The sequence below is a fragment of the Mauremys mutica genome, chromosome 6, assembly GCF_020497125.1.
Source record: "Mauremys mutica isolate MM-2020 ecotype Southern chromosome 6, ASM2049712v1, whole genome shotgun sequence".
NCBI classification, from domain to species: domain Eukaryota; kingdom Metazoa; phylum Chordata; order Testudines; family Geoemydidae; genus Mauremys; species Mauremys mutica.
Genome location: NC_059077.1, coordinates 126289886 through 126866601, shown reverse-complemented (window position 1 = coordinate 126866601; position 576716 = coordinate 126289886). Strand labels below are relative to the sequence as shown.

The window sequence follows — 576716 nt, the reverse complement described above, 5'->3', positions numbered from 1 at the left end:
CAACGTTACTGCTCTTCCATGTAGACCACAGATTATTGGCCCTTTATATGGGGAAACTCAAGCAATCCCCTGTTGTTGTTTTTTCTGTTGCCAGGTTCAGTGGATTTCATATGCAGAGAGTGACTTGGGTATGTAAGAAATAGCCCTGACACCACAATGTTTCAAATGCTTCTGAATCCCTGACTTCTTCCATAATTCAAATGATCTATGTTCGGATTGTTCCTGTTCTCTCATGAGACAAAATTCCAAGCAACCACTTTTTCTTTTAAAGAAAAATAAAAGGAATGTCCAGCTTTCTCAGATTTCTCATTTCCTGCTATTCAAGTTTGAAACTTACTAGGAGAATTTCCTTGGGGATTTTTCAGGTTGTTCTCAAGGAATCAGATAGTAAAAACATGGGAATGAATTTTCTGAGTCCTCGACAAGCCAGGGCATGGCTGTACACTATCATTCCTCCAAGAACATCACTATGGAGTTGATCAAAATAGCTTGCCCTTCTGATTGACGTTTTTGGGTTGTTTTACGGTAACACCAGTAAGCACTCTCTCTCCCCTTCACATCTCCTTGTCACCATGGAAGGGGAGGTGGAGTTTATTTATTTATGTATTCACCTTTCAGGCGTTTTTATAGTTGACATCTACAAAGCCTGGAGCGCCATATGAATACATGTAGTTACCTCCCCACATTAGGGTTTTCTTCAACATAAGTTCAAAATAGGAAGAAAAGCATTTCTGACTGTTTATGCCTGACTATATGCAAATAGTTATGCAAGTTTTCAATATCATTTTGTGGGGGCACACGTCAGAGTGGAGCTCTTCTAAAACTTCTGTTCTGTGTGTCAAGATCTGGACATGGTGGGCATTAGATGAATGCATTTTAAGGCCAGAAGGGACCATTATGATCTTCTACTCAGACCCCCTGCATAGCAGAGGCTAGAGAACCTCACCCAGTAATTCCTGCATCAAGCCCATGACTTAGGGTGACCAGACAGCAAACGTGAAAAATTGGGATGGGGTGGGGGGTAATAGGCATCTATAGAAGAAAAAGACCCCAAAATTGGGACTGTCCCTATAAAATCAGTACATCTGGTCACCCTACCATGACTTGTGGTAGATCTTGGGCTGGTTTGTCAAAGGAATATCTGGGTGAGTGTTGGAGAGTTTGAGTTGTCTTGGGGATGCTAGTGTAACCCACACCTGGTGCTCTGTCCCATCTAGTGGCACCAAGGCCACTTAAAGAGAGAGATTAATGAGTCTGCTCTACAGCCTGAGCTAAAAGCCATGCAGTAGAGGCTCATGCATTTAGCTCCAGAGGTCCCAGGTTTCCCACCCATCGATGACTGGAGTCTGTCAGTGTTACACTAGTACTAGGTTTGATAACAGCACTCTTACATGTGATCAGATACAAAGGGGCCTGAGCAAAGAACGAGGAGCTGTCCCTTGCCTTATAGAATGCACTACCTGAAGTTAACAAGCCACTGAGGGATCAGGTCACATCATTAGACTCTTTCTTTTATGTTCTTGCTGTGTTACATTTTGTAACCTTTTGTTTTTTATTTTGCTGTACAAGTCCTTCAGTTTTGCCTAAGGCAAAATGCCGCAGGGATTAGAGAGATGAAGCCGATAAGATACATTGGCAGTGACAGCCAGTAAAAGCATATACATTTCTACAAGCAAAAGTTCAGCATTGTGTCTCATGTCTGTGGGAGACATTAACATCATTGTATTCCCTGATCTAGGAATCTCATACAAGACCAACAGCTCAGAAACTGCGAGTTAACAAGCTTGATTAAAGTTTCCACTGACGATGAAGTTTTAGCATCAATGAATGTACCATTTTCTAAGATATTTCTGCAGTGAAAAGGTGGAAAACTTTCCACCCATTGCTAAGAACTAGTCAGTTACACCTCACTTGTGCATTTTCCCAGTGAAAAGATCATGCCTATGAGTAACATTAAAAGCTTAATTATAATAATGTATTTTATCATGTATTGGGTCAATAAACTCTTGCAGCATCAGGCAGAGGTGTACCATAGTGGGGATTCACCCACAGGGACCGTTAGATGGTGTTTTCACCACCCTGGGAACTGCACTGGAAAAGGGCAGCTTTGACTTGTAGCTCTGGCTCCACTGCAGTTTGTCCCAGCTATACACTGACTTAAAAGTTCTTCTGGATATCCTGGCTATGCCCTGTTTCTGGCCAGATCCACCCACTTTTGGGACAGGGCTAGCCAACTGTGGGACAATCTCTGGAACAAAGTTTTCACTTTTCACAACTGCAATTCCCCAATCTAGGCATTATTTTCACTATTGAGAGCACTCTGTCCTGAGTTACACCAGCATAACCCTGGTTTTAGTACAGCTCTGTGTGGCTTAGCACGTCTCTAAATGAAGGATTTGCATTCTCTACTCCTGGGGGAATTCTGCGCCACTGTATGTGCGTAGAATTCATGTCCCACGCAGATTTCTTTGTTTCCCAGTAGAAAAATGGGGAAGCAAAGAAATCTGTGGAGGATGCATGCCCCATCCCCAGCAGACCAGATGTGTCTGTTTGAGCACCCAGACAGCTAGCTGAGATGTAAATCAGCGCCAGGGGTGGGGGACCTAGGTGTGTGTGCAGAAAGCTCAATCACTGCTAGGGGGCGGGGTTGGGCATGCAGGCATGTGTGCAAGCAAGTGAGACTCAGTTGTTCTCGAGGAAAAATCAGGGTCAGAGTCCAGGGTCTATCGTAAGCAGGGTGTAGAGCCGAAGCAGGCAGACAGTTCCTCATGATGGCTTCCTGGTTTAAGCACCAGTAGTGGCCAATGAAGGGGCTGTGAGGGATCACTGTGAGGGATCAGGCCCTACTGAGTGGTACTTCCTGCCAAACCTTACAGGTGCCTCGTGAGGCATTAGGAATTGTTTTTGTTTCATCAGTACCTGTTGTAATCCACCTAGAGACAGAAAGCCTCCTCTCCCCAGGGTTTAGCCGGGAATGGAGGCAGTCTACCCTCCTTCTCTAGTCTAGTGTGTGTTTTATTTAGGGGATGTTCTTATTAGGGGGGGAGGAATATGTTGTGTATTTGGTTGTCATGGTTTTCTTGCTATGGCAACTGAGTTAGATTATTATGGGTTAGCTCAACCGGTTTCAACCGACTGAGGAGCTCTCTGTATTTATGTAAATAAAATGGAGGTTTTGGTTAGCTGCCTGCTCTCTGGCCTCAAGTGATTGTTTCCTACACCGGCTGCCCCAAGGATATAACACCTCCCTTTGGAGTCCAGCTTAAGTCTCCAGTGGCAGTGTGGAGACATCACAAGCCCATAGGTTCTAACCCTGTAGGTTCTCATATACAGATTTAAGAGCCTAATTCTAGTCACCCAAGTTTGAACATTTCAGCCACATTTTAGCACTAGCTAGGAATTCATATGTTAAACTTTGTGGGTAATTTTTTGTTATTTCTCAGTTCTGGATTTGTTTCACTCACATGGATAGAAAATGTTGGACACGTCTCGTGGGCAAAGTGGTACCAAAGGTTTGCAAAATGTGCAGACGAGGGTGTTGAGTGTTGACTGCACATCACAAAAAGTTTGTGTTTAACTACTGTTAAAGTTGTACTGTAATCAACATTTCCTTCAACTTGGCTTCATTACTGAGATTCTAATTAACTCTCTACGGGATTTACTATCCCTATGTCTTTACTGTCTTACTATCATTTACTCATTTTCTCAATGTCTTGCTATTTGGCCAATCTCTGGTAAACAGTGAGTCTGAGTAGTTTGTTTTGCTGCAGTGTATTCTCTGAAGCTCAGTAACAGCTCCAATATACCCCTCTGACTGCCTTTCCACAGGGTATCTTGAAGCCCATCATTTCACTCCATGTATTAGCAGGGAGTTATTAAAAGGGAGGGGAATTAACAATACTGGAATTATGCCACTTCTTCAGAGGTTGTCATTAATCCAAATGACTGCTGGAGGGTGGGATGTGGGCACGTTACAATGTGTGCACTATTCTCACAGTCTGTAAATTCTTGTCTTCCACTAGAAAAGCGAATTGTTTCTCATTCTTACCCATCTTCTGGGGTTTAAACCTGACCTCCCAGGAGATAGGTTTGTCTGTTCTCTGACTTCCTGTAAATGGTCTCTGATCGCGGGTTCTGGGACAAGCCCTGGAACCTCACAATGTAAGCCATGCAGAGAGGCAGGAATGTTAAAAGAAAGGGGCTTACAAAAGGCACTTTCTCATTGTGCAAGAACATTTTGTCTGACCTACAGGACATCTGATTGCATTTAGCTGTCATATATTGGTTGGAATGAAAGATCATAGAATTACCTAATGATTTTTCACTAATTAAAATGATGCTGACACTTTCAAAGTCTGTTATCAGCCTTTATGAGCAGTCTCTGGGGCAAAGAAAGATTCCTGGCATTTTAATTGTGACTTCAATATCCCCATGTTACCCAAAAGGAAAAATGATCAAACCAATTAAAAGTTCACAGGACATTAGTCCTGAGAAAAAAAAGACTCAGGCCCTGGTCACGCGGCTCACGTGCTTTGTAAAGCACTTTGCGATACAGGGATGAAAAGCAATATAGAAGAGCTGAGTGGTAGTAGTAGTAGGTCAAACTTTCATGGATTTTAATGGGAGACTAGTCCCAGGAGGCTCTGAGGATTTAGGCTTCAAAATAGTACTTTCCAGCCCTGAATCCCATCTCTGGTCACATCGCAGGGTCCTACCATATCTGCCTGGTTAAGAGACTGGGTCTCCCCACCTTGAGGATGAAGACCTGCCTTGAATCATACATGCTTTAGTTGGTGCCTGGTGGGAACACAGCAATGCAAGCTGAGTGTGAACCTGCCAGTCCTGCAAATGCAGCTGTGCCCCTCCTCAGCAACACAGATTTGGTGTCCTCACAGAGGGCCCAGCTGGCAAAAAAGTGAAAGGGGCCTTGCATCTTTCTGTCTTCCAGCTGGCAAATATCTGTTTGTGCTTTCCCTTTATTACTGAGGAGATGGGGGCATTCTCAATGGGGTCCTGGTAGCACTACCAGGATTAGGGGTTGAGGACTGTATATTGACTGGAGAACAGACCCTGGCAGCTGGGTGACACTATAAAGTCCTACAACGCTGCTTCGAAGAGAGAAGTTCCTTCACAGTAAGAAGCTGAGGAATCTAACTCAGGCATGCTAGGCCTCTGTGCTAGGCTCTAGTTCTCTGGGTACAGCGTGATATATAATCCATCCTGATGGAAAAAGTTAGGTCATGTTATTTATGAATACAAGATCTGAATTTTATTTGCAGAATAATTTTAATCACAATTGTAAAAATGCCCTTTCAAATGTGATATTTAGCTACTCAGGGTTACACATGTACTATGGAGGTTAAAGATGAGTGTAGTAATGGACTGAGCATTCCCAAGTGGCTACTCCATTCTGGACTTTCATGCTAATTTTTGTGTCATATAAAGTAGTATGTTAAAACCCCATGGTGAGCCCTATTAACATGAATCCATGTTGTGTTCATAGCTGAAGGTTAAAGAGATGTCATTTCCAGTTCTGATAACTTGTGTTTTTCTATTAAGATTGATATTGGGAAATTCAGATTTTTGTCAGGCTGACTGTTGGCTGCAGCGTCCAATTCATCTCTTCACTTAGGACCATTCAAGATTCAAGGATCTTTTCCATTATGAAAATACATTTCCAGCTCTGTGAGAAAATGCCCAGGGCATCCAAGTAGAGCTGCTGTGCCCCAGACTCAGCTGGGTTCTTCCAAGTAAGCAGGAATTGCCTTCCCCTTGCTCACCAATATCATCAGGATCAAGATGGAACTCGTACTGCTGTTGCAGTAAGTCTTAGTGCAGTAGTCAGGGAACTCATGGATCTGTCCATCATAAACTGCTAGGCGTGAAATGCCTTTCCTGTCCTGTGAGAATTTTCAAGATTTTGAAAAATTTTCCTGTCCCAAATTGGGACAAAAAGTAAAAATATCTAAATTTTACAAACTGAGAATATGGGGGGGGGGGGGATTCAGATGAGGTCAATCAAAATGTTTTGTTTATATTTGACTTTTCTCTAAAAACATCTCTTTTAGTATAAATTAACTAATATTTCTAACCGAACAATCATTTCAAACTGAGAAAATGAAACTTTGTTTTGGAAATGTCAAAATGGGATGTTTTGACAGTTTCTAAACTTTTCAATTTTTTGTAACAGATTCATCAAAACAGATCCTTTCCCAGGAACAGTTTCAACTAATCAGCATTTTCACACAATTAAAGTTTCACTGGAAAATTCCTGATCAGCTCTTTTTGTCACTCCCTGTTTGTCTTTTAAACACACCTGAGGATCAGAGTGAAGGTTCTGAGAAAGTTCCAACTGCTTCAAAACCTCTACTAAGGAGCACAGGCCAATGGAAACACAACACTTCACATGGACTTTGGTTCCATCCTTACTGCACTGGCTCCCTTTCCAATACTGGATCCGCTTACAGATTCTGGTCTTAATTTTTGTACCTACTTTTTATTCATGAAACAAAAAAATTCAAAAAAATTAAACAAAACAAGTAAATTGGTCAAATCTTCCAAACTAGAATATCTAGGTTGGAATCAGTTTTGTGTTACTTAATTAAATCATCTAGAACAACAAACAAGTCCACTAGGATATAGGTCTTGGTACACAGCTGTGAGTTCAGGCACTGAAAATAAAAGCCCGATTTTATCCCCATACAAGTGCTGAGCCCAGTGCAGGGACCAAGCGACTCAGGAACCAATTGGTTTATTCTTGCCAGGTGGTTACAGGGAGTCAGTGTCCTAAACAATCTTATTATCTCTGTGACAGTAGTGCTTAGAGGCCTTGACCAAATTGGGGCCCCATTGTGTAAGGGGTTGTACATACACATAATAGATAGCCCTGCCCTGAAGCGTTTAGAGTCTAAATGGACAAGAGAAGGGGTGGGAGAAAGAAGTGTTGTTATTATCACCATTATACACATTGAGAGAGAAATTAAGTAACTTGCCCAAGAAAGTCTGTGGTAGAGCCAACAACTGAATCCTGATCTCATGAGTCTGAGTTCAGTGCCTTAACCACAAAACCATCCTTCCTCTTTTCTAAATTGCTCTCTCCTGGGCAAATGGCATGTGCGGTAGCTCTCTCCAATGTAGAGTTTATAAACTCTGCAGTCTTCTGGCTCCATTATCCCAGATAGAACCACTACTACCTCAGACAAAAATGACTCATCCATCCTTAAGTGACCTTGTAAGATATTTAAAAGCAGTAAAAAGTCCTGTGGCACCTTATAGACTAACAGACGTATTGGAGCATGAGCTTTCGTGCATCCGACGAAGTGGGGATTCACCCATGAAAGCTCATGCTCCAATACATCTATTAGTCTATAAGGTGCCACAGGACTCTTTGCTGCTTTTACAGATCCAAACTAACACGGCTACCCCTCTGATACTTGTAAGATATGGAGCCCTTTAGCCTGAAAGTCAGCCTTAGTGATGGAGTCCTTGATTTAAAAAAAAACTTCCTTAACTGGAGTGTTCTTAACAACCCCATGAAAAATCTGTTAGAAAAAATAGATAGAAAAATTCAAATTCTGCTGTTCTCATAACCCGTCTTACTCTTCAAGGCCCAAACTAAAACATCTCACATGCTAAGTGTCCAGCTCCAGCCATGTCTGAGTTCTCCAAGTGAAACATGTATGATAGGAATGTTCAGGAAACGTGTGTATTTTTCATTCTCAAATGGTTTGACTGATTTCACTGGGACTTGAAATAAAGCATTTTCCTTTGAGCTGAGACCAACTATAAGGAGCAGAGGGTGATGTGATGGTGTTAATACATACTGCCCCCTTCTGGACAAGCTCATCCTGCATATCTGAGGCCCATGGGAATTCATCTGCCAATTAGTAATAAATAATGGCTGCACTACTACTCAGTGGAGATCCTATTGGAACCCTTCAGAACTAAGGTCCCAGTTCAGCAAAGTACTTGAGCATGTGTTCATTGATCTCAATGGACTTAAATCTAAGCGCATGTTTGAATGCTATGCTGAATAGGGATGGTGAGTCAATTAACTGCAAGTAATGAGCAAGACTTCTTTCCAGGGTCAGCCACTTGGTGGGGACATGATCACATGCCCAGAGCCAATGAATTGCATGAGCATGAGAAACAAACTAAAAAGGAATTTGTTTGAGGAAACTGATCAACTAAAAAAGACAGTTTTGGAGCCAAAGTAGCTGCCTCCAAATTATTGGGCGTGCTGCCTGCAACTGCTGTCATTCTCCAAAAATGCCCTTATTAATGTGCACACCAAATTAAAAAGAGAATATTAATCATGTCAGTGCATGTGGGTGTGTATTCAGCAAAAGTTTGGGTCCACATGACAAGTGCTGGAACAGAAGGCTTTAGGTTTTTGCTGAGCCAGTTCAAGGCACACTTGGCAGTATTCAGAGTTTAGCAAATTAAAGCTGTAAATTAGAATTTATATAACTCTTTATTTCGGTAATTTATGCAAGAATTGCCCAATGCCAACCAGAGCTGGCTACAGCTGTGTGAGGTACATGGGAAAGGCAATATGTTAGGAAGAGCTGGGATGCACCAACTGTATTAAGAGGACAGATGATTTGAGCTGTGCATGATTTTGCGGGGGGAGGTGGGAGAAAGAAGACATGGATGTTGCCTTGGTGAATAGAGAAATGATGCAGCTGTGGTGCCTGGTGTTGACAAAAAAGAAAGATACTATTGGGTAGGAAGAGAAAACTCTATTTAAAGTGCATTTAAAGCCTAGTACCACAAAGAGGAAAGATGCAGATTGTTTAATTAACATCTATATTTATATATGTCACAACAACACTATTTAATAAAACCCTAGGTGAAATCAGGGGAGAGTAAAGGATGAACTCTACCTGGTTAGGGTTTAGCTATGCTGTCTGTAGTGAGTACATCTTAACAATATGCTTCTGCCATTCAGTCTGACATTCAAGTTATTTACTAATGCTCTCTTAAAATTTCTCCTGAGACTCCTGGTTGGTCTGGCAAAGCAGAAGTAGCTAATACAGCATCTGTGAGAGAGAGATGACAGTTAAATCAGGGGAGTTTTTTAAATGAAACGTGGATATATATACTCTGGAATAGAGAGGGAATGTTTCTTGTTCCTGCTAGTTATATTATCTGGTGGTGATGTAGTTCAATCCATCAGATGTTTCACTTTTAAATGGAATAAAATTGTGCCACATTTCTACTCTACATTTGTTCATCTTTAGCTTCCAGTGATTGAATGTTGTTATGCCTTAGTCTGCTAGATTGAAGAGCCCTTTATTATCAGAAATCTTCTCCCTGTGCAGGTACCTATAGATCATGATCACACCACCAGTTAATCTTCTCTTTGACCAACTAAATAGATGGAGCTTTGAGTTTCACCCCTATGAACAAGAAGAGGGAACTCAATGAGAGTTAAAGATGATCAAGTGAAAACATACAGTATGAGCCTCTATGCAAATACAAACTTGCCATCCACTTTATTGTGAACCAAAAATAAATCACTCCTACGTAGAAAACTTATAACAAGGGCCGAGCATGCATTCAAAGCAAATGTCCAGTTTGTTCTTCAAATACTGTTTTGCAATATGAGCCCAGTTTTAGTTAGACATTATCCAAGTTGGGCAACACACTTAAATGCAAACTATGCACAACAGGTTCATTGAGTTATCATTCCATCATTAATAACAAAATTCTCACACTCCTCCACTTTTTCATAGGAAGTACACCTCTACCTCGATATAACGCTGTCCTTGGGAGCCAAAAAATCTTACCGCATTATAGGTGAAACCGTGTTATATTGAACTTGCTTTTATCCACCGGAGTGCGCAGCCCCCCGGAGCACTGCTTTACCGCGTTATATCCGAATCTGTGTTATATCAGGTGGCGTTATATCGAGGTAGCGGTGTATAGCTAAAAAGCAACCTTTTTCTTTTCACAGTAAGATTTCTGTAAGATTACAGAGCAGGAATAATGGGGGGAGGGGGTTTAGGTAATAATTGGAGATATGCCAATCTCCTAGAACTGGAAGGGACCTTGAAAGGTCATCAAGTCCAGCCCCCTGCCTTCACTAGCAGGACCAATTTTTGCCCCAGATCCCTAAGTGGCCTCCTCAAGGACTGAACTCACAACCCTGGGTTTAGCAGGCCAATGCTCAAACCACTGAGCTATCCCTCCCCCTAAATCTTTATGAAAAGATCAAATCTTTTTGTATAATTTGTGTGCTCGTATTTGCTGTCACTCCGGTATATATGACAACACTGTATTATTTTGGACTTGATTCTCCACTGCCTTGCACTTAGTGCCGTCATTTACACCTGTGCCAAGTGAGTGTAAACCACTTCCATTCAGATTTAGCAGCATTTTCACCCATTTAGAACTGGTGTAAATGACTGCACACGTGATGCAGGGCCATGGAGGATCAGGCCCTTTGTCTTTACCAATGTACATGCAGTCCAAAGAGCTCTGAGCTATTTGAAGGACCATTTCTGCAGCAGCTCCAGATGTAACTTGTGGGATAACAATAGGGAAAATGAGCCACAATCAGCTGCTGCCTTCTTCTATGCCTGCTGCTAAAGGAGGAGTCTATGGCCATGAGGGATACTGTAGACTCAAAGAAACCTGTTGCCAGGCAGAGAATCACTCCTGTAATGTTATTTTGGTGAAAACAGTAATGACTGAAAGTGTACGTAATACTATCTATGGAAATAACGATCATACATATATATATATTGAACCAAGTTCCTTTTTCAGATGCACCAGTGCATCCCCAATGGTGTAAATGACAGGAGATGATTTGGTCCAGTGTGTATATTAAAAAGTGACATGTAAATATTGCCTTAGGGGATAGCATATTTGCCACGATCATACATCATTCCAGAAGCTGAAGGCATTGTTTTCCAATCTTTTCCAGGAAAGCAACTTTTCTCTCTCCAGGGCAATATTTTATTCGGCTGCCACCACACTTTGTCATTTCACTTTTATTTTTAAAACATTAAACAAAAAGCAGGTTAGGGTTTTACTTGCAGAATTCTGCAAAATGGAAGCTGTTTTGGCCATGTTCTCTTTCGAAAGCAGAGTGCATCTGACCACATGCAGTGATCTTTCACCTGCCCTTGTGAAATATCACCTGGCTTTCCCCAATGCAAACTCTGGGGCGGGGACCATCTTTTTGTTCTGTGTTTGTACAGCACCTAACACAATAAAGTCCTGTCCTGTGACTGTGGCTTTTAGATGCTGCACTAATACAAATAAATAATAATAATTCTGATTCAGCCAGTCAGAATCTAAGGAACAAATAAAGTATCTGAGCCAGTTTCAAACGTGTATGAAAACACAAACACACAATTTTGCATATGCCTAGTTGAAGCTTATACCTAGAGTTGTTTGAAATTTTCTGACCCCAAAATTGTCCTGTTAGGAAATATAGCTTTGTTGAAAACTAACTTTTTCATGGGAAAATGTCAATTTGTTGATTTTTTTTCTTAAATTATGTTCTATTGGGAAAAATCAAAACAAAATTTTCTTTCAAATTGACTTTTCAATTCAAATTGGAATTTTGTTTTCAAAATGTTGATTTGAATGACAAATTTTTATTCAAATTGTAATGCCAACTTAAAATATCATCTTAACGTCATTTCTGACAAAAACTTTTCACTTTGAATTGACATTTAAATGTTGACATTTCAATTTGAAGTGTGAAATTTTGTATTTTGATATTTATGAATTGGATTTTTAAAAAATGATTCATTCTACTAATTGTTTTTGTACTTTTCCTTTTTGTCCTGGTTTAGGATGAAAACAAATGAAATATTTCCTGTGGCATGGAAATTCCATTTTCTGATCAGTTGTAATTATATCATGCTGTGTGCATGCAGGTTGGAATCAAGCATGTTTGTTGGTTTTTTATACAAATATATGGCATGTTCAAATACTCACACAAATGTGAGTGCATGAGCTGGAAAATATGGCCCATTATCTACAATATCTAAGTCGATTCTCCACTCCCCTGTGCCTTATGTAGCCATTTACACACGTGAAAAGAGAGTGTGGTATGCTACCAGGTCAGTATGGTGTCCTTTTAGATGTACTTTGCACGGGTGTAAGTGATTACACAAGGTGCCAGGCAGTGAAAAATTGGGCAGTCTCTCTATAGCCATAACAGAATGTGAGGTTTTAGCCATGTGCTTGGAACTCTGATTAGTGCTGTTGCTTTGTTGCCTTAGAAACCAGGATTGGAATGACTAGATGTGTTTTTACACCCTTACCTAGCTGCTGGGTTTCCGTTGAAGATTGCCCTCCGGCTGAAAGGGCATGCTTCAAATTACTGTGGCTGTTGGGAGGGTTTTGTGTGGGAGGAACTTGCACTGCTCTGTCAGTCTCTGAGAAAGGATGGGCAGAGTCGCATGGTGCACAAATCCACCTATGATCTCATGAAAAGGGAAATTACTGTTAAGATGCAAGCCAGCCAAGCAAGCCTGGCAGACGACTGATTATTTGGTATCCCAACCAAGCGCTAGTCATGGCTACACTTTAGCTGTTCTGTACTTGGCCAGTTACACAGAGCAGCCACACACCTGGTTTAACTGCCCAGGAAAGCCAGAGATACAGTGGCCTGGTCTACACTACGCGTTTATACTGAAGTTAGCAGCTTTAAACTGATTTTACGCTGCATCCGTCCACACAACGAAGCCCTTTATATTGATATAAAGGGCTCTTAATACTGATATCTGTACTCCTCCCCGACGAGGGGAGTAGCGCTCAAATCGGTATTGCCATGTCAGATTAGGGTTAGTGTGGCCGCAAATCGACGGTATTGGCCTCCGGGCGGTATCCCACAGTGCACCATTGTGACCGCTCTGGAAAGCCATCTGAACTCAGATGCACTGGCCAGGTAGACAGGAAAAGCCCCGCGAATTTTGAATTTCATTTCCTGTTTGGCCAGCGTGGAGAGCTCATCAGCACAGGTGACCATGCAGAGCTCATCAGCACAGGTAACAATGCAGTCTCCTGAGAATCGAAAAAGATCTCCAGCATGGACCGCACGGGAGGTACTGGATCTGATCGCTGTATGGGGAGAGGATTCCGTGCTAACAGAACTCCGTTCCAAAAGACGAAATGAAAAAACATTTGAAAAAATCTCCAAGGCCATGATGCAGAGAGGCCACACCAGGGACTCAGTACAGTGCCGTGTGAAAGTTAAAGAGCTCAGACAAGCCTACCAGAAAACCAAAGAAGCAAACGGAAGGTCCGGGGCAGGGCTGAAAACATGCTGCTTCTACACTGAGCTGCATGCAATTCTAGGGGGGTCCGCCACCACTACCCCACCCCTGTCCGTGGATTCCGAGGTGGGGGTGGTAATCGCAGCCATGGCTGAGGATTCTGCGGACAGGGAAGATGAGGAGGAGGAAGAGGAGGACGAGCTTGTAGAGAGCACACAGCACTTCGTTCTCCCCAACAGCCAGGAGCTTTTTCTCACCCTGACGGAATTACCCTCCCAGCCCTCCCAAGCAACTATCCCAGACAATGAAGCCATGGAAGGGACCTCTGGTGAGTGTTCCTTGTAAATATAAGACATAGTTTAAAAGCAAGCATTTTTTAATGGACTTGGGATGCATTCGCGGCCAGTACAGTTACTGGAAAAGTCTGTTAACATGTCTGGGGATGGAGCGGAAATCCTCCAGGGACATCTCCATGAAGCTCTCCTGGAGGTACTCCAAAAGCCTTTGCAGAAGGTTTCTGGGCAGCGCTGCTTTATTCCGTCCTCCATGGTAGGACACTTGACCACGCCATGCATGTAGCGAGTAATCTGGTATCATTGCATTACAAAGCCTAGCTGCGTATGGTCCCGGTGATTGCTGGCATTCAAGCAACATCCGTTCTTTATCTCGCTGTGTTATCCTCAGGAGAGCGATACCGTTCATGGTAACCTGGTTGAAATTTAGGAATTTAAGTAAGGGGACAGAGATGGCCATTCCTACTGGGCTGTTTGCCTGCTGCTTAAAAGAAATCCTTCCCTGCAAGTAGCCAAGCGGGGGGAAGGAGGGGCGCGATTGGCGCTGCTTTTTTCCGCGTTTGGCTAGCAGGGATCTTTCCTGCTACCAGCCACGCGGTTGTGGGGGGTGGTGGAAAGGGGGGTGTTTAGCAGTGATCTTCCATGATACCAGCCACGGGGTGGTTTCTGCTGCTGCATGTTAACAGGAAAGAAGCAGCACTCAATGGGCTTTGCTTGCTATTTGGGAAAGGAGGGTACTGGATAGATGAAGACTGCAGAAGACGAAAGACAATGGCTTACCATGGCCGCATGCAAGCAGAATTCTGATGCCCGGACCTGCATCTGTGATCTGTAACACCAAAGCCGCAGGCACTCAATATTAAGAAGCAAAATGCGACCTTGTAGTGAAAACACATGTGCTATGTAAGGTGAATAGTGTTCTTCACCGTGAAAGAGTATGACCATTGTTCTCTAAAATGTATCTTTTTAAATACTTCTCTCCCTTTTCCGCCCCCGCTCATGCAGCTGCAAATTTTTCAAGCATCCCTACTCCATCCCGAAGGCTATCTCAGATAAGGCGACGGAAAAAAAAGACGCGAGAAGAAATGTTTTCGGAAATCATGGAAGTGACCCGCAATGAAAGAGCGCATCTGAATGAGTGGAAGGACGTGGTAGCAAAGTTCAGGAAAGATGCCAGTGACCGTGAGGACAGGAGGGACCAACGTGAGGATAGGAGGGACGAACGTGAGGACAGGAGAGACACTCAAGATGAGAGGAGAGATGCTCGAGATGAGAGGTGGCGGTAGGAAGATCAGCGGTGGCGGGATGCAACTCTGGGGCTGCTGCGTGATCAAACTGACATGCTCCGGCATATGGTGGAGCTTCAGGAACGGCAGCAGGGTCACAGAGTGCTGCTGAAGCCCCTGTATAACCACCCTCCCCCCTCACCATATTCCTTAGCCTCCTCACCCGCCAGACGAGTAAGAACTCGTGGGGGTAGGCTCCGTACACCCGCCCACTCCACCCCAGTGGACAGCCCAACCAAAAGGCTCTCATTATTATGAAATTATGAAATTTTTATAGTGGCCTTTTACTTCCCCACTATTCTCCTCTGAAACCCCACCCAGGCTACCTTGTCAGTTCTCTCCCTCTTTTTATAATTAAGTAATAAAGAATACATGATTTTTAAACGAGAGTGACTTTATTTCCTTAGAAAGCAAGCTGTGATCGAAGGGGGTGGGGGGTGGCTTACAGTGAATGAGTCAATCAAGGGGGGAAGGGTTTCATCAAGGAGAAAGAAACACAACAGTCAGACTGTACCCTGGCCAGTGATGGAACTGGTTTTCAAAGCTTCTCTGATGCGCACCACTTCCTGGTGTGCTCTTCTAATCTCCCTGGTGTCTGGCTGCGCGTAATCAGCGGCCAGGTGATTTGCCTCAGCCTCCCACCCCGCCATAAAGGTCTCCTCCTTACTCTCACAGAGATTGTGGAGCACACAGCAAGCAGCAATAACAATGAGGACATTGGTTTGGCTGAGGTCTGAGCGAGTCAGTAATGTGCGCCAGCGCGCCTTTAAACGTCCAAATGCACATTCTACCACCATTCTGCACTTGCTCAGCCTGTAGTTGAACAGCTCCTGACTACTGTCCAGGCTGCCTGTGTATGGCTTCATGAGCCATGGCATCAAGGGGTAGGCTGGGTCCCCCAGGATAACGACAGGCATTTCAACATCCCCAACTGTTATTTTCTGGTCTGGGAAGTAATTCTCTTGCTGCAGCCATTTAAACAGAGTAGTGTTCCTGAAGACGCGAGCGTCATGAACCCTTCTTGGCCATCCCACGTGGATGTTGGTGAAACGTCCCTTGTGATCCACCAGTGCTTGCAGCGCCATTGAAAAGTACCCCTTGCGGTTTATGTAGTGGGTGCCCTGGTGCTCCGGTGCCAAGATAGGGATATGGGTTCCATCTATCGCCCCATCACAGTTAGGGAATCCCATTGCAGCAAAGCCATCCACTATGACCTGCACATTTCCCAGAGTCACTACCTTTTGTAGCAGCAGCTTAGTGATTGCTTTGGCTACTTGCATCACAGCAGCCCCCACAGTAGATTTGTCCACTCCAAATTGTTTCCCGACTGACCGGTAGCTGTCTGGCATTGCAAGCTTCCACAGGGCTATCGCCACTCGCTTCTCAACTGTGAGGGCTGCTCTCATCTTGGTATTATGGCGTTTCAGGGCAGGGGCAAGCAAGTCACAAAGTTCCATGAAAGTGCCCTTCTGCATGCGAAAGTTTGCAGCCACTGCGAATCGTCCCACAACTGCAAAACTATGCGGTCCCACCAGTCTGTGCTTGTTTCCCGGGCCCCAAATCGGCGTTCAATGGCTAGAACCTGCCCCATTACCAGCAGGATCTCCAAAGCGCAGGGGCCCGCAGTTTGACAGAATTCTGTGTCCATGTCCTCATCACTCTCCTCGCCGCGCTGCCGTAGCCGCCGCCTCCTCGCCTGGCTTTGCAGGTCCCGGTTCAGCATTGAGTGCACGAGAATGCGCGAGGTTTTTAAAACGTCCATGATTGCTGTCTTGAGCTGAGCAGGGTCCATGATTGCTGTGCTATGGCGTCTGCACAGTTCACCCAGGAAAAAAGGCGCGAAACGGTTGGCTGCTGCTGCTTTCACAGAGGGAGGGGTGAGGCTGTACCCAGAAGCACCAGCGACAATGATTTTTGCCCCATCAGGCACTGGGATCTCAACCCAGAATTCCAATGGGCGGGGGAGACTGCGGGAACTATGGGATAGCTATGGGATAGCTACCCACAGTGCAACGCTCCGGAAATCGATACTAGCCTCGGTACATGGACGCACACCGCCGAATTAATGTGCTTAGTGTGGCCGCGTGCACTCGACTTTATACAATCTGTTTTAAAAAACCGGTTTATGTAAAATCGGAATAATCCTGTAGTGTAGATGTACCCACAAGCTTTGTATCACTTGAGTAGCACACAACCTCTGGAGCATACCAATGAATGTGAATACATGTAGACTCACTGGAGTGTGGCCTGAGATACTGTTTAAGTCTGCTCACACTGTAGTTTAATTGTAGCTAAGGGGCAATAAGTTATATAATTGGTATTTTCATCATTTTCCCTGCTTATCAAACTATTATTTGATTCTGAAATAGCTTCATAGATTGTTATGTCCAGAAGGGACCATTATGATCCTCTAATCTGGTCTCCTGCACACCACCAGCCAGAGAATTTCACCCCGTTATTCCTGAAGCTAGTCCGATCACTTGCTGATGAGTTAGAGAGTATCTTTTAGAAAGACATAAAAGTGCATGGCATTCCTGTTCTTATTCTCATAATGTACATAATGTGCGTTAGCAGGCCGTACAGTTAGAAAACAATAAGAAGTCCTTTCATTCCCTTGCACCTGGTTATTTATATTTATACAAGATTATAATGCCCCATAATCAGCAACCCCTGATAACATGCTACTGTGTCTGCTAATACTCAGGGAAGAGAGAGACAACCCTTTGACCTAAGTCACTTGTGGAAACAAAGTAAGGGTTGGCAGGTAGGGTGGCCACTCATGCATCCCTGAATACTAGATATTCCAGTACTTCCAGGAGCGGTGTGACCCCACGGTGTGTGCAAGGGGATGCCACACAGGGGACGCCATTTTGAAAAGCGCACTGCCCCTCACCAGCGTGACCTCACAGTCATGTGAGGTCATGCTGGCGGGGGAAGGGTGGCATGCTCTTCAAAATGGCATCCCCTCTCCAATACCAGACAAAACCACATCCAGTTTTGTTTCAGTACCAGATGGGTGACAAACCTTAGAACTTAAACCCAGGTTAATGGTCTGCCTAGTTGCAGGAAAGATAAAAAAAATCTATGAATCTGCATCATCTTCCCTCCATTTGTCCATTAAAAAGAGAGGTATTGCATTTGTATGGGCCCAGTGGCAGATCACTAAGACACTGATTGCTCTGTCATCCTGTTCTAAAAGGACAGTGGCATGGAGCATGCCTGTCAATATCTGTGTGAAGCTGTGGTAAAAATGTTATCAGTGGTTCTTGCCAGGAGGTCGACTGGAGAACTGGGGCAACCCTGGAGATTGCAGTGCAATCAACAGGCACTGCAGGTAGAGAAAATGTGTCCACACTTTTTCTGCCACACTGGAGTCAATGGGCCGGATTCTTTATTGTCATTTGTGTGTGCAGTGTGCAGAGGCGGTCAAAAAGGCAAACAGGACGTTAGGAATCATTAAAAAGGTTTAGAGAATAAGACTGAGAATATATTATTGCCCTTATATAAATCAATGGTACGCCCACATCTCGAATACTGTGTACAGATGTGGTCTCCTCACCTCAAAAAAGATATTCTAGCACTAGAAAAGGTTCAGAAAAGGGCAGCTAAAATGATTAGGGGTTTGGAGAGGGTCCCATATTAGGAAAGATTAAAGAGGCTAGGACTCTTCAGCTTGGAAAAGAGGAGACTAAGGAGGGTTTTGATAGAGGTATATAAAATCATGAGTGATGTGGAGAAAGTGGATAAGGAAAAGTTATTTACTTATCCCCATAATACAAGAACTAGGGGTCACCAAATGAAATTAATAGGCAGCAGATTTAAAACAAATAAAAGGAAGTTGTTCTTCACGCAGCGCACAGTCAACTTGTGGAACTCCTTACCTGAGGAGGTTGTGAAAGCTAGGACTATAACAGCATTTAAAAGAGAGCTGGATAAATTCATGGTGTTTAAGTCCATAAATGGCTATTAGCCAGGATGGGTAAGGAATGGTGTCCCTAGCCTCTGTTTGTCAGAGGATGGAGATGGATGGCAGGAGAGAGATCACTTGATCATTGCCTGTTAGGTTCACTCCCCCTGGGGCACCTGGCATTGGCCACTGTCGGTAGACAGATACTGGGCTAGATGGACCTTTGGTCTGGCCCGGTACGGCCGTTCTTATGTTCTTATTTGTACCAGTGCAAAGTGGGTATAAAACATTACCATTCTGATGTCATAGCATGTTGCAATAAATGACTATAACAGGTGCAGGGCAATGGAAAATCTGGCCAATTTTTTTCCATAGTTGCTATATGATTGAGACCCAGAAGCCCTGAACTAATGGGATCTTCATGTTGACATGTGAAAATCTAGAGAAGCAGTGTTGTTTTATAGTAAAGCAATAAGGCCCAGACATTTTAAATTACAGTATTTCAGAGTAACATGCAACATTCATTGGACACATTGCAAGACACATGGGATTGTCAAAGTTATGTTGGGTGTACGGCTATCCGCAGAAGAGCTCCAAGCCTCCTTGCCTTGCTGCTGCCTTAGGAAGGGTTATGGGTATGTTGTTGAAGTAAATAAATGATAATCCCAATGCCAGAAGTTTGGCTACACCAGGATTACTGTTATTAAACAATGCTTCTGCCATTGTTGATCTCACTGCACAGAGAAAGATTAGGTTGATAATTTAAAAATGGCAGAGAAGAGCCATTGGAAAGACAGTGCTGCTCCAGGACCAGTTCCCAAGTGGCTTCCTTAGACATGGTCATATTTTAAAATAAACAGAGGGAATTTATCTGAAAGTCTTTGATGGATTGTGGGTGGGATTTTCAGAAAATTGATAGACCTCGGAGTAGAACCCACATATCCTGATTCCCACACCAGTGCCTGGTGCGCTAAACCATAACATGGAGCTCCTACAGCAGTGCATAGAGTCTCTGTAAGGGGTTGGGGAAGAGGTGGGTATCGCATATTACTTGGGAGAGTTTGAAAGTTTAAATGTCAGGAAATAAGACCCAAATGCATACGTCTGTTACTTCAGATGAAGCTGTGTATGAAAGTATAAATGTCACTCAGCAGAATGGACAACACTGAGAATGGCTATGAATTAATAATTCGCACATCTTCCTTATATCAGGTGAATCTGTGTAAGGTGAGCCGTGACAGTGTTTCTGAATAATTGGCTGTCAGGCCTGTCAGGGAATTTAACTTTTACTCCTTAAGTGGAATGCCTTTCCCGCTGCCCTCCTCAGATCCAGGTCCAAGAAGAATACCTGCAAAATGAGAATCTCTCAGCCTGAGAAATATCAACCTGAAAACAGCGTGGCCCAATGGGGTACTGAAATAAATTCCATCATATGTTACCACCTGTCCAACCATGGCCTTAGAAGCTAAGTTCCATTTTCAAAAATGACTTAAACACTTAGGAGTCTAAGTCTCAAATGGCTCCCAATTACCAAAGTCACTTTTGAAATTGAGATTTAGGGTCTTAAGTCACTTAAACACTTTCTGCCTCCAGTTCAGCAGCCCTTTCCTATTCAGCAAAGCATTTGCACACATTTCTTAGCTGGAAATGGTGGAATTATTACTAAGAACGGAGAAAAGGCAGAAATGTTCAGTAAATATTTCTGTTCTGTATTTGGGGAAAAACAGATAATGTAGTTATATCATCTCATTATGAAAACACTCTTTCCATTCTACTGGTATCATGGGAGAATGTTATACAGCAGCTACTAAAGTTGGATATTTTTAAAATCAGCAGATTCAGATAACTTGCATCCAAGAGTTATAAAAGAGCTGGCTGAAGAGCTCACTGAACCATTACATTTGATTTTGAATAAGCCTTGGAACACTGTGGAAGTTTCAGAAGACTGGAAGAAAGCTAATGTTGTGCCAATATTTTATAAAGGCTAAACAGCATGATCCAGGTAATTATAGGCCCGTCAGTTTGACATCGATCCCAGGCAAGATAATGGTGCAACTGATACAAGACTCAATTAGTAAAGAATTAAAGGAGAGTAATATAACTAATGCCAATTAACAGAGGTTTATGGAAAACAGATTCTGTCAAACTAACTTATATTTTTTTGATTAGATTAAAAGTTTGGTTGACAAAGGTAATAGTGTTGATGTAATATACTTAGACTTCTCTAAGGCATTGGATTTGGTACTGCATGAAATGTTGATTAAAAAACTAGAATGATAATGTTAATAGGGCTCACATTAAATGGATTAAAAACTGGTTAAATGATAGGTCCCAAAATGTAATCGTAAATGGGGAATCATCAAGCATGTGTGATTCTAGTAGGATCCTGTAGCGATCGGTTCTTGGCCCTACACTATTTAATATTTTTATCAGTGACCTGGAAAAAAATATAAAATCATCACTGATAAAGTTTGCAGATGACACAAACATTGGGGGAGTGGGTAAATAGTGAAGGAGACAGGTCACTGATACAAAGATACCTGTAACATGGTCCAATGGCCAAAAGTTGAAGCTAGACAAGTGCAGACTAGAAAAAAGGCGTACATTTTTAACAGTGAGAGTAATTAAGCATTGGAACAATTTACCAAGGGCCATGGTGGATTCTCCATCACTGGCAATTTTTACATTAAGATTGGATGTTTCTCTAAAAGATCTGCTGTAGGAATTATTTTATGGAAGTTCTGTAGCCTGTCAGGATGTCTATACTGCAAAAAAAAAAAAAATAAGACCTAGGGTGGTAAACTTCAGAGCCTTGTTCAATTGACTTCAGCTCAAGCGGCTTGTAGTACAGGGCCACTAATAGCAGTGAACCCTCAGCAGGTTTCAGGGCCTGGGCTTCAGCTCAAGCCCGAACTCCTACACTGCTATTTTTAGCCCATAAGCCCAAGCCCCGCAAGCCTGAGTCAGTTGACCTGAGCTCCAAGATTCGCAGCTGTGGGTCTTTTTTGGCAGTGTAGATGCACCCTGTGTTATACAGCATTCTTGCTTGTGCTCTTGTATCAAGCAGCCTCATCTACAAACAGGCTTTGTTTTTAGTTCACTCTGTTAATTTAAATGCTAATTTTATAGAGCAGTGGTTCTCAAAGTAGGGCCACCACTTGTTCAGGGAAAGCCCCTGGTGGGCCGGGCCGGTTTGTTTACCTGCCGTGTCCGCAGGTTCGGCCAATCATGGCTCCCACTGGCCGCGATTCACTGCTCTAGGCCACTGGGGGCTGCAGGAAGCGGCGCAGGCTGAGGGACTTGCTGGCTGCCCTTCCTGCAGCCCCCATTGGCCTGGAGTGGCAAACCACGGCCAGTGGGAGCCACGATCGGCTGAATAAGCGACGGCCCTAGTTTGAGAACCACTGTTATAGAGAGCTTTTTAACAGCAAAGAAATAACATCATGTATTTAGGCCTAGACTTTTGGAAGATAGCACCCCTTATTTCAGAGGCAAGCTGCACTGGCAAAACTTTGTGCAACTAATGAATTATAGATACAAAAAACACAAACACACACAACACAAGTGCAATTTGTTGCAGCTGGAAATTGCACTGGCAAAAAGGAATATCCAGCTGAGACTTGCCTAAAAGTCAGAGCCTATGCTGCTAGAAATAAACTTTCTTCTCACTCACTCCAAAACACAACTCTCTACTTAAAGAAACATGCCCCTCTACAGAAAAATGAATAGAAGCATAAAAGCCACCATAGAGCCTCATAGGAAGGGCTAAGTTTGCAATACAGTGCAACCTTAGACCTGCCTTCTGCAAAGACTTATGCACATGCGTAATTTCAAACCCGTGAGAAGTTTCATTGACTCCAGTGGCAGTGCTCACGTGTTGAAGTTAAAGACAGGCATAAGTCTTTGCTGCAGTGCGCCCTTAGTTCCAGACTACTATACAAACAAGTACAGAATGACAGTGTATCACACGTATTTCTATGGAGTGCCACCACTTTTGTGAATTTAGAATGGCATTTTCAAAACAGCCCATGCGACTTGGGCCAGTCACTTCACTGCATGTGCCTCTGTTTCCATTCCCACTTTCTGCCGTGTCTAGTTGATTTCAGTGTGAATACTCACACGTGGGGGGATTTCAAAGAGCTGGTCTGGGATGTCAAACACAAAAAGCAAAGAGTGGATTTCACTGGAAAAGCAGAACAGCTGTGGCAGGGTGTAAAAGAGGCCAGCCTCTGTGCTCCTCGGCTGAAGGTTCACCTCACTCTTGGGAGCATTGCTATGCAGCTCATTTATACCTCCATCACTTGGCGCAGGGGTGGCGCCAAGCAGGGAGAGCTGCTGTAACACCCAGGAGCTGAGCTCCATAGAGAGCTACTTTTAAAGGGATAACTACTGGGACTGGGTTTTGTCAAAGAAATCCAAGCACAGTTTGCGTTCCCTTTCACCCATCTCAGCGACCTAGGCTCATGCATTCTGCCAGGTGCGAGGGGCTTTGTATCCTCAGCTGCCAGGAGTGGAGGTAGCTCAGGATCGGGCCCTTTACCAGAAGGATTTTAAAAGATCTTTAAACAGGATCTACTAGAATCACACATCTTTAAACCCCTGTGGATTTGCAAAGGGAGAAGCTCTCTGAGCCCAAGAACACCCAGAATTTGGCTGGGCAGACACCATACGCAGGCAAAGAGTGAAAATGAAATAAAAATAATGAAACAATAAAACAGCAGGGACTGTTCAAAATGCCTGCACGGACTCATTAGTAACAGTGGTTTCAGTTAATTAGGTTGGGGTTGCGGCTTTGCCACATGCCCTGTGGATGGGGTGGCACTAGCCGTGTTGCCCCTGGAGCAGAACAGGGAAGGAACTGTGCCCCTGAGGGTACATCTGCACAGCCCATGGCAGCGGGTTCACTGGGGAGAGGGAGGAGCCAAATCTTGGCTCCATCTGTTCCCTAACTACTCACTACCTGCTTCCAGGTAAACACACTGCACTGGCTTTTGCCTGCACTCAAGGGCCAGGTAGCAGGGATGTAATGGGAGAATTTTATTCCTCCTAACGTGCCTGTGCAGCCACATCGGTTACTACCTAGCCCTCCATGAGGGGTGTTTTCCCATCTAGCCAGACCATTGTGTAAACTACACTATGTGCAAAATGAATAGAGAATGGCATTTTATATTTACTCTGACAAAGTATTTGGAGTATGCTAAAAAGTATGCCTTGTTATTTACAGGCAGGCCTGGCTGGATCTTATCAGGGGCTTCTCATTTAAATGGTGCAAAATTGACACAGTAGGTTACAAAGTATCTGTTGAAAAAGGGATGCTTTTCATTCTTGTTACCATGGCAACATTTGCTCTTGTATTCAGCACCATCCTAGGAGCCCATAGAGCATAATTAGATGCCGGGAGGGGGTGTTCGGGATATAGAATGGCATACATAGAGAATTTAAACGGCATTGCTGGGGAGGATGTGCTTGCAATCTAAGCTGCAAAGCCTCACTTCCTAGGGAAAGGTGACAGTAAAAAGGAAGGCGGCTAGAAGAGAAAAACACTAGCCAGACCTAGGAGAGCAGAGATTTCTAAAAATACCCTTCCCACTGGTCGAGCTGCAGCTGTGTCACTGTTTATCAGCAGTCCAGGCCATCTGCTACAGTGTTTCCCGGGGAATCTCCCTGCATTCCCCATTCCCCGTCCTTTGCTATCAGAGATGGCGAGTGCCCTCCCCTGCACAAACCAGGGAAGTGAAATGAAAATCTCCCAGTGATGTCACTGGCTTTCTCTCCCAGGGAATCCCTGAGTGAAAAACTATCTCAGGCATAAGCCAGTTGCTCATGGTTGTGCCCTTTCTAAAGGACGAAGCTACCAGCCGTAAAGAATTATGGAGAGATATGGAATTGCCGCCGTCCGTGTGCCACACTTCTTAATGGGTTTTTCTGAAAAGCATTTCTGGGAAGGAAACAAACCCACAGCTGTTTGTAAAAGATTGCTAGCCAGCCGTACCAGATTATTTCAAGGAGCTTTCCTTAATCTGATTCAAAGAGGGGTGTAATGAAAAATGGAATGGCTTCTGCTGGCCTTACTTACAATGAGTAGTGTGTTACTCCAGGATTAGCACTATTGAAGTTGGTGGGCTATTCATAAAGTATTATTCAACAAAAGCCAAGGTGTCAGAATCGGGCCCTGTGTGTGAAATTAAGGGTGTGCCGTTAATTTGTCATTGATATTTGTAAAGTACGTTGTTGGTTCTGGTATTACGTGACTTGCAAGGGATTTTTTAGAAATTAACCCTGTGCCCTTTTATAATTCTTCATGATAGATAGAGTGTTTTATACATACACACACTTGTGTATGAACACTTCATTAGTACTGAATAATGTGACTGCAAAGGAGCAAGCCTCCATGGCATGGTCTCTTGAGAGGCGCCTGCACACAGTGACAATTGTTGAATCCTCACGATGTGCTTTTGGCACGCTCTATGTGCATGTGTCTGTCTGTCTGTCTGTAAAATGCAAGGTGGGGAGGGAAGCAGGTCACTACAAGTACAGTGAGTCCTGGTTATTTGCAACTGGCTCAGCCATCAAACCTCGTTGATAGAAATAAAAGAAGCAGGAAAATCCCTGTCGCAGGCAACACTAAGTTGTTGGAGAATCAAAGACATTTCAGTAACAGATACAAATCTAAAAGCTCTCAGGGCCAGACCCTGAGCTAGTGTAATCAGTGCAGTTCCAATGAAGTCAGTACACACCAGCAGAGCAGCTGGCCCTTTGAGGTGCATACTGCTCTCTGGTAGACCTCTGCTAACTTCTAGAAGGTTGAACAGCTGTAACTGGGGGGAGAATTTGGTCTCCAAACAATATGTTGTGGCCCCATTGACCTCCTGCGCCACCTCGCTAAGCAGGACCAGTGCAATGGATGGAGTAAGCAGCTTCTCCCAGAGAGGTGCCGTGGTGAGCCTGGGCATTCTCCTATACTGAAGGTGTCATTTTACCCGCTTGAAGCAGACTGTCTCCCAGTGCTTCCCATGGGCTGGAGCGGCTCTGCACGAACCTCTGTTGCAGGGCTGTGTCTAGAGTCATGATCAAGCCCCGGATTTGTAATTTGCATCCTCAGTGGGTCTGTAAACCAAACGTGAGTGCTAAGAATCCTGTTCTTACTGCAACCTGCTAGCTTCTGGAGCTCGCCCCTTGTCCTGGTACTGACTCCTAACTCTGAGCTTTGAAGAGGGCAGCAGGAAATCCGACCCTGTTGGGAGCAGCCCCAGGATTAGTCCCTGAAGAAATTCACAGACAGTTGTGCACGATGAATAAAACTGTGACGTTCATCCTTTGTGTGCAAGCAATTCATAGACAGAAAGACGGGAGATTCGTCAAATAAAGACCCTACAAGTGACAATGTGTGGGTGGGCATCTGCACCCACACAGAATCCCATTGAGTCAGAGGGGTCCACATGGGACCAGCAGTCTGCCCCCATGCTATCAATTGTAGGATCGGGGCTTTAAGTAAAAATTACTTCCCCAGTTCTACTCCTCATCGGCAGGACTGAGCCCTAAGGCATGTAGCCATGACAACCTAGGAACAAGATTCCTCCCCTGCTCCCCCTTTACTCTGGGAGGGGAAGCAAGTTTCTCCCCCCTCATACACCTGACCTACAACTCTGGATGGTGAGAAGAAGGTGGAGCCAGGGCTCCTCCCACTCCCCACACCTCTTTCCCACCCACCTGCTCACATCAGGGAGTATCAGGGGAGTATAGAATCATAGACTATCGGGATTGGAAGGGACCTCAGGAGGTCATCTAGTCCAACCCCTTGCTCAAAGCAGGACCAACTCCAACTAAATCATCCCAGCCAGGGCTTTGTCAAGCCTGACTTTAAAAACCTCTAAGGAAGGAGATTCCACCACCTCCCTGGGTAACCCATTCCAGTGCTTCACCATCCTCCTAGTTAAATAGTTTTCCGTAATATCCAACCTAACCCCCCGCACTGCAACTTGAGACCATTGCTCCTTGTTCTGTCATCTGCCACCACTGAGAACAAGCCTAGCTCCATCCTAGAAGTTACTAGATCGCAGGCCCTTGTTCTCATGGGAGACTTTAATCACCCTGATATCTGTTCGGAGAGCAATACAGCGGTGCACTGACAATCCAGGAAGTTTTTGGAAAGTGTAGGGGACAATTTCCTGGTACAAGTGCTGGAGGAACCAACTAGGGGCAGAGTTCTTCTAGACCTGCTGCTCACAAACCGGGAAGAATTAGTAGGGGAAGCAAAAGTGGATGGGAACCTGGGAGGCAGTAACCATGAGATGGTCGAGTTCAGGATCCTGACACAAGGAAGAAAGGAGAGCAGCAAAATACAGACCCTGGACTTCAGAAAAGCAGACTTTGACTTCCTCAGGGAACTGATGGGCAGGATCCCCTGGGAGAATAACATGAGGGGGAAAGGAGTCCAGGAGAGCTGCCTGTATTTTAAAGAATCCTTATTGAGGTTGCAGGAAAAAAACATCCCGATGTGTAGAAAGAATAGCAAATATGGCAGGCGACCAGCTTGGCTTAACAGTGAAATCCTTGCTGATCTTAAACGCAAAAAAGAAGCTTACAAGAAGTGGAAGATTGGAAAAATGACCAGGGAGGAGTGTAAAAATATTGCTCAGGCATGCAGGAGTGAAATCAAGAAGGCCAAATCACACTTGGAGTTGCAACTATCAAGAGATGTTAAGAGTAACAAGAAGGGTTTCTTCAGGTATGTTAGCAACAAGAAGAAAGTCAAGGAAAGTGTGGGCCCCTTACTGAATGAGGGAGGCAACCTAGTGACAGAGGATGTGGAAAAAGCTAATGTACTCAATGATTTTTTTGCCTCTGTCTTCACAAACAAGGTCAGCTCCCAGACTGCTGCACTGGGCAGCACAGTATGGGGAGAAGGTGACCAGCCCTCTGTGGAGAAAGAAGTGGTTCGGGACTATTTAGAAAAACTGGACGAGCACAAGTCCATGGGGCTGGACACGCTGCATCCGTGGGTGCTAAAGGAGTTGGCGGATGTGATTGCAGGGCCATTGGCCATTATCTTTGAAAACTCATGGCGATCGGGGGAGGTCATGGAAAAAGGCTAATGTAGTGCCAATCTTTAAAAAAGGGAAGAAGGAGGATCCGGAGAACTACAGGCCAGTCAGCCTCACCTCAGTCCCTGGAAAAATCATGGAGCAGGTCCTCAAGGAATCAATTTTGAAGCACTTAGAGGAGAGGAAAGTGATCAGGAACAGTCAGCATGGATTCATCAAGGGCAAGTCATGCCTGACTAACCTAATTGCCTTCTATGAGGAGACAACTGGGTCTGTGGATGAGGGGAAAGCAGTGGATGTGTTATTCCTTGACTTTAGCAAAGCTTTTGATATGATCTCCCACAGTATTCTTGACAGCAAGTTAAAGAAGTATGAGCTGGATGAATGGACTATAAGGTGGATAGAAAGCTGGCTAGATCATCGGGCTCAACAGGTAGTGATCAACGGCTCCATGTCTAGTTGGCAGCCGGTTTCAAGCGGAGTGCCCCAAGGGTCGGTGCTGGGGCCAGTTTTGTTCCATATCTTCATTAACGATCTGGAGGATGGCGTGGACTGCACTCTCAGCAAGTTTGCAGATGACACTAAACTGGGAGGAGTGGTAGATATGCTGCAGGGTAGGGATAGGATACAGAGGGACCTAGACAAATTAGAGGATTGGGCCAAAAGAAACCTGATGAGATTCAACAAGGACAAGTGCAGAGTCCTGCACTTAGGACGGAAGAATCCCATGCACTTTTACAGACTAGGGACCAAATGGCTAGGAAGCAGTTCTGCAGAAAAGGACCTAGGAGTTACAGTGGACGAGAAGCTGGATATGAGTCAGCAGTGTGCCCTTGTTGCCAAGAAGGCTAACGGCATTTTGGGCTGTATAAGTAGGGGTATTGCCAGCAGATCGAGTGACGTGATCATTCCCCTGTATTCGACATTGGTGAGTCCTCATCTGGAGTAGTGTGTCCAGTTTTGGGCCCCACACTACAAGCAGGATGTGGAAAAATTGGAGAGTCCAACGGAGGGCAACAAAAATGATTAGGGGGCTGGAGCACATGACTTATGAGGAAAGGCTGAGGGAACTGGGCTTGTTTAGTCTGCAGAAGAGAAGAATGAGGGGGGATTTGATAGCTGCTTTCAACTACCTGAAAGGGGGTTCCAAAGAGGATGGATCTAGACTGTTCTCAGTGGTAGAAGATGACAGAACAAAGAGTAATGGTCTCTAGTTGTAGTGGGGGGGATTTAGGTTGGATATTAGGAAAAACTTTTTCACTAGGAGGGTGGTGAAGGACTGGAATGGATTACCTAGGGAGGTGGTGGAATCTCCTTCCTTAGAGGTTTTTAAGGCCTGGCTTGACAAAGCCCTGGCTAGGATGATTTAGTTGGAAATTGGTCCTGCTTTGAGCAGGGGGTTGGACTAGATGACCTCCTGAGGTCCCTTCCAACCCTGATATTCTATGATTCTATGGTTCTTTGGAACCCCCCTTTAGGTAGTTGAAGGCTGCTATCAAATCCCACCCTCACTCTTCTCTTCTGCAGACTAAATAATCGCAGTTCCCTCAGCCTCTCCTTGTAAGCCATGTGCCCCAGCCCCCTAATCATTTTAATAATTTTCGTTGCCCTCTGCTGGACTCTCTCCAATTTGTCCACGTCCTTTCTGTAGTGGTGGTGGTGGTGGGGAGAACTGGACGCAATACTCCAGATCTGGCCTCACCAGTGCCCATAGAGGGGAATTATCACTTTCCTCGATCTGCTGGAAAAGGTTCTACTAATGCAGCCCAATATGCCTTTAGCCTTCTTGGCTACAAGGGCACACGGTTGACTCATATCCAGCTTCTCAATCCAATTTGTCTAGGTCACTCTGGACCCTACCCCTACCCTCCAGCTTGTCTACCTCTCCCCCCAGCTTAGTGTCATCCATGGACTTGCGGAGGGTGCAATCCATCCCATCATCCAGATCATTACTGAAGATGTTGAACAAAACTGGCCCCAGGACTGATCCCTGGGGTACTCCACTTGATACTGGACACTGCTTGATACTGGAGTAGCTGGCTACTAACTTCATTGGCTTTGACTTTGTAGGGAGCAGCTTGTCTACCCTCGGGGCCTGATGGATAAAGGCCATTCAGAGGAGTGCATTATCCTTTAGAGCCTGCATCAATTAGACACTGAGTGTCTCTCCCAGCACAGGTAGACAGACAGCTGCACACTATATAGCAGTGTAGCCGTTGGCAACATGGGCGGACTTGGGATAGATGTAGGGTGACCAGATGTCCTGATTTTATAGGGACAGTCCCGATTTTGGGGTCTTTTTCTTATATAGGCTCCTATTACCCCCCCACTCCGTATCCCGATTTTTCACATTTGCTGTCTGGTCACCCTAGATAGCTGTCCCAATATGTATGCTCCCTTGTGCTGCTTAACACAGCTCCTTTTGCTTCTCAGGCCTCTGGCTTCTCCCTTCTCTGGTGCTCTTCCACCCCTCTGGGCCCCACTTTGAGCCCTATCTCAAGGCTCCCCCACCCCCCACAGAGACTGACCTTCTCCTGTGTGGTTTCTCTGCACAGGAGAATCATGTTCCCTCTACAGTCTGTTTCGTACTGCGGTACCTGTGGTTCCTTGTATGTCTGCACCACGGTTAAACACCCCTGGCTGACTCTTGTCAGCTGACTCAGGCTCATGGCTGGGGGCTGTTTACTTGCTGGAGCCCAGGCCCTGGGACCCTTCCCCCTCGTGGGTGCACTAATTGGCTCTTAACGCCTTGTCTGCCAGGCAATGGGTGCAAACCTATCACAGTGGGGTACTGCACTAGGACTCAGGAGGGATAGCTCAGTGGTTTGAGCATTGGCCTGCTAAACCCAGAGTTGTGAGTTCAATCCTTGAGGGGGTCACCTAGGGATCTGGGGCAAAAATTGGTCCTGCTAGTAAAGGACTCAATGACCTTTCAGGATCCCTTCCAGTTTGAGGAGATTGGTATATCTCCAATTATATTTTTTTATTTATAAACTTTTGCAAGCCAGTGGCAGAGCCTTCTTGATCAGGGCTGCCCAGAGGATTCAGGGGGCCTGGGGTAAAGCAATTTTGGGGGCCCCTTCCATAAAAAAAATTGCAATACTATACAATACTACATTCTTGTGGGGGCCTCTGCGGGGCCCAGCGCAAATTGCCCCACTTGCTCCCCCTGACCGGCGGCCCTGGGAAAAAAAAACCTTCTGCATCTTGGCACAAACCCAGTTTTGAGAAAACTTCTTTAGAAGGTATCACTGGTTCTCAGCATCAGCTAGTGCTAAAAGGCACTAAAGCTCATTAAAAGGGTTGGACAAATGTTTTCCGTCAAAACTTTTTCTGGATCGAAAACTAGGGGTTTTTAAAAAGCAGAAGAAAATCACGGACAATGTCTGCTTTCCTTCAAAATTTGTTGTGGTTTTTTAATTGAAAAGCTGAAATTAGTCTGCCAAAACCTGAATATGGTTTGGGGTTTCAGAAGTGTGTGGCCAAATATCTGCTGCTTGCTGTGTTTGATTGTTTAAAGAAACAATAAAAAAATTCTGCTTAAAAAAAATCCAAAACTTTTGAACCACCTCAGCTTGTGACCAAACACCTGAGCCCATCCAGTCAGAGATTTTTCCAGGTTTCTGTTACTCTGCTGGCTTCCTTGACTCATATCTGTCTCCATAACTTTGGGTTAATTTAGGTTAGAACATAAGAACAGCCATACTGGGTCAAACCAAAGGTCCATCCAGCCCAGTATCCTGTCTACCGACAATGGCCAATGCCAAGTGCCCCAGAGGGAGTGAACCTAACAGGTAATGATCAAATGATCTCTCTCCTGCCATCCATCTCCACCCTCTGACAAACTGAGGCTAGGGACTCCATTCCTTACCCATCCTGGCTAATAGCCATTAATGGACTTAACCTCCATGCATTTATCTGTTTCCTAGAGACTGGCTCCATGGGGTCCCTCACAAACTGGAGACAGTTACTGTGGGTTTGTCTTTAGTATAGCTTATGTACATAGTCCACGAACTGAGCATTTGAGCTTGTTCCAGAATCTGGGATGAGCCTATGTTGTGAAAACTGAAATGCTCAAAATAGCACATGCATGTGAATGGACACAGGGTGCTAAAATTAAATTAACCCAGGGGTTCTCAAACTGGGGGTCGGGACCCCTCGGGGGTCACGAGGTTATTACTGGGGGTCGCGAGCTGTCAGCCTCCACCTCAAACCCCACTTTGCCTCCAGCATTTATAATAGTGTTAAATATATTAAAAAGTCTTTTTAATTTATATGTTGGGGGTGTTGCACTCAGAGGTTTGCTATGTGAAAGGGTCACCAGTATAAAAGTTTGAGAACCACTGAATTAACCCCTCTGAAGCCTCAGGGAATGCAGGGGAGGGGGGGGTCTCCATTGGTAGGGTTGGGAAGGAGGTAGATGGTGTAGGATATTGCTCTTCTCATGTGATCCCTCCTTCCAGTGGCTAATTTTAAATGAAGCTCCCCTCCCCTGACATGAATCTCCCTATGGCAATGAAATTAAATACAGACTATAATTTGGCATTTGAGAAGTGAAAGGGATGGGAGCCCTAATGGAAAAGCTAACAGCTCGGCTCTTCTGCAAGCCTCAAACTGCTGAATGAGCTTTAGGGTAGGGAAGACTGTGCCTCCCAAACAGCCTGGCCCTGCCCCCTATCTGACCCCCACCCACTTCCTGTCCCCCGACTGCCCACCCCCCTCAGAATCCCCGATCTATCCTGCTCCTTGTCCCCTCACCGTCCCCCAGAGACCCCTGCCCACCACCACCCCGGGACCCCACCCCTGTTCCCTGTCCCCTGACTGCCCCGACCCCTGTCCACCCCCCCGCTGAGTCCTGACAGACCCCCGGAATGCCCACAATCCAACCCCACTGTTCCCTGTCCCCTGACCGTGCCCCCTCCCTGTCCCCTGACTGTCGTTGAGACTTCCTGCCCCTTAGCCAACCCCCCTGGCCCTGGCCCCTTACCCCCGGCTCCCTGCTCACCTGGAGCCTCAGCGCATCCAGCAGCGTCCCTGAACAGCACTGCAGCGTGGCTCCGGCGGGGCCCCTGAGCTCTGTCCCGCTCAGAGCCGCATTGTAAGGGGAGGAGCCACTCGGCCCGGAGCTCGCAGCCCCGCCCCCTCACCACGCGGCTCTGAGCGGGGCAGAGCTCAGGGGCCCCGCCGGAGCCGCTGTCGAGGGACGCTGCTGGATGCGCTGAGGCTCCAGGAGAGGGGTGGGGCCGGGGCGGGAGCCTCAGCCATTCCCGTGGGGGCCCCTGTGGAGCCTGGGGCCTGGGGCAAATTGCCCCACTTGCCCCCCCCTCTGGGCAGCCCTGTTCTTGATGGTGGTCCCTAACGCACCTTTTGGCAAAAGCTCAGGAGAAGGTCTGACCTTGCTAGCTGAAGGTCAGTCTGCAAGATTCACCTCTTTCCCAGATCATTCCCTCAGGAACCAGAACAGCAGGAAACCTTGGAATGCACTCCAAGTAGGAGGGGAATTGGACTGGGATGGGAAACCAATACAAGGAAGCTTCTCTCCACTGCCAGCCCTAGCACAGCTGTGCAGGAGACTGGCCGGATTCATATCGAGTGCTTCCCAAATTCTAGACAGAGGACACTGGTAATGTGCCCAGCAGTGTGCCATAACCCAAAGTTGGGATGGTCAGCCAGGGAGATGGTGTGACCAATCTCCTGACTCCCTCCACCTCCCCAGTCTGAAAGCTGGCCTCTGGCAGTGGGCAGAGGGAAGCACATGCAGCACACAGCAGGATAAGGGCCGGTGCTGTGCATAGGCGCCAACTTCTGCTCACAGCTGTTTGGCAGCAGTAAGCGCTAGGAGGTAGGCGGAGAAGTGGGGACGCGGCGCGTTCAGGGGAGGAGGCGGAGGCGTAGGTGAGGTGGGGCGGGGAGGGGAGCTTGGCTGCCGGTGGGTGCAGAGCACCCACTAATTTTTCCACATGGGTGCTCCAGCCCCGGAGCACCCACGGAGTCGTCTCCTATGGTGCTGTGCACACTTTTCATTCCAACCCTTGGACCATTCTGCTCCGCACAATGGCTCAGGAAATTCCTGCTTCATCACTCTAGCTCTGCTCCCCTCCTAACCGTTCACTGGGGGCAAGCCATGAATTGGCCTTAGTTGCCCAAAGAGTGTTTTGTATGTTTCATGGCCTAGCTAAAGGATTTAGGCTCTAAAGTGGAATGAAAAGATGTGTTAGCAGCCTGGTGCTACTGTCCTTGGAAACAGATTTTGTCCCGTCCTTCCTTTCAGTTTTCCTTTAGTCTGTTCTTTGCTAAATCTTCATGTCAACATTAGTTTAGATCAGCAAGGTTTTCCTGAATCATTAACATTTCTCACCTCCAAGAGTGACTCTGTCTAAGTACATTGTCTGTCATTTCCGGCCCTGCGTTGTTGAGGAATGTGCTCCAAACCCACAGCATTCCTAGCGGAAACGTTTTAATTCCATGAATAGTAGGTGTTTTAAGAAATTGCTTTGTAGTGTAATAGCCTCATTGCTTGACTGGAAATCAGTACTGACATGCAAATTCATCACAGTGGCACACCTGCAGACGTATGCTACCAGATGCAAAAGGAGGGTAAAGGTAACAATCAGCAAATGTATCATAACTACGTAGCTCTTCCTTTGGCTTTTTCCGGTGTGAAATGCTCACCCTTCTCATGATAGTTCCTATCTCTCTAGCACATAGAATTGTGATCTAGATTTTCAGAAGTGACTTGTGAATTTGGGTGGTTCGGTTTCTGGAGTTCCTAGCCAAAAGTCACAATTTAAACACTAGGAACTGGAAACTAGTAGACACATACACTATGTCACATAAAAACCCTAATCTTGCTCCCACTGTAGTCAGTTGGAGTTTCACCTTTCACTTTGAGTAAATCAGAAAATCAGTAGTGAATGTGTGTGGTGCAGTCAGGTTTCCAAGTAAACCCACTCAAATAAACCACATCAGTGAGACTAAAATACAGTTTAACATTATGGGCTAGATCTTTAGCTGGTGTAAATTGGCAAAAACTCCACAGGACACTGAAAAAAGGGTCAGGTCAGATCTGGTCCTTTATGTATAATGAGGAGACGGAAAAAACACAGAGACCAAGCAATGAAATTTGCTTGATAGAAACCTAAAAGTTTCAGGTTTTAAAGATGGACAGATTTAATGCCCAGAAGGAACCATTACATGATCTAGTCCAGGGGTGGGCAAAGCATGACCAGGAAGGCCGGATCTGGCCTTAATCCAGCCCTCAAGCTCCCGCTGGGGAACAAGGTCAGGGGCCACTCCACGTGGCTCCCGAAAGCAGCGGTGAGTTCCAGCCAGGGGCAGCCAGGGGGCTCCATTCTCCATGCTGCTTCCACCCCAAGGGCCGCCCCTGCAGCTCCAATTGGCCGGGAACTGCAGCTAATGGGAGCCACAGGGGCAGTGCCTGCAGACAAGGCAGCGTGCAGAGCCGCCTGGCTGCACCTCCGCGCAGGAGCTGGAGAAGAGTCACATGCTTCTGCTTCCGGAAGCTGCTTGAGGTAAGCGCTTCCCAGAACCTGCACCCCTGAGCCTTTCCCCACACCCCCACCCCCAGCCCTGATCCCCCTCCCGCCCCCTCGATCCTAGCTCCTGCATCCCAAACCCCTCATTCCCAGCCCGCAACCCCAGCCAGAGCCTGCACCCCTTCCCACACCCCAACCCCCTGCCCCAGCCTTGATCCCCCTCCCACCCTCCTAACTCCTTGGTTCCAGCTTGGAGCACGCTCTACACCCCAAACTCCTCATCCCTTGCCCCTGCCCAGAGCCTGTACCCCCAGCCAAAGCCCTCACCCCCCCCACATACCCTACTCCCCCGCCCCAGCCCAGAGCCCCCTTCCGCACCCTGAACTCCTCATTTCTGTCCCCACTCTGGAGCCCGCACCTGCAACCAGAGCCCTCACCCCCTCCTGCACCCCAACCCCAATTTTATGAGCATTCATGGCCCACCATACAATTTCCATACCCAGATGTGGCCCTTAGGCCAAAAAGTTAGCCCATCCCTGACCTAGTCTGACCTCCTACACAGCATAGACCATAGAATTTCATGGGGTGGTTGCTCCAGCAAGCCCATAAGTTTTCACTAAGCTAGAGTGTCTCGTTAGTAAGACTTCCAGTTTTGACTTAAAAATTCCAAATGACAGAAAATCCACCACATCCCCAAGTAAGCTGCTCCAATGACAATCTCCTTGACTATTAAAAATTGCACCTTGTTTCGAGTCTGAATTTGTCTAACCTCAGCTTCCAATCACTGGCTCTTGGCCTTTTGTCTGCTATATTAAAGAGCCATCAACGATCAGAAATCGTCTCACCATGTAGTTGGTAGTTGGTCTGCTCACTGCCCAGAAGAAGGGTTTAACCAGGTTGCAACTTTATTAGTCAAATTACATCCAAGTTTCCCATCATGGGACAGCCCAGTGCAGTCACTTGCACCCCACTGACCCTTTGCCAATTCTTGAGGGTGCTCCCATTGCAGGGGGAGCCAATCATTGCACTAGGAGGTTCTCTGGGCACCTCTATCTTCCAGCTAACATCCCTTCCTCTTTTGGGGGTTGAGGCGAGAGACGACCTCGACCCTGCAACAGCACCACCATAAAGTGCGTTGGTGGGGGCAGTCCCCCCAGGTAGTGTCCCAGCCTCTGGTTTGTCCCAAAGGGTTAGACACCATGCCCCCATCTCGTAAGGAGATGCTCTTGGGATGCCCACTGTGTTACCTTCTTTTTTTAGATCTGGAGCTTAAATCAGCAAGTTCCTGCACTGGGCATGTGCCAAAAGTAATGACCATTAAACGACTCTCCCATAGCTCCAGACTTTGCCCTCCAGGAGGGAGAGAATCTCAGTGTTCTGGGTACTCAGAACCAAACTCCTTGCTGTGAGGCAGGCGAAAAACCCAGCCAGACTTGGCCAATCTGGAGGTATGGGGATAAATTCCTGCCAGCCCCAAAGCGGTGACTCGCACAGCCCACAGTGACCTAGATAAGTGAAGGAAGGAGGGGGTCAACTGCTGGTCAAGCTGGCAAACAGGAATGGCCCAGAGCACAGGGCTCCTTTTACTGCTCCAAATTTCATGCCAAATGCCATGAGATCACCAGCCTGGAAGTCTTGTGGGAGCTAGAAATCTTGCGGGGCCTGGCCCATCCTGTCCGTTAAGATCTCTCCTGTCACAGGAGCCACCAAACTCACCATTTGCTAGGCTCAAGTTACCTTTCAACCCTCTCTTTGTTAAGCTAAATAGATGGAGTTTCTTTAGTTTTTCTCTGGAAGGCAGGTTTTCCAGACTTCAAATCATTTTTGTGGATCTCTGCTGAACCGTTTCCCATTTTTTAGCATCCTAAGTGAGGACACCAGAACTGGCCACAATATTCTGGTAATGCCATATATAGAAATTATACCTTCTCACTACTTCTGTCTATATACCCCTGCTTCTACTGTATACCCAAGGGGAGCATTTGCTTTCTTAGCCACCAGAGCACACTGAGAGGTCATGTTCAGGTTTGCTGGATGACTGGTGTTTTGCTGATCAGCAATCCCTTCTGTCAGTTGAAAAGTCAGATGGACTTTACCTCCTTAATGCTGTTTATTCCAAAGTATTTCTGTAGCCCTCTATGATGCCAGTCTCCTTTGCCTCCCTTTCTTTCCCCATTATCTTCCTGAAATCTCTCATTTGAACCTTAGAACCGGACATCCTCCTAAATTGGAGGATTAGTGATTTGTTTCAGTGGTTTTTTTCTCCTTCTATTCATTCTGGGGCTTGGCAGTATGTTAGCTCTTGAACTTTATAACTAGAGCAGTTAGTAACAGCAAAGCATGTCCTAACAGCCAGGTCAGACCCATCTGCAGTTCTCTGCCCTGACTTGACAGAATGAGTGATGCTAGGACCCCATTGTGAGTTTTTCCAGCAGGGTGTGTCACATTGGTCTGCCTGAACTTGCCAAGGTGAGGGTTGCCTTGCTACACATTCCACATAACCTCAGCCTGTTTTGTTCTAAAGGGAGTGCCAGAAAGAGAAACAGGGGAACACACCAGTAAAATATGGAAAAGCAAAAAGCAAAGATCTCCCTGAGGTAGCAGATGGTGTTGGCTTCATGCTGAGCCTTAATTAGTTTAGTTCCATACATAAAGTCTCTGAGATTCCCCTGAATGTGAGGTGTTGTGTAAGCGTGCAGTACAGAAGAAGCTGTTAAAAAGTCAGTGTAATGCTCACCAACCATTACCCTATAGATACACAGATGATAAGAAAAATAATTGTGTTGTTATTTGCATAGTGATAACAGTGTGATAAGTGATTTATGGACAGGTATAAAGACACAGGGGCTAGTTCTGTTCTCACTTACATACGTTTCCCAGTGCTGTAACCCTACTGACAATGGATTTACCCTGGCATTTATGAGAGCGGAGTCCTACCATGCCCTGAGGAGCATACTGTCTCCTATGCTAAGCATAGGGGAAAAGTGCAGAAAAGTGAGATGACATTGAACAGTTGGCAAATAGTAACTTTTTAATGCTCATCAGTGCCAACATCTGTTCTACTGGAGTGATTTTCCATTTTAGAACATTTCTGCAGGCTGTGTTTGAGAAGAGTGTAGCAAAGACTTGGCATTTGTATTCCTGCAAGGCAAGAAATGTACATTACAAAAAACTGTAACTTAAAAATGAATGGCAAATCTTATATCCATCCAAGTTTCTCAGGTTGTGCTCCTGACTTCTCAACCCTTACACACACGCACACACACTGACCTGTTGAACTCATTTTGTCTTGTTTAGTACTGCGCATGGCTAAGTTTATAACATTATGGGAGGGATTTTCAGAAGTATTCAGAGTTGGTCAAACTCTGCCCCCATTGATGCAAATGGTAAAACTCTCACTGTGTTTGTTGGCCCTTTGTTGAGTGTTTTGGAAACTCCCAAGAAAACCCTAGAAAGCCTGTGAAATCCCACTGAAGTTTTACAGGATCAGGGCCTTGGCTTGGAAAATTCTGGTCTGACCTTGTGAGGTGCAGAACATCTCCTGGGGAAAGCTGACCACCCTCAGCTCCAACTGTCTTCCATGGGAGTTGAATGCCCGTAGCACCTTGCAGAGGCTACTCATCATTTATCTGGCTCACACTCCTGGAGGAGAAATGTTCCATATCACATTACTGTCCATGCCATCTGCTTGGGCTTTGGTCTTAATATTTTATTTTAATACATACAGAGCAATCTTACTCATCAACTTTGCAATTCAAGGCCTTGAGCTTGCTGCCATCAATGGGAATGTGGCACAATGCCATCATGTGGACCCTGTAGGTATCCAACCAGAAGTAGGCTAGAGAGAGACATGGAAACAGATGGAGTTTAAGACACTGAATCTGGTTTCATCCATTGTGGTGAATGTAATAGTTAAACACATAAAAGCATTTCACTGAAACCGGAGGCTGCTTCCTCACAGATACTACAGAGGGGTTTGCCGTTGACTCCCGTGGGAGCAGGAGCAGGTCCTGAGTGACTAGTTCTAGGGATGATTGTCATGGTTATCTATATTTACAGAAGATCAGTAGACCAAAGAGCGATACTCCATAGGTATGCACTAGTTTTCTATTCATTAGGACATTTTATCAGGACATACGCTGTAGTTCACCCAAACTTAGACAGATATGAGGAGGGAGCATGTTATAGGGCTTATAATTTTGACAAATCATTTTTATTTTCCAGTGTGACACTGCCAAATTCCCAAACATTTCTGCTCATAAATAATGCAAAGAAAAACTAAAAATAAAAGTGCTGCTGGAGATCTTTCTTTCTTTCTTCCGCTTTGGCCTGGCAGTGAGACTTGCAGCACCATTGTTCTGCCATATGGAATGAGGACTTGATTAGCGACACCAGCTATTTTTCAATATGCCACTACAAAGTAGCCAAATGGAGCATGTTTCGATATGGGGATTCAGAAATAATCTGGAAGGGAAGCCCGAGCATCAGAAATAGCACAGAGCATGACTATGGGCGGGAGTGAAGCATGCAAAATTTTCCCCGGAGGAAGGGGTGGGAGTGGGGGATAAAGGAGGGCGGTAAGAAGCATTTAGAATCATTCTGTGGAAATGAGGGAATAACTAGGAAAGCTACACATTTTAATTCTTTTGAATTAACACAGTATATGTTTCAGTGAAAAAAGTAATCAGTCTAATAAATACAGCTTAAAGAAAATAATGTAAACAACAGTATAATAATGATAAGAGAGGGTAGATCCTGCTGTTAACAGCCTCAGTATTAGGGCATTTAGATGGAATGAGAACAGAGCCATGCATCCCACTGCTGGACCCTTCTGTTCTCCCCCCTTCCCCTGATATCTCTAGAAGTGCTCACCAAAGAATTTGTAGGTCTCTTTAAGTGACATGATGACAGGTGGAAACAAGAATATTCAGCATCACATGACCAGCCAGTTCTCTGGAAGGCACTGGGTGAAATCCGTGATCTGATCCCTCGTCAGTCTGAGATGAGTAACGCACTGATGACCAGCATGTCCTGGCAAAGCAGTGCTGGGGAAAGGGAGGAGATGCACTGCCCCTACAGTGGCAGCTGAATTTTAGGTCTGTATAAGGCCAAGGTTTTCAGAAACGATTAAGGACTTTGGATGCCTTCATCGTTGGGTGTTCAACCTGGGACACTTTGGAGGGGCCTAATTTTCATAGTGTTGAGCATTCATGCTCTGAAAACCAGCAGCAAAACGAATGTGTTAGAAACATTATACAAAAAAAAATGTTTTTTTAAATCGTTCACATATGTTTATGACTTGCCACAGTAAAGAGAAAATGAAAACACAGAGTGAATAATGAATGTTTGAATGGAAAGCTGTCTCCTGTCTTAAGGCTATACACAAAACATACCAAAGGGGACAAACTATTGCCAGAGCCACACACAACTGTGAAATTCAGCCCTTTGGCCACATTCTTCCCCCTCACCACGGGGCCCAAGGGGACATGGAATAGTCAGGAGACAACCCAACAGAAACACGGGTTCCATGTACGGAAAGCCAGAGTTTCTCATGGTTTTTCAGCCAGAAGCATGGAAGATTTTTTTTCTGTGCATGTTGCAACCACTCCTCTGACAGTGCTGCCACCCATTCTGCTATTGGCTCTTGGGGTGCGCTCAGTGGTAGGATCCATGGAGTCTGAAGGAGGATTTTGTGCCTGGGAAGGAAGGGAGAAAAGGGATTGATTTCATTTTTAATTGTTTGCTTTCTGAGAAAAAGTGCAGGCTCATTTGTGACTTTGCAACATGGAAACCTGGGAACAGCAACATTCCCTAAATGTTATGATCCCACTCTGGTGCAAAACGATATGATGGCTCTGTGTACGTAGCATTTTGCAAATAGCAGCTAATAATTCCTCCTAGTCTTCCTGTGAGATAGGTGGATACTACTTACTTTAGTTTTGTATTTTACAGTCGCACCTAGCAGCCTCCGTCAGAATCAGTGCCCCATTGCACTAAGCATTGTACAAATATCAAGTGACCAGCTAGGTCTGCCCCCAAGCGTTTACAAACAAAATAGACAAATAGTGAGGGGGAGACAGGCACAGAAAGGGGAAGTGACTTGCCCCAGAAAGGTCATACTGAAAATCAGTGGCAAACCCAGGATTAGAACACAGGCTCCTAGTGCTGTGCTGCCTCAGATGGCAAACATGAACACACATATTGCCCCATGAGGACAGGCCTCTGGTCAGGCTTGGCTTGGCTGGTCAGCAATCCCAGATGTTTCAGAGGAAGGAGTGAAATGCCCAAGCTCCATCTATTTGTCCAATGCAATATCTGGGAGTCTGTTTTTCCCCCTTTCCCAAGCTGATAATCAGTGAACTTGAAGCATAAGGTTATCTTTTCCTTGATTTTGATAAATGAAAGCAATACGGTCACTTTTGTCAAGTAATATTATCCTACAAATATGGAATTCTGTTAGGGGGTGGGATGGGAACTGAGCAGTAGAGGACAGTAAATTTTCTGAGGTACCACTAATTACTTGTGAGTGGGTGTTGTCTTGCCAATTACCCTTAGCAAAGTCATCTTGTTTCTGTTGGTAGCAGCCCTACCTTAGGAAACCTTCCGTAAAATTCTTAGCATAACTTTAAACAATTGTTTATGTCAACATCTTTGAGCTCATGCCAGCTTCTGTAACAGCTAAATACAAATGGCCAAAGAGTTATCCCCTCTAGAAAAAGACTGCAGTGGATGTAACGCTAAACCTCACTTATTCTATGGGTGTATATTTTGGAAATGAATTTGAGTTACAAAGGATTTACTTATGTTGGTTGTGGTGTTTTCCTTCGGGATTTCTGCATTTCCTAATATAAATGCTACAAATTATAATTCTTCTCCCAAAACAGTGTGAGCTCAGCTACTACTTCTATTAGTATTTATTATTTGCACTAGGGTAGTGCATTGAGGTCCCAACATGCTATACACTGTACAGACATCCAGTAAGAGACAGTCCCTTCTCAAAATCATAGAAGATTAGGATTTGAAGAGACCTCCTGCTCAAAGCAGGACCAACCGCAACTAAATCATCCCAGCCAGGGCTTTGTCAAGCCGGACCTTAAAAACCTCTAAGGAAGGAGATTCCACCACCTCCCTGGGTAACCCATTCCAGTGCTTCACCACTCTCCTAGTGAAATAGTGTTTCCTAATATCCAACCTAAACCTCCCCCACTGCAACTTGAGACCATTACTCCTTGTTCTGTCATCTGCCACCACTGAGAATAGCTGAGCTCCATCCTCTTTGGAACCCCCCCATTCAGGTAGTTGAAGGCTGCTATCAAATCCCCCCTCACTCTTCTCTTCTGCAGACTAAATAACCCCAGTTCCCTCAGCTTCTCCTCAGAAATCATGTGCCCCAGGCCCCTAATCATTTTCGTTGCCCTCTGCTGGACTCTTTCCAATTTGTCCTCATCTTTTCTGTAGTGGGGAGCCCAAAACTGGACAGAAGAATGGCCGTACTGGTCAGACCAAAGGTCCAGCTAGCCCAGTATCCTGTCTACTGACAATGGCCAATGCTAGGTGCCCCAGAGGGAGTGAACCTAACAGATGTAATGATCAAGTGATCTCTCTCCTGCCATCCATCTCCACCCTCTGACGAACATAGGCTAAGGACACCATTCGTTACCCATCCTGGCTAATAGCCATTAATGGACTTAACCTCCATGAATTTATCCAGTTCTCTTTTAAACGCTGTTATAGTCCTAGCCTTCACAACCTCCTCAGGCAAGGAGTTCCACAAGATGACTGTGCACTGTGTGAAGAACTTCCTTTTATTTGTTTTAAACCTGCTGCCCATTAATTTTATTTGGTGGCCCCTAGTTCTTGTATTATCGGAACAAGTAAATAACTTTTCCTTATTTACTTTCTCTACATCACTCATTTTATATACTTCTATCATATCCCCCCTTAGTCTCCTCTTTTCCAAGCTGAAAAGGCCTAGCCTCTTTAATCTCTCCTCCTATGGGACCCATTCCAAACCCCTAATCATTTTAGTTGCCCTTCTCTGAACCTTTTCCAATGCCAGTATATCTTTTTTGAGGTGAGGAGACCAAATCTGTACACAGTATTCAAGATGTGGGCGTACCATGGATTTATACAAGGGCAATAAGATACTCTCCGTCTTATTCTCTATCCCCTTTTTAATGATTCGTAACATCCTGTTTGCTTTTCTGTCTGCCGCTGCACACTGCATGGACGTTTTCAGAGAACTATCCACGATGACTCCAAGATCTTTTTCCTGATTCGTCGAAGCTAAATTACCCCCCGCCCCCATCATATCGTATGTATAGTTGGGGTTATTTCTTCCAATGTGCATTACTTTACATTTATCCACATTAAATTTCATTTGCAATTTTTTGCCCAATCACTTAGTTTTGTGAGATCTTTTTGAAGTTCTTCACAATCTGCTTTGGTCTTAACTATCTTGAGCAGTTTAGTATCATCTGCAAACTGTGCCACCTCACTTTTTACCCCTTTCTCCAGATCATTTATGAATAAATTGAATAGGATTGGTCCTAGGACTGACCCTTGGGGGGCACCACTTGTTACCCCACTCCATTCTGAGAATTTACCATTTATTCCTACCCTTTGTTCCCTGTCTTTTAACCTTTCAGTCCATGAAAGGACCTTCCCTCTTATTCCATGACAACTTTGGTGAGGGACCTTGACAAAGGCTAGAAATCTAAGTACACTATGTCCACTGGATCCCCCTTGTCCACATGTTTGTTGACCCCTTCAAAGAACTCTAATAGATTAGTAAGACACAATTTCCCTTTACAGAAACCAAAGTTGACTTTTGCCCAACAATTTATGTTCTTCTATGTGTCTGACAATTTTATTCTTTACTATTGTTTCAACTAAGTCGCCCGGTACTGACGTTAGACTTACCAGTCTGTAATTGCCGGGATCACCTCTAGGGCCCTTTTTAAATATTGGCTTTACATTAGCTATCTTCCAGTCATTGGGTACAGAAGCCGATTTAAAGGACAGGTTACAAACCATAGTTAATAGTTCGGCAACTTCACATTTGTCTCCTTTCAGAACTCTTGGGTGAATGCCATCTGGTCCCGGTGACTTGTTACTGTTAAGTTTATCAATTAATTCCAAAATCTCCTCTCGTGACACCTCAATCTGTGACAATTCCTCCGATTTGTCACCTACAAAAGACGGCTCGGGTTTGGGAATCTCCCTAACATCCTCAGCTGTGAAGACTGAAGCAAAGAATCCATTTAGTTTCTCCGCAATGACTTCATCGTCTTTAACTGCTCCTTTTGTATCTCAATCATCCAGGGGCCCCACTGGCTGTTTAGCAGTCTTCCTGCTTCTGATGTACTTAAAAAACATTTTGTTATTACTTTTTGAGTTTTTGGCTAGCCGTTCTTCAAACTCCTCGTTGACTTTTCTTATTATATTTTTACACTTAATTTGGCAGTGTTTATGCTCCTTTCTATTTACCTTACTAGGATTTGACTTCCACTTTTTAAAACATGCCTTTTTATCTCTCACTGCTTCTTTTACATGGTTGTTAAGCCACGGTGACTTTTTTTTAGTTCTTTTACTGTGTTTTTTAATTTGGGGTATACATTTAAGTTGGGCCTCTATTATGTTGTCTTTGAAAAGTGTCCATGAAGCTTGCAGGGATTTCACTTTATAGTGACTGTACCTTTTAATTTCTGTTTAACTAACCCCCTCATTTTTGCATAGTTCCCCTTTTTGAAATTAAATGCCACAGTGTTGGGCTGTTGAGGTGTTCTTTCCACCACAGGGATGTTAAATGTTATTATATTATGGTCACTGGACGCAATACTCCAGATGTGGCCACACCAGTACCAAATAGAGAGGAATAATCACTTCCCTCAGTCTGCTGGCAATGCTCCTACTAATGCCGCCCAATATGCCATTAGCCTTCTTGGCAACAAGCGCACACTGCTGACTCAGACCCAGCTTCTGATCCACTGTAATCCCCAGGTCCCTTTCTGCAGAACTTCTCCTGAAATTCTACAGTGACTGGGGGGAACATGTAAATACCAGCCTACACCAGGCATTGGCATGGAGTAGGCTTCCTGAAGCAGATCTCCAGGCTGGTGAATGGATTCTTTCCCCAAGTTGCATTTACCCAGCTGCCTGGTATAGGTGCTGGTTCTGCTGCATGCACGGAAACCATTCAAATATGATTCCTTTGTCTGTTTGCCTATTTCGCATTCAGTAATCAGGGTGAAGTTAACGATATACAGATGGAAACAGGTATCTTAGAGACTATCACATTAATGAATTAATGAATCCTCCTATTCCAGAGAGCTGTCTGCATGTGACTACCATGAATTGCAGGTAACTGTGAAACTGAAACACTTGCAGAAAAGCAGATTATAAAAACCTCCAAACTTGTGTTATGCTATCACATGAGCAGTTGCACATAATAAGGATGTGAAAATACCTACCTTATAAGACTTTAAATTAAAATGACACACATGACAGGCTGTGCTTTGATCTTATTTTGGAACTGGTGCCGGCACACAGACCCTATTAGTTGCCAACAACAGCCCAGTTACAATTATTAGGGTTAGGGTGTATAATATTCATCTGGGTATAGCTCATCAAATCAATTTCCTGCCATTGCAGGGGCATCGGGCATTGGTGCACTTTGGACCACCCTGAAGCAAATAATAGTTTAGTCTCTGGAAGGCTGTAATACTTTAATCTATTCTAGAATATTGGGCTCAATGGGGGTGTGGTAACTGGATGGGGTTTAGGGCCTTTGATATGCAGGAGGTCAGAACAGATGATCTGGCCTTGAACTAGATGGCTTTATAATGTGATCATGAACTAATTCTGATTAAACTAAATGGAAAGGATAAACAAAAATAGATCTGCAACCAGGGGAGGCTCTACGGATTTTGCCGCCCCAAGCACAGCAGGCAGGCTGCCTCCGGTGGCTTGCCTGCGCAGGGTCCGCTGGTCCCACGGCTTTGGCGGACCTCCCGCAGGTGTGCCTGTGGGAGGTCCACCGAAGCCACGGGACCAGCGGACCCTTCACAGGCAAGCCACCGAAGGCAGCCTGCCTGCCGCCCTCGCGACGCCGGCAGAGCGCCCCCCGCCCCAAACACACGCTTGGCGTGCTGGGGCCTGGAGCCGCCCCTGTCTGCAACAAGGGTCTTTAATTTCAATAGGGCAAAGTTTTAAAAATTAATGGAATTAGTTTAGGAAGTGGACTGGACTGAAGAACTCAAGGATCTGTATGTGGAAGAGGCCTGGAATTACTTTAAGTCAAAGTTGCAGAAGCTATCTGAAACCTGCATCCCAATCCAGGGGAAAACATTCCTAGGGAAGGGTTGCAGACCAAGCTGGATGAGGAAACATCTCAAACAGGTGATGAAGAGAAAGCAGAAAGCCTACACGCAATGGAGGATGGGAAGGCTCAGCAAGGAAAGCTACCTCTTGGAGGTCAGAAAGCGAAGGGATAAAATGAGAACTGACAAAAGCCAAATAGAGTTGGACCTTGCAAAGAGAATTAAAACTAATAGTAAAAGGTTCTATAGCCATATAAATAAGAAGAAAACAAGGAAAAAGAAGTGGCACTGCTAAGCACTGAGAATGGGGTGGAGATTAAAGATAGTCTAGGCATGGCCCAACATCTAAATAAATACTTTGCCTCCATTTTTACTGAGGTTAATGAAGATCTTAGAGATAGTGGCGGGGTGGCTAATGGGAATGAGGATATGGAGGTAGAAATGACCACATCCGAGTTGGAAGTCAAACTCAAGCAGCTTAATGGGCTAAATCGGGGGGCCTGGATAATCTCTATCCAGAAATATTAAAGGAACTGGCACATGAAATTGCAAGCCCAATAACAAGGATTTTTAATGAATCTGCTCAGTTGGGGGTCATACCCTATGATTGATGAATTCCTAATATAGTTCCTATTTTTAAAAAAGGGGGGAAATTGATCCAGGAAACTACAGGCTTGTTAGTTTGCCCTCAATTGAATGCAAGGACTCAGAACAAATTTTGAAAGAGAAAGTAGTTAGGGACATAGAGGTTAACGGTAATTGAGATAAAATACAACATGGTTTTACAAAAGGTAGCTTGTGCCAGACCAACCTGATCTCCTTCTTTGAGAATATACCTGATTTTTTTAGACAAAGGAAATGCCATAGATCAAATCAACCTAGATTTCAGTAAAATATTTGATACAGGTCCACATGGGAAATTATTATTTAAATTGGAGAAGATGAGGATTAATATGAGAATTGCAAAGTGGATAAGGAAGTGGTTAAAAGGGAGACTACAATGGGTCATATTGAAAGGTGAACTGTCAGGCTGGAGGGAGGTTACTAGTGGAGTTCCTCCAGGATCAGTCTTGGGACCAGTCTTATTTAAAATTTTTATTACTGACCTTGGCATAAAAAGTGGGCTAATAAAAATTGTAGATGACACAAAATTGGGATGTATTACCAATATGGAGGAGGACCGGAATATCATACAAGAAGATCTGGACAACCTCGTAAATTGTAGTAATAGAAATGGGGTGAAATTTAATAGTGCAAAGTGCAAAGTCATGCCTTTAGGGAATAACAAGAATGTTTGCTATAAAATGGGGACATATCAGTTGGAAATGACAGAGGAAGAGAAAGACCTAGGTGTATTGGTTGATCACAGGATGACTATGAACTGTCAATGTGATGCAGCTGTGAAAAAGGCTAATGCAATCCTAGGATGCATGAGGTGAGGTATTTTCAGTAGAGATAAGGAAGTGATAGTACCATTATACAAGACATTGGTGAGAGTTCATCTGGGAATACTGTGTGTAATTCTCATCTCCCATGTTTAAGAAAGATGAATTCAAACAGGAAGAGGTGCAAAGAAGAGCTACAACGATAATCCAAGGAATGGAAAACCTACTTTATGAGAAGAGACTAAAAGAGCTTGTCTTGTTTAACGTAACCAAAAAAGGCTGAGGGGAGATATGATTGCTGTCTATAAATACATCAAAGGGATAAATACCAGGGAGAGACAGGAGTTAAGGGCCAATGCTGATACAAGAACAAATGGCTATAAACTGGCCACCAAGGAGTTTAGGCTTGAAATTAAATGAAGGTTTCTGATCATCGGAGGAGTGAAATTCGGGAACAGCCTTCCCAGGGGAGCAGTGGGGGCAACAAACCTAACTGGCATCAAGACTGAGCTTGATAAGTTTATGGAGGGGACAGTATGATGAGACTGCCTGCAATGGCATGTAACTGATGTGCGACTCCTTACAGCAAATATTTCCCAATGGCCAATGGTGGGACACTAGATGGGGAAGAATTCTTTCCCAAGTGTCTGGCAGGTGGGTCTTTCCCACATGATCAGGGTCTAACTGATCCGCATATTTGGGTCAGGAAGGAATTTTCCCCTGGGTCAGATTGGCAGAGACTCTGGAGGGGTTTCACCTTCCGCTGCAGCATGGGGCATGGGTCTCTTGCAGGTTTTAACTAGTGTAAATGGTGGAGTCTCTAACTTGAAGTCTTTAAATCATGATGTGAGGACTTCTGTAACTCAGCCAGAGGTTAGGGGTCTATTAGAGGAGTGGGTGGGTGAGTTTTGTGGCCTGCAAGGTGCTGGAGGACAGACTAGATGATCAGGTCTCTTCTGACCTTAAAGTCTATGAGTCTATATGACTCCTGCAGAGCACTTTGAACATCAGCCCCCAATAGTGAAGATTAAAAAGCTAGGTATGTTTCCTTCCGTCCTGTTTCTGTCAAATCCATTTATGATATAATAATACCTGCATCTGTCTCTATTCAGCCTATAGCCTGTCAGTCTCTGTAGCTGAGGGATCTGTTAACTCGCTCTGGGGAGATCCAGCTCCCTGGAATATCACTGTATAAAGCCAAGTCCTTCATTCCACATGACCCAGGAGAGGATGAATGGAAGAGGTGAAGATTGAGATTTGGGAATTACTGAGCATCCTATGGGATAGAATCTTGGAATAGTATGGCCAGTTCTGGTGTCCACACATCAAAAAGGTTGATGAAAAATTGAAAAGGTTTCAGAGAAGAGCTACAAGAATGATTTGAGGTCTGGAAAATGATGGTTTAGTGCAAGAGATTAAAGAAACTCAATCTATTTAGCTTACCCAAGGGAAGATTAAGAGATTACTTGATCTCAGTCTACAAGCACCTATATGGGGTAGAGATTTCTGATCACAGCTAGCTCTTCACTTTAACAGAAAAAGGCGTAATGATTGGAAGCTGAAGCTAGAAAAATTCATCCTAGAAAAAAGGTGCAAAATTTTAACACTGAGGGTAACTAACCATTGCAGCAATTTACTTAGGGACTTGATGGATTCTTCATTGCTTGCAGTCTTTAAATAAAGACTGGATGCCTTCCTAAAAGAGATACTTTAGCTCAGTAATAAGTTATGGGCATGATGTAGGAATCTCTGGATGAAATGCATTGGCCTGTGCTATGCAAGAGGTCAGATTAGCTGATCACCAATGCAATGGTGTACTCTGCCTTTTAAATCTATGAACAACTGGTTCTAATAGATTACATTAAGGGAATGTCTACACTTAAAATTTTAGAGCTGTGCCACTGTAGTGCTCCAATGTCAACACATCATAGGTAATCCACCTCCCAGAGAGGTGGAAGCTGGGTCAACAGGAGAATTCTTACATCAACCTAACACTGTCTACACTGGAGGGTTAGGTTGGGAGAGCTGCATCTCTCAGAGGTGTGGATTTTTCACACTGCTGAGAGAGATATCTCTACTGATGTAAATTCATAGTGTGGACCAGCCATCAGTATGTATTTTCTTCAGTAAGCTGATGATTAATAGTTTCTGCATCCATGCAGAAATAATAATAATAATAAAAATAATAAAAATACCTAGTTTTTATATAGCACTTTTCATTAATAGATCTCAAAGTGCATCACAATCTAATGTATTTATCCTCACAACACCCAGTGCTATAATCTCCATGGAGCACAGAGAGGCTATGTGACTTGGCCAGGGTCACACAGAAATTCGGTTTGTCTATTAAGCGCAAATTTCATACAAATCTGCTGTAGCTGGCCAGCTCCCTTATCCAAGAACGTCTGTCTGCTGGAGTAAACAAATACAATGAAAAAGAAAATTACACAACTGGGAAGACCTGAAAAAGAAAAGCATGTAGTAGAAATTATACTAAGACCCCTGGATCAGGGCTTAAATGCATTTTGGCAGAAAGAACAATCTAATTCTTGATAAAAATCACTTAAGTGCTGTTGTCAGGAAGATATGCCTTTGAGTTAAAAAGCAAAGGTGTTACTTTTTTATGAAGTCTTTTTATTACTGTTGTAGCATTTGACTGTGTTGTATTATACACTAAAGGCACTGTAGCAGGGTGAACCTCTGCTCCTGCCCTGAGGGGTTTAAAAGTGGCCTGGCAGGGCTTGAGAGCTGCTGCTCTAAAAGCTGGGCTGATTGAGGGAGTGGCTGCAGGTGAAGCCACGCCCCAAATTGAGCCGCAGCTGGCCCCTATAAAAGGCCAGGGAAGCCAGATGCCAAGACAGTCTTCCTCTGCCTGAGGAGGAAGAAGGGCCTGGCTGCAGGGGCTATAGGCAAGGTACCTAGGGTGAAGCAGGGCTGGGGAAAGGCTGAGGAGCTGGGGAGCGCCAGCCTAGAAAGCCCCAGGCTGCGGCCTAGCGAAGGGCCAACTGGTACTGAGGGTTGCAGAGGGCAGCCCAGGGGTAGGCCAAAGCAGCAGGTCCAAACCCCTTTGCCTGTGATGAATAGGCTGATACTGCAGTCTGCCCCAGAGTGTCGGGCTAGACAATGACTGGCAGTAGCCAATACTGAGGCAAGGTGGGGATAGAGGGTGGGGGTTCCCTGAGAGGGGAGACCCTGAGAGAAAGGGGTTACTGCCAGGGGGCAGCACCCCATGTAAAAGGGCACTGGGTCCAGCGTGGGACACGGGGGCCAGAGGACAGGCGGATCACCGGCCTGCAGAGGGCGCTCCAGCGCTGGACAGAGCTAATTCCCGGAGTCACCAGCAGGAGGCGCCGCAGGGGTGAGTCTGACCCCTCTACAGGCACATATAAAAGATCCCAACACTAGTAATGGAAGGAAAGGAATTCATTAGATAGTTTAGGTGGCAGAAAGCCAACACATTTCTCCTTTGCATCATGACAGAAAGTTGTACAGTAGTAACCTGTGTGATGTGATTCACTCAGGATGAAGCAGGAGAGAATGGGATGGATATTGTGACAAAGTTCCTCCTCTACCTTGGTGGGTCCTGCGCTTATTGGCAGATTTGCTCACCTCAGTGATCTTCCCCACAGTCTGGATCAACTCCTCCTGTGTCTGATCAGGAGTTGGGAGGTTTGGGGGGAACCCAGGCCCGCCCTCTACTCCAGGTTCCAGCCCAGGGCCCTGTGGATTGCAGCTGTCTATAGTGCCTCCTGTAACAGCTGCATGACAGCTACAACTCCCTGGGCTACTTCCCCATGGCCTCCTCCAAACACCTTCTTTATCCTCACCACAGGACCTTCCTCCTGGTGTCTGATAACGCTTGTACTCCTCAGTCCTCCAGCAGCTACACCCCCTCACTCTCAGCTCCTTGCGCCTCTTGCTCCCAGCTCCTCACACGCACTTCCTCTCCTCTGGCTCCCCCGCCCCCCACCTGACTGGCGTGAGCTCCTTTTTAAACCCAGGTGCCCTGATTAGCCTGCCTTGATTGGCTGCAGGTGATCTAATCAGCCTGGCTGCCTTAATTGGTTCTAGCAGGTTCCTGATTACTCTAGTGCAGCCCCTGCTCTGGTCACTCAGGGAACAGAAAACTACTCACCCAGTGACCAGTATATTTGCCTTCGACCAGACTCCTGTACCCCACTGGTCTGGGTCTGTCACAATATTTCGAAAGCGAACATGCCTGGGAAATGTGCTGTGTAGACAAACTTCATGCACAGAGGCTCAGGTTTTCAAAAGTAACTAGTGATTTTGAGGACACTATTGTAAACCCCAAATGTTCAAAATCATGAGTCAGGCTCACCAAGAATCATGAGATTAGCTTTAAAATCATGAGATTATGTAAAAATAATATATTTGCTGTTTGTTTTTATTTGTCTTCTGCTTTTTGAGCCTTTGGGGTACACTAGGGTATCACATTTTGAAGCTATCTCCACAACCACAGGGGCTAGAAACTTACTTTTTCTTTAAGAATGAAGGCTAAAATAATCACATAGCCACTTGGCTCCAGGAGCTGGGGCTTTAAGGAAAACAATACTTTTAATGAGACTCATGACAAAATCATGAGAGTTGGCAACACTCTGGGTGCCCAACCTCAGACCCCTTGAAAGGGCCTGATTTTGGGTCAGGAGAGGGGGCTGGGCACAGTGCTTTCTGAAAACCATGTAGCTTATAGGTGTCTCAAGTTGGGCACCCAAAAACCTGGGCCTTCAAACTCCCTAGTCATTTGTGGAAATGCATGGCTGGACTGTATACAAAAAATCTCAGCCCAGAATCATATTACTCTTTTACTGATTTTTTTTAAAAGCAGTTTGCCCCTCTTTAAAGTATGTGCAAAATATCTGCTAGTTTCAGATGACTCTTGCAGCTTGTGTTACTCCAAAATGGGCAAAGTAAAATACACTATAATTGCTTTTGGCAGTTTGGAAATTGGTCAAATGCAGACATGTATATGTAGAAGTAAAATCTAACTTTCCCCTATAGTTACATTTTTTTAGTAATAAAAATCCATGAGGGTTTGTACTACTAGGAGTGAATGGGGCTTAATGATTAGGGAACACAGGATCTATACTAGCTACCATCTGTCTGTCTATATCACATCTGTCATTGTGGTAGCTGGGTGCTACAAGACACCATCATGGATCTGAGAGAGGCATTACAGTGTACCCTTAAACCTGGCCAATGGCCAAAGAGTTAGAAATAGGGGGTGAATTCCTTGCTCCGGAGGTCAGTAGAAAAACTGGGAGTGCAAAAAAAATCCCCCATTACAAGTGTCCTGGTGATTAGAGCACTGGCCAGAGAGTCAGAAGACCAGGTTTCTATTTCTCTGCAACCTTGGGTGAATCATGTTACCTTTCTGTGCCTCAGTTTCTCCAACATAAAATGGACATATTGACCTCCTCTGTAAAGTGCTTTGAGATCTACTGATGCCATTTGCTATATATTATTAGTATTACCATTATTTAATTGGATTGCGTTTGGAATCAGATATGTGAAGAGGGCCTGGTGGAGAAGGCCAATGGGACCACTAGCATGAGCTGAAGGATCACCCGTTTGGGGTTAACCCTAACTCTGTGTTAGTAGGTAAGGTGGGGGGTTCTATCTCATTCATCACTTAAGGGGCTGGACAAAAGCCCAATGAAGGCAATAGGAAAGAGTCTCATCGATTTCAGTGGGCTCTGGATGAGACCCTATGTTGGTGAAGTATCTGCTCCCCACTAGATTCACAGACTCCTCATACAAGAGGAGTTATCAGAACCACCTCCCTTCCCACTCTTAGCTTCCCAAGCAATTTCATTCCTCAGAGTTGGAACAGTCCCCTTGCCTTTGCTTGGGCTGGTCCAGTTTACACCAGCTGAGGGTCTGGCCCAAGTTAGCTATAGTTCTGTGATGATGATGGGTTCAGTTTTGCAGTTTGCTGAGAGCCACAATCAGGGGCCAGTGCAGAGCTTCTCTGGCCTTGGGGGAGCACCAGGAGAGGTGTCTCTCCCCGGGCTGCTGGCTACACATACATGTTCTGCACCATCCATTAGAATGGTGCAGGATGCTCCCTCCACTGGAGGCTGTTCTTTGCCTCTTTGGGGGTGATTGCTTTGCCAGGGAGGAAGAGGGCAAGGATGCAGATGGACTGTTATTGCAAGTATGTGTGCAGAAAGGGGAGCTGTGCAGAAGCTCTGCCTGCCTTGTGCTACCCCTGGCTCCTGGTTGCAGATTGCAGTCTAGCCCTATATTAACCATCTGGTCAGGCCAGTCTTGCTCTAGTGAAGAGGCCACTCCATTACTGTTGGCAGTGTGGTACTGTTATGTAAAATCAGGAATGTTGTGCTGAATTTCTGCTGCCTCAGGCATGTTACAGATGGGTGCACCCTGTGTCACTCAGATGAGAGATCAGGCACAGCCACATGGCCTCCAGGACAATGTACAGAAGGGATGGTCAGTTCTTTTGTCAAAACGCTTTTTCAATGAAAATGTTGACATCTGTGGGAGTTAGACACCTCGGCACTTCTGAAAATCCCATTAGGTGCCTATCTGCATCTTTAGGCACCTGAAATGTGCCTTTTGGGGTATTCCATTCACAATGAGGCCCTACATTTTCAAAAGTGGCTAGTGATTTTGGGTGTCCAACTTGAGACATCTTAACAAGACTTGGTTTTCAGAAAATGAAGAGCACCCACTCTCTAAAAACCAGGCCCCTTTAAGGTGCCCCAAGTAGGGCACCCAAAAAGAGGGGAAACCCAAAATCACTAGTCACTCTTTAAAATATTAGCCAATTTTTTTCTCAGCTATTTGTGAAGGACTCTGTTGCCCCAGTATAATATGAATACTGTAATGGTGTAAATCTGCATGCTCATTGGGTAAATTGCATGCATAGGTGTTGCCTCAAGTTAATAACTGTCATGTAGTAAGGCCTTCAAGTTTTTGCTGAGATACTCTTTTCACAGAGATATCCATATGTTGTGTATGTTTGAATGTGCTTCAGGGCAATGACAATGAACAATAGCTCTCGCTATATCTGACACTGAAAGAGATACTCCTGTCAAAATACGTTCCACACTTTGGTGCCCTTAATTTCGGAACAAAGCACTTGAGAAGGTTTCGATGTCAGACTGTTCTCTTGGTATGGTTTTTAGCACTGCCCCATGTTTTCATGAGCTGTTTCAAACAAGTCAGAGCTCATCAGCAGCGTATATGTCCCCAGGCATTGTGTATATAAATATTGACAGGCATTCTCTGTTTACAGTACAGTATTCCTGAGAATTGAACTACTGCTGTTAAGCTTTGGTCTAATCAACTTGCATGATGCCTTTGGTCACAGAGAATAGACCTTGTCTTGCTGCTTGAAAATCCCCTTCATTTACACCCTTCTGCAAAATTATGCCATTCCAAGCAAACTCACTTTCTGACCAAAAGGAAAAAAATGAAAACTCTGCTCTGGTTTTGTCCAGACAAGTAAAAGCAGAGGCGTGTTGACTTTTTTTTTCCCTCCCAAGTTTTGCTTAATGAACTTGTTTGACTTTTTCAAACAATATTGTCACAGGGTAAGTATCCATGCCAGGTAGGTGGGTGGGGGCTGCTGCTGCACATTCAGCATAACTCTGGTATGAATCATCCTTCTTATGAATGAAAGCCCCCTCCCTACCCATCCCTCCCCCCCAAAAAAGGACAAGGAGCTCCTTGCTGCATCCTCTAACGCTGGAAACATTTCATTAATGATTTTAAAGACTATATTGTTGGTTTTTTGCTTTTCATTTTAATGAAAGTCAGAGAAAAGGGGACTTTTTGGGCAGAGGATTTTTCTGCTATTCCATTCACATTCCTCGTTTTCCAAAGGCTGCCTTGGGACACAGAAGGCACAATGCAAGAGCAAGCTACTGCTAAGCACCTAAAAGGCTGAATGGGAGACTCTTTCATGGAAGTTGTTGCTGCTGCTTCATTAATAATCTTCTTTAAAAAAATAATCAGTTAAGGAGATGCCTAGAGAATTGCCGAGGAGGTTCTTTTCCAGATTGAATGTAAAATCTGCTTAAAATTTGCCCCTCTCTGGGAGGTATAAGAACCTATATCGCATAGACTAGACCAGAGGTGGCCAAGGGGAAATATTGGGGAGGTTAGGAGGGAAGTGCAAAGTGTGCTCTGCGCCACATGGAATATCCCAAGCAATCCCAAACAAAATGAAAACTGGTGCCTTGTGCCCATGCTCTGGGTGCACCGTGTGGGGTAGATCCTCAGCTGATGTCACTGGCCATCGTTCCATTGATGTCAGTGGAGTGGTGCCAGGTTAGGCCAGCTGAGGAACTGGCCCCATATTTACAAAGGAAGCACCTTTCTTGGACCAAGGTTATATTACAGAGGAACTTCTAATCTAGCTTTCCCTCTCTGTGGGGCTTCATCACACAGAGATGGACTCTCCTTGACTCCAGCGTGGAAGCCTGCTAAGTGGGTATCGCTTAGGGTGACCAGACAGCAACTGTGAAAAATCAGGACGGGGCCAGATCCTCAGCTCTGATAAGTGGCGTAGCTCCATTGAAGTCACCAGCTATCGGGCTACCCCAGTGACATCAGCAGTAGTTTTGCTTTAGTAAGGACTGAGTAGAAACCTCAGCATCTGGCCCTTTATGTTAAGACTTAATTGGAATGTAACATGAATCCATAGATGCCTCTGCAATACTAACACTACTGCTGCTTTAGCCATGGGCTTCCTCCCCACCATGCCACCAGCCATTGTATTTGTAGAAGTCCCCGGTTAGCAGGGAGCCCTGGTTTTCCATTATCTGCTAAGCAGTCATGGCCCGCAATGTTTCTTTTTTCTCCACACCCATAAAGCTGTGAGGTAGAGAATGCTACCTGGCCACCCTGTAAATCTTATTAAACTCTTCTGTCCGCCTGTTCTTTGGTATTAGTGTGTAACTGGTGGCTTGCCCTTGGACTGGAGAGAAGAGCCCCACCTGAGGGGAATCAGGCAATTTCCTATCATGGACACAAGGTGGCAGCAGTCAGGGGACACTCAGGAGCCTGTAGTGAGACTGCAGAAAGTGAGAGGGGCTCCTGTGAAGCAGACCCTGAGACCAAGGGAGTTGCTCCAGCTGGGAGAGGCAGGGGTTAGCCTGCTAGGCAGGGATTGGACTGGACCCTGTTGTGATTGGACTGGAAAACCCTGTGTGGTATTTATTTGGGGATCCAAGCAGGGAAACTGAGGTGAAGGGCTGTATGCAGGGCTGCCCTCGGGCCATCGGCTGCCCCCAGGCTACCCTGGGTGATGGCCACTCTGCTACAAAGCACTAAAGGCTTCCCGGCAGCTGGATCCTGCTACATCTGTTCTTAATCCATGGCACAGAGGTAATTTGTTTCAAGGAATTACAGACCCCCAGGAAGTAACCTTAGTAATGTGTTCTTCCTTCCTCTCCTTTGGGGCAGCTGCTACTGCTTGTCACTGGGAAAGAGACTCTGGGCCCCTTGCATTGCCTGTAGCAAGTAGTCCCTTGGAATGCTACAGTGCAGACTTCCCAGGGTGGCAGTGCTACGATTCACACCCACACTGACAACCAGAATGGAGAAGTTCAAATTCATTCATTTAGCCAGGAGCTTGCTTGTTTTACCTCTTCCCTTCCCACTGAATAGCGTGTTCACACTGGCTGCCTTTTAGCCATCCAAACAGGTTCCAGGATGAGTCCAAACACCATTGTTAAGGACAGCAGCCACATTAAAGATGTCTGGAAACAGCATTGACCAGTTTCCTGCACGTGCCACTGATGCACCCCCATTGTAGTGTTGCCAACTCTCATGATCTTATTGGGAGGCTTGTGGTATCTGGGGCTTTTCCTTATAGTCCCCAGCTTCTGGAGTCAGGCAATCATGTGAGACTCAAGTTTTGTTTTGTTAAAAAGTAAGTTTCTAGCACTCGGTTGCAGAGGGAAGTTTAGTAACATGAACCCGAATTGCTCAAATACCAAAAGGCAAAGAAAAAGACACCTCTTCCCACAAATGTATTATTGATTTTTTTTTAATCTCTTGATTTTAAAGCCATTTTCATGATTTTGGGGACTTGACTCATGATTTCTGAAGACATGGGCTCTGCAATGCTATCTGTAATTAGCATGGTACCAGTAGCAAACTCTCATGCTGCTCATTCAGTTCCTGCTTGAGACAAATGGTAAGAGACAAATGGTAAAAGTTTGAATGTTAATTTTCCCCCTGTGCTCGGTTCGGGGCCAGCTCCAGGCACCAGCATTCCAAGCTGGTGCTTGGGGCGGCAATCTGCAAGGGGCAGCAGTCCCCCTTGTTTTGCCCCCAAGCAGCGCACCGAATTGCCGTGGCGGGGACAGTCTGTGTGCCCTTAGGGCGGCAGGCGCGTTTCAGCTAAACATAGAAGCTGCCGCCGAATTGCCGCTGCTGCGGAAACGTGCCTGCCGCCCTAAGGGCACACGGACTGCCCCCGCCGCCCGCGGCGGCAATTCGGCATGCTGCTTGGGGCGGCGAAAACTGTAGAGCCGGCCCTGGCTGGATTTCCCCAGAGTAATGAGAAAGAGGGACAATTGTGGGAGTTTTCTCTTGCTGCATTCAGAGCAAGGAGACAGTTAAATTCTTCCTCAAACAGAAAAAGGAGCAAGCGGGGGGGCAAGGACAGTCAGGTGAGGTCAGAGGCTGCTTTGACAGAGGCTGGTTTTCCAAGCTGGCTGCTGGAAGTTGATAGCACAGAACTATTGGGTCTGTAGGTGCAGACTAACCTTTCTTTAATAAGTAGCAAGGGCTAGACCCTGAGGACTGGCTGTTCAACAATCTGCAGAGCTCAAGGTGGGAGAAGTCATGGAGAAGGCCATTAGACTCCCTGATCCTCGGAGCACCAGTCTGGTTCTGCGGAGCTGCTTCAATGAACTCAGGGTGCAGTAGTCCCCACGGGATCTTTCTGGCAGCCTTCCAGATGCCCCCCTTTTCCAGGGTGCGCTCCGGGGTGGGGGTGGAATCATGTCCAGGGCCACCAGCACCACTGATCAACTTCTGCCCCTCCCTCCCAGTGCCTCCTGCATGCCAGGGAGCAGCTGTTCAGCAGTGTGCAGGAGGCGCTGGGAGGGACGGGGAGGAGCAGGAATGGGGCACGCTCAGGGGAGGGGGCAAAAAGAGACAGGGAAGAGGAGGGGTAGGGGTGGAGCAGGAGTGGGAAAAGGTGGGGTGGTGCAGGAGTGGGAAGAGGTGGGGTGGGGGTGGGGCCTGGGGTGGAGCAGGGGAGCTTGGGGGTCCACAAACATTTTTAAATGAAAATGGGGGTTCTTGCTAAAGATTGCTGAAGTTTGAGAACCTCTTAGGAGGTAATCCACTTCCCGAGAGCCAGTAGCTAGGTTGGCAGAAGAATTCTGTCTACACGGGAGGCTAGGTCGGTATAGCTATGACTCCTTAGGTTGTGTAAAATCCTAGTGTGGCCCAGATCCCAGTCTCTCTGCACCCCCATCTGTACAATGGGGATAATAGCACTGCCCTGCCTTACAGAGGGGATAAATACATGAAATATTGGGAGGGGCTCAAGTATTACAACAAAGGGGGCCAGATATGTTACTATATGTAGGAACCATTTTGCATTGCATTTGAAGCCAGGGCTGTCATCCCAAGGCCCTATGGTGCTGAGAACCACACAAATGTGAAAGAGACAAGGGCTTTGTCTACACCACACACCTTTTAATGACAGGGCTGTGCCGCTACAGCCATGCCGCTAAAAGGCAAGCAGTATAGCCGCTGTTTGTTGGCGGGAGAGAGCTCTCCTGCCGACAAAAAAATTCCACCCCCGACAAGCGGCGGTACAAGCTTTGTGGGCAGGAGAACACTCCTGCTGACAATGCTCTGTTCACACTTGCACTTTTCATCAAAAAACTTTTGTCTTTCAGGGGTGTGTGTGTTTTTTTTAATACTTCTGAAGGACAAAAGTTTTGTCATTCAGTTGCCAGTGTAGACAAAGCCAAGCTTTCAAGCTATACAGAGCTCTTCAGCTCTGGGAAAAGTACTCCGAGTGTCCCAGCTACATACAAGGTGGAACAGGTTGCTTAGCATAAGTAAACAACACATGAAATAAAAGCAAAACACATTCTAAGCTGATCTTAACACTTTCAATGCCGTTACAAACTTAGATGCTTCTCACCACAGGCTGGCTGGCTGCCCTTCAGCCAGGCTCTCCCCTTTGATCAGCGCTTCAGTCGCTTGGTGGCGGTGTCTATAGATGGAGGTGGAAGAGAGAGGAAAAGCCTGGCAAACGTCTCTTCCTTTTATTATGTTCTTTCTTCCCTCTTGGCTTTGCCTCCCACTTCAGAGTCAGGGGAGCATTAGCTCATCACAGTCCCAAACTGCCCAAAGGAAGGGGGTGACTCACTGGAGAGTCCAACAGATCCTTTGTTGCTGCCTAGGCCAGCGTCCTTTGTTCCTGTGAGGCTGGGCTGGGTTTGTCCCATACATGCTCTGATGAGGTGTGAACTGCCCCTCTGCTCTTGGAGAGTTTTTGCCTGGGCTTGTTTAAAGCCACAAGGACACATTTTCAGCCTCATAACTATAAACATGAAATTACAACCTCTAACATTACTATAACAATTACTATAACATCACTATAAGAGCCATGCCCAGTGCATCATGAGCCTTCCAAAGACACCCAACATGACAAACTTTTCATTGGATAGCACACAATCATTTTACAAGGATGAACATGGGGGTACTGGGTGTTCCCCCGAGGTACAGAGCATCACAACATGTCAGTGATTTGCTGAGTCAGGCCCTAAGAGAGCAGAGCAGGTGGAGTTTTTTATACTGAGTAAAATAATATGTCATTAGTATTATCTGTGGAGCACTGATAATGTGCAAAGCTCTGTGCAAGACCCACATTATACCAGTGTCAATCCAAAGTGCTTTGCTCACCTGAGAGTAAAATGTTGTTTTGCTAGGTCAGTATGGTGTCCTGCTATCTCATTATGAAGTAATTATATGTTGACCAACATTTTCATAAGCACCTAGGTCATTTAGGAGCCTATGTCTTTCAGTGGGACTCTAACTACTAAATCAGTTGGGTGCTTTTGAAAAATTTACCCAGTATGCACAGTTGAAACTGAACAATCCCAGAGATGCCATTACTGAAACTGTTATGTAACTGTTTCTTTGCTGTAGCCTAACAAAGCTGAAGGTGCGGTGTTTGCTCCAAGCTTCCTCCAAGCTAGTTCAGACCCAGACAAAACAGATCAGTGAGTGCTTTTGTGCAAACATCTGGGTGTGTATGAACAATAATTGGAAAGGCTTTGTGGGAGAAATGTGAGTTAAAGGGGAGGGGAATGTTCAGTGTCGGAGATGGCAGTGGGGAGGTTAGGAGTATAAAGAGCAGATAAGAAGGCATGATGAAGTTAAGTGTGGAAGAAGGATAGAAACAGAGCCCAATATAGTCTCCACTGAAGGCAATAAGCTCTCCAGTCCCACTGACTTTAATGGGTGTTGGATCAAGCTCAGAGTGCTTCCTCTGGAGGTATGGATTGACCAAAGGGAGTGATGGAATAAGATAGCCAGGATCCAGGCGTGTTGCATGTAACATACCCTATAGGCACCTTGTACACCATTTTGACAACATTCTATATACCGGTATTGTCTAATGTATAACACTTCCTCGGAGGCTTGGTGTGTGATAACGAATGCATACCCTGGGAATGTTATAGAAGCAAACCGCCTCACAGCCCTCAGAAGATAAAGACAGACCACACTCCCCTCTGTTTTTCTTACAACTATTTCTGCAGTCTTTCCTCGCTTGCAAGAAGCCTGTTTTCAAGAAGAAAGTCAACGAGGTTAGAGGTGTGTGTGGAAAGAACCTCGAGATTCTTCTTTGTGTGTCTTTGTCAAAACACACCTGTACAGTATGTTGTGCAGGGGTGAAATGAAACCTTTGCTTCATGGGGGTTGACTTTGGATGTTTATCTTGAAAGAATACAGTTGAGAAAATTCCTAAGTTTATTACTCACTCATATAATAACTGGTTGGCAGCTTGAAATCTGTTGGTTTAATTAACAAGGTGCTTTTGTTTTATCACCTACAAATAGTAGGTTATTGTTGTTAGGTTGCTTGTCACACTGGATGGCACTGGGTTTGGACATTGTTTTAATTGAAACATTTGTTATGAAAAGTCAGCTCAGTCATGTGGACTGTGCATGGGCAAGCCACTCAGGAAAAAAGGCAAAGCCACATTTTGGGTTGCCCCTTTAGAAAAGAGAAGCTGAAGATCGAAGAGATTTCCCCTGTAAATCATCTCAGTTGCCTCTTTTTGCAACACGCATCTGGTGAAGGTTAAATCAGCTCAGAAGCTTTTTGTCCTGAAGCAGTAGAGGGTGCTAAGGGGACATACTTGAGCCATTGTTGGGCCCTTTGCTATGGAGCGTCTGTAATTACAAAAGGAGACACCTGCATGCTGCGCATCTTTCCTGGCTTTTACAAAGAGATGAAAGTATCAGAAATATACTTCACTGTGACAATGGCATCGGGGAAAAGATGTGACAGGTGCCTGAAAAGTGATAGAAAAGGTCAGAAATTAGACAGAAGGTAAATCTTTCAAAAGTGCCTGTGTCACTTAAGATGCTACATTGTATTGAAAGTCAATGGGACTCAAACTCTGAAACCATGTAGGTGCTTTTGAAAATGTATTTATAATCCAAGGATTATGGGGAATTCTAGTCATCCCTGTTGGAGATCTGAGGATTTTTGCCTGTTCCATACCAATAAGATATTTATAGCTGGTACGGCATACCAGAAAGACAGAGGAACCTGCCCCCAGCCCCAGCCCCTGCCCTTCCACAGACCTGTGTCTCCTCTGTCTGTACAGCAGCCCCACGGGAGGACAGGGCTGGGGGGCGGGGTTGGGGGCAGTACAGCCAATGGAGGAGCTGGCAGCTTTCTGCTCCTTTCCCCGCTGGGGAGGTCATGTGCCCCCCCTTCTTAAGAACATGCTTACCTTTAAGTGTGTGCTTAAGTTCTACTGAAGTCAAAGTGGTTTAAGCATGCATTTAAAGTAAAACATGTGCTTGAGCACTTTGCTGAATTATGGAATAGACTGCAGCATGTGCTTAAAGTTAAGCATGTACTTAAGCGCTTTGCTGAATTAGGGCCTATTCTCCGGGCCACTGAGCTGTGGAATTGATTCCCTTTGATGCCTGTTAATACCAGATATTAAAATTTAAATCCATTAAAGGGCAGAAGATCTGGAATAGGGAAGATTTTCTGATCACAGTGTTTTCAATTTTTCTCCCTTTTAGAAACCTGCCAGCCGTAGCAACCTCCCAGAAAAGCCAAGTTGTTTCCTCAATGAGTTTTATTCAGTTACTACTGAATATATTGTAAATGAATGAAAACAACGTATTGATAAGTCATTTCACAGTCTGCATAGTCATGTTTAACCCACTCTCCTTTTATCACAGTTTGAGCACAGAGACCATGGGAAACCAGATGTAAATTATACCAGGTAACCTTGACTGATTTTCTGATGAATGTACACATTAAGAACAATTTTTTTAGAAGCTGCCATGGCTTTGTGCATTTGTCCATTTTGGGGGATGAGCCTGCTGTAAGACAAGGCAAAAGTGCAGTAAAGTAAGACCTCATTGCAGACACCTACTTGACTTTTTCCCAGTACTGACAACCCAAGCATTCAAAGACCATGTGTTAGAAACCTGCCCACGTGATCATGATTAGGGGGCTGGAGCACATGGTTTATGAGGAGGGGCTGAGGGACTGAGCTTATTTAGTCTGCCGAAGAGAAGAGTGAGGGGGGATTTGATAGCAGCCTTCAACTACCTGAAGCGGGGTTCCAAAGAGGATGGAGCTCAGCTATTCTCAGTGGTGGCAGATGACAGAACAAGGAGCAATGGTCTCAAGTTGCAGTGGGGGTGTGTGTGTCTAAGTTGGATATTAGGAAACACTATTTCACTAGGAGTGTTATATCCTTGGGGGCAGCCGGTTTAGGAAGAAATCACTTGAGGCCAGACAGCAGACAGCTAACAAAACTACCATTTATTTACAGTCACAGAGCTCACCTAACCGGCCGAAGCTGGCTGGGCTATCCCCTAATAATCTAACTCAGTTGCCATAGGAACAAAAACCATGACAACCAAATACACAACATATTCCTCCCCCCCAATAAGAATATCCCCTAAATAAAACACACACTAGACTACAGAAGGAGGGTAGACTACCTCCATTCCCAGCTAAACCCTGGGGATTATTTTGTCCCATAACCGTGGGTTCGCCCTAGCTAAAGATCCAGACGATGAGGAGGCTTTCTGTCTCTAGGTGGATTACGGCGAACTTCTGGTGCTGTTGCACCCGAAAGTACCATGGGCTCAGGGTCCGCAGCACGAACGGGTGAGGAGGTGGTATCAGCTCGTGCTGGGCAAAGGGGTATCTCAGCCGCCGGCAATAATGGAGGAGAACAGTCAGGAACAGGTGATTCGTGATTCGGTGTCTCACCAGAAGAGGTGAAGTCAGACCACTCAACTGCAGATGTGTCCTGAGGACTGGCATGACCTGGCAACAGCTGATCTACATGTCGCTGCCAGGTAAGATTCTCTGCAGTCCGGACTGTGTAGGAAACAGGTCCTGTTTGAGTGATGATCGTGGCAGGGACCCATTTAGCTCCAGAAGTATAATTCCGAGCCAAAACTGGCTATCCCGATCTAAAGGTTCAGTCTTTTGCTCTGGGTGCCCGTCTGATGACTTGATATTGCTGCTGATGTTGCACAATTTGTCGAGGTTCAGAAGGTTTCAGCAGATTAATGCAAGTGCGCAGCTGTTGTCCCATCATTAGAAAGGCCGGGGATGCCTTGGTCGTAGCATGAGGTGTGTTTCTGTAGGAAAGTAAGAAGGTATCCAGATGCTTTTGAATGGAGTGTTGTCCCCTTGCTGATTTCAAAGCATGTTTAATTGTCTGCACAAATCTTTCAGCTAATCCATTGGTGGATGGATGATATGGTGCTGAAGTGATGTGGTGTATCCCATTTGCCTTCATAAAATTTTGAAACTCCTGAGAGACAAACTGCGGTCCATTGTCGCTCACAAGTTGTTCTGGCAGACCGAAATGACTAAAGAGTCCCCGTAGTTTTTGGATAGTACTCTCCGCAGTAGTGGACTGCATTATAGAGACTTCTGGCCATTTAGAATGGGCATCTACTGCCACCAAGAACATGCTTCCTTCAAGGGGGCCAGCGAAGTCAATGTGAATACGTTGCCACGGGTTTTCAGGCCAGTCCCATGGGTGTAGGGGCGCCCACTGGGGTGCATTCACACCCTGACATGACATACAAGCTTTTGCCTTCTCTTCAATAGCACTGTCCAATCCAGGCCACCAAAAATAGCTTCGTGCAATTTTCTTCATGCGCACTATTCCACAGTGACCAGAATGTAACTGTTCTAACATCTGTGATCTCAGTGGTGGGTGGAATAATGACACGTCTCCCCCACAACAAACAACCAGATTGGACCAATAACTCCGTCCTCCTGGACGTGTAGGTAACAAGGTCAGGTGAGACCGGAGAGATTTGTCGAGATTTTCCATGCATCACCAGGTCCATAACTTGGGACAATACTGGGTCAATGTGAGTTGCCTTCTTTATCTGAGTAGCAGTGATGGGTGTATTCTCTACCTGTTCAAAGTAGAAGATTTCCTTTTGGGCACTATCTTGATCTTTGACCAGCAAAGGCAACCTTGAGAGGCCATCTGCATTGCCGTGCAGAGTGGATTTCCGATATTTGATTTCATATGTGAGTGCTGAAAGTAACAATGCCCAACGTTGCATACGACTAGCAGCTAATGGGGGAATGCTTGTATAGGGTCCAAAAATTGACGTCAGAGGTTGATGGTCTGTGAGAAGAGTAAACTTCCGCCCAAACAGGTACTGATGAAACTTCCGAATTCCAAAAACAATTCCTAATGCCTCACATTCGATTTGGGCGTAGTTAGTTTCTGCTTTGCTTAGAGTGCGTGAAGCAAAAGCAATAGGTCTCTCTTCTCCTGAAGGCATAATGTGTGACACGACTGCTCCCACTCCATAAGAGGAGGCATCGCAGGCCAATTGTAGGGGTAAGGACGGATCACAGTGCGTTAGAACTTCAGAATTTAGCAATGCATCCTTAGCTTTGTTAAATGCAACATCACAGGCTTCAGTCCACTTCCAGGCCTTGTTCTGCCCAAGGAGCTCGTGAAGTGGTTTTAGCAGTGTGGCTAACTGTGAGATGAACTTTCCATAAACAGGATTCTTTGCTGCTTTCCATAATAGTTCAGTAGTCCTAGAAATGAGCACAGCTGGCTTACATTTCGAGGTGGGGGAGCCTCCACAATAGCCTTAACTTTTGCAGGGGCCTTATGAAGACCCGCAGCATCAATGATGTGTCCCAAATATTCAACAGAGGGCTGGAAGAATTCACACTTGTCTTTGCGAACTCGTAGGCCATACTCTTCCAGTCTTTGTAGGGTAGCCTCTAAATTCTTTAAGTGATCCTCTTCATTTCTTCCAGTGACCAGGATATCATCCAGATAGCACTGAACTCCTGACAAGCCACACAAGATCTGGTCCATAGCCCTCTGGAACAGGGCGGGAGCAGACGTTATTCCGAAGGGTAGGCGACAGTATCGATAAAGCCCCTTATGAGTCACAATAGTCAACAGCTCTTGAGACTTTTCATCGACGTGCATCTGTAAATATGCTTGACTCAGATCAATCTTACTGAACTTTTGTCCCCCTGCCAGGCCTGCGAAGAGGCCATTGATGCGGGGAAACGGATATTGCTCTGCACATAACACTGGGTTGACAGTGACTTTAAAATCACCGCAAATCCAGAGGGAGCCTTCTTCACTATTGGAATGATAGGAGTGGCCCATTGGCTATGGGTAACTGGTATTAGGACTCCATTGGTGACCAGGCACTCCAGGTCTGCTTCAACTTTTGGCCTGATGGCATATGGCACAGTTCGGGCTTTCAGATATTTTGGTTGACTGTCAGGTTTAATGTTCAATGTCACAGTGATTCCCTTCATACTTCCCAGATCCTCTCCAAAAACAGCAGCATGTTTCCTTAGTATAGGGGTTAGACTGGTTTCTTCTTTAGTCATCCGGTGCACTTCTGCCCAGTTCAGCTGAATCTTCCCAAGCCAAGACCTACCCATTAAGGCTGGGTAATTACCTCTCACCACAAACAGTGGCAATTTAGCAGCCTGTCCATTGAGCTCCACCTTAACATCAATAAGTTTATTTTAGCATGAGCTTTCGTGAGCTACAGCTCACTTCTTCGGATGCTGAAGAAGTGAGCTGTAGCTCACGAAAGCTCATGCTAAAATAAATTTGTTAGTCTTTAATGTGCCACAAGTACTCCTGTTCTTTTTGCGGATACAGACTAACACGGCTGCTACTCTGAAACTTAACATCAATAGTGCCCAACATGGGCACAGCTTTTCCCGTATACGTCTTCAGAACAGTTTTTGTTGCCTTAAGCGGAAGATGCTGTAGCTTTTCATTATACACAGTCTCGGAGACCAGCGAGACGGCTGCACCGGTGTCCAGTTCCATGCGTATAGGTTTGCCATCCAACAATGGGGTTACCCAGTATTCATGTGAGCCCACTGCCAAAGACAAAACATGCAGTGGCACTTCCTCTTGCGATGAGGTGTCACCTTGATCATCCTGGGTCTGCTCTAGGGTCTGCAGGGTTCCTCTTTTTGTCAGCCAGACCACAGGCCTCTTTTTCTTTTGTTTACAGGCACACTCAATGTGTCCCTTTTTGCCACAGTGTCAACACACCAGGTCCTTACACCAGCATTCTGATGCCTGGTGAGCCGGCTTACCACAGCATTCCTGACTCTGCACAGTTTTGTGGGTAGGTTCTTGTGACACTTTTTGCACCCTAGGGGATGCACCGATGTATTGCGCCTCCCTTGTAGCCAGTTCCATGGAGACAGCAATATCAACAGCCTTCTGTAAGGTAAGCTGAGCCTCTGTCAGTAGGCGCTTCCGTATAGCTTCACTGTAGAGGTCACACACTAACCTGTCACGCAGGGCATCATTTAACATCTCCTTAAATTCACAATGTTCTGCTAGCTTTTTTAAAATTGCTACAAATTGTACAACTGTTTCATCTTCTTTTTGGTCTCTTTTGTGGAACCTATATCTTTCAGCAATTACCAGTGGCTGGGGGGAAAAATGGGACCCCAGGATTTCCACAATGTTACTGTAAGATTTAGTCTCTGGCTTAACAGGGTGTAGTAAGCTGCGTAGCAGGGAGTAGGTTTTAGCCCCTACAACACTTAAGAATATTGGCACCTTCTTCTCTTCTGTAATGTCATTTGCAATAACAAAAAGCTCAAAACGCTCAGTATACACATGCCATTGCACTATATTCTCATCAAAAGGTTCCAGTGGCCCGGTCAGAGTAGCCATGATTTTTAGTTTCACTTTCACAGTCAGTGCAAACAAGCAGTTTTTTTGTTTGTTTGTTCTTTACCTTGACTTCTACTTCCTTCTGTTACTGGAGCAGCACCGGAATCCCATCTATCGTCGCCACTTGTTATATCCATGGGGGCAGCCGGTTTAGGAAGAAATCACTTGAGGCCAGACAGCAGACACCTAACCGAACTAAGCTGGCTGGGCTATCCCCTAATAATCTAACTCAGTTGCCATAGGAACAAAAACCATGACAACCAAATACACATCAAGGAGGGTGGTGAAGCACTGGAATGGGTTACCTAGGGAGCTGGTGGAATCTCCTTTCTTAGAGGTTTTTAAGGCCCAGCTTGACAAAACCCTGGCTGGGATGATTTAGTCGGGGATTGGTCCTGCTTTGAGCAGGGGATTGGACTAGATGACCTCATGAGGTCTCTTCCAACCCTGATATTCTATGATTCTATACTCCCCTGATACTCCCCGCTGTGAGCAGGTGGGTGGGAAAGAGGTATGGGGAGCGGGAGAAGCCCTGGCTCCTCCTTCTCCTCACATCCAGAGTTGTAGGTCAGGTGTATGGGGAGGAGAAACTTGCTTCCCCTCCCAGGGTAAAGGGGGAGCAGGGGAGGAATCTTGCTCCTAGGTTGTCATGGCTACATGCCTAAGAGTTTTTAAGGCCCGGCTTGACAAAGCCCTGGCTGGGATGATTTAGTTGGGGTTGGTTCCGCTTTGAGCAGGGGGTTGGACTAGATGACCTCCTGAGGTCCCTTCCAACTCTAATCTTCTATGAGTCTATAAGTTACATTTAAACGTTAATTAGGCTGTAAAACTAATTCATCAGGGGTTCTTTTTATTTGCCTTGGTTTTGAGCCTTTAGGGTTCATTCGCTCTTGTTTTTCACTGCAACCATGAAGGCTAGATTACAAATTTACTTTAAAATAAAATGAAAGCTGAGATTCTCCCATAATTATTGGATTCCAGCAGCTGGGGCTATAAGGAAAAAACCATCAAATATCATAAGACTCATGACAGATTCACCAGAGTTGGCAACATAAAACCTGGATCACCCCAGTACTGGCTGAATCCCAAAGTTCAGGGGTCTTCAGATCCAGACTTTGGCTTCAGGTCACCTCTAGTTTCTACTAATTCTCAGTGCTGATGTCTCAGGTAAAAGACGTGATTAAACTCAGCTCTTGCTTTTGCTCAGCTTAATGGTTTTAGCTTTAGAGGCTGTTAAATGACTGGTTTTGTAGGATACTCCTTCAGTCTGTGTTTATCCAGGAGTACTCCAGACACCTTTACAATTATTAGTGTTTGCTTGTGTCCAAGATTGGGGACCAGAGGAGACAAATTAGGTTTTAACTCTCAGTGAACACATATTTAATAATCCATTGGTAAGACATCAATGTGCAATAAGTGTTGTTATCCGTGAAGAGAGATCTAGGTGTAATACAGTATGGTTAAGTAGTAGGCAGACGTGAAAAAATCACACTGAATAAAAAATACAAGATATGTCTCATTCAGTGGAGATCAACAAAGTATTTTAGCATATTAATTTAAATTGCTTCACCAAAAAGAGAAAAGAAATCGATAAGCTTTTTCTTATCTACAAGCACCATTTATTTGCTGTTTTATTCCTGTAACGCATGTTAACTGTAGAACAATTTATTCAAAATATCCAGAGATACATTGTAGAAATTAGAGACGGAAGAAGGTTCTTTAGCCCATTGTGCTATAAGGGTGGGGATTTTCCAACCCCCCCACTGTGGCCTCACTCTTCTCCCACTGAAGTCATAGAGTCATACAGTTGAAGCCTATAGGGAACATCGGATCACCTTGTCTGACATCCTGAATATCACAGGCCACCAACACCACCCAGCACTCGCAAACTAAACCCAACAACCAAAATGAGACCAAATTATTACAGCCCAAAGGAGACTAGACTATTATGTGCCACAGGCAGGGAATAAGAGGAACTGACGGGCATGGAAATGATTAAGTGAAAGATACCCCGATAAACCTGGCAAGAGACCTGCACCCACATGCTGCAGAGGAAGGCGAATAACCGCTGAGGTCACTGCCAATCTGAGCTGGGGGGAAATTCCTTCCCAAACCCACATATGACCATGAACATGTGAGCAAGAACCAGCCAGCCAAGCACCTGAGAGAGAGAATGGGAGACATAGGATGGCTGGGGGAGAGAAACGTTCTCCCTCCCCGTGCCCAGGAGAGGAAGCCCGGAGGAACTGGGAAACTGAGTATCTTGCTATATTGATTAGGGATACATTGCCACAAATCTCCAGTACGGAGTAGCACATAGGTGTGCTGCCCCAGGGGCAGATCAGTGAAGTTTGGTACTCAGTAAGTTACAGATTGGTCCTTGGCTCCTAAAGAGGAAGTAACCTGTACCTGTCCTACATACGTGGCACAGATTGCTTCCCCTGTGAAACTGGGAACTGTACCTTTAAGTAGCTTAAATTCTCAGAGAGGAAGTCTGGGGAAAGGGCACTGACCACACCCCCTCTGCCCAGGATCAGCTGTGCTGGCCAGTGCATTGGGGCAGGGTGGAGTCAAGGCTCCACCCACTCCACACCCACCTGCACTAGTGGGAGAATAGTGGCACAGAGGCTGCTATCCCTCCTGTGCTGCAACCGGTGATATGGGACATCCAGGCAAGAGAACAAAGGCGCACCTTAGCCAGGGCCACAGCTGTGCTCTTCATTTAGAAACCAAGGACTGCTTGTCAGTTTGCTTGCCTTTGCTTGCTGTTTTACTCTTTTTTCTGCACAGGGCTAAAGAAAACCATGGGTCCTGTCTCTCTACATTGGGCCAGCATGGCAAATTTTATATTTAACTATATTAATTATACTCCTCAGCAACTGATTTATGCAGTTTCCTTCTGTCGTGAGTAATCTAGTGTATGTTGGTTTTAGGGTGTATTGGAAATTGATCCCTTTAATACGAAATAATATTTCACAATCTCCTTGGGTGAAATCACCCTGGGCAGAGGCCTGAGTGTCACTTAAGTCACACTTAAGCCCTTGTTTTGAAGGTTTAAACAGAACTTAAGTGGGGCATAAGCTGTGTGCCAGCACCTTGCACTGTAGCTATTTGACACTTGCATATAATTTTGCAAATTTTAGATGTCAGTGGTGTTGATCAGGTGGGATGAGAGTTAAGGATGGAGGTTTATGTCAGTGAGGAACTGGCTGGGTCCTTTAACATTTCCAGACATTCTCACTTTTTTTTTAAAGACGTGTTGAACTTTTGTAAAGAAAGGGTCATATTAGTTTGCTATCTGAACTCTGCAGAAAGACCTCTCAACCTCCACTCTTTTTAACCAAGTTTTGCTTGTGAATTTTCCAGTTGTTTGAATGAGCATAAATAGTTTATTCACCAAGGAGATTAAACAATCCAGGTTCTGTTCAAAAATATATTCTGCTACTCTACCAAGATATCACGTTTAGAGAAAATGAATAGAACCCTGACATAGGATTAGAGATTATAGCTGGAATTATAGTCCGTTCAAAGTCAAAACCAACAGCAAACATCCAACAGTATATTTCCATTACAGAACAAGGTTCCCTCATGTTCGTACAGTGTCTAGCACAACGGGGTTCTGGTCTATGACTGAGGCTCCTACACATTATGATAATACCAATAATAAATAATAATAATAACGAATGAGCAAAATTCAGATTGACTGATCTGTCTAAAAACAGATGGGTTAACAGTAAGTGATAAAGGATTATAGGGCTGGATAACTGGCTGGATCATAGAATCATAGAATCTCAGATTTGGAAGGGACCTCAGGAGGTCATCTAGTCCAACCCCCTGCTCAAAGCTGGATCAAATCCAACTAAATCATCCCAGCCAGGGATCTGTCAAGCCTGACCTTAAAAACCTCTAAGGAAGGAGATTCCACCACCTCCCTAGGTAACCCATTCCAGTGCTTCACCACCCTACTAGTGAAAAAGTTTTTCCTAATGTCCAACCTAAACCTCCCCCTCTGCAACTTGAGACCATTACTCCTTGTTCTGTCATCTTCTACCACTGAGAACAATTAGAGGATTGGGCCAAAAGAAATATGATGAGGTTCAACAAGGACAAGTGCAGAGTCCTGCACTTAGGACGGAAGAATCCCATGCACTGCTACAGACTAGGGACCAAATGGCTGGGCAGCAGTTCTGCAGAAAAGGACCTAGGGGTTACGGTGGACGAAAAGCTGAATATGAGTCAACAGTGTGCCCTTGTTGCCAAGAAGGCTAATGGCATTTTGGGTTGTATAAGTAGGGGCATTTCCAGCAGATCAAGGGATGTGATCATTCCCCTCTACTTTTCTGCAGAACTGCTGCCCAGCCATTCGGTCCCTAGTCTGTAGCAGTGCATGGGATTCTTCCATCCTAAGTGCAGGACTCTGCACTTGTCCTTGTTGAACCTCATCATATTTCTTTTGGCCCAATCCTCTAATTTGTCTAGGTCCCTCTGTATCCTATCCCTACCCTCCAGCGTATCAACCACTCCTCCCAGTTTAGTGTCATCTGCAAACTTGCTAAGGGTGCAGTCCACACCATCCTCCAGATCGTTAATGAAGATATTGAATAAAACCGGCCCCAGCACCGACCCTTGGGGCACTCCACTTGATACCGGCTGCCAACTAGACATGGAACCATTGATCACTACCCGTTGAGCCTGACCATCTAGCCAGTTTTCTATCCACCTTACCGTCCATTCATCCAGCCCAGACTTCTTTAACTTGCTGGCAAGAATACTGTGGGAGACTGTATCAAAAGCTTTGCTAAAGTCCAGAAATAGCACATCCACTGCTTTCCCCTCATCCACAGAGCCGGTTATCTCATCATAGAAGGCAATTAGGTTAGTCAGGCATGACTTGCCCTTGGTGAATCCATGCTGACTGTTCCTGATCACTTTCCCCTCCTTTAAGTGGTTCAGAATTGATTCCTTGAGGACCTGTTCTATGATTTTTCCAGGGACTGAGGTGAGACTGACTGGCCTGTAGTTCCCTGGATCTTCCATCTTCCCTTTTTTAAAGATGGGCACTACATTAGCTTTTTTCCAGTCATCCGGGACCTCCCCCGATCGCCATGATTTTTCAAAGATAATGGCCAATGGCTCTGCAATCTCATCGGCCAACTCCTTTAGCACCCTCGGATGCAGCGCATCCGGCCCCATGGACTTGTGCTCATCCAGCTTTCCTAAATAGCCCCAAACTACTTCTTTCCCCACAGAGAGCTGGTCACCTCCTCCCCATACCGTGCTGCAGAGTGCAGCTGTCTGGGAGCTGACCTTGTCTGTGAAGACAGAGGCAAAAAAAGCATTGAGTACACTAGCTTTCTCCACATCCTCTGTCACTAGGTTCCCTCCCTCATTCAGCAAGGGGCCCACACTTTCCTTGACTTTCTTCTTGTTGCTAACATACCTGAAGAAACCCTTCTTGTTACTCCTAACATCTCCGGCTAGCTGCAACTCCAAGCGTGATTTGGCCTTCCTAATTTCACTCCTGCATGCCTGAGCAATACTTTTATACTCCTTCCTGGTTATTTGTCCAATCTTCCACTTCTTGTAAGCTGTTTTTTTGTGTTTAAGACGAGCAAGGATTTCACTGTTAAGCCAAGCTGGTCGCCTGCCATATTTACTTTTCTTCCTACACATCGGGATGGTTTGTTCCTGCAACCTCAATAAGGATTCTTTAAAATACAGCCAGCTTTCCTCGATTCCTTTCCCCATCATGTTATTCTCCCAGGGGACCTTGCCCATCAGTTCTCTGAGGGAGTCGAAGTCTGCTTTTCTGAAGTCCAGGGTCTCTGTTCTACTGCTCTCCTTTCTTCCTTGTATCAGGATCCTGAACTCGACCATCTCATGGTCACTGCCTCCCAGGTTCCCATCCACTATTGCTTCCTCTACTATTTCTTCCCTGTTTGTGAGCAGCAGGTCAAGAAGAGCTTTTCCCCTAGTTGGTTCCTCCAGCACTTGCACCAGGAAATTGTCCCCTATACTTTCCAGAAACTTTCTGGATTGTCTGTGCAACTTCCTGGATTGTCTGTGCTTTCACTGTTTATTTCTAGACATTCTGCCTAGAGCTGGTCAGGAAACGAGATTATTTCCCCTGTGAAAAATGTCAGTGAATACAAAAGGTGTTCATTTTGATCTCATTTTTGTGTCAGTAATATTCAGATTTTTGTTGGAAAACTAAAAATGTTTGTTTTCAGTTTAGACACAAATTAAACATTTTCTACTAAAAGTGCATTGAGTTGAGAACATAATTTTTGATTAAAAAAAACATTTCTGGTGGAAATTTTTCTGCCAGTTCTATCTTCAACATTTGGACTGCTTCAAAAGACAGGATATTTGTAACTGTTGCTATTTGGCATCCACTGGTTTCCATTCAAACACACTTTCAACCCTGACTCTTTTTCATGCCAATTTGTGTTGGTGAATAGAGCTATCTAACATTATGTATTTGAAAAGACCCTCACAGCAATGAGGGGAGATCATGAAGATTGGAGATAAGGCTTTAGCTGCTGGGTTATGATTTATGTTGATGATTCAACAAAGAGATGTTTCTATTCGTATTACTGGTGCCCCAACTGAGATCAGGGCCCGGAGGAGTTTATAATCTAAACAGACAAGGAGGGGCAGGGAAAACAAGAACACAGAAGTAAAGTGACTGCCCAAAGTCACACAGCAGGGCAGTGCCAAAGGGGGGGGCAGAACCCATATCACCTGGCACCTCTGACAGCACCCTATCCACAAGACTATGTGGCCTCTCTTTTTCTTTGGGAGGCTTAGTTGTGCTTGATCCTTTATTGAGTTTACCAGTTATGAAGCAGTAGTTTGGCACCATTATGAACAAGAATCTCTCTTAATGAACCTCACATTTTAAACCCTTTTCCAGGACCCATGAGGGCTAGAAACTTGCTTTTTAGGTAAGTGAAAGCTGAGATTCTCTGATAATAACCTAATTCTAGAAGCTGGATCTTTAAGAAAAACACAAAATATCACAAGACTCATGATAAAAGTGGGAGTGTTGGCAACACTGGTCTTGTGGCGAGCTTAGAGCAAAAGATAGGCACTCCTTTAATGAAATGTGTGTATAAATTGAGTGTAAAACAATTTCCGTTCCAACCAGAAAGAAGCAAGTGGCCCGAAGAGTAAGGTTAATAAGATTAGACACAGATATGAATATCAGAAGTGAGGCCCGGTTCATAAACATAAGTCAATCCATTTTCTAGTAAGGAACAAACAGTGGAATGGTGACTAGATCAGGACAAATTCAAAAGCCGGCAAATTCTTCTTAATGTTTCCATGGCCAGCCTGGAGTGAATGCCAACATCCAGAAACATGTTCATCCTAAAGGCATGGCTACACTTGCGAGTTGGAGCACATTAAAGCAGCCCTGGGCGCCCTAGCTCACTACCCGTCCACACTGGCAAGGCATGTACAGCACTCTGACTCCAGGGCTAGAGTGCTCCTGGTACTCCACCTTGGCGAGAAGATTAACACTTGGTGTGCATTGGCTGAAATGCCAGGCATCAGTGTGAATGAGGTGTTGCATTACTGCGCTCTGATCAGCCTCTGGAAATGTCCCATAATCCCCTTAAGTCAAGTGGCCACTCTTGTCACTGTTTTGGAATCACTGCAGGCATGCCGATATGTCCTTTGAAAGCGCCGTTTCTGACAGCTGGCTGCTTATCTGCTCCGAGACAAAGCAGCCATTGCGGGGAGGGATAGCTCAGTAGTTTGAGCATTGGCCTGCTAAACCCAGGGTTGTGCGTTCAACCCTTGAGGGGGCCATTTAGGGAACTGAGGTAAAAAAAACCAAACCAAACAAACAATTGTCTGGGGATTTGTCTTGCTTTGAGCAGGGGTCTGGACTAGATGATCTCCTGAGGTCCCTTCCAACCTTGATATTCTATTATATTAATGTGGAATGCTGTGTGTGAGAGGGAGAGGGGGTCTGCTGCTGTCTGAACTAACAGGACAGCATGCTGACATGCTCTCAGCCCCCAAAAAACCCCTCTCTCTCTCCCCACATACACATAACACACTCCATCCCACCCCCTCATTTGAAAAGCACGTTGCAGCCACTTGCATGCTGGGATAGCTACCACAATGCACTGCTCTCTGTGGCCATTGCAAGAGCTAATGTGGCCACGCCAGTGCGCTTGCAGCTGTCAGTGTGGACAGACTGCAGCGCTTTCCCCACTGTGCTCTGCAAAGGATGGTTTAACTCAAAGCGCTCTACACCTGCAAGTGTAGCCATGCCCTAAGGCACTTCAGGGACTCTACTACAGCTTTTTTATGGCACTAAGAAGGGATTATAAAATGTCAGATTCCTAAGCAGTGCTAGAAAATTGAGATGCCAGGCTTCAGAGGACTGGCTCAGCACTGGCTATCACAGTTACTGGATATCACCTTGCACCTCTGACTCCTCCGGGTCCCTTCAGGTGTGCCCTCTGTCACGTCTCAGGCCTGGATCTGTCACCTGGTTCAGAGTGCAATCATGCAATTCTCCCACTCACAGATTGAGCACTGGTCTGCAGTCGTTTGGTACTAACATGATTAAAGTAGGTCTGCTGAGATAGGCTTAAACCCTGCAGTTCTGTTCCCTCTTGGGCATCGACATTGGTAACTAGTGACCAAACAACCTTCTCAAGTATCATTTACTTAGAACAAAAGCATTTCAGAGAAAACAGTTCTTTAAAATGATAAAACAGACGATATGCATGCCTGCCTTACCAGGTATCTAACCATATTCCACATGGGAATCGTGGGAGGTCTAACGTCCTACCTGTAGGCTCTTCTGCAGAGCCTCACTGTCTGTCAGCTTGTCTTCCTGTTAGAGCTCACTCCTTAACTCGCAGCCCACTGTGTTTGTCACCCTCCTTCACAGCAATTGAGTCACTTTTCAACTGTTTATAGCATTTTGTCCTGGTATCTCCTCGCTTTTGCAAAACAAAGGTTGTCATTTGTTGGAGACAGGATCCTTGAAGCTAACAGCTTGCCCCATTGCCTTTCAAATGCTTGGTTGCATATTCTTATCTGGGAAGCCACTAATGAACACACCCCACGAACGCATGCATTTTCGGCAGATAATAAACATTCCACTTCCTGACATATAAATTAGATCGATACAGAACAATCTAATTACCCAGTATATCACAACTTTGCCTCACTGACCTGATCATAAAACTGTTGCATCTCAGTGTTCATAATATTACATATCAGCTCCTCGTGTCATAAAGGGCACCCAGGATGGCTGTGATATATGGGTGTTCCAAAGATCAGCACGAACATCCTCTATCTGATAGATGGAGACTGTGGATTTTGTCCATATACCAATGGTGAAGATGTGACTGTGGGAAGAGGATGAAAAACAGTCAAAAGCAAATACAAAATAGTCCAGGATATTACAAACACTTGGGAATGCAACTAGACTGAGTCATGCCATGGATTATTTTCCTTTCTTCTAAATATTTGATGAGCATGTAACTTAAAGCACATGAGAACTCCCATGGAAGTCATTCATGCTTACAGTTACATATGTTCCTTTGCTGGATCAGGGCCTTAATCTCCTCAGAAGAAACTGTTCTGTTTTTTCCTCCTTTTTGCATTCGCAGTTTAAGCAGAGTGCTATTTACAGTGCAAACAAGACAGACAAAGGAAGAAAAAGAAATAAAAAAGCACCTGGGTTAAAGGAAGAGCTACTCTGAGGAGGGATAACCTGTCTTCAGTCTGCCAGTGCATGTGGCAGGGCATTGCTCTTCTGCTGTCACAGGGACAAAGAACACACCTGTTTCTAGGAGCAAATCTCTGTGTGTGTTTTTGAGTATGCACATACAACACGTGCATATGTTTCAAAATTAAGCAAGAAAATTAAATGTAGAAGAATCCACCTCACAAGCTGAGATCAACAGGGCAAAGGGCAAACAGGGGCTGCTAAGGCGAACAGGGGCTGCTAACAGGGAGTTTCGCAAGGGAGTTCTCCAGGTGAAGGAGGAGCAAATACAGCATCTGTGGGGTAAGTGACTGTCTGTAGTGTGTGTTTGTTTGTGTTTGGGGGTTACTTGCTGTGTGCTGAGCTTGTGTTTGTCAGTTTGTTTGGTTGGTTGTTTGAAGGACTGTGTGCTCTGGCTGGCAGTTGAAGGCCGTGAGCTTCAAAGGAAGGTTTGAAAGCTCGAAGCCTCTGGTAATTGGCTGAGCCTTAATCAGTGGGCGGGGCATTCACTCAGGCCAGGGCTTTATAAAGCCGTGCACAAGCGACCAGGGACTGCTAACAGGGAGTTTCGCAAGGGAGTGGGAAGGGAGTGGGAGTCCCTTGCCGGCCCTAACCCCTTCCCTGTAGTCCCCTTAAACCTATAAACCGAACCACATTCCAAAACCTCTTTCTGTAAACCACCCTTCCATTAACTAGGAGACAATGCAGGCAGAAGCCCAGCAACAGAGTGGGGGCTATCCAGTTTATTGCACTGAGTGTTGCATGTATGATTACCTGCCCTGTGGTCAGGTGGCATATGTGTGCAGTCGGTGCAAGGAGCTCCTGGCCCTCAGAGACCATGTACAGACTTTGGAGGCCAGGGTGGCGGAACTGGAGGAGCTAAGAGAGGCAGAGAGGTATGTTGATGAGGCTTTCCGGGACACTGTAGAATTGTCCCACCTCCGCTCTGACAGCCCCTGTGCTGTTGAGGAGGAAGAATGGCCCAGGGAAGCAGAGCAGTCAGTGGGAGCAGAGGGAAACCTTCCCGTAGTTGGGACCCTCCTTCCAGATGGTGCTGGGGTTACCTCTCGCACTGAGGTTGCCTCTCCGGGGGAGGGAACTCCAGTTTCTTGGAAAAGGCAGGTGTTAGTAATGGGAGATTTGATTATTAGAAACGTAGATAGCTGGGTTTGTGATGACCGGGAGAACCATATGGTGACTTGCCTGCCTGGTGCGAAGGTTGTGGATCTCTCGAGGCATCTAGAGAGACTTATGTGTAGTGCTGGGGAGGAGCCGGTGATCGTGGTACATGTAGGTACCAATGACATAGGGAAGGGTAGGAGAGATGTCCTGGAAGCCAAATTTAGGCTGCTAGGGAAGAGACTGAAATCCAGGACCTCTATGGTGGCATTCTCAGAAATGCTCCCAGTTCCACGCACAGGGCCAGGTAGGCAGGCAGAGCTTCAGAGTTTCAACGCGTGGATGGTGTAGAGAGGAGGGGTTCACGTTCATTAGGAACTGGGGAAACTTCTGGGATCGGGGGAGCCTATACAGGAGAGATGGGCTCCACCTAAACCAAAGTGGAACCAGACTGCTGGCACTAAACATTAAAAAGGTTGTAGAGCAGTTTTTAAACTAGGAGATGGGGGAAAGCCGACTGCTGCAGAGGAGCGTGTGGATCGGACACAGACTTCTCTTAGGGGAGAGTCTGATGATAGAGAATCTCCAGGTTATAGTCAGGAGCAGAGGACTGAAGAGTATAATGTAAGGGCCGGATCAGATGATAAACAGTCACATAAAAAAGAATCTGGCACATCAGAAAAAGGCAGGCTAATAAACAGGGACAAGTTTTTAAAGTGCTTGTACACAAATGCCAGAAGTCTAAATAATAAGATGGGTGAACTAGAGTGCCTTGTGATAAAGGAGGATATTGATATACTAGGCATCACAGAAACCTGGTGGACTGAGAGCAATCAATGGGACACAATCATTCCGGGGTACAAAATGTATCGGAAGGACAGAACAGGTCGTGCAGGGGGAGGAGTAGCACTATATGTGAAAGAAAGTGTAGATTCAAATGAAGTAAAAATCTTAAGCGAATCCACATGTTCCATAGAATCTCTATGGATAGAAATTTCATGCTCTAGTAAAAATATAACATTAGGGATCTATTATCGACCACCTGACCAGGACAGTAATAGTGATGATGAAATGCTAAGGGAAATTAGAGAGGCTATCAAAATTAAGAACCCAATAATAGTGGGGGATTTCAATTATCCCCATATTGACTGGGAACATTTCACTACAGGACGAAATGCAGAGATAAAATTTCTCGATACTTTAAATGACTGCTTCATGGAGCAGCTGGTACGGGAACCCACAAGGGGAGAGGCAACTCTAGATTTAATCCTGAGTGGAGCGCAGGAGCTGGTCCAAGAGGTAACTATAGCAGGACCGCTTGGAAATAATGACCATAATACAATAGCATTCAACATCCCTGTGGTGGGAAGAACACCTCAACTGCCCAACACTGTGGCATTTAATTTCAAAAGGGGGAACTATACAAAAATGAGGGGGTTAGTTAGACAAAAGTTAAAAGGTACACTGATTAAAGTGAAATCCCTGCAAGTTGTGTGGGCCCTTTTTAAAGACACCATAATAGAGGCCCAACTTCAATGTATACCCCAAATTAAGAAAAACAGTAAAAGAACTAAAAAAGAGCCACCGTGGCTTACCAACCATGTAAAAGAAGCAGTGAGAGATAAAAAGACTTCCTTTAAAAAGTGGAAGTCAAATCCTAGTGAGGCAAATAGAAAGGAGCACAAACACTGCCAACTTAAGTTCAAAGTGCAAATGCAAAGAGGAGTTTGAAGAACGGCTAGCCAAAAACTCCAAAGGTAATAACAAAATGTTTTTTAAGTACATCAGAAGCAGGAAGCCTGCTAAACAACCAGTGGGGCCCCTTGACGATCGAAATACAAAAGGAGTGCTTAAAGACGATAAAGTCATTGCGGAGAAACTAAATGGATTCTTTGCTTCAGTCTTCACGGCTGAGGATGTTAGGGAGATTCCTAAACCTGAGCTGGCTTTTGTAGGTGACAAATCTGAGGAATTGTCACAGATTGAAGTGTCACTAGAGGAGGTTTTGGAATTAATTGATAAACTCAACATTAACAAGTCACCGGGACCAGATGGCATTCACCCAAGAGTTCTGAAAGAACTCAAATGTGAAGTTGCGGAACTATTAACTAAGGTTTGTAACCTGTCCTTTAAATAAGCATCAGTACCCAATGAGTGGAAGTTAGCTAATGTAACACCAATATTTAAAAAAGGGCTCTAGAGGTGATCCCGGCAATTACAGACCAGTAAGTCTAATGTCGGTACCGGGCAAATTAGTCGAAACATTAGTTAAGAATAAAATTGTCAGACACATAGAAAAACATAAACTGTTGAGCAATAGTCAACATGGTTTCTGTAAAGGGAAATCGTGTCTTACTATTCTATTAGAGTTCTTTGAAGGGGTCAACAAACATGTGGACAAGGGGGATCCGGTGGACATAGTGTACTTAGATTTCCAGAAAGCCTTTGACAAGGTCCCTCACCAAAGGCTCTTATGTAAATTAAGCTGTCATGGGATAAGAGGGAAGGTCCTTTCATGGATTGAGAACTGGTTAAAGGACAGGGAACAAAGGGTAGGAATTAATGGTAAATTCTCAGAATGGAGAGGGGTAACTAGTGGTGTTCCCCAAGGGTCAGTCCTAGGACCAATCCTATTCAATTTATTCATAAATGATCTGGAGAAAGGGGTAAACAGTGAGGTGGCAAAGTTTGCAGATGATACTAAACTGCTCAAGATAGTTAAGACCAAAGCAGATTGTGAAGAACTTCAAAAAGATCTCACAAAACTAAGTGATTGGGCAACAAAATGGCAAATGAAATTTAATGTGGATAAATGTAAAGTAATGCACATTGGAAAAAATAACCCCAACTATACATACAACATGATGGGGGCTAATTTAGCTACAATGAGTCAGGAAAAAGATCTTGAAGTCATCGTGGATAGTTCTCTGAAGATGTCCATGCAGTGTGCAGAGGCGGTCAAAAACGCAAACGGGATGTTAGGAATCATTAAAAAGGGGATAGAGAATAAGACTGTGAATATATTATTGCCCTTATGTAAATCCATGGTACGCCCACATCTCGAATACTGTGTACAGATGTGGTCTCCTCACCTCAAAAAAGATATTCTAGCACTAGAAAAGGTTCAGAAAAGGGCAACTAAAATGATTAGGGGGTTAGAGAGGGTCCCATACGAGGAAAGATTAAAGAGGCTAGGACTCTTCAGTTTGGAAAAGAGAAGACTAAGGGGGGATATGATAGAGGTATATAAAATCATGAGTGATGTTGAGAAAGTGGATAAGGAAAAGTTATTTACTTATTCCCATAATACAAGAACTAGGGGTCACCAAATGAAATTAATAGGCAGCAGGTTTAAAACAAATAAAAGGAAGTTTTTCTTCACGCAGCGCACAGTCAACTTGTGGAACTCCTTACCTAAGGAGGTTGTGAAGGCTAGGACTATAACAATGTTTAAAAGGGGACTGGATAAATTCATGGTGGCTAAGTCCATAAATGGCTATTAGCTAGGATGGGTAAGAATGGTGTCCCTAGCCTCTGTTCGTCAGAGGATGGAGATGGATGGCAGGAGAGAGATCACTTGATCATTGCCTGTTAGGTTCACTCCCTCTGGGGCACCTGGCATTGGCCACTGTCGGTAGACAGATACTGGGCTAGATGGACCTTTGGTCTGACCCGGTACGGCCGTTCTTATGTTCTTATGTTCTTAAGAGCTTCATATCACTGTCCAAAAGAAGGAAAAGGAACAGAAGGCCTGATTCTGATCTCACTTATCCTGTCTTTCTACCAGAGTCATTATTGCTGATTTACACTGCTGCACATAAGATAATAGGCAAGTCCCATGAGCTTAACCTGCAGTCATTATTGCCAAGAATATAATGCCAGGCGACTTCATAAGATTTTTTATTCTGTCACATCTGCAAAATCACACCCTCTCTGACCTCAAAACATTTGGTTTCCTGGAAAAGTGCATGTCAATAGAGCTGGCTGGAAAATGGAGATCCCTTCCTGAGAACAATATCACTGTTTCGGAACAAAAATTTGCTCCCAATTCAGGGGACACATTTTTTTTCCAGGAAGGATTTTCAGAAAAATTCCATTTTGGGAGAACCAAAATGGAATTTTTTGGCTTCTTGGCTCCCCTTCTGGAAGACTCTTGTCAATTTCACTTTCGCCCAGCCAGCGTAGGAGAGGAGCTGTGGGGGAGGCCGGGAGGCTGAGTGCCAGAATTCTCTGCCTCTCCTGCAGCCAGAGCTGGGGAAGGCAGAGAGACAGCCCAGGGGCTCAGCCTGAGGTAGGCAGAAAGTGGCATTGACAAGAGCTTTCTAGGCAGGGAGCCATCCATTTAGTTTTCCCAATAGAAAATTGAATTTTTTTCAGCAAACTTGACATTTTCCAATGGAAAATTCTGATTTTGTAACATGGACATTGTCTGTTGGAAAATCCTTCTGACAGAAAATTCCTGACCAGCTTTGGATGTCAGGCCTGGTCTACACTACGCGTTTAAACCGGTTTTAGGAGCGTTAAACCGATTTAACGCCACACCCGTCCACACTAAGAGGCCCCTTATATCGATTTTAATGGCTCTTTAAATCGGTTTCTGTACTCCTCCCCGACGAGAGGAGTAGCGCTAATATCGGGATTAACATATCGGAATAGGGTTAGCGTGGCCGCAAATCGACGGTATTGGCCTCCGGGAGGTATCCCACAGTGCACCACTGACCGCTCTGGACAGCATTCTGAACTCTGATGCACTGGCCAGGTAGACAGGAAAAGCCCCGCGAACTTTTGAAATTCATTTCCTGCTTCCCCAGCGTGGAGAGCTCATCAGCACAGGTGACCACGCACAGCTCATCTGCACAGGTAACAATGCAGTCTCCTGAGAATCGAAAAAGAACCCCAGCATGGACTGCACGGGAGGTACTGGATCTGATCGCTATATGGGGAGAGGATTCAGTGCTAACAGAACTGCGTTCCAAAAGACGAAATGAAAAAGTATTTGAAAGAATTTCTAAGGCTATGACGGATAAAGGCCACAGCAGGGACTCACTGCAGTGCAGAGTGAAAGTTAAGGAGCTCAGACAAGCCTACCAGAAAATCAAAGAAGCAAACAGAAGGTCCGGGGCAGGGCCAAAAACATGGCGCTTCTACGCTGAGCTGCTTGCAATTTTAGGGGGCTGCGCCACAAGTACCCCACCCCTGTCCGTGGATTCTGAGGTGGGGATTGTAATCTCTGCCATGGCTGAGGATTATGTGAACGGGGAAGATGACGATGAAGAAGAGGAGGACGAGCTAGCAGACAGCACACAGAACTCCGTGAGCCCCAACAGCCAGGAGCTTTTTCTCACCCTGACGGAATTACCCTCCCAAGCCACTACCCCAGACAATGACGCCATGGAAGGGAGCTCTGGTGAGTGTACCTTTGCAAATATCAAACATTGTTTTTTAAGCAAGCATTTTTTAATGATTGATTTGCCCTGAGGACTTGGGATGCATTCGCAGACAGTATAGTTACTTAGAAAAGTTTGTTAACATGTCTGGGGATTGAGCGGAAATCCTCCAGGGACATCTTGATGAAGCGCTCCTGGAGGTACTCCAGAAGCCTTTGCAGAAGGTTTCTGGGCAAGGCAGCCTTGTTCCGCCCACCATGGTAGGACACTTTACCACGCCATGCATGTAGCAAGTAATCAGGTATCATTGCATGGCAAAGCATAGCTGCATATGGTCCCGGTGATTGCTGGCATTCAAGAAGCATCCATTCTTTATCTCGCTGTGTTATCCTCAGCAAAGTGATATATCGTTCAGGGTAACCTCTTTGAAAATCAGGAATTTAAGTAAGGGGGATGGCCATTTTCCTACTGGGTTCGTGGACTGCAGCAGCTTAAAAAAAATCCTTTCCTGCACGTAGCCAAGCGGGGGGAGGGGAGGAGTGAAATGCCGATGATCTTTTTCGTGTTTGGTCAGCGGGGATCTTCCCCAAGCTACCAGCCATGCAGTGGGGGAGGGGAAGGGTGTTGATTAGCAGGGAGCTAGCATGGTATTAGCCATGCGTTGGGGGGAGGGGTAAATCACTGCAGAAGCTGAAAGACAGTGGCTTACCATGGCCGCATGCAAGCTGAATTCTGATGCCCGGACCTGTGTCTGTGAGATCTGTAACCCCAGAGCTGCAGGCACTCAGTATTAAGATGAAAAATGCGACCTTGTAGGGAAATCACATGTGCTATGTAAGGTGAATAGTGCTGTTCACTGTGAAAGAGTATAACCATTGTTCTGTAAAATGTATCTTTTAAAATACTTCTCTCCCTCATGCAGCTGCACATTTTTCAAGCCTCCCTGCTCCTTCCCAAAGGCTAGCACAGGTAATGCGGAGGAAAAAGAAGACGCGAGATGAAATGTTCTCTGATATTATGGAAGTTACACGCAAGGAAAGAGCTCATCTGAATGAGTGGAAGGACGTGGTATCAAATTACAGGAAAGATGCCAGTGAACGTGAGGACAGGAGGGACACCCGAGATGAGAGGTGGCGGCAGGAAGACCGGCAGGAAAATCAGCGGTGGCGGGATGCAACTCTGGGGCTGCTGCGTGATCAAACTGACATGCTCCGGCGTCTGGTGGAGCTTCAGGAATGGCAGCAGGATCACAGAGTGCCGCTGCAGCCCCTGTATAACCACCCTCAACCCTCACCATGTTCCACATCCTCCTCACCCAGACGTGTAAGAACGCGTGGGGGGAGGCTCCGTGCACCCGCCCACTCCACCCCCGTGGACAGCCCAACCAGAAGGCTGTCATTACTGTGAAAATTTTTAAGTGGCCTTCTCCATCCCTCCTATCCTCCTCCCAAACCACACCCTTACTTCTCTCCCTCTTTTTATAATGAATTAATAAAGAATACATGATTTTTAAACGAGAGTGACTTTATTTGCATAAGTAAGCTGTACTCGAAGGGGGAGGGTGGGTTGCTTACAGGGAATGAGTCAATCAAGGGGGGTGGGGGTTCATCAAGGGGAAACAAACACAGCAGTCACACCCTACCCTGGCCAGTGATGAAGCTCGTTTTCAAAGCTTCTCTGATGCGCAGCGCTTCCTGGTGTGCTCTTCTAATCTCCCTGGTGTCTGGCTGCGCGTAATCAGCGGCCAGATGATTTGCCTCAGCCTCCCACCCCGCCATAAAGGTCTCCTCCTTACTCTCACAGAGATTGTGGAGAATACAGCAAGCAGCAATAACATAGGGGACATTGGTTTGGCTGAGGTCTGAGCGAGTCAGTAATGTCCGCCAGCGCGCCTTTAAACGGCCAAATGCACATTCTACCACCATTCTGCACTTGCTCAGCCTGTAGTTGAACAGATCCTGACCACTGTCCAGGCTGCCTGTCTATGGCTTCATAAGCCATGGCATCAAGGGGTAGGCTGGGTCCCCCTGGATAACGACAGGCATTTCAACATCCCCAACTGTTATTTTCTGGTCTGGGAAGTAATTCCCTTGCTGCAGCCGTTTAAACAGAGTAGTGCTTCTGAAGACGCGAGCGTCATGAACCCTCCCTGGCCATCCCACGTGGATGTTGGTGAAACATCCCTTGTGATCCACCAGTGCTTGCAGCACCATTGAAAAGTACCCCTTCCGGTTTACGTACTGGGTGCTCTGGCGCTCCGGTGCCAAGATAGGGATATGGGTTCCATCTGTCGCCCCCCCACAGTTAGGGAATCCCAGTGCAGCAAAGCCATCCACTATGGCCTGCACATTTCCCAGAGTCACAACCTTTCGTAGCAGCAGCTTAGTGATTGCTTTGGCTACTTGCATCACAGCAGCCCCCACAGTAGATTTTCCAACTCCAAATTGATTCCCGACTGACCGGTAGCTGTCTGGCGTTGCAAGCTTCCACAGGGCTATCGCCACTCGCTTCTCTACTGTGAGGGCTGCTCTCATCTTGGTATTATGGCGCTTCAGGGCAGGGGCAAGCAAGTCACAAAGTTCCATGAAAGTGCCCTTACGCATGCGAAAGTTTGGCAGCCACTGGGAATCGTCCCAAACCTGCAACACAATGTGGTCCCACCAGTCAGTGATTGTTTCCCGGGCCCAAAATCGGTGTTCAGTGGATAGAATCTGCCCCATTACCATCAGGATCTCCAAAGCGCAGGGGCCCGCGGTTTGAGAGAATTCTGTGTCCACGTCCTTATCACTGTCATCGCCGCGCTGCCGTATCTGCCTCCTCCTCGCCTCGGTTTGAAGGTCCTGGTTCACCATATACTGCACGAGAGTGCGCGAGGTGTTTAAAACATCCACGATTGCAGTACTGAGCTGAGCAGGGTCCATGCTTGCTATGTTATGGCGTCTGCACAGTTCACCCAGGAAAAAAGGCGCGAAACGGTTGTCTGCTGCTTTCAGGGAGGGAGGGGTGAGGCTGTACCCAGAACCACCCGCGGCAATGTTTTTTTCCCCATCAACCACTGGGAACTCAACCCAGAATTCCAAGGGGCGGGGGAGGCTGCGGGAACTATGGGATAGCTACGGAATAGCTACCCACAGTGCAACGCTCCAGAAATCGACGCTAGCCTTGGACCGTGGACGCACACCACCAATTTAATGTGCTTAGTGTGGCTGCGTGCACTCGATTTTATACAATCTGTTTTACTAAACCGGTTTATGTAAATTCGGAATAATCCCGTAGTGTAGACGTACCCTCAGAGACAACATTTATTTTAAAAGAGCTGAAATAAAGGTTAGAATGAGTCCCAGATACCCCACAATCTACACTTGAACCAGCCAAATTTGAGTTTCACTAACAACTGTGCTCAAGGGACAGATACGTCAGCTACAGCATAAGCATGTGTGATGGAACAGCTGAGAGGCACAGCCAAGCATCACGATTTTCTAGTTTAGTAAACAACTGCATCCTGAGGCTTAAGGGCAAAGATCCAGCATCAGGGTATAAGTCTGAAGTTCTGTAATAGAACATCCCAATGCTGAGTTGACAAATTGATCCCAGCCACTAAGGTGAACCTTATGCTAGTGCAGAAGTTAGTGCGAGCAGTAGCTGTGATTGAAAAAAACAAAGTGGTCAGGTAGTTTTGGATAAACAAAAAAGTCATCTTTTATAAAAAGACGGAAGTGAGAAGGACCAACAAAAGATAGTTATTACAAAAAATATTACCCAAGGCAGTTCCATTCTGTTTGTTTACATGCTGTAAGAGCTATTTAGCATGGTTGTTTTTTAAACATCATGCTTAATTGGTCAAAATTGTATTTAGAGTCATTAACACTGTGACCCAAGAACCTCTTAATGCCAACTGGCAAGGGGGTGCAGAGTAGGTACAGGCACCACACAGGCCTGGTGTGTACATTCTAATTTACCAAAGAATGCCATGTGAGATGTTAAATGAAAGCCAGTGTCACTCTGTAATCACAATCATTGCAAAATGTATGTACAATACTGTGTAAGGAATTGTGTGTGTAGCTACATATGTATATTCTTAAGGTGTGTGGGTACTACAATATTGCCAAGTTCAAGAGACCAAAAATCATGAATCGGCTCCCCAAAAAGTCATGGCATTGGCCCCAAAATCATGGTATTTTAAAAGAAGATTACATTGTGGTTTTAGCTCAGTCTCTCGGGTTTTGAACTGCCCCTGCCCATCCCCAGGGTGTGTGCATGTGACCGCAGACAGAGCATGAGAGGCAGCATGACTGTGGGTGGTCTGGCTCCTTTAGGGAGGAGGGCAGTTGGGGCCAACCCACCCTGTTCCATGACTTGGCCCCTTAAAGAAACAGGTGTTTAAGGGAGCAGCAGACAAGCTGGTGAATGGGGACCAGGTGGTAATCAGGGAGCTCCCTCCTGAGCAGCTGTGAGGTGACTCTGAGGAGGGTAGCTAGCTCGGAAAGGAGAATGTTTGTGTAAGAAGAAGGGCTAGGGGCCCCTGAACCAAAGGGCAGATGGGAAGAGAGGGTCTGTGAAGCAGGGCTGGAACCTGGCTATTGGTAGGCTGGGGAAGCTGGCCTTAACCATTGCACAGCCTCAGAAGGGTGAACTGTGGAATTTCTTAACCAGTTCAAAGGATTTGGGCCTGAAGGATCAAAGGAAGCTGTATATTTATCAATACTTAATAAATTGGACCCTAGTTAGAGGGAACGTTGTGTTAAGTACTTTGAGCTGTGACTAGGTTATTATGGAAAAGCCAAGAGGAACTGAAGGCAGTACTACCAGTGCCAGGCTGTGTCATGAGTGGGTGTGATCGAGTGACAACACCGCACCATACAGTATAACCCTTCTGCCAGGTGGATCCAGCAGCAACAAGAGCCGGGTTCACTATCTAGGGGGTCCTTTTCAACAATACAACACAAAACTTACACACCACCCCCAGGTGCATCTGAGAGGCAATACTTCCCCACCCAAACACAGAGTCTGAGTGTAGCAAAAACTTTTAATAAAAGGAGGGAAGTAATTCAGCATTAATTTGGGAAAACACAACTAGGGTTCATAAACACAAACCATGAGCAAAAGACCCACCCCTAAGTAAGTTTGGCAATGTCCTTTTCCCTTCAGGGTCTTAAGTCCAGCAACCCAAAAGTCCCTTTAACATGCCCATCCCTAATCTGTACCCCACTCACAGTTGCTGTTGTTGGCCAGCCCAGAGTTCAGAGGCTCATCCACAGAGTTCACCTCCCACCCTGTGTGGAGGGCGGGGGGTTGGGGGGGTAAGGAGGCACCTTACATATTGCACTGCTCGGGCACTCGCTTGCCATGCCTCTTCGCCAGCTGCCCTGCTGGCCACACCTCTCCACCAGTTGGCCACTCTCTAAGATGTCTTCAGGGCCCCCACACTTAACACAGCTCTCAGTAATTTCAGCTGTTAGTGGGGGAGCCTCACTGCTGTTGCATACTCAGGAGTTCCTTACAGAGACACTTTCCCAAAGTAGGTGTAATGCTTACCTATGTATCAGAGATTTCAGCTCTGCAGCATGTAACAAGACTCTTAACTGAGTCTAAATTAGCTCTCTTATTATACCATAGAGAGAAAAAGGGTCAAACCGTGTATAGAACCTTAAACAAAGCCCAAACCACCAGGTACACGCATTTATCCCCACCCTTTCTCAACTCACTGGGGTTTGGAACCCATGTCCCCTGCCTAGTGAATGCCATTCGAGAGTGAGTCCCTCCATTGGGGTATGCCAGGTACAGTTCTGCTGCCCTTGGTTCACACAACAAGGATAACAACCCTTTATTACTCCTGTTCCAATAACAAAGAGACTGGGGATCCAACACCGGTCACATGTGATCATTTGGGCAAGCAATCCCATCATGCTGAGCACCTAGGCAGGGCGGGTGTGTCCATGCAAATGAGATCAGCTTCTGAAGTCTTTTTCCACAGCTCACCACTAGATGTCAGGGGAGAGCTCATTCAGACTCTGCTTACACAGTATCAGTGTAAGATGAAGCTGGGAAGACTGCAACAGCAATGGCTGGATGGGTTAGTAGGTTTGGACTGAAATGTTTCCTCTACTAATGCTCCACAAATGTGGATGTAGTTATAGCGGGGAGACAGGGAATGTTTTGCCCCTGCCAGCTTTCAGCTCGCAGGTGCCTTACCCTCCCCCAACTTCTAGCTGGCTTGGAAGGGAGGAAGAAGATGGTGTGGAGAAGAGAGTCTGGGGCTTCTTGGAGCTGAAGTGCCCAGCACACTTCCAGCCCTGATGAACTGTTTGAATAATAACTTCAGAGGGCAGGAGTCAGAGACTAGTGCAATCTCCTGTCAGCTGGTGCATTTGTGACTTGCTGGTGGGCAGGTCGAGAACTGTGGTTAGCTCACATCCACCTTGCATAGTCCCTCTCACACCAGCTCATTGGCCTCTTTTCCTCCCTCCCCCTCCACCACACACTGGACATGGGCACAAGGTTAGCTAAGAAGAGGAATTGGCAGGATTTCACTGAGAGGGAAGCAAGATTGCTCTCTTTACACCTGCACGTGCTGCAGCTTCCCCCCTCATTGTGCTCTGTGCTTCCTGCTCCAATTCCCCAGATCCACCCTGACTACGTTCCCGACAGAGTTCTCTATTCTCCTCCTCAGTCCCCAACAGCAAACATGTTAGAGACACCCAACTGTGCCTGGTGAAACCATTCAGATGGTTTCCATTCTCTACTATTGCAGAACCCGCCCTGCCCCTGGTCCTGAGGCTGCCGGCAGGAGCCTCGCGGAATTCAGGGCTGACAGTGATTTTTAATTAAAATTAAGCCTCCTTTATCTTGACAGAACTCTCAAATGTCAGGATTTTTTTTAGCCCCTGCTGAAAAAAAGTCTTGGTATTTCAGAGTTCTATCATGGCATGAATGAGGTTTCATTTTAGTTTAAAATCACATTTCTCAATTTGCGAGAGTTGGTGTGTCTTGTACTAGTCACCAGCAGAAGTGAAAAACAGGTTCTCTGTCTGACAAGAGATGTCTATTCATCTGTCTGTTTACATGTGTACTGAGTATTGTTTCATTTACAATGGATCACCAATGACCAGTCTGAAGTAAATGCAAATGAAGGATTGCGAGGACTTCAGAGACAAAATCTAACAGGAAGAGAAAAAGTAGTGTCAGAGCGGGGAGGGAAGGTGGGTGCACTCCAGAGTTTGGCTCCACTGTGCTTGGGAGATGAAGACACCCTGGCAACCTTCACTGAGGAGCTCAAAGAACAATGAAAGGATCTTAGCCAAGCTCGGTTGCAAACACTGAAGAGAACTTTGAGTGAGCTAAGATTCTTTAGGCAAGAGGTAACTTGTTAGTTAAATTTAGTCTCTAGAAAGTATGTTATGATTTTGTTTAATATGTAACCATTTGTTTCCAATATTCTTACTCACTATCACTAGAGTCTCTATTCTTTGATCATTAATTTATTTTTAATTTCATTATAAATATATCTTAGTGCTGTGGTGTTAAGCAAAGTGCTGGCCCCAAGCAAAATCTTACAGTCTGATGCGTATTGTTCCTTTGGGAACAGCAGGCCTGGTAATTCTATGAGTAAGGGGCTAGACTCTACAGGAAATGCTTGGAGAGGGCTCAGATTTCTGGCTTGAAAGGTAGTGCTTGTGTTGCCAGAAGTCAGGGAGCTCAGTCACAGCAGGCACAAACAAGATCTCCTCACACTAAGGGCAGATGGTGGTGAGGTACCACACAACCCTGGTACCCCTGGGGAGCATCACAATCACATAACACCAAAGAGATCTGATTTTGTGTGTTTATCAAATTCCCTGTAAACAGCCAAGATTCAGCTTTCCTTACCCTTTCCCGCAAATAAATATGACTCTGCCCCTCACCACATTCCATATGTACCTAAAGATTTTCAAATGGCACCTACTAGGTTATTTTAGCTGTGCATTGTATTATGGGCAGGGCTGGCAGTGCTCCCTATTATCAAGGTTGCCCAGCACTTCCCATTTAAAGACCCTCTTTTCAGTTGCTTATAACTTTGTCAAACTTGAACCATTTGGGCTGCAATTTTCCATGCCAGATGTCTGCCTGGGACTGAATTTTTCTGGAAAAATTCAGGCAAAATGGTTCAGCCATTTCTGAGAATGAGGCTAGGGGAAACACATTGTTTTGCAATATTAAAAAAAATATTGTGACTTTTTTCTTTGAGAAGGTTTGGTATCCCCTTGCTTTGGAGCAAGGGCTAGAAATTTGGCCGGGGGATCTCCATTGGCAGGGATGTGCTTTTTGCTGTTCCTGTGAAAATCAATCCAAATTAGGCCAATTTATAAGCTTCTGAAAAATCATAGTTTGCTTATGCTCCATAGAGATTTGTTAGAATTTGGCAGCTAAAATCTCTGAAGATTCGTTACACTGAGCATGCTCCATGACCTCATAGCTTCTGATGCCACCCGGACTGCACATGTCCCATCCTCATGGAACTGCATTCTCTGTATCCTTAGTGCGAGAGGATACCATGGCATCATCTGGAAGGAAAATCCCAACTATGGGATTGTTTCCCTCTGCTCCAGCTTGGTGTTCTCCTTCCTCAAGATCTTCATCCTCCTCAATAGCACAGAGGTTGTCAGACTGGGGATGAGACCACTCTACTGTGTCCCTATCTGTGTCCCTTAGCTCCTCCAGTTCAACCACTCTGGTCTCAAGAGTCCATAATTGGTTTCTGAGGGCAATCAGCTGCTTGCACCGCATGCACACATATGTCACCTGCCCACAAGGCAGGTAATCATAGAATCATAGAATCTCAGGGTTGGAAGGGACCTCAGGAGGTCATCTAGTCCAACCCCCTGCTCAAAGCAGGACCAAACCCAACTAAATCATCCCAGCCAGGGCTTTGTCAAGCCTGACCTTAAAAACCTCTAAGGAAGGAGATTCCACTACCTCCCTAGGTAACCCATTCCAGTTCTTCACCACCCTACTAGTGAAAAAGTTTTTCCTAATGTCCAACCGAAACCTCCCCCTCTGCAACTTGAGACCATTACTCCTTGTTCTGTCATCTTCTACCACTGAGAACAGTCTAGATCCATCCTCTTTGGAACCCCCTTTCAGGTAGTTGAAAGCAGCTATCAAATTCCCCCTCATTCTTCTCTTCTGCAGACTAAACAATCCCAGTTCCCTCAGCCTCTCCTCATAAGTCATGTGCTGCAGCCCCCTAATCATTTTTGTTGCCCTCCGCTGGACTCTCTCCAATTTATCCACATCCTTCTTGTAGTGTGGGGCCCAAAACTGGACACAGTACTCCAAATGAGGCCTCACCAGTGCTGAGTAGAGGGGAATGATCACATCCCTCAATCTGCTGGAAATGCCCCTACTTATACAACCCAAAATGCCATTAGCCTTCTTGGCAACAAGGGCACACTGTTGACTCATATTCAGCTTTTCATCCACCGTAACCCCTAGGTCCTTTTCTGCAGAACTGCTGCCCAGCCATTCGGTCCCTAGTCTGTAGCAGTGCATGGGATTCTTCCGTCCTAAGTGCAGGACTCTGCACTTGTCCTTGTTGAACCTCATCATATTTCTTTTGGCCCAATCCTCTAATTTGTCTAGGTCCCTCTGTATCCTATCCCTACCCTCCAGCGTATCAACCACTCCTCCCAGTTTAGTGTCATCTGCAAACTTGCTAAGGGTGCAGTCCACACCATCTTCCAGATCGTTAATGAAGATATTGAATAAAACCGGCCCCAGCACTGACCCTTGGGACACTCCACTTGATACCGGCTGCCAACTAGACATGGAACCATTGGTCACTACCCGTTGAGCCCGACCATCTAGCCAGTTTTCTATCCACCTTACCGTCCATTCATCCAGCCCATACTTCTTTAACTTGCTGGCAAGAATACTGTGGGAGACTGTATCAAAAGCTTTGCTAAAGTCCAGAAATAGCACATCCACTGCTTTCCCCTCATCCACAGAGCCGGTTATCTCATCATAGAAGGCAATTAGGTTAGTCAGGCATGACTTGCCCTTGGTGAATCCATGCTGACTATTCCTGATCACTTTCCCCTCCTTTAAGTGGTTCAGAATTGATTCCTTGAGGACCTGTTCCATGATTTTTCCAGGGACTGAGGTGAGACTGACTGGCCTGTAGTTCCCTGGATCTTCCTTCTTCCCTTTTTTAAAGATGGGCACTACATTAGCTTTTTTCCAGTCATCCGGGACCTCCCCCGATCGCCATGATTTTTCAAAGATAATGGCCAATGGCTCTGCAATCTCATCGGCCAACTCCTTTAGCACCCTCGGATGCAGCGCATCCGGCCCCATGGACTTGTGCTCGTCCTGCTTTCCTAAATAGTCCTGAACTACTTCTTTCTCCACAGAGAGCTGGTCACCTCCTCCCCATACCGTACTGTAAAGTGCAGCTGTCTGGGAGCTGACCTTGTCTGTGAAGACAGAGGCAAAAAAAGCATTGAGTACACTAGCTTTCTCCACATCCTCCGTCACTAGGTTCCCTCCCTCATTCAGCAAGGGGCCCACACTTTCCTTGACTTTCTTCCTGTTGCTAACATACCTAAAGAAACCCTTCTTGTTACTCCTAACATCTCCGGCTAGCTGCAACTCCAAGTGTGATTTGGCCTTCCTAATTTCACACCTGCATGCCTGAGCAATACTTTTATACTCCTTCCTGGTTATTTGTCCAATCTTCCACTTCTTGTAAGCTGTTTTTTTGTGTTTAAGACGAGCAAGGATTTCACTGTTAAGCCAAGCTGGTCGCCTGCCATATTTACTTTTCTTCCTACACATCGGGATGGTTTGTTCCTGCAACCTCAATAAGGATTCTTTAAAATACAGCCAGCTTTCCTCGACTCCTTTCCCCGTCATGTTATTCTCCCAGGGGACCTTGCCCATCAGTTCCCCGAGGGAGTCAAAGTCTGCTTTTCTGAAGTCCAGGGTCTCTGTTCTACTGCTTTCCTTTTTTCCTTGTGTCAGGATCCTGAACTCGACCATCTCATGGTCACTGCCTCCCAGGTTCCCATCCACTATTGCTTCCTCTACTATTTCTTCCCTGTTCGTGAGCAGCAGGTCAAGAAGAGCTTTTCCCCTAGTTGGTTCCTCCAGCACTTGCACCAGGAAATCGTCCCCTATACTTTCCAGAAACTTCCTGGATTGTCTGTGCACCGCTGTATTGCTCTCCCAGCAGATATCAGGGTGATTAAAGTCACCCATGAGAACCAGGGCCTGTGATCTAGCAACTTCTGTTAGTTGCTGGAAGAAAGCCTCGTCCACCTCATCCCCCTGGTCTGGTGGTCTGTAGCAGACTCCCACTACGACATTACCCTTGTTGTTCATACTTCTAAATTTAATCCAGAGACTCTCAGGTTTTTCTGCAGTTCCATACCGGAGCTCTGAGCAGTCATACTGCTCTCTTACGTACAATGCAACTCCCCCACCTTTTCTGCCCTGCCTGTCCTTCCTGAACAGTTTATATCCATCCATGACAGTACTCCAATCATGTGAGTTATCCCACCAAGTCTCTGTTATTCCAATTACATCATAATTCCCTGACTGTGCCAGGACTTCTAGTTCTCCCTGCTTGTTCCCCAGGCTTCTTGCATTTGTGTATAGGCACTTAAGATAACTCGCTGATTGTCCCGCTTTCTCAGTCTGAGACAGGAGTCCTCCCCTCTTGCAGTCTCCTGCTTGTGCTTCCTCCCGGTATCCCACTTCCCCACTTACCTCGGGGCTTTGGTCTCCTTCCCCCGGTGAACCTAGTTTAAAGCCCTCCTCACTAGGTTAGCCAGCCTGCTTGCAAAGATGCTCTTCCCTCTCTTCGTGAGGTGGAGCCCGTCTCTGCCTAGCAATCCTTCTTCTTGGAAGACCATCCCATGGTCAAAGAATCCAAACCCTTCTCTCCGACACCATCTGTGTAGCCATTCGTTGATTTCCACAATTCGACGGTCTCTACCCTGGCCTTTTCCTGCCACAGGGAGGATAGACGAGAACACCACTTGCGCCTCAAACTCCTTTATCCTTCTTCCCAGAGCCACGTAGTCTGCAGTGATACGCTCAAGGTCATTCTTGGCAGTATCATTGGTGCCCACGTGGAGAAGCAGGAAGGGGTAGCGATCCGAGGGCTTGATGAGTCTCGGCAGTCTCTCCGTCTCTCCGTCATGAATCCTAGCCCCTGGCAAGCAGCACACCTCTCGGTTCTCCCGGTCAGGGCGGCAGATAGATGACTCAGTCCCCCTGAGGAGAGAGTCCCCGACCACCACCACCCTCCTCCTCCTCCTGGGAGTGGTGGTCGTGGAACCCCCATCGCTAGGATGGCACATCTCATGCCTTCCAATCAGTGGAGTCTCCTTCTGCTCTGTTCCCTCAGGTGTATCATCCACTCCACTCTCTGCACTAGTACCTGCGGAGAAAACACGAAAACGGTTGCTCACCTGTATCTGTGTTTCTGGTACTCTTGCCTCTTCTGGATGTCACATGCAGCCAGTTATCCTCACTGGCCTTCTGTCCCCGCTGTGTAGCCTGCTCTGAATCTTCAGAACATTGTGCCCACTGAAGCTGATCCTGACGTCTATCCAGGAAATCCTCATTTTCTTTTATGGAACGCAGAGTTGTTATTCGTTTCTCCAGACCTTGAATCTTCTCTTCCAAGATGGAGATCAGCTTGCACTTTGTACAGACAAAGTCGCTTCTATCCTTTGGAAGGAAGACAAACATGGCGCATCCTGTGCAGGTCACAACGGCGGATTGCTCAGCATCCACGGTCTCTTCCTTCTAAGAGCTCTCTCCAGGCAAACTCCTTCTGTTTGCCTCTCTGCTGTTCGCTGCTCAGCTGGTTCGCAGCTGACTGCCTTTTTATAACAGTCAGGCCCAGCTGGAACAAAGCACTCCCAAATCAAACTGGTCAAACAAGCAATCAAACAATCAAGCACACAGTCAAACTGCCAAACTGCCCCCCCAACAGACACTCAGATACTCACCAGCGCAGTCCCCCTACTGCAGCACTTAGCGTACCATGCTGCATTCAGTGCAGTAAACAGGATAGCCCCCACTCTGTTACTGGACTTCTGCCTGCATTATTTTCATTCTTGCAGGGTTTTTTGTTTGTCTGTTTGTTTTTTGAGGCAACTGGCCTATGTTTAGGGAATGTTTGTTAGATGTAACTGCCTCTCCCACTCCTTCTCTAAACCCCCTCAAGAAACTCCCTTGTTGGTTAGCTCTTCTGGTTGCTTAGGAGCTGGCTTTATAAACCCCTGTCCTCCTGGAGTTAGCCCTTACCCCTTGTCAAGGGGTCCTAACGGGTGTAGGGATTAAAGGATGGCAAGCTAGAGTCTCCTTAGTAAGCTTTCAGCCTACTTTAGCAGGCTGTGTGGCTCAGCAAACAGCCCCCACAACAGACCCTATTATACTCTTTAGTCAAGCAAGCATATAAGACAAACTAACAGACAACAAACTCACCCCAAGGGTCACATAGTCTCTCCTTCTTCACCTGGAGAATGCCCTAGCAAAACTCTCCGATTTGCTGCTCCTGTTCTCTAGTCAGAACTGTATTGAAGGAACATATGTAATTTTGTTTGAGTTCCTGAACGTTACTGACTAGATCACAGTGTCTCAGGTAGACATTAGTATAGCTTGAAAACTTTAATTTTTTTTAAAAAATGAGTGCCACTGACTTCTTTAGGAGCCACTGGGTGCTCAACACATTTGAAAATCAGGCCACTTATTTAGCTGCTTAGTATGGACTTAAGAGCCTAACTTCTTAAGCACCCATTTTTTAATTGCTGGCAAAAAAGGAATGGAAATTTGCAATCGTCTGCCCAGTTTTTCAAAGAGCCATGAATAAGCATCAGTACCTTTGGGTGCTTATCTGTACTGAAACTTGGACCTGTCTGTGGATCCCCATTGCTGTTACAAACCAGTACATGGAGAAGTTTGCAACTCAAAGAAGTTCACCCTTGGATCTTCCTGTTTAAATGCTTTCAAATGCTGCCCCCATCGGAATGTATCTAGTCTGAAAGAGACTCCATTTGCTGGATGACGGTGAGGTTTTTCCCATAGGACCCATGTACGGTAAGGAAGAAGTGACTGCCTCTAGGGAGTTTACAGTCTAATTTGATGAGTCATTAACTAGTGTCTAACATTGATTAATCATCAGTGACTGACAAGTAAACAGTAGTGCCCCACTCTGGGACAGTATCCTTCTAAGGATTACAAAGGGTCATGTTATCCTAAAATTTTGTTGTAATAGTTTAGTTTGCTCATGATGAGTAATAATATGACTCACAGAGTGTTGTGACTTGGAGATCCTGACATATACCATGACCACTAGCCTTATCTTTTGATCTCCCTCATACCATAAGTTGGTCCACTACCCCCCCAGTACATCATGTTTGTTGAATTGGGGGCTAGAAAGCATCCTGAACCATCCTTTTCCTATGTGGGCAACAGAAAAGATAGCAAGAGACTTGACTGTCTGCTGCAGCTGCCTTCTGCATATGGGGTTAATAGCAGACACTGTTACATGTACAGCAGACAAACAGAAAAGTTAAATAAAAACATAAATCCCTGCTCTGTAGGATTGCAACACAACACTACTTTATTTTGTAGAAGTCAGCCCAATAACACATAAGTACCCAAAACAGAGAGAGACAAAGCAGGCTGCTCCCTGATACAAAGAGGTACAACCTGCCCCACCTGATTGTAGGCTGTCTATCTGCAGACTAACTCTTGTTGCACACTTCCCTACAGAGCCTCCTATCCCACAGGTAGGAACAGGAATCACCCACAAACACACATTTTTAAAGTTATAGCTTGCAATTCCAACACAGTCTTCAATATACCACACACTAGAGTTATCCTTGCCACATGGCAGTGGTATTTAACCTTTGTAACCCTGACCCAAAGGGCCCAGAAATAAAGTTCAATCTCTTTTCAGCTCTCTTGTTTCTGACACCCTCTCCCCAATAGCACCCAATAAGGCGTATTGTTAAGGAATCCAAGTGCATTAGCAGGTCTGACATTCTGTCCAGCACAGACACTCTCGCTCCAACATTGCACTACACAGCTCTGGAGGCTGCTCGTGTTTCACAGTAGGGAAATGCACATTCACTGGGAGGCACAAACCTGAGCATCTTCTTCCAAAGGATGGAGCAGCCACTACTTCCCCCAGCTGGCTCCACATCCAGGGGGAAAGTTCTTTGCAAGCCAGTTTACATTCATTCAAGTAGGGGAAAATTATAAAGTTCTTCAGGCCTTAGTCCAGCAGGATCTGAGAATGGAAATGTCAGCCATGGAGAGGAGAGGCATTTTTAGCGAACAACCACCTGTCATATGCTGAGGTGCAATCCATACCAGTGAGGGGTTGTGTCACTGCCTTCCCTGTAATCCTAAGGCCCTCAAAAGACTCTTCTGGAGTCCTTTCTCTGGATGCTCTCAGCCAGCATACAAGCCTGCTGTAACTTTTTACAGCAGCTGTAACTCTGCAATTCTCATTCCAACAGCCTTCTTGTAACATCCCAGCCACATTCTGATTACACCTGGCAAGATGACCCCACAACATCCCCCCAGTACCGTATTTTCCCCAAACTGAGTTCTCTGCAATGTCCAGCCCTCTCCTGGACAATTCAGAGCGATATTAAGGTTTGTTTGTTCCTTTAAATTTATAATCCCCAGCAGCTTGCCACATTAACTGGAGGTAGCATGCACTTGAAATCAAACACGGCACTCAACGGGTTTAGATTAAAAGTAAAACAAGTTTATTAACAAACAGGTAGGATTTTGAGTGAGTTCAAGGTCAAAGGATAGAGTTAGAAATGGTTACAAGCAAACAAAAGTGAAAAACGCTTTCTAAAGGCTAAGACGTAACAAAGAATGCTACAGCCTTTGTTCAAGGCAGTTTCCTTGCCAATCTACCTTCCAGCAAGATGGCTGACCAACCCCTCTGATCAAAGCCTCTGATCTCCCGCAAAGTCCAGAGTGCTCAGTTCCTTTGATGTCTTAGGTGAAAGATCACTTGGTGTTCCCTGCTCCTCTCTTTGTACTCCAGTGAACATCGGTAATGGATACTTCTGAAGGTTACTCCCACACACACCCCAAGTAAAATCCATTCAAACTGTGAGGTGGCGAAGGAAGTTTCATGCTGGTATATTCCCCTGCGGATGTTTGCTAAAATGCAAATAGATCTGTTTCCCGCAATCTCCTCCCCTTGCTGTGATGTATAGTGGTTATCTCCTCCCCTTGTTGGCTTGATGGTCCTGTTTGCCTTCTGTGTAAATTCCTTTACCATTATTTCTTTTCAAGGTGGACAAATCACATTCCTTTGTCTACCATGGGGTAACTTTACCCCTGCCTGGGAGACTCGTTTTCATAACATAATTTCCAATATGTTTGTAATTTTGAATTTTTCCTCTGTGCATACACCACACCATAATATGAATGATCCATGTATTAGCTTTCTATTCCTATCTTAGATGACACCTTCTAGATACAGGTTATGCCATTAGTGAGCTGGGGTACGAACAACTGCTCAGGCCAGCTGAAACGTACTGCCCACTTGTATTGGGATGCTGTTAGGGTGACACCACCCCTCTCTCGCCACAACAGTGGGACTACTATCCCACTGAGCTTTGTTTGTAAGGTTTCCTGCCTTATGCAGTCAGGAGTTGTCAATTTCCCCAAGCAAAGAGCCTCAGGGGGTAGTTTCCCCATAATGCACTAAGTCCACACAGACAACAAAGAGTCCGGTGGCACCTTAAAGACTAACAGATTTATTTGGGCATAAGCTTTCATGGGTAAAAAACCTCAGTTCTTCTTCATGTGTCATTATACAATGCCTGCATCTGTAACTTTCACTCCATGCATCTGAAGAAGTGGGGTTTTTACCCACGAAAGCTTATGCCCAAATAAATCTGTTAGTCTTTAAGGTGCCGTTGGACTCCTTGTTGGTTTTGTGGATACAGACTAACACGGCTACCCCCGATACTTAACTCCACACAGGAGGCTCAGCCCCAGTGACAAGGGGACACTGAAGGACCAAGGAGAGGGAACAGTAAAGTAGGAGAGGGTTTCTGAGGGCCCAGCTGATACTCATTCACCCTGTAAGAGACTGCTGACTGTATGCAGGCTGGGTTTGCACTGGTGTGCAGGCTGCGTGACTGTATGCAGGCTGGGTTTGCACTGGTATGCAGGCTGCGTGACTGTATGCAGGCTGGGTTTGCACTGGTATGCAGGCTGCGTGACTGTATGCAGGCTGGGTTTGCACTGGTATGCAGGCTGCGTGACTGTATGCAGGCTGGGTTTGCACTGGTATGCAGGCTGCGTGACTGTATGCAGGCTGGGTTTGCACTGGTATGCAGGCTGCGTGACTGTATGCAGGCTGGGTTTGCACTGGTATGCAGGCTGCGTGACTGTATGCAGGCTGGGTTTGCACTGGTATGCAGGCTGCGTGACTGTATGCAGGCTGGGTTTGCACTGGTATGCAGGCTGCGTGACTGTATGCAGGCTGGGTTTGCACTGGTATGCAGGCTGCGTGACTGTATGCAGGCTGGGTTTGCACTGGTATGCAGGCTGCGTGACTGTATGCAGGCTGGGTTTGCACTGCTGAGAAAAGGCATATATTATTACAGGTTTTCATACTGAAGAGATTGACTCTCTGGCTGAAATGTTTGGTGAGGAGCAAATCCCAGGCTCCATGGAAAGCAGGTGCCTGTTTCTGAGTTTAGCTTTACCATCACGGGGTTGGACTAGATGACCTCCTGAGGTCCCTTCCAACCCTGAGATTCTATGATCAGGTGGATCGTTCTTGTGAATAGGTTAACCTACCCTAGAACCAAAGTGCCAGATCCTCAGCTAGTGTAAGCTGCTCCATCTCCACTGATGTCAGTGGTGCTTGGCCAAATTACACAAGCTAAGTATCTATCCCAATATCCATGGCTTTCTATCACACATGCAGCTCAAAAGCCTTGTCTACATTGTGCTGGGATCAGGGCCCCAAACATCTGCAGTATATTTCCGATAGAAAATAAATCCTTTCCACCTACTACAGCCATCCTGGATCAATGAGCTTGTTCAGCCACTCTGGCAATTAGCTTATTTCCTTTTCACAATGATGACAGTGTCTGCATGATAGTACAAAATCAAAGGGATGGCTAGATCCCATACTTGACTTCTGAAGTGTCTCCACCAGAAACTTCTCAAGCGTGCTTAATTCCTGTTAGTGAAAGCATCACTCTCCATCTGCTTTCTGATAGTTCAGGATAAGCTGAGATAAGAGTACACATAGTGAGAAGCTGCTTTTGGCCACTTGTGCTAAGACAGCAGCTGTCAGCATCAGTGGGTTTCTTTCAATGTTATAGCAGCAAAGAGTCCTGTGGCACCTTTCGTGGGTGAATACCCACTTCATTGGATGCATGTCAGCCACTAGCTCTTTGAATTGTTGGGATTAGGTAGCCACCTGCCTACTCCTTGTCCCTAGTCCCACATTTGAAGAAACAGGCTGTCCGATGAGTACTTGAACGTTATGCTGTAGCCATAGCCAGATATGCAACCTGAATGGCTTCAAGACTAAGCTTGATAAGTTTATGGAGGGGATGGTGTGATGGGATAGCCTAATTTTGGCAATTAATTCGTCTTTGACTACTAGTGGTAAATATGCCCAGTGGCCTGTGATGGGATGTTAGATGGGGTGGGATCTGAGTCACTACAGAGAATTCTTTCCTGGGTGCTGGCTGGTGAGTCTTGCTCACATGCTCAGGGTTTAGCTGATCACCATATTTGGGGTCAGGAAGGAATTTTCCTCCAGGGCAGATTGGCAGAGGCCCTGGGGGGGGTTTCACCTTCCTCTGCAGCGTGGGGCACGGGTCACTTGCTGGAAGATTCTCTGCACCTTGAAGTCTTTAAACCATGATTTGAGGACTTCAGTGGCTCAGACACAGGTTTGATACAGGCGTGGGTGGGTGAGATTCTGTGGCCTGCGTTGTGCAGGAGGTCAGACTAGATTATCATAATGGTCCCTTCTGACCTTAAAGTCTATGATTCTATGATTCTATGTCAAACAAAAGCTTCCCATCAGAATTTGCATTAGCCGAAGCCTGACCTTGGTTTCCCCATACTATTAGCTCATGCATGTTGAGATATCAGATACTAGAGTTTTCTTTTCTTGCATTAGTGATGCAACAACCTTTAAAAACAACCCAGCTGTGCCCATTAGGATGCTAAAAATAAGAGGATTTCCAAAGACGTGTACAGACCGTGAAGAGAAGGATTCAGTTCCTTATTTAAACAGGCTGATATTGAGTGATATCCATCTGTTTCACACATTATTTTATCTGTGCACATATAGCTGACCTTGCTTAGGCTGCTAGTGGGGTTTGAACACTTGATGTTCTGAACTAAAAGCCTATGCCACTAGTGAGTGAGCTAAAGCACTAACATTGAAGTGGTAGGGTCTCATGCTTGTAGTTTGCTTTCGGTGTTCCTGAAGGCAAGGGACCAGTTTCAGGGACTTCAGTTTAATCAAGTCAGACCAGTTAAAGGGACTTCAGTTTAAAACAGTTTAAGGCAGGCAGGATTAGTACAGATTCCCCTCACTCCTCAGCTCTACCAAGGCACGTCAGCCCTTAACTATACAGTTCATCTAGGAGTAATGACCAAATAAAATCCATCAAATTGTTGCTTTGTGGGGAGTGTGCAAATCAGTCCCACTACATTCAACTGTATTTGATATTCAAAAAATATTGGAAGGATATCACAAACTAACAAAGGACACCCTAGATATTATTCAAAAAGAACCCAGGGCTGCTATTCAGCTTCTCATAAACAAAGTAGGGAAATGCAACCTAGATGGAGCTACTATAAGGTGGGTGCATAACTGGCTGGAAAAACATTCCCAGAGAGTAGTTATCAATGGTTCACAGTCATGATGGAAGGGCATAACGAGTCAGGTCCCATAGGGATCAGTTCTGGATCCAGTTCTGTTCAATATCTTCATCAATGATTTAGATAATGGTATAGGGAGTACACTTATAAAGTTTGTGAATGATACCAAGCTGGGAGGTGTACAAGTACTTTGGAGGATAGGTTATAATTCAAAATGATCTGGACAAATAGGAAAAATGGTCTGAAGTAAATAGGATGAAATTTAATAAGGACAAATGCAAAGTACTCCACTTAGGAAGGAATAATCAGTTGCACACACAAAATGGGAAATGGCTGCCTAGGAAGGAGCACTGCAGAAACGGAGGTCATAGTGGACCACAAGCTAAATATGAGTCAACAGTGTAACACTAGCAAAAAGTCCTGTGGCACCTTATAGATTAACAGGCGTATTGGAGCATGAGCTTTTGTGGGTGAATACCCACTTCGTCGGATGCATGCATCCGATGAAGTGGGCATTCACCCACAAAAGCTCCCACGAAAGCTCGTGCTCCAATACGTCTGTTAGTCTGTAAGGTGCCACAGGCCTCTTTGCTGCTTTTACAGATCCAGACTAACACGACTACTCCTCTGATTCAGTGTAACACTGTTGAAAAAAACCCGAACATCATTCTGGGATGTATTAGTAGGAGTGTTGTAAGCAAGACTCAAGAAGTAATTCTTCTGCTCTACTCCACATTGATTAGACTGCAACTGGGGTATTGTGTCCAATTTCGGGTGCCACATTTCAGGAAAGATGTAGACAAATTGGAGAAAGTCCAAAGAAGAGCAACAAAAATGATTCAAGGTCTAGAAATCATGACCTATGAGGGAAGATTGAAAAATTTAGGTTTGTTTAGTCTGGAAAAGAGAAGACCGAGTGGAGACATGATAACAGTTTTCAAGTACATAAAAGGTTGTTATAAGGAGGAGGGAGAAAAATTGTTCTTAACCACTGAGGATAGGACAAGAAGCAATGGGCTTAAATTGCAGCAAGGGAGGTTTAGGTTGGACATTAGGAAAAACTTCCTGTCAGTGTGGTTAAGCACTGGAATAAATTGCCTAGGGAGGTTGTGGAATCTCCATCATTGGAGATTTTAAAGAGCAGGTTAGACAAATACCTGTCAGGGATGGTCTAGATCATACTTAGTCCTGCCATGACTGCTGGGGACTGGACTAGATGACCTCTGTGACAGGTTTGGTCACAGAGACCACCTTGGGACTTCACCTGACGTGCTGAAATTATCTCTGAGCCCGTTTTCCCTGCCAGCTTGAGACTCCAGAATCCTGCCTTGTTGATTCAGATACACTAGCTTGCTGCAACACAGACCCAGGGTCTGGTCCATGCCCCCAAAGCTGCAGACTTTAAGTAAAAACAGCTCATCAGGTTACCTGTCTCCAGCAGCCAGACACCCAGCTCCCAATGGGATCCAAACCCCAAATAAATCCGTTTTACTCTGTATAAAGGAGAGGTGGGCAAACTACGACCTGCGGGCCACATCTGGCCCGTGGGACCCTCCTGCCCGGCCCCTGAGCTCCTGGCCCGGGAGGCTAACCTCTGGTCCCTCCCCTGCAGCCTCAGCTCACTGCACCACCGGCACAATGCTCTGTGCTGCCCAGTGGCGTGGCTGTAGAACTGCCAGCCACCGGTGCTCCAGGCAGTGCAGTAAGGGGGAAAGGGGCGGGGTGGGGGGGTTGGATAGAGGGCAGGGGAGTTTGGGCTGGTGGTCAGGGGCGGGGGTGTAGATAGGGGGCGGGGTGGTCAGAGGGCAGGGAACAGGGGGGTTGGATGGGGCAGGGGTCCCGGGGGGCAGTCATGAATGAGAGGAGGGATTGAATGGGGCAGCGGGGGGCAGTCAGGGATGAAGGTTCCAGGGGCTGTCAGGGGATGGGGAGGTTGGGTGGGGTAGGAGTCCATGTGAGGGCCATCAGGGGATGAGAAGCAGGGCGGTAGGATAGGGGGAGGGGAGTGGGCCACGCCTGGATGTTTGGAGAGGCACAGCCCTCCATACAATTTCCAAAACCTGATGAGGCCCTCAGGCCAAAAAGTTTGCCCGCCCCTGGTATAAAGCTTATACAGGGTAAATTCATAAATTGTTCTATCTCTATATCACTGATAGAGAGATATGCAGAGCTGTTTGCTCCCCCCGGTATTAATCACTTAGTCTGGGTTTATTAATAAACCAAAGTGATTTTTATTAAGTATAAAAAGTAGGATTTAAGTGGTTTCAAGTAATAACAGCCAGAACAAAGTAAGTCACAAAGCAAAATAAAACAAAACATGCAAGTCTAAGCCTAATACATTAAAAAACTGGTTAAAGAGAGATCTCACCCTCAAAGATGTTCCAATAAGCTTCTTTCACAGACTAGCTTCCTTCCTAGTCTGGGCCCAATCCTTTCCCCTGGTACAGTCTTTGTTAGATCCAGCAGACATCTACGCTGGTAAGCAGGGGTTTTCTCATGACTGGAAGCCCCTTTTGTCGTGCTCCACCCCCTTTTATAGCTTTGGCGCAAGGCGAGAATCTTTTGTCTGTGCTTGTCCCCACCCCGCTTTAGCAATGGAAAAGTACAAGGATTAAGATGGATTCCAGTATCATGTGACATGGTCACATGTCACTGTAAGACCCCTAGTCTCCATTCTTCCTGGGTTGACCCACACATACACAGGAAGGCTTGCAGGTAAATAAACCATTTACAACCAATTGTCCTAGTCAATGGGAGCCATAAGATTCTAAACCACCATTAATGGCCCACACTTTGCATAATTACAATAGGACCTCAGAGTTATATTTCATGTTTCTAGCTTCAGATACAAGAATGATACATGCATACAAATAGGAGGAATATATTCAGTAGTTTATAACCTTTGTTATGATACTTTACAAGAGACCTTTTGCATAAAGCATATTCCAGTTACATCATATTCACACTCATAAGCATATTTCCATAAAACATATGGAGTGCAACGTCACAACTTCTCGAGGTCCCTTCCAGTCCTGTGATTCTATGATTTAAACTACACAACTGGTCACTCATTATTCTGTCTGGATGTGTAATAAAGGGGTGACACCCAGAAGTGCTGATAAGAAACTACATTGTATTTGCTGTCCCCAGTCACATGGCATAGATCAAGGTTACAAAAAACTCTACGTCTATTTCCTGGCATGAGAGAGTATTGACTATTGACTCCAGTGGCTATCATTACAATAGGATTTTGGGGGGGGAAGGGGAACGACTTTTTTTAATTATCTCAGTGCAAAAAAACTTTGGGTGAAATCCTGGCTCCATTGAAGTCAATGAGAGATTTGCCATTGATTTCATAGGAGGCTGGGATTTCATGCTTGTTGTGTTTCCTAACACCTGAAAGATTTTTCTTCTTCTGATTAATTCAGAAACACTCTAGTGGATGTGAAGGAGACTTTCCAAAAAGTGCTTTGAGATCAAACATGAAACACATCTCTCAAAAAAGTAATGTTTAGCTAAAGATATAGGCTGCTGAAAATAGGTACGTAGAATGCAAGTGACATCTCACTCTGATAACATCACTAGTAAAAGGCTTTGATATGGAAGAATGTAATCTCATTATACTATGGATGTGAGATCCCGCTCACGCAGATTTCAGCTCCATATATAGACCTGTGCGAATAACTGATTTTTTGGCTCGCTGGCTGAACCAAAAAATTGAAAAAACACAATTTTGGGTCAAATGAAATATTTCATTTTGTTTTTGAGATTTTTTTAACCTTTTTAAATAAAATTGAAGTAAAATTCAAACTGAAAAGTTCTGAATCAAAATGGAAACATTTTGTTTCAAAAACATTGAAATGAAACATTTTTCTAAATTTATTTTCGGTTGTTTTTTGCTGAAACAATTTGTCAAATTCAGCATGAATTCAGGAACATTTTCAGTAATTGCCAAATTAATCAGTCAATTAATTCAGTAATTCCAAATGGGCAATTTTTGTTGAAAAAATTTCAGCTGAAAAAATTCACCCAGTTGGATCCACATATGCATGAGCTCTATGTTTTATGTTTCAATAGCTGAGTTAGGTGGAAGATGAATAAAAATATCTCAAATGTCCTGTGCCCTTGGTAATGGGTCCTTACATCTGCTCTGCATCAATCTAATGAATTATAAAATAGCACATCTGATATGTGTGACCAGTTCCCTGCTGATTCTGCTGCTGAGGAGGTTCATGGGTGTTGTTTATTCCACCATGCGGTTGGACTAATTTACACTGAATGATTTCCTTTCTTAGGCTATTGCTACCTGAATAAAGGTAGGACCACATCCCATGTTTGGCACAAGTATGGGAATGTGCTTAGCTATGCTGCTGCACAATATCTAAGTTCTCAGGATAGTGCGGAGCTAGAGTTTAGCATGCAGGCCAAGGAGCCCCTCTCAGACACACAGATTACTCTGCTTTGTGATATTGCACATTCTCTTCACATCCCTGAGCGTAGGGCGGGTCCCTGAAGCACAAATCCCACCCCTTCTGCAGCCACAGAGGCTCCCTGGTAACTGAACTGGGGAGTGGTTCTGATGAACAAGGGGGTAGAGGAATAGGATAGCTAGGGAATCTCAGAGTGGGTGGACATCCTGTGTCTTGCAGTAAACTCTGCTCCACAGGGAAGTCCTACATGGCATCATGCAGGAGGTGGGTGGACTGGAGAAGGGTGGCTCAGTGGGGTCACTAAGGCAAATATAATATGAGGATTTTGCGGGGAGGGATAGCTCAGAGGTTTGCACATTGGCCTGCTAAACCCAGCATTGTGAGCTCAGTCATTGAGGGAGGGTACTTAGGGATCTAGAGCAAAATCAGTACTTGGCCCCGCCCAGCAAAGGCAGGGGGCTGGACTTGATGACCTTTCAGGGTCCCTTCTAGTTCTGTGAGATAGGTGTGTCTCTCTCTATATAAAAAGAGGCATGCTTTATACAGCAGCCAGAGCACTCCCTAATCAGGAAGTTCCTACCTTTATTAAGTTTCTCACGGCAACACATCCTTGTCCTCTCTGGTAACTGTGGAGGACCAGGACCTCTATAAGCACTCCTCATCTCCCTTTCTTTATAATAAAAGATTAAATCTTATATTATAAACCATAAACAGAGGATGGATCACTTAATGATCACCTGTTCTGTTCAGTCCCTCTGAAGCTGGTACTGGCCACTGTCAGAAGACAGGATAATAGGCTAGATGGACCTTTGGTCTGACCCAGTATGACTCCTCTTATGTTCTTAAGTAAATACACACAACAATCCAGAAGACACTTGAAATTCCTTGAAACTATTTAGCCTATGATGTTCCCTTATCAATTGCATTTAAATAGTCCTGAGCTGTATTCTAAAGACCAAGTTTTTGAGGGGGTCTGATTAGTCTTCCAGACCATGTTCTCACTTCTGTTGAGATTGTGTGTAGGGTTCCCTGTGTTGGAGGCTCTCTACCTGACACACTACCTGTGGGTCTCAAAACCTCTCTTTGTTGTGTTGGGAAGTAGTGGAGATGAACCTGATTCCTCCGGAGAAGTCCTTTTGGAGTCTCCACTAAGTAGGATAGACTGAAACAGTCAACATACAGCAGACCTGTAGCTTGGAGGTGAGGCATTCTTCCTCCTCCAGACCCCCTTCACCCTCCAGCTAGTGCCCAAACTGAGCATCAGCGTAAAGATTTGGGCCTTAAGCTCTGATCCACTAAAGCTCACTGAAGTCAATGGAAAGACTCTCGTTGACTTCAGTGGGATTTGGATCAAGCCTTTATTGAGCACTTATTTTCAGAGACAATAAGCAAACAATAAGCAAGGGAGCTTTGCAGGCCCCATCATCCCGTATTGTTAGCATTTTTCCCCTTTCCTGTCCCCTGCCTTATACTGTAGTATAAGGCTACATTAAAATATAAACAACAAGAATTGAATCTCCCTTTTTGCAAACCCTGGAAATTAAGGCCACTATTTTCAAAAAATGGGGCCTAAAATTAGGAACCTAACCCCATATTTAGACATCTAAATAAGTGGCCTGATTTTCAAAGGTGCTGAGAACCCATTAGCTCCTATAAAGATCATTAGGGGTGCTGGGGGCTCAACACCTTTGAAAATCAGGCCACTTATTTAGCTGCCCAAATATGAATTTAGGCTCCTAACTTTAGGCCTCCATTTTTGAAAAATCTGTGCTTAGATGTAATCCCCAGCACTCCTAAACACTATTATCTGTTATTATATGATGAATATTTGCGGGATAATTGCTGTTTACTTGACATTTTATTGCTGCCCTGAATTTCAATGAACATGCTCTTGGACTGTTCAGACTATTAATAGTAAGGCTAATATTGGCCACTTTGCAAAGTTAAGTAATTCAGCTCTTCAGATTTTCGTTTTAATTGCTATGAGCAGCTGTCCATGCAAAGGACTAAGTGACTGAAAAATTAGACTATTATTTTGGCAGAGGAGGTCAGAAAATGATATTTGGAGCTTCCAGACATAGCATCTCTGAAAGCAAATTAATGGATCTAGGCAAGTTTAAAAAAATTACATGCAGGCCCATGTGTCAACTTTCATCCTGATGTGTACTAAACTTTAGAAAGCCATTTTATAATGGAAGCAGCAATTGGCCCGTCACTCCCATATGTCCCTATAATGAAATATAATGTTAACACCGGGATAAAACAGTTCGTTAAAAAAAAAAAACAGCAATTTACAAGGGATCTGAAAGCTGGCTGCAGGTGTTAATGAAGACAGCAGACTCTGCCATGATTTGGGGTGCTGAAAACAAGACAGTAATATATAACCAAATGAAGACGTTATGAGTCGTAAATCTGTCCTGTGATAGCGGCTTGAAACTAAAATTACATTCTCCCCCTAAGTAGTTTGAATTTAGTGGAGCTTTTTACTGAAATTTTTACAAGCAATTGTGAGCTTGTAAAAGCTTTCCTTTCTGTCACAACAATAACTCCAACCTAGAGTTCATCTATAAGAAATCAAGGAAAACATCTCAAGGCAATAATTTCTCACCATTCTGTTCAATCTGACTAATCTGATATGTATACCTCAAGGGTTCTTTGCCTGGTTAAATAAATACAGATTTTTTTCTAACTTTTTTGTATTTGTTGTAGTGCCAATGAGAATGACACCCTAATTTAGTTACAGAAATAATCATATTTTAATAGCCTTAACATCCCAAATTATATCTTTGTCTCAGTACAAGCATCCATTTCTTTTTTTAAACTTCCACAAATTATTAGCATTAAGGTGTCTAGAAAATAATATGCCTCTAAAAGAACCAGATAGTTCACATAGCACCTAAATAGCTATGTCTGATGGTATTGTAAGCTATAGAAAGCCCAATTCAGCAAAGCACTAATTCTGATATTTACTGCAGTAGGAGTTGCTTAAGGTCTACATGCTCTCATTGTTTCATAGAAAAGTCTGCAAATGATTTTGTTTCTTGTGGTGAGCAGTCTTGGAAGACTATTATCTCTGGGTTAGTATATATTATGATGTCTCTGTTTTTTGTAATCTGTTTGCAACATTTGTCATGAGTCGCTGTAGTGACGAAGCTAGCTGAAGTATCGTCTAGTTGTCTGTGTACTAGCCTGGGACTCCAGAGACCTGAATTCAGTGCCCTGCTTCACCACAGATTTCCTGTGTGACCTTGGACACATCACTTATTCTGCCTGTGCTTCTGTTAGGGTGACCAGACAGCAAGTGTGAAAAATCGGGACGGGGTTGGGGGGTAATAGGCGCCTATATAAGACTAAGCCCCGAATATCAGGACTGTCCCTATAAAATTGGGACATCTGTTCACCTTAGCTTCTGTTCCCCATCTGCAAAAGGGGGATAATAGCACTGCCCTGCCTCACAGTGGTGTGTGTGAGGATAAATATGTGAAAGATTTGGCGGATGCTCAGATACTGTGGTAATGGGGGCCAGATAAGGACCATAGAGAGACTATGAGTGGTGCTGAAGTACTCTGTGTAGCTCGAAAGCTTGTCTCTCTCGCCAGCAGAAGTTGGTCCAATACAAGATAGTCCCTCACTCACCTCATCTCTCTGACAGTGTTGGTATCAGTGCTGTATGGGTGTGGTGAGTGTAGTGCCTGTGATCAGCCAGGATGGTTTCCATTGTGGTTTCAAGATGATTTACATCTGGGAGCTATTTTTTTTTTGACACAATATGATACTATTTATAAATAGATGTATACTGAAAAACTGCAGGCATGAATATCTAAGATACAGAAGAGCCAGAGAAAAGGGTGTCTCTCAAAGTGTTATTTGAAATCATTTGTCCAAAGTATATTCCTATTTCTTAGTTATCTTCTTTCTCAGCACAGCGGAAACACACCCCATGTCACTAAGGAAAGACTGTTGCCAAGCAGAATAATTAATTATCATTGGTACAGTATAGCACACAAGCAATCTAACAATTGAACTTCACTAGTGACATTCATACCACGTGGCTTGATTCCTTTAGTTCAGGAATCAAATCAAATCAAGATTAAGCTGGATACGTTTATGGAGGGGATGGTATGATAGGATAACGGGTTTAGTCAATAGGTCAATAACGTGCCACACTGGTAATTAGTACAAAGGGTCAATGTTGGGATATTGTTAGCCTTTTCCAGAGGGTCTGGCTGGAGAGTCTTGCCCACATGCTCGGGGTTCAGCTGACCGCCATATTTGGGGTCGGGAAGGAATTTTCCTCCAGGGTAGATTGGCAGTGGCCCTGGAGGTTTTTCACCTTCCTCCGAAGCATGGGGCAGGGGTCGCTTGCTGGTGGATTATCTGCTACTTGAAGTCTTTAAATCATGATTTGGAGCATTCAACAGCAGAGTCAAGGGAGAGAATTAGTTCAGGAATGGGTGGATCAGCTTATGTGGCCTACATCTTGCAGGAGGTCAGACTAGATGACCATAATGGTCCCTTCTGATCTTGAATTCTATGATTCTATGATTCTATGAAATCCATGCTCTTATCTCTTTTGAAAGGAAAAAAAGTGTCTCTAAGTGTAGGCCAAAAGCCTAGTGGGAAGAAATTGTCTGCATTCTCTACAGCAGTGGTTCTCAACCAGAGGTACGCAGAGGTTTTCCAGGGGGTACATCAACTCATCTAGATATTTGCCAAGTATTAAAACAGGCTACATAAAAAGCACTAGCGATGTTTGTACAAACTAAAATTTCATAGAGAGAACGTCTCGTTTATACTGCTCTGTATACACTGAAATGTAAGTACAATATTTATAGTCCAATTGATTTATTTTAGAATTATATGGCAAAAATTTGAAAGTCAGCAATTTTTCAGTCATAGAATGATGTGACACTTTTGTATTTTTATGTCTGATTTTGTAAGCAAGTGGGCTTAGGTGACGTGAAACTTGGGGGTACACAAGACAAATCAGACTCCTGAAAGGGGTACAGTACTCTGGAAAGGTTGAGAGCCACTGATCTATAGCATGTGGTGATTGTGCTAGTGGTTAGATGTGTGTCTGGGTGGAGACAAGAGGGTATGTACTGTTGGTTACCTTAACTTTTAATTTCCTTGGTTTTTAGGTTTTGTGTCAGCTATGTTTTGTGTAGTCCAACCTTAACTGACACTCAACACAGTGGTTTTATGTATTAATATACCAATGAAAACTCTTGACACATATGTACACTAGAATTGCAGCTTGCAAATTAACTGTGGAGGAATGATTATGATTGGTTGAGTTGCTTCTTATGTCACAGACCCACTACTGAAAAATGACCTGATCTATTGACCTAGGTCTGCCCATAATACTCACAGCTATTAGAGAGAACAAATATTAATGACTTGTCTTGACTGCAATAGAATTTCTTCAAAAGTAGCCTACGCATGAGCTTTCAATGAGTTTTAACTATAGTAACAAGCTATTCGTTAGCTAGAGAGAGGCCAAGAAACAAACCAAAGTGCAATACTCAGAAAGAGCTCCTGCTTAATTCATTTTAACTCAGAAACTAACAGATTGACTTGCAAATTCTCAGACAATTTGTTGCGTAATCTAAGAGCATGGACTGGAGAAGATGCATTATATTAGTCATACAAAACAAATAGGTAAAAAAGTAACATTTTCAAAAGCATCTGTGTGACTTGGGCATTTAGGAACCTAAATTGTATTGACTTTCAGTGACACCCCATTGACTCATAGACTTTAAGGCCAAAAGGGACCGTCATGATCAGCTAGTCTGACCCTGTACACAGTGCAAGCCACAAAATCTCACCCACCCACTTCTGTAATAGATTTCTAACCTCTGGATGAGTTACTGAAGTCCTCAAATCTTGATTTAAAGAGTTCAAGTTACAGAGAATCCACCATTTACACTAATTTAAACCAGCAAGTGATCCGTGCCCCATGCTGCAGAGGAAGGTGAAAATCCCCACAGTCTCTGCCAATCTGACCCAGGGAAAATACCTTCCCAACCCCAAATATGGTGCTCAGTTAGATCCTGAGCATGTGGGAAAGACCCACCAGCCAGATACCAGGGAAAGAATTCTCTGTAGTAACTCAGAGCCCTCCCCATCTAGTGCTTAAGTCACTTTTGAAAATGGGATTTAGGCTCCTAGGTCACTTAGCAGCTTTGAAATTTTGTCCTTAATCCCTGCTGCCAGTGAAAAACTCATTCTTAACTATAGAGTCACAACCAACGCTCCCATGATAGTGTCAGTTGTGGACCATCACATGGATACGGTGATTGTTGCTTGCTATTCTGCAGTACAACTACCTGGCCAAGATTTGGCCCTTTTCTTCATTCATTCCTGGCTCTGCCATTGGCTTATTGTGTGACTTTGGGCAATTGACTTCACATCTCTGACCCTCAGCTTCCCTAGCTGTAAAATGGGGATAATGATTCTGACCTCCTTTGTAAAGTGCTTTGAGATCGAGGGCTGGAAAGTATTACATAAGAGCTAGGTATTATTATTACCATCCCTAGATAACATCCCAATGAAGCCCAATATCTATGGACTGTAACCCCTGTATAATTATTTCTTGGCTTATGGATAGTCAGTAAACTGGGGAAGAACCCATTCCTCTAGTAAGACATGCTTACTTAGTCCTTTGTGTCATTCCCATGAGCATGGTCACCACTACCTAGAGTCACAAAAGGAAGACAATACACCTGTTGCACTACTACATTGCTACTGTCCTTTCTGAACAGGCAAATGGCCTTGATGTCTTCATAGCCTAGGCAGACTGTGGAGCATCTGGGGTCCAGCAAATGCAGAAGCTCACTTTCTGCTTGTTAGACTCTAAGAATTTCTCTTGCTTACACCATTTTTGCTCTTTGTAACTCCACCCTGTTCCAACTCAGTAGAGATGCTAGTGTTCAGTCTGGATTAATAGACCAAGAAAAGTGTCCCTGGAATTGGGTCGTTTTTGGAGAGGAAAAAATGTGAAATATAATCTTCACTTTGAGTATCAAGAAAGCTAATAAATAATGCAGAGGAGCTTGTATTAAGGTAAACTAAAATGAGCCCATAGAAACAACTTTGTGGGCGAGAGCTTTTCCTCATAATAATTTCATCAGTAATATTCACAATAATAATTAAGTGAGAGAATATGAGAAGCAGGGGCAGCTCTAGGCACCAGCAAAGCAAGCAGCTGCTTGGGGCAGCCCATTTGCAGGGGCGGCAGCTGGCAGGGATCCAGCCTGGGAGCTGAGAACCAACAGGGGGCCCTGGGAGCTGTAGTTCCTTGGTTAGCTCCCTGCCTATAGAGCCAGCCCTGGAGCAGGGAACCAATCCTGTCTGTGTTCTGTGCACATCCAAAATTCCTGCTGAATGACCTGCCCTGGGAGCAAGTTACCAGTGACCTGGGGCTGGGGCAGAAGGAGGGTGCAGGTGGTGGGGGGGAGAGCCCAGGGCTGGGGCGGCAGGGTGTGGGTGGGTGGGGGGGCACTGATGAGGGGGAAGGGGAGAGCCCAGAGCTGGGGCAGCACTGGGTGTAGGGGTGGGGAGCCCAGGACTGGGATGGCAGGGGGTGCGGGTGGAGGGGGCAGAGCCCAGGGCTGGGGCGGCAGGGTGTGGGTGGGTGGGGGGGGCACTGATGAGGGGGAAGGGGGGAGCCCAGAGCTGGGGCAGCACTGGGTGTAGGGGTGGGGAGCCCAGGACTGGGATGGCAGGGGGTGTGGGTGGGAGGGAGAGCCCAGGGCTGGGATGGCAGGGGGTTGCGGGTCGGGGGGGAGCTCAGGGCTGGGGCGGCAGGAGGGTGCAGGTGGGGGGAGGTGCAGGTGGGGGGGAGAGCCCAGAGCTGGGACGGCACAGTGTGTGTGGGGGGGAGAGCCCAGGGCTGGGGTGCGGGTTGGGGGGGAGAGCCCAGGGCTGGGATGGCAGGGGGTGCGGGTGGAGGGGGCAGAGCCCAGGGCTGGGGCGGCAGGGTGTGTGGGGGTGGGGGGGCACTGATGAGGGGGAAGGGAGGAGCCCAGAGCTGGGGCAGCACTGGGTGTAGGGGTGGGGAGCCCAGGGCTGGGGTGGCAGGGGGTGCGGGTGGGAGGGAGAGCCCAGGGCTGGGGCAGCAGAGGAATGCGAGGGGGAGCCCTGGGCTAGGGTGGGGGCAGCCAAATTTTTTTTTGCTTGGGGCGGCAAAAAACCTAGAGCTGGCCCTGATGAGAAGTTTGATATCCATGCTGTTTCATATTTTACTTATCCCATCTACATCAAAGGCAAACCTCCAGAACTCAGTCAACCATGCAAAAATTGTAAGTGTTTTCTGCAAGAGGTCTAGGGATATAATTGTCTTAGCAAGTGGACTCTGAATTCTTTGAAAGGTCTTTGCAGGCCAAAGCTGATATGTATTTTATAAAGCACAGTGGGAAAGTTCTCACTTCCTTTGCTGCAGTTCTAAATGGTGCGCCCAGCCCTTCAGAGTGAAGTGTCACATATATCACTGGGTGTTTTTTATTTTATAAAGAAAAAGGATAAAGGTGAAATATACAAGTGCAGTCATCTCATCCTGACTTACAACCTCCAATTCACCGTCACTTGAATTGTCAGCTTCCTTCCTTGTTAATGAATCATGTTGCCTGACAACTGACAGAACCTCACATCCCAGGTTTGTTTTATGTGAGGCACAGTGGTAGCTCCAAACATGAAAACAAGTCAGAGAGATAATTCAGCACATTTCAGAATCAAGAAAAGTTATTTTTAGTGTAAAGTATTAGCAAATTATCTATCACAGTTTCATCTTTCTTTCTTTCTTTCTTTCTTTCTTTCTTTTATTTGCAAGACTGGGACGGTATATTGTGACATGCCAGGGCACAATCCAGGCTAATGAGTGGCTGTGTCACCCCTGCTATGTAACCTGGGGTGCCCTTTACAATGCCTTGCTGCTGCAGCCTCCAGCCTGGACTGCTCACAAACAGCCTTCAGCATGTAAGTCACTCCCAGCAATGTCGGTGTGTGTGCTGCAGCTAGCCAGCCAGCCACACCTTGGCTCTTACCAGCCTGGGTTATGCTGCAGGGTGACCCCAACACTCCTCTAGTCCTGGATCTTCCCCCAGAAATGCATGTCCTGTATTGCCAAGCCCTCTCCTGCACAGTACAGATATATTGAGTCTGTTATTCCTTTAAGGAAATAATATACACACAACTTGTTACCCAAAATGGAGTTACGCAGACGTTTAAACTTGAACCCACTGGATTAGAGAAAACAATTACTTTACTAACTAAACAGAGAGATTGTGAGTACAAGTAATGAGGCATAACAATCAGAAATGGTTACAAGAAAAATAAAGATAAAATGCTTACTGATGCCTAACTTAACAAAATATGTTAGATTCAACACAAAGTTTTCTCACCACATGCTTTCAGCGGTTTTACTGACTGAACTCTTAAGGTCAGGGCCCCTCCCCCAGTGTCCAATGGCTGCTTCCTTTGTCTCTTCAAGTGCAGTGAATGTGATGAGCAAGGAGAGAGGAGACGGGTGTCTTGGAGAGTTTGTCCCTCCTCTTTTATACTGTAGTTTCCATCTCCTGCATGAAAACCATTTCCAGATGACACCCAGGAGGCACAGAAGGATATTCCCATCTGGTTTTTTCACCTGTTTGAACTTCCTTTGTGGAACTCCCTTCCTTGATGACTCTGTTTACTGCTTAAATACAAATTAAGGCAAGCACACATTCCTTTCTTTAGGACAGGCCTGTTTGCCAACTTCTGTCTGGACAGGGTTGTGGGGTTTGGAACCTGTGTTAATTAAACCAAATGGAGGAGGTTTATAACTTTATAGAATCGTAGAATATCAGGGTTGGAAGAGACTTCAGAAGCTCATCTAGTCCAACCTCTTGCTCAAAGCAGGACCAACACCAACTAAATCATCCCAGCCAGGGCTTTGTCAAGCCTGACCTTAAAAAACACTAAGGAAGGAGATTCCACAACCTCCCTAAGTAACCCATTCCAGTGCTTCACCACCCTCCTAGTGAAATGTTTTTTCCGAATGTCCAACCTAAACCTCCCCCACTGCAACTTGAGACTAGTACTCCTTGTTCTGTCATCTGCTACCACTGAGAACAGTCTAGATCCATCCTCTTTGGAATCCCCTTTTAGGCAGTTGAAAGCAGCTACCAAATCCCCCTTCATTCTTCTCTTCTGCAAATTAAACAATCCCAGTTCCCTCAGCCTCTCCTCATAAGTCATGTGCTCCCGCCCCCTAATCATTTTGTTGCCCTCCACTGGACTCTTTCCAATTTTTCCACATCCTTCTTGTAGTGTGGGGCCCAAAGCTGGACACAGTACTCCAGATGAGGCCTCACCAATATCGAATAGAGGGGAATGATCACGTCCCTCGATCCGCTGGCAATGCCCCTACTTATACAGCCCAAAATGCCATTAGCCTTCTTGGCAACAAGGGCACACTGTTGACTCATATCCAGCTTTTCGTCCACTGTAACCCCTAGGTCCTTTTCTGCAGAACTGTTGCCTAGACATTCAGTCCCTAGTCTGTAGCAGTGCATGGGATTCTTCCATCCTAAGTGCAGGACTCTGCACTTCTCCTTGTTGAACCTCATTAGATTTCTTTTGGCCCAATCCTCTAATTTGTCTGGGTCCCTCTGTATCCTATCCCTACCACTGCTGAGAGTGCAGTCCACGCCATCCTACAGATCGTTAATGAAGATATTGAACAAAACCAGCCCCAGGTCCGACCCTTGAGGCCCTCTGCTTGATACCGGCTGCCAACTAGACATGGAGCCATTGATCACAACCTGTGACCAATCCAAGAGGGGATGAGAAAAATGATGCTTTCATAGAGAAGCTGACTGCCACCGTGGCCCTGTGTGATAGGGTGGTGTACGCAAGGTCTGGCACTAGGCATTATTATACGGATAACTCACACCATTAAGTGATGTGGGCAGTATTGGCAACTGATACTTTTCAGTTTTAAATGTTGCAGGCTTTAATAACAAATTTTCAGGGCCTGTAAAAGGCTCAGCATCTATTGCTGGGCCTTCAAAGCTAAGACAAATGGAATAGTCAAGTCAGGTGAATATGCCTTAGGAATTTAAAGCACAAAATCAGTTTAAAGAACATGGCCAGCCCCCCTGTGATGCTGAAGTAGACGGACCTCAGGTCTGATCTGGTTTGATTATTCCTATGATCCTAAATTAGAAGGAAGGTGCTTTTAAAAATATTCAATAATATGCCAAGTGGATCCAAACAAAACCCTTTGAATTGTGGAAGAGTTCTGAGCTGGAACTGGACTTTGAGGCCCTAGCTGAGAGCCTTTCATAGTTTCATGGAGTTACCTAGTTTTATCTAAATCATCAAATGACTGAAACAGAAGTTTTTGGGTAAACTTAAAACATCTGTGATTATCATTGTGGTATCTTTCTGAAAAAGAAGGCACAACTCCGTGATGTGTTCTAATGATTTTACCAAGAAAAGCTCTTTCTCTGATGTTCCCCAAGGTCTGGAGTTGCCTGATATTCTGCACACACACTGCCAAGTCCATCAGTTTGAGCATGTACCAGCAGACAGATGAGATAGTCATGGGTGGGATTTCTCTCTTAGGTTATGTCTGCACTGTCATCAATAGGTGTGATTGCAGCATGGCTAAACAGACCTCAGCTAGCTTGAGTAGCAATAGTGATGGAGTAGCAGTGACATGGGCTCGCTCTGGGTATGTACTCAAGTGGCTGGCCTCTGCTGCTACGGTGTCACTGCTATTGTTCTTGAGCGAGTTTTGATCTCGTTAGCTCAGTGATACTCAGACTGCAGCACATGATATGAAAACACCGTGTGACTTAATTATTAAGCAATCTAAGCTATTAACCAATTAGGAGGCTTTTACTATGTTATTAACCAGTTGTAGTTGATAAAATAATAATACTTGATCAGTCATTTTGCTGTGAGAATTATATATATGAAACAATGAATTTACGCTACTCTGGCTCTTTTGGGGAATGTTGATCACTAATTTGGCTCCTGAGGTCTGAGTATCACTACATTACATCAAAGTTAGCTCAGGTGTGTCTACACATATTGCAATCATATCTCCATGGAAGGAAAGTATCATGGGTGAGAGGTGTTTTGGTCACATAACTGGTTACTACATGATGTGTGTTTGGATGGGAGGAAGAAGTTCTGTGCCTTGCTCAATTCTTATTTTCTATCTCCTATGTTCTTGTGCAATAAACGTATGTGGAGGATTCCCCACAGCTTGGCTGGGGGTGGGGTTTCTTTGGTGTGGAGTTTGTCTAAAACTGAAATCTAAATAAATATTGAAAGTATAAAGGCCTGATCCTCCACTTTGTTATACCAGTTCTACACCTCGTAATTCTGCATGGCATGAAACCAATGTCCCGGAGTGGGGAATCCCAGCCTAAGGCTGAGAATTTCCAAAAGACAGTAAGAGAGTCCCACTGAAAACCACCTAACTCCTTTGTAATCCCACCCTCAGTCCCTATATACAGTATACTGCCCAAATAGTCTGGGGGGGGAAACAAATTTTATTCAGATAATGGGGAATTTGGATAGTCAAGAGGACAGAAGCTAGTCAGTAGTAGAGTGGCCTCCTCTCTGGCCGGGGGCTCATCTTTCTCCTCGCAGTGGCCAGCGGTCTGTGCTCTGCCCTGCTTCCTTGCTCCCAGGACAGGGGGGCTGCAGAGGACTCCATGCCTGCCATAGGATCCATTTAGCAGCAGGATGGTCTCCTCTTTAGTCACGGACTCATCTTCTTCCTCCTCCTCCGAGTCCTGGCTGGGGATCTCTGCTTTATTATCCAAACCTCTGTATTATCCAAATCCCTTCCTTGTCCCCCAGCATGAGATACTTGCGAGACAAGGAAGGCATTTGGATAATGCGGAGGTTCGGATGATAGAGTTTTGGATAAATGGGGATAATACTATAGCCTGTTTGAAAAACTGCCACACAAAACAGACCCATAATCTCCATAAATGCAATCGGTTATTTCTTCAGTGACATTCACTCTCCAGTCTTTGACTAACAGCACAATGAAATAGTGAAACTGCTCCATCAATTTTTTAATTACATCTGTTGGAAAACAATCCATTATTCTTAATTCTGTGAAACTGCTCGTAAAAGAAAATTACACTAGTGCCACATAGGTGAGTAATGCCGCCAATTAGAACAAATCGGCAGAGCCAGCTCTACAGTGCAGCCTGCATTTAAGTTAGGTTAACTCGGCTAAAGGAGACGTGGCTACATCAGCTTGAGCTTTTCTGTTTTCATTTGAGCCATGGCTGGATCTGCCTTCTAATGGTTTATCATTGAAATCAACTGCCAGGTGTTTGGGGGTTTTCTTCCATTGACTTTTATTTTGTTTTAAGTGATGAAGAAAGCGAGGCTAAAAGTAAAGAAGAATAAACAAATGAATTAAGAAAATGTTTTTCTTAGATAAACACAAGCATGAAATATGTTGCACAGATTCTTGTTTCATCTTGTCCTCAACCACAAAGGATAAGAGTGTATTTAATTTTCCGTGGTCATTTAGATCTCAACTTGTTTGTCTTAAAATCATAAAAGAACAAACAACGGCCCATCTTGCCAAAGGCTTACGCCTGGCTTCATTTTACACACTGACTTGCGGGGGTTGCTTTTATGCCCCCTGAAGTCAATAGCAAAGCTCCCATTGGCTTCCGTAGTGTGAAATTGGGTCCACTGTGTGTAAAGTTAGGTATGTGTAAATCTTTGCAGGATCGGGGTCTAAATCTGCAAGGATACTATTAAGAAGCTTAGGCACAACAATTTGAACTACCTAAAAATTGTCTTGAGCTAGTCTCTTACTCAGCAAAGCACATAGGCACATGCTTAACTTCAAGCATACAGAAAAGTGCTTAGCTGGATAGGGATGGATTTAGGCACATCCTTAAATACTTTCACTGAATTGGGGCCATGGCAAGGAATATTCTCCAGATTCTAAATGTATCATTTTTTAGGATTTTTTTAATCTACTCTTTTCTTGTTGTTTAATGGAAATAGAACCCACAGAAGCAACTTGAACACAATAGCAAACTGTTTTGCAGGAACGTTATGAGCCACCCATATTAAGTCTGACTATACTTATATAGAAATGAAAGATGGCTGTACACTGCAGAAATGAGCTTCAGGTCAAGATTTTGACTACCCCAAAGTCTGGGGATATTTGGATCCATGGTTTTGGTTCTGGCTTACCTCCATCTTTCAGATGAACAATGTTATTTTTTCTCCAAGTGCGGAAGATCAGTGTTTGCAAACAAAAAAGATTGAAATAAACAAAGAAATGAGGACGAGAACTCCCCTTCCAAGTTTATAAGAGTTATGAACATTGAACAGTAAATTAAATAAAAATGGTAATAGTGTGTCTTTGTAAGTGACAATGAAGTTGTTGCACAAATGACTAGGAAATTCCAGCCTAAAAGCAGAAAGTCTATCCTTAATGCAGCCCATTGTGCGTCTTCATTGCCACACGTAGGGTACAGGTAACATTACAGAGAGATCCCAGACAGCTGGCGTAACAAGGCACAGCAGCAGCATTGCCAATTCTCATGATATTTGGTGTGTTTCTTAAAGCTGTGTTTCCTGAGGCTTGGGCTGACGTGAGAAATCTCAGCTTCCATTTGTCATTAAAAAGTTTCTAGCTTTCATGGTAGTGGAGAAAAGTTTGAAAATGTGGCCTGAAGGCATCCTATAGGCTCAAAAACCAGAAGACAAATAAAACAGAACCCTCAGTGTATTTTTTATTATTATTATTATTATTATTATTATTCTTTCAGGATTTTTAATTCAGTCTCCTGATTTTGGACCATCTGATTCATGTTCTGGTTTTTTGAACTTTAGGGATTGGCAATACTGCAGAAGGACTCTGAGACAGATTTTCCAAAGAGCTCAGCACCCATTTATGCACAGCCCCTCCCAAAAAGGAGAGGGGAGGATGTCAGATTTTCCAGTGGGCCCAGCATTTCCACTGTTATCAATAGATGAAGGAAGTGGGGAATTTTCCACTGGTCTCAGTTGGAACTGCTGGGTGCTGGGCAGTTTTCTGAATCTGAGCCCTTTATGTAGGTGTCTGAGTGGGGACTGAGCTCTTTTTGAAAGTTCATATTATCTTGTCTCATTTTTTATTTCCATTGCCTTGTGGTGCATAAAATGGTACAAAAACTATAATTCCTGACTGTGAGCAGTAGATTTCTCTTTGGGAGTCTTCTCCTGTTCATTCTCTTCCAGCAGTTTGCTCCCACTTTGTTGTATATGTTACCAGCACTGTTGTAATCTTACACAAGTTTCATCAGGTAAACTGGTGTTTTTCTCTGCTCCACCATCAGGGCTTGTTTATCTCTGATCAGTTTCTGTTTCAGTTTTCTGGGAATCCACTAAAGTTCAGGAATCAGGAAACAATGGTGTACTTTCCATTCTGTAATTCATTGAGTTCTCCTTTTCTTCTCATTCACTTTTGTGGACAATTTTAAGTAACAAGCACTACATGCTTTCATGGAAGTCCAGTCCCTAGAACTCATCCTCCTTGTATAGAAAGCCTCCACCCAGCTCCACCAGGAATTCCTTGGCAGCCCACACTTCTAACTGATATTACTTGACTGGTGATAATGTTGAGGAAAGCTCCCAGTTTAGCTTTTTCCACAGACATTGTGGCAGACTGCCAGGGAAGCCATGTTAGAGATGGGCAGAGGAAGGGACAATGGGCAATGTCCTGGAATGTAATGTTCAGAGCCAAGTGCATTGCCTTGGAGTTTGCCATTAAAGTCTGCTCATGACTACTTCCCTTAATAGCAGTTTGCCGGTAGCTTAGAGGTGAGCCGTGGTCCACTGTGGAGCTAAGGACCCCGATGATATTGTTCTAACAGAGTTCAAGGCGCTACTTTCAAAGCACTCTCCCAGCCTAGCTTCCTCAGCAGACAAGTTTAAAGCTAGTTATATTCGATCAGTTGGATCAAATGGGACAATTCTTTGGCAAAGGAACTTTCTGCGCCCTGTACACCATGAGATATCTATACAATGATGCTCAGAGCCTTGTATAGATAAGGGACCAAGCCTGTACCTTTGTAATATGAATCCCAAGGAAATGTTACAACCAAGCCTAATGCCATCTCCAGGCAGCTCTATGGAATAGCACAGCACCCCCTGCTCGATGGGAACAGTGCCAGCTGATGAGTGACTGCTATTGTCAGTGTTTCACCTGCCTTGCGACTGCCCCTTGGTCTGCAGCTGGGCACCATTCCCCAAATTTCTGCAGTGAATGTGTGACCCAATGCCCAGTTTCAGTAAAGCATTCAAATGTGTGCTTAAAATTAAGCATCTGCTTAATTGCTTTGCTGAATTGGGACCTAAGATGCAGACTGTCAATAAATACTAATTATTACCAAGTTTAAATCCCCAATTTAGCTTTTGTGAACAACATCCTGAGAGCAGATGCACCATCCAGGGGTAGTTGCTGAGAAAATAGGGCTTGGACAGGGCCATGGAAAATGGGGGAGGAACAGTGGTGCAGAAGTAAATGGAGGAAGAGGCAAAAAAGTGAAATCCAATAATATTTGAAAAAAGTAAATAGAAACATGTTCTTCCTGTTCTTCTCTCCTTTCATTGCAAATGCAGGAACACAGGGGATGTTAAGAGGGCAAGTCATGCCTGACTAACCTAATTGCCTTCTATGAGGAGATAACCGGCTCTGTGGATGAGGTGAAAGCAGTGGATGTGCTATTTCTGGACTTTAGCAAAGCTTTTGATACAGTCTCCCACAGTATTCTTGCCAGCAAGTTAAAGAAGTATGGGCTGGATGAATGGACAATAAGGTGGATAGAAAACTGGCTAGATGGTCGGGCTCAACGGGTAGTGATCAATGGTTCCATGTCTAGTTGGCAGCCGGTATCAAGTGGAGTGCCCCAAAGGTCGGTCCTGGGGCCGGTTTTGTTCAATATCTTCATTAACAATCTGGAGGATGGTGTGGACTGCACCCTTAGCAAGTTTGCAGATGACACTAAACTGGGAGGAGTGGTTGATACGCTGGAGGGTAGGGATCGGATACAGAGGGACCTAGACAAATTAGAGGATTGGGCCAAAAGAAATATGAGGAGGTTCAACAAGGACAAGTGCAGAGTCCTGCACTTAGGATGGAAGAATCCCATGCACTGTTACAGACTAGGGACCGAATGGCTGGGCAGCAGTTCTGCAGAAAAGGACCTAGGGGTTACGGTGGACGAAAAGCTGAATATGAGTCAACAGTGTGCCCTTGTTGCCAAGAAGGCTAATGGCATTTTGGGTTGTATAAGTAGGGGCATTTCCAGCAGATCGAGGGATGTGATCATTCCCCTCTATTCAGCACTGGTGAGGCCTCATTTGGAGTACTGTGTCCAGTTTTGGGCCCCACACTACAAGAAGGATGTGGATAAATTGGAGAAAGTCCAGCGGAGGACAACAAAAATGATTAGGGGGCTGGAGCACATGACTTATGAGGAGAGGCTGAGGGAACTGGGATTGTTTAGTCTGCAGAAGAGAAGAATGAGGGGGGATTTGATAGCTACTTTCAACTACCTGAAAGGGGGTTCCAAAGAGGATGGATCTAGACTGTTCTCAGTGGTAGAAGATGACAGAACAAGGAGTAATGGTCTCAAGTTGCAGAGGGGGAGGTTTAGGTTGGACATTAGGAAAAACTTTTTCACTAGTAGGGTGGTGAAGAACTGGAATGGGTTACCTAGGGAGGTAGTGGAATCTCCTTCCTTAGAGGTTCTTAAGGTCAGGCTTGACAAAGCCCTGGCTGGGATGATTTAGTTGGGTTTGGTCCTGCTTTGAGCAGGGGGTTGGATTAGATGACCTCCTGAGGTCCCTTCCAACCCTGAGATTCTATGATTCTATGAAGAGCTGGGATCTACATGAGCAGTAGCCATATGGATAACAGCTTCCTGAAGCATTTTGTAGCCATATACATTGAAACATCTCCCAAAGCATCAGTGTTGCATACCAAAAAATGGTGGCTGCTGCCTGGCACCAGCTGTTGAGTATGGTCCTCCCTCCCCTGGCACCGGCGGTTGGGTACGTTGGCCTCTACAGGCACCACCCGTTGGGTACCCAGACCCCTTACAGGTGCTGGTTGTTGGGTACCCAGACCCCTTACAGGTCCCAGTCATTGGGTACCTGGGCCCCTTCCAGGCACTGGCCATTGGGTACCTGGGCCCCTTCCAGGTGCCAGCCATTTGGTAAATGGGCCCCTTCCAGGTGCCAACCATTGGGTACATGGGCCTCTTCTGGGTGTTGGCCATTGGGTACCTGGGCCCCTTCCAGGTGCCAGCCATTTGGTACATGGGCCTCTTCCAGGTGCCAGCCATTGGGTACATGGGCCTCTTCTGGGTGTTGGCCATTGGGTACCTGGGCCCCTTCCAGGCACTGGCCATTGGGTATGTGGGCCCACTCCAGATGCCAACTGCTGGGGATGCTGTGGTCCAATGCACAGCTCCTTTCCCCTGGTCAGGATCCTTCCCAACACCGGCATGTCCCCACACCCTCAGTGCTTGCCCTGCCTACTGGCCTTGTCCCCTCACTCCAGACTGGCTTTCACTGTATTGTCTTCATACCCACTCTGTGTCAGGCACCACTAGCCACTCTTGGGAACCTCTCAGTTCCAAAGAGAGATGCATTGCCCCATCCCTGCTGGCTTACAGCACTCACCTAGGGGAGGGGGGACCCACAAAGGCTTTTATCAAAGGCTTGCTGTTTGTTTGGAATTTGTCCCCTTGGATTCAGCATTGACCATGTGCACCAAACAGCAGAATGTCTTGTGTCATGTTTGTTTGTGGCAGAGGAGGGAGGTACAGAGGTCTTTGGGCCAATAGCTGTGTGGTTCTATGTGTCAGCACAAAGGTGACTCTGACTGGGGCCTCTGGGCATGACCTTTCTATAAATATGAATTAATCCTAATAACTGGAGGGGAAAGGGAATTAGTAGCATACATTAAACCCTGACTAATTGTCTTTCAATAGAAATAATTTCTCTTGAATTTCCCCCGGCAGAGTGGGAGGACATACCGTAGTTAAAGCACGGGACTAATTGGTGGGAAATCTGGGGTCAGTTCCTGACTCTGCCCCAGACTTTCCTGTGTGACCTTAAGCAAGTCAGTTAATTGCTGTGGGCCTGAGATCCCCATCTGTAAAATGGGAATAAATATATCACTTTTCTGCCACTTGTTGTCTCGCCTCTGTTTAGATTGGAAGCTCACTGAGCCAGGGACTGTCTTTCACTGTGTGTTTGTGCAGCTCCTACCACAGTGGGGCCCCGATCTTGGCTAGGGCCTAGGTGCTATTGTAATGCAAATACATGAATTACTAAGAACAAATTCAAATTCTTCCATGCCCAGGTAAAACATTCCCTGGATACAGAAACTTTCAACATTCATTAGCTGTATTTGTATAAAAACGAATGTGCAACTGCTGACATGTTGTCCTACCAGGTTATATTTATAGGACTCTCTTGCTTTGCAGCTTTATTTTTACTGTGAACTTTATTCATGTTGTGACTTCGCTTTGTGAAAATTAAAAGGAGAACTATGGGCATGGATGCCTGTGGCCCAGGTTTGTGCTATCCCCAGGCTACAGGAAGCCATGTGTCTTTCTCCTCCACTCCATATCATGTTTTCAGCATGTGCTTTGAAAAGATAATGACATTGTCATGCCCTTAAAGTCAGCATAAGAATCTGCCCCACAGCTCAATAGTAGAAGCAAAGTGAAAGATGCTACTGTCTGATAAAGATCATCTGCTGTTTCCTGTGCTAAGGACGAAAAGTTGAGCAAATATAAAGGTCATCTGTGTTTATATTAGCAATACAACAGTTACACTCTGTTTCGTAACAAAGTTGGGTCATTATTTATCCACTTGTCCTTTATATCATTGCTTTGAACTGTCTGGATTTGCTTATCATGATATTTCTAAAATCTGTAAACAGCCAAAGAGAAGAATTTGTTTCTCTAAATAGAGTGTTAGGTCATTTTATTATCAGAGCCTTAGAAAGCTGCCCATCTGTTGTTCTTTCACATCTGGAATAGCATATGCAACCTCCTCCTAACTGTTAATTATTTCAAGGAAATTACTACAGTAACCGTGCCACGTATACACTGTATCATTGCTTCTCTTCATCTTGCCTTTCTCACCGTTAGCAATGAATCACAGACAACTTTCCTAAAACAAACCAAGAAACCAACCATCTTCGACACACCTCACTACAGTAATTTTTCTTTTATATTATTAAAGCAAATGTAATGTTTTCATTTTCACTTGCTAGCTCCTCTGTTTAAAACTACTTATGCATGTTCCTTGGCCCCTATGTTGATAATTAAGTTACCTGTGAGTAGCACTGAACATTATTACCTTGATAGATTATACAGTCAGCTTTCAATTTAGTTTCATACAATAGAGCCATTTAACTTTAGGTGTGGAAATGAGTAATTAAATAGATCTAGAGTACATTGAGCTCTTCACATCTCATTGAAAGCATATTTGAGGGAAGACCCTGGGAAGCTCTGAAGTAAAATAGTTCAGTCCCCAGGAAAACAGGAAGCCGTTCTGATTATAAGCTCTTTGGGGTAGACTTTTGTGTGTGTACAGCACCTAGAGCAATGAGGTGTACAATCCCTGACTGGGATTGCCAGCCACTACTGCAGTACAAATAAAAATATCCTAGAAGCTAAAGATATTTGAAGACTGAATGATCCCCGTTCAAGTATATAGAGTGGCATGATTTGCCTTCAAACACGTGTATCATTTCAACACACAGCATACTGCTTGCATGAGCACGTTTCTTCGCTGCCACGGATCTTTCGTTCAGACATGGCCTTTGTATGCGGGAATCATCCTCATCAGTTCTAGAATGATGGTGTGGAGAAATACACCGCGGGCGGACTTGCGTGTGAATTTCCAGCAGTTGGGGGAATCGCTTCCTTTTAACCACTTTAGGGGTGTGTGCCGAGGATTCGCACAATGCTGTGTGAAATGAGGTACCGCAGGAAAACACACACCTAGAGTATAGCAGGCGCTGTCACTAGACCTAAGATGTATCACCTAGCAATCCAGCACGCAAGCACCCATGCGTGCCATGGCATCCTGATACTCGATGAGCATCACACTTCTGATGAAAACACATCACTGAAGAAAAAGGCTTTGCAGCAGCAGTAGGGTTTCCACATGCCCCTGCCTTCTCCCCAGGATGGCCCAGGGGTGGTATGCACAGCTGCTGTCATGGGCTAGTGTGACGACCTTGGGGAGGCGGTAGGGGGCGCTGTGAAAGCCCTGCAGCCTCTCACACTTGGTAAGTTTGGTTTTTTTTGTTTTTTCTTTTTTCCGGTTTTTGGTGGTTGGGGCTGGTGGTGTGCACCTGTTGTCGTTAAATGCAATCTCTAAGGGAGTAGCTCAGTATCACATATAGCACACTGCACATTGCTCTGCACACTGCAGCAGGACAGAAGTTCTCAGATTTTTTCATAGCATGGACCACATGCTCAGGACGCCTCCCCTTCCCATTCACAAGTGCACAGATCTGCTGCCCGCCCCATCCATGACCACACAGCCATCTCATCTACTCTCTGTGATCACGTAATGTCCCTGTGGCATCTATGGCAATTGTTTTGGGGGAAGAGTAAGACCAAGGAAATACCAAGTGTGTTTTAGCTATCTATCTATTTAGCAGCTGGAAATAAGGAGAATGGCCAGCCAGGCCACCTCCATCAAGTGCTCCATGGGCCAGCAGCAATCCACAGAGTAGGGCTGGATGGCTGTTAGAAGGATAGTCGAAAAGGCAACAGAATAACTCTACCCAGTAGGGTTAGGACATGTAGGATAACACTGCTTTCATGACCAGGGAGGTGGGAGTGTAAGAAAGTGAATATTCTCAGCTCAGTGTGAAAGCTTTGCCATAGGTATATGTTATGATATGTGTCAACAGTGCCTTGGGTATGTTCATCCCGTCAGCACTCCTCTCTTCCTTGTTTCACAGACCAATGGGATCCAAACAGGAATATGAACAAGAAGCAGCAGCAAGAGACAGCACTCACCAATCCAACGGACCAAGCCAGAACCTCAAGCCTCTCAGAAGGACAAGGGGAAAAAGCCTGAAATACGAAGGTAGGTGCCTGCGGATTCACTCCGCAGCATATGGAGTCTTCCTGGAAATGGAGGTGCCAGCTGCCCCTTCCCACAAAGGCACAAGGGTGTCCATAGCTGGAGGGAAGGGAGCAAAGGCAAAGGATATGAGCTACACTAAGAATGTCGGCCAGATCCTCCCTTGCTATAAACTGGTGTTGTTCCATTTAAATTAATCTTCTATTGAAACCAACAGAGCTGTGCCACTGATCGCCAGCTGAGGAGCTGAGATTGTGGTTTTGCTTTTGGGAAACCATTGATTAGATACTGTAGATTCTTTATTATTATTTAATATTCCTATTGTGGTAACAACCAGAGTCTCCAATCATGGCCAGGGTCCCACTGCGGTGGGTGCTGCTAAAACCTAGTGCCTACCCCAAAGGGCCGACGGTGACAATCTAAGGGCTGACAATCTAAGGGCCAACGGTGAGGAGAAAACAACCAGTCTCCATATGTTTTTGGCTTAGCTGAGGATTCCTATACAGCTGTTCATGCACAATGTCATGAGTTAATGTGTCATGTGGTTTTTAGTGGGCAGCAGGATTGTTATATACATTTCCTAGTGAACAGATATATCATATCCACAGCCTTGTTTAACCTCCAGTAGTTTGGAATCTAATGCTCGTCAATGGCCACACCGGTCAGTAAAAAGACAATGCAACTGTATTGCAATTATATTTAAATATATATTTTATTATTTGTTTGCACATTTGTCTAGTGTTTTTTTTTCCGTCTGAATGGTTGGTGCCTGCGGCTGTATGTGTGTGGATGTACATGGATGCCTGTGTATGTACCAGGATGAGTTGTGTGTGTAGGATGAGTTTAAGTGTTGTTCTGCATTAGTAAATATGCATAGGCCCTCATTAGTGACGGATGTGTATCTGACACACAGTAGGGATGGTTCAACTTATTCGTCTTTCTTTCTTTCTTTCTTTCTTTCTTTCTTTCTTTCTTTCTTTCTTTCCTCCCTCTCACATTATGGTTTGTGCACATCTCATCCAAAGGATTTGTTACATGTTGAGAGAGCCCCGTTTGCTATTTATGTTACTTGTCTGAAAGCTGTATGTGCTGTGATCGTTCCATGTAGGTGAGCCAAAGAGTGCATTAAGTAATTTAATAATTAAATTCTGTGCTACAAACCACACCACAGATCTCAGGGGAGACTCTGGTCTCTAGTAATTGTGGGGCTGACAGCTGCTTCTGTACCAATCAGTAGATGCGCTGTCTCTCTTTCCAGAAAACCAACAGGTTTATGCTGTAAACTTCCCTCCCAGGAGGCATGGTTGAGGGCAAGAGTAGCTACTGTTGAAACACTGACCCTGTATTCCACCAGAACACATCTGTCTAAACCCTTCCCTCAGCCAATACAGATTTCCAAGTCAGCATCGGTGTAACTTGCAAGAACAATGACACTAGGAAGCATTTACCCCTGTGGATCTTTCAAAGAGTAGATGTTAGCCCTAAGTATAAAATAACAATAACAATAATAACGTAAATTATGGCTAGGCTGGGTATATAAATAAGGCCTCAAGACAAGCAAAGAGATTGTAAAATGACCTGAAGAGCTCTGTCTAAGCTCTGTGTAAACTCAAAAGCTTGTCTCTTTCACCAACAAAAGTTGGTCCAATAAAAGATATTGCCTCACTCACCTTGTCTCTCTAGTATCCTGGGACCAACGCAGCTACAACACTGTAGAAATGAAGGAAGAGAATGAAAGTCACCTGTTTTCTATCAAAATTCCAATTTAGAACTCTCCAAACATGACCTCAAGGGACAGGAAGATGTGTCTGACACACAAGGAAATTAACACTCCACTACATGCCACAGGAGGCAGACATTTTGGAAAGAGGTGATAAAGGCCAGAAAGGGCGGCAGAAAGATTGTGGAACTCCTTCTGTATGTGGGGCTGGGAAAAAAAAGATACATTCAAAAACAAAAACCCATGGAAAATACTAGTAGCTGGGCTAATTGCAGACAGTTCAGTAACACAGGGAAATGGAAAGACACTTCCCTTCTTTAATGTGCACTTCTGTGATCTGGCTTCTGTTCAGGACCTGAGGAAAAATGTGTCCCGATTCCTGCTTCTTTGTTACATGCACTCTTCACATCTGCAAACCTGACTAAGAATAATTAGCAATTAAATAAACCCAAAGAATCAAGCACTATAGTTATTACACTGTTAAGTGTCAGAGGGGTTGCCGTGATAGTCTGTATCCACAAACACAATGAGTCGTCCAGGGTTTTTTACCCACGAAAGCTTATGCCCAAATAAATCTGTTAGTCTTTAAGGTGCTACCGGACTCCTCATTGTTTTTGTACACTGTTAAGACAGCCTCAGAAATGCTGTGTTTTCATAAGCATTCCTTTTGTAGCTAGTGGATTCACTGATGCACTTAGTTTTGGTTCCATATAGTGACACCCTGAGAAATGGCACCATTTATGCTCCCCTTCTGTTTGTACCAATGGAAATTCAAAATTCAAATGATAAGAATTTAGGGGGAGACTTTCAAATGCAGAATGAATAGTTGAGGTACCTAACTCCCATTGATTTCCAGTGGGAGTTTGGGACCTAATTGCCATTTGTGCCTTTAAAAATTTCCCCTTTACTGCTTATAACATTTGGGCAAATTATCTAAGGCCTGATCCAAACCCCATTGAAGTCAAAGGGAGTCTTGCTGTTGACTTCAATTGACATAGGTTCAGGCCCATAATGAACAGCTTTTTCATCTGTACTAGGATCTATCAGGTATTTGCAGATGTCTTAGCTGAGCTTCTACTGTTTGTGTGGTAGCAGCCTGGCCCTGACTTGCCCATGTTTGTCACACCAATCTACGTGCCTCCTGAAACCTGACCCTCGTTCTCCAATTACAGCCACAATTTCCTGAAATATTATCATGTGTGGTAGCTTTTAGAAGGAGTAGTTCTTTAATACAGTCAAGAACCAGTAGCTGATCTATGGTTCTGGTTTGGTTCAAGATGATTTTAGAGCTGAAACTGCTTGTGTCTATGAAGACTGTGGCCCTTCAGAGGAGGCTGTGTTGTTGCTGTTGTCCGCCCATTGGAGTGGAATGTAGGGCCATAATGTTTGGCTCTTAATAAACCATCTTCATGAAGTGAGATGTAGAGCTGGCCTCCTGGCTAGTAAGAATTAGGCCTTACTAGACCTATGGGAGGAAGCTTCTGGACGTCCGGTGGCAATGAGATTTGTTGAGGTGCTTGGGTTGGATACCTTCCCGCTTGGTATAATAATGAGGCTGCTGGCAGAGCGTTCTCCATAAGGGCCCCTGTGGTCTCTTCCCTTTGGATGGCACTCCCATCCTGGTCTGAAATATCCAGAATCTGCTGGTCACAAGGGCCAGCTGCAAGGCCTATCTTCTTAGCAGGGCTGCTGAAGAAGCAGAGATTGTTTGAAGGGGGGAGGCAAGGAGAGAGAATGTTTAGGGGGGGGAATTGACACTATGATTTCCTTTTGCACTGCCTGGTTACTTAGTAAGTACTTAGGGGAGGGATAGCTCAGTGGTTTGAGCATTGGCCTGCTAAATCCAGAGTTATGAGTTCAATCCTTGAGGGGACCATTTAGGGATCTTGGGCAAAAATCTGTCTGGGGATTGGTCCCCCTTCAAGCAGGGGGTTGGATTAGATGACCTCCTGAGGTTCCTTCCAACCCTGATATTCTATCCTCTGTGCTTCTGCATGGTTTGGGATTTATTGTACTCTTACATGGGTATCAAATGTCACTGGGGTGCTCAGGCATGTGCCCCTTCTCATTGTTATTTCATAAATCTCAAGAATAAATAAATAATTGCACCCCACCCGGATGTAGTAATATTCTAGCCTGTTTCTTCCCAGACATCCAACTATATCTGTTGCTAAATGATGGAAAATTACAGTTATGGCATGGAAGAGGTTTTTTTGCCTGTCTTCACAGACAAGGTCAGCTCTGACACTACTGCATTGGGCAGCACAGCATGGGGAGGAGGTGACCAGCCCTCTGTGGAGAAAGAAGTGGTTTGGGACTATTTAGAAAAGCTGGACAAGCACAAGTCTATGGGGCCGGATGCACTGCATCCGAGGGTGCTAAAGGAGTTGGTGGATGTGATTGCAGAGGCATTGGCCATTATCTTTGAAAACTCATGGCGATCGGGGGAGGTCCCGGATGAATGGAAAAAGGCTAATGTAGTGCCCATCTATAAAAAAGGGAAGAAGGAGGATCCAGGGAACTACAGGCCAGTCAGCCTCACCTCAGTCCTTGGAAAAATCATGGAGCAGGTCCTCAAGGAATCAATTCTGAAGCACTTAGAGGAGAGGAAAGTGATCAGGAACAGTCAGCATGGATTCACCAAGGACAAGTCATGCTTGACTAACCTAGTTGCCTTCTGTGAGGAGATAACTGGGTCTGTGGATGAGGGGAAAACTGGATGTGTTATTCCTTGATTTTAGCAAAGCTTTTGTTACGGTCTCCCACAGTATTCTTACCAGCAAGTTAAAGAAGTATGGGCTGGATGAATGGACTATAAGGTGGATAGAAAGCTGGCTAGATCATCGGGCTCAATGGGTAATGATCAATAGCTCCATATCTAATTGTCAGCTGGTATCAAGTGGAGTTCCCCAAGGGTCGGTCCTGGGGCCGGTTTTGTTCAATATCTTCATTAACGATCTGGAGGATGGCGTGGACTTCACCCTCAGCAAGTTTGCAGATGACACTAAAATGAGAGGAGTGGTAGATACGCTGGAAGGTAGGGATAGGATACAGAGGGACCTAGACAAATTAGAGGATTGGGCCAAAAGAAATCTAATGAGGTTCAACAAGGACAAGTGCAGAGTCCTGCACTTAGGAGGTAAGAATCCCATGTACTGTTACAGACTAGGGACCAAGTGACTAGGCAGCAGTTCTGCAGAAAAGGATCTAAGGGTTACAATGTACGAGAAGCTGGATATGAGTCAACAGTGTGCCCTTGTTGCCAAGAAGGCTAACGGCATTTGGGGCTGTTGTAGAAGGTTCGGCTGGAGCTTGTCCCTCTCTGGGCCGGCGGGGAACCACACCGCCTCGCTACGTCCATCTGGTTACGTCAGGGAACTAGTCTGGCTGCGGGATCTCAGGCCACGGCAGCGGTAGAGGCAAAACAAATGGGTACTCCCGCCCAGTTGGTGGGCAGTAGCGAGTCCTCGGACAGGAGCTGAGCAAACCGTTAAACAATAAGCCCAGGCCCTTGGTCAGGGTGGGGCAGTACAACGTCTGTGGCTCAGGCTCTCAGGCAGGGGCTGAGCAAACAGCTAAGCAACAATCCCAGGCCCTGGGTCAGGGGGCATAGGCTCCACTGGCTCCACCCACTTTGTCAGACGGAGGGGCTCGTCCCTCCCCAGGGTGGTGGGGAACCACACTGCCTCGCTACAGCTGTATAAGTAGGGGCATTTCCAGCAGATCGAGGGATGTGATCATTCCCCTCTATTCAGCACTGGTGAGGCCTCATCTGGAGTACTGGGTCCAGTTTTGGGCCCCACACTACAAGAAGGATGTGGATAAATTGGAGAGAGTCCAGTGGAGGGCAACAAAAATGATTAGGGGGCTGGAGCATATGACTTATGAGGAGAGGCTGAGGGAACTGGGATTATTTAGTCTGCAGAAGAGAAGAACGAGGCGGGATTTGATAGGTGCTTTCAACTAACAGAAAGGGGGTTCCAAAGAGGATGGATCTAGACCAGAGATGGGCAAACTATGGCCCGCAGGCCACATCTGGCCTGCAGGACCCTCCTGTCCAGCGCCTGAGCTCCTGCCCCGTGAGGCTGCCCCCGGCCCCTCCCCTGCTCTTCCCCCTCCTGCGCAGCCTCAGCTTGCCCTGCTGCCGGCGCAATGCTCTGGTTGGCGGAGCTGCGAGCTCCTGGGGCTGCTGGTGCTCCAGGCAGCGCAGTAAGGGGACAGGGAGTGCGGGGGTTGGATAGAGGGCAGGGGAGTTCGTGGGGTGGGCAGGGGGCTGGAGTGTGAATATGGGTCAGGGTGGCCAGAGGGTGGGGAATAGGGGAGTTGAATGGGGGCAGGGATCCTGGGGGCAGTCAGGAATGAGAGGAGGGGTTGGATGGGGCAGCAGGGGGCAGTCAGGGGCAGGGGTTCCTGGGGCAGTCAGGGGACAGGGAGAAGGGGTGGTTGGATGGGGCAGGGGTCACGGGGGGGCTGTCAGGAAGGAGAGGGGGATTGGATGGGGCAGCAGAGGGCAGGGGCGGGGGTTCCAGGGGCGATCTGGGGACAGGGACCGGGGGTGGGGGTGGATGGGGCCCTCCATACAATTTCCAAAACCCGATACGACCCTCAGGCCAAAAAGTTTGCCCACCCGTGATCTAGACTGTTCTCAGTGGTAGCAGATGACAGAACAAGGAGTAATGGTCTCAAGTTGCAGAGGGGGAGGTTTAGGTTGGATATTAGGGAAAACTTTTTCACTAGGAGGGTCGTGAAGGTTACCTAGGGAGGTGGTGAAATCTCCTTCCTTAGAGGTTTTTAAGGTCAGGCTTGACAAAGCCCTGGCTGGGATGATTTAGTTGGGTTTGGTCCTGCTTTGAGCAGGGGGTTGGACTAGATGACCTCCTGAGGTCCCTTCCGACCCTGAGATTCTATGATTCTATGTTTCTGTGAGGCAGCATAGACAGCAGGGCTCCTGCCCAGGCTAATATTCATTGGTAAAGAAGAGATCGGAAGTGAGTTCTGGCAAATCTCTTTTCCTGCCTAAATGCCCAGTCCATGGGATTATGTAGCCTATACTTATCAGCTCCTGGTTTGCTGTTACCACAGATGATTTGCTCTCCTCAGGCACCTCCTGGTGCAATATGTCATTACGCATAATAGAGCTTCACTTGTGGGTCCTGGGAGCACTCTATGACCTCCCCATCACATTGATTGCTAGGAGCACCAGTTGTGTTCATCACCGAGTAGAAGATGCCTCCCAGCACGCCAGCTAGAGGTTGCTCCTCTGGTTGTATCCTGGAGGATCTAGTCCTCACATACTGTTTTCTTCTTCCACTGATGATGTCCTTTCTGAGGTCAGCTATCAGTCAGGGAGTGGAGAGAAGCTATGCAGAGACTAAACTCTTCAGGACAGATCTGCAACATTATGGCCTCCATCTGTTTTTTAAACCAACATACAAAATGCTGGAGTTTAGTACACAGGAGCTCCTGCAAGGTTGTATTGGTGTAGAAAACCAGATCCATTATGTCTCTTCCTCTGTGTAAACCAAGAATGAATCATGGCAGAAGAGGTAAATGTGTGGGGGTTTCCTGTGTAAACTGCTCTGCTGGACTGGTAAACATGTCTAGTATTGTCACAAATAGTCAACACAAGTGTAATGAATGCAAGTTTTGTTTTAGCCCTGTGTGTTTACCATTACGACTTTAAACTGTTTATAGGAAGGGGAGCACTATAAAGGTCCCTGAGGAGGTGGGCAAAACCACAAGGATAGTCGGGGCTTACTGCAATGAAGTGTTTGGCTTAATATCCAAAGAACACATGGTCACTTTGCAGCAGCTATTGGTCATGTAAAACATTGTTGTTGATACTTGACAGTGACACCAACCTAAAACATTCATAACAACTCCAGAAATTAGGTGTATTAAAAACTGGTAGGATCCAGCTGGATTCTTTCTTATCTGTGTGTTGTCAAACAGGGCTAACAGAAGCTTGATTTGTCCATCTGAACTAATGACCAATACGAAAGATGTATCTTAATGTTTCTAATCAACATAATCAGCTGTAGTTTTTTACATCCTTTTTCTTAAAGCCCCAGCTTCTGGAGGCATGTCATTAGGTGAGAATCTCAGCTTTCATTTATAAAACAAGGAATCATGTAGTCTCCGTGGTTGCACAGGAACGCCTGAACTCATGAACGAGAGGAAGAATGGGCCAGTTGTCACGGCGCTAGCTAGGCTTGGGAGACTCGGGGGGTCAAGTCCTTGCTCCTATGCAATCTTGGGCAGATCACACAGTCTTTCTGGACCACAGTTCCCCACTGGTAAACTGAGGCTGGCAGCACTTCCCTGCCTCCCAGGGGTGTTGTGAGGGTGCAGACGTTAAAGATTGCAAGGTGCTTAGATACTACAGTGATGAAGGCCGGATAAGTACCAGAACCTGAATGGTTACAGCATGAGAAGAGAGGTAAAAAGGCCCCAAGAGATACTGTTTTTAAAAATCTCCTGATTTGGGGGGTGAGGGGAGATGAGGTGGGCTGACTCATGACTTTGAATGCTAGGGGCTAGCAATACAGTAGCAACATTTATTAGTAAGAAACAAAGCCAGAAATAGCTAACACAGATGGGAAAGCAAGTAAAAGAGAGAAGAAGGGCTGGGCTTTTCAAAAGTGCTCAGCATTAGCCTGACTGCTCCCATTGAAGCCAACAGTAAAACTATCAACTTCAATGAGGGCTTTAGAAAAACCCAACCTCTGCTTCATAAAGGGATACTCTTAGTCCCGATACTAAAAATTGTCTCACTCCCACATTTTGGTCAGTAACTGTGTCCGTCATCTGGGTAGGGGACTGGGGACCACCGTTGGGAAAAGGCATTATCCAAGCTAGTCAAATGCAGTTGCTTGCTGGAGACATCACACTATTTAACACACTGGGAGTAGCTTTGCAGAGACACGGAGTGTGGTACTGTAGTTCCTATCTGCCCTCGGTGCGGTGCTTTTCCTGCAGTCTTGGAGCTAGTATAGATTGTGAGATGTGTACAATGGACTAATCAGGCAAAGCCTCATGTTTCTCCATTATTGGAGGCCCACTCTAAGGAGATGTTGAACCAGATTCAGGCTGATGTAAATCCATGACCCCGGTGGAGCTATGCCAGCTGAGGATCTGTCCTCACTGAGCCTTCTCACGACGGGGAAGTGGAGAGGAAGCCCTCCTAGGGGACAGAGAGATGTTGGGTAAATGTGTAGGAAGGCAGTAGGTCCAGGTACACAGTGAGTAGTCATCAGGGGCGGCTCTAGCCATTTCGCTGCCCCAAGTAGGGCGGCACGCCGCGGGGGGCACTCTGCCGGTCGCCGGTCCCGCGGCTCCGGTGGACCTCCCGCAGGCATGCCTGCGGATGCTCCACCGAAGCCGCGGGACCAGCAGACCCTCCGCAGGCACGCCTGCGGGAGGTCCACCGGAGCCGCCTGCCGCCCTCCCGGCGACCGGCAGATCGCCCCCCGCGGCATGCCGCCCCGAGCACGCGCTTGGCGTGCTGGGGCCTGGAGCCGGCCCTGGTAGGGAAGAGTTGGGTCTGGAAGGCTGAGAGGTAAGGAGTGGGATGGAGAGAAGACAATTAGAAGTCTGATCCAAAGCCCATTGCAGCCAAGGAGAATCTTTCCATTGACTTCAGTAGGCTTTGGAGCAGGCCCAGGGTATAGAAGGAGCAGAGAGGATGAAGGGAGATGACAAGGCTGGAAAACAAGATACAGGGAGATACCAGAAACAAGGGTTACAGTAGGAGCAGGGGACCTGCGGGGACAGAGGGGTCCCAGACTTCTTCCCAGGAAGAATTGTTTGTTGTGACTGAAACATCTATGATGCTGCTTGCCATGTGCCTTTTTAATTAGGCAGACATCTGGTGCCATTGCACTGCACTGTGGCTTTGTCATGTTGATCATTGACAGATGCTATTCCTCATGATGTCTGCTGTCAACCTATTAGCAATTATCTGGCATTTGATGTTTCAACTTTAATACAAGGACATAAAATCATAGAAAGGTATGGCTGGAAAGGACTTCATGAGGTCATCTAGTTCATCACCCCGCATTAAGGAAGGTCCAGCCTTGTATACATAGGTGACACTATACCTAGACCGTCCTGGAGATGTGTTTGTCTAACCTATTCTTAAAAATCTCCAGTGATGGAGATATGGATTGGATAAGGGTAGAACTTTGATCATTCACATCAACCAATATTTTATAGTGGACAACTATTTATTTTTACGGCATTTAGGCCCCCTATTTAGCAAGCCACTTAAGCATGTTACATTTAAGCATGTATTTAAATCTCATTGACTTCAGTGGGATGTAAGTACATGCTGAAAGTTAAACATGTGCTTACGTACTTTGCTGAATGAGGACCTTAAATGGCAGTCAAAATAATGTATAGCTAAGTGATAAAATATAAATCTATATTTATACCTTGGGGTTCTGATGAGGTGATGAAACTGCATTATAAGATCCCCACTGCAATGATAACTTTGCCATGCTAGTGTAAAAGGAGTTCAGGGAAGACCCTGGAGTGGATACAGATATGGTATTGCCAGACTACAGATTTTGCTATCATTGTAGACAATACGCCCCCTGGTGTTTATTGGGAGAACCACCTTACCAACCACTTCTTGCAATGAAAATGAGGGGGATTTACTTGATCATCCTACCGGAAGAACATGCCATCTGTGAAACTGGCTGTTTCTTCCCCCTAGTGCTGGCTGCATCATGCACAGTACAACAAGGCCAATCTTAGAGAGGTTTCACAGCAGTTCATCAGAGCACCAGTGCAGCCATTTTAAAATGTTACATTACCTTAAGAGATATCTTTGACCCTGAAACCATCAGGGCAGAGAGACAATGTATAACTTAACACTTCAAAACTTAGAAAAATATGAATCGTTCAAAGCAAATTTTAAGCTGATGTGTTTACTCATTAGCTGCGGTACGTGCAGGGATCAGGCAGGTGTGTTGCCACCACGTTAGCTCTCTCGGCCGCTGTCTTCCTCACTATTGATTTATTTTGCCATAGCAGCACTTCGAGGCAGGACCCCACTGTGCTAGGCATTGTATGGACAGTAAGAATTGGTCCCTCCTGAAGAGCTGACAGATTGAATAGACAAGTCAAAGGATGGAATGGAGGCACCATTATCCTTTCTGTTCAACTTCACCTCTCTAAGAAACATCAACCCAATACTAGCATGCGGTATTGCTAACCTGGACTGGACTGTCTTTTTGCTGTCACTCTCTATGGATGCCACAAAGATGAGGGTATATAATTCTCTCCAGTCTCCCTCTCCATTCAAATACTGCCAATCGGCCTCTGCTAAATGGGAATATTGAGCTTTGCCTGTTTTTACGAGCTCTAACCCCAGTGCTGTATCACCCACGTTATAGCAGAGCAGAAGCTTTGCTGTAGTTACAGTTAAGATCTGTCGATTGTACTTATCTAGCGCCCATGGCTATAGGATCTGAGCGCCTCTCCATCTTTAATGTCTGTACCCTCCTAAGCCCCCTGTGGGGGAGAACAGAGCTGTTATCCCCATTGTACAGATGGGGAACTGAGGCGCAGGGAGACTTGCCTAAGATGCACAGGCAGCCTGTGGCAGAGCAAGGAGCTGAACATAGGGCTCTCATGTCCCCACCTTTCACTCCAACCACTGGACCATTCTTCCTCTCTACATGGGCCCAGTATGATAGTATTGAAACACTATATATTAACCCATAGGCTACTCTCATCTCACAGAATTTGCCTTTGCAGCATGTTGTACATAGTGTTTGATTGTGTTACTCTGTTGCCTTTTTAATAAAATTAAAATGGAACCTCCAGCTTTGCAAACTTCCTTCTCCTATCACCTTAAAACGGTGCCCCATCTGAAAACTCTTGCTCAGCAGCAATAAGACTACTTCCATATGGACTATTCCGAAAGGAAAAGTTTTGCAGGCCTTTACTTTTTGTTCAAAGTCTTGGGTCACCCTTCAGCAAGTTGTTTTAGGCTATCATAATATTGATTAAGGCCCAGATCCAGCTAATGCCAACCCTAAGCATTCAAGAATCATGAGGGTCATGGCCCAAAATATCATGGAATTGACTTAAAAATCATGACATTTTCAAAATAATAAGTGTGGAGATTTTCTATTTGCCTCCTGGCTTTTTTGAACCTTTAGGGCTCATGTTTTCAAGCTTTTCTCCACAGCCATAAGGGCTAGAAATGGGCTTTTGATTTGAAAAGGAAAGCTGAGATTCTGGTGTATTCACCTGACTCCAGGGCCTGGGGCTTTAAGAACAATACCAAATATCATGAGACTTGGGATAAAATCTGAGTGCTGGCAACACTGCACCCTTCAGTAACTTTATACATATGTGTCGTCCAAGTCAGTTCAATGGGATTAGATAAATGCCTAAAGTTACACACAAACATAAGTTTGTGCAGAATCTGGGCCTGTATTTACACTCTCTGTTATCTGCAGAACAAAAAGAGTGTTAACAAAGAAAGTTAACATGGTGTGAAGAGCATGTGAAAGCCATGGCAATCTGTACTTGCCCTTTAACAACCAGAATTTTTGTTAACAGGTATGTGTATAGCTTCTCTCCTGACTCTCCATTATGTACATCACTTTCACCATGTTCTCAAAGGTTGGGCGCATTGGGCTTTTGTCTTTGTTTTGGTTTAAGGATAAGGAAGACTTTGCTATAAACCATATTTAAAATATGCAGCCAACACCAGCCAATTATACTGACATCTCAGTGTGCATTGCCTTTGCCATTCAAATAATAAAAAAAAACTAGGCTGGAGCTGGTTAGCAGTTGGGTGGCAAGGCAAAGGCAGTTAATCACAAACTGACACGCTCAATCAGCAGAATTAGAATGTGCCTCTTTGAACACATATAAAAGCCAAGTTAATGATCTGTGGTGGATAGGGTACCTGCTCATGTCTAATCGGCCTTTGGGCTTTCTTCCTTGGGGAGGTAGTTTATTATTTGCTAACTCCAGATCTGAAAGTGCCAAGAAACTGGGTTGTTGGGGTTTTTTTTAGACTCCTTTCTTTATGGAAACATCCTGGCATATTTAATCAGACCATTGTTTCTCACACCTTCTCCCAAAGGTCAGGTAGAGAAAACCTGCCTTTGATCAAAACATTTCTGTACTTGGTTCTTTGTTGATCGGAGGAGAGTAATATTTTATTGTTGTCTGGAAAGAAAGCATTCATAGATGTCACACCCACTCGCTCCCTTACTCAAAGGACTCCGCTCCAACTGTATCCAAAGGAATTAGTTGCTGTTAGTACAATGGTTCTCGTCAATTGACATTTCAGTTGGCAAACCTGATATCTTTGGCACCCTTCCGTGGAGGTTTAAAAGGAAGGGGGAACGTCACTTTAGTTGCTTTGTGTGGTGTATAGAAAACTCTGTTAAAATTGTAGGCTATCACTTTAAATTTCAAGGGTTTTTCACGGTCCTGCCAGCAGGTGAATGTGTTCTGTTGGGAAGAGTCCGATCTGGGCCTAGTAGAAATCAGTCTGCAGCCAGCCAGCCTAGAGTAAGGAGAGTTGAGTTGTGCCTCTCTGTTTTAGGGAGCCAGCCCGCTTTGTCTCTCTGGTTTGGGGGTTCTTATGTGTTATCGTTCTGAGTTCTAAAAAATAAAGTCATGTTACATTGTGACCTTCCGGACAGAATACTTGTTTTTATCTAATGTCTCTGTATGGGCACATCTACACTGCTGCTGGGAGTGAGCGTCTCAGTTTGGGTGAACAGATGCCCCCTAGCTAGCACACTAAGAACGGAGAGTGGCCATTGCAGCACGGGTAGTGGCACAGGGCCAGCCAGCTGAGGGCACAAGCCACCTGGCCCACTGGGTCCATATACGCCTGTGCTGCAATGTCCACACTGCTATTTCTAGCATACTAGCTCAAAGCTCCTGCGTAGACATGCCCTGTATATGCGTTGAACACAACATTTGGTTGATGGCCAGTTGCAGCGGTCTTGTGCTGCAAAGACATCACCTGTATGCCCTTTGCCCCCTCATCCACCCACTCTCCCAGCTCTCCAAAGAAAGGGCACAAGTAACAGTGGCAGCAGTGCAGAAATTGAAGAGGCAGGAGGCAGGTCCATGAAGAGGAAGGAGGGGAGGAAAGGTAGCACCAAGTTCATGTTGTTGCTCACAGTAGGGAAGCAGAAAAACCCTTAGGACATTTTTTTTTAAAATGTCACAAAATAATAAAAAGATAAATAGTAAATCTAAGGCGAGTTCATGAGACTGATCACCAGGGCCAGCTCCAGGCACCAGCGAAGGAAGCAGGTGCTTGGGGCGGCCAATGGTCCAGGTCCTTGGCGGCAATTCAGCAGCGGGTCCCTCCCTTGGGGAAGCAAAAAAGCTGGAGCTGGCCCTGATGATCACTTTAGACTTCTAGTGAGTGCTTGTAATATAATGACTGTGCAAACCATGCTTAGGAATGAGGGGGTGATTTGGCACGGTGTTCTCCCCAGATATGTGCTGCGCAGGAGAGAAACGAAAGCTTTGTAATATTCACCAGACGTTGAGCCCAAAATTTTCAAACTTGGGTACCTACATTGGATTGCACCCTCAGCAAGTTTGCGGATGACACTAAGCTGGGGGGAGAGGTAGACATGCTGGAGTGTAGGAATAGGGTCCAGAGGGACCTAGACAAATGGGAGCATTGGGCCAAGAGAAATCTGATGAGGTTCAACAAGGACAAGTGCAGAGTCCTGCACTTAGGATGGAAGAATCCCCATGCACTGCTACAGACTCAGGACCGACTGGCTAAGCAGCAGTTCTGCAGAAAAGGACCTGGGGATTACAGTGGATGAGAAGCTGGATATGAGTCAGCAGTGTGCCCTTGTTGCCAAAAAGGCTAACGGCATATGGAGCTGTATTAGTAGGAGCATTGCCAGCAGATCGAGGGAAGTGATTATTCCCCTCTATTGGGCACTGGTGAGGCCACATCTGGAGTATTGCGTCCAGTTTTGGGCCCCCCACTACAGAAAGGATGTGGACAAATTGGAGAGAGTCCAGCAGAGGGCAACAAAAATGATTAGGGGCTGGGGCACATGACTTACGAGGAGAAGCTGAGGGAACTGGGCTTATTTAGGCTGCAGAAGAGAAGAGTGAGGGGGGATTTGATAGCAGCCTTCAACTACCTGAAGGGGGGTTCCAAAGAGGATGGAGCTCGGCTGTTCTCAGTGGTGGCAGATGACAGAACAGGGAGCAATGGTCTCAAGTTGCAGTGGGGGAGATTTAGGTTTGATATTAGGAAAAACTATTTCACTAGGAGGGTGGTGAAGCACTGGAATGGGTTACCTAGGGAGGTGGTGGAATCTCCATCCTTAGAGGTTTTTAAAGTCAGGCTTGACAAAGCCCTGGCTGGGATGATTTAGTTGGGGTTGGTCCTGCTTTGAGCAGGGGGTTGGACTAGATGACCTCCTGAGGTCTCTTCCAACCCTAATCTTCTATGATTCTGTGATTTAGGTACCCAAGTTTATATTTAGGCACTTGAGCCCCGATTCAACAAAACTTTAAGCACTTGCTTAACTCTCAGTGACTTCAATGGAATTTAAGCATGTGTTCATAGTTAAGCACATGCTTACGTGCTTTGTTGAACCTGGGCTGTAAATACATGACCTGATTTTCAGAGATGCTGGCCAGCCCAGGTGCCATTGAAGTAAATCACCTAAGCCACTCACCTGGAATTTTAACCATTCATGGGTCAACCATGGATTAATGAATAATCAGATACATTGGAATAACAAGTAAATTGGATTCTGCTTGAAGATATTCTGTTACATTCATGGAATAAATTACTCATTCTAAATTATTCACTCAGCTCTAATAGAGAATAATTTTCACCAGAAATGTTGATTGGTTTATTCAGCAGAATTATAAGCTGATTGGATGGATGGTAGGCAGTAGATGTGAAATACTTAGATGTTATTAAAGCACTTGATACTGCATTGAAAAATGTATTCAGGTTGTATTAGGTGTTAAGAACCATTAACAAAGTCCTGAATTGAGTTAGGAGAGATGTACTCCTAACTGGGCTCTAGACATGTACTCTTACTACCAGATTTAATTAATCTCCTCATTAATGTCCTGGAAGAAAGTGCAAACAACACACAAATTCACAGACTATTAGGTTGAGAGAAGTTGAGACCACTGATGAGGACAAAGAGACATAAGAGTTAAGAAATGTCTCTGGAGAGGGAATAGAATGAAAATGATTAATTAAATTAAATCTTTCAAAGCACAAAGGTGCCCAGTCAGTGTCCAAATGCCAATTTCGCAAACGGACCTGCCTCTGCAATATTAGGAATTGGGTAGTAGCCGAACCTGTGGGTAAAATATTTCCTAGGGTGGGTATCCTTGGGGAAATATAGTTCTTAATTGCATTTGACTTTTTAAAATGTGCTTATCCATGCGCATGTACCATAAGGCGCTGTGGACTGGAGAGCCTGGGCTAAGCCAGCCCTGATTACAAGATGAGCCCTGCCAGAGGGGAAGAATTCCCAATATAAAAGGCACCAGGAATCTGCAGGGCAGAGGGCTCTGGCTGAGAGAAGTAGCTGGGACTGCCAGAGGCAGGAGGAACCCCAGGAAACTGGAGCTAGAACTGATGAAAGACTTTCTTTGGGACTTTGGGACTTTGGAGTTCTGTTTCTCACAAACTCTGTTGGCAGCTGCCTGGTGACGACTGAATTAAAAGGCTTGGGGCTGAGAATACAACTTGAAACAGGGCGAGTTTTAAAGGGGCCTGAAGTCAAAGGGAAATAGAGTTGGGTGGTGGCCATGGTGCCACAGGCCCTGATTCAACAAAGCATGTGTTTAGCTTTAAGCCCAAGTTTATTCTGCAAAACGCTTAGACTCTGATCCAGCAGAGGACTTAAACATGCCCCTAACTTAAAGCATGTAAGTAGCCCCATAGAATTCAGTGGGATCAATCACATACCTTAAATTAAGCGTGTGCTCAAGTGCTCTCCTGGATCAGGGCCTTTGGTCCCAGTTCTGAAAAGCACTTAAGCACATGCTTAAGGCCTGTTGATTTCAGTGGGAACCAAAAGGTGGATTTCATTAGAACATAATGACTTAGGACATGTAAAGCAGATCACAATTCCACTGCAGCATGTGTTGATTCTGAACATATTTCTTTCTCTTTAAACATCAGGAAATGTAAGCTGAGATTTTTCAAGTTTGCATTTTTACAATTCATAATCTCATTAGTCATCATTTTTAATGCACAAACTGTACAAAGAAATAGGTTGTAGGTGTATATGACTTTAGCAGAACTAACCACATAGCAAAGTACTTAGTGTGACTCAGGTGGCAGAATTTACTCCTTACTCACTGTAGAAAATGTGCACAAAGGGATTGAGTTGGAGAAGAAAAATGTGTTGCTCTTCCCAACTCCACCTACAAAACAAGCTCTGCCCACTAGAGACGCACATTTTGCTGCTTTGTTTGAAACCTCTGGATTTTAGATTGGTTTTCAGTGGCATGGTGGCTGAACCTTAGCTCATTACTAGCCAATCAGACTGCAGACAAGTTAAGTCCAAATGTACTAATGTTCTCACTTGGGAGAATTGTTTCTTGTTTGCACTGCGGAGTTTTCAGAGTTTAGCGCAGGGGATTTTCAAAACTGCCTGGGAGATGCAGACGTACAACTCCCACGGAAATGAATGGCACCTAATTGCCAAAGTTCCCTGAAAATCAGGGATTTGGAGCAATCAAATTTTTGAATTGCTCCTCTCCGGCTCCGCTCCAGCTCCGGGCATAAAACCTACTGGTCCGCACTCCAGCTCCAGGCTCCGCTCCAAAGCCCTGCTGAAAATCTCAGCTTGAAAGTGTATTATCAAGTAGTTTCAAGGCATATAGTGTGTAAATATAGCCAAGAACACCGACTGCTACAAGGAGAATCTACTTCTACAATACACTAGGCAGGAACTTAAAAGAAGTATTTATTTTTTTATGTATCTACAGATGAAGAGTGCCTATCCCAGAGTGTTCGATATGTGCATTGCTGTAAACATAATGAATGTAGTAGGTCCCTGATCCTGCACAAGGATCATCTTCTCTGAGCCTTCAGATGAGTAATGGAGGATGGTTCCTCCGACTGTCACCGGATGGAGTCAAACAGGAGGAATATCTTCTGAGAACCAAGCTTCTAAAAGGTACCAGAGCTCCCACACAGCTGGCCTTCTGTTGGCCATTCCAGCTCTCTTTCATCACAACATGTGACTCATTTATGGCTCTAAGGAAAGCGGTAAATCTAATATATCCGTATTGAGTCTGAGATCACACAACTTCGACTCAGACTCAAAGTTAGACAGCATTATTTATTAGCCATCTGCACTGGCTTCTGTAAGGTGGTTGGCCATGCAAATTCCTTGTTCTGTGTGCTTTTTATTTAACAGATAAACTCTAACCTTCATGGGCAGTCTGATTTCTTGGAAGTCTTCTATTGATTCCCGCCGCTAGTATTCACTGTTATGACTATGCTGTAATGTAAAATGATGGGTTAATGCAAGTGCTTGGTCATGATAGAATAGAATAAGCAGTTGTATAGCAACGTTCAGCCTTTTAAATAGTAATGAATTCATCCTCACAGCACCTCTGTTCAGCATTTTTTGTGATTTTTTTTTTATTTTACAGTCTGTTGTTTAATCAAATTTTGGTCACTGAGATACAGTGGTAAGGTGTGGCATTAACACTTAGACCAGGTGACACATTTGGCCTGATTCTCATTTACACTAAAACCACCTTATATGGCACTGGCAGTGTAAAGAAGCCTTAAAGTGGGTATTAATTACATTTACATTAATACTAGAATGGTGTAAATTGGCCTTAGTGTGAACAAGAAACAGGTTTGATAAGACTAGTGCTTGGTTTTTACAGATCCAAGTGGCAAACTATCACTGCAGCAAGTCAAATGACATGTTTCTTTCTAATGGATCTGGCATGAGGCTGTTTGATAAGGAAACTGAGAAACACATTGAGCAAATGAGCATGATGTCGTGTGGTAGATTTTAAGGTAGTTTGGTTTTTCTAAGTTTGTTGAACCTCCAAAATATTTCCCACGTTTGACCATTAGAATGAGACTTGCTTTGCTTTCAAGATGCTTTCTACATGGTTGCATTGGTCTCCCCAAGTCCCTTAAATCTGTTGTAAATACCTGCAGCCCTGATGTCAGAAAGAATAGCATATAGTCCTCTTTCTAAAACTCATGGTCTGTTCAAGTGGATAATTGATTGGAGAGCTGAGTAAGCACTCTGACCTCTCCAGTATCCAGCAAGATTGATGGTTCTTTCCTTCTTTCCTAGTGAACTGGAGCATGCAAGCCTACCTTTTGTTGTTATGGAAACACTGAGTGCTTAGGTGGCCCTTTATTTAGGTGGCATTGGTGAAATAACCTGTGAGGCAGAGAAACACAGGGCAGTGGGAAGACAATGGATGAGGATCAAAGCAAACAGGAGGCAAAGTGTTCATAAAGTGGGAAGTGGATAAAGAGGAGGCTAGATGACCACAGAAGCAGAAAGCCAGTCAAGTTGAGTTTTCATTATTTTCCAGCATTGAGTCAATAACAATGGCTGAACCAAAAAATTCATGCTGGTATAGGAAGGAGGCATACTGCGTGGATGGCAGGGCCCAGCAGGATTTTGTGGTGAGCAAACTAAAGATCCTCCTTCTTTAAACTTATCAAACGGTGTATCCACCCCATCTTGACATGCTCCTTCTAGCATGTGCTATCCATACCGCCATCCTGTCCACTGGACAATGGAACGCCAATGCTATGTCAGGAAGAAGTCTCTGTATGCTTTTCACACAATCAAGGCAATTATCATCTAGTCACTTGTTTGCTTGTGAGCAGCACACCTCACATTTTATCGAGCAAAACAGTTGCAATTGAGACAGGCATCAAGGGATTTTGCACTTTTTTTTTTTTAAGGAGAAAGTAGGAGGAAGGAACTGAAAGTGAAGCCTGGGAACAGCTGGCCTCGCATGTGGGTCACCCAGATATCCAAACTGTTTGCAAACCCAGATTTGTAAAGCTAACAACGTGGGAGTCCATAATCCACCGTATACTTCAGATTTCATCTGACGCCCACATGCTGAAATTGCCTCTTCGGGCTGTGCGTACGCTGCTTCAGGAAGCAACGCTGAACTTGAGCATCACCTCCCGAGCTGCTCATCTGAACTTGCTGTTACTTGTCTGCACAAAAGGGTCTCAATGAACTCCACTGAGCAGCTTTAGCACAATGACATCAGTTTACTGTGAGAGGAAGTCCCCGCCTGCTCAAGCATGACTGCAGTCAACAGAAAATCCAGCAACGGGGAGCATCTATAAAGGATTTGTATTTTTATGGATAGGCGTTAGTAGGAATAGATGTGCGGTGGGAGGACCAGCATATGTCCTGCTACATATTTCCATACACAAAGTACTACCACTTTCAGGCAGATTGACCTCTGGTTTAGATTAATAAGGCTGTAAAATCCAGAAAGACGACAAGGAAATTCTGCACAAGCAAGTACAAACTGTGTGTGTCTCTCTCTCTGTAGCAGGCTGCAGCTGAGCACGAAGTGACAGCTGCCTCTGCAGTAGGACAGCTGCCTCTCTCCATTTCAATGTGCACTACAGAGAAAATAAGCTGTGCCAGATGCAAGCTGCCAGCACCACGTGTACTACAATGGCACATTATTTTGTGTGTCATGCTGCTTTCCATTTTCATAGCTATTTTTGCTTTAATTTCCTAGTTATTATTGAAAATGTATATTACAGTAGTGGGCAGAGGGCAACCAGTCCAGGGCCACATTGTGCTAAATTCTGTACAAGCATATATGGGGGAAAGTTTCAGAAGCACCTAAGGGAATTAGAGCCGTAAGTTCTACTGATGTTCCACTGGGCACCTATCTCTGTTCAGTACCTTTGAAAATCTCCTTCATTGTAAACAGTGTTCCCTGCCCCAAAGAGCCTACAGTGTAAAAGATACAACATAACGGATGGCCAGCCATACAAATGGGCAGGGAAGGAGTGGTAATAAAAAAAAATAATGGGAAGCTTTAGCACAGACTGGCTGTGTGCACAGTTTATTTCATTTTATGTTTCTTTTCTTTTTAAAGAAGAGAACCATAAACCGTAAGAAGAAACTGCTTCCAATACATTTTCAGTAGTCAAGAGCTTCTCACGTCTGTTTTCAGGGTCACACCTGTTGCTAACATATCATCTTGCGCTCAATAAATAACTCTTCTTTAAATTATTGCGGGGGGGGAGGGAGCCCTCTGGTGTTGTGTAGTTTTCATTTCCAATCCTGGGAAAATCAGCAGGAGCTTCAGTGTTAAAAGAGCTCTCCATCTCTCGCCGTGCTGGATTTTTCTTATAGAACTAGTAACTTGACGCAAAAGTATCTTCTCAGAAAAACCCATCACATGTTAATAAGGTCACTTTACGTATGAAGATGAAGGTGATGGGAGAAACTTGTGTTTTCAGTTTCACCTTTCCTAAGCCAACAAAGACTTGTTTATACTTCCATTGTGTTTTACACAGTAGATTAGCATCAGACCTTCCTTAATATGAAGGTGCAACTCACCAAAAAACTTTTTATTTTTACTATAACAAAATGCTAGGCCTAACACACAAACACACTGCAGTGGCTTTTTAATTCTGCATATGCAACCTTACTTGAGGCTAAAAGTTGACCTTATCTCAAAAATGTTTTTTTTAATTGCTAATTGAAAAATGTTCTTTGTATGTAACTAATATAAGGGGAGGTTTTTTTAAAAGGTGCCTAGTAGATTTGGGAGCACAAGTCTCATTGAATTGCAGTGAGATTTGTGCTCTTAAACCCCTTAGGCACTTTAGAAAATTTCCCCTTAATTCATAAATAAAATTTAACCATGTGAGGAGTTTCACACAGAAGGAGTTTTGTGGTAGCACACATTTGCGTCCTTGTAACTCAAAAAACACTGCTGTAACAATAGTGGATTATTGAGCGGCAGATACAAAAATTCCCTTTCCCATGACCCCTATCATGGAAGGCAAAAGTAAGAAAGGACAGACTATCTGGAGCATTTGGCCCATTTGGCATTGGTGAAACAGATGATAGAGGAGAAAGATTCATAGAATTTTGCAAGAAACGTGACTTCATTGCCAGCAGTGCTCATTCTGAACACAAAGCGCAAGAGGTACATGAGAGTCACTAAGAGGGATGTATAAAAACCAGCTTGATTTTATTATGATTAATGGTAGATACAGAAATAGTGTTAGGAAGGTTAAGGTAACGCCAAGTGCAGACTGTGGATCAGATCATAGACTGGTTTTAATGAGACCGAATATCAAACTGAAAAAGTTACAGAAAGCCAAACACTATCGAGGATGGAACCTTGGAGGTCTGAATCATGAGTTACAAAGTCACTACCAAGAAGAGGTGATGCGGATAATTAATGACAGCAAAGACCAAGTCACTTGGGAATGTCTGAAAGATGCTATCAAAGAAGCTGCAGATAAATATGTAGAGAAGAAGTTAATAGCTAAGGAAGTCCCTTGGATAAAAGATGTAATCACTGCTGGGATGGACAAAAGAAGGAAAGTAAAAGCACAAAGATCAAAAACAGAAAAAAAGGAATACTGAAGACTAAAAATGATGAAGAATAAATGCAGATTAGTAAAGTCTGAATGAATGGTTGGATCAGAAACGCAAAGCAATTGGATAAAGCAAACAAACAAAGTGAGATGTATCAAAAGGTAAGTACCATAAATTACAGAAGAAAGGTAACCCTTAAGGACAAAATTGGACAATATTTGACAGACCCTAAAGACAAGAATAAGAGATGACAAGAACATACCAAGTAGTATTAGGGCTGAAATACCTCAACTAGAGATTAATCAAGTAAGTCCACCAATATTGGATGAAGAATCGTGGCAGCAATAAAAAGACTTTTGAGTGGAGAAGCACTGGGTTGTGATGAAATACCAGCTGAATTGTTCCAAAAAAGAAAAAAAATAGGGGCCAAAGGCTTGAAATCCCTGTGAGGGGTAATGAAGAATCCGTTTGAGCCAGGAGAATTACCAGAAGACTTTACAAAGTTCATTGTGTTTCCAGATCTCCAAAAACAACAACACTATGTATTGTCAAGAATACAAACAAACAGCCTACTATCCCATGCCTCTAAGATACTTTTGCAAGTTGTTCAAGACCAAATACAAGAAAGGATTGACAAGGAAATAAGCAAACAACAATACAGCTTCAAATGTGGAAAGGGCATGAAAATCACCATTGTGAACTTGAAGCTTATATTACAAAGATCAGTTGAAATAGAGAAAACAGTATACTTGTGTTTTATTGACTTCCAAAAAGCATTTGACAAGCACTACCACCTGAAATTGCTCAACATATTATAAACTGTAGGGATTGATGGATATGAACTCCAAGTAATAAAACAATTATGCTGAAATCAGAAGGAGACTATAGTGGGAGATGAAAATCCAGAACTAACAGAGATCAAGAGAGGAGGAGTGAGACAAGTTTGAGTAATGTCAGCAGAGGATCATACAAAATGGGCTGCCATGCTTGCAAACCTCCAGTAATGGGGCTGCCACATAAAATGATGATCATGATTTATTTGCGTAAGCGGTTTCCTTTTATTATCAAACAAAAAATAAAATTGCTTTCCAGTTTCGTCAAACCAAGAGAGAATAATATTTCATGCAGGTAGCTTTCGAAATTTCATTTAGTCCCAAATCGGGATGAAGTCAATGTTGGAATTTTTCATGAAACAAAATATCCTGAAATTATTAATTTTTTACTTTTATATTATAATATGACATAACATAAAAGTCAAAATGATAAAATCCAAACAAAACATTTTGGCCATATCAAAATGAAAAGTTTTGGTCATTTCCTGTTGAAAACTTTGACAAAATTGCTACATTTTTATTTTGTTGAATCAGGATTTCCCAATGGAAGACTGTTCCTTCAGAAAATTCAGTTCTGAAGCATGACTGCTTATAGCCTTCCACCACTTTTAAAGTATTTCATATAACAACTCTGGAAATTCTTGTTCTCCATTTAAATTTCTTTGGACATTTAAATCCTCCTAAATCCTCAATATCCTGTGGCAATGAGTTCCACCAGCTAATTGTGTGTTGTATGGTGAAATATTTCCATTTGTCCATTTTGACGTATCCTACACCTGAAGAAGTAACACTGAAGACCTAAGAGAGGGGCCTTTCCTAAAGATTATCTGAGCTGGCCAAAGGAAATAATGGGAATCTTATGGCAGAACCTATGATTCTGCAATATCTAGATCAGTGGTTCTCCAACTGTTGCACTGATGACCCCTTTCACATAGCAAGCCTCTGTGTGTGACCCCCCTTTAAAATTAAAAACACTTCTTTACATATTTGACGCCATTATAAATGCTGGAGGCAAAGTGGGGTTTGAGGTGGAGGCTGACATCTCACGACCCCCCATGTAATAACCTCGTGACCCCCTGAGGGGTCCCACCCCCAGTTTGAGAACCCCTGATCTAGACCAAAGAGTTCTGCATAGGCTTTCCTGAAGCACCCAGACAGAGTCTCTGAATCCTTTTGAAAATATTCCTCCACCACCAATAAACTATGAAGAAACTTCTATAGTAGAAGTTCAATTATTATAACCAGTAGTACCTACAGTAATATCTCTCTCCAGCAAAGCACTGAAGCACATGTGTAACGTTAAAGCACAAGTGGTCCCATCCCTTCAGTGGGATGAGACTAGTCACATGCTTAAAGTTAAGCACACACGTCACTGTTAGTGTATATTTGTACAACAGAAAATATCTAGGGTACAAAATAGTTAAGTGCAGTTGTTGGAAGCTTGCATGTGAAGGGCATTGTAGAATTAAGAGATACGATGCAATCCTTTTTCAGGTATACTATGTTGGGGAAGATATTGTTCACTAAGAGCTGCAGTTTGACATTACACTGTTTTGTTGTGATTCATCTGGCCAGTTAATCCTTAAAATGTGCAAAATGCTTGTTAGTGGCGGCTGGGAATGTGCATACTTTGCTTGCCATCCAGTGACCAAGTAAGAGGTATGGACCTTGCAGAAAATAGCTCCTGTAGGACATTCCATAAGTGTCATTGTCCGGTTCTTTATGTGCGCAGCAGTGTATTTCCTAGGAGTCTGGGCTGTATACCCCCCACACACACACACACACACAAACTGGAGCTGGTTTGGTCTGTTTCTCGAGTTCTTCTGAGCTGGGCAGGAGGTGTGTCCTGGTCCCTTGCAGTAAAAGCAGAGGTTCAGCCGTCGTTGTCATGTTCTCTCCTCCGGGTTCAGATGTTGGTGACCCAGGTTGACCTGCATGGGTTCAGGACTCGGTTGAACAGGTCTCAATGTGGAGGGTGGGCATGGGGGTGTTGAGCCAACTCTCCTTTCCTCCTTCCGTTCATGAAGACAAGAGTCAGTGCACAGGGCAAGGTCAGTAAGTATGGCTAGATGTGTGGGGGTTTTGACATGAGCTAGTTCGTGTTTTAGCTCAACATTGAGCCCACACCGGAAAGGGTAAAGTTGGGCTGCTTCATTACATTCAACATCAACCAGGAGCCATTTGAAATGTGCGGCATAGGAGGTGGCTGGCTCTTGCCCCTGCCAAAGCTTCCAGAAGGCAGCCTCTGCCGGGTGGATGCAGTGTGGGTCATTGAAGATTGTCATGAAGGCATTCCAGTTGGAGAGCACAGGGCTGCTCTGCTCCAACAGTGGGGGAGACCCAACTGAACACTTCGCTGGAGAGCAGGCTGAGTACTAGCCCCACCTCAGTCTGGTCTGTGGGGTACACTAGGGGGTGGAGCAGGAAGATCAGCCAGCATTGGTCCAGGAAACCTGGGCCTCAGCAGTGAGCTGTGCCATCTGAGCCTGCAACTGGTCTATTTGTTCGTGCAGGGCCTGTGCTTCAAGCCCACATTGTGTAGCATGGTTCCCCGCCTGCAGACAGGTGACCTCAGGGAGCTGCTGGTTGGAGGGCAGCCAACCCCTTCTATCATCTGTGGAGGGGTTGGATGGATTGAGGGGGATGCAGATAGTCTGAGCAAACTGTCATGACAGGGACAAGGGCAGTCAGACCTAGTGGTCATAGCAGGAGTCGGGCTGAGTCAGGTACTGGGGTCAGAGTCTAAAAAGTGCCTTAGGGCGAACTGAGAGTCAGGCGTCAGGAAGCAGGCAGAGTCAGGTTACCAGGAGATTGGGGACAGGCACCACATTACAGACAGCAATTGAATAGCAAAACTGAGGACAAACCAGGGTCAGAAGCCAGAGTCTAGAGTCTATCACAAGCAGAGACAGACAGGCAGTCTGTGTTCTTGATCAGACAGCTCCCCTTCATGGCTTCCTGGTTTATATACTGTTATCAGCCAATCAGGCGGCTGTGAGGGGCTGCCACTCTGATCCTGCTGGGAAGGACTTCCCTGCCAAGCCCAGCTTCACAAGGGCCTCCCATGGGAGCCCAGCCTAAGCCTCCCGTCATGATGCGGAAGTGTCAGCGGCCCAAAACCCCCCCTGAACCTAGCTTTCAGCCCTGCAAGTTCTAACACTGGCTGTTTCTAAACCTTGGTTTTCATTCTTGGCAGTCATCACACTAGCTAGAGAACACCATTAATCTGCTTCCACTTTGTGTAAACCACTCTGTGTAACAAGAAGAAAAATTGAAGGGTATTCTGGGAATTCAGTGCTCTTTCTCATAGCCTTCTTCCCTGTCACAAAATTACCTGCCCTCTGGCACCAGCAATCAGCACGCGTGGCATGAGTCTTTCGGCAAACAGTGTGGAGGTCAACCTGCTGCTAAATCGCTGCAGTTGTGAATCAGCACCAAACATCAAATCAGACTTTGACTCCCTCAGGGAACTGATGAGCAGGATCCCCTGGGAGAATAACATGAGGGGGAAAGGAGTCCAGGAGAGCTGCCTGTATTTTAAAGAATCCTTATTCAGGTTGTAGGAACAAACCATCCCGATGTGTAGAAAGAATAGTAAATATGGCAGGCGACCAGCTTGGCTTAACAGTGAAATCCTTGCTGATCTTAAACACAAAAAAGAAGCTTACAAGAAGTGGAAGATTGGACAAATGACCAGGAAGGAGTATAAAGATATTGCTCAGGCATGCAGGAGTGAAATCAAGAAGGCCAAATCACACTTGGAGTTGCAGCTAGCAAGAGATGTTAAGAGTAACAAGAAGGGTTTCTTCAGGTATGTTAGCAACAAGAAGAAAGTCAAGGAAAGTGTGGGCCCCTTACTGAATGAGGGAGGCAACCTAGTGACAGAGGATGTGGAAAAAGCTAATGTACTCAATGATTTTTTTGCCTCTGTCTTCACAAACAAGGTCAGCTCCCAGACTACTGCACAGGGCAGCACAGCATGGGGAGGAGGTGACCAGCTCTCTGTGGAGAAAGAAGTAGTTCGGGACTATTTAGAAAAGCTGGACGAGCACAAGTCCATGAGGCCGGATGCGCTGCATCTGAGGGTGCTAAAGGAGTTGGCAGATGTGATTGCAGAGCCATTGGCCATTATCTCTGAAAAATCATGGTGATCGGGGGAGGTCCTGGATGACTTTAAAAAAAGGAAGAAGGAGGATCCGGGGAACTACAGGCCAGTCAGTCTCACCTCAGTCCCTGGAAAAATCATTGAGCAGGTCCTCAAGGAATCAAGTCCGATGCACTTAGAGGAGAGGAAAGTGATCAGGAACAGTCAGCATGGATTCACCAAGGGTAAGTCATGCCTGACTAACCTAATTGCCTTCTATGAGGAGATAACTGGGTCTGTAGATGAGGGGAAAGCAGTGGATATGTTATTCCTTGACTTTAGCAAAGCTTTTGATACAGTCTCCTACAGTATTCTTGCCAGCAAGATAAAGAAGTATGGGCTAGATGAATGGACTGTAAGGTGGATAGAAAGCTGACTAGATCATAGGGCTCAATGGGTAATGATCAATAGCTCCATGTCTAATTGTCAGCTGGTATCAAGTGGAGTTCCCCAAGGGTCGGTCCTGGGGCCGGTTTTGTTCAATATCTTCATTAACGATCTGGAGGACGGCATGAACTGCACCCTCAGCAAGTTTGCAGATGACACTAAACTGGGAGGAGTGGTTGATACACTGGAGGGTAGGGACAGGATACAGAGGGACCTAGACAAATTAGAGGATTGGGCCAAAAGAAATCTGATGAGGTTCAACAAGGACAAGTGCAGAGTCCTGCACTTAGGACGGAAGAATCCCATGCACTGCTACAGACTAGGGCCCGAATGTCTGCAGAAGGCAGCAGTTCTGCAGAAAAGGACCTAGGGGTTACAGTGGATGAGAAGCTGGATATGAGTCAACAGTGTGCCCTTGTTGCCAAGAAGGCTAACAGCATATTGGGCTGCATTAGTAGGGGCATTGCCAGCAGATCATGGGATGTGATCATTCCCCTCTATTTGGCATGGATGAGGCCTCATCTGGAGTACTGTGTCCAGTTTTGGGCCCCACACTACAAGAAGGATGTGGATAAATTGGAGAGAGTCCAGCGGAGGGCAACAAAAATGATTAGGGGGCTGGAGCACATGTCTTATGAGGAGAGGCTGAGGGAACTGAGATTGTTTAGCCTGCAGAAGAGAAGAATGAGGGGGGATTTGATAGCTGCTTTCAACTACGTGAAAGGGGGTTCCAAAGAGGATGGATCTAGACTGTTCTCAGTGGTAGCAGATGACAGAACAAGGAGTAATGGTCTCAAGTTGCAGTGGGGGAGGTTTAGGTTGGATATCAGGAAAAACTTTTTCACTGGGAGGGTGGTGAAGCACTGGAATGGGTTACCTAGGGATGTGGTGGAATCTCCTTCCTTACAGGTTTTTAAGGTCAGGCTTGATGAAGCCCTGGCTGGGATGATTTAGTTGGGGATCGGCCCTGCTTTGAGCAGGGGATTGGGCTAAATGAGCTCCTGAGGTCCCTTCCAACCCTGAGATTCTATGATTCTCTTTGCTCATTTGCAATGAAATGTCTCCACCGGTTGCACTTCCTTTAAATACAATCCAAAACTCCAGCCTAAGACCAAATAGGAAAGCCTTTTTCTGTCAGATGAGGATATGATGGAGGAAGAGACAGGGGTTGGTGAATATTCTAAAAGGGGCTCCACAAACCTTTAAGTTACAGTTATTTCTTTCTATTACAGTAGTGCCTAGAGTCGCCAAAAGAGATCAGGGCGTCCATGTGCTAGGTGCTGTACATACGGGTAATGAGAGGCAGTCCCTGCCCCAGAATGCTTACACTCTAAAGAGACAAGACAGGTAAAGGGTGGGAGAAAGGATTATTACCGGGGACTGAAATGCAGCGGGAGTAAATGATTTGCTTGAGGTCACACAAGGCATCTGCGGCAGCGCTGGGAACTGATCACAGATTTTCTCTCTAGAGGTGCCTTACACAGGTCAGATCCAGGGCTGATTGAAGGCAGTGGAAATCTTTCCATTGACTTCAGCAAGCTTTGGATCAGGCCCCATCTGAGGAACTCAAAGCAATTTCCAAAGAAGGTGAAATAAGCAAATATTATCCCCAGGGTCTTGGAGGTTAAAGTGCAAATTTAAAGGGGCACCCAAAATATGACACTTAAAATTGGGGTCCACTTTTTAATATTTGTGCTTAAGTGACTGGTGCAAGGTCACACAGGAAGTTTTTGTCAAGACCAGGAAAATAAACCAGGGATCTAGGCTGCCAGTCCTCTACCTTATTATATATATATATATATATATATATGTCCTTCCTCTCCTGGTTAGAACCAACCAGAGACACAAAGCAAAAAGGATCCAATGGATTAGCTACTGCTGAGAACTTTGAAATGACATGTCTGATCAGTTCTTTTGGCATGAAGAATAATCTCTATAACCTTGGCTGGAAGTTGAAGTTAGAATGTTCAAATTGGAAATAAAATGTAACTTTCCAACCCTCAAGATCACTAATCATTAGAACAGATAGTCAAGGAACATGGTAAATTTATTCTTTGGAGCACTTTTTAGGGCCTGATTTCCTGAAAGTGCTGAGTACCGCCACTAACCCTCTGAGAATCAAGCTCCTTTATGTGGCCTCTAGTTGGGCACCCAAAGTCAGTTTAGAACATGAGATGAGACGTCTTTCTAAAAGATATGCTCTAATTCAGCCACAATTATTACCTGGCCCAGTAGCACTCACTCATGGAGGAGAGAAGACTAATTCCTTCCACTGCTGGAATTGCTGGGTGCAATAGCCCACATTATACAGGACATCAGACTAGATGATGATAACTGTCTCTTCTGGTCTCAAAAATCTATGAGCAGAGCTTCTAAGGTGGCTCATGAGTCTGTTTATCGAATAACATAAAGGGTGTCTTAGGCTCTCACAGATGAGTGTCCTGCCATCCATGACAGGTGCTGCTAATTACCTGGATCTTGCCTTCCTTCCCATTCTGGCAGCAGGCCCATTAGGCATGGTCCTCATGGGAGATGAGATAGTTTTATAGTAAGACCTAAGCAGAGTCTTGTGCTGGTGCACAGAGGGGAATTCTAGCTCTTAGCATGCTGGATGATAAAATTGTGCCTGTCATTTTAATTCTGCACTTGAGGCTCTCTCAGTAGCCATATGCTGAAATGGTAAATACAGGCATTCCTGTCAACAACCAACTGTTTGAAAGACACAGTATGACAGAATCTTCAGACTGACCATTGATAAAATATAGACCTTAATAAATCAGCGTGTGGAGCCTGGTGCTGAAATAACTCCACTGACAAATATAAGTACATGTTGCATAAAAAATACTTTCCAGGCTCTGGGAGGAGTGTTTCTTGATTGGCTGCTTACTAATCCAACCTGTGTTATTCATATAATACCATTAGCATGATTTGGAGATGATTAATTTGATTTTTGAATTACTGACTTGCCTGTGATACATTTTACAATGTAATAATTAAACAAATAGTATCCAAGAAGGATCCCAGGATTTGGAGTAACTGTGATGTAACGGAGACCATGGTGAAGTCCATGTGCCTGTCTATCAAGTGATTAATGTATAGCCTTTTCTAGCCTGGGGGGAGGATAGCTCAGTGGTTTGAGCATTGGCCTGTTAAACCCAGAGTTATAAGCTCAATCCTTGAGAGGGCCATTTAGAAAAATGGGGTTTAAAAAAAAAACTGTTTGGGGATTTGTCCTGCTTTGAGCAGGGGGGTTGAACTAGATGATCTGAGGTCCCTTCCAATCCTCATATTCTATAGTATCTAAGCTCCATTTTTGACCAATGAGCTAGTTTTGATTACATTTTAGCAACCTATATTAATAACACACAGACACAAACCCAAATGTTAAAGGAACATGAAGGTTGCAAAGTCAAGCACTCAGAAGTTAGGAAATGGCAGTATTAAGGTTTCCTATGCTAGTGGCTCTCAACCTTTCCAGACAACTGTGCCCCTTGCAGGAGTCTGATTTGTCTGGCATACCCCCAAGTTTCATTTCACTTAAAAACTACTTGCTTACAAAATGAGACATAGAAGTACAAAAGTGTCCCAGCACACTGTTACTGACAAATAGCTTCTTTCTCATTTTTACCATGTAATTATAAAATAAATCAACTGGAATATAAATATTGTACTTACATTTCAGTGTATAGTATATAGAGCAGTATAAACACATCATTTTCTGTATGAAATTTTAGTTTGGACTGATGTCGCTAGTGCTTTTTTATGTAGCCTGTTGTAGAACTAGGCAAATATCTAGATGAGTTGATGTACCCCCTGTAAGACCTCTGCGTACCCCCGGGGTATCTGTACCCCTTTGAGGACTACAGCCCTATGCAACCCTAATTCAGCTGCCTTGTGCGTTTGCATTAGACATTAATTACACGATCACATACTAGTTTTTTTTGCAGGACCTTGCCTCATTCAGTGTTGCTCCAAAAATCAGGCAGACTCTTTAGGTACATGAATATGGCTTCAGGTGTCTAATTTTATGAACTCACGTTTGAAAACTGTGATGATGTTTTCCCAGCTGGGAATATTAAGGGTTTGTCTTAGTCCAGGCAGCCTGGGTTTGCCAGTGGTGTCTGGTTCACATTGATTAGAGAGGGGAAGATAAGCCCTGTGAAACAGGGGATTCAGGCAGCTTGACTTTGGGCATAAAAATGGACTTCACTCAGCTGATATCATTTAAAGGGCTTAGAAAAGTTTCTGTCCTCAGGTAAACAGAACTGCCTGCTCATCAAATCAAAGGTTAGCGCTAATGAGCCACGGATGGTGTTAATGCAAGATATAGCAGAAGATATACAAGGAAAATACACGGTGGAATCCTGTGATCTAGCCAAGGCTCACAGAGAGGGACATAGCACATATTCCACAATACTTCTTCCCCCTAAATGTTAAAGAAAATTAACATGAATGTTTTTATTATTTGACATGTTTTAGAGGAAGTTGTAGTATTTTTGCTTAAGTGTAAAAAGTTCTGCATGCCTTCAGCTAATCAAAACTCAGGAAGACCATGACACACTGTAGAATGTTGGAAATGGAAGCGATTTGTTAAACCAATTAAAATTCAGGATTTAAAAAAATACTCTTATCACTTAGCTGCAGGAAAGAGAATGCAAAATTACACATAATACCTGATCCGGGGTGTACTGCAGTCAAGGGAAAGACTCCCATTGACTTCCTAGGCTTTCGATTGGGCCCACAGTCAGGTGCACAAAACAGTCAGTGATATAAATTCTACATGGGTCTGCTACAGAAGCAGATAGAATGGGTTTAATCAGAGATTGTTTATTTTGAAACTAAAAATGAGAAAAGGAAGAGCTGATGTTGCTTGGATTGTATTGTAGAGATCCTCCGTCCAGATACTGAGCTCCTCTCAACACTGGACAGCAAGTTACACTTCCCTGATTCTCATGGTGCATTTGTGTCAGCCTGATCCCATTATTGTAAGTTAGCTCCCTTGGCTTGTCTAACCCATGTCAGCCAGCAAAGACCCCTATGGAACCACGCAGGAGCTTAGAATTGGTGACATTTTGATGCACTTTGCTCTACTCCTTCCCACTTATAACACCTCTCCCCCACAATGTACCGCTTCCTACTCCAGTGGTGTTGGGGTCAATTGACATAGGAGGCAGCCATGCCACTTTATGCCACATCCCAGAGCTTCCCTGCACGGGGGAATTCTCAGCTAGACAATGAGAGCTGAGTTCCACTGCTGGAGCAGCACAAAGTTCCTGGAAGGGGGGGAGAGACTCTGGCCTTCTTCTCTATTCTCAGGACAAAGTTAGCAAGGCTCCCAAAGCCCATCAAATCATTTCACCCCTCTTCTGTTGACCTACCACCTTGAATTACAGAGTAAACATTCTCAGCAGAAATGCCATATCCTGGCGTGGGAGAGATAGAGTTAGCTGCCAGAGTGTTCATTTAGACCTTCTCTCAAAGTTAAACAGAGCAAAACAAGGATTTCCCCCTAAACAAGTATCAGTTTGCAAAGGGAACAAAACACGCTCCCAGCAGCTAAAAGGCAAAGGTTTAAAGGGCACATGTAACAAGCCAATCACAAAGTTAAACTGGTGACACCCAGCTCTTTGATCTACTTACCAAGCCCAGACAAAACTGTTGGCCTGATACCCACTTTGTAGCCAATGTAGGAACCTAGATAAAAATGCCAGTAGCAGAATTAGGTTCCATCGGCATCAGACAGAAGTGATGTCAGTTGGCAAGGAGAAATATTTTGCTGAAGCAGCAGGGCTTGTTACCTTGCCCTCAGCTGTGTTAAGATGCAGCATTTTCTCAGTCTTACTGTCCTCAGCCCGGTTCCTAGAGAGCAGGAGAGACCAGAAAGGTGTTTTTCACGCACAGCTGGCCAGGGTATTGCATTCTTTCCTCCTAGCTGCGGATCTAGCAATGGTTGTCTATGCCTTCACACCTTCACCTTAGAGCAATGTGATATGCTCAACTGGATTGATTTAGGGCTCCCCAGAAGCTGCAGCTAAAGTAGAATGCTGCAGGGCACTTTCTAAGGAGGGCTGGCTAACAACAGCACGCGATTCTGAGGCTGTTGCCAAGCTCATTTCTAGGGGCAATTCAAAGGTCTTCTGTAAAGTCACAGCATTTGAAATTAATGAAGACACTTCGGCTTTTAGTGCAGGTTGAACTCTGGACATCTGGAATCAGAGTGCTCTTCAGCAGAGGGCACTTGGCTGCAAACATACATAAGAACAGCCATACTGGGTCAGACCAAAGATCCATCCAGTCCAGTATCCTGTCTGCCGACAGTGGCCAATGCCAGGTGCTTCAGAGGGAATGAACAGAACAGAGCAATGATTGAGTGATCCATCCCCTGTGGAATTAACTACTGACAGATCTGTCAGTACCTTTTTGTAACATTTGTCTAGGTTGTCAGGCCTGCAAAGTCTCATTGAGTTGAAATAAATCAGATTTAGTCTGTCCTTTCCGAAAGCAGTTTAGATGAAGTGATGAAAAGCTCTCTTCCCTAGCTGGGGGAAATGTTCTTCCTCAGTTACGTGTAGTATGAAGGGTGCCCAGGTACTGTAGCAATGGGCATCTTAGAAATATGTTTAATAAATAAAAAATTACCTAATCCAGCAACACTGAAGTAGTGTCCTCTGGAATGGAGGGCAGTCATGAAGTGGCACACAGGATACTGCACAGCTGTGTTTCTCTGTGTGCGCGGCTTGTAGGAGTTTTGTGGGAAAACACCTACTCTCCCAAGAAAGGCCACAGAATATTTACTGTTCCTAGAGCGAACACCAGACCTTGATTTGCAATGTCTCATCTGAATGATCCACACTTAGTAACCTGCATGGGAAACCATTTGTCTCCTTTGGAATGATGAAATGCTGGATCCGCCCTGCTGAAACTTGAAACATGTGGATATGAACTTCATATTTCTATAATGGTTGTATAGAGACAGCAAGGCTTATTACTCCATTTGGGTATCAGAAAGGTACTTGGCAAGAGCGTTAAACAGAAATAACAGAATGGCATACCAGTAAAGTTAGAGGGGTGGAATTTTAAATAGACTGCTATCCGGTAAACATCCAGTAACACTGCATAAATAAAGCCACGTCATTGATCGTTCTGCAGCTTTTACTCTAGTGCAATGAAGGGTGAAATGCTGGTTCCATTGAAAGCAATGGGCATTTTGTCATTAACTTTAGTGACTTTACCCAAAGCCTCTATTTTGCTTGATGCAAAGGAACAATTGTCAGTTCCTGAATGAGGCAGCAATATTACATGCGTGGTAGATTGGCCCCTGCTATAGGCTGTTTCATTGGCTCCACTTTCTGTACTAAGGAATTCAGTAACTGATTCTTTTTGCCCTTCTGAAAGTCATACATTATGTATAAAGCTTTGATTCTTCCTTCTGCCAGCAATGGGCTAGCTGAGAAAATTAAATATTGCACATTTGGGACTCAGATGTTCAATTTTTCTTAATGTCTCCTTGGTTCAAATGCAGTGCTTGCTTTGTCTCCCCTTTACCTCTCCCCTCCCCCCCCAGCCCCCACCTTTTGGAAATTGGTGGCAAAGGCCATGGGCCCGGGCACGTTTTATTCCCCAAACTCCCATGGAAGGCAGTGGGAGTTGGGGTGGCTCATGCCTGGATTACAGCATCAGGCTCTAAATTCGGTTATGCACAAATTTAGGAATGCTCAGTTATCAGGGGCCTGATGGTGGAATGCTTTTTCGTGATGAGCAGTTCCAGGGATGGCAGTGGGAACACGTAAGTAATATGCAGTGTAGGTGAGGGATTGTAGAATTTAGGCCATAATGTATGTGCATACACTGAAGTGTTTCTCCCACATGCCTGTGCAGAGTGATCACTATTAAAATCAGCGTGTGCCCACAGACCTCACAGAGCGGGAGCTGAGCTTCTGCAGTGAGTCTCCACTGTGAGAACAGTGTCTCGGATACCACTCTGTGGCAGCTGTGGGTAAATGTTGGCATTTTAAATGGGGATTTTTGAAAGGGCCTAAAGAGATTCCCTTTGAAATTGAGTGGGAGTCAGTCACCTGGCTCCCTTACTCCACTTTGAAAATTTCAGCCATAATAGAGAACCTCGTGCCAGCTGAAGAAACCAAGAGTCAGTGAAAAACCACTCAAACGCCATTATCCTGTTATGGACATGACCCCATTGTGCCAGGTGTTGTACAAACACTGTTGCATGTATCCATTGTGTAGAACCCCCACACCCAATGGGGTTGTTGCGGAGAATCAGGGTGTCAGCTGTGTGACAGCTGAGAGCTCAGTAACGCTGGGGCAATTCTTAGCTGGCCAAATCCATGTGTTTTCCAGCCCCTGTGTGTCAGCAGCATGTCATTGAAAACTGGAGTATAAAAGTATTGCTCAGGCATGCAGGTGTGAAATCAGGAAGGCCAAATCACACTTGGAGTTGCAGCTAGCCGGAGATGTTAGGAGTAACAAGAAGGGTTTCTTTAGGTATGTTAGCAACAAGAAGAAAGTCAAGGAAAGTGTGGGCCCCTTGCTGAATGAGGGAGGGAACCTAGTGACAGAGGATGTGGAGAAAGCTAGTGTACTCAATGCTTTTTTTGCCTCTGTCTTCACAGACAAGGTCAGCTCCCAGACAGCTGCACTCTGCAGCACGGTATGGGGAGGAGGTGACCAGCTCTCTGTGGAGAAAGAAGTAGTTCGGGACTATTTAGGAAAGCTGGACGAGCACAAGTCCATGGGGCCGGATGCGCTGCATCCGAGGGTGCTAAAGGAGTTGGCCGATGAGATTGCAGAGCCATTGGCCATTATCTTTGAAAAATCATGGCAATCGGGGGAGGTCCCGGACGACTGGAAAAAAGCTAATGTAGTGCCCATCTTTAAAAAAGGGAAGAAGGAAGATCCAGGGAACTACAGGCCAGTCAGTCTCACCTCAGTCCCTGGAAAAATCATGGAACAGGTCCTCAAGGAATCAATCCTGAACCACTTAAAGGAGGGGAAAGTGATCAGGAACAGTCAGCATAGATTCACCAATGGCAAGTCATGCCTGACTAACCTAATTGCCTTCTATGATGAGATAACTGGCTCTGTGGATGAGGGGAAAGCAGTGGATGTGCTATTTCTGGACTTTAGCAAAGCTTTTGATACAGTCTCCCACAGTATTCTTGCCAGCAAGTTAAAGAAGTATGGGCTGGATGAATGGACGGTAAAGTGGATAGAAAACTGGCTAGATAGTCGGGCTCAACGGGTAGTGATCAATGGTTCCATGTCTAGTTGGCAGCCGGTATCAAGTGGAGTGCCCCAAGGGTCGGTGCTGGGGCCGGTTTTATTCAATATCTTCATTAACGATCTGGAGGATGGTGTGGACTGCACCCTTAGCAAGTTTGCAGATGACACTAAACTGGGAGGAGTGGTTGATACGCTGGAGGGTAGGGATAGGATACAGAGGGACCTAGGCAAATTAGAGGATTGGGCCAAAAGAAATATGATGAGGTTCAACAAGGACAAGTGCAGAGTCCTGCACTTAGGACGGAAGAATCCCATGCACTGTTACAGACTAGGGACCGAATGGCTGGGCAGCAGTTCTGCAGAAAAGGACCTAGGGGTTACGGTGGACAAAAAGCTGAATATGAGTCAACAGTGTGCCCTTGTTGCCAAGAAGGCTAATGGCATTTTGGGTTGTATAAGTAGGGGCATTTCCAGCAGATCGAGGGATGTGATCATTCCCCTCTACTCAGCACTGGTGAGGCCTCATTTGGAGTACTGTGTCCAGTTTTGGGCCCCACACTACAAGAAGGATGTGGATAAATTGGAGAGAGTCCAGCGGAGGGCAACAAAAATGATTAGGGGGCTGGAGCACATGACTTATGAGGAGAGGCTGAGGGAACTGGGATTGTTTAGTGTGCAGAAGAGAAGAATGAGGGGGGATTTGATAGCTGCTTTCAACTACCTGAAAGGGGGTTCCAAAGAGGATGGATCTAGACTGTTCTCAGTGGTAGAAGATGACAGAACAAGGAGTAATGGTCTCAAGTTGCAGAGGGGGAGGTTTAGGTTGGACATTAGGAAAAACTTTTTCACTAGTAGGGTGGTGAAGAACTGGAATGGGTTACCTAGGGAGGTAGTGGAATCTCCTTCCTTAGAGGTTTTTAAGCTCAGGCTTGACAAAGCCCTGGTTGGGATGATTTAGTTGGGTTTGGTCCTGCTTTGAGCAGGGGGTTGGACTAGATGACCTCCTGAGGTCCCTTCCAACCCTGAGATTCTATGATTCTATGATTCTATGGACACATATAACCAAAAGATCCCTTGTCATGAAAGAAGTAACTTGCTATTAATCTCCCATACCAGCTCATACTGAGGTCAGAAAGACAGAAATGCTCTACAGTCTGCTCTGGATGACGTGTACTCGGTGAGTGCAGATTTTTTGGGGCGAGCAGAAAGAGAGGAAGTAGCGAACATAATGTTTGTTTTCCAAAGGCCTTTTTTTTTTAACATGAATCATAAGTGGAGTTTATAAACTGATTCACACTGACTGCGTCTGGATGTAGGGCAGAGAGTCCATCCTACAGTAATGGGCACTAGCACACAGCAATCTTGTTAAGATAAAAATGGCTAGTATCCTAAAGCTATAGTTGAGTCACAGCTGTTACGGTATAATAGATGAATGAGGCAGAATATTCCCATTTCACACATGGGGAAACCTCAGGCAGTGTGTTGAAAGGGCTCCTCCAAGGTCATAGCACAAGTCAGCGTCAGAGGCAGGATCAGAACCTAAGAGTATTAGGACTCTGAAGCATGTGTGCACTCCTGTAGACTGCACTGCCTCTCCTGAAAAAAAATGCTATAGAAAAATGAACCTCTATAGCTGAGGAGCTGCCACTGTTGTCAGTGGGAGGGGGCGGGGGGAGACTTTGGATTGGGATTTCCTGGCTCCTGCCACACTTCAGCTGGTAAGCCTGTGCCTGCACATTCCCAGCGTTCCAACTGTCATTTGGAAAGGAAAGAAAAGCTTTTACAGCTTTGCTAGAGGAAAAGGAAAACCTCCCAAATGTCATCCCAGCTGAGTGTGTGCAAGTGTGTGCATGAGAGCGATTGTATGACCTGTGGGTTCCCCCACTCCTCCATAGTGAGGCTGCTGCAAGAATAGACTGGACGCACAAATTCACCTTTGTCTGAATGCACGGTGACTTCCGTGCCAATCATCTGTCACACTGGCTCCGCTGAGGTGTTGCACCCCTGCGACTTTTTTGACAACAGTCTGTGATACAGGAAAAAACCCAGGCAGAAAATGTATATGGTACTTAGCTGGTGGCAATCTTTACAGCTCTGATGCTGATGTATGCCAGCTGAAAAACTAGCCCAGTTTGATTCCTGCTTGAATTTTTCTTTCATTCTTTACATGGAGCATATGAGCTATTGATTAGTATTATTTTTGTTTATAATTTTATTATTATTCAATAGAAGCTTGAGAATTTATTGTTCATGTTCTAAATGCTCTGTATGTAAATGAAGAGACACATATAAATCCACTGATATGTAAAGAAGTGCTTCTTGCTTGCATATATATACCTGCCCCTGGAAATTTCCACTACATGCATCTGACGAAGTGGGTATTCACCCACGAAAGCTCATGCTCCAAAACGTCTGTTAGTCTATAAGGTGCCACAGGACTCTTTGCTGCTTTTAAAGAAGTGCAGGTATTTGATAATGTAAGTCTAGTATTTTGCAGAGTTACTGTTATTTCTATAATAGTATTGACTAGAGGCCTAACTGACGTAAGGGCAAAGTTGTGCAAGGCTCTGTACATCTACATGTCCCTGCCTCCGAGTGCTTACATACTCAACAGAGAAGTCAGACAAAGGGCATGAGGGAAACAGAAGCACTGAGAGTTGAACTAACTTGCCCATTTCTCCATTCATATGGATTGCTTTTATCCTCACATTTTCAAGCAGCCAAGTTTAAGCTGTTTAAGCAGCCAAGCAACTTTTTCCCCTTCAAGATCATAAAAGTGGAAGAGCCAACAAAGGGCTGTAAGAAAGCAGGACAAAAGGGAAACGTAGCCTATCTGAGCAAGCAAAGAAGAGAGGGCAGGAAACATACACACACTTCCAACTATGCTGCAGCCTGGAGTTACCATGGTGAGGGGGGTACCTTGTCACCTGCCACGGTAGCACTTCAGAGTTGTAACATAGAAATAACAGAGGCCATAAGCCCATCCTTCAGTGCAGTTACTCTGGACATACCAATGCTGCTGAGAGTTTATCACTGACTGGGTAGCTCGTGTGGGACTGCAAATCAAACTGCAACAATAATCAGCTCGGGGGGTGGAGGGGATCCTCACAGTTTTACCTGTCACGATGAGTACAGAATATTGACATCTCTGAAGGACAATCTGGTACCATATAAAACCTCACTCCAGCACATTTCCCAGCTTGGTCCTGCATTGGCATTGTGGGCCTGGGCTGATGACGATGCTAGTCAATTGAAAGGTTCCCACTGATCCTACGGTGATTGGATCAGGCCTTAAGTAAGGGTTTAAGGATTGTACTGTTAAGTGGCTGCACTTTCCAGTTTGAAAAATGTTACCAGTTTGAGAGATGTTACCTATCAGGCAGCAGTGTGGTCCAGCAGATAGGACATAGAATTGGCACATAAAAGACCTGAGCTCTATTTCTGCTTCTGCCACCAGCGTGCTGGGTGACCTTGAGGAAGTCACGTCATTGCCCCATGCCTCAGTTTCCCCATCTGTAAAATGGGGATAATGAAACTGACCTCCTTTGTAAAGCACTTTGAGAGCTGTGGATGCAAAGTGCTGTATAAGACCTAGGAATGATTATAATTAAACCCGGGGAATGCTGCCGGAATCAGTAGTCTCTCTCAGAATGGAAGAAACTTTTTAAGAAAGGACCACACTAGTTCGAACAGTGGTTATTGGGATGCATCCAAGGATGTTTGATGTTATAAAAATTAATCAGCCATATAAGCCAAAGGCTGATTCAGGCTGTAGCTCTTTGCTAGGACTTGTCGGCAAATTCTTAACATTTTCTGTTTGCTAAGAACAAAGAAAAATGGTTTTAAATGCAACCACTATTGTAACATCTGAAGACTGGGCCCAATTTTCTGCTGGTGTAACTGGGTACAGCTCAGTGACTTCGGCAGAGAATTTGTCCCAATATTTTCAAAGCTGCAATATGTGAAAGAGAAAAGAGTCTTACTGTGCAATGAAGAAGAGAAGAAAGGGTGCCCTTTACAGAAGGAATGGGCTGATGGATTGGAAGAGATGAGATAGGAATGATGGAGGGTGACAGGCAAGTCTATTGGGAACTAAAAGACCAGCAGGGAGTTTTACCATTGATTTCAGAGGGGAACAGATTTAGGGCTTGTCTACACGGCCTCCCAGTCTAGTCTATAGGGGTTTGAATTGTAAAGTTCTCTAACATGTGTGACTATCTGCATTTGCATACTGTAGTTCAAGCCAAGCACATATGAGACTTCCTCATCCATTATTTCAGTCTCTGCTCAGTGGTATCTGTCCTTATGCAGAGGTGCCAGTAAGGCTTTGCCAAAGGGCTCATCTTGTGCTTCGTATATGAAACAAGGGCACTTTTTAACATTAACATTTGGCGGTCACTTATCTTTTTCTAAGTACTTGCTGTAATTCATTATGTTGCACTCAGCTCCAGTGTCTATCTGGAATTCACGTTTTGTTCATTTATTTCCAGTGTCGCAAATCAATCTGTTGTGGAACATTGTTTTGTAAATGTATTCGAAGATCCGACAAAGAACTCCCTTTTCCGCAGCATCATCAGAGCCTTGTCCTCCAGCTGTATGTTCACGCATGGGTTTTCCTTTGGTAATTCTTTCCAGTTTGTGCTGAGACTAACACATTTTTGCCAAATGGTTGCTTTTATTGCATGCATGACTCTGCATCCATGGAGCCTGGACATGTGCCGTGTTGTGATTGCCTCTCTCTTCATTGCAAACAGATCTTGATTCTACCATTTGGTTAGCCCTGTATTCTGTCTCTGTGCCTTGGTGTACATTTTTTAATTAGATGCACTTTGGTTCATGAGTTGCTAACACTGGACTTGATCAACTATCAATTGAAGTGAGGGGAAAGCCTTTCACTGACTGCAGTGGGCTTTGGGTCGGAACCTACTTCATTTGGCAAACACAGTGTTTACTGGTCCTGTAGATATCCATGCATTTTTGCAAAGTCGAGTCCATTTTCTCACAATAACTTCACTTTGACCTACTTATCAGTTATACCTCAAACTTTGTTCTCTGATTAACCTGTTAACTGTGCATATTCCCAGGCCTTCACTTTATTACCTGGGACTGTAATGGTCTCATCTGCCAGCTGGTTTCTCGAAGGAAGATTTGTTGTTGACAATTGACGTTCTTGCATAGATCAAAGTGTTCTTCAAATTTCGGAATGGTTTCATTCTCCTACATGTTCCCAGTAGAATGTATTGTAGTTCTCCAGTGCCTCTGTGCATGCAACAGGTAGCAGTATGGAGAATTTCACCCTCTTCAGTTTCACTGCTTCCAGGAACTTTTGATAGTTCTGCCTTCATCTCCTCCAGTTCTCTGGCAGGTTCCCTTCAAAATTAAGGGATTTAGGTGGCTTCATTTTCTCCCTTTTTGCCAAAGATTTAATTTTCTTCTGACACCATGTAATAAACGTGAGATGTACGAGTGCTGGTAAGACGCTAGCCTTTATTATCTTACCACAAATACATAACAGGGATCAGGTCACAAAAGGTTAATACTCCTAGTCACATGATAGGGGTCAGTATGCACTGACTCTGGCAGCTACTCTTGCAGTCCCATTGTTTTATTCAGGCCCTGCTCCTAGTTATAAAAGTTCAGTCACCCAATCCGGGCACACGAACAATCACACAGCTGGAATAGTGAATCATGAATCCAGAATAGCTGCAATGAACAGTTTGCTAGTAATTCGTAGGCTGAAATTTGTTTGAGTAAAAGATTCAGCAAACAATTATGTGTAGCAATCACATTAATAAACATTACAGTCCGTCCAGGGATAGTTCATGAGCATAAAGAAGGGCTAAAAGTGTTGAATAATGTATTCATTGGAAATTGTATGCTCAGTACTAATTTTAACTCACAAGCCAATGTGGAGACTCTATCTGTCATTAAAATGGATTCTTCTTCCCTCTCAGTCAAATAAGCCAACAGCTTCCAGTATTTTACTAGAAAATTGCATAGAACTAGTACATTTAGGGTAATTGGAGTCTTGGCATTGGCTCATTTCTGAATGTTTTATGATCCAATTAAAACTACTTGATAGAAGTTAGTGATGCTGGGCTAGGATTAATGGGGGTTTACGGCCAACCTTGCCCTAAAAGGAAATATCCAGAACCCAGCTATCTTTATTTTAAACAATCAAAATTTGGCAAACATGGCAGAACTGTAAGAAGTTTTTAGTGATCCAAAGGAAGTGGCAAACAGATGTGTGCATGTTTCTAATGTTACATAGATTGGGCTCTGCATGCCAGAGTATGCTCTAAATCATAGTTATTGAAGGCTGTTTTAAGTGTGTGTGTGTGTGTGCATGCGCGCATGCACACGTGTCTGAGGATCTAGTGTTCTGGTAAAGAGTTTCTGGTGCAGGGCTTGTCCACACGGGACGTTATACTAGGATAAAGTGACAAAGAATCCTGTGGCACTTTATAGACTAACAGATGTATTGGAGCATAAGCTTTTGTGGGTGAATACCCACTTTGTCGGACGCCTGTCATGATGTCACTAACAGTGACACCCACGAAAGCTCATGCTCCAATATGTCTGTTAGTCTATAAGGTGCCACAGGACTCTCTGTCACTTTTTACAGAGCCAGACTAACACGGCTACCCCTCTGATACTATACTAGGATAGTTAACCCACTGTAGTAACTCCCCATGTGGACACTTTAAGCCTTGTCTATATGGGGAAATTGACTGACATAACTATTCCAGAATAATTTAGCTTTTCCAGAATGAATCCCCCATGTGGACACTCTATTCCAGATTAAAAGTGATTTTATTACAGAATTACTCTGCTTTCTGATTGGGTTTATTATTCCAGAATGCAGTCACTTTTATTCCACACATGGGGAGTTATTGAGGAATAGCTCATTTCACAGCAACTATGGCGGTCAATTTCCCGGTCTACACGAGCTTTTAACTGGAATAAAAGTATCCACATAGGGAGTTATATCAGTATAACTAGAGCACTTTATATTCACTCCCGACCTTACACCCATATTACTTCCCTATGTGGACAAGCCCTAACATCAATTCTAAGACCCTGGCCCCACAGACACCTGCACACACGATTAACTTGAGGTATGTGAGTAGTCCTATTGACTGCATTGGATTACTTAAGTGTTTAAAGTTAAGAATGTGCATACGTGTTTGCAGAATCAGGGCCCAAATGATTCTGCTGTTTTGTCTGAAGTTATCATCAGATGTGATTTATTTGTGTAGTGGTGATTCACATTATTTTTTAATTCATGGCTGAAATACTAAAGGCCAGGTGGATAAAAATCAATTTGGAAAAATCAGATTTTTATATTTAAATCAGATTTTTTAATTTAAATTAATATATATTTATTTTTTAAAATAAACCTATTTGAAATTATGGCAGCTTATATTCTTACAATTAGCTACTAAAATCATTTAATTAAATAAAAAAATTGAAGTAGTACATGGTGTTTGCTACCGAAGCACTGAGCTGGTGGAAGTAACTAGCTAAACCCCTGGAAGCAGAGTTTGTTGACATACTAAACCAATTTTTTGACAGCAGTAGCCTCTTCTGCAGGTGCAGACAGAATATTTTCTTAATTTCAATTTATTCAACTAGTTCAGTTCAATGATTAGTTCATTCAAAGATGAGAGGCTGATTGGGAGGTGAAAACCCAGGAAAGCTTGTTTTCCTCTTCCAGTCTATGAATAAAAACAAGGTGTGAAAAGGTGAGATCTACTAGCTCTAAAATCTTGAAGGATGTGGTGACTGGAAACAGTCAATTCAATTAATTAACTACAGATTACATTTCTTTTGTTTAATAAATCAGTTAGTTAAAAAACAAAATAAAAACATGTTTTGATAAACTTTGTTTCTTATCTATCCACACATTTAAAGTAGTAGTACTTAACTATGGAAAAAAAAATGAAATGCTGGTTTTGTGCATTTTAATTGAATTCCAATTCCCATCTAAATGTGACATGACACTAGGATGACCACATGTCCCGATTTTATGGGGACAGTCCCCATATTTGGGATTTTTTTTATATATGAGCTCCTATTACCCCCCACCCCCCCCTGTACTGATTTTTCACACTTGCTATCTGGTCACCCTACATGACACAAATCACAAGTAAAAAAATATTCATCATCTGGAAAATAAGAGATGAATCAAATACCATTTCTAACATAAAAAAGTAAACATTAAGAATCTGAACAAATGTAAATTAAGCTATATAATTGCTTAAATATGTATAGATACAGCGCATTCTCCTGGTTAGCAAAAAGAAATGTCAAATCTAGTGTAAAGGCTATATTTAGTTGCAAATCAACATGATTTAATGGTTATCAATCAATGAGAATCAACCTTTCTTAGGAATATAAAAAGTACAAATAGAAATAAGATTACAACTGATGCTTTAAGGGAGGGTTTCCCACTTGCTTATTTGAATTATGATTAAAATCAGTGATTTGAATCACTTTGTTTGAATCAGTCCACCCTGCAAAAGGCATGTAAGCCTCCAGTTCTGCAAACTGGAGTAACTTTACAGATGAGTACAGTACTCCTATTGTGGTAGACAGGCCTTCTTACATGATTAAAGTTTAGCTTGTGCATAAGTTTTGCAGTATCAGGGTTTGAATATCCAGTGCATTAATTATCTTTAATTAAACATGTCTTTTATATACCGGTGCCTAAATGGAACATCTAAATTAGTACTGGATTGGAAATATTCATGGTGCATTAAGGCCAGATTCTCAACTGGGGTAAATCAGTGTTGTTCTATTCACTTCAGTGGAGCTATGTTGACTTACACCAGTTGAAGATCTCGCCCCTAAACTTTTGTGCAACCTTTCTACTAATTTTGTTACCGTCTCAGGAGTTTTTTGGCCAAACAGAGGCAGAGTTAGCATATACCCCAATGTTGTATCGGCAACATTTTGAAGTGAATTTCAAATTTCAGAGTATAAGATCGTTTTCCAAACTTTACCAAGCAGTCTATAGTACATCTACTCACAATCTCACAGGGATATGTGAGTAGATGTACTAGGAAAATGTAGGTCTGACTTTAGCCTGTGGCTTGAATTTTAGCAGGCACAGCTTGTCTTTTGTTGTTCAAAATATTTCTGATTGTAGGGCTGGGGTGGTTCTGATTATACTTTTTGGGATAGGATGACTGGGCCCCTGCATTCTAGATGCCATTGGCCCATTTATCCTCAAATGCAGCTCTGTACAGAAAAAATGGAAAGTAATTAGCTTAGGAGGAAGGAAGGAATCTTCTGAACTATCACCAGGCACAGGCTTTGGAGATGCTATTAAAGCTGTCAGCCCCAACACACAGCGTTAATAGGAAAGGCAAAGCTGTTGTATTAGCAAAGGAATTAAAGAAAAGAATAAAAGGTATGGTGCTGTTACTGTATAAGGCCCTGATTCCATAAAGCACTTAAGCTTGTGTGTAAGTCCCATTTGAATCAAGGCTTAAAGCTAGCCATAACATATAGAAATATTGGGCTGGAAGAGATCTCAAGAGGTCATCAGGTCCAGCCCCCTGCCCTGAGGCAGGACCAAGTAAACCTAGACCATCCCTGACAGGAGTTTGTCCAACCTGTTCTTAAAAACCTCCAAAGAGAGGGATTCCACAACCTCCCTCGGAAGCCTGTTCCAGAGCTTAAACTACCCTAATAGTTAGAAAGTTTTTCCTAATATTTAACCTAAATCTCCCTTACTGCAGATTGAGCCCATTACTATTTGTCCTGCCTCCAGTGGACACAGAGGAGAGCCGATCACCATCCTTTTTATAACAGCATGCTCTTAAGTACCTTGCTGAATCAAGGCCTTAGGTGCTTGTTAAGGTACCCTGATTTTGCATAACTGCAGAATGTTCACGTGAATTTTTGGGGCAGACTCCTTTAATTAGTGGAGGTACAAAGCAAGAAAATGTTGATTATGCTCTTGACCTCTGCAAGGGCCATCCTGAATACAGTATTTAGGTCCATTTCAAAACGTTATTATCTGAGGCATACGTAAATGGATTTCCGAGTCCTTCCTTTACCACTTGACTAGTTTCCTGTGTAACCTTTCACTTCAATCCTTATTTCACAGCGTAATACGATAACCCCACCCGCACACCAGATTTCCCATTCTGAGGCAAAGTTACAACAATGATCTTATGCCTGGGTGCCTTGGATACACTTAGTGAAAACAGGATATTATTGAAACAAACTCCTCAGCCAAGTTTGCAGCTGAGACCCTTTGACAGGAGAAGTGACATTTTAGACAGACTTTACCAAAATTCCTCGTAGTAAAGAAAGGCAAAGGGGCTAATGCTTAGCATCCTCCTTCTAAAAGATGAGCATTCTTTCTCAGGCCTCCATTCAGCAAAGTACTTAAGCATCTCCTTAACTTTAAGACAAGTAGTCTCGCATAAATGAATAGAATTACTCCTGTGCTTATGTGATGGCCAGCATCTTGGCTGACACACTGTGGACTGAAGCAGGGACTTCAGTTAATCCCCACTAGGTTGGACTATAACAGAGTCATATCCTCTGTGGATCAGGTGCAGAGTGGGACCTGTAACATACACCAGTGGGTTACACTCAAGCTAGGCACTTGCTTATGGGCCTTGCTGGCTCAAGGCCCTAAATACTTAACTGGGAAGACTTCACCTTCTCTTATTCTCTCTGTCATTTAATTGCGTGTTCTGAAGATTGCATTGACAAGGCTAATACACAAGACGCAACACAGTCAAGGAGGCTCCTCTCAACAACATATGTGATCTATGTTAGCTCGCTGCTGTGCATCTAATTTCATTTGTGGAAAGTAACAGATGATGCAGCAGAGACATTCTACTATTGTTACAAGCAGAAAATTGTATCAGTTTTCCATCCAGCTAACCTATGGGAGAGAAGAATCTCATCCTTTTTTCTTGTTGGAAAGTTTATCCAGCAATAACAGAGAAGAATCTAAATGAAATCATCTGATTTACATTTCTTTCCCTCCCCCATACGCACTGTAGTTTTTTGTTCGTTTGTTTTACTTGTAAATGATCACTGTGCTTCAGAAGTGACAAATTCCTTACTAATTACACAGGATATTAAGTATCACTAGGAAAAACGTACTTGCTTTTCATGACTTTGGTAAAGAGTTGCTCAATGCAATGCATTGTTGTGATTCAAATAATCGTTTACTGCCAACTAGAATTTGGAACAGAGTTGGAGCGGCCATAATGCTCTTCGCTTGGGGAAAATTTCAGGTACAAGTTTCACTCTCCCTGGTCCACCAAGATCTGTAGAGGACATGGCATCAGTACAATCCACACGATACTGGGGAAGAAAGGAAGGATGGCCTGGTGGTTAGGATGGTAGCCTAGGACTTGAGACCTATGTTCCAGTCTCTGCTCTGGAATAAACTTCCTGTGTGACCTTAGGCTAAGTAACTTGCCCTTCTGTAAAAAAGGGGAATGTAACACTTCTCTTCTCCGTGGGATGGAGAAATACAGAAAAGACTGGAAGACTCGCAGATACTGTGGGAAGTGGGGGCTGTAGAAGTACTTTAGATAACTCCAGTTTGATTGAATTGTGGTGACTGATTCCAAACAGAAGCAATTCTCTTCAGAGAGTTGGTGATTCAAGGCAGGGTAGGAGTAGCAAAGTGAGCCCTGAGGGACCCACCAGAGTTTGAAAAAACTAGCCCAGTGGTTTAGTTGGAGATTTGGGGATAATCATTCATTCTTGGATAAAAGCATAACATTTATGAGGTAATACATCCAGCCCTGGTAGTTGGTTTTGCTTTAGACCTGTCTTAAAAATTCATTTTGCTGCCCATGGCCTTGTTTTCAAAACCGCTGGTGTCTGGAGCTGTGTGCAAAAATCTTTGCAAAGTTCTCATGACTGCACACACAAACCAGGTATTTTGGATATAAAATTGGTGCTGGGAATCTAAAGGCCAATTTATGGAAATTATGCAAATCTGAGACTTCCCAGTAGTTGTGCATTTTCGCATGCAGCTGCAAATGTCTGATAGATGGGGAAAATGATCCCTTTTTGAACTATCGCATATGTGCACACACACATAAATGATTTCACATGCTAGTGTTAAAAAAAATATTGAGAACAATTCAACATTTCTCCATGCTGCCACTTTGTAATAATTTTCTGTTTGGTGGTGTGGCCTGGTGAAGTTTATATGAGACCTTAACAGAGTGGTACAATATCAATAAAAACTATGTGCTGTCACGTGGCAAAACACCGGATTGTGGGTTTGGACATATGACACTAAATTCAGCCAGTAATAAGCACATGCAACTTCATTTGAAATCCCTGGGCCAAATTCAGCAGCTCTATACTTCAGTGTGAGCTACCCATCAGAAGTAAGTGGACTGTAATGTTGGTGTGAATGTAAGAGGCAAAGTAGTGTAACCCACCTTGATTTGTTATTCAGTAGGGACTAGATTCTCTTTTCATTTACTCTGATGTAAATCAAGAGGAACCATGGATTTACTCCTGACTTGCATCAGTGTAAGTGAGAGGAGACCCTGAGCCTGACTGAATATACTTCTTAGCATATGCGCAGTCTGGCTCAAGTGGCATGTGACCAGGATTCATCACCAAATGTGAGCTGCTGGCTGAATCATTAGCTTCCCTGGCTTGGGCCAGGTACTAACGGGGAGTGCGGCGTGAACGGAATCAATGTGGATTATGCTACTTTGCCATTTCAGTCATGGGAGTTACACGAATATACATGAGAGACCACTCAGCGCCAGGTCTCAGTGCACTGCCTGCGTTGCAAAGTTTTACTGTTTTGTGGATCTGGATGTAGTGGACATTGAGATAAAGTAATTAAACCGGAGGGTGCCAAAATCATTCCTTATAATAGAACTTTACTTTCTGTGCCCTTTCCCCCTCATTTGTCATTTAGAAAAGGCAAAATTCTGCTGTCAGCTATATGGGTGAAGTTCTCATCAACTGCAATAGGAGTGGCACTTGTATGAATGAGAGGAGAATTCAGCCCAATATATTTGAAGGAGACTAAAATTTGTTCTCAATAAATCCATGTAATTGTCACAAACTCATACCAGACCACTCACTGTGTCAGTTTCCTGCCTGTTAATCTGACTAGCAGTGCTGATTTCAAGCCCCTGAAAGCTCAGAAATAATAAACATTAAAGCTCCGAGTCCCACATTGTGACATTTTCTGAACTTTCACAGATCAGGTCCATAAAATTGATGATAAATCAGATGCTGTCAGATCCTTTTTTGTGGCAGTGTATATACAAACACATACACAAATAACTAAAAAATTTGCCATTTCCAGAAAAAAGACGCTAAAGAAACGTCATCACCTGCCTCAAGCATTACTGTTGCCAAAGGCATTGGTCTATAACATTGATCCTTAAACCACTGCTTGGAGACTTTATGTAATCAGGATCTGCATCTTCATAAAGGTCACTAAAATAAAAGCGACTGTTGTACTGATTCAGCTGAGTAGGTGTCAATGATTTTTATTAAGCTTACAAATGTTTAACTGCTGACAAAATGTCAAATATAGTCAGAGATGAGGTTGTTTATTCCCAGTTAGATGTTATGGGCCTGATTCTTGTTTACACTACATTTATATTTAATACATTACATATGTGGTCACCTTAAGCCCCCTTTCTTTATACTGTCAGAGCAGCATAAAGGGGCCTTACTGTATATGAAAATTCAGGCTTATGAGTCTAAATTCCTCTCACTTACAGAGGTTTTAAAGTAGTGTAAATCGAGATCAGTCATTGATTGAGTCTGTCTGCACTTTTTGTGATTCCCAGCTCAAGGAGACATACCTGTGCTAGCTCTGATCAAGCCAGTGCGCTAAACACAGAAGGTCGCCGCAGTGGCGCAAGCAGCGGGAGGGTTTAGCAGCCCTAGGACATACTTAGCGTCTCAGAGGAGATTGTACTCAGGGCAGCTCGCCCCTCCCACCACTCACTCTACTACTCCATTCTAGTCTTAGCGTGCTAGCTTGGTGAGAGTGTAGGCACACCCGCAGATGGATTTGAGGATTGCGCTTAACTACATCAGCTTGAAACCAACTTAGTTAAATGGGTGCAGCGGAGACCAGGCCTAATGCCCCTTTATATCACTCTGCCAATGTAAAGAAGCCTTAAAATGGATGTGAATTATGGGTCTGTCCAGACTGCAACCGTTGGGAGTAATTGCAGCTTCAGCTGACATATCTGAGCTAGCCACAGCGAGGCTAGCCCTGTGAATCCCGGAAGAGTAACATCCTAGCTTTGCTAGCCCTGTGAGTAATTACCTGGAGTTCCAAGAGGGCTTGTACAGCCCATGTTGCCATGGTTTCACTGGTCTGGGACCTGATCTGGTGAAAGTAAAGTTAGTTCAAGTGCATCTACTCAAGTGGCAATCGCACCCAATGACTGCCATCTAGACAGACCCTATGTGTAAATGAGAATTGGTCCGTAGCATTTTAGCGGCAGAACTGTTTAGATCATTGGAGCACTCTATTTATTTTTAGTTTAGTAGGAGGCTCTGTTGCCCTGCATGTTTCAGTTATTTCCACAAGTGCAAAGTGGATGTTTTAGTAGCATTTTGCACTCACTTTGCACCGGTGTAAATAACTGCACAAGGTGCAGGGCAATGGAGAATCAAGCCCTATGTATCCAATCTACCATATGTGGGATAGTCTTGTGGTTAAAAGATAGGGCTGGAAGCCCAGAGATCTGGGTTGTCAGTCTGGCTGTTCCTCAGGTTTTTGTGTAACACATAACAAGTCTGTGCCTCAGTTTCCCCATCTGTAAATAAGGACAATACTTGTCTTCCTCACAGAGTTATTTCACTCATATCGATAAAGTGCTTTGTCTTCAGATGGAATGTGCTACAGGATTACAAAGTATTAAGGTATGTGCTTAGCAATGTAAGGCTTGGTCTACAAACAATTTTTGTACCACTATGTCAATTATGGGCCTGATTTTTACCAATGTAGTTGCACCAGTACAAAACCTAGTGTGGATGCAGTCATATCAGTATAAAGGTGCCTTCTACCAGTATAGCTTACTCTGCTTCCTGTATGGAACTAAGGGCTTGGCTACACTTGCAAGTTAGAGCACATTGAGTCAACCCTGGGCACCCTAACTCCTGAGGTGTCCACACTGGCAAGGCACGTAGAGTGCCCAGACTCTGCGGCTGGGGTGCCCCTGGTACTCCACCTCTGTGAGAGGCATAGCGCTTGCTGTGCCCCGACTGGAGCGCTGCGGTGCCAGTGTGGATGCCCTGGTCTATTAATGCGCTCTGATCGGCCTCCAGAAGTGTCCCACAATGCCTGTTCTAGCCACTCAAGTCATCACTTTGAACTCTACTGCCCTGCCTTCAGGTGACCAACCGTCAGATCCACCCTTTAAATTCTCTGGGCATTTTGAAATTCCCCTTCCTGTTTGGTCAGCAAGGTGTGGAGTGCTCTCAGCGCATCTTTCCAGGTGACCATGCCTCCACCCGCCAGGCGATCCCCAGTATGGAGCAATGGCGAGGTGCTGGACCTCATCAGTGTTTGGGGGGAGGACGCTGTCCAGTCCCAGCTGCGTGCCAGCCGTAGGAATTATGATACCTTTGGGCAGATATAAAGGGACATGATGGAAAAGGGCCATGACCAGGACGCACGACAGTGCAGGGTTAAAGTGAAGGAGCTGCGGAACGCCCACCACAAAGCATGGGGGGCAAACGGCCGCTCCGGTGCTGCTCCCACGACCTGCCGTTTCTACAGAGAGCTGGATGCGATACTTGGGGGTGACCCCACCTCCACTCTGAGGACCACCATGGACACTTCAGAGGCCGTGGCAGCCCAGAGTGCAACAAGGCAGGAGGAGGAAAGTGGGAGCGAGGGTGCTGAGGAGGAGGGGGGCCCAGAGCCAGAGGATGGCCTGGCATCCCTAGACGCATGCAGCCAGGAGCTGTTCTCAAGCCAGGAGGAAGGTAGCCAGTTGCAGCGGCCGGTGCTTGGGGAAGAACAAACAGCAGAGGGGGTGCCCGGTAAATGGCTTTTATTTTGGGAAGGAAGTTGTTCGGTGCGGGCTGTTCGGGCGAGGAGGGTTGCAGGGTTAGAGCTGGATGCAGAATAGGGCATTGATGTGCTCTCTCACATCGTGGTAATCGGCCTCAGTGATCTCATCGAAGGTCTCATGCAGAAGATGGGCAATCCGCTTGCGCAGGTTCCTTGGCAGAGCTGCTGTGCTCCTTGTCCCAGTCAGGCTAACATGTCCGCACCACTGTGCCGTGATGGGTGGGGGGACCATTGCTGCATATGGGCCAGAGCAGAAGCCGCATTGTAGTAGAAGACCATCCCTTGCTTCCCAGGTCACCCTCAGCAGTGAGATATCTTCCAGGATGAACTCATCCTGTGGAAAATGTGGGGACAGTGTTCGGGGGGGGGGAGGGCCTGCAGCTGTTGGCTCTCCCCAAGGCACAGAACCGCAGAGGACAGTACGGCCCTGAAACAATCAGTCCCCCTTGCCCCTGTGCTTACTCACCATTTTGGGGCTCCTGTGGGTTATGTGCGCTCGCTTTGGGATGGGCACTTTCTGCTGTTGTGTACACTATAGCTGTCTTTAAGTTTGGCCAAATCATTGCTCTGTCTGGTATGAACAATGCTGCCTCTGTTAAGTGTTGCAGTTTGGCTTTACAGATACAATCTTGAGATCCCAGCCGTCCTTGTTATCAACGGCCGAAAGGCTGCAAAGATCAGGAAGCGTCCACGAAGAAGCAAAGAGGACCTGCTGCATGAAGTCATGCAGCAGTCCCTTAATGAAAATCAAAAAGTGCAGGAGTGGCAGGAGACTGAAAGGAGGCTCTGCCAGCAGAATGTGGATTGCTGGCACCAAAGCACGGAGTGGCTGCTAAGCATCATGGAGCGCCAAGCAGACTTGATACAGGCACTCGTAGCAATGCAGGCGAAGCACATCCGTGCCAGCCAGTCCCCCCCTTCTCCGCCCGCAGCCCTTGTCCCAAAACTCTTTCCCTTGTGCACCCATGTCATCGCCAACCCACTTTCCCCAACATCCAGGTTCTTATCACCATCAGCTGCCTCCAACACTTGTAGCTTCACCATCCAGCACTGCAAACTATAACCCTTACCCACTGCACACTGCACTCAACCCCCAGCACCATGCATTTTAGCCAGCCTGAAGTGCAGCACTCATTGCACGGCACTCCAGACAGGAAGGCTGAATATGCTAAGGACATACGCAAATCTGTGATTGTCCCGTTCCCCACCCTGCCCCCTTCCCTCCACCCAGACAGCACAGATGTGTCATACCATGTGTGTTTCCCCTGCAGTTCTGTTCTTTTCAATAAATGATTTATTTGGCTTTGAAAACATTCTTTATTGCATTAAGTAAAAGATACCGTAGCCCAGGAAAGCAACAGGCACTGCAAGTCAGTGCATCACACATAGCAAACACAGATGCCTACTAGCACTGGAACCACTGCACTTCACTCCCGTTCAGGGCACCAAACATTATTGGTCGCTTTCGGCATCAGATTGCTCCCTCAAGGCATCCCTAATCCTTGAAGCCTCGTGCTGGGCCCCTCTAATAGCCCTGCTCTCTGGCTGTTCAAATTCAGCCTCCAGGTGTTGAACCTCCGAGGTCCATGCCTGAGTGAAGCTTTCATCCTTCCCTTCACAAATGTTATGGAGGGTACAGCACATGGCTATAACTGTGGGGATGTTGTCATCGGCCAGGTCCAGCTTCCCATACAGACAGCGCCAGTGGCCCTTTAAACGGACAAAAGCACACTCAACAGTCATTCTGCACCGACTCAGCCTGTTGTTGAACCGCTCCTTGTTGCTGTCAAAGCTCCCTGTGTAGGGTTTCATGAGCCACGGCTTTAAAGAGTAAGCGGGGTCTCCAAGGATCACAATGGGCATTTTGACTTCCCCTATGGGATCTTCTGGTCTGCTTGCAGCTTCCTCGACAGGCCAGTGTTCTGAAAGAGGCATGCGTCGTGCACCTTTCCAGACCAGCCTGTGTTAATGTCCATGAAACGCCCACGGTGATTCACAAGTGCCTGGAGAACCATAGAGATATACTATCCCTTCTGATTTATGTATTCAGAGGCTAGGTGGTCTGGTGCTAGAATTGGAATATGCGTCCCATCTATCGCCCCTCTGCAGCTAGGGAAACCCATTTGTGCAAAGCCATCCACAATGTCACGCATGTTGCCCAGAGCCACGGTTCTTCTGAGCAGGGTGCCATTAATGGCCCTGCAAACTTGCATCAACACGATTCCAACGGTCGACTTTCCCACTCCAAACTGGTTAGCAACCGATCGGTAGCTGTCTGGAGTTGCCAGCTTCCAGATTGCAATAGCCACCCGCTTCTCCACCGTCAGGGCAGCTCTCAATCTCATGTGCTTGTGCCACAGGGTGGGGGGTGAGCTCAGCACACAGTCCCATGAAAGTGGCTTTCCTCATCCAAAAGTTCTGCAGCCACTGCTCATCATCCCAGACTTGCATGACGATGTGATCCCACCACTCAGTGCTTGTTTCCCGAGCCCAAAAGTGGCATCCCACTGTGGTGAGCATGTCCATGAATGCCACAAGCAATCTCATGTCATATGCGTTATGCGAGTTGACATCATCGTTGGACTCTTCACTGTCACTTCATGGCTTAAAGGAGTAACTCGCCTGCAATTCGTGATGTGCTGGTGAGACCCATCAGCATATTCCTCACAAGTTCAGGATCCATTCCCACAGACCGAAAGGGAAGACAGAGTGCGCAGTACAAAAAACGTTGAAAGATGGCGCCAAATATGGACGGAAGCACAGGGATTGCTGGGATGTGAAGCGATGCATCACGGGCCATTGGGATAGGACCCAGAATGTCCCGCACTCCCCACCCCCCTCCCACAAGCCACAGCACCAGAATTGGAAGAGGTGCTCTGTGGGATAACTGCCCATAATGCACCACTCACAATGCTACTACAAGTGCCGCAAATGTGGCCACCACACTGCGCTTGCAGCTGACAGTGTGAACAGCTTTCTGTGCTGCGGTCTCCGAGGGCTAGTTTAACTCACAGCGCTCTACACCTGCAAGTGTAGCCATGCCCTAAGCTATATGGGTATAAGCTCTACCTTTAGGCTGGGATAAACTCCCTGTATCCTGAGGCCATGTCTACACTCCAGGGTCTATAGCTATGGCACCTTAGCTAGGCTGCCATGATCCCAGTGGAGACACAGCCTACAGGATTTTTTCTACTGCTGTAAGAACACCACCTCTCTGACATTTTTCCATCAACCGAGCTGAGACAACACCAGGCGTGAGGTTGGCATAGCTGCAACACCCAGGGGGGTGGATTTTTCACACCCCTGAGTGCTATCGCTATGTTGACATAAGTTTTGACCAGGCCTGAGGCAGTTGTAGCACTTTAACAATACATGTAAAGTTAGTGATGCAACTTGTGTGTGTAGACATAGCTATTGCCAACAAAGCTCTACCATTCCCATGTAGTATCCAGGACACTAACATTTTACTATCACTACTAAAAGGAATTTAACAAGTACAGACAGTGCATTGAAAACATCAGACCCAATCCTACACTTCTCACTCAGGCAAAAGTCCCATTGAAGGCAGTAGGAGCTTTGCCTGTGTAAGGACTGCAGGGGTCAGCCTTATGATTTGCAGTGATGACTGATTAAAAAAAATCTTGTCTATTTAAAAATTGAAACTGTTGAAGAGCTGTGGAAAATGTTAACAAAAACTGATTTTGGGGGGCATTTTCATCATAATTGTCCATGGGTTGTGTGTATGTGTATGTGGGGTAGGGGGAAGCAACATTTTCGAGCCAGTTGTACTGGAAACCTATAGTCTACCAACATGCTGCAATTGGTCAGTTCCAGTGCTTCCTGCAAATGGTGATATAGCAGGTATTACCAGTTGTGCCACGGTGCTTGGAAGCTGGCACCAACAAGGTGCTGAGGGAGAAGGGTAAAGTACCAGGAGCTACCCTTTCCACCTTCTCACTTTTTATCTAGAAGTAATCTCTTCTGCAAACCACTGTAGACTGACAACGTCTCAAAGGAATGAATTCCCTCTGTGAGAGCAGATTCGGAGATCCATACTCATGCCAAGTAGTCCCTTACCGTGCAAGTAGCCCTGTTTGTTTCAACAAGACTGTCCAAGAAGTAAGAGCATCAGAATTCGGCCCTCTATTTTTCGCCCATGATCCTGCAGCCACACAGATCTTCAATGATCAACTTGCAGTATTGGAACCTAACAAGGAAAGCCCCTGGGTTGGGGTCTGTGTCTAAGCATACTGTTTGCTGTCTGCACTTGAAAAATAATAATACAATTAATTCACAATAATTATTATATAATAATATCCCTTAATAAATAGTGGGGGTAAAACTTTATCTTGAGCATTTAAACTCAAGTATATAGAAGATTACCTCAGAAGTGTTTGAAAGTACAGTATGTTTCTCCACATTGATTTTTCTTCTCTCCACATTTTGCCAGATAATGCTTCCTCCTTGCTAAGTTGTGACCCCTTAAGGAAAAACAGAGCTACTGCAGCCAATAATATTTTTTCAATGGCAAATTGTATATCCTCAGACCTGCTTTCCTTCTCCCGGCTTTATATTAATCCCTATCTGGCCTGTTCACATGTCAGAACACTGAAGAATATCAAGAATTCAAGTGCAATTCGAATGCATTGAAGACTGGAAAAATAGACACCAATATTGACTTTCTCTATTAAAAATTTGCCCACCTTATTCTTTCATACACTGATGATGCATATTTCAGATAGGGCTTAGTCTTGCAACTCACTGGATTTTCATTAACATCAATGAGTGTAGAATCAGACCCAGTTTTGATGTTTACTGCAGTGTTGTCAACTCTTACGGTTTTATCAGAAGTGTCGCAAAATTGGGTATGTTTCTTAAAACCCCAGATGCTGGAATCATGGTCCCTGACAATCACAGTTTTTATTGAAAGAAAAGTAAGTTTCTAGCCCTTGTGATTGTGGAGAAAAGCTTGAAAATATGAACCCTAAAGGCTACAACCCTAGACAACAAATAAAAGGAACCTAAAATGTATAATTTTAAATTCACATGATTTTCTTGAGGCTTGATTCATAATTTTTGAACAATTGTAGTTGACAATATTAGAAAATATTATTATCACACCATTTGTGTACATGGTGATTATTTTAAATACCGTACTTTGAATCCTAGGGACATTAAAAATAACATACCATTCTCTCTTATCCACTAAATGCTGATAAATATTAAAGGAAAATTCAGCAATCCCAATTTTAGGCACCGATGCTGCCTGTTATTCCACACAGGTGCCACTCTGCAGAGTCCCATTAAAAGTCAGTCAGGTTTCAAACAAGAAAAATGTTTTATTAAACAACTTACTAAAGCATCCAGGTTTTTGGGTGACTGTCACTTGGGTGCAAATGTTTACAGGCTCAGGTCCTTAATGAGATAAGAAGAATTCAGCTGGAGGCCTACAGACTGCACAGTCCACTTTAATATAGTATTTGTTCCTACAAGGATCTGAGCATCACATGCACTTTACATGGACTTGACGCCAGTGATAGGGCTTCACACAAGGGCAAGGATCCACTTCCAAAGAACAGCTTGTGGGATTGAGGTTTGAAAGCCCAAACTCACACACACCTTACCCCTGTTTAGGGTCAGAATTGAGAGACTACAGTTTCCACTGTACAATAAGGTCCCATATTCAGCAAAATATTTAAGAAGATGCTTAAATCCATCCCTATTCAGCAAAGGACTTCTGAATTGGGGCTGCTAAGAGGCTTATTAGCCATGTCAGGCACATGTATTGTTAAACATTTATGCACTTCACTTTCCAGTCTTTCATGAAGGAATCAGTGGGGCCTGGATCTCAGCATGCAGGAACAGGGCCTCAAACTCTGGAAGAGTCCCTGCAGTATGAAAATGTGGCAGACAAATATGAGGGGCTGTTTTGCTTTGACGGTGCAAAGGGAGATCATTAAAATGAAAGGAAACAATGTTTTGTTTTTTTGTTTTTAAACAAGGGAAGACTTTAACTTCCACCCTGCAAATAGCCAGAACAACCTTTACACTTCTCTGGGGCCTTCTTTCAGTCGAGGCTCTCCAAGAGTTTGGGACTGAACCCAGCCTTGCCCTGGGGGAGGAGGGAAGTGGCCTAGGGTCAGACCTCCGAATGCCACATGGCTCTGAACTTGGGCTCCCCAGTGTCCTCCCTCCTTTGGGGGACTTTCTCCGCCCTGTGCTAGAGCTCTGGCAGGGGGAAGGGGTCCCACGCGCGCACGGCTCCCCGCGGGACAAGGAGGCAGCAAGCAGCGGCAGCAACTCGGGCCAAGGTGCCTGTCCGTGCTCCCCGGGCGTGCGCACGCCGCCCCGCTTCGCCCAGCGCTTTCCCAGCCGCTCGAGCGACCTCTGTCGGGTTCTGGCTGCTGCAGCCGCTCCTGCTCCTGCTCCTCCCCATCCACCCACAAACACAGCCCTGTGCCCCGGACCCGTACAGGCTCCTCCCGGAGCAGCGTGCGGTGCCCGGGGCGGGCATTAGTGAAGCGGGGGCAAAGACACATAGCAGAGAGGAGTTTCCCCAAACTTCCAGGAAGTCCTGGCGCCTTGTCCCAGGTGGCAGCAGCAGCAGCAGCCAGAGAGCAGAGGGGGACCCCGGAGCCGGGACACAGGGGAAGGGGCAGCAGAGAGAGAGGCGAACTTCCCCCACCCGGCGGCTCGCTCGCTGCTCCAGCCTGCGCGGAGCGAGGGGCAGGGGGCAGCCGGCGCGCCAGGGGCAGGCAGCGGGGCCCGGAGCTCAGCGGGGGAGAGGGGCGCAGCGTCCCCGGGCGCTAGGGCAGCACCGGCCGGGATGGCCGAGAAGAAGCGAGAAGGCAAAGGGAGGAAAGGCAAGAAGGGCGGCAGAGGGGCTGGCAGGAAAGCGGATCCCCAGGAGGGGGGCGCTGCGGCCGAACCTGTGGCAGGTAAGTGCCTCCCCCGCGCGCCGCTCTCCTGCTTCTCGGCCGGGTCGGGGCTTCGCTGCGCGTCCCGTCCCCTTTGCGCCCCCCGGGCGAGCCCTGCGCCCTCTCCCCAGCTGCCCCGCAGCAGGTGCCCTGGGGCGCAGGAGGAGCCCTGCCGTCTGACCCGGCGCCGATGCTGCGGGAGCGGGGCTGGCCGGGGCCGGGCGCCGAGACAGCCGGGGAAGGGGACGCGCGGAGCCGCTGCTTCCCCATCTCGGCGCCCCCGCGGGTTCCCCCGCTGCGCCCGGGCTGCGCGCTCACGGTGCCCAGCGCTAGGGGTGCGCTGCTCCCGCCTGCCCAACAGCGCCGCTGGGATCCACCGAGGGAGTCCTCGGGGCCAGCCTGCGAGATCTCCCTGGCTTCCTCTCGGCTTGCCCCATCCACACGACACTGCTCTGGCGGCGGTGTGTTTAGCGACCCTGTGGAGATAACACTTGTGAGTTGCGAATAGGCTGTAATAATGGGCTGACTTTAGACGGTGCCTTAAGCTGGCACTAGTGTATGTGTGTGAGAGAGAAAGGGAGAGCCCAATCTCAGCAACATGGCATTCAAGTTTTTAAGGTAAGCCCTTGGCAAGTAGATTTTGTGTCCGGGCTAGTAAGTTTTCATGACTATTTAACCAGACTGATTTTTTTTTACTACCGTGTGGTCCTGATATCTCTGTGATAAACGGCACAGCCACCTGATGAGCTGCATTTCTGTTGTCCTTTGGCCACCTCGCCTGCACTTTGCCCACTAATTCATCTCTACTCGGGACTGTATCTGAGAGTCCAAACTTTTGAGCAGCTTTCAGCCAGTTTCCTCTTTTAACAAAAAGAACAAAAAGAACACACCGTTAAAAATGCCCTATGTCCATCCCCATTGTCCCCAAATCAGTCTGGTCTGATAAACCAGACCTGTGGTACTTTAAGGTCAGGTGCTTTGTGAGCTATCTGGACTAGAAACAGCTGTAGGTTCCTGCCTATGTGGATCAGCTTGCTGGATCAGAGCCTAAGATATTGGCCCTTATTACGAATTCATGTTACGTATTATTTTTATTGTAGTATTTCTCAAACAGTGCAATCAGGATCAGCGTCCCACTGCGCTAGGCATTCGACAAACATAGGAAGACAGGTCCTTGCCCTAAAGACCTTCTATTATGTCACCCTGATTTATCAACAAACTATTTTATATACATTTCAAATGTAAGCTGTCTGGGGCAGGGACTGTTTCTTACTATGTGTTTGTGCAGTGCTTAGCACAATGGGGCACTGACCTTGGGTGGGGTGTCTACAAGGGACTGTCATACAAATAAAACTAATATAGAATTTGATTTCCCCATGGCCATGTATAATGGTTTACACCAGTGCAAAATGAGTTTAAAATGTTGAAATTCAGAGTTGGTAGCAATTTAGAGCCATCTTCACTTTGTGTGGTGCAGGGTAACAGAGACTCAGCCCTGTATAGCCTAGAGATCTTTTTTGTTTTAAATTTCTTGCCTTTCATTGGTACAGCTGGAATATTGTTAGTTAAGGTGTCTTGCTTTAGAAGGAGCAGCAGCAGAAAATGAGAAAATGCTTTAAAATGCCTAAACTAATGTTGCTTTTAATGTGCTGTGACCCACAGGACGCTGTTATGCAATATGAAGGTTTAATAATCAGCCATTGGAGATGACTTGTATAATTCACTAGTGGCAGCTATCCCAGTCTCATGCCAATAAACCAAATACCACCACCATGTATGTCCTCTCTCAGTCCGTCTTGCTCAGTGAGACAGATTGCATGGCTTGCGCTTATTAATGAGTGTGAATAAGAGTTTTAGATACGTCAGGGGAGACTTCCCTTGCTATGCAAAACCAGGTACAAATACTCCTTTGACCTTTTTATTATCTCTCTCTCGATCCAGCTAGATTTTATAAAGTTGCTCGTTATCACTGTGGTATCTGGGAGGCTTCCAAAAAAAGGAAGCACCAAAATCTCTCTCTCTCCCAGCCCTGCCGACAGGAACAAGCTTGCAACTACCTGTGGGGGAGGACATGGGTGATAGTAAGTATCTAGTGTGGGGCTGGAGATGTGTTGGAGAGGGTGGTTACAGGTAAGCTATGTCAAAGAAACGGCATTGCAGTTAGCTCTGAATGCGGTGATGGGTCATTCTAACTGTGTCTGGTTGTGAGTTCCATTGTCTCAGTCCAGTTTTCATGGAGGTTCTGTCTCCTGAGGAGATTACTCTTCTCTGGGTTGTTGGCAACTTAATTTTTCCAGCAGAGCAAAGTTCTTATATGAGGTCATCATTGTGTTAGGAGAGAGATGGTCTCTTGTGTAGGTAGGGCCAATTCTAAGCAGGGCTATGAAAATCAATACAGAGACCTTGAACTAGATGCTTGTGTCCAATGGGGAGCCCATGTAGGGAGCACTGAATGGAGGGATTTGTGTCCCCAGTAACCTGTGTGTGTCAGATGAGTTGCTGCACTTTGAATCAGGTGTAGCTTCCTATAGGTGCAGGTCTTCATTCTCCGGTGTAGGGAAATGCAGTAGTTGGAAATTCCAAACACATGGGTCCAGATCAGGATGCAATAGACTGGGGCATTGTCCTCTGACCAGCTGCAGAGGGAAGTGGTAATTCTTTGTCAGCAGGGATATTTGGGTGGATAACTGCATTTAATGACTCAATGCCAACCCCAGTGATGCTGTCTGATCTTAGAATCCAAGGGCAGGGGTTGCAGTGGAGCAGGTGAGTTGTTGGAAGTATGCCTTTCTTCCTAGCAGCATCACATCAATCTTATCAGGCTCCAGCTCCAGCCAGCTGCTCATCATCCAGGTGCGAGGAGGCCTTGCCTACATTTGAAAGGGATTGCTGGGATTGCTATCCTGGCAAACCCTCCAAATGTAGGTGCATCTTTTACTGGCAAAAGAGTGCTTTTGCAAGTATTAGCTTATACCAGTTCCCCAAACACAATAAGCTATACCAGCAAAAGTACTTTTTTGCCAATGTAACTGTATCTATGCTAGGTATTGAAATATTGTGGGGAAAAAATCACATCCCTAAGTGACATTGCTATAGCTGCAATGTCTAAGTCTAAGTATCATTTCATTTTATGTAATTAAATTCCAGGTCCTTCAAACACATGTGCATATGACGAGACAACTCCTGTAGAGTCATTCCCATGTGTAAGTGTTTGTAGGCTTGAGACCTACATATACAATTTAAACTTTCATATGAAACACAAGGCACCTTTATGCATTAATTCTGTCACTGAACACTTCCAAACAGCTGATCTTAGGTTTGTGAGCTATGTCTTTTACCTGTTAAGAACCTTCTTTTTTTTTTGATAGTAAGTAACATTAAAGATCAAACAACATAGCATTTCAAGATATTGATGAAAACTGCTATTCCAAAAGTGGAAAGAACAAAAAATTAAACATATGGGGCAGAGAAGCAGATACTAGTTTTATGCTTTAGGCTTTCATTCTTTATCCCCTTTAAGGTCTCTTTTGCCAGTAGTTACATCTGTCTGTTGGTTTTCTGGAATATGAAATGTGTCAGTCAAGCTCAGGAATTATTCTTAAAATTCTCTGTACCACTAGAGATAAATTTAGTAAATAAATTCTAGCTTTTCTTAATCCTTTTTTCAATTTTTTTGCTGTCAAAGCAATTCACATCCTTCCAGTCTTGGGGCTGGAAGCATTGTTTTAATTTGTAACTTGTCATTAGCTTCAGAATCAGCGTTATTATTTAAATAAATCTCACAGGGAGGTTTTCTTTTTAACTTAATTGTCTTCTAAAGTTACTCTAGGTAACTGCAGAACATCCATCAAAGAAGACAGAGATGCAAATTTAAAAAGGCTTTCAGATAAAACAGAAAAAAAGAAAAACAAAACCCCAAACTTCTTAACACTTTTCATCGCAGAGTGGAATGGGGCTAAGTGCCAATATTAAAGAGGATCATTTGAGGGATTGTTTGTTGCCATAGTTTCTTCATCCCTAAAATTGTGCAAAGGAACAATATTTTTCTTGCTTTCAAATGGTCTTGAACAAATCAATTTTATCTGGCTTGTCCTAACTCCAGAACTATTGTGTCTTCACTCAGTGGGGCACGTCAGGCGCTTGTGAGTACAGGTGGTGGAAAAACTGAGAAACTTAGTATTACAAATGGATAGAAGCTGACAGCTTCTCTCCAAATGACATCATTGACCTGCTATGCTAACTAAGTTTGCAAATAGGCTGAACAGGACTGTTGGCGGGCATTCTGGGACACCAATGGAATACCCCAGGGCATCCAGCAGAGAAGCACTCACTGCCTGGCACAAGGGGAAACTGACATCAGAAAGCTGTGCCTTTTTGTCAGTTTCAGATGCTTCCTCCAAAAGCGACAGCAAGTGGACACTGCAGCTTACAATATTGTTGTTCTTACTCATATTGCAGTATCTTCTAGGTGCCCAGTCAGGACCCCACTGGTACGCACCTGTCATATAAAGACCATCCCTGCCCCAAAGAGCTTACGATGTTAGCACATGACAAGAGTACAGAAGGAGAGAACAAACAGGAGGGGAGAGGGTTGGACAAAATCACAGTGAAATGACTTTGTTTGGTAAAATAAGCACATCAACTGCCTGGTCACTGTTGATGCATCACCGCTCAGGTGAGTTTTTTATGGTGAGTTTGGGAGGAGGATAAGGTAATGGTTTTGGGGATATGAGCAGGGAACTCCTGCTAGATGGTAAGGGTGGGAAAGGAGAAAGCATGAAGGTGCTTGCAAGAAAATTGGATTAATAGGCAACAAACTGTGGCATCATTGACAGAGCAGAGGCCATTGAGGGATGGGGTCAGACTGAGGGGCAGGGACCAGGGACTGTTACCACCCCTGCCCCGCAACAGCTGAACCAGGAGTTGGAGGTCAGGTACACTAGCCACTAAGCCACCCAGCCCTCTAAGCACCCTACTGCAGTGGGGCTAAACTGTGAAAGATCTTAAAGGTAGAGACAAGTTTGTTATGGTGGAGAAGGGGGGAAGCAAAGATGGAGGGAATGATTTCAGAACAAAGAACCAGAATCTTAGCAGCACCATACTGTCTCGCATGACCTTCTCATAAGCAAACTAGGGAAATACAGCCTAGGCGGTGTTACTATAAGGTTGGAAAACCCGTCCCAGAGAGTAGTTATCAGTGGTTCACAGTCATGCTGGAAGGACCTATCAAGTGGAATGACCGGTTCTGTTCAATATCTTCATCAATGATCTAGATCAGCGGTCCCCAACCTTTTCGTCTGGCGGGCGCCAGACGAAGGACCATGGCGGCGGTGGAGCACCCGCCGAAATGCCGCCGAATTTCTGCAGAGTTTCGGCGGCAACGCCTCTGGATGATGTCACTTGCCACCGACAAGTGATGTCATCGAGAGGCGTCGCCGCCGAATTTCTGCGGCGTTTTGGCGGCGACGCCTCTCGATGTCACTTGCCGCTGATAAGTGACGTCATCAAGGGATGTCGCCCCCGAAACACCGCAGAAATACGGCGGCATTTCAGCGGGTGCTCCATCGCCGGCCAGGATGCGGGCGCATTTAGATGCCCCCGCGGGCGCCATGGCACCTGCGGGCACCGTGTTGGGGACCCCTGATCTAGATAATGGCATAGAGAGAACACTTACAAAGTTTGCGGACAATACCAAGCTGGGATGGATTGCAAGTGCTTTGGAGGATAGGATTAAAATTCAAAATGATCTGGACAAACTGGAGAAATGGTCTGAAGTACACAGGATGAAATTCAATAAGGACAAATGCAAAGTACTCCACTTAGGAAGGAACAATCAGTTGCACACATGCAAAATGGGAAACGACGGCCTAGGAAGGAGCACTGCGGAAAGGGATCTGGGGGTCAGAGTGGATCACAAGCTAAATATGAGTCAACAGTGTAACACTATTGCAAAAAAGGAAACAGCACTCTGGGATGTATTAGCAGGAGTGTTGTAAGCAAGACACAAGAAGTAATTCTTCTGCTCTACTCCATGCTGATAAGGCCTCAATTGGAGTATTGTGTCCAGTTCTGGATGCAGCATTTCAGGAAAGATGTGGACAAATTGGAGAAAATCCAGAGGAGAAGAACAAAAATGATTAAGGGTCTAGAACAGTGTTTTTCAAATGCAGCCGCCAGGGACTTTTCTTGTGGCCACAGCCTCCTGGGCTGTGACGATGGGGAGGGCAAAGAAGCGCCCCTCCCTGTTGCTCCTGGATGCGCTGCCTTGGTGTTTGGTTGCTGGGGCTGCCAGCAGGGATTGGGCCCTGCCCGCTTCTGGAGTTACCTGGGGTATAACGCTGTAGAAGCAGGCTGCCAGTGAGTTCCCCACCTTCCCAGGGATGGTGGGGCTCAGGCTTTGGGCTGCGCGGTGGCAGGCTCCAGGCTCTGGTCACACGGTTTAAAGCTGTGTCCCTGGGCCCTGTCTGCTTTGGGCTCTGGCCACTGGGCTTCAGGCTCTGGCCACAGGGGTTCAGACTCCACCCCCTACCCCCCGCCTCCCCCAGCCCCATCTCCCCATGGTCCCACTGCCTCCCCCGGCCCTCCATCCAGGACTTAATTTGCCCCCAGGCTTGCCAAGGCTGAGTAAGTCTGATGTGAAAAGTGATACTTGTATGTTTGTTAATATCACTTTTCACAACAGACTTACTAGCTAGCAATAAATAAATTACAATGATTTGGAGGTGTATATGTGCATATTTATTTGGTTTTCCTAAAATTAATTAAGTATTTAGGAAAAAGTGTGAGAGTGGCCACCGGCAAAAGTTGGTGGCTGCACTCTGAGGCCACCAAAAATTTGTCCTGAGAACCCCTGGAAACATGATCTATGAAGGAAGATTGAAAGAATTGGGTTTGTTATTAGTCTAGAGAAGACAAGACTGAGGATGGACATGATAACAGTTTTCAAGTACATAAAAGGCTGTTACAAGGAGAAGGATGAAAAATTGTCCTCGTTAACCTCTGAGGATAGGACAGGAGAAAATGGGTTTAAATTGCAGCAAGGGCAGTTTAGGTTGGACATTAGGAAAAATTTCCTAAGTGTCCAGGTGGTTAAGCACTGGAATAAATTACCTAGGGAGGTTGTGGAATCTCCATCATTGGAGGTTTTAAAGAATAGGTCAGACAAACACCTGTGAGGGGTGGTTTAGTTATTACTTAGTCTGGCCATGAGTGTAGGGGACTGGACTAGATGACATATTGAGGTCCCTTCCAGTCCTATATGTCTATGATTTTATGATTTTTGAATGTATCAGAGGGGTAGCCGTGTTAGTCTGGATCTGTAAAAACATGCATCTGATGAAGTGGGCATTCACCCACGAAAGCTCATGCTCCAATATGTCTCTTAGTCTATAAGGTGCCACAGGACTCTTTGTTGATTTTTGAATGGACTTGAGGGGAGGAAAATTGCATTCACTGAGGCCAGAGGGCTTGAATGATGGGAGAAGGTGCGCTGACCACAGTAACAGAGAAAGGCAGAGCCAGGGGCTTGGTGGGGAAGATTAAGAGCTCAGTTTTGGGCATGTTAAGTTTAAATTGATAAAGCTCACATTGCTGAGGCGAGATCAGAAGGCTGGGCCAAGATTTGGATGGAAGAAGGCAGGTTTGGAGAAGAGAGGAAGATCTGTGAATCCTTTGAGGTGCTAGCCAAAGCTGTTTTCAACTGAGGTTTGACCAGTTCTAAAAGAAAATCATCTTGCAGAATAAGTGACAAATTTCTGTTATCGTTTCCAACCCCAAATATTTATATACTCCTGGTATGACTGGGAAGGGAAAGCCCTTTACCTCTATGTAATGTGTGAATGATTCCAAACATACCAGACCATTTTCAGAACAATTTGATAATGAATCTCGTTTAAAGCATGTAAGTATCTTCATGGTTTGTGTACTGTGTGAGATCAGTCACTCTTCAATTGCCTTTGCCGTATCACAGCAAGAGCTACTCCAGGATAGCCACTGGAATGCAAATAAAATTGTAAGTACATACCAGTATAGCTACAGTACAATTATCCAATAACTATTGGCTGTGTATAGAAAGGTATTCCCCTGAAATAAGTACAGAAACTCTCCTAAACTTTGTGCAAATATTGGTAGTTGGGGAAGGCTGAATGTATTTATCTCTGGTATAATATTGTTCAGATTTGTTTAGTGATGTAAGGATTTTAAAACATTAACTCCTGGCACTTGTCTTCCCTCCTGAGACTACTGCAAACGTACTAGTTGAGACAGAAAGAAAACATAAATTGGTGTGAAACAGTATGAAACCTCTGAACAACTATGAATGCTAGCTGGGATGATAAGGGGTTGAACTCAACACTCTCAGTCTGGGATTAGCTGAGGTCCCCATGTAGGCCCCAAAGTATGTGGCCAGATTTCAAAAGGTGCTGAGGTCTTCTGAAAATCTGGTCACAAGTGTCACAGTCGGAGCTGCTGAATGCTGAGCATGTTGGAAAATCCAAGTGTTATTTAGGTGCCTAAATGGGAACTGCACTGTCTTGAAAATCAGGAGCCACTAGTTGAGGTTGCTGAGTCCTGGAAAATCTAGTCTTGAGCTCTTTTTAAAATCTAGCCCTAAATGTCCTATAGTATTTTGGGGCAGGTGCTTATAACCGAGAGCCAAACAATGAAGAACAATAATGTCGCAAAGTGTCAGAAGTTCTGGAAATGCTATGAATTCTTACGAAATCAGTGTTTTGTTAACATTCCAAAAGTAACAAGAGTGAATGCAACTTTAACAGCACTGATAGTTTATCATGTTCCGTTATGATACAAGAAAACAAACCAAGTGTCAATATTTTGTGTGAGTCATTCAAGCTGTACAAAGAACCCCATGAATGCACTTCAAGTGCTTCAGTTAACCCTAAATTACTCCCTTCTCCAGTTCAGAATTCTCTGTGGGCAACTCGGAATTAGTTTGTTCCAGCCTGAGAAAATCTAAGCTAAATATGGCTTTAATGTGAGGATTGCAATTGAAAAATAATAGGGATGTAGTTTAAGCACAATGGGGCTCTTTGGGGCAGGGATCCTCTTTTCGTTCTGTGTTTGTATAGAGCCCAGGACAGCGGGGTCCTGGCCTGTGAGTGAGTAGGACTGTTAGATGCTGTGACAGTACAAATTAATAATAATTTAACAGTTCATTGACATTAGTTGCTACCATAACACTAACAGAGCTTGGCTATGGAAAAATAAGAAATGTAAAAAAGAGAAAAAATGGTCAATCTTCATTAACTGGTCATGTTAACAGAAAAAAGAGTTGTATCAATAAACTGCAAAAGTGTAGAGTATGTCTGCAATGTTTAAACCTTATCTGAATGAAAAGTATTCGCCAGAAGTTTCCTTTTACCTGATTGTAAGCAAAAGACATTGGGAAATAATGTTTTCAGAAAGAACATACCTAAAAGGACTTCCAACAAAGATGTGTGTAAATTATAAATTGTTTTTCTGTCAAGGGAGAATATTTGTTCATTCTTTTGGGGGGTACAATTATTCAAAGCCATGCCCGCTCTGTAATTTCTGTTTTAAAACATGAGCTGTCCCCTCACTTACCCACTCCTCTTAGTCAGTATTTGCCATGGGACTATAATCTGATATACTGATATGGTGATGATTTTAGATGAAAGTTGGTTCAAGTGAGGTCCTGTTTTTTTTTTCCCAGTACATCCTTGGATGCCATTAATCCTGAACTCTTCTACTCCTCTAATTTAGCTACTCCCATGGTGTTCCTCTCTGGCCACTAGAGGGTGCTCTGAGAGCACCACTCACAAATCCCAATGTCTCACTTCTGTGTTACTCTCAGGGTCCTGAAGGCCAGCCCTAGACTTGAGGCTTCCACTGTATTTGAGGGTGTGTGTGTGGGGAGGCAGAATAGTGGTTTGGAATAAATCACCAGTCTTTGGCTTCAGAAAAGTAAATCTAGTTTTGCGCGGGGGGTGGCGGGGAAAGAGTTTCATAATCTTGGCCCGTTCTCCAGGAGTCTCTCTTCCTGTTGTGTTAGGCTTTGATGGGGACATAACGTATATCTAATTTTGCTCAGATCCGCAGCACAACGTGAGTAGAAGATGCTGAAGACTAGACTTCAGTAATGGTCATTTCCAAGTCATGGCTCAGCAGGGTGGGGTTTTATTTTAGGAAAATTCACCTTCCTTTCTATCCAAAATTCTCCTGCCTTGCAGTTTAATCAGTTGTCAGCTTGTGTCCTGTGGCGTGAGAGAGATCCGTCCTGTCGTCTCATGTCTTCCCTCCCGAGTGCCAGTGAAGTGCAGAGAGCGGTGACAATCGCTGATTCTGTGTGTCAGAAATCTTTCTGTAAGATAGGAAGGCCTGGCAGTCGGTGGCAGAAGTCACACAGGGCCTCTACTTAGATGGAACTCCCCTTGGAGCCAGTGGGAGCATGGCTTGAGAAGGACTGCAGGATTTGGCCCTGAATATGTTTGTCAAAAATATCCCAAACCTTTCGTTTCACAGCTTCAACAGGCAGGCAGCTGCCTACTCCAGACAGCTGTTGAGCTTTCGGTGTAGCTGTGTGGGAGACAGGGCATGTTTTATTAAGATCTTTTAGTACTTTGACTTTATTTGTATTTTATGAGCATCTTAACATGGCAGGAAGCAGTGCAAAAGTGGCAGCTTTGATTGAGCAACCCTCTAAGAGTTAGGAAGTGCAGCAGTGTCAAAGTTGTGTGCGCAGGTGAATTGGGAGAGGCAAGCCCAGGTCCTGGCATGTACTCTGCTCTGCTCCCATGTGACATGAATATGAAAAGTTCAGTGTTAGGTCATAGAGATGTTCATGAACATACTGTACTGTCCTTTTCTCATTCCCATCTTTCATTTCCCCTCTGGTATTTGGAGCTGCTTTGTCTGCTAAGGGGGAAAAAATCCAATTAGGGAATGCTGAGAATATAGTGACAAGTTTCTTAGAACTAACTGGGAACTTTTTGGTAAACCCACTATCTTGAACATCCGTGTTTCTCCGGTACGTCAACTCGTGGATCCTGTGGGATAATTACTCCTGCTTCACTTGTGTCATTCAGCACACGAAATCCTGTTGGCACCCGTTTGCTCATTGATACTGGCATAACTCTGATGGGAGTGTGGGAGTTCCCCGGGTGGATTTCTGGGAAAATAGACACTCTAGGTACGTCTACACAGCCTGCAGGAGGGACCCTGCCAGCCAGGGTTAACAGAGCGGGGCTAGTAGGTCTCACACTAGCGCTCTAATAATAGGTCTCGGAGCCTGAGCTCTTTCTGCGACACGGCTATTTGCAGGACACACGCCTGAGTCTGTGGACCCAAGCTGGGAGACTCGCTTCTGCTGGCTGTGTGAACATACCCCATTATGTGGATTGGTCAGTAGGGGCCAAATTGAACAATCCTCATTCTGGCAAGGCTGAGAAAGAGTTACAGAATTTGGCCCTATATATGGGCCAACTAGATACTGAGCCAGGTCCCCAAAGGACTCAACAAAGTAAGCACAGTTCAATGTTGAGATTGTTTGTTTGGGGTCATTTCTGCCTCTGTCAGCCCCGCTGGGCTGATTGTCCCTTTCATCTCCATAAGAGGCAATCCAGATCAGGCTGATCTAGGTCTGGTGTTTGGGACTTTTATTCATGTTCAGCCCCACTTAACAGCTTGTTCATGTGGCAGTAGCCTTCATCTTGTCTCCTAATTACCTGCACAGCAGTTTATATTATTGTACAGCTAATGGGCGAGACCCCCCCCCCCCATGAAGAATAATGTTACCACTTCAGGTGTAGATTTTGCGAGGAATAAACTGAAAGTCCTGGTAAAATACAGTTGCAGGGATGCTTGAAGGAGGATTTCATGGGTGTGGTTAATGACAGAAAAGCTAGATTTTAAATCAAGTACTGCAGGAAGCAATCTCATAAATTGGTATTTTAGGAGAAATCTAACCATTCTGTTGGCCACTACAAGTTAGTGGTAGGCTACTTAGTGTTTCTTAATGGTAGTGTCCACTGTGTATTGAAATATCATTGAATGCAGCTTTCAGTCCTAGTCTTTGTATTATATTTGGGAAATGTATATTAGTTATTAATGCCACAGTATAAAATATGACCTCTTATTGTGCAAATGCAGTTTTGCCTGTAGGTTGGAACTGCATTGAGTATATTGCAGTTATGTGCATTACAGTAGCACCTAGAATCTCAGCTGAGTGTAATGTTCCATACTGCTAGACAGCTTCTGTCCCAAACACCTTACAATCTAAACAGATAAAGGCATGGGAAAATGAGAGGGAAAACGATTTGCACAGGACCTTATGGCAGGTCAGTGGTAGAGCCTGGATAGAATCCAGGTTTCCTGACTCCTGAGCTAATGCTGTATCCACTAGACCACGCTGCCTTCCCAGTATATGAAGATAGCTTTAGAGACCTGGAAGTAACATAGGTCCAGACAGGGGTGGCTCTAGACATTTCACCGCCCCAAGCAGGGCGGCACGCCACGGGGGGCGCTCTGCCGGTCGCCGGTCCCGTGACTCCGGCGTGCCTGCAGACGTGCCTGCAGACGGTCCGCTGGTCCCGTGGCTCCAGTGGACCTCCTGCAGGCACGCCTGCGGATGCTCCACCGAAGCCGCGCGGGACCAGCGGACCCTCCGCAGGCACACCTGCGGGAGGTCCATCGGAGCCGCCTGCCGCCCTCCCGGCGACCGGCAGAGCGCCCCCCCGCGGCATACCGCCCCAAGCACGCGCTTGGCGTGCTGGGGTCTGGAGCCGCCCCTGGGTCCAGATCAAGACCTAAACATTGGCACATGGAAGGATCCTCTAAACGTGGATCTCCCCCTCCTTGCACAGAAAGGGGTGTTGCAGGGCTATCTCGGTTCTGGGGATTCATGGGGAGGGGTGAGAAAAGAGGTAGGTTTGTCAGGGAGAAGGCACCTTGTTCTCTCACCCAATTCTGTGATGGGAACTCCGCTCTGGGGCAGCAGCAGTCAGAGGAGATCCTGGCAGTGAAGCTGCATTGGACCTGCACTGCCAGGGAGTGTCAGTGTGGTGCCAGAGACCTGCAAAGGCATAGATGTTTCTGGCTTCCTGCCATTTCCCCCAGTGGTCTAGGTCCCTGGCGCACTCCAAACAACAACAGCTCCCACCCATCCAGACCGAGAGGAGCTCCATAAGGCGGAGCCTCACAGAGTTTTCCTCCCCTGGCAGTTTTACCACGGGGGAGTTAGCACGGCTGACGGAGACTGAAAGCAGAACATTGTCATATTCAGTATTCTAGCCTTGCCAGCATCGGCTTTTCACCACTGTTCTCGGCTGCACTGCTGCACATGAACAGTCACAACCAGACATCTGCAGCTTGATCAGCTGCTGAAGTGTCAATCTGTTCTACAGAGATGAACCAGGCTATTGAAAAATCAGACACCAGACTCTGAAAGCTGCTAGTCATACCTGTTCTTGGAAAGGGCAGACTGCCAATGAACTATGGGCAAAACACTCCATTCAGGCGGGACTTTCAGAGGATGCAGGAAATGACTGGTAACTAGATCAGACTAGAAAAAAGGTGCAGCATTTTTATCAGTGATGGTAATTAACCATTGGAACCACTTACAAGGGATGTGGTGGATTCTCTACCACTTGAAGTCTTTAGATAAAGTGGATGGATTTTTGGAAAATACGCTATCGTGCAAAGACAAGTTACAGGCATGATGCCATAATTAGCGGCCTGTGGTATATAGGTCGACCTAGATGATCATAATGGCCCCTTCTGGCCTTAAACCCTGTGAATCATTGCCAGATTGAATTCTGTGCCTCCATCAGCTCTGGCTTCTCCAGTTGTTTTTGTTCCTAGATACATTTTGATCTAGGAATTATTTTTGTCTACACTAATTGCCTCGAAGCATATGAGGTAGTAAATACGAACACTGGTGTGTTGTGCTAAAGTAAGAGAACCCGAGTCACACTGGCTAACACAGTTTCCTTGCTCAGACTATGAGACATGCCAGGAGCATATAGCAACTGGATAGTTCCTTTGGGTTTAAGAATGTTGCTAGTTAAAAGAAATTTTAAAAATATATTCTTTTAACTCAACCCTGCGTCTTTTCTGTTCCTGTTGAACATTGGTCCTGGATAACCACAGTCAGGGGACTTAGTGGACGAGGTGTGGAAAATCCATGTGGCCCATCCCCTAGCCAAGAGGATTCCCAGAGATTCATGCTGATCCCAAGTGTTCTGAGAGAGGTCCGGGACATCCATGCAGAGACAATGTGCCTTCTGACCAGGATTGGCCCCTCGCAGCTCCATTGCTATGGCTCAATCTCCTCCCCTTTCCCTGAAGCTCCTGTAGAGTTCCCTCTGTGGGTGGCAGGGAAGGGGAATAGCATTAGAGAGGCAACTGAGTGCCCTCTTCATTGCATGGATGGTGGGAACCACATGTGGAATGTCTCCTTTGTTAGTGGATCTAAGGGGACTATCTGGTCACTCTTGCTTGAAATTAGGTATTACTCCAAATGAATTACTTCTCAGTCACTACACATGCCTCCTGCCTTTGGGCCCAGTCAGCCAGTCCTGATTCAGGGAAAACACTCCCCAGTTTAGGCATTTTATCCTATGGATGTTGGAGTAAATACATCAGTGCTGTGGTTCATTTCTTTCCCTCTCTTCTTTCCTCTGAGCACCAACTAAATTAAAAAAAAAAGTTAGGGAGAGATTTTCAAAGGGCAGATTCCCTTGACTTTCAGTGGGTATTGTCGGCTGGATCCTGCACCCCTGCTGTTAATGGCAGCTCTGCCACAGAATCAGGCAATGTATGCGCAGCTTCCATTGATTCCTTTGGAAGTCTCCTGAATGAAGCTTATGGAAGTGAGCAGCTTGACAGAGCTGGAGACTTAGGTTCTCTCTCTCCTCAGCATCTTCACTTTGCCCCCAGAAGAGGTACAGGACCCTCCCACTGCATAGCAAATCCATCTCAGCCCTATCCTAGGCGGACAACCTTTAGGGGAGATTGGGCAGGGAGAGTGCAATATCCTTTCAGTCATTGGACTCTCTGCCAACTGGGTTGCCTCCTATAGTGTTTTGGGTGACTTTTCTTCTAAAGTGGACTAGATTTGACATAGATCTCCTAAAAGCTGTCGACTGAAATGCCTTTGGGCCTGATTTAGCAAACATGTGAGCACTGAGTAACTGTACCCATGTGAATTGTTCCATTAAGATCCATGAGAATACTCACATAAGTAAGTTACTCACATGCTTATATATTTGCAGGATTAGCCCATTTTTAACTCCTACCTTTGGGTCTAAGGCCTTGTCTCCATGGGAAAGTTGCACTGGTTTACCTTAAATCAGGTCTTAAACCAATTTAGCTAAACCAGCACAAATCCCTGTGTGGACACTCTTATTCTGATTTATCTTAAATTTATTCCCAATTGACTTAAACTAAATCAAAATAAGATACTCTTAAATTGAAATAGAAGTGTCTACTCTTGGATTTGCACTGGTGTAAGTAACCTGGTTTAAATTCAGACCTGAGGTGAAACTGGTGCAATTTTCCCATGTAGACAAGCCTCAATGATCAGGAGGTTCCTACTTCCATTCACTACCAACCATCTGTGTGCCCCTACCAATCCAGTGTGTGATCCATCTAGTCCTCATCCTGAAAATGATATTTGAATGGCCTCTTTGGATTTGGTATTGAATGTAACAGCTGTGACAAAGTTCCTCCTCTACCTTGGTGGGTCCTGCGCTTATTGGCGGATTTGCTTGCCTCACAGATTTACCTGTGGGTCAGGAAACAGCCCAGAGACCTTCCCCTCTGGTAGAAGCCACAGTCCAGGTCAATTCCTCCTGTGTTGGATAAGGAGTTGGGAGGTTTGGGGGGAACCCGGGCCCTCTCTCTGGGTTCCAGCCCAGGGCCCTGTGGACTGCAGCTGTCTAGAGTGCCTCCTGGAACAGCTGAATGACAGCTACAACTCCCTGGGCTACTTCCCCATGGCCTCCTCCCAACACCTTCTTTATCCTCACCACAGGACCTTCCTCCTGGTGTCTGATAACACTTGTACTTCTCAGTCCTCCAGCAGGATGCCTACTCACTCTCAGCTTCTTGCACACCTCTTGCTCCCAGTTCCTCACTCACACTTCCTCTCCTCTGGATCCCCCTTGGCCTGACTGGAGTGAGCCCTTTTATAGCATCAGAGGGATCTTAATTAGAGTCAGGTGCTTAAGAGCCTCACCTGACTCTTAGCAGGTTAATTGGAGTCAGGTGTTCTCATTAGCCTGGAGCAGCCCCTGCTCTGGTCACTCAGGGAACAGAAAACTGCTTATCCAGTGGCCAGTACATCTCCCTTCTACTACTCTGCTCTTCCCAACTGGCCTGGGTCTATCACATAGCAAACAAACCTGCATCTTTCCCAAATCTCCCCCCCCCAACTTCTTTCTACTTCCTTTTATCCTTTGGAAGGCACTCATTAACCATCACTAGCGCACATTAAGAATATCTTCAAAATGCTGAAAAGACGCAGCAAGCAAACAGAAAGGCAGCTAAATTCTGATGCAGTTTTGTATGACCAGCTCTGATTTCTGTATCTGCTCCTTCAGTGCACTTCATTGGCAATAGCGGCAACATTGAAGTCAATTCCCAGCTCTGGATAAAGGAGGAAAGTGTTGATGTTTGCAGTTAAATCCGAGATTGGATTATTTTAATTTACCCAAAGCTAGTCTCTATTAATCCTTGTTGTGTGTGTTAGGGTTTCCTGTTGAGTTGTCATGCGGGTTAAATCTGACACCCTGAGTTGTAGCATTGGTTAAGGAAAGGCAGCACATTACTTAGATGAAAAACCATGAGTACCTTCATGCTTCTTGAGTGTTTTTATTGGTCAGTACTGCAATGCTGGCAATAGCCAAAAAGCTTCTTGACACCTCATCTTCTCATGCTGCCCTGTTTATGGTACCTAGTTCTGAACTCATATTCCTAAGGTGCCCAGGTCTTTGGATGCCAAAAGTTAAAATGATTAGTCCAGACTCTCTCCTGTATCAAGACCTGCTCAGCACGTAAGGGGAGGTCGGTGAGCACCAGTAACAGCTCCTTCTTTCTCAAGCTGCCCAAGTCTCCACATGAGTTAGAGCAGCCTCGGTTGCTGTAACATAATGCCAGCTTGCCCTGGCCCCATCAGTGGAGAGCTGCTGGAGCTCGGCTATGCTGACACGCCACCTCCTGCCCACTGTGCCAGGATGAGGCAGTTGGCGTAGGACCCAGCTCTGCTGCTTTACACCAGGGGAGATCGCTGCTGACCTGTGATGCTAATGACCAGGTTCTGAGTAGCATGAAGAGGCCAGATGAGGAGGGTAAAACAGAGCCTGTTCTCATTGTTCCCATCTCTTCCTGGGCAAAAGGCCGGCCACAGGGAAAAGCTCTGTACTGCTTCCAGAAGTGGCAAAGAATGGATTGTGATGCTAATTAGCTCCAGTGCTATTCACTCGGTCCACAGTTGTGTGTGCTTCCCAGGGGCCTTCATGCCCCCCTGTAGGAAAGGAATCTGCTGTTGCTGATTATGGGAGGTGGGAAGCCCCCATCAAAGATTTTCTCAGTGAGCTGCGAGATGGAATGCTCAGCCCCGGCTGGGCACGCTCTCGGCGCAGCTGGACTAGTGCCACCAGTACAGAGCATAGGGAGAGCACTGGGCCCAGCTCTCTCCTCCCCTCTGCAGAGAATTTTGATCCACTGCAATTGCACAGTCCCATGTTTCCTTCCTCATCCCCCTGCTGGAGAAGTGCAGAGGTCTCAAGGCTGGATCCCGCGAAGAGCCAAGCACTTAGGCACACGTTTAACTGTAAGGAACATGAATAATCCCATTAGCTTCAATGGGACTACTCACATGCTTAAAGTTAAGCACGTGCTTAACTGCTCTGCTAGACGGACCACAGTGTTCAGCATTTTGCAGGATTGAGGCCTTAGTTCACAGAGGCTGGAGATGGAGTGGAGTCCTGTTGAAAGAGGTCTACACTCCTTCTATCCTCTGTAAGTGAGAGTCTACGGGTGACCTCAGCACCTAGCTCTAAATGAGCCGGGGAACAAGAAAAAAGATAATTAGCCATTTAAACTAAAACAGTGAATAAACTTCAGTGTTTCAAGCATAACATTTGAAAGAAATTAGGTTGGACTTCATGCTTTTGGTTTGAGGCTCTGTGTGTGGTCTCCTCTGGGGCAACAGCGGATAAGGAGGAGAAAGAGAAACAGTAATGTTGATACTTATTTCATTATGTTAATAGTTAACCTGACTTACAGGTGGAATTTGTGTATACTTAGTGGTTTTAGATATTCAGGTGTTTTCAGCACCTTTGTCATCTTATTCTCAGGCTCTGCAAAGTAAGAAGCTGCAGTTTCTCATTCTATCTTGACTTTTTTAGGAGTTACAAAGAAATGGCAAAATGTTTCACCTTTCCAGAGTTGTTAGTGCAGTTTTAAGGCATGCGCAAACAGATGCAAAAACTTGTCCATCACAATTACAGCAAGTAGATGAGTTTAGTTGTAAGTGCGCCTTGCCTTTAAGCCCTCCTAGAATGTTATTACATCATAGAATTCCTCCACCAGGGATGTGTCAGGAAAAAGTGCATCTTTTTATTTAAGCCGTATTTAATTTGTGGTTACATAAAAATGCTGGAGCTTTTATGGACAAGCCCCCTTAGGGAGTGGTTCTGTGAAATTTGCTAACAGCTGGATGGCACAGATTTGGAAAGCGCTGTTGTCCATAAGTAAGAAAAATAAAGGTTGCTGCGAGAGACCAGTGTATTTTTCCCAAATAACTCTTTTATTTCCATATTAACTCTTAGCAAGGAACAAATCTTTGACTAATGTATGTTCTTTTGATAGTCTTAGGAAGTCAATTCTCTCTAGAAAAGCAGAAATCAGCCCCCAGCAGGGGAACGTTCGAATGTTATGAATAGCTAGTTTCCTTTTTTTTAAACTTCAGTTGGTTCAGAACTCCCTTGACAAATTAACAGAACGCCAGGCGTCACTGGATTGCCTTGTTTCATGGCGAATGTGTAACTAAAGGCTTCTTCTCTAACCAGGGCCTGTCAGTTTCCTGGAAAAAATCAGAGTCCATTTCTGATCAGTCCCAAAGAGGCACAGAATAAACAAGACCAGTAAAATGCTTTGAAGTTGTTGTAAAATAAGTAACAACTTGAGGCACCAAGTGCTTGGAATATCGTTATCAGGCCAGTTACATTCATAAAACTGCTTTGCACCCATTTATGTTGATTCCATAAACTTTGAGCAGATAAGATAAAACCAATAACCCAGGTAAAGGAATATACTTACAGAATATGAATGCAGGGCTTTTTTCCCGTTAGTTAGCCGGGGATTCATGTTTGTTCAGTAGCATTAGCACTAATCTCCCCTTTTCCTCCTCCGCAATTCTCTCACACAAGATAGAAAAGACACTTTCCCTCCATGAGTCTAGATCCCCTTTCTGCAAGCCAGGGAGGATTCCCTTCCTCCCCTGACCCAGCTAGGGGAGATGAGGTCGGGCTGACCCACTCACTACAAGCAGCAAATATTCCCAAGCCCCCACCCAGCCCACCATTCTCAGAGGGGACCTGCTTCTCCACCATCCTATAGCTAGAGGCTACAAAGTGACCCAACAGCTGCCTCTGTGAGACGCTGCTGATAGGGGAGCTGCCTAGAGAAGCTCATAATGGGGTGGGGGAGCATGGATAGGTGGGCGGCTCTGAGGTGTGGGGAGTTTTGGATGGATCTGGGGTGTGATTTGATTGATTTTTTTGAGGTGAGAAAGGAAAGGAAAGCACTGAAGGATTTTTTGAGTTGGGAGAGAAGGGAATGAGCTACAGAGGGAATGGCCCATGTATCACTCATTGAGGGAGCCCCTTGTTAAAATGCTGCCAATTTAGGGCTGGGTTAGTGTCTGGGTGCTTACTGTGTCTTTTTCACAAGCACTAGTATCTAAATTTCCCATAAAGCCTCTTCCTTGAGCATGCTGCATGTAAAAGTTCCAGCCAGGAGTAATGGGGGAAGGGAAAACGCATGACCTCATAAAGTTTTTGTGGAGATCCAAAACCAGAATTGCCAGATGCTTCTTCAGAGAGGGATCGAGGTTATATTTAAATACATCATCTAGCTATCCCCTTAATACCAACAGAGAATCAAGTCCATTTATTCTCTAAATGCACATTTCTTTCACCATGGCATAACTCCAAGAAGACATTTCAATTGATCGGCGGGCTGAATTTAACACACACAGACAAAAAGTGAAAGTAAGTATCATTACTTCTAACAGAGGTTTTACCAAGCTATTGAGACATGGAACTTTTAAAAAGCAAGACACTTCAGGCTTATTTTTAGAAATTCACTTCTCCAAATTATCCTGCAGGACAAATTGGACAGAATACTGTAATTGGCATAAGGTTCAAGTGGTCCACCACCAAAATGAAGAGAGCACTTAATCGATGCACTTTAATCTAGGAGGGAAAGCTGAAGGACAGTGATGATCCTTGGAAATGGATGTAATATTGCTCGAACAGTTAGCCCAAATACCTGTTTGGGGGTGGGGGTGGGAACACTCAGAATGGAGGGGGACTTCCTCAGTGCCTGTAAAGTAAGCAGGGTAAATAGCTGGAATGTGAACATTCCAACTTTGCCCCCACCCCAACTTTCCTTTGGTTGGGGCAAGCTGCTGAGGGGGGTTTCTGTAGCTGCTTTACCCGGCACTGTTCACCTGAGCTCTCCTGCCAGCTGGGCTCATCTGGAGAAGGCAGCTACGTTGCCACCTCTTGACACTAGGAGCTGCTCTCACTCCTGCTGGGCATGAGTGATGCTTAGGGGCGAAGGGAGTCCTCTGCCCAGAGAGGAAGGAATGACTGGGGATTTGGAAGGAAGAGTCACCGGAGGTGTGTAGATTCATGTTTGTTCAGTAGCACTAGCACTAAGAGCATAAGAGAGCAGGAGGGGATTTACACCTCTGGGCTCTTGGATCAGGAGGCACTATGGGGGTCTGTGTGTCTTTTGCCCGCCCCCAGCATTGCTGGCAAAATGACTCCACTGATCATCCTTGTGATCGTATCTTTTAGCCCATGCAGTGACCATGGCAACCAAAGTTCTGGATTGGTTGCTATAGGATAGTAGCTCTAATGTCTGTTGATGGGAGTGGGGGAAGGAGAGCAGCTGTGGAGCATGGGGAAGTTGCTTGACTGCGGTAATCGTGTTTGGCAGGTCAAGGGTGAGCATTGGCCTGCAGGGATTAGTACAATGCCCTGGACTAGCAAAGTGGTGTTATAATAAACCCCAGATGTTTCTGCTATTTTCAATGTATATGTTATGCTTAAACCTTAAAATGTATCCTAGGATATGGTGGGTAGGGAAAGGTTATTAGCTGCTTGGAAATTCCTTATTTGTAATATATCTATTCCCTCTTGATATTAGTTGCTGCCCATTTAAAACATAAATCTTTGATTCTGTATTGTAACAGCAACATTTCCTCCAAATCAACGGTTCCATTTGACTTCATGAGAACACAAATGCAGTTCTCTTGTGAGAATTCAGACCTCGCACTTCAGAAACTGGGAACTGTGGTAACAGGTTTTGTGTAATGGTGTGGGATGGACAAACAGCACACAAGAGATGTAAGGAAGTCACAGGGGCATGGAAAACAGTTTCATTCCCCCCAGGCTAATGGTTTTAGAATGTGGAGCCATGACCCTTGGAGTATGTCATTGGCCCCAGCAGAGCCTTAGCACCATTGTGTGAGCTTTTAAGTCTAATAAACGTTTAGATTAAATCAAAGTCTAGGAGTCTCCTGTACTTGGCGTCTCTGAACAGAGGGAAGAGGAGTAAAGCAGAAATAACATAAGTCACCATGTTTGTTGTGGGCATTTAAACTTTGTTCCATACGGCTGGGATGACTCAAGAGTTTTGTAATGAAGGGAGGTTGTCTTCCACCTCTAAGTTACTAATTCTAAATTAGGCTAGGCTGGAAGTGATTGGAAGATGTTACCATGTGATGGCTAATTGGTGGTCTCAGTCTCAGGTGTGCACATCACAAAAACTGCCTTTGCAAAGAGAAATCCTCCAGTTTTAACCCTCCAGGGCAGGGGTGGGATGAGAAAACTGGTATGATTGTGATGATACACAGAGGAAGGTGTGAGTGGAAGAGGAATCTGTGTATCAGTGCTGTCGTACCGAGCACCCCCTGTGAGAACTTTCAAAATCTTTGCAGTGTTCTCGCTCCTCAAGGATTGGTGGGAGAAGGAGGAGAAGCCAGTCACAAAGCTCTGTCTGCAGCCCTTGGCACAGAATTGTAGAGTCCAAATCCAGTGCCAATCTGTGTACCCATTCCAGCCTTGGCAACTCCTCCAAGGCTGCCAACTGAGATGCTGGATAGTGTTAAGTTGAGTGATGATTGTAGATGGTTTTTATGGTGTGTATAACTGTCCATTTAGATCAAGACCTCCCCTCTCACAACTCACTTCCCAATCATCTCATGGGAACAGCCACTGGCCATTTGTACCCATCTCTGGGCAAGTTTATTAAGGAATTTACATTCTTCTTGTTCCCTGATGAATAGCAAATTTGCTCTTTCAGAGATTCCAGCAAAAGCCTACTTTGATATTAGTTTTATTTAATCATTGACGTACTTATGTACTATAGATATATTGGATATTCATAAAGCTGATGAGATAAAACACTTTGCAAAGAGAACTATGTGAATGGAACTAATAACTTCCTGCTAGAAGAAATAAAACACAAATAAAAGGCAGAAATAGAGTGGAGAATCAATTTAATCATTTTGATTTTTTTCATTATTCTCTCCAGTCAGGTTGTTTTATTATATCTCCCTACAGATGGGCAAAGATTCAGAGTAAGGCAAAGTTGAGTGAAGGAGTTTGTCCATATTCTACAGGACATTTTTTGTGTCTGTTTTTTGCATTTCCCTGAGCAATGATGGTGACCTCTTTGGTCAGTTACTACCTGAGAATTCCCCATACAACCAGCAGGGGTACTCAGGATATTAGATTTTCTCACAGATCATTAAAAAATGGCCTATGATCTTTCTGGTGAATGTCCCCTCTCTTTGTTTTTTTACTGCTTTACTTCTTCTTCCAGCTGTTTGCAGCGTTCACTACCATGGGTCTAATCTGCCTGTTGCAGTGGTTCTCAAACTCTTCCAAATCAGGACCTCCTTCCTTAGCAATATGGGAAGGGCAGGGTACTCATGACTCCTGGACATCTGGAAGAGGGGTTGTGCCACCCTAGTTGAGAACTGCTGATCCATGGTGTTTATAAGAAGCCTGCCACCTTACCAACTTCTGGTTAGCCCGTTTTATTCTGCTTTCCTTTCATAAACGTAGTTGCTGCCGTTGCTGCATGATCGTGAGAGCAGGGTGCCAGCTTTAAGAGACAAGTCAATATTTTCTTGCCCAAACACATTATACCTTCTTAATAGTGGGCTTATTTTTTTATCACAGTTGGGAAATAACTCTCTTTAATCCTGCCTGAAACTGGATTTGTCATATGGCAGTGCTCTGTGCTGCCTTTATGCTGTATCTGGTGATACATATAGTATACATGATGCGTGTGCTAGGCTATGCCTGCTGTAATTATGGTTACAAAGCAGTTTACGTCCCAACCCCCTGTTTTCACACAACATTTTAAGGTTAATTTTTTGACGCTCAGTTTCTGTTTGAAGTCAAATTCCTCCCTCCCGCACCCGGCCCCCCAAAGTTCAAGCAAAATGCCTTCAGCCATTTTGAGCCCAGCAAGGGTGGAGAACAAAATGAGACTTTCCTCCCATTACATTCCAGTGGAACTGTTTCCGAAAAGCCAGAAAACACCTTCCTGACGGATGTAAGTTTCACTGACAAAAGCAGCAGGGTGGACAGCGCTATGTTGGTGGGAGAGCATCTCCCATCGGTATAGCTACCACTGCTCATTGGGAGGGGTTTAATTATGCCGGCAGGAAAGCTCTTTCGCGCCAGCATAGAGCAGGTACACGGGAGACCTTACAGCAGACGGCTGCAGCAGGATCGCTGTGCTGCTGTAAGGTCCATAGTGTAGACATAGACTTAGTAAGGCTTTTGATACTGTCTCACATGACCTTCTCATAAACAAACTAGGAGCCTTGGCAAACTTATTACAAGGTGGGTGGAAAACCACACTCAAAAGTAGTTATCGATATTTCAGTCAAGCTGGAAGGGCATATTGAATGGGGCCCTGCAGGGATCTGCTCTGTGTCTGGTTCTATTCAATATCTTCATAAATGATTTGGACAATGGCATAAAGAATACAGTTAAAAAATGTGTGGATGATACCAGGCTGGGAGTGCTTGTAAAGAGCTTTGGATGTTTAGAATTCAAAATGATCTTGACAAAATAGGGAAAAGGTCTGAAATAGATGGGATGAAATTCAATAAGAACAAATGCAAAATACTCCACTTGGGGAGGAATAATCAATGGCACACATACAAAATGTGAAATAACTGCACAAGAGGCAGTACTGTAGAAACGGATCTGAGGATTATAGTGGATCACAAACTAAATATGAGTCAACAATGCAACACTATTGCAAAAAAGAAACATCGTTCTGGGATGTATTATCAGGAGTGTTGTAAGCAAAACACGATAAGGCCTCAACTGGACTACTGTGTCAAGTTCTGGGTGCCACAGTTCAGGAAAGATATAGAGAAATTGGAGAAAGTCCAGAGGAGAGCAACAAAAATGATTAAAGGTCTAGAAAACCTAGGAGGAAAATTGACAAAAAAAAGGTTTTGTTTAGTCTGGAGAAGGAGGAGTGGGAGACATAAAAGGAGTGGGGGACATAAAAGATTGTTATAAGAGGAAGGTGATAAATTATTCTCCTTAATCACTGAGGACAGGACAAGAAGCAATGGGCTTAAGTTGCAGCAAGACAGATTTAGGTTAGGCATTAGGAAAAACTTCCTAACTGTGAGGGTAGTTAACCACTGGGACAAGTTACCTGGGGAGCTTGTGGAATCTCTGCCATTTGAGGTTTTAAAGATCAGATTAGATTAACACCTGTCAGGGATGGTCTGGATAATACTTAGTCCTACCTCAGTGCAGGGGACTGGACTAGATGACCTATCAAGGCCCCTTCCAGACCTACATTTCTGTAGTTCTGGGAAATTGTGTTCATTCTTCCAAAACATGATATTTTTGAGAAATTGCAGAACATATATATGGGTATGTCTGCATTGTAGCTGGAAGCAAGCCAGTGGGCAGCTGACTCAGGTGACTAGCTGCTAACTTCCTCCAGAACCGCAAGGTCTACACTGCTATTTTTAGAGCTCTAGCTTGAACAAAGGTAGCATGGGTCTGTCTAGCCAGGCTGGGAGGCACGTTCTCAGCTACAGTGTAAACGTGCTGTATGTGCCCTCAGCTGAATGAAAACATCATCAACTTAGAACAGAATCCTTCCAGCCCAAAACATACCTCTTGCACGGTGACCAAGGCAGATGGTCATGCTTTTACAGTGTCTTTTCTTTCTGTATCCTCCTGGACCCCCAGGGGCATATGGCATCACCAGTTCTCGCCATTTATTTTGGTCTTGTTCTGATCTGTTTGGGCTTCTGAGTGTGATGTTGCCATGTTATATAATTACTCATTATTATTATTTTGTATTTAACTCTAATTATATTATTTTTCACAGATTCTTAGATTTTTAAGGCCAGAAGGGGCCATTAGGATCATCTAGTTCAGCCTGTGCATAGAATCACAGAAATGTAGGGCTGGAAGTGACCTCAAGAAATCATCAAGTCCAGCCCCCTGCACTGAGACAGAACCAAGTAAACCTAGACCATCCCTGACAGATGTTTGTCCAACTGTTCTTAAAAGCCTTCAATGACGGGGATTCCACAACCTCCCTTAGAAGCCTATTCCAGAGAGTAATGGCCCTTTCCCCTAATATATAAAATAAATCTCCCTTGCAACAGATTAAGTCCATTGCTTCTTGTCCTACCTTCAATGGACACTGAAAACAATTGATCTCTGTCCTTTTTATAACATCCCTTAACATACTTGAAGACTTATCAGTTCCTCCCCCACCCCCCAACTCTTCTTTTCTCAAGACTAAATATGCCCAGTTTTTCTAACCTTTCCTCATAGGTCAGGTTTTCTAAACTTCTTATCACTTTTGTTGCTCTCTCTGGACTCTCTCCAATTTGCCCACCTCTTTCCTAAAGCATGACACCCAGAATTGACCACAGTACTCCAGCCGAGGCCTCACCAGTGTTAAATAGAGCAGAACAATTACCTCCTAAGTCTTACATACCACACCTGTTAATACATGCCAGAATTGTATTAGAATTTTTTGCAACTGCATCACATTGCTGACTTTTATTCAATTTGTGATCCATTATAGCCCCCAGATCCTTTTCAGCAGTATTAGCCCCTACCCTGTTGTTCCCCATTTTGTATTTGTGCATTTGATTTTTCCTTCCTTCCTAGTACTTTGTGCTTGTCTTTATTGAATTTCATCTTCTTGATTTCAGACCAGTTCTCCAATTTGTCAAGTTTGTTTGGAATTCTAATCCTGTCCTTCAAAGTGCTTTCAACTCCTCCCAGCTTGGTGTCATTTGAAATTTTATAAACCTACTCTCCACTCCATTATCCAAGTCATTAATGAAAATATTGAATAGTATTGGACCCAAGACTGACCCCTGCATGACCTCACTAGATACACTCTCTCAGTTTGACAGCAAACCATTGATAATTTCTCTTTGGGTACAGTCTTTCAGCCATTTGTGCACCCACCCTTTAGTAATTTCATCTAGACTTCATTTCCCTAGTTTGCTTATGAAAATATCACCTGGGACTGTGCCCAAAACCTTACTAAAATCAAGTTAAATCATGTCTTCTGCTTCCCATCATCGACTAGGTCAGTAACCCTGTCAAAGAAAGAAATTGGTTTGGCATGACTTGTTTTTGACAAATCCATGCTGGCTATTCCTTTATAACACTATTATCCTCTAGGTGGTTACAAATTGATTGTTTAAAAATTTGTTCCAGTATCTTTCCAGGTATCAAAGTTAAGCTGACTGGTCTATAATTCCCTGGTCTTCTTTGTTCCCTCTTTTAAAGATAGGTACGGTGTTTGCCCTTCTCCTGTCCCCTGTGACTTCACCCGTCCTCCAGGATTTCTGAAAGATAATTGCTAATGGTTCCGAGATTGCTTCAGCTAGTTTCTTAAATACCCTAGGATGAGTTCCATCAGGCCCTGCCGACTTGAATACATCTAACTTATCTAAATATTCTTTAACCTGTTCTTTCCCTATTTTGGCTTGCATTCCTTCCCCCTTCTAGTTAAACCCTGTTAGTGAAGATTGAAGTAAAATAAGCATTAAACACCTCAGCCATCTTGATGTTCTCAATTATTAGCTGTCATTCCCACTTAGTAGAGGACCTACACCTTCCTTTGTCTTTCTCTTGCTCCTAATATATTTAAAGAACCAATGCTTGTTGCTTTTTATGTCCTTTTCTAGGTATAACTCATTTTGTGCAGAACACAGGCTATAGTTTTGACCTAGTGACCATCACCTACCCCAATAACTGTGGTTGGTCTAGACTCAGAGCATGTCTTGTAGAAAGACTTTCAATTTTGCCACTCATCATTTTTGGAGCTTTTGCCTAAAAGTGACCATTTCTGTTTTGCATAAGCCACCTCCATGTGCCTCTTCTAGAGAAACAGAGACTATACTGAAGTTCTGTACCTTTTATCTGTACACTTGATCCCAGGTTATAGATTTTGGAGGGAGACCCTTCAAAAAAAATTAAGTCTTGAATAATAATGTAGCATGGGAAGTACAGTACTAGGCATATAAGGTACTGAATACAGACTAGGATCAATCCCAGAAAAGGAATTGGGGAGCATCCTGTGACCCCCATATTCCTCATTTATATATAATTGTGATCTTGCATATAAAGCCTGCCATGTGAGGTATCGGGGAAAAGGTTTTGATCAGCTGAAAGTCACTGTTTTAGCTAAATATGTATATCTTTAATGCATATGAAGTTATGAGATTGTGTTGCATGGTTGTCATTAAAACATGCTGTAAGTTGGGGAATCAGACAGTTCTTCTTCGAGTGATTGCTCCTATGCATTCCATTGTAGGTGTGCGCGCCGCGCGTGCACGGTTCTTCGGAACATTTTTACCCTAGCAACTCCGGTGGGCCGGGTGGCGCCCCCTGGAGTGGCGCCGCCATGGCGGCTGATATATACCCCAGCCGGCCCGTCCGCTCCTCAGTTCCTTCTTTCCGCCCGTGACGGCTAGTAGGAACAGTGGAGTGCTCCCTTACCTCCACAGCCCTAGTGTTTCTCCTTAGTTTAGTGTATATAGTTGTTAGTATTTCGTTAAAGTTTCCTGTTATAGTTGTTCAGTTAGTTGTATAGTGTAATAGTTAGGGAATTAGAGGGGTTAGCCCTCTTCTTCCGCCCCGGTGCGGGCTTATGCCCGGAGCACCGGGATTCAAGCCCTGCGTGGCTTGCCAGCGGCCGATGCCAGTGAGTGACCCGCACGACTCCTGCCTCCGCTGCCTCGGAGAGTCGCACAGGACAGATAAGTGCCCCATTTGTGTGGCTTTTAAGCCTCGTACGAGGAAGGAGCGAGACTCTCGTTTAAAACAGCTCCTTATGGAGTCGGCTCTCCAACCGCCGGCACCAGCTCCTTCGGCACCGAAACCGGCCTCCGTGAGCAGCGCACCGGCAGCACCGAGCCGCTCCGGTACCGACACGTCTCGGCACCCTGCTCCAAAGACCCGGCACCGCTCACTCTCTCCGAAGAGGAAGCAAAAGGTGCCGAAGACGGCCACTGCGAAGCTGCAGCAAAAGCCGTTAGTCCAGCCACCACCGACCAAAACGGTACAGGCTGAGACAGTGCACCAGAAGTGCACCGGGCCATCGACTCCGGCGCCGCAAGGGCCGTCAAGTCCGGCACCTCCCAGCTCCCCGGTACCGACCGAGGAAGAGCTGAGGCTCCCATCCACGCCGGAGGCGTTCGCGACGGTGAGGGAGCTGATCGACCTCACTGCTGATTCGGGCCGTCAGCTTCCGGCACCGCCGGTGCGGACAGTGAGGTCCATCGGAAAGCCAGTGATGATGCGCCCTCCTTCTCCTGGCGGCCGAGGTGATCGGAGCACCATGATCCGCTCTCGCTCCCGTTCCCCATCTAGACGGCAGTCGCCAACACACCGGGGCCGAGCCGCACGACGGTCAACGTCGAGACGCCGCTCCCCATCTCGTCACCGGTCGCAGTCCCGGTACCGCTCGCAATCGCGGTACCGGTCGCACTCCCGGCGGCGCTCTAGGTCCCGGTCACCAAGTCGCCGGCACCGCTCCAGGTCCGGCTCCAGGCACCGCGGGCGATATCGAGACTCTCGCAGCCGCTCACGGCGACGTCGATCTCAATCCAGGTCTGACTCCCGGCACCGCCGGTCGAGCTCCCGGCGACGCCGGTCGAGCTCCCGGCGCCGTAGGTCAAGCTCCCGGCACTGTCGGTCGGGCTCCCGGCACCGCGCTTCGCGCAGATCCCGTTCGCCCGTCGGACCGCATGACGACCGGCACCGTCCGTCGGCACCAGAACGGCAGTTGACTCCGGCACCGGACGTCCGCCCAAGACCCGCAACGGCTCCTCCCTGGCCTTCGAGGGAGCCCTCAGTTGCTTCCCATGAGGGCAGCGCAGTAGACTTTAGAGCAGGGTCTCTGCCGCAGGACCATGGACCCCAGCAGTGGGGATTTTGGGTGCCCTGGGCTCACCATGAACAGGGGGCTCCCCTTCCTCCGAGACAGCCGGGCTCGGCGCGCTCGGTGCCGGTGGCCACGGTCAGCAGGCCACCCCTGTCTCCAACGCCACAGACCGCCACTCAGGGCACGCCGTTGGGGCATGAGACGCTGGCACCTGATTGCCCAGAGGCAGAGCAGGCACCTGAAGAAGTGCTTCCAGGTCAATCCTCGTCCTCCTCTCCCGACGAGGCTGTGGCAGGGGCGTCACCATCGGAACCCCCGCCGATTGACCTGAAGGCACATCAGGACCTTCTGCGGAGGGTGGCAAAAGCCATCAACTTACCCGTTGAAGAGGTCCAGGAGGTGGATGACCCCATCACGGATGTCGTGGGAGCTGACGCCCCCGTGAGAGTGGCGCTACCTTTCATCCGCACGATCCAGCGGAACAATGCCGCTATTTGGCAGTCGCAATCCTCCGTCCCTCCCACGGCACGCGGCGTGGAGAGGAAGTATTCCGTGCCACCTAAGGGGTACGAGTACCTTTACGTGCACCCCATGCCGGACTCCTTAGTGGTACAATCTGTGAACGACCGGGAGCGTAATGGACAGCTGGCAGCTGCGCCCAAGTCTAAGGAGTCCAAACGCATGGACTTGCTGGGACGCAAGATTTACTCGGCGGGCGGCCTACAACTTCGCATCGCGAATCAAATGGCCTTGCTATCCAGGTACACGTTTAACATCCTGGGATGCCTGGGAAAGTTCGCGGAGCTCACCCCACAAGACTCCCGCCGAGAATTCTCGGCCCTCCTAGAAGAGGGCAAGCTGGCCTCCAGGACCTTGATTAAGGCGGCGGTCGACTCAGCGGACTCGGGGGCCAGGACGGTGGCGTCCGGTGTAACTATGCGACGCATCGCATGGCTGCAGTCGTCCACTTTGCCGCCGGAGGTACAATATACCCTCCAGGACCTCCCCTTTGAAATGCAGGGCCTGTTCTCCGAGAAAACGGACACACGTATTCAGACCCTGAAGGACGGGCGAGTGGCAATCCGCAAGTTGGGGATGCATACTCCGGCCACTCAGAGGCGTCCCTTCCGGCAGCAGCCCTATCGGCCCGGGCAGCAGGCCAGGTCTCGGCCATTTAATAACCGCAGGGCCCCATTCCGCCGCAGACCATCAGGCGGGCGCCGTAACCAATCCCAAGGCTCGTCCAAGGCCCCTCAAGGTCCCAAGCCGGCCTTTTGATGGGACGCCCGAGGACGGCGCACCACTCTCACCCCAGGATCCATCCCCTTTGTTTTCAAGTCGTCTTTCCCGCTTCCTTCAGGCGTGGTGTTCTGTAACATCGGACAGCTGGGTGCTCAACACCGTGCAGCACGGCTACCGCCTACAGTTTATTTCGCCCCCTCCCTCCCACCCACCTTCCCCGTCCCTCTTCAGGGACCCCTCTCACGAGCAAGTCCTCTTACAGGAGGTCCAGACTCTGTTGAGCGTGGGTGCCATCGAGGAGGTGCCCCCAGGCAGGCGGGGCAGGGGATTCTACTCCAGGTATTTTCTCATCCCCAAGGCGAAAGGAGGTCTTCGTCCCATCTTAGACCTCAGGGAGCTAAACAAATACCTCTGCAAACTCAAGTTTCGGATGGTAACCTTGGGGACCATTATCCCTTCCTTGGATCCGGGAGACTGGTTTGCCGCCCTCGACATGAAGGACGCTTACTTTCATGTGGCAATTTACCCCCCCCACAGACGCTACCTGCGCTTTCTGGTCAACGAGACCCACTACCAGTTTGCGGTGTTACCCTTCGGCCTCTCCACCGCACCAAGGGTATTCACCAAATGCATGGCGGTCGTGGCCGCAGCCCTCCGTCGTCGCCAAATCCATGTGTACCCGTATCTCGACGACTGGCTGATTCGTGGTCGTACCCAAGACCTTGTAGCGGCTCAGGTGTCCGAGATACTGCATCTGTTTCGGTCCCTCGGCCTGCTCGTCAACGCCGACAAATCCCACTTGGTTCCGACTCAAAGAGTGGAATTCATAGGAGCCGTCCTCGACTCCACTCTGGCCAGAGCCTGCCTCCCTCGGGCTCGGCACGAGACGTTGGCCTCCCTGATACGGTCACTACAGGCCTTTCCAACGACAACAGTGCGGTGCTACCTACGGCTTCTAGGCCACATGGCGGCGTGTACGTTTGTGACCGCGCACGCAAGGCTGCGACTTCGCCAGTTCCAAATGTGGCTGGCATCGGTGTACCGCCCTCAGCGCGACCCGCTAGAGATGGTGGTGGTGGTGCCGAGTTCCGCTCTCCAGTCACTCATCTGGTGGCTGGATCCGGAGACGGTCTGCGCAGGGGTTCCCTTCCGCCCTCCTCGGCCGTCGATCACCCTGACCACGGACGCATCGGCGCTTGGATGGGGGGCTCACATGGCAGACCTGCACACCCAGGGCCTCTGGTCAGCCCAGGAGCTCTCCCTCCATATCAACGTTCGGGAGTTGAGAGCGATCCGTCTGGCGTGTCTCGCCTTTCTGACTCACCTTCAGGACCGCTGTGTAGCGGTGTACACGGACAACACCACGGCCATGTTCTATGTCAACAAACAGGGCGGGGCTCGCTCCTCCCCGCTCTGCAAGGAGGCGATGCTCCTCTGGGACCTTTGCGTGACCCACTCGATTCGCCTCGAAGCGTTTTTTCTGCCAGGAGTACAGAACACGCTGGCCGACCGTCTGAGCAGGTCCTTCGCCTCCCACGAGTGGTCCCTTCGCCCAGATGTGGCTTACGCAATCTTCCAGAGGTGGGGATTTCCCCAGGTAGACCTCTTCGCCTCCCGGGCCAACAGGAAGTGCCACAGGTTCTGCTCCTTCCAAGGGCGAGCTCCAGGCTCCCTCTCGGATGCGTTTCTCCTGCCGTGGACAGAGTCCCTCCTTTACGCGTTCCCTCCGTTCCCGCTCGTCCACCGAGTGCTGCTCAAGCTTCGGAGAGACAGGGCTCGCGTAATACTCGTCGCTCCGGCCTGGCCGAGACAGCACTGGTACACCCTGCTGCTCGAGCTGTCGGTTCGGGATCCCATTCCCCTCCCGCTATGGCCGGACCTCATCACTCAGGACCTCGGCAGGCTTTGTCACCCGAACCTGCAGTCCCTGCATCTTACAGCTTGGTTCCTGAGTGGTTGACCGACGCAGAGAGAGGATGTTCGGTGGCAGTGCAGCAAGTTCTGCTGGAAAGCAGAAAGCCTTCCACACGCTCTACTTATCTCGCGAAGTGGAAACGCTTTGCGCTATGGTGTGACCAGCGAAGTCTTAACCCCTTCTCAGCCCCCATCCAGACCGTCCTCGATTACCTCTGGTACCTGAAAGGTCAAGGTCTCGCGATCTCGTCCCTCAGGGTGCACCTGGCAGCTCTGTCGGCCTTTCGACCCACTGTAGGAGGCCGCTCCGTCTTCTCCAACCCAATGGTAGCCCGCTTTCTCAAAGGGTTAGACCGTCTCTACCCTCAGGTGCGTCCTCCTGCTCTGACTTGGGATCTGAACCTGGTTCTCGCCCAGATGATGGGCCCGCCCTTCGAGCCCTTAGCCACGTGCTCTCTGCTCTATCTCACCTGGAAGACGGCCTTCCTCGTGGCAATCACATCCGCCAGGCGAGTCTCAGAACTCCGCGCCCTGACGGTCGGTCCCCCGTATACCGTCTTTCACAGGGACAAGGTGCAGCTTCGGCCACACCCGGCCTTCCTCCCCAAAGTGGTCTCGGCCTTTCACCTCAACCAGGAGATCTTCCTCCCGGTCTTCTTCCCGAAGCCGCACGCCTCACCTCGTGAGCAGCAGCTCCACACCCTGGACGTCCGCAGGGCCCTCGCTTTCTACATTGACCGAACGAAGCCCTTCCGGCGTTCGACACAGCTGTTCGTAGCGATCGCAGACCGCATGAAAGGCGAACCGGTTTCTTCGCAGCGAATTTCCTCCTGGGTGACGGCCTGCATACGAACATGCTACGAGCTTGCTTGCGTCCCCCCGTGCCGACTCACTGCACACTCGACCAGGACGCACGCCTCGTCGGCCGCCTTCCTGGCCCATGTTCCTATCCAGGACATCTGTAGAGCGGCCACCTGGTCTTCAGTCCACACCTTCGCCTCCCACTACGCGTTGGTGCAGCAGTCTCGAGACGACGCAGCCTTCGGCTCTGCGGTATTACACTCCGCCACGTCTCATTCCGACCCCACCGCCTAGGTAAGGCTTGGGAATCACCTACAATGGAATGCATAGGAGCAATCACTCGAAGAAGAAAAGACGGTTACTCACCTGTAGTAACTGGTGTTCTTCGAGATGTGTTGCTCCTATCCATTCCAGACCCGCCCTCCTTCCCCACTGTCGGAATAGCCGGCAAGAAGGAACTGAGGAGCGGAAGGGCCGGCTGAGGTATATAATGGGCGCCATAGCGGCGCCACTCCAGGGGGCGCCAGCCGGCCCGCCGGAGTTGCTAGGGTAAAAATGTTCCGAAGAACCGTGCACGCGCGGCGCGCACACCTACAATGGAATGGATAGGAGCAACACATCTCGAAGAACACCAGTTACTACAGGTGAGTAACCGTCTTATATTATTAGCTCCCCAGATACAACAGCAAGGGAAGTAGCCAACACCCAGGTGAGGTATCAAACAACCATCAACAGCCATTGTCCAGCAAGGGACCTACAATTCAATGACTCACCTGATGAGGCCACACCAGGGGAATTGCTTAACCTTGCCTGAGGACTCAGCAATGCTCCCAGACATGCCTGGACTTGTGTTCCCCAAGCACGTGGGACTGAGGGTCCCACAGAACAGAGCAGGCCCATGCTTGGCCTTTCTCCTGCCCTCACATACGCTGCAAGCAACAAAGACACTCAAATGACTGAAGACTCCAGCTGAGGGCCTGGCCCAGGTTTCAAGGGTGATATCTGTGTACTATGAACTGCAGTATCCAGTGGAGTGAGAAAAGCTGCTTAATCTAGTTGTTGCCCAGTCTAATGGGGTTGAGAGTTTAGACTGCGTGCTTATATTTTGTTTCTTTTGGTAATTAACTCTGACCTTTTGCCCATCACTTAATCTATCTTTTGGAGTCAATACATTTATTTTACTGTTATCTTTACCAGTGAGTTTGCCTGAAGTGTGTGGTAAATCTGCTCAGGTTTGCAAAGACTGGTGTATGTCCACATTCCACTGATGAAGTGGTGAACCAATTAATAAACTTGCACTGCTTGTCTTCCTGAGGTACAAGGCTGCGAGCTGGGGGGGATTTGCCTGGTGCCTTTCTTTGTGTGATTCATGAGTGGCTCTGGGAGCATTCATGCACTTTAGATGGGTGTGCTGATTGATCACAGCTCCTGGAGGGGTTTGCTGCTGGTCATTAGCAGGGCATTGTGAGAGACAGCCCAGGCTGGAGAGTTTAGGGGGCACAGCGGTCCCACAGTCCCAGGCTGCACCCAGGGATCCTGTCACATGAATATCACACCTGAGAAGCACTAAAAGGGATTTTAAAAGGGAACACATTAGACTCCATTGAACTAGGAGCCCAAATCTATAGTTTAAGAATTGCCTTCTGCATTAGCAAATCAATGACTTAAAAGCTTTAAAGTTCTTCATGTCGCTGTGAATATTTTATACCACCTGTACTCTAACAGCAACTTTATGCTTTTGATGCTTAAAATAATCCTGTTTTCTCCAAATTGGTTTGTACTTTTTAACCTCAGTTCTGCTAATGGAAAAAAAATCAGAAATCTTCCAAAATCAGTTCAGTTTGTCTTTCCTTACACGCCAATACCTTAATAAGTGATTATTTTCGGGAAACATTATATAACCCACTGAGGTAGTCCATTGCTCAGACTGGCCTCATTAAAATATTTAAATTGTGTTTTGATCATGCACAGAGTCTATTGGGCTATCATTCTGACATCATCATTATTAATTATTTTGATTAGTAACATAAGAACTGCCATAACAGAACACACCAGTGGTCCATCTAGTGTGTTATCTTACCTCTCTGATATTAGCCATTACCAGATGCTCCAAAGGAAGATATAACACCTCCACGGTGGGCAGCTCTACAATAACATGCCTTAAGGAGATCATAGAATCATAGAAGATTCGGGTTGCAAGAGACTTCAGGAGGTCATCTAGTCCAACCCCCTGCTCAAAGCAGGACCAACCGCAACTAAATCATCCCAGCCAGGGCTTTGTCAAGCCTGATCTTAAAAACCTCTAAGGAAGGAGATTCCACCACCTCCCTAGGTGGTGGAATCTCCAGTTCTTCACCACCCTACTAGTGAAATAGTGTTTCCTAATATCCAACCTAGACCTCCCCCACTGCAACTTGAGACCATTACTCCTTGTTCTGTCATCTGCCACCACTGAGAACAGCCGAGCTCCATCCTCTTTGGAACCCCCCTTCGGGTTGAAGGCTGCTATCAAATCCCCCCTCATTCTTCTCTTCTGCAGACTAAATAAGCCCAGTTCCCTCAGCCTCTGCTCGTAAGTCATGTGTTCCAGCCCCCTGATCATTTTTGTTGTGTACTCTCCCCAATTTGTCTACATCCCTTCTGTAGTGGGGGGCCCAAAACTGGACGCAATACTCCAGGTGTGGCCTCACCAGTGCCGAACAGAGGGGAATAATCACTTCCCTTAATCTGCTGGCAATACTCCTACTAATGCAGCCCAATGTGCCGTTAGCCTTCTTGGCAACAAAGACATACTCATGACCCATATCCAGCTTCTCGTCCACTGTAATCCCCAGCTCCTTTTCTGCAGAACAGCTATCTCTTCGGGTTTCCAGATACCTAGTGGTTGGCTTATGTCTTGAAGGATAAGGGTTGGTATCTTGGAAACATTTCTGTCCTGTCTTATGGACTGGAAAATATTATTAAGATTGGTACGGGGATCAACTTTTTGTTCTGTGTCCCTCGTGTTTAGCACACTAGTGTCCTGGTCTGTGACTGGGGTTCCTAGGCACTACCACAATACAAATAATAAAAAAATGATTTTAATGACAAAACTGTTCTGAATATCCTACTAAGCTACTTGCTTCAGCAATACAGTATCTTCTGAATCTGAATCTTTGCCAATGTCACTTAGGGCTCAAACAAGGCTATTTTGTGTTGCTATAAGATCACTCTTTTTATAAGGAGAGCTTGTTGGCCAATTGCTCAACCCCCAACCTAGAGGCCCAACGGGCTGCCTTCCATCTGGTCCCTCTCCGTTGATCTGTCCAGCTTGGCTGGCCCTACCAGAAGTTATAGCTCTTGCTGGCATAGCTATTGGAGCACACAAGCTTTCCCACCACATCAAGGTGCATCCACAGGGAAGGTTAAGTAATATCTTGCAGCAGTGAATTCCACAGGTAATATGTTACAAAATAAATATCACCTTTTTAGATACATAGATATGTTTTTTTCAGTTTCATGGTATGTCACTATTTCAAGGTAACTTCTCCTGTATACTCCCTCTGTGGTCCACCAAGGGCACCCACTTTAGGCTCCCAGCTGTCAACTCTCTTGGGTGAAGACCCGCATCTCACTCCCTCCTGATGGGGGTTTTAAGGCGGCATAGCTCTCTGTATTTCACTGGGATATCCCCAACAAGCCAGGCTGCCTAAAAGGCCAGCACCTGCTCTTTGCTTTATTTCTAGAAGCTAGGACCGGTATATTGGCTGCATATAGAAGTTACCGCAGAGCTCCCTCTATGCAAGCACATTTATTATGGTGAAATCACTACAGAGCAAACATATTAAAACAAAAAAGAATCTACACACATGCTAAGAAAGCTTTCCAGGGGTCACCCCCAGCTCCCACCTCAGGCTCTGGTAGGTATCAGTCCTTCAACACCCACACCTGGGCTCACTCCGTGACTACAGGTCATAACTGTCTCAGATTCAGAACTAGAACCCCAGCAGGGGAGTTTAGCCATTTCTTTATACATCTTGGCCTTTCATCTCCAGTCTCCGGGAGAAGGTAATTAGCAGAGTGACCCTCTTCTCAGGAAGTAGCTTCAAAGGGCTGGGTTTTTGCATAACTGGAAGTAGGGAATTTGCATTGACCTCTCCCTAGGTACTCCCTAGGACAGGGGTGGGCAAACCACGGCCCACGGGCCGGATCCGGCCCCTCAGGGCTTTGGATCCGGCCCGTGGGATTGCCCCCCGTGGTGCTGCAGGCCCCACACCGGTCTCAGAAGCGGCCGGCACCACTTCTCTGCAGCCCCCCAGGGGCGGGGGGGCAGAGGGCTCCATGTGTTGCCCTTGCCGCCAGGCACTGCCTCCCGCAGCTCCCATTGGTTGGGAACGGGGAACCATGGCCAATGGGAGCTTTGGGGGAGGTACCTGGAGGCGCGGCAAGGGCAGCGCATGCGGAGCCCTCCACCCCCCCTTCCCCCAGGGGCCACAGCGCTTTCCGGAACGGCGCAGCGTGGGGCCAGGGCAGGCGTGCAGGGAGCCTGCCCTGGCCCTGGTTCGCACCGCTGCCACCCCAGAGCCGCTTTAGGTAAGTGGCACGGGCCGGAGCCCGAACCCCTCCTGCACCCCGCCCCCCAACTCCCTGTCCTACGCCCTCTGCCTGCACCTCCCACCCCTCCTGCACCCCTACCCCCTGCCCTGAGCCCCCTCTCGCACTCGGCACCCCTCCTGCACGCCAACCCCCTTCCGAGCTCCCTCATATGCCCTGCACCCCTCCTCTGCCCCAATCCCTTGCCCTGAGCCCCTTCCTGCACACCACACCCCCTCCCACACCCCATACTCCCTCCTGCACCCCAACCCCCGCCCCGGCCCTGCATACAATTTCCCCACCCAGATGTGGCCCTCGGCCCAAAAAGTTTGCCCACCCCTGCCCTAGGACATCCACTTCACTCTTATTGTCCCAAAAGTCCATTCTTGTTTAGCACACTTTCAGTATAGTCCTTGAACTCCCAGGCCTCCCATAACATCTCCCTCATAGAGAGGTTACATACAATCCTAGCCCACAATAACACATACCCTTTGCATTTAATTCGGTGGACCCCAAAGGTACTTGTTATATCCTTGGGGCAACCGGTGTAGGAAGCAATCACTTGAGGCCAGAGAGCAGGCAGCTAACCAAAACCTCCATTTTATTTACAGATATACAGAGAGCTCACTCAGCCGGTTGAAACCGGCTGAGCTAACCCATAATAATCTAACTCAGTTGCCATAGCAACAAAAACCATGACAACCAAATACACAACATATTCCTCCCCCCCTAATAAGAACATCCCCTAAATAAAACACACACTAAACTAGAGAAGGAGGGTAGACTGCCTCCATTCCCGGCTAAACCCTGGGGATTATTTTGCCCCATAACCGTGGGTTCGCCCTAGCTAAAGATCCAGCCGATGAGGAGGCCTTCTGTCTCTAGGTGGATTACGGCGAACTTCTGGTGTTATTGCACCCGAAAGCACTAGGGGCTCAGGGTCCGCAGCACGAACAGGTGAGGAGGTGGTATCAGCTCGTGCTGGGCAAAGGGGTATCTCAGCCGCCGGCAATAATGGAGGAGAACAGTCAGAAACAGGTGACACGTGATTCGGTCCCTCACCAGAAGAGGTGAAGTCAGACCCCTCAACTGCAGATGGGTCCTGAGGACTGGCATGACCTGGCAACAGCTGATCTACATGTCGCCGCCAGGTAAGATTCTCTGCAGTCCGGACTGTGTAGGAAACAGGTCCTGTTTGAGTGATGACTGTGGCCGGAACCCATTTAGCTCTGGAAGTATAATTCCGAGCCAAAACTGGCTGTCCCGGGCTAAAAGTTCGGTCTTTTGCTCTGGGTGCCCGTCTGATGACTTGATATTGCTGCTGATGTTGCACAATTTGTCGGGGTTCAGAAGGTTTCAGCAGAGCAAAGCAAGTGCGCAGCTGTCGTCCCATCATTAGAAAGGCCGGAGATGCGTGGGTCGTAGCATGAGGTGTGTTTCTGTAGGAAAGTAAAAAGGTATCCAGACGCTTTTGAATGGAGTGTTGTCCCCTTGCTGATTTCAAAGCGTTTTTCATTGTCTGCACAAATCTTTCAGCTAATCCGTTGGTGGACGGATGATATGGTGCTGACGTGATGCGGTGTATCCCATTTGCCTTCATAAAATTTTGAAACTCCTGAGAAACGAACTGCGGTCCGTTGTCGCTCACAAGTTGTTCTGGCAGACCAAAACGACTAAAGAGTCCTCGTAGTTTTTGGATAGTACTCTCTGCAGAAGTGGACTGCATTATAGAGACTTCTGGCCATTTAGAATGGGCATCTATTGCCACCAAGAACATGCTTCCTTCAAGGGGGCCAGCAAAGTCAACGTGAATACGTTGCCACGGGTTTTCAGGCCAGTCCCATGGGTGTAGGGGTGCCCACTGGGGTGCATTCCTCACATCCTGACATGACATACAAGCTTTTGCCTTCTCTTCAATAGCGCTGTCCAGTCCAGGCCACCAAAAATAGCTTCGTGCAATTTCCTTCATGCGCACTATTCCACAGTGACCGGAATGTAGCTGTTCTAACATCTGTGATCTCAGTGGTGGTGGAATAATGACACGTCTCCCCCACAACAAACAACCAGATTGGACCGATAACTCCGTCCGCTTGGACATGTAGGGAACAAGGTCGGATGAGACCGGAGAGGTTTGTCGAGATTTTCCATGCATCACCAGGTCCATAACGTGGGACAATACTGGGTCAACGCGAGTTGCCTTCTTTATCTGAGTAGCAGTGATGGGTGTATTCTCTACCTGTTCAAAGTAGAAGATTTCCTTTTGGGCACTATCTTGGTGTTTGACCGGCAACGGCAACCTTGAGAGGCCATCTGCATTGCCGTGCAGAGTGGATTTCCGATATTTGATTTCATATGTGTGTGCTGAAAGTAACAATGCCCAACGTTGCATACGACTAGCAGCTAATGGGGGAATGCCTGTGTAGGGTCCAAAAATTGATGTCAGAGGTCGATGGTCTGTGAGAAGAGTAAATTTTCGCCCAAACAGGTACTGATGAAACTTCCGAATTCCAAAAACAATTCCTAATGCCTCACGTTCGATTTGGGCGTAGTTAGTTTCTGCTTTGCTTAGAGTGCGTGAAGCAAAAGCAATAGGTCTCTCTTCTCCTGAAGGCATAATATGTGACACGACTGGCTCCCACTCCATAAGGGGAGGCATCGCAGGCCAATTGCAGTGGTAAGGATGGATCAAAGTGCGTTAGAACTTCAGAATTTAGCAATGCATCCTTAGCTTTGTTAAACGCAACATCACAGGCTTCAGTCCACTTCCAGGCCTTGTTCTGCCCAAGGAGCTCATGAAGTGGTTTTAGCAGTGTGGCTAACTGTGAGATGAACTTTCCATAATAGTTCAGGAGTCCTAGAAATGAGCGCAGCTGGCTTACATTTCGAGGTGGGGGAGCCTCCACAATAGCTTTAACTTTTGCAGGGGCCTTATGAAGACCTGCAGAATCAATGATGTGTCCCAAATATTCAACAGAGGGCTTGAAGAATTCACACTTGTCTTTGCGAACTCGTAGGCCATACTCTTCCAGTCTTTGTAGGGTAGCCTCTAAATTCTTTAAGTGATCCTCTTCATTTCTTCCAGTGACCAGGATATCATCCAGATAGCACTGAACTCCTGACAAGCCACACAAGATCTGGTCCATAGCCCTCTGGAACAGGGCGGGAGCAGATGTTATTCCGAAGGGTAGGCGACAGTATCGATAAAGCCCCTTGAGTCACAATAGTCAACAGCTCTTGGGACTTTTCATCGACGTGCATCTGTAAATATGCTTGACTCAGATCAATCTTACTGAACTTTTGTCCCCCAGCCAGGCCTGCGAAGAGGTCATCGATGCGGGGAAGCGGGTATTGCTCTGCACACAACACTGGGTTGACAGTGACTTTAAAATCACCGCAAATCCGGAGAGAGCCATCTTTCTTCACGATTGGAACGATAGGAGTGGCCCATGAGCTATGGGTAACTGGTATTAGGACTCCATTGGTGACCAGGCACTCCAGGTCTGCTTCAACTTTTGGCCTGATGGCATATGGCACAGTTCGGGCTTTCAGATATTTTGGTGGACTGTCAGGTTTAATGTTCAATGTCACAGTGATTCCCTTCATACTTCCCAAATCATCTCCAAAAACAGCAGCATGTTTCCTTAGAATAGGGGTTAGACTGGTTTCTTCTTTAGTCATCCGGTGCACTTCTGCCCAGTTCAGTTGAATCTTCCCAAGCCAAGACCTACCCATTAAGGCTGGGTAGTCACCTCTCACCACAAACAGTGGCAATTTAGCCGCCTGTCCATTGAGCTCCACCTTAACATCAATAGTGCCCAACATGGGCACAGCTTCACCTGTATACGTCTTCAGAACAGTTTTTGTTGCCTTAAGCGGAAGATGCTGTAGCTTTTCCTTATACACAGTCTCAGGAACCAGCGAGACAGCTGCACCGGTGTCTAGTTTCATGCGTATAGGTTTGCCTTCCAATAAAGGGGTTACCCAGTATTCATGTGAGCCCGCTGCCAAAGACAAAACATGCAGTGGCACTTCCTCTTGTGAGGAGGTGTCACCTTGATCATCCTGGGTCTGCTCTAGGGTATGCAAGGTTCCTCTTTTTGTCGGCCAGACCACAGGCCTCTTTTTCTTTTGTTTACAGGCATACTCAATGTGTCCCTTTTTGCCACAGTGTCGACACACCAGGTCCTTACACCAGCATTCTGATGCCTGGTGACCCAGCTTACCACAGCGGTAACATTCTTGACTCTGCACCGTTTTGTGGGTCAGTTCTTGTGACACTTTTTGCACCCTAGGGGATGCACCGATGTATTGTGCCTCCCTTGTAGCCAGTTCCATGGAGACAGCAATATCAACAGCCTTCTGTAATGTAAGCTGAGCCTCTGTCAGTAGGCGCTTCCGTATAGCTTCACTGCAGAGGCCACACACTAACCTGTCACGCAGGGCATCATTTAACATCTCTTTAAATTCACAGTGTTCTGCTAGCTTTTTTAAAATGGCTACAAATTGTACAACTGTTTCATCTTCCTTTTGGTCTCTTTTGTGGAACCTATATCTTTCAGCAATTACCAGTGGTTTTGGGGAGAAATGAGACCCCAGGATTTCCACAATGTCACTGTAAGATTTAGTCTCAGGCTTAACAGGGTGCAGTAAGCTGTGTAGCAGAGAGTAGGTTTTAGCCCCTACAACAGTTAAGAATATTGGCACCTTCTTCGCTTCTGTAATGTCATTTGCAATACCAAAAAGCTCAAAACGCTCAGTATACACATGCCACTGCTCTGTATTCTCATCAAAAGGCTCCAGGGGCCTGGTCAGAGTAGCCATGATTTTTAGTTTCACTTTCACAGTCAGTGCAAACAAGCAGCTTTTTTTGTTTGTTTGTTCTTTACCTTAACTTCTACTTCCTTCTGTTACTGGAGCAGCACCGAATCCCATCCTCGTCGCCAGTGTTATATCCTTGGGGCAACCGGTGTAGGAAGCAATCACTTGAGGCCAGAGAGCAGGCAGCTAACCAAAACCTCCATTTTATTTACAGATATACAGAGAGCTCACTCAGCTGGTTGAAACCGGCTGAGCTAACCCATAATAATCTAACTCAGTTGCCATAGCAACAAAAACCATGACAACCAAATACACAACAGTACCTAAACTTAATTCAGTAAGGTCTCCCAAGCAAGAAATTGCCATATCTGTCACAAGTTGTCTCCTTTTTCATTCATTGTGAGACAAAGCAGGAGTACCAGACTTTCTCTGTACCATTCTGTATTTTATGTATATCTATCACTTAACTTCTTGTTCAACTCCTCCCTAAACCAAATCTTTCCAATCCAGTAAATCTGTCTTTATATAGAAGTATTTCGATGCCTCTAGCCCTTTTCTGGACCATTTCAATTTCTGCTCCACCCTTTTTTTGAGATGGGGTGATGAGTACTGAACAAAGCATTGAAGATGTGGCCACTCCATCAATGTATATAACAACAGATAGTCACTATTATTCTTTATTCTTTTTCTTAATAAAGCCTCAAATCTTTGGGGTTTTTTTCTGATCACTACTGTATGTTGAACCTATATTTTCATTGAGTTGTCTACACTATCTTCGAAGGCAAAGATTTTAAAAAATGTGGGCTCTGAGTCAGGCTCCTAAATCCATAATTAGGCCTCATTTTCAAAACCACTGAGCACCCAGCATCTCCCATCGACCTCTGTGGGAGCTGTTGGACACCCAGTGCTCTGGACAATCAGGCCACATATTTTTGGTGCCTAAATATGGACTTAGGAGCCTAACTTTTGGCTCCTGTTTCTGAAAATCATGTCTCAACTCTTTTTCCTGAGTGGTTACAGTTGATTTAGCACTCTCAAGGGGGTATATAAATAGTTCAGGTTATTTCTTCCAGAGTGTATTACCTTGCATTGAATTTCATCTACCATCCTGCTACCCATTCACCTGGCTTTGTTAGCTCCCTCTGAAGTGCCTCACAACCCTCTGGAGATGTGACAGATCTAAATAATTTTGTGCCATCTGCAGATTTTGTCACTTTACTGTTCCCTGCCCCAACATACTTTTCCAGGTCATTAGTACATACTTAATAGTACCTTGTTACATGAGATATGTCATAGGTCTCACCCCCACTTAGAGCTGTTGGGTTTCAAAAAACTGCTTCAAAACTGCCTTTTGGTAGAAATGCCTTGCCAGGTTCGTCACCGCTGCCAACCATGTCATAGGTCTCACCCCCACTTAGAGCTGTTGGGTTTCAAAGTGGGGACCTGCCTTGGTTTCCCTCTAAACTAAAATCCTAGTTTAGATCTGGTCAAGCTGCCACCACCCAATCAGGTACGTGGATTGGGACACAATCCTTCCCCAAAATCCTAGGGGATCCCAAGAGCCCCAAATCCATGGAGTTCTTACACCCAGGAGAAATAAACCATTCCCCCCTGCTTCCTCCCCCCTCCCTTTTCCTAGGAGAGATACCGGGATTTAACTACAGAGGGATACCTCCCTCCTCCTCTTTCCCTGAGAATCCACCCAAGGAAAGACCAACCAAGTCCTTAATAGAAAAGAATTGATTAAAGAATAAAAAGAAAGTCACTGTCTCTGTAACCAAAACGGAACAATATACAGGGTCTAAACTTATCAATCTCTGGAGAGAATTCCCCCTCCTTTCTTTCTCAGTAAAAGCAATACAGCACAGACTTAAAGAAATTCTATAGCAAAACACAGAATTGCAAATACAGAAATAAAAGTATAAGAATACTAGTTCCTTGCTAATACTCACTAGCTTGAATAGAAGAATTTATTACAGAAACCTGGGAGGACTTGATTAAGATGTCTGGACTCTCTTAATTCCCAAGAGAGACTCTTTAAAAAACAAAGAACAGGAAAGAAAACTTCCCTCCATACGGATTTGAAAATAATCTTGTCCCTCGTTGGTTCTCTGGTCAGGTGTCCACAGGTACTGCTTGTTAACCCTTTACAGGTAGACAAAAACCTAACCCTTAACTAACTGTTTATGACAAGATACAACATCAATACATACAAAAATATGCTAAAGAATGTTCTTGAGGTAGCAAAGTCAAGCATTCAAAAGTTAGGAAATGCCAGAATTATGATTGACCCTGTGACCTTAAATCAGCCCCCTGGTACATATGCATTATGAAACAGTTTTTAATTACATGATCGTGTTCTATTTTGTCCATGGGGTTTGTGCCTCTTTCAGTGCATTAGACAGTAATGGGGAGAGACAGAAAATGATTTGGTTCAGGAGGCACTAAATGGAGCTGAACAGCAGCAGGAGAGCACAGTTTATGGAGAAGAAGGGACAGTGGCGCTGAAACAGTTTTTGAGTGGGGGAGCTGTGCCCCCCCTTGCCCCTGCCTGCACCCCCAGTCGCCCCTTAGAGCTGGGGCTGGGAGCAGGGCTGTGGCTCCGGGAGGTGGGGGACGCAGATGGGGTAAAGGGCTGAGGCTGGGCCACAGCAAGGGGTGGGTGCAGGACCAGCAGCTGGGACCCTGGGTGCAGGGCCGGCAGCGATGACCCTGGGTAAAACCTCAAACCCATAGTTCCTGTGCCTGTGAAATTCTCCAGACATAGGGCAGGAATTGCTGGGAGGGAATGTTACCAGGGAAGAACAGACTCTCCTGTCCCCACAGGTTGTGGCTGTGGTTCTCTGTTTCGATAGAGAGACACTGTGGGGCATACTTGGTGCACATGGGACATGTGAGGCGGGCTTAGTGAGACAGGCAGAATGTTCCCAGTTTGTGGCAGTGAGCTGATAGCAAACTCTCCGGAGCATTATGCTGATCAAATGATGATTTTCAACATGTTGTAACTTGGCCAATGAATGGATTTCCATGAGGACAGCCAAAAGTTGCTCTCTGACCTGACAGCTATTCTCTGTTACATTTCAAATCGCTGCTGCAAACCCAAGGAGGCTTTAGAGTTCTCCAAAAAAAAAAAAAACCAAGGTGGAGGAGCAGTTGGAAAAAGGTTTGTTCTGGAAAGCATCAGCCCTGCTCCCCCTGAAACACATATGTTGTGTAGTCATGTAGAGTGATGCTCACTGCTTTGCACAGGCCCAGGGCAAAGTCTAGGTGAGACTTAAGTGGGATTGAGGTGGTTGTTGTAGTGCATGGGCTGTCCTTCCACAGAGAGGTGGGTTTCACCCAGACTTCCAGTACATCCACAGCACTTTACAGACAGGCAAGAAGATGTAAGAGTTGACAGCCCAAGCACTGGCATTCATTCTACAGTCAGAACATACCTAAGAAGGTATGTAATATAGGTAAACTTGCCACAGATGGCAATATGCCCTCCAGAATTGCTTCTTAGGACAGCAGAAGTATTTTAGTGCCCAATGAAACTTGCTTACATTCTCTGTTTAATGATGAATGATGCCATTTTAATTCAGTGCATTGCTTCTGCGGACCAGAAATGGCAGCCTGCTCCATGCACGTGTTGTGTAGATCTCACTGGAACTAGGCCCAGCTGTGGCAATGACAAGTTTAATTAGGCAGATGTGTTGAACAGGCACCTAAAGAAAACTGCTGGCAATATGGTTTATGGTGTCATTCATTGTTCTAAGGCATGTCGCCTTTGTGCCCTCAAAAGATTGAGGCAGGATAGCACCGCTCTGTCAGCACTGCTCCAGCACAGGGATAATCAAGGGTTGAGTGTTATCAGAGGTGAAAGTAAGCCGATATGGGCCGGTACGGAGAACCGGTAAAAAAAGGTGCAGCAGCGTCCTGGCAAATAAGTGGAGCATTCAGTACTGGCTTACTTTCACCTCTTTTGACTGCATAAAAACCAGTTTAACTCAAAGCTAATAAAAGCTTGGAAAGGGAAAACTCACCGTCACACTGGTTTCTCTCCTCCCTCCTCCTCCAGCCAGGCTGCCGACGCAGCTAAGGTCCACATTCTCCTGACCCCCTGCACTCAGCAGGGGCTGCAGCGGTTCCCCTCTAGCTTGCAGCAGGGAGCAGGGGGGCTGGCTGAGGGAGAAGCCTGCCCAGGACACCTGCTGCCTGCATGGGAACAGTTTGAACTCATCTGTTCACTCCGCGGGATTAGGGGCCATTTATGACATCCTTGTTAATTTCACTCACAGTTGTTTGGGGGAGAGGGGGGTCAGGGGTGAGACCAAGGCAGGGGCAGAATAGATTAGGCATTTGGCTGCACAGCTTAAATCCAGAGCTAATAAAAGCCAGTGGAAGGAGAAAAGTCACTGTCACATCCGTTTCTCTCCTCCCTCCTCCTTCAGCCCCAAACAACTGTGAGTGAAATTAACAAGGATGCCAGAAATGGCCCCTAATCCCGCAGGTTGAACCAGGGAGTGAACAGGTGAGTTTAAGCTGTTCCTATGCAGGTAGCAGGCGTCCTGGGGAGGCTTCTCCCTCAGCCAGTCCCCCTGCTCCCTGCTGCAAGCTAGAGGGGAGCCGCTGCAGTCCCTGCTGAGTGCCAGGTTAGGGGGAGGGGAAACATGGAGCCTAGCCCCGGCAGCCTGGCTGGAGGAGGAGGGGATTGTGATTTTTATTTATTTCGCTATTTAAATATACTTAAATATGGATTTAGGAGGCTCCTTTTAGGCTCCTAGGTTTGCAAAATCAGCCTTAAGCGCTTTTTATTGACTTAAATGTGAATAATAGCCCTGGATTGTTTATTTTGATATAAACTGCATTTATTTTATGCTGTCCCCATGTTTTCTGCCTGCAGTGTCAGATTTTTGTATTGACAATGTGTAACGGCATCGTGAAAGTTGATCAGGGAAGCAGGAGATTTTGGCAACAGGGTAGGAGTCAGTGGAGGCATTTGGTAGCTGATGAGATTGGGGTGAAGGGATAAGCTGTATGTTTCTGCAGAAATAATCAGCAGCGAGTTAATTAAGGGTGTTGACATTTAAATTGTAATCTGTAGGTTATGTACTCTCCCTCTCTCTCTCCCTCATTTTCATTACCTCTGAATTCAGCTTGCTCTCTCTACAGCATTCTCTTGCCCTGCAGTGCAGAAATCTGGTGACTAAGCTTACAAGTTGATGCCCTGTGTAGCTGCATTACCTTGTCGAGGCTACCCAGGCCTTTTCATGAGCCTGATTCTGCTTTCAGCCACACAAGTTTGGCCTGAACATCGTTCCATGACTTTGGTGGGGTTACTCTCCCTTTACACACTGTAACAGAGAGGACGGTGCTTTCCCCATCTATGCAACGTTTTTAGTTTTGCTTTATTATTGTTTTCAGAAAGTGAACATAGATGCTCGGATTAATGTTCTGCTTTCACTTTCTGGTTCCTCATTGTGACACCGTCTTGCACCTGCTGCTGGGAAATGTTAATTGACTCTATCTCCATGCTCTAGATAAGATGATTAATAATACCTCTCTGAAAGTCATTTCAAGGAAAGAGCTACAACTTCAATCACTGCTTTTGGAGGGGATTACTGTACTTAGAAAGGAAAGAATAGGAAGGAGGCACTAATCCAAGTTCAAGGAGCAGCTCCACTTTTCTAAGTAAACATCCATGCCGATTGGGTGACATGCCATATATTCGTGTAGAAAATTTCACCAAAAAATAAACCAAGCTGTTTACCGAGAGCTCTTGATGCTGCTGGGTGGCACCGCTGCTTTGAAAGTTTCAGCTGAAATGCTAGTGATGTCGCATCTACAGCTCAAACTTTTGCAGAAATGTCCTTGTGGCTTCACTAAGACGTATGGCATTCAGAGAGTCTGAGTTGTACTTGTCGCGTGCATCACTTGCTTATCTCCTGTTTATAGTGCCAAGGTTAGGTAGGGCTGACTTCTGTTGGTTTATTGGCTTTGGTACCTAGACTGACAGACAGCTCAGGTCTAATAACTACTTATTGGTTTGCCTGTTTCCTTTTTGTTTGTCTTTGCGAATGAAAGTGCACAGTAATATCAAGTCACAGAATCTGAAACATATAGGGCCAGATTTTCCAAAGAGCTCAGTGCCGATATGGTCATTTCTGTACTCTGGAGGGTTTGGCAACGCAGGGTTATGTCCTATTAGCACTCTCAGTGTTTGGTTGTGTAGCTAATCTGCATGGAGCCTTAATACGTTGAAATAGAGTGGCCAGATGTTAAAAAGTGCTTAGCCCCCAGCACCTCCCTTCAGGCATTGTAGGAGCACTTTAGAAAATCTGGCCTGTAGTTTATAACCCTGAGCTTGGTTGTAATCTTGTAGGCGAGGTGTACGTGGCGCGAAGGGGATTTGGGAAGTAGATGTATTCTGTCTTAAGTGACTGTCTCTCTTTCCTTGAGCATAACTTATTTTTATTATTTATATTATTGAATTGCCTAGTCATGGGCCCCATTTGCTAGGTCCTGTACAAACACAGAACGAAAAAACCATGGTCCATGTCCCAAGTTGCTCATAATATAAGACAAGAGACAACAGATGGATACAGACAGGGGAGTACAAGGAAACAATGAGACAATATTGGTCAGCATGGTAGGCTGTGATCTCTGCACACCAGCAGCCCGAAGAACCAATAGAGGTTCCTGCTGTGGCTTCCATTTACTAACATAACTGTCAATCACAATTTTTTCACACCAAATAATACATATGTGTGATGGCAAGTGTGTCTAATACGTTCCTATGTTCCCGCTCTTAAAAGGTTTTGTAATATTCTAGAAAGACTCCGTGGAATTTCAGCTGCAAGTGTGCTGCTGCGGGATGACATTTTGCAGGTTTGCTGTTTAATTTGTTCAGTGTGTTGAGGCTCCATGCAGATTAACTATACAATCAAACATTGAAGGTGATGAGAACTCAGCACTGCCAAACTCTCCGAAGTCCAGTAATGACAGATTAACACAGGTTTTATGTTATCAACATGGTTTTGCAGAGTAAATGTAGAAAAGTTTGTTCCTTATCCTTAACAATATTGTACACTGGGACTTTCAAAAGTAACGGCACCCCCCCAGAGAGAAAAATTAACAAGAAAAACCCTGATAGTCAGTCTGCGTTAATAAGCAAAGGTTTAACATCTCCTGTACTGCAGCTTGCTAAACTTTCTCAGAGCCCATTAGCACTGCTGGTCTTTTGCTGACACAAGGGCCTTTTGGCTCTATTTGTCAAGACTTCTCACAGTGTTAGATCTCTCTCCTCATGATAGCCTGTGTTGCTTTTTTGTGGGGGAGGGGTGAAGTTCGTCATGTCAGTGGAGGTCTGCAAGTTGTAGAGAGTGATCCTTAGTGGGGAGTGTGGAAGGCTCAGGGTTAAATTTGGATGCCTTTCTGTGTGTCTAATTTAATGTTTAAAACATGAGACCTCCTAGTACAAGGGTAGGCAACCTATGGCACGCGAGCTGATTTTCAATGGCACTCTCACTGCCCGAGTCCTGGCCACTGGTCCGGGGGGCTCTGCATTTTAATTTAATTTTAAATGAAGCTTTTTAAACATTTTAAAAACCTTGTTTACTTTATATACAACAATAGTTTAGTTATATATTATAGACATAGAAAAAGACCTTCTAAAAATGTTAAAATGTATTACTGGCACGCGAAACCTTAAATCAGAGTGAATAAATGAAGACTCGGCACAGCACTTCTGAAAGGTTGCCGACCCCTGTCCTAGTATTTCAATGAGTTTCTCAGCCAAAGAATGCTTGTAAAGTCTATCCCAGTGCACCTTAATAGGGGTGTTGCTTAGTTGGGGGCTTTCCCATTGTTACTTTTAAATGTTTCTCTTTGTCTTTTTTTTTTTTTAATGTCTGGCTTTGTTGTCATTTTTCTACTGGTGTCATGTGTACAGCCACTTTTGTTGCGATACTGAAATTCCTGGAAGAGCTCTGTCCAAAGTTTGAGCCGCCTTAAACATTGGAGGGCTATACTTCTCAGTGTTAAATATATATGTTGTGCAAATCATTCTGCAACCACCAATTGTTTAACAGGCACTATTTTGTATTACTGACAGAAAAGGTTTAAGGTCCTGGGCTGGTTGGCATGCACAGGAACAAATGAAGCAGAGTCAGGGAAGTAATCGGTGCTTACCAAATGGAAATGGGCCAAAACTAACAGGGAAATAAATAATATTTTCAAGCTTTTAAGGGGATATTAAAGCAATGGACAGTAAAAGATAAGCATTAAAGATACTAGTATCTCTAAAAGTCACTTTCCTTCCAAACCAATGCATGTCCCACAGAGACTGCCCCAAAAGTACTGATAGGGCTGGAGTGAAGTACAACTGCAGTTATAATCTGGGTAGCTGCATTCCTACTAAATGTCAAAATGTAAAGCATTCTGTGCTATAGTTTATCAGTAAGTTCATTTTCATATGCCTGACAGGTATGTGGTTAACTCTGCAAAAGCATGGATGCAGGTAAACACAAACAAACATACTGGAAATGAAAAAAGACACTCCTTTTTCTGTCTTATCTGTGTGCAAATCATACCGTTTTCCCTGGAGGGCCTGTAGACAATGAGTTACCATGAATTAATGCAGGGCACTGCCGCTGATTGAATCTACTTTTATGTTTCCTGGTAACTCCGGAGTTATGGCAAGAGTGGAGCATATTAATTTAACACTGTTTTCCATTAACAGCTCTGATGGGGGAAAAAGTTCTGCAAGCCATTTTGTGCAGAAAATATTGAATTAAAATAAGATCCAAGACATTAGCCCAGTGGCTCTCAAACTGGTGACCCCTTTCACATAGCAAGTCTCTGAGTGCGACCCCCCGCTTATGCATTAAAAACATTTTTAATATATTTAACACCATTATAAATGCTGGAGGCAAAGCGGGGTTTGGGGTGGAGGCTGACAGCTCGCGATCCCCCATGTAATAACCTCACGACTCCCTGAGGGGCCCTGACCCCCAGTTTGAGAACCCCTGGGTTAGCCCCTTATTTCTTACTGAGAACATGACAGTTCAACCAATACAAAAACCTGGGACCCTATAATTGATGATGCTCCCCTGCTTAATATAACCCTTATACATGGAATCAATTCTGAACCACTTAAAGGAGGGGAAAGTGATCAGGAACAGTCAGCATGGATTCACCAAGGGCAAGTCATGCCTGACTAACCTAATTGCCTTCTATGAGGAGATAACCGGCTCTGTGGATGAGGGGAAAGCAGTGGATGTGCTATTTCTGGACTTTAGCAAAGCTTTTGATACAGTCTCCCACAGTATTCTTGCCAGCAAGTTAAAGAAGTATGGGCTGGATGAATGGACGGTAAGGTGGATAGAAAACTGGCTAGATGGTCGGGCTCAACGGATAGTGATCAATGGTTCCATGTCTAGTTGGCAGCCGGTATCAAGTGGGGTGCCCCAAGGGTTGGTGCTGGGGCCGGTTTTATTCAATATCTTCATTAACGATCTGGAGGATGGTGTGGACTGCACCCTTAGCAAGTTTGCAGATGACACTAAACTGGGAGCAGTGGTTGATACGCTGGAGGGTAGTGATAGGATACAGAGGGACCTAGACAAATTAGAGGATTGGGCCAAAAGAAATATGATGAGGTTCAACAATGACAAGTGCAGAGTCCTGCACTTAGGACGGAAGAATCCCATGCACTGCTACAGACTAGGGACCGAATGGCTGGGCAGCAGTTCTGCAGAAAAGGACCTAGGGGTTACGGTGGACGAAAAGCTGAATATGAGTCAACAGTGTGCCCTTGTTGCCAAGAAGGCTAATGGCATTTTGGGTTGTATAAGTAGGGGCATTTCCAGCAGATCGAGGGATGTGATCATTCCCCTCTACTCAGCACTGGTGAGGGCCTCATCTGGAGTACTGTGTCCAGTTTTGGGCCCCACACTACAAGAAGGATGTGGATAAATTGGAGAGAGTCCAGCGGAGGGCAACAAAAATGATTAGGGGGCTGGAACACATGACTTATGAGGAGAGGCTGAGGGAACTGGGATTGTTTAGCCTGCAGAAGAGAAGAATGAGGGGGGATTTGATAGCTGCTTTCAACTACCTGAAAGGGGGTTCCAAAGAGGATGGATCTAGACTGTTCTCAGTGGTAGAAGATGACAGAACAAGGAGTAATGGTCTCAAGTTGCAGAGGGGGAGGTTTAGGTTGGATATTAGGAAAAACTTTTTCACTAGTAGGGTGGTGAAGAACTGGAATGGGTTACCTAGGGAGGTGGTGGAATCTCCTTCCTTAGAGGTTTTTAAGGTCAGGCTTGACAAAGCCCTGGCTGGGATGATTTAGTTGGGTTTGGTCCTGCTTTGAGCAGGGGGTTGGACTAGATGACTTCCTGAGGTCCCTTCCAACCCTGAGATTCTATGATTCTATGTTTTATGACTATTCAAATAACTAGTTAAGGAAGGTTATGTAAATATTTTTACCTTTTGCTGCTCACCTGCTCCATTATTGACAATATTGATGTGAAAATTTCACCTTCCCCATTTCACAGACAACCTTATCTCGATCCACAAAACTCAATGGCACATTTGTCAGCACACATGTCACTAATAGAGCTGGTGAAAAATGCTGATTATTTTTGTGAGAAATTTTACAATTATTGTTTTTCAAAAATTTTCACAAAAACAATTCAGTTCTTCCATAACCTGGGCTTTTTTGTTTGTTTTAAATCACTTTTTTTTGGAGGGTAGGTGGAAATTCAGTTTTCAGAAACTAAAAAGCTAAATAATTTTTTTGTTTTTTTAAAAAGTTTTCAGTTTCCATTTTTCACTGAAGATCCTGTGAAAACATCAACTGAAATGAAAATTTTCTGGGAAAATTTTGATCAAGAAGTTATTTTACATTTCCAAGAAGTTAACAGAAAAATGTTGACCAATCCTAGTCATATATTTTACACTATGGAGATATATGGAGTTGGAGATATATTAGTAATGCAAATCTTGAAAGACTTTATAAAAATGTCTTGTGGGTCAGCGTTAAGTTTGTATTAGTGCCTTCAGAATTTTGCCGGGGTAGAATAGCAAGCACAGGCATTTGTTGTCATCCCATCCCAAAACATAAGATACAAATGCCGAAAAGTAGCCAAGCTAATAAAAGCTCTAATCCTGGCCCTGCTTTCCATATTCCAGGGGAGTCAAAAGTGTTCCCATCACAGGATCACACTGGAAACTTGTAATGATCCAGGTGGAAGCACCTAATTTACATACTACAGAGAAGATTGCAGCCGTCTTCATCTGTCGGAATCAGGGGACAGCCATGTTGGTCCCTCATTTCCTTATTGAGCATTATAGTTATACAACAAGCAAAGCAACAGTTCTCACCACTGGGAGGAACTTGAAAACTGATGCTAGTGCAAAAGGATATTGGTTCACTTAATGGATGCAGTTTCTCACCATAAGCACGTGGTGCTTGTGCTCTGAGATCTGCCCTGTTGCAGTTTAAGTGTCTGCTTTGACATGTACAGCCCTGAATGGTTTGAGATATAGCTGTAAAAGAGACCCCGCTCTCCCAGTACCATACTGCTGTGGTCACTGGAGGCACTGGAGCTGGGGCCACCTCAGTTCAGACAGGAAGCTGCTAGCAGCGCATTCTCCATGACGAGACTGATGAGCTTCAGTGTAACCGCTCACTACAGCGATGGGTGGGGTTCTCCCATCACTGTCGCTAATCCAGCTCCCTGAGAGGCAGAAGAATTATTCCATCGACTTAATACTGTCTACACTGGGGATTAGGTTGGTTTAATGGCATTGCTCAGGGGTGTGGATTTTTCACATCCCTGAGCGACATAGCTGGGTCAGCTTAACATTTTAGTGTAGACCTGGCCTGAGACTCTGGAATTCAGTTCCACTCCCTGTCCAATATGGTCCTAGTCTGCTGCTCCCCAAGGTGTGCTTCAAAGCCTGCCTCTTTAATATGGCCTTTGGGAAGAAGGGCTAGTTCAGATTGAGCTCAGTGTAATGTGGGTTGGAATTATTGTCCGGAGTGAGTGTCTTCTCCCCGCGGTGGTTTGGGAAGCTGCTGTGCTTATATTTGTTCTGTAAGCTGTCTGTCATGTCAGAGGTACCTGGAGCCTTTGGACAGGCAATGTCTGATAGCCAAATAAATAACATGCTTTACACTACTTATTCTATTGCCTTCAGTACGGCCCATGGAGATGAGAGGTATGCGATTAAAAAACCCATGGCACTGAGCATCAGAGCCCAGGTCAGCTGACTCTGGCTTGCAGGGCTCTGGCTGCAGGACTATATCAAATTGCAATGTAGACGTCTGGGCTTGGGCTGAAGCCTGGAGTTGGGGACCTTGCAACAGGGCTGGGTCTCAGAGCCCGGGCTTCAGCAGTTTTACAGCCCTGCAGCCCAACGCCCCACGAGCCCAAGTCAGCTGACCAAGGCCAGTCACAGCCATGCCACTGGTCTTTTCTTGCAGTGTAGACATACCCAAACCAGGGCTCTGACTCAGGTTTGGCGTGTGGATGGAAGGGAAGCTTGGGCTTCATCAGTTTGACTTGGGTCAGCAAGCACTCAGGACCAAAGTCCTAGGACCCTGTTACGGGGGTGGGTCAGAGCCTAAATCTTGCTGTGACTCAGATTCAAGACCTGTCATTTTTCAGTGTGGACGCAGCTCAAGCCACGAATCGGAGTCAGAAGGTCTGCATAGAACAGTCTGGACGTGTTAGCATTTCTGTGAGACCCGGGTCTTGTAACTGTTAACCCAGGTTTACAATGCAGTATGGATGCTCAAGCACAGACTTGGAAACACCAAGCCCGGGTCCCACAGATCTGGGCTCAGTGTACAGTGTAGACGTACCCTACAGTTCCCAGCATGAAGTCTTGCTTCAAGAGGCCTGGCCTGCCACATAGATCATTACTCAACTGCAGGTCCCAGTATTCATGGGCGGCATCTCTGTATTGGCTATGGGAGCATCATTGCAGTTCTGCACAGGTTGTGTTGCCTTGTGTCTGGGAAGTCAAGGAAGGGCCAAGTGTGTGTGTTTCCTTCCAGAGTAAACTCACCAATGTGCCCGTTCATATCTTCTCCTTTTCATACATTTTAAGTATAATTCATGCAAATGGGAGGTTTTTTGGTTTTGAAGTCACTTAGTTTGGTTCTATCTCTACATTTTCTGGCTTGCCTAGGACTTCTTCAATCAGCGTGATTCTCTTTCGAAAGCAGCCTAATCACCAGCACTTTCTTTTCTCTCTTTAGCTGGGCCTCCCAAATTGAAGGAGCTGAAAAACCAGGAGTCCGCTGTGGGCCAGAAGCTAGTGCTCAGGTGTGAAGCCAGTTCCGAATACCCTGCTCTCAGATTCAAATGGCTAAAGAATGGAAAAGAAATAACCAAAAAAAACAAACCAGGAAATGTCAAGATCTCCAAAAAACAAAAGTAAGTACCGTGATACATCCTGCAAGCTGGGCTGGGGGGAGGAAGTGGAATTATTCACCCAAGCACTGGGAGTATTAATGATCTCAGCATCCACAAATGAGTGCTGTGAAATAAGGAAAGAGAATTAACGGAAATAGTTTATCTCGTTATTTTCACTGGGACTTATATATTGTTGTCAAGTAATAACAAAAATGGAATATCTCATGACGAATACTCCATTTTTTTTCTGATTGTTGTTTTTTATAGCAAAGTGGAAACATTTTTTAAACTAATAAATCTTGGGTGCAGGCCATTGGTAAAACCTCACGTTCGTTGTTTGAAGTCCCAGATTGTTTGAAACTCTCAAGGGGATCTGGCTCCAGGAATAACGTTGAGTCTTGCATTGGAAGTTGCTAAGTTTCTCCTGCGTGGTTCTGAGAGGCTTCAATTCCCACTGGCTTTACCAGGGTGCTCCAAACTAGAGCTGTGTGGCCAACAGAGTTTTTTGGTTTCTTGTGAATTCTGAAAAATCAAAAGAAAAATGTGTTTTGGATTGATTCGAAAATGAAAATTTTTTTTGTATTTTTGTCGAATTGAAAAGTCAAACAGAATTGTTTTGGGTCGAACAAAATGTTTAGTTCAACCGAAAATGAAACACTTCATTTAGATAGCAATCTTTTTTAATATTCTATAAATTTAAAAAAATAAAATCCAAGGAAATTTCTAAACAGAAAGTCATTTGGAATAAAAAATAAATAAATCAGATCATTTCATTTAAAAAAGGCCAACATGGAATGTTTTGATTTTTTTCATATTTTTTTTTAGTTCAACTGAAACAATTTGCCACAATTGACAGAATTTTGCAAAATGTTTCAGTTGACCCAAATCTGCATTTTTCACTTAAAAAAACATGTTTTGGTCAAAAAAAATTACCCCACTGCAGTGAGAACCTCAAATGATTGGGCCCTTATCTGAGAGCTGTCAGAAATTCATCCTCCTGATTAGATGAAACTGTCCTTACTGGGTTGCTGCTGAAGCATGTGCAGGAAAAATCTGGAGTATTATTTCTGTGTGAAGGCAGAGAGAGAGAGAGAGTGAGAAGTTAAGTAATAGCTTATTCTCTCATCTATGGAGGAGGGTTTGACATTCTATTTCCACAAAATGTTTTGGTTTGCACCTTGTCACTCTTACATAGAAGGGTGTATTAAAGGCACAGTAGAACCTCAGAGTTACGAAGACCTCGGGAATGCAGGTTGTTCATAACTCTGCAATCTTCATAACTCTGAACATAACGTTATGGTTGTTCTTTCAAAAGTTTGCAACTGAACATTGACTTAATACAGCTTTGAAACTTTACTATGCAGAAGAAAAAAAGCAACTTTCCCTTTATTTTTTTAGTAGTTTACATTTAAAACAGTACTATACTCTGTTTGCTTTGGTGGGGGGAGGTTCTGGTTCCAAATGAGTTGTGTGGTTGACTGGTCAGTTTGTAATTCTGGTGTTCATAACTCTGAGGTTCTACTGTGCGCATTTAAGACATTTTGGGCCCAATCCCGCACTCCTTGCTCAGGCTAAAGTGCTATTAACTTTACAGGATCAGATCTGAAGACACACTTTTCTGTAGAACAAACCACAACTGGTTTTGGTGTGTTGCTCTAAGGTGGGCGATTTTGTTGCATTTCCCTCTGATGGGGTGAATACTTATTATTATGTGTCAAATCCTCCACCCAAATAGCAGCACTTAAACTTTTTGTGTTACACCAAGCATATCTGTTCTCGCTATCAAATGGATGAGGCTGAAAAGATCCGTTCTCTCCTCTCTTCCCCGGCATTGTCCTCGCAGTGCTTTGCAGTATAGCCAGTGCCAGGAAGCAGGAAGGGAGACAGCTAGAGTAGCCGCCCCTTGAGTCTGTCTGACTGACTGTGACATAAAGAATTTTTGAAGTTTCTTGGCATGGGGTTGTGCAAGAGGTAAAGAAAGGGCCCTTGTACTTTGCATCTGTGAAGTCCTGGTAAGTGGAACCGTTCCAGGTGGTAAATAGCCTGGTGAATCCTAATCTAGACCTATTTGTGGAGTCAAGTGTTTCTTGCAGTATAGTAATTTCAATCTGTATTGTGGAGAAACCTGACCCTTGGCTGCCCATATGTGACAAATGCCATTTTTTCTTCTGTTCACCCTATGTTACTTGATGTGCTTGAGGAGCTTTGGTGTGTGACCATTGGAGAACATTGGACTAATAACTCTCTTAACTCACCAAGTTTTGCAGGGAGATGTTGAGGCTATTAGTGGAGGAGAGTATCAATGCTGCCTTTTAGAAAGGGTATAGAAGCAAAATCTCATAAAGAAGCAATTGTTAGGCCTTGGCCCAAGAAACTGTATCTGGATTCTGAGGAACTTAATCTCTACCCTGTCTCTGATTTCCCTGGCACAGAGGATTTATTGGGAAGGACTAATGAAGCAACTCTGGGAACACTTGGAACCCTCTGATTTCCCAGACCCCTCCCAATCTGCTTTTAGGCTAGGATATGGTACAGAGACTTACTTAGTTGGTCTGCTTGGCTACTGGCCTTCTGGAAGTGGAAGCAAATCAAGTGCCTGCGCCAATTCTTTCAGATCCATCAGCTGCCTTCAGTACCACTGCCCACAAGATATTTGGTGATATGCCTGTGGAAACTGGCAGGGAGAGTTACAATTGCTCGAGTGGCTCTGTGCTTTTACCGAAAAAGTGATGAAGTTGTGACAAACTGCACAGGGGTTGTCTGTGAGGGTATATCGACACTGCAGGTAAAGGCCCATGCCGCTGACCCGTGCCAGCTGGCTGTGGCCAAGGGCTGTTTCATTGCGGTGTAGATGTTCAGCTCGGGCTGGAGTCCAGGTTCTAGGATCCTGTGCGGTGGGAGGGTCCCAGAGCTCAGGCTGCAGCCTGAGCCAGAACATCTACACTGCAATGAAACAGCCCCTTACCCCAAGCCCTGCCAGCCCAAGTCAGCTAATACAGGCCAGCCCCAGGTGTCTCATTGCAGTGTAGTCATACCCTGAGCGTCCTCACAGGTTAGAACTGACAGCGCCTCTGCCCTGACATCACTCCCATTCTCTGCACCACAGGACTCTGTTTGTCTGCCTTCCTGTTCCATATGTACGGGAGGTGCTGTGGGTCAGAGTGTCTAGCTGGGATTTGGAGATAGTCGCCTGCGGTGTGTCCCCAACTGAAGGAATTTGTCATTCAGGATTGTAACTTGGGGAGAAAGTGGGGTCTTGCTGTTGCTTTGGCTGCTACCACTCCAGGCCTGAGAAGAGAGAGGTATTGTTTTGGAGGAAAATCATGAACATAGCCCTTGGCTCAGTTGAAATTCATGTTTAGATTGTATTGTACACATATTTAGGACAGGCGCATATTATAAAGCTAAGTAAATAAGTGGAAAAATAATACAGTGCAGATGAATGCAGTAAAGATCAGAATTATATTATGTACAAACTGGATTAATGAAGGAACACAAGAAATCTCCCATACCAAGCTAAATTAATTTAAATGCTTAATATTTCTCTATTTTTAGTGTTTTTATGATATAAGATAATCAAGCAGGCAAATATTTCTTATTCTTGGGTTGCTATATTGTTATACGGACAACCAATTTTAATATGGAATTTTTATAATAATGAAGTATGGAAAATATGAACTAAAGTGTGGAGAGTCATCTGAGCTGACTAGAATTAATATCTGTTTTAAAGACAAATGGCTACTTAAAGAGTGAGTTATATTGCTGCTGTAGAAGACACGCACTAGCATCATCAGGATTCAAGGCAGCCTAATGTTATTGGCTTCATCAATCCAGACAGTTCAGAAGAACACTTTCTACATATTAATAAAATCCCATTAGGGCTGAAAGTAGTGTCCAACCATCAAAAGTGACTTTTGTTAATTTCAGATTTTACACACCAACTCTTTGCTCATTATGTGACTGCATAATAGAAAGTGCAAAGTCATTTCAAGAAAGAAACTTTTTTTTTTGAATTCCAACAGATTAGATGTAAAATTTTAAACAAAATGTAAAAATATGTGCTAGGCAGAATAAGGGGCCAACGACTGAAACAGAAATGGAGGCAGTAGCTCTGCAGCTTCCTTTAAAATGACAGGGAAGGTCTGAGCAACAGATACCAGAACCAACAGATTTTGGTGTGGAGGAGATGAAATTGCAGTCTTGTTATTTACTGGTGCAATTTCCTGATGCATATTGTTAGCTAATGACATCTGCAGAAGTGTCACAGGTGCAGTATTTCCTTGGCCTATTAGCTTGCTTGAATGGGTTTGTGATCTGATGCTGTTCACAGGTAAATCCCATATTGACAGTTTGAACCCGTTATTTCATCAAGCCTGCTTGAAAGCCAGTGGGCTGGATGCTACAAAAGACTAAACATTTCCTTTATATCAGTCGACATACCAGGTAATGCCATTCAGAAAATTCTGACACCAGTCCATGGCTTCTCACCTGTTAGTAAAATATTCACTCAGTTGCCCACTTCTAATGGCAACATTTCAGTTCTTTATCTTCTTTCTGTGCATTTCAAATCTGCCTGGCACCTGTGTGTCCAAATAATTTGCACTTGCTGCTTTACCTGGCTGTTGATATTAGAAATGAAACCACCCACGAAATGCTGCATGCAAGTGCACCAGCAGTTTGGGCTGCCATATTAGCTTCATTTGAATATTTGCTTACGGATAGTTATTCTGGATGACAGACAGAGATAGTGTCATAGACTGGGATGTAGGCAGTTAGACCTAGTGGCTAGAACGGTGGTGGTCAGGCTTAGTGGGCAGAGCTGAACAGGGACAGGAAGGCAGGAGTCAGGAACAAGGCGGCAGTCAAAAAAGCAAACAGGATGTTAGGAATAATTTAAAAGGGGGACTGAGAATAAGATGGAGAATATCTTATTGCCCTTATGTAAATCCATGGTACGCTCACATCTTGAATACTGCGTACAGATGTGGTCTTCTCATCTCAAAAAAGATATACTGGCATTATAAAAGGTTCAGAAAAGGGCAACTAAAATGATTAGGGCAGGGGTCGGCAACCTACGCCACACGTGCCAAAGATGGCAAGTAAGCCGATTTTTGATGGCATGCGGGGCGAGCTGAGCCGCTCAGCCTGCCACCGCTCTGGGGTTCCCGCTGCTGGCCCCTTGCCAGATGGGGTCCCGCCACTGGTCCCACTCAGCACCTGCTGCTGCCCTGGGGGAAGGAACCCCAGACTGGCAGTGGGCTGAGATCCCAGCTGGCAGAAGCCGGCAGCTGAAACCCCAGAGTGGTGGCGGGCTGAGCCTCTCAGCTCCTGCCAGCCGGGGTCCCACCGCCAGTCCCACTCAGCACTCGCTGCTGGCTTGGGGTTCCTTCCCCCAGCTGGCAGCGGATTGAGACCCCAGCTGGCAGGAGTCGGCTGCCGAAACCCCAGAGCGGGGGTGGGCTGATCTGCTCAGCCCGCCGCCACTCTGGGGTTCCTGCTGCTGGCCCCTTGCCAGCCGGGGTCCCACTCAGCACCCGCTGCTGGCCTGGGGGAAGGAACCCCAGGCTGGCAGGGGCTGAGAGCCTGGCTGGCAGGAGCCGGCAGCCGAAACCCCAGAGCGGGGCAGGCTGAGCGCCGCTCTGGGGTTCCCACTGCTGGCCCCTTGCCAGCCGGGGTCCTGCCGCCGGTCCCACTCAGCGCCCACTGCCAGCCTGGGCGAAGTAACCCCAGGCTGGCAGTGGGCTGAGACCCCGGCTGGCAGGAGCCAGTGGCTGAAACCTCAGAGCGGGGACGGGCGGAGACGCTCAGCCCACCGCCGAAACCCCAGAGCTGGGTGGGCTGGGGTTCCGGCTGCTGGCCCGTTGCCAGCCGGGGTCCCCGCCGCAGCCCCACTCACCTTGCTTCCGATTGGAGTTCCAGCGCAGGCCCCCTCCGCCTCCAGCCCTGCTCAGCCCTACCACCCACCAGCTCCACTCAAATCAGCTGCCGATCTGGGGTTCCAGCCGGTTAACAACTGATCACTCAGAAGCCTGTGTGCAGCTTAAAGTATCCAAATAGGTGCTACCAGACATCAGAAAACTCAGCAAGGAAAAGCAAGGGCAAGGATCACAGTAAACTAATAAGATCTGCATTTTAATTTAATTTTAAATAAAGCTTCTGAAACATTTTGAAAACCTTGTTTACTTTATATATAACAGTAGTTTGGTTACAGACTTATAGAGAGACCTTCTAAAAAACGTTAAAATGTATGACCGGCACACGAAGCCTTAAATTAGAGTGAATACATGAAGACTCGGCACACCACTGCTGAAAGGTTGCCAACCCCTGGATTAGGGGTTTGGAATGGGTCCCATATGAAGAGAGAGAGATTAAAGAAGCTAGGACTTTTCAGCTTGGAAAAGAGGAGACTAAGGGGGGATATGATAGAGGGATATAAAATCATGAGTGATGTGGAGAAAGTGAATAAGGAAAAGTTATTTACTTGTTCCCATAATATAAGAACTAGGGGCCACCAAATGAAATTAATGGGCAGCAGGTTTAAAACAAATAAAAGGAAGTTCTTCTTCATGCAGCGCACAGTCAATTTGTGGAACTCCTTGCCTGAGGAGGTTGTGAGGACTAGGACTATAACAGCGTTTAAAAGAGAACTAGATAAATTCATGGCGGTTAAGTCCATTAATGGCTATTAGCCAGGATGGGTAAGGAGTGGTGTCCCTAGCCTCTGTTTGTCAGAGGGTGGAGATGGATGCCAGTAGAGAGATCACTTGATCATTGCCTGTTAGGTTCATAGAATCATAGAGTCTCAGGGTTGGAAGGGACCTCAGGAGGTCATCTAGTCCAGCCCCAGGTTCACTCCCTCTGGGGCACCTGGCATAGGCCACTGTCGGTAGACAGGATACTGGGCTGGATGGACCTTTGGTCTGACCCAGTATGGCCGTTCTTATGTTCTGAGGCAGGGCTCAGAAGTCAGATGAGAAGGCAGAGTCAAATATAGCAGCCAGCCAGGGATTCCCCGAGTTGCTCAGACAACTTCCTGTGCCTAGTTGTGGCTTACAACGTGAGCCTGAGCCAATTGGAGAGGCCGGATGTCTCCTCTAATATGGGTGGTGCCTTTGGTGAGCTAGAGTCCACCAGCCCATGCGATAGCTGGGTGGAGGCTGTCTGAGCCCTGCCTTGGGGCCCTCAGTCTATGACACTGAGCACTCCTCTAGTCTGGGCTTTGACTGCACTGTGGGTGGGGTTTTCTTCCTTGCATGCATGCATATGAGCCCAGCATTTTTTGGCTGCTTCTTCATTTAAAGTGATTAATGAGTTTGAGTGTGCACTCAGTTATTTAAATTGTAGCATTAGCTAACAATAATACCTGTAATACCATTGATGCTATGAATATTCAATTTCTTTCTCAGATTTGGAAACCATTGCTATGGAATTTGCACCTAAGAAAAATAACAAAATGCCAGGCTTGTTAGAATTCCGCAACTAATTTGACTTATTTTCATCTCCTAACTTCCTTTTTCTATTCTAAAATTAACAGTTTAGACCTCACTGTTTTTTCGAAGTTAAGATATCACTTAAACGTAATGAAGAATTACAACTGTGCAGAGCGGAGGGTTTGTTCCTCTGCCACAAGTGCCACATAGATGGTTCTCATGGATCTTGATAATTGAGAGAGAGAGAGAGAGGAAAGTAGAAGCTGAAATGTGGGTGGGAGTCTAAAATATGAGCGACTGTTGAAACTGTGCTTTTTATTCCTGTGCACCTGAATGTTGTTCTCGCACAAGACTATAACCCAAAGCTGCAGTACTTTGCATTCTCCAGTTGCTTTTGTAAGAATTTTATCCCCATGTCATGGGATAAGAGGGAAGGTCCTCTCATGGATCAGCAACTGCTTTAAAAGACAGGAAATAAAGAGTAGGAATAAATGGTCAGTTTTCAGAAAGGAGAGAGGTAAATAGTGGTGTCCCCCAGAGATCTGTACTGGGACCAGTCCTATTCAACATATTCATAAATGATCTGGAAAAAGAGGTAAACAGAGAGGTGTCAAAATTTGCAGACAATACAAATTTACTCAAGACAGTTAAGTCCAAAGCCAACTGTGAGGACTTACAAAGGGATCTCACAAAACTGGGTGACTGGGCAACAAAATGGCAGATGAAACTCTACATTGATGAATGCAAAGTCATGCACATTGGAAAACATAAGCCAACCTATACATACAAAATTATGGGGTATGGATTAGCTGTTACCAGAGAAGAAAGAGATCTTGGAGTTATTTTGGATAGTTCTCTGAAAACATCCGCTCAATGTGCAGCAGCAGCCAAAAAAACAAACATTTGGAAAGGGATAGGTAATAAGACAGAAAATGTAATACCACAATGTAAATCCATGGTATGCCCCACCTTGAATACTGCATGCAGTTCTGATTGTCCCCATCTGAAAAAAGATCTATTAGAATTGTAAAAGGTACAGAGAAGAGCAACAAAAATGATTAAGGGTTTGGAACAGCTTCCATAAGAGGAGAGATTAAAAAGACGGGGACTTTTCAGCTTGGAAAAGAGACAGCTAAGGGGGGATATGATAGAAGTCTGTAAAATCATGAATGGTATGGAGAAAGTGAATGAATAAGGAAGTGTTCTTTGCTCCTTCACATGACATAAAACCAGGGGTAACCCAATGAAATTAATATGCAACAGGTTTAAAACAACCAACATAACGCACAGTCAATCAGGGCTGAATTTAGGGGCAGGCGACTCAGGCAACCAGCTGGGCACCAGGCTTGGGGTGCTGTTTTTGTTGTTAGTGACAAAAGGGAAAATAGAATGTTTGAAGTTACATGTTTCAGATATTCCGTATGTGGATTCATTTTTCACTAACCACCTAGAATGTTCTAGATCTTTATAAAATCTCATAAGGTATTCAAACATTTAACAAATGGAGGGGGGAGTGCCAAAGATGCTCCTCACTTGCTGAGCCATTTGGTCTAGGCTGGCCCTGCAGTCAACCCGTGGAACTTGTTGCCAGGGGATGTTGTGAAGGCCAAAACTATAACCGGGTTCAAAAAACTAACTAGATAAGTTCATGGAGGATAGGTTTGTTAGCTGTTAGCCAAGATGGTCAGGGATGCAATCCCATGCTCTGGGTGTCTTTAGCCCCTGACTGCCAGAAGCTGGGAGTGAACAACAGAGGATGGACCACTCAATTCCCTGTACTGTTCATTATCTCTGAAGCACTTGGCATTGGCCACTGTTGGAAAATAGGACACTGGGCTAGATCGAGCATTGGTCTACCCTGTGTGGCCGTTCTTGTGTTCTTTCATATTCTTATCCCCCATGACCCACAAGCAGCCAGCATCATGCCACCTGAACTCCAGCCAGGAAGGTGGGTCAGTGAATACTGTTCCATGAATTGGCTCCACAACTTTAGCTGGCCTCCTCTCAGCCTATCAGTGGGGTGATGCTGCATCCTGAGTTAGCCTGCCTAGGCTCTGCCAGCCCCTACTTTGCTCTACTGGCCTACTCCTTCTTCCAGTGGCGCTGGAACATTTTTAGTAGCGGGGTGCTGAAAGCCATCCCTCTTAACCCCTGTCCGCCCACCCGCAGAGGCTGGGAGCAGGGCTGTGTCTCCAGGAGTGGGGACCTGGACGGGGTAACGGGGCTGAGGCCACAGCTGGGGGCGAGCGTGGGGCCAGGAGTCAGCATTGGGGGCAGCAGCCGGGACCCCACGTGCAGGGTCAAGAGCAGAGCCTCGGCCGTGGGACCAGGCACGGGGCCCTCGGAGTAGAGCCCTGGGAGTGGAGGCCTGGGAGCAGGAGGTGGGGTCGGTGGCCAGGACACGAGCCCCAGGTGAGGTGAGGGGATGGGGAGCAGAGAGTTGGCGGAGGGCCAGGAACAGGGCATAGGCGCGGGAAGCACCCCCAGGTTTAACGCATGAAGCCAGCGGCTGGGGAGTGGGGCACAGGGCCGGCGGCCCCACATAAAACCTGGGGGGTGCTTCCTGCACCTGTGCCCTTTTCCCGGTCCTCCACCCATTCTCTGCTCCCCAACCCCTCACCTCACCTGGGGCTCGGTTCCTGGCCGCTGGCCCCACCCCCCGCACCCCTACTTCCTGCACCTATGCCTTCTTCTCCCTCTGCTAATGGCCTGCTGGTCTACAGTCCCCTGTCTCCCCGATGGCTTGAGTCTGCAATGGCTGCCTGGCACTGTTTCTCTCCCGCCTTCTTCCCCCTGCAAGCATCGGAGCTGTTCATCCCCTCCGCAATTGTGCCTTTGTGTGAAAACAGGAAACCTTAAGCGACTTAGCAACAACTGCTCCATACTGTTGCAAGACCAATAGGCCACAAGGAAGAGCTGAGAAGGGGCACTAGTTGGCTCTGGGGATTGGTACTAGGGTAAATAGAGCCTTTTACCTGTAGGTTACCACCTCCAATTTGAATCCAGCCCAGCTCATCCGTTCCTGACCATCATTTCAGTTCGATGACTGCTTGGCACCCTGTGTGCAGAGTTCAGACTCTCAGGCTGTGGCTACATGCCAAGTATTACAGTGGCCCCGCTGCAGTGCTGCAGCTGTGTTGCTGTAGTATAGGCACTTGCCACAGTGAAAGAAGGGTTTTTCCATCGCTGTAGTAATCAACCCCTTGAGAATTCTTCCATCATCCTACCAGTGTCTACAGCAGGGCTTAGGCTGGCTTGATGACTTCTCTCAAGGGTGTGAATTTTTCACACCCCTGAGCAATGTCACTCGACCTACAGTTGAGGTGTTGAACAGGCCTTAGTTCTGCTGGGAGTTCACAAGTGTCCACAATATAACAACCACCACTTCATGTGGCCCCAAATTCCGACGAGAAAGCAAAAAGTGAATTATCCTCTCATCCTTAGAGATGATCTGCCCTGGGCAGGGCTAAACCAGATTGGCCTGGCAGTGTGAGGAAGCCTATGCCTAAACCTCCTGTGCTGTACCTGTTCTGTGGCCAAACACAGCTCAGGATGACTGGTCCAGGTAATGGAATTACTGAGGTTACTTGTGGTCAGGGCCCTGCTGAGAGACACTAGAATGTGCTCCTACCAAATAAATGACCAGGCAGGAGTTCTGCATTTTAAAATCTAATCTTAAAACCTTGGAGACTAATTAAATTACATCTCCTGCCAGGAACAAAATGTAGCCTCAAGCAGATTGCACTGTTGTCCACAATTTTTTGTTAACACTGGACAGTGATTTCCTAGTGGGGTTTCAAAGATTGCTTAAAGAGCTTCTTGCTATCTCATGATTATTTATTCAGATGCTAGAAACTACAGTACTTGCACAGAACTCTGCTACTGCAGCATGAACCTCAGTGACAGGAGAATCTATCTATATTTTGTACAGCACCCGTGTCCGTGGTGTCGGAGCACCTCCTGGTCCAGTTTCTTGAAGGGAGAAGGCTGGTGTTCATAGATTTCCCTTAATAACAATGAGAACTCTCAAGCAGAAAAGTATAAAGAAATGTATTTCTTTCAGCTCTTTCATGTGCCTATTCTACAGAGTTCTCCAAACCCTGGTAGGGGTAAACTGGTGTAGTCAGAGGATAGAAGATGAATCTCTTCATTGGATAAATGCATTAGCTGCTTGTCATGATTATTACTCGGATAAAAGATGTAACATGTTGCTCCTGATTCCACAGGAAGTATTCGGAACTTCACATTTCTAAAGCATCGCTGGCGGACGCTGGGGAATACACATGCAAAGTGAGCAACAAACTAGGGAATGACAGCACCAAAGCCAGCATTACCATCACGGACACCAATGGTAAGATGTGGCTATTTGTTTAACTGCAGTTTAAAAGTTCTTGCATTAAAAGAGCCATCCGGACAAAAGGGTCTGCAGGTGAATGAGAACCTTGCAAGCATTGCAAGAGGTGCGTCCTCACTAGACCACACTGGAAGCAAAATAGAGATGAAAACACTTAAGTCTATTGTGGTGTAAACAAAATAAATTTAAAAACATTAGGCCTGATATAAGTACAACCGATTTTAGATTAAATTGGCCCTCATTATGCAAACAAGCTGAGTCGTCATTACAGTAGAACCTGGAAGACTCCACAGAGCTTGACACCCCATTGCGCTAGGCGCTGTACAAACACAGTGAGACTCAGCCCCGGCACCAAAGACCTTATGATCTAAACAGACAAGACTGACAAAGGGTGGAAGAAAGAGGGTATTCCTGTTCCCATTATACAAAAGAGTAACTGAGGCACATAGAGATTAAGTCTGTGGCAGTGCAGGTAATTGAACCCATATCTCCTGAGTCCCAGTCCGGTGCCTTTACTAAAAACCAGCCCTCATCTCTAAGTACTATTTATATGGCTACAGAATGTGACCACCTCTCCTTTCACATGTCGATAGTTGTCCGGACAGCTGGCACGTGAGAGAAATGTTCTAATGCAGGCTATGTGATCAACATCTGAAGTCATTCATAGACATAAGCCTGTCTCATATACTGTCATTCAGACTTGTGATTTGAGGAATGGAGGATCTGAGGAAGCAGAGCTCTCAAGCTTATTCAAAGTCATTTGAAGCTACAAAATTATATTTTTCAAAGCTCCTTTCTGTTTCACTGGTAGGAATCGTGACATATGCTTCTAGCAAAATGTAGTTTGTATCATTGTGTATATAAACCTTTTCACAGTACCTTTTCTGGTTATGACCAGTTGGCAGGTATATGCTTAAATTCTGTTTCTTGGACTTGTTGAGTAATTAAAACATATTGACAGTTGAAATTCAAGTAGGAGGCCTTTGAGGGTGAGGGGACCATACACCTGATTAGATCAATACAACAACTAAAAGACAACTTTTGTCTCTTAATGTGATGGAATTTGAAGACAACATTACAATGCAATGCATATTTGTTGCACACTGTGCCCTGAACTAGGAGGTAAGTCCCATGTGAATTGGAAAATGAAACTATAATCTTTATTTGTCATCAGTGTAAGTCTTTGGGCTTTTTTGTTAGTGTATGGATGTGGAATGACTTAGTGTGTGTGTATTGAATAGAATAGAATAGACTTAATATATCAAATACTCCTGAACTTGAGGAAAGTTTGGTCCTGATCTAAACTTTGCAGCCAGCCCTTGTGTCTCTAAAGAGGCTGAACTCTAGATCTAAACTAAATTTGATAAGCCGATATCAGTAAATTATGAGCTTTCAAATGATATCTCACAAGGCATACTTTGTACAGTATTTACCGTAGTCTTGAAAAGGGGGTAAACATAGGGATACAGACTGTCACAAAGATTCTTACAACCACTTTGTTGAGAAGTTCTTGTGCCTCCATGCTTTGGAGCAGGGATTTGAAATGTGGCTGTGGCAGTTGCCCTGCTGCCAGGGATATGCTTTTTGCTGTTCCCTGGAAAAAACACCCAAATCTGTTCAAAGTAGAAGTCTGAAAAATCTCAGTTCACCTATAGTAAATACAGAGTTGTTAGAATTTGGCAGCTAAATTCTCCAAAGATTGCACTGAGCATGCTCCCTCCAGTCATGGCTCCAGGTGCTGCCCAGACTGGGCATGCACTGTTGCCGCTGAGTATGCTCCACCCCAGAGACGCAGAGGCTGATCAGGACTTTACCTGCAATTGCTGCTGGGGACTGCTGTAGTGAAAGGGAGGGAGACTGAGCTCAGATGAGGAGCCTTGTGTCGGGGGAGATTAAGACTGACTGGGCAAGGAGCTTGGGGAGGGAGAGGGGGATGAGGTGATGGGGTGAGGGAAAGACTGGGATCTGGATGGGCAGTCCGAAGGGGGAAACTAGGACTAGGATAAAGTGTCTGGGCAGGGGGTGAAGACTGGGAATGGCTAGGTAAGGAGACTGGCATGAGGAGCCAGGGATGGGGGAGATAAGACATGACAGGGACAGAAGGAGTTGGGCTTGGGGGAGAAAAGAGGGCAGAAAGGTCTGAGCCCACTAGAGTACATTCCCTTTCAGAACCGGGAATGTAACCCAAGATTCCTCTGCTGTCAGTAATTATCTGTGAAACCCACTGGCAAAGTATGTTCCTCCTAGAGCAGTGGTTCCCTGGGGGTTCACGAAATGTTACAGGGGGTTCTCAGGGAAAAATGCCCTAATGGCAGACAGAGCTTCCCTAGGGACCCCGGGCAGCAAGGGACCAGCAGCTAAGCAGATCAAAGCAAGCACATCTATCACACTAGGAGATTTAAACTTCAAGACTCCTTATAAGAAATGGAAAGGGAGGTGGATATTTTTTGCTGTTTTTAAAATTAAATAGGCAGCTAGAGTTGTTTCTAAAATTATTATGAAGAACAAGTTTAAGCTTTGTTGTAATGTACGTTGTGCCTGGACTGCTCAAGCCCTGAATGCTTGTGTAGGAGGAACTCTTTGAGTTGGTTTCTTAAATATCTTCATGCTGTTTCACATCCGATACTCCTTGATGAAACATAGGAGCCTTGTCTTATAACAGGCTTATTCAAAGTGATACAAGCTACGAAAGTGAGAAGAATGTTGCCATTTTCATAATGTAATAAAAATACTGTAATGATAAATAATAATAGTGTGTAATAAGCATGTCATAAAAACAAATTTTATATTTCCAAGATCACTGCTTTTATCATTTATACTCAGGTAAAGGAGAAAATACCTAGAAATATTCATTTTTAGGAGGGGGTTCATGAAACTTGACATTTTATTGAAAGGGGTTCACAGGTTGTTGAAGTTTGGGAACCACTGTCCTAGAGCATTACAACCTGTTACTGTTATCAGTTACTCCATTAGGTCAAGCAGCAGAGGTCTGTGCTGTGAATCTAAAGGTTCCAGCCCTGCTGATGCTCACATGGATGTCAATATGATACAGCTTAATGGAATTCCTGGGGTAAAAATCTAGAACATTCCTAAAAATCTAGAAAATTGCATACAAAAAATGTTAGGATTGCAAAATCAAGACCTTAGAAGTTGGGAAATGCCAGAAATAAAGTTGCCGAAGGACCCTTAATTTGCCCCCTTTGGGTATATGCATTATGGTACAGTCTTTAATTACATGCTCACGTATTATGTGCCACAGGACTCCTTGAATTTAACTGGCACTGTCTGGTCAGAGTCTAATCTAAAAGATAAAGCTCCAAGCAGGAACCCCAGAACTTCCACCCCTTCCCAGCAGCTGGGGATTGCTCTTGGAGAGTAAGTCCTCCCTGCCTTTTGTAGTGACACCTGGTTAGGTGAAGCTTTTTGGTTGTGGAAAGTGTTCTGAGGCCCCTTCTGGGAATACATGTGCTCATTATGCAGGGACTAGCTTTTATCTGGAAAACCTTCCCATATCTATCAGACATGGGTCCCCACATGCATGCTTTTCATTCCATTTATTTCCTTATTTAAATGCTTAAAATATCCCTCTCCAAAGCACCAAGGCACGCATACAAATCCATCTGAAAACACATTCAGAAATCCTCATGGTTGATTCAACTGCCAGGTACTTTTGTCATCTCTAAGATAATCGATTACTGTAATGCACTCCTAACTGAGCTTCCCTTGACATTAATCTGGAGGTTGAAGTGTATGGCTGTTTGCTTCCTTCATGGAACAGGAGTAAAGGAGTCAAAGCCCACCTTCCATGATCTGTTGAAGCATCTCACCATGAGTCCATACCCAGTAGATAAGGTTGGGTGGGTCATGTCTGCTCTCCGTTCACAGGTTCATTCAGCAACAAGATGGTGTATGTCTTCGTCACATGTGGAACTCCATTCCCAAGGAGATCCATCAGGAATCTCTCATAGGCTGCCATTTGAATGTTTCAGAAGCCCTTTTAGTTCTAGTTAGCTACTTTTGATTGATCTTGGGTCTACTCATCGTGTTTTAACAACTACTTTTTGTTTTCCGTATTCTCCTTCCAAGTGCAAAGTAGTTCCCTTGTGTTTGGAATGTGGGCATGAAGACTATCAGGTTTGCCCTTGTGCTGGATCTTTTTTTCTTCCTGCTTTGACTGGACAGATCGTCTTGTAGAATTTGTTTGGAGATTAAAGGAACTTGAATTTCTCATGTAGGGTGCCTTATGCATAGATTTTTTTAAATTTAAAAAATAAAACTAAAATCAAATTATAAGAATATTCTAAAATTACAATTTCTAGTTTCTAGCAGTCTTAATGGTATGCAGCAGTTCTTCTGTCCTCTTTTCATTTATAATGAGTGTAACTTGCCCACGGGGTACAAACTGCCTTCTTATTCGGCCTCCTTCCTTTTCACATGTGCTTCCCTAAGAAGGACTGTAACTGAGGTCAGAAAAGATGCACAAAACTTTTTTGGAGATCTATAAATAGAGAGCACTGGGATTTGAGTGCGTTGTGCTAATTGCTTTTCATATACTAATTTGTCACTTTTCCTTTGCAAAGGGGTTCTTGCAGCACACTTTTTACTTCTATTATTTTTTAAGGATCATTTTAACTGTACTAAAAGAGGACTGATACAGTAATATAAACTAAGGCCAGAGTTTTCAAATGTGTCTTCCAAAAGTTACACACCAAAATCCATATGTAGACACCGAAGGAAATAACTGTATTTTCAAACGTACTGAACACCCTGCATTGATTTCAACTTTACGCATCCCTGTTTGGAAATGGTGATGTGCAGCCACCATTTCATTAATGCATGGACTTCTTCATATAACACCATTCAGCATGTCAAATGGGGACAGTTAAGAATGAAGGATTTCTCATGCCACCATAGGCTGCTCCATTGAATCCACTATCCTGCCTCTGCAGGTAGCCAATGTCTGATGCTTAAGAGGAAGGCAAATAAAATCATAAATGAAATCCAGCCTTACACACATTAAATCCCATAATGCACCTGACCAACTGTGCAATGCATTTCGTGAAAGAAAAATCCCTTCGTGGCCCTATATTGATCAGTCTGAGGTTTGATTAGAGCAAGAGACCAGACTATCCCTCTCTTGTGAGTTTGACGAGACCACGCTAGGAATTGTGGGCCAGATTCTCAGCTGGCGTAAATCAGCATAGCTACATTGCAGCCAGTGGAATCCAGCTGAGGATCTGGACCTAGTTGAATAGTGCAATTTGATAGGAAGAACAGTGTCACCACTTCAGCACCGCTCCAGGATGGATGAGGAGGGTAAGGAGTTATGAACATAGCTGGGCGAGCGGGGGGTGGGAAATGTGTGTGGGCAACTGCCATTTCTTTGGGCATCTTTCAGTGAGTAAAAGATTAAACAACAGCAGCAACCACTCAGCTCAGCTCAGGCCGAAATATCCCTCGGCGTTTGGATTAGGGGCAGAGCTCTCGCAAGCATCAGGAAGCATGACCTCAAAGGGGCCATGAGAAACACAGGGGTATCTGTTCCATTGGGAACTTTCTACAGGAATAAGAGTCACATAAAAATGACCAATTTATTAATTCCAAGGAACTAGAGGGGAAACCTGGAGGGATAACTAGCTCAGCTTTTCAATGAGAAATAAGTAACATGAAGATATGAATGGACAGATCGTCCTTTTGGTATGTCAGCAACAGAACCCTAACTAATCCTTTGAAATAAAATGTTTAATAACAATGTTGCTTTGTACTATGCAGGAGCTACATGAAAGCCAACACTTGGAAAGTGAATGAAACATGCTAAAAGCAATTCCTCCGTGTCCAATTATATTTTCATACATACACTATATAACTAAACATAAATGGGTATCTCACCAAACTCCTCCATACACCGCTTACTTGCCATAAAACACTGCAGAAAGGGAGCGCAGAGATGTGTCAGTGGTTCCTGTGTGCGACGAGGACACTGGGAGTTATCCCTGGAGAAAGGCATTCTCTGTTCTTAACATGATTAGGACCTCTTCCTGCGGCTTTGGATCATCACCATCTCTCTGCTAGGCTCTGGAGGAGGAAACTCCCTCTATTCCAACAGGACCCTTTGCCTGTGAGGGAGAGGGGGTCTGCCTTTTATTCCAGGGATCCTCCTCTTTCTTGGAGTCCCCGATGAGAAGACTGCTTAGGAGTGGATTGCTCTGCTCCTCGCTTTGCCTTCCTGTCTGTCTCCCCATTCATCTGTGAAGCCCCTCCTCCTCCAGGCATGGCTAGCTGGCTGTGCCAGGGGGGCCTGGGTTCATAGGGCAGGACGTTGCGGACCTGGTTTGTGTGGTCATCTGTTTAATGTCAGCTGGATCAGGTATAATCCATTGGTGGTGTCAAAGCTGTGCCTCCAGCTCTTACGGAGGCATGGTCACAATGGGGGTCAGCCCACCTTTGGGAATGATTTGAAAGAGTGACATGTCAGGTCAGACTCCAGCACGGAGACAGACCATTCAGCTGAGTTCACACAGCACTCCTTTTCTGAGCGGTTAGCCCTGCTTTCTCAGCAGTCCCAGCACAGCTTTCATGGATGAGAACAATGGATCAGACTGAAGACACAGCAGGCAGCTTGTGCTGCTGAGCCCTTCATGGTCTTTGTCTTCTCTTCAGTCACCTGCCAGGGAGAGATTGCAGACCGCGTCTGGCTGGAGAACCGGGACAGTGGGAGTGAGGTGCCACAGAGAACTCCTTCCGTGTTACTTAAAAAAACCCAGCGTTTCACTTGCCTCTCCCTCTGCAGTTTTTGCCTAGGGAAGTGGAGGAGCAACAGGCAAATGTTTCCATTTTCGGGGAAGAGTTTGTCTTTTGTTAAGCCCTGACAATACAGCGCCTCTCACAGACCTTAGATGTGCCCCAAGAGGCACGGGATACATGCATAGGTGCTGGAACTAGAGGTGCTTCCCCACCCCCTGGCTCGAATTGGTTTCCATCATATACAGGGTTTACAGTTTGATTCAATGGCACTACGCATCCCCACTACAGAAATTGTTCCAGCGCTCCTGAATACATGTGGGGGAGAGTTACAATGGACAGGGCTATTGACATTGTTGCTGTTGATGGAGACCTAGATGTGAAGCTGAAGAGAGGGCCAGAAGCCACTCTCCAGATCACCAGCTTCTCACAGTGCTGAAGATACCACTACTAAAAACCTCCCACTGCTCTTCCGCCTCTGCGAGCGCTGGAGGCCACCTTCCTCTTTCTCCTCAGCCTGTTTTCTACAGGTGTTGTGCGGAGTGGAATGCATCGTGGCCGTGGTGCAGCATGCAGTCCTTGATAAGCAATAAGAAGTGCCTGTTGTGTTTTACACCTTCAGCTGTTAATGTTACGAACCACACTTGATGCTGTGTGACTGTGCCACCTGTTCTCTGAATGTGGTTCTTCTGGAAGCCCTGTTGGTGCCGAGCTTCTGGTCATATCTCCCGCTACAAATGCAACTCGCCGTCTGTATTGGTGGAAGCATGGACTAAGCCTTGACTGATGCTGCCCAGCCTGTAACGAGAACGATGAGAGAGGCTCAACCAGCTCAGCACAGGCACTGAATGGAACACTGTTTCTTTCAGAAGAAAAGAAAATGTTGCTCCAATACGGCCTGATGCAGAGATGTCTGAGGTGTCAGGCCTGCCGTGTTCCCTCTCGTTTTTGAAAGGTTAATTGCTTGGGCAGCTCAGATTATATATCAGTGCACTGTCTCCATCCCTGACAAGCTGCATAGACCCTTTCTGGTGCCCAGCCATGCACCCCCACATGCCATGGCCTTGTGTGACAAGATTTTGACCCTAGTATTTTATATGCATATGTACACTATTCTTTTGCAGAGCACCCACCACAGAGTAGTGGGGGAGCACTTCATAACAATTTTTCCTGCATCATGAAATAATCGTGGACCACGTGTCCCAGAGAACCAGTACATTTGCCAAAGGAAACTGGGTCGCAAGGGAAAAAAATCCAAACAGAAGAGCTAGTGAAAAAGGGAGGCCAGAAAAGTGAACAGATCCTAATACAAAGGCTTTGATTGCAGCTACATTGAGAGAAATTATATAGACTGGTTCTTGATGCTGGTCATGTCCATGTGCAACCTCAGGATCAAGAACAGAGAACAACCTAGTAGTCTTATTTGCCTTGAAAGAAAATGGTGGACAGATATCCCTCCACTAACTCATGCCTCGATAAGGGATTTGTGTATCTTTGTAGGACTACAGAAAAATGGAAACAATCTGAATGTCCCAGGGAGTTGGAATATTTTGAACAATGTGACAGGGCTGCACAATTGGGTGCAGACCACAGTTGTTCAGGAAGATCTAACACTATACCATGGCCAATGGCTGTCGGAGTTCTTTTCCCAAGTGTCTTCTGCGTTCTTCTTCTGTGTTCCTTTCGTCTGATCTACTGGAAACTCACATGCTTAACATTCTAAGCGGGATGTTCTCAACACTTCTTGAAATGGTGGCATCCATGACCCCTCTTGTTCTCCAGCCAAGCATGAGGATATTGTATTACCAATGGAGTTGTAACTTGTGCAGTGATAAAGAACTTTACCACCTCGGTGTTTGATAACTGTCTAGACAACTTCAGAAAACTTACAGTCCAGGAACATGTCTGAAGAGCTTTCTACTCAGCCAGACATCACAATAGCATATTGTGATATGGACGTCAGTGCTCTGGGTCTCCACAGAAACCTGCTCTAACAGAAAGCCATCCATCTATTTATTAGACGCTCTGCTAACCATCTGGCAAGGAGCTAAGTGCTGGTACTATCATGTACCATTGCCACCAACTTTTATATCAACAAGCAAAGTGGGGAGAAGCCTATGGCATTATGCCAAGAGCAGTCGTTCCCTGGGACTTTTGTATAGCAACAACTTGACTCCACTTTTGTGTAACATGAATGCTGACTTCCAAAGCAGAGTCTTCCGCCTCTACCATGAGTGGGAGTTGGCTGTGCATGTGAGTTAGAAGATTTCCATGAAGTAGAGAAGGACACCACTGGATATATTCACAAACAAATAAAATAGGATGATCAGAAATCTTTCTTTGCAAAATCCAACTGCTTAGAAGCACAAGGACTCAATTGAACTGTTCCATAAATACAGCCATTTGTGTGCTTTTCCTCAGTTGCCGTGGATCCATTATTCCCAGATGAGAATGAGAGACTTGAACAGCAGGGTCAGTCTAGCTATAGATCATCCTGTGTTTTTCCCCAGGAAGCTATTTTGCAAATAGACAGTCAACTGCAGTAGGCATCCTTGCCCCCTGAGGCTGAAGTCTGAGCTTGCTTTTTAGAGCTTCTATTTTTGCCTTGAGCCAGTCCTTTCTTAACAGCTAAACTGGCTTTTACTGCTAAGAATGATGAGTTCAGGATCTTCTGAAACCATATTGTAACCTCCTGTTACCTTTTATGTTTTACAGAACACTCCAGCAAGACACCCGTATCAACAGAAGGAGCAAAAACTTCCTCACGTAAGTCAAATTAAACAGTCTCTTCTCTCTCCAATTAGTTCTTCAGACCTAGGTCTGCTCTCTCTAGCTCATTCTGCATATACCGATTTGACTGGAGCCAGAGCTCCAGCATGTGGGAGTGAGAGTGACTTGAATACTGGCCCTGCATTGGTGACTTTAAAATAGGAGTGAACTATTTAGTACATTCCTGCTTTTTAATCCTTTAACATGGAGGTGCTCTTTAGCAAACAATTAAAGAAGGGGATAAGCATAACTTCCAGTGTCTCTGAGCTGTATACGTTGTCCTACCTTGTTCACTGCAACCGTCAGTGTGCTGCAGCTTGCCTGACCTCTTCTTGGGTTATAGGTTACTAGTAACACTTTACCTGCAGGAACACATCTTTACACTTGGGCCATAACAGAATCTTTCCCACTGGCAAGTAGCTGTATCTGACTCTCTGCCTGTGCATGTGCATTTTGTAGGATGGCAGTGTCAAATATGTTCATGTTTCCTAGCAGGCTACACGATGATTATCTCACATTCATGTAAGAGTGGGTCCTCAAATGCTATGTGGCCCACATAGGTTCCTGGCTAGCTCATAGTGACACTTTCTTGTCCCTTAGTGACTCCATACGACCTGTGTGATCAGGTCACCAGCACCTCCTTTATCTTTCTCCTATGGGTGGCTTAACCTGACAGGATCTGCAGTCTGGTACTGCCCTTGTGCAGGTTTCATGAATGCAGGTGGTATTCTCGGTCTGTGCTTTTACCACCTTTGAGGCTGTTTCAGCTTGGTATGAACTCTTCTGTGTCTAGCTCACCTTCAGATTGGTGTGAGTGTTCCTCTCCGCATTCTGCCCTTGAGCAGCTTTGCTGCTAAGTGCTCCATGCATATGAGGGGCATGTTTCTAGGCTCCAGGGGCATTCAGAGTGCACTGTCTTTCTTTTTTTTAAAAAAGAAATATTAGTTTTACTTTATAAATGGTCCCTGTATGGTAGATGGTAAATATAACACAGTAGTGATACTTTATAAATGGCCATGTCTCTCCTATCATGTCTGACTGAGGAAGTTGTAGACTGGGGTGGATAAGACATACATCCCATGGATTCACAAAATTGCACAGATCCGGGCTGGCAAAGGGACAGTGGTCTTTCACCAGCTCATTTGGAATGCCATATCTGGCAAAGGCTGCTTTTAGTCTGAAATGACAACGTTGGTAGGCTAGATCAAGGAGAAAAGACCACAAGAATTTGCATTAAGCATGCCTGCAGCCTGTCCTTTGATGCATCTGTGTGTGTGGTAGGCTTGGGAAATCTTGGCACTGATGTCTAACAAATGCCCATCAGATGACCCAGGATTCTCTCATATTCTCAGTGTGGCTGTCAGTATTGCTTCACTTGGTACATATTAGACCAAACGATTAATAGCAAGTGTCCTTTAAGCAGTTCAGAGGAGTGTCATGCTGGCCCTGGCCTGTGCTTTACTCTCATTTCCTCACCCCTGGTGACGTAAGAACAAAACCTGCACACGGCTCTTCTTTCTTCACAGAACCGGCGGCTTTGCTACTTGTGTTCTTCCCACTGCCTGCTTCTGTACAGGAATATTCTCCTCTTTGCTGTCACTGTGGCAGAGGCTATGATGTGGACTCTGAGGGGCACAAAAGGACATTGCTGCACTTGCAGATTTAATACCAAATAGTAAATAGCAAAACTACTTTCCACCCATGGGAGTATTAAAGTGCATAAGTCTGATGACTACTTATCAGGGTACTCTTTCCAGTCTCTTCCAGTCTCTTCCAGTGCCTGTCTTTCTGTCTGAATAGAGTGTTGGCCACTTAGCACAGAAGATCATCTTACGTTGGGATGGAGTCGGAATGACTCTGTTCAGCTCTTGTACATCCAAATATACCCATCATGTGCCATTTTTCTTTTCCATTCTCACAAAGCTGTTAATCCTGGATCTATGCTAAATCATTACAGAATCCTCTAGCTGTTTCAGAATAACTGGGATTTTATGCACCCTGCAGAATTATTCAACACCCTGCAATACAGATGAGCACATTAGATCTTCTTTGATTATTGGAAAAGGACTAGTGTGCAGTGCTCCTGTTTAGACTGCCACCATCCAGTTGCCTAGGAGTGTTGCTTTAGTATCTTTGGAGCTGACGGAACTTGCAGAGTCACCTTAACTTCAGGTGTGATTTCCCTCTACATGATTATTCCTTTTGGGCCTTATACTTGAACCCCATTGGGTATAAATTTCCCATTCAGCTGGTGTACCTACTGTGACTCTGGTTTCTAAATTAAGATCTCTACTGGGAATATGTCAGTGTGTTTAGCCTCTGCCCGATGGTCTATCAGAAACCTCACTGATACATTCTAGGGGTTGTTGTTCAACGCTGGGCACTCCTTGGCTCTGTCTTCGTCTCGATGGTTGCATGGTATTCTACTACTACCACAAGTAAAGTCCTCTTTCTGCATGGGTTCTGTATTATTGCTGTCTAGCTGCTATGCTGTCCTGCACACCTTTGCATATCACTTCTGTACTCATGTGTTACACTATATATTGCCCAGACCGTCTACAGGGGCAGCTCTAGGCATTTTGCCGCCCCAAGCACGGCAGGCAGGCTGCCTTCAGCGGTTTGCGTGCGCAGGGTGCACCGAAGCTGCGGGACCAGCGAACCCTCCGCAGGCAAGCCGCCGAAGGCAGCCTGCCTGCTGCCCTCGCGGCACCGGCAGAGCGCCCCCGGCGGGTTGCCGCCCCAAGCATGCGCTTGGCGTGCTGGGGCCTGGAGCCACCCCTGACCCTCTATGAGTAGAACTTTTGCAACTCCCAAATGCATGCCCTGGTTTTGTTGCATGCGTTTGGGCCTTGTACCTTTTGTCTCAATAGGTCTGGGCCTGGTTTGATTGGCCTGGGCCTGGGTTTTATATGTCTCCCAGAACTGGTTGCTTCACATGCCCTACAAATTGTGATTCACTTCTGCCAGCTTAAGTCTGCGTCTCTTCATTCTTTCTTTTTTACCACATTATGCTGCCACTAAGTACAATTTTGTTCTTGAACATATCCTCCTTTCACAGTTTTGTGTCTGTGGTCCGTTCCGGCTGTGTCCAAAACTGGTGGTTTTCATAGACGCTGCTCTCTTTTTAGTCACAGCAGTCCCTAAGCACAACTATTATTTAATGTAGCCTTGAAGATCCATTTGGCGTTGTTCTAGAGAGTTACTTGCTCTCAGCACTTCCTTGCTCAATACGCAGAAGAGAATGGCCACTTTCAGGCCCTCTGCTTTCTGACTGGCCTCTGATTCTGTCACAGGCAGCTGAAAACATTGTTCCTATCACTGCCAATTTTTTCTTATGTTTCACTCCAAGGACAGTGGATCATTTTTGCATTAATTGTTTATTCATGGTGTGCCCCAGACTTGCTGTAGTGACTTTGAAGTTCCTCACTTTCTGGAGTTGTTACTCTTTTTTCTTTCCTTTGGTGGTTTTCTTTATTTTTTTCTGGGGAAGACACATTCAGGATCTTCCAATACAATGTGATAGTTTTTTTGTATCTCCTTATGACCTTGTTGTTACCTTCTGTGTGTTGCAGAGCCCGTGTTTGGGATACAGGCATCAACAGAACGAACTAATGCCTCCTCCTGTAAGTACATACAAACAGTTCAAGTCTTTATGAACTAGCCCTCCAGACACACATTTTCCTCTCTAGCTCCATGAGTGGATAATGAAGTTATCCCACAGATGCAGTAAGTGACAGGGAGCAACCCACCTGCATATTGGGACTATCAATATATTTTTTAAGTGTCATTGTTCATCATAGAATTGCAGGGTTGGTAGGGACCTCAGGAGGTCATCTAGTCCAACCCCCTGCTCAAAGCAGGACCAATCCCCAGACAGATTTTTACCCCAGTTCCCTAAATGGCCCCCTCAAGGATTGAACTCACAACCCTGGGTTTAGCAGGTTAATGCTCAAACCACTGAGCTATCCCTCCCCTCATGAATACTATTGTATCAGTCTTTGCGCTTCAGAGCCTCAGTCAGAGGTGGTCCAACCTTTACAGCCTCAGAGCCAAATATATTATTTCAGAAAGGCCGAGGGGCCATACTCAGGCAGTGCAGAGGGAGAGAAAACCACCAGAGTCCCCTACTGGGAATTTCCCCATTGTGGGGGAGTCCCCAGCAAGCACTCTGGCTCCTCCCTCCCTCTCTCAGCACATGGTACTGGAATGTGCTATGCTCCAGCTATCCGCATCTGGAGCATGGCCCTGAGGGTCCTTCCAAGTCTGTTGCCAGCTGGCTCATGTTAAAGCTTCACCGTTTCTTCTCTCTTTCCCCTGTCCTGGGCTGCCCCGGGTGGCTGTGTGGGGGAGGGGAGACATTTTTGCTGAGTGCTCCCTTAGGTTCAGGAAGAGCCCGCTGAGCTCCTACCCTACTCTTTGAGGGGCTCCGGCAGCCCAGCAGGGAAGTGGACAATGCAGGAACAAGAGCTACTCTTCTCCCTCCTCTGCAGTGCAGAGGCAGCCGGCGGGGGGAGGTGCTGAGCAGATGCATCAGGGAAGGGACAGTAACTGCTGTGACTGCTCCCAGCTAGGGTGACCAGATTTTATAGGGACAGTCCCGATTTTTGGGTCTTTTTCTTGTATAAGCTGTCTGGTCACTCTACTCCCAGCAGAGGTCCTGGGGCTGCAGGAGAAGCAGTATGAAGCAGCTGTGGAGGCGGCACTCCTACATCCTCCATGTCACGATGGGGCTGATTCAGACCCTTCAGTTTGAATGTCGTAGGTTGCAGCTCAGGGAGCCACTTTTAAATTCATGACAATGTGCACATCTTCGTCTTAACACAGTCACCCTGGAGGACCACAGTTTAGAAGCCCCTACACCCACTGGCCACCCCTGGCCCAAACAGCTAGCTTTTGAGAGTTGGGAAGGCATTCAGCTCCAGAGTACATCACTGTGTAACTGATTGGATGATTGGCGGGGAGGGGCTCATCTTCCTCTGAACTAGGACCTGGCCGCTGCTGGGGTAAATGGAGCATTGGTCTGATGATCCCTCATGACAGTTCAAGTGTTCCTATAAAAAGTATTCTGCACGGTCTAGCAAACTATATAGAGATGCCCTTAATTCATGTTTAATAGCTACTGTAGGAGCATAATATAGCATTTTCAAAGCCAAATGCTTGAACATGGAACTCAGAATATTCTCTGTGCTTAAAATGAGAAATAAGATTAATGCCTGCAGATTTTTTTCTAGCTATTGGATTGATTGGTGCTTTTAACTGTGTGTCAAGGGAAAATAAGAAATTAGGGGCTGGCAAAAATCGTTCAGCCTGCAAGGTCAGAGTAATAAATGGGATCTTACATTTTTGAGGCATAACAGCAGGGCAAAAAACAACTCACCTGAAAGGCACCCTCAGGACTGGGTATTTAAAATAGCCTCTTAAGACTTCCATGACCTAATTCTGCTCTCACACTGATGTAAATGAGGAGTCACTCCATTCAAGTCAGTAGAATTAAACAGGAAAACTGTTGAGAGAGCACAAGTAGACCCCCCCCCCAGCCTTGCCCCCTCGGGTAGACAAAACACTCCCAAAGCAGAATGGTCGTGTTCTATATTCGCTTTGTACATGGGTAGACACTGACACATGGGGCATGGCAAGGCAAGATGTTTGAAGATTAGGCCCCCATATATGGTATGAAGTTGTTTAGGGTTTTTTCCTGATTTGACTGGGTCATGGCCATTTCACAGTAGTTGTTTTGAATCTTGTAACAGCCACAGGAGGTAAAATAAACTCTTTCCTTCCACCACACTGAGAAAATTTGATGTTGTTTCAGAAAACATACCAGCAGTGTCGCCATCAGCCAAACACAAGAAGGAATCTCAGAACATTGCCCTGGCCTAAATTTTCTTAAGTGACCAGTGATTTTAGGTGCCTCATTTTTGTGGGGTCCCAACTTGAAACATCTTAAGGGTGCCTGGTTTTCAGCAGGCAGGTGCTCACCACTTTCTAAGATCATGTCCCTTTAAAGTGTGTCAAGTTTGGCACCCAAAAATTGAGGTGCCCTCCTCAAAATCACTAGTCCCTTTTAAAATGTAGGTATTGGTGCTTGTAATTATCCAACAGTTCATCTGGATCAGTAGAAAAAAACATGAACAGATAATGACACTTACAGTCTTACTGAAACCACCAGGCTTGTGATCTGACTGACAACAGAACGGTCTGGGAAATCCAGGAGAGGAGGGAGAAAATTCAGGTCAAAGCCTATTCATATCCTCTTTCATCATCCAAGGATCTATGGATGATACTAACTTACCAACGATAGCGCTGTCAGGTGGTTTGTTTTCCAAATGCAAAGTAAATTATACTTGCAAGATAGTATCCATTAAGTTTATTTTTTATTATTCAATACTGAAAACTAAATTATAGCTTTTATTTTTCTCATCAGTGTAGTTCTGTGTGATAGAATTTCCCCTGCAGGACTGGATGAGCTAAGTGAGCAAATCGCTAGTAATTGGAGCCCTTTGTGCTATCATTAGCAAGGGCTGCCGAGGTCATCTGAGCAGCTAGGGGATGGAAGTCATTTTTCTTCTGTTTTTAGGGCTGCAGTGACCTGAAACAAATCCCTCACAACCTATAACTCTTTTCTGTATGATGCTGGTGAGGGAGAAGTAATTCTGAAACATTACCTGCAAGACAACTCAGTGCCTTGGTATCACGTGCTTTTAGTTAACTATGTGCTTAAGACCAGAAAGCAAAATTCAGTTGGCTTTGCAGTGTTAAGAGAATTGCTGTAAAAATGTTCTGATTCATCACCATGACAGTCAAATATTGTGTTGCATGGCCTTGCTCTTATTTTACAAAGTGTCCCTAAAGACGTATTCTTGCTTGTAAAATTATAACATGATGAGATTCTAAAGTAACCATGTGCGGTGTTGATGCACCAGACAATTAGTGAAGTACCAGTCATAATCAGAACCTTGCACTGCGGCAAAATCTCTGCATGGGGAGAAGTGGGTGGGTGATCGCTGTGTATCGGATGTTCCATAGAGTGTTTTGTTGGGCACTGTCTCTGTGTACGCTGTATAAGCACGAGGAAGAGTTTCTGAGCACTTTTGACCTGCTGGTAACCCGTGGGCTGGGATCAACAAGGGGGAAGCCAGTCACGTTGGGATCTCAGCCGGGATCAGTGTGGGGGAACTGTTTGCAGGACAGAAGAGGCAGATGGGCTTGCGGCTGAGGGGAGAGGAAAATCAGACCTTGGGAGGGCTTAGGTGGTTCTGCTTCATGGGGATGGCAGGGAGTTGTCCAAGGGTTTATGGAAAGGTGAGGGGCCTTGAAGGTCTGTGGAGAGACAGTGTGAGGGTACCAGTGTCAGGAAGCCAGAGTGCTTGGGAGAAGGAGAAGAAACTGAAGAGGAGTTTTCTCTTTTTCATTCATCCACACAGAACACGAATCATCCTTGATGTTCTTGGGGTAAAGCTAGTTCAAACTAATGAGCAATAGCAGTGGGAAACATTGGACTTGAAAAGAGTCAAAACCTGTAAGAGAGTCAAAGGAAGGATCAAAACCTCTGGGCAGAGTATTTGTCTGAAGGGGTACTGCTGAATAATGAGGATTCCTCACTCACAGAGTACTGCTGCAGTGTAATTATTTCCACATGGCCTCAATTCTACAAAAGCCCCACATTTATTTTTCCTAAAATAGATCCTCAACAGTCCTGTTTGGGAAGTCCTGGTTCATAAAACCCATGTGAGCTACTTAACCGGGTGTTTGACCGTCTTTATTCTGGAAAAATAAAAAAAGAGAGAGGAAAACCCCAACCCTTTTTGGAATGAACTCTGGCCTTATCATTCATTAAAGACCAAACCCATGCAATGTGTGAGAAGGCAGAGTATTTGGGCTCTAGGTGGATGCGGGGGTGGGGGGGTTAGAAAGGCGAAATCCACCACCTCCAACCTGGGGAAAGGCTATGGTAACAATGCAGCTCTCTTCAGAAGTGCTGATGCTAAGGGTGCAACCGCACCCCCTGGCTTGAAGTGGTTTCCAACATATACAGGGTTTACTGTTTGGTTTATATTGTTCCAGGACCACTGGCTCCTTCTTCTTTGACTGCCATTGTGTGGATTGAAATAGCAGCTCTGGTCCTTCTCTGCGAATTGTGTCCTCTAATCCACATGCATCACAGCCTGCTGTGCAAGCCTATGACTAGCCAGGCCAGAGAACTCTTCCAGGGTGTGCAGGAACTCCTGCACGGCTGCTCCTCCCATGGTCCTGCTGTATAGTTTCTGTTCAGATCTGAAGTGGAGGGCAGCACCTGGTGTTGACCCTCTGCTGTCTGGATGAATTTCACTTTATTTTCTCCTAAACCTAAATGACAAGAACGGCCATGCTGGGTCAGACCAATGGTCCATCTAGCCCAGTATCCTGTCTTCCGACAGTGGCCAATGCCAGGTGCTTCAGAGAACAGGGCAATTATCGAGTGATCCATTCCCTGCTGTCCACTCCCAGCTTAGAGGCTAAGGACATCCAGAGCATGTGGTTGCATCCCTGACTATCTTGGCTAATAGCCATTGACAGACCTATCCTCCATCAACTTATCTAATTCTTTCTTGAACCCAGTTATAGTTTTGGCCTTCACAACATCCTTAGGCAAGGAGTTCCACAGGTTGACTGTGTGTTGTGTGAAGAAATACTTCCTTTTGTTTGTTTTTAAACCTGCTGCCTATTAATTTCATTTGGTGACCCCTGGGTCTTGTATTTTGTGAAGGGGTAAATAACACTTCCTTATTCACTTTCTCCACACCAGTCAAGATTTTATAGCCCTCTATCATATCCCCCTTTAGTCATCTCTTTCCAAGATGAACAGTCCTAGTCTTTTTTAATCTCTCCTCATATGGAAGCCATTCCCTACCCCTAATCATTTCTGTTGCTGTTCTCTGTACCTTTTCCAATTCTAATATATCTTTTTTGAGATGTAGCAACTGGAAGTGCATGTAGTATTCAAGATGTGGGTGTACCCTTGATTTACATAGTGGCATTATGTTATTTACTGTCTTATTATCTATCCTTTTTCTAAGAAGTCCTAATGTTCTGTTGGCTTTTTTGACTGTTCCCACACACTGAATGGATGTTTTCAGAGAATCAAGAGCATGCACAATTGTGTTAGCCCAAAGCAGTTTAACTATGGTCTACACAAATCAGAAGATGGGCTGTCTGCAGATCCCACCCCCTCCCGCATCTATCATCAGGTGAATTATTAAAACAGAGGCAGAATAAGATGTAACACACAAATATTTATTATGCCACTAGTCAGTGAACTAGACAAGGACCCCTTCAGACAATACAAAACATAAGGAAGACACACTCGGTTGTTAACAGTTACCAGAGCGTGAAGCTCAGAGCCCTTAAACCCCCTTAACCTATGGATGTAAAACAGAGGAAAACCGCAGTGGGTATTACAATACCATATCCTGAAGACAGGGACACAATGACAAAGACTCAGGATACCAACAGGGATAGTGGTGAAAATCGGGAGCACTGGACACCAAACAGGAACTCAGGAACTGGGTATTCTTCTCCCTCTGGACAGGTCCTCTGGGCAGGTCTTCTCCCTCTTGGGCAGATCTTCTCCCTCAGGTAGGTCTTCAGTCTCTGCTTGACCTCGTAGTCCAGTGCAAGTACGCGCTCACTAATGGTATGTAGCAGTTGAGTGCAAGTATGTCAATAGAGACCAAGAATCCGAACTCCCATGAGTCCTGGTCCCTCCGGGGCTCCTGGCAGCTAGCTGAGCTGTGTGGGACTCTGGCTGCCACTCAGATGGACAGCCCTGAGTGACAGGCCTGCCACTTATTAAATAACCTGTGGTTGCTAGGCAGAGTATGGCTGTCACATGACTCTACCTGACCTGACCTTTTCCTGCCTTCGTTTGAAAAAGACTGAATAGGCACTAAATCATCTGAGAAAGAGGGTATCCAAGATGGAGGCTTAGCTGTCCTTTCACAACTCCAAGATGGACATTACATAAACAGATTTTACCCAACAAGTGGGAAAAAAAACCCTCAGCTAGCTCTAATACTCAATTTAGAGATGTGACATGTCAGCTAGCAGTGCTCATCTCTTCTATCCATAGATAATAATTTGTTCAATCCATCCCAGACATAGCTAGATATCTTCACAACATTACAGTTTTTCACAGTGCAATAATGTATTTTCCAACCTGCATATTAAGCGGAGCAGATTCAGACAGACACAGCAAGGATCACGCAAAGGCATTCTGGCAGTCACACTATCTCAGGCTCAAAATTGTGCTTCCATTTAAAATTATACACACTAAACAGCAAAAACTATATTGATTGTATTAGGAGATTGTATTTTTAGAGTGTGTTAATATGAATGTACACTGTCCAGGATAACTGTCTCACTAGTCAGTAGCCTGCATAATAAAACGTTCTAAATGAAATCACTTGCTTTTTGCTAGTGATGGGTGAACTGCTTCAGGCCAAATAAGAATGGGCTCAAACCTTCCCCCATCTCCCAAATTGTACCCAACCCCTCCATAAAGATTAGTAAAAAGTGTGTGCTAATTATTTCTCTCCAGATAGATGCTCAATAAGGACAACCCTCTCCTCAACTATAACCCTTCTTCTGAGCCCCACTGCCTTCTAAATTAGCAGCAACCTCAGGTGGCCCTAGGATCTACAGCATAGAATGCACTGCCCTTTGGATACACTTAATCATACAGCCTTCCTTGTGAGATCTAGGAGCTGGAGATGAAGCCTCCTGCAAATAGCTGGACAGATCCCTGTTATCACAGGTGGGAACTGAGTTTTGGGAGGGGAAGGAGAAGACTTTTCTGAGATAAAGCCCAGAGGTTTTTGTAGAGCTCTCCCAGTCTGGGGGCATCCTTACAACAGGGATCTACCCTTTAAAAATTACATTGTGGGGTTCCATGTACCCTGCCTCTAAGTGACTTTCAGTTCCAGTTTGCACCATTTACAAATAGAGTTGTTTTCTCTCTGCTACTCCTGCAAGCTAGAGTCAAACTGGGTTCTCTCCCGATATCATCACCAGTAATAAAAAATCAGGAAGCCAGCTCATGTTCTCCATTACCCCTGTGCCAGCCTTCTAGCCTTCAGAACAGTTGCCTGGGTATAAGTGAGGATGTAGTTTGGTCTGCAGAACTTTATTATTGGTGAAAAGATGCAAGAAGGGTATTATAATTTATTACAATAGAACCTTGAGGCTTCAAACCAAAATTGGGGCCCCATTGCGCTAAGTGATAGATAAACACATAGCGAGAGACGGTCGCTACCCCAAATAGATGAAAATCTAAATAGACATGTGTGGGAGGGGAAAACAAGGCATGGAGAGGGGAGTGACTTACCTAAGGTGGCAGAACTGGGAATAAAACCCAGGTCTCCTGACTCCCAGATCAGGGCTTGAGCCACTGAACCACACTGCCTCCCTGATACTAGTGAGGAAAGAACCCAGCAGAAATATGAACACACTGAGTATGCGGCACGTGCAGTAAGAAAAAACATTTTTTGTTGGTGAAGGGAGCAAGCTAGAGCTGGTATCTCAGGGAGGAGGAGGGTGCAAACAATAAACCTGGAATCCAACAATACCAATTTTACCACTTTGAGAGCTCTGGATGCTTGCATAGTTTTTGGCTAAGCCTTCTGGCTTCTGGATGATTACCCAAACCTCCAAATGGATCAAGGCTTGCTCACTGTTAGTTTTTCTGTAATTCAGAGAACAGATCATTTTTGGTTTGAAATGAACCATTAAGGCCAATAGGGTTCCCCTGCTGTCTAGTTTTCAGAGATTTTACCTGTTCTGTTTTTTTTAATGCTGCTAGCAAGAAAAGCAAAGGAAATTGCACTACAACAGTTACCCTCCACTGATCATAGAATCATAAAAATATAGGACTGGAAGGGACCTCAGTAGGTCATCTAGTCCAGTCCCCTGCACTGAAGGCAGGTCTGAGGAATAACTAGACCATTGTTGACAGGTGTTTGATGGTAAAGGTCTGACTGAAACCTACACAAACAATAAAATGCAAAGCTGAGAGTGAAACTCAATTCTGAACTCTCTCTCTCTTATGTCTAATTATTGCAGCACATAGGATGTGTAAGATGACCTGCTATCTGGGGACCCTGTAACATACAGGCTTATTGGGGTGTGTTAAGATTTTGAGATGGAGTTTCTGTCTTAAGTCTGAGTTTCCTTAGTTTTATTTGACTCCACTGTATTCTGAGTTTAGCAGATGTTCACTTTTAATACTCTCTCTACATTAGAAATACAAACAAGATGGTGCCGTGGCTCCTGCAGCATTGAATATGTGCTCAGAATAAAGAATTGGAGGACAAATAGAATAATAATAATCTATCATTTATTTACCATCTTTTATCCCAAAGGAGCTCACACTGCTTTACCGTAACAACAAAATATATTTCTATCACTTCACTTACCACTGAAATGTAGACACCTCTGGGTGAAACGACACAACTGTTTTAACAGTGCCTAGCAACACTGCGCAGTCATTTAGTGCAGAGCAGGAAGTGAAGAATACTGTATCCAATTGAAACAGCTGAGGGAATTTAGATAGGCAGAAGGCAGTTACTCATATTGCAATTTTGCTAGCACAGTGGGACTAACAACCCCAGCTCTTGTCAAAAGTACTACAGGATCTCTGACCACAAGTATTCAGGACACAGTTCCACATCTGAAAGACAGCACCTCTCCAGTAACTCAGTGCCCCTAATATCAACACATGGGGCATTGAGTCAGAGAAATACTCTGCTGCTTCATGCATTACAGAATCAGCCCCCAAGAGTTTATTGTCATCTCTGCTGTAGGGATTTTGCAAGTGACACTGGGCAGGTTGAGATAATTAATATGAATCTAATTACATTTCCTATTTAAGGACAAAAGCTGGTTGCAGAAGGGATCACAAAGGAAACAGTTACAATCAAATAGTTAACATTTCTCAGACTTCTAGGAGATGCACAATCTTCAGTCGCCCTCAGGTTCTCAGCCCTGGAGTGGTATTAAGTATCTGCCTCCAACTACTTAATCTCACTGCATTTTCTTTAGCTATAATCTTTGGTTCTTCTTTCATTCCAACAGAGGGAGTTAGGTTGGCGATGCAGGTTTGAGCTGAATTAGCCAGTTCCATGAGAAAGTTTCTACACATCATCCTTTGGAGCACAGACAATTAATACAAAGTCAATTCTCTCCTGTGCTGCTCTTTCCAGTGGAGGTCAAAGAGGTAAAAAGCAGTGATTGGTCTGAGCGCTATTAAAGTTGGAAGAAGCTGACACTGCAGTTGCAGAGGAATAAGTGGAAGAGTTTATAATGCCTAAATACAGCTGGCAGCGTGGAAAGGGTATTAAAGTACATTAGCTTTATCCATCTGCATATTTTTTCTGTGTGAGGAATAAATCCATGAGGCTGGCACTTGACTCAGCAGTTGAATACGATTAGATGATATTCAGGGCCTTAGAACAGTTCCCCCCACACACCCATTTATTTCCCCCTCAGTGTGAAGGCTATGACCACTTATTCCAAACAGAATGCTTTTGGAAGGTCACTGCTGATTCATAGTGCTGAAATGCACCATAGGATGTCTCATAGCCTGTTCCCTTGACAAAACTCTAATGCTGGGGCCCTGTGAAATAAATAAATATCCATGCCAGAAGGAACCACCACTGTGGTCATCCAGTCTGACTTCCTGCATAATAGAGGCCCATAGCACCTCAAGCAATATGGATATAAGTGCCTCGTGATAGGACCCACTTATGACAATTTGAGATCTTTGAGGATTCAGTAGGTGAAACTCTAGAAGCTTGGAAGCTCTGTTTAGATGCCAGACTCCAAACTGAATAAATACCTCACAAGATAATTGGCCGGACGCCTCAACACTCTTTGTGATATCATTGTTCCGTTACCTTGTTTTGTGTGGAAACTGGCTGATTAACCGATTACAGGCCTGTATTAACCTTCTTGAACTGCTGGATTAATTGGGAAATTCTGTAGTCTTCCCCATTTTATATAATACAGTGAACGAGGTGAAGTAGGGTCATGAATTGGGCTGAATGACTCTGTCTTGTTCACGTCATTAGTTGTGTAGTGTGTTGTGACTGATGCTGGCATGTGTAACTGAGTTGGCAAGAGCAAACGGGACAAATGCCCACTTTTGTCAAAAAAGTGGAGTGTGGAGGAACGTATGGGACGCAAGCGGCGATGCCAACCCTGCATGGGGGGGGGAGAGGCAGGGCTCAGGAGAGCGGCTCGGGCCATGTCCCATTTTCCTTTTGGAAAATATGGTCATCCTACCAAAACCCATGGAAGTGGATGGAAAACTCATACTGGCTTCAGGGGGCTTTTGATCAGGCTCTTAACCTCTCAGGATGGGATCATCATAAAGCTCACCATTCCCCCCCCCCCCTGCTCCAAGGGTAAAAATGCCCATGGACTTCAGTGGGAGCAGAGTTAGGCTGAGACTGAGCACATTTGAAAATCTCAGCGGGTGGAAAATGGAAATAATCACACCTCCCTAGCTCCCAAGGGTGGGGATGGTTTGCACCGATGTCACTCCTTTCACTTCACTAGAGTTATGTTTGATGTATACCAGTGTGGGTGAGACCAAAATTGGGCCAGCAGTGTCTGTGCTGATCATGTAATTATAGACACCTTGTCACAGAGGGATATGTTTCTATTGCTACATTACTGATTCCACAGGAGGAAAAAATCTAAAGCTGTCACTATGACAATAACAAATAGTCACGGTCACAGGCTTCCCTCTGGCTATCATCTTTTGGACAGCAGTTCTTAATATACCTAGTAGTATTGGGGCAGCCTTCTCTGATTCATCCCCCTTTTAAATTTTATTTTCAAGGCATAACAATAATATAGATTGAATAAAATTCCATTGGAGCCAATGGTATTAGCCAACCAGAGATCCGTTGAGTTACAGCGGAAGATACGACCTTGACAAGATACAAGCAATTCAGACATTCTGGTGCATCAAGATATGTCATTATGCTGAAATCAAGAATGTCACTGCACTCTAAAAAAGCATAACAGAGCCAAAACGCTCAATTAAAGACTGAAAACGGATCCTCGTGGAACTCAAAACTTAGTGTGGAAATGCTGCGCATGAAGAACAATATTTGTGTTTTAATTAAGTAATTATAAATTGCCCTAAAATTTAGGAGACTGACACAATGGAATTCTAGCTACTATATATCTATCTCTGTCTCCTTCCCTCTCACCCTCTGGGTTTTGTACTGGTGTTCATCACTCTTATGAACCCCTAGCACCTATGATTGGAAAAGCAAGGTTCCCAGGGGACTTCATGAAGTCTTCTTTCTTTCTTTTCAGTTCAGAGGAGGCTCTATTTGTAAATATCATTCTGATTCTGGTAGGAAATCCTTATAAAAGAGGAAGGTCTTGCAATGTTTCCTGAAGGTGGTCTGGCTCTGACTTACTCCACTCTCCCTGAAAGTTTGTTCCACAGCTGGGTTCACTTCGATTCAGAAGCTTGGCTCTCTATCGGTCATGTGGTGCATCCTGGGCTTTCTGATCTTCACTGTCCCAGAGGAATGCAACTGTATTGGCAGTCCATGAAGAAGCAATCTCTAGTGTGGCCGGAAGATGATCCATTAATGACTTTGTGGGATTAGCATCAAGTGGCAGTGGAAGAAGTTTGGGATTGAGGGACTGGAGCACAAGGCTGATATGCTGATGGCAGCCTAACCTCTGTGGGAGGCAGGTACCTGCATTCGGCACAAGCTGGAGCCTTTGCTTAGCTTCAGATAGAGTGAATTAGAGTCATCCAGTCTGGAAGTGACAAATGCATGGATCACTGGCCAGGTCATTGCCTGAGAGGAAGGGGCAAAGTTCATTAGTGAGCAGTAGGTGAAAGAAGGTTATTTTTGGTCATTAACACTACTTCATCACCTAAGCTTTGTAATGTGTCAGATGGGATTCAGAGGTATCAGAGGGGTAGCCGTGTTAATCTGTATCCACAAAAACAACCAGGTGTCCGGTGACACCTTAAAGACTAACACAGGGGTCAGCAATCTTTCAGAAGTGCTGTGCCGAGTCTTCATTTATTGTCTCTAATTTAAGGTTTCGCGTGCAAGTAATACATTTTAATGTTTTTAGAAGGTCTCTTTCTATAAGTCTATAATATATAACTAAACTATTGTTGTATGTAAAGTAAATAAGGTTTTTAAAATGTTTTAAGAAGGTTCAATTAAAATGAAATTAAAATGCAGAGCCCCCCGGACCGGTGGCCAGGACCCGGGCAGTGTGAGTGCCACTGAAAATCAGCTTGCGTGCCGCCTTCGGCACACGTACCATAGGTTGCCTACCCCTGGACTAACAGATTTATTTTATTTGTAGATGCAAATAAATCTGTTAGTATTTAAGATGCCACCAGACTCCTCATTGTTTTTGAGGATTTAGAGGATTTGTACCACGTTGCCTTCGATGAAAATGTCCTAGTTAATTCTTCAATTGTTTCCTCTTCTAACCAGCACCAATTTGGATTTGTTCTTTGAAAGATAAATTAAAAGATTCTGATTAATAGATAAAGATAGCTAGATACACTGCTAGATTTGGAATAATTTGTAAAGTTCATCATTCTAAACAAATGTTTGTTTTAAAAACAATTCATTGATATATTACCTTTTGCTTAAAAATTTTTTAGTTATGTGCTCTGGGTTATATTTTCAGAGCCACGTATATAGAGAACTAGATGCACGGATATTTTTAATTGGCTCAAGGTGCACTGTTTTGGAAATGAACCTATACAATATGCGTACTCTGTCACCACTAGCATGGGAATACCAATCACTGCAATTGAGACATGACCTGGATCTCCACTGGGTCATATATATAGCAGCTCTAATCATGGGAATTAATAGGAATCTTGTTCCCTTTCACTTCTGTTCTTACAATGCTGTGCTAAACTCTCCTCCAATAGATATTACCCTTCACACACTTTGCATCTTTTTCCCTTGTAAATTGTGAAATCGTCTGCCTTTTGGTAACCTCTTCTAATTAGATGCAAATCAGAAAAGTTACATCTCTGGTGACTTTCATTTTCAAAATGTTATTGGAGATTGTTTGCAGTTAATGCATTTTTATAATTCGTGTTATGGTTGTTCGTGAAACTCTGCCTTTTACACAGAGTAGAGCGAAACAAGTGTACTTTATGTAGCTATTAAAGCACAATCACTTAAAAATACTATTGTTTGTCATAATGTATATCCCTCTGAATACATACAGGTAGGTGGCTAGTTATCTGTGGTATGTTAGAAATGCATGGCAAGTTGGCACATACAACCCATTCAGATTGTCAGGAAGTAAGCTACTGCCCTGGAGCAATTGTGCTTCCTGAATCATGGATTTGTGCGTCTGAAGGGGTGTCAATATTTTTCTTCAATAAATATATAAATATATAATGTCTTGCATGTTCCTTCCTATGATTTTTTTTCCTTTTGACTCAAAGGTTAGACATTTCCTCTTTATTAGGGATCTACAGGTAAGCAAATCTAGGGAGCTGATATAGACCTTATTAGTAATTAATTAAATCTAAAAGATTAGTTATCAAAGTTGCCCTTTCACATCACCATTGTAGTATAGGGTCGGATTCTCTCCTGCGCCTAGACCTAGCCCTTCCAGCGCTAGGGGAGGGGAGCTGTTTATGACTCCCTGATTTTCAGACTGCCCTGGCCCTCGTGTGAGTTAGAGCAGCATAGGGGTTTCTCTAATTTCTGACAGCAGGTGTTGTCCCTACATGACCAGATGAGAACTGGCCCCTGTCATGGCCCATCCCTCCCCTAATATGCCACCTACCTTGGGCTGGGGGGTGGTTGGCTTTATACCAAGGGGATTCTAACCTTGGCCGCTCTCACCAGATTCATAGATTCTAGGGCTGGAAGGGACCTTGAGAGGTCATCGAGTCCAGTCCCCTGCCCTCATGGCAGGACCAAATACTGTCTAGACCATCCTGGCTAGACATTTATCTAACCTACTCTTAAATATCTCCAGAGATATTTCCACAACCTCCCTAGGCAGTTTATTCCAGTGTTCAACCACCCTGACAGTTAGGAACTTTTTCCTAATGTTCAACCTAAACCTCCCTTGCTGCAGTTTATGCCCATTGCTTCTTGTTCTATCCTTAGAGGCTAAGGTGAACAAGTTTTCTCTTTCCTCCTTATGACACCCTTTTAGATACCTGAAAACTGCTATCATGTCCCCTCTCAGACTTCTCTTTTCCAAACTAAAAAGAGGGGGCAGAGAATCTGGACTATGGTTTATATTCCTGATCCCAAACCAGCTGGGGTTATGAAGAGTTTTTCCAGACCTGAGAACTTGTCTTCCAAGATTCAGCATGGAAAAGCTTTTTTATCATAAAGTCTTAAAACTCAGAGTAGAGGTTGAATGTGGAAGTGTTTGGCTGGACACGGAACTGGAGCTTTGAAGTATCTACAAGCATCCTGTGTCTGAGGTTATGTTCTCATAATGCATTTCTGTATGTAGTGGTATTAGTGTCAGAAATGAAGCTCAGATAATAAAGTCATGACAAGTTCTGAAGTGCAGAGGATGGAATAGAGAACACACTGACTTTTATTAGTGACATTTACTCTGTTAGTATTCAGAGTTACATGAACTGAAATTTTTAATAATATGTTCAAATTTTTGACAAGGTATTTTGGAGAGTCTGTCTTTGGCATCTAAAGATGTGAGCACGTTTGTTGGTGTGAATTACTATAATGGTTGATTTTTTAATAGAAAAAGATAAAGCAGCATTCTGGGAAAGAGATTTTACTTCCTACAATAAACCAGAGTGCATGTTTTTTAACAGCACAGTTACACTGATTGATATGTCTTGTCTCCACACAGACTTGGAGAACATAGAAATTCCCATACTGGCTCAGCCCCATGGTCCTTATAGTCCATGTCCTGTCTCTGACAATGGCCAACCCCAGGTTGTTCCTTCTGAATGTCTTTAATGCTAAGTAACATAGCCAGGGATGTTCTCATTATCCATGTCTAATATGTCATTGAATTCTACTGAGCACTTACCCGCAAGGATATTTAGTGGAAGAAGTTCCACAAGCTAGTTCTGAGCTGAGTTAAAAAAATCAGATTTAAATGCTTTGTATTTTAGTATAATTGAATGTCATCTCTTCTTCCATTATAAGAAAGCAAATAGGAGTGCCTGGTTTTACCTTTTCTCTACCATTCATTATTTTGTATTCCTTTAACATGTTTTTATTATTTAAACCCTTGTAAATCTGGAGTAACTCCACTGAACTCATGGGAGCGATACAGGAATTGCACATGTGTAGATGAGCTCAGAATCTAACCCATGAGCCCTTTTTTAAAATGTTCAGTAACAGCTCTCTCCCTTCTTTCCTTCTGATTTCTTTCTTTCCCTTAAAATGTGTTATAGAACATGCAAAGCACTTGGATAAATCATTTTGTGCTACTTATTATGTACGTGAAATGGTGAGTATTAATTGCCAAGTGCTGAAATAGCACTCGTTTTAGTATCGCATGGTCTGCTAAAGGTCAGAAGAATCTTTAAAAACTAATTACACAGTTAAATATATAATATGCCCTCGGGCTACAGTCCTCTTTGTTCAAATGCACAACTACATTTTGTGGCACAGAGTTACTGTTCAGGTTCTCCTGCCCAATGGGATCTGAATCCAAACCCCTCTCCGGTGTCTAGACGTACTCAAGAGTTGTATTGTATCTATTTATTATTATTTTCCATTTGTCATTTGGGGAGTTAAGAAGCTTCAGAAGGAGAATGTTGCAAATATGGATTCCACGTGTTTTTGCGGTCTTAGACAAATAAGTAGTTGAACAAATTTAACAGACAGCCCTGATTGCTGTGTGTCAACCCCAGGCTTCATGGGAGGCTAGAGGGGAAATCGGCTGCACCTGTGTACAACCAGAATATTTGGGCTCTATGTAGGTGAAGTGCAGTGGTGACATTAAACCTCACACTGGGACTAGTGGACTGAAGTGCCAGACAGCCTGTGGCCCCTTCTTTTGGCCCACCTCCATTATGCCTTTCTGTGACATGTAGAATGTTAACAGGCCTTTCCCCACAATCCCTCTGTGCAGCACCTCATCAGGGCGTAAGTGGTTACTTGAAACGGGAGTACATCCCAGTACACTATGGAACTGTTAGTGCATGGTAGCAGGGTCTACACAGCCAGTTAGCACATGGCAGGCTAGTGCACTGAAGATTCACACCATGGCTTGCTGTGCATTAAGTCACTGTGTAGACAAGACCTTGCACTGGCCCTCAACAGCATAAGTGAATTTCACCATAGAAGACAGGAGCTGAGCAAGAGCACTGTGGTGACACAGTGAACCAGAGCATGACTCTTATCACTCGGCTACACTGCAAAAAGAAAAAAAGAAAAGAAAACCATGGCCACAAGGCTCAGAGCCTGAGTCAACTGACTCAGGTTTACACTACAGGCCTAAACAGAGCAGTATAGACTTTCCCGCTAGGGCTGGAGCCCAGGCTCTGAGACCCTTCCCCCTCCTGGGTTTCAGCCGGAGTCAGAGTATCTACACTGCTATTTTTAGCCTCATAGTGTGATTCCTGCAAGCCCAAGTCAGTTACCCAGGCTCTGAGACTCGCTGTTGTGGCATTTTTTGCTGTGTAGCTGTACCCTTAGAGCTAATTTCTTCTTTTTTTAATATCTTGAGTTGTGCATGTAAAATATGCCATAAAATTGTGGGTAATTGGATATGAATTGTGCATGCAATGACATAGTCACTGGGTAATACCTATGCATTCATGTCCTATTACTCCCCCCAACAAGAGTGCAGTGATAGTGAGCAGGCTTGGAGGCAAAGACTTCAATTTACATATGCCAGTGAGTTTTCAACATATGGGCCCAAACAGCACTCCGCCATTCATTTGCATATTGAAGGGATTATTAATTATTACCCAGCAGTCTGCTTTCCTTTTCATTCTTTACGAATCTGTTACTTGGGATGATATTTGATCTTGGCTAATTTTATTGTTCTTAAATGTCTTGTTAACATTAAACTGTCATTCACCAAAACCTGCAACCAGCTGTGATAAAAGACAAAAAGCAAAAAAGTAGAAAATGCCTACATTGCAGAACAGCACATTGAGCAAACACAGCTCTCATCGAAACACCTTAGCTAGGCACTAGCACAGTTTTATTCAAATAAAATCAAATTATTTTTAAAACTTGTTTTAGAAAAACAGCAACTCGTCACTAACACTGCTGAGGAGTTAAATAATTCAAACAAACATTTGGTTTCTCCATCATAAAAAACTAGGATTCACCTGCTTCATTTTCTTTTGCATTACAAACTATCGAAGGCAACAATTTGGTTGCACAAAATGGCACATGCAGTTTTTACAAAGCACTAAGAGCCAGATTTACAAAGGTATTTAGGCACTTAGAGAGGCAAGTAAGCTCCTACTGGAATTTACGAAGCACCTGAGCAATTTAGGTGCCTAATGCCCAGTGAAAGTCAAAGGGGTTTAGGTGGCCTAGTTCATAGAGCACATTTGTAAATCCCACTAGGTTCCTACATTCATCTTTAGGTGCCTTTGTAAATCTCACTCCAAGTACCTACATTTTTGAAAAAAGAGGTAAGATTTTGTAAGCAGATTAGATGTGGTTTTGGTGCTAAATAATGCCTGGGACTTTCAAGGAGATAGAGTTTGTACCATAATTTCATGACTTTTGCCTTTTTCATCCTGACAAGCTTCATGACCTTTCATAAACTTTCCAAGATAAAATTGTAGCTTTGCTACGACTGAGTGTGCACAGGAACACAAGTAAGAAAACTCAGCGGTTTATCTAATGATAAAAGCTGAGTAATATACCAAAGAGCAGAAAAGAAGATTGACTGTTCTTTTTGGACAGACGTAATTGCTCTCAGGGTCACATTCAGTGTCCATCTGCTGTGGTAGTCAGGTGTTCTAGGAACGATGTGAGAGAGGCGTAAAGCATCATGCACACAACTGTAACATTGTAAACACATGAAACACAATTAGGATAGCAGTGATAGTAATAAAAGAAAGCAGGAGTATTTCCATCCATGAACAATTACAAACATGGTGATGGGGTGGTGGGGGAAGACATGGAAACAGAAGGAAATGATTCCCCCCAGTGAGGTTGAAATATTAGTGGATTAAAAATTAAACTTCCATCTATTTAGCTTTATACCAGCCAGTCACTGATCACATATACATCAACCTCCCACAAACCAGTCTTGCTATTTAGCCTTTTGTTGATCTGGCCAGAGAAGAAAGTGAAATTGACCAGCTGTACAAATGGTGTATGTGAATTCTGACATCAGCAAAAATAGAGAAGAAGATTAGTCAGAGAAAGACAAAACATAGGAATTGTCAGACTGGATCAGATACTTTGTTCATCTAGTTCGGCGTCTGACAGAGACCAGCACCTGATTCCTCAAAGGCAGGTGCAAGAACCCCATGCAGTAGGAAGATGTGGAATAATCTGCCCACCAGAGGATTCTCCAGCTAGCCCCTAATATTTAGAGATTGGTGTAGTCTCTGAAGCGCAAGGTTTTATATCCTTCTACAACTTTTCTTCTAATTATAACTATGACTATACTGTTTAGCCATTTAAATATCCGGTTTCTCTTAGAATGTTGTTAAATTCTTGATCTCTACAGCAGCCTGTGGCAATGAGTTCCACAGTCTAATTATACACTGTGTGAAGTAGCTCATAATAAGCCCAGTCCTATATGATGTCAGGAATACCTCAATTCCCATTGACTTCAGTAGGAGTTGAAGGCCTCAGTACCGTGTCATGCCTAATATAAACAAAGGGGCTGGGGAGGTGGTCTGCGCTAAGCAGAAAGTAACCAACTGAAGTTTCTGTCTTTCCTTTGGCTCCTAGCTCTCCGAACCCATCATTTACCCTGACTAGAAGGAACCATAGCCATGGCATATGATCATATATTGTGGCTGAAATCATGTGTCATTTCCAAATGTCATGAAACCGTATCGTCCATGACAGATACAGGAGCGAAGGAATTGCCATGCCACATGAGAGCAGTGATCCATTGATTCCAGGATCTGTCTCTGCCTAGATGATTTAGAGGAGGGTGCAAAAAAAACCCCAATAGACAATTTTGTAAAACCTATTCATCTGGAAATGTCTTCCTAATGCCCCCTTGGTTCATGCTTGGCTTATGCTGTGAAGCATGAGTGTCTATATTTCTTCTATAAATAGTTTGTATGCTATCTGATGCTGCTTGTAGACGTTTTCATTTTCCATACCAATATTTAATCCATTTCTCAATCCTACTAAGATTGTGGCCTCAGTGGCTCTAAATGAACAGGTATTTTCAATGACACCCCTCCCCCCAAAAAAGTTTTTTTTCTACCTCCATCTTGCTAGGAAACTTTGACTGTTTCTCCCTGGCCACAATGATCCATGAAGAATTCTAGCAGTAAAGAGGGGCACAATTTTCCTTTACTGACAGCAGCCAACAGAGATCCTTCCTTAGCTCAAGTGGTAGGGGGTTTTGCTTTCCAAGCAAGAGGCATTTGGCTACTAGGGTGTGATGTGAGAATGTAGACAATAGAGGATGGGAATTCTAATCCCACAGACTTTCTGAAGTGCTGAGTGACTGGTGTGCATCACAGTAATTGTAAAGTTCCTAGGTGACCGTAGACTGGTTACACGGTAATCTGTATGATATATGTATGAATTCTGTGTGTCTTTGTACATACAATAAATATGTACAGGCACATAGCAGGAGAAATTTACCTCTGTGCAGAGGGCCAGTGCCACTAAAGCTCTGGCTCATCCATAATCATTTGGAAGATATCAAGTGTGTCTTCAGAATTTGCATGCTTAGTCTGCCTTGGGGAAGGGGATTGTCTTGGTGCAGATAGAGATTAGACAGCAATTTACTCGTCATCAGGGTAAGACAGTGAACTCGACTCTTCATTACAGGGAAGAGTAAATAAGGAAGGATGCATTTCCTGGCAAACTAGGGGATTGTGAGCCTTGCTCCAGTTTCCAGAGGGGATTTCCATAATTGTGTCTATTTCACACGAGGCATACTTTTACTGTGAGGAAATTTACAGGTTTAAGGTGGACTGTTTGTGGGGAGGGAGGGGAATCAGCTATACAAATGTAATTTTTTGTCTCTGACTGTCGTTTGGGCTGTACCAGTCAGGTCTGAAGATCTAAGTTAATTGCCTTGGTTTTATAACTCACATATGAATCATTGACAGCAGTGATTTGTCTCTGAGATGATTGTAACTTTGGAATTGATATTCTCTCCTCCCCACCACAGACCCAAATATCCCCCCCTTTTTTTGTTGTTGTTGCATGGGAGGCTGTGAAGAGAGCTTGCAGCTACTTGCACTTGATAGGTGAATGAACGAAGCGTTTTACAAGGTCCCACAATGAATTTGCATAGCTTCTGTGACCTTCGCGTCTGCTCCCGGTGATCATACCACTCTTGTCTACAGCCCCACCTTAGATTTTCCATAAATGCTCCTTTGCTTAAAAATTCCTAAATCCTTCAATAACGTAAAATCTGACTAAGCGAATGCAGAGGTGGATAAACAACATTTGTACAAGAATGCGTTTAATTGGTGTTCAGCTAAGACAGAGGACTGGATTGTCCAGTGATTAGGCCTGCAGTTTAGGAGACCCAGGTCCAGGTCTCTGCTCTGCCAAAGACTTTGTGTGAACTTGAGCAATGGGAGTTAAGCACCTAAATACCTTTGAGGATTTGGGGCTTCGCCTCTCTTGGCCCCAGTTCCCCATCTGGACAAAGGGGATAAATAGCACCGCCCTATTTCACAGGGGTGTTGCAAGGATATGTTAAAGACTGTGAAGGGCCAGATAAGTATGACAGAGAAACCAAATTGTGGTCTCATTCTAATCAAGGCGCGTTTGGGCTCTGATTTCAGTGGGACCAGGATTTGGCTAAGCTTGTGCCAGAATAGGTACATGGGACCCATCAATGGCATAAGTGGTAGTTTAACCATTGATGTCAGTGGGAGCAGGCTTATGGGGAGGCAGGTATGTCATGCAGCAACAGACAGATGTCAGAAGTAATTTAAATGCTCTTTATTACACAGGTAGGGAGCATTTTTTCTTAAATTATCTGATGATCTTAAAGACCTTGCTCTTTGTGTGATGCATGAAAAAGATGCTCTAAACCCACATTCCCTATTACGGGATTAAAGGTTTGGCTCATGGCTTTATAGAAAGCATGTTGTTTGTTGCTCAATAAATCAGGTTACTATAATTCTAAAACTTCTACCTGAATTTCTGATCAGCATTTAAAATAGTTAATTCCTGCAATTGACAGCATAGAAACCAGTATAACATTATCACAGCATTAAATTAACAGCAACTTTGTCAACCACAAATGTGATCCTATATGAATATTTTGCAATACAAAAATCCCTGTGAAATAATACATTTGCCTCTTTTGCTTGGATGGTATACACCTTTAATAACGTAACAGCTTCTTCAGATTGTTTGCACTTGTATAATGAGGAGTGCAGAATTGTAGCTTCAAAATTTGCCGCCATTTAATAATGCTTTTTCCTCTTTAACTTTTCTTTAAATATTAAACAGCCTTTGATCTAGTTAACATACAACGTTTCACACACACAATAAATGTCATGTTGTTTGAGATTTTGTTTTGTTTTTATTTTAAATGGAGGGGTCTTCTTCTAGGAAACGTATTTGTTACATTAGCAAATGAAAGCCTTTCTTCTCCGAATAGGATTAGACCAAATAATTACAAAAGGGTCTCTATGCCATCCCAGCGCTGTTCCCCACAGTGGTGCTGAAGGGCCTCTCTAGGACACACAGAGGTTCAATGTCAGAGGATGGCTGAAAAGGTTACATTTAATTCATGGCCACTTGGGAGAGATGGAGTCACCTTCAGATGGAAGGCTGCAGTTCTTCCTGCCATGAGCCCCAGTACAGAGAGCCAGTAGGAACAGGAGACAATTACTTAAGCTCAGAAATTCCACCAGCCACTACTGGTATAACTAAGGCACTGTTGCTAAGGGACTGTAATTAGCAGGGAGCAGGAAGAAATTGGGAGTTTAACCTGGTGCAACACCATCATCTCACAATGTCGTACGGTTCACTTTGCGAGACCTACAGTGTTTGTGTAAGTTCCATGGAAGCTTTCTGCAAGTTACTGCAATGTTTGTGACATATTTCAGCAGATGGCACTACCAGAGAAGGCTCCAGAAGTGTTCAGCCCACTCCCCTGTCCACCTCTTCCTACGTTTGCCCACAGAGAATCCCTAAGCCCAAAGATTGCATTATGACACTGGGTATACTATAATAGGAAGCTCCTGCAAGCACCATCTATCCCAGGCACTGAGCGCCTCACACTCATTAGTGTATTTATATTCCCATCACCCCACGTGGGGTAGGAAAGTCTGTTATCCACATTGTACAGATGGGGAACTGAGGCACACAGAGACTAAGGCCCAGCTTCTCAAAGGTATTTAGATGGCAAATGGGAGTGAGGCTGAATACCTAAATACCTTTTGAGGATCTGGACCCAAGTGACTTGCCCAGGATCAAGTCTGTGGCAGAGCAGGAAATTGTACCAAGATCCCCCAGGACCCAGGCTAGCACCCTAATCACTGGACCGCTGGGTCCTACCATGAACCTAATGGATCTATTGTATGCTCTCTCAGCAAGGGCCCATTTTGTGCACATGTGGTGTCCCCCTGAAATCAGTAAGGCTCTTCAAGGTCCATGTGCAGAGTATTGGGGAGCCTTCAGCATTAGGCCAGCATCACACATTCATCTGCTGCTATTTATAGATTTCACAGCTAAGCACTTGTGTCAAGAGTCACAAGTTCCCTGCAGAGATCACCCGCTTGAAAAAAGAAGGCGGAGTTCGTTTTGGGAAGAACAGATGCAGCCTATCAGGAGAGGATTGATTTCATTTGATTATTGTAATTAGTTTGTACAGTCTGCAACCTTATTACCTGTTCAAGTCACATCATCCCCTCCCCTCCTTTGTTACTTAGCCTTCATTTCAGGGAGTCAGCCTCTGCATCCATATTTGTATGTGGCATGATCTGTTGCCCAGGCTCAGGTTGGAAATGAAATCTGAAAGGCATTATTTCAGAATGTGTGCGCAGATGACAACTTGACAGATACATGTCTGCAATGGTAGATCATTGCTTAATATGCCAGGAAATGAGCATTTCCGGCTTGCCTGACTACCAGTTTGATATTCCTTGAAATCATGGACAAATGCAATGATTTTTCTGAATAAAAAGTGCATTGTTTTAATGGAAGAGGGAAGTGCCTCACTAAAGGCCGTCGTTTACTTTTCATCTTGGCCACTAACTGAGGTAGTGCCTTCTGTAGTTGTTTTCCCCACACATCCTCTGGAGATTCCTAGCTTGAGTAAATACATTTGAATATAATCATATTAATAGATCAAAGGAAATGTACAATCTTATTGTAACAGGTTAATTGTTACTGGATCATTCTTACTGTTGATGGTCTACTGTACTCTGTCTCAGCAGTGAATTCAGACCTGCCTTCTATTCCTAGCACTGTTTCTGGTTGTTGTTTTAATATTTGTTATTACTTCGCTATTTCATTTGGCAAGGTTGAAATCTGTCCACAGCACCTAATGCACAAGCAAGCTTTCTGTTGCCAGTAGCTGTAACTTACCACAACAGTGGTAAGCAGCATGCCTGGACTTTCTAGCCTCTGCATCCACATAAATAATGCATTCAACTTCCTGTAACTACAAGAATCCACAGAGTTTTTATTGGAGGAGGAGGAGAGGGGAGGAGATAGGGGATGGAAGGTGGTGGAAACAGCTGCAAGTAATTATTATTACTGATTAGACCCCAGATGCATGGGTTTTTTTAATTAGCCAGTGTCTAACCCTAATGGATACATTGTGATATTTGTTAATGCTTGTTAAGTGTGGAAGGTTAAGGAATGAATTTTATTCTCTTCTGGCACACACATATGCACAAAATCCCCTGCGTTCTTTTAGCAGAGCTAGTTATTGAAATTCTGGCAAGGAACACTCATCCAGCTGCACAGCTCCAAACTTTGTATCTGATTGTTTCTTAATTATCTTAGTTAAATGCAGGTCATCTTAGATGCTTGAAAAGCAACTTCAGTGACTGTTTTATGTACTGAAAAAGCTTAGCAGCATTGCTTTCACCCACTAACCAACATGGTAAGTGGATAGAAATGTAAATGCAGTGGGCACGTTATCCAGGTGCTGGTAACTGTCCCTGTTCCTCTCTCTAGCTCAGTATCAGCCAACCCTGTAGTAATGTGAATGTCATGCTATGGGAGAAGAATAACTGCCTTTTTGCTATTGATGCTGTAAACCGTGAAATGCTAGTCCCTGTGCCAGACTGTGGAATGATATGTGCAATGCATACAGTACCAAAGATATAGCAGAGGGGAGATGCATCAGAAAACACCATTTAGCGGAAGGTAATAACTGGAGATATACCAATCTCCTAGAACTGGAAGGGACCTTGAATAGTCATTGAGTCCAGCCCCCTGCCTTCACTAGCAGGACCAAGTACTGATTTTTGCCCTACATCCCTAAGTGGCCCCCTCAAGGATTGAACTCACAACCCTGGGTTTAGCAGCCCAATGCTGGGGGGAGGGATAGCTCAGTGGTTTGAGCATTGGACTGTTAAATCCAGAGTGGAGAGTTCAATCCTTGAGGGGGCCACTGAGGGATCTGGGGCAAAAATCAGTACTTGGTCCTGCTAGTGAAGGCAGGGGGCTGGACTCAATGACTATTCAAGGTCCTTCCAGTTCTAGGAGATTGGTATATCTCCAATGAATTGAAAGGTTTCAGATTAGAAACATAACTATGATGATTTAGTTGGGGATTGGTCCTGCTTTGAGCAGGGGGTTGGACTAGATGATCTCCTGAGGTCCCTTCCAACCCTGAGATTCTATGATTCTATGCAACAAGCCAAAATTGGTTAAAATACAGAGTGCTGACTAAGCATAAAATTCCCTTTGTCATTCTTACTTGACTGAATTTTAATTACTTGGAAATCCTCAAAGTTTTCCCTCCAATGCCAAAAGAGTGATTCATTCATTTCTTGGCTTTGTGGGTAAAGTAAGAGACAAGTATTATATATTAAATCTCCTTGATGATGCTGAGATTATGAGACATACTGATGTCTGTTTTTATTGGAATATTTGCAGTATACAGGTGCTATGCTGTTGAAATTATTTTAAGCAGAGGAAATTTGGATTCAGCTACTTAAACACCATGAAGATGCATTTGGATAGACATGTCCAGAACTGTGCTAGACAATATAATTGAATGGATATCATGAGTCAGGATGTTGTGGATTAAATTCAAATTTTGGAGGTATTTGTAGAAAGCTGTATATTGAACTAGCTCTTGCACTGAAGTAATGATATTCTTTGCAAGTGAACTTTTGAAGCTTAGCAAATCTTGAATGTATGATTTTATTGCAAAGTTTACTCCACAAATATAAGCCTGCAACATCTTTATGTTTATAACTTTGGGAGGTGGGGTTAAGTTAGAAACATAGATAGCTGGGTTTGCGATGACCGGGAGAACTGCATGGTGACTTGCCTGCCTGGTGCCAAGGTTGCAGATCTCTCGAGACATCTAGATAGGCTTATGTGTAGTGCTGGGGAAGATCCGATGGTTGTTGTACATGTAGGTACCAATGACATAGGGAAGGATAGGAGAGAGGTCCTGGAGGCCAAATTTAGGCTGCTAGATAAGAGAGTGAAGTCCAGGACCTCCATAGTAGCATTCTCTGAAATGCTTCCAGTTCCACACGTAGGGCCAGTTAGACAGGCAGAAATGCTGGGACTCAGTGCATGGATGAGATGATGGTGTGGGGAGGAGGGGTTTAGATTTATTAGGAGCTGGGGAAACTTTTGGGAAAAGGGGAGCCTATACGGGAAGGATGGGCTCCACCTAAAGCAAAATGGAACCAGGTTGTGGCACTTAAAATTAAAAAGGTCGCAGAGCAGTTTTTAAACTAAGGGCTGGGGGAAAGCCGACAGGTGCTGAGGAGCACGTGGTTCGGACAGAGACGTTCCTTAGGGGAGGGTCTATTAATGGAGATTCTCTATGTCCTAGTAAGGAGGAGAGAATGGAAGATAAAACACAGGTAGTATCTGATGAGAAACAGTCAAATGAAAACAAGTCTCACTCAATTACATCATGTAATGGAATACAGCTAAAAAGTGACAAGTTTTGAAAGTGCTTATATACCAATGCTAGAAGACTAAATAATAAGATGGGTGAACTAGAGTGCCTCATATTAAATGAGGATGTTGATATAACAGGCATCACACAAACTTGGTGGAATGAGGATAATCAGTGGGACACAGTGGGACTCTTTGCCAGAGGATGTTGTAAAGGCCAAGACTATAACAGGGTTCAAAAAAGAACTAGATAAATTTATGGAGGATAGGGCCATCAGTGGCTATTAGCCAGGATGGGCAGGGATAGTGTCCCTAGCCTCTGTTTGCCAGAACCTGGGAATAGGCAACAGGGGATGGATCACTGGATGATTACCTGTTCTGTTCATTCCCTCTGGGGCACATGGCATTGGCCACTGATGGGAGACAGGACACTGAGCTAGATGGACCTTTGGTCGACCCAGTATGGCCGTTCTTATGTTCTTAAGTTGTAAAAATGCTTCCATCTAGCACTGGTTGCAAGGCCTTGATTTTCTTTTTTAAGCTTCCCCGTGAAATAATTATGTAGTATGTATATCATAAATCCCCATACAGAGTTGAGTCCCTTTACTCTATTTACATCAGTTTTCAAGGAATCTCTAAATTGAGCTGGGGGTGGTGGTAAATCAGCCCCTAAAGATGGTGGGGGAGGAGCAGAAAAACACTTTTGCCCTCATCCTTGGGTTCTTTGTTAAGAACTCTGTTTGGTGCAGAGCCTGCTGAGTGAACTAGAGGTGCTGTTTATGTCATCTTTTTCTGAGGTTTAGTAGTGGGGAAGGAAGGTCCAGTGGTTAGAGCGGTAGACTGGCACTCTGGAGACCTAGGTTCAAATTCCTGCTCTGCCACAGGCTTCCTGTATGATCTTGGGTGAGCCACTTAGTGTCTTTCTGTGCCTGAGCTGTAGAATGGGGGTCACAGAGCTGCGTTGTGAGGATAAAAACGTTAAAGACTGTGAACCACTCTGATGCTACAGCACTGGGGAGATGAGAAGAATATTGTTCTCAAGTAAAATACATGTGGTGTGCTCATCTCTCTCCCACTGCTTACGGTCCTAGGCAGAAAAAATGAGTTGGGTGCTTTGTATTTCTTGTATTAAACTGCCTGCTCATTTCCTGAATGCTACTTTACTATATAATTCCCCTGATTAATTTTTCCATTGGACAATTCCAGTATTCAGCACAGTCTGAGCCTGTGTATACATCAGCTGGGCAATTTATTGCCATTGATTAAAGCTCCTGAAATTCATATTTAATGTCATATTCGTGAGTCACAGGGAGTGCCACAAACTGAGCTTCTGATTAGGATGAAAGAGACGCAGTGTCTCACATTTCACTGGAGGATGAAGAGAGTCAGAAGACCCTTTTGTTCCCATGAAATAACAGCCCATCTTATTGCATCTTTCTGTTACAATTACCTGCAGCAAACACTGAAATGATTAACATTTCTTGAGAGAACCCGTAGTTTTTAGTAAAGCACGTTTCTGTAAACCACAGTGATTGCCCTTAAAGAGTCTGCATTCTGCCAATGGATAATATATGGGTATACGTTGTATGTAAACTTGATTCCACAGTAAAGTCATATGCATGCTGGGATGAACATTAACCTTTCAAGTGCACTGATATTCATCATGACCAGTCTGCAGGTTTCTGATAAATATATGTTGCTGTGATTGCCCCCAGCTGACACACTTCCGGGTACATGTTCGAGAAGGCTCGTTGAACGTTGCTTCCTATCTTTTATTATGCACATCACAAGGGAATACAGTCTTCACAAAGGGATCCCACTGAAGTTGAGCACATGCTTAAGTGTTATCTCAGATTAGGGCTTATATGTGTTTAGCACTAAAGCTTTCCTGCCTTTTCCTTAAAGAAGACGCACATACCAAAAACTATAGGTGAGAAAAAAAGTACAGATTTCCAGCACAGTTGTCCTCCCAGTAACATGGGGCGATGGCAGAGGGAAGGGGAGGGGTCAGTTATGTGTGCATGGGAGAAAGCAGGATTCATGGGACATCTGCTTCGTCTCTCTCTCACACACTCTCTCTCTCCAGTGGTCAGGAAGTAGACAGTACCTTCACTCCACCCCCGAGCATGCACTGTCCAGAAGTCATCTGCACCTGCAAAAGGGCTGTCATGAATTCCTTCCTATGGCCCCTTCTTAGAGCAAGGTGGGAGCAGGGAAGGAATTGTGACTCTCTGTAGATAGACGAAGCCCAGCTCCCTGGACCGGAGCCCAATCCAGCCAATTAAAGGAGGGCTGGGCCACACCTGGGCTTATAAAGGGCTGCTGGTAGGCAGCTGGAGAGGGAGGGATGAGACAGGCAGAGCCCCAGAGGGGAGGTCACACTGGAGTGGAGGTAGTGCCTGCGGTGGGTCCCAGGAGCAAAGGGCTAGGGGCTCAGGGGAGCAGCCCTGTGACTGCTGCTCCAGGAGGGGAGCAGAGCTGGCCAAGCTAGGAAGCTTGCAGGAGCTGGAGGGCCAGAGACCCCTTGGAGGGGTGGCCCTGAAGCCTGTCACTGAGGATTGAGTTAAGACTGGGTTCTGCTTCTCTGATAACCTCTGTTGTGCAAATAAACCTCCTTGAAGAACCGAGCGTGGCAGCACATGGTTTGGAGCCGGGGAGAAGCGACCGCCCTGGTGACACCCGCATTCAGAAAAATGATGTCTTCTGTATGTGACAGCTAGGCTCAGGTTGGTCTCGCTTTTAGCTTTTGCAGTTCCAGTGAAGGTCTTACAGAGAAATAGGATTTCTCCTTAAGCATTTTTGTGTGGGAGTGTTTAATGGAGCTCTTTGAAATTCTCAGAGATTCAGATGATTGGAATTAGTCCCTGGGGAGATGGATTAGTGGGCAGAGGACAGGTGAGCCATCAAAGGTGCATGACAAATGGATCTACCATGTGGTTCCCCAATTTATCACATGGATATCCCCTTATGTATACATATTGATACACACACAAGTTGATACATTTTGGGGAGAGGGGGTAACTGCTGTCAGTGTTGATATGCATTTGGCACTCTTGGTGGTTTTTGATGACCTCCATCTTCTAAATGCTGCATTTATTTAATTGGAAGAAAGTGGCCCATAATCAATAAGAGGGATCCTTTTAATCTTAATCATCAATCCCTTATTAATGAATGTGCAGCTTTTTAATCCTCCTAGTTATACTGTTTTCAATTTCTCAGTGTATGGAAAAAATGGAATGAAATACAAATTGATAGAGTGGTTCCCTGTATTAATACCACAGGAGCATATTGTTGCTCATGTCTGTTTGAAAATTCCAAGAGTGCAATGCATGGAATGAATCACTTTATCAACACCAGTGTTTTGCTACTAACCATCATCCATTCTCAACCTGTGACTCAACATGTCCAACTGTAACATACAGTACATCTGCCCATGAGCACATACTTTGTCTCTTCAGGGCCTGATGCTTCCCAGAATGTAGTGTACTCTTAGGGAATCCAGGTAGGGAATATGGTGAATTAAAGTGAGAGTGTAGCAGCTGGATATTTCAAATCAGATTACCCTCATGCTATGAGTAATAAGGCTTATCAGGCCTAATTTATAAAACCATAAGCAGGTTTGGGCCTCGTTAGTACATGGATGAGTGACCACCTGAGAATAATGTTACTTGTTGCTTTACTTTGCTGACAGTGGATATTCTTCATGGTGATGATCTATTTATTTATACTTTATTTTGATAAATGTTTTATGTACATTTGTGGCTTGCTGGAGGATGGTTCTTTATAGTGTGACATTCTGTGGCCTGTGCTATGCAGGAGGTCAGACTAGAAGGGTGACTTCTAGCCTTAAAATGTATGAAAGCCACGTTAGACACCTATTCAGTCAGAAGGACAGATACAGCCTCTAGCAACTCCTCTGCTCACTTCCCCCATCTCAGTCTTGAGAATAATGATGTTTTCTCTCTTCTTCTTGAGAACTTACAGCAGTGAAGGGATTTATATTAAATTTACCAGCAAAATGCACCACCCAATACAAAAATATTTTGCAAACTTCTAAGTTCAACTCCACCATTTATTATACGGCAGGAGTCCGGTCACAGCCACACAGCAGCTTCATTGACATGGAATCTGTACAACCTTTTCCTCTTGGCCAAAGAGACCCAAGTCATGTACCTATGCAGAAATACAGCTGTGCACAGGGAGTTAACCTAGGGAGACCCGTGCCTAGCCTACTCTTATGATTTGTTACCAGTGGGTTAGTTTGGTTAACTTCTGCACCTGCAAGCTATAGACAAGTCACCCAGACTCACTTCCCTTCTCCTTTCAGAGTCTCCATTCCCATTTACCCATTGCTGGTTTGACTCCCAGCTGCTCATCTCCTCTAGCCTGCAACAGAACCATGTTAAAACAATATACATCTTTCCTCATATGGTAATGCAGGAATGAAAAGCCAAACCTTGCAGCTGCCGGGGGGAATTTTCAAGCTATTTTTGAGAAAAAGGCACTAACAATGGGGAGAGCGCGTTCAGTGGCGAATCTGTACCCGGACTTATGCATGTACAGAAAGACTGTAACCCAGAGACCATTCCCTTGCAGTAGCTACCAAAAACAGCCTATAGGAGGAAAACACCAAATGGCAAGACATTTCCCCCCACTCCCCAGGTGAAGCGAGATAAGGAGTACTAGCGTGCCTCCTGTTCCAATACCTTCCTTTTTCAAAGCCTTACCTTAGACCTTAGCACATTGGGCTACCCACATTTGCCATCCTTGCCTATCAACTGCCCTTCTCTCCAAATTTTCCCATTTCTCCAAATCTTCCCATCTTACCCATTAGCCAGGATGGGTAAGGAATGGTGTCCCTAGCCTCTGTTTGTCAGAGGGTGGTGATGGATGGATGGCAGGAGAGGGGTCACTTGATCATTACCTGTTAGGTTCACTCCCTCTGATGCACCTGGCATTGGCCACTGTTGATAGATAGGATACTGGGCTGGATGGACCTTTGGTCTGACCCAGTACAGTATGTTCTTATGTTCATGTTGAGGTGCTTGATGCAGTTCAGAACTGATTGTTTCCATGTTATTTGCAGTCTTCCTCTCTTTCTTCTTGCGTTTTCTGGCTTCCATTCAAGGGGCATATTTGGTAAGCGTTTTTTTTCCATTCTCAGCACGTCCTAGCCACTGATGTCATCTTTGGTAGATTATTTGTGAGAGGGTGCCTTGACCAGTAATTTTTCTGGCCCAGACTAATCGCTTCTCAAAGCTAGAATTACAGCACTTGTGCAGATTGTCCCCCTGGCCCAGGTTCCATGCGTGGAGCAGGGCCAGAAATGCAGAGTGGGAGAGGATGCAGACTTTGCTCCCTGGGCTCCAATTCCCACCCAGAAGCTTGTTGGCACAGAAGACGTTAATGGAGCCCTGACAGTCCACAAGAAGGGTGTGGCCCCACCCACCCCGTGGTGAGGGAGGGCAGTGGGGGTTGTTAAACCTCGGGGGTGTGGGAGGGCTAGGGGGATTGAGTGGGTGATGAGAGGACAATGCAGGTGGCTAGGTGGGAAGGGGATCATGTGAGGGAGAATAGGAACTGAGAGCTACTGCTAATGCTGAGGAGGCAGACAGTGATCCAGTTCTGGTGGTGCTCTGGTGTAAGGGACCTGCAGGAAAGAGCAGTGAGAAGCTGAACCAACGGCGGGGGTTACTGCAGCTTGGAGGGGAGCCAGGCCTGTTGTGATGCTGCTGAGGCAGGCAGCAGGAGGGGTTTGTGTCTAGACGAGCGAAGTGCTGAGATAGTGCAGACAGGCAGGACCTTGGCATGTGGAGGAGGAGCTGAAACAAATGAGGAGCTACAGTAAGTTACTCTGGTTTTTGCCAGTCATGTTCAGCAGCTGCAGTGATGCAATGCAGGCTGAGCTTTAAGCACAGCTCCCTCCCTCCTGCCCCACCCCCCCTTCGCACAACCCTGCTCCCAGTGCCCCGGAGCAGACAATCCCCCAGCAGGAGCAGGCCGCCTAGCGAGCAGGAGAGAGCTGTGTGCTCTGCGTAGCGCCTGTCTGCACCGTGGTGTTCCACTCTTCAGCAGAGGGTCACGGCTGAGGTGGGCAGTGGGGACTCACCCAGCGTTCATAAGAGAGCTTGTTCTAATGGATATGTGTGAGAGGCTCACAAAGCACGGCCTGAGCAACAATTTTGAATGAGTGTGGACATGTCACGTGGATTGAAAACCTGGTGGAAGGGCTGAAAATAAATGGCCAGGCCAAGCACACTGAATTAGAGCTCGACGTACAGTGGGGCCCTAGTGGTCTTCAGCTTGTGGTGTAGTGGTAAAGGAAAAACAACGGGCTCTTGGGCTACAGAGGGGTCGCAGCATGAGCAAAGGAGGTGATCGTCCCTTTCTACACCCTCCATAGAACTAGACATTATTTATCAATTAACGACATGGCACTTGTGAGCCTGCCCCTACCACATTCACATCTGGTCATCTCCACACCAGAGAGATGTCAACAAAGAGGAGAAAACTGAGAGAAGAGCAACGGAAATGATGACTAGGGTAGAGGGAAAGATTCAGAGAACAAACATATGTAGTTTTCCTAGAAGGCAGCTCCACATGGGGGAATACGGTAACGGGTTACATGGATTTGGAGGGATCCAGATGTGCGAAAGGGTCATAGTTATGGGTAATAAGAGAGCAAGATTTGGAAAAAAGTTAGGCTAAGTAAAAAAAAAATCCAGTGGTGAGATGCATTAGAAGACGTGTATAAGACACTCAAACATCATGGTCCCCATCTGTAGAATGAGTATAATACTCCCTGTCTTACAGCAGTGGCAATGTAAAGTGTGTGATTCATTGCCATTTGGGAAGTATTTTGCTATATTTGCCGAAAGATGCAGTATTGATGCAACGTATTATCAGCTAGCTAATGCAAAGGTAAAAAGCTAAGCAACTCTATGTGATCAAAGGCAATCATTCTGACAAAGGTTTCTGATCACATCATAAACCTTAAGACCAGATCCCACAATGGAATTACAGCCTTAGATTGTTGATTATATTTTTATAAAGAATGTTGCTATCAGCTGTGGGTTTTTTTTAATGTAACCATGGGTCTCTCCCCAGACTCTCATGTGTTGTTCTGCCATGTACTATTGTATAGTTCAGTGGTTCTCAACCTGTGGGTCACTTGCAGCCCAATCAGCACAGAGCTGCAGCCCATGTGTCATCCTCAGGGCACACAGGGAGTATATATATTGTGTGGATGCCACCCACATAACACAGAGAGAGCTGCATATGCAGCCTGCAATGGCAAATAGGTTAAGAGCCACTGCTATAGTTAGTCAAACAAAGATACTCTGCATGGATGTGTTTCTGGAAGGTGCTGAGTACCTTGGATTCCCATTGTCTACTGCTGTAACATTTTGGGATTGTCTAGCTTATGAGAGCTTGATTTCCGAGCCTTAATGCTCAATTTGTTTTCATTTAAGAGGAAGTATTTGATAAACATAGCTGAGCGCAGACCCCTATTGGTTTAATTTAATATAATGGGACAAAGTCATTCCTGGTATAATTCCTTTGACACCAGCTGATTTTCACGAAGTATAAATGTGTCCCAGTGGCACCAAAGAAACTGCTGGTGGTGTTCAATCTTGATAAACAGCAGATCACCCATGGAACTACCTCAGTGTCAATAAACCTAGCTTATACAAAGATTAGTTACCCTTACACTGAGGTCTTGGTGGGAGTTAGTTATTTTTAACTGCCATGAATAAATAAAAAGGAAACTAGTCACTAAGTAACATTCGAAACAAGAAACAAAACCAGGACAATTCAGAGGGACTGATTCTTTGTTTCCTTGCACCTTGTGCCATCATTTGTACCAGTATAAAATGGGTATAAAACGCTGCCAAGTCACTGGTGGAAATGATGGCACAGGGTGGAGAAGGGGGGCTGAGAATCAGAGCCCCTTTTCTCATTGTATATGTTAATATTATGCCACATAAAGGGCCTGATTCTGATCTCCATTACACCATTATAACGCAATTGACTTAAATGAAGCTGCTCCTTGATTTATGCTAATTTAAGGGAGGCACGAATAAGCACCATAGGACGTAATAAATCTTTGCAATACAGACAAACAATGGCCCAAGTTAAGAACAGAGCAGAAGCTTTCTTAATGCTAGATTTCCTTGATCTTTGTCAATTTCAGGCAGGACCTAAACATTGTATTTTCTGTATCAGTTACAAACTAGCTCTTGAGAGATTGATTTTCTTTTAAGAATGTTAAATTTATTTCCAAAACAGAATTTAAAAAGCTGATGCAATCCCCGTCTCCATAATAACTTACAGGCAAATTTGTCAAAGATTAAAATGATTTTTTAAAAATATTAATTTCCCTAAGCTGCATCACCCTATTGTTAGAGAGTTAAAGTTATTAGATTGATTGGGAAGGAATGCTATCTCTATGCATCAGGCAGGAAGAAACTGCAGTAGAAAAGCCTACTTCCCTTGAGAGAGATCGGATATCAGACTCGCTGAGCATCGGGTCCAACCCTTAAGCCTACCATCTACACCCTCATCTCAGCTTTGTCAGATTGCTGTAATCGATTACCATCTTCTTCTGACCAAACAGTGGAAGGAAGAGAGCGAGAGAGAGCGCGCATAACTGCTGCCTGCTGCCTCCCTTTGATTTGATGGCCTTTATTCCTTCTAATTGGATAAAATAGGAAGTCACTAGCAGTCCTGTGTTGCTGGGTGTACTGATTTCACTCAAAGCAGTCCTGCAGAGGGGCGGGGGTGGGAAGAGAAAGGAGAGAGGGAAACAGACTGTGAGGGAGGAGAGGGGAAAAAAAGAGGAGGAAAGTGAGCGAGTGCTCAAGAAGGACAAAGAGGAGGGGATAGGGGGAAGAAGGGAGTTACCACCCTCCTGGCATTGCTCTTCCTTTCAAACCTCTGTGTAATGATATTGTTTGCAGTGATGCTCAGAGAGCAGGCACCTGCTGCTCTGTAATGATTCAGCCTCTTTCAGCCGTCGCTTTAACACAACAGGATGCTGTTGCTACTGTCACTGTTACCTCTGCCGCTGCTGCCGCCGTTGCTGCTGTTTCTGATTTTGCTTTTGCTTCTGCTGCATGACAATTGTTTTCTTCATCTAAGCAGACACCAGCCTCAGATGCTCAAGGTGAGGAGCCAGCCTTTCGCTTTGGGCTATTGGTTCACTTAATCCAACTATTTGTGCTTTGTTTGGTGCAGTTTCCGCCCCCCCCCACCCCTCTGCACCACCCCCCCTGCACCACCCCCCTCGGAAGAGCTGGGATGGCTTGAGAGGCATTGAAGGAATTATAAAAGTGGCCAGGAAATGGGAGCTAAATAATTACTAAGCAACTCTATTTCTTGTTTAATAGGAGAGGGTTTTTTTTTTTATTTTTATCCTCTCCCAGTTCAGATGATGTTCTTGAACCTGGACTCTCTACTGACTTCCACTGTATGATTTTTTCCAGAGTTGGGTGATTTGATTTTTCCCTGTCTCATAGTAATGGACTGTGATAGAGTTAAGGCCTTTTGGAGGTGAGCTGGTTGAGATTTTTATGCTTAAATATGTCTGAAGTATCTGCAGAGACTTTTCCCCACTCCTCGACTCAGCTGAACCCTGCTGCATCTCTCGAAGGGCTCCCAGCTGAGGACAACATGTCAGGGATGCAAACAGAGGATGGCAGGGTCCAGGCAATAGCAGGCCTTGCTGCTACTTGCTGCGTGTGCCTGGAGGCAGAGCGATTGAGGGGCTGCCTCAACTCTGAAAAGATCTGCATCGTCCCTATCCTGGCTTGCCTGCTCAGCCTGTGCCTCTGCATTGCTGGCCTCAAGTGGGTGTTTGTAGACAAAATTTTTGAGTATGACTCTCCTACCCACCTAGACCCTGGGAGGATAGGACAAGACCCAGTGATTTCAGTGGAACCTACTGCTCTGTCTGCTTGGGTGCCTTCGGTGGTGCATACCTCACCTTTCCCAGTACCGAGCCCTGAAACCAAGGTTGAAGTTACAGTGCAAGCTGATAGTTCGCTAGTGCCCTCCAAGCCTTTTCTCTTGCCTTCTCCGCATAACCGTGTCTTAGATTTTTCATTGTTGTCCTCCGCCGCACCTTCCTTCCCTCCGCCCACGCTGGAGCCTGAGGTGACAGAGACTACCACCCTTTCTCAGGCACAAACAACAGAAACTAATCCCCAAACCATTCCAAATCTTTGTAAGTAGCAGCTAATTTTTTTCTTCCACAAAGGACTTCGATTGTTCTGTATCTTTTCCTTGAATCTGACATTGCATGTTAAGTTTGAATAAACTAAGCGAGGTACAGGGGTGGATCACAAGCTCTCTGAAACTGTTGCTAAATAGACATAGTAGTTGTACCAGAAAGGATATTTTTAAAGACATATATCCTGGCCAGTTACCAAGAGGCAAGTCTTCACAAGTTATTTCATTGCATACATTATACAAAAAGATGAATCAGTTTATTTACATTTTGATTGGTATCTTTTTCATGTAATTTAGCCTGCCATTTCAGTGATCAATTTGATTTGCATATTGCTTTGAGTCCCCTATATTTGTTAATATTGTCCTGTCTCTAAAGCACTTCTGTTTCCTCTTTCCTGTCTTGCATTGCTGATAAATGCCCCTGCCATCTTCCTGAAGCAGGCAGTGAGTGCAGTGGAAAGGGCTACAGTACATTTGTAGCAGCTCTAGGCATTCCAGAGTTGTTAATGTAGCAATTACAATTATGGCTATTTTTTCATTCAGGGCTCATTACAGGGTTGTTGTTTTTTTTTCCTCCTCAAGGGTTTGATGCTTCAAAACCTTACTCATGAGTGTTGTCTCATTGATTTAGTTAGGATGACTTGGTTAAGGAGCTCATACATGTAGAATGAATTAGCCTTTTACAAATCAAGCTTCTGGAGAAATTTCTCCGTGCTCATTGTAAAACATCTAAGTAATTTCTTGCTGGAATATGATGTATTGGATGTTTCATTGTAACCTGTCAGATGGGAGCAGGTTAGGCTGGACGGCCTGTGATCTCTGTAACTCTTGTAAATGAAAAGACAGCATGCTGCTGTGCTAGAGCCCAGGCCGGATATCCACAATCGAGGTCTCCAGTGGTTAAAACTGGCAACAAATTTTGTTGTAAGCTTGCTTAGGAGAACCTCTAGTCTCCTTCCGTTGTGCCCTTCCTAACCATTGCAGGCTGATGACTTGGTGATTCATATGTACTTGGCCTCATCCTGTTTCCATTGAAACCAATGAGAGTTTTGCCACTGAATCCAGCTTTGAAGAATGCTCAGGCTCAATGGCGGCATCAAGGAGCACCATTTACTCTCCAGTAATCATCTTGGGTTAGTTATGTTTTATATTAGAATATATCATGAGCCAGATCTTCAGCTGGTGTACGTAGGATACTTCCATTGACTTGACCCATGGCCCAGTTAGTATAACGTCAAATGAAGTTCCAACGATATTGAAAGGAAAATTTAAAGACAAAAATGTATAACCCTGTGTAGCCTTTTGCCTGCTGTTAGATGGAGAGTAAATTTTCAGAGGATGAGTGTCTGATAAGAAAATATGGGTGTTCAGTCAAACAAAAGCTTTTTTTGCCTAGTTTAAGATCAGTTGGGTGACTATGGATTAAGTTATTGGGGCCAGCTTTTGCAATGATGACAAAAGGGTTTTTTTCCTCCCAGAAGTCATTAGCACAGCAACTCCTTTTTGTAGCAGTATCATCTACAAATCTCAAAAGTGTCATTAAAGGTGTGACAGATATCACTGCAGTCACCACCTCTTTGCACCTCGCAGAGTGACCTGAGAACGCCGTCCCGCTGCAATGGCTTGCGGGTGGGGATGGGGGTGGGAGGAATCAAAAGCAGCTTCTGAAAAACAACAACATACCACCCTGCAAAATTCAACATGGAAGAGCTGGTTTGTCCTCACTTGATCACTCAGAGTCTGAAGTAAATGAAAAAAGACTAGCCGGTGAGCAGCCACAGGCAACAAGCCATTCTCTGCATTCAGATCCACTCACAGCTGGGAAATAAATGGCTGTCCGGGAATTAATTTTTTTAGATAAATATCTACTAAGTATGTTAAGGGATCTGACTTCCACATAGATCTTGATAGAAAGGCAAGAGGGGGTTGGCAATTGATTTTGTTTGGTTTGCACTGAGTGGGAAAGAGTTACTGCTGCCTAAAAGCGTAAGTGTAGCAAGTTCTGAAGCTTCAAGCAGCTGCAGTTCCTTGCATCCCTGTGGAAATAAGGGTGGGAAGGCAGGTTGCACAATATCTGCCACAGAGTTCAAAGAGGCATTTGGTCCTGAGGTTTTTTAAACTGCATTTTGAACATATTTTATGTTATGCCCAGCAAAAGTTAGAGGGACAAACAAGAAACTGCACTGAAACTTTATTCTTTATGAACAGTTGTGTCAAGTATAAAATTCTGGGAATGTTGTCTCAGGAAGTAATGTCTGTAAATTGGATTGGCCTTATGGCATCTCACCCTCTCTCCTTTTCCCGGCATGACTAAGTAATTTATTCAGAAAAAGCATGTGAGCTTTCCCTTTGCATTGATAATTTTTCATCCAGGGCTAAGTAAGAGCTGTCATGGCTCCTATTCTGTGACTGACGTATCATTTCCGAACCAGACTCTTTAGTGCACTTTAGAATCCTTTTCTCCTCTTCCCTTTTCTATCTAACTCAGCATATTCTGTTTAGAGCTATACTATTCAAGGTCATAGTCTGTTGAGGGCTAATTGATTCTTCTTTATCCTGGAATCTGGGAGAGAGCAGGAGAAAGACAATCCTAGTAATTGTGTCAGCTGTGTTAGTCCCAAAACCAGTCTACCTTGTATTATTATACGTTGTGATCTCCCAGTACAGAAATAGTGCCTTTCCTCCCTTGGTGGCTCCCCATTTTAAATTGTCGTTTTTCCTTTGCTGAAACAGAGAACAGAAGCAAACATTTTTAAGTGTCCACCTGTATGAGGCATGTCAGTTTCAGCTAAATTATGTGTATGAATGTTTCATTTAGATGGGGTCTATATAATATTATGTCTCAGACATGTAGATCTTATGAATAGGAATACAGTGCAGGAACTAAATTATATTTTTTCTCTTTAAGTGCAATCCTGCAGCAATGCATCACGTACTCTAATGATTATGTTTCCATAGTCCTCTAATGGGTATGTTTTCATAATAATTGTTTTGTTTATAGCTGCATAATACCTAAACTATTCCTCCCTCCTGATAGATCTTTAAGCTGCTTTCACTTTCCATTTCCATTAAGTTCTTAAACCTATTCATGTGAGCAAAATTGATAATTTGCAAGTGAAGGTAGAGGATAAATTGTAGCTAGAAAGCTGTGGTGCTAGTCTTAAGATCTCAGTAACATTCGAGTTAGAGCCATGGGTTTTATAGCTCCTCTGGACAGCCACAGAGTCTGATTCATCACTTCCTTACACCTTGGCCTGAGTCTTTGTAGCCCTGCACTTTGCATAGTCAATTGCATCAATGCAAAGTAACCGTAAAACACTCAGATTCTGACTTTGCACTAGTGAAAAGGACAATATTAGGTGCATGCCACACTGAAATGGGCCCCATCACTCTGATTTGGTGGTATTTAACACTCCCCTTGCACGGCTGTAATTGACTGCACAAGGTGGGTCAAATTCTGCTCTCAGGTTGCATCACTTTAAATCAGAAGTAAATCCATTTTACTGGAGCAGCTTAGATTAATATATCAGCATAGCTGAGTGCATCATTTGGTGCCAGATCTGGAACCTGCCAGCAGGCTTCTTGCATGCCACTGCAGAGCTGCTTGAGCTCATCCCAGGCAGGCTCAGCCTACACGGCTCCTTTGTCTTTTTATCTTTTCGTTTTTGTTTTCCTCCGTCAGTTCAGGTGATTTAGTCTCTTCTGACATTTCTGCCACTTGAGACGCCTGGTTTGACAGTTCTGGATGAACAAGCTTGGCTTGTTTAGCCTAACCAAAAGAAGGCTGAGGGGGGATATGATTGCTCTTTATAAATATATCAGAGGGATTAATATTACGGAGGGAGAGGAATTATTTAAGATTAGTACCAATGTGGACACAAGAACAAATGGATATAAACTGGACACTAGGAAGTTTAGACTTGAAATTAGACGTAGGTTTCTAACCATCAGAGGAGTGAAGTTCTGGAACAGCCTTCCAAGGGGAGTAGTGGGGGCAAAAGACATATCTGGCTTTAAGACTAAGCTTGATAAGTTTATGGAGGGGATGGTATGATGGGATAGCCTAATGTTGGCAATTAATTTGGCAATTGATCTTTGATTATCAGCAGGTAAATATGCCCAGTGGTATGTGATGGGATGTTAGATGGGTTGGGATCTGAGTTACTACAGAGAATTCTTTCCTGGGTGCTGGCTGGTGAGTCTTGCCCACATGCTCAGGGTTTAGCTGATCGCCATATTTGGGGTCGGGAAGGAATTTTCCTCCAGGGCAGATTGGCAGAGGCGCTGGAGGTTTTTCACCTTCCTCTGCAGCATGGGGCACGGGTCACTTTCTGGAGGATTCTCTGCAGCTTGAGGTCTTCAAACTGCAATTTGGGGACTTCGATAACTCAGACATAGGCTAGGGGTTTGTTATAGAAGTGGATGGGTGGGATTCTGTGGCCTGCATTGTGCAGGAGGTCAGACTAGATGATCATAATGGTCCCTTCTGACCTTAAAGTCTATGAGTCTATGAGTAAGTGCTGCCTCACTGTGACTAAAAACCTGGGCTCCTCCTGGCAGAATGGCTCTTCCTTGTGTCTCCACTCATACACACTGAGCTGGCATAGCCAAGTGGTCAGCCTATGGAACTAAGTCTCCTGAATTCTAATGTTAGCTCTGCCAGTGACTATCCCTATGAGCAAACGACCCCTCGCTTCCTCAGTTTCTCCATTTGTAAAATGAGGATGATGATATGTCCCTATCTCCCAGGGGTTAGCTGGTGCTTGCACTGTGCATTAAAGATGGAAAGCTGTACGTATTGCTGTTACTGGTCTGCCCTTGGCTTTGACAGCTCTTCTGATTTTCATTTCTCTGATTTCTGCCTCATGTTTTACTTGTCTCCCCTTTTTCTTCCTTTGCTCAGGAGAAGTGTCAGCAAAATGATTATTTTCAGTGTTCAGGCCATTAAAAAGCCATCTTGGACTTGAGAACAGGACCATTTAGCTCAAAAATAATCCTCTTTCCACTCAAAATAATTGATGCACCATGGCATAATTTCTGATCTAAATGGGCCTATTTTAGGGTTTGGAAAAAAATGAAGGGAAAACTTGACGTTTAAGTGGCTTTACATCACATTGTCAGTATTTTCCACATTTCTGCTCCTTACCCTGGGTTCTGTGCCCTTAATTCTTCTTTTTTTGCTGCCTCCTTCACCTCTTCTCATTTTCCTTATTGGCTCTTATACCTCTGCATTTGAGTTTTCTTCTTCACCTGCTCTCTCCTCTCTGTCTCAAACCCACCTCCCGCCCCACACACACCACCACCTTTTGCTTTCCTTATGCAGTGGTTTCCACCGTGCAGGGATTATGTCATGTCACAGGCCTGGGTGTGCTATTCCTTTCTCTTTCTCTGCTCGTGCAAGTTGGGGAATGCTTTTTGGGGTCTGTCTACACTGCAGCTGGACACCTGCAGCTGAATCGGGATCGCAGAGTTTGGATGAGGGGCTGTTTAATTGCAATGTAATTTCATTTAAAATGAAGCTTCTTATACATTTTAAAAACCTTATTTACTTTACGTACAACAATAGTTTAGTTATATATTATAGACTTATAGAAAGAGACCTTCTAAAAACGTTAAAATGTAAGACTGGCACGTGAAACCTTAAATTACAGTGAATAAATGAAGACTCAGCACACCACTTCTGAAAGGTTGCCGATCCTTGGGTTACATCCTACACCTCTGGAAAAATGACCAAGGGTCCCAGCGAAAAAGTGTTCAAAAGGGTCCCCAAACCCACAATGCAATAGCGAGACATTGGCTGGCTGCCTAGCTTTGTAAATCCTGAGAGATGTAGCTGGGCCTCTGTTAAGCAGGTTTGGTTAAGGATATTCCCGGATACTGAGCCCTCCAATCTTTGTGTATTCCTAAAGCGCTGTCACTGGAGTATCCAAGTGCTGAGAGGAGCTTTACCCGTGTGTAATCAAGGTAATAATACCCAGAATACAACAGGGCTGTAATGTACAAGCACACATGCGTGTGTGTGAAACAGGGGTGGGGTGCCATAAATGTGGATCGTTCATATTAGCTACAAGTAGCAGGGCCATGAATGAAGTATTCAGGTCTTCCAAAACATGCAATAATAAAATCTTTATAGCACCATATAGGATCACACATTTTATTCATTTTGTGTAGTTTTGGTTCTTTTTTTTAGTTTCTTGCTCCCATTTTTCCCCTTTTAATGAAATAAATTAATTGAAAAACAATTATTCAGTTTGTATGTGCAGAAGGCTAAATTGACCCCCCCCCCCCCCCCCCCCCCCCCCCCCCCCCCCCCCCCCCCCCCCCCCCCCCCCCCCCCCCCCCAAAGTCACTGGACTGTAGCTGTAGTAACTCAGGGCAGTGCTTGACTCAATATTTGGTTACGTAAAGCTCATAACATTCAAATGTAGCCATTTCTAAAGCCTTTGCTTCTAAAAATGCTCTGGCTTTTTCAGAGTGAAGTGATTGCAATTACCCATTTTTTAGTTTGTTGGGGCTGCTTTTGTTTATAATTTCTTGATCTGAACATTTCTTTGTAAGCCTCCTTTGTCATTGAAAATTAGGTATCTGCTCTTACCGTGGAGAACTTCAATAATCTTTGTCTCTTTATATATGTATATAGCCATGTATATTTGTTATATGAATGCATATATAAATGTACAATCTGTAAGTATATATGTAAGTATGTATTCATCATGGTTTCCTGGCTGGGGCCGAAGCACGTCATTAGTTTCTGATCAATGGGGAGAACTGCTTAAAAACTGGGGGCATGATAAGGCCCTAAGTTTGGATTGTCACTGCAGGGGACTTGGATTATTATCTTTCTGCACCTATTGTACTTTTAAGTTCACTATTATATTTGCAGGTTGCATTGCAGACGATATTCTTTGGCTCTAAAAAGGGATATGCTACTTTCCCAGCAGTAGACAAGACGGCATAATTTGGCTCAGATCACATTAACATGTATTTGTGCATTTACTCTGCGACATGGAGCTGGAATGATATAAATGAAGCCTTCTACGTTTGATCATTTGCAGTCCTGCTAATGGAAATGCAATAGATTTGCTGCAGAAACCCAAGTCTGAATCAATATCGATTCAATGAGGCAGCTGGTTCAGGGAAAGATCATATGATAGCAATCTACAGCAGACAGCACCTGAGCAGAGGCCACTCTGGCTGTATGGCGGAAAAGGGCAGACAGGCCTGACAAAGCAGCATGGCAGGTGATGAAGGGCTTCCTGTAGGAAAAGCATATTTTATCAAGGTCATAGAGGTGTTAGGAGAAAAGGCTTCATAGATTTATTGGTTGTGATTGTAGGTACTGTACTGTTTCTGGGTGCAGGTGAAATATTTCTTTGGGGAGTCCTGGTCAGTTTATGGAAGCTGTATCTATTCTGAGAAGAAACTATGCAAAGTGAAGAAGGAAGCATTTAGGCTCAGTCCTCAGCAGGCAGAAAGCTCCCCAAAGGTGCAAATGACACAGGAGATTCCTTGGGTAGCACAAAACTGATGTAACTGACCTGTGCTAACTGCGCTCCCTGCTCCATGCAGGCAGGGGCGGCTCCAGGCCCCAGCACGCCAAGCACGTGCTTGGGGCGGCATACCACGGGGGGCGCTCTGCCGGTCGCCGGGAGGGCAGCAGGCAGGCGGCCTTTGGCGGCTTGCCTGCGGAGGGTCCACTGGTCCCGCGGCTCCAGTGGACCTCCCGCAGGTGTGCCTGCGGAGGGTCCGCTGGTCCCGTGGCTTCTGTGGAGCCGCGGGACTAGTGGACCCTCCACAGACGCCCCTGTGGGAGGTCCACCGGAGCCGCGGGACCGGCGAGCAGCAGAGCGCCCCCCGCAGCATGCCGCCGTGCTTGGGGCGGCAAAATGTCTAGAGCCGCCCCTGCATGCAGGGGCTGTGTCAGAGACACAAGGGGATTATCAGGAGCAGATTGGGACAGGACTGAATGTGTGGCATAGTGGCTGACTGCCTCTGGCATAATTTAGAGCAGCTCAGAGGGTTACAGTGACACTAGATGTAATTTCAGTCCCCCGACCAGCCCAGAATAAGGGAAGAGAAAAGGTGGCAAAAAGCTACCACCTCCCCTTTGAGTTCTATTTTACATTATTACAGTCAACTAGTTCATAGTATTTCCTGTTTAAATGAAATAAAACTTTTCCATGTATGATTCTTTTTCTTACTATACTCTGTCCTGGAACAGGCTGGCAAAGGATTCTGAAGACTCAGATGGGTATTGTATTTTTGGCAGTGCATGTTTTTCTTCCGTTTTTAAGATGAAAAGAAATCAGTCATGGCTTGGTAGTTGCGTGATGCCAGGTAATGCATATGAAGCTATGATTTTCAGTATGATTAGTGACATGGTTAAGTTTTGCTCTGGAGTTCCTGAAAAAGATGAATTTTATACTTTTACCAGTCAATTAATTCTTCAGATTAGACACATCAAAGGGGTAAAAGACATCAGGCACATTCAAAAGCCTCTCTGAATGCAAAAGAAACCACCAACCATATAAAAAGAAATGACTTGACTCTTCTAAGGTGTTGATTAAAGTCAACATGAAGGTGCCAGAATTAGATTCAGTAAGAGAGCACCTCACAACTTTAAGTGCCTTTGTTATTTTGGCTATGGTAATTCAGTGTCTGCAGCCCAGGGTGACCAGACAGCAAATGTGAAAAATCAGGACAGGGGTGGGGGGTAATAGGAGCCTATATAAGAAAAAGACCCCAAAATCAGGACTGTCCCTATAAAATTGGGACATCTGGTTACCCTTAGGGGGGAGGAATAGCTCAGTGGTTTGAGCATTGGTCTGCTAAACTCAGGGTTGTGAGTTCAATCCTCAAGGGGGCCATTGAGGGGTCTAGGGCAAAAATCTGTCTGGGGATTGGTCCTGCTTTAAGCAGAGGGTTGGACTAGATCTCCTGAGGTCCCTTCCAACTCTGGTATTCTATGATTCTACTGCAGCCTTAGTAGACACACTGGCCTGAATTCAGTAATACTAAAAGCCTTTTCTGCCATTCTGGCAAAAATAATGTAACACCCTCTCTAAGGCCTGTGAACATCACCAGAGCACTATCAAGGGGCCTTTGTATAGCTGAGAATTGGGCCCCCATACTCATAGCCCTCTGTGTGCTCTGCCTATTCTAGGAAGTGGTACCACTTTGCTCACAGATGTAGCTTGTTTGTCAGTGGAAGTTTTTGAAGACATCCACCATAGGAAATGCAGGATTGTCCTCTACAATATAATGTGTAGGGATCTGACCGATCTAACTTTAAGTGTCCTGAACAAGGGGTCTTCCATCAGCTTCCTTGGGCAGTTATTCCCCACATCTCACATTCTAGGCTTTCTTGCTGTACTTTTATTTGCTGCAGTTCATATACACACGCTTCCAGGAGTGTTAGACATGCTTCCAGTACCATTAAACAATGTAAGTTGTGGGTGGCTTGTGTAGTTGTGGTATGGGAGGGATGGAAGGCATTGTAGTTTCTGGGTGATGAATGGGTTTCCTAGGTGAGTATTTTGTTAGGGAGAGGATAGGAATGAAAGAGGAGGGCATGAGAAGGACTGAAAGAGGCTTGGGGTCACTTAGGCACAGAGGACAGCAGGAGAGAAGTCCCCTTCTGCCTCCTGTGGATGGACAAGTGAGAGATGGACAGGAAAAGCTTTGGCATTTTAAGATGTTGGCAAATAGAGAAGAGACAATGAGCCTGGGAGAAGTGAGGGAAGACAGGTTTGTCCCCTCTCCCTTGTAAAAGAAAGCAGGCAGGATCTGACCCTCGGTCCCGCAGATAGACATCACTATCAAGGCATGATACCCTGAGATCAGCAGGGCCGCCCAGAGGATTCCGGGGGCCTGGGGTCTTCGGCAGCGGGGGGCCCTTCCGTTCCGGGGACCGCCAGCGAAGTGCCCCCAAAACCCGCGGCGGGGCCCCCCCGCCGCCGAATTACCGCCGAAGCGGGACCCGCCGCTGAAGTGCAGCCCGGTCTTCGGTGGTAATTCGGCAGTGGGGGGCCCTGCCGCGGGTCTTCGGGGCACTTCGCTGGCGGGGCCCGGAACGGAAGGGCCCCCCGCCGCCGAATTGCCGCCGAAGACCGAGCTGAACTTCGGCGGCGGGTCCCGCTTCGGCAGTAATTCGCAGGCGGGGGGTCCGTCCGCCCCGGAGCGGAAGGACCCCCCGCCGGTGAAGACCGGGAGCGGAAGAAGCTCCTGCGCCCGGCCCCGCAAGAGTTTTCCGGGGCCCCCGGAGCGAGTGAAGGACCCCGCTCCAGGGGCCCCGAAAAACTCTCGTGGGGGCCCCTGTGGGGCCCGGGGCCTGGGGCAAATTACCCCTCTTGCCCCCCCCTCTGGGCGGCCCTGGAGATCAGTGCAGGGCTCTTTGCCCCTGCAGCAGCCTTGGCCCCGCTCCTTAGGATTCCCATGGCCACAGCTGGCTCCAGGACATTCTGCAAAGGGGCCCAGATGTAAAAGCAATATGTTCTCTGGCTGTACTGTGAGTCTGAGAGATTCTCTGCTGGGCACCCTCGAAATGAAGGGAAGAGGCCCAGCCTCCCCGGCCTCTGCTACCGCATGCCCCCTTCATCCCAGGCCTGCCCACTGCAGCCATTAGGTGGATCCTGGGACCCATGAACAGCATCTCCACTGCAGAAGAAAGTGACCCCACAGTGGCCCCTTCTGCCTGCAGATCAGAGCACCAGGTAGCTCGTTATTATTAACCCCTTCCTGTCCTTTCATTTGAAAGTTGTTATGCTTTCTGGATGCCACCTCACCAAGTTTCACAAATTCAACCATTCTTTTGTGTCCAGACCTGCTTCGATTCACTTACAGTGCTAATAGACGTTTGCAAGTTACCAATAACAGTAGCCTTCAGCCATGTAATTTTAGTGATATATGACTGTCTACATATATTCTGTTAGTGCAAAGAAAGGCCTTATTTCAAATTCAAAGAGACAATCAATATGGTAGTGCACAGAGTCTATTCTTCAAAGCTAGTTAACTGAATGATACCATATAATTCCCCCTTTGCTTTATAAAACAGTCTGTGGCCAATAAAGCCAATATATGGGCTGTTGAACAAACAGGTCCAAGTATATGGCTGGCAACTTCTCCGGCCATTCTTTCTTGCTGGCTTCAAACTTTTAAATTGACCCTGCCATGGAGATTAATGAAGGTTTCTTTGGATCGGTAGGTTGCTCAGTAACTTTATCATTTTACTAATTGCCGGTAATCAGCAGTTTTCCATTTGCCGCATTCCCCTTATGCCACTGTGAAATCTGAAAGCAGAGTTTTCTTTTTTGCTGTGAGTGGAGGCAGACTAGTGGTAACAAGCTCAGGAAGTAGAACGCTGTAGTAGTAGCCGTGGTTTCAGATGAAATATAAAAGCACGTATGTTCCTAAGTGGGGAGGTTAGTTGGTCAAAGAAGGACTTGGTAACATGGGGGCAGAGGAGAAAGAAAAGGAACATTTATTTTTCTTATGTGCTGTACTAAGACTTGACAAATGTGGAGTCTCAATAAGTCACAGTTCAAAAAGCCATGTATAATGTAAATAGAGTTGTTGCCGTTAGAAAGTTAACATGTGCCAACGATCCAGTTATGCCCTCTCCTTAGAATGGAAAATCATAGTGGTGACTGTTAGTGAATTCTGACCCATTATGCTGGTAAATATCTGCTGTTGATTTAATTTCCTATATTTTATTTTTTTCCTATAATATTCTCCACTTTAATTGGATAGTAATATACATCCTATTGGCCATTATCCCGCCAATCGTCTTGTGTGCTATTTTAATTGGGTGAACTTTTTGTATTGAATACCCAACTGGGGGCCCAGCGTTGCTTTTGTGTGACAGCTGCATGGTACTGAACTCAAGTTCATTACAGGAAGGTACAATGAATATTTGCGGAGTGATTTTTTTCTACAAGGATCACCTGAGGACAGTGTATGAGTTCTAGCCGAAAAATTAGAAGAGAGCTACAAGGATAATTCAAGGCCTGGAAAACCTACTTGGGAAAGACTTGACAAGTTCAATCTAGTTTATCCAAGACAAGGTTAAGAGGTGACTTGATTACAATCCAAAAGTACCTAAGTGAAGAGAAGATTTCAAATAGCATAACAAGAACCAGTGGCTGGAAGCTTAAGCTAGAAATGCATGCTAGAAATAAGCCATAAACTTTTAACAGTGAGGGTAATTAAGTCATGGAACAGTTTACCAAGGGATGTGGTAGATTCTCTAGCACTTGGAATATTTAAAACAAGACCGGATGTCTTTCTAAAAGGGATGATGTACTTCAACCATAAAATACGAACTTGATGTGGGAATCACTGCGTGAAATTCTCTGCCTTGTGTTGTGCAGGAGGTCAGACTAGATGATTATCATAGTCCCATCTGGCCTTGAAAATTATGACTCTACAGTGATCTTCTGGAAGTTGACTTCTCTCCTTTGCTCTGATATTTCAGACCATGTAGATATGATGGTGGCAGTGTCTGGGGACACTTTTCATTTGTTAGTAACAGTAAACATAAACCAAACCATGACAGCAATATTTTCGAAATGTACGTGGACGATAGTAGCTGCGTTGTTTGGGACTGAATGTGATCCACTGACCGGTGTTAAGTTATTAAGATAGAATAAAGGCAGAATTCAAAAGGAAGCATGTGGAGAATGGGTGGAGCAGAGAAACAATTTCCCTCTTAGTGCTAGTAATGTTAGTATTAGTAACCCACTAGCACCTTGAGGTGGCACCAGATGCAGTCGGGGCTCTAGCATGTTAGGCTCGGTATACATAATAGTAGCCTGCTCTCCTATAGCTTATGTAATGAGAGAGACTTGCTGCCCCAAAGAGCTTATAATCTAAATAGACAAACCACACAAACAGGTGGGAGGGGAAGCAGGTGACATGATTTGCCCAAGGTCACCCAGTACATCATTGTCAGAGATGGGACTAGAACCCAGGTCTCCTGACTCCCAAGCCAGTGCCCTATCCCTTGGACCACACTTTCCTTCTCTGGCTTTTTATTATTAGTGAAATTTTGCATGAGAACAGGCTCTTTTTGTCTTCAGCATCATTGGCGTCTCATTCCTGGCCCGAAATACCCATTCTGTTCCTGTGACGTGGCAGTGTGTGCTGCGGCCGTGATTGCGAGGTAACCGTTGGAGGACTACGGCTGCGTATGGAGTGAGAGCCGCGTCACCCACATACAGCCTGAGTGCTGGCGCGCTATGTGAGTGACGTGAAGGGCTGAGGAGAAAGTGAAATTCACCACTCCCAGGTTTGGCACGGAGCACGGGATGGTCGCACAGCTCGTCTGTGGTCACTGCTCCACCCTCTAGCTCTATGTCAGTGTAGATCTTTGTGGAGGGAGCGTGCAGACCCTTTCTGGAGCAGTACGTGGTTCCTTGTGTGCAGTGTTTAGATCAGTGTTTCTCAAATGCGGCCACCAAAGGCTTTTCTTGCAGCCACAGCCTCCTGGGCAGTGATGGGGGTCAGCAGCAGTGGCCCTCCCCCTGGGGCTGCCAGCAGGGATTGGGCCCTGCCCTCTTCTTCAGCCACAAATGCCAGAGGAGCAGGCAGCTGGTGTGAGTTCCCCACCTTCCCAAGGGTACTGGGGCTCGGGCTTCCGGCTTCAGCCTTGGGATGGCAGGCGCCAGGCTCCAGCCACAGGGCTTCAGGCTCCATCCCTCAGCCAGGAGGCTTCGGGCTCCAGCCCTGGGCTCACCCCTCACCCCCATTGCCCCTGGCCTCCCTACCCACCTCTCCATCCAGGGCTTAATTTGTCCCCCGGCTTTCCAGAGCTGCGTAAGTCTGCTGTGAAAAGCGATGTTTGTTCATATCACTTTTCACTGCCTCCCAGGTAGCTCCTAAGTCTGCTGTGAAAAGTGCTACATATAATATACATGTATCAGTTTTCACAGCAGCAGCCTTACTAGCTAGCAAATCTAAAAAAGAGCAGCCTAAAAGGCAAAAGAAACAATAAAATAGACAGGAATGTGCAAAGCACCTTATTTTGTTTGTATTCTGTTTAGGTCCAGTAAAAAACAGACAACTGTACATTATTTTTATTACTGAGTCCGCAAAAAAACCCTACATAAATAAATGACAATGATTTGGACATGTATCTGTGCATATTTATTTGTTTTTTCCTAAGGTTAATTAGGTACTTGGTCCTGCTAGTGAAGGCAGCTTGAGAATAGAGTATTCTATAATATTGCAACTTTTGTATGGAAAGGGACCCCAAAATTGCATTGCCCCAGGCTCCCTGAATCCTCTGGGCAGCGCTGGGTGTCTATCCATGTATAGTATTTTAGGCAAAATTGTTACAGTGAGATGTATCTATCTCATTCCCTGGAGATAGCTATGTGCAAAATTCACCTGGGGCATTGAACTCCTGCTGGTGGCCACACTCTAGGCCACCAAAAACTTTCTTGGGATAACCCCAATTTAGATGATGTGGAGGGTGTTGTACAGCCTTCAATGCCCCAGGTGAATTTTGCACATAGCTATCTCCAGGGAATGAGATAGATACATCATTGCCTCGACAATGAACATGGGTCAGTGTTTTCCATGAGGCCTCAGCGGAGCAGTATGGGAACTTTGTGAAATGGAAAGACCTGTACAGCTGGATCAAACCCATGCACTTGTAATCGTCTCTTGGACAATGCTCTTTTCTTGCTGGAGAGGGAAAGATGGAGGATCAGTAGGGCCCTACCAAATTCACAGCCATGAAAAATGCATCACAGACCATGAAATCTGGTCTCCCCCCATGAAATCTGGTCTTTTGTGTGCTTTTACCCTACAGTATACAGATTTAACGGGGGAGACCAGCCTTTCTCAAACTGGGGGGCCCGGCCCAAAAGGGAGTTGTGGGGTCACAAGGTAATTTTGGTGGGCGGCGCAGTATTGCCACCCTTACTTCTATGCTGCCTTCAGAGCTGGGCAGCTGGAGAGCAGCGGCTGTGGCTGCACACCCAGCTCTGACGGCGGTGCCGCCACCAGCAGCAGCGCCAAAATAAGCAGGGGCGGCTCTAGGAATTCGGCCGCCCCAAGCACGCAGGGGGCGCGCTGCCGGTCCCGCGGCTCCAGGAGACCTCTTCCAGACGCGCCTGCGGAGGGTGTGCTGGCAGGGCGGCAGGCGGCTCCGGTGGACCTTCCGCAGTCATGCCTACGGGAGGTCCACCCGAGCCGCGGGACCAGCGCACCCTCCGCAGGCATGCCTGCGGGAGGTCCGCTGGTCCCGCGGCTCCGGTGGACCTCCTGCAGGCATGACTACGGAAGGTCCGCCGGAGCCGCCTGCCACCCTGCCAGCAAAATGCCGCCCCAAGCGCGCGCTTGGGGCGCTGGGGTCTGGAGCCGGCCCTGGAAATAAGGGTAGCAGTACCGCAACCACCCCCTACAATAACCTTGCGACCCACCCACAAATCTTTTTGAGCCAAGACCCCTACAATTACAACACATGAAATGTATGATTTTTAAAATCCTATGACTGTAAAATTGACCGAAATGCACTATGAATTTTTAGGGCCCTAATAATCAGTGAAGATGGTAACGAATAGCCCAATGGTGCTTTAATTATCATGGATAAAATGGCCCACAGTTCCTACCCATGTAAAGTTTATTTCCTTGTAATGGGAGGATTAATGCACTAATATAACTTAGAAGAAGCCATTGAAAAGTCAGAATTTGTTAACTGTCACCACACGGGTACCACACATTTTCTATTCCAAGTAAAGCTGAGGTAAAATCCAACTGTACTGTCTGGTAACTGTAGGCAAATGCAGACTTTTTAATTCTGAATAATGTAAACTACTCTTTATTTCAGTGCTGACTCCAGTTTGCATTGTAAAATAATGCACTTCAGCTGCAAACCTGCTTTTTCATAATAGAGCGCAGCATTCACAGTGTCCTCTACCTTTCCAGTTATAGCTGGGCCTCGGATGTTAAGGAACAAGCAGAACCCCCCATAACACCATCCAGAGGCTAATATCTCTTTTGCTAATGTCAAGTACAGCAAGTTCCTTTCCGATCAGTGGTTTGCATGGTGAATATAGATGACATATCAGAGGGGTGCTCAGAAGAGGGGCTGATCTAAGAAATGGTATTTTGTGATGAGTGCAGTGGGAGACTGCGGCTTAGATTTTTGCATTTTAGAATCTCCATCTGTTCTTCTTCCTGTCCCCTATTAGCTTAACAAATGCAAAGTAGATGAAAAACTGGTTGCCTTTTAAAATTCAGTAACTGTTCTGGGACCAGCCTGTGGAAAGAGCTGGTGAAGGCAATGGTCAATGTGAAAGGTTGGCTTTTGATACATTTCTTGTTCAATGAAGGAAAAAAAACCTTTAGTCAAAAGGGAGCTAAGAAATGGCCCAATACCTATGTTAATTTGCAAGCAAAGCTTTAGAGCCCTCTATCCCTTTGCGAGCTTCCATTCTGATAACACAAATTATCTCAGCCCAGAGGGCTCAGGGCAGCCGGTGCTTCATTTTCTTGCACTGAACTTGTCCATGCTCTTAGCTTCAGACACATGCCACTTGATATTTTCAGTGTACACAGACCTGGTGATCTGCTCTTCCATACAGTTGAATACAGTACAGGATTTTTGAATTATGCATAAGCCCATAATATAGACGACAGCACTCCATAGCTACTATTTGGGGTGATGATGGGCGGAAGAGAAAAGCAAAGTAATATACTGCCACTTTTCATTTTTTATGTGTTAGCTGGGTTAAAAGCAATCCTCGAATTGTACCATTTTTTTCCCCTGCCTGACTATTTAATCACCTGAGAGAGCACCAGCTAGAGTTTTGTGGTAAGATTTATTAGGCTCCGAACTGTCAGCAAAGTGCTTCCTTCAGTCGACCATTGGGAAGGAGCCCAGATTAGACCGTTAATGGGCTTCAGTCTGGAAAAATTAGTGACTGATTGAAATGTCACAGTAGCGCTGGCCCTTTGGGCTTGTGCGCTAAATGGTACTGAGTTCCTGGAGAGATTGTTCATGCTAGGGATGTTCTTGAGCTGCTTGCTATCTGCCCCAAATGCAGGATGATAAAAATGCTTTTTCTTTTTCCTTGCAAACAGAAGCCTTGTCGCGTTTGCTCTGCGCAGGTGGAGGATCTTGCTGCAGCTGTTGTGAAGTTTTATCCTGCATCTCAGCTATGACAGTTCTTGTGGTGGTGCTATAGTGTGTGTGGCATTATTTTATTATTTATTATTTGTACTGTGGTAGCAACTAGGAGCCTACTCATGGACCAGGACCTGATGGTGCCAGGTGCTGTACAAACCAAACAAAAAGACAGTCCTCATCCCACAGAGCTTGCCTTATGCTGCTGACTAATGTTCAAATTTGAAAACAAATAACTACTATTTTTTAATTAAAATGACAAATTACCAGTGAATTCTATTACAGTGTTAACAAGAACCTACTGGTGAATCTTTGTTTAAAGGAACCACTTGTCTCATTCCAGGCTCTGCTGCTTTTCTTGTCAGTTTCATACCAAGAAAGAGGATGGGACTGGTGTGGGGGGGGGTGCAGGATGAAAAGTCGTTTTTAAGCAATGCACAAAATTTGACATTAAATAATAATACTTTGCACTTCCATCCAAGAAGTTTAAATATTTATACTATTATTAGTGAGGTGACCCTCATAACAACCTGATGAGGTAGGTAAGCGTTGTTATCATCCTCCCTGTCTTACAGATCGGGAAGATGAAGGACAGAGAGATTGTGCCAAACATATGCAAAAGTTTCCCCTCGCGTTGGGTGTCCAGACTGAGATACATAGGGCCTGATTTTCAGAGTTGCTGAGCAGAAACAAGTCTAATTGCCCAAATTTACTAAAAGCGTCAATCAAGTGACTTGGCCATAGGTACCTGGAAGTCTGTGGCAGAGCTGGGAACAAACCCTAGATCTCTTGGCTCACAGTTCTATACCTCAACCATAAGACCAGCCTTCCTCCCTTTACAACATGCCATTGATGAGTTGAAAACATAAACTAAATGGCCAAAAAATTGCCAGTCATAAATATTCATTACAGTTGCCAAAAGCACTCTGAAATTAGGAAAAATCATGAATCCAGAAATTTTCTCTGGTAGAAAATTGTTAATGTTTAGTAACTAGCTAGGAAGCAGGGCTTCGCTATATTGTTAGGGAATGTTCTGACAGCCCAAATGACTCCAAAATGGGCTAAATGAGTGAGAGCAAAATCAGACCCTGACATTTTGAGGTAAGCTGTTTTCTGTTGCTGCCTCATTGGCCTTTTAAGGCAATAGATTGTTTGCTAACAGCTTCCTTCAGAGAAAAATGGTGCAGTCCATTGACATTTTGTAAAGATTCATTCAAGGCCCACGTAAGGGACAGTTTTGTCCTCCAGAGCCCAGCTCAGCTGGTCGGGGATGTGCTAGGGGAAAGTCTTAGCCCAGGCTGGTGAGGAGTCGCATGCAGGAGAAGAGAGTCAGGGAGATTTTGAAAGCCATAAATGCTCTCTGGGGATCAAGGAGACAGGGAAGGGGAACTGACTGGTTGAGCTTTGTAATCCTCATAGCTGCTCCTCAGCCCTGACCTAGAGAATCCTTTAGCTTTGCCCTTGACTGTTGTCATTCTGCTTATCAATTGCAAGTCATTGCTAGGCTCCAACCATGCTGCCCTCTGGCATGTAGGTGGGGAAAGCCAGAAACAATCCTTTCTTCTCCTGCGTCCATCTGCATCCTCCCACTTCAGTGCTGCTGCTGCTGCTGTTGTTGGCAGAAAGTGACACAAACACTGCCTCAGCTGGACACTCAGCATTGGTTGGGTTAGGCTGCTCCTCCTTCTTGGTGTCCTGCACCAAATCAACTCTTGGCCGGTTAGTTAGATTGCTTCAGAGCCACCAACAAAACTTCAGTGCCAGCGCAAGGCCCTCCGGGGTCCGTATGGAATGAGATGGCTCAGCACTGAACATAGACAAGTGCCGAGTGAGAGCATCTCTCGGGCAAGCCCGTTAGGATGACAGAAGAGGTATAACTGTGGGCATTTAAGAAGAAACCCAATGTCCGAACTATGCATGTGACCAATTGCTGGGATGCCCTCGAGTCCTGTTTAGATTGTGTGTAAGGGCTTAGCGATGATTCTTAGGAGCATTATTGTGAAGTGTGACCCAGATTACTCTGCAGTGGCACAGGAAGGGCAGAGCACAATGACACCACCATCCCCATTTCAAACCTGTGCAGCTTTCTTATGGGATTCCTGGGATGCAAGACAACCCTTAGGCAGTGGGGAGGGACGGGGGCAGAGCAGTATGGGCATTCCGTGAGGAGTACGTGATGCCCACTGAACAAGTGGAGCAGCACTGCCCCCCGCCCCGCATGTGCTGGGTAGCTTTGGGAGGTGGGGTCCCCGCCTCTCTGGTTCCATGGTCCCATGCTGCCTCAAGGCAATGCAGTTCCGAACCACCCCAATAGAGGGCGATGTCTAAACGGCACGGCTGAGCCCCGAATTATTGCTTTACTGTACAGTACATAAACATGCCAAGTTCATGGCTCAGTTTTGACTCTGAAAAGCCTGCTCACATTAATGAACTCTGTAATTATAATCAGTTATTCGCCCAAACAATAGAGATGTTACCTACATCCTGTACAGCCTGCCTATTCTGTGGCCTGAAGGGTGCCGAGGGCACCAATGGTGCAGCGAGTGGGAGCCATGCAGAGTGGATGGATGGCTGCCCACCATGCCCTCATATACACTGCGAGATGGCAAACCCATCTTGGGACAGAGGGTGGAGGTGGATTCACTGCTCCTGTTGTGCTCTGCTGCTACGTGAGCAGCAACCCATCTATAAGCTAATGTGTCCCTTCCAGGTAGTGTCGGAGAGGGTGGGAGTGCAGGTTGCTGTTTGGGAGCTGGGGAACAAGTGAGATGGCCATGCTGCCATGTCTGGAAACTGTCAAGACAAACTGGTGAGCACCTGTGGGCCACGAAACACGAAGGGCTAGTCTACACCAGTGGTTCTCAAACTAGGGCTGCCGCTTGTTCAGGGAAAGCCCCTGGCGGGCAGGGCCGGTTTGTTTACCTGCTGCGTCCACAGGTTTGGCCGGTCGCGGCTTCCACTGGCCGCGGTTCACCACTCCAGGCCAATGGGGGCTGCAGGAAGGGCGGCCAGCACATCCCTCGGCCCGTGCTGCTTCCTGCAGCCCCCATTGGCCTGGAGCGGTGAACCGCGGACGCGGCAGGTAAACAAACCGGCCTGGCCCACCAGGGGGCTTATCCTGAACAAGTGGCAGCCCTAGTTTGAGAACCACTGGTCTACACTGCCACTTAAGTGAATGTAAATTATGTCGCTCAGGGGTGTGAAAACAACAACCTCCCCCCCGTTCCCCCCCAGCAATGTAAGTTACAGCAACTTAAAGCAGTGTCCACATAGAATCATAGAATCATAGAATCTCAGGGTTGGAAGGGACCTCAGGAGGTCATCTAGTCCAACCCCCTGCTCAAAGCAGGACCAAACCCAACTAAATCATCCCAGCCAGGGCTTTGTCAAGCCTGACCTTAAAAACCTCTAAGGAAGGAGATTCCACTACCTCCCTAGGTAACCCATTCCAGTTCTTCACCACCCTACTAGTGAAAAAGTTTTTCCTAATATCCAGCCTAAACCTCCCCCTCTGCAACTTGAGACCATTACTCCTTGTTCTGTCATCTTCTACCACTGAGAACAGTCTAGATCCATCCTCTTTGGAACCCCCTTTCAGGTAGTTGAAAGCAGCTATCAAATCCCCCCTCATTCTCCTCTTCTGCAGACATCACGCTTTATGGGCAGGAGACGCTCTCCTGTCGGCATAGCACGTCTTCCCTAGGCGCCCTACAGCAGCACAGCTGCACCAATGCACCCGGTAGTGTAGAATTGCCCTGGCTGATGCGCCATTACCAGGTCACACCCCATATCCATGCTGTGCCCCTGGGAGTGCTGGAAGAATAAACCAGGTTTCTAGGGAAAAGAAACGGGAATTTTTTGCCAAAACATCTCCCCTTGTGCAGGAAGGGAGCAATAGAATTCAGTGCTGTATGTTTTGTAGAGTGTTGTCATATCTAAAATACGAAGAAAAACATCATATACATTTAAAAAGCAAAACAACAAAGAACAGCTTCGCTTGCTCCCCTTAGAAGCAAACCACTGCTCTGTAATCCCACACATCTGGTTTGGATTCAGATCACACTGAAACAAAACTCTATCTGGACCTTTAACTTTTCAGATGAATTAGTGATGTGTTTTGGTGGGGAGATAATGCATAATAGGACAATAAAAAAATTAGGCTTTAGAGACTGCTTGTTTGGGTTTATTAGGAGCAAGGTCCCCATAGGATAATGCCTCTCTAATGTAGCCACAGTTGTAGACCAGAATGCAAAACTATTAGCATATACTCTGGACATCCAAGCACCAGCTACTGTTTGGTCATCACTAGTGTGATCTTCCAGACTGGTGTGGTGTTTTACAGATATTAAATCTTAATATCAGAAAGAAAGTAAGAAATCTGTAGACTGAATGTTGAGTGCTGTAGCTCCGTTTTCTCTCTGCTTCCCACATTCCCAGCCTCTGCCTGGAGATCTGGCAACCATAACCTAAAACATCTGTAGTAGACAACAGTTTATCGTCCTGCTGCTGTTGCTTATATTTGTGATTGATTGACTGTCTCTCTTAGTATATTGACGGCTTTTTTAAAGAGGTTCCCCGCATCGTGAAATGTAGTGGAGGTATATTGTTTCATAATCTGGATGCCTTATATCATGTCCTGGTTATCTGACACTTCCACAGAAGACACTGAAGCTAGAGACTCGTTATCTATTGCCAGGGGACATGGAGAAGGCCTCCTTTCATTTACAGATTTAAGGTCTTCTGTGCAAAAAAAGCTGTCAGTGCTTTTTACAAGGCTAAAATTACTGTATCACTATGAAGATTAAATAGAATAATCTTGACTACACTTAATGTATTGCCCTTGCCTGATTTCCACTAAGAGTGAACAGAATAGTATTTCCAAGGGAACATCTATTATTCATCTGTTTCTTCCGCTAAATGAAAGCCCATAGATACCAAATGTGACTAGTTTTATTTTTGCTTCAAAAAAATCTGTGCTGTTTCATGTTTTACAGTGTAATTCAGTTTAAGTTTGTAGAGAACTAGAAGACAATCTTTCTCCATTGTGCTGGGTTTGGAAAAGTCAGGCCATCGCTTATTCTAACCACAAATGGCCAATCCAAAAGTATAAGCCATTAGCAGAGAGCACGCCATAAGGTTTAATAAATCTCCAGGGATCGCTGGAGAGCTCTCTGGTAAATGAGAATTCTACCTCACCCGCTTTATTTTTTCCAGTTGATTGCCAGTTTTAGGAAAAATTAAACAAACTGGCAGATGCAGAAAAACTGCCATTTATTTCAAAACTTCAGTTTTAACAGGCCTTCATTATTAATGTTTTACTCTACTCATATCCTACAGATCTGTATGGCTTTATAATTGCACAGACTAAAACGCAGTTATGGGTATAACTCCTGCTTTGGCATTCCTGCAATGCTGGGTCTCGTTAGGTCTAATTGCAGAGCTGCCACAAGCCCTTAGCAAGGCCCAGTGTGTAGTTGCATTGTCCCAGGAGCTCAAAAGAAACACAATTTAATTTCCTGGCTCTTCCTCTCCTCTCCTCCCTCCCCCCCTGCCAGCAGGGCTGAACTGGGTGACAGGTTGGGAAAGGAGTGGAGTTAAAGTTCCACCCACCCACCCATGTGTGCAGGAAGTGGAGTAGTGCAGTAATCCAAGACCCAGGGGGGAATTACCGGTGTACTACCTCTCACAATTTGGCCCTTAGCGATGATCCTTATGGAGTTATGGCTAGGCGTTCACACCATCCAAAAATACCGAAGGGGCTCTCTCTAGTGACCAAGAGCCCATCCAACTGCCACTAAAGTCAATGCAAATCTTTCCAATGGCAGTAGAAACCTGGCCCTACATCCTTGTCCCATGCAAGCCTGTGGAAATGTCAACTTCACTGGGACCAGGATTTGGAACAGTAGACATGAATGCCGTGGTTTTTAGCTTCTGTGACAAAACAGTTTAATATTTTCAGGCCCTGTTAATAATCCACTAGCAAGTGTTTATTATTATTTATTATTAGCATTACAATCATGCCCAGAATCTTCAACCAGTCGTACAAACACACAGAGACAAGACACAGGCCCTGCCCTAAAGCACTTGTACTCTAAAGAGATGAGCGACAAAAGGTGGAAGCAATTTCTTAAAGGTCCCACAGCAGGTCAAGGGCAGAACCGGGACTACAACAAGGTTTTGAGAGTCCTAGACCATGGGACTATGCTGCTGCTTGTTCCTCCAAGTCCTTAAAGTATTGATTTGCCAAGGCAGTTGCCTCCATAGCAAATACCATTAGAACAAGCCCCTTTGAAGAGGCTGTTCTCTGGGTTTCCTTAGAGATGTACACTGATTCTGGACCATCGAGTTTTAAAGGGACTCTGCTCCTGAGTACATTGAAGCCTGCAGCTTGACCTTAATTGTAAAGGGGGGCGGGGAGGGGAGGAATGATAGTGATTCACTTGTGAGCTTTTCAAACATTTCTTTAGAAAAACCAATATTAATAGGTGTTTTCTGATGTTAAAAGCTGAGAGAGAAACTTACTGAAACAAGTATCTTAAGAGAGCATGTCAAAGACACCACCGGGTACTAATTCTCTAAGGGCCAGGCTGTGACGTGGACTCCAAGCCGTGAAGGAGAGGACAGAAGGGTAGTAGCTCCTGACAGACCACTTGGCGCTTGAGTGTGCAGCAGTCAGCCGGCACTAGCTAGCTTGCACATGCAGGGGTTGCTGTATTCAGAACGTGCTATCACTGTTGTAGGCAATGAAGTGATTAAACCTGAGGTATAAGGGCTAGATTGTGTGGCCCCTATGCAAATGCGTGCAAGGAATAGAGAGGGCTCGGGGCCGTGAGAAGAATGTTATACACCTACAGCATCAGGGGAGCTGCCCCGGGGATAGAATGGCTCAGAGTGACCTCCAGCCCAGGGTTCCGCTGATAATGTGCCACTGTGCCATAAACGTGGCTAATCCCATACAGACCAGAGGCATAGCTGCAAATTCATTCTGTGTGACAACTGTTAGTTAAGGCTACGTAACATGCAAAATTCTCAGCCTTACCACCCTTCCTCTACCTAGCTGCCCAAACTCAGAGCCTGCATTACAGGACTTGCGGGGAACATAGGGTCAGATTCAGCGTGGGTTTAAATGAGTGTTTTTTTGGGTGGAGCTGCCTTAGTGGAGGCCGAATTCTGCTCTGAGCTATGCCGATGTAGATGTCAGGGTTATTCCATTTCTTTATGTGGCTGTCTCAGAGCGTGTCCTGCTAGATGACCTTTGTGGTCCCTTCTAATCCTATGATTCTATGACATGTGACAAATCTGAGCCTGGGCCTGAAGATCAGAACAACAAATGACTCTCTGCTCAGGTTTGAAATCTTCTTCAAATAGTCATCAAATAGGAAAGGGTTTTCCCCCCAGAATTTTAAATGCCTGGGTCCAAATCCTTCTCCCTCCTTTGCTGGCAGGGGGTGCTGAGAACCAGTAGAACTGGCTTCAGGGGCATGGTGTTCAGGTGAGCAGTGGCTTCTCAGGCAAGCTGCTGAGTTTTGTCTCCAGGGGCATGGCAGTGGAGGGAACTGGTGCATCAGCCAGTGTGACCAGCGGATTTCAGAGTGGAAATTCATTTGTGACTAATGCTGCTTCAAGCAGCACGAATGCTCACTCTCTGCACCTTCTACCCCTTCAGAGCAGTGCTGGGGGGCAAGGGCAGAGTATTAAAAGTATATTTTTAAACACCAAAGGGAGTTAGGTGTCTAGGCAATTTTTAAAATCGCACTGGGTACCTGTCTGCATCCTTAGACACCTCAAACCTTTAAAAATGTTGGCCCTTTGTAAATGGTGGAAAGGGCCAGTTGTTGCATTGCTCCTGTAGTATCCATGCTGCAAGGGAGAGGGGCTGTGCCCCCCTGCCCACAAGAGCCCTCTCCATTTTGGGAAGAAGTAGGTAAGTCAAGGGAACCTCTCATTGTTTCCCAGCAAAGTTTTCCCTTTCCTGCATGTTCCTTTCTCCCTGCAGCAGGAGGGTGATTGGGGTCATAGTTCTTCCCTCAGAAGCAAGTCACTGCATTTGTCCTATATCATCTCGTCAGCATTTTGGGTCGAGTCGGGCAGAGTACTCTCAGCTTTCCTGGACTGCAGTGGGAATTGAAAGCAGTTTAGCCCTTTGTACAGTCCGGCCCATGATTTGTTCAGCTGTTCTCAAAAACTACTAATGACTATTGACTAACTGTCTTTCTCAGACATTTAATTAAGATAGCTTCCAAGAAAAGCTATCTGTTTTGTGTATGTTTAAAAAAAAACTGTTAAAAAATAAGTGGTCTGATGAATGATCATGAAAATCTTTTCTAGCCAAATCAGGTTTTTGTTTCTAGCAGCCCTTTAACAATAAGCAATGAAAAGTGGATCCTAAATTCTGTCCAGATTTAGCCCCAAAACTTGCAATCTGTACAACTCTCACAATTTTACCATGACTTTCAGAATATCTATTGTTTTTTTCTAAAGCCCCAGCACCAAGAGTCCTGATGTTATGTGAAAATCTGAACTTTCATTTAAAAATAAAAGTTAGTGTCTAGTTCTCATGATTGCAGACAAAAGCTTGAAAATGTGAGGCTCAAAAAAACCCAATAACAAATAAAAAGATCTTAAATTTTTTTAATCTCATGATGTTTATGCTAATATCATGATTTTTAAATGTTAATTTCAGTAAGAGATTTTTATTGATTTCATTGTATAGGAAGTTCCTGTAGCCTGATTATTTTTTTCTTTAAATATCCCTCCTAGATATTTCTAGGAAGCCTCTACTTTGCTTGTAGGAAAATATAAACATCCATAGATATTACACACAAACATCCCTGGTACTAATGGAAGATCTGGGCGATGTTACAAATGTCTAAAAAAACCTCTAGAACATTTCCAAAACACTTAAGATAATTCAAAAATTATCCCAACCTTCTGGAGCTTTTCCAAAATGAGATTTTTCCCATGGGAAATTACTATTACATCCCTGGCAATAAACAGCCCCTAAAATAACCCAAAGTTGCTGACTTGTGGATTTTGTTTTCCCATCTCTCTCTCTCTCTCTCTCTCTCTCTCTCACACACACACACATACTCACACAAATATGATGTGCCAGATCACAGAGAGATTTCTCTCTCCTCCTAAATCCCTCTGTTTCAAGAGGTGTCTGGCCTATTCTATGCTGTCAGGCTAGATTGTCAGAATGGTTGCTTCTGGCCTTCACGATCCAAACAAAGAGCTTTATCAGCTCCACCTGTTAAACATTGTGTGGTCATTTTTGATGAAAATTAAGCCAAGTTCTCATGATAAACACTCTTAAAAATAAGCTCATTTTGATCAATTGCTTCACCTTCAGCTCTTCTAGCATGAGAGTTAAAAGCTTTCCTAGGGCTGTTGGGTCTTGACTCAGTTAAGTAATCTCTCTCCTCCAGAATGGATATGAAGCAGATCACCCACATTAATAAAACTTTCAAACTAAAAAGGAGTGGTGTGAATTACATCCAATTGGCTTCTCCCGTCCCTTCTGAGCCAGATTCAAATGTGAATTACATTTGTGTAAATCCAGAGGAACCCCATTGATGTCAGTGGAGTGATTCCATATGTACACTCGAGTGGCCCTTAATGACCATTACAATAATGAAAGATGCAGTGTGATGTCCATAAAGCAAGAGTGGGGAGCTAAATTTTAACCACAAGTTATTATGTTGTTGTGTGTAAGTGCTTCTAGTGGTCAAACTACAATGCCACATGAATGAGAAAACAGGGATTCTCAACCTTTCATAGTATAGACTGTGTCTTCCTATTCACAGTCACACAGCCCATAACCTGTGTTCACAACATTCAGGCCTGCCAGTGTGTGACAAAGAACAGAAGTTATGTGTCTTGTTGCACATCGTGCCATCATTGACAGGTCATATTAAACTTGTTTTAAGGATGTTTTCACACTGTGTGAATCAGATAAACCTGTTTTGTGAGGGCTGGGGAGAGGGTCCTCATCTGGGCCTCTCAAACCGTACCTAGGCAGAGCAGGAAGTTGAGAGCTAGGACCTGATTTTTCAGATATAGTGAGCATCCATCGCTCCCATTGACTTCAGTTGTGGGTTACACAGAACACTCACAACTACACTAACATATTCTTTGACCCCATCTAGTGGCTAGCGCATGTAAAGATGGTCACAAGACTGTCCATTCTCTTCCTGCAGGTCCCTGCCTCATTCACTGCATACCTTATAACATCTTAACTAGTGAGTTGCTCAGCTTTCTGCCTCACAGCAGAGGAATACTGGATGTCAAAATTCCTGGGTTCTGATCTGGCTCTAGGAGCAAAGTGTTGCCTAATGCTTAGCTCAGTCATTACAGCCAGGATAGTGACACTCACAGCTACAGCAACTACAGGGGAAAGTGCTTTAATGTATTTTGACCTTTCTTTTAATGTGCATGAATAGCTGGAAATGAGGAGGAGAAGCAGCATTAAGGTAGCTTTCTGTACATCATCACCATGAACCACCCAGGTCTGAAACTCTCCAAATCAGAACATACATACTCAGAAGAGTGTTAATCAGGGCCGCCCAGAGGGGGGGGGCAAAGGGGGCAATTTGCCCCGGGCCCCGGGCTCCGCGGGGGCCCCCAAGAGAAAAGCGGAGGCTCCCGCCTCCGCCCCTCTCCTGGAGCCTCGGCGCATAGAGCGCCGAGTCTCCGTCCGAGCGCCTGAGCCCCGCCCCGATCCGAGCCGCGTGGGGAGGGGGCGGGGCTGGGAGCTCTGGGCTGAGCGCTGCGCTCGGCGTGGAACTCACAGCCCCGCCCCCTCACCACGCGGCTCTGAGCGGGACGAAGCTCAGGCCTCGCCGGAGACGCGCTCGGGTAAGGGGGGGGGGAAGCGGGACCCGCCGGGCCGGGCCGGGGGGTGGGGGAGGGAAGCGAGACCCGCCGGGGCCGGGCCGGGGGGGGGGAGGGGGAGGGAAGGGAAGCGAGACCCGCCGGGCCGGGCCGGGCCGGGGGTGGGGAAGGGAAGCGAGACCCGCCGGGGCCGGGGTGGGAAGCGGGACCGGCCGGGGTGGGGAAAAGAGGGACCCGCCGCCGCCGAAGCGCAGCCCGGTCTTCGGCGGTGGGGGGCCCCTTCTGTTCCGGGACCCGCCGCCTAAGTGCCCCGCCGCCAAGCCACCAAACAGCTGTTGGTGGCGCTTAGCACTTTCCAGGAGGGAGGGGGGAGGAGCGGGGAGCCGCGCGCTTAGGGGAGGAGGTGGAGAAGAGACAGGGCAGGGGCGGGGCCTCATGGAAGGGGTGGATTGGGGGTGGGGCCAGGGGCAGCAAGGGGGCGTGTCAGTGATGCGGCCCTCGGGCCAATGCACTAGTCCTCATGCGGCCCTCGGGGTCATTTGAGTTTGAGACCCCTGTTCTAGAAAATGTGATACCTCTTTTTTAGGCATGAAGACATTCTCACATTATCCTTGTAGTCTGGATACATTGATTTTATTGGAACTTTCCCAGTTAGTCCAAGAGGAAAGTCTGAAGAGCTATCTTTGGTTTTACCAAGAATGATTGCAGTGATTTGTACTGGCAAATTAAACAACACATGCTGACACCGACATCAAATGATTATAAGTTTGCTTTCTGTTTGGTTGCCTGGAAACTTCTCTGTTATGATGCAGTGCCCTGATTCTTGATTCCCCAAACACAGGAGTTACTCTTCTGTTTAAAGTCATGAGCAATGATGCCCAAGGAGAAAATAGATTCCCAAAATAGACACAGCAAAATGTAACCTCTCTACCCACTGCTTTGTCTTGGAATTGTTATTCATCATCATTAAATACGTAGAAGCTGCATAGGAGTCCTGACCTCGATTGCACCAGCAGGAGACTCTGGGTGTGGAAACATGCAGCATGATGGTTCGCAATGCAACTGAAGGGCAAGAAAAGGAGGCAAAGCATATTCATGTCTTTAGGAAACCAAATAAATTTGCACTCAGACATGCATGTAAAGTGTGGAGATCTGCAGCTAATGTGTGCAAAGACTAAAAAAAATCTAATGCGAAAAGACTCCCAGAATAGGGCCATTAACTGCTTTCTGGAGCAGTAGGTCTTATATCTGTGTTTGCAGCACTCAGTATTGAACGGTAGACATGGAGGGCAGGTATACTTGGTCCTGCCTCAGGGCAGGAGGCTGGACTAGAGGACCTCCTGAGGTCCCTGGCATCCCTGCGTTTCTGTGATTTTGAAGTAGCTGCACATTTAGGACTGATTGCTCCAGAAAGCCATTAGTGACCTGATTCTGAGAGCCTATGCATCGTCCTCTCATAGAAATTCTACAATTCAGGCAAAGGTTTGATAACTTTTCAGAGCCTGGTAATTCTAAGGATGTAAGTATTTATTTCACAGGCAAGAGACATGGAATCAGACAGAGATGTTCTCACTAACATTAACAAACAGTTCATTATTCCTGTGGCAAAGCCTTCCTCATTCATCTAGACTTAAAATTCTTGCTGTTGCCTTTATATGTTTTGCATATTAGTTTGCTTGCACTAAAAGGCAAGTACCAAAGAGGCCTGTCAAATTAACTGACTTCTTTCCATGCTCTCCACTGCTTGTTGCCCAGCAGTGAATCACTCCTGCTGTGTGTTAGGTGTTGCATCTTTAAAGAACTCCACTGTTAAGGGAAAGGAGAGTTCTTTCAAAAGAATAAGGATGCCAAGGACAAAGTAGATGTACGAACCCAGCCGTGGGAGAGAGAGAGACCAAAAATGTTTGACACTCAGAACCTCAGACTTTAATGGACATGTGTGAATGCACAAAGGCTGTGTGATTTGGGACCCCAACTTGTCTCTTCCTCAGGAACTGTACTGGCTCTGTCGGAAAGGGATGCATTTAAGGAAATGTCAACATGAATAGAGCTGTTCCTTGATGTGTTTCAGTCTCCAAAGTGAATTCAGTAAGAGTGATAACTAACCCAGCCTCGAGGCGGACAGGGCCATTTGCTCTCAGGACACCCCACATGGTCAGAATCTAGGACATGGCAGCTCAGAGCATTGCAGTAAACAGCCCCTTTTCATAGGGAGAAATGTTGCACTGAGATATCTACCCTTTGCCTCTCCTGTCTGTTCATACAGTAGGCTCTTCAGGGCAATGTTTGTCTCTCGATCTGTGTTTGGGGCCATGATCTCAGGCGAGGCCTCCAGGCTGTACTGTAATCAAAATAATAATAATTGTGGGTATCTAGAAGGAGAAATGATCTGGAGGTAATTGCACTTATATTCAGGGAACCTCTAAGTGTGGTATGAATCATGTAGGATGGGTGTACTCTATATATGCTCTTGTCACTTTGATGGTGAACACAGTCGGTTGCTAGCAACATGAACCATACAGCCTTGAGTTCCTAGCCCCTCTCTGTGAAAAGCTCGTTTGCAACTCCCATAAATAAATTCCATGATCATTATGGAGTTGGTTGGAGGGGCTGAGTTTTTTGCCAATACCATTTACTGTTGCAAATGCAATAGTTCAGTATACAGGCCCTGATTCTCCAAGGTATGTAGGCACCTAGCTCTCAGTGAGGATCTGAGCCAAAGGGTCTGATTCTCATGTACACGGAAGGGCCTTTATGCTGCTCTGCCCGCATAAAGGGGCTTTAGTGTAAATGCAGATTCAGGCCAGATGATGTGGATCTGGGGCTGATGGAACAGCTCACCATTTGGTTAAAACTTATAAAGAATATATTTAGCTTCTTCCCTTTTGTATTTAGTTCTGTGAATCAGGACGTCTAAGGAAAGGACACTGTAGTCTCTGATCTCAATCAACGAGATTAGAGCACTTGGTCCTGAAAATTGCCATCATCTCTCCCTTCAGTGGGCAGCTGCACAGGAAATTGCCTGCCTGCCTGCAGCAGGAGTCGAGCTGAAGAAGAAACATTAAGCAGGACTCCTTACAACTGAGAAATTCACTCACTGCTTAAGAAATTCCTCCTTCCCCTCTTTGCATCCCACTGTGTTCCCTCCATTGCTATTCCACATTGCTCTGAGTCATCGGCCCTGAGCCTAATGAAGTTAAGAAATTAGTGTGCAGTGTCAAACACAATTAAAGCACTTTTTCAATGCGGCTCCACTCAGTTATTTTTGGCTAGATGTACGTAGCAGGGGCTCCTGCTACATCACCAATCAAAGATTCTCTTCAAAGGTAGACTTGTGCTGGGGAATTAGTCCACTGGCTTTACAAAAACACCTTTGTTTTTGCACCAGCTGACTGGCCAGGGTTGGATTCAGGCATAGGCTTTATTGGCCAATGCCTAGGGCCCCTCAGCTACTGGAGTCCTGTGATTACATCAGAGTCCCAGCTTTCATTTAGACAAAAAAAGTAGGTTTCTAGTCCTCATGGTTGTGAAGAAAAACTTGTAAATGTGACCTGAGTGGAACTACTGTAGTGATGTCTGCAGAGAACCTGGAAAAACAGTTCTGAGAGGGTGAAGTGCCTCATGACTCTCAATAGGGTGTTAACTCCAAGACCCGCTACTCTGTGCCAGTTTTACCCCAGCAGAGGATTCTGTGTATGGCAAGTAAAGAGTGCAGGAGGCTCAGCCCAAGTACCCTGGCTGCTGGGTTAACTATGGGAATGCTGTTCCCAAGGAATTACTCCTGGTGGAGGAAGTGGGCCTTATGCTTCTGCCCCAGGCTTTCCAGGAAGGGAGAGAGGTTGCCCTGCCACCACCACCCCAAGCGGGGTAGAGCTATAGCACCAGACTTGGGCCATGGGTTGTGGTGGTGTCTAGGGCTCCGACTTGCATTAATCTACCCCAGAGACTGGCCAGCTGAGCTGATGATGCCGGCTACAGTCTGGGTGAGCACAAATGCACTTCCCCCTCCCCCAGGCTTGTCACCTGTTGCCATCCTGCTCTCCCCAGCCTGAGGCCTGTCCCTCTGTGGAGCCTTTGTGCCAGCATCCTTGCTCACATCGCATCAGGTGGCATGGAGTCAGAAATGAGTGTAGGAGAAATAAGGATGGTGGCGGGAGAGGATAAATGCGTAGAAAACACTGGAACAGCCTTCCCAGGAGTCAGTGTCAAGAAAGGAAGAGAAGACCAAGGAATAAGGTAGCAATAACTGGAGCAGTGGAGATTTAAGTACAATCTTCCACTCTCTTAGTATCCCCTGGCTTTCATTTGGAAGGGAGGAGGTGTGCGCTGGGGAGTTGCACGGCTGTGACGATGGAAAAAGATTTGGCATACTCTCAGTTCCTTCTCTCCCTCCTATGCACAGCTGCATGACCCCACACCACGAGCATGGATTCCAGATTTTCCCTTTGAAAACCTGTTCAAGCAAAGCAAGCCTTGTTGGGCTTCATCTTAAGGCTTAGGCTTTTTGCTGACAGTCAGTGCTGTGTGTCTCCTGGCAGTCAATGTAATGAAGACTCACAAATAAGGGAGGGGCAGGGGTCTGAAGAGGCACTGAGAGTACTTGGGAATTTCACAGTAATGATTCCTGTGTGTTAACCTATTTTGTTATTGTGCTATTTAGAAACAAGCCCGTCTGCCTGCAAAATAAAGTCTTGTAGAAATTGCTTCTGGGCTGTCTTGTTTTGCAGTTCATTTTATTCTGGGACTAAGGCGACCATATGAGGTTGTTGACATCTACATGATATTTAGAGAGAATTGTCTTTATTTCAGTGCTTCAGCACATTCCATAGCTTGAAGCCCCCTCCCCCCCTTCATGGCAGGTTGACGTTTTGGGTAAAGCCAACAGGATAGAGCCTGTTTGTATGCCCGCAGCCCTACCAGGGGTCTACTAGTTGTAGGATGAGTTGTAGTTGCTCAGTTCAGGATGGAAGTTCTGTGCCTTTCTGCAGTGGGCAAAACACAGGCTCCAGTTAAAAGGAAACTGGGAAACTGAACAGCAGCATTAGTAATAAAAATCAAATGCCATAATCTTGTTACTGTATGTTCTTCACTGGTGCTGCTGGTGGCATTGCATTTTGAAACATAGGGACTTAACTCCCAGCGTGAATGAAGAAATATTTCATGAATATTTATGGTAAAGTGTTTGAAAGACCAAGTAAGTCAAAACCAGCTTAGTCATGAGTGAAATAATCTTGTAACCCTCCATTAGCTGGCTAATGCCCTGTTTCTGGTGTGCGACTCTATTCTTTCCTGTTATGTGCTCGGTTTTTGTTTTAAACGGAAGCTGATATACTGCAGAGATACCTACAGCAGAAGGGTGTGTTGTCACTTGGAGTTTTTCAATGACAGTTGTTGTGGGGAGACAGCAAGTGCAGTTTCCCAGATGTGTACCACTTTTGTTGTTAGACCAGCAAAATAAGATGATATAAATTCTGCATTGCTGCGATGCCTACAAAAACTTGACAATAGCTAGGCAGTGGGTGTGCTGAAATCACTGCTTATTATATTGACCAGTATTGTTGCATTGTTTCCTTGGGGTCCCATGTCAGTCTGTCACCATCTGTTGTCTCTAGTCTTATTTGTAGATTGTCAGCACTTTGGGGCAGGAACTGTCTTTTTGTCTGTACAGCGCCTAGCACAATGGAGTCCTGTCCGTGCCTAAAGCTCTTCAATGCTACTCTAATACAAATAAATAAATAATTGAAGAATATTTTTGGAATTTTGCCAGATGTCATTTACGTAATAAGAATTATTTCAGAATAAACACCACCACATTCAGTACTTTGCAAAGTCTTAGCACAACGCAGAGCTGTGTGTGTGTAACCTGTAAATTGGTTCAGAAGAGCACATAGTTTTGGTCAAATATGCACTGAAATTGAGAGGCAATTTGGCACATCCTTGGCTGTTGTAAATTTTCATCACTCCATCAATGGAGCAGTGACAGTTTATACCAGCTGAGGATCTGCTCCATCTGAAACTAAAATGCACCACAATGGGCCATACTCTCCTCTCCCAGCACTGTACATCTGGAGTAACACCATGGAAGTTAGTGGAGTAACACCACTGTAATTTAGGAGTAAGTGAGATTAGAGTCAGAGCCACTGTCTTCACCCACTGTGGTGATGATATAATTCTATGCAAGAGGAAATGTCTTACTCGTTAATTTGGAGGGCTTAGGTTGAAGACAACTCTGATTTGAAGGTTCAATGTTTGTATATTAAAAATAATGCTGTTTATGTGTATTTTAGCATTTCTGGGCAATATCTATATACAGAATCCTATTTTATGTAATTTCTAAATTATTCTGACCACTTAACTACATCTGATGTTGTTCAGAAGAGCACAATATCCATTTTCATACTAGTTCACTGACCTTTTCATTGCTTTCTGCCAATTTGCATAACACTGAAGTATGTGTGTTCATATAAACTGCCATAAAACAAAGTACAGTACAATTGTGTTATACTGTGCCTGTGTTATAATGTTAGCACTTAGGTCAGTGGACATTAGTTCCAGCTAGAGGAGTTAGTTCTCATCCATTCATCCCAAGCTATATCACTTGTGAATATTATATATATGTCTATTGGGTGGTTTTGTTAATAAAGTAGTGTCAGTGTTTTACATATGATTGTTGAGCATCACGTGGCATGTAGCATAGGATGGCATTAGCAGCAACAGTTGTCATTGTATAGTACAACAGTACAAGCCTTTTTCCTGGATTTAAAAAATTATATATTTTTTTAGCACAGCCCCCAGAGCCATGACAAGTGAGGTCTTGCTGTTATATGATTATGGAATTGTCAGTGGGTTTCAATGTTGTGAAACCTCACAATGTAAGAAAAAATATCATTGGGTGAGTCAGTGCCAGGCTTTAGAGACTGAGTCTCATTGCAAACTTCACAGCATTTCTCTCAGTTTCTGTAAGCAGGGGGAGGCAGATGGGGGTGATGAAGGCATTTGTGAAGGGGAAGAAGAAAATCACAATTGGATCGAACTTTGAACACTACACTGAGAGATACAGCGTGACCAAGAATTCCTGGTGATCGAGAATTTGTGTGCACATGTGGATATTCAGTCTGTCTGAAAACTAGGCTGTGTGCAGGTTTTACAGAAACCTGCTTTTCCCCAAGAGAAGAGAAGCCTTCTTGTCTCATCCACCGAGATGTGTTCCCCTCTGTTCCCACCTGTCCTGTCCCGTCCTCCACACACACATGCATTCTTCTGACTTTTGTTTGCCTCTGATTAGACTGTCACAGAAGCAACCTCCATCCAAGCCAATCTAAGAGCCTGGTTCTCATATACATTAAGGCCCGCTCAGGGCACTCTGGCCATGTAAAGAGGCCTATGGGTAAATGAGAATCAGCCTCTCAATCTTTATAGTAAGGTACCTGAGTTGATACAGTGCTGTCATTCCTGCTCGATAGCCAGAGATTTACAGTGTTACACCCCCCCTTCTCCCTCTCCTCCCCCCAATCCTATGAAGGTTAATGGAGCTGTGCTGACTGACCTCGGCTGAGAATCTGGGACGTATTGTCTGCTGCTGACTCACTGCTTGCTGCAGCAGTGAGAGTGGGTGAATGTGTTGTTTGAAAATATACTGACAGCTAATATTTCCTCCAAAAAAGTCTTCAATTAAAATGTGGACCGAATAGCGATGAGGCAGAAGAACCTGGCTGCCTCATCAATCTCTAACTGATGGCTTTCACGCAGGTAACCTGCTGCAAAAGCTGGGTATTCTAGGACACCGGGGAATGGGTTGTTTTTTAAAGTCTTGAGTATAATCGATTCATTGCCCGTTTCTTTTCTTTTAAGCTTTGACAGAACACCCCCTGCTGTTTGTTATACGGAGAGATGATTTTTCTCTACCAAAAAAATCCAGCTTTGTCCAAAGACTCTGCTTTGTTGGGTCACAACTTCTCAGAGCAGCTCTGTACCAACAGCTGTCATGCTGTACTCCCAAACCGCTGCAGACACCTGAGCCTTAGTCATTGTCGCGTGTCTTAATTTCAGCCCCACACACACTTGGTGAAAAGCAGAAAAGATGTATTACTGTGGCTTCCAAACGGCAGTCAGGCTGCTCTGTAATTGAAGCTTTGCTCACCCTTCCCCCTGCGTGGCGTGGTCAGTCGTGTTCACCCCCTATTGGAGTAGCCATTGCATGCTTTGCCAGTGTGCTGCCCCTGGGGGCTGCTGGAAACATCGCAATGGGAGTTCAACACCTTGGAGGATCTGGGCTACAGTGCCTGTCAGAGTGCACCGCCCCTCACTGCAGGTTTGGCAGCAGTAACACAACTTAGTCCTGAGTAAGCAAAGTGAGATTTTTTTATTTCCTGCTATAGTCAACTTGAGTCTAAGATAAGGAAAAGGAAGCCCCCATATTGATTCTCCTCTTGTCAGCTCAGATCCGTTGTGAACATTTTCCCCTGAGGAGAAACCCAATAAATGTTGTGTGTACAATGGGCAGTTGCTTTTGACAGTGATCAGTCAGGCAAAGCTGCTTTTCCTAAAGGGACCCTCAGAATCTCTGCCCAAGAGGATTTTTATAGAAATAAGATATTTTTAAGGGATTGAAAAGAGAGGGTAGACAGAGCTTTAGGATTGCAAGTCTGGGCTGGTTAGTGCTAAGGTCAGGATAGCCTGGAACAGGCTTTGTTTTGGTTTGCTTTGCTTTTTTATTTAAGAACTTATTCTGACACTTTCTTTCTGAGCAGCGGCTCTCGCGTCAGCCTAAGGATGCAAACAAAGCTGCTCCATAGCTGGAGCAATCTGCACGGATCCCAGAGGGCTGGATAAGCATTTCAGGTGGGCAGTGTTTAGGGAAAGCGTCAGGAAATGAAAGGAGGTCAGATTGTGAGGAGTACTGGAGGAAATGGGTTGAGTTACTTAGCAGCTGAAGCATTATGCTGACTAAGAGCAATTAAATGTTAACTCAGATTGGTTCTTGTCTACACTGCAAACCAGCACTAGGTGCATGAAACATGGTGGCAATGCTGCAGCAAGATCCATAAGAAAAAGAAAAGCACCATTTGAAGGAAAGTAAAAGAAGTAGATGGTTTGATCCAAAGCTCATTGAAGTAAAACAGGGTGAAATTCTGGCTCTGTAGAAGTCAATGGAAGTTTTATCATTAACTTCACTGTGGTCAGGATTTTACCTTCAGTGTTTGCACTGGCTTCAAGGGCTTTGGATTAGTCCTATGCTGAGAAGACAGTCTGGATGGACTATAACCACAGAATATCTGGATTTCCAGACAAAGCTCCCATGGCAAAAATGGAACAGGCTGAAGCTAGCAATGGATCTTAATAGTATACAGAGCTAACCTGGGGGACAGAAATAAAAAATGAGTCACATTTATTTTGTTCCTAGACTGGTGAAAGGTCAGAAAGTGAGCAGGACATTGTTGCCCAGAACGAGGCCAAGTACTGTGCTCTTAGACTATAATAGAGGGAAGGGAGATATATTTCATACATAAACCTCAGGAAGAGCCAATAGATGCATGTTCATAAAGCAGCAAGGCTTTTGACACAGTCGCAGGTGACATTTTGATAAGGAAGCTGGAGAAAAGCAGGCTTGGAGGCATACCATTAAGTGGATACATAATTGGTTAAACAACCACAAACAGAGAGTAACCATTAATGGAATGATGTCACTTTGGAAGGAGGTCTCAAGTGGGGTTCCACAGGGATCTGTTCTGAGTCCAGTATTATTTAACATCTTTATTAATGACCTGAATGTAGGAATAGAGCACACTGATCAAATCTGCAGATGACACAAAGGTGGGGGCAGGGTGGAGGAAGGGTTGCCAACCCTTTGGAGGATAGAACTAAGATTCAGAGGGATCTTGATACAATTCAACTAAGACAAATATGAGGTGCTACGCTTAGGAAAGAAAAACCAAATGCACAAATACAGAATGGGGGATAATGGCTTGGCAGCAGCACTGCTGAGAAGAAACTGTGAGCAATGGTGGATCACAGCCTCAACATGAGTCAGCAATGTGATGCTGTTGCAAAAAAAAGCCAATGCAGTTTTAGGTTTCATTAACAGAGGCATAGCATGCAAGTCACAAAAGGTGATAATACCACTGTGTGCGGTGCCAGTTAGGCCTCAGCTGGATTACTGTGTCCAGATTTGATCACCAGTGTATAGAAAGGATGTAGAGAAACTAGGAAGGATCCAGAGGTGAGTGACAAAGATGATTAAAAGGATGGAATGCAAGCCATAGGCACAAAGGCTGAAGGAACAGGGTATGTTTAGTTTGAAAAAGAGGAGATTAAGAGGGGACATGATAGCCATCTTCAAATACGTGAAAGGCTGCCATAAAAAGAATAGAGAAAAGTTGTTTTCTCTTGCCACAAAGGGCAGGACAAGAGGCCATGGGTTCAAACTATCGCACAGCAGATTTAGATTACATTTTAGGAAACACTTCCTAACTGTAAGAACAGTGGGACAATGGAACAGACAGCCTAGGGAGGTTTTCAAAAGGAGGCTGGATAGCCATCTGACTGGGATAGTTGAGATGCAACAAAGCCTGCATCTTGGCCGGGGTTAGACTTGATGACCCTTGCGGTCCCTTCTAACCCTATGATTCTGTGTTACCAAACTGAAATGTTTATCATCTTCATGCAACTCTGGAGCTATCAGCTATGAATCAGAAAGAGAATTGGATGTGGCAGAGAGAAGAATTTAAGTGTAGCAAGACTGACCCTGAGTAAATACCTCCAAATAAGAAGGCTGGCCGAGCTGCCCCAGGACTGAAAATCTGAAGGCCCTGAAGAGGTTCAGATTCCACCAAAGGAGCACCAGAGGCAGTAGAAAGATACACCAGCGCAGAGCATGGGTAGTATAATTCAGTGAACCTACAGCATATGAAAGCTGGAATCACAACTGCCCAGCATATGGGCAAAGGTACATTAAGGCCTTTTTAAATATCGCTGACCATAAATAAAACAGTACATGCAGTTATGGATGATGCAGGAGACCTTGAAGGATACAAGGAAATCCTAAGAGTGATCTAAGAAGCCATGGGACTCAAAAGATTGATGTGCTAAAGGAGAATGATGACAACTATCCACAGCTATATTCACAGCTATCCTATTTAATCAATGACCAATTCAGTGCCAACTTAACAGCAGGATTATCTGCATCATGTTATCTTGCAACCACCATGAGCAGATAGACCTCTCTGAATAAATGCAATTATGTGCTGGTGATGTATAAAAGCACCCTAAGGTTTATTGGAAGGTAAAACTAAAACTAAACAAAACAAAATAACCAGTAAATTATATCACCTGAGCTCCATTGATTTCAGTGAAGTTATACCCACCTACACCAGCAGTGACTGTTGCTTCTGGAGAGTAAGATGAAGATGGACAAAAACACCTATATGTGTCTAGTGAAACTATGAACTATGAGTATCATGATGAAGCATCTGTTTTGTGCATCTAAGTTACTACAGTACTTCCTATTAAGACTCCAGTGGAAGGAAATGGAAATCTATTACTGTCAAAAAATCATTAAAGGAGGAAGCCAGTATTCGGAGCAGAGAAGGATCAAGGGGTCAGCAGAGAAGGCTCAAGTCCCATCAGCATTTCCTTCTCCATTGGATGATGTCAATGAATGCATCAGAGCACGTAAAGAGGGTGTAATGCTGCAAGCAGTGAAGGTACTAAGATTCCAGAGAGATCCAAAGACCAAAGGTATAAATACCCAAAGAGAGAGCTAAGCATCCTCAAACTGTGCCTGAGATGGGATGGGATCTTGTTCCCAGAGGACTGTGCAATATCCCCAGCAGATTTAAAGATTAATATCACGAGGAGGATGTGCATCTGTTCAAAGCCAGAGAGCAGATCTGCTGTCTTGGCACCAGTGCCCAATTGATAGACTCTAAAGAAAAATGTGCCTAGCACATGATTTGTGCTAGATAAATAAATAAAACTAATAATGGTACAACACATGAAGACTAGAATGACCAAGAGAAAGTCACTACAGCTCCACAGAATGTAAAGCCAGTTCAGGGAAAGAGGTAAGAAAGAATCTGTGCACATACAATTATTAAAGCCACAGTCACTGATCAAAGTCAGTTTCGGAATAGCTTGAATACATTCAAGTAGAAACCACCATCAGAAACTGAAGGTACTTTGGGGTTTTTTTTTTTGCCGTTTATGGCAAATGCATTCTGCTCAAACAAAGAGTAAAACTGATCTGAATTCAAACTGCTTAGGACAGGGGTTCTCAAACTTCATTGCACCGCGACCCCCTTCTGACAACAAAAATTACTCCATCACCCCAGGAGGGGGGACCGAAGCCTGAGCCTGCCTGAGCCCCACCGCCCCGGGTTGGGGGCCAAAGCCTGAGCCCTGCCACTCAGGGCTTGAAGCCTCTGGCTTTCGCTTCAGCCTCAGCTCCATTAAAACAGGGTCGTGACCCATTTTGGCTTAGAGGAAAATGGGAGATAGGGCACTTTGTCCTTCTCTGAGCACTCACAGAATAATAGGAACAAGGAATTGGCAGCAAAGACTGTCAAAATATAAATTAGAAAGCTTACAAAAAACAAGGCAGGGTTCCCTGTTTGGTTGTGATAGTAACACATTTGCAAGGGCAGCATCCTAGTAGAAAAGCTGATAATAAAATGAGAGAGAGAGAATGCTGTTCCCAATGGTGAGTGACTGTTTGCAACCACCTAGGGAATAGTGTGGGGAAAAAAGGCGGCAGGTGACCCACTTTCAGCAAAAGTCAAAGGAATTTATACCAATTAAAAATGAAGGACTAGACCTGTTCTCATGGTGAAAAATGGCAATAGTCCAAGATCAGAAAGGAAGCAAGACATGAGGTAATTCTGCACTTTTGGGAGCGGTGGAGATGAAACTGAAAGTACCATGCACCTGTGAAGCAGTGTCAGACAGCTTCAGCGCATGGTTCGAAAAGATTGATGACAGGATGTGGCCGAATGGGAATACACCAGCGATGTGGAAGTGCAGGGAAAAAGGCCTGATGCAATGTCCATTGAAGCCAGTGGAAAGACTCCCGTTGACTTCAATGAGCATTGGATCGGGTCCCAAGGTAGGAGAGAGGACTACAAGAAAATGTGTTGGTAGGAAGAAGGCAGTGAGGATCATGGTAAAGAGGGGATTATTGCCAGATGTGGAAAAGAAAACAAGAACAGAAGCTTGAGCTGGAGACTGGCTATTTAGGGTCCCATACAACAATGGACTAACAATAAAGCCCAGCATCCAGCTCTATGCCATGTGTTAGACAACTCTTTCACCTCCCATAACCCCTCACTGCCACAAGCTCATACAGAGGCTGTAAACGGAAAAACACGAATGTTTATGGCTCACAAAGGGAAATAAATGTTTCAAAGAAACACCAAGAAGTGAAAATAGGTTAGAGGGGAGGTTGAAGGTTAGAGGAAGGGAGAACTTGCAAGATCTGCCTTGGGTTATATGCAGCTGTGTAGCGTTATGCTGGACACGTAACAATATACTGTAGTTACTGACCTGCTTAAATTTAGAATTTATGTATATCCTTGGATTTTGGTATACTAAAAAGAATGATTATCCATATGCTCTGAAGGTTTGGGTTTCTATTGCAACGTGACACAAGGTGCACACAATAATAAGTTGTTTGTTTACCAACTGATTGTCCTTAAAGAAAAGCTCCACTGCTTTTTACTTTGTTCGTAGTTTATTGTCTTTAAACCGCACTCACCATCGCAGGGTTATAACACCCGAATCCGAAACACAACATGTGTGTTGTGTCCCAGATGTCTTCTAAGAAAGCATTCTGCAGCCAAAGAAAGCAGGATAGCATATTGAATACACACAGGGACCTGATATTACTGAAAACATCTGCACAACCAGTCCAACAAAATGTGAACATGCTATTTGTAAAGTGGCTCTTTTTAAACAAACTGTAGTGTTTTTAAATACTTCTCTGTGATAAGATCTTTCACCTCCCTCCGTTTTTTAAAGGGCTCCATTTCTTGTTGGTTTTGTCATTTTGCAGATAATATTTATTTTAGGGGAAGAAAAAGGGACTACGGTGTTCGTGGTCTGTTCTCTTTATTGGTTGCATCAACTTGATGAGATGTAAATTGCATTTGGTTTCTGCCTGGAAACAGCACAAAATCTGAACAGCAACTACGTCTAGGTTTGGTCTTAGTATTAGACAGTTCTTGAGCCACTCCTCTTTCTGTTGATACTGCATGTGTGTTTGGTGCAGTAGGGGAAAACCCATAATGATTTTTGTACTGTCTTTTACTGGCCAAACTATTATTCAGCTATATGCCTAAAATCATACGTTACTGTAGAACTGTAAAACATGTAAGTAGGTATGACTATAACCATGTGTACTTTCTCTCCCAACTCCTGAGTTGCCAAAATGATTATAAGTGTCTATTGTGAACAATGGTTAAGAGTTAAAAAAAAAAACCATTTACTTCTGTAGAGTATTTGCCTTTAACTATTCTATAGGTGTAACATTCTATACGTGCTTCTGTTCATTGCACTTCCCCAGTGCTTCTAAAGACTTCCTTATTGAAATAGGCTTAGTGCTCTCAATTACAGCTTCTCAGTTGGGGTACATACAACCTGACCAGCGTGCCTCTAGGAGCCATAATTACACACACACACCCCCAAAAAATGAAAATATAATGGTAAATTATAATATAGAGGTATTCATTATTTAAATGTATTTACTTTATATATGTCACTCGCTGTATTATTGCAGTGACCCTAGATCATAGGTCATAGCTCCAATTAAAAGCTTGGCAGTCAATAAGAGAGAGTGCTGAGGTTTCTGCCTAAATTTTCAAAAGAGGCACCACAAATCACAAGCCAAACTTGAGATGCCTCTATGGGCCCTGATTTTCAGAGTACGTGTGCTCAGCGCTGTTTGAACATCAGGCCCCTTCAAGCTGCCTCAGGCTGGGTGGTCATTGAGGAAATCATTTTTGCAAATGTAAGCATCTGTCTCTAAATATTCTCTTGTAGAGACAGCAGCCATCTAAAGGATCAAGGTGTGCCCCAATAACTATAGGAACACCTGACAGAGCAGTGGAGTGAGGTGGATGCTTATATTGCTAACCTGGCTAAAGGGAGGCCACACACTTGTCCTGTCCTTCCCCATGTGCTGCCTTCACCTTTCATCTATCCAGACCAGTACAGGGACTAGCTTTAGGGGGAAGTTTACTAACATCCTTCTTAGACACTAAGCAGCATTCAAGTAAAACAAACTTTATTTAAACACTTGATTAGAGATTAGGTGCAAAATTATTTTTTCCTGCCAAGATCTAAGCTCAGAGCTCTCTATTTCCTCTGCAGTGGTGGATGACATCATTAACACTTGCTGACACTATATTAAGTGTTAGAGAAGCCATCCAGTGTTGCAGCAGCAACACAATACACTGAATACAAGTCCTGGGATGTGAATAAAGATGGAAATGATTTTTTTTTACTATTTAATTTTGAAAATGGATTATAGGTAGAGCAGGTAACAATGTTTGTAGTTAAGGCTGTGTAACATTTTCCATTATGAGCCCCTGTTTTCAGCTGCATATAACTTTGATAAACTGTAGCCATTCAGGCTGAAATTTTCCATGCCAGGTATCTACCCCAGGCTAAATTTGTCTAGAAAGTTTCAGACAAAAATGTTTAGCCATTTCCAAGAATGAGGTTAGGGGAAAATAGGTAGTTTTGCTAATGTTAAAAGGAAAGAGAGTATGTGTGTATACACATACATATCTATTTTGGTTCATCTTTAGAATATAGTGTGTTTTAGTTAATGGAAATTGTGCATCTGCAGTATAACCGGAAGTTATATTGTTGGCACATGTAGTGTGCTGGCTAAAGCCTAATCTAGTTGTCCTTGCTAGATAGTGTATGTGGGTGGTTAATATTAATATACATTACATTTTTCATATTCATATTCAAAAACTGGCCCTTTAATTCTAATGTGAATGTTAACTTCTCATCTCTGGTCTTTCTATTGCCTTTTTTAGTTTGTTTTTTAGACTTTAAGTAGACTGAGGCAATATGGCATGTAGCACAGTGTTGGAGCCTTCTGTATGACATCGTTGGCCTCAGACAGTAGGCCTGACGACCTGTTCTGTGTAGCTATTTACTAGCCAGTTTGGATTCCTGCCAGCTGCCTAATGGATCATGAGTGAGTCAGTTTCATTCAGCCTCTTAGCAAAGTCAATTTGTCCAACAGCACACAATTTGCTTTCATGTGGGTGGCACTGCTGTGACAAGCATATTCCAAAAGCCTTTGTGTCCGTAGGTAACAAGGGAGTTTCAAGGCTTGGGGATGGGGGGGGCAGCAGTAACTGATTTTCAAGGGGGTGACAGAAGCAGGAGGAATGCGTTAGTGAATGCCTGCTAGGAAAATTAGACATTACGCTCACTTACGGTACTTCTGTCCTCTCCAAATGGTTCAAAGAATACAGCCAGTAGCAATAGATAAGATGAATCTTTGAGAAAATATTGGAGGCACATTTGGCTTTTGATTCAACGCTAATGGTATTTGATGGGGAAAATACAAGAGGGGTGGGTGTGCACTGGCTCCTGGAGTGAGTCAGAGCTGTACAGTAAGCTGGAAGATGAGTTTCTTATCGTTTGGATGAATAACCAACTCAGATTGTGTCTGGGTACCATGTTGCCCTGAAGCATTGTGTTTTTATGAATGATCTGTTTTACATTTAGATGAAAGATACACGTTGGCTGACTCACTTAGGGGTTTCAGTTACAAAAGGATGGGCAATTAAAAATTAACACTAGCACCAAAAAGCAATCAGGAACAACAGCTGACATGAGCACAGATCCTTCCAGCTTTGTTGAGGAGATGCAATGCAGCCCATGTTACTGTTTTCCCCTTTGCTTTACTCTGGGAGGATGTGGACAATGCTAAATAGTTTATCATAGAATATCAGGGTTGGAAGGGACCTCAGGAGATCATCTAGCCCAACCCCCTGCTCACAGCAGGGCCAATCCCCACTTAAGTCATCTAACCAATTTTTGCCCCATCTCTCTAAGTGGCCCCCTCAAAGGTTGAACTCACAACCTTAGGTTTAGCAGGCTAATACTCAAACCACTGAGCGGTTTCCCTTCCCAAAGATGCCACTGAATTCCTTGGCCAGCTTTAATGACACTCCAGCAGACACAGCTCACTTTGGCTTTGTTGGAGACTTTCGTGCAGCTGCTACTCAGACTTATTTAGGCTGGTCTATGCTGGTCTTCTAAAAGAAGAGTCTCTCACACTGTTGAATCTTGACCCAGATCTGCACCTCCTCTGTCCCCCTCTTTATCGACTCATGCAGGTTTTTTTCTAAAAACAGACACTCCATACCAGGCTCAATAATAGTTTGCGCTACAATTAATATTCCAGGATTTCATCCTGGCCAGTATTTTAATGGGTATACAATGTTTTTGGCATTTGCTTCTATTTCTTGATTTAATCTTTGAGTTGGTTTGGTTTCGTGCTGTTGTTTCTGTAGCTGCAGGATTAGGATATAACTTGCTCTGTTGAGACTAAAGTGCTAGACTTTGCATTTTACCTTACCTGTTCCTTTAGTTAATTGCATCCTGGCTGCTATTTTTTAAAGACTGTAACTTAAAAGACAAAACAACATCACACATAAAGGCATCCTCTCTCAGCATCATCATAAGGAAAAAGATGCTGTCCACTGCTCATCTCTCTTTTGCAACTAAAATCTAGGCAGCCCAAAAGTTCAAGGCCTGCCTTATCCATTTAAGCCCAGTGCCCTGATGGACTGGCAAAATTCCAAGACCTGCATCCCCAGGCTGCTGCACTGGGAACTAAGGCCTGATCTACACTGTGGGGGAGTGACCTAAGATATGCAACTTCAGCTACGAGAATAGCGCAGCTGAAGTCGACGTATCTTACATCGACTTAGAATCACTTACTTCGCGTCCTCGCGGCGCGGGATCAACTGCCGCCGCTCCCGCGTCGACTTTGCTTCCGCCTCTCGCTGAGCTGGAGTTCAGCAGTGGACAGGCGAGAGATTGGGGATCGATTTATCACATCTACACAACACAGAATAAATCGATCCCCGATAGATCGATCGCTACCTGCCGATCCGGCGGGTAGTGTAGACGTACCCTAAGGGTCCAACAAGAGCTTGGTAGCTCCTGTGGACCCATCCTCCATCATCATGGTAGTTGGGTTTATGCCTAATCCATAGGAATGCATGTCTCCCAACCTCTGTGGGGCTGGGAGACCACAGAAATCCTAACCCACCAAGGGGAGGCTTACCCCTGCTGTCTGCACAAGGCGCCTAAAGTTGCCACCTTTTGAAAGCCATAAATCAGTTTAGACCACAGTATCCACATCTGTACGTCATGAATTCTGAGGCTGTGCAACTTGCCTAACGCAGTGGCTTCCAAACCCAGACAACCCCACGCAAACCACACAAACTGAACCAGCCCCACAATTATCTGAGGCCAGATAACCCACAAGCAAAAGAAAAGATTTGAACTTGACATCGTGCCATGTAACCATTAACTTATAAGGAAGAGGAGTGTGGGATCTTTTGCAGACAGAAGTAACAGACACCAATTGATTTGCTAACTATGGAAAACACCATCAGGAGCAGGAATCAGGAGTTTAGCAAGGGGGGCCCCAGGGTTTATTGGCTCCTGCCTGGAGCTGGTCTCACACTCCCAGAACATCCTGGCCCCCTGGTGGGGATGGTACTCTTGCCCCTGACTACCTCCTTGGGTAAGAGCTTAGGCTGGGTGTGGGACAGGGAGACTGTGGGACTTAGTGGCGCGGAGGGCTTGGACCTGGATACAGAGTAATATGTGGGGAATAGTGTGAGCCTAGGTGTGGGGCAACAGGAGGGGAATGTGTGTGGAACTGGGTGCAGGGGGGAACATGTAGCGTGGGAGAGCTCAGGACTGGGTATGAGGGAGTGGCAGGGAAGAGCTCAAGGATGCATCCAGGGTTTGCTAGGGGGAATGTGTGGGGCAGGGTGCAGAGGAGGGAGAGCTCTGGGCCCCCTCCTTAGGAAAATTCTGGCTGCACCCCTGGCAGTAATCACAGGCTCCAGGTGATGGATCCACATCAGTGGCTGAGCAGACACCGCAGAAGGGATTGCTTTGAGAACAAGAAGTGTCTGTGTGATCAGAAAGCCACTGAGAGTCCGAGACAGTAGTTATTGGCAGACATGCCATCCCCTAAAGCCCACCTGAGATGTCTCCAATTGTCTGTGTTTATTAACTGAAGGGGAGATTTTCAAAGGAAGAAATGGGAATTAAGTGCCCAACTCCCATTGAAAGTCAGTAGGAACTAGGCACCTAAATGTCCTTTGTATCTGTAGAAATGACCTCCAGACCATTTATGGTTTTAATGTAGCTGATGTTCTGCTTTAGTTGCATTTAATTTTCTGAAAAAGGGACAGTGTAGCAATGCCACTAGGATCAATGCCAATTAATCTTTTGTACCTCTGTTGCATTTCAGGTGACTAGGGGTAGAAAATATAGTTGGGTCCCTTAGCAGTACTCCCACGTGACAAACCTTGACTATAAATGGGGCTCCATACGTGGTATGGTCCTACGTAATTTGAGTAAAGGAGGCGGAATCAGGCCCATAGGTTGTAAATTTCTGGGGTCAAAGATCATGTTTTTCTTTGTGCCTGGTACAGTGCTAAACACATAGTCAAATTCCTGAATAACAATTAAGTGATAAAAAAATATATTTTCTTTCTGATCAAAATATTATAGCTCCTCAAAAATCCCATTTTCTGCATCTTCCCCTTAACCTGAATCTTCCTGCAGAAGTTCCGTTTTAGTGGCATACATCTCCTGACTGCAGAGACCTTGGGTATGGTGTTATACTGTTTTAATACATGAGAAATGTCTAAGTCCTTAAAGAGGTAGGCATTTCAGTAATGCCAGCAATGCTAAAAGTCAGTTTAAACACTGCACTCTCGCAACTGATTCTTCTTTCCCTCTGAGACAGCTTCAGAATCTGTTTGTGAGATGCATGCAGTATTTCTGACCGCAGACAATGAAATTGAGGCTTTGCTCTTTCATGAGCACACTTAGGAAGAGTCAGGAGTCTTCCATAGTTACGGCTGTAACTAGCTTTCCATTATAAACTTGATTATAATCCTCTACCCCACTAAAACTAAATCAATCCATGATTCATGTCTAGTCCTCTGCTGGAGAATAATTGGTTTAGAAAGTAAGTGGGTAATTGGATAGGGGAACTAGCCAAATATAAAAACCAGAAGTTTTCACTTTTGTATAAGTTCCCCAATTATTATTTGGTTTGCGGTTTGAAGTTGTTTTTTGTTGTTTATTTATTTAGTATCCTACAGTTAACTTCCAACCAACTTGAACTAGAAACTTTGAATGTGGTTTATTCTATTGTCCTATCCAACACTGCAGCATCCTAAGGCACAATGTATAATCCAGCTAAACTCCACAGGCTCCCTGGTCTGGGACTAAAGTAGAGTTGATAAACTGTGCGGGAAAAGAGAGCCCCACTAGCTCTGGATAGCCACAGGGCCATGTAAAGTCTGCGGAATGAGAAAAGCCTAAGAGCCTCTGCGGTCCTACAGCATTTAGAAATGTCTTATAAAACTGTCCAGTCTCAGCTATTCTCATCGGGCTTGTGGGTTTTATATGATCTGCAGGACCAGAAATAACCTCCCAGGCTAACCTTGGACAGGGAGCATGCAGAGTGCACAACCTTTCCCAGGCTAAAGAGGGCCACCATTACAGTCAGATCCTGTAATATCCACTGGAGTGGGGCTGGAGTTGAATCCTCTGCCTGTCATTGTTTCTGAGCTCCACAAGAAACTACAGAATGGAGTAAATGACTCCTCTTTGCCTAGGCAAAACGTTTAGCTGCTCCTTAGCCATTTCTCAGTATTTCTAGCTATACACACACAATTGGGTTTTGCCCAGCTCTTGGGCAAGGGGTAGGGGTAGGTGTGTGTGTGTGTGTGTGTGTGTGTGTGTGTAAGTGTGTAAGTAAAAGAAACCTCTCCTCCTACTTGTACCTTTGTCCCCATGTTCCCTGGGGTAGAAGGACTTTCCTGATGGTTGCCACTAACAGTGCTCACTGCCCCTATGAGTGAGGGGGATGGAGAGGATGTAGGACCACAGATATGGCAGTCGTTTTAAATGGTCAGGAAATTGTAGGCTTAGGTTAAACAGGAAACTTCTGAGAGTCAGAAAACTAGGAGGAGGATCGTTGGTAGGTGAAACAACCTAAACCTCTGACCACAGACCTTCACCTGAATCTTGCACATCCTGAATCTTGCACACAGCATTCCCCAGGTGGCCCACATAGAACACTGCCTTTTTGAGCACCCTCCTATGGTCTGGATAAACCACTCTGCACTGCTCTATCACACTCATCCTCCCAACATTGGTTAGAGACCATACACTGGAGACCTTAGCTTCTTCCACATCCATGCTGACCATACAGGCTGCAGACTCCAGCACCCTATATGTGAGCTGGGCCTGCAATATCCCCTGTGTCTAATCTAGAGCAGAATCACAGAATATCAGGGATGGAAGGGACCTCAGGAGGTCATCTAGTCCAACCCCCTGCTCAAAGCAGGACCAATCCCCAGACAGATTTTTTACCCCAGTTCCCTAAATGGCCCCCTCAAGAATTGAACTCACAATCCTGGGTTTAGCAGGCCAATGCTCAAACCACTGAGCTATCCCTCCCTCCCAAAGGATAGCAGCAGGTGAGCTCAGTGACTATAAGATTATAATTCATAAACACAACAGGCAAAAAGAGTCCTTTTGTTGCAGCTAGTGGGGCTTCCCCACCAGTAAGTGGAAGATACTCACGGCAACATGTCCAAGTTAAGGTGGGCTTGGGAAACCAGTGCTGGACATTTAGGTTTGTTGTAATTACATGAAAATAAACCTACATTGTAGTCTCCTGACTTTGTGGTTTATTTTCATGTAATTACAACTCTTCAATAATGCTGTTTCACATTAATAGAGACCTGTTTACAAACTGAACAGCATCTTACTATTCTTTCTCTGGGCATTGTACATTCTCCAGGATTTTTACTTGTGTGACAGGTAGTAAAAAGGGCCTGCCTCCAACTTCAGCAAAATTTTAACTTGTTACAGGTGTAAGGAGAAGAACAAGGAAGGTGGCTGATCCCCTCTGACCTTTGTAAGCGTGCGGCCACAAGCAGACATAAATCCTTACCCAACCCTTACCTCTTTTAATTGAAGAGCAGGCATTTTCTGGTTTATCCCAGAAGACTTTCCATCCTTCCATGGGCTCCATCTAGTGCCAGTGCCAGGCAGCACAAAGATGGTTACCTTGCATGCCCCTGAAGAAGTGGGTTTCCTCTACATGCCTGCTTAAATAATTGTAAGGAATGTCAATAAACTCTTACTAGGTTAAAGCGAGAACTTAAACTTCTCATCTTTGCCTTCAAGGCATGGCACAACTCTGTCCCAACCTCACCACTGATCTCATTTCTTAGGGTGTCTCCCTTCACACACATAAGAACATAAGAATGGCCGTACCAGGTCAGACCAAAGGTCCATCTAGCCCAGTATCTGTCTACCAACAGTGGCCAATGCCAGGTGCCCCAGAGGGAGTGAACCTAACAGGCAATGATCAAGTGATCTCTCTCCTGCCATCCATCTCCATCCTCTGACAAACAGAGGCTAGGGACACCATTCCTTACCCATCCGGGCTAATAGCCATTTATGGACTTCACCACCATGAATTTATCCAGTTCTCTTTTAAACGCTGTTATAGTCCTAGCCTTCACAACCTCCTCAGGTAAGGAGTTCCACAAGTTGACTGTGCGCTGCGTGAAGAAGAACTTCCTTTTATTTGTTTTAAACCTGCTGCCTATTAATTTCATTTGGTGACCCCTAGTTCTTGTATTATGAGAATAAGTAAATAACTTTTCCTTATCCACTTTCTCCACATTACTCATGATTTTATATACCTCTATCATATCCCCCCTTAGTCTCCTCTTTTCCAGGCTGAAGAGTCCTAGCCTCTTTAATCTTTCCTCATATGGGACCCTCTCCAAACTCCTAATCATTTTAGTTGCCCTTTTCTGAACCTTTTCTAGTGCTAGAATATCTTTTTTGAGGTGAGGAGACCACATCTGTACACAGTATTCGAGATGTGGGCGTACCATGGATTTATATAAGGGCAAAAATATATTCTCAGTCTTATTCTCTATCCCCTTTTTAATGATTCCTAACATCCTGTTTGCTTTTTTGACCGCCTCTGCACACTGCGTGGACATCTTCAGAGAACTATCCACGATGACTCCAAGATCTTTTTCCTGACTCGTTGTAGCTAAATTAGCCCCCATCATATTGTATGTATATATATGTCTTGTTGCCCAGTTTGCTGGTCTCCTTCCCCGAGTCAAGGGTAATATAAGCTCCGGGGGCATGGTGTCTCTTGTTTTGTGAAGCGCATAACACACTTTTGGCCCTGTATAAACAGTCACTGCTTGCTTTGTTTGCAAATGGAGATTTTTGGGAGGGTTGTTCATGTTAACGGTTGTCAGAAATACAGTCGTTAGAACAGCTGATGGGAGCGTGCAGTAATAGTTAAGGCTCAGTGGGAGGCAGATTTTTTTTTTGCAGTAGTGCACCAGGATGTGCCAACCTCTCTCCAGACATTCAATAAAGGGTGGTGGTCCCTGTCGAAAGAGCTCAGACTCTAGAAAGGTCCTGAGGGTGTACTACTGAAGTCAATACCAAAGCGTCCATTGACTGAAGGGGTGCAGGAGCCATGGGAAAACAAAGGGTGCAGAGGGTGTATGCTCGTGACACTCAGACCCACTTTGCTATCCCTTCAGACCTATCCAGATCCTTTGGTGAAGTCAGTGGATGAGGACAAGCTGGCTCAGGGTTAATTCAGACAAGATTAAAGAGGTGTTAGTGGGTCGGGGGGAAGTACTCAAAAGAGTGGACAAGGATGATAGCTGCCCCCTCGTTCAGAGAGTTTGTCTGCCATGTGTGACTCATCAAATAGTAACAATAGCCAAACAGGCATTTCTTCATCTACATCTGGCCAGCTGATCTTCAGCTTCTCTGCAGATATTGCTACTGTCATTCATGCCTTTGTCATCTTGAGACTAGACTGCTGTGTGACATCCTCTACAACTATCATCTCCCATCCCCTCCCCATAGCACCCACAGTAGTTGTTCACATAGGATATGTCTACACAGCAATCACGGGGTGTGGCTGCGACTCATGTAGACATACCTGAGCTGGCTATAATCTAGCCAGCTCGGGTACTGGAGCAGTGAAGCCACAGCAGGGCGAGCTTCAGCACAGGCTAACCATTCAAGTAATTACCGAGAGTCACATGGGCTTTCCAGCCCACGCTGCCATAGCTTCACTTCTCCAGTACCTAGCCATATTCAAACTAGCTTGGGTATGTCTAAAGAACCGTGATTCAGTGTAGGCATGCCCATAGAACAGTCATATTAGGGAAGAGTGTAATGTATTTTGCTGATAATAAGGAGGAAGAGCCAACGTCATGTGACTGGCCACCCACTGTGAGTACCCATGCACCATACTTTGAGAGCCAACACTTTAGAAAATGTAGCCGTGTGCATCCCTCTTCCTCTTAGTACCCATTTTTATGTGGGTGTTTTCCTTGCAGTGAGGAAGGTGCCCTCTATAACTGTCACTCAGTTCATGGAACCCACCCATCTCATCTCCTACTCCCCTGCATGTCAGCCACCAATAGTACAGTGAAGAACCTCTGATTAGAATTCCCTCAGAATGTGTGCCAATGCCATTTCTGAATCCCCCTGGTGGTAATGGTTGAGTGATGCAAGCCACTCCTGCCTTCCCCTCCTACAAGGGCTGAATATGCAGCCTCCAACTCAGCTAATCTTACAGAATTTTTGTTCATGTGATCTGTCTCTCAGGGCTTGTCTCCACTTACTGGGGGATCGACGCGTGGCAATCGATCCACCATGGGTTCACTAGACCCGCTAAATCGATCGCTGATCGCTCTCCCGTTGACTCCGGTACTCCACCGGAACAAGAAGCATAAGGTAAGTCGATGGGAGAGTTTCTCCCATCGACCCAGCATGGTGTAGACACCGCAGTAAGTCGACCTAAGGTACTTCAACTCCAGCTACATTATTCACATAGCTGGAGTTGCATAACTTATGTCGACTTAGCCCTGGAGTGTAGACCTGCCCTCAGAGACAAAAAAATGATTGGATTGGCCAAGAATAATTTACAAGTTGCCTACTTTATATCTTCAGACACTCACTTCTGACCAGTAATCTCCCAGACAATGGAGACTGAAGCCCCACTATTATCAAGTACGGGGATGTCCCTTGCAAAGTAATACAGGCTATTGCTCTGATAAATAGTTTGCAATGTTTTTCCATTATGGAATAGCATCTGCATACTTCCTTTGTTCGATGATTCGCCAAAAGCAATCTCTTTAGTCCTGAAAATGGTTCCTTTGTGTGCAAGACAATCTGTTCAGCATTGGTGCAGTAAAGACAACAGTAATTGTAAACAATGAAGCACATCAGGAAAGCACTTTTTCCCACTCCAAGTGTAACTGCATTTTTTGTATGGAGTTCAAAAAAGAGCTGTAACATGGGAAAGATGATAAGAATTGAGATCACTGAGGACAGTGTTCGTAATTAATTTGGGGCTAAAGTTCAGTGCAGAAAAATTCGTGTGTGTGTGTGTATACACACAATGTTAATATGGCAGGCATCCATCTTGAAAGATGATGATGTAAGCACCAAAACCGTTCTGTTACTGTGTGTCATGCTGTAGCAGCGCGAGTGGCTAAAAAGTCCAGTCATAGAGCAACAGTCATTGCCACAGATGATGCAGGCATGAGGTGTGGGGCCAGACAATGAAGCTGACCCACTGTTAGCGCTTAAGTCTGGCTGTGCTTTCTCCTTCTCCTGCTTCGCTTTCCCATCTCACTCATCCTCCTTTCTTCAGCCTCTTTGGTGCAGCACAGCTCTCCACTGTGAGCTGTTGCTAGCCGCAACTTCCCAGCTTGCGGTGTCAACATTGAAAGTATTCTAGTCCCTCTTGCAAACATCCTTGGACCTGAGCCTTGGTCGATCCATTGGCCTTTAATTCTCCATACAGGAGATCCTTTGTATGTATTTTTGGTTGAGAGATGCAATAAAATGCAAATGTTTTCAATATGGCTGGTCTCAGCAGAGGAATGATTAGTGTTTCTTCTCTTAACTTACAGATTCTGATGCAGCGAGGAGATGTTTGGGAGGTTGGTCGTGATTAAGGGATGCTTTTCTATCTTTTTGTTTCTTGTTCTTTAGGCTTGTAGGGTCTGGGAACATTAGTGAGACATCTCACTCAGCCTGCATTGGGACGGGGGAATGCCTCCAATTTTTCTTCAGTGATCTCAGTGACCAATTTAAGGCCTTGATCCTGTAAGCAACTTTCCACAGGTGCAGTCAATGGGGCTCTGTTCACATATTGGAACCAACTCACCCAGAGTTGTTTGCAGGACTGGGGCTTAGGAGAGGTGACATTCCTTGGCTAAAGAAAGCTAGACTGCAGTGTATGGAGCAAGATGTTCCTTCTGAGAACCAAGGTCTTCCTCTAAACAAATGAAGAGCCAAATATACTACATCAAGTGAACATTAAGACACTACAGTACACTGCAAGGCACAGAGCTTGATAGGCTTTTTAAGGGGGAATGTATGGATTCACTTTGTTCTCTGCTAAAGGGAGAACAGGAATTTCATACAGGAATGCATCTGAAAAAAGAAGAGTCACAAAAAAGTCAATTTGCCTTTCTTGTAGTTTGTCTGTAGTATCCTGGCGGTCATTAAATATGATTAAGGATCTGAACAAGAGCTTTCTTGGTCACACCTTCTCCGCTTACACTTGTTTGCACTGGTTTTATTTTTACTGCTTAGTAACACCCAGTCTCTGAGAAATTCATGCAGATCTTTTGTTCGATCTTGTAGCAAAGTCATAGACCTGTTTATGCTATCGGAGACTGTTGCCATGGAAGTGAGTGGGATGTCAGAAGTTCAGCATTAGAACTTGACTGGGGGTCAGTTCAGCTGAGTGGATGGGAACTGCAATGATACTTAAGGCCTAGCAACAAATGCTAAGGAAAACTGTGATGGCAAACGCAAAGTTCAGTGTGTTCTATTTAAGTGCAATGTGTTTTAAAGTCTGCCCGGGTATTCTAGTCCTTCTCTAGGAACTCAATCCTGAGAGGTGGTGATGGTGGTAACCTCCTGGAGGCAGCGGGAGCCAACATTACTCAGTACCCTAAGGATGCTCTCAGTCATCTCAAGATAAGGTTCATGATCTTGGATGCATATTCCAGCAATCCCTGTTTATTTCAGTGAGCTTCTCTCTTTCAAACATATGAGCTGCCATATAGGATCAGGCCCACAGTCCATCATGCTCAGTATCCTGTCTCCAATCATGTCACATACCAGAGTTTCAGGGGGAATGTACAAAACAAGGCAATTATGGAGTGACCTACCCCCGTCTTCCACTCCCGGCTTCTGATAGTCAAAGCTTTAGGGTCACCCTGACCAGGGGGTTGCATCCCTGACCATCTTGGCTAATAGCCATTGATGGACTGATACTTTTTTTAACCCAATTATACTTTTTTTCCTTCATAACATCTTATGGCAGTGAGTTGCACAGGTTAGCTGTTCATTGTGTGAAAAATTCATCTTGTTTGTATTAAACATCAGGTGACCCTGGGTTTTGTGTTGTGTGAAAGGGTAAATAATACTTTACTATACAGGGATACAAGGTTGGTGAGGTAATATCTCTTTCCTAATCTGAACAGCCCTAATCTTCTTATTCTCTCTCTCCTCATATAGAAGCTGTTCCATACTCTTCATCCTCTCTATTGCCCTTCTCTGAACCTTTTCCAGTTCCACTATATCTTTTCTGAGATGGAACAACCAGAACTGGATGCAATATTCAAGGTGTGGACACACCACAGATTTATACAGTGGCATTATGATATTTTCTGTCTTATTTTCTCTCCTTTTCCTGATAGTTCCTAACATACTCTGAGCCTTTTTGACCACCGCTGCACGTTGTGCAGAAGTTTTCAGTCATCGCTGTCTGCATGCACTCCAAGATCTCCTCCTTAGGTAGCGATAGCTAGTTTAGACCCCATTATTGTACGTGTATCGTTGGGATTATGTTTTCCAATGTGCATTCCTTTGCACTGAACGGTGTTGAATGTCATCTGTCATTTGATGCCCAATCACCCATGTTTGTGAGATCTCTCTGTACCAAGGTACTCCTAGGCCCCTGACTGATGAGACCGCGCATGAATGGAACTGCCAGGCCATTGCTACTCTGCCCTTAATTAAGTAGTCATTAAAAATGAAACTGTTTCACTTCCTCCAGTTCAGTAGGTGACAGTGATTGAAGGGCCCTGTATGCCCATGATGGCAGAGAAATTGAATCATTAAATTAGAGCAGTTGTAAGACCCCAGATTCTGATTAGCTAAACAGCTTGCTTTGGTTAGTGATTAATGTGGTTGCAAGAGTCAAATCTGTTTTCCTAGAAGATAAAGAAGACAACCTCTTATGAAATACAGTCTTTGGCACACATCCAGTTATCGGAACAGGGAGCAAAGTAGTTGTTAGATGTAACACAATATTGCAATTTTAAGTCATATTTTGGAATGCCTGCTACAAAAGGTGTGAAGGGAAACCTCTGATTTCTGTTTAACCAACAGTCAGGAACATGTCCATGTTGTGGTTCACATTTTTGTAAACTCATTCCCGCCGCCTCTCATAATATTCTGGAAGCTGGTTTGGTTTTTTGGAGGGGGGATTGCGCCCTGCCCTGTACCATTTCTTCCAGTTCCCCCAGATTATTTTGTATTACAAGATTTGGGTTTATTTTTTCCTGGTTAGAACTCGGTTGAGGCAGTCCAGAAGCCTGAGATTATGCTGGTGTTGGCCAGCAGTAACCTGTCTGCTTGACTTTCAGTCTGCATGGTGGGAGGTTGCAACAGAAGAGATAATTTCAACTTCCCCTTTTCTCTGTGGGATAAGAGAGCCAGTGCCATGTAAAAAGTAGGCATCTGGAAAAGGCAACGGGGGATTGGTAATTCAGCCTTTCCCTGGTGGGTTCATGTAAAGCTCTGCACTTAATTTAACGATGCTTTGCCCTATCAAAAAATCCCCCCAAATAGGTAGTGCCGGCACCACCATCTGTCTTCTCTTGGAACAAATTCCCCTGGAGCACAAGAGGGAAGACTGGCATCTAAAGGTTTTTTTCACACCTGTCGGTGCCAGCTCTAATGAATCTGGCCCTGAGGATCGCAGGTCCCTTATAGAACAATGAATAAATGATTTAAACAAATGAAACAAATGATTGGGTTAAGGCGTCCGTAACAAGCATGTTTTTAAACAGGCCCAGAATAATAAGCAGCCCAGATTCTCTTCCAAGCTGAGATGAAAGCCCAGAAATCTACTTTTGCACTCAATTTTTCCCTGCATTCAAAAGTTGAAATTTCACAGGTGCTTTAGAAATGATTAGGCAACATTTTATCCCCATGTTAAAAGCATTTGAATTGTTGGCACCCATTATGCTTAAAATATAGGCCTATGCCTTCTGCTACAGTTCTGAGTTGGAGATCTGTCTAGTGCTGAAAACAGGAAAATTGGAGAGGAGCTAAAATAGCAAAAGGATTTATATTAAGACACTCCCCGCCCCCTAAAAACTCCTAATAAATGGAAATATTGTTTCACACAATGCACAATTAGTTTATAGAACTCCCTGCCAAAGGATATTATTGAAGCCAATAGTTTAGGAGAATTCAGTAAAGAATTAGATATTACATGGACAGCAACAATATCCAGAGGAGTTATAATAGTTAAGACTTAACAATAAATGAGAGGTTTTGGAAGAAATATAAACCCTCAAGCTTCAGGGCATAAATCAAACTCTAGCAAGAAAATTTCTCTGGGGGCAGTTTATTCCATCACTGGCATTAACAGAGTTTCCTGCACCTTCCTCTGAAGCATCTGCTGTTGGCCCACTGCAGAAGACAGGATACAGGTCTAGATGGATCTTGGGTCTGATCCAGTCTGTCAGTTCCTGTATTCCTAAGTAAATGTGGCTTCAAGAGTAAAACAATCAAATACCTTGGTGAAAAATCAAGTTTTGGTGTATCTGAAATTATAAGCAACAATATTAGCGTTAGGCCATCTCCTCTCACAGAGAAATTCCCTCAGGGCTCATTTCTGTCCTCAAATGTTCACACAGTTCTGGTGACTTGAGTGGGATCTATCAACATGTATCTGAAGGCTGAACAAGGCAGTGTTAAGACTCTTTATAACTTTCTGTTTGCTGGACCAAACCATTCTTTCCATGTGCAATATGGAGAAGGGCCAAAATAGCCTGCAGTTTTCGATGGAAGGTGTTTCCATGGGATCATCCTTCCGAGGATAAGAGCAGTGGCAATTGTGCATCCTGCCTACTAAGCAGACAGGAGTTTGCCCCCCCCCCCAAAACCTGTGGTCTGTTTCTGAAGACATCCACAAAAGCCTGGGGTGTTTGTGTCGAAGTCATAGGTGCTGGGACTAGGGGTGCTACAGCACCCCCTGGTGTGACGTGGTTTCCGTTATATACAAAGTTTACAGTTTGGTTCAAGGGCTCTCAGCACCCCCACTATACAAATTGGTCCAGCACCCCAGGTCGAGGTATCAGTTTTTTTACTCTACTCCCGCTGTAGGCAGGGGAGGTAGGGTGTTCACAGCATGGATGGACAGTCAGTTAAGATCACAGTAATGGGATGATGGAGTTAAGGTGAGGGATGAAGACCTAGAAGAACACATGAAAATTCAGACATACCAGAAAGCCCAGAAGAGGCCGGACCAATGAGGAGGGTAGATTTGAGTCATCAGTGTATAGAGATCAAACAAGTGGATGAGGGATAGCTCAGTGGTTTGAGCATTGGCCTACTAAACCAGTATTGTAAATTCAATCCTTGAGGGGACCATTTAGGGATCTGGGGCAAAAATTGGGGATTGGTCCTGCTTTGAGTAGGGGGTTGGATTGGATGATCTCCTGAGGTCCCTTCCAACCCTTGTGTTCTATGATATTATGCAAGAGTCATCATTAATGGCATAATCTGAAGAGCCTGACCTATTGCAGAATTAGGCCAAATGTGTAGAGATTAAATTATTGTGAATTACAGAAATGATTAATTAGCAGGATGAATTGAAGAAAATGTAAGGATCAGCTGGTAACTGTGATTGAATGTAGTGGAAGGGAGGGCAGAGTTATCAGTATACCTTTTTATTTTACAAGCTCTAATATTTTTCCTGCCAACCAAATCAGACATGATAGTCACTTACTTTCTAAAGGTTATTCTGTAGTGTAGACATAACCATAGTTATAACCCCCGATATTCAAAGCAATATGCTTTGGCTGCCTGAAATACCACTCAAGTGCCCTGACATTGAAAAAATCTCCAACCTTTCATTCAAGGCTCGGCCCAGCAAGCACGTTTGAAACATGCTCAGCACTTTCAGTCTAAGCCCAAGCCTCCAAAGAGCTCAGTGCCTATTTAGATGCTGAAACAACTGACCTGGTTTTCAAAAGAATTCAGCATGTTGGATGCTGGGCTCTTCTGAAGATCTGGCCCTAAGCGCACTGGGCACTGTGCCAAACACTTTATAAACACAGGTTCTTATTTAGGCACATAAATGGGAGCTGAGCTCTTTTGAAAACCCACACCCAGTTGTAGATGCTGAATACTTAAAAATCTGGCCCAGAGATCTTTAGAAAATCTACCTGTTTGTTTTGTAAAGGCCTTTTATTTAATCTTCCCACCCCCTGAATCTGAACCAACCTTCTCTGCCTGCCATTCCCACATTCTCAGCCTATCGTACTATCTGCAGTTGCTACTGAATGGCAAAACAATTAGCAGACAAACTCAGAGAGAGGATGATGCGGATACCGGAAACTTTTCATCCTGAAATGAGGCATGACGTTGAAAATAAATCAGAAAAATCGATGCGGAAAATGGAGAGTCTCTTCTTCATTTACTGTGACGTGTGAATCAACAACATGGGATGGATTACTGGGAAATTGTCATGCCAGTTAGGAAGTTCACTAAAGCATGTGCAATATGTCTTTGTCCAGTAGCTCTTCTTACACCAGATACCTGTCGATAAGAAAGTGATAGGGAAAGGAGCTGCCAATATTTATCTTTTGGAAGAGCTGGAGAATTAAAGACTCCTGATACTAAATACTCTTGATACTTGAAGGCGGGGCTGAAAGTGGAATTCCTTCTCACCCCCTCCCCCTTAACAAAGATACTCTCAACTATGTTATGTCTTTCAAGGGTGACTAGATGGCTTTCATCTTTGGTTTTCTCCTGTTTTCCTCTTGAAATATTTGGATCAAAAGCGTTTCTTCTTTCCTTGTTGAAAGTTAAACTTTGGTTAAAACTGGGTCAGTCAAAGTATCATTGTCTCTTGAGCGAATATATCTGCATACATTTGTAAGAATACAGATGGTGGAGTGGAATTGCTCTTGTGCTTCATATTAACCAACTGGAGAGTAATAAACATTGCAAAAAAATAACGGGGGCAATAGAGTAGGGGCTTGACAAAGGGAAATGGATCACAAAGTTTTTGGTGGTTTCATTTCTTTTTATTTGGTTTGTCGGGTTTGATACAGGGAACGGTCTAATTACCTCAACGGGTTCTATTTTAGATAGGGCCAACGTCTAGCTCCCCATAAACAGACGCATAAGACAGGGCAATTGCCATTAACCTGCTATGTGACCTTAGGCCTATGTGCAGGGGCAGCTTTAGACATTTCGCCGCCCCAAGCAGGGTGGCATGCCGCGGGGGGCGCTCTGCCGGTCGCTGGTCCCGCGGCTCCTCTGAAGCCGCGCGGGACCAGCAGACCCTCCGCAGGCACGCCTGCAGGAGGTCCACCGGAGCCGCCTGCCGCCCTCCCGGCGAGCGGCAGAGCACCCCCCACGGCATGCCGCCCCAAGCACGCGCTTGGCATGCTGGGGTCTGGAGCCGCCCCTGCCTATGTGACCTACGTGACCCCTCGCACCCTTTGTCTGTCTGTCTGTCTATTTTGATCATAAGCTCTTTGGGGTAGGCACAGTCTCTGACTATGTGTTTGTACAGTGGGTTCCTGATCTGAATTGGGGCCTACTGGTACTACCATAATACAAATAAAGAGGAGTCCAGAGAGCCCTTCCCTTCTCTTCCCCCCCCCCCCATCCCCACCACCAACACACACCAGCAGGCAGGCAGCATCCCAGGGAGCAGGAAGCCATAGGGCTTGCCAGCTGGAAAACCCAAAGAAGACATGGCACATCGACAGGCAGACTAAGGCCAGTGTAGCAGTTGCCATTCTGGTGTGCACTTCCCCTAGTGAACCTGGAGATTTGAATTCTTTCTATGTCTCCTTCACAGGCAGTATGGCTCCAGGAGCTGCCAATGGTATGGTGCTCTTCTGTGCCCCCTACAGGATAGATGTGACTTTTTAAAAAAACATCATTTGTCCTGTTAAACTCAGGAATTGTCACCAGGAAAGCAAAAATAGTTGTTTGTTCTCACTTGAGAGTGTGGTTCTTTAGTCACATTGAGAAAGCTCAAGAAAAGAACCTGCATATCATTGTAGACAACTCAATGAAGACTTCTGCTCAATGTGCAGCTCTGGTCAAAACTGCAAACTAGAGGTTAAGATGCATAAAGAATGGGGATGGTGAATAATATAGAAAATATTACAGTTCATTTATATAAATGACTGGTGAGGTCTCCTCTGGAATGCTGCACTCAGTACTGATCACCTCATCTCAAAAAAGATATTGTAGGACTGGAAGGAATTCAGGGACAAATGACAAAAATGATCAAGGGCTGGAAAAACTCTCATATGAAGAGAGATTGAAAAGATTGGGATTGTTACCTTAGAAAGGATACAAATACAAATGGACATGATAAAAGTATATAAAATAATGAATGTTCTAAATAGGTAGGTCAGGAGCCTCTGCCTCTTAACACAAGAACAAGGGGTCATTCAATGAAATTAAAAGGTGGGAAATTCAAAGCCAATGCAAAGAAATACTTTTTCCAACTACACATAATTAGACTGTGGAACTCCTTGCCACAGGAAGTTATTGAGACCAAGAATTTAACAAGATTCAAAAAGAGATTGGACATTTAAATGGATGACAAGAATATACAGAGTTATCATAACTAATAACAACAGAAATATTGGAAGGGATATTAAACTTCATGCTTCAGGACTTAAGCCGATATCTGACTGTTAGATCAAGATGAGATCTAATGTATGAGGCAGATTATCCCACATGTCCTTACAGTGGGGTTTTTACACCTTCCTCTGTAACAGCTGGTGCTGACCACTGTCAGAAACAGGATGTCGGGCGAGATGGTCCTTTGGTCTGATCCAGGATGGCGATTCCTGTGTTCCTAGAAATGTTCTGCAAGATCAAACTACACTTGTACATGGATCTGAGGAAATAAAATTATTACAGATTTTTCATAAACAGGATGGAAGGGCAGCCATTGGTCTTCATGAGCCAGAGGAATTAGGAGAATAGGGAACCGGCACCGTTAGACAGTATTCAGGTGTAGCACATTAGATTGAAAGAACTTCCCTGCAAAAAGATTGTTACAAGCATGTTGAGTTTGCAAAGTGATGCACTGAAAAGCCTTGAATTTTTTCCACTGGAGTTACTTGGAGAATAAGGGCACCACATATCATGACTAAGGGTGGCAGAATCTGGACAGATAATGTTGTCGTACAATACCTGGCCAAAATAGAGACATAGCTAGAAAGCAGACTGCTCTTGCTCGGTCCAGGGAAAGCAGAGATGATAACAGTGGGCAGAAGAAAATACATATAACTGAGGATCTACTGACTGCATCTTCCCCCTGAGTTATCAAGGTGGTATGCAGCCTGGGAGTCTTAGAGCATCAAGGGGCAAAATTGCCTTTTTCCACCTACAGCTGTCCAGGATTCTGCATCCTTTCATGGCAGATGAAGATGTGCCACAATGATGCAGGCTTCTGCCACCTTCAGGCTAGACTATTACAATGTGTTATTGTACTGGGGAATGGCCATACCAGCCATCTTAAAATTACAGCTGGGGCAACATTTAGCGACCGATCTACAAAGCAGGACAATGGAGAGAAGCATGTTATAGTAGGGTTGGCGATCAGACAAACTATCCCTTCACTTGTAAACTGAACAAAGATGAGATGGAAGTTGCTGAGATCCTAGACGGACTGCCACAAAGCCAATTTTTACAGAATCACATCTCAGAGAAGAACTACATTTCCAAGAGACAAATCCCAAAGTCACTTAACATGTGATTCTGCTCTGCAAAGTGGCAGTCTTACTCAGATGTGTCTTCCTATGTGTTTTCAGCCACATTGGCTCACTCTGATGATTAACATAAGATTTTGTTGCTTTTACCCCTTGTTAATGCTAAGGAGCCAACACAGCTATGGAAGAATGAGCTGGATTTTGGCTGATGCTTGAACAGAATTGTTACCTAAAGCCAGATTGAAGGACTTGAATTAATAGTGGTGAACCTACCTTGACTTTCAGCCTAGACCTACGCTAAAACATTTTGTTGGTACAGCTGTGTCGGTCAGGGGTGTGAGAAAACCACAACCCCTAGTGACGTAGCTATGCCAGCAAAACCCGCATTATAGATGCAACTACGCCAACAGAAGAGTGCTTCTGTCAACTTAGCTAATGTTGTTATAGTGTTATACTATGCCAACTCCTGTTGACATAAGCTGACTTGGGATTCTCCCAGTATAGCTATACCAGCAAAACATTTGTAGTGTAGACAAGGCCTCAGACTCTAAATGTGAGTTTGAAGGACTGGCAGTTAGACAAATATCTTGTAAACCAATCAGATTTGATTTGGGCGTAACTGAGAGACAATAACTGTAGACCCCCACAACACCAGTTTCACACTCACTGCTCCAAGAACAGCTGCACTTTCAGTTATTGTTCTCTCTTATCGTTATGCAAATCTTCTCTGCAGGAATCTTTTCTGATTCTCTCTAGAAGAGTATGTCCTGGCCCATAGAGACAAAATGAGCAGATTTGCGCCCGTTAGCTGATGATTAATTTAGCAGGGCAGCGGAAGGACACATTTACATTTTCATTTGCAAACAATTTTGGCCAGAATTTTAAAACTAAAGTCAAGCACCTAAATCCTTACTGAGATATCTAAATAAAACAGCCTGCAGCTCCCATGGAAGCTAATGCGAATGGCAGCTGTTCACACTTTGTAAATGAGGCCACCTTTATGTAGATGCTTTATTATGGATTTAGAAACCTGACTTTAGGCACATAGATTTGCAAATCTTGGCCTCAGATTTTTAAAATTGTTCATTTTAAGACCCTTGGGCCAAGCTTACCCCATTAAAATCGGCTCATTCTATGTATGCTGGAGAATCGGAAAAGAGGAGATTTCTTTTCACTTACTCCCAAGCTGTTCTTGCTCGTGGTTTTTAATGGGTTTGTCAGATCAAACTGGGGGCTCTGATGTGCCCATAAGCTTTATGGGAAACATCTGATCTGGATAAGCCAAGTAAAGAGACTAAGAGAGGAAAATATACATGACGTGAAGGTCATTATAGATGCAGGATGTTTTCTATCTTATTAGACCTAATTTTCTGCTGTAAACAAGCTAGGTGCTGTAGAACATAATGGTGAGTGGTGGGTGAGACAGGGACACACAAGTCTTCTCATTTGCAAGCAGTTAACTGCACAGCAAACTCAGTGCATTTGTTTCTTCTCTCAGTACATCTGCAGATGGCCAGTAAAAGCCATAGGAAGCATCCTCAATGAAATTAGTAATCTGTCCTTTCTTCTGGGGGGGATGATACTCAGTTAATGCCAGTCAATGCAGATTTGTGGCACTCATGCTACCTTCCTTGTTAAGATGTATTGGTGCATGCATGCATGAATGTAGCTGTGCTCTTGTCACAACAACAACAAAACCTGTCATCATACAGGCACTGCCATATGCTGGAGGAGAGACACTATGCCTCAGGCACTCAGCAGAATTAAGAAGACAGTTAAATCTCCAGTACCGGTTTGTGACACAACAGATCAGTTCCAGAATTCACACCCAGACGCACTACCATTTGTTTTTGTAGCAAAAAGGCTGCTCTTTATATATATATATATATAGAGAGAGAGAGAGAGAGAGAGCAGCCTTTGTTACAAGAGCTATATATATATATATATAAGCTATAAGATATATATATATCTCTTTTTTAATTACTCAAGCTTGTCCTGGAAAAAAAAACCCAAACAGTGACTAAGAGTTGCTGCAAAATTATTTTGCTTCAATTGCTCTCATAAGACCCTAGCCCATATTTTCACATTCACACTGCATCCTGTAGTCTGTCTACCATTAGCTGACATTGTTGTCCAGGTATTTCAATGCTTTGCTGTTACTTGCCTGTCCTTGACAGGCTGAGGGAGTGAGAGTGCTAGCTGATGTTCACCAGCAGCAGAATCAGGTTGATTACAGTCTTAGGGAAAAGAAAAGATGTCATTTCAGGCACCATGACTTCAGTCATTTTACATAAAATTAAAATCAGGAGCCTGAGGGAGCTAGCTGCCATTGAAGTTGAGCACCTAACTCTCTTGAGGCTACTTTAAAAATCCCAGCCAAAGCTGATTGAAGCTACTGAAAGAAGAAGCTACTGCTTCTCTGAGGCCTTCACCGTTGACCCATCCTCCTGGAGCTGACATCTGGAGGGTAGGTGGTTTTAAAAGCCTCTCCTTCTCAAGCAGTTACTCTTGCTGTTATTGATCTTGACCACTAGCCCTCTCCTTCCCAAAGTGCACCTTGTGGAGGGCCCTCATTTTAGTCCCAAAGTTACCCACACAAATTGGCAGCCCCCTCATTTTTATTGTCAAAGTGCTGAAGGCTGTGACTGAGGTTCCAGACTCTCACGCCCCAAGGTAAGGAATCTCACAACATTTTTTAATTTCCTGTGAGAAAAATGTTTGTGTGTCCTTTCTTTTGGGTCTTTTCACGTGTTGAGTACTGGCCCGGGGGATGGCGTATAGGGAACAAGACAGGATACCCCCCTCTTAGCCAGACGATGCTGCTGCCCATGCTCCTGGAGCGCTACCTTGATTTCCCCAAGGATTGGGGGCAGGGTTGGACATATATTTTCTCCAAATGATACATCAGAGCCCACTATGGGCCAAGATGTTTGCTTTTCATTTTTGCTGAGTGATTAGACAAGTTGCTTATCTGCACTGAAAAGAGGCCTAATTTCGATATCCTTTCCTCCTTCTCCTTGTTTATTTAGCACTTAGGATGTCTCCAAAGAGAAAATGTGGAGGCAAGGGGGGGAAATGTGTTGTTGCATATGTCCCTGCTGTTTAAATTGGCAGGGCCAGCTCTACCTTTTTTGCCACTCCAAGCAAAAAAAAAATGGCGTCCGATGAACTCCCGAAGCAAAAAAACCCAAAAAACGGGCCAAAAATCTGCCAGACTGCCACCTCCTGAATAGCCGGAATGCTGCCCCTTAGAATGTGCCGCCCCAGGCACCTGCTTCCTCGGCTGGTGCCTGGAGCTGGCCCTGTAAAGGGGTGAGAGTCTGGTTCTCCTTCCCCCGTCACATTCTCCTTAGGCCCTAGCAAAATCAAATGTAGTAAGTGTGGCAGGCAAATTGTTGGCTTCCCATCAGACTCTAGTCTGTTCAAAGATCTCTTTTGTCATGGTGTTTTCTGCAATATCAGACTTCAAGTCCTGATTTGATTTAATCTTAATTAGACTCATTCAGCCATAAGGAGGGTTCTGTAGAAGAGTCTATTAAAAAATTAGAAGAAGAAATTTCTGATTGCAATCACAGCTTGAATGCAACATCTGTAATATCCTCTTCCTTTCCTCACACAAATGGCCCTCCGCTGGAGTCCTGCACATCGGAAATGCCACAGAGTTCAAAGGGAGAGCATAAAGCTGAGGAGATGCCACTCCATGTAGCACCTAAAGGGGCCTGATTTTCAGAAAATGCTGAGCACACACCCTTTAAAAATCAAGTCCCTTTGAAATGTTTCACATGAGGCAACCAAAAAGTGTGGCATCCAAAATCTTTGGCCACCTTTGAAAACGTAAGTCTTAAATATGTTAATTCTATTATCTGGACACATACAGCAGAAAGCTATCAGAAAATCCCATCAACTTCTATGGAAGCAGCACATGTTCAGCACCTTTAAAAGTCAGGCCATGGGATTATATTTTAATGAAAAAAAATATTCTGGCTCAGTCAGTGTTAAGGACAGCCCTTGGGTCTACAACGTTCGCATCAACTACTTAATTCTTGACCAAACCTTTTTCATATAGTGCACTGATTCTAAGGAGAAAAGGGACTGATGCCTAGCCATGAGTAGGGGGATGTGAAGGTAGAGACTTTGTAATTAGGTATATCTGACTGGCAATCATGTGTTTTTAAAAGTGCACCTTGAAGTGTGGTCTTTCACTTTAATAAAAGATACCTGTTGCATATAGTGGACAATAGACCTTGCATTCAGAAATTTTAATTTGAATGCTCCAATGGAAAAATGTAATGGCCATACAGTACATAAAGGATAAAGATCTTCTTGTAGTCTTGATGCCTGTATGTGGAACAGAGACAGCATTTTCCTTTTCCTGGCTTATTAGCCTTCCAGAACACAAGTACCTAGTGTACTCCTGTCTTTATTTCATATCAGTTGTAAGATTTTATGGCAGAACAATGCTTCTTAGGAAGGATCAAAGAAAGACTTAGAGACATCATGTCATAAATGGCCGAGAAGGATCTATGTTCTACTTTTTAGATTTGATATGTGACTTGATGGGGGGGTTACACTTGATTTTATCAAAAAGTAATTTTAAAAGAGCACTTCACTCATATAGGGCCTGATTTTCCACTGTCCTGCACCTTGTGCAATTATCCCCATTCACTCACTCACTCCAATGGTTCCATTTAACACCTACTTTGTACACATTTTGCAAGATGAAAGACAATGGAAGATCCTAATCCTTCGGCCATGTCTACACTAGCGGTCTTGCATCTTCACAGCTGTACCGATTCAGCTGTGCCACTGTAAGATTGCTCATATAGCCACTCTATGCCAATGGTAGAGAGCTCTCCTGTCGACATAACTCAACCACCTTCAATGAGCAGCAGTAGCGATATTGGCAGGAGAGTGTCTCCCACCAATACAGCGCCGTCCACACCGGTGCTTCTGTCAGTGTAAATTATGTCGCTCATAGGGGTGGGTTTTTTCCACACCCCTGAGTGACATAAGTTATACCGACAAAAGTGCTAGTATAGACATAACCTTAGTTTCATTTTTATATATGTTCCTTGTATTGTATATTTTAAATAATTGTGCACAAAGAAAAGACATTATCCCAAGAAAGAAAAGGAAGAATATTAATTGACTTGCACATATCAAAGACCTGAATCTTCGTGAGGCAAAGAGATAGGGGCCACCCCAAATTAATTTAGAAGGGATCTCAAAGGACATATGGACACCTAAAGAAGTGGATTGTTCTGTGAAGACCTTCTGTGGAGAAATACATGAATACAAGAAGTTTGTCAGGCATCATAATCTGGATTAATTTGTGCAGTTTGTGGCTGGAGAAGGATTTTTATTTCTTTCAAAAGATGTAAGTATAGCAGCTAAGGCTTGGAAAACTCTATTACCCAGAAGTCAAATAGAAGTGTTATTTGGACAAGTAAAAGCATCATGTTTCCTGCCTGCAAGAGAAGAGCAATAGGTTGAGTGATATCCAGCACAGCAGTAATGAGCTACCTGTCTGAGGGGAAGGTGGCTGAGAGACAAAGTGGGAGTGGAGCAAAGAGAATTGAGCTGCCTCAGAGGTGTTTGGGGACAAGGGGGTGTGCAGAGCATTAGAACTTAGCTCTCAGTGAGAGGGGCAGGGCCAAAGGGAGGTGTGGCTTAGCAGAACAATGAAATGAAGTTGTCAATGAGAAGGGAGGGGCCAGAAGGAGGAGGAGTGTTTTAGCAGAGCAATGGAATTAAGCTGTCGGTCAGAGAAGTGGGGCCAAATGGAGAACTGGCTCAGCAGAGCAGTAGAACTGAGCAGTGACATTTTAATTTATATAAAAGCAAGGACCAAGCTAATCACATAATTTAACCAGCCAGTTAAACCAGCTTTATGAGGACTTTGCATTGCGAGAGCAGCACAAAGCAGCTGGAGTGTAGCAGCAAATGTGGCCCTGAGTTTATAGAAAATTTCCATTTTAAATGGCCATAGACTGGAAATTTCCCATGGTAAAGTTCACCGTTGATTTCTGTCAGAATATTTATCTGTAGCATTACTGATAGCAATTCGTTTCTGAATATGCAGGCCTGGGTCCCCTGATACGACACAGATTTTCATTATAGTGCAGCTTTAAACTGGTTTTTTCAAAGGAGCCTAGAGGAATTGAATTTCAGAAGGGGTTGGGTGCCTGGCCCTTTGAAAATTCCACCTGCAGTCTGTATCTCTTTGTGCAGACACTACTTGAATGCAATACGTACTCATTACAACAAGCTGTAACTTTAGGTAGATTGTCCTGTTTGTGTGTTGAAACCCATTTTACTATTTAACATAATATGAAAGAGGTTTTCCTACTTGAACATCATTCTCATATCTTTGTTGGCTGGAATTAGCACAGCTAATTTCCACACATTTTATCCTTGCATTGCGTGGTAGTAACTCTTCATATGGGCCTCTCACCTGTTCCTAATTAACGTTGTACTAATAATCCAGAAAGCCCATTGGCCTAATTGTTGGGGGTGGAAAAATAAAAAAAGTGGGTTCCCTTTAATTTCAGGTATTAGGAATTAAACTGTGTATATGAAACTAGAGGTGCTAAAATCATAGCCCTCCATATCCCCCCAAATGTTTATAAAGACTTACAGTGGAATACATTTGTAGGAGGTAAAAGTGCTGTATTTATAACTATAATTATTTTATCTATTAGTTGTTTATCACCAACACTGTGTTCTGTATTAAGATAGAAACAGGCCCCCACACCAAAGAGTTTGCAGTCTAAAAGAGAAGGCCAAGTGCACTAGAATATGCACAGGACACTGTCACTGAAGAGTTTGGCTATTGCATTGAGAACCACATGGACACACACTTGCAAGCTCAGGACCTTTATTATTGGGCAGGATTACCCACTTGTGACAGATCCCTGGGGTACAACCTGGAACTGTGGGACCCACTGTCACTTTCCTCCATGGGCTAACTCTTACCACGCCATGCTAGTGACAAGCAGCAAACCCCTCCAGGTGCTGTGATCACTCAGCCAACAACATGCAGGGACACACCCAGCTAAGTTGCATGAATGCTCTCTAAGCCACTCATGAACTATACAGAGGGACCAAGTATCAGAGGGGTAGCCGTGTTAGTCTGGATCTGTAAAAGCAGCAAAGAGTCCTGTGGCACCTTATAGACTAACAGACGTATTGGAGCATGAGCTTTCGTGGGTGAATACCCAGTTCGTCGGATGCATGTAGTGGAAATTTCCAGAGGCAGGTGTCACCTGGAAATTTCCACTACATGCATCCAATGAAGTGGGTATTCACCCACGAAAGCTCATGCTCCAATACGTCTGTTAGTCTATAAGGCACCACAGGACTCTTTGCTGCTTATAGAGAGAGAGACACCAGCAAATCCCCCCCAGCACCCAAGAAATATCCCATTTTATCCTGCACAAGACCTTCTTTTGAACAATGCAAACTCATTAATTAGTTTGCCACTTCATCAAAGGATAGTGGACATGCACCAGCCTTTGTAATATGAGCGGATTCCCCAAGCATTTTAGACAACTCACTGGTAAGGATAAAACATTAAAATAAGTTTCTTACCTACAGAAAGGTAGATTTTAAGTGATTCTAAATGTTAGGCATAGAGGTCAAAGTTGGTTACATAAGAAATAAAAATAAAATCGCAGTCTAAATTCTACACTTTATCAGACAGCAAGATTTGAATCAAGCAGTTTTTCTCATCCCACTAGGCATTGTAAGCAGTTCACAGTTCTTAATACACAGGCTGAATTCTTTGCTCAGTCTGGGACCAATCTCCCCAGTTCAAAGTCTTTTCTTCTTGTTGCCTTCAGAGTATATGGGGCAGGAGAGAGGCCTGTCCCAGAGTATATGGGGCAGGAGAGAGGTGATGTCACAGACTCCAATTTATACCCCCAAAAATCCATGGGCATGGAAAGATACTGTCTCAAACATGGAGTCAGGGATCACATGTTCTACATCCCCTGCTGAGTCACTGGGTTAAGCAATCCCCGTTGTCACTGAGACTGTGGAGTCTCCTGAATAGGCCATCAGTGGGCAGCTAGTCCTAATGTAAATCTGTCTTGGGGGGTGTTAGTTGCTCCTTTCAAAAAGCTCTGTGTAAGTTCGAAAGCTTGTCTCTGTCAGCAACAGAAGTTGGTCCAATAAAAGATATTACCTCCCCCACCTTGTCTGTAATATCCTGGGACTGGCACAGCTACAACAACTCTGCATACCTAGAAAAAGGTCATGGATAAAATCTCTGTGACTTGCTTTTTCCTACTGTATCTCAAAGTGATAATCCCCTTTGATTTATTTCTGTGATGTGCCACCCTCCGCCTGATCACAGAGAATATGTGTGACTGATGGAAGGTAATGAACAGCATCCTGTTCTAGCTCATTTATAAAAGGTGTCCGCTATTAACTTCAGGCAAAATTCTGATCTAAGTTACTGGAAGTCAGATTGGGGGCAATTCCACTGAAGCTAGGGAAATTACTGTAAATTACAATGCTCTGACTTCGGGTTCTTCCATTTTGGGTGCTACCTTCAGATATGTCATAGGGGCCTGATTTCAGAATATGGGTCCTTAGCATTTTCTGAAAATCAGATTCTTTAAGGTGTGTCAAATTGGCCCTCCAAAATCAGTCATCTCTTCTGGAATAACTAAGGCCTGTTGTCTTTAGGGAAAGCCACATCCTTATTGTCCCAGTCACTGTTGGATGCAATGCTCTAGAGGCCTGTAGATAAAAGGATGGAGTGAACAGGATTTATCAAGTAGTTTCTCTTTTGGAGAATTAGTATCATCATTCTTCACATTAGAAAAAAAAATCTGTCTCCTAATTAGAAAAGAGAATTGATGACAAATACCCAGTGTTCTATGGAGGTAATAGATTAATAAAGGATACGCAGAAGGCAAGAACTATTAGTTGAAAAATAGCAAGTGGTTTTTGGTAATAATTCATCTCCAAATCCATTTCTTTTGATTTCTTCTGTTTAATAATTTAAATACTTTTAACTGCAATTTTGGGCAAAAATTATATGTTACTATTTCCTTAAATGGAAAACATTGACTGTTACCATTTTTTAGCTATGCTGATCTTTTTGTTTCCCTGCTAGTTTTCCTTCAAACCCTTCTCAAGGACATTAAACACTCTTCTTAATTACTTTTTATTGATCTCCTGACATTTCTGTCTAGCTTTGACTACTTGTTTTTAGGAAACAAAAGATGCCAAGCTAAAAATGTTAATGGTGCTTTTGAAGGCACAAAGTTGTTCAATATTTTAGTCATGCTTCTTGAATTCATTGCTGGCTAAATAAAATGTGTGAAAGATTTTTCATTTCATTTACTATAACTGTTGGGGGTGGGAGTTACCCTCGTTTCTTTTTATCAACATCAGCAAAGTACTGCTTTAGTGACACATTTCTGAAAGGCTGAGCAAAGCCAACAGAGCAAAAAAAATAATAATCTGGAGAGTACGAGATCTTGCTACTAGAAATTAAGCAAATAAATTCTGCGTTATACATTCGTATTCCAATTTCGTTATCAGAGAAGCCATTTTGCCATTAGTAAACACTTTAATCAGAGCTGTCATCCGCTGATTTAGATCATTATTTCCCCCTCGTCTGAATATTTTTAAGCAAGTCTGATTAAATGATCTTTGTTTACAACCCTAACCAGAAGGGAGTAGCTTTATATAGCTGCTTGCAACAGTTCATTTACATATGGTCATTCAAACTGTTTAGCTCCAGAATCTGACTTCAGCCTTAGGGACATTATCAGCAGCCATTTCTGAACTCCATTGTGGAGATTACTTGCCAATGGTCCATGTAAATGAAGGCAGATAGGATGTGCTCAAATGCCAGACAGGAGAAGAACACTCTCCATCTCACTCTCTGGGATCAGTTTTTCATTTGAGTCTATTCATATGTGATTCTGGCAGATAAATCCTTTGTGCCCATATTCCCTTTTCTCTCATCGCTACCTTATCACACCATACCACACAGTAGCATCCTACTCAGTGAGTTTCAAAAAGTCCAGAGAAATTAATTGTACCTCGTGGTCTATTTCTAAGACATCATGGAAAGTAAAGTATGGCCCAGCCACTATAACTTAACTTGCTGTTGGCATATTGCTGACTGAGGGCCATATTGTGTCGTCAGTTTTAAGCCAGACGCCCCACTGATTTCTGCTGGGAAATGAATGGCATGATATGTCCATAAGTGTTTGCCCTATTTAATGTTTTATTATCATTCAACCCAGGTTTTCAAAGGTTAGCATAAGAAATCTTTAGTGCTGTAATATTTTGGGGGGTTATTTTTACAAAGAGGCAGCTTAGGTGACAAATCATTTTATTTGTCTGAATGTTATAAACAGAAACTTTAAAAATAACGTTGGCTGGAATCAAGCAAGCAAAGTCAGGTAAGTGGAGGAAGAGAACATAGAGTTCTCTCCAAACAGAATAGAAATGCAAAGAAAGTCAGCGACACAGCAGTATTACAGTGGCCATGTCATTGAGGTGTCATGTCCTTCTAGTCTAGGGTATAAGATACACATGATTGATCTAGATCTCTGAGTCCCAGGGAAGACTGAAAAAGTCCTGAAGTCAGCTCTGCTTGACTGTAACTGAATAGCCTCAGGAAAGGCATATTCATTTCTGGTTTTGCTCTTAGTTAGTCAAACTCAGTCTTGTCTTACTTGATCTTGAAATATTTAACCCTGGAGAAATACATTCTTGTGGAGCCTTTGAGAGTCTACAGCTATACTGTAGTTTAGACCTGAATCAGTGCTATTATTCTATATTCACATGGGGCTTAACCTTACAAACTGGATTCACACAAGTAGACCTTACACAAATTATTTCAGTGGAACAGCTGATTAAGGGATTGTTCAGGGGAGTGAAGGTTTGCAGGGTTAAGTTCCTTAGTTTGATGGTACAGTAAATGCAATACAAATACATTTGGGGGAAATGTTAAAAGCACACGTGGGCATGAGACACACAGTTCTCACTGTCCTGAAGTGGGGGGAGTGTGGTAATGTGCCTTTTGGTCATTTAAAAACCTGTCCCTTAATTCTTACTTATCTCCATTACTGAAAATAACATAAGTCTTTAGGACTCTTGTGCAGAGGAGACCCCTGTATGTAAATCTCCCTCTTCCCACTCCATGACACATGCCCCTCTTCCCTTGGAGGGCTCTCCATTGGGTGAAGGATCTGTAGGGGGCTTTGAAAGGGCACACTTTCCCCTCCGCTGCCCCAATACCAGTGCCAAGTGACATACGGAATGAAAGGTCATGCCGGGCCTGTATTCACTTTCCTGTGGAGCTCCCTCCATGCTGGGGAGCCTCCTTAAAGGGACATCCCAGGGCAAGTAGCCATGCTGTCAGTAAGGTTGCCAAGTCTCGCACGTCTCATGTGACGGTCATGCCTGCAGCCTCCTGCCATGCTTCACTACAACCCCATTGGAATGCTGTGTGTTAATCCAAGTTGAAGGCTGGCAGCAGGGAATCCTCTACAATCTCTCCTCCTGGCCACTGGGGGCCAGTTGGCAGGCACCATGCTGTGATCACCGGGGTGCAATGCTGCAAGGCAGTGACGGAGTCCCAGCCCCAGCACTCCGGGTCTGCCTACTGCAGCCCCAAGGCACCCCCTCACTGCCCTGCAGCCCCAGCATCCAGCAATACTCCTGGCCACCATCGCACACACATTTACCCACCCAGCAGCCCCTGGCATCTTCAGCCCTACTCACTCACCCCATGACCTCCTCCATGCTTTCTGGGGACAGGATCTCTGGGGAGAAAGGCAGCCAGACTTCGTCTCCTCCTCCCTTCACACCACTCCCAGCCCCCACCCCTCCCACTGGCTGGCAGGGGGGATGAGCCAGAAGCCAGGGAGGATAAGCACGGGGCAGCTGACCCTGTCTCTCACTGTGGGCATGTTACAGAAGAGAATGGGAGAGCGAATCGGCAGGGGAAGGCATAATGTGAGAGACAGGGGAGCCAAAATGAAGGGTGCACAACAGACGGGAGCACAAAACCACAGTTTTTGCCCAAGCAAAAACCCCGCCCTGTACTGAATGTCACTCAAGGAGCTCCTCAAAGCATGGCAGCTGTGAGTCAGCAAGTTGTGGCAGAGGCATGAGAGACTCACATTTGGTGGGCCAGACACCCATTCTCTTTTGTGGATGAGGGGAGATTGAGAAAGCTGACAGAAGGATTCAGAGCTATTCAGCTCAGGAACTTCAGGCTGTTGTTTCCACACAGAGACACAGTCTGGTCCAAACATTTCTAGGACTAAAAGAAATGATCTCATCTAACGTCCTTCTCAGCATTTAAGCTGTTAGTTTCCTTTTTTGCATTTCGCTCCATTTGGATAGTGCACATAGGCTCTTTGCTTTCACTTTAGCTTATCGGCAGCTTCTAAGCAGTTTCAGTTCTGGTTCCCAAGCACTAGTAACAGCATTGTTGAGGCATTGCCAACTCTCAGAATTTTGTTGCTAATCTTGCAATATTTGGTACCTTTCTTAAAGGAATCTTGCAGGGGAATCCCAGCTTTCATTGAAAAGAAAAAGAAAGTTGCTAGCCCTGATGGTTGTGGGGAAAAGCTTGGGAAATGTCAATCTTAAGGGCTCAAAAGCAGCAGACAAAATTAAAGAACTCCAAATTTATTATTTTTTAAAATCTTGTGATTCTTAAGCCAATCACACCATTTTTTGTCCTGATTCCTGGTTTTGGAGCTCTTGGGTTTGGCAATACGGCTGTTGTTGTTTTAGGTCACATTCTAGGTGAATACTCATGTTTTTAAAAAGCCAAAGACACGTGAAAACATTTTTAACCTATAAGTTTTTGTAAATTCTCCCACTATTTTGTTTTAATCTAATATTTGGAAGTAAAACTACTGATGTCGTTCCTCTCCCTGGTTTGTTTTGAACTCTCATCTTCTGGTGTTGAGCTTCTGAGATCTTTGTTTCCAACTGTACAGTGAATATGAAAAAGATCGAAATCTATCTAGTAATTACTGCATGTGAGACAAATTCAGCATTTGGACCAAGGCCAGGACTAGCATAGCTGAGCTAAAATGTGCAATTCTCATCCAGCCTTTGCATTGTCATTTGGGCTTTATTAAATTATTAACTGAAACTCAGGAAATAAGAGTATCTGGCTAGAACTATCATTTGGCCAAGTTCCATGGGCAGCTTTACAGGGTGGTGGAAAATCAGTTGCCAGGTCACCTTCAAGAAGTGTTGATACATCACGATGCAAAGTGCTCATTGGTGCAAGGATTTGCCTCAGGGCACAGCCAGTGGCACTCGAAGATTGATTCAGTGATTGAGAGACCTTCTGAAATCATCCTGTGGCCAGAATGATGAAAAACAACCTATTAAAAGGCTTAATAATGTAAATGTTGGTTTATTTGTTAAAGGGAAATAAAGATTTTGGAGGAAGTGGGGAGTTTAAAAGGACACTGGCCTGCTGTCACTTGAATTAATGGTTCTTGGCTATGAAAGCCAAAAATATTGGCCTTATCTACAGGAACAAGTTGCACCAGTTTAATCTAAAGTGTGATTTTAAACCGATTTAGTTAAGCCATGCAAAGGGCAGTGTGGACATTGTTATTTCTGTTTACAACAGGCTTATTTTGGTTTAAATTGACTGAGAATAGGTTTAAGATGAGGTGTAAGCTCCTCCTATCTCTCTAATCGCTCCTTCATCATGTCCATTGGAGGATCCTCCTAATACCGCCTCCAGCTTCCTGTGGGGGTTTGTAACAGCCACTTAGGTATGTAGGGAGCACAACCTAGTAACTGGAACTCTAACTAGAGATTCAGGGTTGACGACCCAACCTCATTTGGTAAAAAGGAAAAAGGGGATTATTCTGCCCCAATTCACCCCTACTCTACAGATTCTTCCACAAGTCACACAAAGACTAGATCCAAGCAGACAGGTGCGTTGTGTTGTCTCATGGTAAAGCAGAACTGGTGCAGATGTTCCCTGATTAGCCAGGACTGGCAATAACTCCACAAGCACCCCAGTACTAAGAGACTGAGAATCCTTCAAGAGGTCCATTCCATTTCCTGCTGCAACAGGAGCAAACTTTACCTCCCCAGACTCTGAACTTGGATTTGTCACAGGAGCAGCAGCATCCACTGATCCATCACCGCCAGGTGGAGACTGTGAGTCCTGTGAACCTGACTCAGGTTCCTCACCTCTTCCTCAGGCAAGTAGATGATCTATGTGCTGTCTCACCAGGAAATCTCCTACAGCGACCTCATAGGAAAGTGGACCTGTAGCTTTTATAATTGTACCAGGCAACCACTTGGGCATTCCCACAAAGCTGTGAACCCAAATGAGTACTCCAGGAGACACAAAGCAAGTGCTCTGTTGATGGTCATGATAGTGTTTCATATTTTCTTGATGTTGATGCACTTGTTTCTCCAGACAAGGTTTCAAGAAACTCCAGCGGGTATGTATCCACCGCCTCATCAGTAGTTCCACAGACAATATCCCTGTTGTACCATGTGAGGTTGTTCTATAATTACACAAGAACCAAGACAGCCTGATCTTCAGCGACCCCTCCGTAACCTTCCTGAGTCCATTCTTAAAGGACTGAACAGCTCTCTCTACCAGCCCATGTGTTGGTGGGTGGTAGGAAGCAGATGTTATCTGTTTGATCTCATTAGCCCTCAAGAAGGCCTGGAATTCCTCACTGGTAAAGACATTAGCATTGTCAGAGACCTCGGTCTCAGGCAGTCCATGTGTGCTAAACAAGAAACAAAGCTGCTCATTTGTTATAGGTGAGGTAGCTACTCTGACTGGAATGACTTCCATCCATTTAGAATGTGCATCCACCACAACAGGGAACATTGACCCAAAGAAGGGACCAACATGGTTGATGTGTTGTCTGACCTAAGGCCTTCCTGGCTATTACCTTGGTGATAGGTCTGCTACTGGAAGCAATTTCGTAACTGTTGGCATGTGGCATGGTGCAGTACTACGTACTCCAGCTCTCTATCTAGACTTGGCCACCAGACATAACTTCTGGTTAGAGTTTTCATTTGGGTCATCCCAGAGTGTGTTCTGTGCAGTTTCTCCAGGATTAATCTTCTTGCCTGGGGGTGTATTATAACTAGGGTGACCAAATGTCCCGATTTTATAGGGACAGTCCCAATTTTGGGGTCTTTTTCTTATATATGCTCCTATTACCCCCGACCCCTGTCCCAGTTTTTCACATTTGCTTTCTGGTCACCCTAATTATAACTCATGATCCCCGGAGGAGAACTCTGTTTCGGATACTTAGTTCACAAAACCTGTGAAAATACAGATGTGTGTCCAAAGATACTATCAACTTAGGCCACCCATGCTATACTCCATGAGAGACCTGCGGCAGAACAGAGCCACTCGCGGCTTATCGATTGGCTGATATTGGTAGACAAAGGAGAAATATCTTTGACCTCGTCCAGACGTCCCAAAAATGGCTTGTGATCAGTTGCTATAGTGAAGTGTCACCCACAGAGATATTGATGGAACTTACAATAGCCAATCTTTCATTGTCTAACTGGGGATACCATTGTTCTGCTGACGATAAGGAGCATGAGGCATAGCAGAGTGGCCTGTCAGTCCTATATTCCATTCAGTGTGAAAGTACGGCACCCATACCTTAGAGTGAAGCATCGCAAGTAAGTAACAGGTCACACTTGGGGTCAAAATACACTAGGAGTCTGGCTGACTTCAGAAGCCCTTTGGTTTCTTCTTCCAGGTGATCTTCCTGATCATTACCCCAGTGCCACGCTGCACCATTTTTGAGCAGTGCATGAAGGCAGGCAAGCATCATCGACAGATTTGCTAGGAATTATCCATAATCGTTTAAAAGGCCAAGGGCTTGAGCTCACTCACAGTTTTTGGAACTGGAGCTTTTTTTATGTCTTAAACCCTTCCAGTAGTTGCAGTTCTTTTCCCGAAACACAATGTCCTAAATAAACCACCTCCTTAGCCATGAAAACTCACTTTGAGCACTTGAGTCACAACCCCACTTCCCTTAACCTTTGTAGGACTGTTCTAAGTTCCGTAGATGGTCCACTTTTGTCTCTCCTGTCCTAAGAACATTGTCTAGGTATACGCTGACATTGTGCAATCCAAGCAATAACTCTTCCATGACTCTTTGGAATATAGCACAAGTAGAGGAAATTCCAGACAGTCAGCAGGTATACCTATAGAGTCTCTTATGTGTATTGACAGTGATCACAGCCTGCGAGTCTTCATCCAGGATGACCTGTTGGTAAGCCTGTGGCATATCTAGCTTGGTAAACAAGACTCCACCCACTCACTTGTTGTAAAGCTCTTCTGTTCAGGGAATCAGAGAGTGCTCCAAGTGGGTAGCCTGGTTTGCAGTTTGTTTGTAATCGCCGCACATGCATATGGAACCATCAGCTTTTGCTACCGGCACTGCCAGAGCAGCCCGCTCATAGGATTTTCCTTGTTAGATAATCCATGTGGTCCCTAAATGTTGGAGTTCCTCTTCTACCCTGGCTTGTAGCACATAAGGAACAGGGTTGCAAAATCAGGGGTATGAAATGGGATCTTCATATTTTTTTCACCTTGAGATTCTGGAGTTCTTCCAGCTCCTTTCTAAATACTTACTCATCATTTTTCAAAAGATCATTGATCGATCTTGTGCATATGTGATACAATGCTCCCAGGATTCGTTTCCAGTCTCACTTCAAGGTGGAGAGCCAGTACTGTCCAGAAAGGTTTAGCCCTGACCCAGCTACCACAAAGAGAGGAAGACGAGCCCACTGGACTGATACCTCAGCTCAACTTCCACCCTCCCCAATATGGGAATTTTCTCCACAGTGCAGGATTTGAGTATAGCTCATGTAGGGGATAAAGTCAAGCTGGGGAATGCATCAGCGATATCTCTGTAGGTCTCTTGCACCAACACCATAGCTGCTTCGTCTATGTCAAGCTCCATTTTTCACACTCTGCCCATTCAGCTGTATCTTGACTAGGATTGGTGCCTAACAAGAGTTAATTTGATTCACGAGAGCAAGCAGCTCATCTGGTTCCTCCTTCTCCAGTTCAGGGTCTCCAGCTGATGCTCCTTCCACATGGCACATCCTATTCCCCTTTGTCTTCCAGGTATCCCTGCATTCCCTGACTCTGATTCCGCAGCACCTAGCCAAATGTCCCTTCTTTTTACAATAATGACACCTGAGTCTTTATGCTGCACTCCCCATGTGAGAATGATTCCCCCCACATCGGTAGCCCACTCTTTCTCCCTCTAGCATGAGAAGATCTGGAGCTTGAACCTTCCTAGTGTGGCTTGACCATCCCTTTCCTATCCCTCAACTTGTGCATCCACTTGGCGGGGATCTAGAAAAGATGGCAGGTGCCTCTGGCAGCCATCTCCAGCACCACAGAAATATCCATGGCCTTGTTGGAGTGTTAGAGTGGGCTCTGCCAGAATCAGTCCCTGCATAGTTTCATTATTGATGCCATTATTGATGGTCACACAGCATATCCTACCAACCATTTCCAAATTCACGCTGGGCTGTCAGCTGGCATAGATTTACCACAAACTGCGAGACAGATTCATTAGGTACCCTGATGCAAGAGTAAAATTTATACCACAGGACACAAACAGGTGGTTTTAGTTCATAGTGTTCCTTCTTTGCTTTTAATTATAGCATCCAATGTCACCCTTTCAGGAGTTCTTGGCTCCAGGAGATCACAAATCAGTCCATAGGTCTTGCAACCCACAACACTGAGGAGGATAAAACTTCCATTTTGTCTCATCCATTACCCAATAGATAACAGTAGGCGTGTTCTACATAGCATGTCTATGTTTCTGTTTGAGGCTCGAATTCATCTTTCCTGTTGTAGCGCATCATTCCCTAGCGTGGCTGAAGAACCCAGAGTCTGCACCTCCATGCTTCTCCTGAAACTCATTCTGGCTTTTCAGGCCTCTTAGGACCCTTCTCCTCTCTCAGGAAACCAGCTAGTCCCAGGAAGCAGCTCTTCAGAGTACCACAGCACTGACAGCACTGCGTTCATGTACAATGTGTTGCACACATCAGCCAGCAAACCTCGCCAATATGTTACAGCCTTGCAGAGTATTTAGGCAGCACAGCACATCAGCTCTGATCTCAACAGCTGCTTCTTTATTAACTTCCAAAATGGCCCCTGGGGACCAGGCAAAACTCCCCATCCCAGAATATGTGTTTAAAGACTATTCTGAAATAAGTATCCTAAACCTTCAGGATACACCAAGGTTCCATAGGCCTCTGTCCTTGGTCACCTTCTCTTCTCCCTCTGTACCTTATATCTGGATACACAAATTCAGCTACCTTCTCTGTGCTCACTTCTCTACTCCAGAATTGTCGCTTTCTGTCCAAACTCAAATCTCAGCCTGTTTCTCTGACATCTCCTCATAGGTGTCAAGTTGACAGCTGATGCTCCACATGGTTAAAGCAGAGCTCCTAATCTCCCCCCCCCCCCGCCCTTCCCGCAACCTCTTTTCTCATTCACTGTGGACAACACCACTGTGCTGCCTGTCACTCAGGCTTGTAACCTGGGCCATTTCAACTCAGACCTCATTCTAGGTCCTCACATTCAGGCTAGATCTAAATCTTGCTGACTCTGTCTGCATAACGTCTCTAAGAAACGGCCTTTCCTATCTATCCACCCAACTAAAACTCTCCTCCAGGTTCTTCATCATCTTATGTCTCAATTACTGCATCTCTTTGGCCTTCATAAATGCAACCTTGCCCCATTCAGAGCCATTCAGAATGCTGCTGTGAAGATCATTCTCCAAGCCTGTCGTTTTGACCACGGCGCCCTTCTCTTTGCATCCCTCAACTGGTCTCAAACACAAGCTGCTTGTCTTCACTTTCAAGGCCCTTCATGCTCTATCCCTACCCTGCCTATCATCTCTCATTCACTATTAAGATGTTGACTCCTGTCTCTGATCTGCCCATGATGCAAGCCTCCATCTTGTTACATTTTCAAACAAGTGCCTTCATGCTTTGTCACATGCTGCCCCGCACACTTGGGATGTGTTCCCCATAAAAATCCACAAAGCTACTTTAGTATCTTGCTTCAAAACCCTCTTTAAAATTCCCCTTTGCTGTGATGTCACCAAAACACTTGACAATGATTAGGCCACTGATGTGCTGATATCTCAGTCTATCAAGCTGACCAATATCGGCTTGTTATTTCCTTGTACTCTCATTCCATCTGTTTGTATCCATCTGTTGTTTCTTATCTTATATTTAGATTGCGAGCTCTTTGGGGCAGGAACTGTCTGTTCACAGAGCACCTAGCGCAATGGGACCTTGCTCCATGACTCGGGCTCCTAGGGACTACAGTAAAACAAATCATAAGTTATAATTAATAATCCAAATTGAAATCAGAGTGCCCACAGAAGGGTTTACATCAGTTTAGCTAAACCAATTTAAGTTAAACTGCTGCAGCTTCTGTGTGGGCACATGATTTTTTTTTGCCAACCTTTTTTATCATGTGGCTGTGTGAATGAATAGTCAGAGATGTCTGCTCTGTCTTCATGTGACAGTGATCTCATTTTTCCCATTGGGAAATGGGGGCAGAGGTTCACCATCATTTCATGTGCCCCCACAAAAAGACATCATCCCCACTCAGATTCCTGGAGCTTCCTTCCTTCCACAGTCCCTCTCCTAAAGACAGAGCTCTATTGTGGCTGGCCTTGCTCTATTGCAGGATGGGATGGGGTGCGGGAAAAGCCATAATCCCCAGTGCTAGACTGAGCACAATGTCCAGTGGCGACTGGAGCTGTCACTGGTGGTAGATCCCACCCCCCTCCATGCCTGCTGCCAGAGTAGGGCTGCAGGAAGGAGCACGTACTGCATCTGTGTATATGGTGACTTCGCTCCTGCTCTGACATTTGCTCCATAGGGCTGCTGAAGGAGTTTTGACTAAATTGACATAAACTAGCTCAGGGGCTCCTGTGGTGGCTCAGTTGCTCTGCACCCCTTGTAGAAATATGAGTGCAATATTTTAAAGTAACTTCCCGAGCCCCGCAGTGTGGCTGTTGTGAGAGGGCATGTTCTGGAACATTCTTCCACGGGACTACAGTGCTTTAATTGTAAAGGATCCTTGAATGTGATTGGAATAACAGAGACTTGGTGGGATAACTCACATGACTGGAGTACTGTCATGGATGGATATAAACTGTTCAGGAAGGACAGGCAGTGCAGAAAAGGTGGGGGAGTTGCATTGTATGTAAGAGAGCAGTATGACTGCTCAGAGCTCCAGTATGAAACTGCAGAAAAACCTGAGAGTCTCTGGATTAAATTTAGAAGTGTGAGCAACAAGGGGGATGTCGTGGTGGGAGTCTGCTAAAGACCACCAGACTAGGGGGATGAGGTGGACAAGGCTTTCTTCTGGCAACTAGCAGAAGTTACTAGATCGCAGGCCCTGGTTCTCATGGGAGACTTTAATCACCCTGATATCTGCTGGGAGAGCAATACAGCGGTGCACAGACAATCCAGGAAGTTTTTGGAAAGTGTAGGGGACAATTTTGTGGTCCAAGTGCTGGAGGAACCAACTAGGGGCAGAGCTCTTCTTGACCTGCTGCTCACAAACAGAGAAGAGTTAGTAGGGGAAGCAAAAGTGGATGGGAACCTGGGAGGCAGTGACCATGAGATGGTCGAGTTCAGGATCCTGACACAAGGAAGAAAGGAGAGCAGCAGAATACAGACCCTGGACTTCAGAAAAGCAGACTTTGACTCTCTCAGGGAACTGATGGGCAGGATCCCCTGGGAAAATAACATGAGGGGGAAAGGAGTCCAGGAGAGCTGCCTGTATTTTAAAGAATCCTTATTGAGGTTGCAGGAAAAAACCATCCCAATGTGTAGAAAGAATAGTAAATATGGCAGGCGACCAGCTTGGCTTAACAGTGAAATCCTTGCTGATCTTAAACGCAAAAAAGAAGCTTACAAGAAGTGGAAGATTGGACAAATGACCAGGGAGGAGTATAAAAATATTTCTCAGGCATGCAGGAGTGAAATCAGGAAGGCCAAATCACACTTGGAGTTGCAGCTAGCAAGGGATGTTAAGAGTAACAAGAAGGGTTTCTTCAGGTATGTTAGCAACAAGAAGAAAGTCAAGGAAAGTGTGGGCCCCTTACTGAATGAGAGAGGCAACCTAGTGACAGAGGTTGTGGAAAAAGCTAATGTACTCAATGCTTTTTTTGCCTCTGTCTTCACAAACAAGATCAGCTCCCATACTGTTGCACTGGGCAGCACAGCATGGGGAGAAGGTGACCAGCCCTCTGTGGAGAAAGAAGTGGTTTGGGACTATTTAGAAAAACTGGACGAGCACAAGTCCATGGATGCATGGAATTGGCGGATGTGATAGCAGAGCCATTGGCCATTATCTTTGAAAACTCATGGTGAATGGGGGAGGTCCCGGATGACTGGAAAAAGGCTAATGTAGTGCCCATCTTTAAGAAAGGGAAGAAGGAGGATCCGGGGAACTACAGGCCAGTCAGCCTCACCTCAGTCCCTGGAAAAATCATGGAGCAGGTCCTCAAGGAATCAATTCTGAAGCACTTAGAGGAGAGGAAAGTGATCAGGAACAATCAGCATGGATTTACCAAGGGCATGTCATGCCTGACTAACCTAATTGCCTTCTATGAGGAGATAACTGGGTTTGTGGATGAGGGGAAAGCAGTGGATGTGCTATTTCTGGACTTTAGCAAAGCTTTTGATACGGTCTCCCACAGTATTCTTGCCAGCAAGTTAAAGAAGTATGGGCTGGATGAATGGACTGTAAAGTGGATAGAAAGCTGGCTAGATCGTTGGGCTCAATGGGTAGTGATCAATAGCTCCATGTCTAGCTGTCAGTTGGTATAAAGTGGAGTGCCCCAAGGGTCAGTCCTGGGGCCGGTTTTGTTCAATATCTTCATTAATGATCTGGAGGATGGCGTGGACTGCACTCTCAGCAAGTTTGCAGATGACACTAAACTGGGAGGAGTGGTAGATACGCAGGAGGGTAGGGATAGTATACAGAGGGACCTAGACAAATTAGAGGATTGGGCCAAAAGAAACCTGATGAGGTTCAACAATGACAAGTGCAGAGTCCTGCACTTAGGACGGAAGAATCCCATTCACTGCTACAGACTAGGGACCGAATGGCTAGGAAGCAGTTCTGCAGAAAAGGACCTAGGGGTTACAGTGGATGAGGAGCTGGATATGAGTCATGTTCCCTTGTTGCCAAGAAGGCTAATGGCATTTTGGGCTGTATAAATAGGGGCATTGGTGGGGAGGGATAGCTCAGTGGTTTGAGCATTGGCCTACTAGACCCAGGGTTATGAGTTCAATCCTTGAGGGGGCCATTTAGGAAACTGGGGTAAAAATTTGTCTGGAGATTGAGCAGGGTGTTGGACTACATGATCTCCTGAGGTCCCTTCCATCCCTGTGATATTCTATGAATGTGGGCTGGGTGTTAAAAGTCACAGTGACTGCTTCTTTAATCATCAGTCCCCCTATTGGACTCCCTCTCAGCTCTTATCAGTCATACTCATTTTCTCTGCAGTGTCCTCTCCCTTTGGACCACTGAGTCTGGTTACCAAGGATCCTCTCTTAATCTGGACCAGAAAGGAAACATTCACAGGGATATCTACAGTCTCTAGATTAGCAAGATTATATAGCTGAATTTTAGCTGATTTTATTTATTAGTGATTTATGTACTAGGGAGGTGGATTTATGGACAGGGACGCGTTTATTACAGTGGATCCATTAGCACAGCTATAGTTAGGAGCCTGTCAGCATTTCATTATAAATCAGCTTTTTGACAGGTTTATAACTAGACTGTAGAAATTATCTACTGGGTGGAATGTGCCATTGAGTCTGAGCACATTTTATTTTTGTACAGGGTTGTATTTTTTTATTGCTAGAAATTAGATCACTTTTTTAGAGTCAAGGAAAGACTAGTATTGTGATGCCTTTATTATACTTTCTAACTACACACACACATTTCAGAAATGCCAGGCACAATAATTTGTATGTTGAATTGGTTTGCTCTAATACACTTGGCTGCAGGTGCTTATTAAATAACAATTGCTGCTGGGCTGCATTAATAATATAATTTTCAGTGAGGAAATAGCAGGTGCCAACATTTACGTATTAAGGGCCAAATGCCATTCACAGTAGAGTTTTGCCATTGGCTTCCATGGGCCCTAAAGACTGCAGCACTGCAATAAGCTGAGCAATCGTTCTCTGTCACCTTCTCACCGAAAGGCCATGTCTACACTAGGAGCACTTGCTTGCTATCGGAATACCAGTATACTGGATCGTCAAAGAGCTCCTAGTATGAATGCAGCAATCCTGCAAAAACTGTGCTTTATATCTGTTTAGTAAAACCACTAGCCAGGACCAAAACAAGCTATAGTGTAAAAATACATTCCCTAAACTAGGGACTTGGACCAGCTATGTTGTTCTGAGATCACATCTTTTCACACCTCTGACTGACGTCGCTCTGCTGGCAGAAGCCTGGGGTGTAGATCAGGCGTCAGAAATATACATCTAAATAAAATGGAAAACGTGTATTAAACATTAGAAAATTCTACTGCCACTTGTTAAAGTTGATTCCTCTTACCCTGTATGGAACAAAAAATCTTTGAGGGTACAAATCTCTGAACAGCCCTTGAGAACCACTGGCTATTATATTTTCAACTAATCTGGTTTAAGATCAACAGGCTTTATCTCCGAAAGTAGTCAAGTAAAAAGGGAAAAGTGGGAAGGAATATGTTGCTTTGTGTAAAAAACTGCTCTGAAGTCATCTTTTTACTGGCAGGAGCACATTTGATGTGTATCATTTCACTCACACACACATTCATTTTTAAATGGTAGTATAGCATTGGGCTGGAAATTAAGGGAAAGGGGGAAAAGAAAAGTCTCCCTGATATATAAAGCACACTGCTTGATGGCAGTTTCAAGTGCCTTGACAGTTCTCTATAAAAAGACCTTGCTTACAAGAGCTCTAAGATTTGGCTAAAAGCAAAACACCTAATAATGTCATTCTCCGCTACTCTCTTCTGCTGTGATAAGTTCTCAGAAGGAAAATGGAAATGAAAGTCTGCATTTTTCAGAAGAACAGCTGACCTGAAGAAGAGCTCTGTGTAAGCTCGAAAGCTTGTCTCTCTCAGCAACAGAAGTTGGGCCAATAAAAGATATTACCTCACCCACCTTGTCTCTCTTTTTCAGAAGAGGCATATCAAAGGGCTGCGTTGATGGAGTATTGGAGTGGAATTTTCCAAGTCTACCCACCCACAAAAGATTGTCTCTCTGTATCTGGGTGAGCAGCTCTCAGGCAAGGCCGGAGAGAGGCTCCCCTAGCAGAAGCCAGATCCAATAGCTTTGTTAGGTGCAATGATCTGTTTGTCAGACTCTAATAACCTTTTCCATAGGGAACAGTGCATGGCTGGCATGAAGAATTGGGATACAACTGTCATGCAATTAATAGCTCTTCTTTTCTGCGGGTTATTTCTCAAAGACTTGTTTTAAATTGCAATGTGCTTCATAAAAATGTTCTGAGGCCTTGAAGAGTGTCAGTGAGAACATGAATATCAAAGTAAATTGGCGAATAAATTCAGACTTCTCAGTGCATTAAGAAGGAAGCTGTCTCTAGCAACAATCCTCGCATGACCGTCTTTAGGAGACCTTTCCAAGTGCAGCTGTCTTATCATAGTTGTCAAGGAGACACCTGACAGCTTGCGAGTCATCTTTTTTGCTTTCCGGGCAAAATTCTTTGTGCAGTAAATTCCACTAGGGATCTGGGGGATCATTCTACATTGGTGTGTGATTTACATAGAAACCCCATGGGCTAGGACCACAGACTGAGGGCCAGACTTTGCTGTGTACCATGGAGGGGCACTGGAGTTGTCTGAGGGATGAGAAAAGCTGTAATGCCTCAGCATTGTCATGTCCCCTTCCGTGCCCAAGCATCCATAGGGCTCTGCTCCTTTGCACCCGTGCTAGCAGAGGGACAGGTGGAGAGGGAGAATGAGTAATTGTCTTTATTTTAGAAAACCTTTGTACCCTTGATACACTAACTAACATTTGGAAGCATTTTTATTTTATTTTATTTTCAGTTATAATATATTTCCTGACAGAGTTAGAGAATATTTCTCCTTGTGCCAAACCTTGAACAGAAGGCAGATTTGGGACATTTCAGCTAAATCCAATCTGCTAACTGTAAACTCCTTTTCCTCTCACTCCTCCATTGCTTGGGCCCCAGGACATAAAGCACTTCAGCAAGTGCTCAACTTTAAGCCTGAGCTCCAACCGGAGTCAGAACATCAGAGCAACACAACTGCGAGCCCTGCGAGCTCTCCCAATGGTGAGGCTTGCTCTCAGATGCACTGTAGACATACCCATTGATTCATACTGAGGAGCACTAGAGATTGGACATTTTAAAATGTGTAGGGGAGGACTGGACATTGGTCACTTGCGCAAGCAGATTTAACCTGGGACCCTGACTTAGGCCCCAAGTCAGCAATTCAACTTAAGCATGTGCCTAAATCCATCCTTCTTCAGCAAAGCTCTTAAGAACATATTGAAGACTCACCAAAGTCAAGGGGACTTAAGAATGGAAAGTTAAACATGTGCTTTCTTGGGGAGAGATGAACTTAGGATCACGCTTAAAGTTAAGCACATGCTGAAGTGGTTTGCTGTACTGGGGCCCTGGCAATGGAGGAGTGAGAAGAGAAGGGGATGTTACAATTATCAGGTTGGATTTAGCTGACGGGTCCTTTATAATGAAAAGCATGCGTGTCATTTTAGGAAGCTGGTGAATGGACTTTACTACCTAGCATTCAAAGACACATTGTCTCTATCGCCATTAGCAGATTGCATTAATCTTAAAGAGTTAAAAGATTAAACTGAAATTAGGAGTAGACTAATAGAAATTAGTAGAGTTGGTATATTTCTGTTTATCTACAGAATTTGAGTGCACACCTGAGACTAATAAGAAAGATTCTACAGCTAAAAGGGGAAGAAAAGCAGACTTTGAATCAACACATTTCTATGGGATGGAAGTATTTCATTAGTCCATCTGATAAGCAAATAGATAGGTATTACCAGCATATAAATCAAGACTGAAGCATTACTTTATTGAACTTATAATGTAGCATTTGCTGCAGGAGCAGTAAAAGCTTGGCAGACTGAGCAGTAACACTGACCCTGACTGCATGTTTTATGAAGCGCTTCACTACCTTATTCCAGTTTAACTCAAGCCACAATGGTTAAGAGTGGGGGGTTTTTATGACTGAATGTGTTGTTTAAAACAGGTGAGACAAAAGTAGCAAAACATTTCACACAGGAAGACAAAACCATAGAGCTGAGAGGGAAAAGAGCCTTGAACCAAGAATAAGAACTCCAGTATGTGCATTTACATACCTCCTGGCTCAGTAAACTACTACAGCACCAGTTCTACAATCAGATCCAGGCAAGCAGACCTTAGCAGTCAGCAGGTGCCTCTGCAGACCTAGCTGCTGGATTGGGACCTAGATGTGTTAGTGTTTCCCCTTTGGGGGAATTGTTATTGCAGAAAGCAAACAAGAACAGGTGTTTATTAATGCTTCTGGAATTAAAATCATTGTGTACATTTATTTACTGTACACTACATTTGTGGGATAGAAATGATAACAACGATATTGGTTATATTTATATTACGATCAGACCCAGAGAGTCAAATCAGGGTCAGGTGGGAGGTCCGCTGCTCCCGCGGCTCGGGGGCGCCTCCCGGGCATGACTGCTTGGGGCGGCCAAATTTGTAGAGCCGCCCCTGGTCAGGGCACCATTGTGGTAGGCACCGCGGCTTGATAAAGAGCGAGGCTGGACCCTTTTCATGTCTAGTTGGCTGGTTCAAATCCAGGGCAGCTTTGTAGAGACCTCTGTAGCAGTGTGTGCCTCTGATGTCTGTTCATTGGCCTGTATGAAATAGGGCTCCTGGTGCTCTGGGGGCATCAGCCCTCTTCCTAATAGGCAAGTGTCCTAATTACAAAAACATCACTCCAGTTGCCTCTTACTGACAGCCAAGGGAAATCTTGCTGTGGTTCTGTGGAGAGAGTGGGAACAGTGAAAACTGAATTCTTGTGTAAAAGGAGAAACCTAAAATGTAGCCTTGCCGGGGCTGTAATGAAAGGGAGCCATCTTGTTTCTCCAGAGTGCTCAGGGTCCCGTTGCTGTACAGCTCTCATTCCATGTGCTCTCATCAGCCCCACCTGGCCCTGTTGGGGCAGGGGTCCCCATGACTCACGGGCCCATTCTGGCCGCACTTTGGGCTCCAATTCCTGAACTGCCGCCATTATCCTATTTCATAGTATCTCTCTCTTTTTGTGAGTATCACTAGAAACCTTCCCCCCACGCTTCCAGGCTTGTCTCCTCTTTGGGGAGGCTGAAACGTGTCAGCGTGTTACACCGAGCTATATTAGCAGTGCCTGGGGCATTCACAAGGTGTCGTTTCCTTTTCGTAGAGGCCGGCCAGTATTATGCAAGTGTGTTGAACAGGAATAAAAATGCAAGAGTGATACTAGCACTTGAGTATGCCAGGAACGTTCCTGGCACTTGCCTTCAAGGTTTCCTGCCCGCATCTATGGTGCATAAGGATATGTAGTGTATCTGATTCATTTCCCACTAGGTATCAATCTGCCGTACACCTGAGAAAGCTGTACTAAGAAAAAGAAGGGGTATATATGTCTGCTTTATTTCTAGAACTGCACTTCTGACGTGAGCATCTCTCAGCAACTCGAGTGATAACTGGACCATATCAATAGCATCTGCAGATTCCATTTGTGATGCAGATAGACAATGTAAGTGTCGGTGACATAATAGACTCTAGCTGAGGGTTCGCGATACAACATATGCACAGTACGGTGGTTTAGTTCAGTCTGTTCACCCAAGTTAAGCGATCAGGCCCAGTTCATGGAAAAAGACTGTGTCTCAGATATCTGTCATCTGATTTCTTTCTTGTCTCATTTGCTCTGCTTTACCCTTCTACAGAAGGAAGAATGAGGCCTTCTGAACAGTACTCAGAGCATGAGGCTTCGCTCCTTCTTTTAAATCTATTTTCATAGGTTCTCGGGGCCTGGTTTGCATTTACGCAAGGGCCCCTGTAGGCATTGTGAAGAGACCTAAAAGAGTATAAATTACTTTCACGCCCACTTTAAAATGCCTTTGCCCTGCCAGAGCTGGGGAAAGGGACCTAATGTAAATGAGAATAAGGCCCTCTGTATAGGAGACCATTCTCATCGAACACATTGCAGACTTCTGGGATTCTTTGCACATTTATATCATGAATCTTCAGCTCAGTAAATCATTTGCATTGGCCTCCTGCCTGCACAGGCTTTAAATGAATGGCTATGATGAGCCACAATCTCAGTTTACTTGGCCACCCAGATTGTTCAGGATAACGTGTATTCTCCAGCTCAGGGTGGAAGTCAGCTTATGGAATGTCCCTTCTATAATAGCAGTCGCATTTGCCTCCTTGTCAGTCCCACCCTCCAAGTTCTGACATTTTCTCCAATGCTTGACACAGGCCCCAAATATAAGGCAGTTCCCTATTCAGCTGTTGGTTTGCCATGCATGTTTTCAGAGCCTGCTTTCCTAGACACATGACCTTTTGGCCACCACACCTTGTGCATTTTTTCTATCTGTACCATGTACCCCAATATGACTGTCTATTTTGCTGTTCTTCTGTCCTCCGATTGGATTGGGTGCATTTAAACCCCCATTACCAGTGAATTTGCCATCTCTTGCTGCATTGTTTAGCCTCTCCCAATTTCCCTGAAGTGAAAGCTGACCTCATTTGCAGCTTTGTAAAGAGTTCCTTGTCTGAAATCCCAATTGCAAGCCAGGTCTCTCTCTGCTCATCTCGCCTAATCTCAGATTTCCCCAAGTTTCTAATTTCCCCTGTGTTATGTGCAGTCGGGGCTCACGTCTCATCTCGTGTTTTCATATGAAATACTAATCAGACTTCCTTAAAAACAGCCTTTACATTTCCCTCCCTATCTCAAAAGTAAACAAAACAAAAATGTTCCTGGTCATGCTGCCTGGTGCATACGTCTCCTCTCAGCCCTCTGCGGTGAGCTGAGATGCTGTGCAGATCCTGCCGGAGTGCTGCTGCCAACTGGGTCAGTCTGTCGGCCTATCAAGGAGGAAGCGACCCGGCACAAGGAACTGAAGACTTAGTCTTTAGTTTTCTGCTTTTCTTTTCTTGGTTTGCACTCTTGAAGGGAAATTGCTTCTGACTCTGTGTCATGGAGGCGAGCGGGACAAACTGCGCTGGTTCAACAACAGTTTACATTTTCTCAAGCTTTCCTGAAGTTTCTATCTCCCAGACCCAGTGATTTCCTGTTTCCTTTTAGCTGGCCCTGATCTTCAAAGAGATAGTGCCACAGAAAGAGAGCTATAGAATCATTCCCTGACTGTTACGGTACTTGATTCTGGCTTCTAAAGGCAGAACTAGCTCCTTAAAAGATCATCTGCGAATTTACAAAGAATATCATCCAGACTGTGACTAATATAATAGTCCTTCTTGAAGATTAAGGCTAAATATATATATTTTAAAAGGTTATTTCCTATGGATTAGCCCAGACAGTGTGTTCTCGAAATGTGCCATTCAACAACAAAAGCCAAAGATCTTGTAACTCTTCAGCTAGAGCCTCTGAAGAGGATTACGGTGTGAGCTTGAAAGCTTGTCCCTTTCACCAGCAGATGTTGGTCCAATAAAAGATATTATTTCCCCCACCTTGTCTTTCTAAGGCAGGGGTGGCCAACCTGTGACTCCGGAGCCACATGCAGCTCTTCAGAAGTTAATATGTGTCTCCTTGTATAGGCACCGACTCCGGGGCTGGAGCTACAGGTGCCAACTTTCCGATGTGCCAGGGGGTGCTCACTGCTCAACCCTGGTTCTGCCCTAGGCCCTGCCCCCACTCCACCCCTTCCCGCCCCCTCCCCTGAGCCTGCCATGCCCTTGCTCCTCTCCCTCCCCCCCAGAGCTTCCTGCACACCATGAAACAGGTGATCGGGAGGTGTTGGGAGGGAGGGGAGGCGCTGATAGGCAGGGCTGCCGGTGGGCAGGGAGCTGATGGGAGGCTGCTGACGTATTACTGTGGCTCTTTGGCAATGTACATTGGTAAATTCTGGCTCCTTCTCAGGCTCGGGTTGGCTACCCCTGCTCTCAGTGATGCTTAGTCTTGCCAGCAGCTTGGCGGCTGAAAGAGAAGAGTGCAGATTGCATGTGTGACATTAGTCAAACAGATGCCAGCTCTGGCCAAGTCTGTAGGCATCAGCTGAGCACTGACAAATTCATAGCTGGAAACCAGACCAGCTCACCTGTCCGTTAATATTGTTCAAGACAGGTGTTAGACTGGTGAGGATGTGTTTAGTGTTTAGACTCTATAAAATGCTTGTGAGTTGCTACATGCTTTAATCTTGCTTGCAATGTCTGCATCCTATGCTACAAGGCACAATATAAGTTTGTTTTAAAACTGCAAAAATACCTGCTCTGAACTTGTGAACTCAGACGGGAAGAGAGGCTCCCCCACCCATCTAGGAGGTCTATCAAAATTAAGTGGGCCATTATAAGACAAAAGCTTTGTTGACGGTCCCATCCACCCATGCAGAAGCACACGCAGAAGGACTCGTCCCATTGTTTGGAATGCTGGAAGAGGGAAACAAAAATAGTTGGCATGAAGATTGTTTTTCTCTTTGTTGTCTGGATTTTTAGAAGGGCTGGAGCTAAGAAACAAACAGCAGAGATCCCCAGGGCCAGGCTGGGTTAGCCCTAAAGGACATTCAGTGCTGACAGATTGCTACAGCTCCATCATCTTTCAGAACCACAGACTGAACCTGTAAATAATTCTCTCGATTTCTTTTTCCTAGTTAATCCTTAATTAGCTTACTGTAGGATGGGATATCAGTGTTGTCTTTGGTGTGAGATCTAAGGTACGTATTGACCTCAGGGAGGTGACTGATCTCTTGGGACTGGCAGCAGCCTGAATATTTTGTGATTGTTGGTGTAAGTGACCATTTATCACTAAGTCCAGACTGCAGAGCCCAAGGGGACTCCATGGTAAGACTGTTACAGGGATCCAGGGGTTCACATTTGTTACTAGGTTGGTGAAATCTAATTATAGAACATACCCCCGGTTTGGGGTATCTGCCCCGTTTTTGACAGTCTGCCCTGAGGTAGGCACTCATGGTCATGAGCCACTCCAGACAGAGTGACAGCATCCATGTGACATGCTTGTTGGAGAAGTGAAAGGCATGACACACCTGATTTTCAGTTATGAGGTGCTACCTCACATTGTACTGATGTTGCACACTAGCCTAGAAACGTTTGCGCTATGTCTGTGGCTTCGCAGGTATGTCACAAAAAGCTGAGACCATCTCCCTCCCTCCCCCCCCCACGCATTTTGGATAGACATTTTCTATGCTATGGTGGTACAGTAAGTAGGTGGCTAGCACTTCTGAGTCAGTCGGAATTGATGCCCCAACATGGAGTCATGCTACTGGAGTTCTCAATCGTCTGACAAAATGGACAACCTCGCCATTCAGGGCCACTTTATGCCACCCTACCTCATGTTGAGTAGCCCCTTATTTTACAAATAACCACCTGGAAAGATACTATTCAACATGCGCAAGGTGGCAAAATCTAGCCCTAAAGATCCTATGTCATTCTTCACAAGGGTAGGAGCGTTGGCCCGTGTTATGGCCAGATTCCCACTCACCATACATAATTGCATTCTGCCAACCTAAAATTTTCCCTGCATTTTTAATTGGGTAATTTAGTCTTTGCTTCCTGTGCTAAAATAATATGTAGATTTGCAGTGTACTATTACAAACAGTAGTCACCTTTCACCTCAGAGGTGGCTGCATTTCACTGATGGATGAAAGTTATGGTCTGTTTATTGGTTCAGTTTGTAAAACGCTTTGGGAGCCATCCGAATGAAAGGTTCTGGATAAATGTAAGATGATAACTCTACCCATTTTCTCTTTCCAAAAGTCTGCGGCTTCAAACTATGATGACAAACGCATTTGGTGAAACTTGTGATTTTGTGATTCTTTGTGTCTTCCTCTGTTTGATTTGTTTTATATTTTGGCCTGCGGTGGTGTTTATTCTCCCCCTTGTAGGGATCCTTGTATATTATGTCACAGATTTTCTCACAAACGTGTGCACACAATAGTGGATTTGTGCATGTATATTATGAGATTTTAAATTGCTCATTTGAAAAGTGGCTTCTATATGTGCTTCAGTTTTGCACTTGACTAGAACAGGCCAAATTCATAAGTGTGCTCTGGCTGCTTTATGCCATGCCTGCGATGCAAACCAGCTGCAAAGCCGGCTCTTTAAAGCCCTTATTACCGTAGTAATTGGCCAGCTAAGCTGGAATTTTGGCTGCATTGCATCACCAGAGTGATGCAGAGCAGCCAGAATATACTGAGGAATCTGATCCTTTGACCCAAAATGCCTATTCATAATACACCAAACATTTTTCTCCGTTTTTTCTTGCCCAGAGGTCAATCTTATCTTTTGAAATTTCAGTGGGTAGTTTTAAGCATGGCTAGAGTTTCCTTTTTAAAATCATTAAATGTAAAGAAGCTGGAACATATCCATCCATATTTTTGGTGAAACTAAAATGCTCCTTTGTGTTCCAAAATGACAGAGTTTGGAATTTTCAAAAGCCGTTGGTATCGACCTAACTCTGTTCCCATTGAAGTCAATGGAAGACCGTCTGTTGACTTCAGTGGAAAATCTACCCAGCTTCTGTTTGTTTAGTGTTTGTATTGGGAACTTTACCCATTAGCAGCTATCTGCAAATACCTCTTCAGAGGGTTTATATAAACATGAAGGAATCTTAACAGCATGTCTTGGAGGTGGGCAGATAATTAAATATTATTAACTCTGTTTTATGGGGATCACTCTTGGGAGGTGCCAAGCAAAGAAGTCAATGGGAGTTGAGGATGCTCATTACTTAGCAGGATGAACCTTCAGATGGTTAATCTGAGACATACAAGGATGAAGTGACTTGTCCAAGGCCATATGGGAAATTAATCCACCCTGCAGATCTTTCAGTTGCTTATTTTCAGGTCAGTAGGGAGTTGGGTTTGTGCATAGAATAGGGTGATTGAACTCCAGTTGGGAGAATGTGGGGACAGTAAGGCTGATTCCATTTAGGGATATGTGGTGTCATCGTTATGTCTTCTCTGAGTTGTCTCTTTTTTCATCTCTGTCCCTGTCTCTGTCGCTGGAGTGAGTTATAGCTAGGCTGCAGTTGATAGTGGTGTTTAGTCACAGAAATGTATGATATACTGAGCTTTTTCTCTCATCTCTTCTTCACAAAAGGAGACAAGGCTGTCTACTTACAATTCAGCAACTAATCTTATTCATGACCTATAAGCTGCCTTCAGAAAGAATGATGCTCCTTTCTGTGCACTGAGGCTGGCACTTTATTTTCTCTTCACTTGAGCATTGACATCTTACCTGTCACCTTGGTTGGCTGAGAGTGTGTCCTCTGATGTTACACCGATGTCTGCAGAAACTAGATTAAAATAGGCACAGGCTTCTATTGTGCATAGATTGCACAGTTGTTCACTAGCAACGAGAACATGGAGCCATCTGAGAACTCTGTTGGTGATAGCAGATTGAATCATAGGCACTTATAAAGGATCCGTGTGTCCTAAAGCTGTAGCAACATTATTATTGACTGTAGAGTTCCATTTTGGAAAAGCGGGGGAGAGAGAATCCAAACTAGCATGCATTTCCATGTTTCAAGACACAGAAAGGATAGAGATCTCCCAGGTAAGCAAAAAATTGCCATGACTTTGCAATGACTGTCTGATGTGAAATTGTGCTAAAGCTTAATTAAGAGATTGGGCTTCCCTGAGGTTTTGGGGTGGAGTGTGAAGCATTTTTTAGAGAACAGTTATTAAATGTGTCTAAAACTTCTATGATTTTGAGAAAGATAGTATCTAGGATACCTCTCTAGTCTTCTGTTTGTGCTCAAGTAGTTCCCTGAGAAGGGAAGAGATTTCATTGTCTTTCGTTGCCTTACCAATATTTGCGTTAGTGAGAACGTTACGTATCATTTATGCTACGTCCAGTTGTTTATTAAAGAAAATGTTGCTTGAAAAAAGAAAATGGAACATCCAGTATTTTAAAATGCCTGCTTATGCCTGATGTTTATAAATTGTTTTATGATTTGTGGTTTATCCTTTAAGGAAATGAAGACGATGAACTAGGAAAAGTGGATCATGTAAATAGATTTGCATATCACTCGTGCCTATTTAAAATGGGCTTATAAAATAGAAATGAAATTAGGGTACAAATTTTGCTAGATAATTAAATACACAACAGAGGAATATGTTAGCTACTGCTGTGCTATGTCTTTCTGCTGCAGCTCCTTGTCAATACATTGTAAAATAACTCAGGCCCTCAGGGCCCCCTCTGAGAACTTTATGAGTTACAGAAGGCAAGAGCTATGGGGCTAGTTACGGATTGAATGAAATCTGCTCTGAGGACCACCTGCTCCAGAACTCAACATTTCTTCCACCATGTGGGTTTAAGGGAAACCTAACACCACAATTTTGGTGCTTTTTAAATTTAATTTGCAAAATAGACATGCAGTGATAGAGTTAATACTGGTTTATCCACCAAAAATTATGCATCAAAGACAAGCTGTCTCCAGAACTAACTGACTGAGGACGGAGGTGGATTGAGACCCCAGTGCTGGTCTATCATAAAGGCAGGAAAAAAACGTGTGCAAGATTTATAGGATACACCATACCAAACTTAAGAGTGAGGGGAGAAAAAAACTCCTGGCAAAACTATGTAAATCCCTTCTGTCCTGGGGTTTGTCTGAGAATGACAACATACTCCCATCTCTCGCAATTTGTTCAGAGCCACTGCAGCCATCCAACATTCACTTTACATCAGTGGGGCACTAACGGTTACTTCCAAATTCCAGGATGATCAATTTTGATGCTGCTTAAAGAAAAAGTGCCGAGCAGGGTGACCGGAGCAATTCTAGATAGCTACAGGCTCGTTCTCTACAACTATCCTTATAATTCAATTTCAAACATTCCATTAGTCTTTGTGGTAGTAATAAGCTTTGCTGGCAGGAGTTCAGGCAGACAATATTGCTTTTCATTTTAAATTAATGCATTAGATTTTTGAACTATAGGATGTCTTCAGAACAATGGTCTTACTTTCAGGAAGAAATGTTTTAAAGGGGCTAAAAGGAGGGCAATACGCATTCAAGCTACTACATAGGTTGAACTAAATTCAGAAGGGAGTCTAAGCTAGTAGTGTAAATGCACCTTCCAGTCCCATCAGCATATATGTATCGCCTACTGAGACCCACATTCACTTCAACGTAAGCTTGGTCTACGCTTAAAACTTATACCAGTGTAGCTATTTCAGTTGGGGATGTAAAACGTTAACCGATGAACCAGTAAGCATCAGTCTTAACGGTTAACCACCTTAATCATTAACCTTAGCAGCCCCACACCAGCCGGAGCGGGCCCAGCTGTGGCCCCTGGCCAAAGGGCCAGAGCAGCACCACCTGGCCGGAGCGGGCCCAGCCACTTAATCCGTTAACCATTTAAACAAAATGTTTTTAATCATTTAAACAGTTAACTTTTTAAATGGTACTTACATCCCTAATTTCAGACAGGGATGTGAATGTTTCTGTCAGTATAGCCCAGGGGTCGGCAACCTTACAGTAGTGATGTGCCGAGTCTTCATTTATTCACTCTAATTTAAGGTTTCACGTGCCAGTAATGCATTTTAATGTTTTTAGAAGGTCTCTTTTTATAAGTCTATAATATATAACCAAACTATTGTTGTATGTAAAGTAAAGAAGGTTTTTAAAATGTTTAAGAAGCTTCATTTAAAAATTAAATTAAAATGCAGAGCTCCCTGGACCGGTGGCCAGGACCTGGGCAGTGTGAGTGCCACGGAAAATCAGCTCGCGTGCCGCTTTCAGCACCCGTGCCATAGGATGCCTACCCCTGGTATAGCCAATGTCATTTGGGGAGCTGGTGTTCCTACAATAGCAGAAAAACTCCCGTTGGCATGTGCTGCAGCTATACTAGGTGGCTATGCTGACATAGGCTGTGCAATGTAGACATAACCTTACACTTGACAGAGTCTTTGGACTACTACAGCCATGCCAACCCCCATAGGATTGACCACAACCAGCTGACATGACACACTCTCTACAGTAGGTGAAACATCCTGTTAAAACGTGTTAGCCAAGGCTTTTAAAACATGACCTATTTACCTAGGCTTGATATGGCCTTCATTTAACTGAGTCTAACTGAGGGGCAAGGGGAAAGGAATGGATTGTTATCAGGATTTATTATTATTAATTGTTCACATTTCATTAGCACCTTGGGACCCCAATCAGGATCAGGACCCAAGATGTAACAAGTGGGTGCAAACAAATAGAAGGAAGGAGGGATGGAGACCCTGGAAAACAGCATTAGGAACTCAAGTTTATACGAATGAGCAAGCTATGTGCACAGCTAAATGGTTTCGGATCAGTTAACTTTAAAACAAAATTACAAAATATAAACAAATTAATACAATAAACCTTAGAAATCTCAAAGTCTAAACAGCGCGTAGACTTTGGGAGCTGGGCCTGACCTGGTTGTTTGGTCAGCAGTGTTATGGGAATCTGTGGTAAAGGACCTCACCTTGAACTCACTCTAGTTTCTCTTTATTTCTATTGTAACCGTTTCTGACTTTAATGCCTTACACTTGTACTCACTGGAAACATCTCTCCTTGTAGGTAAATAAACTGGTTTTATTCTTCAGTCAAAACTAATCCAATGTTGTGAATTATGTGAGTAACTCCATTTAGGGTGGCAAACTGTTGTATACTGAGCCTCTTAGAGGGGCAACGGACCTAATGTATCTCGACTGTCTTGGAGAGGGTAGGAGAGTGCAGAACACATGGTTTTGGAGGAAATTCCAGGCCTGGAAGCACGTTGAGGTCACCCTGCAAGTGGTAGCCAGGTGGTGGAAGTCAGAATGTGACTGATGTGTGGCTGGCAGGCTGCAGCTATACTCAGACGGACATGGGGAAGAGAGGGTGATCTGCGTGCTTGAAAGCTGTATGTGAGCAGCCCAATGGGAGCTACATCAGCAAAGCATTATGAGGCACCCAAGGGTGCATCGCAGAGGTGACCCAGCCCCTCAGTGGTTTGGATTGTATCCCGGAATGTCATAATGTCACATTATGTAGTATTATTAATATTTATTATTTAACATGTATATTGTGGTAGCACCTAGAGGTCAACCAATCAAGGGCCTCACAAAGATATAGTGACTGACAGTCCTTGCTCCAAAGATCTTATCACAATAGGCTTAATGCAATTGAAGTAATTTCACATGTAAATTACACAGTTCTTTTAATGAAATGTCCTTGAGCTCTGATAGAATTTACAGGTGCTTGATGGATTGCAGTATGGAATTTTAAACTCTCTCAGTTTGTGTGCATGGAGCGTGTCTAAGGATTGTAACCCTCTTTGTGCTCTTTAAATTGGTCAGCACAATACTGCCTTGGCTAACTATTGTTTTCCATGACTCAGATTAATTCTAGGAGGCCACAAGCAGATAGGTCACAAGAATCGCCAGTTCTTCCCTCCCCCATATCTCTTCCACACACATGCTTAAATTGTATTCAAATCCAAAGACTGTTCAGGAAAGAACCAAACCATCCTGAATTGTGTTTTCTCTCTTCCAGCCACTTCTACATCGACTACTGGCACCAGTCATCTCACAAAATGTGACGTAAAGCAGAAAGCCTTCTGTGTCAATGGGGGAGAGTGTTACATGGTCAAAGACCTTCCAAACCCCCCCAGATATTTGTGCAGGTAAGAAGCCTTTGGCTAATTTTAGTGGAGCACCATGTTTCTCATGTACTTTTTCTCAAAGTAATTGCTTTAATATCTGATCAGTTCTCTCTCCCACAAATGGCCCAGCAGATATGAGAGAAGGATTAGATATATATTCACCTTTGTGTGGCAGAGTTGGTTTGAAAACTCTCTAGCTATTGAGAATGACCCCTGTGCAACAGGGCTTGTGTTCATTGCAGTGTTAACTCGAGGTATACCTTGAGTTTTGCCCCTAACCTGACTCCCATCCCCACACAGAATCTCTAGCTCAAGCTAAGGGGTGCTCTATACTCGAGCTAGCTAGCCTGTCCGGGGCGGGGAGGGGAGAAGAATGAGGGAAGGGGGTGACGCCTGAGTGGTGCTGACACTTGGGGTTTGTCGATACTACAGTCCCGGTGTGTGATTGCAGCTCATGTAAACATACCCAAACTAGCTTTAAACTCGCTAGCTCTGGCCCAGAGCAGAGAAGCCGCTTGACACCCTTGAGCTAATAATGCAGTGAAGATGCAATAGCTCAAGTTACAACAACTCATCAACTGCTAATCCAATCACTGTGCTGCTAATCCCATCACTCTGGGTAGCTGGAGTGTTGTTTCACAGGGTGGTTGGTCTCACTTGAGAGGCTAGTCTAGACTAGTGGAATAACTCAAGTGTACTCACTGTTGCAATGAAGCCAAGCCTATAGATAGCTCAGACAATAGTTATTAAAACTCCACAGCTGGTTTCATAATACAGATAGAGCTATGTGCCCAACAGGCATTTGGATACCCTGAGATAACTATTATTTGAAATCTTGGCTGTTAGATCTTAGAGGACAGATATCATCCGTTAAATATACCCCCAGATAATGAAAAGATACATTGTGAAATAACTGTCAGATATAGCACATACTGTATAGCACATACAGTAGCTCATTTTTATTAACATATTGTAGTAAAATAAATGACTTATTAAAGATCAATTCAAATATTATTTATAAAACTTAGTGCTGCCAGAAGATGTTTTGTTTTGAAGTTAGGTGACTACAAAGTCACTGTGTCTAATGAGGGTCAAATTAATAACAGGAGTTATTACTTTGTTAAATGCATTATTTTGTAATAAGCAATGTAGATTGCCACCTGAACTCATCAGTGGCTGTCAGTGTTTTAGATGCAGTGCCTTGATTCGGGAAAGCACTTAAGGATGTGCTGACATTGATCCGTATTCAGGAATTCACTCAAGCACATGCTTAGCCTTGAAGTGCGTGCCTGAGCTCCCTTCTTGAATCGAGGCCTAGTTTCGCTATCACAAACAAATCCAAATCATAGCATACATCAGCCCATTATTTTGCAGAAGATCCAGTATAAATACAGTTGCTGTGGCTGAAGCTTTGCATCTTGCCATAGCACATTATACAACCGGTGCCTTCGGAGCTGTAGTGGTGCTGATAACAGATCAGAGCTGGATGCAACTGAGTGCTCTAAACTCTCAATGACTTCAACACATGGCATTCAGAATCCTGCAGAATTGAACCTTAAGGGAACTTTTTTTTGGTAAGAATATTGGCATTTTCAAGAGAGGCAGCAGAAGCTAGTCAATAAGATACACAATCTGGTGTAATCAGATAATTTTCAGTCTTATAAAGGCTAAAAATCAAAACACAATAATTGCAAAACACAATAATTGCTTTTCTGCAACATCATGTAAAGTGAGGGTGGAGAGACACCTTGCTTTCACATGGAAAGGAGAAGATAGAAATTGCTTCCAGGAAATACCGGCTGCACTCTAGTGAAACACTTTCTGTTCACTTCGATTTTGCCATTTTCTATGGACCTTACCTGCAATTAACAAGATTTGTTTTTTTCACGAATTCCCCAGCTGCTGGAATCATGACTATTTATTCTATGGCTGTTTATAAGCATTTTCTTTAATGTAAAAGTACCAACTTTGTTTTTAGACAATTGTACTAAATTACATGAGCATCATAACCGAGCAGTGCAAGATGACCCAATTTTAATACTACATCCCTGGGAACCTACCAGAAACCAGCTCCTGTGCTTCCACTTCTTCATTTCCTCCTCGTACCCCATTCAGAACATTTCATAGCAGCCCAATGGCTGTGCGCATAACACATTTGCTGTGTGCATAACATTTTTACTATTAACTGGTATTGCACTGTTGATTTAGAGTCACCTCTTTTTCACTGTATCTCAGGACATTTTTTTTAAATTGCCAGATCTGACAGTGTTTGCTCTTTATTATTGTAATTTTATGTTATGTTAAATATACCAGGCCCTCTTAAACGATTTTCTTTTCCATGTAGAAAAGAAATAACTATTAAATCTAGAATCAGAATGAAAACAAAAATAACTCCCCAAAATTTGTGCAGGGCACTTTTCTGGGTAGCACAAGAAATATCTGGAGAAGTCATTACAATGTAAAATCACAGGGCTTGATTCTTATTTATACTAAAGCGATGGAAAGGGACCTCACTATAAAGGAGAGCTAAGCTCACAATTAGTTTGCAATGCTTCTGCTATGTCTCTTTGATATTTACTAGCACTGATGCTGTTTATACTGTAACAAAACAAGACAAATGTCTCTGCGATACAGTGACATGAGAATCTGAATTGTGTTTTATTGGGTACATACTGCAAATCTGAAGAAACAAAATAGCATTATTTTCTTGCATGGTTACAGATATGGATGTCTATTTTAAAGTGTTTGTTAAAACAAATATCTGTCAAGGACACATTGCTTCCTTCTACTGTGATAACAAATCTTTTTCCAGAATGTGCCCATGGAATCAGAAAACTTGAAAGATGGTACTTGCTCTTCATGTTTCTGCCTTGGTAGCAAGTTCACATTTTCCATATGCTCCATCTGTTGAGAACAAAAACAAAATTTTTAAAGCATGAGTCTCATTGTTCTAAATTGTTTTTATCATGAATCAAAAAACGTGACTCCAATGCACAACCACCATGGAATTTTCCAGGCAATGTCTCTGGTCATGTAAGCCCCTGTGAATCTGTCTCCTATTGCTAAAGTCAGAAGTTGTGCAATCAAAAGTGATTTCCAAAAAACTGAAGGTGTAATGATTAACACTGTGTCACATTTTGCTTTCCCTGATACTAGTATACATTTTGAGCAAAACGATTGTTTTAGAGATGTTTGTTAGTTACCTGGATTTATTTCTGAGATGTGTATATATCTACAATGGACTGTACCTTAAATGTTGCGTAGAGCGACATCTACAGTGGCACAGTGTTGTATACATTTCTCTTTTGTGTAATCTAATTACAATCCTGGACTGAATAGAATAATCTCAGTCTAAAAAAGAGGGGTTTGGAGGGGTTTTTAAAGAGACATTGGGTAAAACTTTTTAAAGTGCCTAAATGAGAAAGGAGTCATTTTGAAAAGTGATTTAGGCACTTGGGCCCAGGTCCTCAGAGATATTTAGGTGCATAACTCCCATGGGAGCTAGACGCCTACATACCTTTGAGTATCTGGGCCTTGGAAGCCTACACCTCATTGGATATGTCTACACAGCAATTGAACACCTATGGCTGGCCAGGGCCACCTGGTTTGAGTTTGTGGGGCTCAGGCTAAGGGCTTGGGACTCCACAAAGGGAAAGGGTCCCAGAGCCCAGGCTCCAGCCCAAGCCCAAATATCTATACAGCAATTTTTAGCCCCACAGCCCGAGCCCCGTGAACCTGAGCCAGCCAAGTCCATGCCATGGGTCTTTAATTCCAGTACAGACGTACCCATTTCATTTCAGTAAGATTTAGGGTATGCCTACTCTGCAGTCGGAGATGTGATTGCAGCCCGAGTAGGCATACCCACACTAGCTTTCATCTGGGTAGCTTGGCTAAATAGAGCAGTGGAGACAGGCTGGCACAGACCCTGGCGTGGGCTAGCAATGCGAGTAGACACCTACAATCCCAGGCAGCCTTTTACAGCCCATGCTGAAGCTGTGCCGCCATGTCTTCGCTGCTATTTTTATCATGCTAGCTAGATTAAAGCTAGGCTGGTATGTCTACGAGCAGCAGTCACACCTTTGACTGCAGTGCAGCCATAAACGTAGGCTTCTAAGTGCCGACATCACTTCTGAAAATGGGACTACAGTATCACAGCGACAGAGCCGCAGCTGTGCTGCTGTAGCACCTTACTGTGGATGCTTCCTTCATTGGTGAAACAGCATTTTCCATCGCTGTAGTTAATCCACCTCTCCGAGAGTCAGTAGCTAAGATAATGGAAGAATTCTTCCACTGACCTAACCTTCTCCATAAGGGACGTTAGTTCAACCTAACTATGTTGCACAGGGCACAACATTTTTCACAGCCTTGAGCAATGTAGCTAAGGCAATATAATTTTTAGGTGTAGCCCACGCTTTAGGCTTTTGAAAATTTTACCCAAAGTCTAATAGTGCCAGACCATGTGGTATTTTGACAATGTTGTGAAAAGGAGAATGGTTAGCAGCTCTCTCTTATTTGGAGAAGACTCTGTATAGTATTCTTAATGTTTTTGCAAGCCCTGTTTTGAACAGTCTTTCCATAACCCACTTTTGATTATGCTAATCTGATATTTCCTTAATAACACACCATACAATTTGTGTTGCCTTTGCTGCTGTTGTTCCCTAAAAGTGATTTTGTGCTATGGCTTTGGTGATTGAATTTCTTATTTTTATAATTTTCTATATTCTTGTTTGCAAATGGAATGGGTAGAGTAGGAATTAATTAATGTGATGATCCAGAAAACTGTTAATTGAGGGGGAGAAAGGGAAGCTTATTACAGTGCTAACGGAAAGGTTTGCCAAGTCTGAGTGGGTCAAGAGGAAGGATAGTGTTAACAGTTCTGAACTAAGCAGCTAAAGGCGCAGTTCTTACAGTGATTCATGTAAATGATGATAAAATATTCCTGTGCTACCTACCTGTACTACATATTTTCTTATAGTAAAGGGACTTGTTCTTGATCTTTTCTATTAATATGTACAGTTAGTCAAAACCTGGAGACTAGGCATTTTACAAAATTAAAAACCACTAAACACAGAAATCATCAGGGATTAGAAAAACTTTTAGACATTATTCTTTTATCTGATCAAAAAAAGAGCTGTGGTCCTGATGATTTAAGCCATCTAATTTCTTTAATAAATAGTTTGTATAGCCTCTAATTAGCCAGTAGAGAAGATACAGGCCCAGAGTAATTTCTCAGTTATACCAGTGTAAATCCAGAGCAGCTCTTATCCCCATTGGCCTTATTCTGATTTACACTGGTGTAACTGAGAGTGGACACTGACCCATATATAGAAAAGGAAAGAATTGGAAATGCTATTTGGGTAACCAAAAAAGAGAGTGATGACTAGTGACAGTGTTGTAGAAATTACAGCATAAGAAGGTGCTTTCAAATATTGCCTGTTCAATAATGTGTAATCCAGAGACATCTTGACAAGCAGAATTGTAATCTGCACTGAATTTTGGTTGTCTGCAATAAAATGCCTTTCACATGCACAAATAATCAGAAGTGGAAATGGTCATCCGACCCCCTGTCCACACTGGGTCAGTCTTTATCCCTTGTTTGCAATGGTTGGCAACTGCACCAGTGTTGACAACAGTTTAAGTGTCAGTATAAACACAGCTAAACTGTTTTCAGCACTGTGTCAAGAAGCCTGACCCAGCTCAGACTGGAAAAGATTTAGTCCCGTCTGCACTAGCCTGTAAATTATTGCCAACACCAATGCAGCTGCACCCATTGCTGACAACAGGAACAGAACAAGGAGCAAGCGGCCCCCATAGGCCAGTGACTGGGGGCCTGATATTGAGACTTTTAATCAGCAAAACGCTCATAGACGTCATTTGAAGTTTGGCCTGAGTCAGGAGATGGGAATCCAGAGTAGGCATGAACATCGTGCAGCCCTTCATCTGAGATGTAGTGATGAAAAGCACTGTAGAAGAGCAAGGTATCATTACTACTACTACGAGGATGGGTACTTAACATATAAGCCTAGTGTAAAATAAGAATTAAATTAACAGGATAAAACATCTATTGCAGTTTTGTTTCTTCCAGTTTGCTAATACAAATCCAAATTCAACCATCTTCCCTGCCCAGTGGCATAACCTTCCTCTGTCCTTAGTATTTCATTCTTTATTGTATTTATCTATGGTAGTGCTCAAGGATCCCTGTTGGGATCAGGGTCCTAATGTGCTTGGGCTATACAAACACATCAGAAGACAGTATCCCTGCTTTGAAAATCTTAAAATCTGTTCCTTTGATAAACAAATTAATCTCTACAGCAATCAGTTTAGAAAAAACTTCTTCAGACACCCAAAATGTACCTGTATTGAAAGAAAATAAATCTTGTGCAATGCATCTGGACAAAGATGCATCCATTTGTATTTAAAAAATACAACTAATATGTAAGTGCAGTGTGTTAATGTCCTTATTGTTAATTAACGCTACAGATAATAGTGAGCAGAGGGAGAGAGAACTTTAAAAAGCTTGGCAAGTGAGAAATGAGATTTCAGTGCAACTGAAAACCTGATAGGGGTTGAAGAGGTACAGGAAGACTGCTGTAGATGAATGCAGCTGCAGATCAGAATGCTCTTGAATTTAGATTGCAAGAAGGTACAAATGGGAGGCAGCATTAGAGAGAGACCAGGTCTGAGAAGCAGGCTGGAGCAAGCACATGAAGTGCTTTAGAGACAAACAGGAGAAAGCATAACTTGACATAAATAGAACTTAATTTAAATGTGTCAACATAACTTGATTTAGCATGAAGGTAAAAGGTAGATAAATTAATAGAGCACTGAGAATGGAGTGGGTAGGTAGGAGAAAAGCAGATAGCCAAGAATTTAACCCTGTGGGACTCCATAGGAGGACCACCAGAAACATGTTCTAAGGAAGCCAGAGAAGCCTGTGTAGCTATGCCGGCCTTACAGAATGAAGTCCTGCACAGTGTCAAAAGCTACATTGAAGTCAAGGAGAATGAGGAAGAAGGAAAAGCTGGCTGTGGCTGCAGAAAGCTGATCATGGACAACATGGGGGAAAGAAGTTCTTCATTCAACCAAAGTGGAATTCATATTACATTTTTCCAAGGATTATGATGTGTGCGCCATGTGCCTGAAGAGATGAGAGGAGGCTACTTATATCTACCCCCCTGCTCGTCGTTTTTTGGTCTACCTCTTTTCCATTTCTCAGATATGTTTAATCATAACTGCTGCCTTGAACAAAGCTGTGTTTAAAAAAAGATAATAAATAAAAGCATGAACTTGAAGGTAGAACGCGCTATTAAGGAAATACCAAAGTCCGTAGAATTTCCATAGGTCCTGCAATATACATGATTGTTGAAGGCAAGGATGTAAAATTATTGTCCAACACCATGTCATTAACTGGAAGAATTTGGTGTGGCTCCCTAATCAGTGTCTCAGGAATGAACAATGAGCAGTCCATTTGTACTAGAGCTGACTTTTTTAAAAACGCCACAGATTTTCTCTAATAATTTTTTTTAATTTTACACAATGATAATTCTCCGAGGACACATTTTTTCTTTCATTATACTTTTTTATTAGTTGCTGCCCCCTACGCCCCTGAAGTCATTTAGAGACTCTCCATGTTCCATAGGAAAGCAATTACCAGTCTGATAGTTCAGTGGTTTTGGTGTTCTGTTGCTTATCACATTTTTGCCCTTTAGGTGCCAACCTGGATTCACTGGAGCAAGATGTACTGACACTCTGCCCATGAAAATCCAAAACACAGAAAGTATGTTAAAATAATCTGAACTTTGCTTTCTCCCCAACTGCAGCAACACAATTACTATTACTTGGTGTTTTCACAGTTCAGCTGGAATTGGCATCCTTTGATTCTGATTATAGCTTGATTCTCTTAATCTTTAATCTGTACACCATGCCATTATCAGCATCAAATATGTTACTAGTTTGTGTGACTTTTTATTTTAACTGGATCCTTTTTATCCTCTGCAGAATTTTGTTGTTGTTTTTCACTCTGCCAACTTTCTTGGTTGGTGAAATGTTGTAAATTGTTACCCTAAAGGAATATGTAGACTGAGATGAATGTTGTACAGATTTCATTTCCTAGCTGCCTTGCGAAAACTACTTTACAAAAGCGATTTGGAAATTTGGAATGGTGACTTTCTTGCATCCTGAAATATACTGTGATCTGGATTGGTTTGGGGCTTCTGCAAAGCAAGTGGGCTGTTCTCAACATCTTGAGCCATTTTGACACGCTGAACCAAGATTCAGTTTCTGAAGGTGAACTCACCAAGTCAAATCAGTTCACACTGAAGGAGCTTCTTTCTTAGTGTGTATTCACCTCTTCTCTTTTCTCTGTTTTCTCTACCATTTTTTTGTTTTTCCTCTCAGGTGCCCAAATGAATTTACTGGTGATCGCTGCCAAAACTACGTAATGGCCAGCTTCTACAGTACGTCCACTTCCTTTCTGTCTCTGCCTCAATAGGAGCATGCTCAGTCAGTGCTGCTTTTTTGTCGCTGCATCTTTCCTCAGATTTTTTTTTTTACCTGTAACTAGATTTATTGCCTTAGGCCTAATATTGATTGCTTCTGCCTGTTGCATGAAAATGATAACAAAAGCAATTGCAGTGCTCTGTTGGATTTGTTGGCATTGATGTTTGGGCATTTGAGACTTAGGAGCGTTCTGAAATTAATATTGTATGATGTCCTAAAGAGCTGTAGCTGACAAGAAGTACAAAGATACATTTAAAAGTCTCACTTTTTATTTGCTAAAAGAAATAAGTCACAGCACTAAAACAGAAATCGCTTTATAAAATCTTTATAAAGATAGTAACCTTCCAAATAAAAGGGATATACATAAATTGCCATGGAAAATAAAAGGTAAAGGCAATTTACATGCTCCAGGTTTATCAAATGAACACGCTCAAACAGGAGTGAGGGGTTTTTTTTCTTTATTATCCAAACATTTTACATTTCAGTAGGAAGAAAATTACACGAAGAAAGAGAAGGGGGGAAGGGGACATAAATGATGCTGCTTGACATTTCTTATTTATGGGGGACAGGTGCAAACGATCAAATATTTCAGAGCCAGATTAAATGGCTGAAGAAATGTGCCATGTAGACTCCTTTGGACACTGTAGGATGTCATAAGTTTCCTCTTGGAGGGTCTTGTTAACTAGTAATTATTATTTAATAGTGAGAAAGTGCAAATATGTTGCATATTTATTTTGTGCTTTCAGATATAACCAAGTCAGATGTAAAATAGAGGGAAATTGCCTGGGGTTTACATTTTTAATGCACATTTACTATTCATAATTAATTTTTGCTGGTGTCCCACTGCATTATGATGTAAAGGCAGTTCTATATGAACTATTTTTGATGAATCACTCACTAGCATTGAAAGATTTCAGAGACTGCATGATTGCTCAGTTTAGATTTCCACTAGTACATAGGCTTAAAAGCTGTTAGCACACACTGGACATTTTGGAGCCCTAATAGAGACATAGGTCTTCTCTTACATCAGTGAACAAAGAATGTACATACATAATTCATATTGTCTATCATGGGAGTTACCCTGGCAAATCCCCAGGACAACGGCAGGTGATTCAACTGCACAGCATTTTAGTATTTATTTTATATTGTGTTTTGAAAGGTTTATTAGTGTGAGTTATCAACCAAAAAGCTAAAATACATTTCTAGGCTATGCAGTGCTTTTGTTACCTGAGTATTAGATTTGTAATTATGAATATTAATTTATTATTTTGAAAGCCAAATGTTCTGTGCTTTTAACAAGTGTTAGAACATTTATTTAAATAAAAGTAGCGCAAAGGCTAAATCACACTTTTCCCAAATTAATTCAAATGGAGACTCAGACATGAACCACAAATTCATTTTTTCCACCCAGAAAAATATATATTTACAGGTTTTTCTCATTTGTTTTTAATTTTTCTATCTATGCTTGGGATTTTTAAACAAGTCTTTGGGTGCCCAGGCCATGATTTTCAAAAGCACCTAACATACAGATCCTCAAAACTCCCTGGGGGGATTAAGCACCTACAGGTATGGTATGTATACACTGCAACAAAAAAAAACCAGAGGCCATGAGTCTCAGAGCCCAGGTCAACTGACTTGGGCTTGTGGGTCTTGTGCTCCAGAGCAAAAAATAGCAATGTTTACTTCCCACTCGGGCTGGAGCTTTGAGCAGGGGGTTGGACTAGATGATCTCCTGAGGTCCCTTCCAACCCTGATAGTCTGTCTGTCTGTTATCCGGCAATGGGGGAGGGTCTCTGAGCCCTGAGCCCAACCATCTACACTGCAATTTTTAGCCCCCACAGCACGAGCCCAAGTTAATTCATCCAGACTTGGAGACTCACTGTTGTGGGGCTTTTTTGCTGTGCAGACATACTCTGAGGGACTGAGGAGCACAAGCCTTTTAGAAGTCAATGGAACACCTGTCTTTTAATCACTGAGGTATTTTTGACAACCCCATTGAAATTCAGTTGCTGTAGAGCACCTGTCTACCTACCTTGGACTACTTTGAAAATCCAGCCATTCTATTTTATTCTAGCATTTTCTATATACAATAGATCTGAAGCATAAAGTGGCATTTCTTAAGATGCTACAAATCTTAAAATGACACTTCTGGAAGAAGTCCAGGGAGAGCACATTTCAATGTAACCAGAAAAATCAATAAAGAAGCATTTCTATGACTTTTGTTTTACAGCCAAGTATAGGTCAAGCCATACAATTAAAAAGATAACTTTGCCTAATCCGAAGAATCAGTCTAACATTATATCTGGGGCTGAAAGGCAAGAGCTTATGCTGTACCCCACATACTGAGCAATTGATTTAATTAAGTTTAGTCAGGTAAGCTCAGAGCAAATCAGATGTTAAACAAAGCAAGCACCAATAGAAAAAGAAAAAAAATGGGAGCTAGATTGTACCATCCAGTTTCAAGCAGAACTCCTCATTGTTTCAAGAGACACGTCTGGTTTGAAGCGGATGGTTCAATGCGGCTCCATACAAAGACCTTTGGATTAGCTATTAAAATCCTAATGTCATTTTTCTGTCGTTAATATTCAGCTTAAAGGGTGGGATATTTAAAAGCATTGGCCTCGTTCTGCTGCGGCTGCAGTCAGTGGGAGTTCGACAGTCAGTGGGAGCAGAGCGAAGCCAATGCTGAGTGCTTTTGAAAATCCCATCCTAAGTGTACACCGCATACCCCAATGAGAGGCTGTGTACGTAAGGAGCCCTGGATTCAACCCAGCAAATATATCTCTGTAAGAATATTGTACTCCTCATACTGTGCTGAAAAGAGAGATATTTTTCATAGGTATCTTAGTTAAGGCAACTTCCCCCATATAAAAATAGTTTTTCCTTCCTTTAAGTAGAGGGGAAAACGTTGTAGAAGCTTCCAGCTTCATGAGCATGCTCTATTGTGGTTAAAGGGCTTTGCACTGCGATATGACAATTTACAGGTTTCCTGTATTGCAATATTTACCATCAAGATTGCAAGTGGGCAAAATTTCCTACCATCGTGAGGGAAGGGGAATAAGATGCACAATTTGTTATATAATTGACAGTTAATGGCTGGTGCATGTGTACTATCTCCCAGATCTGGTTCAAGCAGAGACTAGCTGTTTTTTCTAAAAGATCTGCTCTAGGGATGAGTTTGGAGAAGTTCTGTGGCCAGGAGATCAGAGTAGATGATCACATTGGTCCCTTCTTGCCTTGGAATCTATGAACCTGTGAAAAATCTGGGGATCCCTACAGCATGCTATAATTGAGTCTCTAGCAGGAGAACCCAAGTACAATCTACTCTCTTCCTCTGCCATGCCAGGTGGGGAGGGGGTTCATTTCTGGAGGTCAGGAGAAGGTCTAAAGGGAACATGTGCAGAACTAGTGTCCATATTTTCCCCCGAGATTCAGGTTACATCCACAGTGCTCAGTCAGCATGGAACAGGTAGCTCTAGAGCATAAGCACAGGTAAGCATCTTCTCCTTTATCCTGTCCCTGGTGGCCTGAGGACTCCATGCCAGGCTGTCAGTTTAATTGTGAGTCTCTCAGTAGTTGTGTGGTACGTCTGCATGGGGGGGTATATATGATTTATGTGTATATATACACACACTCACATAAAATGCATTAGAGTGGCAGAAGGGACTAAATGTGGGAAAGAAACCTGTATTCCTGAAGGCAAGACCTGCAATACACATCACTTATTCAATTTGGTCAATTTTAGCCTTACCAGGCTTGGTGATCATTTTTTTTTCATGGTTGAATAATTTATCGTGACAATTATGAGACCCTTCTGTCATGTAACCTTGAGATTTGTCTGGCCAATAAATTACAGGGGATCATGGGCAAGGTTTGACATACTCTAGTGACAGCTCCAGCTCTCACTGGAATTGCTGATTGCTGTACCTCCCTCACTTTTCAGTTTTTACACATAAATAATATTTTAGGTTTTGAAATTTACAGTTGGCAGATTTACTTTAAGCTCATACAAATTCCAAAATAGACCCTTGGCTAACAGATGTATTAGAATTTTTCAGGTAAAATTTTCAAAAGTGGTTAGGTTATGTAGGCGCCTAAGTCCTACATACATTTCATGGTACTCAGGTTCCTATGTGATTTAGCTGCATTTGAAAATTTTATCCTTCATCTCACCCCAAGATTAAAGTCAAAGGCTACATTTTTTTTTCAATCTAAATTGCCTAACCAGTGCTCTGGAGCGTATAAAATGATAAGACATTTATATGATGGGGAGGATCACTCACAAATGAACATTTACTGTCTTCTCAAGTTTAAATTAGACTTGGGGTAACATTTTCAAAAATGCCTTAAGAACATACGTTTTCAAAAGCAATTTAGGAGTTTAGGTCCCATTGAGATTCAATGGGACTGAGGCTACTAAGTGTCTATGGCCCAGATTTTTAAAGGTATTTAGGCACCTAACTCCCATTAAAATCCATGGGAGCTAGACACTTAAATACCTATAATAATCTGGCCCTAAGTCACTTTTGAAAATGAGTTTTACCCTCCTAAGTCACTTTTGAAAATTTTACCCTTAAAGAATGTGTTTTAAAGTTTGCCCAACATGAAATCACATCTACAATGGAACTTAATTATTTGAAATAATCTTTGTGTTTCTTTTTAAAACACATGGGCAGAAGTTCAACAGGAAGCATATTGCATATGGTGAATATGAGACAACAACATGAAATGGGAATGGATACGATGTAATAAACGCTTTATAAAATGAAAAGTGTTGGGGTACTCTGCTTTCTTTTAATCAAAACAAGAGAATGGAGCTCCGAATAGCAAAGATAAATGAGAGTCTTATGCCATCTAGGATCAGAATGAGTGCTGCATGTTTCCTCAGCATGGTTTCTTTTTAGGGCTTATGGCCAGAGTATGTTCCTGTTTTAAGGACCAATTTCCACTGAATTATTTGAAAAAGAAGCTGCATGATATGAATGACTTTTGTTCAAATTAAATTAGAGCCAAACTAGCAGGTTTACCTATAAAATAACATAAATAAAGTAATATATATGCATGAGCATGTCACTAATTTTATTGAAGATTCAACCAAGCTTTCTATGCAACTAATGTATATTGTTAGCAGTGTTCACCTAGGCATGTAGAACCGGCTCCTAAGAAAGAAATCTGGATGGATTCCAATTTAGTTAACCCTTAAAATGTTACTGATAGGCAAGGAAAGAATTGTGCACTTCACTCTCCCTAACCTGGGTAAGCTAATTGAATACCTACTTCCATAGAAAATTAGGGTCAGGTTCTAAATTTCATAATAAACAAAAACATAGGAAGCGAAAGCTAATCTGATTTAAGTGTCACCCAATGGGAAGAGAAATCTATATTTGTTGGATTTGGATGGATAACTTTTTGTTATGCAACCCAGTTAGCCAAAGCACAGAGTAGTGAAATCGTGATCCCATTGAAGTCCATTGGAATTTTGCCATTGATGCCAATGGAGCTAGGATTTTATCCAGCATTTTTTAGTTCTACAAAGGAAAGTGGGCTCTATCCAGAAGAAAACAATCTCCTCCACCCATGGAAATGACATGGGTCGCCCAGAATACGCAGCCACGGGGGAATCTGCATTCCCCACTGGTGCTGGCTGTGGAATGCCAGATTAGACCATTGATTTTATCAGAGTGACAGCTCCCCCACCCCGCCACACAAACATCCTCCTGCAAGACTGGGTTTTTCCTTTGGATGCATGGCCGGCTATCAAGGGAGGATTCTGCAGGGGCTGCATGGCCTAAGGAGAGTGGGTCAGATCCTCAGCTAGTGTAAATGGGTGTGGAACGTCATTGCAGTCACGAGCTGGGCTGAGAAGCTGACGAGGACCCGTTCTGCTGCAGATATCTGTTCCCATCAAACAAAACAGTAATGGCCAGGATGAAGTTGCCCCTAAATAACAAGAATGGTAGTGTCACCCACCAGAATCACCTTTTCAGCAACCAGGAGTAAGCACCCCCTAAATCCCATCTCTGGCAGGGGTAATTTAGCTCGATGTAAGGACTCCATACACTATAATTGTCAGTTATTAAAAATAAACTAGTTCAAGCGTCACCCCCTAGCCACATTTCCATTACCGCTCAGTAAGATCTTTAAGGGTTAACTGCTGGGTTCACTGCATTGTGCCAGTGCAAATGCCGTATTCCTATTCTGGTGTGTAACACCTTTAATACAACCGTTATTGACACGCAAGCTTACAGACGCTTATCTGAGCACTGCCCCATTAACCACACGCCACTCGTCCTGTTTCAATGTGCAGACACAGAACAGCCGTAATATTCATGTGTAATTTGTTTTTGAGTACGGTGTATTGCTCTTTTCTGAAACTTTTTCCCTTTTCTTTCTTTTTTGTCAACTTTCTGCATTGGCAGAGCATCTTGGGATTGAATTTATGGGTATGGACCAATCATTCCTTTTAGCCTGCAAGATTTTAGAGCCTGAGAGATTAAAACCTTTTTCCCCCTCCTTCAATTTCTAACCAATTTCTTTATGCTTTAGAAGGGATCATACAGCTATAACAATAACTTTTGTTGACTTCCTAGTTGTGATTAACTCACTAGAATGTTAATTAACATAGGATACTTTAAATCTCCAGATTTCATATGCATTAGCCTTGAAGTCGCCATATTGGACTTTTGTGCCAGATAGTTCTGAACACTTGTTACATTAGCATTAGTTATGATCTTTTGGTATGGCTGGGTTTTGGAAACGCCCACTGAATTAATTAAGCAAAGTGGCTAATGGACTGTCTTTAAAAAAAGACAAGAAGATAATATAGCCACTTAAATTCTGCAACAAAATAAGCAATATTGAACTCAGTTTTCAAAGTAAAATTGAGTGACTAAATCCATAGTTAGGTGCCTTATTCAGCACTTGATTGCCTGCAATAGGTATTTAGATACTTGAGTAAGAGTTTACAAGCCTCCCTTCAGATACTCAAGTTTACGAAATGGGCTCAATCTATCCAATAATAAATACAAACTATGCAAGGGCAAAAGCACTGACAGTAGGTACCATTTTCACCATGGTGCAGTAAATATAAGGATTAGAGCCTGATCTTACCAATTCTTTAAATGAGTAGTCCTTGCTCATATGACTAATGTTTTGCAGGAGGTGAAACATTTCTTGAACTGGCTGAATTATTAAAATGAAGCTAAATTTGATTTAATTCATTATAATTTGGAATTTCCTAACATTCTTTACAAAATATGAACTATACAAATTGTCTTTTTTCATTATTTGCAAAAGAGAATTAATTTTGATTACTATTAAAATTGCCTGGATTAAATATAATTAATACATAGCCATGGAAATAGTGTGTGGAGTACTCACCATTATAAATTTGAAGAAAAAAAATCAAAGCAAAATATTCTGCAAGGGCCAGATTTTTAAAGGGTATTTAGGTGCCTAACTTTCATTGGCACTTAAATACCTTTACAAGTCTGGCACTAGTACTGTGCTGTAGTAGAAGAAACTCTATCACTAAAATAATGTCTGGTGAATTATTTGCTGAAATCCCATGCAGACCCACTTGCAGACTTTAGCTCATATACAAACCTCTATCAGGAAAGAGCTTTTTAAAGCACTTCAGACTCCCACTTGAGATATGATTCTTTCTTTTAAATTTTCACAAATGGCTGTTAGAGGACAAACTTAACTCCATATACATTAGTAATTATGAGTAGTTTAGGGCAATTTGTAATTAATGACATACACATATTTCACTATTATGATTTAAGGGTAAGGATGATTTGCATTATCCTAGCATTCTTGAGGAAGAACTAACAATCCTATAAAGGATTTTTTAACAGTCAGTAGGAAAAACCATCTGTAAATTCACATTGCACATATATTTCTCTAAGGACTTTTCCCAAGGCTGTTTTGAACTTCTTCCACATCATTTTAAAAAAACACTTCAACACTGTAGTTGTTGTTCTACAAAATATTATTAAATGAATCTGTAAATGTTACACCAATCAAACTAATGAATATGAAAGTGTCTCACTGTCACTCCATTCAAGTCAGTGGAGCTGCACCAGTTTAACCAGCTGAGGATCTGGCCTGTGTTTGGTAAATCTTCATGTGTGTTATTGACCAAGAAAGAGCTCTGTTGTCCCAGGCCCTCTCTCTGAGTGTGACGCTGAGCACTGGCTTGAATAACCATGGATTGTGGTTCAGAACATTCACAGCTGGTTCATGCAGCCTGTTTTCCCAGCTCTACCTGTGCCATTCTGCAGGCTGGCATTGGGGAAACTGGCTTGTGACCTGACCCTTCCCACCCACCCCCGTGGAATGCTGCTGGCTGTAGATACTACAGTTGTGACAGGCCACCGCTAGTGGGTAGGAAGTCTTTGTGACCTGCATTTCTGTGAAGAGCCAGGCACTGTCTCTCTCTTCCCTTCTGCAGTATTTCATTTACCTGCCTTTCATGCGGTACTCCATTTAAATTATGTCAAGAGAAGCAGGTTACACAGATCACGACGGCTGCAGAATGCAAAGCCTGGAGCGTTAAGTGTTTGCTCTCATAAAGCTCACATGAGAGAGCTTAGCATGGCCTGTAATATCCAGGAGGACATGTGCAGCACTAACATTTCTATACAAACACACACACTCTGTCCAATATGCAAACCATGCACTGGCTCTGGGAGCTGCCAGTTGAACTTCTCTGAGCCCCTGGAGTCCTTTGTGCCCCAGGGGGACTCACTGCTCAGGATAGGGTATGTGGCATTCTAAGGATAGAGCAGCACCCCAAGCAGGTTGGTGTTTTGGGGTATAAATTGTGCTTGGAGTTCCATAGGGGTCCCATTAGCAAGGGATTCATGAAATCAGTGAATCCCCCTGTAGCAGGGTGGATCCCTGCTCCTGCCCTGAAGGGGTTAAAAACAGCCCTGGGAAGGGGCTGTGACTGGAGAAAGCAGCCTTTAGGCTGGGGCAAGAAGCCTGGGCTGATTGGGGGAAAGCAGGCTCAGCTGTGGCCATGCTCCAATCAGGTCCAGCTGGCCCCTATAAGAGGCAGTGAGACAGAAGCCCAGAAGAGTCTCTTTCTGAACGCAGAGAGAAGGACCTGGCTGCAGGGAGCTGAACATAAGGTACCTGAGTGAAGCAGAGCTGGGGGAAAGGCAGAGGGGCTGGGGAGCTCCGGACTGGAAAGCCCCAGGCTGCGGCCTAGCATCGGGCTAACAGGTACTGGGGGTTGCAGAGGGCAGCCCAGGGGTAGGCCAAGGCAGCAGGTCCAAACCCAACCTTGCCAGCGATGAGTAGGCTGATACTGCAGTCTGCCCCAGGGCGTGGGGCTAGACAATGACTGGCAGTAGCCATATACTGAGGCAAGGTGGGGATAGAGGGTGGGGGTTCCCCAAGGAGGGGAGACCCTGAGAGAAAGGAGTTACTGCCAGGGGGCAGCACCCCATGTAAAAGGGCACCGGGTCCAGGGAGGGACATGGGGGCCAGAGGACAGGCGGATCACCAGCCTGCAGAGGGCGCTCCAGAGCGGAACTGAGCTAATTCCCAGAAGTCACCAGCAGGAGGCGCTGCGGGGGTGAGTCAGCCCGTCTACACCCTCTCATTTACCCGAAGGCCCCTTTACACCACTCAGAATCAGGCTCGTAAAGCTTGTCCTGTAGTATCCACAATGCATTGTGCTCCACACCCATGAGGAGGGGGTGAACTGTCAATGCAAAATTATCTTCATAAACACACAAACCACCGTGTCCATTTACATGTTGCACGTGACAGACACCATATGACCAACATGGGACACACCAACGTACCTATGACAAGCCTAAACGTCTGTAACACTGTTAGCAAAGCTATCACAGTGCAGAATCTAGTTTCCATTAAATCAGTGATGCCTTTGGAGTGAATAGGATTTACACTGATATAACCCAGAGCAGGACTTTTCCAGAGTTATTTAGAATAAAATATATGCTAATGCCTGATAACATGAAACCAGACTTCCAGTTCAAGTCATTTTGAATTTAGATTTAATACGTATATTGTATTTAACACCGTTCTCCTGTATGTTGGTTTATTGTGCCCTCACAATACACCATTTGCTTGGCTAACCAATAAGTACTTTCATGGAAGCCTCTAACTAGCCTAGGCTAGGAGTTATGCTGTATGAGAAATCCCTTCAGACTCTGCTTAAACCTTTTTTTCAAGCATTTCTTCACTCTGTTTTTTCTAGTATCAAGCATGCTGTGCCAGGCCTGCAGTTGACTCCTCAACTTATAACCTTGTCTTTCCCTGTATTTCATCTTCTGTCTTTTCCTGTCTGTCATGTTTGTTTTGGGCTTTTTTCCCCTTTTGACTTCCTGTTCTTGGATTTTGAGTTCTTTAATAAATTTTGCAGCATTCTAGTTTTACCACACTGACTTCTTCCCCTCTGTTAATACTCAGTGCTATTAATTTTGTCTGACGGTGTTCATGATATCTTTACTGGTGTTTTGATTTACAATGAGGTTGGCTTGCAGGAAGTGTTCATTTCATGATAAGGTGCATTGTATCATAGAAACTAAGATACTATTTTTTATTTTGGGAAAACCTCCATTCACACTGAAACTTGCACTCCATGGTTACCTTACACAATTAGTTTCTAAAGAGTGCCAGGCCTTAAAGGACACACAATATCTGAGTAGCTTTTGTGAACACCTTTGCACAGCCACTGCAATTCTGCAGTGGGCAGTACATACACAGATACAGGGTTATGCCTCAACAATCAACCACAACATTTCTTAAATTACTTAACAGGTTCTCAGGAAATTATTATTTATTTTTAGGTAATACAAATCTAGGATTGCTACCTAGATGTCAATTAAATTCTCTGAAGTCCCTTTTCCCTTCTAAATAGTAGCCTAAATGGCCCACCATATGTTATGAGTATGATATATCTTTATTATCAGGAAGTTCAGTCTCCCAACCAAAACTCCTGAATTGGCCCTTTCGCAACGTGAAGAATCAGGACCTTCATGGAGATGTAAGGCCGATCCCCACATCCAATCTCACTCCCCATCCCTTGATGCCTCACTTTCCCCCTTTACTCAGATCATATGACATAGAAAGCCACATGGATCTACTGCCAATCACTATAACACTTAGCCTAGAAATAGACACCAACGCACACATGTTGGTTCCTAAAACCTTTCTGACAAACCTGACCTTCTTTCCGAGAGCCTCAGTACCATCAGCTAATTTAAAACTATACCAAGCCACCTCTATAGGCCACTCAGAGGTATAACCCTTCCAGGGACAACCAGTCCCTGATGGTGGGAAATTTCTTCCTAATTTCCACACTGGGTACTAGAGGCAGCCCACAGAATACCAGAGCATGTTGCTAATCCTTTGCTTTAGCCATGTCATAATATGCTGGGGGCAGTTCTTCACTGTCTCACGCTGCCTGCAGCTCTGTTGACATTGGTGGGTTTGCAAGGGACATAAGACAGTGAAGCATTTAGCTCCTGGGTTTAAAGAGACAGTAAGGGAGACCAGCATTGCCACAAACCTGTATGAAGGGATCAGAGGGCAGATCAGTGTCAGGTCAACAGTAAGTGTATCTCTGTGCCTGGCAGTGACCTTCCATGCCCCTAGGTTACTCCTGTGAGGTCAGAGGCAGACTGACAGATCAAGGGCACACCAATTAGAACTGCCCCCTAGGAAACAGGCCAGCAGATTTCAAATCCCATATCCATTCCACCAGGGCTCAGTCCCCACTATGGTGGGGAGCTGCGTTTCTTTTTGTTTGTAAATTTCTCTTATGGCCATTTCCCCGTTGGTGTCAAGATGTTGCTCTGCCTGGTTAAAGGCCAAGTTCCTACTGGCATCACATCACTGTTAGGGCCACTTTTCTCGATTGCCGTGGGGAATTCTGACTAATTCCAGGGCCAAATTTTTTTAACAGCCCAACCTTGGTGACCATTTCAGTCCCAAAGAGAGGGAAACAGGCCAGATTCCCAATGTCGTGTCTTGAGTCAACCCTCAGTTGGGCCCAGATCCGCTCAGTGGGAGTTAAATGCCTATGAGGATCTGGGCCTACGTGGCTCCAGTTCAAAGTTCTAAGCATAACATTTCCCTGCTGCAACATACAATGATGCTTTCGCCAAGTGTGACCGATGACGGAATGTGAAGGCTGAGCCAACCCAAACATGGCTGGTGCTAATGATTTCTTTAGAATGGTGAAATCTCTCTGTGAATGAGATCAGTGACTAGACCAGGTTTTCTTCAGCGGGCAAGGCTCCCCTCTAGCTAGGACCATTCCTTTAATACAGATCTGGATATGTAAGTAAGCACACAGAGTTTCTTTGATACAGTGCATCACTAATAATTGCTGCTGCCATATTTTGGGGTGATAGGCTTAACAGCTGAGCATTATTAGTGACCTCTGACCATTTGTCTCATTTTCATTGGTGATACAAATTCAAGCCAACCTCATGTTACGAATGTCAAAAGAGACTCTGAAATGTCTCCTGTAAAGACCACTGAGAAATACATTTGATTTGGGAAGGGGGGCGGGGGTTGGAGGAAAGGGACAACATTGAATGTTAAAGCAAAATAAGAGAAGAAGAAACAAGCTAAATTTGTTTTCTGGGCCTGGGAATTAACCTTTATTCCAGCTGTCTTTGCAAGAGCAAAACATCCAAAACATTTTCAAATCACATTATTACCTTAGTGCATTGTGTTTTTATTTTCAGCAAATGCTGATATTTTGTCAGTTTTAAAGTCAGATTTTGGATATTGTTCTAGTTAACAATATAAGTATCTTTTTTATTTTACTTGTTATGGTTTTTTTTGGCACCACTAGCCGCTGATATTGTGTTAAGAGATTAAGTTCTGATCCTGCAGTAGAGTTTTGCCCAAAGTGCACGGTGATCATGGGTTTGTGTTACTGTGTGATCCTGTGTGGTGGTATGTAGCATGTCCACTGTCATCTGCTTGAATTGTCAGCCTGCATCTTGTAATCTTCTCTGTTTTTGTCCCTTTCTAGAAGCAGAGGAACTATACCAGAAAAGGGTCTTGACCATAACTGGCATCTGCATTGCCCTCCTTGTAGTTGGCATCATGTGTGTTGTGGCCTACTGCAAAACCAAGTAAACTTTTCTCTTCCTTCTTATCTCTGTGATTATCCCTAAGGGCTTTATATCGCAAACCCACACAGCTGAACGTAATGCTCACACTCCATGAGTAGTTCCATTGGACAGTTGTGGGGTGATAGTCAATGCCTGATTGAAACCTGCCAGAGGCTTGCATTGTTGATTCACACCATTGCTATGTGATGGGCATGTATGTAAGCATGATGATTTCATCATGCAAAGTCAATCTGTGTTTATCTAAATTCGAATGTAAGTGACAAAACGAATTAAATACTGGCAGATACAAATCTTACTCAATAGCAGGTGAAAGTATAATACTAATTTTATCACCTTGGATGATATCAAAGGGCTTTGCAAACATTAATTTATTAACTAATCCTCCCAATTAGAATGTGAGTCAAACTAAAATTACTGATCTGTTCGTTCCTTTTTTTGTCACATGTTCATAATTCCCATGGGAATCATGATGGGGCAACAGACCCCAGCTTTTTAATAATGTGGGTTTTGGAGACTAGAAGTAAAAAGATCAGACTAGTTTGTAAGTATTTGAAAACAAGATCAGCGGCGGTAGGGACCTGGAAATCCAAAAGACTAAAGGATTGAATTTGACATTGTTGTAAATATAGACATGTGCTGTTAAATTCTGTAATTTCTCTGTAAATTATGGGGCTAATGTAAAAAATGTAGGAGCAAGTCCCAGTGAAAGTCAATAGGACTTGTGCTGTCAAATTCTTTTGCTGCTTTTATAAAACTCTTCTAACTGTACCTACCAAACACCAAAATAAAGTATTGTACCCATAAAGTATTTGCACAAAGCAGATGTTCCATTAGATTTGCTGTTCTAGGACTTGGGGAGAGGGATAGCTCAGTGGTTTGAGCATTGGCCTGCCAAACCTAGGGTTGTGCATTCAATCCTTGAGGGGGACATTTGGGGATTGGTCCTGCTTTGAGCAGGGGGTTGGACTAGATAATCTCCTGAGGTCCCTTCCAACTCTAATAATCTATGATCCAACATTCACTGAAACCAATGGACAGTGGGGTTTGGATCAGGCTTCTAAGCTGCAGCTTTTTAAGCATAACATCCTAAAGTACCTCTCTAGGATTCACCTAAAGCAGGCTGGAATCCAAACCAGCCCTTGATAATCAGGAGGGGCAGGAGATATCAGGTATTGCTGGCAGCGGCCTGTAAAATATTTTTAAAGCACTTTATGAATGTGAAAAGGGGCCTGATAGGTTAAACCCTCAAAATGTGGCAGTGGAGTCATGCTGGCATTTGGGAGATGTGCTCCCTCCTCCCCACTCCTATCTTTAGGAAAACCCCACATGGGTTTGAAAAGAATACGTAAAAAAAATAAAGATCTAGAAATGCGTGGGCATCTTTGCAAATGACACTGCTGATGGAGTGTGAAGATGATAACTAACAGTGAATCTTTAATTCCGAAGTGTTCTATCTGCACAGCAATTAAATTAACGAAGAGACGTCGCAGAACGAAGGATGTGCACATTACATTTCCCATTACTCTTTCCTCTCAGCTTCCTTTTGCAATTTCTTTGTAGTTAATGTCCTTTAGATGCAAGAAGAATGACACATTTGCAAAATGCACCCAGCTATATTACTGAAGGGGAAAAGTAGCATAGACTCATAGGGCCATATTCCCACATGGTGCAAATTGGAAGAATTCCATTGACTTCAGTGGAGCTATGCCATTTATACCAGCTAAGAATCTGACCCATAAATTATGAATCTAAGCTGTTTCGGACCCACCTACGCTACAAATACAGCTGAGGCAGGGATCCTAGTTACCACATAGCTATCCACTAACACGGTTCCAGGTTCTAGCATAGATGCGACCTGAATCATGTTCCCTAACTTGCCTTAAGTCTTGTGCATTGGAATTGTGTAGTAATCATATCTGCTGACTCTGCTGTATTTGTAGTGCACCCAGGCAACCTATGCTACATCTTGGCCTCACTAGTGCAGGAGGAGTGGAAATCGGTGGTTTTCGACCTGTGGTCCACGGTCCCTTATTTCCAAAGGGGTCTGCATGTCCACTGGAAATTTTTTAGGGGTCCACAAATGACACACAGGTTGAAAATCACTGCACTAAATTATAACAAAAGCCAAAATGTGCCTCCAGTAATTCATGCAAAAATTATAAAATGCACAGTGTCGAGTAATTCATTCTTTGCATTCAAGCTTCCTTGATCGCAGCATCTTTTCAGAAGCTTCAGCTTTTTTTTTTTGGCAAGCCTGGAATATCCTCCCTTGAGTTCTGAAAAGGTTTGAAAATAATATGGTTATATCCTGAAGTATCTTATCTGCTAAAATATCTACACTTCTGTAGACAGTTTTGGGTCCTATCGGTACTATAGGCAAGACCCTATATACTCTGCAGTAAACTGGACCTAAATTTTACACTTGATTCCCTGGGTTCTGCAGCACTATTGTGGAAATTCTGCAGTCCCTTCAAACAAATATGGAGGATATTTATAAATTAAGTATGAAATTGAATAACATAATTGTAATACTGTAGTCCTGATACATTTTATACTGCAGTTTCAGTCCTTGGTGTGCTATAGATTTTGGTACTGGCAGCTTGTTATTAGCCCATACAAGTGTTCATAGAAGGTTTAGCAGCTGAGCAGGGGACATAGAAGTTGTGGTCTAAGAAGAGGAGTCCGAGGCATTTTGAGATTGTGGCAGAAACACAATAGTTGGATGTTTTTGTCAAAATAGCAGTGAACCTATTAACAGTGTTGACATCAATGTGACAATCACTAGGTTTCAGAGTTAACGTGCCATTTACATGAATGAGGCCGTTCACAGAGCTGGCAGGGTGTCTGCACAGGTCGGCCAACCTCACTTCATCAGTTAGCACTTTATTAACATTTTCAAGATTTCCTCTGCAACCATAAAGACTCTAAATATATTTTTACATGAAAGCTTGAATTGTAGAGCACAGTTCTGTTGCAGAGGGAGAAATTCCACGGCAAATTCTGTAGCTGCACTGTCACAGAACACACAGTATGAAACATTGGGCTACCTCCTGTCTTGACTGAGAAAAGTCATCATAGTAACACATTGCTAGCTGCAAGGCTGGCAGATGTTGTATAGGACTGGAGGGCTTCTGCTGAGCAGCCACTGCAGGATGCACGTTGCTGCTCTTCTGATCAGGATGGTATTTGCACAGGATCTGCTACTGCTGCCAGTGCAAAGCATTAGCTGTTGTTTGTAACATGGGTGCTCCCTGGCTCGGATCCTAGAGCCATAGGACTGATGTGTTAGAGATGAATCGTTTCCAGCATGTCCATCCAGCCCATGCTATCAAACACATAAGCAGTCTGCATAATACCAGATTGCATTTACATGCACAAGCAAAGGCAGAAGCACATCCACTGTGTTTTGCGCTTTGATTGCGTAGTGATGGGGGTTGGCAGATCAGTACAGTAGAAGGGAATCAAGCTATATATGTCAGTGGACTGTTAGATCCAGAATGTCACCACCTAGTCAATCTGATCTTCAGAGGAGAACTGCTTCTGAAATGGAGTAAGTTTTGGAAATGGATCTCCTTCTCTCCCACCTTTCCCTGTCCTTCTGCAACTCCCTTCACTCCCACACACACCTTCCACAGCTCTGCCGGTGCTTATAACCCTGGTGATAGAGATTGCTCAGAGACCCTCAACAACGGGCATGGGTTGACAGTAAAGTGGTTCTGTCGTGCTGGATGGTGCAGCTGTCTTTCTTTTGTCTATTAAAATCATTTCCCTCTTTCACATACAGGAAGCAACGGAAAAAGTTGCATGATCGTCTTAGGCAGAGCCTTCGCTCTGAGCAGAACAACATGGTGAACATGGCTAATGGGCCCCACCATCCCAATCCACCGCCCGAAAACGTCCAGCTGGTAAATGTAGGTAGCCACTGCATTTATCTGAGGGCTTTTCAACTGCTAGTTACTAAAAATTAATGATCAGGGTTTCCAGGAATGTGGGATTTCTCCACCAAGAAATGATTAGAAACTTTTTAAGAAATTATTCTAATGTACAGTAAATTCAGAGAATTTTCATGTACAGCCATTTCAGAAGAACATTGGATATCAGTCACTAGATCGCTCTGGATCAGAGGCTGAGATGTTAGAATACCAGCTTTAGCAGAAGAAACTCAGAGCTCATAGCCACAGTACTTTAAAGAAGCATGTCCTTGGAGATGTTTCTCTACAAATAATGTACCAAGTGGATATTTAATCTTCCTGGTGTGGACTAGCCTAATTGCCAGTTGGTAGATCGTGGTGCTTTTTCTTTTGTAGTCACCAGGTTACGAACAAACCCATTTTCTTGTTCTTCAAGCCACCAAAGGCTGGTGAATGTTGCAGGGGTAATGCTCACCCGGGACCCAAAATAAATATCTGAACAAAATGTGTGTGTGTGCAGATGTGTTGTACGTTCCCCTGTGTAAACCTGAGATACCTCTGTTTCTTCAGCAGTATGTATCTAAAAATGTAATATCCAGTGAACACGTCATTGAGAGAGAGACAGAGACGTCGTTTTCCACAAGTCACTACACCTCGACAACGCATCACTCCACCACTGTCACCCAGACGCCCAGCCATAGGTACCAGAATGAGAAAACAAACCTCCCTGCCTAAGGAGAAACTGGTGGATGTCAGTTCTGCTTAAAAATGCACTGGTCATGAGGTTTTAATCTAAAGATGTATGCAGTGATGAGCTGCCAAAATATTAACAACCAGTTCCCTCCTCCTCACCTCACGAGGGGGTCGTGCCCCCCCCGGGGGGTCGTGCCCCATCCAACCCCCCATGTTTTTGACAACCCCCCTGACCCCTGACCCACCCACCCCCTTCCCTGTCCCCTGACTGCCCTTTGCAGCCCCATCCAACCCCTCCTCTCATTCTTGATGGCCCCCTGGGACCCCTGCCTCATCCAACCACCCTTCTCTCTGCCCCTGAGTGCCCCCACCACCTCATCCAACCCCTGCCCCTTCCTGATTGCCCCCCAGGATCCTTGCACCCATTCAATCACCTGTTCCCGGCTCTCTGACCGCCCTAACCCCATCCACCTCTCCACAACCCACCGAACACCCCTGCCCCCTTACCACACTGCCCGGGGCCGGAGCCGGGGCCGCTCTGCCCGGCCGGGCCGACACCGGGGCCGGAGCCGCAGTCGCACCCGCGGGAGCCGACTCCCCGGCCGGGCCGGGCCGGCACCGGCACCGGAGCCGGAGCCGCAGCCGCGGGGCCCGACTCCCCGGGCCGGGCCGGCACCGGGACCGGAGCCGGAGCCGCAGCCGCGGGGCCCGACTCCCCGGGCCGGCACCGGGACCAGAGCCGGAGCCGCAGCCGTGGGGCCCGACTCCCTGGGCCGGGCCGGAGCCGCAGCCGCAGCCGCGGGGCCCGACTCCGTGGGCCGGGCCGGGACCGGAGCCAGAGCCGCAGCCGCGGGGCCTGACTCCCCGGGCCGGTGCCGGAGCCGCAGCCGCAGCCGCAGGGCCCGACTCCCCGGGCCGGGCCGGCGCCGCAGCCGCAGCCGCAGCCGCGGGGCCCGAGCTGGGCCGGGTCTGAGCCGCGCAGGTGGGACCAGACCAGCCCGAGCCGGGGGTGCTTGGCTGGGACCGGGCTGGGGCGCTCAGCCAGGGCCAGGAGGAGCCGTCCTGCCCCCTCCCCCACACGCCCGGCTTACCTGCCTGCTCCTTTTTTCAGGCTTCCCGCGAACATTTGATTCGTGGGAAGCAGGAAAAGGGGAGGAGAAGGAGGGCGGAGCGTTCAGGGGAGAGGGGGAGGTGAGCTGGGGCCGGGGCCGGGCAGACAGCTGCCCGAGCCTTTGTTAAATTTAAAAGCTTTTTAGAATCGGTTGTCCTGGAACAACTGGTTCTAAAAAGGCTTCTAAATTTAACAACCGGTTCGCACGAACCGCTGCGAACCGGCTGGAGCTCACCACTGGATGTATGGTACTTGACATCCTGCCACTAAAACTAATGATCTTCCTGGGAGTTTACCAAGAGCCCATATGATTGTGTGGAGTTCCATTACTGGTACTGTGAATTTTAATATACACAAAGTGTTGAACTGAGGAGATAGTGTGTGTTGTTGGAGATACTGTGAGATCACTTAGTATGGCTCTAGCTCAGGGGTTCTCAAACTTCATTGCAGCGTGACCCCTCCCCGCTTCTGACAGCAAAAATTACTACATGACCCCAGAAGGGAGGACCAAGGCCTGACCCAACCGCGCCCCACTGCCCCAGCCCAAGGGGACCTGTAACTTGACCCCCACTGCCCGGGGCTGAAGCCAAAGCCTGAACCCCATCACTCATGGTCCCCAGCAAGTCCAGCACCAGCCCTGGCGACCCCATTAAAACGGGTCCCACTGGGGTCCCAATCCACAGTTTGAGAAGCCTTGCTAATGACTGGAAAACTCTTTTCCACCCCGAACTAAACCACCTGCTGATAGTCAGAAAAATAAAACCATCTTGTCATTGTAGGATGGCAGAATTCACACCAGCTAGGGTCTTCGATTGCCATAAACCAGTATGGAGTTTAACAGGCATATCCCGAGCTGCATGTAGCCCTTGCTCTCCCTTGTTAAACTTCAGTGAGTTTGCTTTCTCCTGTATTGAATTTAAAATGAAAGCTCTTTCTCTCCTCTTTCCTCCCTCCCCTCCATCAGTTGGAGTAACGGTCAGACGGAAAGCATTATCTCGGAAAGCCACTCCATACTTGTGAGTTCTTCTGTAGAGAACAGCAGGCACACGAGCCCAGCAGGAGCCAGAGGACGCCTCAGTGGCATAGGAGGTCCACGAGATTGCAACAGCTTCCTGAGGCATGCAAGAGAGACCCCTGACTCCTACCGAGATTCGCCTCACAGCGAAAGGTACTACAAGAAATTCATTTTGCTCCCTCTAGCTGCCAGGGCAAAGTGGGCTTGAAGAGATTCAGAGTGAATCCTCGTGCCTGAGGACCAGAGAGAAAATTCTGTTTCTTTAGGAAATGCTCCTCCTCATTCATAAATGTGCCGAGCAGTGCCCCATTAATCTCTCAAATACGTTTCTTCCCTTCCTTCCTTCTCTGGTCCTGGCTCGTGGCTACTGGGCCATAGTTCACATACGGACATTTGCCAGAGTTTCCACTGCATATGAAGCTAGGAAAGGAGATCAAAGGGGAACCTTTTGCTTAGTTCCGTTTCTCGGTTGCTTCCTGCATCCAAGTAAGGCAGCCTATGGAGTTTATCAGAGACAAAAGAGAAGGATAAAGAGGATTGATTGACTGATCCACTGGGGGGGAGATTTTTCAAAAGCACCTATGTACCTTAGGAGCACAAGCCCCTTTGTCTTTCAGTGGGATTTCTGCTCCTACACCCCTTAGGTGCTTTTGAAAATTCCCCCCAGGTGTGTTTGCAAGTAGAAGCAAAACTAGAACTGACACCGGGTAGGATGAAGCGTCAGTACAGATAGCAGCAGCCTATATGCACAGGAGAGATAACAGGCAAAAGGGAAAAATGAATGGATATTTACAATGCCTGTGAAGCGCTGTCATTCTTGTTGTTATTATGAGAGCACAGGAGAGCCCCACTCAGGATCTTTTGTATGAGGCACTGCACAGTACAAACATGTACAGAGACAGGATCCCTGCCTCCAGAAGCTTACAATTGGAAAAGACGAGTGGCATATGAAGGAGTGGGGGAGGGGCAAACTGTCAAATACAAACCATTTCTTTATACATTGTTGTCTTTGCAACTTTTAAAAATAATTATAAATACATTAAGGTAGCACCAGTTATCCCCGTCTGCCCTTTAAGCCCTCATTGACAGCCCTAACTTAAGAGTTCTGTGGGTTAGGATATAAGAAAAATGAGAACAAAATGTTCCTAGACCAACTCTGAGTGTTGTGAATTCACAGGGGGATTTTAACTGCCTGTCTGTGGTAGCATAATTACTGCCAAATAAACATAATCACAGAAGTTCTTGAGTTGTGCAGGAGACACTTTCATGATTCAAAAAGTAGCATGTGCAAATGACAGCAGAAGCCATATATCCTGCGTTGGTTCTTACAAATAAAGAGGAGCTGGTTAAGATAGAGAAGCTTGAATAATAGGAATGAGCTGTATGAATGTAACATGTAGGAATGCAAAACAGAGCTTAAAGCTGGGTCATCACTAGCTGTCGAATTATTGTGAAAAAACTGCCTGTAATTTTACTCTGGAATTTGGCTTTCAAGAAATGCAGTGTCTAGCAACTCCCAAATCGGGTAAACAGCTATGGCCCTGATCCAGCAGAGCACTTAAGCACATGCTTAACTTTAATCATATGAGTAGTCCTGTTAATATTGATGGGCTAACTCAAGTATAAAGTTAAGTATGTTGTGACGGGTTCGACTCACTGCTGTGGTGCCTTCTGCTGCCCGTCCTGCAAATTAGCTCGGGGCTGCCAGTGCACCCTCCTCAGGTGGTGTCTCGCCCGTCGTAACTCCTGTCTCTGCGTCCAGGACCCGCGTTGCTCCCTGACCGCGCTGTCCTCTTCCACTCGGTCCTTTCCCCCATTCCAGGGGACCGACAGACCTCAATCCAACCTGCCTCACTGGCAGTCTGCAGTCCAGGTTCTAGACACTCATCTCAGCAGCAGACTGCAGTCCATGTACTGGCCACTTTGCTCAGTGGCCAGTGAGGGAAAGAGGAGGGACCCTGGGCCTGCCCACTGAGCATGGGACCCTATAGCCGGCAGCCACGTACTGCCGCTGCTCCAACTCTGCCATCTCCTTCCCTGGGCCGCTTCCTCTGCACCTCCTCTGTCCTTGTATCAGGGCCTCAGTCCAGCAGCCCTCACCCTAGAGCTTCTCCTACTCTGCTGTCCCTGCCCAGCACTGCTCTGTCCATGGTGCTCCAGCCTTCTAAGCAGCCAGTCTTCCTCCCTCAAACTCCAGGGAGTGACTGCCCCCTCCTCTGCTCAGCAGCCCCTTCTTATATGGGCCAGCCTGGCTCTGATTGGCCCCTCCAATAAACCTTTTCCTAATTGGCTGGCTCTACAAGCCTTTTCCTTATTGGCTGCCTCCCACGCAGCATCCCCAGGTTGGCTTTAACCCCTTACCTACCAGTGAGGGACAGCTGCCCCATCACACACCCTCCCCCTTAAGATCACACCCCTGAGGGTGCGCAAGGGGTGGGAGGGTTCTATCTTCCCAGCTTCCCTCGCAGCTGGGCCTGCAGGGTGTCTCTCTCCTGCCTCAGGTTCTCCACCAAGGGAAGCAGCCTGTCTCCCTCTTCCAGGGTCTGGGTCCCCACCGTAGCTTGTCCTACTCTTGCATAGGTTCCCTGTTTCTCTGGATCTTCTCTGCCCCACTCATCTTACCCATCACCTCCCTACCTCCCCCTTCTGGGTAGGGGAGAGGGTTGTCTATCAGGGCCTCAGTCACTGCCCCCTTGCTCTGAGCATTCTCAGACCGAGCCCTGCACTCTGGCATCCCCCACTTTCTCCTCTGGGTGCAATGCCTTTTTATATGGCCATTCTCATGGCACGGGAGGCTTATCCCTTGTCTCCCTTTGGCCATGGCCCTCTCATGGTCCTTCTCCTTTTTCTCGGCCCTTTCCCCTGGGCTAGCCTTGCCCCTATAATCCAGAGGGCACTGCCTCCGCTCGTGTCCCTGTTGCTCACAGGTCCAACAAACCCGGTGCCTCCCTGTTCTCCTCACAGGGAGGTCTCTCTTGGGCTCTTTCACCTTCTTATTCTCTGGGTGGGGCCCCCATTCCCCATCCCGGTAGGGGCACTCCCTCTTAACATGTCCCAGCCTCCCACAGGTGAAACGTTAGCTTGGCCTCCTGGTTCTGGTGCCTGGCTTCCCCTCTCACTCCCTACGACTCTCACGGACTCCCCTTTGCAGCAACTTAAACAGGCACAGCTGCTGTTTGGTTAACCCAGCCATATAAGCCTGCAGGTGCTCCTGTACCTCCCATTGTCTTTGCTGGGTGGAGAGCACCTGCTGCAGCAGAGTCTGAAGCTGCCCTTGCGGCGTGTCGGCCCCTTCCCTCAGGGACACCGCCTTCGGAGTCCAGTTTGAGAAGGCCCCAGAACCCTCCGCAAAGAAGGCCTTAGTATACCCCAATTCCATTCTGTACCTTACTTATCCCTTAGCCTCTCAAATAGGCAATAGTCCCCACAGTCGTCTATCTTCCCCTTGTATCGGGGTGACCGTGTGCCCGCATTTTCCACCATATGTGACAGGTTCAACTCACCGTTGTGGCGCCTCCTTCTTGCCGTCCTGGGAATTAGCTCAGGGTTGCCAGTGCACACTCCTCAGGTGGAGTATCGCCCGTTGTCACTCCTGTCTCTGCGTCCAGTACCTGCATCGCTTCCCAACCGCATTGGCCTCTTCAGGACACAGCCCTCCGGCTGTGCCACACTCAGTTCTTTCCCCCTTTCCGGAGAACTGAAAAACTAACCACTTACCTCACTGGCAGTTTGCAGTCCAGGTTCTAGCCTCTTGTCTCAGTGGCAAACTGCAGTCCATCCACTGTCCACTTCGCTCAGTAGGGGCAAGAAGGGTGGGGAGCCCGGGCCCGCCCACTATCCAGGCCCCTAACCAGGGAGCCTATAGCTGGCAGCCATGTACTGTCCCTCCTCTAACTCCACCGTCTCCTTCCCTGGACCACTTCCCTGCAGCCCCAGCACCTCCTCTACCCTTGTATCAGGGCCTCAGTCTGGCAGCCCTCAGCCTGGAGCTTCCTCTTACTCTGCTGACCCTGCTCTGTCCATGGTGCTCCAGCCTTCTAAGCAGCCAGTCCTCCTCCCTCGAACTCTGGGGAGTGACTGCCCCCTCCTCTGCTCTGCAGACTCTTTTTATATGGGCCAGCTCAGCCTTGATTGGCTCCTCCAATAAACCTTCCCCTAATTGGCTGGATCTGCAAGCTTTTTCCCTATTGGCTGCCTCCCACGCAGCCTCACCAGGGTGGCTTAAACCCCTTACATACCAGTGAGGGGCAGCCACCCCATCACACATGTGCTTAAGTGCTTTGCTGGATCAGGGTCTATAGTAGCAAATATTGTATTCTGTACTGTCTATGGGCCATATGGATTGTACTCCCAAGTTCATGCAGTATCATTAGTATAGCATATTTGATCTTCTGGATGAGAAGAGAGGATGTTGTTTGCACTGCCCTTCTGGAGAGTCTAGGTTACCTTGGGCAGCATTTTGACACATTAGCTGTCTTTTGGGGTATATAGCTCTTCATTCTAACAAGGAGAAAGAGGGCACCGCATCTCCAGGTATTGCATTTCCTCCAAATAACATTCCAGGGGGAAATACAGGCTGCATTTTTACAATAAATCACCAGTCAGTGATGGCCCAAACCTGTGCTTGATGTTACCGTGAACTCTGGGTGTTGAATTAGGCCTCATCTATCTTCAGCCTGCAGGAAATAAATGGCAAATTATTTCTGGAAGACGGAGAGAGAGAGAGACTCTAGATTAAAGCTGAATTTGAACCATAAAAGAACCTGTTAAAATAAAAATGCAGATTCCCTTTTCCTCTAAGACTTTGGTGTGCAGGGAGTTAATGAGATAAGAATATATTCCTTCAAGGCTCTGATCTCTACAGTTAACCTGAGTCACATCTTAATTTTACTTTAAAAGCTAAATAAAGGTTGAGGACCAGCTCCTCAGCTAATGCATGTTGTCCTGGCTCCATTGAAGTACATGGAGCAACACCAGTTTATACCTGCTGGGCACCCACCTTGTATTCAGTAGAACATATTTGCTGCATCTCACACCAGAGAAGCTTGTAGAAACCATCTCTGTGGCTGACCTAAGACCTGGTCTTCACACTGTGATACAGCAGGGCCAGGGAGCAGCAGGAGAGTGTTACATGGGAGGTACATAAACCCTAGGATGATCAAGACCTTATTCCCTGTGGAGCAAGGAAAGCTTACTACAGAGTAATTGGAGCACCTGGAGCCAATTAAGGCCCCGCCCAAGACCTAATAAAAAAACCCTGCTTCAGTCAGACAGAGGGAGGGAAGAATAGCTGACTAGAGTGTGGAGGAGTATTGCTGTTAGCCAGAGGGCCAGGGGAAGGGAAAGCAGAGCAGAGGGACTCTCCTGGCACAAAGGACTGAGGGAAACCCTACCCAAGGGGAGAGAGGGTAAGCAGCTCACACAGCTGAAGGGGCTGGGACCCAGAGTAGGAGAGCGGACCTGGGTCCCTTCCCCGTTCCCCTCTCTCTCTCCCATCAAGGCACTAGCGGAGCCCATAACACCCAAGAATAGGGGCAAGGGGCGGCACCCTGACCCACCACACCAAGAACAAGCACAGGACCCACCACATTAGCATTGACCATTTGCCACAACACAAAGTGATTTGTATTGGTTTCATTAAACCAGTCTACATCTCTGTGTGTGGATCCTCTTATATAAGTTTAAACCTGGATTCTATCCGTTTAGTTTATGTCGATAAATTTACAGGCGCACACTAAACTGATACACCCAGTTTTAAACCCGAATAAGTGTCATGGGGTCATATGACATAGGGCTGGAAAGGACCTCCTGGGTCATCAAGGCCAGTCCCCTGCTGTGACAGGAAACTCCATCATACAATCCCATTCACAAACATATCACGCTCCATCCAGGTGTGTCTCTATGTGTGCGTCAATACACAACGTTGGACCAGTTTAACTAAACCAAATGAAGTGAAACTTCCTGTCAGCAGCTGTTGTTGGGCAGAAACTTCTATCCCTTGAGCACCAGCTATAGAAAGATTTGAATAGATCAGAGAGCTCCTGAATATAAGAAAAAAGAGGGAATGATTTTATTCTGTTATTTGACACACAGACCTATTTGTTCCTCTCTGGTCTCATGGTGGCCAACTTGATTCATTGCCACAAATGGTTACTTCTGTCATTTTTTTCCTAGAAACAAAGGGCAGATGTAAATCAGCAGAGCACCACTGAAATCCATGGAGCTACACCAGCTGAGAGTCTAACCCAATTTCCCTCCTTCCAATTAACCTGCTGTGTTTAATCAAGAGGAATATGCAGAACTGAGTCATGCTTTGGATGACAATTTTGGATTTAGACTGATTTTGATCATTTCAGACTCAGATAACTATTCACCAATTAAAAATAAAATGCACTTATCAGCAGTAGGCCTATAACTTGTGCAGGACGTACCACTTGGGTATGTCTTACATTTGGATACAACTGAAATTCAAGCAGGTGAAGTTCAGGGAAAGGAAAAACAGACAAAACCAATGTAGAATGTCATGCTGTGCACTGTGCCTTTGATCAGGCATTTAGAGCCAGATCCTCAGCTGGGGTGAATTAGCCTGGCTTCCCTGAGTGCAGGGGAAGGACACTGATTTACACCCACAGAGGATCTGGCTCTTTGTCTTTCTTGTTTGAACATCAGTAGGATTTTTGTTTTAAGGGACGGCTGCCTACGTGGCAGCTTGGCTCCATTTATAAAAATCACCTTCAACTGCTAACCTTCCCCAGAAAGATACCAAGGGATTCTGAGTAAATTCTCTAGAGGGGCCATTAACACTGAGCCAAACCGTCCTTTGTGTCGGCTCTTGTTTCCACACAGGGGGCAGGAAATGCTCTGTGTTTTGATTTCTGAAGCTGTTGCCGGATCATTTTGTCCAGGGGCTGGATCCTCATGCCCCCCTAGAACTGGCAAGGAGATTGTGTGCGCGGGGGGGGGGGAGGTGTGTCCTGGAAAAAGACCTTGTAAGGATCATATTCCACGTAAGGAACAGCTGCCATTTTAAAACGCTATTTTAGACATTTAAAACCCAGCTCAGTGCTATAAGTCAGGAATTACAGTGTGGAATGGTTTCTCCAGGGGTCAGCACCCAGATGTTTCCACTGCACAAAGTGGAGATTCCTGATCAGTTTTGAAACCCAGGCCCGATATGTTTTAACATCAGGGGTCCACCTAAGTACTCTGGTTCCGATTCTGACGCCAGTGGAACTACTGTTACAGTAAAGAACCACTTACTCAGCATGAGTAAAGGTGGCAAAATCAGCTCCTCTGTTTTTAGCAGAGGTATGCAGGCTCAAGCTTCAGCTAGCCTCCACTCTGCTCATTTTAGTTCTTTTCCCTGCTCGTTCCCTCAAGTCCCAGACACGGGGCAAATGTTGCCTGGAACAACAAGCACTGTAGCTTTTATAAACTACTTGCATCTGCATTGTGTTTCTTTCATCTCCTGCTCCTACCTCCCGTCACTGGACTCACCAAAGAACTGAAAATACTTCCCCTACTCTGCCAATAGCCCTACACTTCTGGTTTCATCAATTCCTCTCCTCCCTCGATTTTCCCCATAAGAACAAAAGCATTCTAGGCTAACATACCATGTGGCTAATAACACTGGGAATGTCTCTCTGTCAGGTATATAGATTATGGGAGCATTGACAGAGGCTGCTGCATTTTTCAGTGATGGCCTAAATGAAAAGCAGTATGCATTCCCTACTGCCAGGATTATCCCTGCATGCAGCTACATGCACATGTCAAATCCACAGCTTGCATGCATGCATGCAACATCCAGTGCGCAGGTGCAAGGCAAGCACATGCAAAAATACATATTGACTATTGCATGCATTAGAAAATGATTCCTATATTCCCAAGGGTATTGCACGTGACATCACAAACGTGGGACATGGATAATATGGCAATGATTTGTTCCTCAAAGGTGGCCTTTCTTAATGTTTTCTCTTATGTTTATTCCTTCTCCACCTTTATTGGGCCTTTTTGTATATGTTCTTATTCAGGTATGTATCAGCTATGACCACACCGGCTCGCATGTCACCTGTTGATTTCCACACTCCAAGTTCTCCAAAGTCCCCCCCTTCAGAAATGTCTCCACCGGTATCCAGCTTAACTGTATCTGTCCCTTCTGTGGCGGTCAGTCCCTTTATGGAAGAGGAGAGGCCTCTGCTTCTGGTGACGCCACCTCGGTTACGGGAGAAGTATGACCATCACATTCAGCAGTTCAACTCCTTCCACCACAACCCCGCCCATGAGAGCAACAGTCCACCACCTAGTCCTCTGAGGATAGTAGAGGATGAGGAATATGAGACCACACAGGAGTATGAGCCAGCACAGGAGCCTCCAAAGAAACTAGTCAACAGCCGGAGGGCAAAAAGAACAAAGCCCAACGGCCACATTTCCAACAGATTAGAAGTGGACACCGACACAAGCTCTGAGAGCAGTAGCTCGGAGAGTGAAACAGAAGACGAAAGAATAGGTGAGGATACACCTTTCCTGAGCATACAGAACCCCATGGCAACCAGCCTAGAGGCAGCCACTGCATACCGACTGGCTGACAGCAGGACTAACCCAACTAGCCGGTTCTCCACACAGGAAGAATTACAAGCAAGGTTGTCCAGTGTAATAGCTAATCAAGACCCTATTGCTGTATAAAACATAAACAAAACGCATAGATTCACATGTAAAACTTTATTTTATATAATGAAGTATTCCACCTTTAAATTAAACAATTTATTTTATTTTAGCAAATTCCACTAATAGAAAACAGGAGGGGGAAAAAAACTTTTATAAATTAAATATATGTATGTACAAATGTGTTATGTGCCATATGTAGCAATTTTTTACAGTATTTCAAAAATGAGAAAGATATCAATGGTGCCTTTATGTTATATTATGTTGAGAGCAAGTTTTGTACTGTTACAGTAATTGCTGTTCCATGGTATTTTGCAGAATCTTCCGACCTTCAGTTCTCCTGGCTTTTTTGTGCATTGCGTTATGGTAACTGGAGGTCTGGTTTGCAAGAATTGCAAAAGTCCCTATGTTTGCTTGTAGTAGACTACCCCCCAAATCAACATACCCTGTGATGAGATACCCACCAACAAAACAAGACTGTTTTCTTCTATAAGAGGTTTTATTTGCTTTCCGTATCTGAAATGAGTTGTGTCTGCTTTCTGCCAGCCAAAAGGTTTGCTTCATTGGGCACTGGAATAATAGTACATCCAAAGCATGCTACTATTAATGACAGCAGGATAACAAAAATTGCATTAAATAATGTTACATATTCGAAAGAGAGTAATACTGTGATTTTAAACTGAATATATTATTAATCAGCAATCACTTGTACTCACTAGGAACTGTCATTACATTTTTTTCCAGATATTAATTGTCCTAGTTATCCCTTAGAAAATGGGCTCAGAGTAGCAGAGGCTGTGATCCCAGTAGTTTACAAAAAACAAGATTTCCATTAGCTTAAGTTGCTGGGAAAAATACACCAGGTATCTGTAACCAGACAAGGAAAAGAACTAGCTGAGGGAAAAAAGCCACTAATAAAAGTGCAGCCATTTTTACCTGTATTTTTAATGTTGATTTTTAATAGACAAGTTATTCTTTGTTTCCAAAGGGACACGGTGAGAAAAAAACCCAATAACTATTCTGTGACTTGTTGGAGCTGCTGTTAGAATGAAAGTCATTCCTGTACATAGAAATGACTTGAAGCCAAATCAATTTGCTGAATAGTTAAAAGGAATCCTGGTGGGAAAGACATAGCAGAAGACGCATTGAGTTCATATCTGGTGACCTGATTTTTTTAATAGTTCTATGAAAAGCCCATGCTGCGTTGATTAGCCCCACAATGTCCATGGTTATTTGTGCATGTGACCAGTGATTGCATTAGAATCTTTGCTTGGTAATAGATAAGTGTGGGATCAATACTGGAGTTATTGCACCAGACAGAAGCAAATCGCCTCTTTTGCACCAAATTCTGATCAGTTTAGTGGGGTGACTCCCACTCATTTGATTTTGATTTTACATTCAGCTGGCACAATGCAGACTCAGGACTGATGTAAATAGCAAGCATTCTGCATGGCCCCCTGGGAGTATGAATAGGAGAACATCAGTGCTGTAAGTATGACTGATCCTAAATAGGAGCCATTTCAGGACAACAAAAATTTCAGCCGTGATTTACTCTTGATTCCAATCCCAGTTACACTGGTGTAAATCAGAATATATCACGGCAATTATGCCAGATATACACCAGTGGAACTAAGGTCGCAGTTCAGCAAACCTCTAAGCACATGCTTATCTTTAACATGTGCTCAAGTCCCATTGGCAGCAGTAGGACATGAGTAAAGTTAAGCACATGCTGAAGTGCTTTGCTGAATAGGGTTGGGCACCTCATTCAGGGTCTAAAAGCAGAATCTGGCCAATTGTGGTAAATGCAGCTACTCAGTACTCTGGATGAAGGCGGGGAGCGACAGTACTGTATTATCAAAACAGACAGCATCAGCTTCACTTTTGCTGTGAAATGAGAGTTCTTAGCCATCTGATCAAGCAGACTGAGAGCTTAGGACAGTAGGGAAATAGTGACAAGATTACAAGGGAGAATCTTTCTGATGGAAGGGAAAGCAAGGGCAGGTGATTTTCAGTGAGTAAGCTCAGGCAGTGGGCTCAGTTGTACTTGCATATCGCTGCGCATTTAAAAAGCATATGGGAGACTGCAGAGTTTTTCACTGATGTATTACCACGACTCATATTCCTTCCCAGTTTTCCCTCCTCTTTTGTATGCATTGCTGTATTTTCACTGTGCTTACCAGTGTCTTTGTATTGCATCTGCACACAACCAGGGCCCTGTGTAAATTCTGGATGCCTGGCGCTCATTTCATATGTTAGTCATTATTACTGTTGTAGCAGTCTCCGCAGAGACCAGGGCCCCATTGTGTTAGGAACTGTACAAATACATAGTAAGAAGAAGTGGTTGGGGTTTTCAAAGCAGCCTAAGTGATTTAGGAACAAAAGTATTATTGCCTGTCAATGGGACTTGTGCTCCCAAGTCACTTAGGCGCTTTTGAAAATCCAACCCAGTGCTGCCCCAATGCGTTTACTAAATAGACTAGACGGCCAAAAGGTGGGAGGGGAAAGAGAGGGAAAGTGACCTGCCCAAGGCTGCACCACTGGGAATAGAGCCCCAATCTCCTGGGTCCACATTCAGTGCCCCATCCACTGAATCACGCCATGTCTTGGTGACCTTTGTGGCTTCTCACAGATTAATCAGGGGGGTGGGATGGTTGATCACATGAAAGCAGAGAAAATTACTTACAACATTGAAAGTATTATCAAAGATTACCGAAGGGCACTACAAAATGGAAATCTGTGCCTTGTGCATGTGGGACACCTGGGGAAATCTGTTACAGTCTTCCGATTGCATTGTCAAGCTCTCAAGCCAAAGGAGCTGCCCCAGCATACAGGCGGAGTGACGCACAACAGAGCACGAGCCCTGAGAGCTTTAAGCTGGGGTTTTCAGAGATGCATGTGCTCAATGAGTGTCAGTGGGCGCTGGCTGCCTAACTCCATTAGACACCTTTGGAAATCTCAGCAAAAACCAAACCTGTGATAAGTCAGTAGAATTACCCTGGTTTTGCACCAGCGTAACAGCAGAATTTGGCCTCATGCATGAGCCATATTAGTAATACATACTGAGAATGATAGGACCCAGCTCTGCACAGTCTGAGAGGAGGTTAACAAATCAGTAACATGGCTAGCCCTGACGCTGCTGCGGCCTGTTGCCTCCTGGAGATGGGCTTGAGCCTGCAAGAGGTGCTGAGCAATCCCTGGACCTGCTGCTCACCTCGCAAGACTGATGGGGAGGAAACTCAGCTCTTGGCATTAGAGCAAACATGCTTTCCGGTGCCAGGCCAGGTCATCTCTTGGGGCCATTTGCTGCACTGTCTGTGCTATTGGGGTCCCTTTAACAATGTGCAACCCCCTGGCAGCCCCGCCGGCCCTCTGCTAAAACTCACAGTAAGTGCAACAGCAATCCGAGGGGGAACAAAGACTCTGTGGCTTTAAAACCACCCTGAGTTCTATGACCTTGACATTTACCCCACCAGAACGTATTTACACTAAGCAGTTTTGTATTTGGGGAAATTCTGCATGATTAGAGGATCCCGTCAGGGGTGGACAATGGAAAGTGGTGCATAAAACATGGGGCCCGATCCTCAGCTGGTGTAAATTAGTACAGCGCCACGGCTGCTCATTTACACTAGCTGAGAATCTGGCCCTGTATCCTCACATTTGTGTTTTCCCCTGACTCCCACCTCATCCCACAAAATTTCTGCCCAGGTGTGAAAGGACTATTGCCAGGGAAACAATAAAACTTTCTTTCCTTTCTCTTGTTTCATGACAATGAAGCATCGTCTCCTGTTTTCATCCAGCTACTATATCTTTGTACAGATTATGAACCATTACTTGTGCATTCAGAATAGCAAACCTGTGTCTGTTAAAAGGGCAAGTCGCCCACTGGCAAACATAAGCAAAGCCCGTTCTCTGTCTTCGATTCTGGCTAGATTCCATCAGCCACCTTGACTTCCAATGAGAAGAGCACCTGTGAAATGCTGCAGAGAAATGCAGACAAAGAAAATGGCCACATATCATTATTTTAATGATATATTCTGTTGTAAATACATCTTGTACATACTTGAATGTTTTCCTCCATCATTTATTGTCTTTCTGAGTTACATGTCAATGATGCTCTCTCAATTCCTTGTGTAACACTGTAAATACCATAATGTCCTTTATTATTTATACTTAGGCATTTAACACAGAGAGAGATGGCTTCACATTATTTTAAGATATATGTCAAAAATAGGGTTTGTTTTCCTTTTGCTTTAAAATTGTCATGTATCCTCTTGTTTCTCTTTTCCTTTTTTTAAAAAAAATAATAATTTATTGTTGAGAAGAGAGGATTGTATCTGTAATGAAACTGTTCAACGAATGCACCCTGGAAGGCCATAAGGTACTGATAAACTAAAGAATCTATTATCCCAATTATGAAGCAATAAGCAATTGTTGATTTATTTAAGGTTTTATTGTTCATTTGCAGTCAAAGAGGTGCTGGAATAAATTGCTACTGTGTAGTACTGGCACAGTTACTCAGCAGACTCCTTCAGTCCATTAGACCTCACCTCTGGCTCCCTAGTCCAAATACTGCACTACAGTTACACAGCTGTCTAACTCCCACATTTGTTTTGGTGAGCTAAGTTCCTTTACTGTCATTTTTGCCTCCTTTTTCTCTCGTGTCCCAATTTCTGGAGTGGAGTTTGCCATCCAGTCTGCTGTCTGTCGCCTTTGTTCATAGAGATGGCCAGTCTAATTGCTGCTGAGCAGTTTGCATTGACCAGGGTTCAATAATAATTAAAAAAGAAAGTAAAAAAGGAAGAAAGAAATTCTCCAGTGGCATGTCTCACATGTCCTTAATGGCTCAACTGAAAGACGAACAGGTGCATTGGAGTGGAGCAGCAAAATAATATACAAACTAAAGGAAAGATTTTTGGATATGAAATTTAAGACACTCCCGCATCAATATGTTGTTCGTTTAATAGCGATTCCTGCTCCAGTTTTGTCAACCTTTCCTCTAAAGAAAGTTATTCCAATTTTTGTGTTGGGCTCCTTCTCTACTTTGTTTCTTTATGGCGGTGTTGCTATCAGCTGGAGCATTCAAGCCAAGGTTTAAAGGTGCTCACAGTCGGAGCTGGATTTTCTAAAGACCTGATTTTTGTTTGTTATACATATTGTCATTGCACCTAAGAGCCCCAGCATGGGTCAGGACTCTACAGAGCAGTGATACTCAGACCTCAGTGGTTTAGGAGCCAAATTAGCAATCAGTATTCCCCAAAAGAGCAACAGGAGTGTGAATTCATTGGTTCATTTATATATATATATATATATTTATAATTCTCACAGCAAAATGACTGATCAAGTATTATTATTTTATCAACTACAACTGGTTAATAACATAGTAACAGCCTTCTGATTGGTTAATAGCTAGATTGGTTAATAATTAAATCACACAGTGTTTTAACATCATGTACTGCAAAAAGCTGCAGGAGACGCATTAAAGAGCCACTTGCGGCTCATAAGCCTTAGTCTGAGTATCGCTGGGATAGTGCTAAGCACTGTACAAACAGAACATAAAGACAGTCCCTGCCCCAGTCGGTTTACAAGTTTAGCATCCCATTGTTCTTCTAAGTGAGAGCTGAGTTCCTTTGACACTTGGGATCACCCCAGAAGTGCTGGCTTGGGCTGAAAGCTCAGGCTCACTCCTTTCACAGCTCGACATGGTTGAGTTATAGTCTCTGGAAGTCTCCAGTGGGAGAGGCAGCAGATGGCCACAAAGATCTTCAGAGCAAAGGAGGATGCGTGCCTGCCTGCGTAGTTTGCAGCAGGGGAAATGGCAAATGGAGTTCCACCTGGCCACAATGTCTGGGCTTGGTCGGGTGACTCCCAGACCTAATATGCTTTGTCTCGAGTGCAGCTGAGTGAGCGCAGAAGAAGATTTAAAATGCCCAGCCGGCTCTTGGCTGACCCCGGCGTGCCAAGCAGTAAAGGCTGCCCTCATTTCCGCTTGGGGCAAGCTGCCATCTATCAAGCAGGCCCAGAGATGGTGATTCCGGTGAGCACTGTCGACAGCCTCTTCCCGCCTGTTTTTGTGAATTCCTTGTGCCCCATTCTCATTTCCATCCAGGCCCTTTTACACCGCCTCAGCAGAGTAAAGGGGAAGGGCATGAAGGAGAATCAGGCCCAAGTCTAACGCAGGTGGTTAGATAGCGTGGTATTCTGCTGGACCCATGTGTCTGCCGCAGAAGTACCATTGTCGGTATTATCGGCTTTTATCGGGATTATCTGATTTGCAGCCAAACTCTTTCCTGCCACTCAGGGGCAATTTAACGCATGTGGGAGGAGAGACAGTAGTAGATCCCCAATACGTCTGTGGCACTGTGAATTCTCTTTGCCTTCAGAGAGTTTATTTTCCAAGGTCTCCTTTGGCCTATGCACCCTGCTATAGCTCTCTGGGCAGAATTGCTATTGTAAAGACATTGCTCCCTGGTAGCCCTTTGCAGCGCAGCTTGGGACGCATCGGCAGGTCTGTTTGCCATATTCCTGTCCAGAGGGCACTGCCGGGAGAGAGAGTAGGCTGAACAATTTGCTCATGATGGGTGACAAGAAGTGGAGAGTTTTAGAGAGTTATGGGAATTCTTCTGTGCCTGACTCTAATCTGGCCAAAATCTGAAGACAAACAGGCAAAACTGAAGCCTTCATTCCAAAAACTGCCTGCTCAGTTACTTTCTAATACCACGCATACTTTCCCAGCAGGTTGCAGACACAACAGCCCTTCACAAGAATGAGCTGAGATCCATATTTTTTCATATCACTCTTCTGGTCCATCAACATGTTGACTTTGAGAGGATTCACATACAAATCAAATCTGAACTGGCCATTCCTTACACCCCAGATCCTGCCAAAGGGACAAGCCTGGCACAACCGTCACGCTGGAGCTGCTAGCTGGCACACCTCCACGATGTAACAGGCACAAGGGCTGCGCCTGTGCACTGTGGAGGTTGCACAGTTAAGCTGAACAGCTCCAGTGTTGCTTTTATGTCACAGCCCTTTGAGCAGCGTGGAATAACTGCTCCAGCAGCAGCATAGGAGAGACACTCTCCCAGGCAGGAACAATCTCTCCTGGGGCTACTTGGCTTGGATGGACAAGGTTGCTTTGTTGGGTGAGTGTAGAGGGGCAGGGAGAGGCATGCCTCTCTCTCTAATCTGTCCACCCCCTTTTGGGAGTCCTACAGGGATAACAAGGAGGAAGGATGGTCCAGTGGTCAGGGCACAAGCCTAGGACTTAGGAGACCTAGGCGCAGTTCCCTGCTCTGCCACAGGGTGCCTGTTTGACCTTGAGAATGTCACTTAGTCTCTCTGCACCTCAGTTCCAAGCAGTGCAATGGGGATAATAGTACCAGGTGTTGCAAGGATGAATATATGAAAACTGTGAGGCACTCAGCTGCTGCAGAGAGGAGGGGCAGCTAAATAGATTGAGTGAGTAGCCCCCTGCTTGCAGCATGCGGGGAGCACAGACTGCTGCTATGTCAGGCACTTGTGCCAGGGCAGGGCAGCTTCTTGCAACCCCCTAGGCACCTGTGCAAGGGCCGTGCCCAGGCTCCTGTGCCCATATCCCCTTGGGCCAGGCAGCACGTGCGCTGAACTCGGCTGTGTTCGTTTGACACAGTCACGCTGAGTTATACATTGAACAAGGCGGACAACACTAGCCAACATCTCCTGCGGTGGGCTAAGAGATGGCTCCCCTTGGAGGTGCCGCAGAGCGTAGGGCCCTGGGAGCACTGTGTCCCAGTATATCTGCAAGGGGGATAGACATAGGCTTGATCCAGTCCTCGAGGAAGGTGTTTATGAGTGAGGCTAGGCAGGGATACGTGCACTGGGAGGAGTGACTGTTTAAAGCTGTAATCATCCCTCCTCCTACATGACCCCATTGTGCTAAATTAGTATTTCTCCTGCTGCAGCAGTTCAACACCATTCCTGGAGAGGCGATACCGAGTCCTGAATATGCAGCACAGCTCCTGCTCCAGGTTCCTTCGCTGACATTGACATGGTGGGCCAGGGTTGTGAGTTCAATCCTTGAGGGGGCCACTTAGGGATCTGGGGCAAAAATTGGTCCTGCTAGTGAAGGCAGGGGGCTGGACTCGATGACCTTTCAAGGTCCCTTCCAGTTCTAGGAGATTGGTATATCTCCAATTTTTTTTTTTTTTAGCATGAATGGATTATTTTGCAAATCATTTACTTCATTTCCCACTGGGGCAGTTATTTTCAGTGCCCCATGGTCGTTTCCTCCACTGCATCATTCACACACGTACCCCTAATGGGGAACACATCACAGGGGCCTCAGTGTAGCTCTGCATCATGGCCAGCAGGGCGGCTCTAGGAATTTGGCTGCCCCAAGCAGGGCAGCGCCGCAGGGGGCGCTCTGGCGGTCGCCGGGCCCGCGGCTCCGGGGGACCTCTTGCAGACGTGCCTGCGGAGGGCACACTGGTTCCGCGGCTCCGGCGGACCTCCCGCAGGCATGACTGCGGAAGGTCCGCCAGAGCCGCCTGCCGCCCTGCCGGCAAAATGCCGCCCCAAGCGCACGCTTGGCGCGCTGGGGTCTGGAGCCGGCCCTGATGGCCAGGGCCAATCATCTCTGACAGAAGATGTCCTCCTCTAGTCAGGGAGGACAGGCCCCAGCTGAGTCTTGGGAGCAAAGCCCCCACTCAGCTAGCAAGGTCCTTGCAATACACCAGTTTACTCCAAAGGCCAAGCACCTGGGAACAGGGTGTGTGATCCTGTGACAGGGTATACCAGACCCTCTGAGGCCCCCTGCTGGAGGTCTTGTGGCCCTGCCACATCCCGCCCCAAAAAAGGGCAGTGGAGAGGGTCCTCCAAGCTGCCTAGAATGACTGTGTGGGACACAGCCAATCAGGGCCAAGCAGCCTAATATAAGAAGAGCTGCAGGGCTAGAGGGAGTTCAGTTCCTTGTTGGAGCTATGGAACCCCAGAAAGGGCAGAGCTGCCAGAAGCCAGGGACAGCGAGGAGCCCTGAGTTGGTTGCTGGGACTCCATTAGTACAAGGCCCTGAGCTAAGGGTGAAAACACTGCGGGGAAGTGGCCCAAGGAATTAGAGAATCTGTGTGACATAGTTAAAGGGACACAATAGCTGGCTGCTCTCTACATGGTCCCTGGGCTGAGATCTGGAGTAGTAGGCAGGCCCGGCTCCCCCTCACTCCCCATTAGCCACTGGGGGACAGTGGCCTGGACATTGAGGCACCCTGGAGAGGGAACTGAACCATAGTGCCCAGCTGGAGAGCTCTAGCCAGGAAGCCCCAAGAGGGTGAAGACATTGTCCCATCTCTGGGATAGAGCAGTGCCCCAGGGCTCCCTCTCTGGAGACAATCGGAGACAGGGTGTGCAGGTACGGCCACTCGGTCAAGGGGGCACTCACGAGAGGTGAGTGAACCCCATTACCAAGCCCAATGAGTATAACACTGGGGCTGAGGACAATGAGGCTCAGTGGGTCTGAGGGGTCCAGGCTAGGGGGACGGGGTCATCTGTTGCTCAACCGCTGAATCCGTATTGTTGAGTTTTAAGTGCACGTTGCTGTGCCTGCATGATGCATCACTCCTTACGGGTGACTCCTGGTCTGCCTCGAAGGGCAAAGAGACCCAGTCCATTTCTAGCAGCACCAGTGAGGGGATGGAATTCAGTGCTGACATGCAAGGGGTGTAGCCTTGCATCCTTTGCCTCGCTGTGCTGCAAGGATTTGAGGATAAGAGCAATGGCTCTGCCTCTAGGGGGACCCCGTGGCTCTTGCCCCTGAATGTGGTGTGGGAGGCCTGCTGCCTTGCCAAGGCTTGGGGGCAGATTGTCCCAGAAGCTCTGCCAGTACCTAGCTCTGTTCTATGGGCTGGCAGGCACACACCTTCCAACTTAACATTTCCTGCTATGTTTGTGATTTGCAAATGTTAACTCAAAAACAAATATATTTAAAAAAAAAACAAAAAAAACCAACCCCCCCCCCGGGCCCCTCGCCTGACTGGGGAATCAACCAGAGGCCAAGTTTCATGTTTCAAACTTCAGCTGTTTTGGGAAGAGGCCTCTCTCTCTCCCTCACACTCACTCAAAAAAAAAAGTTGTTTTTTTTAAAAACAAAACAGGAAAATGCATGTTTGTTCCATCTTAATCTGCCTAAATAATGGAAGGAGGGATTTTGCTTTAAAAATAAAGGGTGAAAAGTAATGAACAAATGGAAAAAAAAATTAAAAAACCGTAAGTGTTGCAGCCTTAACCATAGCATTCACTAACGAGCGAATAATGTTATCCCCTTGTCACCTGAACCACTGGCCAGTTTGGTCGGGAGGGGAGTTAGCAGGTTGTTTCGTATAATCAGTTTCTCCTCCTAATGGAATCAGGTAGTTCATTGATGCAATCTTGTTTATTTATACATAAGTTACAAAGTCCTGTTTCCTGGATCCCAACAGGAAGCAAACAACAGGGGAGAGTTTCTTTGCTCGTAGTTCCAAGCCTCTTTCAGCCAGCACTCAGCCCAAGAGCTCTCTTAGCCTTTTTCTCTGGGTCCTACTACTAGGGCTTCTCTGTCTGCATCCGGGGCTTCTTTGCTTCTTTGTTTCTGCTGCTTCTCTCACACACACAGCTCCCCCAATCAAGGCCCTAGCCCCAGCCTTTGCTACATCAGTCACCAGATAAACCCATTGGGTCACATGATTCACCTTGTACTCAAGCCTTGCCGTGTGCCTGTGTTTTGGGTGGTGGCTCCTACTGCTTCAGCTACTTGGGTACATGTATCCTGAAAGAAGGGCGTCAATCACACCACCAGCTTCTATGAAGTTTCAGCTCCCTTCCCCCCCTCACCCCCCCGCGATCCTCCCCCCAGATGAATGTTATCTCTAGCTAATCTGGGTCACACAGCAAAACTGCATCATTATTGAGGTTGCACTGTCAAGCACATTAAAGTTAGGAGATGCCAGAATTGCTCAGCATCATTAGCGCTGTCCCTCCGTGCTTATGCATTATGAATCAGGGCCAGAATCTCATTTACATGAAGGCTTCCTTTCGCCACGCTCACAGTGTACAGGGGCCTCAAAGTGAGTATAGATGCCCACAGTGCAGCCTTTTCACACTGATAGCATGGTGCAAAGGGGATTTTGAAGCCGATCCTCGTTTACTCTGAGGGTAAAATCCTGGCCCCCCCATCAAAGTCAATGGGAAACATTCATTTACTTCAGCAGGGTCACCCTAACGCTTTCCATCCATGCTGCTAGGCTGTGGGGTGGCAGCTTTGCCTCTTCCTTGGCTTTGTTTTTAAGTAAAAACGTTAAGGTTAATGGCAAATATTGTCCCTCCCCCAACCCAGTTAACTCCCTTTACAGATAGCAAGGGACTTCCCTGTATAGAGTGGGCTGCATGGGGAAATCAGAGGAAAACACTGGAAGAATTTGCTAAGAACTTCCCTGAGCAAAGACAGGTCTTCTGATAGTATAGAAGCTGCGACAAAGAGTTGTTCCATGGCTGAACATTGATCAGATGGCAGGTAATACACTTACTGTTAATTACTAATTAAATCATTACTGATTTGGAACCAAGTTATGGAACATACAAAAAAAAGTGCCTGGGTGGAATGCTGACTACCCCACTGATTGCTTTTGCTGCAGACTGTTGGATGTACTGGTTTCCTGGTGTGCAAACGTCAAACGTGCATAGTCGACTGAAGGCTGTTGTGCCAGCCAGAGTGACCACGGTTGATGGCGTCGCACCAGGCTTCGTGTAGCAAAATTCCCAGGCCTGGGTCAATCCTGCCAATCCACAAATCTCTGGAGTGGCCCCACAGGGGACGCCAGGTAGGGGGCAGGACGTGCCCCCCGTCTCATGTCAATGGAGCATTTGAGAGCATGATGTGTTGCAGTGTTTTCCATCCTGGTGATGTGGCCAAAGATGATGCAACACCACCACTGACTATTATGAGCACCTGAAGGAAGGCCAGATCTCTGCGAGAGTGAGACATTTCACACTAGGTCAAACCACTTTAGGCTCAGGATTTGGCACTGCCAACACATATGGAATGCCACTAGCCACCCCACATCCCAATGAGGGCGCTCAGGTTTCTGACCTGTACAGCAATACAGAAAGTACATAGATCTGATGTGCAATGCACGCTGAATAGCAGTAAGGAATGATGTGGCTACAAATTGGGCCCCCTGCTCCTTCCCCCCCCAGGTGAGCAAGGACTGGGTGGCTGCTTGACTCTTCCCCCATCCAGCTACAACAACAGGCCAGCCAGTGTGGAATGCGGGGAGTCATCTGCACCAGGGAGAGGGCTGGCTCAGAATAGCTCCTTGACTGGAGCAGGTCAGGGAGCAAGCAGCCAGATTGTAACGCTGTGCGTCTCAGTTTTGTTCCTGCTCTGGAAGCGCTCCCTGAGAATGCACTGCAGCTTTACATGCCGGTCCTCAGCCTGCAGAGACACTCAGCTGCTGGGCTAGACACCTCTATTCACGGAGCCTGCCATGAAAATGCCAACACACCCTTAACTTCTTAATGCTGCCGGGTGTCAAGCTAATTATACCGTCTACTACACACAGCCAGAGCCTCCGTTCAGAGCATATGGTTTAAGTAAGCGCAGGACATACCACGGTGGGTGTCAGCTGGCATAACAAATTGCTGTTCTGGGCAAATAAAAAGGCCTTTTTCAAATCCCCAGCTCTGCAACCTGAGCAGCCAAAGTGAAATGTCAGAGGCTGGAAATGAGTGACCCCCCCCCTCACCACACAATGAGCAGTATGCAGTAGGAGGGTGGACTGTGCCTGGGTTTTCAATCTGGGGGTCACAACCTCTGGGGGGGAACCACAAAGAGGTGTCAAGGGGTCATGACCACCCTGCCCTTCCCACATGGATAAATGGCAGGTGGCACCAGCTAGGTGGGTTTGGGGGAGGAGGGGGCAGAAAACAGCTGCATGGAAAATGTTGAGGCCCACACTACTGGTTAGAATGAGCATGACACCTAATGGGATGCACTGAGCAGGCAAGGCCTTCTCACCAGGAATTCACCCACACACTGATCTTTCTGAGGTGCTCTCAGACATGTGTGCTAGATGCCTAATATCAGCGGAGTAGCCGGTTGAGTGTCACTAGTGCAGCCAGCTGGAAAAGCAGGACCTGCCCGGCAGCCAGGATGCCAGCTGCCACAGGAAGTGGTAGGGGCATGTGGCACAGACATGTATAGGCATTGGGTGGGATTTTCAAAAGAACTCCACATTGGCTGCCACTGAAATGAATGGAAAAACAAAGCCCATTGACATCAATGGAGCAGAGCTAGGCCAGTGCTGACTGCTCGCCAAAATCCCACACTAAGTGTGTAGTCCTACATGTGTATGCTGGAGGTGTCACATGTAATCGGAAGCCTTAGCAAGGAAGTAACGCCTCTCAGGTGGCCACCAGCTGGCCAACAGTTCTCCCAAAAGGAAAAGAGGAGCCAAAGGGGATCAATATTTCATTCGTGCAATATTTCTATGATCTCTAACGGCCCATAAAATCAAGTGATAAGTGCTATAAAACTTTAGCACAAGAGCTGGCCTGGCCACAGCGAACTTGTTTCTAAGGATGGCTGTAAATCTATGGATTCAGTGGCTTGGTTGCTGTGGTACTAACTCAGTGCCTGTAATCTAGTTGATTGAACTACCAGAAGAGAGTCCCTCTTACTTTAATTACAAGAGAACACGGTCGTCTAGAGGGGGGCTGACTAGTAGAAACCAGCTTTACAAACTCCAAATTGGAAATTACAATCACTTAAATCCAATTAGCACAAGTTAATTTAGATTTCAAGGTCACTCTACACTCCACTCCTTCATTTATTTGGCTGTGTTTTACAGCCTGGCCTGGATTTGAACATTTGCGTGCCTCTCATAAACAATGACTGTTTCCATTCTAGGCCTCTGGCTGCTGCACTCACCATTTTTCGGAAATTGCTGTCTGGCAAGTTATCAAAGGGTTAGCGGATTATGAAATTTATGACTTCATTTAATTGAAAAATCATCTATTGGCTCACCAGCATAACTGCACTGCAGTGTTCTTGTGTTTGCCCCTAAGCAACTGTAGTAGGTTCACATGTGCAGGAGAGCTGCATGCTAGAGATGTCGTCCTCTTCCTTGCAACATGACCAAATAATATTGCTACTCATTTAAGACCAAACATGACACTTGCACTATGGCTACACCGCCACAGTAAGTCGACCTAAATTACGCTACTCCAGCTACGTGAAGTCGACATAGCCTAGGTCAATTTACTGCGGTGTCCACACCATGCTGGGTCGATGGGAGACACGGTCCTTTCCATCCTATGATCTCTGCAAACATTATCCGAAAACTTTCTAACCCTGGTACCTAAAGTAAATCACCTAAACAGATGTGTTCTGACATTAATTCCAGCGGGAGCTGGGATTGCTCAGCACTCCTGACAATGAGACCACTTTTCTATTTAGGTGCCTACATATGGATTTAAGGAGTCTAATTTCAGGCACCCTGGTTTGAAAGAGGAGGCCATGACACTTCCACACCAACTGTAATGTAGGAATCATTAGGGCTGGTTAAGCTTTTCACCCATAGTTTTTTTATAGCTTTTTTGACACCACAAGAATTCGTGGCCAGTGCCAGCTTTCTCTGAAAACTTGATTGATTTGGGACTGAATGATATTACTGACTTCTAGTCCTGTGCTCTAACCAGTAGGTCATCCTAAACTATGTCTGGCTGATATGTATCTTGAGTACAAATGGCCTGTAACGCTCATGCCGACTCTCACTCTTGGAGTAGCTAAAGCTCTGTCCCGATTCATTTTCACATGAAAACTTTCAATCCCATAAGAAATCAGAAAACTAAATGTACCAAAAAACAACACCAAAAGTGTTATCTTCCAACAGCCACCGAGGAATCAGCAGAAAGAAACTCCAACTTAAGGGGGGAAATGAATCAGTAGCAGCTAGCTTCCTGCTGACAAAGTAGCAATACTGCTGTGTCTGCCCTGAGCAAAAGTCACTCCCCTTATTCATGGATGCAAACGGGGCTAATCAGTTTCAATACACAAAACCATTATCGTCCCATACAGTAGAAACATAGCTACTCCATTTTTCAAAGGTCAAAAGACAACTTGCCCTGCAGCAAAATGCATTCTGTAATTAATGTGCTCATTTGTGTATGAGGATTAGCCTCTATCTAAACACAATTCCTTCTGCAGATCAACATTTTGTGCTCTCCTTAGATAATCAACATTTCCATATTTGCTCTCAAAGCTGCTGGGGCAGGCAAGGCCCTGAATGGAGCTGTTTCTGTTGATACCAATTAGTCATGCTAGGGCGAGGAAGTACAAAGGAAATGATTATTGCCACTTACATTAATAGTGTTAGTGATGCCTCAACACTGCAGCAAACCTTGTTACAGTCAAAGTTCATTACCAGGAATGAACCAGTGCACCTAGGGGTCTTTCTTGGCCATGTGAAAAGCGTTAAACCAAAATGTATTGTGTGTCAGCTTAAGAATGGTCTGTGCTTGGTTCATACAGTGAATTTCCCCCTCCCTACCCATTAGCTTGAGGCGCATATAGAAACAGCACTGCTGCCTTACATGCATTGAATATAATGTCTTGTGGCCTATGGGAGCAGAGTGGTTATGACTCAGCTATCAAGCATGCAGAGTAATACTCTGCTTTCCTTCTGCAGCTGCTGAATTTCAGAGTGCTCCAAAGGGCTCTGATAAAGATGGCTGTGAAGTATCTGATAACCCATTTCAAAGAATAGCCGCAAAAGGAATATGTCTGCATGGTGAATGCTTTTTCTGCTCTCTGTTTCAACTTTCATATACCTCAACAAAATATTTGTTTAATCATATTTACTTGGGATGGGAGGATGCTTTCACCAAAAACCCATATCTTCATGTTTACCCACAAAAGTGTGAGTTACTGAATACTAATGTTGCTATTTTTAAAGCATTTCATGACATTTAAATGTGCCTATTTTAGACTTGCTCTGAAAAAAAAAGGAATATCACTGTAAGAGCTATTCTTACCTCTTGGATTGGACAAATGGACTATAAGGTAGATAGAAAGTTGGCTAGATTGTTGGGCTCAATGGGTAGTGATCAACAGCTCGATGTCTAGTTGGCAGCCGGTATCAAGCGGAGTGCCCCAGGGGTTGGTCTTGGGGCCAATTTTGTTCAACATCTTTATTAATGATCTGGCTGATGGGATGGGTTACAACCTCAGCAAGTTTGCAGATGACACTAAGCTGGGGGGAGCAGTAGATACACTGGAGGGTAGGTCCAGAGTGACCTAGACAAATGGGAGCATTGGGCCAAAAGAAATCTGATGAAGTTCAACGAGGACAAGTGCAGAGTCCTGCACTTAGGACGGAAGAATCCCATGACTGCCATAGGCTGGGGACTGACTGGCTAAGCAGCAGTTCTGCAGAAAAGGACCTGGGGGTTACAGTGGATGAGAAGCTGGATATGAGTCAGCAGTGTGCCCTTGTTGCCAAGAAGGCTAAGGGCATATGGGGCTGTATTAGTAGGAGCATTGCCAGCAGATCGAGGGAAGTGATTATTCCCCTCTATTGGGCACTGGTGAGGCCACATCTGGAGTATTGCGCCTAGTTTTGGGCCCCCCACTACAGAAAGGATGTGGACAAATTGGAGAGAGTCCAGTGGAGGGCAACGGAAATGATTAGGGGGCTGGGGCACATGACTTACGAGGACAGACTGAGGGAACTGGGATTGTTTAGTCTGCAGAAGAGAAGAATTAGGGGGGATTTGATAGCAGCCTTCAACTACCTGAAGGGGGGTTCCAAAGAGGATGGAGCTCGGCTGTTCTCAGTGGTGGCAGATGACAGAACAAGGAGCAATGGTCTCAAGTTGCAGTGGGGGAGGTCTAGGTTGGATATTAGGAAACACTATTTCACTAGGAGGGTGGTAAATCAATGGAATAGGTTATCTAGGGAGGTGGTGGAATCTCCTTCCTTAGAGGTTTTTAAGGCCCGTCTTGACACAGCCCTGGCTGGGATGATTTAGTTGGTGTTGATCCTGCTTTGAGCAGGGGATTGGACTAGATGACCTCCTGAGGTCCCTTCCAACCCTGATATTCTATTATTCTATTATTCTAATGACTATTAAAAGGCAGTGGAAAGCTATAGTTTATACATCTAGCTCAGATTCTTCTGAACTCCTTATTTGCTCTGTGAAAATGTTAAACATGGTACTTTCAGAGTGAAGAACTGTCCTTCTACCAAGCAAGCTGAGAGAGTACAACTTGACAAATGTTTTAGAGCTGTATTTTTACATTTTTCAAATAAGCCACATTTCCAAATGTGACGTGTATAAACTTCTTTTGAGATAAAAACATACTTACAGTTTCTGTAAAGTGCTTTTAAAGATATCTTGGTGATCGTTAAGAGAAATGACATGGTATACAGCATACTGATTCACCCGACTTCGTCTGTCATTCTGACTAAGCAGCAGCCATTCAGAATATTGGCACAGGAAGAGCGGAAGAAACATCAAGTATGTAACTGTCAGGCGAGCCCTCCAGGAGACCTTGAGTAAAGGAAGTTTTAGTGAATGATCATTATTAAAAATAGAATTTACCTTGAGAGATTTTAATTTTGAATAAAACATAAAGAGCTAAAGAACCTTCTCCTCAGAGATCACCTCCTTCCACTGAAGAAGTCAGTGATCTTGACTGCAAAAAGCAATAAACAAATGTTGGACTAGATTTTCTGAGGTGACTAGTGAGTACGTGTACTCTGCTTCAGAAAGCTGATTTCCAGAGGGTGGGTGGGTGCTCTGCTTTTCCAATCTCTTCAGGTAGTCTTAAGTTGGAGACTTAGAAATAAGGTATCTCAAATCATTAGGCACTTCTGAAAGTTTCTACTATTGTGTTTTCATCTCACGCTTCCTTCACAGGGACAGGCTTTCAGGATGCTGCCAGACCTGCACGAAAATTGTTAGTACTGACCAGACCACTGCTGTATGTTTCAAAGCAAATACACTCTCAGTGGGGCTGGTTGCCAGTCCAAGTGCAGCACCAGTCCCCTATGTGTTACCCAAAGCCTCCTTGGCCCTGTGTTGCAGAATGGGTCTTACTCAGGTAGGGTCCGGAAAGTGAGAGCAAGGTGAGCTAGTGTGTTTTCCATTCACACTCCCCCGCCACAGACAGGGGTGCCACAGAGGCTATCTAGCTACTGCACAGCCCCCCCTCAACTCTACCCCCCCCCTCAAATTCCAGTGCTCCAGACAAACAGTCCACCTTCCCCCCCCCCATGCCCACACACAGCCCAGTGCCCTCCCTCAGGCTAGCTACCACCAGTGCCCGCCTTGGCCTACTCCGTACTAAGGGGAGGGGATGCAGGTGCCGTTGTCCCACTCAGCTTCCCCTCAGTCTGAGTGGAGCCACCTCCCTGGCCATGGCCAGAACTTGCTGAGTCCTCCCTCCTCCAGGCTGGACCTGAGCCCAGCCTGAAGACACAAAGCAGTTGTCTGAGGTGAGGAGGATGGAAGAGGCACAGCCTGCCCAACGAGTAGTCGTCCTGGGTTCCCACCAACCCAGTAGATGGCTCTTGTGTGGGTAGCCTTGTGGGGGTGGGGGTAATAGAGCCTTGGCTTGGCTTAACATGGACCTGAGTACAGCTATCTCTATTCCACAGAGAGCAGCTCCAAACGAGGCTGCAACCCACAATCATTTTCCCCTGCACGATCTGGTTAACAAGAGCACCTGCCTAGCAAACAATTTCAATTACAAGGGACAAAAAGCAGCAGTGCTCCTAAATTCTCCCAGTCAATAAAGCAACAGAGTAAGGCTGAAAAAACAAACTGTATTTACTCTTCCATTTCAAGCAATTGTGTCAACGTGTTAGAAAGCAGCTCGTTTAGAGCTTACCGCAGTGTGAGGTGGATTGGAGGTTAAGCGGCATGAAATGAGTAGTGACTGCCAGTGCTATTCAATCAATAGGTATAGACTCCATTACAGTTCCAGGGGAGTGAAGGGGGGTTGCCTTCTTGTTGGCAGTGCATAGTTCTCTGTGACAAACAGAAAGGGAAAATGACAATGGATCTCCACACATACCATGACACTTTCAAACACACTGGCCTTTCCTGGCATACTGCGAAGACAGGAGTAGCAGTGTTGCCCAGTGGACTGGGAGTTGGACTAAGGGTCTGTCTATGTTCCAGCCGGGAGTGTGAATGGGCAGCTCATGCAGACAAACCCACCCTAGCTGCACTCTAGCTAACATGCTAAAAATAGAAGTGAGGCACCATGGCCCAGGCTTCAGTGCAGACTACATAAGACCTCCTGCCCCCTCTGTATGTCCTCTCTTGTTCAGCCAGTGCTGAAGCCTACGCTGCAGCAGCTTCACTTCTAACTTTAGCGAGCTACCTAGAGTACAGCTTGCACAGGTACATCTGCATGAGCTGCCATTCACATCCTCGGCTGCCAGGTAGATGTACCCTGAGACTCAGGCGACCTGACTTCTCTTTCCAGCTCTGATGTTGACTTGCTGAGGAACCCTGGGAATTCGTTTCAGCTTTCTGTGTCTGTTCCCCTTCCTACTCTATCTATTTAGATCATAAGTTGGGCTGGTCAGGAGTTTTCTGATGAAATGTATTTCTATTGGAAAATGCCAGTTCGACAAAACCAAAAAGTTTATGGGAAAGGGTCAGTTTAGACCCATCTCCCGATTAAAAAAGCTAGTGCTTTCTGGCTGGCAAGCAATGTCAGCTATATTTATATCTACTATCTATTTTATATTTGACAACAAGACACTCCAGCCTATGCATTTAAGGAAGATGACTTACTTTTTTGGAGGTCCTTTGGTCTTGTGCCCTAGAACGTTGCATTAAATATGATCTTGTCAGTCCAAACTACCCTACCTGTTTTAGCTTGATGCATATATTAAAACTATAGTGCTAAGGCTTTCTCACTATGCAATATACATTTCAGGCTTTAGAGACACAGTTCAATGAATAAGAACATTTCCCTTTTTATTCTTTTTCATCTTGACTTCTAATCTTTATCATTGGCAGGCTTCTTGTTAAAAATAACTGCGGCTAGAACCCTACTGCATTCTGGATCCTACTTAATCAGAAGTGAGATGAAAGAGCTGCTTGTGAAAAATAGATTAAACAAGCCAAAAGCCAAGCAGGTTACTTACTTGCCTGCACTAACTCTTCATAGACCTGTGCTTCAGAGCTCAGGTTTTATGGACATTTGGAGGGGTTGCTATAGGAACTAAGAGAAAGTAGGGAGCTCACGGCAATTTATGGGATTTTTTTCAATTTATTCATCTTTTTAATGCTAGTCTACACCAGTGAGTGCTACTCGGGTTTAAAATGGAAAGAAAGAGATGACGTGGCAGACATAAATTGATATCCGCTGATGAGGGTAAGAGGTAAAATAAAATTCAAATAAAAGAAATGAGAGAAGGAAAAGGTCCCTAGAACAGTGACTAAGAGAATATTGGATCAGAGCCTCAGCCCTGGTAAATCATAGCTCCACTGATTATGCTGACTTTCCCCACTTGAGGACGTGCCCTATAGAGGCAGAGATCTGCATTTGGCCAGGCAAGCTGTTCCCAAGCATAGGGACTTTGGGAAGAAAAGATTCAACACACCCGCTAAGCTACTTTTCTCCCAAACCGCCCACCTGCTCAGTAAAAGAGCTGTAATAAATTTCCCCAGTCTTTGGTGCCATCTGCACTGAAAAGTGCAGCTGGGGCATGCAACAAAAGTCAGAGAGGCATATACTGGAAGGGAATTAAAGAAGACAGAACAAATATTTCTGCATTCATCACAGCTACTTACTAGGCCAGAACTAAGGTATATGTGGAAATTAGGGCTGTCAAGCGATTAAAAAAAATAATCATGATTAATTGTGCTGTTAAACAACAATAGAATACCATTTATTTAAATATTTTAAATGTTTACTACATTTTCAAATATATTAATTTCAATTACAACACAGAATACAAAGTGTACAGTGCTCACTTTATATTTATTTTTTATTACAAATATTTGCACTGTAAAAATGAAAAACAAAAGAAATAGTATTTTTCACTTCACCTAATACAAGTACTGTAGTGCAATCTCTTTATCATGAAAGTTGAACTTACAAATGTAGAATTATGTACAAAAAACCCTGCATTCAAAAATAAAACAATGTCAAACTTTAGAGCCTATAAGTTCACTCAGTCCTACTTCTTGGTCAGCCAATCACTCAGACAAACAAGGTTGGTTAAAATTTGCAGGAGATAATGCTGCCTGCTTCTTGTTTGCAATGTCACCTGAAAGTGAGAACAGGTGTTCGGATGGCACTGTTGTAGCTGGTGTTGCAAGATATTTAAGTGCCAGATGCACTAAAGATTCATATGTCCCTTCATGCTTCAACCACCATTCCAGAGGACATGTTGACGGGTTCTGCTTGATAATGATCCAAAGCAGTGCAGACTGACACATGTTCATTTTCATCATCTGAGTCAGATGCCAACAGCAGAAGGTTGATTTTCCTTTTTGGTGGTTTGGGTTCTGTAATTTCTGCATCAGAGTGTTTTCCTCTTTTAAGACTTCTGAAAGCATGCTCCGCACCTCGTCCCTCTCAGATTTTGGATGGCACTTCAGATTTTTAAACCTCGGGTTGAGTGCTGGAGCTATTTTTAGAAATCTCACATGTTATAAATGAAGTGGGGGGAAGCGTAGCTCCCTTTTATGGACACCCAGGCAGCCAGTTAGCTATAAAATCCCTGTTAGTATCTGTTCTCTACTTGCTTTACCTGTAAAGGGTTAAAAAAACCCATAGGTAAAAGGAAGGGAGTGGGCACCTGACGAAAAGAGCCAATGGGAGGGCTAGAGCTTTTTAAAATTGGGAAAAAACCTTCCCCTTTGTCTGTCTGTGGTTGTTCTCCGGAGAGAGGGGACAGAGGAGAGACAGGGCTGGAGCTATGCTGTAAGAGCTTTGAGCCAGGTATGGGAAATCAACAGATCATTCCTAGAACTACTCATTTGAAACCCCAGACAGATAAGTAAATCAGGAAATGTCTAGGAAGATGTGATTAGGTTTATCTCTTTTATTTCTTATTGGCTTGTGGATTCCTCTGTGCTAACCCTCAAATGCTTTGTTTTGCTTGTAACCATTAAGCTGGACCTCAAGAAAACCATTCTTGATGCTTAATTATTCTATTTGCTCTTTTTAAAAGTAGCAATAGCCTAAATTCCAAATATATTTTCTTTCTTTTGGTTTTTAATAAAATTTACTTTTTAAGAACAGGATTGGGTTTTTGGTGTCCTAAGAGGTTTGTGCACATGTTGTTTAATTAGCTGGTGGCAACAGCTGATTTCCTTTGTTTATCTTTCTCAGCTCTTCCCCAGGGGGAGGGGGACTGAAAGAGCTTGAGGGTACCCCACAGGGAGGAAATTCCAAGTGTGCCTTTCTGGGTTCTCTAAAAAGGGTTTTTTTGCACTTAGGTGGTGGCAGCATCTACCCACCCAAAGTCAGATAAAAGCTGTAACCTTGAGAGTTTAATACCAGCCTGGAGTGGCCAGTATTATTATTTTTTTTTAATCCTTGCGGGCCCCACCTTCTGCACTCAAAGTGCCAGAGTGGGGACTCAGCCTTGACAGGTACCTTCTTTGCATTTTGTCAAATCTGCTGTGAAAGTATTCATAAAATGAACATGTGCTGGGTCATCATCCAAGACTGCCATAACATGAAATATATGCAGAATGCTGGTAAAACAGAGCAGGAGACATATAATTCTCCCCACAAGGAATACAGTCACAGATTAAATTGATGCAGTATTTTTTTAATGAGCATCACCAGCATGGAAGCATGTCCTCTGGAATGGTGGCTGAAGCATAAAGGGGCATACAAATGTTTATCATGTCTGGCATGTAAATACCTTGCAACGCCGGCTACAAAAATGCAATGAAAATGCCTGTTCTCACTTTCAGGTAACATTGTAAATAAGAAGCAGGCAGCAATATCTCCTATAAATGTAAACAAACTTGTTCGTCTTAGTGATTGGCAGAATAAGAAGTAGGACTGAATGGACTTTTAGGGTCTAAAGTTTTACACTGTTTTGTTTTTGAGTGCAGTTATGTAAAAAAAATCTGCATTTGTAAGTTACACTTTCACGATAAAGAGATTACACTATAGTACTTGTATGAGGTGAATTGAAAAATACTATTTCTTTGGTTTCATTGTTACAGTGCATTTTTTGAGTTAACTACAATTAATTGATAGCCCTAGTGGAAAGGAAATGTTTCTTTCCCTGAATGTTACATAGGAGAGTTCACATAAATAAATCTGCCCCCTTGGTCTCTTCTGTCAGATTCTCATACATCTGGCAAGAAAAATAGGTTTAAGAAAGGGACTTGGCACTGAGCAGGATTAGTTTAGGCAAAGTCCCCAGGCTCCCAGAGGGGCTTCTCTGTGTGTGGCTGTCAAGACTGAAGTCAGTTGTCTTCCTATTTGTTAGCCTCTCATTCCCCTGATATCCAGGGGGGCTTTATCTGATCAAGAGCACCAATGGCTTTTTCTTGCTTCTTTCTGTTTCTCTACGTTTAGTTTCTTCTTATGGGCCTGATCCAAAGCTCACTGAAATCAGTGGGAGTCTTTCCACTGCCTTTCAATGGACGTTAGCTCAGACTACCAAATTGATCTGACAGAAAGTTGCTGGGGAAGCCCATCCCCCAACTGAGGACTCTCTATGTCAGCCCAGTGTGAGCTGATGATGAAGTGGCAATGTATCACTCTTCTTAAATGAATCCTAGACAGCTGGATGTGGAAGCTGAGGCTACAAGACTGAAGGGTGGAGGTGTTTGGCCAAATTCAGGCCCGTGGTTATACTATTAAAATCAATGGGAATGTTAATCTGTTTTGCCAGGCCAGCATCTGAGACACAGAACATGGTTGAAAAGATCCTCTTGGCTAGGCAGCAGCCAGCCACAGACAGCACTTGGATGGAGAGATCTGGGAAGACGGAAAAAAGAGAGGAGACACCTGAGATTGAAAATTAAAATGTAGGTTGGTGGGACAAACTGAGAAGAAACAGAAGCCTGGGGAAAGAGCCAACACTATAAATCAGATTGTTCAGAAAGATAACAAGAGCTACAAATGAATGAGGGCCAGGGAGAGAGAGAGGTCCTGTTTGTGAGAGTCAAACTCAGTGGGTGCAGAATCAGATTAGGTCACAGAGCTCCAGACACATTTGTCCTCATATCACAATAGGGTCAGGAGTAGATCTACTGGGAGCTGAGAGTGCTTAGCACCCTGTAGGATTGGGCATGTAATGTTATGTTTATATGCAATGTATTATTCAGCCACTGGATATCTCTGGGTGCTACATAGAATTCCAAGCAGGGTGTGGTTCCTGGTAAACAAGGGAGACAAAGCTGGGACTGGAGCTGCGTGGAAGGCTATTTATTGGTGTCTCTGTTTGTAGCTGTTTTCTATAATAAATGCCTCTTGTTTAAATCAGATTCTGATTCCATATATCAAGGCAGTGTCCTTATTTTGTTTGGGGTACAGTTTAGTTTAAGAAATACAAAAGCATATGTCATGCTCATGTGATGAATATTTGCTAGGAATGGTTGTCTAGGAGAGAGTCAGTGGTTCAATTAGCAATCTGTTTAAACTATTTCAGCACTTAACAGAGATACTTTTAGTGTCAGATATTTTTCAGATTAGTCTTTTTAGCAGCTGATAACATATGGAGAAGAGCTGAAATACTATGATGTAACCCATGCAAAAGGAGCTGCCAGGCAAATCAAGCAATAATATGCATGATGCTCTAGCATCAGAACAAAAAAATGTTCCTTTCTAGCGTGGGCATAATTTTAGGCACCTGCAATCTACCAACTAAGGAACAGCTGGCACTATGCCTGTCACCCATTCCAATTTTCAGTTGGCTGGTGGAAGGGCTGCAGGGCGGGCATCAGAGGAGAATTTCTGGTACTGCTTTGCTCAGTGGCACTCAGCTGAACACTCCTGCCTGTCTTTGTAGCTGTCAGTCAGTCAGCTCCAGAACAGAAGCACTCATCTGAAAGAGGGGGTTGCACTGGAGCCTCTTGCCTGTAGGGGCCATTCTTGCTCCGACTGGGCAGGCTGGATGCTATGGCTGAGACTGCTTGCTGCAGTCAATCGCTGAGCTGGGCCCCGCACCCGGCCCCAGATGGTTCTGAGTGCAGAGCAAGAGGGAGCCTGACCTGGCAGGGAGGAGACTGAGCTACAGGCCAGCAGCATGTCTTCTCCCCACCTTGCCTACTTTCTATTAGGCTGGGTGAAGGGAAGAAGCTGGGGGCATCCAAGTCCAGTGGCGACTGGGGATAAGGCAGAAAGAAGAGAGGTGAAGAAAGGGAACATGGAGGCGGAAGGTTGGGAGGCAGAGAACATGGAGGCAGCTGGCAGGGAGGAAGCGGAGAGAAGAGAGTGAAGACATGGGGAGCTGGAGTGGAGAATGTGGGTACAACATTCTAGGGTACAATCCAGATCAGTGAGTGGCTCTGTCATCACTTGCCCTGCAACCTGGGGTGCCTCACAACACTTTGTTTCTGTAGCTCCCAATCTGGCAGTGTTGGATTAAGGTATAAACGAACTAAGCTACTGCTCAGGGCCTCTCAACATGATGGGCCTCTAAAAAAGAAAAAACTGACTCCATTTCAAATTTTATCAAAATCAGCTGATAAATAAAGGAGATATGGGAAACAGAAGATATTTACATTTCGTTCAAATATGACAAAAATATACACATCTGGCTACACAAATCCCCTTACCCTACCCCAGTGGTCCCCAACCTTTTTCGCCTGGTGGGCGCCGGACGACGAGCCACTGAGGACCATGGCCGGCGGATGAGCATCCGCTGAAATCCCGCCGAGAAGCAGCAACGTCATTAGGCGTTGCCACCGAAATGCTGCCAACAAGCAGCAGCATCCATAGGCTTTGTCGCCGAAATGCTGTCGAAAATCAGCGTCATTTCGGTGGCGACGTTTCTGGATGACGTTGCTTCTCGGCGGCATTTCGGAGGATGCTCATCCGCCAGACAGTACGCGGGTGCACATAGATGCCCCGGCGGGCGCCATGGCACCCACGGGCACCGCGTTGGGGACCACTGCTCTACCCTTACCCTTCACTAATTGTTAGGGCTGTCAAGCACTTAAAAAATTAATCGTGATTAATCATACTGTTAATACTAGAATAGCATTTATTTCAATATTTTTGGATGTTTTCTACATTTTCAAATATATTGAATTCAATTACCACACAGAATACAAAGTGTACAGTGCTCACTTTATATTATTTTTTATTACAAATATTTGTACAGAAAAAACATAAGAAATTGTATTTTTCAATTCACCTAATACAAGTACTGTAGTGTAATCTCTTTACCATGATAGTTGAACTTACAAATGTAGAATTATGTACAAAGATAACTGCATTCAAAAATAAAACAATGCAAAACTTTAGCCCCTACAAGTCACTTCAGTCCTATTTTTTGTTCAGCCAATCGCTCAGACAAACAAGTTTGTTTACATTTGCAGGAGATAATGCTTCCCACTTCTTGTTTGCAATGTCACCTGAAAGTGAGAACAGGCATTCACATGGCACTGCAAGATATTTACGTGCCAAATGCGCTAAAGTTCCATATGTCCTTTCATGCTTCAACCACCATTCCAGAGGACATGCCTCCATGCTGATGATGGGTTCTGCTCAACAGCAATCAAAAACAGTGCACATTGATGCATGTTCATTTTCAGCATCTGAGTCAGATGCCCCCAATAGAAGGTTGATTTTCTTTTTTAGTGGTTCAGTCTGTAGTTATCTCATTGGAGTGTTGCTCTTTTAAGACTTCTGAAAGCATGTTCCACACCTCGTCCCTCTCAGATTTTGGAAGGCACTTCAGATTCTTAAACTTGGGTCAAGTGCTGTAGCTATCTATAGAAATCTCACATTGGTACTTTCTTTGCATTTTTTCAAATCTGCTGTGAAAATGTTCTTAAAACAAACGTGCTGGGTCATCATCTGAGACTGCTATAACATGCAATATATGGCAGAATGCATAAAACAGAGCAGGAGACATATAATTCTCCCCCAAGAAATTCAGTCGCAAATTTAATTAACACTAATTTTTTTGTTTTAAAGACTGTCCTCTGGAATGGTGGCCGAAGCATGAAGGGGCATACAAATGTTTAGCATATCTGGCACCTAAATACCTTGCAATGCCAGCTACAAAAGTGCGTGCAAATGCTTGTTCTGAGTTTCAGCTGACATTTTAAATAAGAAGTGGGCAGCATTATGTCCCGTAAATGTAAACAAACTTGGTTGTCTTAGCGATTGGCTGAACAAGAACTAGGAGTGTTTGGACTTGTAGGTGCTAAAGTTTAATACTGTTTTCTTTTTGAGTGCAGTTATGTAACAAAAAAAATCTACATTTGTAAGTTACACTTTCAGGATAAAGAGATTGCACTTCAGTACTTACATGAGGTGAACTGAAAAATACTATTTCTTTGTTTATCATTTTTACAGTGCAAATATTTGTAATAAAAATAATAATATAAAGTGAGCACTGTACACTTTGTATTGTATGTTGTAATTGAAATCAATATATTTGAAAACATAGAAAAACATCCAAAAATATTTAATAAATTTCAGTTGGTATTCTGTTGTTTAACAGTGCAATTAAAACTTTGATTAATCATGATTAATTTTTTAAATCGCAATTAATTTTTTTGAGTTAACTGTGATTAATCAATAGCCCTACTAATTGTTCGTTATTGGCAGGCGGGAGATCAGGGCTGAGAAAAAAACGATAATTGCATTTGTAAAATTAGTATTTCTAAGAGTAAGTCCTCTATCAGTCTCCTAAGGGAGCGTTTTGTTGGCCAGATGATACCGGTAAAATTCTGACTGTGCCTTCATAGCTTGTTTAAATAAATAAATAATCCCACAGCCGATAAAATCGGGAAAAATGTGCGGTTGGAGACAGCACTGACGTGAAGCAATCCTGCCAAGCTCATACTCGTATGTTAGTGTGTTCTTTCTTCTTTTGATCTGTACATAGGTACAATTGTGTATTTTAATGCACAGGCCTCTTTCTGCGTCATGTGCTATTCATGCTTCACATGATTAAGTTTGAAGGTGATCGTCTTATAGACTTGGGTCAAGTGAATCTTGAGGAGGAAAAATTTGTGTTGGCTTCCCTCCGTCACAGTAAATATCAGAGAGTGGTGATGAAAGGATAAACAGAGGGTTTTGAGGGAAGTGAAGAAAGATATACATATATCAAAATATTCTGAGTACTTGGTGAGCAAGTTATTTCAAACTATGTGTCTATATGATTTAAAGGCTATTAAAGCCTATAACATTCATTATACAGTGAAACCCCGCTATAACGCGATGTTTGGGGTCCAAAAAATTCCATCGCGATAAATGCGGGGTTTCAAGCCGGTCAGTTTAAGTCAGTGGTCCCCAACGCGGTGCATTGACGTGCGCCCCCTAGTGCCCCTAGTGCCCAGCAGGGGAGAGAACCCGCACCTGCCGGGGACAGAGAACTCTGAGGCTGCGGGCGCCGGTGCTCTCTGTCCCCAGCAGGCGCGGGGCCGCGGCTTCTCTCCGGCTTCAAGAGGAGCCGCGGCGCCGCACCTGCCGGGGACAGAGAACTCCAAGGCTGCGGGCACCGGTGCTCTCTGTCCCCGGCAGGTGCAGGGCCGCAGCTCCTCTTGAAACCGGAGAGAAGCCGCAGCAGGGCTGCCCAGGGGGGGCAAGTGGGGCAATTTGCCCCAGGCCCTGGGCTCCACAGGGGCCCCCACAAGAACAGCCGAGGCTCCCGCCCCAGCCCGACCCTGTCTCCGCCCCTTTCCCAGAGCCTCAGCGCATCCAGCAGCGTCCCTGGACAGTGCTGCAGCGTAGCTCCAGCGGGGCCCCTGAGCTCTGCCCTGCTCAGAGCCGTGTGGTGAGGGGGTGGGGGCTGCAAGCTCCAGGCTGAGCTCAGCTCCCTCCGCTCAGCCTGGAGCTCGCAGCCCCACCCCCTCACCACACGGCTCCGAGCGGGGCGGAGCTCAGGGGCCCCGCCAGAGCCACGCTGCCGCTGTTGAGTGAAGCTCCTGGATGTGCTGAGGCTCCGGGTTAGGGGGGAGCCGGGGGTAAGGGGCTGGGACCGGGGGGGGTTGGCTAAGGGGCAGGGAGTCCCAGGGACAGGGAGGGGGCAGAGGTTGGGGGGCGGTCAGAGGACAGGGAAAGGGAGGGTTGAAATGTGGGCGTTCCAGGGGTCTGTCAGGACTCAGCGGGGGGGTGGATAGGGGTCAGGGCAGTCAGGGGACAGGTCCCAGGGTGGTGGTTGTGGGGAGGTCTCTGGGGGACAGTGAGGGGACAAGGAGCAGGATGGGTTGGGGATTCTGAGGGGGGTGGGCAGTCAAGGGGCAGGAAGTGGGGGGTGTCAGATAGGGGGCAGGTCCAGGCTGTTTGGGAGGCACAGCCTTCCCTACCCTAAAGCTCATTCAGCAGTTTGAGGCTTGCAGAAGAGCCGAGCTGTTAGCTTTGCCATTAGGGCTCCCATCCCTTTCACTTCTCAAATGCCAAATTATAGTCTGTATTTAATTTCAGTGCCATAGGGAGATTCATGTCAGGGGAGGGTAGCTTCATTTAAAATTAGCCACTGGGGGAGGGATCACATGAGAAGAGCAATATCCTACACCACCTACCTCCTTCCCAACCCTACCAAGGGAGACCCCACACACACACATTCCCTGAGGCTTCAGAGGGGTTAATTAAGTGGTTCTCAAACTTTTGTCCTGGTGACCCCTTTCACATAGCAAACCTCTGAGTGTGACATCCCCCCCTTATAAATTGAAAACACTTTTTTATATATTTAACACTATTATAAATGCTGGAGGCAAAGTGGGGTTTAAGGTGGAGGCTGACAGCTCGCGACCCCCAGTAATAACCTCGTGACCCCCTGAGGGGTCCTGACCCCCAGTTTGAGAACCCCTGGGTTAATTTAATTTTAGCACCCTGTGTCCATTCACATGCATGTGCTATTTTGAGCATTTCAGTTTTCACAACATAGGCTCACCCCAGATTCTGGAACAAGCTCAAATGCTCAGTTCGTGGAGTATGTACATAAGACAAACCCACAGTAACCGTCTCCAGTTTGTGAGGGACCCCATGGAGCCAGTCTCTAGGAAACAGATAAATGCATGGAGGTTAAGTCCATTAATGGCTATTAGCCAGGATGGGTAAGGAATGGTGTCCCTAGCCTCTGTTTGTCAGAGGGTGGAGATTGATGGCAGGAGAGAGATCACTTGATCATTATCTGATACTTGATCATTATCTGTTAGGTTCACTCCCTCTGGGGAACTTGGCATTGGCCATTGTCGGTAGACAGGATACTGGGCTGGATGGACCTTTGGTCTGACCCAGTATGGCTGTTCTTAGGTTCTAACCTAAATGAACCCAAAGTTATGGAGACAGATATGAGTCAAGGAAGCCAGCAGAGTATCAGAAACCTGGAAAAGTCTCTGACTGGATGGGCTCAGGCGTTTGGTCACAAGCTGAGGTGGTTCAAAAGTTTTGGATTTTTTTTAAGCAGATTTTTTTTATTGTTTCTTTAAACAATGAAACACAGCAAGCAGCAAATATTTGGCCAGACACTTCTGAAACCCCAAACCATAGTCAGGTTTTGGCCGACTAATTTCAGCTTTTCAATTAAAAAAAACACAACAAATTTTGAAGGAAAGCAGACATTGTCCGTGATTTTTTTCTGCTTTTTAAAAGCCCCTAGTTTTCAATCCAGAATCCTCTGGGCAGCCCTGAGCCGCGGCTCCGTGCCTGCCGGGGACAGAGAGCACCAGCACCCGCAGCCCTGGAGTTCTCTGTCCCCAGCAGGCACAGTGCCACGACTTCTCTCCAAGCCGGAGAGAATCCGTGGCCCCGCGCCTGCCGGGGACAGAGAGCACCAGCACCCGCAGCCTTGGAGTTCTCTGTCCCCAGCAGGCGCGGGGCCGCAGCTTCTCTCCTCTGCTGGGCATTAGGCGGGGGCACATCAATGTCCTGGCGGGTGCAATGGCATTGGGGACCACTGGTATTAGGCCTTAAAGGGGAGCCAACTTATGATCGTGTTATATGTGATTTCGCATTATGGCGGGGCGTGTTATTGCGAGGTTTGACTGTGTTTGCTTGAATATAGGCTAGTTTCTCTCACTTTCTCAATGTCTGTCTAGAGATTACCAGTATTTTTTCTTTCTCTTTCGCACATATAGCTTGTTGTGACTCTGTGTGTCTGAGGTGTTTACTCAAGATTAATTAGTGGTCCTTAGGGAGACAGAGGATAGAGAAGCGAATGCGAAGAGAGATGCCTGTGTAGAAAAAAGACTGGGATTTTCTGCTCAGCAGGTTTGGAGCGTGCAAGATCATATTTTATTATAGGTAGTATTCTATGTAAACATTCTTATATAGACTGATAAATCACATATCATATGCATAATACATTGTATTTTTATAGCATGGCAAAAGAAAAATTCCAACAATTCATTGTTTTGTAGCAAAAATTAAATTGGAATAAACATTTGTAAATATATTTTATATATAGTCTGGATAAACTTTGTATTTTCCTAACAAAATTAATCAATGTTTTTTCATTTATTCATATGAAAAGGATAATTTTCCTTATTCCTGATGTAAAAAAATTATATATCCTCTTTTGTTTTCCTATTAGAACATAGACAAAATAGCACTAACTTTCAGAGAAATATCCTGGTAAAATAACACAGGTTTTCAGCATCTATCTATCTATCTATCTATCTATCTATCTATCTATCTATCTATATATAATTTAATAAATATATTATTTGTTGATAGATATATAAATCTCAATATTTATCATATAAAATTAAATATTTTACTAGTTTCAATAAAAACTTTCTGCTACTAATTTTAGCATCAATATTAAGTAATTCAGCATAGAATCATAAAATCATAGAATCTCAGGGTTGGAAGGGACCTCAGGAGGTCATCTAGTCCAACCCCCTGCTCAAAGCAGGACCAAACCCAACTAAATCATCCCAGCCAGGGCTTTGTCAAGCCTGACCTTAAAAACCTCTAAGGAAGGAGATTGCACTACCTCCCTAGGTAACCCATTCCAGTGCTTCACCACCCTACTAGTGAAAAAGTTTTTCCTAATATCCAACCTAAACCTCCCCCTCTGCAACTTGAGACCATTACTCCTTGTTCTGTCATCTTCTACCACTGAGAACAGTCTAGATCCATCCTCTTTGGAACCCCCTTTCAGGTAATTGAAAGCAGCTATCAAATCCCCCCTCATTCTTCTCTTCTGCAGGCTAAACAATCCCAGTTCCCTCAGCCTCTCCTCATAAGTCATGTGTTCCAGCCCCCTAATCATTTTTGTTGCCCTCCGCTGGACTCTCTCCAATTCATCCACATCCTTCTTGTAGTGTGGGGCCCAAAACTGGACCCAGTACTCCAGATGAGGCCTTACCAGTTCTGAATAGAGGGGAATGATCACATCCCTCAATCTGCTGGAAATGCCCCATCTTATACAACCCAAAATGCCATTAGCCTTCTTGGCAACAAGGGCACACTGTTGACTCATATTCAGCTTTTCGTCCACCGTAACCCCTAGGTCCTTTTCTGCAGAACTGCTGCCCAGCCATTCGGTCCCTAGTCTGTAGCAGTGCATGGGATTCTTCCGTCCTAAGTGCAGGACTCTGCACTTGTCCTTGTTGAACCTCATCATATTTCTTTTGGCCCAATCCTCTAATTTCTCTAGGTCCCTCTGTATCCTATCCCTACCCTCCAGCGTATCCAGAAGCATAACCTTCTATAAAAAAAAAACCAAATCAATGTACTGGAAAAATACAAACCACACACAATTTTCTGAGTGTAATTAATATCAATATAACTAATAGATGAGCTTTAAGCTAGTGGGTTATCTGCATCCTATATCCTCTATTGCCTCTTGTATCCTCTATTGACATCTTATATCCTCTAAGTGTTTCATTGCGTATTCAGACAAGGAATTCCATAATTTAGATGCCGCAACAGAGAAGAAAAATTTCCTGAGAACTCTTCTAGCAAATTGTAGTATTTACTGGGGGGGGGGGCGGTTATTTTGTGTATTTATATTGGATTGTTTACTTTTACTTTACTTACATACGCAATTAGTTCCAAGAATTTATCTAAAATGTATTTCTCTCATGATGTCATTGTTACGGAGAGGGCTGCTGAAAATGAAGACTATTATTCTATTTTTACAACTTCACCTTTGTATATATGCAAATATAAAGCTTTCGTGTTCATATATTCAATGTCCTTTCTGTGAAAATGATAAATTCATTTTTATGGCATGGGGCCTCTTATACTTGACGTAGCTTCGGGCTTCAGAATGTCATAATCCGGCCCTGCAACCTGGGCTCTTTGCAAGCCGCCAAACAGCCTGCAGGTCACACCCCAAGTGTCTGTGTATAGAGAGAGCCCGGGTCCTGCAGCTCTGACCCCAACAGCCTGTTGGCAAACACCAGCCACACACTACCTTCCAGCAACCATGGTTACCACTTGCAGGGTGACCCCAACACAATCCCAGTCCTGGATTTCCCCCCAAGATGTGTGTTCTGCACTGTCCAGCCGTCTCCTGGAAAGTCCAGCTATATTATGTCTGTTCCTCCTCTACGGAGATCAACAGGCTGCTACCTGGAGTTACCCACACAGTTCACAAAACTGGGTTAGCTTTAATTAAGAATAAAACAAGTATATTTAACTACAAAGAGACAGGTTTCAAGTGAGTACAAGTAATGAGGCACTAAAATCAGAAATAGTTACAAGAAAAATAAAGATAAAATGCGTTCTAAACTTAACCAATTAGGTTCAAAGTGAAGTCCCTTCCCACGTTTCCAGTAGTATTGCTGACCAAACTCTCAGGCCAGGATCTGCTCCCAAAGTGTAACAGCTGTTTCTTTTGTTGTCTTAGGTGAAAAGAGAGAGAACTTGGGGTGTATTTGCCCTTCACTCTTACAGTTGTCAGCCTTTGAAATGCATTTTCCTGAGAGTGACCCCTAGATACAGGTCTTTCCAGCTGAGACCAAGGAGACATGGAGTCTGGTGGGAGAGAAGTTTCATCCTGTTCTTTGCTAGGATTCAGATCTGTTTGGTCTTACCCCGCTCCCACACACACACCCCTTCCTTGCCAAAGAACAGCCACTTGATAGGTGAGGGCCCATCAGCATTGACACCTGGCTGGAGACTTGTCTGGTAAACACACTTCAGTCATGATTTCAGCTTATGTTCGTAACTTTACATAAAATGTTGTTACATACATTTAACCATGATATTATTGACCAGTGAGTTATTAGTTTTCAAATGATATGTTACAATGCATATTTTGTACAAAGATTATTACAGTACTGTGTAGGATGTGAATACAGGACTGGCAAGGAGAAGGGGGTGAAGACACGGGGAGCTCAGGGGGAGAATGTGGGGCATGGAGGAGGGTGGCTGGCAAGGAAGAAGCAGGGAGAAGAGGGGTGAAGACATGGGGAGCTGGAGGGGAACAGGCAGAGACAGCAGGAAGCGGGCTATCTTGAAGGAGAGTGTCGGAGAGGATTTGAAGAGACAAGAGGGGGTACTTTGGAGTAAGTTTCAGACAGACCCACAGGTCCAAGGGATAGGCACAGAGGGAGGCTAGAAAATAATGTGGCGGAAGGAGGGAGGACAGGACAGGCAATGCCCCCATTCTTGTTCCCTCTCTTTGCTGCACAAATGCCTGCCTGAGCTTGTTCCACACAAACAGGGAAAGTGGGGAGGGGGAGGGAAATGGAGGAAGGGGTGAGAGAGGGAAAGAGAGAGGGAAAGAGGATTCAGGGGGCCTGGGGCAAAGCAATTTGGGGGGCCCATTCAATACAAAAAATTGCAATACTATACAATACTATATTCTCGTGGGGGCCCCTGCGGGGATCGGCGCAAATTGCCCCACTTGCTCCCCCCCCCCACAGGCGGCCCTGGGAAAAATAAACCTTCTGCATCTCGGCACAAACCCAGTTTTGAGAAAACTTCTTTACAAGGTATCACTGGTTCTCAGCATCAGCTAGTGCTAAAAAGCACTAAAGCTCATTAAAAGGGTTGGACAAATATTTTCCGTCAAAACTTTTTCTGGATCGAAAACTAGGGGTTTTTAAAAAGCAGAAAAAAATCACAGACAATGTCTGCTTTCCTTCAAAATTTGTTGTGTTTTTTTTAATTGAAAAGCTGAAATTAGTCGGCCAAAACCTGACTATGGTTTGGGGTTTCAGAAATGTGTGGCCAAATATTTGCTGCTTGCTGTGTTTCATTGTTTAAAGAAACAATAAAAAAAATCTGCTTAAAAAAAATCCAAAACTTTTGAACCACCTCAGCTTGTGACCAAACGCCTGAGCCCATCCAGTCAGAGACTTTTCCAGGTTTCTGATACTCTGCTGGCTTCCTTGACTCATATCTGTCTCCATAACTTTGGGTTCATTTAGGTTAGAACATAAGAACAGCCATACTGGGTCAAACCAAAGGTTCATCCAGCCCGGTATCCCGTCTACCAACAATGGCCAATGCCAAGTTCCCCAGAGGGAGTAAACCTAACAGGTAATGATCAAATGATCTCTCTCCTGCCATCCATCTCCACCCTCTGACAAACAGAGGCTAGGGACACCATTCCTTACCCATCCTGGCTAATAGCCATTAATGGACTTAACCTCCATGCATTTATCTGTTTCCTAGAGACTGGCTCCATGGGGTCCCTCACAAACTGGAGACGGTTACTGTGGGTTTGTCTTTAGTATAGTTTATGTACATACTCCACGAACTGAGCATTTGAGCTTGTTCCAGAATCTGGGGTGAGCCTATGTTGTGAAAACTGAAATGCTCAAAATAGCACATGCATGTGAATGGACACAGGGTGCTAAAATTAAATTAACCCAGGGGTTCTCAAACTGGGGGTCGGGACCCCTCAGGGGGTCACGAGGTTATTACTGGGGGTCGCGAGCTGTCAGCCTCTACCTCAAACCCCGCTTTGCCTCCAGCATTTATAATAGTGTTAAATATATAAAAAAGTGTTTTCAATTTATAAGGGGGGGTCACACTCAGAGGTTTGCTGTGTGAAAGGGGTCACCAGGACAAAAGTTTGAGAACCACTGAATTAACCCCTCTGAAGCCTCAGGGAATGTGTGTGTGGGGGGTCTCCCTTGGTAGGGTTGGGAAGGAGGTAGGTGGTGTAGGATATTGCTCTTCTCATGTGATCCCTCCCCCAGTGGCTAATTTCAAATGAAGTTACCCTCCCCTGACATGAATCTCCCTATGGCACTGAAATTAAATATAGACTATAATTTGGCATTTGAGAAGTGAAAGGGATCGTAGCCCTAATGGAAAAGCTAACAGCTTGGCTCTTCTGCAAGCCTCAAACTGCTGAATGAGCTTTAGGGTAGGGAAGGCTGTGCCTCCCAGACAGCCTGCCCCTGCCCTCTCTCCGACCCCCACCCACTTCTTGCCCTCCAACTGCCCACTCCCCTCAGAATCCCCGATCCATCCTGCTCCTTGCCCCCTCACTGTCCCCCAGAGACCCCTCCCCACCACCACCCCAGGACTCCACCCCTGCTCTCTGTCCCCTGACTGCCCTGACCCCTATTCACCCCCCCGCTGAGTCCTGACAGACCCCCGGAACGCCCACAATCCAACCCCCCCGTTCCCTGTCCCCTGACCCTGCCCCCCAACCTCTGCCCCCTCCCTGTCCCCTGACTGTCCCCAGGACTCCCTGCCCCTTATCCAACCCCCCTGGCCCCGGCCCCAGCCTCTTACCCCCGGCTTCCCCCTCACCCGGAGCCTCAGTGCGTCGCATCCAGGAGCGTCCCTGAACAGCGGTACAGCTTGCCTCCGGCAGGGCCTGAGCTCCTCCCCGCTCAGAACCGCGTGTTAAGGGGGCGGGGCTGCAAGCTCCAGCGGGGCGAAGCTCAGGTCCCACCGGAGACACGCTGCAGCTGTTCAGGGACGCTCCTGGATGCGCTGAGGCTCCGGGACAGGGGCGGAGGCGGGGTCAGGCTGGGGTGGGAGCCTCAGCCGTTCTCTTGGGGGCCCCTGCGGAGCCTGGGGCCTGGGGCAAATTGCCCCACTTGCCCCCCCATCTGGGCGGCCCTGGAAAGAGGAACAGAGGGCATGAGGGAGCAAGTGAAGGAGACAAAGGAGCAGAGACAGAGCAGGAGAGGTAGAATGACAGGGTGGGGGAGAAAGAGGAAGGAGGAGTGAAGAAGACTATGGGAGCTCCTCTCCCCACAGCTGGGAAGACCTGCAGCAGGATGGGGAGAGCCCTGTGCCCAGGCCACATTCAACAGTGGATGGGACCAGGGAAGGGCCCAGAGGAGCACTGGCAAGTAGCTGCAGTGCTGATCCAAGAGCCCACCAGCACCTAGAATCATAGAATCTCAGGGTTGGAAGGGACCTCAGGAGGTCATCTAGTCCAACCCCCTGCTCAAAGCAGGACCAAACCTGCTCTGGTGAGTCCCAGAGTCCACTGCCAAGCCTGGGAGGGGCAAAGGGAAGTGACTCGGCCCTCTAAGCTTCATACCTGAGGTTGTTCACAATGCTCAACTGCAACCTCGCTGGCCACGTGAGGGCCTGCCCCCAAGAGGTGCTGAGCTTGCATATCTCCCATCAGTCACTGGGAGTTGAATGCTCAGCACTGCCCTTCTGGATGGCCAGTGAGGGGCTCCTGAAAGAACTCCCATAGGCACCTCTCAGCCAGAAGATGGTGCACATGATGCAGGCCTGGGATGTGACCCAGGAAAAGGTGTCGCTGGGCTGGGGTGGAGGCTAGGGAAGCGTCTCTAGCCTGAAATGAGTCAGGGGGTTTTGCTGTAACAGCGAGACCAGCGTGGTATAGCGTGAGTGTGAAAAGGCATGGACACATCTGGGGCCAGGTTTTCCAAGGGCATTTTGAGTGCTGAGGGCTCTTGAAAATTGAGCCATGAGGGTCACAGAGGGAGCTGCTGGGTGCTGAGCTCTCTGGAAAATCTGGCTCCAGCCCTGAGCTTTTCAGAAAATCAAGGTGATGCCGTGCTGCATTCTCGGAAGAGCCACATAATGCATGGCCCTATCCTGTGCCAGTGAAGGTGGGGGTGGGGATATACTAGCCACTTATTAAAACTCATGACATCAAGGTCTGTGATATGAGCAGTGCTTCATAACTGAGCTATACCTTTTAAATCAATCCATTATTGGACATAATGTAACCAGGAAATTCAGATTCTAATAGTAAGTCATTAAAGACAATCTCCTAGAAATTCCGAGGTGTGTTTAGCAAGCATGTCAGTTGAAACCCGCTAGGTGTATTACTCCTTCAACAGATAACAGCTCTTGGGGAATTTGCTAAACATTAGTATTTTAATAGCGCTGAAGCCCAGCTCCTTTCAACCCCCCACTCAGCACAGTACCGTTCTGTGCAAGTAATCTCACTGAGGCGATGCACATAGTAAAGTACTACACTGCATGCATGAGGGGACCAGAATCTGGCCCTGAGCTTTGTTTAGCAGATGTGAGCCTCTTTCCTGCACCAGGCCTACGCTATTTATTTGATATGTTTACCTGATGCTGATGAGGTTTGTGCCCTCTTTGGAATGAGTGGCCTTGTTGCAAAACAACGTCTCTTGAGTACTTAAAAGGGGGAGGGGGAGGAAACTGTACAGGCCACAGGGTTAGCAGGGAGAGCTCTTCAGCTATTTGATTTTACACTGTTATTTTACATTGTTATTTCAGTGTTATTTTAATGACAGAGTGGAAACTGAATGTGTTACCAAGGAAAAACTGCTTATGACAAAATATGAACAACTGAATACATAATCATCATCCCGATGCTGGGAACAGACATCCGCAGACAGTTGCAATCTTTCAATCAGATGTGGTAGCTGCAGCCCAATGATACTCGCTCTTTCCAGCTGGAAATCCCCATTTTATTCAAAATGCAGCAGCACAGGGGAGCACTGTGTAGTGAATGGAGCAGCGTGGAGGTAAAAACTGGCTTTTAAAGGGCTAGTTGGAGTCCTGGTACAGGGGAGGGAGGGAGCAGCCTTGCTACAGTCTATCACTGACATTTGCAAACCCGTGGTATTAACGTCACGGTTAGGTCTCTGGAAGCTTAGGGTCGGATTTTCAAAGATACGTAGGCCATGTCTACACTGCAGCGGCACAGTGACCGCACTGCAGCTGTCTGCTCTAGCGTAGACACTTCCTACACTGATGGAAGGGGTCTTTCTGTCAACTACGATGCTCATGGTGCAACATTTTCCATAGTTAGGCGGATCTAATTATTAAGTATAGACCAAGCCTTGGGTAACTAAAGATGCAGATAGGCACCTAGTGAGATTTTCAAAAGCATCTAACTCCCACTGGCTGCTTTTGAATATTCCACAGTGTGCCTATCTATATCTTTAGGCCCTTAGTTCTGATGTACACCACTCAGGCTTGGGCCTAGTCTACACCTAAAACTTAGGCCAAGCTAGCTAGGATGCTCAGGGGTGTGAAAAATTCACATTCCTGAGAAACGTAGCTAAGGCGACCTAAGCCCCAGTGTGGACACTGCTAGATTGACATAAGAATTCTTCCGTCAACCTAGCTGCTGCCTCTGAGAGTTGAATTTACTACATGACAGAAGAACCCCTTCTGCCGCTGTAGTAAGTGTCTGCGCTACAGTGGTGCAGTGCTGCTGTAGTGTCCAGTGCAGACATTCCTCCTACACATAAACCTTCATATCAGCATAGGTGAGTGTAGACGAGCAGTCTCACCCCTGCGGCGCCTCCTGCTGGTCTCTCAGGGAATTAGCTCATTCCAGTTCTCGAGTGCCCTCTGCAGGCCAGTGATCTGCCTGTCCTCCCAGGACCCCGGTGTCCTTTTAACTGGGGTGCTGCTTCCTGGCAGTACCCCACCAGTCTGGGTATCCCCTCCCTGGGGAACCCCCAACCCACTATCCCCACTTTGCCTCAGTTTGGCTACTGCCCAGTATCCTCTAGCCCAGTTCACTGGGGCAGACTGCAGTATCAGCCACTCATCACTGGCAAGGGGGGGTTGGACCTGCTGCCTTTGCCTACCCCTGGGCTGCCCCCTGCAGCCCCCAGTACCTCTTGGCCTTATGCTAGGCCACAGCCTGGGGCTTTCCAGGCAGCAGCTCCTCTGCCTTTCCCCAGCCCTGCTCCATTCAGGTACCCTGTGTCTAGCTCCCTGCAGCCAGGCCCTTCTCCCTCTACAGGCAGAAGGAGACTGACTGGGCCTCTGGCTCACTGCCTCTTATAGGGGCCAGCTGGGCCTGATTGGGGCATGGCCACAGCTGAGCCTGCTTTCCCCCAATCAGCTCAGGCTTCTTGCCCCAACCACAGCCCTCTCCCAGGCTGTTTTAAGCCCTGAAGGGCAGGAGCGGGTAACCACCCCGCTACAGTGAGGGATGTGAAAAAAACACACACCCTTACGACACAGCTATGCCAAGAAAACCCCCAGTGTAGACGCAGCTATGCCAATAGATGAGTGCTTCTGTCAGCTTAGCTAACCCTGTTTGAGGAGGAAGTCATCCTAAATCTGCAGGAAAAACTCCTGGCAGCACATGCCTCATTTGAACTAAGGGGCATAGGCCCTTTAATGTAGACACACTAGAGCAGTGGTTCTCAATCAGGGGTATGTGTACTCCTGGGGGTACTCAGAGGTCTTCCCAGGGATATATCAACTCATCTAGACATTTGCCTACTTTTACAACAGGCTACATAAAAAGCACTAGCGAAGTCAGTACAAATTAAAATTTCATACAATGACGTGTTTATACTGCTCTGTGTACTATGCACTGAAATGTAAGTACAACATTTTATTCTGATTGGGTATTTTTATAATTATGTGGTAAGAATTAGAAAGTCAGCAATTTTTAAGTAACAGTGTGCTGTGAGACTTGTGTATTTTAGCTCTGATTTTGTAAGCAAGCAGGTTTTAAGTGAGGTGTAACTTGAGGGTACGCAAGACAAATCAGACTCCTGAAAAGGGCACAGTCATCTGGAAAGGTTGAGAGCCACTGCACGAGGTGACACTGCACAGCTCTTAGGCTTTATTTAATGAACTAGGTAAAGCGACTGTATTTGTCGGATAACATGTCATTTGGTTCCCTTAACCTAAAATTCCTGTGGGAACAAATTATTTTTGTTCTCTTGCTTTATAAAAGTTGGTTCGATGTAAGTGAATGAGAGGGCACTTTCTGTGTAACTTGCAGGGTAGGGATGAACAGAAATTCAGAGAGTGTGTTTAGAAAAAGCCAAGAACACTTGACTGCTAATCAGAATCCTCATTTGGACACTAGTGGATGCAGTGTATGATGCCCAGCTTCTTGAGCTTGTCTACACCAAGACTCCCTGTCACTGCTGGGACACAACTCTCCTTCCCTTCTACCTTCCCCTTCTATTTAGCAATAGGGAAAAGGCCAAGTGGCTCCAGTCCCTCCAGGCACCTGTTCACAACCCTTTTTGCTGGGGGTTGCAATGCACACGTTGAGAACACATTGTGTAAAGTCGCCAATGTTTGCAGAATTTGGGACTGTGATGAGACTAAGCACTGTAACAGGAACTGAGGACACAGGAAGTCCCACAACATGGGTAGCACTCTGTTCTGATTTGGCTTCAGAGAAGTAAGTGCTGATCTCTTTTTGGAAAGGCAGAAATTGGAGTTGGATGTACAGCTGGAGAAAGACCTGCCATTGCCCTCTTCAGCCCTACACAGAACCTGCTGTATTCTACAGTAAAGAGATTAAAACAGCCAGAGCAGACCTGAGTAAATCCCATGCCGGACTGTACTCAATGCCATTCCACTGAAGCCAAGTGGATTTCACAGAGCTGTAAATCAGTACAGAACCGGCACAATGAGTGTTGAACACACATCTAACCCTCTTGCCTTGGGGCTGTTTCTAATCTCCTCTCCCAGATTGGCTAGCACCTCAGGTACATGGCAGAGATGGGTCAATGACACTGTGGGTATTACTTTCCTTCTGGTGATCATCTTTGATCAAGAAGAATATGGAATATTGAATATGGAAGCACTTAACCATGTGCTTAACTGTAATCACATGCCTAATTGCTTTGGCCCCCATGTAAATTGCCAAGCTCGGAATGTTCCCTTCCTGATTCTAAGAGGTCTGATAATGCTGTTACAGATTCAGGGTCCGATTCTATGTTGCCCAGAGTCTTGTATAGTTATTTCCACCTGTGCCCAGGGAGTATGAAAGGCGAATCTGGCAGTGTTTTATGGACACTTTGCCCAGGTTTAAATGGCCACACAGGGTGCAGGGAAGTGGAGAAATCAGTCCCTTGGTTTATTTCTACAGCTCGTGCTTCCTAGGTGGATTCCCCATATTCCCCATATGCAAGATGCAAAACAATCAAATCTTGGAGAAAGATGAGATGAGATGACGTCTTCCTTTCCCCCAGACACTAACGCAAAACATCTGGCCACTGCATTCTAATCTTCTATTTCACTCCATGCGACTGAGGCCCAAGATCTCCCTACCTCAGTATAAGTCGGAGCAAAATGACGTGTGACTTTACCACGCAGCACGGTTGCTTACTTGCTTCTCGGCATGGCTGTGCCCTACAGGAGGCGACATGGTCCCCCTGAGGAAATACTTTTTCTTCTAGCAATTTTGTATTACTGTCCAGCAAAGGATGACATGACTGACTAATCCAACAAGTGCTTTATCAGCTTGTGTTTGCAGCCGATTCAAAGACAATGCCCCAAACAGTCATTCCCCAGGAATGCAGATCTTACAGCTTTGGCATTAAATTTCACTTAATGGAATTTGCTGCACAGATAAAACACAAAAACAGTAAGTCCTGACTCTGAGGACATTTCCTCTGATAACAGTCGACATAGGAAAAAATATAAAATATCCACTAGTTTGTCTGAGGTCAATGATTTAAAAAAACAACGTTTAAAAAGTCCAGATGAACTCCACTGAAGACCAGCTTTCAAACTGAGGAGGTATTTTAGCCTGACTGCTAAATCATGTGACTTTACTTCTTGCAGGCCCCACATTACAAGACTGGCACCAGAAGCTGCAGAGGACTCAACAGTGATCACTTACACTCCAGAACAAAACATATTTCATTTCTGATGTTCTAAGTTTTACCATAGATCATAAATTAAGATGTAAATCTGGTGCTACACTGCCTCGCTGGAAAGTGGCATTGAATGTTATCTAGTACTTTAAATAAATATCAACGTAGGAAAATTAAGATCTACAGACGTGAGACATTCTAAAAGATGTCATGTCAATTGCAGTGGTCTTTCATATCTTGTGCTGCTTTGAGGGACCAGCAGCTGCTTGCTATAGGAACAAGGGGTGGGACCAAGAAATCTAGCTTATGTAAGAGGGTTTTTTTGTTCTGATGTTCTTTGGGTGGCAAAGCTCTCCCTCATCTACTCCTCTAGTTTAGCTATGAAGTTCCTTGCCAGGGTCTTACTTCACTCCTGGTTTTGTTGCTTATATAGACTCTCCACTGCTCCAGGGCATCCATTAAAAAAATTCTAGGGAAAATCTATCTGGGCATCTTCAGACCCGTATAGGAAAAGGTATTGCAGAATGAGAACAGTAAATCCATGGCAGTTTTATGTCTAGCTACTTTTTCCCCATCAAAGGCCATGTTCTCACCAGTGCCTGCACTTTGTTTTGTCCGGATTCTTTCCTGCACCCCTCCTTCCCGGCAGTGAATTCTGCAAGATCTGAATTTTCCATGCTATATGTCTCCTTCCCTAGGACTCACTTACGGAGAGGGATGACTTAGCTCTTTGTGCCAAAGGAGAGACTTAAAATCAGAGATTTAAAATTCAGATGGCATTCCCTGCCAGATTAAACTGATTTGAAGACAGGTCAATTCTGCAGCACAAACTGCTTGACAATGTTTCTTGAACTGCCAGATAAAGGCACCAAGCAGCCAGGGAGCATATTTTCTGCTCATAAGAAGTCTCCATTCAGATTTCATATGAGTTCATGTCTCCTACTTGTTGTTCTGTGTGACAGTTTTGAAAGTAAGGTTTGATGTGTTTGCAATCTCTGTTAAAACGTTCCACCGTGGAGGGTATTAGTGAAGAAGCTCAGAACAGCTTGACATCTGCTATCACAGTTTGTAACTGTTTCCCCCCATATTTGAGGGGTGAATTTCAGGGCTTATGAATTAATAGCACGGTCTGCAGGAAAGCACAGGGCAGGCAGGTGCTCTCTGTCCCAGTCACCTGACGCCCCATCAATCTTGCATCCCCTCTCCTTCTTGTTCCACTGCTAGCTATCCCTTGAGTGCAGACTTGCAGTCGTGTGGAACTGTGCGGTTGTTTCCATGATGTGGATTAACGTCCATCGTGAGGAAATAGGAGGAGATCGTTGGAGCTGATTTTATCAGTGAAGAGGCTAGGATTTGAACCTCTGTCAGATAAGATTTAAAAACCAACAAAAAGCTAGAACACTAACCCAGTGTCCCCTGCAGACTGACCCTGCTTAGAGCACTCTAACATATGGGTATGATAGGACTATGTGAAATGGCAACCCCTGTGACCCAAGATCCTCTGGATGCCAACCTGGCAAAGGGCACTGGGGTATAATGGGGTACTGGGCTCACTTGTGTTTCCCATAAGAATGTCATATACTGTTTCTAATGAACCTGTGTCACACTGGTGGTCCTAACCATTGTGAGATGTATGTATGGAGAATGTGTGAGAAGTTATTGTATATATGTACTAAAAATCATGTTCTCTAGGTCTGTAGTTTAAGAACAGGTCACTTGAGATCAACTCCTCCAGACAAGAGATGGGGAAACACCTTATCTCTGGAGGCAACCCAAGTGTCTTGCACGTCAATAGGAGTCTATTAGCATGCTAAGGCAAATGCTGATGAAGAGCTGGTGAAGACTTGAGAAGGAAACTAACAGGAAGAGGTAAACAAGATCAAAATAGAGTTTCCCCAACCCCCCCTCCCATCAGGAAAGGTCTGTTCTGGTATATTGAGGGGTGCAAAAAGACACCCTGGCATCCTTCATCTAGGAAGTAAACTGACAATGAGTTGGCTTCATGAAAAATAGGTCTCAGATGGGCTTGGGTGAAAACACTGCACAGAATTTTGGGTTAGCTAAGCTTCTTTAGACAGGAGGACAACTTGTTAGTTAAGTTTAGTCTTTAAAATGTGTAATGTGATGTTGTTTTATATGTAACCATTTGTTCCCATCTCTCACGCTCTTTTTATTTGAATATTCTTTCTTAAATACATTTCCTTTTTGTTTCAGAATTGAACTCAAGTGCTGTGCCTATTACAGGAGGAGTCTAAGGTAAAGCTGGTAAATCATGGCACATTGTTCCTTTGGGAGCAGAGCCTGGGATGTCTATGGGTATCCGGTGACCAGGGACTGGATACCAAAGGGGGACACTTTGAAAGGACTCAGGGGCTGGAGTGCATCTGTTGTCAACCTGCAAGGCAAAGAGAGGGCTGGGATAGCCCAGAGGAGAGTGCTTGAGTAGCTGACAGGCTGGTTACGTTAGGAAGCTAACTGCCAGCTGACAAAGGCAAGACACCTTCATGCTGGAGGCAGGTGGCACCAAGGTGATTCACACCCCTGCGTGCCCCAGGAAGTGAAAAATAGCTTTTGGGGGAGTTGCTGTTTGCTGATGCACTGACCTATCTGAGGTGCTGGATTACAGTGTGGGTGAGATCAATTTCCTGTGGAGCACCACAAAACCTCCTGGGAAAAGGCAGGGCAAATTCTGGTGGCCAAGCAGGCAGAGCACAGTCCTTGCTCACTGCCTGAGATACCACTTGATCCTGGCTCTTACCGTTCCCCTGTCCTTTGGGTTGCAATGGGAGACTGCCCATTTCCTCAAGTGGCAAGTTTGCCTCTAGTGTAGGCTGGTAGAGTACCTCCAATGAAACTTGCGGCAGATTTGTGCCATGAAGAATCGTTTTGCTTCTAACTGCTCTAGTGAAGGCTTAGCAGGGGACTCCTCACTCATGACCAGGGTGACACCTGAATGGCTTCCAAGATGTCCAGGAGTCTAGTCTTGTCATGAGCCAGCCTGATGCTCCCTGTTGACATCTCTATGCAGTGAGCCGACAGTGACAGATGTCAGGTTCTACCCAGAGCATAGCCCCTACCTAGCTTCCCTCCTCTCCCCCCGTAGCATTAACCCATTAACCCTACATGTAGGGTGACCAGATATCCCGATAAAATCAGGACCGTCCCACAGTATTCTTGCCAGCAAGTTAAAGTATGGGCTGGATGAATGGACGGTAAGGTGGATAGAAAACTGGCTAGATGGTCGGGCTCAACGGGTAGTGATCAATGGTTCCATGTCTAGATGGCAGCCAGTATCAAGTGGAGTGCCCCAAGGGTCGGTGCTGGGGCCAGTTCTATTCAATATCTTCATTAACGATCTGGAGGATGGTGTGGACTGCACCCTTAGCAAGTTTGCAGATGACACTAAACTGGGAGGAGTGGTTGATACGCTGGAGGGTAGGGATAGGATACAGAGGGACCTAGAGAAATTAGAGGATTGGGCCAAAAGAAATATGATGAGGTTCAACAAGGACAAGTGCAGAGTCCTGCACTTAGGACGGAAGAATCCCATGCACTGCTACAGACTAGGGACCGAATGGCTGGGCAGCAGTTCTGCAGAAAAGGACCTAGGGGTTACGGTGGACGAAAAGCTGAATATGAGTCAACAGTGTGCCCTTGTTGCCAAGAAGGCTAATGGCATTTTGGGTTGTATAAGTAGGGGCATTTCCAGCAGATCGAGGGATGGGATCATTCCCCTCTACTCAGCACTGGTGAGGCCTCATTTGGAGTACTGTGTCCAGTTTTGGGCCCCACACTACAAGAAGGATGTGGACAAATTGGAGAGAGTCCAGCGGAAGGCAACAAAAATGATTAGGGGGCTGGAGCACATGACTTATGAGGAGAGGCTGAGGCAACTGGGATTGTTTAGTCTGCAGAAGAGAAGAATGAGGGGGGATTTGATAGCTGCTTTCAACTACCTGAAAGGGGGTTCCAAAGAGGATGGATCTAGACTGTTCTCAGTGGTACCAGATGACAGAACAAGGAGTAATGGTCTCAAGTTGCAGAGGGGGAGGTTTAGGTTGGATATTAGGAAAAACTTTTTCACTAGTAGGGTGGTGAAGCACTGGAATGGGTTACCTAGGAAGGTAGTGGAATCTCCTTCCTTAGAGGTTTTTAAGGTCAGGCTTGACAAAGCCCTGGCTGGGATGATTTAGTTGGGTTTGGTCCTGCTTTGAGCAGGGGGTTGGACTAGATGACCTCCTGAGGTCCCTTCCAACCCTGAGATTCTATGATTCTATGAATATTTGGGTGGTTGTCCCATGACCCCCCTCCCCCATGTGTCCCGATATTTTCTTCATCTCATCTGGTCACCCTACCTACGTGCTTGCCATGGCATCTCCAGGAACGCTGCCGTCTAAATGTCTCTGATGGCTGCAGCACAAAGGGCTGATGTGGTGCACAGGGGTAACTTCTAGAGCTGGTTGGGAAATGGCTTTTTGTTCCTGCCAAAGATTTAGCAAAAATAGAAATGTTTCTTCTGAAATTGTTGCATTTTTCTCAAAAACCAAAAAGTTTAATCCAAAAACTGATGTTTGGGATGGGGTGAGGGGAAGGTTGATCAAAACTCTTGAGGTTTCGAGTGAAGCTTTTCACTTCTGATTACTCAAAACCCAAACAATTTAGTCAAAAGTGAGCATTTTCCAAAGAAATGGAGATGGATCACTTGATCACCTGTTCTGTTGATTCCCTCTGAGGCACCTGGCATTGGTCACTGTCGGAAGACAGGATACTGGGCTACACGGACCATTGGTCTGATCCAGTATGGCTATATTGATGGTCTTATGTAAATTTTCATTTTGAGGAAAGCCATTCTTCACTGAAAAAAATGTTTTCAAATGAAAACTGTTGGCCTGCTCTAGTTAGCTATTCAAAGTGTATCATCCGTTTGGGGACAGCGTATGTACAGACTGCTCCTTTTCTGCATTCACATTCCTCTTCTGCACCAAACGAGAGCAGAAAACCAAAAGCACCCATTGTATGTGGTATGTAGAGCTGTGGCTAGCAGGGCCCAGAACCTCAGATGGTGTAAACCAGCATAGCTCCACTGAAATCAATGCACCTATGCAAATTTGCACCAACTGAGGATCTGGCTTCAGGTGTCATACTCTGCTTCACTGCGAAAGATCTAGTGCTGGGGGTGTTCTATGCCGGATCGATGCAGTGTCTGCAGCTACTTTGGAGACTGTGTTGAAATGGGCAGCAGAGCAGCATACCCTAGAACCCCCAATAGCCCACAGAGGAGTAACAAGACTTTGAAAATTTCATTTCCCAAGCACGTGTTCCCTGCATCCACTCAGGGTTTAGATCAAACTTCCAGAGCAGGAGCATTTGACTTTGGAAATTCCCATTTTTGCCTGACCACCCAGCCCCGGGCCACCAGAGTCCGTGCTGTGTGGCCCTTTAAAACTCCACTGCATGTACAAATAAGTTTCTGGCTAAACATGGGAGAGCTGCCAGGGTCAGTGATGCAGCATGCTGTGCTGTTACTCCATACTAATATGGCCACATGTGTTACAATACATTCAACCGTATTAGCTGAAAAGGGGAAAACATCCACCAAGTCTATCCAATTGTTACCCCTTACCTCTCATTCTAATGAAAGAAGGCAGTCCAATGATTACATGGAGAATAATTCAGGAGAACCATCCTCCATATGCCTGCAGCATACACCTGGGAGAGAACAGAGACCCAGAGAGACGCTGATTCGCCCACAATCACAAGGGAACTGAATTCTGCTGAGTCCTACTCCCTTGCTTTATCCACAAGACAAGACCATCCTTCCTGGCATTTTCCTATCAAAACTAGTTCCTTTTATAATCCATCAATACCACCCTGTCGTGGGGTGTATGGCCCCCACATTGGCCCAGCGACCAAAGAGTTAATGCAGGCACTGCCGGCCATTGCTGATTGGAAGCCTTTCAGCAGCTGGGAGGACAAAAGGGCTGAGAAGCAGAGGGGAGGGGCGGCTACCAGAGAAGAGAGCAGACTGGAGAAAGGAGTGACTGCCAGCAAGCTACTAAACAGCCCAGGAGGGGACGAACTGACCAACAGGCAGGAGAGCCTGCAAAGATCTAGGAGTGCATAGGCCTGGGTCCCCCTACGAAACCCCCTGACAGGCTTGGGAGCAGAGAAAGGGTTTCAGACACTGCTAGGCCCCAGGAATAGACTGACAGCCCCGCGGCGCTGAGCCATGTGAGTCCCGGGGCTGCACCAGGCTTGCATCTGCTTTGCTGGCCATTTCCCCGAGCTGGTAAAGATTAAGGATACCAGATTCTGCCAGTGCTCAAGAATATTCCCTGTAAAAGAATAAAAGCATCATACATCAAAGCTCGGTGCACACAGCACATAGGGTTTACTGAACAGGGTGAGATCAGGACCTTTTGCTGTTCTGACAGTAATGATGACCACGACAGCAGACACGGCTGCATCATGATCAGGTATTTTGATCAGGATGCTGCAAGATTTGTTAAAAAGCATCTGGTGGTGCCTGTATCCCACGTTATAAGTGCCAAGAGCCTATTTGAATTGCTAATTTTAGTTTTCATGGTATATAGCTGTCCTTCCACAAATGCAATTAGATTCCTCTGACTCCGCAAATACGATGATGAGCAAACACAATTAATTCTGTGTTCAGGAAAGGAAATGAGATATCAGCTCCTGTATACTGTTTCCTATGCCTTTCTCAGGTTTGCCACTTTGGCCTTGTCTAAACACAGAATTTGCACCAGTTTAACTAAAACTGGTTCTTGTGCAAACCCCACTATGGAAACACTTTTAATGGTTTAATTCCGGCTACATTGATTTAGCTTGTACCTTTACATTTACCAGTGCAAACTAACCTACTAAAAGTTTAAGTGCTCATCAAGGGTTTTGCATGGCTTACCTAAACTGGCTTAAAATCACATTGTTAAATTAATCCAGCCTTGCTCTGTGTGTAGAAGCAAACTTTTGGAACTAAACCTGCAGTGAAAGAAATCCCCAGAGTAGTGGAAGGCGTGTTGGGTAACATTTTAATGGAAGTGCAAAGCAAAAGCATGAATATTCCTAGTAGCAACAGTGGTGCAATGCAAATGCATTGCCCCATATCAAATCTGAAATGCAAGGCAGGCAGGATTCAGGGATATTGATGGTTATTCAATGGAGATGGACTCATTGTTCTCAGTGGTACCTGATGACAGAACAAGGAGTATTGGTCTCAAGTTGCAGTGGGGAAGGTCTAGGTTGGATATTAGGAAACACTATTTCACTAGGAGGGTGGTGAAGCACTGGAATGGGTTCCCTAGGGAGGTGGTGAAATCTCCTTCCTTAGAGGTTTTTAAGGTCAGGCTTGACAAAGCCCTGGCTGGGATGATTTAGCTGGTGTTGGTCCTGCTCTGAGCAGGGGGTTGGACTAGATGATCTCCTGAGGTCCCTTCTAACCCTGAGATTCTATGATTCTATGATTAATTTAGTTGCATGTCATATTGTTTTAAGCAAAAGATTCTAAAGTCTGAGAGAACATGCATCCTCTTAGAACTTGGGAGGAATATCATCTGTCTGAATTTCAGAGACCAAAAGCACTAGACGAAGCTTTCTGTTGGCACCACAGCTAAAGCTGTCATTCCATCCAACCCAGATCTGCACGGGCAAGGTTTTACAGCTGTCTATGGAAAATCCTGCACAGCAGCAGTAGAGGTGTACGTTTATGACTGGCCAGTCAGCATTACCAGGTGGGTATCAACTTGTGACCAAGTGTGCTGGACCATTTAAAGCAGATTTATGGCTCAAGTACAGCAAAGTTTTGGGTCTGATATTCCAGAGAGCGACCTGGGAACCGTTGGCTGGGCAGCAGTCTGATATATGCAGGTATATGTTAGTGAGGTTACTGTTTACTATTTGTATTGTGGTAGCACTTAGGAAGTCCCATTGTGCAAGGCCCTGTACAAACATAGCAATGAGACTCCCTACCCAAAGAGCTCACAACTGTTAGAGGTCTGTGTCTCATATGCACAGCATGTGAGGCCAGAGAGCTTAGCACACTGCATGTTACTCAGGGGCACTTGTGCCACCAGAAGTAGCTAAAAGAACCAGGGCCATTGCTGATTTGCCCTTCTCCAGGATGGGACAGGAGAAGGGAGGGCTACTGCTCTTGAAGCTTTGAGAGTCCGCTACAGTGAGGCCCAGGAGACAGCCTGTGTATGCCCGCTTTACCAGGGATAACTGGCCACAGGTCCTGCCGCTGGAAGTATGTGTTAAGGGAAGTGTGTGGCTAGAAAGACACGTAGGAAAAGCTGAGTTTTGCACAACAGCTCCAGCTCTGCAGAATCATGTTTTTATTCATGCATATGAAGTAGGGCCTGAGGGGACCAAAGCTCTGTCTGGCTGAAGCAGGTGACATAAGAAATAGGACCCAGACTGCAAAGGTATTTACATGCCTAAATCCCCTGGGCTTCAGTGTGCATTAGGTGCCTGGATACATGTGGGAATCTGGACCTAGGGCCACTCCCAGCAGTGTCTTTATTCCCCGGCATTCCCAACCAGTTCTGGTGCACACCCCTGTGGAATCAGAGCTGGGGTGGACAGGGGCCTGGCTTTGATTTATTCGATAGATCTAGTAATTGATTTGATTCGTTCCATTTGTACCTACCAAAATAGGGCTTGGGTGGTGCACAGGCTTTGTGCTGGCTCTCTGCACAGGGGTGGATTTCACCGAGGTGCATACACATACTGTGAAGAGTTCATACCATGAACTCTAATGTCCGTTTGCATTCCAGATTAGACTCAAAAGGTCTGATTCGCAGTCACCTGATAGCATGAGCCCACCTCCACTGAACAGCACCAGGCAAGGATCCCCCAGCTCAAAGATGACTAAGATAGACAAGACTGGTTGGGGGGCATGCCTGGGTCAGACCTGTGCTTTGAGTCCCTGCCACAACACGCCTCATAGGGGCTTCTGCTCCGTGGGCATTGGGGGAACCAGTTTGAGTGGCCCTCAAGTCTGCACCAGGAGATGAACAGCCCCTGAATTCAGGAGTCACAAACTGCCCCCTTGTTCCCTGCACTCACCTGAGTGCCTGCACAGCCTGCTTGAGATTAGAGTGTAGGGGAAAGAGGCTACATGCAGCATTGGCAGCCCCACACATTCCAAAATCAGGAATCAGGCCTCCAAAAATCATGAGATTGTCTGGAAATTCATGAGATTTTTTAAGCTACATGTTGGGGCTTTTTGAGGTGCGGGGGCCTTCCAGTTTCAGAGCCTTTAGGATCCTCTTGGGTCATGTTTTCAAGCTTTCATCTGCAACTACAACTTCCTTTTTATTTTCAATGAAAGATGAGATTCTCACTTAATCCCTTGTCTCCTGAAGCTGGGGGATGTATGTAAAACATCAAGAGTTGGTAACCTGGTATTTGCCTTTATTGCTGCCAGTTAATTGCAGTCCTTTCCCACCATTAATTGTCTACAACAACCACGGAAACCATCTCTAAAACCAGGAGTTGTTGCCTTAGGCAATGACACTAAGCCCTTTTAGCAGCAAAGCTGCCACTGAGTGAGTAGGACAGAGGGAGACAAACTGCAGGAGCAGAAATCTATAGTGGAAAATAGTTAGCAAAATCCTCCCATAGATTTGAATGGCCTGCAAGAATTCTGTGGGCTTTCCAGTCAGGGGGTAGGGAGCTGCCCTGGCACAATACCAAGGATAGCAACTTTTTCTTTCCACAGCCTCATCAAAAACTAGAATTTTCTACTGGTATTTTATCCTTTTCTAAACCCTTCACCGAGTGCACTGCAAGCGAGCTCTGTCCCTCATTTACTTTACAGCCCCTGGCCATGGCTCTAAATGGTATGATGCAGAACTTGCATAGAGAAATTACATGGGTTTTGGCCAGTCAATGTTTTTGCTATACTCACACATTCAGCTTTTATACTTTAGCAGCTACTAGAAGACATTTATTAACAGGACATTAACCCCTTAACTCTGATGGTATTGGTGACATGGCTTAGTTCCTGGAACACTACCAGTTCCAGTAAGTGTGGTTCTCTCTCCTTTTCCTATCGTCTTATTTCTTGCTTCATGTCTGTTTCTATGTCTTTCAGAATTTTTTTTAAAAGATTCATGTCCCCTCTCATTGCTCCCTTATTTCCTCCCTCTCCCATGTGTCATGACATCTACAGAACTAAAGACATTCTTAAACAGAAAACATATATTAAATAAAACAGCTACAAAAGCTATAAACAGTTTCCACATAGCTTGAGTTCCAGCTTTGATTCTTGTTTACCAAGGACCACACCGCATCTGGAATTCTCTGCAGTATGCAGAGACATCTAGTGGCTGAGTTATGTACAGCAAGTAAACATGCCATTACACCATGCGTACCATTTCCCACTCCTCTCTTTCTTCCAGAATATCGTCCAATCAGACCCATCCTATCACTACTGCCTCTTCTGCCTTATCTCTTGGTGAGCCCTACCCACACACTGATTTTACTACTATGTTCCCTCTCACCCCTCCTCCAACAGGATTAGCAGAGAAAACAGAGATCTTGTGAGCTTGGATTGAAGAGAACTATGAGCTTGGATTCCAAGGTAGGAAGTTGTGGTTCTGCATTTCTGGAGTCACAGGCCAGGAATGTGTTGAGGGTGGAAGGAAGACAGCCCCAAGAGGCAGCTAATTTAATTTGGCTGGGCCTACTTAGAACCAAACCAGAAAGCCCATGGCAAAGATGCCTTACTACTATCTCCACATTTTCTATGACATCTTTCTTCCATTCCATTCAGAAATCAGAAGCCCATTGCTAGGTCAAATATTCTCCTAGACACCTCTCTTGTGCAATAGCAGCTACTGTTATGGCGTAAGAGAAAGGAAGCTAGTATTATTAATCATTATTAGTATTGCAGTAGCACCTAGGAATTCCAGTACCGCAGTGGGGCCCCATTGTGCCACGCACTGTATAAACACAGAACATAAAGTCAGTCCCCCTGCCCCAGGAGCTTAGAGTCTCAGCATAAGACAACAGGTAGCTACAGACAGATGGGGGAGTCATGAGATGATAAAAGCGACAAAGAGTCCTGTGGCACCTTATAGACTAACAGACGTATTGGAGCATGCGCTTTCGTGGGTGAATACCCACTTTGTCAGATGCATGTCCAGACTAACACGGCTACCCCTCTGATTCATGAGATGATGTTAGCCGTCATGATGGGAAGCGGTTCAGCACATCCGCTGCCTAACCATTGTCAAGTATGCCCTTAAGTTGATCATGGCATGGCTGTATCTGCCTAATGGTTCAAGATGAAGCCAACTTTCCACTCTGTCTGGTTTATTTGCTTTCAATTCCTGCTATCAAACTTCCACAGGTAGAAACCAACCCACCTGAAACATCACTGGCCATATCTCCTGCTAGCACTGAGTTGTTCTGGGAAGCTTGGAGTGGGGTCAGAAAATGTGTTTTAGAGTCACAGGGATTCATAAACCATTCCCTCTTGTTCAGTTGTCAAAAACATTCCTAGCTTTTCTGGCTCATCCTGTCTTCCCAATGTCTCCACCTTCCCATTCTCCAGTTGCTCAGCTCCACTGGTGTTATGGAGGAAAGGGGCCTTGTAGAATGTGTTGAGGGGGGTTAGTATCGGACTCTGAGTTAGGGACCTCTTGGTGCCAACTGGAAGAGGGCACAGAGAAGCATGAGGTAGAGTTCCCTTGGGTCTAGTATGTGCATACTAGTTCACAAGAGAGTGCCAGGTGTGGTCTCTACTGAAAGTCTGTGTCACACTGGTCCTCATAATGATTGCAAGATGTATCTATAGACAATAGATAAGGAATTATATATATTGAAACATATGTTCTTGAAGTCTGTGAGTTGGGGCTGGTCACCAGAAGTTGATGAACCAGTTTCTCTTAGGCAAGAGATGTTTGGCTGGCTGGCTATATGTAAATTGGGTATTGTATGGTTCACAATGGATGCCCAGTTAGTCAGAGACAAATGCTAATGAAGGGATTGTAAAATCTTCAAGAGGGAATTGACAGGATGAAATAAATCAGCAGGAGAAAGTCCTGTTTGCAATGAAGTTTTGGACTACAACTCTAGGTACAGAGCTACACGCTGCATCCTTCACCTAGGACGTAAGCTGACAGTGTGTGTGTTTCATAGGGGGGTGAGAAATCACAGTCAGGCTTGGCTGAAAAACACTGGAAACTCTTGAGGTGCATCTTAAATTTATTAGACAAGGGGATGTCTTACGAGTTAAGTTGAGGCTCTAGAAAGCATGTTACGATAGCATTTATGTAGCCAATATTTCCATTGAACCTTCTCATAGCTGTTATACAAACTTTCACTTGTTTCCACTAAAAGCAAAGGGAAGTGTAGTGGTGAAACTGGTAAGCTGGTGTGTACCCTTCCTTCGGGAGTAGCAGATCGGTGAGTGGCCAGTGGAAGAGGGTCTGGGCACCAGGGCCGCCCGGGGGGGGGGCAAGTGGGGCAATTTGCCCCAGACCCCGGGACCAGCAGGGGCCCCCATGAGAATTTTTCAGGGCCCCTGGAGCGGGGTCCTTCACTCGCTCTGGGGCCCGCGGAGCTTCTTCGCTCCCGGTCTTCGCTGGTGGGGGGGTCCTTCCTCTCCGGGACAGAAGGACCCCCCGCCGCCGAATTACCGCCGAAGCGGGACCCGCCGCCGGAGTGCAGCCGGGTCTTCGGCGGTAATTCGGCGGTGGTGGGGGGGGGTCCTTCCTCTCCGGGACAGAAGGACCCCCCGCCGCCGAATTACCGCCGAAGCGGGACCCGCCGCCGGAGTGCAGCCGGGTCTTTGGCGGTAATTCGGTGGCGGGGGGAGGTCCTTCCATTCTGGGACCCGCCGCCGAAGTGCCCCGAAGACCCGCAGTGGGGGCTGCACTTTGGCGGCGGGTCCCGCTTCGGCGGTAATTCGGCGGCGGGGGGTCCCCGCTGTGGGTCTTTGGGGCACTTTGGTGGTGGGTCCCGGAATGGAAGGACCCCCCGCCGCCGACTTACCACCGAAGCGGGGCCCCCCGCTGCCGAAGACCCGGGCCCCCGGAATCCTCTGGGCGGCCCTGCTGGGCACTCCAGGGGTGTGCCTATTGCTAACCTGCAAAGGGACAGCGGAGGCTGAGAGGGGCCTGCTTGTGTTGCTGGTGGCTGGTGAGACAGGGAGCTGACCCCTGGCAGGTACAGATAAGGCTCCCTCGTGCAAAGGGCAGGGGGTAGCAAGGTGCCTCTCAACCCCGTGTACTTCTGGGAAGCATCCCAGACTTACAAAGAGGAAAGGGTATTTCTATGTAGTAAAGTTAAACCTATAACATAATCTGCCTTGCTGCGGACCCCAGTCTGTGCTGAGCCACTGGTGGGGGAGATGCAGAGGGGCAGTAGTCTGGGAGCGGGGAGCCTGGGAGAGATGTGAAATGGAGACGTCAGACTGCTTCGGCATGGAGGTGGGGGTGAATGCAGATGGAGGGGCCCTGGGGGCATCGAGGAGGCATAGGACTGGGGATAGGAGGCAGAGGACATGGAGAATGGGAAGGGCTCAAGGGGGAGGCCTGCAGTGGGTGCAGGGGACTGAGAGAGCATACAAAGGAACTCTTAATTCTAGATATTAAAAAACTGACCCCTAGTGGTTGTAAATAACTACTGCAGCACACACTGCCTATGACAGAGAATGTCAAGAGAGTATAAAAGAGGGGGGTGTGAGAAAGCAGAGCACAGTGAAGCTGTGGCATTATTGTAGCAATTGCTTTATACTTCTGGGGCCTCAAACCACTGTGATAGAAAATGTTAAGACACAAATAATGCAATGCTACCTGCAAGGGACTGATACACGCTGACAGCAATTCTGTAAAACACAGCATTAGACCCCCAGGATTGAAACAGGCATTACACCAAATGAATAAGCTATCCACTGTGTGCTAAAGAACCCCTGGCTTAGTATTGGCATGATACAAACTCAATATGGCCCATTAAATGGATTAAAAACAGGCTAACTGATAGATCTCAAAGAGTAATTGTTAATCAGGTATAGTCAGTGAGTGGGGTCCCCCAGAGACTGGTTCCCAAAGCAGCACTATTCAATACTTTTATCAATAATCTGGAAAAAAACGTAAAACCGTTTCTGATCATTTGCAGGTGACACAGATTCGAGTGGAAAATACCAAGGACAGATTACTTAGATTGATCTGGATCTTCTAGTAAGCTGGGTGCAATCAAACATATCTTAATACAGCCAAATGCAAGGACTTTGATCTAAGAAAATAGAATGAAGGCCATAATTACAGGCTAGGGGGCTGTATTCTGGAAAGCAGTGCCTCAAAAAGAATGTAGGGGTCATGGGAGATAGCTCAGGTTCAGTTGGTTTCCAGTACAACATTGTGGCTAAGCAGGCTAACGTGATCCTTCCATATATAACTAGTAACATTGAGTGGGACCTCTGTATACAGCATTGCTGAGAGCATTACTGGAATGCTGTGTCCAGTTTTGGTGACAACACTCTAAACAAAGACGCTGGCAAAACTGGAAAGGGTTCTGAAAAAAGCAAGAATGATTTTGAAGTCTGGGAAATGCGAATCTCTGGGACAGAATGAAGGGGCTTGGTTTATTCAAGGCTAATTTATGCAGCTGCTCCACTGTAGCACATCTGGTGGAGAGAGCCTTCCCATCGGCATAATAACTCCACCTCCGTGAGCGGCGGTAGCTATGTCGGTGGGAGAAGCTCTTATGCTGACATAGCACTGTTCACACAGTGGTTGGTGGTCGGTGTAACTTACGTCGCTCAGGGGGGGTTGGCTTATTCACACCCCTGAGCGACATACGTTATGTTGACATAACCTATAGTGTAGACAAGTCCTGAGTCTAATTAAAGAAGGTTAAGAGACCACTGGATCCATCTCTAAGTAGCAGCATAGGAAGAAGAGATTTGAAACTGGAAGACTAGCTGACAAAGCACTAATGAGATCCAGGGGCTGGAAATTGAAGTCAGCAAAGTTCAAACAGTTGCCCAAAAAGATGCAAATGTTTACCAGTGAGGCTAACCACTAGAACCAAGAGATGTAAGGGATTCTCCACTACTTGGAGTCTTTAAATGAAGACAGCGTCTTACTTTTGTTGAATCACCAGTCATTGGGCTAGATGTAGAAATCACTGGGTGATGTTCTATGGCCTGTATTATGCAGAAGGTCAGACTAAATGACCATAATTTTCCCTTCTGGTTCTTAAAATCTGTGAATCAGGGTCAGGTGTGTTGCCATGGACAGCACAAAGATGAGGGATACCTGCTGAAAAAGTTCTGGCACCAGTTCAACCCCAGTAACCAAGAGCAAAAGCATCCCAGCCACTCACTAGCCCTGATGGGGTACAGGCCAGGAGTGGGGGATCTAGCTGAGAGCTCTGCATTTATTCACTGAGCTAGAAATCCTAGGTCAGCATTGCCCATCTATATCTCACCCACCTGGAGAAACACTTTTCTCAAAAGCTCTATGTCTCTGATGTTGCAGTTTCAAATTTGCTGCTTGACAACTGTGTCATGATCACTCCATTCAAGATGGCACAGCCTCCTGGAGGATGGAGTATGGGGGAGGGCAACTGTAGGTTTCAGCTTCAGTCCCAGTCCACTGCTAATTTTATTTAGTCACTGATGCAGGATATTGATTTCAAGGCAGATGTAAAAGTCTTACCAATTCATGGGGGAATATGGCTATGTATTTAAATTCCATATGTTGATTAAAACTGTCAAAGGTCATATATGTAATTATATATATGCATTATTGAATGCATTTAATCCCTTGTTCAAAGAGACGGATATAAAAGGGTGACAAAGAAACAAGGTAGTGAGAGGCATAGCAGAGTGAGATAAGAGGAGAACGGAGGAGCAGATCTTTAGCTGGTGTGAACTGTCTCTGTGGTGCTACACCGGCTGTAGATCTGCCCCTGAGCAGCAGGTTCAGAGATGAGTTAGCTCATTTGGCTTCAGTGGGGTTACACTACAGATGAACATGGCCTCCATTGAAAAGGAGATTGCTCCAGGTAGCGATCCAGTGGGTACATACTGAGGGGTTGGGTGTCTTTATTCATAACGTTTCCTTTAGAATCGTTTCTTTACCAAGATAACTGTGGGTGATGTTTGAGTGTGGTGGGGATGAAATGCTGGTACTTTCCCTATAAGCATCACTAGCATGGCCCGTGTTCCTCATTTGCTAGTTTACTTTCTTCTGGATGTTCATTTCCCTCTTGGGTACCAGAGTTGCATCACTCTATCTCATTGGGCAGGTTGTGTGCCACTTCACATAGATTTTCTTCACCTCAAAGCCATAAGCCCTCCCTTCTTCACAGCATTTACCTGTGTCTAAGTGGCACCTCCTGTGGCTCACACCTTTCAGCCTAGCTCAATATGAGCTAAGAGTGGGACTTTCAAAAGGGCCTTGGTGAGTTAGGAGCACAAATCGCCCTGACTTACAATGGTGCTTTGGCATCTTTGTAACCGCCCTTTAAACCAATAGCACCAGCTGTTTGGAAATCTAGTGATGGAACCATTTCCCACCAGAAAATACTAATTTAACAAAGTGTAAACACTTCCCAGGAACGTGTCAAAGGGCTTTGTTTTCTATTTATCCTTTGACTTTTCTTATATCTAATATCAAGTTGGAACAGAGCACTTCACCCTTATTGAAACATATCAATAAGGTCACTTGCGTATTTTGAAACTTCAACTTCTTTGTTGCAATTCAGGGCAAAAAGGAAGATTCAAAATGAGTTCAGACCAGGTCTGTCTGTAAGGTAGCCACCCCTCCCCCAAATCTGCTCACCGCCCCCCAAGCTACATCCCTTCCCTCCAGCAGGAAATGCTGAACAACTCTCCTCCTGTCAGAATGGGGAAGTGGGGCACGATACAAAATGAAGTATTTCTTCACACAATGCACAGGCAACCTGTAAAAGCAGCAAAGAATCCTGTGGCACAACCTGTGGAACTCTTTGCCAGAGGATGTTGTGAAGGCCAAGACTATAACAAGGTTCAAAAAAGAACTAGATAAGTTCATGGAGGATAGGTCCATCAATGGCTATTAGCCAAGATGGGCAGGGATGGTGTCCCTAGACTCTGTTTTGCCAGAAGCTGGGAATGGACGACAGAGGATGGATCACTGGACGATTACCTGTTCTGTTCATTCCCTGTGAAGCACCTGGCATTGGCCACTGTCGGAAGACACGATACTGGGTTAGATGGACCTTTGGTCTGACCCAGTATGGCTGTTCTTGTGTTCTCTCTCCTTCCCATGTGTGAGGAGGAGGGCTCCACTCTTTCTCCTCACCCTTGGAAATTGCTGGAAGGCAGGGAAGCTAAATAGTCTCTCTCCTCCCATTCCCTCTGTGGCAGTCAACTGTTACATTAGGCTGCAATAGGATCATGACATTGGTGGGGGCTTTTTTGGGAGATCACAAAGTTTTCCCCTTTAAATTGTTCTGTTAATATCCTGCCAGTCCACTGATCTGAGTGTCACTCCATCTCCCTGCTCTTGGAGACAGTGAAGGAAAGACAACAGTAGCAGTAGGAGATCTTCAGCTGGCTGCTGGGAAAAGGGTGGTGAGAGAGAATGAGCCTCTATTTCTGCCTGGAACTATGTGAAGTACTGAGGATGTTTTCTCTGAAACCTTGTGGGGAAAGTGGTGCAAAGGATTCTGGGATGTAGGGTCCTGGGAGAAAAAAAGATAACTGAATTTGGGGTCCAAGGTGGAATCATTTAAGATCCTCTTGGTACAGAGAAGGCCAACCATGCACTCCTATATACATTTACCCTTTGCCATAATGGAAGAGGTCGGCTGATGGAATTAAAAGTGGAATGGATAACAGGGAATTCTCTTCACACAAGGCCTAATTAAATTAGGCTTGCAAGATGCTGAAGCAAATGTGTCAGTAAGATTTCCAAAAAGGGATTAGATACCTAAACAAAGAAGAATACAATTTGCAATTACATTGTCTGTGATAATAATCCTATAGGCTACTTAGCCTCTTGATTTCAGGCATAAACTGATCACCAGATGGGGTTACAGTGACATTTGCCACAATATAATAGCATTCCTTATGCTGCAATACTATACTATTTTTCCTGCTTCCTCTGAAATGTCCATTATTAGCCCCTGCTGTAAACAGGACACCTGACTAAACGGACTATTGGTGTTCTCCTGTCTGGGGACATTAATGTTCCTCCATTGTGTTCTAGATATGGTGATGTGAGTTACTTCGGGGGACAGCTAACGGCACTAGACTGCTATCTGGCATTGTTGTACTGTTGTGGTTTTTCTGGGGTTCAGTCCTGGTGGGTTAGAAGCATGAGGGGAAACAAAATTGAAAACCTGCAGCTCTGTATGTTGGAACGGAACAAAGACATCCTGGGCCCAACTTTCTGCTGGTGTAACTCCACTTGTGGTATTACCCTGCATGCAGGATGCCATGCTTGTAAAACTAAACTGGCTCTTTATTACAAGAACTACCTAGATACACTGCAATTGCAGCTAGTATTCCAGCCATGTGCATGCAGGTTGACTTCCTGGTGCCTCCTCCAACCTCTTCCCTCCTGCAACTTGTTTTCTCCCTGCAGTTTGCTACACTCGAGACAGTGGAATTATGCCAGCAGAGAACTTGGCCCATGGTTTTTCACATAGAAGTTAAATGAAAACAGAGGCATTCCTGTATCTAACATACTTGTATGGTCTCCATTACATTAAAGATCATGAGGTACTCTGATATTAAGGCATTTATCCTCACAACTCCCCCTGCAAGGTAGGGAAGTAGTATTATTCCCATTTTACAAAGAGGGCAAAATTGCCCAGGAAGTTGGAGTAGGGAATTAAACCCGGGTCTCCTGAATCCCAGACAAGCACCAAATTACTGGCCACCTTTCCTCTTAACTGGCCTGCTGATTTTCATCTACGCCCAGGAAGAAATGTGAACACCTGAAATATCACAAGAAAGTTTGTCTTCTATAACTGAGAAAATGTATTTGGTAGTAAATGGCAAATTGATATTTTAAACCCTACAGAGAGGATACTCCATTTATGAGCATTCCACTCAGTAAAGCACAAGCAGAAGCGAAGGGAAAGGGTTCCTAACAAAGAGAACAAGAGCAGTACTATCTGTGACTGGGTTACAGCTGAATGAAAAGTTTGTTACTCATAACCATGGTGCAAAGTAAAGAACCCAGCCATGTGGGAAACCTTGCAGCAGCCTAATGCTCAGAATTCACCTTTCCCTACTTTGAATGGTAACATTGTTTGTAACTGTGTTTATTGTGTACCTCAGATGATCATATTGCCTCTCCTCCACAAAGCATAAAGGGTCAGATTCACTGGCACACTCCAGCTGTTTTGTGCCGCTCTGGCTACGCAAGGCAGCCCTAAACACAGCTTAATCAGGCAGGGAAGCTGCTTCTGTGGCTTCTTCGCACACCAAGAGTGGCACAGTGCAGTCAGAGCGTGCCGGTGAACCCAGTCCATCATTTCTGAAATTACATTTTTAAATTCTCATTTGAAAGAAAACAAGTACATTTCCACTTGTACAGCAGAGCTTACCCACAGTTTGTGGCTGGGTCTCTATGTGGACGATGGTGTATAAAAACCCCAAGCAGCCGTCTTATGTGGCACACACCTTATGTTATACTTGACAGTTCATTCAGAAATCTGATTAGGCGAGATTCTCCTATCTGTGCTTCCCCCTGCCTGCTGCAGTGAGATGGGCGGTGCTGCTTCTGCCAGCTGTTCAAAGCTTTCCTTTCTTCTGGGATGTGGCTGGGTCACCCAGGGGCCAACTGTTCTGACACATTTCTGGCAATCTGACAAGATCTGGAAACTCCCTACTGCTCCTCCCATCCTTCTCATGCTCTTTGAACTCACCAGTGGCTGAACACTAGCTGTGTGCAGAATGAAACAGGAGGGTTGTGTTGGCAATTTGGCACTCAACATTGAACATATTGGTTGCCCAGTCATAGTTGTTTCCTGGAAACAAGATCATCTCTGACCATCACCATCTCCTATTTTCTTTATCAGGAATTTAGCTAAATGCATCAAACAGGTCACACAGGTAATGTATGTAATTAGCCTTCTCAGTCCATTGGCTACCCTGTGGTACAGTGGGAGCAGACTTTGGAGAGCCGAACACAGCAGAGTTAGGAGACTTCTCGTCTGAGAGGAAGATGCAATGGCAGAAAATTACCAGAAGGAAAATAAGCTCTGAAAAGCTACAGTCGCTAATGTCACACATCTGCACGTGTGTATAAGTTTATGTGACTAGTGCTGGCCTGGGATTGGTGGCCAGGCTCCACCAAAGCAACAAAAGCCCCCCCCCTACCCCCCAAGAGACGGAGGGGCCATAGAATTCAGGCACCAGCTGAGTGTGAGGGACAGGACGTGAACAAACAAGCCTGAGGCTTCTGGTTCCAGGATCAAAATGAGGGTATCAGTGGAGGCAGCTGAGCAGAGAATCCCAGAAAAATGCCCGTTTCCCTGAGAAGTCAGCTCTGGTGCCCAAAGTTTTCTGACTTATCCACGGAGTGGGGACAGAAGTGCAAATTTCACACACGTTTTTTGCCACTGCGCCTCAGACATGGAGGGACCCACCTGCCGGCATTGGAAGATAGACTGTTTCCAAGCTCATTCTGGCTGTGGCTTCATCGTCAAGAGTGCTCACATCCCATTGCTGCACCGGGATGAGTTAATTGTGGCCAGCTGTCCTCTTCATGTTTATTTTGTCTCCAGTTTTAGCAATGTATAAAAATATCCAAATCTGTGGATTATTTTTAATATCCTTATCGGGGTCACTCATTTCCTGATAGGTGGATGTTGAAGTCTCAAAGCAGGAGCAACTCACTGCTAACCCCTTTCCAGTCTGAAAATGTTCCATCTGTAACTACCGTGCTCTAAGCCATTTCCCCAGAATGGGTCCAGTCTACCTCCTCTCCAATGCTCTTGCTTCCAAAGCATTGGTATCTGCTGTGGAAGAGGTTAGTACGCTCCACCCACTGAATGCCATGACTTTGACACATCACGAATACATTCGGAGAACTCTATCAGGCTGATAAAGCCTGGCTTTCTGTAATGGCTGCAGTTCAGTGAGCTAAAGGCAAAGCAACTGCTGGTGTGTGCTTTAATTGGGTGGTAGATGTATATAAGTAGAGATCATGCAGGTGTGGAAGGGGAAGTTTAGAGAAGAGCATGGAGTATGCATGCGGAACTCTGTACATCTAAAGTAAAGGCAAGTTTCAGCTTTATGTACAGATGCTCCCCCTGTTACGCAAGACCCAACTTACGCAAAGTCGCACTTACGGAAAAAGTCCCATAAGCCAGAAATAGGATTTTTGAGTTGCAAAAATTTTTGCGTAATGTACGGAGATATGTTTCCAACTTACACAAAATTCAAGTTACGCAAGGCTTTCTGGAACGGAACAATTGCATAAGTTGGGGGGCATCTGCAGAGATTTTCAGGGTAGAAGGGACCCTCTAATAATCTGCTCTGGCCTTCTGTCTAGCACAGGCTATGGAATTTCACCCACTAATTCCACCAGTTGGGGGGAATTCTATGCAAGTGAGCATTATGGAGCCCTAGCTGAATCTTGTTTGACTGAGGATAGCAACGAGCAATTTTTCTAGGTGTTTTTCTACCCCAGCCCTTAAAAGTCAGAAGTCCTCTCCCACCTGCTATTACACTTGCCCATTTATAGCTTTCTACTTTTGTCTCTTGACCCTAATTAAGACCTTGGCTCTAGGCTTGCCACTCAGGAGGCTCTCCTGAAAGGATTTCTAATGACCAGTGGGAAGGCCAGCGTAAGCGAAGTTTGTCATGCACATGGGATGATAGCAACTGGACTCATTGGATGTGAATGTCAAAATCCTAAGGCCCTTCAGGGATGCTAGTGCAGGTTGTAAGTAGAGCTGAGTGAATAATTGGGAGGGGGGGTTATTATTATTATTATTGTTTGGGGACTGAACTTTAAACCCCCCCCAAAAAAATTTGTTTTTGGTTCGTTTCGAACCAAAACTGAATGTTGTTATTTTTTCATTTCCCCCTTCACCGGAACAAAAAACTGGAAGAAAAAAAAATCATTTTGGATTGAAAAACACCCCCAATGTAAACCAAAATGAAAGTTGATGGGGTGTTTGCCACCATTTTTGTTTAAAGCTATAGCTAAATTCTGAGATGACATTTTCAGTTTCAAAATGAGAAGTCAAAACGTTTCATTTTGCCAGGGTTGAAACTAATCACTGCAACTTTTTCAAAAACAAAATTCCATTTTTGGAGCCATAGCTATTTACCGAATCCAATCCCAATTTCCAAATAGTTTTGATTCCCTGAAAAAATGCTGAAAAATGTCCACCCAGCTCCAGTAGTGAATTACTCGCTGCATGGGCCTGATCCATAGCCCACTGGTGGGTGTCAATAGGAATCCATTTCTGACAAACACGATAGTGTTCCACTAGCTGGAGGTCAGAGTGGGATGAATAGTCTCGTGGTTAGTGCAATTGATGGGCAAAATTCCTAGCTCCTCCACAGACTGCCCTGTGTGACTTTAGACAAGCCACTTAATCTGCTCTGCACCTCAGTTTCCCCTATCTGCACAATGGGGCTGATTGTGTTGCCTACCTCCTGGGGTGTTGTGGTGATAAACTCCACTAGTGGTTGTGAGGTGCTCATAGAGCAGACAAAATCACTGTTACAATGGCAGCCGATTTGGAGACTCTAAGAGCGGTTGTAGCAGAAGTTTTAAAATAGCCTTCATTGTATAGAAGGACGACAATTGGACTGACTTCGAGAATGGCAGATCAAAACAATATGAAAGGAAGAGAATTAAACGCCTGGTGCACAGCCACGTAGAACACCAAATGGGCAGACATTTCAAGGCCTGAGGGGGGCTTGACTATGCACTTGAAGTGTTCTCAGCCACTGTTCATTGCAGAGCGTACAGACACCACCATGATGGTCATGTGCAACACAGAGAGGAAGTGTAGTAGATTTGTTTGAACTACAATTGTCCAGTGAATGCAGGGAGTTGGCTTTGCATCATTTGTAGAGGAAGCAAATTTTGTTTAATCTTTTTCCTCTGTTACTGACATTCAAATGTGGATGTAGAACTGGTCAGGTGCAATACTGCTAAAAGTCTGTTTGTCCCCCTTCCTTGGCTAGAGAGTTAAAAATGAAAAGCCTTCTAATCCCTCTGAAACTAGTCCTCCTGCTGCTGCTGATCTCCACCTAAGGCCTCTAGACACCAAACCATTCTGTTCGTTCCCTTTCCCTGGCTTCTGACTGGCTCCTAGGGTGGTGTCCAGCCCTGGCCGGCTGTGTTGCCAGTTCTCTTGACTCTTTTTACATTGCAAAAAAATCTTTTCCTCCTGGTGCTCCCCTCCCTCTAACTTGAAAGCAAGCACTCAGCCGCAAGGAATCTGTGGAAATTGAATTATCTTGCTACAAAGAACCACTCTTTGATTAGCCTTCGGACCTGTGAGGAAACATTTGAGAGGTCTGAGGCTAGCTGCTTTGCAGGGGTTTGTCAGACTTGTCTCAAACAATGATGGAAAATGAAACAAACGTGGGTGTCCTGCCTAAAATCAATTCCCCAGGAGATACCGCTGAAGAAATTTATTTCTTGGGTGGTCCACAAGAAAATTCACTGTCTAGCCAATCTGTGGGTGGTGAGTGTTTTGGTGAATTCCCTTCAATAATGAACATCTCCACCATTCTTTGAAAGAGAGAGGAAAGCTGGCGCAATCTCTACTGTCTGTGGCATCAGAGATGCACAATGAAAATCCACATAAATCCATCTGTTCTGACAGGTGACAACTCTTAAATGTACAGCTGGTGTAATAATGATTAACATCAAGGTTGGAAGGGTTATTCCATTTGACCATTTTCCTGCCCCTTGCTATTTGGGTGAATGAGTGTTTAGTCTCACCAGTCCTTGGGGAATAGCTGGCTCTCTGTAGAAATACCTAGATTTGACTACAAACATTGGTATAGTTTCCATGAATAAGAGTATTCATTACTTACTATTTGCTATTCATTGTTGTTTTATTGATTTAAAAAGCTTCAGTAATCCAATTAGGAAGCAGAACTATCACTGTGTAATTTAGGTAACCATATGTAATAAATAGATATAGTTCAGAGAAAAGCCCATCAGATAAACTGTTTGTGTAAATAATAGTAAATAACTACTAGTCTTGTGAAGTGGAAGTCCATTCATGAACACTTTGCAAGCAGAAAAAGGGTTAAATTTGCAACAAATAATTTGACTGGATCTATTAACACTAATCTGAACCTTAAAAAAAAAAAAAAGCTGAACTTTTAGACCAGTGCCTCATGAAGGGCAACCACCCTTCTTCCTCAAAGTGAAAGTATTTGAAGGAACGTTGCTACATATGAGACATAATTGAGAGAAGAAGCATCTGTCATCTATTACTTCCTACTAGGCATTTTGTGTCTGACACAGGGAAAAACTTACAAGGCTTGACGGAGATGTGAAAATACCACTTTAACGGCAAAATTCACTGCTTGTCATTTATAACACGGAAGTTGCTGGTACTGAATTCCAACCTAACAAGAGAAACTCAGACTTGGGTACTTCTCTGGTAAAAATGTGAAGGAAACTGTAAATCTGTATGACAATTGCTTTCACATTTGTTGGCATATGGTCAGTGGCTCTTTAAACTGCAATTTACAAAAGACGTGTAGTGAAACCAGTATCTATTAACTGCAGTATGTAACTCATGTAACTCATGTCCTAGCAACAGATCACTCACTGACTCATGTAACTCATGTCCTAGCAACAGATCACTCACTGACTGACTCTATTAATTCCCACTGAGCTAAAATCTTGAAATGTTGTGCACTCATTCATTACAGGCCAAAGAGCTAACTCCAGATTCAAAGTGTAACGTTTCTGTCAGAGATCACCAAGAAGTCATCACTCATTTTTAGTGGACTGCAGCCATTCAGGTGCCCTTACATGTTTGTTAGGGATAATATTTTTTAAAAAATTATACCGGTTTCTTCTGCAAGCCAGTAATCTTCAGTTAGAAGAGATGAAATTCTTCTAAGGTCACCAGTTCCATTTGTCAGATTTTTAGATAGAAAAAGTTCCATAAAAATATTTATCAGGACGATGGTTATAAAAATTACATGAGTGTTCTACTCTGCTGCCTCAGAAATGATGTGATTGCTCATAGACAGCTGTATGTGCAGCCAGACAAATTCAAATTAGAAATAAGGCGCACATTTTTAACAGCAAGGATGAGTTACCATTGGAACAAACTGTCAAGGGAAGGAGTGGATTTACATCTCATGATGACTTCAAATCAAAACCAAATGCCTTTCTGGAAGATATGCCTTAGTGAAATACTAGCTATTAGGCTCAATGGAGAGGTAACTGGGTGATATTTTCTGGCATGTGAGATACAGGAGGTCAGGCAAAATGATCTGGTGGTCCCCTCTGTCCTTATACTCTATGAAATTATGACTGTTTCAGTAAGGCATGTTTGATCATACACACAGGAGAGAAATTTAAGTTAGGGTTTTACACAGCCCATCACCATTGTCTCTGAGTCCCTTGCATGTAAAGTTGATAGCAATAGTGAAGTCCCTAGTAGAGTTCATGGAATTTCTAGCACTAATCTCCTCTTTTCAAGGTAAAAATTCTGCTTGGGGTTGATTTGCTTCATGATTTTTTTTTAGTTTTTTTTTATTTTAATTTTTTTGGTTGCTTTAGGTAGAAGGTGTGTCAATGCTGAGAGTGCTGTTCTTGTGGCAGAAAGGCCTTTTCCATGGAGAAGGATTTGCAGTGAAATAGGATTTTGCATTGGAGCACATGGTATAGTTTGGTGTAAAGCTTTTATAGCCATGAGTTTGGGATGGCTGTACTACTTGTGAATGGTGAAGTCATAACTTGGTCACCTCAGTAGTCACGCTGGTGATATTGCACCTGCAGTGTTGTGCTCAGACCTGGGCACCCCAGTGCTAAAACAAGGCATAGACAACAACTGAACGAGGAATGGATGAGAGGAGACTTAACTGTTAGAGATGAGTGAGAACTGGAATTTCCTGCCCATGGAAAATTTCACCTTTCTGTAAAAAATTCACTCCAAATTGAAAGGAAAAGTCGAATATGCACAATTTTTCACAGGAGGGATATTTTCAATACATTCTATTTTGGAAGAACTGAAATGGAATTTTTCAAATGTTTCCAGTCCCACTTCCCCATGTTCCTGGGGAACCCGGAGCACTGGGAGCTGGGGAGTCCAAGCCCTCCAGCAGTTCAGCCGGTGGGCTTTCACGGAGCTTGGGAGCTGTGGTTCCCAAGCCCCCTATCAAGTTAGCTGGCAAGGAGTCAGGTGGGGAGGAAACTAGACAAGTTCCTTGTGAGTTGTGCCCAAATTGATGCCTTCCCACAGAATGTTTCCATTTCAATGAATCAGCCTTTTCCAATAGCAAAATGTTCCATCGGAAAATTTCCAGCCAGATCTAATAATAATAAATAGTGAATTTGCTGATTATTAAGAAATAGAAAATTTTAAACTAAGACTGGACAAAGCTCCAGCAATTACTGTCCAAAATCATCCTGCATTGTTCCCCGGGCAATGGATACTAGACAACCTACAATGACAGGTTGTTTCCATCTCTAATTTATATAAGATTTCATGGAACGAGTTAATTAACATGAGCATAGATTTAGGAACAGGGAAAGGGTGTCTGGCCCAACATACCTCCCATTTAAAAAATAATCTTAAACCTCCTTTTATTATGCTTGTTACTTATATTATAACAGCACTTAGAGGCACCAAACAAGATTAGCTGGACTCCACTCACTCTGGTTTCTGGGCTAGGAATGGTACAGAAGCTTCACAAGTTGCATGGGTAGATGAGCTTCCCCTGGTAATGGATGGAGGGTCCATGATGATTCTTTCCAATCTGTCAGCTGCCTTGGGTAGTATTAGTCATGACAAGGTCTTGGTGATACGTGTGCAGTGCCTAGGAGGGGTAGATAGACCTGTATGGTCCCATTCCATTCTGCCCAAGATGTCCCAGGGGTAGGAATTGGTAATTGCTTGCTTGTCCCAAAGGAGTTCTCATGAGCGCTACTACAGGGCTTGTTATTTCTCCTGTTTGATCTGTATATGATCTCATTCGGGTTAATGAGAAGGCCTGCAGTGCCTTCAGTACATGTGCAACACACAGCTCTTTATCCCCATCTCATCTGACTCAGCTCCTGCAGCTGTGCCACTCACTCATTGCTTGACAGATGCAAGCTCTTGGATAATGCGTCGCTGGCTCAGACTCAACCCATGTAATGCTGGGATAATGTTGGTAACACGGGGAAAGCAAGTGGAAGAAATGGCAGTGGTGATACCCGGCCCCAAATGAGGGGGTCCACAATTGGTAGATCTTATTGATCCTCCATTGTTCTGAATGACCAGGGAGCAGCTGATCCTAAGACTGCTTTTCTCATCTGTGTTTGACCAGAACTCCTTGAAGTCTTCTTCTGGGCATGGGTCTCTCTCAAGTTATCCATACCTTTCACACCTTCAGACGGGATTGTTGCAATGCACTTTACAAGGGGCTATATGCAAAGATCATTTGGAAGAACTACAGCGAGTTCAGAATGCAGCTGTTTTCTTGCTTAGGGAGGTAGCTTGCTGGCAAAATGTTACATCTGTGCATCCCTATCTTCCTGTTTTTTGTTTCCAGGTAAAATTCAAGCTGTTGATTTGTAGAATCCTAAATAGTGAAGGACCTAACACCTGGGAGGCCCATTTTCTTCTCCTGTGATAGATCAGCAAAGGTGTTTGAGCTAACTCCCCCTCCCCTGGATTAAGGGAAGGTGTTCACAGTAAGGGGTCTGCAACTCTGGCACTTATCTGCTCACGTAGGCTGACAAAGCCTGAGTTTGCTACTCCCTGGCTTTTAAGGGTGGAGGTGGAAATGGGAAGACGTTATAAATGGGGTAAGAAAGCTAAGGAGAGTGGTTTCTGTTTGTTTTGAGTGTCTAACTGTGTAAGAAGGAACTCTTGAGAATATGATTAAATTGGTAATGTTGATAGATGTGTTTTATTGTATAAGCACCCAGAGCAGTGGATGGAGCAGTTGTTGTTTTTTAAAAAGTTACTATGTCCTTAAATTAAATAATGTGTTCTGCATGAGGCAACTCTGTAAAAGTATTTGGAAATGTAAGTGTATGCAGAGTGTGGTTGCATGCTTCCTAAGCTTTTTGCGCTGTGCCTCTCACTTAGATCTAGCTTGATTTTTTAGAATACCCATCACTCTATTATCTAAGCACTTAGGATAGAGTGATATAGGTAATAAACTGCACTATAAACTTTCTGGTGGAGCTTAAGCTTATAAAGTCCTCAATGATTTGGGACCTGGCTGAGCAAGTCCCCTTCTTTTCATGATAAGAATCTGTAGCTACACTAACAACCTCTGGTTCAAAGGAAGAAGACTGGTGGCGTGCCTGGGCTCCCCCCAACTTTAACTGATGGAATCTGATTTTAGTGACCCTCTGACTACAGTGCAAGGCTCCTTTTAATTTTAATTTTGCAAAGGAGATGAGAGGGGTAAGAACTTCCCCCCTTGGGCAATTAGATTTTGGGGATTGAGGTTAGTCTGGATGGGCAAATCGTAGCCTTTTAAGGTGTATTTCCTTGCTAATGCTCATATAATCACTGTCTGAGTTCCTGCACTCATGAAACAGGTACACTTTCCCATGGAAATCTACAGTCTCATCAGCCACAGATTAAGGGACCCTGCGCCATTTGTGGGATTTTGAGAGTTTCCCATAGAACTTAGTTGTGTAGTAGCTAAAACAGTCCAATTTAATTAACTAACCAATATTTGTAAATGTCCTTCTTTGTATCATAGGTAGGGTGACCAGAAAGCAAGTGTGAAAAATCGGGACAGGGGGTGGGGGGTAATAGGTGCCTACATAAGACAAAGCCCCAAATATCGGGACTGTCCCTATAAAATTGGGACATCTGGTCACCCTAATCATAGGCCCTAATCCTGCCATGAATAGAGCTGGATGAAATTTTTTTGAAAGAAATAATTTATTTGCCAAAAAATGCAGTTTCAGTCAACCCAAAACTAGTCACGAATTTGACATGTGTAGTTTCAGCCATTCACAAAATGGCCAGAGGAGATGATGCAGCTGCTGCCCCAGCTCTCCCTATAATTTTGAGCCCAGTGTTCAGGGTGCTCGCATGGGATGTGGAAGATGCAGGTTCAAATCCTCAGTCTGGCACAAACCCCAAATGGACCCTTTGATTCACCAAGAATTCAGATTTGGTTCAACTCAACCCAAAATCCCCACATCCCCATTTTTTTGGAAATGCCACAAAAACCAGAAAATCAATTATTCACCCAGCTGTAGCGATGAGTTCCACGTGGCCAGAGCTTTGTGCCTACACAGAGAATGAGGGCCTTGTATTGCTTTCACGTATTAATATATAAGATCATGGCTTCATCCACAGAAAATAAAGCAATTTCACCCCTCCCACCGGAAGTGTCCTGGATTCTGTGCAAATTCTGGCTTCATTTAAATCAGTGGCAAAACGCCCATTAATGTCAATGGGGGTCAAAATTTCACCCTCTGCCTCTCCTCCCTGATTTACATTGTCCTCATCTATAATTTCCCAGGCCTGGTAGCAATTTATTTTTTGCCTAATGTCTCTCTCTCTCTAAGGCAGAAGGAATACTATGATGGTCTCCCCATGCTCTGATGACAAGATCTGGAGACAATACATTAAAATGAGCCTGCCTAACCAGTTCCTTATGTAGAAAAGGTCTTGTCTCTCTTGTTTTATAGTCTTTCTCCGCTAATACGATTTAGTGTAGCATTTTGTTTGTCTATATGTAGTGTAGCTGTTGGTTTCAGTCCCTTTCCTAGTTGCTATTGGACGGCTGTTCCGTTTAGCAGATATTCCCTAGGTTAATTATTTTATCATTTTGACAATGAACTGGATTTGCCATCTGCTGGCCCCAGCATTTCAATAGCCCAAATCCCTTGGAAGCTGGTTACATTGTGTCTAATTATTTGCTCACCCTCCAATTTTTGCGTCATCTGAAAATTCAGAGGTCTCAAGCCAAATCCCTCTCTCAAATTACGCCCGTGTAAATCTGAACTATCTCCACTGAAGCCAGCAGAATTACTTCGGATTTACACAAACGGAACTATGAGCAGAATGTTGCCTAAGTTTTCAACACCCTTCTCCAAGTAATTTATTTTTATAAATAGACCCACATTATGAACAACAGATGTCCTAAATCTGACCCCTGGGGTACTCTGCTCTTAAACCCTTTCCAGCTTGAAAACTTTCCATCTGTCCTCATCTTAAACCATGTTTCTATTCACCACTCCAGTTTTACCTCAGCCATTAGTCTCCATTTAAAGTAAATTCAACATTAATTACGGCTCTCAAGTTAAATGTTGGCGAGTAGTGGATGTTTTCATGTTGCATCTGTGTGTATGTAGTTTTGGGTTTTTGTTTTTTTTTTAAATTATCCTTGTCTGGACATCAGGAAGTGTTTCAATATAACATAATGCTAACACATGTCCGGGGACACTGGTTTACAGCGCTCGCTGGAGTAACCAGTAGAAGTCCTGGAAAGTGATTGGCTGCATGGAGTTTGGCACTTTATACCAGTGTGGAGTGGAAACCAGGCAGAATTGCTGAACAGTTACATAAGCCAGTTGTTTGGCATCCTGAAATCTCCCCCATCTCATTTCAACTCTCCTTCTCGCTCCTATTTCCAGCATACTGACAAATCTTATGTCCTGGGGGGGGTTTCTAGATCTAAATTTAGCAGACACCCCCAGAACAGAACACTCACAGATATCATGCTGTACCTAATAGTGATAGATTTATTCTGAGCAGCACAACATATTTTAAAGGGCTTCATCTTGACAACTTGTTTTCTATTGAAACCTATTTCCAAACTCTACAATTTGTTACAATGGTGCATTGAAATGTAACTGCTGCAAGTTAACGCTAGAACTCCAGCAGGAAAGACGTGGAGTCTAATTGAGCTGCATTGAGTTACTTTGCGTAGGATGGACAGTGCTCTCTACTGAATGAGGCAGGGGCCTGTCGAGGGAAAAATAAATAGCATGTGGTCATACTGCACAAGCACAATAGGGCTGAATTAAGGTTACATGGACACATGCTTCAGATGTTCCCTGTCTTGAGTGCTTGACTTTAACCTTACCATTCTCTTAGCGCTTTGTATGGCATTTCCTAGGTTGTTGGGTTTTTTTAAAAAAAAATACAAGTTCACTCATGTGCAACTGTAACAACTCTTCCTCCCTGGTTCATCACTCGGGTTTGAACACTAACTTTTAGCACAGATTGCTCCAACTTGAGCTAAAGGACTAACTTTACCAGCCTGCAGTGGTATAAGCAGTTACCTTCTATAGCAGAGGTGGGCAAACTACAGCCCCGGGCCACATCCGGCCCACGGGACCATCCTGCCCAGCCCTTGAGCTCTCAGCCCACGCTCTGGCCCGCTGCTCCTGCTGGGCAACATGGCAGCATGGCTGGCTCTGGCCAGGCGGTGGGGCTGCGAGCTCCTGCTTCTCTGAGCGGCATGGTAAGGGGGTGAGGAGGGAGGCAGAGGGTCCTGGGGGGCAGTCAGGGGACAGGGAGCAGGGGGCAGTTGGATGGGGTGGAGGTTCAGGGGGTGGAGATGGTCAGGGGACAAGGAGCAGGGGGAGTTGGATAGGTGTGGGAGTCCCGGGGGGGCTGTCTGGGGGCAAGGGTATGGATAGGGGTCAGGGCAGTCAGTGGACAGGGAACAGGGGGTGGTTGAATGGGGCAGAGGTTCTGGGGGGTGGCTCTCAGGGGACAGGGAATGGGGGGGTTGGATAGGTGTGGGAGTCCCGGGGGGCCTGTCTGGGGGCGGGAGTATGGATAGGGGTCGGGGCAGTCGGGACAGGGAGCAGGGGGGGTTGGATGGGGGGTGGAGCCCTGGGGGTGGTTAGGGGTGGGGGTCCCGGGAGGGGGCAGTCAGGGGACAAGGAGCAGGGGGAGTTGGATGGGTTGGAGGTTCTGAGGGGGGCAGTCGGGGGGTGGGAATTGGGAGGGGACGGATGGGGGCGGGGCCAGGCTGTTTCGGGAGGTACAGCCTTCCCTACCTGGCCCTCCATACAGTTTCGGAACCCCAGTGTGGCCCTCAGGCCAAAAAGTTTGCCCACCCCTGGTCTATAGACTAGCCTCTACAAGGGGATACAATTAAACAGTGGGTTACATATGCCGGATTTATCCTGCTTTATAGCCAGCCTGCCTAGGTACATAGATCTAGCAGGTTTTGCCTGATAGTGTGAGTAAGTGGATAAAACTTGGGTTCTATTCCCACTTGTGCCCAAAGTGACTTTGTGCAGCCTTTGTTACTCCTTTTTGGAACACGTGTGGGTTAATCCTTGTCACCTTGCTGAATTAGGGGCCTGAGCCCACAGACAATAAAAACAGTTGGAAAGAACACGCTGTTATTAACACCCACCATTAGACAAGATAAGATTTGAACATGCAAATCTACCTGCCTAGAAGCTCAATGCATTTTCCCCTAGACCAGAGGTTATTTGGAGCAGTACAGGGATAATCCACTCTTTTGGCTGTGTCCTGTGAAGGTCAGTTATGTGTGGCTGCTTCAGGAGGCTCAGTTGGGCAAGGGAGCATGGCCAGGGCAGATGGAACGTTCAGAGACAGCCTCTAAGGGAACGTCTACTGCAAAATTAAAGGGAAAAAAAAGGCAGCAAGTCTGGGAGCCCGGCTCAGCTGGCACGGGATTACGCTAAATGGCTACAATTACCAGTGTTGATGTTCCTGCTCTGACTGGAGCTCATAGCAAGAGCCCTGCAAGCCCGAGTCAGTTGAGCCAGGCTCTTAGACTCCCTGCTGCAGGTGTTTTGTTTTCCGTTTCCCTAAAAGGATCTGCTAATGCACAGCTTCAAGTGGCAGTGACCTGCAGCTTATAACTCTGCTGTGTTGAAGTGGATTTTCAGGGGGACAGTAAAAGTTGCCTCTCTTAACCCAGGACTATTTCGTGCCAAATTTCAAACACAAGGAGGTGCTATAGATGGAGCAATTGCTTCCCCCGGGCCCACTGGGTTTGCAAGGTAAGGTCCCCCGAGTCCTTCTCCCCTCTCCCACCATATACCTTCAGGCCAGAGAGGTTCTAACCTTGCACGTGCTACTTTACCCTGCCTTTCCCAAATGACCACAGACTAGAACCAGCCCCAGCCATGCTTTACATACTGGCTATTTGAACCCCCTCTCACCCACCCTATATGGGTCAATACTCCCCCTGCCCACTCTCCCTTGAAGGAGCAGTGACTACAGCGCCTGGCTCTGGACCACATGTCAGTGGTAAGATAACTCCCTCCCTATCTCCCATTATGAGTCTTGTCACCCCTTCCATAGTGCTCTACACCACCCTATTGGGGTACTGGAACAATTTGTATAGTGGAGGTACTGACAGTTATTGAACCAAACTGTAAACCCTGTAGATAATGGAAACCACTTCAATCCAGGGGGTGAGGCAGCACCCTTAGTTCCAGCACCTATGCACCCTATCTTGTCTTGTCCCTATTTACATTACCATCTCTTTGAGCTTTGGATTGACTTTAATTTGATGTCTGTACAGCACCCAGCATAGCTGAATTACTGCTGGGCTGTGACTATTCTCGGCTGGCTATGGCCCCAAAGAGTCATTCTGGCAGCTAAATATAATTTAGAGCAACCCTGAGTCTGCTCTAACTTATATCAAAGCCTGGACAGCCCCCCTCCCCACACACACCTGACTCTAATATAATGTAGCTTGTAACTAATAGATTCATCTATTCTAAGAGCTGGATATTTGAGGCTTAAAGCTGAAATGCAAGAAATGATTTAGCAGCAAAGAATCCTGTGGCACCTTATAGACGTGCAGGTGAATGAACTGGTGATGGTGTGGCTGATCTGGTTAGGTCCTGTGATGGTGGACCAGATCAGCCACACCATCACCGGTTCATTCACCTGCACGTCCACCAATGTTATATATGCCATCATATGCCAGCAATGCCCCTCTGCTATGTACATCGGCCAAACTGGACAGTCTCTGAGGAAAAGGATAAATGGACACAAATCAGATATTAGGAATGACAATATACAAAAACCTGTAGGAGAGCACTTCAACCTCCCTGGCCACTCAATAGCAGATCTTAAGGTGGCCATCCTGCAGCAAAAAAACTTCAGGACCAGACTTCAAAGAGAAACTGCTGAGCTCCAGTTCATCTGCAAATTTGACACCATCAGCTCAGGATTAAACAAAGACTGTGAATGGCTTGCCAATTACAGAACCAGTTTCTCCTCTCTTGGTTTTCACTCAACTGCTAGAACAGGGCCTCATCCTCCCTGATTGAACTAACCTCGTTATCTCTAGCTTGCTTCTTGCTTGCATATATAAACCTGCCCCTGGAAATTTCCACTACTTGCATCCGAAGAAGTGGGTATTCACCCACGAAAGCTCATGCTGCAAAACGTCTGTTAGTCTATAAGGTGCCACAGGATTCTTTGCTGCTTCTACAGAACCAGACTAACACGGCTACCCCTCTGATACAAGAAATGATTTAGTTGATGTTGGTCCTGCTTTGAGCAGGGGGTTGGACTAGATGACCTCCTGAGGTCTCTTTCAACCCTAATCTTCTATGATTCTATGAAACCTACAGGCTTAGACCTGTAAAATATTTAGCTTAGCCAAATTAGGCTTTAGGATAAATTAGCCGAAGTAAGTTAATAATAAATCTGCCAAGCTTGTGTCTATGTTTGTATGCTGATTTTTTGGAAAAGTAACTGCTGAGTTTGGATAGTAATGTCTATAAGAGATCAGTAGACACCACAAAATGACTGCTGGCAGCCAAGGTGAAATGTTAGAGACTTCTTTAAGATAACAACATGTTACTGTGGTGATAAGGAGACGTTAAAGTTAATAAGCTAAAAGAACTATTCAAGTGGCCTATCATGCAAACCAGGGCCGGCTCCAGCATTTTTGCCACCCCAAGCGGTGAAAAGGAAAAAAAAAGATAAAGCCGCGATCGGCAGCACTTTGTCAGCAGCTCTACCTCACCACTTAATTCTTTGGCAGCAATTCGGTGGCCGGTCCTTCCCTCCGAGAGGGACTGAGGGACCCGCCGCCGAATTGCCGCCGAAGGCCCAGATCTGCCGTCCCTTTCCATTGGCCGCCCCAAGCATCTGTTTCCTGCACTGGTGCCTGGAGCCGGCCCTGATGCGAACAGTCCTCTGATACTAATGAGCTTTGGACATACGCATAACTTACATAAATAATGCCTGGGGCATGGTTGGAGGTCATTGCTTTCTGGAGGTCATGGTTGCTGGACCTTCAACAGGAGTGCCCTGTCTCCCCCCCGCCCCGCCCCGCCCCGCCCTCGCCCCGCCCCGCCCCGCCCTCGCCCCATGCTCTTTTCTTCAGGATTCCATAGGGATATGTGAGTATGATGGAATTGGAAGTACTGGTGTTGGACACTGGGTTTTTTTCCAGCCATTGCAGTCTATATGACAGTTATATTAGTTGGGAGCTTTCTATGTGGTGAAATTTTTAATAAAGGTGCATTGGATTAAATGCAATCATTGTTTCTTGCATTCTCCTCAAGTCTCTAGCAATGATGCTAGCCCACATGGTGGTGATAGCCCTAACGTTTTGAATCCTGGAGTAGCCATGGAAATCAGATTCTTGTCTAATACGAGAGCTTAAAAGGGGTTATTGATATTATTCGACACCATAGCCAATCAAGGCTACACTAAGGAGAGGTGCAAAAGGTTGGTAGAAAGCCATCTTGGCCTCTCACATTTTCTGTGCCAAATGAATTCAGGACAAACTGATAGTAGCAAGTTTCATCATGCGTTGTGTCACTGAGGAGGGAGAAAATAACCAATGTAAGACCCATCTTAATGCCACAAGTGCTGAGAGCCAGGTCACTGTGACTGTGTGTATGGAGCAATTCCAGATATGGCTGAGCAGCAGTGCTAGAGGAGAAGAACCAGGCAGAAGAGCTGCAGCTTGCTCTCCCAGCAGCGTGTCGGAAGCTGCAGTCTGGCTGTCATCACACTTGCAATGAAACTCCTGTTTTAGATGCACCAGTCATTGCTTGCCTCTCCGAGTGAGAATCATGCATGGTAGTTTGTAAGCCTGGATTTTTAAACAGCATAAATCTGTTTAAATCTGTCCCTGATAGCAATAGAATTCGTAGCCCAGGAGATGGTGCGACTGGTGGAAAAAAGAGGGAGTAATATGGAGGCGCTAAGAAATTTTCTCCTTTCTGATGCCTGTAGCAGTGCAGTGTATTTTCAAAAAGGCAGCAAGGTACATGTGATGAAATTTGCAAGTGACAATTTTTCAAATAAGCTGGGTGCTACTTGAGAGTAGTACTTGCATCCTGGAGTATTTTAGGGGGTTGCCTTTTCCTAGAAGGATGAGGGGAAGAAAAAGCAGTGGAACAAATACCCTAAAACATGCAGAACCAGCCACCAAAAGCCTCCTTCAGCCTGATGGTTCTCAGCCTAGTTAAAAAAGTCATCCCTTGAAAAAGGAGCCAAACCCTTCTGCTGTCACAGTTGCTGGTATGCCCTCCCTGGTTCTTTCCTTCCCATCCCTATAATGGTTTTCAGAGCCCTGGAGCTTACATTCGTTACTGGCTGGTATCGCTTTATGGCCTGTCGTGGCGTAACTTTGCCCACAATGTTGTGGAGGATAAAGAGCTTTCTCCAGGACCTGATGATCATGATTTATTTGTATAAACCTAGGGCCGCAATCACAAACCAGAGCCCCACTGTGCTAGCACCTGCCGCATTCTGCCCTGCCCTGGTGCCCAGCATGCAGGGCCCTCCGCCATTTCCCTACATTTGTATCCCTGAACTATATTATCACCTTTACCCAACCCTAAGCTCTAAAGCCAAGTGCCTAGGGGAAGCAGAAAGGATCAATGAGTACAATTTGTATTTTTTTTCAACACTTGTTCAGCAGAAATAATTGCAGAATTCTTGCAGGATCTTATGGTGGTTGAATCTTGCCAGCCATCTTTTATGGGCCACTTGATTCAATGGTTAACCCAGAGGCAATATACCAGAGGTGACCTCTTGAGGTCTCTTCCAGCTTTACATTTTTATGATTCTATGCCATGGTGCTGAGGGAGGAAAAGCTCAGGGCATAAGTCCAGCTCACACCGTCTTTCATCTCTTAAAATGATCTGTCCTGTTGAGACCGTGTTGCATTTCAAAGGAATCTGCCCGCATTTATGATAAAAGCAGCACCTTCGTCATTATCAGTCAATTTACTGACATTGTCCAAACATGAAAGGTTTATCATTTTTATGATCATTATAAAGAGCCCTACAGTGAAAGTGTGATAAAGCAACTATTGCCTTGGCAAAGGAGATTGCCTGATGGAGTGAAACATCCATCTGGGCAGAGGGCTATGGAACCAAAGAGCTGGGGTGAGGATTGGAGGAGTCTGAATTTGACACAGAAAAAAGATCATTTTAAAAGCCCTTACTGCTGCAATGGCCCTTACAAGTGCTGGATTATTGATTAGTAACATTATTCCCTGGGATTACAGTAGCAGCCTTTGACACAGAAACTGTGGGGATCATATCTTTAGATGTTAATCAGTAATCGTTGTAACTTTCATGCCATGCTGCTGTTCCAATGCAAGACAAGGTTCAAGTGTAGCAAATTCCAGTGACGGATCATCTTCAAAGGCCAATTCGCAGTAACCAAGGGGGATTCAATAACAAAGTCATATGACTAGCAACAGCAACTGATTCACTGATTGAAGAGCTTCTGTCAGGGTCACACTTTCTCACCAATGAGAGCAATCCAGGACTGAGGTAATCTTGGTTGGAAAATGTCAGGAATGCAATTTGCATAGCTATAGGTTTTTTTATTATAGAACATGCCTGGGCAGGTAAAAAAATAACCTATGGTCCCATAGTGTGTGGGTGTAGTTGAGATGGGAACAGATCAAACCTTCTTGCATTTTGCTGATCCATATCATGGCCATATCTTTGTTCTCAGAGTCCATTTTTAAATCACGTGCTATTATCTGTAAGATACAGAGGCTAGAAGAACATGGATCAATTTACCAAAAGACAACATCAGATTACTATAAATCAGTTTGTGTTGCTGTGAAAAATGGAAGGAGGTGTGAGGATAGGGAAGAATGTTATCAGATATGTCTGTTTTTAGTTCCACATGGTATCAACGCTATCAATGGTGTTTAATTCAGGACCTCTTTGAGTTGCCCGTCCTTTATTTTGTTGTATAATGTTTATTTGTTGGCTTCCATATTCCAAACTGCAAATTTGATTTTCCATTCTGTCCAGTATACTTTATTCTGTATCTGAGAAGTGCTGAACTGTGTGTTTCTCTTTACGCATACAAGTTGTTTTTTTTATCTATTGTGACTCTGAATTAACCAAGTACTCCCAAAGTAAACTTCAGTAGAGTTATTCCGGAATTACACCTTTGTAACTGAAAAGTAAAATTTCATCCCATCTCCTCTTTATTACACACACACACACACACACACACGCACACATTCCTATAGAGATTACAACTGATTTGTGTTCTAAAATACCTGGGCTATACAAATTCATCCTGCATCGTTCCCAAAATTAGTGCTGATTGTCAGCATTACCCATGAAAAATAATTGCTATTCTTCATTTTAAAAAAAACGTTTTGCAAAATATTTTAACTGGAAAATCAAATATAGTTTCTTTTTTCTAAAACAATTTTTCTAAAACAATTACGTAAAATATTTTACGTAACAGTAACTCCAAGGAGGCTTGGAGTTACTGTTACGTAAAAGTTGCAAAAGCCATCTGGAGCCTGCATCCCAAGCAAGGGGAAAAACTGTAGGGAAGTTATGCAGATCAAACTAAATGAGCAAGCATCTTAAACAGGTGATTAAGAGGAAGCAGAAAGCCTACATAGAATGGAAGAGGGGATGGCTCAGTGAGGAAAGCTACCTCCTGGAGGTCAGAAAATGTAGGTATAAAGTGAGAACTGCCAAAAGCCAAGCAGAGTTGGACCTTGCAAAGGGAATTAAAACTAACAGTAAAAGGTTCTATAGCCTTAAAAAAATTGGGGAGGAGGGGGTGATGGTAAAATTGTTAACAAAAAATACTTTAATTTTGTAATTTTGATCAAATGACATTTTTCCATTAAATTTCTCGTTTGGGTTGAAAAGTCATTTTTCATCTAAAAAATAATTTCTACCTGCTCTATTCAAAACCTGTATTTTTCTGACAAGCCTTTAGTTTTTTGCTTCTCATACATCAAGGGCATCTCTGTAATGGCCAGGGTATAAACAAAATGAAGAATGAAGACTAAACCTAGCGAGAGCTAGGCAGCTGTCTCTTTACAAGTTTTACTGACATAATTGTGTTGGTGGGAGATGGGATTGATTTTTTGTGTGTTTAATTGACACAGTTGTGCCAGTAAAAGCTGGAGAGTTTATCTATGCTTAAAACACTGCAGTGGCACAGCTTCAGCACTGCAGCTGGAGCGCTTCAGTGAAGACACTACGCCTACAGGAGAGGTTCTGCCATCGGTACAGGTACTCCAACCAGACCTCCCGTTGACCGAGCACTGTCTACACCAGGGATTAGGTCAGTTTAACTGTGTTGCTCAGGGGGTCGGATGTTTCACACCCCTGAGCTGACATAGTTATACCGACCTAATTTTCTAGTGTAGACCGGGCCTTAGTATAGATGCAGTTATACTGGCTAAGGCATATTATACCAGTATAGCTCTGTTGGCATAATTGCAGTGGCAAAATGCTCAAATAGAGATAAGGCCAGGGACTACTCATCTGTGTCAAATTAAGCATGTCCATAAATGCTTGTGAGAGAGGGGCCTCAGACTGGACGTTAGTGTTTTCAAAAGTGGTCAGCATTGGTCTAACTCTGTTGCAATTGAAGTCATTTGCCAGTGGACCCACGTCAACAAAGTGCATCTCTCTCTAGCTCTCGCTTTAATAAATCCCATTTTTCTATTATCTGGGAAATTGTTGCATCCCATGTAGGGGCAGATTTTTTATTTTTTGTCTTTATTGGGTGGGGGAAAGATTTGCAAAATTGCGGCGCGTGCAACAGCTTCCTTTGTTCTCAGTGGGAACAGCCGGGCACTGAGTGCTTCATTCAGCTGCCTACGTAGAAGCTGATCTCTTTTGAAAATCTGCCTCTTTGCTTTCATTTTTCTTCCAGTTTTGTTGCAGTCGTGCAGTCTTGAGTCTTAAAGCCGGAGGGAGTCACTAGAACAAGAGGAAGTGCTGCCTGGCAGCTGCAGTGCATTGCAGGTGAGAAGCAGAGAAAATGGTGGCCTCTAATAAATGTGAGAGTAAACAAAGGGGCCCTGTGAGAGAGTGCAGGGCGCAAACAGGGCAGCCCCGCACTCTGATCACTCTAATGTTAATTAGCTCGCCAGTAGGAAGCTGACGGGGGTAACTACCCAAGCAGGCTGCCCAGCTGAGCCAATTACCCCATCAGCCCTGGGCTAATAAGAGGCAGCACAGGAAGGAAGTGCAGGGCGGAAGAGAGGAAGGAAGGACCGACCGACCGACCGACTGACTGACCGACCAACCAACCAACCAACCAACCAACCCACCAGGGCTAGCTGAGCCTAGCCAGACAGAGGCTCAGAACAGGGAGGCCTCGGTTACCCTCCGGCCCCGGTAAGAGGGCCAAAAGCGAGTTGACTATTGTAAATAGGCTGTTGCACAGGCACTGCTGTGAGATTGGTGGCAGGAACACAAAATAAAAAGACCCAGGGATGGCATAACCAGGGGAGTCTGTGCAGTTTTTACAAGGAGAGGGGCAACTCCCGTGACAGGCCTTATTACTACTGACCCATTCCCCTGAGTTAGCCCAGATCCTTCAGTCTGATGGTTCCAGTGCCCATGCAGCGGCCCAGTGACTTAAATGGGATCCCACGGGATGCAGAGGTGGGTGCTAGCTGATTGCATTGCAGTGGTGACTCAGAGAACCCCTTCGGTGCAGGTTGCCAACAGTAGACGTCTCGGACCCTGTAAATATAATTGAAATAATCTTTCTGGTAAACAAAGAAGGGTGATGCATGGGAGTGGTTTCATTTTTTTTTTAAATGCTTGGGACAGATCCTGAGCTACTGTAATTCCATGTAGGTCTGTGGACTTCGCTGGAGCTGTGGCCCAGTGTTTCTGATTGGAAAAAGAGGCTTTATTGCATGTAGCTATCTTGCAACCTGCTGCTCAAGTCTCCTCTGCTTCAGCTCACTGCAGTCACTTTACTCACCTAGCACTTCCCCTCTTTTTCAATCCACCCGAGCTATAAGTGGTATCAAAAATAGATCTGAGCTGACCAGCCTTTATTTCTCCTACCACAGCAAGATCAAGGAATAAGAGCAAAGGTTTCCTCTTGATATGAGAGAGAAAGGGGGGAAGAAGAAGAAGAAGAAGAAAAATCTCTGGCATATGTTTTTTCCTTTGTTCTATCTTATGGTTTAGGCTCTGCAATTATCTCATTTTGGATAAACCCATACCTCTTATTGCTGGGGCTGGGGGCGGGGGCTGGGGCTGGGGGGCAGGGGTGCGGAATATTCCACTGCTTTTCTAGTGAGCTATTTTCAGTGCTAAAGGCCAGACACTCAGTTCATGTAAATTGATGTAAGATGACTTACACCAGCTGAGGATCTGGGCCTAAAATTTGGACAACTGCAACACAAGTTGTAAGTGCAGATGAAAGAAGATCAGCTCTGCTTACTGCTGTGTGTTTCCTAATTTCCTCTCTTGTATTTTACAATCACTTTTGTTCTTTGGTCTTTTATTTTAAGTGATCTCTAATTATGTTCTCAGAACATTCAATCTCTGGTATCTAGGCTTTCATCGACGTGCAAGGAGTATAGCAGTATTATTATCAATGGGGTTTACACACATTAATTCACAACAACCAGAATAATAAAACCTGCATCCTCAGCTGCTGTAAATCAACCAAGTTCCATTGACGTCAAGATGACAGATTTACACCAGCTGAGGATCTGGCTCTAAATCTCTGTTCTACTCTATGTATAATTGCTCCGTCATGATTAGGATATGTAGGCCGCTGTTCTGCAAACACTTATGCTCGTGATTAATTTTAGTTCCATTTTGGGACTGCTCAAGGGAGTAAAATTAAGCATATGCATAAATATATACAGGATGCGTGCCCAGTGGTTCTCAAATGTGGGTTGGGACCACAAAGTTGGTCGTGACCTCGTTTTAATGGGGTGTCCAGGGCTGGCTTAGACTTGCTGGGGTGCAGGGCCGAAGCCTGAGCCTCACTGCCCAGGGCCCAAGCCTCACCATTGAGGGCCGAAGCTGAAGCCTGAGGACTTTAGCCCTGGGTGGCAGGCAGGGGTGAAAGTAACTCTGGAGACTTACTGGTCCGGGGGCCAGCTCCGGCTCCTGGAAGGGGCAGGGCCTCGGGCAGAAGGGGCAGGGTTGGGGGTCAGCGTCCCCCAGCGAGCCCTTCCATGCTCCCTGGCCCGTGCCACCCGGGGCTCCAGCAGTGATTTAAAGGGCCCGGGGCTCTGGCTGCTGTTGTGGTCGGGCCCTTTTAAATTGCCGGCCCTGGGGCAGCTGCTCCCTTTGCCCCCCTACCCCCCTCGTTGGCGGCAGAGGGGGGCAAAAGAGGCAACAACATTAAAGCAGGGTCCTTTGCTGCTGCGGCACTTTAAAGTCAGCTGGGTATGGGCTGGTACCGGCGGCCACTTTGGCCCATACCAGCTCACTTTCACCCCTGGTGGCAGGACTCAGGTTATAGGCCTCTTGCCTGGGGCCGAAGCCCTCCCTGGGTGGTGGAGCTCGGGTGGGTTCAGGCTTCAGTCCCCCATCCTGGGGTTGTGTAGTAGTTTTTGTTGTCAGAAGGAGGTCGCGGTGCAATGAAGTTTGAGAACTCCTGGTTTAGAATAAACACAAATAGTTTCTGAACCTTTGGAAATAATTTACTTTAATGATATGTATGAAATTCCAATACATTAGCCAGATCGTCTTTGGCTATTTGGTTTCATGGTTTAGCTATTGTTCTAGTTCAATGATTTTTGGATTAAATCTAGTGATGTGTTATGACCAAATGGGCCATGTGTTATCCCTAACTGGTAGAAATTAGCATACGGGCAGGGAAGGTCAATGTTACATGCCCAGTTACAGTAGCTGAGGATCAGGCCCATTGTGAGCAATCTGAGGCCTTGTCTACACTGGCAAATTTCTGCGCAGTGAATCAGCTCTGAGCACTGTAACTCCTGAGGTGTACATACTGCCAAGCCACTTAGTGCGCAGAAACTGCACAGATGCAGTGCTCTAAAAAAACCACCTCGATGAGAGGTGTAGCACTTTCTGTGCCGGGGGTACAGCACTGCACAGGGCCGGCTCCAGACCCCAGCGTGCCAAGCGTGCGCTTGGGGCGGCAATTTGCCGGGAGGGCGGCAGGCGGCTCCAGCGGACCTCCCGCAGGCATGACTGCGGAGGGTCCGCTGGTCCCGCGGCTCCGGTGGACCTTCCGCAGATGTGCCTGCGGAGGGGCCGCTGGTCCCGCTGCTTCGGTGGAGCATCTGCAGGCGTGCCTGCGGGAGGTCCACCAGAGCCGCGGGACCAGCGGCCCCTCCGCAGGCACGTCTGCAAGAGGTCCCCTGGAGCCGCGGGACCGGCGACCACCAGAGCGCCCCGCACGGCGCGCCACCCTGCTTGGGGCGGCAGAATTCCTAGAGCCACCCCTGGCACTGCAGTGCCAGTGTAGACACCACTGGTGATTACAGCACTGCGATTGGCCTCCAGGAGGTGTCCCACAATGCCTGTTCTCACCTCTCTGGCCATCAGTTTGAACTCTACTGCCCTGCCCTCAGGTGACCAACCGTCAGCCCCACCCCATACATTCCTTTGCAAATTTGAAAATCCCCTTCCTGTTTGCTCGGTGGCACGTGCAGTGGCCTCAGCGCATCTTTCCAGGTGGCCATGCCTGCCCCACGCTCCCCCGCTTGGAGCAATGTCAAGCTGCTGGACCTCATCAGCATTTGGGGAGAGGAGGCTGTGCAGTCCCAGCTGTGCTCTAGCCATAGGAATGATGATGCCTATGGACAGGTTTCACAATGCATGATAGAAAGGGACCATGACCAGCACACATTGCTGTTCAGGGTCAAAGTGAAGGAGCTGCGGAGCGCCTACCACAAGGCGCGAGAGGCAAACCGCCACTCCAGTGTTGCACCCATGAGCTGCCGGTTCTACAAAGAGCTGGACCCGATACTCGGTGGCAACCCCACCTCCATTGTGAAGGCCCCTGTGGATACTTCATTGGCTCGTGTGTCAGTTGAGAGTGGACCGAGCCAGGAGGAGGCAATCTTGGATGAAGAGGGGGAGGAGGACCCAGAGGCAGAGGATGACTCGAAGGCCAGAGATGCATGCAGCAGTCAGAGCCTGGCAAAGTGCAAACAGGGGAGGAGGCCCCTGGTAAGTGGATCTGATTTTGGGAATTGCTGAAGCGAGTTGTTGGGGGCAGGAGGGTTGCAGAAAGCAGGCTTGTCTCCCATCCCATGCCTAGTTTGAGCAGCAGAACAGGCTGTTGATTGACTCCCTCAGAGGAATCTCCCTCAGAGATCTTCAGGAAACTCTCGTGGAGATACTGGGCAATCCGCTGCCACAGGTTCCTCGGTAGAGCTGCTTTGTTTCTTGCCTCATTAATGGTAACTTTCCCATGCTGCTTTGCTGTCACGGGTCGGGGGAGGAGGGACCATAGCTGCACACAGGATAGCCGCATAGGGGCCGGAGTGGAAGCCGCAGGCTTGGAGAAGACCCTCTCTTGATTCCCTGCTCACCCTCAGCAGCGAGATAACTTCCAGAATGATCACATCCTGTGGGGATAGGAATGATTATCAGGCCCCCCCTACAGTGCGGGCTCTCCCCAAGAGCCATGTGCCGAGTGTACAGCAGGGTCTGGGAAGCCTAATTTCCCCTGCCCCTGCAGCTACTCACCATTTTGGGGGCCTTATGGCTCATGTGTACTTGCCTGGGGTCAGCCAGTTAGTGACAGGTGTGTGAGTACTGGCTGTGTTTTAAAGCACTAAATCAGTGTTGTCTGTGTTACAAACAATCCTGCTTCTGTAAAATGTTGCATTTAAACTTCACAGAGATGACCTTGGGAGCCCAGCCTCCCACTTTGTTATTGGCAGCAGAACGGCTGCGCAGAATTAGAAAGTGACCAAGAAGAACTAAGGAGGACTTTCCCCATGAGGTTATGATGCACTCCGCCGTCAAGAAACAGGACTTGAAGGAGTGGCGGGAGAGCGAGAAGATGGACCGAAAGGAGAACATGGCACACCAGAATGAAGCCACAGAGCGGCTCTTGAATGTTATGGAGCACCGAGCGGACACGCTCCAGGCGATACTAGCTCTTCAAACCGAGCAGCTCCACACCCGCCCTCCCCTGCAGCCGCTGTCGCAAAACTCTTTCCCATGCGCTCTTTCCCCCACCCCCAACACATTCTTATCCACCTCCTGGCTCCACACTCTTCCTTCAGCATTCCACTCTTCCCTCCTCACAGTCCAGCAGTGTGGACTCCCACTACCCACTGCACTCAACACCCATCCCTCTGCAGTTTGGCCCTGCTGAAGTACAGCACCTGCTGCATCGTACTCCAAAGGAGAAAGTTGGGTATGATCCCTGGACATACACAAATCTTTAGCCATCCCGGGACCCCTCCTCCTCTTGAGACCTTCCCTTCCCCCAGCTCCATCCCCCTCCCTGCTGATGAATTTTTTCATTTGATTCTCTTCTCCAATTTCAGAGTAGCAGCCGTGTTAGTCTGTATCTGCAAAAAGAACAGGAATACTTGTGGCACCTTAAAGACTAACAAATTTATTTTAGCATGAGCTTTCGTGAGCTGCAGCTCACTTCTTCGGATGCATAGAATGGAACACACAGACAGGAGATATTTATACATACAGAGAACATGAAAAGGTGGAAGTATGCATACCAACAGGAAGAGTCTCTTTTAATAAAAGAATTGTGTTGGTTTGAAAGCAATCTTTATTCTATTAAGTGAAAGCAAAAAGAGCCCTGCAAAGTGACATACAATTATGTTAAGGCCCCTTCTTGCATCATATGCACCAATCACCTCCTAGCATTACAAGCACCACAATCCTGAGCATAGCAACAAATATTAGAGGCTTTCTGATCCTTATGGCCCCGCGCTGTGCCCCTCTAATAGCCTTGGTGTCTGGCTGTTCAGTCTCAGCCTCCAGGCGCTGAGCCTCTGCAGTCTAGCCCTCAATGAAGTTTTCACCCTTTCCTTTACAAATATTATGGCGTGTACAGCACATGGCTATAAGCATAGGACTATTGTCGTCGGCCATGTCAATCTTCCAATACAGGCATCGCCAGCAGGCTTTTAAATGGCCAAATGCAAACTCAACATTCATTCTGCACTGCTCAGCCTGTTGTTGAACTGCTCCTTGCTACTGTCAAGTTGCCCTGTGTATGGCTTCATAAGCCACGGCATTAAGGGGTAGGCAGTCTCCCAGGATCACAATGGGCATTTTGACTTCCCCTACGGTGATCTTCTAGTCCAGGAAGAAAGTCCTCACTTGCAGCTCCTTGAACAGGCCAGTGTTCTGAAAGATGCTTGTGTCATGCACCTTTCCAGACCAGGCTGCGTTAATGTCTGTGAAACGCCCACAGTGATCCATAAGCACCTGGAGAACCATTGAGAAATATCCCTTGTGATTAATGTACTCGGTGGCTAGGTGATCTGGTGCCAGAATTGGAATGTGTGTGCCCTCTATTGCCCTTCTGCAGTTAGGGAAGCCCATTTGTGCAAAGTCATCCACAGTGTCATGCATGTTGCCCAGAGTCATGGTATTTTGGAGCAGAATGCAATTAATGGCCCTGCACACTTCCATCAACACAAGTACAATGGTCGACTTTCCCACTCCGAACTGGTTAGCGACCGATCGGTATCAGTATCAGGGCTTCTGCGCTGGCCCATATGCAGCTTGCCTGTGTGCAGCAATGGTCCCTCTGCCCCTCACAGCACAGTGGTGCAGACATGTTAGCCTGACTGGGACAAGGAGCACTGTAGCTCTCCCAAGGAACCTGCACAAGCAGATACCCCAGCTTCTGCATGAGACCTTTGAAGAGATCACTGAGGCTGATTACCGTGATATGAGAGAGCACATTAATGCCCTATTCCGCATCTAGGCATTCATGCAGCCCTGACCCTCCTCGCCCCAAGAGCCCGCACCGAACAACTTCCTTCCAAAATAAAAGCCCCTTACCAGGCACCTCCTCTGGTGTTTGTCCTTCCCCAAGCACCAGCCACTGTGACTGGCTACCTTCCTCCTGGCTTGAGAATAGCTCCTGGCTGCATGCATCTAGGGATGCCGGGGTGTCTCCCTCCTCCTCAGCACCCTCACTCCCGCTTTCCTCCTCCTCCTCCTCCTGCCTTGTTGAACTGGGCTCTGAAGTGTCCATGGTGGTACTCAGAGTGGAGGTGGGATCACCCCCCAGTATTATGTCTGGCTCTTTGTAGAAACAGCAGGTCGCGGGGGCAGCACCGGAGCGGTTGTTTGCCTCGCCGGCTTTGCGGTTGGCATTCCACAGCTCCTTCACTTTAACCCTGCACTGCAGTGTGCTCGGTCATGGCCCCTTTCCATCATGTCCCTTGATTTCTGCCCGAAGGTATCATAATTCCTACAGCTGGAGCACAGCTGGGACTGGACAGTTTCCTCCCCGCAAACACTGATGAGGTCCAGCACCTCGCCATTGCTCCATACTGGGGATCACCTGGCGCGTGGAGGCATGGTCACCTGGAAAGATGCACTGAGAGCACTCCACACCTGGCTGAGCAAACAGGAAGGGGAATTTAAAAATTCCCAGAGAATTTAAAGGGCGGGTCTGACAGTTGGTCACCTGAGGGCAGGGCAGTAGAGTTCAAACTGACGACCAGAGTGGCTAGAACAGGCATTGAGGGACACTTCTGGAGGCCGATCAGAGCGCATTGACAGACCAGGGCATCCACACTGGTGCCGTGGCACTCCAGCAGGGGTGCAGCAAATGTTATACCTCTCATCAAGGTGGAGTACCAGGGACACTCCAGCCGCAGAGTCCAGGCGCTCTACGTGCCTTGCCAGTGTGGACACCTCAGGAGTTAGGGTGCCCAGGGCTGCTTTAATGCGCTCCAACTCACAAGTGTAGCCAAGGCCCTAAGGAATAACTCCACTGCCACTCGTGACGTGTTGGTCAGAGTGAGCAGCATACTGGTCAGCAGTGTGGGATCCATTCCTGCAGCCTGAAAAGGCAGGGCGCACAGTACACAAACCGTTGAAAGATGGTGCCAAATGTGGACGGAAGCACAGGGATTGCTGGGATGTGAAGCAATGCATCACGGGGCATTGGGACTGGACCCAGGATGCCCCGTGACCCCCCCTCTTAGCGGCAAAAGAGAAAGAGGTGCTCTGTGGGATACTGCCCAGAATGCACCGCTCTGACTAGGGCTGCAAGTGCCACAAGTGTGAACACGCTATTGTGCAGGCAGCTGACAGTGTGAACACACAACAGCGGTTTCCTTCGGCGCTCTCTGAGCGGCGCTGTAACTGCCGGTGCTGTAACTTTGCCAGTGTAGACGTGCCCTGAGATTTAGAGAGTGTGATGGAAGGTAGCTCAATCTAATTAGTACCTACTAAAACTCCAGTCAAGACAAAGCAAATGTACTTTAGAATGTGCTAAATTGAGCTTCAACTCCAGCAGTTTAACACATTCCAAAGTACAATTTTTTTGTCTTGGCTAGAGTTTTAGAAGGTGCTAATTAGACTGCGTTAGCTAATGCAATTTTACTTCACGCCATTAAATCCTAATCTAGACAAAACCTAATCATGCAGTCAGATGGGAAACAGTTTTCATTCAAGAGTTAGTTGATGGTGGATAGGGCGGAGGACTGTGGGAACGTTTAAATGTTGATCTCTCTACATTTGATGATAACATGGGGGAAAGTCCAAAAGCTGTTAATATTTGACATTAAACCAATCAAATGCATGTCAGATGGCTGACAAAGCATGTGGGTAAGTTTCTCAAACACAACAACATAGACTCATAGACTTTAAGGTCAGAAGGGACCATTATGATCATCTAGTCTGACCTCCTGCACAATGCAGGCATGAATGATTTTGCCAGAGATGAATGTGTTTTCTTAGTGATCTACATTAACATGAGTGGCGTGTGGCTTTAGCTGGCCTCACAAGGAGTTGGGTGAACAGAAGTGCAGTGTCACTGGAAAATATTCCTGTGATTCTATGATCTCCTTGCACAAATTAGACTGAACATGAATCAGGACAAGTCTCTGCCTAGATGTGTCTTGGGGTAATCATTCCACGATAATTGTTTTATGAGAACAGAGGAAGTCTTTGGATTATCTCCTGAGGTTGGGATACACCATTTAAGTTGGGGAAAGGGACCTATTTTGAGTGGAACCAGGGCATTTCCTAGTAAGTGGAACCAGGGCATTTCCCAAGATCTATAGGGGAATGCTTCCTTGCTCTTATAAAGTTCTCTATTGCTGGTGTAGATGCTGTCTGTTATCTGCATGATATTGCCACAGCATCAATAGATTAAACCACAGTGATTCTAATACTAAATATTTCTTATTTACTATCAAGAGAAAACTGTCAGAGTAGCTGTGTCACGTACTTGGATTGTTCCAAAAATAACAGAACTCTCTAGCACCTTTTATATTTCTGAAATGTCTCAAATTAATAGCCTACAGTAAAGCCTGTGGATGTCATTTAATTTTTAGCCCTGCTGTATGGTGCTTTCTGCAGGCTTCCTTTATAAGCTATCCTATAATTCCGTCAATATAATATCTTAGTTCTCCATGGGTAGCAATTAACCTTTATTCAACAAGCTCATTTATCACATTAGGTTGCACATGAAAGATGTTGAAGTCCTACCAAATATGCTCTGATGTCAGATATTTCTGAATCTGAATGAGGCTAGACAGCTGCAAACGGGAATAAAGAGTTTGCTAAACTGTCATTAGCAATTAGGAGATCGCTCATCACCTGCTACTCCATCAACAGGCAATATCAGCCAAATATTAGATTTAGGAACACCAGTAGGAACAATTCCAAATATTGGTGAAGGGAATGCCCCCCCTTCCTCTTTCCTTTTTCTCGAGATCCTACCACACGTGCAACAGCACTTCCTGTCCATTTTAGGAGCCCATAGTTATAAATACTGGTTCCCAACCCCTGTTCTGCAGACCTAGAGTCTGGTCCTTCATAGGTCTTCCTTAATTGTGTGACTGCACCTAAGCAACCTGCATCCCCATCCCATGCTGGCTGTCGTGGGAGATTTGGAATCCACCACATTCAGTTAGTCTCCCCTTCACTGAGGTAGCTTTGCATACTGCCCTCACATTGGTGCAGCCATCTGCAGAAGGCTCACTCCAGAATAGGAGATGCTCTGGTAGCAACCATTGGTGGAATGGCTCCTACATCACCCTCCCTTCCTGCAGTTGGCATAAGAAGCATGAGTAGAGGAAAAGGGTGTGCCCAGAGCCTTCTTATTCTATTTGTGTTCATATCCTGTGCCCATCAGCGTGGTAACCCAGGGACTAGCAATTTCTGGGGCTGTTGGCAGCTGGTATAAATTAGAGCAGCCTTCTCTTGGAGCAATACCTTAAATCCCCTTGGAAGCTGAAACGGGGGCAGAACTCAACCTTCCAACAGCAGTATGCCACAGGGAGAGGGGCAGACTGTCAAACTGGCAGGCCTCAAGCCAATTTAGGCTTTATAGCATCTTAAACTCCACCAAGAAACCCACAGGTAGCCTGTGAAGATCCCAGAGCACTGGTGTCAGGTGCTCATGATGAGACACTCCACATTACTAGGGGGTAGTTAAATTCTGCACCAGCTGAAGGGAGCTGAGGGTTGCATTGCAGTGGTCCATTCTAGAAGTGACAAAACTTTCCAGGGAGGCGCATGGGCCTATCTAAGCAGTCACCTGCAGGCTCGGGGCTCAGAAGTGTTGTACAATTGCCCTGTGCTGGGGAATAGGCAAGAAATAGCCCTGAATATGCCCAAGCAGGATTGGGCCTATAGTGACTAACAAGTGAGGCAAAAGTTTGATATTCTGCACTGGAACAATATGCAGCTTCAACATGGACCTTCATCTGATTGCAATGTGGGTCTGACTCAGTGCAACATTTCCAGGCCAAGAGTTGAAGCCCTCACTTTTTAAATTAAGCCCGTCTTTTTTAAAAGACGAGAGAGGTGTAATTTGTTTTATTAATTTCCCCAATAAAATGTACAGTACTTTTAAGCTGATTGAGTGCCATGTCTCTCTTTGGCAAACAGTGTCTGCATCTCTCCCAGATCTATTCACATGCTTCACCTCTGTCTGAAATGCATACCAGGGCTGCACTGAGATGCCAGATCACTGAAACTGTCTGCCAGCTAGAACTTTGTTTTTAAACTCTTCATAAATACTAAAAATAGAGAACGCCTATTTGTTTTTTATGTAGACTACAGAACATTTTCTTATAGTAGCCAGTGGTATTTTGGACAGCCCAGTTTCAGATGATGCGCTCGATGGGGCATAATGATAACCCATAGATACCCAGACTTTTAAATCAACACACTGTAAACTCAACAGAAACTATACAAATCATGATAGAAAATGAAACTTTTTGTAACTAAAAGCTGTTGGGTTTTTTAATTATTCCTAGAACTCATTTCTGACTCATTTTATAGATGTTTACAAAACTGTTAAATGTAATTCTTGTTTTAAAATAGTATTTTATATCTAACTAAAGTAGATGGAGAAAAAGTAGCAAGAGAAATCTGCTGGGTCAGAACAGGAAAAAGGATTTAAAAAAGTTAATGTGCTAAAGCCAGAAGAAAGTTAGACTTTATGGGGCAGTGCAAGGACACTGAGCAATCAGTGTGAAAAGCACCTTTGTTTATCAGCAGTACCTAAAAATGTGATTACAATGTGTTACTGTAGAAGGGAGTGGGATTTTCTAAAGTGTTCACTGTTGACCTAACTCCTCTCCTACTGAAGCCATTGGGAGCTTTACCACTGGCTTCAAAGGGAACAGAGTTAGGTCAGGGGGAGTTTTACCATAGATTTCGGTGTGAGCAGGGCTAGGCCAATATTGAAGACTGTGAAAACGACTCTTTGCGGCTGCAACATCAGCTCAGCCATCTGTCCAACAAAAGTCAACTCCTGTAGCCAAATGCCTCCACTACTTGCAAAAAAAAGATCATTTTCTACTTGGCCTCTACGTCCTTGGCAAGGCCTTTAGGCCAATGGCTCTCAACCTTTCCAAACTAGGAGCCTGATTTGTCTTGCATACCCCACAAGTTCCACCGCACTTAAGAACTACTTGCTTACAAAATCAGACATAAAAGTACAAAAGTGTCACAGCACACTAGTACTGACAAATGCGGATTTACTCATTTTTACAATATAATTATAAAATAAAATCAATGGTAATATAAATGCTGTACTTACGTTTCAGTGTATAGTATACAGAGCAGTATAAACGAGTCACTGTCTGTATGAAATTTTAATTTGTACTGACTTTGCTAGTGCATTTATGTATCCTGTTGTAAAACTAGGCAAATATCTAGATGAGTTGATGTACCCCCTGGAAGACATCTGGGTACCCCCAGGAGCACATGTACCCATGGTTAAGAACCACCTGCAGGGCTAGGGTTTGGGGTATCCCTGAGGAGCAGCTCACAGACTTGCCATCCTCCTGGGGGTCATCACTCCCCCATTCTTGGCCTGTTAGTCCAGCTCAGGTGGCCCGTCTTACTGCCGTAACTGCTGCTGTTCAGCAGCAACTCATTTGTAGTTTTCACCTCTTCTGTAGCATTTCCAAACCAGAAAACAACCCCCTGGTCTTGCTAATTACAGGTGCCATGACTCTATCAATGTGCTCTGAGAGAAGCATCAGTTGCAAAGAAAAACAAAACTCCAAGGGACGTTCAGCCTTCAACGAGGGGAGGGGGCAAAATGCCCCTATAGACCTCAGCTCTTTGGATGCAACATCTCACTCTGGTCCAATGCAGCTTTAATGCCCTGAATCCCAGTAAACCAACCCCCTGGTTTAATGGAAGGTGGGGCATGCCCCTCAGGAATGCACTGTCTGCAGCCCAGCTCCCATGGAGCTCCAGGCTTTGGTCCTGCCAGACTCCTAAGCTCTGCAGCTCCACTGTCAGGGAGCTGAGGAGCAATGCAGGAGCTTTCTCGATCTGTGTGGCGTAGGAGCTCCTTGAGACTGAGGTGCCAATGTACCTGGACCCCTGAATTTACCTGGGTTTTGGAGGCCCACAAGACACTCCTAAAGTTAAGACTTACCTGTATAACCAACTAAACAATACAGAAAATGATGAGAACAGTCAGAGGCTTGGGGAAAGTCTGGGACTGAGGGAAACATCTTCAAAAGCACCCAGGTGACTTAAAATTTTAACCTGGTTGCCAGGGGCGGCTCTAGGTTTTTGGCCGCCCCAAGCAGTCATGCCCGGGAGGCGCCCCGGAGCCGCGGGAGCAGCGGACCTCCCGCGGGCATGACTGCAGAGGGTCCACTGGTCGCGCGGCTCGGCTGGACCGCCAGCAGCTGCGGGCGGTTCGCAGGTCCGGCGGCTCCGGTTGAGCTGCCGCAGGCATGCCTGCGGGCGGTCCAGCTGAGCCGCGGGACCAGCGAACCGTCCGCAGTCATGCCTGCGGGAGGTCCACTGGAGCCGCGGGACGAGCGCCCCCTCCGCAGTCATGCCTGCGGCAGGTCCACTGCTCCCGGGGCTCCGGTGGACCTCCCGCAGGCATGACTGCGGCAGGTCCGCCGGCCCAGCCTGCCGCCCCCCCAGGAAAGGGCCGCCCCAGGCAGGTGCTTGCCCCGCTGGGCTCTGGAGCCGGCCCTGCTGGTTGCTTTACAGAGGCAATGAATGAGAAGGGACATGACAGAGGTGTAAAAAAAAATGATTGGCACAGAGATAAGGTGAATAGAAGGTCCTGATTTACATTTTCATCACACAAGAACAAGGGAACAGTCCACTGAAATTGAAAGGCAAATTAAAACATGACACAAACTAATCCTTTTTCACACAATACATAATTAACCAGTGAAACTCACTGCCCCGTGATATCATGCAGGCCAAGACCATAGCAGGATTCACAAAAGAACTGGACATTTAGGCCTGGTCTACACCGGGGAGGGGAATCAATCTAAGTTATGCAACTTCAGCTACATGAATAACATAGCTGAAGTTGACGTATTTAGATCTACTTACTGCGGCGTCTTCACTTTGGTAAGTCGACGGCTGACACTCTCTCCGTCGACCCCGCCTGTGCCTATCGCCCTGGTGGAGTACCGGTGTCAACGGAAGAGCGCTTGGCAGTCGATTTATCATGTCTATAAGGCATATAAACTCATAGGCGTGAGGGCACTAGCCAGTTTCTGGCTGATGGGTTAGGAAGAAACTTCCCCCAGTGACCAGCTATTCTATAACTGCCCTTTCATGGTTTCTTTCAGGTTCCTCTGAAGCAGCTGGCACAGGTCACTGTGGGAGAGAGAATATTTGACTAGATGGACCATGGGTCTGATCTGCTCAGACGATTCCTATGACATAAATGTAAGTGATGAAAGTTTCCAACTTCTGTGCTACACCAACTCCATGCCTAACTCCACTTGTTTGTCCTAAAAAGAAATATCCAGCTCCCCAGACAGGTCTGAACTGGGATGCAGAAAATGTCTCTCTTACTCACTGGGATGTGTCAGATAATGACCTCCACTCCCCTGAGTCTACACTGTTGCCCCACTGTGGAGCAGAAAATGCTGGCCCTGCTGACTTCTCTCTACCCAGTGGCTGCCTTATATGAGGGTCTTACATCTAAGTAATGAGAGGAAAAGGTTGCTGAGAGGAGAAAGGGGAAGGTGCCCTGACAGCCACCTCACCAGCCATTACTTCCCATTGTGGACCAGATTGTCCTTATCTCTTGCATAGTGGGTTTTGAGGGAGTAATTCAGTTCTGGTAAGCTGATTGCTAATGATGACATTCCCATTCCTGATTTATTAGCACTGCTGTACATTGAGTACAATATCCCTTTGCACATGGGGACAGCATATAAGGTATCTGCCTAGTTCCAGGTTTGCATTTTAATTTCCAAGTTACATTGTATTTTTAAGGGCCATTGAATGCTCACGAAGGTATTTATTTTATTGTCTGAAAACTTCTTGTAATTCTTTTGTTGCTGTCATAAAGAGGCGTTATCTTTCATGTAGACTTGAATGGTGGCATTTAAAAAAAAAAAGACAACTCGATTTCCTTAACAGGTTCCTAATTTATTTAAGTACAAACATACTTATGAGCAACAGCGCCACTGTCAGCCAATGCAGAGATGGGCTCTGGAGCATGGCATCCTTGTTTTTCTTAGGGAAAAGAATGAGAAAGCAAGAAAAGGGAAAATATTTGAGCTGCAGGCTTGGACTGTAGAGCTCGTGATGTCAAGAAATCCCCGGCTGCAGTTATAAAAGGATCACAATTGTATTTTTTTTAAGGCTACATTAAAATAGGCATTTTAGCAAAGTTTTAGGAGTTTTCCAGGACAGAGGGATCAATGCTTCCTCTCCAAATGTTTTGGCAGTGAGTCACCGATCAAATGTCAGCCACAATTTAGACATTGTTGCAACATTCTGATTTCAATGCAAGGCCTGCGCTGAGTCACTGAGGGCTGTTCTGGGATTCCTCCCTCTCCAATGTGCTTTTGTTCTTGAATGTCACCAGAGAGCATCTTGGTGGACACAAGCAATCAAAGCAGTTTTCTTAATCCAGCCAATTGTTTGGTAAATGACTCACCAGTTAACAGAAAACCCAAAAACAAGTGTGCATTGGGGGAGGGGAGCCTAGAAAAGGGCACTGCTGGGTGTTGGAATCTGCATCCTTTTAGCTCTGAATACAATGTGTGCTTTGCATGAGTTCTGGGGAAGGTGTAATGCACCCATTAGCCTGCTTTTTGGCGTTTAAGGATACGTCTACACTGCAACCGGAAATGTGATTTCAGGTCAGGAGACATACCTGAGCTAGCTTTAATGTATCTAAAAACACCAATGAAGACGCAGCAGCTCGGATTCCAGTGCACGCTTGCAAACCCTCCCAGAACTTGGTTACATAGTTGCATTGAAAGCCCATGTCGGATTCTGTGCCGCCATGTTTTTACTTATTTTAGCTATTTTACCTAGCTAGATTAAAGCTAGTGCGGGTACGCCTACCCAAGATGCCACCACACCTCCAATTGCAGTGTAGCCCTACCCTAAAACACGCTGCCACACAGGAATGTAAATACTTCTATACTCACCTACAGCTTTGGGGGACAGACCTTCAGGATAACAGTTTTCCTAGCTGCCCAGTCAGGAATGTTCCAGGATCAGTTATGCAGGACCTGGAATAAAAGCACTGCCCCAAAAGCCAGTCAGTAAGAGCCAAGAATGAGTTCAAAATTCCAGCACAACAGTTAGAGGCTGCATCCACAGCTGGTGGAAAGGCAGCATAACTCGTAGACTATACAGTTAGAAGGGACCATCGTGAACATCTAGTCTGACCTCCTGCACCTTGCAGGCCACAGAACCTAACCCACCCACTCCTGTAATAGACCCCTAATCTCTGGCTGAGTTACTGAAGTCCTTAAATCATGGTTTAAAGACTTCAAGTTACACAGACTCCACCATTTATACTAGTTTAAACCAGCAAGTTTAAACCTACATGCCTCAGGCTGCAGAGGCAGGTGAAAACCCCCCAAGTCTCTGCCAATCTGATCCAGGAGGAAAATTCTTTCCTGACCCCAGATATAGTGATCAGTTAGACCCAGCAGCCCAGACACCTGGGAAAGAATTCTCTGTAGTAACTCAGAGCCCTCCCCTTCTAGTGTCCCATCATTGACCATTGGGAAATATTTGCTGCGAGCAGTCGCAGATCGTCTACATGCCATTGTAGGCAGTCTCATCACACTGTCCGCTCCATAAACATATCAAGCTCAGGCTTGAACCTAGCGAGGTTTTTTTGCCCCCACTGTTCCCCTTGGGATGCTGTTCCCGAACTTCATTCCTCTGATGATGAGAAACCGTCATCTAATATGAAGTCTAAACTTCTTGATGGCCAGTTTATAGCCATTTGTTCTTGTGTCTACATTGGTGCTTAACTTAAAAAACTCTTCTCCCTCCCTGGTATTTAGCCTGCTGATGTATTTATAGAGAGCGCTCATATCTCCTCTCAGCCTTCTATTGGTTAGGCTAAACAAGCCAAACTCTGAGTCTCCTCTCATAAGGTAGGTTCTCCATTCCTTTCATCATTATAGTAGCCTTTCTCTGCACCCATTTCAGTTGGAATTCATCTTTCTTAGACAAGGGAGCCCAGAACTTCACACACTATTCCAGATCAGGTCTCACCAGTGCCTTGTATACTGGTACTAACACTTCCCTGTCTCTACTGGAAATATCTTGCCTGATGCATCCTAAGATTGCATTAGCCTTTTTCATGGCCACATCATATTGGCGGCTCAGTCATCCTGTGATCAACCAATACAGTCAGGTCTTTCCTCTGCTCTGTCACTACCAGCTGATACATCCCCAGCTTATAGCAAAAATTCTTGTTCTTAGTCCCTAAATGCATGATCTTGCACTGTGCACTATTAAATTTCATCCCATTTCTGTTACTCCAGTTTACAAAGTTATCCAGACCTTCTTGTATAATATTCCAGTCCTCCTCTGTATTGGCAATACCTCCCGACTTTGTGTCGCCCGCAAATTTTATTAGTTTACACCCACTTTTTGTGGCAAGGTTATTAATAAAAATGTTAAGATTGGTCTCAAGACTGATCCCGGAGGAACTCCACTAGTAACCTCCCTCCAGCCTGACAGTTCACCTTTCAGTCTGACCCATTGTACTCTTCCCTTTAACCACTTCCTTATTCACCTTTCAGTTCTCATATTCATAGAATCATAGAATCTCAGGGTTGGAAAGGACCTCAGGAGGTCATCTAGTCCAACCCCCTGCTCAAAGCAGGACCAAACCCAACTAAATCATCCCAGCCAGGGCTTTGTCAAGCCTGACCTTAAAAACCTCTAAGGAAGGAGATTCCACCACCTCCCTAGGTAACCATTCCAGTTCTTCACCACCCTACTAGTGAAAAAGTTTTTCCTAATGTCCAACCTAAACCGCCCCCTCTGCAACTTGAGACCATTACTCCTTGTTCTGTCATCTTCTACCACTGAGAACAGTCTAGATCCATCCTCTTTGGAACCCCCTTTCAGGTAGTTGAAAGAAGCTATCAAATCCCCCCTCATTCTTCTCTTCTGCAGACTAAACAATCCCAGTTCCCTCAGCCTCTCCTCATAAGTCATGTGCTCCAGCCCCCTAATCATTTTTGTTGCCCTTCGCTGGACTCTCTCCAATTTATCCACATCCTTCTTGTAGTGTGGGGCCCAAAACTGGACACAGTACTCCAAATGAGGCCTCACCGGTGCTGAATAGAGGGGAATGATCACATCCCTCGATCTGCTGGAAATGCCCCTACTTATACAACCCAAAATGCCATTAGCCTTCTTGGCAACAAGGGCACACTGTTGACTCATATTCAGCTTTTCGTCTACAGTAACCCCTAGGTCCTTTTCTGCAGAACTGCTGCCCAGCCATTCGGTCCCTAGTCTGTAGCAGTGCATGGGATTCTTCCATCCTAAGTGCAGGACTCTGCACTTGTCCTTGTTGAACCTCATCATATTTCTTTTGGCCCAATCCTCTAATTTGTCTAGGTCCCTCTGTATCCTATCCCTACCCTCCAGCGTATCTACCACTCCTCCCAGTTTAGTGTCCTCTGCAAACTTGCTGAGAGTGCAGTCCACGCCATCCTCCAGATCATTAATGAAGATATTGAACAAAACCGGCCTCAGCACCGACCCTTGGGGCACTCCACTTGATACCGGCTGCCAACTAGACATGGAACCATTGATCACTACCCATTGAGCCTGACCATCTAGCCAGTTTTCTATCCACCTTACCGTCCATTCATCCAGCCCATACTTCTTTAACTTGCTGGCAAGAATACTGTGGGAGACTGTATCAAAAGCTTTGCTAAAGTCCAGAAATAGCACATCCACTGCTTTCCCCTCATCCACAGAGCCGGTTATCTCATCATAGAAGGCAATTAGGTTAGTCAGGCGTGACTTGCCCTTGGTGAATCCATGCTGACTGTTCCTGATCACTTTCCCCTCCTTTAAGTGGTTCAGAATTGATTCCTTGAGGACCTGTTCCATGATTTTTCCAGGGACTGAGGTGAGACTGACTGGCCTGTAGTTCCCTGGATCTTCCTTCTTCCCTTTTTTAAAGATGGGCACTACATTAGCTTTTTTCCAGTCATCCGGGACCTCCCTCGATCGCCATGATTTTTCAGAGATAATGGCCAATGGCTCTGCAACCACATCTGCCAACTCCTTTAGCACCCTCGGATGCAGCGCATCCGGCCCCATGGACTTGTGCTTGTCCAGCTTTTCTAAATAGTCCCGAACTACTTCTTTCCCCACAGAGAGCTGGTCACCTCCTCCCCATACCGTGCTGCAGAGTGCAGCTGTCTGGGAGCTGACCTTGTCGGTGAAGACAGAGGCAAAAAAAGCATTGAGTACACTAGCTTTCTCCACATCCTCTGTCACTAGGTTCCCTCCCTCATTCAGCAAGGGGCCCACACTTTCCTTGACTTTCTTCTTGTTGCTAACATACCTAAAGAAACCCTTCTTGTTACTCCTAACATCTCTGGCTAGCTGCAACTCCAAGTGTGATTTGGCCTTCCTAATTTCACTCCTGCATGCCTGAGCAATACTTTTATACTCCTCCCTGGTTATTTGTCCAATCTTCCACTTCTTGTAAGCTGTTTTTTTGTGTTTAAGACGAGCAAGGATTTCACTGTTAAGCCAAGCTGGTCGCCTGCCATATTTACTTTTCTTCCTACACATCGGGATGGTTTGTTCCTGCAACCTCAATAAGGATTCTTTAAAATACAGCCAGCTTTCCTCGACTCCTTTCCCCGTCATGATATTCTCCCAGGGGACCTTGCCCATCAGTTCCCTGAGGGAGTCGAAGTCTGCTTTTCTGAAGTCCAGGGTCTCTGTTCTACTGCTCTCCTTTCTTCCTTGTGTCAGGATCCTGAACTCGACCATCTCATGGTCACTGCCTCCCAGGTTCCCATCCACTATTGCTTCCTCTACTATTTCTTCCCTGTTTGTGAGCAGCAGGTCAAGAAGTGCTTTTCCCCTAGTTGGTTCCTCCAGCACTTGCACCAGGAAATTGTCCCCTACACTTTCCAGAAACTTCCTGGATTGTTTGTGCACTGCTGTATTGCTCTCCCAGCAGATATTGGGGTGATTAAAGTCACCCATGAGAACCAGGGCCTGCGATCTAGCAACTTCTGTTATTAATCCCCATCTTCTCCAATTTAACTAATAATTTCCCATGTGGAACTGTATCTGATGTCTTAATGATTAAATCTACTTCATTTCCTTTGTCTAAAAAAATCAGTTTTCTCAAAGGTTGGTCTGCCATGAGCTACCATTTTTGTAAAACCATGTTGTATTTTATGCCAGTTACCATTTACTGCCACGTCCATAACTACTTTCAAAATTTCTTCCAAGACCTTGCATACAAGTGAGGTCAAACTAACGGGCCTGTAGTTTCCTGGATCACTTTTTCTCTTTCTTAAAAATAGGAACTATATTAGCAATTCTCCAGTCGTACGGTACAACCCCTGAGTTTATGGATTCATTAAAAATCCTTGCTATTAGGCTTGCAATTTCATGTGCCAGTTCCTTTAATATTTCTTGGATGGAGATTAATGGCACTAAATCAGGGGGCTCATATTAGCTGTTTAAGTTTGACTTCCACCTTAGTTGTGGTAATTTCTACTTCCATATCCTCATTGCCATTAGCCACCCTGCCAGTACCCCTAAACTCCTCATTATCCTTATCAAAAACTGATGCAAAATATTTGTTTAGATGTTGGGCCAGGCCTAGATTATCTTTAATCTCCACCCTATCCCCCATGCTTAGTGGTCCCCCTTCTTCTTCCCTTGTTTTCTTTTTATTTATATGGCTGTAGAACCTTTTACTATTGGTTTTAATTCTCTTTGCAAGGTCCAACTCTACTTGGCTTTTGGCAGTTCTCAATTTTCGGCTACATTTTCTGACCTCCAGGAGGTAGCTTTCCTTGCTGAGCCTTCTCATCATCCATTGCATGTAGGCTTTCTGCTTTCTCTTAATCACCTGTTTGAGGTGTTTGCTCATCCAGCTTGGTCTGCAACCCTTCCCTATGATTTTTTTCTGGCTTGGGATGCAGGTTTCAGATAGCTTCTACAACTTTGACTTAAAGTAATTCCAGCCTCCTCCATATTCAGATCCTTAAGTTCTTCAGTCCAGTCCACTTCCCTAACTAATTCCCTTAATTTTTTTTAAGTTTGCCCTTTTGAAATCAAAGACCCTAGTTGCAGATCTATTTTTGTTTATCCTTTCCATTTAGTTTAAACTGAATTAACTTTGATCACTCAAACTGAGGTTATTCTCTACAACCAGTTCTTCTATGAGGTCCTAATTACTCACCAATACCAAATCTAAAATGGCATCACCTCTTGTAGGTTTGGTGGCTATTTGGCGAAGAAATCTGTCAGATATCACATCCAGGCAAGTCAAGGCCCTACTATTAATAGTAATACTTGTCCTCCAATCTATATCTGGGAAGTCTCCCATAATCACATAATTCTCAGCAGTATTTTTTCATTAAAAACTTTAAAGAAGTCTCTAACCATATCCAAAACAGATCCTGGGTGTCTGTAGCACACCCCAAGCACTATCCTAAGGGAGCCTCTGGTAGCTTTCTTCCCCAAAGTGATTTTAGCCCAAACATGTTTCTGTTATCCCTATAATATCGGGTTTCACTTCCTGCACCAGTAGTTCTAGTTCTCCATTTTGTTACCCAGGCTCCTTGCATTGGTGTACAAACATCTTATTAGTTTCTGCTTGGCTTTGCCCAGGTTCCTCCTCCAATGAGATACAGTCAGTCTACTGCCAGTATCGCCTACCTGACTGTTAATTTCATTGGTACTGGCGCTTTCTTTCCTCTTAATGTCCATTCTCCTACCTGCTGCTGTTCCTTTCTCCATTGCTCTTTTTTGATTTTCCTGATATTAGAATCACGTGTGGAGATTACATGAGCATCTCCCGATCATCTCCCCTAAATTCCTAGTTTAAAGCTCTTTTAATCAGTTGTGCCAACCTCCATTCCAGAAATCTATTTCCCTCCCCACTCAGGTGGAGAACAATCCTTTCTCCATGACTGCCTCGTAGTGGTCGAACATCCCAAATCCCTCCTTTTAGCAGCACTGCCTGAGCCATCTGTTGATCATTATAATCTTGTCTCACCTTCATTCTCCTCCTCTGTGGGTTAGGTAGAATCCCACTGAAGATCACCTAGCCTCCATTTCTTTAAGCATCATACTCAGCCTGGCATAGACTCCCCTGATGTGTTCCAGTGAGAATCTAGCAGTATTATTTGTTTCACATGAAGAACAATCAGTGGGTTCTTTCCTGCTCCCATTCGGATCCTCTTCAGCCTGAGGTCCAGCCTCCCATATCTTAGCTGTAAAGAAACTGTGCCAATTTACACTGGCTGAGGATCTGATCCTGAGTCTTTTCTCTGAGTATTCTCATGGAGGGGTACCAGAGTCAACAGCAGGACCGTGTCCAATCAATGGGTTCCCTTGACTCCTCCATTATCTACTCTGCCGTGACACAGAAATTTCAAACAAAGATCCCTACATCCACTCCTTAGGCCTGGTTCCCTCTCACTCACACTGGTGGGAATCAGGAATAACCCCGCTTCACTCAATGGCATTACATTGATGTAAAGCTGGTGGGAGTGAGAAGAGAATCAGGATCACTGCTGTTCACTTCTCTTTTCTCGAAGGGCTTGAGTGTGAGCCGGACTGTGCACCTGCCACCAGGAGCCCTCGTACGCTCAGACACTGGGAATGCACATGGAGGGTCACAACACAGGAGAGAAAGCAACTGCCAGAGCTACCACTACCCTTCTTGTGCCGATGGGTGGGGGCTGGGTAGGCAGGGTTGAGTGGAACATTGCTCCCCCCACCCCATAATGTACTGGCCAGAGCAGTTTAGGCAGAGCAGAGTGGGAAGCAATCTGCATCAGGAACAGGGCTGGTACAGCTAACTTTCCCCATGGAAAAAGAGGAAAGCAAGGACTGAATGTTCACAGTCAGAAGAGAAGAATGAGGGGGGATTTGATAGCTGCTTTCAACTACCTGAAAGGGGGTTCCAAAGAGGATGGATCTAGTCTGTTCTCAGTGGTAGAAGATGACGGAACAAGGAGTAATGGTCTCAAGTTGCAGAGGGGGAGGTTTAGGTTGGGTATTAGGAAAAACTTTTTCACTCAGAGAGTGGTGAAGCACTGGAATGGGTTACCTAGGGAGGTGGTGGAATCTCCTTCTTTAGAGGTTTTTACGGTCAGGCTTGACAAAGCCCTGGCTGGGATGATTTAGTTGGGAATTGGTCCTGCTTTGAGCAGGGGATTGGACTAGATGACCTCCTGAGGTCCCTTCCAACCCTGAGATTCTATGATTCTATGAGACCCTGGTCCCTATGCTGTTTCTGGGGAGGCACATCTCCATGATACCCCTTAGGGCAAATTGCCAGGGGGCAACGTAGCCATAGATCCGTTCATTTAAAAAATGGATGTTACTGCTGTATGTTGACCTGACCTTGTGACTAGAATGAGTCTATCTTTCTGTGGCTTTAATATCAATCACATTTCATTTCATTGAGCATGTTCCTCCCGATTTAATTTTCAAGATTAGCCTTACTAAAGTTATAAGCATTGTTGCTGTAATTACATTAAAATGAATGTGCCATTTTCTTCTGCACGGGAGAGACCACTCCAAAGATTAGTAATAATAAAAGTAAGCAGGCTGCGACTTAGCCAGTGTCTGCTTGCTGTAGGTATCGATTTTTCAATTACAGCTAACACGGTTAGCAGGAAATGCATTCCCTACGTGGCTCTGAAATCTAAAGTCACCCACAGATTATTTTTCTTACTGTTTCAAATTTGAGTTTTCATCTTAATCAAAAATGTAGGAAAGGGATGATTTTAAATGTAACCTGAAATTTCCCAAGGAGCAGACACCAGCTTTCAGTGCTGTGACGGTAGAGGGGAATTGCCATTCAGCACATTAAAACTAGAGTGGTATTTCAGGTGGGACTTTCAGCAGCATTCAGCTGTGGCCTAATACTGCTCCCGTTGAAGTCAAGGCCAAAACTCCTACTGACTTCAGGGGGAACAGAGTTAGGCCAATGTTGAATGCTTTTGAAAAAACCCCTCCTTCTCCATTTCATTTCCTCACAGGGCCCTAACAAGTGATGCACACTGTTCCACTCCATTGGAGTTTGTTCAGTCAGTTTCTGCCTGTCATCAAAGACCCATTTCCTTCAATCCCAATTAACGGGCATGAGAAAGAGGTATCCCATATTAGCTGCTGTATAGTGACCTGCAGGTGGCCTGATACTTTTAAGTTATCCATGATTGTAGTTTTCAAAACTCCATCAGCTTCAAATTTCATTTGTACAATGGCAGTCCCATGGATGGGTCATTAGACTTGGGCTCAAGAACCCTGGATTCTGTTCTTGGTTTTGCCACCCATCTGCTGTGTCACCTCAAGTAAATCATTTTGTCTCTCTCCTTTCCCACACCTAACCCCTGTGTCTATTTAGATTGTAAGCTCTTTGTGACAGGAACTGCCTCTCATGGTGTCCATGAACCTCTGTCTTTGTATGGCACCCCCTTTCTGTAGTGACCGAGTGTCTCGCATTCTTTACTGTAACCTCCCAGCATCTCTACAAGGAAGGGAAGTGCTATCGTCTGCATTTTTTCCAAACAAGGCCCTGTCATAGAGATGCACTCACTGCTAGAGCGCCGCCTCCTGGCCACTTTGGAGATTAGCTCTTTCCAGGTGCTGCACCCGCCTTTGGTGATTTCTCCACCTGCCATTCTCTCTGACCCTGTGGCCCCTCTCACGCCCAGAGCTGCATCTTCTGACTTGACCGTCCAGCCAGGTCACTTGCGTTCTTCCTTTCCAGGGGATCCAAGTCTTTCAGAGCAAACTATCCCAGCAGGGCCGCCTCCAGGCACCAGCTGACCAAGCACGTGCTTGGGGCGGCACCTTGGGGCAGGGAGGTGCTCGGGGGGGGGGAGTTGTTGGGTTTTTTTTTTTGATTCCTCAGGGCAGCGCTGGAGGGTTTTTTTTGTTTCTGTGGCCCGGCGTTCGGGGGGGTGGGGCTTCGGGCAGGGCGGCGCAGGGCGCTCGAGGGGGCGGGGGCTTGGCGCGTCGCTCAGAGGGGAGGCGGGGGCTTGGTGCAGTGCTCGGGGGAGCGGGAGCTTGGTGCGGCACCCAGGGGGGCGGGGGCTTGGCGTGGTGCTCAGAGGGGGGCGGGGGCTTAGAGTAGCGCGGTGCTCAGGGGGGGCAGAGGCGTGGCATGGTGTGGCGCAGCGCAGCGCTATGAGGGGGCGGGGCTTCGGGTGGCATAACGCTCGGGGTGGGGCTTCGGGCGGCATGACATTCGGGGGCGGGGCTTCAGGGGTGCGCCGCTCGTGGGGGGGGTAAGGCGGGGCGGCACTCTTCTTTTTTGCTTGGGGCAGCAAAAAAGTTAGAGCCGGCCCTGTGTCCCAGGCAAACTACTTTCCACTGCCTGGTCTGTGCCACTTCCCCACTGACTGGTAGGGGACCCTGGGCCCACCCTCTACTCCGAGTTCCAGCTCAGGCACCCTCTGATCAGCAGCCAAGGTCTGCACTGTCCTATGCCTTGCCACTTTTCCCTGAGTCTTTCCAATGTGTCTGGTTCCCCCACTCTCTGGCTTTGCCAGTACCTCCTCCCTCCACCGCATTACAGGCCCATAGGGACTAAGGCCCAGACCTAACTCCCTAAATACCTTTGAGGATCTAGACCTAAGTGACTTGCCCAAGGTCACCCAGGAACAGAACCGGGGATCTCCCACAGGCGTGCCACCAAAGGCAGCCTTCCTGCTGTGCTTGGGGTGGCAAAAAAGCTAGAGCTGCCCCTGTTTTCCACCCAGGACACGGTGGCAGAAGTGCCTTTCTTTGCAGACTGGAATGCTAAAGCTGCAGCTCTAACTCTCTCCAGGCCAAGATTTGTATATGAAAAGTGCTCTCTCTCCTCCTTCCAGGGTCCTTGTCCCAAACACAGAAAAGCTGGAAAGCTAGAAAGAGCTGACTAGGATGACTGGGGTTCCATTGTATCAGATGTCGTACAACTACCTGAAAGACTTGGTATCTGACCCATGACTTACAACCCAATTCAAGACAAGACACAACAAGAGAGTGTAACCAACAAGAAAAGGGTAACAAACAGCTAGTATATGTGCCTAACTTGATCTATTTACTTGATGGTTCTGAATCATTCCGTTTTTAATATAAATATAAGCACTCCCAGTGGCACACTTTCTACCTAGCCATTGCCAGATGACAATTTTCTGTATGCATCATGGTGGAATTTATATTGACGAGGGCTTTGAAAGTGGAGAGTGACCTCATGGATTAGGGTGTTCCATGCACAGGGAGAAGAGACACAAAAATGATTTGAGGTCTGGAAAACATGACTAATGAGAGACATAAGGAGCTCAAGCTATAAAGCTTATCAAAGGGCTTGTCTACACTACAGGACTATTTCGAATCTACTTAAGTCGAATTTGTGGATTCGACCTTAATAAGTCGAATTTGTGTATCCATACTAAATACACAAATTCGAACTTCTGAGTCCACATTCACGGGGCCAGCTTCGACTTTGGAAGCGGTGCACTGTGGGAAGCTATCCCACAGTTCCCGCACTCCCTGCTGCCCATTGGAATTGTGGGATTTCCCCCCAATGCATGCTGGGGGAAAAAATGTGTCGTCATTGAACCGTCAATCCCGCCCTCCCTGTCTTCCTTGAAAGCGCCGGCGGGAAATCTGTTCGCGCCCTTGTCTGGTCGGTTACAGCGCGGACGCCACAGCACTGCGAGCATGGAGCCCGCTGCGATCATCGCTGCACTTATGGCCGTTGTCAACTCCTCGCACGTTATCGTCCACCTCTTCCACAGTCAGATGCTGAGAAACCGGGCGAGGAGGCTCCGGCAGCACGGTGAGGAGAGTGGCGCAGACCTCTCAGAAAGCAGGGTACGCCGGGCAGTGGAGATCATGGTGGCAATGGGTCAAGTTCATGGTGTGGAACGGCGATTCTGGGCCCGGGAAACAAGCACAGACTGGTGGGACCGCATAGTGCTGCAGGTCTGGGATGACACAGAGTGGCTGCGAAACTTCAGGATGCGTAAGGGCACTTTCCTTGAACTGTGTGACTTGCTGTCCACTGCCCTGAAGCGCCAGGACACAAGGATGCGAGCAGCCCTGAGTGTGCAGAAGCGAGTGGCCATAGCCCTCTGGAAACTTGCCACGCCAGACAGCTACCGGTCAGTAGCGAACCACTTTGGCGTGGGCAAATCTACCGTGGGGATTGCTGTCATTCAAGTAGCCCACGCAATCGTTGAGCAACTGCTCTCAAAGGTAGTGACTGTCGGAAATGTCCAGGTCATCATAGATGGCTTCGCCGCGATGGGATTCCCAAACTGCGGTGGGGCTATAGATGGGACTCACATCCCTATCCTGGCACCAGCCCACCAGGCCAGCGAGTACATTAACCGAAAGGGCTACTTTTCAATGGTGCTGCAAGCTGTGGTGGACCATAGGGGACGTTTTACCAACATCAACGTCGGGTGGGCGGGCAAGGTTCATGACGCGCGTGTGTTCAGGAACTCTGGTCTGTTTAGACGCCTCCAGGCAGGCACTTTCTTCCCGGACCACAAAATAACGGTTGGGGATGTGCAGATGCCTACAGTGATCCTCGGGGACCCGGCCTACCCGCTAATGCCCTGGCTCATGAAGCCCTATACAGGCGCCTTGGACAGTGAAAAGGAACTCTTCAACTACCGGCTGAGCAAGTGCAGAATGGTGGTGGAGTGTGCTTTCGGACGTCTCAAGGGGAGATGGCGGACCTTACTGACTCGCTCGGACATCAGCGAAAAGAATATCCCCGTAGTGATTGCTGCTTGCTGTGTGCTCCACAATCTCTGTGAGAGCAAGGGCGAGACCTTTTTGGCCGCTTGGGAGGTTGAGGCAAATCGCCTGGCTGCTGTTTACGATCAGCCAGACACCCGTGCTGAGAGAATATCCCAGCGGGAAGCGATATGCATCAGGGAGGCTTTGAAAGCGAGTTTCCTCGCAGAGCAGGGTAACCTGTGACTGTCCACTTGATTTTAAGAGAGCCTGATCATAAACCAAATTTCCCCCAGTTCCGAAGGACGTTTTAAAACTAAGGACATGTTTTAGTAATTAATAATAAATCTTTCGTTGACTTTGCATTTCTCTTTCTTCGTTGAAACATGGAAGCACTCTGTGCTGGTTAAGGTGTGCACTGATGGGTGGGTTTGCAGGAAGGGGCGAGGGGTGCCGTCTTTGGATAGGGGTTAACATGACGGCTGTGGGTTTGGGCGTTGGAAGGGGTGAGGGGTGTGGGGGAAGGGTGAGTATCTGCCCCTGGATGAGGTCTCTTTTTGGGGCTCAGGGCACCGGGGAGGATCGTGACTACGGTCCAAGTGCATGTGAAGGGAAGCCTGCCTTTACATTCTGGGATGTCAGGCACCAGGACCCTGCACAAGCATACACATCAAGGAAAGACCCGGGGCAGCATACACCACACAGACTGTCCCTGGTGCCTAGTGACTGCAGTCTGTGTGTGCCCTGCAGTTGACCCTGCAGCCAAGTCTGTAGCATGGCACTGTGGGCTATGCAGTGAAATTACAACCCCCCCCCCCCCTACAGAACAACAGAAAGTCTTCTGACACCAGAAACGTGACGGAAACAGTCAGTAACACAAAACCGCTTTTAATAATGTAGTACACAGTGGGGGGTTTAAACTTGGAGTTGGGACTGGTTGATGCTTTAAGGAAAGAGCTTGTACAAATTTACAGCGCGACAGTTGTCTCGAACATTATCGGTGTGCTGCGGTGCAGGGACAGTTCTCACGGCCCCTACCGCCCCTCCGTCTTGTCACTTTGGGTGAGGGGGGGACAGGACTTCTTGGCGTTGGAGGGCGGTTGCAGATGCACTGCAGGGGGGCTCTCTCCTCCTGACTGCGGTCTTGCAGAACATCTACAAGGCGCCGGAGCGTCTCCGTTTGCTCCCTCATTAGACCAAGCAGCGTTTGAGTCGCCTGCTGGTCTTCCTGCCGCCACCTATCCTCCCGTTCCATGTGTGTGCGATGCTGCTGACACAGGCTCTCCCTCGACTGTCTCTGCTCTGCCGCCTCCGCTCTGGAGCTGGCCATCAGTTCCTGGAACATGTCGTCCCTTGTCTTTTTCTTTCGGCGTCTAATCTGAGCCAGCCTCTGCGAGGGGGATGGCGGGGCAGTCCGGGAAGGACCCGAAGCTGTGTGATGCGAAAAAGTAGGTGATTTCCTTGAACAAATACATGTTTGCCAACAGTAAACACAGTCTAGTCAGTTTCAGTTAAGAAGACCAAACAGGGAACCAAGTCTCAGGAGATCTCGGAACTAGTCCGAGATTTCGGAATACGCTCTCATTGGCGGCGCGATTGCACTGGATAGCGCACAAGCGAGGAGAGACAGCTGCATCCCTCTTGCACAAAGTCCTGGTAAGCCTTACAGTACAGAGTGCTTATCAGTTACTGCTTAGCTGTGCTCTCCTGCTGGAGGCAATGTGCAAAGCAGAAAAGATGAGCGTTATGCGGCACCTCCCGCCAGTGAACGGGAAAGACCCCTGTATGCGTTTCCTCTGTGGCCTGCAACACGTGGCTGTTAAGCGAGGGTCATTCTTATGCAAAGTAAAACTCTGTTAAGCGAGGGTCATTCTTATGCAAAGTAAAAGTCTACCATGCACAATAGTAACGGTACACTAATTCCACTAATTAGATGCAGCACTTCCACAACGACATCACCCTGAGGCGTGTCAGGCGCACACAGAGAGAGCGGATGCTAACAGAAGCCCTGCACAGACCAGGACCATACGCTGCCATGCTTGTCGAGGCGATGGTCCCCCTGTACCTGAGGATGGCCTGGCGCGGAAGAGTGTGCTTCAACGGAGCACCCAATAAAGCACCTCTCCCAAGAAACCTCTTGCTGAGGCTTTTCCAGCTGCTCTCTGAGAGCTTTTTTGAACTATCCCCAGAGGACTATTGCTCCATTGCTGTTTGTGTAGACCTGCTGTTTGTCTAGTTTCATATTTAAAAATTGTTATATAGTATTTCTATTTTTATATATATCCCTGTTTCTTAAAAAAATAAATGTATCCCTGTTTGTAGCACTTACCGCCTGATCCTTCCCCTGATTCCGAGTCCGGGTTAACGGGCGGGGACGGTTGGTAGGGGATCTCTGTGAGGGTGATGAAGAGATCCTGGCTGTCAGGGAAAGCGGGAGTGGGTTCGATGTCGCCTGCGCCGTCCTCAACAGACCCTTCCTCATCTTCCCCATCGGCGAACAGGGAGGGGGAACTGTCCCGGTACACTATTCCGTCCTCGGAGTCCACCGTCACTGGTGGGGCACTGGTGGCAGACCCACCTAGAATGGCATGCAGTGCCTCGTAGAAGCGGCATGTCTGGGGCTGGGCTCCGGAGCGTCCGTTTGCCGCTCTGACTTTTTGATACCCTTGTCTTAGGTCCTTCACTTTCACGCGGCACTGCATCGCATCCCGGCTGTATCCTTTGTCTTTCATGGCTTTAGAGACCTTCTCGAAGGTCTTCGCGTTCCGCTTGTTGGAGCGCAGCTCCGAGAGCACAGACTCCTCGCCCCACACAGCGATCAGATCCTGGACTTCCCGGTCAGTCCATGCTGGGGACCTCTTTCTATTCTGGGATTGCCCGGACTCCTCTGCTGGAGAGCTCTGCATCGTTGCAGGTGCTGCGGAGCTCGCCCCGATGTGCAACCAGAACGTCAGATTCAAACCGCCCAGACAGGAAAATGAATTCAAATTTTCGCGGGTCATTTCCTGTGTGGCTGGCCAGAGAATCCAAGCTCGGAATGCTGTCCAGAGCGTCAACAGAGTGGTGAACTGTGGGATAGCTCCCGGAGCTGCTAAGTTCGATTAGCATCCACACCAAGCCTAATTCGAGCTAGCAAGTGCGAATTTAGCGTTACTCCACCTGCCGGGGTGGAGTACCAAATTCGAACTAAAGAGCCCTCTAGTTCGAATTAAATGGCTTCCTGGTGTGGACGGTTGAGCGGTTAGTTCGAATTAACGCTGATAAATTCGAATTAAAGTCCTAGTGTAGACCAGGCCAAAGAGAAGGTTAAGAAGCGATTAGATCACACAGACTATAAGTATCTGCACGGAGAGACGGCATCTGACACCGGGTCACATTGATCCAGCACATAATGGAATAACAAGATCCAACAGATGAAAGCTGAAGTAGGGAAAATTAAAATCAGACATCCGATGCAATTTTGTAGCCGCGAGAGTAATTAACCATTGGAACAGTTTGCCAGGGATGTGGTAAATTTTCCAGCAGCTGGAGTTTTAAATAGAAGTTATGGTTTTAAAAGGTATGTTTTAATTCAACCTTGATGCAGAGGTCCCTTAGACAGCAGGACAGATTAACTCCCTCTGCTGCAGGGACCACGGAGTGCAATCCACTCACTTGTGCTATGCAGGAGGTCAGACTTGATAGTCACAGTGGTCCCTGGTCCCATTTGGCTTTAAAACTACTTCTGGTTTTGCTGTGACAAATATTGGTGCTCTCCATCCACCTCCAGCTGAACAGGCCATAGCCCACAGACATTCCTCTACACAAAGCACACTAGCCACGCTGACCAATCTGCATGACCAAGGGGTGAACCCTTCAAAGAACGCCCACTTGCCCTTCTGCCGCTACGGTTCTCTCACCAGCATCTTGCTGAAACTTGGAAACACGTGTGTAGGAAAGAAGGGAGTGAGAGCCAGCAGGACATTATGTTTAATTATGTTAAAAGCTTCCTGTAAAATTCTCATTAATCACCTGGGTAATTCTTCCACATTCATCATTACCCGGAAATATTGGCAATTTTGTGCCTTCTATTTAAAGGCAGAGGGAATAATATTGTGTCTCCTTTCCCAGAAGGAACTGTGGGGGTTGGCTTGGCATAAAGGATGGAGTTTGATGGAGATTGTCAGCTGATTAGATCATGGTAGGGATGTCTGGGATACGGAGTAAGTAGCCACTGCTTGCAAATGGGCACGGTTATAAGGCGATTTCCCTGGGATTCCACTAGAAAAAGGACTCAGCCCCCAAGAGTTTGTCACTGGCCAAAGACTAAAAATGTGAATGATGGATTTTTTCAGGTCACTGGCAATTCCAAAAAATCGGGGAAATAGCTCTTGCAAATCTAAAATTAAAAACAAAATTATTTGGGGGCTCAAACAAAATGTTTAATTTGACCTGAAACAAAAATATTTTGTTTAGATTTTGAGCATTTTTAACATTTTTAAATGAAAGGAAATTTCTAAACAAAAAGTCAAAACATTTCACTTCAAAATGCTTGGACTTTTTTGAAATTGTTTCAACTTTTTTTTTTAACCCAACCAGTTTGGTGAAATTGACATGACTTTTCAAAATATTCTGTTGTCTCCAAATCTGCATTTTTACACACACACACACACACACACACTCTCTCTTTTTTTTTTGATGAAAACATTTCACCCGCCTCTGCTAATGACAGAATTTCACTGACTTGCAATCCAGTTTTAAGGGTTGGACTTCTTTTTAAAAGTATTATTATAATTAAAATACACTAGTTGTGGGAGCACCCAAAAGTGCAAAGCACGTTTCAAGCATACAAGGGCCTAAGCACAGACAACCAGGCAGGTAGATAGATCAGGGAAGGGGAACAACCGGGATTTTCTACACAGATCCAGGAGAGTTAGTACAGGCAACATGGCAGAAGTGGGTTTTTAAGGAGGGCTTGAAACTGGAGAGGGTAGAGGCCTTGCAGATGAATTCAGGGATGCCAAACCACACACGAGGAAGCTGAGTCGAAGAAAACATGGAGATGATTGTTCAAAGGTGTCACTCTGTCTGGTGTAGCTCACGACCGTGAGTACCTCCGGGCAGACTGTACGAAAACTGGCAGATACCGCACACTGATGGTGTGTTCTATAATTAGATTTCCCCAAGCCAGTAACAAATGTGAACTCCTGGATCACTAGAACAGTCTTACCAGGGAGTCACAGGCCGCCCCTTTAGACTCTCCAGACTATCCTGCCACCCAGACAAACTGGACTTAGTGATAATGGTAACTTACACCAAAAATCACACCACATTTAGGTTGCTCCCAGTCCCACTTACCCTAGATCAATTGGTGCTCCAGATCCTACACCAAAGACAACACCTGTAGCCAATCCTAGGGGGCGGGGGTCCAGGAAGGGGTCGGTCAGGGGACAAGGAGCAGGGCGGGTTTGGATGGGTTGGAGGTTCTGAGGGGGGCAGTCAGGGGATGGGAAGTGGGAGGGGGCAGATAGGGGGCAGGACCAGGCTGTTTGGGGAGGGCACAGCCTTCCCTACTCGGCCCTCCATACAGTTTCGGAACCCTAATGTGGCCCTCAGGCCAAAAAGCTTGCCCACCCCTGCAGTAGGTGCAAACTCTTAGATCTGAAGCTAAAGGAAATTATCTCTAGAGGCTTTGATAGTGAAACTGTAAATTAGGGCAGAGTCTGAGCCCCTCACTAGTACTGGTGAGCAAGCCCTTCACATGAGTGGTCCCATGAGAGTCAGTGACTTGGGTGATGTCAAAGGCTGCTTCCTGTTATGCAGGAAGTATTGGACCAAAATATTTAATAAAAGCGTCATCACAAAGCCGCCGTTACCTCATTGCTGGCTTGAGAAGGAACAGGTGTGTGTGCCATAGTCACACTTCTTACTCTTGTGAGTTGAACGAAGAAGAAGAAGAACACTGAGGGGAAAGGGGGATAAATTGGGGACCTACCATCACCATTTAGGGCTTGGGAGAGTAAAGGGGTGTCATTCAACCACTATTTTTGCAGTTCACGCACCGTAAACAGTCAGGCTGATAATGGTTAACAGTTGGGTTAACTGCCCAACAACCAACGCATGCTGAGTATTTGATTTAGAAGCAGGTAGCCTGTTGGTGATAGGCCTTTCCAGCAGCCACAGGCCACCAACGAACCAAATACACTGAGCTGCAGTCTATAAACCTCCCCATAGGCCTCAGTCCAGCAAAGAACTTAAACTTCATGCACAAGAGTAGTTGCCTTGACTTTGATTTCTCCCATCTTAAGTACTTTGTTGGATCAGGATGATAGCGCCAAGTCAACTCTCACTCAAGTCAAATGAAGTCTTTCCATTGACTCCACTGTGAGTTGGATTTGACCCTTAATGAGAAGGTCAAAGGTTTACAGTGTAGATTAATTTCACATAAAGCTGGTTGGATTTTTGCCCCTCACGACAAATATCATCAAAAATTACGTTTTCATTTTTCCATAAACATTTTCTTCAAAATTATTCAGGTTTTTTTTTTTAATTAAACTTTTTTAATGAAAACCCAATAATTTTAGATGAAAACAAGCATTTTCTGTTAATTTCTATTTTGTCAAAAAAACACTGTTCTGTTAAATAAAACATTTGGACAGGAAATTTGAGACAGGTTCTTGTTATGGGGAATGGTATTCCCCATTTACACGCATGTCCCCAGAAATATCAAGGTTTATTAATTAATCCCCATAAAGTGCATTTTCATGTAGGAGTGAACAATGAATTTCATTTTTAAAAGTGATGTCTATACGGGAGGCATAGCTTAGTGGTTTGAGCATTGGCTTACTAAACCCAGGGTTGTAAGCCCAATCATTGAGGGAACTGGGGTAAAAATCTGTCTGGGGATTGGTCTTGCTTTGAGCAGCGGGTTGGACTAGATGAACTCCTAAGGTCCCTTTCAACCCTGATATTCTATGACAGTTAAAGCTTCTAACTTTGCCAGAGCAATTGGTTTAAACCCTGAAGCATGAGGTTTCTTTATCTCTTCCCAAACTCAGTTTGTGCTAATTGTAATAACTCTAGATATTCTTGCTAGCTAGATAAATGTCCAAATTTTCAATCTTACTAAGTTCTTGGCCTTGACAACATCCTGGAGCAGTGAGTTCCGCAATATAATCACATGTTGTGTGAAAAAAAGGTTTTTATCAGTTTTGAATTTACCACCTTTTAATTTCATTGCATGTCCCTTTGTTCTTGTGTTCTGAAAGCTGAGTTACCTTGTGGAAAATCTTTGTGACTTTTTTATATTCTAAATTTTGTGCATGCATTTGAAACCTGTACATATTGTTCCACTCTCTGAAGCCTAATACAAGAAGGCATCATTTGGGGTAGCAGGAGGGATTTTTTCTATCGAATTCTGATAAACTTAAGTGCTGCTCATTAATTTTCCATGCCCCAAGAGTGCTTCTGGAATCAGCACAATAATTTTGCTTCCAGCTACTTGCATAAAATTTTGTCCTGCACTTTCGCTCTGTGTCATGTTGTCAGAATTATTATTTATTGCAGCTCGTAAAGGCTCTGAGGCTGGATCCTCAGCTGTGAAAATCAGAGCAGCTCTGATGACTTCAGTGGAACTGTGCCGATTTACATTAACTGAGGATCTGACCCACTGAGTACCCTGCACAAAGACCAAAGACTACTAACAAAGATCAAACTACTGCAGCAATGTGAAAGTGTGGCTGCAGGCTGCTTCTGAATAACTGATGGAAGGAAAGGGAGAAAGAAGATAAGAGTCCTTACAAGAGAGCTGTCAGTAGCCTGGCCCAAAACCCCAGTGTTATAAGATCTTGGGTTCAGCCCCTTCCCCTTTTCTATGCTGGGACTTTTTAAATCTTTTGTGCATGTTAATCATTAAAAACAATGTGCCACATTAGCTTCTCCCTAGACCTCAACACCAACCAGCTCTACACCCTGGCAGAGGCAGGCTGGTCTTCTGGTTCAGGTGTTGGCCTTGGGGTCAGGAAAGCTGGATTCTAGTTCTTAGATCTTCCACTAATAATACTAAAAACATGATGTACAACAGGGGTGGCCAACCTGTGGCTCTGAAGCCACATGCAGCTCTTCAGAAGTTAATATGCGGCTCCTTGTATAGGCACCAAATCCGGGGCTGGAGCTACAGGCACCAACTTTCCAATGTGCCGGGGGATGCTCACTGCTCAACCCCTGGCTCTTCCACAGGCCCTGCCCCCACTCCACTCCTTCCCGCCCCCTCCCCTGAGCCTGCCGTGCCCTCGCTCCTCCACCCCAGAGCCTCCTGCACGCCACAAAACAGCTGATCAAGAGGTGCAGGGAGGGAGGGGGAGGTGCTGATCAGTGGGGCTGCCGGTGGGTGGTAGGCGCTGGGAGTGGGGGGGAGCTAATTTGGGGGCCTGCTGACGTATTACTGTGGCTCTTTGGCAATGTACATTGGTAAATTCTGGCTCCTTCTCAGGCTCAGGTTGGCCACCCCTAATGTACAAGAATAAAAACAAAACCAGCCAGCTGGTCTGGGGCAGTTGCCAAAGGAAAGCTGCAGTGCTGCTTTCCTACGAACAAGGTGTGACGAGTCAGTTGTGAGTAGCAGTGCTCACAAGTCCTTAACCTGGTGTCTACCAGCAAGGATTACTGGCTGCTCCTGGACCCAGAGGAACCCTGGAATGGCAAAGCGTCCTTCCTGGATGTGCAAGTACCTGGGCTCCTTTTGAGGTAATCACCCTTAAACAACTTGGTGGATGGAGAGCTACGGTCTCCCAGCACTGCCTTGTATCCTTCCGGAATGGGGAGGGTGGCTGTGACACTTCCCAGAGGTACCCATGGGTATGAGGCACCTTGCTACCACCTGCCATTAGCATGAGAGAACCTCATCTACCACTGGCAGACAAGCACTCCCCTATCAGCCCACATGTGCTCCAGCCTTCGCTGCCCCTCTGCATGTCCCTCTGGAGTGCCAAGTCCCTTTTCCAAGGACAAGTTTATTATCGCAGAACAGAGATTCAAATGATAAGTTAGTAAGAATATTAGAAACAAACGGTTACATATAAAATAAATCTTAATGCGCTTACTATAGCCTACAGGTAGCTCACGGGACAGGCCTCTGTCTCCTATAGGTAGCTCGCCCCGAGTCCTTTTCCTAGAGTTTTCCACCAGGATTGTTGAGAACTTTCATCAGGTCAATCTGGCTAGCAGCTTGTCTTCACAGACCCAAGGATGAAATCTTATCCCCTCTTCACTTCTGTTATGCAGTGACAGAAATATGGTCCCTTACCCCGGGCAGGTCCCTCTTCAGAGGCTTATCTTGGGGTTCCTTTGTCTTTGTAAATCCTTGGGCCTGCACCTGGCCCAGACAGTAAATAGAGCCTGTCTCAAGGCATGTCCACTGGTTTTTATGCTGATTGAGTTGGCCCGGAGGCATACAATACAGTTTGCTATCCCTTTCCTGCCTAGAATCTGTTTATCGCCTTCTGGTGGACCTGTCTTAATTTATAGCCTTTAAGAAGTTAATGTTCTGTATACATACATACTCCTTACACCTTATCTGCACATACATTTCACAACGAGTATGATGACAGTGTGACACATACTTTCAACAGAGACCATACATGACCCCTTTTGGTGAACCGAGGGGATCCCTGTACCCAGGGGCGGCTCTACAAATTTGGCCGCCCCAAGCAGTCATGCCCGGGAGGCGCCCCCGAGCCGCGGGAGCAGCGGACCTCCCGCGGTCATGACTGCAGAGGGTCCGCTGGTCGCGCGGCTCGGCTGGACCTCCCGCAGCTGTGGGCGGTTCGCTGGTCCGGTGGCTCCGGTTGAGCTGCCGCAGTCATGCCTGCGGGAGGTCCAGCCGAGCTGCGGGACCAGCGAACCGTCCGCAGTCATGCCTGCGGCAGGTCCGCTGCTCCCGGGGCTCCGGTGGACCTCCCGCAGGCATGACTGCGGCAGGTCCGCCGGCCCAGCCTGCCGCCCCCCCGGGAAAGGGCCGCCCCAGGCGGGTGCTTGCCCCGCTGGGCTCTGGAGCCGGCCCTGCCTGTACCCCTACGTACCCCTGTGCGCTCTGCCAGTTGGCATTAAGTGGTTTCTCAGTCACAGGGGCTAAGCTTAAACCTCTAAAAACTAGGTGATAAAGAGTTTCGGGCATGCGTCTCCTGTCACACAGCTCTGCACCTTGCAGCTGGTTTCTCCTCCTCACTTGACCTTGGGGCTTGAAATTAATTCCAATGAAGAGTTTTTATTAGAGTTAGAATACCCTCAAATACCTATTTTAACCATTAGATCTATACACACATGTCACTCGGGATAACAGGGCTCAAGAGGGAGAGCTATTCAAGGATTAATGCAGGTATTTAAGGGTAAATACAAAGGCTGTGTCTACACTGGACTCCCCAGTGATATCACCCACTGGTGCACAGTTATGGGTCCAGCGCCAGAGCCAGTCTAGACAATATGGTGGTTTAAACACTAGAGAATTCTGGTGCCTTGTTTATGCTAGTGCTGCCACAACTGCTATCACCAGAGGAGTTGCACTGGTGATAGTGCAAAAACAAGAGATTTCTCCACAAAAAAAAAAAGCGAGAGAAGATAAGGCCATTGAGATTAATTGAAGCTCACGTGCACACATGTGAAAATATATTCTACCCCTTTCCCACACGTACCTAATCCTCTGGACTGGCCAAGTGAAGGCCAGCTACCACCCATCTTCTTCCTACAAAGGTTGGAAAGAAAAGGTGTTTTCCTGCAAGCTTTTGCCATGTGGCTCTATCACTGCTTCACTTACTGACAAAGCTAGACAATGAGCTCATTATTCTCCTCAAATAAACAGAGTTACCAGCTCTTAACAGCAAAGGCAATCTCTTTTTATACTCCCACTGAGCCGGATTCTGTTACCTTCTCAGACTGTGCATTTGGGCTGGTTGTTATTCTGATTGATATGTGATATTTGGCACTTTATTTTGTATTGTTCAGCATTGAAATCCTTTGTCCCAGGCACTGTATCACTGTGCTAAAAATGGAAGGATGTAGCTAAGGCACTGAAGACAGCAAATCTGTACTGTTAGAGTTTTTGTTTTCTGCAATCTCCAAGCCAGAGTGTCTCGTCCTTGTAACTTTTGGATGTTATGTTCTTTGTATTCCATTCCTGTACTCAGGTATCTGATGAATTTTGAAAATATGCACCCATCTGAATAGACATAGGTGTGATGCAAGCCTTTTTTTATTGGTCTAAAGATATATAATTAGCTGTTTATGAGACAGATTTGTATTTCAATCTGACCAGGCCCTTTTTTAACTCAACTACTTTGAAGTGTTTGTGGGCCAGATCCTCAGCTGGTTTAAATCAACATAGGTCCATTGATTGCAGTGAAGAAATGCTGACGATCTCGGCCTACCTTTCTCTATCTGCACTCTCATAGCTCCCCTACCCTTGTGTTAATTCCTTTTCAGATCTGTGAGGCTGAGATTTTCAAGGCCACTGAAGGAATTTGGATGATGCATTCCCCTTGAAATGAGTGGGAGTTGGGCATCCAGGGCCCTCATTGGCTTGGCAGATTTCCCCATCGTGTTTACTAGGTGAAATGGATCAGTTCTGTAGCTACAGCAATGAGAGACTGATCCAAAGTCCATTGAAGTCAAGGGGAGTCTTTCCATTGATTTCAGTGGGCTTCATAACCGGCTCGATGAGCCTCCAGAAGTACTTTGACCTCTTCAAGTCCTTATTTAGCATCTCCTAACTCTGCCTGTTTCTCATGCACCATATCTTAGTAGCACAGTCCTGACCTCCTTGGTTTTATAGTGCTGACTCATCATCCACCTACTTCCCCCTGGAATGTTCAACACGATCGATTGATTGTAACTCATGTTTCTGCCCTTTATTTCACTTCCCTGAAATTAATATTGCTGTTATTTGAAGAGCACATTACAGCGTCTGCCTTGTCTGGTGCTATTTTTACACACAACTCCCAATCACACGGAACCTTCTCAAACTTGCCTTGCTGTTGCTTTGTGATATGTTCATTTGAACTTTAGCATGTGTTCCATAAACAGCGGTTCTACATTAAATAGCTCATTTGGCTTTGGTTATAATCCACCATATTCCAAGCCCGGCATACACTGGAGATGTGTAGGGTGGCTTTCATGTCTGGTGGTTGTGCCAGAGACAGACTGCAGGGAATTGAGACACTGGGTTATGGAGTTTTCAGACCGGTGGGTGGGTGGTCTAGAAGCTCTGAACAACTTCTCCCCTTCTCTGGCTGCCACAGATGATTGGGAGCTCTGGAAGTAGTTGAGTGATCAGCCTCAGCTTTTCAAAAGGCAGCTATCACAGTAGGGTCTAATACCCAGATACTGCCCTATCTACTTATTCCAGAGTATCGCTGCATGCTCTTGGTCCCTAGCCCTTAGCAGGGAGCCAAGCACAGTCTGTGTGATGCCTACTTGCTCATAGGAAGAACATATGCAGGCCCAGTGTGATGTAATGAGGATTGTGTTAGAATTGCAAGCTGTCACTTTAAGATGGGCAAGGAAGGGGAGGTTTCTGGGCTTACTTGTAAGCGACGGGGCTCTGCAGGGAAGCCTTGATATGGGCCTCAGCAGTCAGTCTGCAAAGAGTCAGCCTAGAGCAAAGTGGTGAGAATTGTGCCTCTCTGCCTCAAGGAGCAGCCTGCTTTGTCTCTTTCTGTTTTGGATCCTTTGTATTGTTGGCTTGAATTCTAGGAATTCAAGCAGTGTTACCCTGCAACCTTCCAGCAAGAGTATTCTATGTATTTTTAATCTAAATTCTCTGTTTGTATGCCATAAAAAATATAACACCCATATGCATATGGTATTTGGAGCAGATCACTCCAAAAGGGAGTTACTGCAGTGGCCAGGACCTTGTTGAAGGGACAGAATGTCATGGCTCCATAACCAGTGAATAAGGGAGGGAGAGTGACTAAGAAGAAACAATGCTCTCTCATTGGCTATATGCAAATCAGCCACCAAGTGAAACCCCTAATGATGCAGATTAATGGCTTTGGTGAACAGAACATAAACATAACATATGATCCTGTGTCATATCACAGAACACAGGGAGGGTCAGATTGAACTGTAGAGATCCAAAGGGTCTACCAGCCAATTACATCCATGAGCCCCCCCACACACCCCAGAACACAGCAGGTACGTGCCACTGTCAGCACAGTAAGATATTACTCTCCTTTTGAATGATCACAGGTCCAAGGAGATTGGGGACAAATGAGTACATGGGAGAATGGACAAAAACGCATTGGACCCACTCTGGAAACACTGCTTGGTGCTGTGCTGCCATTTTAAGAATTTTAGAGATGTGGATGTGCAGTTTAAAAATTAACAAAGGAAACTTCTTCAGAGTGGCTGGGCCTGTTGACAGGGGATCACACCCTTTATTGCCATTTGTATGACAGCAGCACACAAAGGCCCCACCCAGGACCGGGAAGCGCAGTACACATACCTAGGGAGATACAGCCTCTGCCCTCACAGTCTACACAGGGTAGTATCATCTCCATTTTACAGATGGAAAACTGAGGCATAAATTGTTTACATGGCTTGCTCACGGTCACTGCGGCAAAACTAGGAATTAACTCCACCTCTCCTGTGTCCCAGTGTGATGCCTTTACCTGAGGGAAATATCCTTTATGCATGCAGCGGGCTTCGTCCAAAGCCCCCTTCTTCTTTTCCTTCCATGTCACTCAGAGGCTCCTATCCTGTGGCAGTGCTTCCTTTGGGTACACAGGCTGGTTGCGGATCCTCCCAGAGTCCATTAACACCACCCTAGGAACAGACAACAAGGGATTGCTCAGGACAGATTTGAGACAACCTTTTCCCTGAGGGTGAGCTGCCTCCATTGCTTTCCCAGCAGTGGTACGGCTGTGGGAAGGGATGCACAACGTTTATCACTGACGAGGAAGAGACTGGTTGCGAGGAGATCCCCACTAGGTAGCATCAGCACGGCCACATTCACTACAGATGGGCCCAAGCCATGAAGCCCAGAGGCAGGTGCGAACTGCTGCCTATTTTTAGGAACATGTTTGAGCTCTTCTCCCCTACCCTGTGTAAAAGGCAAACTCGGACAGGCCTTGTCCTTCCAGTTCATATTTTCTGTGGAATAACGAGAGGCATTCCCCTCCAGCGTGTCCATCACACTGAATCTTGAACGGGAGAGCTGACGATACAGCCTCAGTCATGTGAATTGGTTTTCCTAGTCCTCTACCTGCTGTGTGGCAAAGCTCAGGGATAATATTCCAGACAGTTATTGCTGGTGATGGGACTTGGGCACAGTATTGCCTGCAGATCATGAAGTCCTTTGAATGGACTTATGCAAGGGCAGCTCTAGGTATTTTGCCACCCCAAGCACGGCAGGCAGGGTGCCTTCGACGGCTTGCCTGCGGGAGGTCCCCAGTCCCGCGAATTTGGCGGCAGCCTGCAGGAGGTCCGCCAAAGCCGCAGGACCAGCAGACCCTCTGCAGGCATGTCACCAAAGGCAGCCTGCCTGCCGCCCTTGTGGCGACCGGCAGAGTGCCCCCCCCGTGGCTTGCTGCCCCAAGCACGTGCTTGGCGTGCTGGTGCCTGGAGCCACTCCTGAACTTATGGGAAAAAGGGAAGGGCCCCTAGTTTCAGTAGGGTTCTTGTGGTGGAGGTGAAATGGATTTCATTCAAGAATGGGCTGGAACAATTGAGGCCCAGCAGGCCCCCCTTAGCCCACTCTGAGATATGCTGGGCATGAGCATCCCACTAACACCTGGGCGGAGCTTTTTAAAAGGCTCCAACTCCCCTAAGGGTACGTCCATACTACCCGCCCGGGTCGGCGGGTAGCGATTGACTTCTCGGAGTTCGATATATCGCGTCTCATCTAGACGCGATATATCGAACTCCGAACGCGGATCGACTTAGGAACTCCACCACCGTGAACGGCAGTGGCGGAGTCGATGGGGGAGCCGCGGACTTCGATCCCGCGCCGTCAGGACGGGTAAGTAGTTCGAACTAAGGTAGTTCAAGTTCAGCTATGCGAATACTTGCGTACCTTAGTTCGACACCCCCCCCCGCCGTAGTGTAGACCAGGCCTAACTGGACAGAGCCAGAGCAGCAGTGGGGGCAGGAGGGCCATGTGGGCTGGCCTGGTCCCTCTTCCTGCTCCCTCCCAGACGATTGGGCACCAGGCCCTCATTGGTACTCTCCCAGCCACGCCCCTCCAGCACTTCTACAAAGGCCCCAGCCCAGCCCTAAAGCCACTCCACCGAGGATAGCAGCGCCATGGTGGCAGCAGCAGCAGCTCCAGCTCTGAGACCCCTCTGTGTCAATGGAGCAACCTCACGTGAGCTGGTAGCGGGGAAGAGGGGATGGGCCTGGAATCCCTGCACTGTGTTTGGAATGGATTCTGGGGAAGCTTTCGCTGGAAAGCAGGTTGTGGCTATGGGGCAGATAAAATTGAGGGGTTGGGGGAGAGGGTAAAAAACCCTGTGTGCAGGGAATGGCAAAGAAAAACACAGGCAAGGCGTTAAACCAAGTGTTGAAAAAGGGAATAATTAGGAAAGAGCAGGCGAAAGGCAGTGGGGAAGCGTGAGAAAAAAGCATTGTGGCCAATCCCTTTATTATTCCTTGTATTCTGGTAGTGGCTAAAGGCTCCAGCCGAGACTGAGCCCCGTTATGCTAGGCGCTGTATGGACATGGAGCAAGAGACAGTCTCTGCCCCATAGAGCTGACCACCTAACTAGACCACCTAACTAGACCAGGCAGGCACAGAGTAAGAGGGGGAATGGTGGGGAAGTGACTTGCCCAAGGTCACACATGAAGTCTGTGGCAGAACCGGCATAGAGCCTCTCCCCTTAATTTCCTGAGTCCAAAGCCAGGGCTATAAGCACTGCCCTGTGCTGCCCCATTCCTCTCACCCTGGGCTTGCATTTAGCCTCCAGTCCCGCATCAGGATCCGCTAGCCAAAGCCCCCCTGCCCTTGTGCAGTTCCGGTGGAGAGCGTCATGTACAGAGCAGCATGCAAGAAGCCATTTGCAGTGCAGCCGCTGGAAGAGTTATTGGCTCTGCAGTTCCCAGGAACAGTGCAGCAGCCTATGGAGCACCATCTACTAGCCCCTCATGTGTGGACTATTTACACTTGTACAGAGACCGCGCACTCCTGTAACAATTCCACTGATGTCAATGGAACTCTGCAGATCCCCGGCGCAGGACCAGGGCCTTATATTATAAACTATTCATGGTGGAGATGCGTCTTTACTCTATGTCTGCAGGTGCCTAGCACCTGTCTGATAGATGATAATATTAGCCCTGATCTGGGAACTGCTCCAGGCAGAGGAATATATCGTTGTTGTGACGATAACTCATGGCATTTTTGAATATCATGGATGGGTCTTATTGGAACCCTCATGTGATCACTTCACTACCAGCACCTTGTCCTGCTAATGAACCTTACTTGCTACTGTCGTAGTCATGGCTGTTATCTTCCAGCATGTGTGTGTCTGTGTCTAAGAGAGAGGGATAAATGACCGTCTGTTTTCACTTTTAAAAAACTCTGCAGAGTTCCTCGAGCCTTTTCCTTTGTTTGCTCCTCTGGTGACACAGTTGGCAATTCAAACCACCTGCAGTAGAGGTGGGAGTGGGACACTGCACATGGACCTCCAGTGACCCAAGTCAGCCAGCATGCATCCCGGGAGATCTTCTTGTGTTGAGTGCACCTCTGCACAGCTAGAAGGACTGGTGTTGCACCATTTCTCAGACCGTTTCTGCTTCCGTAGTGGCTAGAAGTGCTAGGCAAGGGCTTTTGTCATGACGTCCTTCCAGCTGGCTGGAACATTAATATCTTAATTAGAGATTTTTAAAAAAAGAGAGAGAGAAATCTGGAAGGCTGCGAGATCTTAATATAAAAAATAGCCAGGTATTGCTGGCACCAGGCTGCTTAATCCACTTAACTTGGCAGAGAGAGCTTTGTAGCTGCAACACAGATGCATTTGGTAATGCATGAAAAAGACAGCAATCTATATCTGCAAACACATTACAGCAGATCTGGATTGGAAACCAAACTAAAAGCTGATGTTACATTTAGGAGGTTGGCATTTTAGACAAACATGACTGGGTCTTTCCTTTCCCCCTTTTTTTCTTCTTTTTCACTCAATCTCTCATTTCGGTCTAGTGTTTTGATTAAACAGCTACCAAATGGCTAATCAAGTAACTAAACAATGCAGGTGCAAATGTGGTCTTCACTGACACGTGATTGGTTGGATTCTTTGCTCTTTCATCTTCCAATACACCTCTCCAATACCTCTTTTAAAGCAGTAGTGTGAGCCATACAGTTAAACACCCACATGACTGTTGCTAGAATTTAAACTTGAGCTTTTAACAGAGTGGGGTGGCTTTCAACACTCTTCCCTATGGAACACAAGTACTACAGCCTCATTCTCCCCACAAATCAGGGGACATCGTAACTTGCTCTTGGGATCAGATGGGCTTGAGCAGAAAAGTTCTGCTCTGGAGTGGATACAGACATGCAAAGAGGTCCTGGGTGTTCCATGCCCAAAGTCTTGACTCATGCCTATCTGTCAGGAACATACTGTATCATTCTTATCCAAGCACAAACACGTCTTGTGTTTGTCATTGTACACTACAGGCTGGTGTAAGCTGATGTCAAGTCAATGGAGCTGTCAGTATTGTCAGCCCCAAGTGTTGAAAAATAATGAGTCCTCCCCCTCTCTCCCCGCCAAATAACTGAATTTTCAAAATAATCAATAAGGAATAGCCAGCATGGATTTATCAAGAACAAATCATGCCAAAGCACCCTAATTTGTTTCTTTGTCAGCTGGCGGGATCGAACATTGGGCCTTTGGAGCTAAATGCATGAG

General features: G+C 45.2%; 1 protein-coding gene and 2 long non-coding RNA genes across 8 annotated transcripts; 2 read left to right on the top strand and 1 right to left on the bottom strand.

Moving 5' to 3' along the window:
* Positions 1-122103: 122103 nt before the first annotated feature.
* Positions 122104-133063, bottom strand: LOC123372700. Its single transcript, XR_006580407.1, has 3 exons — positions 132816-133063; positions 131079-131244; positions 122104-122398 (listed from the first exon to the last, which is right to left on the bottom strand). It is a non-coding gene; the product is annotated as an uncharacterized LOC123372700 (long non-coding RNA).
* A 57925-nt stretch (positions 133064-190988) lies between these two features.
* Positions 190989-452485, top strand: NRG1 (neuregulin 1). Of its 5 annotated transcripts, XM_045021034.1 has the most exons (13): positions 190989-191061; positions 247331-247508; positions 259144-259268; positions 268728-268778; positions 272354-272404; positions 410377-410506; positions 418883-418941; positions 425404-425427; positions 432012-432114; positions 435899-436025; positions 436596-436726; positions 438794-438997; positions 446875-452483. In XM_045021034.1, exons 6-13 carry the CDS (start codon positions 410466-410468, stop codon positions 447524-447526), a joined length of 1341 nt encoding a protein of 446 aa, XP_044876969.1. In that variant the 5' UTR covers positions 190989-191061; positions 247331-247508; positions 259144-259268; positions 268728-268778; positions 272354-272404; positions 410377-410465; the 3' UTR covers positions 447527-452483. The 5 variants fall into 5 exon arrangements, with proteins under 5 accessions (XP_044876969.1, XP_044876964.1, XP_044876967.1 ...); XM_045021029.1 differs by lacking the exons at positions 190989-191061; positions 247331-247508; positions 259144-259268; positions 268728-268778; positions 272354-272404 and adding an exon at positions 308440-309248 and having other exon boundaries at positions 446875-452485; XM_045021031.1 differs by lacking the exons at positions 190989-191061; positions 247331-247508; positions 259144-259268; positions 268728-268778; positions 272354-272404 and adding an exon at positions 308461-309248 and having other exon boundaries at positions 436599-436726; positions 446875-452484.
* A 50129-nt stretch (positions 452486-502614) lies between these two features.
* On the top strand, positions 502615-557243 carry LOC123373186. 2 transcript variants are annotated; one of them, XR_006580603.1, is made up of 5 exons: positions 502615-502749; positions 504758-504819; positions 530906-530997; positions 545235-545334; positions 556989-557243. It is a non-coding gene; the product is annotated as an uncharacterized LOC123373186 (long non-coding RNA). The 2 variants fall into 2 exon arrangements; XR_006580604.1 differs by lacking the exons at positions 545235-545334; positions 556989-557243 and adding an exon at positions 531118-531463.
* Positions 557244-576716: the final 19473 nt, after the last annotated feature.

Excerpts from the sequence above, each read along its gene's own strand:
- NRG1 (XM_045021029.1), top strand. The coding sequence starts at position 308,606 with ATGTCTGAAGTATCTGCAGAGACTTTTCCCCACTCCTCGACTCAGCTG. Across the intron at positions 418,942-425,403 it reads CGTAATGGCCAGCTTCTACA|AGCATCTTGGGATTGAATTT; the intron begins GTACGTCCACTT and ends CTGCATTGGCAG. Across the intron at positions 425,428-432,011 it reads TCTTGGGATTGAATTTATGG|AAGCAGAGGAACTATACCAG; the intron begins GTATGGACCAAT and ends GTCCCTTTCTAG.